Source organism: Artibeus jamaicensis, unplaced genomic scaffold (genome assembly GCF_021234435.1).
Source record: "Artibeus jamaicensis isolate MK-2021 breed Jamaican fruit bat unplaced genomic scaffold, CSHL_Jam_final contig_1127, whole genome shotgun sequence".
Taxonomy (NCBI): domain Eukaryota; kingdom Metazoa; phylum Chordata; class Mammalia; order Chiroptera; family Phyllostomidae; genus Artibeus; species Artibeus jamaicensis.
In genome coordinates this window covers 3,807,635-4,384,350 of record NW_026521219.1, presented here as the reverse complement: position 1 = coordinate 4,384,350, position 576,716 = coordinate 3,807,635, and the positions used below count along the sequence as shown (strand labels likewise).

Genomic DNA, 576,716 nt, shown 5'->3' with positions numbered 1-576,716 from the left:
AAAGACCCCAAATAATAGCAATCTTCATCATCATAATAATAGTGATTTTCTTCCAAAGAGTTTAAAGTACTTGTTAAATATCATTTTACAGTAAGATAAAGCAAATGGACTATTGGACTACTGGCACTACTATCATTATTTGGATAATGTAATAGCATCTGTAGTGAATTTTAAAATGGCTGAGAAAATCAAACACCTAAGAAATATAAAAATGCATAGGCATTTCTCTAATTTTGACATCTGAACTTTATTTTCTCTATAAAAATACCTGGGTAATTGAGTTCTGATAGTTTATAATATAAATTGCACCATCATGAGCCTAAGACAATATAACAATTTAGAAAATGAGTGGTAAAAAAGAAAATGTCTCATTAATCTACCCTTCAAGTTACCCAATGTTCATGACTCGCAAATGGAACAGCTTTTTTAATATTGGCATTTATGACAAGCCTCATATCAGTTCTCCATGCAAATCAGATTATTTGGGAATAAACTCTTAAACTGTAGAGGAATATTTATTAGTTCTTATTAGTCTGTTGATGATCTATCACTATACATGTTGTAGTCATTTTAGCATACATGTAGAAATGATGTCATCTGTCTGAGGCTTCTTTAGCACATTATCACTAATCCTTGTCAGCTAATAAGTATGTGATTCCTCAAGTGTAACACTAGTGGAGCTATTTGAAAGTGAGGCAGATATAATCTCTCTATCAGTATAACTGAGCATGCTAAAAGACTTGACTCCCTTTACCTCTGTAAAGGGAGAATGTAGTTCTCCCAGACAGGGGCTTTGGAATCATATAGAATTACATGCAATTTCTGTGCCCACCACTTACTGAGTGAGTGTGGAAAAGGTCCTATAACTTTTCAAACCCTCAATTTTCTTTTCTTTATTTTTTAAATACTTTATTTATCTTTAGAGGGGAAGGGAAGGAGAGAGGGAGAGAAATATCAATGTATGGTTGCTGCTCGTGTGTCCCCTGCTGGGAACTGGCCTGCAACCCAGGCATGTGCCCTGACTGGGAATCGAGCAGGGGTTGCTTGGTTCCCAGGCCCACGCTCAATCCACTGAGCTATGCCAGCCAGGGCTTCAAACCTTCAATTTTCTTGACCATAAAATTGTCGTTAAAACAGTACCTACTCAGTAGGGCTGTTTCAAGGAGTCAAGGCATAATATATGAAAAGTGCTCAATATACATGAGCTGCCATAACTCTTATTATTTAAACATTAAATGCATTTAATAGTATGTTATAAAGAATATAGTGTCTAATATAACTTGGAATACAAGTAAGTTAAACATAACCTCAAAGACCAATATTATAGGAATTTCCAGTCTCTATGACCAGAGCAGTAGTTTTTTAATTTGTCCAGGAGCTCTGAGGAATTAAGTGGGGCAAGGAAGGAGTGAAATGGTGGGTTGCAGGAAAGGATAATGGAGTAGAGATCAAGAATTGGGAGGACCACAGTAGACTGACTCACCCCTTTTTCAGGTTTACCAGAGTATCTAAACATTATCTGAAGACATCTTTGATTCCTAGCTTTCTTGCTCACTCACATCCTATCTATCACCTAATTGTCAGTGCTACTTTCAAAATATCCCTGACCATGTTAGACCACCTCTAACTCCACCACTCATATCTACATCACCATCACTCATTGTTGTTCTCCCTTCTCCCAGCCCTCCTACAATATCTGTTCCCAACACTCAGCCGTAGAGATTCTGTTGAAACCTAAGCCTGATCTTATTACTCCTGTACTCAAAACATTCCAATGGCTTCCCAAGTAATTTTACTAAGAGTAAAATCCAAAATCTTTTCTATGGCCTACAAGATCACCCACTACCTCTCAGATGTCATCCCCTATGACCCTCCTCCTCATTCTTCTGATGCGGACACATGATTCCTTGCTCCTCCTCCAGCACATCAAGCACACTCCTGTCTCAAGGCGTTTGCACTTCTGTTACGTACTATCTGAACCACTCTTCTGTATGGCACCCACACAGACACTTCCTTCAGATTTCATTTTATTTTTATTTTTTGGGATTTTATTTATTTATCTCTAGAGAGGAAGGGAAAGAGATAGGGAGAGAAATGTCAGTGTATGGTTGCCTCTTGTGGGTCCCCTGCTAGGAACTGGCCTGCAACCCAGGCATGTGCCCTGAAGTGGAAATTGAACCGCGATCCTTTGGTTCACAGGCCCACACTCAACCCACTGAGCTACACCAGCCAGGTCCAGATTTTACTTTAAATGGTACTTTACTAAAGATGCCTTCTGTGACCCTCCTACAGAAACTAGCTTTCCCTGCCCTCCTGCACCACTTTTTATTCCTTTACCCTACACCTATCACCACCACCAGACAAGTCTGTTATTCACTGTGTATTGTCTGGTCCCTCCACTAAAATGTAAATTTCAGGCAAGGAGAACATTTTTTTAAATGTTTTTTGTTGTTGTATTCCAGTAACTAAATTAACCCCCAGTAAAAAGTAGGTGTTTAACAGAACTTTATGACTGATTGGCAGAGTGAGGGAGAAAGCAGTATCCTGGATGACCTTCAGGATATTAGCTTGTGAAGGTGAGCCAATGATGACCTGCAATTTACTGCTACTGGGAATCCAAGCAAAGGGCCTAGTCAGGGGTGTATTTTTCCTCTGCATAGCAAATTACCCCAAAAGGTAGCCACATAAAACAGCAAGCTTGGAGTTTCTGAAATTTGGAACTATGGAAGCAGGTTAGGTGATTCTGACACAGGTTCTCCATGAAGTTGCAAACAAGCTACAAGCCAGGGCTGCAGTCATCTTGAGTCTATTCCGATTGAAGAACCCCCTTCAAATCTTACTCATGTGGTTGTTAGCGGGTCTCAATTCCTCCTTAGTTATTAACCCTTTCCACAGGGTGACTCACAACAATATGGTGGCTCGCTCCCTCATCCCTCCGACCCTTCCCCCAGTGAGATATTGAAAAGGGAGATAGTGGAGATAGTGCCAGCAAGAGAGAGTCTCCAAGATGGAAGCTGCAGGGTTTGTAAAGCTAATATCTGAAGTGACATATCTCACTTCTGCCATATAGCATTGGTCACATGGACCAACCATGGGACAACATGGGAGAGGACTACAAACGTAGGTAAATACCAAGAAGCAGAGATTGTTAGAGGCCAGGTGGGAGGCTGGCCCATGCAGGAGGCAAACTCTGAGCTCAGCAAAGGACAGGATAACTCCGAGGGGCCTTTGAGATATTCAAAGGGAAATGTCAAGGAGACACTGGTGGGAAGAGTTCTAGCAAATGACAACAGGTCAAGGGAACCAAGAAAACATCCAAATCTAATTGTGCTTAAATTATAATCAGAGCTCATGACTCAAATTCATTATCTTGAAATCACAAAACAACTGAGATTAAAGTTGATCTACATTTATTCATTTCATGTTATACCACTGATCATTCCTGATGTATATATTTTAAAGAACATATATACTTGTTGATTTTAGGAATATCTTTCACTCTATAACTAATAACTAAGATTAAACTATGTAATTAAATGAACTATTAATTCATTCTAGTAACAGTACTTTACTTAGTAGATTAAGTAATATTTATAAAGTATAAAATCATAATTCATAAAATCCATTTTCAATTTATCCTACACTTCATTGTGAAATTTGAGATCATTAGGCAAGAACAATCCCACATTTCTCACCTAACTGGTCTTCTCAATTACCTTCAAATGTTCCCTTAATGCAACCAGACCCCACCTACTCTGAGAACTTGTTTGTGAATGGGCTCCCCATTTTTCACTTCTTCTGAAATCATATGCCCTCATAAAACTCTTCCCCTCAGCTTATATTATAAATGTGTACACATGTACACGTACATGTCCTCTTCTTAAATAACAGCTGTTCTTTACCATTACTGCCTTTTCCTCACCAACTACAATATTATCTGCTTCCTTTCTTTCTCTGCCAAACTTTACAAAGAAAACACACCAATGACTTCCTAAGATTTCCCCCCAGTTACTGAAATGCAGTGTACATTCTCATCTGTTCTACTTCATCTGCTTTTCCAAGGTCGTCAAAGACCTCCTAGCCGTCAAATTACTGGCCTTTTCTCACTTTCCTCATTCTCTGCAGCACTCAATTGTGCCAGGAGCCTTTTTGTATAAACAGTCTCAATCCGCCTCACTGTGTACTCTTCTGCTCCAGTACCTCCTCTCTCTCCTCTTTCGGTGGCTTCTCTGTCTCCTGGCATTAACCTAAATATAAATGTCTCCCAAGGATTAATGCATAAATTTATTTTCCTCTTTCAATGTTTTCTCCCTCGTCAGTTTTATCCAGGTACATTATTCATGACTTCAAACACTGCCTGGATGTTGATAATTCATACATATTTATTTATAGCTCTTATTTGTATGTCAAGGTCAGCCCTACATTTTAAACTACAATCCCACATTTTTAACTTAACTTGGTATATTTCCTCCTTCTACTGACACCAGCCCCTTGAGTCTCTAGGCTGAAAACGTTTTCACACCATTAACGCTTCTTTCACACCATTAACATTCACTTTTCTTTGATTGCCAACCTGTAATCAATATTCTTCCCGCCTCCACAACAGCTACAACATCCGTTTCTTCTTTATTCTCACCCTCACTACTGCACTTAAAGTCCTTGTGATTTCTCATGTGGAACATTGATGTAGTCTCCACATTATCTCCTTCCCTCTCTGCTTTCCCCTTCACCTTCTATTTTACACAGAGTGCCCGATCTTTGCAAACATCCTGAGCAAGACTTCAATAACTCCTTATTACAAAATAAAGTCTGTAGGGCTTCAGAACAGCCCTCTCCAATATGTGCCACTTTGGAAAGTGAAATATTTTGAGCTGAAGGTAATCGAGATCATGCGTGCTCACTAGAACTTTTATCTCTCCCTTAAATAATTTAAACTAGGGTCCTTGCCTATAATAAGAGTTATCACTGGAAATAACCTTTTATGACCTATGTATGGGGCAAGCAGCCTTCTTAGCGCAAAATTGATACAGGGTGCAGCCAAGGGGGGAACCCAAAAAAAAAAGATTTGGAATGGTGTCCAGAATTCAAAGTGTATAAGAATATTGGAGAGACATATAAGATGTCCTCACCACCACCCCCCCAGGGGAAGATACAAATAGAACCAGGGTCATTGAAAGCTGTTTTGCATAGCAATAGTTTTGCAGCTAACCTCTGGAATGATTATTTAACATATCTATAACCTTTAACTGGTTTCATAGATATGTTAAATAGTAGTGGCCAAGTTTGGAGCCCAGGGAGAAGGTAGTGGCTGGGACTCAGGATGTAATGTGTCCCTGAGTGAGAAGGCCAGTATGGGAGCTTGGAAAAGATGGGCTCCAGGACATGAGGGGATAACTGCCCAGGCGAAGGAGAGAGCCACGCGGTTTCAGCAGAGTGAGGACCCCCTCTTGGTGAGGTGAAAGAGGGAGCCATGTGGTTTTGGCAGGGTGCGGACCCCCTCTTTCGCAGGTGAAAGGGAAGAACCATGCAGCTTTGCCAGAATGGAGATCCCTGCAGCCAGGTGAAGAAGAAAGCCACACGCTTTTGGTGGAGTGCGAACCCCTGCAGCTGGTAGAAGAGGCCCATGCGGCTTTGGGGTGCCCCCTTTGGCCGTATGGCCTGGAAAACAGGAGAGACTTTGACTGGAACTGGGTACAAAGGACTCTTGCCAGTGAACCATGAGAGGGTACCACAGTACTTTGGATTAACTCGAGATCCTGCACAGTGATACAGCTGACGGTGCCAGTGGCCTGCAACACAGACGTGTGCTCTTTTCCTGATTTACGGTACCTGGAGTTGGGACAGTGGGAGAAGGGAGCGCTGTGTGGGTGTAGGTGTACAACCTAAAGGACTTTGATATTTTAGTGGAGGCGTTAGGCCTGAATAGCATTAAATAAACATTTTGTTTCCTTTTCACAAATCTCTGGCATTGAGAGATGTCTTTCCAATTGGCGGCGGACAGAAGAGCCCAGTAGATATTAGTATTTTGTTTTTCTGGAGGGTCCCCTGTTGTATAGCAGTTTTGGGCATCCCTAGGTGGGCCAAATATTGCATTGCCCCTCCCTCAGACCTCTTGTTCGGTAACAAAATGTCAAAGATTCCTTATTTTGATTTTCTCTCTCTGAGCCTCACGTGCATGTTGGGTGTCTGACACACATACATATGTAATTAAATTTAGTTATTTTTTCTTGTTAATCTGACTCATGTAGATTTAATTATTAGACTAGCCTAAAGAAGCTTAAAGGGTAAAAAGGAGTTTCTTCCTCTCCCACAGTCTAAATCTTTACTCTGACATTTTTTCTCCCCACTAACTGATCCCCCATTCTTCGCCAGCCTCTCAAAAAAGCCCCTGCCTTCCTCATTCAATTTCTCTTTTGACTGAACTTAAGGATTTAAGGTTTGCTACCAATATATTAAATAATTAAAGTAGCTGTTTGTCCTCTGATTAAAGATCAAATATTTTCATTGTTAAAGGAAAAAATATTCATGACACTTGTTAAAGTACTGTAAGGCAGGTGTTACTCGGGGAGACTGTCTGGGTGGGAGTCAGGACCACTGCAGTGGGGTTTTGCAGTAGGGGAGAGAGATGAGGCTAAACTCTGAACACACTAAGAATTGGGAATTCACAGCCAAGAAGCAGAGTGGAAGCCAGTGGATGGAAAATTACTCATAAGAAAAACTAGGAGCACAGGGGTTTCTGGCCGCTCTGGCCGCACTGGCCTGACAGGAATTTTTGATGAAAGGAGGCCAGGGGATCACGCATCACCCAGGGGAAGGTGAAGAACCAAGATGAAGTACCTAGTCATATATTGAGGGGATCACGTGTCAAGGTTGGAGATTCTTGCTAAACTACATTAACAGGATTCTTGCTAAAATTGGACAATGCATAATAAACAGAGAGGCCCAAAATAGTTGAGAAGAGAGTTCAGAGGAGCCTGAGTAAAATTTGGTCAAGGTGAAAATCTCTGTCAATCTCAGATGAGTTCAAATACTGACAACCCCAAACAGTGATCCCCAAGTCTCATTTTTAAAAAACAAGGAATGGCCTTCAATGAAAATTTTTCCATCAGCACATTTAATTATTCTTTATCTAAAAGAGAGCTGGTGTTTCATTATTCAGTCAAGTGCAAAGCTTTGCTCTGTGTCTTTGTCTATTTGGAAGGGTCATAATTCAACCATGTAGCGATTCTGAAATGTGTCCTTTTCTTATTTTTCTAGTGAAAATAAAATCTTAACCAATATTTAGGAATATGCTATATAAGGTATTCTTTTGTGCTCACCAAAAACAGCTTAATCAAAATATTAACGAAATATTGCTTACTTGATTATTAATACTTTATCTCTATGAATTTAGAGATAAAAATCATTGATAATGAAGGTCACCAGTAATTGCCATGAACTAGAGCTCCACCAAAAATATGCAAGTTATAACTCCATAGAGTGTTAGCTAATTCCATGCATGTCAGTATCAGATTGTATTATAAAACTTAAATGTATTTTAAACAGTGTGAAACTCCAGAAAATATGACAAAAAAATAAATTACTCAAGCCAAAATACTCTCCTTTTCTGTCTTGTATTTGACTAACACTGAGAAAGGTGAGTGATCACATTGATCGTCCCCGAAGACTGTTTTCTCTTATTCCACATGCGCATGCATCTGGCTCTCCAGAGCACACTCAGCCCCGTGAGCCATGTCTCGGTCCTCCCATTCCTAGCTCTAGTTATGAGCCTAGCAGTGGTGGATGCAAAGCCAATTTCTAAGAAGAACTGATATGATCCAGTTGGGCATAAAAGAAATACGCTTTGCCTATATAACAAAAATAAGTCTTTCTTTGACCCACATTCTTCATTCTAAATCAATTCCCAAAGAAATTTTTGTTCCTAATATGAGTAAAGCTTATACATCACATGTAGTATGTTGACCTGAAAAGAAATGTCTCTGTCTCTACCTTCTTTGACAAGCATTGTGGAGCATCTTATAAAGGTCTGTAGGGAAAACTCTGGACATGGAACGAGAAGACCCAGTTTGAAGCCCAGTGCCGCTACGTTGCAGCCCAGCATGCCACGTATCCCCTTTGCCCCTCACTTTCCTCAGGTGTAAAACAGAGGTAACACTTCTCTCAATGACACTTTAGATGTGAGTAAAAGAAGTGAGACAATATGATACATGAGACAATTATTTTGTGAAAACTGTAAAGCAATATACAAATATAAAGCATATTTTTATGCGGCCTCAGAAAAATCTCTCCTTATCCAAACCAAACTCATCAGGTCACGTTTGCATCACTGGGGAACTGCAGTTTCTCAGGCTGAAAAACATCTCACTCCCTGTGTTTCTGTATGAAACTGAAAAGCAGGTGCACTTTGATTGACTAATGGCTGTATAACTTTGAAGAAACTGATCTATAATAGGACTAAGGTAACATTAAGGTGAACTGAGCACTATAAGAGGCAAGAAGTTCTGCTAGGTTTCAGCTTAAGAAGCCAAAAAAGCATGAAGTAAAAATATGTATTTCTGTCAAAATCCCTACAGAACTTGCTTTTATTGGTGTTGGCAGACACACTCTAAAACCTATGGATATACTCTATCTATAATCTTCCTGGAAAAGGAGAAAACCTTAATATCTTTCTCTCCAAATCTCTTTTCTCATATGGTAACATACTTCCACAGTTCTTTGGTTATCCAAAAATAGAAAATCAATAATGCATTCCCTCTCTGCCAATAATTATTATATCTTGAGGTTTGTATTATATCAAACTCATCCACTTATAGTAATGATGCTAAGTTCTCATGTTAGATAGGTATTGTTTATATTTACATATCATCACAAATACAAAAGATTTTATATATATATCACGTATATATACATAATTAGTTGAAGTTAACCAGAAATCTAATAATTGTGTACTGGACGATAGCAGAAAGTGCTGATTGTCAATAATGGCCAAAATTTTAACACTGGAAAGAAAGGACTCTCTGTTGAACTCTAATTACAGGAGACATTAGAAGCAGGGAGAAGAAGGTAAAATTTCTCTTTGGTTGTTTCATGCCCCTGTCTTTTTGTCTTACACGGCACTTCCAGGATATTCACTAGCTGCCCATATAATCTCACATACCCACTCATATATACATACACACACCCCCACCATGATCCTCATCAAATGTCTCTGTACTCCTCCTTCAAACATAGCTCTTTTAGCATGACTTAACTGTCTTCTGATTAAAGCAATTTTCATGCAAATATAAAAGAGCTACTTCCATTGATGTTTTGAACATTTATATTCATATATAAATACTTAAATAACTTAAACTTAAAATGCCAACCCATTGGCAGTAGCTTTTAAATTGCAGTGGTTTAAGCCCTGGCTGGTGTAGCACAGTGGATTGAGCACAGGCCTATGAACCAAAAGACCGCGGTTCAATTTCCTGTCAGGGCACATGCCTGGGTTGTAGACCAGTTCCCAGCAGGGGCCAGTTCCCAGCAGGGGATGCACCAGAAGCAACCATACATTGATATTTCTCTCCTTCTCTCCTTCCCTTCCCTTCTAAAGATAAATAAATAAAAATTTTTAAAAATTGCAGTGGTTTATGTGCAAACGAAATATGTGATGATAAAAAGGTTGATGGGTTCATGGATGGATAAATAGATAGATAGATAGTAGATATATCAATCTAGACAGATGATGGTCAGAGAGCCAGAAATTAAGTGCATATATGTCTGTAAATGTTTATATGCTCCTATTTGGGGGAAGATACCCTTTAAATCACATTAGTTTAGAAAAGTTCCTAGTCTGTTATAGGTGAAGTCAGTCATAAGATAAAACAACCATTTTTTCCCTGAGCCAAGTAAAACATCAAACAATGGACAAGACCTTTACAAAATGCTACTTATACTACAACCTCATGTCATTCTTTAATCCTTGGTAAAAATTATTCCTAATATTAGTTTTTGACTCTCAAATTGTTCATGATTGTAGCATTCCTTATTCTGAAGTCTCTTATGTTTTTGTCTCTATGAAAGTTTTCCAGAAAAACCTATTCTTCCCATATTCTGAAAAAAGTTACTTGCTTCAAGAAACTTTCCTTTGGGGGGTCTCTTTCAAAGATTATTCAGTTGGAAAAATAACTACAATATTGGCATCTATCTACAGAGAATTATTACATTTAACTTAGTCATATGATGTTGATGTTTTATGTAATTTTTGAAACAAGGAAATAAGTATAACCTCAGTTTTATGATGAAAGTAAGCATATGTACAACTTATTTGACAGAGGCAAACATAACTAATGGACCGCTTGTAAAAGCACCTAAAAATTAGGAATCACAAGTCCTTGGCCCACTCCTCTCTTCAGTTACTTAATGAAACAGCCACTCTGGCTTCCTGTTTTCTCCTAGCAACAATAACATTTGCCCTGCCTCACTAAGAGGGTCATGCTAAGAATCAAAACAATAATATATTTTAAAACACCATATTGTTTTATTATTACTATTTTGGCAAAGACCATTATAAACTGGTTTTGATTTTTCAGGAAAACAAAAGCTTCTAGCTTTATTATTAACTTCTGGAACTAAATATTTTTGGTAGCTTAATTTCTAATAGAAATGCCAAACTGCAGATATGAGGCACCAAGGCCTTGGTAATGATAGATTTGTTAACTAATTGCTTATGATCCTGTAAGTTTAAAGGCACTGTTTTTAAGAATAGTGGGAGAACTGCTGGGAGTTCAAGACAACTGAATCAAACTTAGCAGTGCATAAGGAGCCCAGGCCGAATTCATAGATCAGCCCTACTGTCTTACCCAGCTGGCTTATGCTCTCTGTAACTGTAATCTTTACTCATATATCTCCAGCCTTGAATTTTCTACATAGCTAACTTCAGATTTCCTTCCTCATCTTCAAAGAATATCTCCTTGAGTAAGGATTAAGTCTCCTTGCAACCCACTCCCTCTCCCCAGCTTTATGTTTTTTATAAGCAACCAACTGGAATGAAAAAGTTAAGACAACTACAAGGTCAAAATTTATATTCCTAAATATTGCTTTCACTTTGTCATTGTGCTGTTCAAACATCCAGTGCCTTATTATTGACCATAAGATGAAGTCTGGTTGGCTTAGGCAGCCTTGCATGTCCTCACCTCTCCATTCCCAGGCCATCTCCTAACACTCTAATGGCGTTCATGCTGATAAATACTCCTGCCCATTCCCCCCTCCCCAACCCCACATGCAATTTTACTGTCTACTTATTTGAAGTCTACCCAGTATTAAAGACTAATATGAATATCTCTGACTTCTTTGAAGACCTCTCTAGCTATAATAAACCAATGTCATTTACCAACCCTTACGGTACTTGTCTGTATCACTCCCTCTTTTTTGCCTTTTGCTACCAAATGATTGTTTTTTAAATATGGTATCTAGTGTCCACCTATGAATTATGATATCATGATAAAGTGATAAAGCTGAAAGTAGAGACAACCTTCAGAACCATTGTAAGAAAAAGCAGTTAATAGCATAACCAGAAAAAGATGGAGATAAACAGAGGAGTTAACAATGCTACCCCCATGGACTCTCAGCTTTTTCATAGTACAGTCAAACCTCAGTTCTCAAACACCTTCCATTTCAAACAATTCAATTCTCAACCAAGTTTTTCATGGGCAAAGTGTCCCGGTGTCAAATAAAACTTCAATTCTCAATTTGACAACCTTTTCGTGAATGACACATGCTGAGTCATGCATCTTTCAGGCAACAAGCAAAGGTGATTCAGTTTCAAACAAATTCATTTTCCAACAGCCTTCTGGAATTAATGAAGTTGGAGAACCGAGGTTCTACTCTGTTGATTTATTAGGATAGATGACAATTTGTTCTATTTACTATGGAGGACACACCTTACAATGAAATTGAGTTTTCACCTTTCAACTATATTTCTGTACAATTTAGCCTATGCTTTCCTGAAAATGCAAAAAAGCACCAGAACTGAAAGACCAGTTGTTCCTATTAAGACTGTTATCAAGGCTTATATACAAGTATCGGTAAAGACCAAAAAAAAATTTTTGAGACTATTATAGTTTAATTTATACCAAGTGTAGGTGTTATAATATTTCTGAACATCTTTAGCTATTTGCCATTTATTTCTTCCACTTGAAATGTCTGTCTTTTTGAAAGTCATGAATACATAAGGCATGTAAGTGGAAAGTTTCACCAAATTCTAATCCTTCCTCCCCACTACGTCACAGTCCTAGTGCTGCTCTGCTTTCAGAGGTTGTAAATACACCACTGCCAAATCCAAACCTTTGACTTATAAGGAAAACAAATATGTGCAGATAGTGATCATGTTTCTCCATTGTACTTAAGTTCTTTTGAAGAAAAGTATTATTAAATAAAATAAAATAAAATAGAATCAAAATTCAAGATATAAATACTCTGTGTCTATGTCTCTCACTTAACTATGGCATTTAATATCTGGATATTTTACATTTTCCCACGATTTATATTTTTTAGTTCCTATCAGTTGGAGGAGGTTAAAGGTAAACTGGAAGAACACTAGTGAGAAGTGACAAGGAGGTTAAACTTTGTAATACTGGGAAATAATAAAAATAATTAATAGAAATAGCTGTGATATAATGTGTTGAGGCCAAGCTGACATATCACAAAAGAACACTCAGATCAGTGCAGAAACTCCAAAGTAAATAAAAATTTTTAAATTAGAGAATTCAACAAAAATATACAGATGGAGTACCAAAGAAATCTGTGGAAAAGCTAGCTTAGGGTGGACTATTTCTAAAAAATGTAACCTATTTGCCATAACTCAAGTTTGTTAGAAATAGTGAGAGAAGGCTTAACTTTATTTAGATTGATAATTACCATTCCTCTGAGAAAGTCCCCTGAGGGCCTTCCCCCGAGATTGCACTGCCCACATACCCCAACTTCATCTGAGATGCATATGAATACATACAGATTTCCTTCACTTGGCTCCCTCCTCCACCTGACCTAAATAGTCTTTTGGCCTCAGATTCTCACCTTCATGCTTATTCAGATTTGGAAATTCAGCTCTTAGCCTTTCTTTCTTGCTGAAAGCAAGCACACTTCTCCAAGTGTGCTTTCATGAAGTGCTTGCCCCCTTTATCTGACATGTGTTCAGTTCCTCTCATTTCAACATGAACATCTCAAAGGAAACATATTCTATTTCTTGTCTCTTGTTATGCCAACAATCCAGACTTACCCCCATGAAAATCAAAATTATAAAAGAACAATGTACTACCATGCCTCGTAAGATGAAGTAACCTTTGCATTATATAATCAGATCATACATTTTAAAGGGTTTTGAATTCTTTCTATTTTCTTTTTCAGGTTTTATTTATTTATTTTTAGACAGAGAGTAAGGAAGGGAGAAAGAGAGGCAGAGAAATATCAGTGTGTAATTGCCTCTTGTGTGCCCCCTACTGGGGACCTGGCAGGCAACCCAGGCATGCGTCCTGACTGGGAATCAAACCAGTGACCCATCAGTTCACAGTCCGGCACTCAGTCCACTAAATCACACCAGCCAGGGCCAGAGTTTTCAATTCTTACCAATGGCAAGATGTCCAAAAAACTTAAGGATACAAGACTGTTTCCTCAATAACAAACATTCTTGATTTTATTCAGTCCTAAGAATTCCCTCCCATTCATGATTTTCTTCCAAGAACTGTCCTTGACCTCTTTAACCTGGTTTTCCTTTAGCAAAACATGTTTTATCTTTTAATATTTTTGTAAATGGCAGTTTTTCTTCTGTTTCCATTTTCTCAGTAGAATCATAGTTACTATGGTACTACCCGAGCTGGGTAAACCTTTTCTCTCCTCCATCACTCAGCTGTTTGCAACATAAAGTTTTAAGAGATACAGAATATGGCATTAGCTGATATTATGTAAAATGTAACCTGAAAATTTTTACTTTTTTGAGTCTTCCAGTTATTATAAATAATTTGGTCTCTATCGATTCAATACTTCAGCTAATATATACAAAAGCAGATTCACAGCTCCTCAGTTTTGTAACTCTCTTCCCTCAGCTAGGAAATTTATCCATCTCATGAACATACCAAATCCTATGTATTCTTCCAACTTCGGCAAAAGAGTTATCTCCCAAACAAAAGACCTCTGAATACCACCAAACTTTCCTGGTCTTCCACCCTCTCTGAAGGTCCCTGTTCCTTCACACTGCCTCCATGCATCATAACAAAGCCCACCCTCTTCTCAGATGTCGCCACCTCAAACACATGACTGTTCTACAGCACACACCCTCAGAACTCTGCCAGGTAGCTACAGTAAATACAATATAATAAAATCAGATGTTTTATCTTGAACAAAGTCAATTCAATCACTGACAGGCATTGTCATTGCAATGTTAGACTGAATGAGTTTGACAGCAGCCTGAATTGCTTTAAACTATAAAATGGTGGGAACTTTAAGGCAAAAGGCATAAACTTCCTAGGTATAATATACACAGGGGGATATTTTGATAACTCCTTAAGTAAGCCATTAGTAGATGGTATCAATGACAACACCATCTTTCCAGCAACTTGTAGTGAATAAAGCTAGACTGTAAAATTCAAATTCAAAAGGAATCAAGATAAACATGGGGTTCAGAAAATCTATCTTAACTCTTGAAGACCCTATGTTGAATCTTCATCTTATTTTTCAACTTACTATGTCTATTTATTAGTCCTTAGAAAGAATATCAGTCTTAATACATCTCACCTTATCAAATCTATCTAAGCTTAATCTTATAAGTAAAGTGCTTTTGAAAATGTTATGTAAGCCCCATAAATATTAAGAGCATTTCATTCATTTCCTTTATACCTGGATATAATTTGGATCTATATCCTTCTTTACAGTGCCTTCTGAAATAAGCATGATCTCTGCCCATTTCAGCTAGCTTCACAAAAATGTGCTGAAAACTGTTAGGTGTTGATGAAGAATTGAAGATGCAAATAAATTTAGAGATAACTTATGTTCATAAATAAAAAATTAAAATTGTGAAAATGTTCAAATTACCTAAAACCATATATGTATATATATGTGTGTGTGTGTGTGTGTGTGTGTGTGTGTGTGTGTGTGTGTATTCAATCCCTATCAAAATTCCAATGGCATTTTTCACAGAAATAGAGAAAACAATCCTAAAATTTGCATAGAACCACAAAAGGCCAAAAATAGCCAAGCAATCTTGAGGGGAAAAAAAAGAACAAAGCTGGAAGTATCATACGTCCTGATCTCTAACTATACTACAAAGCTATAGACATGAAAACAATATGTTACTCCCTACTCTGTGCACCTACTGCTCAAGGTTAAGTGGTAAGGGTGAGTTGATATAAATGTCAAGTACTGAGTTACATTAACTAGTAAAATTTGTGTTATTCAACTATCATGTTTAAAGGTCCACATATAAATTAATTTAAATGATAAGCAATAAAATATTTGTAGGTTTAAAAATAATCTTTAAAAATAGTATGGTAGTGGCAATAAAAGCACATACACAGACCAATAGATCAGAATCTAGAGCCTAAAAGAAATAGACATACATACACATGCACATACACACACATACTTGGTCAATTAATATTTGACAAGGAAGCCAAGTATACTTAATGGGAAAGGACAGTCTCTTCAATAATTTATGTTCAGAAAACTGGATATCCAGACACAAAAGAATTTAACTGAACCCCTATCATTACCACTCACAAAAATTAACTTTCTAGAAATGGGTTTAAGAATTAAAAGCAAAACCTAAAACTATAAAACCCCAAAAGAAAACTTAAGGGAAAATCTTCACATCGGTCTTGCCAATGATTTTTTTGATATGACACCAAAAGCACAGGCAAAATAAAAGTTAAAATAAGCAATTTGAACTACATTAAAACATTTAAAAATATTCACAGCAAATTATACATCTGATGAGAGGTTAATATTCAAGATATATGAAGAATGCACACAACTTAAGGGAAAAACATAAATAATATGATGTAAAAATGGGCAGAGGACCTGAATAAAAATTTTTCCAAAGAAGACATACAAATGGTCAACAGGTACATTGAAAGGTGTTCAACATCACTAATAGTCAGGGAAATGCGAATCAAACTCACAATGACACATCACCTCACAACTGTTAGAATGTTGACAAAGATGTGGAGAAAAGAGAACTCTTGTGCTCTGTTGATGTAAATGTAAATTAATATGGTGAGTATGGAAAACAGTATGGAAGTTCCTCAAACAATTAGAAATAGACCTACCATATGATCCATCTCTGAGAACATATCCAAAGAAAATAAAATCAGTAGCTTCAAGACATATCTGCATTTTATGCTCACTACAGTGTTATCTACTACAGACAAGACATATAAACTATGTAAGTGCCCATAAATAGAAAAAAGATGTGTGTGTGTATAATGGAATATTACTCAACCTTAAAAAGAAGGAATACTGTCATTTGTGACAACATGGATGAACCTTGAAGATATGCTAAGTGAAATAGCCAGAGAAAGACAGATGGTGCATGATCTCACTTATAACTAGAATCTAAAATCTGAAGCCATAGAAAGAAAAGGTAGATTGGAGGTTGCCAGAGTTGGAAGGTGAAAGAAATGAATGAGGTGATCAAACAATATAAACTTCTGGTCATAAGATAATTAAGTTCTGGGATTCAAGTGCATAGCATGGTGAATATAGTTAACAGTACTGTATTCTATTCTCTAAAGTTATTAAAAGAATGAATCTCACTACACACACACAAACATACTTGCACAGACACCCAAAGCTAATGCAAATGATGGGTGTGTTAATGAACTTTAGGGGGGGGTAATCATTTCACATTATAACCATATATTAAATCATTATGTGCATACTTTAAACTTATACAATGTTATATGTGATTCCATCTCAATAAAGCTGGCGTGTGTGTGTGTGTGTGTGTGTGTGTCTGAGTATATGTGTGTGTGTTCCACAGCCATGGTATTCCTCCTGCAAAGAGACATAATTTGAAAAAGGCAAGGCAGATGACAATATAGTACAATAAAAACCAGCAAAAATACCAGGAAATGGTCAACCCAGCCACCTTTGTAGACATACAACAAAATAAATGACAATATTTTACACTATGGTGAAGTAAGCAAGCTACCTCAAATCTTTGTAAGGTTTAAATCCTACTTGTATGATTTAAACTACTTAGACATACTACTTGCGATATGATTTTCAGTACTTAAATAAAAATATTTGTCTTTTTGGTTATGATCCCATTATCAAGGTCTCCTGATCAGAAATTAGACAAGCATGTATAATGGATGTTAGAGTAACATAACCAAACTGGCATAGTCTACAGCAAATGTGAAATTATTAAAACCTTCCTAAAGCTATTTCTAACTAGCAACAGAATTTTACACAAGTGACATCTAGGGACTCAGAAAGATTAACACCCAAGCAGAATCTTCAGCTAAATGCCTTGAATTTTCATCTCATTTGCATCTGAATAATTGATGTATACATAGTTCAACACCTAATACGGAACCTAAACCACTTGCAAATTAATCATCTGTTATCTAAAATGCCATTACCTAAAACTACATTTCTAAAAGCTGTTGAATATTGAATGAGTTCCACTGATTGAAGATTTAAGAACTGGAAAAGGGACACTAAAGATATTTCTATAGTCTTAAAATTAGAAAAGTTTTTAGCCCTGGCTGGTGTAGCTCAGTGGATTGAGCGCAGGCCTGTGAACCAAAAGGTCGCTGGTTCAATTCCCAGTCAGGGCACATGCCTAGGTTGCAGGCCAGGTCCCCAGTAGGGGACACCTAAGAGGCAACCACACACTGATGTTTCTCTCCCACTCTTTCTCCTTCCCTTCCCCTCTCTCTAAAAATGAATAAACAAAATATTTTTTAAAAAAAGAAAAGTTTTTAAGAAAAAAGAAGAAAGAAATATAGGGCTCTTTGTTCTTTAAAGTTAGTCTCCTCTCCTTGTCCTCAATTTCATTCTATTTCATTCTACTAGATTTCATTCTATTATCCCTTTAGAACAATGAGAATCCTCTTTTTACTACTTATTTCTCCCATGAAGGTTTTTTGTGACTCTATCATCTAAGGACAATGCTTAAGATATTAGAGTAAAGAAAGTTTCCACCTCAGGTAATGGCATGGAAAAGGAAGTTAGAGTATATTTTACCTTCCTATACTTACACTGCACTTACATGAAGTATTTATTATACAGGCATACCTTATTTTATTGTGCTTCACTTCACTGTGCTTTACAAATATGGTAGTTTTTAAACATTAAAGATTTGTGGCAACACTAACTTGAGCAAATTGAAAACTGTCTGGAAAGAATTTACCATTCTAGATGCCAGTAAGAACATTCATGATTCATGGGAAGAGGGAGGAGTTTGGAAGAAGTTGATTCTAACCCTCATAGATGATAGATGACTTTGAGGAGTTCAAGACTTCAGTGGAGGAAGTAACTGCAGATCTGGTGGAAATACAAAGAGAAACAGAGTTAGAGGTGGAGCCTAAAGATGTGACTGAATTGCTGCACTCTGATGATAAAAATTGAACAGATGAGGAATTGTTTCTTATGGATGAAAAAAGGAAGTGATTTCTTCAGACGAAATGTACTCCTGGTGAAAATGCTGAAAAGATTGTTGAAATGACAATAAAGGATTTCAAATATTACAAAAACTTACTCGATAAAGCAGCAGCAGAATTTGAGAAGACTGACCCCAATTTTGGAAGAAGTTCTACTGTGAATAAAATGCTATACATCATAAGCTACAGAGAAATCACTCATGAAATGAGACAAACTTAATTATTGTCTTATTTTAAGAAACTGCCAGACTTCAGCACCCACCACCTTGATCATCCAGCAGCCATAAACATAGAGGCAAGAGTTTTCACTAGCAAAGAGTTATGATTCACTAAAGGCTCAGAAGATGATTAGCCTTTTTTAGCAATAAAATATACTTCAAGATTAGGACATTGCTTTGATAGATAACACTGTTGCACACTTGAAGGACTAGAGTATAGTATAGACATAACTGTTACATACATTGGGAAACCAAAACATCCATGTAACTCTCCTTATTTTGGTGGTCTGGAGCAAAAGCCACAATCTCTCTGACAAATCTCTCTGCCTAAAAGTGTATTACTGAGTTACAAACTCAGTAATACAGGGTGGGACAAAAGTAGGTTTATAGTTGTGAGTAAAAAAAAAAACAGTGTATCTTGTATTATTATTTATTAATTATTATGTTATTTTCCATATAAACCATTGTAAACCTACTTTTACCACATCCTATATATTGAATGTGTTTAATTCAATTATGCAATCTTCTCTATTCGAATGTTAAAATCTACTTTTAGAATTTTCATGACAATAAAGAAATTACTTAACCAGAAAAAATTACTTAAGATTTCTTGTTGCTCATATTTTTACATTTGTTATTAACTAATTGGGGAATAGAACTTTTATAATGTTTTAGTAGCTCTGACATTATGCACAATAGAGTCTTTGGCATTCTCCTTTCCTTGCTATGACTTAGATTTTTCATATAGCTCAAAAATAACTCTACCTTTATGTTTGCTAAAACATAAATTTCATAAGATTTTTTAATTCACTACCAAAATCATTGTTATATCACAATAAGAAAAATTTTTAAATAGGTATTTTATTAAAGGGCTTCATCTCCCCACAACTGTATGACCATGTCTTGAGTTTGAAGGCACTTTTACCTAGAAAAGTGTCTTTAAGAGCCATTTTCCCTTAAGAGACTTATTTTATTTGGAAGGAAAATTTCTAGGAGGTGAGAAAGAAAAACAGAGTGAGAGAATGTTCGCTTGAATGTTTGCTCAAAGGAAACTAGCATAATCTGGATAGGACCGAGGAAACCAGAATGATCATGATCTTAAAAGAAGGGGCAGGTTGAGTTCACTTGCAGAGAAATAAGGTTATATATCCAGGTATCTAAGTTGTAATTATGAGTTTTAAGCTTAATACATTTGAAAATGGAGGAATTAGAACCCAGAAAAATTCTATAGTTAGCACCTCCCCCTGCCAGATGGATGTCCACAGAGACTGGGCAGTTAGAGCTCATGTGACCAACAATAGTTTACCATTCACGAGTGACAAAGAATGTGACACAATTCCCTAATTTTAGAGAAAGGAAATCAAGATACAAAAAAATTTAATGGAAAAGAGATTTCCAGCCAAGATAGATGCATAAGTAGACATGCTTTGCCTCCTCGCACAACAAAAAGGACAGCAACAAATATAAAAACAAACCAAACAAACAAAAAAGAACTGCCAGAAAATTGAACCATGTGGAAATCAGACAACCAGAGTTAAAGAAGAAACATTTCATCCAGACTGGTAGGAGGGGCAGAGACAGGCAGCCAGGCAGAAAGCATGCAAGGCAAGGCAGAGGCTAGAGGACCAGGCGGTCCCACATTTGCCTGCAGATAAACCAGAAGGAACAAATGGGGAGTGAAACAGACTGAGCGGCCCATGATTCCAGCACAGGGAAGCAAAGCCTCAAAACCTCTGACTGTAAAAACATGTGGGGGTTGTGGTGGCAGCAAGAGAAACTGCCAGCCTTACAGGAGAGTTCCTTGGAGATGCTCGCAGGGTTTTAGAACATACATAATCCTACCATAAGTGCCCAATTCACTTATGGGTAGCAGGGGAAATGACTGAAAACCGGCCAAGAGTGGAGCAAGTGGTATTGTTCCCTCTTGGGCCCCTCCCCCACATACAGTGCCACGTCGCATGGGTTGCTGTGGTGAATACCTAAAGTTCCGCCCCTTCTAAGGTAAAAAGTGTGCCAAGACAAAGAAATACAGCAGAAATGAAAGAACAGATCAAAACTCCAAAAACAGAGCTAAGTGATAAAGAGATAGTTTAGACAGCTAAACTATCAAATGCAGAGTTCAAAACACTAGTAATCAGGATGCTCACAGAAATGGTTGAGTATGGTCACCAAATAGAGGAAAAGTGAAGGCTATCGTCATCACCAAGTCCTTATTATAGGAAATGTTAAAGAGACTTATCTAAGAGAAAGAACATGATCAAAAATATGAACAATAAAATGATAACAAACTCACAACTATCAACAACTGAACCTAAGGGGAAAAAAAACTAAGCAAACAACTAGAACAGGAACAGAATCACAGAAATGGAGATGACATGGAGAGTTATCAGTAGGGAGGGGGAAGAATGGGGGAAAAGGTACAGGGAATAACAAGCATAAATGGTAGGTACAAAATAGACAGGAGGAGGTTAAGAATAGTATAGGAAATGGAGAAGCCAAAGAACTTGTATGTACGACTCATGGACATGAACAAAGGCTGTGGGGGAATGCTGTTGGGAAAGGCAGTACAGGGCAGAGAGGAATAAAGGGGAGAGAAAAATGGGACAACTGTAATAGCATAATCATTGAAATATACTTTTAAAAAAGAAAGATTTAATAACTAACCGTAATTCTATGATTCTAAATATTCAATTTATTATTCACAGATAAAATCTAGATTCATTTTCCCAGCTTGCACCCATCAATGGGGCATAGGAAAGAGAACATAAGAGCTTAGGCACTTGGTCCATCAAACATAAGGAAAGGAATACAGCTAAACCGTCTATCAGAGCATAACTGAATTTATTGTTTTCAATCTGAGTTTCATGTTGCTTCTATTAAATTATGAGCTCTCCCAGACAACTGAATCTTAATCATTTAAGAGGTACTTACTGAAGAACTAATTCTAAATAATTTGATTTATTCCAATTAAGTATTTACTGGGAATTAGCTCTGTGGCAGCCATTGTGCTAACTGCTAAAAGTAGAGAAATGAGCTAGAGCCACACAGTCACTGCCCCCATGGACATCAGTTGTGTAGGTTGTGATAAGTGCTAGAAAACAGAAAGGATAAGGTGCTATGAGGAGCAATGAATAAGAGAGGCTAATCTGGTCTATCCCCACCATATTTAGTATACTCCATAGGCTTTTATTTATAGAAAGTAGATAAGAATTCCCTTTCATTTGAGGTTAAAAGTATAATGCCATTTTTAAATGAATGACATTTTAAATCAGATAGCAAAGAGAACTGAAGTAATTTATAAAAATTATAGACTATCAGGATTTAGACATTCATTGAACAAAGCCATTGTTCAATATCTCAATTTCCTCCCCAATATTGTTTCCTGAAGCTTCATATTTCATATGTATATCTGAGATATATTGGTAATTCATATTATAAATGTCATCAATCACTGTTTGAAAGTGATTGAAACAAAAGACCATTTATATGTGTAAACAGCATGTTTATTTTGTACAATGTATATTATGAAAGACATTGTATTTTGTTTTCATTGATAATGAGTTTTAAAACCTAAAATCTACAACATTGATTTTGTTAATACTGAGACTGCATTGGGAATTCCTTGATTCCAGGTTTAAAGCTCCAGAATCTACCTAGTCTGGGACTTAGTCACAGAATCTGAAACATGATAGTTATGTCAATCACTGGAAAATAGAAAGATAATTTGAAGCTAATAATAACTAAAAGGATTAAAGTTTAAATATTTTATCTTTGTAATAAAAGAGCACACATGATATTAACCTAATAAGATTATTCTCATTTGCCTTTTGATGTGCTTTCATGAGAAGGACAGAGAGAGATGACGTTATGACTAGCAAGTTGGTTGTGACACTGCTAAGTGAGCCCATGGAGTGTCAGACATGAGAATATCATGCATCTACAGGTTAAAATGTTGAGGACCTCCGTCCTATTACTGATATCTAGGCCTCGTTGTCAAAGACTATTTTCTTGTCCCTGTGTATTTTCAGGAAAAGAAAACTTCTCTACCATGAGTCTGTTTCCTGAAGGTTCTCATTCTGTATGCAAACTGAAGTTCAGCAAGCCAGACTAATCTCAAGAGGAGGGAGCCATTAGCAGAATGAAGACTTAACATCTAGTATGAAAGATGAAAAATTGCAATTCTATCTTTGTATGTGTTGGGGTAAGGAAAGTGTAGGGAAGTTTTGGGAAATTTTTACTCAAGATTTTCTTCCTGGCGAGTTAAAATATACCTATGAAATAGCCACAGAGAAGTAAATTCAATGTAACTGTATTATAATGCACTCAAATGTTGCTAGAACTTGGGCAGTTAAATATCTCTTACTGCACAGCTCTGCAATGGATATGTTTCCAATTATAATACTAATCATTTTATTTATTTTTATCCTGACCCAAAGACATGCTAACCAATTTCAGAGAAAGGGAGAGAGAAAGAAAAGCATTGATATGAGAGAGAAACACCCATAGGTTGTGTCTTGTACATACCCTGACCAGGGACAGAACCCATACACTTTTGGCTTATGGGACAATGCACCAAACAAGTGAGCCACACTGGCCAGGGCACAATTACTAATTCTTTTAATTATTAAACCCAATTGGTAGAAAAAAAGAAAAACAAGTTTAATTATGAGATGAATTGAATCAAATCCATTGATTAGACCTTTTAATATAATTTTAAAAAATATTTTATTGTATGTTTTCTGTTATCATTAACCTTCTAATGCCTCCCTGAACCAGTAATCAGCACACTCTTGTCCATGTATGTGAGTCCTTTTACCTTCTTGCTCAATCCCTCTATCCCCTAACCATACCCCAATAGCTGCCATCCTGCTCTCTATCTATGAGTCTGTTTCTGTTTTGCGTGTTACATTAGTTTGTTCATTAGATTCCACATGAGTGAAATTAGATATATTTGTCTTTCTCTGACTGGTTTATTCCACTCAGCATAATGTCCTTCAGGTCCATCCATGCTGTCTCAAAAGGTAAAATTTTCTCCTTTTTTTATAGCCGTGGAGTATTGCATTGTGTAAATGTTCCCTAGTTGTTTTATCCACTCATCTACTTATGAACACTTGGTCTATTTCCATATCCTGGTGATTATAAATAACATCGCAATGAGCATAAGGGTGCTTATGTTCTTTCAAATGAGTGTTTCAGTTTTCTTCAGATAAATTCCCAGAAATGGGATCAGTGGGTCAAAAGAAAGATCTATTTTCAATTTTTTGAGGTATCTCCATACTGCATCCACAATGGTTGCACCAGTCTGAATTCCCACCAAAATATGGTGCCAAAGGGTTCCCCTTTCTCTACATCCTTGCCAGCACTTGTTTGTTCATTTGTTAATGATGCCCTTCTGACTGGTGTGAGATGATATCTCAGTGTGGTTTTAACTTGCATTTCCCTGGTGATTGTGATGTTTAGCATATTTTCATGTTTATTAACCATCTGTATGTCCTTTTCGGAGAAGTGCCTAGTCAGATGCTGCCTGTGACTAGCCCTGAGCAACTTGTTTGAAGTTAACCAGCAGTCCATAGCTTCTGGCTTCCTCTGTTGTGCCTGGGTATGTGCAGAAAGAACCAGGTTGCACCAAGGCTGGCTTTTAGCAGCATTAGGCATGGGGAAGGCTCAGTAAAAGTCTGAGAGTTCTCAGAGATTCACTTTAGTAGTTAAATTTAATCACTGAGATAACCTCCAGCTAAACTCATCAGCAGCCCAGCTTAAGCTCCACTCTGCAGGCAGGGCTATTGCTTACCCACAGGCTGATGCCATATGGAGTGGAGTGCTCCACCTAAGAAAGATGGCCACTGCAGTATGAGGAATGACTCAACATAGGGATCCTGGAGGCTGTCCCCTCAGCTCTCTGCCATGAGCCACCAGCCCCAGACTTTCTCATGCCTCTCTAGTCCACTCTGCACTCTCTCTGCCAGAGTCCAAGGTAAGTGGCTGCACCAGATTTTGTACATTGGCCCGTTAAGAGCCTCTCTGCATCTCCAGCTGTCTCTCCGTGGAAGACAGAAACCCTGCTGCTTTTCACAGATGGATATTATCTTGGTTTCTCTCTGGGAGCCCAACTTGGGGTTTAGATCCCACGCTTCCCAAGCGGAGCTCCCCAGCTGCTAAAATGCTCCTCTGGAATTTCAGCTGCTATCTGTGGGAGCCCAGCCAGCCCTTGCATACCTCCTCCACACTCCCTACCAGTCACATTGTGGTGAAGTGGTTTCTTCTGTCTGTCTTTGGTTATAGGCTTCTCTCCAGCTAGCGTTCAGTTGGTTATTCAGGATAATTCCTCTACAATTTAGTTGTAATTCCATTTTAGTTGTGGGAGGAGGTTTGTACAGCTTCCACGTATTCCTCTGCTATCTTGGATCCACTTAATATAATTTTAATTGGCTACATTCTTTAGCCTACAGATGTTATGTTGATTTTCTCTAATTTTATTCTGAATTTGCATAAATTTAAGTAAAGTCCAAACTGCTGTAACAAAGGAAAATTATAATGCAATAGTTTAACCAAGATAGAAGTTTATTTCTTCTTTATGTAGTAATTGAAAGATGGGATCTGCTACAAAGTTTCAGGGGCTTGAACCAGTGAAATGGCCTTATGGGAGCCTTACAAATTCTAATATCCTTTGATTCACATTCCACTGGTGATAAATTAGTCACATGAGCATGAGTAACTACAAGGGAGGCTAATATATATTATGTCTTGTTGAGCAAGCATGTGTCCAACCACACAATTGGTAGCCTCTATCAGAATATTATTTGGTTCAATTTTTGTATTATTTAAACCCCTATCTCCACCATCATTATCTGGGTATTCAATGCCATGTGATGTAAAGTTAATGACCTGGCTCTTTAATCCATGCAAATAGTTTAGGGATATTACACATAACCAACAGTGGAGTTTAAAAAGAAAGGATAAAGGATAAAGGACAACTCTAAATTTACCATGAGCATCTGCTTTTTCATGGACAAAATATTCTGGGATTTGGCCAACAATTACTGGACTTACTTGTAATGATATTGGAAAACTGGAATGGCAGCTAATTACATTTTATTCAACAAAAGAAAATACAAATCCAGTAAATTAAAGCTATGCTCATGTAATGAATTTAGATTTTATTTTAACTCATATTTATAATCTAAATTGTAGAGATGTGGGCAATATTATGAAGGTTATGTGGATTTAAAGAAATTGTCCAATTAAACAGTTAAAATGAAGGTCTGACTACTTCCAACAGTAGATTTGATTTTGATTTGATTTGATTAATTGGGGAATTTGAGATTTCTGATATTCTTGTCTGATTAGTTTTATTTTTGAGGATTGGGAGGACTAATAAATGTGATAAAAATTAGACAATGGGCCACCATTGAAATGGAATTGGGCTCAAAATTTTTATTAACCTCCAAAATGTAATAGTCATAGCAAGGCTTATTTTATCTTATCAAGTTTGTATCAAAGTAAGTCTAAAGAAGCAACATTCTACATCAGGGGTTCTTAAGAACCCCTTCTATAAGGGATTCTTAAATATTTGGTCCTTAGGGTCCCTTTGAACTCATAAAACTTGAAAATTCCAAAGAGATTTTGTTTATGTGGATTCATTTAACTATTATATTAACTTATTCAATATGGTTTATTATTTAATATTACATAGAATAAATTGTTATTAAATTTTTACTTATGTGAAATAACAATAAATATAAAAATATAGAAAAACAAAAAATAAAATATAGAAATAAAATTGTGAGGTGATATTGTTGTTTCAAACTCTTTAATGTCTGGCTTAAGAGAAGACAGTGAATCCTCATATTGGCTTATGTATTCAACCTGTGGTGATATCTTATTTTCATTGAAGTATGTAAAAACTGTTCAGCCTTGTGGAGATATGTAGGTAAAAAAAGAACAATCTTGTGGACTTCCTGAGAACATTTTAGGGACTCCCATGTCCTCACCAACTGCTCTTTGAGAATCACTGCTCTGCATGTTCCCTGGCCCTTTGATTAGGTCTTCACACCTGTCTCTTTAAAGTAACCCAAGCTTTCCCTGGCCAGTGAAAAGCAGTCCTGAGTCCTCAGTGAGGGTAGAAGTCAAGCCTCAGTCATACTGGTGCTCTAAGACTAGCCTGAAAAGGAGTTTTTAAATGGTGGCTGTTGGAGGATACTCTGACACTATTCAACCACAAATGAGTATTTATTTCCTTTACCTCCAAGATGCTAACAATAAAAATTCTGTAGAGACACATGAAAAGATGTTCAGTATCACTAGCTATCAGAGAGATGCAAATTAAAACCACAATGAGATACCACTTCACACTAGTCAGAATGGTCATCATAAACAAAGCAACAAACAAGTGTTGGAGAGGTTGTGGACAAAAGGGAACCCTGGTGCATTGTTGGTGAGATTGCAGACTGGTACAACCACTATGGAAAACAGTATGAAATTTTCTCAGAAAATTAAAAATGTATCTGCCTTTTGACCCAGCAATTCCACTGCTAGGATTATATCCTAGGAACCTTGAAACACCAATCCAAAAAAACATATGTGCCCCAATGTTCATAGCAGCACAATTTACAATAGCCAAGAGTTGGGTGCCCATCAGTAAATGAATGAATCAAAAAAACTATAGTACATTTACACAATGGAATTCTATGCAGCAGAAAGAAAGAAGGAGCTCCTACCCTTTTCAACAGCATGGATGGAACTGGAAAGCATTATGCTCAGTGAAATAAGCCAAGTGGTGAAAGACAAATACCATATGATCTCATCTTTAACAGGAATCTAAACAACAAAACAAATGAACAAGCAAAATATAACCAGAGACACTGAAATTGAGAACAAGCTGACAATGACCAGAGGACAGAGGGGAGGGAATCTCAGGAGAAAAAGGGAAGGGTTTACAGGAACAAGTATAAAGGACACACAGACAAAATCTAGGGGGCAGGGAGTGGAAATGGTAGGGAGGTAGGGAGGGTTGGGTGGGTGGGTTGGGGTAAGAATAAAAGACAGAAAACTGTACTTGAACAACAATTAAAATAAAATTAAAAAAAATAAAATGCAACATTAACATGAAAAAAATTCTGTAAAGATTAAAATAGGTTTGAGTGTTTGTTTGGAAACCAAGGCAAAATCAAGAAAACTTGGTTTCACTCCATAGCAGTTCTTGAAATAAATGTATTATAGTGGTGCCTTAAAAGAAAACTAAGTCAGTCAGATCCCTGGAAGCTGTGAGAAGGGAAGGGAAGGGAAGGGAAGGGAAGGGAAGGGAAGGGAAGGGAAGGGAAGGGAAGGGAAGGGAAGGGAAGGGAAGGGAAGGGAAGGGAAGGGAAGGGAAGGGAAGGGAAGGGAAGGGAAGGGAAGGGAAGGGAAGGGAAGGGAAGGGAAGGGAAGGAAAGGAAAGGAAAGGAAAGGAAAGGAAAGGAAAGGAAAGGAAAGGAAAGGAAAGGGAGGTTATACAAAGCCAATTTAGGAAACCAACTGACCCTAAGATTTTGAGGGTCAGGAAACCTTGTAATCTTAGCTTCTGATGTACTATTAGGAAACACCTGTAGATTTCATAAATATGGCAATAGCCAACAATGGATATGAATCTAAATACAATACCTAGTTCTGCCATTTGGAGATTATCATAAATTACATAATCGTACCTAGCTTCAGTTCCCTCACTCCAAAAAAAAACCCTACTTCCCAGAATCCAATAAACTAATGTGTGTAAAAGAGCACTGCCAGCCCCGTTAACTTACACCTGGACACCTGCTGGAAGGGCAGCGTGCTCCAGTGGGCAGCACTGGCATTTGCAGTAAAGCCCATATGGATCTGCCATTATTAGCTGTGCAATCTGTTGTAACTGCTTCACTTCTTCAAACATTCAATTTCTTTTCTCTGTAGCTATGATTTCACAACCTTCTCCATAGAATTGTTGTTCAGAACTCTTAGTAGTTACCACAGTATCTAGCATCTAGTAAGTACTCAGTGAATGTTAGTTCCCTTCCCCAGACTGGATCAATAGCCTAAACAACAAATCACTAAATGGCCTGAGTAAGCCTGCATTGGCTCCTGCCTTGCATATAGGACTGGGCATTGTGATGTTTTTTTCCTTGTGAATTACATGTAAGTTTATATCTGGATGTATTGGTTACAACACCTTATCTTGCTTAAAAATGCATCTACAGTTTGAAGCTGGAAGCAAGGATATGCATTATAATCCACACATGGCTTTGCTTTCTAATTTAATGGCAAAGAGAATGAGAATTTAAATACCAAAAAAAATGATGCTGTAGCAGGAAAAAAACAATACTGAAAAAAGTTTAATAATAGACTTCCAATTTCTGTCTGTTTTACCTTCCTGTTCTTTAACTATAGCCATATATGTAAGAATTACAGATATCCAGACTTCCAAAAATAAAGTTTAAATTAACTTAGAATCTTTGCTTTCTTATTTTTATTCTTAAATTCTTCTCACCTCTCTTTTCTAAGATGCTGCCTTTCTTTCCTGTGTCAGAGACTCTTGCTTCAGAAGAAACTCACTTACCATGGCTATTAAGTTATTAACAGCTTCACAAAAATCACTGATTCTCCTTTTTCTTTTTCAGTGTCTCATTCTTCAGCTCATACTGAGACCTGGACCAAGGTATGGAAAATGCTGTTCTCCAGGGGAGTTTAACCTGAATTCCTCTCGAAGTTTTGACTATATCCTGGCTCTTTGATGCTGTACATTTCTAACTCTCCTCTTCCTTCTTTGTTGCTGAAGATTCTTTGCATTATTACAGAGACAGGGAAGTTGAAACAGGAAGCATAAACACAGGCGAGACACTGAGGTCTCTGGGCATGTGAGCTAAGTTCTGGTTTCATCTGTTTCATATGTGTCCCTGGGACAAATGCCTGGACACAGATTTTTTTTCTTCCTAAAGATTCTACAAAGAGTTCTGCTGTTAATCACCAATCAGTTTCTTAAAATAACTTGGCATAGCTAAAACTAGCAGAGTAAGGAAGTTTTGACATGTGGTGAAATTCTGCAATAGCAATTGTGGAATTACAATAATAACAACCAAGAGTCTGTGTGCTCATCTATTATATGAAGCTCAAGACTCCTCAAGGGGGGTAAAGCCCCAAACACTGCTGCTGACACCCACTCCTGAACTCCCAGTCTTAGAGATCTACATAATGTAGGTGTTTAATACAGGTTTGTGAATGATAATTAAAATAATTTTGCACAAAAAGAGTATAGACTAAGCTTTGTTCTCTCGCAGCAACTCAAATCCAGCCCCTAGCTTTCCCACTAAGCCAACCTAGAAAGAAAACCCTGTAAGAAAGTAAATACCAGGACTTTAAAGAAACTGGATGGTTTGAAAAAATCTCTCTAGAACACTTAAGGGCATTTAATCAAACCACAAAATGTAAAAAAAAAATAATAATTCTGTAATCTATATTTATTGCTTCAGGGAAAGAAGAGACAAGAAGAAAATTCAACTATAAAGAAATGTTCAATTATTTCAATTATATCTCTTCAAAATGAACACTCTTCTACATCAGACATCAGCAATTTAGTGCTAATTATCTCCCCAATATAGCATCAATTATAATACTTTAACCAAAAAAGTGATAAAATATATTCACAAATTATTTAATGGCATTTATAATGTAAGAATTATAAACATATCAGATTAAGTTCTGTCTTTATAGGGAATCCAATTATTATCAAGGACACCAGAAAGTATCCAGCCATGTAATATGAGACATTTTTTAAGATTTTTATTTATTTATCTTTAGAGGGGAAGGGGAGGAGAGAGGGAGAGAAATATCAATCTATGGTTGCCCCTCATGTGTCCCCTGCTGGGGGATTATGCAACCCAGGCATGTGCCCTGACTGGGAATCGAACTGTGATCCTTTGGTTCTCAGGCCTGCGCTCGACCCACTGAGCTACACCAGCCAGAGTGAGACATTTACGGAAGAAGATACAAGATACAAGAAACATTGTACATAAAGCAATGATGCCTTAGTCCCCTTGAAAGTAAGCACCTTGGGACCTCACACAGTTCTCCCAGTCACCATCAGCTGCCCCATCCTATTTCCCTGAATCTCATCAATGGTCTAAAATCTCTTCCCTTTCAAGAGTAACTTTACTTTTGGGAAAGGCCAGAAGTCACCAGATGCCAAATCTGAGCTGTAAAGAGGCTGAATCACCTGGGTGATTTGATGTTTTGCCAAAAAATTTTGCACAAGACATGATGCATGAGCAGGTACATTGCCCTGATGAAGCCACCAATCACCAGTTGCCCATAACTGTGCCTGTTTTTCATTGAATCACATCTCTCAATTGATAAAGAACATTGAAGTAGAACTTCTTATTAATTGTTTGGCCTGAAGGGGCAAACTTGAGATGAACAATACCTTCCCAATCAAAAAACACAGTTAACATGGTCTTGATCTTGCTGTGACTTTGTTGCATATTTTCTCTGGGCGTGGAGAAGAAGCTGGCAACTTCCATTGGGATGACTGGGACTTCATTTCCAGATCAGAGCTATTTGCATAGACTCACTATTCATCTCCTGTTATGACCTTGAGGAAATTTGGTTCATTGGTAGCAATTTGAATCAAGTACAACTTGATGCAACTTCAGCACAATGTTCCTTCTGCTCTGGTAGCAGAAGCTAAGGAACAAATTTTGCCACAACATGTTTCATGCCAAGATCCTGCATCAAAATCTCAGACACAGTAGTTTTTGAAATCCCCAAATCAACGTCTAGTTCTCACACTGTCGGTCACTGATCTTTGTTAATTGCAGCCCATACATGTTCAACATTCTCAGGTGATCTGCTTATTGCAGGCCTTCCAGAATAATGGATCACTTTCAACAGATTCTCAACCACCTTTGAAGTGTTTGTGACACACTCTTATTTGCACTGCACTTGTTGCATTGTCCCTGAAAACCTTCTAAATCACCTGAATAGTTTCTATGCAGGAATGTTCAAGCTTAACACAAAATTTGATGCAGACTTGTTGCTCTACTCACTCAGTCATTTTGAATGCGATGGGCATATAGCACACATTTCACTCAATGGCATCTACCACCCCCACTGATTAGTACAGTGAAGTCATCATTGTTCATACATAAGCATTCCAGTCCACTTTCCTTGGCTGCCAGGTTCACTGATGTTGTGAAAACTGTTCCAATTATATTAACAGTGACTGGACTTTTCCCTGACAGACATATATATTCTATATATAATGTGTGTGTCTAGTATCTATATATGTAGATAAATTACTCCTTTCTAAGAATCATAACTACCTAAGAAAATTCTTTTATATATCATGTCTTTGCCTTTTCAATTTCCATGAATGTCTATGAACACAAAAGGTCAAAAAGTAATTAACTGACTTTTCCTTTTTATGTGGATCCATCTAATTTGTGCCCAAGAATTTTACTCACTTTAACATTCCAATAAGGGAATTTTATTAACTCCTATTAATTTAAAAATTGGAGTTAAGAATCAGATTCAGTTCTTGAATGGAGACACATTATGGCACAGTAAGCCTATCTCATATCCCCAGTCAGGGTAGGAACAAAGAGCTTTCCACGACAGACAAGAATGGGCTAGAAAGAGTTGTCTTCAAGAAGTTTGTAACTGGGGTGGGCAAAATAGAATTTTTGTGCAGTATTGTGAGGAGCTGCTCCACCTGAAGAGTTGATCACTGAATATGTAGGAATTATAGTTGAAATCAGCCATAGTAGAAATATTTACACCATGAAATTGGAAAATGCTGCAAGTCTGGGCTTTTGCTATGACTGTTGTCATTTCTGTTATAGCAGTTTCACGGAGAGAGCCAATTTACCAGCATACCACTGCATGCAGTGTGGCACAGAGTCAGCGGTGTAGGCATGAACATTGCAATCTAGGAGCCAGGATTGCAATTATGTCAAAGAAGTGGTACCATACTGTAATTTGGTCATCTTTAGTGAATGTTCAACTTATGATGAAGTTGGCAACATGTCACTCATATACTTACCTAGCTCTCTAGCAGAGAGTTTTAAACTTTTTATTGTCCATTGTTCTGGTAAGTGTACAACTCACATGTTAGTGTTCGTTATACAGTAAAAAAAATATAATATACATACTTTCTAAGGGTTACAATTAGTCTCTCTAAAGAAATCCAAAAGTCTATTTTTTTAATTGTAGTATCTAAGTTATAGTTCTTCTGCGTTTATTTCATAGAAAAAAGCAATTTTGTTAAAATTAAAATGGGTAATGATCTTTTCCCTGCATCATATAAAGATTCATTAAAACTATATCATTCAAGAACCTATGTACCCCAGTGTTCCTAGCAGGATTATTTACAATAGCCAAATACTGGAAACAGCCTAAGTGTCCATCAGTAAATGAGTGCATCAAAAAACTGTGGTACTCTTACACAATGGAATAAAAAAGAAAGAAGGAAGAACTCCTACCCTTCACAACGGTATGGATGGAACTGGAGAGCATTATGCTAAGTGAAATAACCCAGGTGGCAAAAGCAAATACTATATGATCTCACCTATAAGTGGAACCTAATCAACAAAACAAACAAATGAGCAAAATAGAACCAGAGACATGAAAATAAGGGACAAACTGACAGTGACCACAGGGAAGGTAGTAGGGAGATAATGGGGGAAAGACAGGGAAGGGTCTAGTCGAGGAATATGTATATGGACCCATGGACATGGACAACAGGGTGGGGATTCACTGTGGGAGCAGGGCGTGGAGGGGCAAGGGAGAGCAGTGGGGTAAATACTGGGAGAACAATTGAACAACAATAAAATAAAATAGAATAAAAAATAAGTAAATAAATAAAATATTTTTAAAAACCTGTATCTTTCAAAGTAGCAACCATTATTACTATTTTGTACCTATTGCTTGCAAGGTACTTTTCAAAACACATTGATACTTCACTCTACAAGTTAGGAATTATTATTCCCATTTTATAGCATCAAAACTGAAAGGCACAAAGAGAGTAACTTACTTAAAGTTTCAGAACATATTAAGAGTCCAAGCCTGTGCAAGAACCCTCCCTCTGATTGCAAAGTTCATTCTTTTAACCACTGAATTTTATTGTCTCTTGTGCATACATGATTTTCATGCACTCAGACATACATCATTGTTTCTTTTTACCAGGTTAAAACCTTCAGAAACTGTGTGCTAAGCAAACCATAATAACTATTGACATGCTTGTGGCTGAAGTAAAGCCACAGTTTGTTTCAATCAATGGCCTTTTGAGAGTTTATGCTAAATTGAGTTGTTGGTTTTAATTCATCTATCAACTAAACATCTGGTATCAAATTGCCATAATATTAAATATCTATAAATTCCTTCATTATATAGTTATACCACAGTCCAAAATTGTCCCTACTGCTCACACCTCCTTTAATCTCTGCAATGAAATTTCAGTTAGTGCCAATGGCTCTGCACACTAAATAAATTCCTTTTAAGTGTTACCTTTGATCCAAAACAATATAGCAAGTCTCTAAGTCTATATTTTCCTGTTGCTTTCCATATCTAAAAAATGCATCTTATCATTCAATGTGGAATTATGAATTTGAGCCTACAATTTATAGATCAATTTTGTACCTATATTTACCAGTAAGAGAAAAATCTACACATTCAAAATGAAAAAAGTTCTTAGAAATAATGCCAAGTCATAGCTGACAGAATTCCACAGTAGCAATTGACAAGAAAATATCATTTACTTTCTGAAACTGGCAAAGCTAATAGTGCTGGTATGTTGAAAATGTCTTATAAATGTTAGAGAAGGAAAAACTTAAATCTTGGGGAAGTCATTGAAAGAAAATACAACCTTTAATAGTCACATTGTGAGAAGAGAAATGTCCCAGAATTTCAGGGACATTATTAAAGCTGTTGGCAGACTTATGATTGGTTCACAGCTATTCATTAGCACTTCACTAAATCCCAAGTTCTCTTGAAATCGAAAAGCTCTTACCCTGGCCATTTATTTTTAAGTGATTCCAGAAGGAGAATTTTATTAGATGATTTTTAAGGATGAACACAGGGGTTTGGAAGGCTATTGGCAACTGCTTTTCAACTGCCTTTCTTGAACCTTCAAGAATAATGTAATTTGCCTCAATTTTACTTTTGTTTTTAGTGAGAAATAATTAGTTATCTCATATGTACAAGAAAAAATGTATTAAAAATGCAGTTGCTTTGCTCAGCTGGGATTACCTCACTAGAGGTAATGACTCATTACCATAAAAACATGCACTCCAATCAGAAGCTTCTTAGGTACTATGGGAAAATGCATTTATTTCATTAATAAGGGTGTGCATTTGAAACCTTATCATGTCCATTTATACATTAGCTCTGCATTTCTCCTGATATCAGCATAAATTTCCAGTATTAATTGATTTCCCATAGGAAATTATACATGCATCTTGCTGAAGAGTAGTGCTATATTTTTTTTCATTCAAGCAAGTTAAGAGTTCATACTAGATTATTTCTAAGGCTCCTTCTAGAGCTAATTTTAATAACCCTATGTTTATAAATTTTTATATTTATACTGAATTAGCCCATGCAAGAAATCTCTGTACACCCCAAGTGTCTTTTATATTTATGCTATTTTTATTCTAACACTTTCCTAATATCATGTGATAGAAATAATTTTATTTTGTGCTTTTTCTATCAAGTTTGGCAATGAATCCTCTGTTAATGACACCTGATTTTAGATAATTATTCTCCTAAACAATGGTCTTATCATCCTGCTCAGCAAATGCATTGCTACATCTGTGAAATCTCAATCATTGCCATGACAACGGAGGTGGCCAACAAGGAGAAGAGGCCAGGCTTTTGTATAACATCGGTAGAAACAGCATGTAATTTCTTGAAGTTGTTATTCAAATTAGATTTCATAAGCTGTTTCAAAAAGAGAGAAAGAAATGTGTAACTTTCTGACTTTTTTTCCTCTCTTATAGGTCAACAGCTCTAGGAAAATATCTCTAAACAAGATAAAATAATTCAAGTCAAATTGAGTTTTTGTAAGCTTAATTGGCATAGGCTGCATGGCCTGACAGTTTGTACGTAAGACAGTTGCTGCAACCCCTGATGTTAGTGTTTAGTAAAAACAGGCCACCCTCTGGTAACCAGGGCCTAGTTTCACCATTCTGTTCCAATTTATGGGTGTAAGAAGACAGGATTCGATGTGCTTCTCTGTCAGCACGCATTGCCCGCACAGCTGAAGCACAGCATGGCTGTCAGTGTGTGTAGGTGGAACTGAAAAGGTTGATGCAGAGCACTCTCTGTGCACGTGGACGAGGGCCCTTGCCGTGAGCTGATGGTTTTGCCCACAATTTTTGTTTCTTGTACTCTGCCTTCTAGATCCCCAAGGATTCTGGAGCCTCTGATTGAAACAAGTAAGAGTCAAGGCCAGACTCTATATAAAAAGAACAACAAGTTCTCTGTAGGAATGTAGGCCAACAAAGTGAATAGATATAAAATAAAAATAAAATCCAGGAGCACATCACTAAACGCTGGTGGAAAGGCAGATGGGACAGGCAAGGGGAGAGGAGGCACAGAGATGAAGGGAAGAAGCATTATGAATTGTGAGAAGCAGAATCACTTGACACCCTTGAAGTCAGTTCTGTGAAGAGTAAACACAACAGTGTATTAAACTGAGGAGGGTAATTCAGGAAGATAAAGTGGATAAAAGAAGCTACATAGGTCATACAATTCAGGGCCTTACCAGAATAGGCAATTTGCCCATGCACTGACAATCCCAAAGTCCCAAGGCCAAAATTATGAGTTATTGCAGGCATACATTTGCTTTCCTTGCTTTGAAAATAGTAAGAAAAAGTCATTTTGTGTCTGGGTTGTATTGGTTCTTCTTACAGACCTCTGTGGTTAACTTGGATCATTCTGTGGACATCCTATTGTTGGTTTGGTTTTTTTGTGTTTTTTTTTTAATGCTGAGCTTTTACAAATGAATCACACCGGGGTCCCATTCTGAGCCTGAACAAGCCAGATAGAAACACAGAACCGTGGAGCAGTGAGGAGTCTCCTGGGGGTGTATCCACCCCAGGAGAGACAAGCTTGCCCAGGCAGAAGCTTCTTGGTCATGGGAAAGGAGTTAGATTCTGATGACAGCCCAGAGTCTATCACTCTAATTGGTCTCCAGGCTCCCAGGGACTGCTGTCTGCACTAGGCAGCCCCTACTCTGCACTAGGCTGAGCTCTGAGAATACAGAAAATGAGTAAAAGGAGGCTGGTCAGTCGGCAGCTGAAACTTAAAATCTAGCACAGAAACGAGGCATTACACAACAAACTACTGTGGATGGGGCCAGTGTGGGAGAATCTGCAGGACTCCCTAAGAGCATTTAACAGGGAGATTTAACCTAGGGACGTCAAAAGGAAGCTTCTCTGGGGAGAGACAATTAAATTGAGATTTAACCAGACAGGGGCCAGAAGCAAGGGATTAGAGATTAAATTGTATAAAACCCCTAAGGATTCATTTGATGGACTCAATTCCAATAAAGCCAAAGTGGAAACTTGTGGGCATTGGATTGCATGGTCCTTATGTCTTGTTTTAAGGAATGGGTGGGAGGGTGGGAGGGCAGGAGGAAGCCATTTAAAGGTTTTAAGCAGAGAGAATAAAGAGGCAAAGATGTAAAATAAAATTTAAGCAACTACTTTTGGTAAACCCTGCAAAATACCACTTCATGGACAAGTTGTTTTGGGTAACCCCAACAGATGAGAACACAAAAGGAGGGGACCACCACGCAGCTTTTTCCTGCTTTGTGGGACGCAGGGTCCCTGCAGCCTTGGCTCAGCACCTCCCAACAGACAGCAGGGGAGTGCGAGAAGCAGGGGAGGTTACTGATGCGGGTGAGCACAAGGATTGGGCAGACTTCATGGCAATGTCTGGCTGAGCTGCCAGCTCTGCAGCCTCAATGTCTTTTCCCCGTTTTGTCTCAATGCCAAATAGAACCTTAAATCTCATTCATACGGCATTTGTCAACATTGCACTTTTGCAGGAAATATGGGGATAAAGTGGCAGCAATGCATAAAACAACATTGAACAGACATCCCTTCTCTTGAAAGTCCTCTAGCACCCGACCCCACTAAAAAAAAAACCCTCTCAGACTTCAGTCTCTTGCCCACTAGAATATAAACTCCACTGGGGAAGGGAGTTTCATCTGTTTTGTGTACAATGAATCTCCAGTACCTAGAATAGTGTCTGTCCATATTAAGCACATAAAAATACTTGTCAATTGAAGGAATGAGACTCCAGTTTCCTCACATCTCCCAGCTAGTTTCTGCACTCCCTTCCAGAAAATACACTTTCTCACTTCACTATGCAAGACAATTTACATTCCATCCCCCACTCTTTTCCATAGCTGCCCTCACATACGCAAAGATCATTAATATGCTCTGACAAAGGCCTTCATGCCCCACCCATCACAGCAGAGAGGAGCAGCAGACTGGAATATCAGACTTCCCTTCCCCTCCTGTCTCTGCAGTCAATGTGGGATTAAAATATCCTGATTGTTATCCAATTATTCTTTATCCTATAACACAAGTTATAGAAAACACATTTTCTCTTTAAAGTAACTAGAATAACCTCTGTGGAGTCATATTTTCCTAATTTCAGTTATACAAAACAATGCTAATGAAAATATCCAAGTCCTGCTTTCTTGAAAAGTCATTAAAATATTTCATTTGGCATTAAATTAAGTTTTAAAAAGTATACTGCCTAACTTTTTTATAAAATAGCATGAGTCAGTGATGAGACTTTGTACAAACTTTTTTTCTTAATATGTATATATATGTATATATGTGAATATATACATATATACATATGTGTGTATATATGTATATATATACACATGTATAACAAAAGCATGCACATATATATGAGAAATTTTATCAGTCATAATTCTTTCCTTGATCTGTTTTCAATTGCATTTTCTCCACAGTTAAAATGATACTAAAACACAATTCTGTGTCCTGATGTCTTCAGGTTCTTGCACACTAGGATTTGACTAACTAGAAAAAAAAATTATACTACATTAAATCAAGTGGCAAGATTATGTTACAAATAATGTATGTTATAGTGTGTACAGAACAAAGAAATCGCTGGGATAGCTTTTCCAAATAGATGTGAATTTGACCTAAAGGATAGCACAGGGTATTTGTGGAGACACAAGTTGGGCAACAAAAGTGGTTCTCTGAAGAAGAGGGGTGTAGTCATCTGGGTGAAGCAATAGATTTATATTGCAGAGGCCCTTGGGAAGGAATATTGGATTGTTCCAGAAGGAAGTAAGTCAAGGCATGCTACTGAGAAGCCAGTTAGAGATGTGTCAGCGGTTTCCCTTAAGAAATAGGAAGAGAACTTGGAAAGTTCCTCACATTATACCATCAAATAGTAATTTTAATTACATATCTAATTATATATGTGTATATTCAAGGCCTGTCCTGGAAAAGGCCAGCCATTGTTAACATAACATGAATGGTTTGCACAATATCAATGTTACCTGGCAGGAGAGTAGACTGGAATACACATGTGTGAATGAACAATGATGACTTCACTGTACTAGTCATTGAGGGTGGTAGATGATGCTGTGTGAGCATATGTACTGTGTGGCCAGTGCATTCAAAATGACTGAGTGAATAGAGCAATGAATCTGCATCAAATTTTACATTTATCTTGTACATTCCTCTGTGGAAACTATTTGGATGATTCAGAAGGCCACAGCTATGGGCATCTGGTGATTGGCAGCTTCATCATGTCAATGCGCCCTCTTATGCATCACATCTCATGCAGAGATTTTTGGCAAAACATCAAATCACCCAGGTGACTCAGATCCCTACATCCCAGATTTGGCACCCTGAGACTTCTGGTTTTTCCCAAAAGTAAAGTTATCCTTGAAAGGGAAGAGATTTTAGACCATTGATGAGATTCAAGAAAATGCAATGGGGCAGCTGATGGCAATTGGGAGAACTGTGTGAGGTCTCAAGGTACCTACTTTGAAAGAGACTGAGACATCATTGTCCTACATACAATGTCTCTTATATCTTGTTTCTTCTTCAATAAATGTCTCTATTTTTTATATAACATGCCTGGATATTTTCTGGACAAACTTCACATATACACATAAAATTAAAATATATATAACATATATTATATATAATTATATATAATACATAATATTACATACAATATGATATGTTATATATTGTTTATATATAATTATATACTATATACCACATATAATATATATGTTATTGTATATAACATATTATACATCTCATATGTACCATGTTAATATAATAGATAACATTATATGCATGATGTGATATATTATGTGTGTGATATATAGCATATATAATGCACATTGTATATATTTATTTATATATTTATATATTATAAATACTTATATATTTATATATTATATATTTATATTTAAATATATCTTTAATTTAATATATATTTAATATATAAATATATACTTAAACATATATGTTTAATTATAATATATTGTATATAATATATTTGCATATATTATATATTTATATTTATATATCATATACATATAATATGTATATGTACATGTGTAATTTGTACAATATAAAATAGATATAATATATACAATATTATATATTTATATGATGTATAATATACAATATATGTTTTAATTATATATGTATATATGAGTCTGTCCAGAAAATATTCAGACATGTTATATGAAAAATACAGATGTTTATTGAAGAAGAAACAAGATATGAGACATTCTACATAGGACAATGATGTCTCAGTCCCCTTCAAAGTAGGCACCTTGAGACCACATACAGTTCTCCCAATTGCCATCAGCTGCCCCATTGCATTTTCTTGAATCTCATCAATGGTCTAAAATCTCTTCCCTTTCAAGGATAACTTTACTTTTGGGAAAAACCAGAAGTCTCAGGGTGCCAAATCTGGGATGTAGGGATCTGAGTCACCTGGGTGATTTGATGTTTTGCCAAAAATCTCTGCATGAGATGTGATGCATAAGAGGGCGCATTGACATGATGAAGCTGCCAATCACCAGATGCCCATAGCTGTGGCCTTCTGAATCATCCAAATAGTTTCCACAGAGGAATGTACAAGATAAATGTAAAATTTGATGCAGATTCATTGCTCTATTCACTCAGTCATTTTGAATGCACTGGCCACACAGCACATATGCTCACACAGCGTCATCTACCACCCCCAGTGACTAGTACAGTGAATTCATCATTGTTCACACGTGTGTATTCCAGTCTACTCTCCTGCCAGGTTACATTGATGTTGCGCAAACCATTCATATTATATTATATATTATATGTAATATAATATATAACTATATATAATATGAACCTGATTTTGCCATGTTTCAAGGCATAACTCTCTCTTCCCGTCCAAAGAAACTACATTTTGCAACTTATTTTAGAAAAGATTTAGCATAATGACATAGTATCTTTTAAGGTAATGGCACTAAGTGAGTTAATCTGTATTTGCAAATATAATACTTTTCTGCAAAAAAAAAACACCTTGCAATCCTATTATTAGTAATTAGAAGTAGTAATGCAATGACTTAGATACATTATACAAAAAGGTAAAGGATATATCTAAAGTTTTTGTACTATAATATAGCTTTAGAAAACAGATTTTTAAACAGTAAACATAAAATTTTTCTGTCCCTTTTCTTGAAATTTTACCCAAAAGTTTGTTTTCTGACTGTAATTTAGCAAAAAGCAAGTTTAAATGGTTGCTGAAAAAGATTAAATATATCCTTGTTTTGAATTTACACTACAATCCCTTATAACCATTATATTTTAAAGATTGTTTTACATTTATTTTTTAGAAAAAGGGGAATGGAAGGAGAAGGAGAGAGAGAGAAACATCGATGTGTAAGAGAAACATCATCGATCCACTGCCTCTTGCAGCCCCCCAACCAGGGACCTGTTCCACAAGGCAGGCGTGTGCCCAGGCAGGGCATCAGACCAGAGACCTTTCTGTTCGCAGGCTGTCTGTCACTCACCCCACTGAACCACACCAACCAGGGCTTAATCCCATAATTTAAAAAATGAAACTGAGACCTTATTTCAGCAGTAAAAAGGAAAGGAATAAGAGAAGTGGGAGAAGGTGCTGCATTCTAAAGTTTGTATGTGCGTGTTTTTAAATTTTCAGTATTCATCTGCTATACAAGACTCACTTATCTTCTAGTTGACTTATTTATGCTTCTGTTCAAAGATATAAGGTTTAAAAAAAACCTATGCTTAAATTACTCATATAATGTAATTAGACTCCCTCGAGTATTTTTAAGTGGTCTCAGGAAGAATTTACTATATTGTATTGCACTTAGCATTAACCAAAATCCTTCAGTTTAGACAATATTGTTCTACAAATTACACATATTAGGATAAACTCCAGGGAGGTGGCAGGTAAGCAACACTACATTACAAACTACTATTCATTCTTTTTCCCAAGTCGTAAATGCATTACATATTGTAACCAATACTGTTTCTTTCCACATATGGAAACTGAGTTTTCCAATACTGAAGATTACCTTGTTCAAAGTTACAAACTATGCCAAAACAAACTTTCCCTTGTTCTTTTGAATCTGCCATTCTGAATAGCACAACCCAGTCTGTTTTCATTTGTCTCTCTGATGCTAATGGGTCAGCAAAGATGCACGCTCCACCAGACAGCTGAAAGTACACCACTCCCGCAAAAGGGGGTGTGAGGAAACCCTACTTTTCCTTTTGGTTATCGCACTGACTACTGGCCCCCTTAGTTTCACTGACAATAATGATTCTGCATTATATTTAGTGTCAAGTAAATAGACCAAGATTGTTTATGCGAGGGGCATTTATTTAAAATACTGACCAGATGCTAACTTTCTTCATTCATTGACTTTAACAACAAAATAAACTTAACTATGGTCTAAGAATTCTGACTTTGAGGATCTTCGATAAAGGTTGCCCTTTTACTACTTTTAATAGACAGAGGCCTGCTTTGGAACATAAACCATATCAGTCATATTACTCATCTCGGTTGGGAAAAAAAGTGTCTAAAAATATATGAATTATTTGGAGTGATTTAACAATTATTTTTATGAGCAACCACTGTGTTTCATAAATAGTGTTAAGCCATTGTCTGCAACCAGTTTAATTTTCACAACAACCTGAACTCTCCCAACTGCTTCTAGTGGTTAAGTCTCCAGACTCTCTGGCCAGGGCTGCCATAAATAGGGATGTGCTATGTTTACCAATATATTTAAACTCCCAGAGCAATCTAATCAAATCCTCTACCACTTTTTCATTTCTTATGTGCAACAGTTAGTGTACCATAAGATAATGAATGTCTTATATAACAACATTTAAAGTGTTTAAACACCACTTCTGGATTCTTTTTTACCTTATGCTCTTTTTATCTTGAATACATTTTATTTTAATATTTAAGAGCCCTACTGAGATATAATTGGCATACAATAAACTGAACACATTCGAAGTGTGCAATTTGACAAGCTTTGACGTATGTTGCATATATCCGTGAAACCATCGCCACAATGATAATGAACACATCCTTTATCCCCAAAAGTTTCCTTCCCTCCTTTACAATTCCGCCCTCCTGTCCCTTCTGACCTACACCCAACCCCGTCTCCAGACAACTACTTATCTTCTATCCATCATATGGATTTGTTTGCATTTCCTAGAATTTACTATAAATGGAAACATATTACATGCTCCTTTTTGGCTTCCTTTACTTAGCATAATTATTTTCAGATTCTTTTATTGTGCAGTATGTTTCAAAATCTGTTCCTTTTTATTACTGACTAAGATTACATTGTATATGTACAACAGTTTTTTTTTTATCCATTCACTTCTTGATGAATGTTTGAGTTGTTTACAGTAATTGGCTATTATAAAGTTGCTACAAACATTCATGTACAAGTCTGTGTGTGGACATGTGTTTTCATTTCTCTTGCTTAAATACCTAGGGGTAGAATAGATGAATCATATGGTTTATATATATTATACTAGCCAAAATGTTTGTTTAGCTTTTTATGTGAAATAAAAGACGCATTCTTCATTTTCACTAATAACTTTATTGATTTGGATACTTTGAGTATGTCAGCTATCTCCTGTATTACATAACATTGATTGTTCTCAGTTAATGTTTTGATTTGTTTGCTATCAACTGCAGCTGGTCTGCCCAGCTGTGGAGCATCTTCCAGTGACAAATATCCAGCATAAAACTTCGAAAATCACTTTTAACACATTCTATCAGTCATGGAGCCTTCTCTATACACTGCACAAATCTTTCTGCGTGTGTCTGTGTTTCAGTTGCACTTTTACCTTTCTTAAAATAATAAAGCATAATATGCCAAAATGTTGCATATTTTCTTCCATCTTGGGTATTAAAAGGCTACACAAAAATTCACCAATTTTGATAATTTTTTTAAATGAATGCTGATATGACAGCTGTCATAATACAACCTAACAAAATTGTTTCAAATGAAGCTTAAGGAAACCAACCCAATATTTAACATTTTAAGAAAATGCCAATCTGCTTTCCAGAGCAGTTGTGCCATTTTTATCTTTCTACCAGGAAAGATAATTCTCACCAACACTTGGAATAATTAGTCTTTTTAGTTGTATCTACTTTAATATGTGTAGATGATATTCCATTGTGATTTTAATTTGTATTTTCTTAATAATTAATTAGGTTGAAGATTATTTGTATTAATTGTGTGTATTGTTCAAAATCACTTTTATTTTTTTATGCATCACTGTTCAGTTGCTCCAGCACCACTTTTTGAAAACCCTATTCTTTCTCCACCAAATTGCCTTTGCACTAATTGTCAATATTCTTCTAAGTGTATTTCTGGACTATTCTGTTCCAAGGATCTATTAATGACTTTTTGTTGCTATCAACTCTGTACAGTCTTAATTACCATAGCTTTATAATGTTTGGATTTCAAATAATGTTATTTCTCCAACTATTTTTTTATCACACACATTTTTAATACAAGGTGAGACCCCCCAAAACAGTATTTACAAAAAATTGTGAATTTATTCTTACATTTTTTACACTTCAGTCACCTTCAAAATACTCTCCATTTGATGCAATACACCTATTGAGATGTTTTTCTCCACTGCTCAAAACAACTTTTGAATTGATCAATCTTGACACTTTTTAGTGCTTCTGACATTTTTTTGTTTGACCTGTTCCACATTGGCAAAGCATTCAGAAAACAAACAAAACAAGTCACTCGGGGCAAGATCGAGTGAATAAGGAGGGTAGGACACAGGGGTCATGCTTTGTTTGCTCAAGAACTGCTGAACACCCAGTGCATTGTGGGCAGGCACATCCACAAATCACCCATCATGAAATGGGAAAAACACATGGAAAGAGTCTTCAAAAAAATTTACTGAAGTTGAATGCAGCCTCTCACAACAACACCAGCTGGTACACTGATACAGATGGGTTCCTAGAAGTACCTACCACTGGGAACACTCCTTCTCTATTGAAGATACTGGATAATAATCCCAAAAGAAGAAAATTCAATTCCTTATGGTTACTCTCTTCAAAAAGTAGAAACTACATTTCTCAGAATTGAGTTTTATTTTACTTTATTTTATTTTATTTTATTAAGATTTTATTTATTTATCTTTAGAGAGGAAGGGAAGGAGAGAGGGAGAGAAATATCAATGTATGGTTGCCTCTCAGCCATCCCCTGCTGGGAACTGGCCTGCAACCCAGGCATGTGCCCTGACTGGGAATTGAACCACGATACACTGGTTCACAGGCCTGCGCTCAATCTACTGAGCTACACCAGCCAGGGCCTCTCAGAATTGAGTTTTAAACATCTTGTTGTTCTTCTAAAAAACAGTTATAAAGTCCAAAAAATAAATACAAATATATCTTTAAAATAAAGTGATTTGCTTCAAATAATGAATAACACTCATTCTTGAAAAGCAAAAGTATACAAAAAGATATGTAATTTTGCCTAAAAGGATACCATGAAACTAAAATGGCTCCCAATTGGTAGACTACAGAAAAATATAGCTCTATGCACTCCTCCTATTCCTAAAACAAAACAAAATCTCCACTGTCAAGAAAGCAATCTACAATAATATGGAAAATACTGTTTTGACATTTTTATTGTACTGTTTCTCAATACCATTTATCATCTTACACTCCCTGCCCCCTGCAATCACCACACTGTTGTCCATGTCCATGAGTCCTTTTATCTTTTTGCTCAATCCCTGCAGTCCAAACCCCTACCCTATAACTGTCATCCTGCTCTATCAGTCTGTCTCTATTTTGCTTGTTAGTTCAATTTGTACATTAGATTCCACATATGAGTGAAATCATGGTATTTATCTTTCTCTGACTGGCTTATTTCATGGCTTAGCATACTCTTCTCCAGGTCTATCCATGCTGTCACAATAGGTAGAATTTTCTTCTTTTTTACAGCTAAGTAGTATTCCATTATGTAAGTGTCCCATAGTTGTTTTATTCTCTCATCTAGTGATGGACACTTGGGATGCTTTTATATCTTGGTGAAGGAAAATAACTCTACTGTGAACATAGGGGTGCTTATATTCTTTCAAATTTAGTGTTTTGGTTTCTTTGGATAAGTTTCCAGAAGTGGGATTGCTAGGTCAAAAGGCAGATCCATTTTTAATTTTTTGAGGCAGCTCCATACAGATTTCCATGGTGGCTGCACCAATCTGCAATCCCACCATCAGTACAAAAGGGTCCCCCTTTCTCCACATCCTTGCCAACACTTGTTGATTTATTGATGATGGCCATTCTGACTGGTGTGAGGTGATATCTCACTGTGGTTTTAATTTGAACTTCTCTGATGATTAATGATGTTCAGCATATTTTCATATGTCTATTAGCCATCTGTTTGTCCTTTTTGGAGAAGTGTCTACTAAGGTACTTTGCCCATTTTTAGTTGGATCACTTGATTTCTTGGTGTTGAGTTTTTTAAGTTCTTTATAAATTTTGGACATTACCCATTATCAGATGTATAGGTGAATATGTTCTCCCATTCAGTGGGTTGTCTTCTTATTTTGTTGATGGTCTCCTATGATGTGCAGAAGCTTTTAGTTTGGTATGTCCCATTCTTTATATTTTTTCTTTTGTTTCCTTTGACTAAGGAGATATACCAGATAAAATATTGCTACAAGCAATGTCTGAGATTTTACTGCCTGTGTTTACTTCTATATTTTTTATGGTTTCAGGTCTACATTTAGGTGTTTAACCCATTTCAAATTTAAGTGTGATGTAGGAAGATGGTCTAGGTTCATCTTTCTGCAGGTTATCTGTCCAATTTTCCCAACACTGTTTATTGAATAAACTATCTTCAGTCCATTGTATGTGCTTGATTCCTCTGTCAAATATTAACTGGTAATAAAGATATGGGTTTATTTCTGGACTCTTTATTCTGTTCCATTGATCTATGTGTCTGCTTTTATGTAGGTACTATGCTGTTTTGATTTCTCTGTTCTTATAACATATTTTGATATAATGTAGTGTGATTCCTCCAAATTTATTCTTTCTCAGGATTGCTCTTGCTATGTGTAGCCTTTTGTAATTCCATATAAAATTTTGAAATACTTGGTCTTGTTTATGAAATGCATAATTGGTATCTTGACAGAAATTTCATTGAATCTATACATTGCTTTTGATAGCATGAACATTTAAATATTGTTAATTTTTCCTGTTGATGAACACAGTATGGGCTTGCACTTGTTTGTATCTTATTCAGCTTCTTTTTCAGTATCTTATACTTATCTGTGACAGACCTTTTGTATCCTTGGTTAGATTTATTCCTAGATATTTTATTCTTGTTGAAGCAATTATGAATTGGATTGTGCTCTTAGTTTCCCTTTGAGTTTGTTCATTATTGGCATATAAAATGCAACTGATTTCTGGATCTTACTTTTGTGTTCTATTACTTTGCTGAATTCATTTATAATTTTTAGTAGCTTCTTGGTGGAATCCTTCAGGTTCTCTATGTAGAGTATCATGTCATCTACAAATAAAGACAGTTTTAGTTCTTCCTTTCCAATTTGGATATTATTTATTTGTTCTTCTTGTCTGATTGCTGTGGCTAGTACTATGCTGAATAAAAAAGAGGGGGAAGCAGTCATGCCTTACCTTTCTGATTTTAAGGGGAACACTTGTAGTTTTTGCCTTTTGAGTATGATGCTGGCAGTGGGTTTCTCATATATGGGCTTTATTATGTTTAGGTATGTTCCCTCTATTCCAATTTTGCTGAGAGTTTTTACCATAAATGAGTCCTGGATTTTATCTAAGCTTGTTCTGCATTTATTAATATGATCTTTTGGTTTTTATCCTTCCTATAGTTGATGTGGTATATCACAGTTATTGCTTTATGAATGTTGTACCAACCTTGCATTCCTGGAATAAATCCCACTTGATCATGGAGTATAATCTTTTTGATATATTGCTGTATTCAGCTTACTAGTATTTTGTTAAAGATTTTAGCCCCTATATTTTTCTGGGATATTGTCCTATAATTTTTTTAAATATCTTTATCTGGGTTTGTAATTAGGATAATGCTGGCCTCTAAAATGAGCTTGGGAGTCTTCTCTATGCTTGAAATTTTTTAAATAGTTTGAGAGGGAGAGGTGTTAGTTCTTGGAATGTTTGTCAAAATTCACCTGTGAAGCCATCCAGTCCAAGGCTTTTGTTTGTTGGAAGTTTTTTTTTAGTACTGTTTCAATTTTATTAGGTGTAATCTATCTATTCAGATCTCCCTGATTTATGGTTCTCCATAAATTTATGATTCTCCCTGATTTATTTTTGGAAAATTGTACATTTCTAGAAATTTATCCATTTCATCCAGGTTATCCAATTTGTAGGAATATAGTTGTACATAATATTTTCTTACAATTCTTTGTATTTCTTTGGTGTCAGTTATTTCTGCTCTGTCATTTCTGATTTTATTTATTTGAGTCCTCTCCTTTTCTTGATGAATCTGGTTAAAAGTTTGTCAATCTTGTTTATCTTTTTAAGGAATCATCTCTTGGATTCATTGATCTTTTGTATTATTTTTCAGACTCTGTTTTGTTTATTCCTCCTCTGATATTTCTTATTCCCTTCCTTGTACTCACTTTGGGCTTTGTTTGTTGTTCTTTTTTAAGTTCCTTTAAGTATAGATCATTCATTTGAGCTTTTTTTGTTGTTGTTGTTTTTTGAGATAGGCCTGTAATGCTATGAATTTCCCTTTTAGGATTGCTTTCCCAGTGTCCCACAGATTTTGGATTGTTAAGCCCTCATTTTCATTTGTTTCAAGATATCTTTTAATTTTTTTCTTGATTTAATTGTTGACCCATTTATTTTTTAATAACATGTCACTTAGCTTCCATGTCTTTGTGTATTTTTCAGTATTCTTCTTGTGCTTAATTTCTAGTTTCATAGCATTGTGGTCAGAGAAGATGTTTGATATGATTTCAGTTTTCTTAAATTTATTGAGACTTATCTTGTGTCCTAAAATGTGGTCTATTTTAAGAAACATTCCATGTGCACTTGAAGAATATGTATATTCTGCTGCTTTGGGGTAAATATGTATGTATTTTTTTAAAAGTATGTATATTCTGCTGCTCTGTAGATATCAATTAAATCCATTTGATCTAGTGTGTTGTTTAAGACTGCTGTCTCCTTGGTGATTTTATGTCTGAAGATCTATCCATTGAAGTCAATGGGGTGTTAAAATTCCCTGCTATGACTGTATTTTTATTAATCTCTCCCTTAATGTCCATCAATATTTGCTTTACATATTTAGGTGCTCCCATATTGAGTGTATAAATGTTTACTATAGTTATACTCTCTGTATGGATTTTAGACTTTATCATTATGTAGTGTCCTTCTTTGTCTCTTACTATATTCTTGGCTTTAAAGTTTATTTTTTCAGATATAAGTATTACTAACCCCATTTTGTTCCATTTCCATTTGCATAAAATATCTTTTTCCATCTCTTTACTTTTAATTTGTGTGTATCTTTCAATCTGAGGTGGGTCTTTGGAGACAGAACATATATGGGTCTTGTTTTCTTATTTATTCAGTCACCCTATAGCTTTTGATTGGAACATTAAAATGCTATTTACATTTAAGGTAATTATTGATAGGTATGTGTTTATTGTCAGTTTATTTTTTAACTAATTTCTTTTTTTCCTTTTTCTTCTTTTTCCTCTTCTAAAGCAAGCCCTTTAACATAAGTTGCTGTTAAAGTTATACGTTCTGGTTATGTGTTAACAAGCTCCTTTAGTTGTTTCTTCTCTGGAAAGCTCTTTATTTCTTCTTCAATTTTATATGATAGCCTTGCTGTAAAGTAGCCTTGGTTGTAGGTCCTTCCTTTTCATCACCTGAAATATTTCATGCCACTCCCTTAAGGCCTGAAATGTTTCTGTTGAGAAATCAGATGACAGCCTAATTGGAGCTCCCTTGTAGGCAATAACTGCTTTTCTCTTGAGGCTTTTAATATTCTCTCCTTGTTTTTAAGCTTTCCCATTTTAATTATGATGTGTCCTGTTGTAGACTTCTTTGAATCCATCTTATTGGTGACTCTCTGAAATTCCTGGACTTCTGTGTTTTTTTCCTTCACCAGATTAGGGAAGTTTTCAGTCATTATTTCATCAAAAATGTTCTCAATCCCTTGCTTACTCTCTTCTCATTCTGGTATTTCCACAATGTTGGTGTTGTTATGCTTCATATTGTCTCAGAGGTTTCTTAAGCTCACCTCATTTTTCTTTAATTCTTTTTTTTTTCTTCTCTGCTTTGGTGTTTGTTTCCTATCTTGTCTTCCAAATCACTAATTCCTCTGTTTCATTTAACCTACTGTTTATTCTTCCCAGTGTATTTTTTATTTCCAATATTGTGTTCTTTATTTCTGACTGTTTTTTATGGTTTCTATATATTTTTCATGCTGTTGAGTACCTTTATAATCATTACCCCAAATTCTATATCTGATAAATTGCTTGCCCCCCTTTCATTTATTTCTTCAGAGGATTCTCTTGTTCTTTCGCTTGAAGCCTGTTTCTTGTCTTCCCATTTGGGCTGCCTCTTTGTATTTTTTCTTATGTATTAGGTAGATCTGCAAAAACTCCGGTCAGTCCTTTATCAGACACTGTCTGTAACTAGCCCTGGGCCACTGTTTGGGGCTGTCAGCAATCCATGGCTTCTGGCTCCCTCAGCTTGGACTGGATGTGTGCAAAGAAAATCAGGCTGTGCACGAAGGTAGGTTTTAGCATCACTGGACCTGAGAGAGGGTCAGCAAATTCTCAGAGCTCCCATAGAAACAGTGAAATGGCCTCCAGCTACACTCCTCAGCAGCCAGGCTTAAGCTCCACTGGGTAGTGCTAGAGTAATTTCTGTAGGCGGGGCTGTTGCTTAGTCAGGCTGATGTCCTAGGGAGTGCAGTGCTCTGACTGAGAAAGATGGCTTCTGCAGTATAGAGAATGGCTCAGCACAGGGATCCTGGTGGCTGTTCCTTCAGTTCTCTCCCCAGGGACACCAACCCCAGACTCTGCTCAAGCAGCTATAGTCCATTCTGCCTTCCCTTTGCCAGAGCCCAGGGTAAATGGCTACAAACTTAATTTTTAAGAGGCTCTCTGCATCTTGAGCTATCTTTCCCTGGCAGACAGAAACCCTGCTGCTTTTCACAGCCAGATGTTATTTGAGTTCTTTGTGTGTTCCAGAACTGTAGGATGGAGAGCCTAGCTTAGCATTTTGACCCCACACTTCTCCGGAGGAATCCTGCCCCCTACCCCCTGCCCCGGCCGCAGAAATATCCCTCCAGAACTTCAGCTCTCACCTGTGGGAGCCCAGCCACCCTCTGATGTCACTGCAATCTCTGTGCTATAGTGAAGTGGTTTCTTCCATACGTCCTTTATTATAAGGCTTTTCCCCAGCTAGTGTTCAAGATGCTCATTCAGGATGATTTTTCTTTAATTTAGTTGTAATTCTAATTTGGTCCTAGGAGAAGGTTAATGTTCATTCTACTTACTTCTCTACCATCTTGGGTCTTTTCAAGAGTTTCCCTTTGTATTGAAAGCCAAGATGTTTATTACATTTAGTAAAAAAAGATAGTTAAGCTTTTATTTTCATGTATCCAGTGATCAAAATATTATGTTGACAATTCAACAAATATTTACCAAAAACAAATTATTCACCAAACATTGGTTGAACATACAAACTGTGCTAGACACTATGTCAAAGGCTGAAGATTCAAACAAGAATAAATCAAAAGTCTGTTCTTCACAGGAATTTACTGAGGAGGTTGGGTATAGGGTAAGGAATTGATAGGAGGAGATGAACATAATCAAATAATTATAGTATCATAAATAAAAATTAGTAAAGTTGAATGCAAAGTACATTGAGTCTAGAAAAGGAAGTGACTACTAGCTCTGTTGTGGGGGATGAAGGGAAACCACACAGAGCTCAACACCCTGGATGATTCTAAAAAACATATAACATAGGAGCTTCAACCCTCATGGCAGAAATAAGACCCACCCCTACGAATTACCTAAATACCAATTCAATAAAATAAGTTACAAATTAGCAATTTAGAAGTTTCTGAAAGCAATTTTTTCAATTTGTTGACCTTGTTCTACTCATAAATTATTCATATTATCAGAATGTGCCATATGTCAATCACTGTTATACCATCAAAAACGCAGCAGCAAAAAGGACAGATATGGTCTCTAGAGTTGGACTCCAGAGGTGGTGAATACACAAAGAGCCATTAAACAAATTCATAAACATGACTTCCTCTGAGAGTGGTAAGTGCTATGAAGGAAATAAACAGGGTGACACGATGGCAGAGGGAGGGGGACCTTTAGATAATGTTGCCAGGAAAGGATTCCTTTCTGAGACTGTGATAACTGATTTAAGAACAGATGATTTTTACAATCCTGGTGGAAGTCTTCAAAATACAGAGGCTCTGAGATAAGAATGAGCTTATCTCATTCTCAGAACCCAAAGAAGCCTGAGTGATTGGGAAAGTGTAAGCAAGAGGAAAAGTGGTGTAAGAGGAATTGGAGAGACAGGCAAAGTACAGACCAGGCAGGACCTTGAAGCCCATACATAGTAAGGAGTTTTAATTCCAGGTTTTATTTCTAATGGAAATCACTGGTAAGTGTGGACAGAATAAGGCACTCCACAGAGAATATGTTTGTATTATTTTATGGGGAAAAAGTGGCCTTACTTAGTCGATATTTGTGTATCTGTACTGATTTAAGACACTCTAAATGTCCCTTCTGATCAAGATTCTTTTCCAAGCTTCTCTGAAATAAACAACAAATGTAGTAGCATTGTCTCTAAAATCACTGTTGAAGTACTCAGTGCTAGAGCATGAACATATTACCTCTGAGTTAAGACCTAAGGAAATTAACAGGTGATTTAAAAAGTAGATGTTGGAAACATCAAAAGGAGTAGGAAATAAGGCAAAACTAAAACACATCTATTTCACATTTCTACCTAGAGGCTACATTAGTAGAGACTTTCAAAGACTGTAACTTGAATATAGGAACAAGTCCTTGAAAATTTTTTGTACTGTTCTATTTCATAAAATGATAACCCATATCCAAGCAGTGGTAGTAATTTTATTATTAAAGCTATGCTAGGTTCTTATATTGAGCTACTGTAGAGTCATTAAAGAACAACAATATAATTAAGAGATATTAAGAGAGTGAAACATCTGCCAAAGAGTGATATCACAATAGAGAAAGAACTGCTACAAAGCAATAAGAAAAAGGAAATCCAATTTCAAACTGAGTGAAAGGCCAAATTGGCATTTCCAAAAAGTATATCCAAATGGCCAATAAGCTGATTCTAAATTTTTCATCATCATTATTTATCAATGAAAAGAAAATTGAAACCAAAGCCCTCATCACAATGGTTGAAATGAAAGAAACTGATAATTTCAAGAGTTGAGGAGGATAAGGAAGAACTGAAACTCTCCTAGACTGGTAACAGGAATTTGTACAGCCACTGTGCAAAACTGTTTGGCAATATTTACTAAAGCTAAACACAGACCTACTTTACCACATAACAGTTCTACATCTAAGTGCATGCTCTAGGGTAGTAAATTCCTATATCCACCTAAAGACACGTACAAGAATATTCATAGCTGCTCTGTTCACAATAACCATAAACTATAAACAATCTGAATGTCTATCAACAGTAGTAATAAAAATCAAAATGATTTGGTATGTTCATACTACAATATACAAGGTGGCAGTAAAAAGAACTGCTGACACATTGCTTTGTAAGTGCCTGACATTAATCTTTTCATTGATGAAGCACCCATTTTAAAAGCTCGGATAAACATGTTGCCAGCCTGTGGTTGTTTTCAGCAAGTAGCAAAACATCAAAATAAGAAAGAGGTTGCCCTCACCCATGAAGTTTCCTCTTTCAGAAAGCACTGTGTAAAGTGGATTACAGACCGCTGGGACCTCCTCTCTCTTGCTTCCTGCCTAAGCTTTAAATGAGCCAGTAAAGACACAACCCTAGCCACCTGCACCCAGACCCTACTAAAGGCGAGCCCCAGGGTTGTGCAAGCTCTCTCACTAACTGGGGCTTCTCTGTGTGGCCCTCAGGCATGTCATGCAGCCTCCAGAACCTCTGAGTAATAAATTCTGTTCCTCAAAGTCTCCTGATGGTCCTATGGATTAAAAACTTAAATGTAAGATCTGAAACTAAAATTCCTGGAAAAAAACATAGGGGAAAAGCTCCTTATATTGGTTTTAGCAATATTTTTTTTGGATTTGACACCAAAAACACAGCCAATTAAAGCACAAATAGACAACAGGGACTATATCAAACTAAGAAACTCTTCAGAGCAAGAAAACAATAATAAAGGACAACCTAAGCAATGGGAGAAAATATCTGCAAACCAAATATCCAATATGAAGTTAATTTCCAAAATATATGACACTCATCCAGCTTGATAGCAAAAAAATGATAAAAATAAAAACCTTAAGTAATATAAAATATGACATACAAAGGGCCAATGGGTACATAAAAATGTGTTCAACATCACTAGTCACCAAGAAAATGCAAATGAATACCACGGTTACATATCACCTCACACCTGTTCCAATGGCTAGTATCAAAAACATAAGAAACAAGTGTTGGTCAGGGTGTGCAGAAAACGGAAGCCTTGTACCACACTGGTGGGAATATGAATTAGTACCGTCATGTGGAAAACATGATGGAGGTTTCTCAAAAATTTAAAAATAGATACCATATGATCCAGCAATCCCATTTCTGGTTATATAACTAAAGGAAAGAAAATTAGTATCTCAAAGAGATATATGCAGTCCCATGTTCATTGCAGAATTACTTACAATAGTCCAAATATAGAATCAAAGCATTTATCAAAAGATGAATGAAGAGAATGTGGTATATAGATACAATCTGATATTATTCAGCCAAAAAAAAGTGGAATACTGCCATTTGTAGCACCATAGATGAAACTTTAATGCATAAGATGAATAAGTTCTTGGAATCTAATGTACTATATTATAGGCTTGATATTTGCTAAGGGAGTATATCTTATATTTTCACCACAAAAAAATGGTATCTATGTGAGGTAATAGATGTGTTAATTAACTTGATTGTGATAATCATTTCATTGTGTATACACATACCAAATGATTACATTATATACTTTAAATATACACAGTTTTATTTGTCAACTATACCTCATAAAACTGGAGAAAAATTGAAAATTTTAATTTAAGAATGTAAAATATTATTTTAAAATCACAATAATAACAAAGTTTATTTCTGAGTGGTAGGATTTATTGGTGATTTTAATTTTCATTAAGATTTCTGTGTTTTTTTCAAATTTTCTCTAATGAACATATACCATTTTATAAAATACATTTTACTATCAATGCATGGTATTAAAATGTATACTATTTACATACTATTTCTGTTCTTTGTTTTCTGAATACAAAACTATGAATCTTTTATAAGAATCATATGTGAGACTCTTTTATCCTATGTGGATAGATTATTTCTTAGGCAAATTAATGTTTACATATCAGCAATTTCATCTACATCTTTCCCCAGCACATAATGAGTATCTCATCTGAGACAAGCACTTCTTTACAGCTTAAGTTGTTAACCTTAATTAATTACTAATGACAGTAGATTGTACAACTAATATTCAATACTTTCTTCAAGCAATTCAGTGTCAAGAAGAAATCATTACTGTTTACATTACTGCATGATCATTAATTATCTAGTTCTTTGTAAAATTAGGTGTTATAAATTAGTGAATTCACTGTGAACTCAGTAATTGTCCCAGGTCTACATGGACCAATGAAATCAGCATGCCGTGTTTGTCCACTTTGTGGGCAAACCTTCTAATCAGGAGCATTACAAGAAAAGTATCATAAGAGGCAACAAGACAACACTGCAAGTAAAAGAGCTAATCTTATCAATAAAGCTTAATCTGTATAATTCTCTTCATATGGGTTGATGATAATGTGTCTGTCTCTTCAATCAGTACAATACAAAGAAGACACAGGATATTTGTTTGCTTACTTATTTTCTGCTATTTTGTCTGGTTTCATTGATTTTCACTTTACATCCCATGGAATGAAGTTGAGGCCAGTCTGTGGTCCTACTGCCTTCACCTGAAGACTGGTGCTATGTGGGTTTCATTAAGCAGTGAAATTGATCCAAGGGAAAGGTTTGCCTTTCTCTTAACCATTGCTTTTTAAACTTATGGCCGCTGGTGCCAGGCAAAATAATGTATGCCCAAATAGAGTTTCCCAGCCCCAGGGGGCTGTTTCTCAGGCACCCTAGTGACAGGCTGTTCGTGAGCAACATCGCTGATTAGCACACTGTGCTGACTCAGACCATGTTTCCTCACACTCTGCAGGCAGGACGGGAGCACAAGAAAATCAGCACAAATATGAAAAAAATCTCAAGAAATGTCAAAAAATGAGAGGACTGCATTACATCTTAGAGGAAGTTAAACCACAAATAGAAAAGCTTTGAGAATTATGCACAAAAAATACAGCACATTCTAATCTGTAAATGTCCTCTCCCGTCTGAACTACTGCACAGAAATAGACACAGCACATAGATTATAGGTGGCAAAACCTTCAAAGGGCTTTGTTTGTGTTGAAAAATTACACCACCACTTTTGGATTGAGGACTAGGGCCACAGCCCATAAATGGCCAGAGACTCGCCTTCAGTCAGCTTTAGCAGTCTCTCAAACCTCGTCCCCTCTCTCTGTCCTCTTTTCCCTGGCTGTGGGAGGAGTCTGTTCCACATCCGCAGGAACAGAGAAGAGTCTCTGGAACCCAACTCTCAGCAATCTGAGCTTCATCACTGACTCATCACGGGTGCTCACGCAAATGATTTAGTTTTCCTGAGCTTCGTTTTCTCACGTGTGAAATGAGAATAACGTGTACCTCCTCATAGCGTTCTTGCAAAGATTGAATGTACACACAGGATGGTGTCTGTTGCACAGTGAGTACTCATTCAATACAGTATAAGACATACTGCTCATTCCATCCCTGTCTCTCAGCTTCACACCTGAGAAAGGACCTGGAGATGTTTTCTTGAGCTTCCTTTGTTCTAGTGAGTTTCAAACTGAAAATGGTAGAAATGTCATTTATACATGAATGTGTGCAGAAATATATTGAGTCTATAGAAATATAAAGAATGTAATAAAACAACTCTGGGAAATTTAATTCATGATAGCAGAAATGAAAAAATGTCAATAAAAGATCAAAAGATAAAAAATTACACAAATCTTCCGTGAAGTCAGCAACAATATAAAGAAATAGAAACCAAAATAGAAAGAGGAGAGGATTAATCGATGAAGTATAATTTCTAAATAATATGTGTTCTAAAGAGAAGAGAAAATGGAAGGAAATCATCTTAGAAACATTACAAAGAAACTTAACAGAACAAAAGAACATGAGCTCCAAATTGGGCATTTCAAATGCCCATCTCATGGTTTTAAATATAAGCTCTAGAAGCTAGAAGTCAGTGGAACAATACCTTCAAAGTATGAAAGGATATTAACTTCTATACCCAGCTAATCTATTAACTAATTTTGATGGTATTTTTTAAAAAGGTCTTTCAGACATAAGATGCATTTTAAAGTATATCTCCAAGCAGACAGTCCAATGGAATAGAACTGAGAGACTAGGAATAAAACCTCACATACATGGTCAAATGATTCTGACAAGAGGGCTAGGACCATTCAATAGAGAAAGGACAGGGTTTTTTTCAACAAATGATGCTGGGGAAACTGTATGTCCATATACAAAAAATAATAAAGTTGGACCTTTAGATTACACACTATACAAATATTAACTCAAAATGGATCAAAGACTTAAACCTAAAACTATAAAACCCTTAGAAGAAAACATAAGGGAAAGCTTTATGAAATTATTTGACAATAATTTCTTGGATATGATACCAAAAGTATAGGCAACAAAAGTAAAAATAGATAAAATGTTGGTGTTTCCAATTATAAACTCTATAAAAGTGAAAGGCAACCTAAAAAATAAAATATTCATGAGTCATAGATCTGATAAAGGGTTAACATCCAGAACATATAAAGAATTCCTAAGACTCAACAATAACAAAAGAAACAAGCCTATTAAAATGGGCAAAGAACATGAATAGACAGTTCTCTAAAGAAGATATTGAAACAGCCAACAAGCATATGAAATGATTCTCAAAATTATTAACTGTTATGGAAATCCAAATTAATGAGATGTCATTTCACATCCATTAGAATGGCTATGAAAAAAAGGAAAATAAAATAGCAAGAGGTGGCAAGGATATGGAGAAATTAGAACACTTGTTCACCTTTCGTAGTAATGTAAAATGGTGCACCTGTTATGAAAAACACTACAGAAGTTCTTCAAAAAATTTAATATAGAATTATCATGTGATCCAACAACTCCACTTTGAGGTATATACTGAAAAGTATTAAAAGCAGGATCCTGAAGATATATGTGTACATACATGTTCATAGCAATATCATTCATACTAAAATGTGAATGTGAACAGTCCAACAATAGAAAAAATTGATAAATGAAAGGTGGAATGTTTTCAGCCTTTAAAAAGAAGGAAATCCTGATACATTCTACAACATGAATAAAACTTAGGAACATTATGCTATGTGAAATAAGCCAATAACAAAAAGACAAATATAGTATAATGTCACCTAGGTGAAGTACCTAGAGTAGTCAACCGTAGGACAGAAAGGTGGTTTATGCGGAGGGATTGAGGTGAGGAGAGGCAGGGAGGTGCTATTTAATAGATAGACTTTCAGTTTTGCACAGTAGAAAGAATCCTGGAGATTGATTTTACAATTTGAGTGTACATAAGTTACTGAACTGTACATTTTAAAATGGTTATGATGTTAAATTTCATGTTATGTGTAGTTTACCACAATTAAATTCTTTTAATTTAAAAAATGTATCTCTCATTTAGTATTTCTTAAAAGGCTCTTTTTTAGCTTCTCTTGGGAATCAGCCAAGGGGTCCAGGAGACAGGGATGAAGAAACACCCAATTTGTATCCTGACCAGGAAGGAAAAAGACATTGTTAGAACAATTGCTAAAATTTGAATAAGGTCTGTAGATTGGACCCTGCTCATGTAGCAGTAGTGGTTTCCTGACTTAAATGATCATATTGAAGTTATGTGGGAGAACAGCTTCATTTTTTGAAAAAACTTACCAAGGGTTTGGGGATGATAGGACGTCATACCTGCACTTGCTCTCAAAATCATCCAGAAAAAATATGATTTTGGTTATTTTTACTTTCTTGAATGATGTATGTTTACATTTTGCCTATTTTTATTGGGACGTTTGTTTTCTTATTAGAGACTTAAGAAATTTATAATATATGTCTTTAAAGGAGCAAAAAATCTTAAGTATGATGAAGTACAACTTAGCGGTTTTGACTTGGGGTGTAAAAATATTTTGCCTAACACAAGCAAGGCACAAAGATTTTCTCTTATATTTTCTTCTAGAAGTTTTATAGTTCTAAGTTTTACAGTTGAGCCTTTCATATATTTTTATTTAATTTTTATGTGAGATCAAAATCCTTTTCTTTTCTTTTTAATTTTTTATTATTGTTCAAGTACAATTTTATGTCTTTTCCCCCCACCCTTTCCCACCACCCCAGGTCTCCCCAGCTCCCTCCCCCATTTTCATCCCCCCTTGTTATTGTCCATATGTCCTTTGTAATCATGCCTCTAAACCCTTCAGCCTTTTCCCCCATTATCTCCTCTTCTCTCCCCTCTGATCACTGTCGGCAGTTCTCAATTTCAATGTCTTTGGCTATACTTTGTTTGCTTGTTTGTTTTGTTGATTAGGTTCCTGTTAATGATGAGATCATATGGTATTTGTCTTTTACCACCTGGCCTATTTCACTTGGCGTAATGCTCTCCACTTCCATCTATGCTGTCACAAAGGGTAGGAGCGCCTTCTTTCTCTCTGCTATATAGAATTCCATTGCATAAATGTACTATAGTTTTTTGATCCATTCATTTACTCATGGGCATTTGGGTTGCTTCCAGCACTTGGCTACTGTAAATTGTGCTGCTATGAACATTGGGGTGCATAGGTTCTTTTGGATTGGTGTTTCAGGGTTCTTAGGATATAATCCTAGCAGTGGAATTGCTGGATCAAAAGGCAGATCCATTTTTAGTTTTCTGAGGAAATTCCATACTGTTATCCATAGTGGTTGTACCAGTCTGCAATCCCACCAATGGTGTACTAGGATTCCCTTTTCTCCACAACCTTTCCAACATTTGTTGTTTGTTGCCTTATTTATGATGGCCATTCTGACCAATGGGAAGTGGTATCTCATTGTGGTTTTAATTTGCATCGCTCTGATGGCTAGTGATACTGAGCATCTTTTCATATGTGTCTGGACCCTCTGTATGTCCTCCTTGGAGAAGTGTCTGTTCAAGTCCTTTGCCCATTTTTTAATTGGGTTGCTTGTCTTCTTAGAGTAGAGTCATGTGAGTTCTTTATATAAACGACCCCAAATAGCTGCAGCAATTTTGAGAAAGAGCAAAGTAGGAGGGATCACAATACCTGATATCAAACTGTATTACAAGGCCACTGTAATCAAAACAGCCTGGTACTGGCATAAGAACAGGAACATGGACCAATGGAACAGAATAGAGAGCCCAGATATCAACCCAAGTCTCTATGGTCAATTAATATTTGACAAAGGGAGCAGAAGCATAAAATGGAGTAAAAATATTCTCTTCAACAAATGGTGTTAGGAAAGCTGGACAGCTACTTGCAAAAAAACAAAACTTGAGCACCAACTTACACCATACACAAAAATAAATTCAAAGTGGATAAAAGATTTAAATATAAGTCATGACACCATTAAAGTCCTTGAGGAGCACATAAGCAGGAAAATCTCAAACACTCTACAAGGCAATATTTTCACTGATATGTCCCCTAGAGCAAGGGACATAAAGGAAAGAATATACAAATGGGATCTCATCAAAATAAAAAGCTTCTGCATGGCTAAAGAAAATAGCATTAAAATGTAAAGAGAACCAGCTGTTTGGGAAAACATATTTGCCAATGACACCACAGACAAGGGTTTGATCTTCAAAGTCCTTTTTTAACAAATAGATATACAATAATTCCAATGACATTTGTTTAAAAGTTTATTCTTTCTCCACTAAATTAGCTTTGAACTGTCAAAAATCAATTGTCTATGGACCAAATGATCATGGTTTGATTCCCGATCAGGGCACATGCCTGGGTTGCAGGCCAGTTCCCAGCAAGGGACACACAAGAGGCAACCATACATTGATATTTCTCTCCCTCTCTCCCTTCCTTCACCTCTAAAGATAAATAAATAAAACATTTTTAAAAATCAATTGTCTACTTACATATGGGTCTATTTCTATGCTCTCTATTCTACTTCATTGACCTGTTTATACAAATACCGGTGTCTTGATTGTTCTAACTTTACTGTAGGTCTAGAAATCAGGTAGTATAATCATCCAACTCCATTCTTCCTTTTGAAAGCAGACATGGAAATTCTAGATCCCTTTAATTTCCATATAAGTTTTAGAATCAGCTTCTCAACTTTCCACAAGAAAAACAAACAAACAAATACCTGCCAAGACTTTTACAGGGATTACAGTGAACCCAGAGGGCAATTTAGGGAGGCAGTATCTTCACGATGTTGCATCTTCTTCTCAGTAGTCTCTCTATTTCGTTTAGTCCTTCCGCTTAATACAGCAATTCTGTATTTACTGTCTACAAATATTTTTCAAATTCCTCAGATTTATTCTTAAGTAATATATATTTTATGTTATGGTAGAGGATATTTTGCATTTCAAGTCCAATTCTTCATTGTTAGTATTTATAAATATAATTTATTTTTATATGTTGCTCATCTATTCTATACATATTAGTCCAGGTAGCTTTTGTATTTCTAGCTATCTTAGTATTTTCTACTTGGGTTATCCTGTAGCCTAGGTATGAAACACAAAAACAGTTCTACTTCTTCCTTTGAAATACGTATGCTTTTTGTTTCTTTTACTTTTCTAGTTAAAACTTCCAATACGCTGTTGAGTGGAAGTTGTGAGAGTGGGTGTTTTTGCTTTATTGTTGTTCTTTATGGGGAAAGTATTCAGTCTGTCACCACTTAGTATAATACTAGTTGTATATTTTTCATAAATGCCCTTTATCTGGTTAAGTTCTCTTCAACTTTGAAGAACATTTTTATTAGAAAAGAGAATTAGATGTTATCAAACCATCAAAAAATGTTATATTTTACTAAATGTTAGATGTTATCATTATGTGTTAAGAGGATTTTCTTTTTTACCTATTTATATGGTGAATTATATCTATTAGCTTTTAAACGTTAAAGTAATTTTTGCATTTTCAGTAGCAATTCTGCTTGATCATTATGCATTATCCTTTTTGTATAATGTTGTATTCTATTTACTAAAAAATAAAAATGTTATGTCTATGTTCATGAGATATATTGGTCTACAGTTTTCTTCTCTAGTAATCTTTGTCTGATTTTGGTATTAGGGTAATAATACTGCCTCATAAAATAAGTTAAAATTATTTCCTCCTTTTCAACTTTCCGAAAGAGTTTAATAGAATTGGTATTAACTCTTCATGCAATATTTGGTAAAATTCACCAGTAAAGCCATTTTTGTGACTGTGGTGCATGTGTAAAAGACTTTTTTAAAGATTTTATTATTTACTTATTCTTAGAGAGAGGAGAACTGAGGGAAAAAGAGAGGGAGAGAAACATCAGTGTGAGAGAGAAACATTGGTTGCCTGCGGTGCCTGCTGGACCTGCCCCAACCAGGACTGAACCTACAACCTAGGCATGTGCCCTTACTGAGAATCGAACCAGTAACCGAACCTGTAACTCTTTGCTTTGTAGGACAACACCCAACCAACTGAGCCACACTGGTCAGGGCATGTGTGAAATATCTTAACTACAAATTTAATTTATTTAATACACGTAAGATGTTTTAAGTTCCTCTATGTATTCTGGAATGAAATTTGAAACTCTGCATTTTTCAAGAAATGTGTTCATTTCTTGTGTTGAACCATCCTTGCCTGAAGATAAACCTCATCTAATACTGATACACTGCTTTTTAAAATACACTTCTGGAGTGGGCTAGATAATATTTTATTTAAGATTCTTGCAGCATTTGTGTTGCCCATATCTAGCTTTGCTATCAAGATTATTCTAGCACCATATAATAAGATGGGAAATTTTTGCTTCTTATTATTTATGGAATAACTTCTAAAAAATACAAAAGAAATCAAACGTGCCATAAACACTTGGTGCAAACTTTCTTTTAAAGCCATCTGGGCTAAATTTCAAAAAGGTATTTATACTTGAATTAACATTTAAGTAAATAGGTGGCAGATGTGGAGCCAGGTTTCTCACTATTGAAGTGGGAGGTTACAAAAAATAAGGGAGGAAGGCTAGAACAATCCATGCAGCAAAATAAATATCGATGAATCTACACTGATACAAGTGAATGATTTAACTAATTAGCTAATTAATTAAGAGAAAGAGTACTATCTCTAGTGCAGTAGAATTCCAAACAACTTATGGAAACACTTCACCTTCAATGAGGTAGAGCATAGCTTTCACCTCCTTAAGTGTGCAGAGTGAGTCACTTCCACAGAGCACAGAATGTAATGGAGGAGGCAGAATGGGAACTACAGAGTGCGAAAACCTGACAAAACAACTTTAGCCAGGTGGTCAAAGTCAGTATCAACAGTGAGGTCATACTGATAATGTGCGCCTCCCTATGACGAAATGAGAATGCCACTTTACCTCTGCGGTCTTTCTCCCAGAAACCCATAACCATAATGTAACCACGAGAATAATATCAGGCAAATCCCTCGTGAGGGACTAGAGAACTAAATGATTTAGCCTTGAGGCCAAATAATGTGGGGGTTTTTAAACATTTTCCCTTGTAGTCATATTTTTAAGTGTTTAATCATCTTCTATAAAATATTTGACCAGTACCCTTCAAAACGGTTAAGATCATCATCAAAAACAAGGAAATTCTGACATTGTGACAACCCAGAGGTGTCTAAAGAGATATAGCATCAAAATGTAATGTGGGATTCTGAAATAGCAAAAGAACATTAGGTAAAAAAAAAATAAGGAAATCTGATATAGACTTTAGTCAACAATAATGTATCAATATTGGTTCATTAGTCAGAACAAATGGACCCTAATAATGTTACATAATGTGTATGCATGTTAATATCTTCCCCAATAGAGGAAACTCAGTGGGGTATTAAAAGACTGTCTGTACTTTCTTGGAAGCTTTTCTGTAAATCTAAGATTATTCTAAGATAATCTAAAATATTAATATATAAATAATAAGTTTTTTAATAATAAAACAAAACAAGTAGAAACAAGTAGGGAAAAGTACCCAGAAGCATGCACTGTGAATACTAAAATGACTGTTCAGATTGAAAATGACCAGGTAAATGCTAAGAGTTGTGAAAGTGGATAGAGCTATAAGAAGTCATTCCATTCATTTCTCTTCACTAAGATGGTATCAAATGTGGTATCTCCTATATTTTAAAGCTTCAATAGGAGACCCAAAGCTTTCATTAGTTGATTATGACAATTTTTAAGTTTCTTAATATGCCTTCCAAAATTCTACTTTATGTTCTAAATAAATTATTATATAATACAATTTCGGCTTATCCTCTCTTTGATTTTCCTTTAGTGAAGAGGTCTGTCTAGAAAGAAACCAGCCATGTAATATGAAAAACAGAGACATTTATAGAAGATACAAGATGCAAGAAACATTGTACACAGGACAGTGACGCCCCAGTCCCCTTCAAAGTAAGCACCTTGGGACCTGACACAGTCTCCTAATCACCACCAACTGCTCTGTTGTATTTTCCCAAATCTCCTCAATGGTCTGAAATCTCTTCTGTTTCAAAGGTGGCTTTAGTTTTAGGAAAAGCCAAAAGTCACAGGGTATTAAATCTGGGAGTAGGGGTCTGAGTCACCTGGGTGATTTGATGTTTTGCCAAAAAACTCCACACAAGATGTGATGCATGAGCAGGCACATTGTCATGATGAAGCTGCCAATCACCACTTGCCCATAGCTGTGGCCTTCTGAATCATCTGAATAGTTTCCACAGCGGAATGTTCAAGCTCAACAAAGTTTGGTGCAGATGCATTGCTCTACTCAGTCATTTTAATGCCACAGCCACACAGTACACACACTCAATGGCATCTATCACCCCCACTGACAAGTATAGTAAAGTCATCTTTGTTCACACATGTGCAGTCCAGTCCTCTCTCCTTAGCTGCTGGTTTACATCGATGTTGCATAAACTGTTCTCATTATATTAATAATGGCTACACATTTTCCAGACAGACTATACACATATCTGTGTGTCTGTGTATGGAATATCATATTTTGGGTAAATGCTATACAAGTACTTGAGTACAATGAATAAAAATGGTTTTTAGTCCTGAGGGTAAATAATGTATGTTCTTTACCTTTTCCCTCATGGGTCATATTTTCTAAGTCTGTTATCAACTTTACAATATCCTTTGAACCTCTTATTAGAAAGGCTCAACAGTGAAAAGGAACAAACTATTTAGCAGACTTAAAGCCTTTTAATGGCACTGCTATATTTCATCATGCACATTTGTCCTGCCTTTAAGCCTTACTCAGACTTCCACAGTTGAAAAAATTGCCAAAACTTTGCCCTAATTAGCAGAAATTGTATTCAGTCATTGAAATAGTATCTCTCCCCATAGTGTAATGATTAACACTATGGACTTTGAAATATTATCTCTATCCAAAATAATACTGCTCAAATGGAAACATCTCTGCAGTACATAATTGTAGTACATGATTGTAGTACATGCTGTACATATGAAAGTAACACAGAATACTAGAGTGTAAATTATAACTGAATAAACACTTCTTCAAAGAGGACGTAGAGATGAAAATATTCCTCGTGTCACTAATCATCACAGAAATGCAAATTAAAACCACAAAGAGATATCAGCTCACACCATCAGAATGGCTATCAGTAAATAAACAAACAAGTGCTGGTGAGGATGTAGAAAAGGGGGAACACTTTTGCACTGTTGGTGGGAATGCAACCACTGGTGCAACCACTGTAGAAAGCAGCATGGAGATATGTCAGAAAAATAAAAGTGGAACTGCCTTTTGACCCAGGGACCTCACTTCTGGGAAGTTATCCAAAGAAACCCAAAACACTAATTCAAAAGAATATAAGCACCCCTTCGTTCACTGCAGTGTCATTTATAATCACCAAGATATGGAAGTGGCCTAAGAGTCCATCAGTAGATGAGTGGATAAAACAGCTATGGGACAGTTACACAATGGAATACTACTCAGTCATAACAAAGAAGAAAAATTAACCCTTTGAAATAGCATAGATGGACCTCGAGAACATTGTGCTAAGTGAAATAAGCCAGTCAGAGAAAGATAAATACCATATAATTTCACTTACATGTGGAATCTAATGAACAAACTGAACTAATAAGCAAAATAGACACAGACTCATAGATAGAGAGAAGGATGACAGCTATTGGGGGTGAGGTTAGGAGGTAAAGAGATCAAGCGAAAAGGAAAAGAGACTCATGGACGTGGTCAACAGTCTGGTGATCACAGGAGTGAAGAGGGCAAAGAGGGGTTAAATGGTAATGGAAAGAATACAGTAAAATGTTTTTAAAATTTTTTAAAGAACAAGGAAACACCATGGTAACTTTTCCCAAACCAAGAATATAGCACTCAAAATATATCATTTGGCCTACCCTGATACATGATGAATAATTAGGATATCACAGAAAACCCAGACTTCAATAAATTATAAAGAAATTAACCTTATGAAATAAAGCAATTACTTTTCAAAAACGCTGGTCTGTTTCTTTCTACCAGTAGACTCACTGACCTCTCCTTTTATATCTGCATATGTTGAACAGGTACGTCTGGTGATGAATTATATTATCACTAGTCAATCCAGGTAAACTGATATGAAAAGGAATCTTTTTCTTTCTAAAACTACTTGTTAGTAGTTTCTCTATACCTGATGAAGTTAACTTGGCTTATTTAAGTGCAAAACTACCAAAGCCCTATCAATGCTCAAGAAGAAAATGCTAACAGGTTAATTTCCTGGGTAGCATAATCTATCCCAGTTTCTACATCTTTTACATTTAATTTTCATTACTCTTTTGTAGCAAATGCGCTTCTCTATCATACTCATTCATATACATCACAAACTGAGAATAGAATGAAATTCATAAAAAGTTGGCCTACAAATGAATTCATATACTGTATTATAATTATGCTACAAGGGTTAATCCCAATGTAGAGGCACTGAATCCACAGTATCAAGTGGCTATTCTTTCTCACCAGTTCCTCGCTATCTCAAATATCGATATTCTAAACCCTCACTCATGTGGGACTGTGGGCGCCACTAGCCCACCATGGCAAAGCCAGGGGGTCAGGCCAGCATAGCTACTGCTCGTGGAGACGTGACCGTAAGCCCCCCTTGGCAAAGCCGGGGGGCCGGAGTCAGCTGGCAAGGCTGCTGCCCGTGGCACAGTTTCTCTCCACCTTGCTTGGCTCCCTGCCTGGAACCTGCTGTGGCTAGACAATAGGTCTCCCAAGAAAGCTAGAGAGCCTGTTTCCCTGTAGAAGGGTAGGTCATGCACCGGTGCTTGATAAACAGAGAAGTTTTGATAGCACCCTGTGTTCCCCTGTTGTTCCGTAGAGTAGTTTTGCAGAAAGGACAAAGAAACTGGCTTGGGTGCAGCCCCCTCCTCCTTATTCCCCATAATTGTAATAAAAGCCTTGAATAAACGGAGTTCGGGGCTCAGCGGGATGCTGAGACCTCTCCAACCTGACTCTCTGCGTCCTTGACTCATTTCCGCCCCCTCCCCTCTCCTGACGAGGCTGGTCCGCGGCATGGGACGTATCTAAGTAACATGAAGATGGAAATCTTCAGTCATAGATGATGGAAGTTTCCTTGCTTTTCCCATTTTTATATCTTATTTCTCATTTTTTCTCTATGTCCTGCGAATTCTCTTTCATAAGATTCCCTGTGTAACAGACGTCTTGTGGCCTACCCATATTCCTTGGCTTTTGTCATCCCATTCAGGCCAAGATCTTCTTTTTGGAAGAGACTGGAACTCTGAGGAACACCTGCGACTGAAGAAGCACGCTTTCCACGGGATGGCTGATGCCCTTAGGAGTAGGCCTTAAACAGCAATGCATGGGAGTTAATGGGCGAATACCGTGGCTTGCTTGTCCTCCTTATGACACTCCCCAAGAATGTTCTTCACAGTTTACAAGAGGTCTAAACTGGCTTTAGGCTTTGGTTGCCCACAGTGGCAATCTGCTTATTAATGAACTTATTGGATTTCTTCCCTTATAATAATGTTCCCTGGAATCACCTCCCAAGTGAAACTACCTACACTCAAACTCTTGTCTCAGGGCTGAATTTTGTCAGAATTTCCTTATTTGTTTTCCATTCTTAGGTCAAACACAGAAAAGTTAAATCATCTCATTGATAGTTATGAATAGCTATAGTTACTTATGTGAATAAATCATAAGCTCTATGAATTTACAATTACAATATTAGAAAATTTTGTTATTAGATTCAAGGTAGTTTGAACTAAACATGAGCTTTCTGATTTCTTAAGCATACACAAGGATACTACTTTACCTTTCCTAACATTAAATATTTTTCGAAGTACTTGTTCATCCTTTATCATAATGGACATAATTATCACTAATTTGCATACATTTGGTGAATTCTGAGATTTCTATCTTGGACTCCATAAAACAATATACTATTTTTTCCATTGCCAAGTAAATGGGCATGGACTAAAGTTGACGTAGTCTGATAAAATATTAAATAAATACAATAACATTTAAAAAATAAATGTAAATACCAGCTTTCCTTCCGTGATTTTGAGCAGACACCTGGTGTGTGACCGTCTACCTGTGCTCTTGCTCTGGGCCTCGCGCATGTTAGGAGGGCCCCGAGGAGAAGCAGAGCTTGTCTACACCCTCAGGGCCGGGGGCCTTCCCACCGTCTCAGAACCACACCCCGCAGAGGCGGTCAAAGCTGACACCAGGGCACTGGCCAAATTGGAATTTTATGAGAGAAGTTACATGGAGACTAGAAAAAAATCTATTTTATTTTATTCTAGGCCCTTGATTCTGTTTCCACATAAGTGGTATAGTTTTGAGAAAAAAGAATTAATCCTCATTTCATATCCAAAAGCATCCAGTGAGATGAATTACTGCATCATACCACTTGCACGGAGAGATTATTCTCAGAATAATTTATAGGCCCACTCACGGCACCGACAGGAGCCCCTAGAGAAATACTAATGGAAATCATGCTTGCTCCCCATGAAATTTCTAGAAGAAGGATAGAGGAAAGTGGCATTTGGAGAAAAGCCACACAGCAATGCATTCTTGGCATCAACTTATTTCCCAGGTGAGGTATGCTTAATAAAATAACTTTTAAAAAAATTAGCACTCTTTGGAACAGAAATATAAAAAAATCAGAGGGTTACAATGTTTGTATTATGAGTGCCCCCCAACACAGCACTTCGAAGTGCTCCAAAAGCAGGAGAGACAATGGGTCCTCCTGGACAAACCTCCTCTATGAACTAGCGATCACCTCGGCCTTCCTCCTCTCCCTCTCCCTTAATGGCATCTGTAAGTAGATCTAGGTGTCATTTCAAATCCTAAATTAGTCACCTGTAATGGCAACACCATCATGAAGTGGACTTAGAAGTCAGGCAGCAAGTAGTATTTTGAATGTCAACCTGCGGTTATAAGGAAAACGAATAATAGAACTTTTTAATTCCTTCTAAGACAAGAGCATACACCAAGGCTAGGCTAATTTTAAAATACAATTTGTATTACCATAATTTTAGCAATTAGCAGCCACAAGCATAATTTAACCACGATAGCCCAAATAGTTCAAACTCAACTTTTCAGTTATAATATGAGGGCTAATAATACTGTGTCTGAAGCCAGAGGGAGGCTGGCCATGGACAGGTGGATCTGTATAAACCGTGCCCCTCACTTCATTCCGAAGCTGCTGTGACCATTCTTTTTTCCAGCTCTACTTTTTTTCTTTGTGTGAGTACATCAGGAGAAAAGAATCATTTACTATCAATAGAAAAATATAAAATATATGTTGGTATGGTTTATAGCTGAAACATAACTATAATATTAAAATTAGCACCAATCAATGAGTTCTGTATGTGGAAAAGATAAGAAACTAATAAGAAAAAAATTTTTTTTGAATTTGATCCCGAGTGTTTCACAATGAATTTCTAATTTAAATTTCACATAGTAAATGACCATGACAGTAACTAACCCCCTTCATTTAGGCTATCCTTAATGTCTTCTGACAAGAGAGGGAAAATATCAATTAGCATATTTATCACTCAAATGATGATTTATGATTCATTAAAATGTTCATGAAGGAAAATCATGCTTTAAAAATTGTTTTGAATGAGGTACCCAAAGTATGGATAATACACCACTCTCAGGGCACATATATACTACAAATGGTTTTTACCTAGAGTAAGATACCAAGTACATATTAAACTTTAAAGTGACTTCCACAGAACGCATACCAACTAGAAATTTAAACAAATCTGCATGATGCAGTGTTATGAGAGACAAATGCCCTCCCACCACTTTTCCTGCGCCGCACCTTTAAGTCTTGCCTGACATCATCTGCAGGTTCTCAGTTCCCTCAGGAAAGTCTGCTCTGACCCCCTGTCTACATGAAGCACCCCCACATCACTTCCATCCAGTAAAACCCTGCGGCTCCCATATCACAGCTTCCTTCTCAGCACGTCCTCAGCTCCTGTTTATGTCTGGAACCCCCACAGATATTTGTCAAACAAATCTTTCTCAATGGATCCACAGTCACATTTTAATGGTTAACATTCAATTGTGCACCCATCACTTTTGCTGGATCAAACTGTTAAAGTTTAACAGTCATATATATACCAACCCACATGTGTTTGGGTCATTTCTTTACACCATTATTTAGTGTCATTAGGAAACTTGTGATCATTTTAATTTAAGACAACTCACACATGATGAGGAAGATAAAACTACTTCCAGAAGAAAAGTTGTAATAGCACTCAGTCTTCCAGACCCCAGTTTTGCCACTGCTCAACTCGAGTCCTTTTCACTTCTAGTAGTCCATGATTCTTTGCCATGGATTCAGCCTACTTAGCTCCCATAGAGTCCTATGGGATAGCCCCACCACCACCAGAGGCCAAAGTGATTTCAGCCCTCAGATTTCTCATTTCCTGAAACAGAATACATAAACAGATCTTCAGAATGCAATATGACATTGTAAATTACTTTTAAATGAAAGGAAGAATGCAGAATATTACATAAAAACAAACAGAAGTAGAGTCCCAGGTGTGATTATATCTGTCTGGGGGCAGGATGGGGGAAGTGGTCAGAAAGGCTCCCGAAAAGAAACAACATTTGAACAGTGTTTTTGTTTAAGTAAAAGTTTTATTGAAAAAAATATATATATATATGAAATAAATTCTACAGGAAAATGGAATAGCATCCAGAGAGATTTTAGCACATTACGGACTGCTGCAAATAGCTGAGGACTGTTGGAGCATAAAGTGTGGGAAAGCATAGCAAGTGAGGAGCCCAGGAAGCAGCCAGGCCTTCAGATGCTGTCCTAAAATGCTGCTACCTATGTGTTGTACACAGAAAAAGTGAAAGAAAAAAAATTAAGCAGTATTTATCCCCTTGGAAAGAATACTCTTTAGCTGGCATGCAGAGAATGGATTTGAGTGTTGGGAGAAAAGAGGCAAGGAAACCAATTAAGAAGATGTTGCAAAAGACTAGCAAATGCCGATAGGCCAGGAGCTACTTTGATCTTGTGTCACTGCTCTCCTCTAATCATAACAACAGTTACAAAGTGTTGCTATTCCATGCTGCTCTGGGCCAGACCACAACAGCCAACCCTAGAGGAAGGAAAACCATTGTTTCTCCTGTGAAATTTATTTGCCCCTTAGAGATAGTACTTGACATTCCCTTTAAGGTGTCACTCCATAGTACCGAGTTTCCATGGTTTAGGTTAAGCTTGTGCGCCCTCCATTTGCAACACCTTCTCCAAAGCACCACTCTAGGAATATGTGGAACTGAATGAGATGCTGTTTTAGTTCAATTCTTTCGGTCAAAACCTTGTTCAATCACTGGAAACAATGCAAGAAAAACCAATTTAAAAGGGAAACCCACAAGGATTTCCATAATCTGCCTTGTACTGCATGAAAACAGCAGTACTGTTTCAGAATCCTGTGAAGACAATGTCCAGAGAAATAGAAAACAAGTCACGGACTAGGAGAAAATATTACAAAAGACATAAATAAAGGACTGCTACCCAAAATGTCTTTTAAAAACTTAAAACTCAACAGTGAAAGACAAACAAACAAATTAAAAGGTAGGCCAAAAACCTTAACAGACACCTCCACAGACTAGATACGCAGATGGCAAATAAGCATATGAAAACGGGCTCCACATCATATGTCATAAGGGAAATGCAAATAAAACAACATAAGATACCACTACGCATCCCAGGATGGCCGAAGTCCAGAACACTGACACCACCAAATGCTGGCGAACATGTGGAACAAGGGCCCTTCCTCAGTGCTGATGGGAAGGCAGAGTGTACAACCACTTTGGAAGGCAGATTGCAGTTCCTTACAAAACTAAACATACTCTTACCCCACAACCCAGCAATCTCACTCCTTGGTATTTACCCAAAGAGTTGAAAATTATGTCTGAATAGACCCTAAACGTGGATGTTTACAGCAGCTTTCTTCATAACTGCAAAAACTTCGAAGCAATCAAAATGTCCTTCAGTCGGTAAATGGATAAACTGTAGTGCATCCAGACTATGGAGTGCTATTCAGTGCAAAAAGAAATGAGCCATCAAACCATGAAAAGACATGGGGGAACGGTAAATGCACGTTACTAAGTGAAAGAAGCCCATCTGAAAGGGCTACATAATTCCAGCTATATGATATTCTAGAGAAGACAGCACATGGAGACCGTAAAAACAGCACTGGTGTCCAAGGACTGGAGGAAGGGAGGGTTGAAAGGTGGAGCACAGAGGATGTTGATAATGCATGTTTAAGAACCAGAGATTTAGGGGGAAGTCTATGTTTCTGCACCTCGATTTTGCTGGAAAACTAAAACTGCTCTAAAAAATAAAGGCTATTAGAACAAAAGCAAGAAAAAAAAAAAGAAAAGAAAAACTAAAGCTTTCCGAAATGCCAGATCCCCACATGAGGTACTACAAGCTCTGAGCTGGTTTCTGTTGTATTGTATTATAAACTGTTAATTTAGTGGGATTGCCATTCAGTTAAATGTCATTGTCTATTCAAAAAATGCTTCTGATTATTTATGTGCTATTTTATTGAGTTCTTAATCATTCAGAATTTGACTTCTTTGAAATTTTTTTACTTGTTTCTACTTCAGTGGCAGCTTTAAAGACATTTACCCTAATTTTCAATCAAGCAACAATTATTAAGCACTGTAGGGCACAGTGCTAGGAAATTTGGAGTCTCAAAGAACAGTAAGACCTAGTTCTTATCCTGGAGAGCTTATAATGTATTTGGCAAAACAGATGATATATTATGATGAACATTAATCTAAACTAAAAATGAGTTAAGAAATAGCACATAATGGGCTACAATGCAGTAGATTATTAACTTCCAAATGGTAGAATTAGATAACAATTGTGTCCAGAGAATGAGCACCATAGGGATGGAGCTATTCATCCATAAGAATTTACATGTAATGGAAAACTCTGATTTGTCATTTTGATAACCAAAAATCATATCCAATGCTTTCTTTAAAATCTATAAATACAGTCCTAAGATTCCAGTTTCTACCTAACGGGCTAGCGGTAATGAGTGTCCTTCCCCAGACTGAAAAATTCCCACCCAGAGGCAGTCTGGGTTGACGGCCTTCAATTAAAGCCTATCCTCTTGGACATATTGGGCTTGGGACACAGTCCAAGTCTGTCCATGTGCTGATTCATCTGCCCACTTCCTCTTTCCATCTGGCTTCCTTCAGTTCCTCATAAAGCAATTACAGTGCAGTGCTTGGGGAAAGCATGAATTGATCTAAATATACCAATTCTAATCCCTAGAGCTACAAATACTTTTAGTTAAAACAATATGACCAAATGCCCCTACAAGAAATATCAACCCAAAGGAATTCCATGCCCAGCAAAATGCTTTTCTAGTCCTGGTTGATGGATCTCATCAATTAAGCAATAACCCTTACAATAAAATTAAAGTGCTAAATAAATACAGGAACTGCACATTAAATGCCATAGAATATTAGAGCCACATTCTTGTCTTGAGTTTTTTTCTCCTGGCTTCTACTACCACAGTTAGCCTGTATTTAAGCTCTCGTAACTCGACAGTTTGCTACTCTCTCCCTCTGGGTTCTACCAGTTTTACAATTGTATGACATCCTTTTATTATTTTTGTGTATCACTCTTCAATAGACAACCTCTCCTACGGGATGTTTTCTATGCCACAAAATGATAATTTCTATGCCACAAAATCCTAATCCCCAAGAGCATAACACAATAAAAAAAATCACTCAAGCATCTATGATCTTTGTACCATTAATATAAGATTATGTATGTGTAATTATCACCTTTCTGAGATGTTTCAACACAATTATCAATATACTTGAATAGACTCAAATGTATTGCACCTGTATATTCCCTAAATATATTGGTGACTTTTTCCAAGGTGTCTCATATTTTTGTGGACTAGAGATAATAATAATCTATTCAGGCTAAACTATGGATTTTATATGCATTATTTATTTGAATCCATGTGACAACCCTGAAAGGCAACTATTATTATTGCTATGTTAGCAATTATAAACTGGAAGATCAAAAACCTTATGTTCCTCCCTTCCCCAAAGTCTCATGCAAAAATTTAGTTGGTTCTTGGGTCCACGCCAAGTCTCTCTGCCCCCACCCGTGCATCTGTCTTATGCTTTTACCACGAAGCTTCTCTTCCTCCTGCAAGCTGACAGTGTGTCATCAAATTGACATCCAATTTGACAATAAACTTTGGACTTTCCATGATATTCTGGAGTTATTCTGCCTGCAACTGGCCAGGTCTAACAGAAAATGATGAAAAATAAAACCTCTTAAAATGAGTATGTTTGAGAGCTTAAGAAAATTCATGTATTTTGATCTGTTTAACTTTTGGTTCTTGCAGGATTTATGGAAAGCAGCCTGCATAATGTTTAGGGAGATCAAACTGCAGTCAGCCATATCTGGGTCTACATCCAGGCTTGCACACTTCTAACGCATACACCCCCTGCGAGTAGCTTAACTATTCAGAGCCTATATTCTAGGCGTAAAATAACAAATGTCTCCTTGATGGTTACATAAAACAGTAGAGTTTGGGACAGAGCAAGTGCTCACCACAAAACCACCCCTGCTAGGATGACGATTATCGTGATCCCTACAGTCCAACATTGCACCTTTCTAAGTAGAAATTTAGTCACTTCACTTACCCACCTGAATCTTTCAGGGTGGAGTTTAATTTGTTAGTGTGGCACAGAAACTTGCCATGATCTAGTCAATGCTTCCCCTTCAGTGCCATCTCTCTGTCTTCCACACTCTGCTCTCTGGGCCAACCAGGGGCCACTGCCACAAGTTCTCTGTTACCACCTACGTATTCTGGCTGGACTCCAGGTATCTTCCGACTGTCAGTCAGGCATCAATTCCTCCAAAATGGTTTTCTTAGCCCATGTGCCACCTACACGCCCCTCAACCCAGATTTGCTTTCCCTCCTCCTGTTCCCATCATAACCCAGGCAAAACTACAGCATATCAAGGATCATTTTTCCTCTGTGGTTATAATCACAGTTTAGAAATCACTTGCTTACTTCCCCAATTAAAACTGAGTCTCAGTGTTGAAGATTAAAGTACACTTGATGAAACAGACAATCTCCCCCTGAAATTCAGACTGACATCACCAGTGTTTATTATACTTTGGTTACTAAATAGACATCAGGCCATAAATGCATTTGAAGTCTAGATGTCACATTTATTCTTCAAAAAAGAAAGTAAAGTTCAGACATGAGGTACAAAAAAATCAAGAAAAATAATTTTTGCATTAATATCATCAAAAGGTTTTCACTATTTTGTCTTTAAAATTAAGTGTAGAAAAACTCTATTATGTTTTTGTCAGAATTAAAAGTGAGTATGGAACACCAGAAGTAACTTTAGTTTAAAATTTTTTAAGAATTCTGTTTTATTCTCTATAGCACCGCTTATTCATTTTACTATTAATTAATGTGGATAAGATACATTGTTCTCTCTAAAAATAGTTAAAAACAGTGCTGGCAATTTCCAAAGACACAACAGCTTGTGCAGCAGTGAGCTAAGCATAGAGATGGTATAATGTGGGCCTCTGGAAGTTATTTTTTTATGTCCACTATCAGGGGAAATGAAATTTTTAGAATATTTGATGGAATGGTTTAAATGTCACAGAAAGGTCTATAATGAATAGATACATTGAATCATTTCCATTAATAACATTCTAAAAATTGATCCCTTAAGTTTGGGTGATGAAAGCTACAAAGGTCCATCTTTTAAGTCATTTAAAAAACTTGAATGAGAAGAAAATGATAAATCTGTTAATTTTGGTATTTTCTCAAATTGTCCATGGATCTTTTTCTGAGATATCTTCTTGTGATTTAAAGCCTTTTGAATTTTTCCCCAGAGAGTCTTCCCTTCACTAAGGAAATTAAATCTACACCGTTCTATATTAAAAGTGAGAATAAGTATTAGAGCAAGCAACTCTATCCTGAAAACCATTTAACAGTGAACATTATGGTTAAATATATTGTGTATTATATATTTATTTTATATGATTTTTATTCCATTGATATTACAAACACCAATACCACAGAGCAAAGAAAATATGTGTTTGGATATCTTACCATCACTTAGGGAGAGTCACATGTAACCTAATCCTAATTTTCAAAAAGCTATATATTCTTGGGCTTATCTTTTTATTAGCACAGCACTGTTCCACTCTCTGACTTCACCCTTATTAAAAATAAATGTCTCTTCCTCTGTCTGACTGTAGTCCATTAAGTATAAATATACTGACAAGTTAGTCATTTCTATAGCAAAATGAGGGTCAACTTCTATACTGAAAATGCCAACTTTAGTTGCCTTAGTCACAATTATTGGACTAAACTTAACCATTGCCTTATTTTGGGAGGATTTTCCCACCAAAGGTATTAACAGACCTTTCCAGGAAAAAAAAAAGTTCAAGCAACTCAGGGATATTTGTAATAATGATGATGTTTATTGTTTTAAATCTGTTGGTACATCTGTTTCTCTTCATCTTCACCACCGCCTCCCTAATCCTAAATGTCACGACAGCTCCCCCAAACTACAGAAATCACTTTCTACACGGTTTACTACCGAATACTCTGGGCTCCTCCAATAGTTTGCATGCTGTAAGCCGATTGATCTTTTCAGGTGGGAACCTGGTGATATCCCCCTCCTACTCCAGCTTCATCCTCTAAAAACTCTCATGGTTTCCACTGCTGTGAATAAAGACCAAAATTCTCGATCCTCTGTATGACCTCCAAGGAGGACATACAGAGGGTCCACAGACACATGAAAAGATGCTCAATATCGCTAGCTATCAGAGAGATGCAAATTAAAACCACAGTGAGATACCACTTTACACCAGTCAGGATGGCTATCATAAACAAAGCAACAAACAACAAGTGTTGGAGAGGTTGTGAGGAAAAGGGGTCCTTAGTTCACTGTTGGTGGGATTATAGACTGGTACAGCCATTATGGAAAATAGTATGGAATTTTCTGAGAAAACTAAAAATGGATCTGCCTTTTGACCCAGAAATTCCACTGCTAGAATTATATTCTAAGAACCCTGAAACACAAATCCAAAAGAACCTGTGCACGCCAATGTTCATAGCAACACAATTTACAATAGCCAAGTGCTAGAAGCAACCCAAATGCCCATAAGTAACTGAATGGATCAAAAAACTATGGTACATTTATATGGAATGGAATTCCATATAGCAGAAAGAAAGAAGGAGATTCTACCCTTTGCAACAGCATGGATGGAACTGGAAAGCATTATTCTGAGTGAAATAAGCCAGGCAGTGAAAGACAAATACCATATGATCTCACCTTTAACAGGAACCTAAACAACAAAACAAACAAGCAAGCAAATATAACCAAAGACTCTGAAATAGAGAACAGCCTGACAGTAACCAGAGGAGAGTGGGGGGGAATTTCAGGGGAAAATGGGAAGGGTTTACAGGAACAAGTATAAAGAACATATGGGAGTGGAAAAACTAAAAAAAAAAAAAAAAACTAAAAACTAAGGGGGTGGAAATGGGAGGGAATTGGGGAGCACTGAGGGGTGGGCTGGGATGGGAGTAAAAGACAGAAAACTGTACTTGAACAACAATTAAAATAAATTTTTTTAAAAAAAGAAGACCAAAATTCCCAACATAGTCTGTCACTGAGTTTTTTACCTGTCTCTATGTCCAACGTCATCTGACACTTACTCCCCTCACTTTTCATGCTCCAGTCACACTGGCATTTTTGTGGTCTTTTCAACTTCTATTTGCTATCTCTTAGCACCAATTCCAATTTTTTTAACTTCTTTTATTTTTTATTGTTGTTCAACTACAGTTGTCTTCATTTTTCCCCACCCCTCCCCTCCCACCCACCTCTCCCTGCCTCCCACCCTTAATCCTACCTGCTTTGGCTTTGTCTATGTATCCTTTATATATGTTCCTTGACAAACCTTCCCTTATTCCACCCCCATCTCTCCTCTCCTCCCTCCCCTCTGGTTACTGTCAGTTTGTTCTTCATCTCAATGTCTCTGGTTATATTTTACTTGCTTATTTGTATAAAATATTTCACAGATATAGAATAAACATTTCAAAAATATGTATGGAACCGTAAATAGGCTCAAATAGCCGCAACAATTTTGAAAATGAAGAACAAAGTGGAAGGGACCACAATACCTGATATCAAACTATATTACAAGGCCACAGTAACCAAAACAGCCTGTTACTGGCATAAGAACAGACACATAGATCAAAAGGAACAGAACAGAGAGTCCAGATATCAACCCAAGACTCTATAGTCAATTAATATTTGACAAAGGGGACAGAAGCATAAAATGGAGTAAAAGTAGCCTCTTCAACAAATGGTGTTGGGAGAACTGGACAGCTACATGCAAAAAAAAAAAAAAGGAAACTCAACAACCAGCTTACACTATACACAAAAATAAACTCAAGGTGGATAAAAGACTTAAATATAAGTCATGATACCATAAAAGTCCTAGAGGAGAACATAGGCAGGAAAATCTCAGATATTTCATGCAGCAATATTTTCACCAAATCTTTATAAAGCTCCCATATTGTGTCATGTGCTCCACCGTGTGACTGGTGGAGATGCAAAAAAGAGGAGAGGAGCTAGATCTTAATGTCCAGAGTAGATATGAGGAGCCACCACTATGGATTGGGAGAAATCAGAGCCATTGCAAGCTAAACAGGGGATCCTAGAGATAACTTCTAGTGCAAGTTTTAAAAAATGTATGCCAGTTGGCTTCAGCAGACCCATGTGGCTTCTGCAGCCCCAGGTGGAGTCCTAGGCATCGAGTTCACAGCAGGCTCCTAAGAACCCGGGCCCCTGGCCCATGCATTTCATCAATGGTCAACTCCCATGGCTCTGAGCTATAAGAGGGCTAAAAACGATAAGACATTGATGAAAGACTTTGAAGAAGACACAACTAAATGGAAAGATATCCTATGTTCATGGATCATAAGAATTAATGTATTAAAATGATTGCGCTAATCAAAGAGATCTACAGATTCAAAGTTATTTCTGTCAAGACTCCAAAGGCATTTTTCATAGAAATAGGTAAAAACATTTCTAAAATGTGCATGGAACCACAGAAGACCCCAAATAACTAAAGTAATCTTGAGAAAGAAGAACTACCCTGGATGCATCACACTTTCTAATATCAAATTTTATCACAAAGCTATAGTAATCAAAACAGCGTGGTATTTATATAAAAGCAGACACAGAAACCAATTGAACAGAATCAAGAGCCCAGAAATAAATCTATGTATATACAGTAAACTAATACTTGGCAAGTTAACTAAGAATACTCAATGAAGAAGGAATAGTTTCTTCAAAAAATGCTATTGGGAAAACTGGATATTCACATGCAAAAGAATGAAGCTGGACCACTATACTATCTTACACCATTCATAAAAAGTTAACTAAAAATAGATTAAGGACTTAAATGTTAGACCCAGAACTATAAAGCTACTAGAAGAAAACATATCATAGAAAAAAATCTCCTTGACACTGGTTTTGGCAATGATTTTTTGGATATAACACCAAAAATATAAGCGATAAAACCAAAACTAAACAAGTGGGACTATATCAAATTAAAATTCTTCTGCACAACAAAAGAAACAATCAACAAATTGAAAAGGAAATCTACAGAATGGAAGAAAATATTTGCAAACCATTTATATGATGAGGGCTGTTTTCCAAAATTTATAAGAAACTCATGAAACTCAATAGCAAAAGAAAAAAATCCAATTTATAAATGGACAGAATATTTCAATAGACATTTTTCCAAGTAAGACATACTAATGGCCAACAGGTACATGAAAAGTTATTCAACATCTCTCATTAGGGAAATGCACATCAAAACCACAATAAATATCCCCTCACACCTGTTAGAAGGGCTATTATAAAAAAAAATACAGTAAGTGTTAGTGAGGATGTGGAGAAAAGGAACCCTTGTGCACTGTTGGTAGGAATGTAAATTGGTGTAGCCCTTACAGAAAACAGTATGGATGTTCCTCAAAAAATTAACATAGAATTACCATGTGATACAGCAATCCCACTACTGGGTATGTATGTAAAGAAAATTAAATCATGATCTTGAAGAGACATCTGCATCCCCTTGTTCACTGCAGCATTATTCACAATAGCCAAGACACAATAACAGTCTAAGGGTTCATCAACAGATGAATGAGTAAAGAATATGTGATTATATATATGTATCCTGCTATTTGTGACAATGTGGATACATCTCAAAAGCATTATCCTAAGTGGAATAAATCAGACAGAGAAAGACATACACTTCAGGATCTCACATGCAAAATCTAAAAAATCCAAACTCATAAAAATAGTGGAATGGTGGTTGTCAGTGGCTGAGTGTGCAAAAGATGAGGAAATGCTGGTCAAAAAGCACAGACTTCCAGCTATAAAGTTAATATCCACTGAGGATCTGATGTGCAGCGTAATAACTATAATTAACAATACATTAAAGTTAAGTAAATCTTAAGGGTTATCACCACAATACAAAAATGGTAATTATGTGAAGAGATGAGGTGGTAACTAACCTTATTGTTGCAATAATTTTGAAATATATGTTTATACATGTATCAAATCATCACATTGCTTTATTACTATAACTTATGTACTTATGTCGATAATAATCTCAATAAATCAGGGGGAAAAGGAAGATGTGTTCTCTCTGGCATCATCTATCATGGCGTATAGTTTAAAAGTCAGAATGGAATCTGACTTTTGCTTTACATTTTGGTTTACATTTCCCCATGGACCCCCCTGACTCAACATGAGCAGAGCAGGGCCACTGTCAGAAAATGGGACAATATTTCACAGAGGCCATATAGAGTTCACACCACAGTAGATGGGTGAAAAGTTTCAAAGTGAACTTTGAGCTGCTGAGAATATTATAGAATTTGCAAGGAGGAATATTTGGTAAATTCCACAGCAGATGTCAATAATGTTTATAGTTCTAGCCAAGAGTGAAGAACGTTCAACCAGACCCCACTCTGCAAGTCACCCTTCCTGCCAAAATGAGTGAACTTACGAAACTTCTTTCATCAAGACAGGTGAAAGAACAGAGGACTCAATCTAGTGGTTCCTCAAAACAATATGAATAGAGGTACTATATTACCCAGCAATCCCTTTCCTGGGCATCTACCCAACAAACTCAAAAACATGTATTCACAAAGATATATGCACCCTTTGTTCATTGCAGCATTATTCACGGTGGCCAAGTCATAGAGATAACCAAGGTGTCCTTTGATAGAGGATTGAATGAAGAAGATATGGTGCAATATACACAGTGGAATACTACTCAGCCATGAGAAAAGACAAAATACTGCCACAAAATTTGCCACAGTATGAATGCACATAGAGAATATTATGCTAAATGAAATCAGTCAGTCAGAAAAACCTAAGACCCATATGATTTCACTCACATGTGGTACATAAAACTGAAACTCGTGTTGGGCCCAGACAACAAGGTGGTGGTTGCCAGGGGAAGGGGATGGGGGTCAGGGGTAGAAGGGACCTAATATATGACCATGAAATAGGGTTTGACTGTAGGTGATGGGAACACAGTGCAATGTCCAGGTCTAGTATCATGGAGCAGTACACTGAAAACTTATGTGATCCTATTGGCCAATGCCACCCCAATAAATTTAGTGAAAGTTATTTTCATTAAGAAAGTTATTTTTAATAAGAAGGAAAATGGGGTGGAGAGCAGTATAAAGAAGGCAAAGATGTGTTTCTCAGCATGTGCTTATCACTGAGGTTTCTGAACTATAAGCGGGTCATGAAATCAAACCATGGTTCTTAATGAAATAAACAAGACTGGAACAGAAAAAAAGTGAGTACCTGAGCATCACAATGATGAAAATACTGTCTCATGAACTCACCTTTGTTTCATTAATGTACTTACATACATTTGTGTGATGAATTGCAATGTAAAACGTGTTTCTTGGTGTGAATCACAGTGGAAAATGTTTGAAAAACACTGCTCTAGCAACAAAAGAAAAGACCATTAGTATGTAACAGCAGACATTTTGAAAATGGTCCCTTACAAACACCGCAAATAAAGACAAGGCATTCAAAGTAAACTGTGAGGGATGTGAGCCTTGGTAAAATTTGAATTCATGATGTCAATGGAAAAAGCACCTGCATTTTCTGTGCAGGGCATGACAGTTGGTGCTACTGCTGCCATTGTGGCTGTGGCAATAGCAAGAATCTCTGGAATCATGATGCTGGTTTTTACCTGAGAAGAGGAGAACGGCAAAGGATTGAAAGGTTCAGATAAAGGAGATGGGTGAGATGCATAAGGAACTCAATACATAGCTATTGCCCATTCAAGAGTACTACAAGGAGAAAAATAAGCAAATGAACTCAGATGGCAAATGTGTGAGCGTGAGACAAAGAGAAGATTTTTTGCGGATTGCTATTTTGTTAGTTAACATATTTGTAATGGTGAACAGGTACTCAAAATACAAGCAGCTTCACATTGACTTTACCAACCTTAAAATGACTACAGGTGTCTTATTTAGGCAGATCTAATTTTTTAAAAAACCTAGAATTTGGACTGCATAGTTCAAATTACGTACACATGACATTGAAGTGTGCATGAAATACCCTTCCACACTACAGTTCGAATCACTACTGTCTCATTCATTTGCTATTGAAAGCTGCCTTCTATTTACTTCGTCTTGTACATGTAAACTTTTTTGTGAAATATGAAATATAACATTTTTTAATGTTCAGAGTCATTTATTTTTTATGACAATTTTTTATTTAATTATTTTTCAAGTACAGTTTTCTGTCTTTTACTCCCATCCTAGCCCACCACCCCCTGTGCTCCCCACCTCCCTCCCATTTCCACCCCCCTTAGTTGTTGTCCATGTGTCCTTTATACTAGTTCCTGATTTTAGAAAGAAAGGAAGGAAGGAAACTAAGCCATTACATATGAAGAACCGACCTCTTTTCACAACTTCCACAAAAAATTTCTGAGATAAGGAAGTGGTCATTTGGTTCAGAATGGTGGGTATGGAACAGCCTTGTCTGGGCAGAACCACGCTGTTGGTTACGAGTCATCCTGATAAGCAAGGTTGAGTGTTCTGCTCCTGCTCAGGGCACTTGCAAGAATCCACCAATGAATGTATAAATAAGTGGCACAACAAAATGATGCTTCTCTCTCTCTCTCTACCTTCCTCCCTCTCTGAAATCAATCAATTAAAAATTTTAAAGAAACTGCATAGAACATAGGAAAAATTCAGAACATCCTGGCAGTGCAGGAAGAAAAAAAATCAGAAACAGACTTGAATAAATTGTCTAGAAGCTGGGGGTGGGGGTTGATTGTTAATAGTTCTTTAAGAAAGGGGGTATAGAATCATACAGAAGTTGAAAAGCTGTCTTAAATTCATGAAAAAAATTTGTGCTGTCAAAACCCAGATAAACCATCAGAGGAGACAAACCAGGCACTGAGCCCCAGGTATAGCAACTCTGCCTAACCAGACAAATTGTTGTGCAAGTATGTCATACGAGTTATACACGCACTAAAGCACAAGCAAATTTACTTATCCGCCATCCACAGCTCAGAAAATTCAAGCCATCAACCACAGAAAGTCAGGAAAATGAGTAATATGTTTGTCTGTTTTATCACTATCATTTCAGATGTCACCCTGAATCATCCACACATCCAAAAACAAAGTTTTAAAGTTTTTATAGAACTTTAAGCAGTTCCCAAAACATTTCTTATTATCAGCCAGTCTTTACATTCCTTCTTACCATAATTTAAATGAATGAGTTATCACATTGCCAAAGTGATTTGAATTCTAACAGGCCAATAAAAGACCTTAGATTTTCATGCAAATTAGAAAACTTCTCCTTCTGTCCTATTTCTAGGCAAGAATTATTTAGCAGTGGAAAATACTTTTAGCCTGTCTAAAAATAAAGCTATTTTCTTATCTTCCTATTTTGCAACAGTTTTCGTATGTCTATGTGAAGCCAAAATGACTGTGAAATTCTGAAACCCCAAACTAGATTTTACTGTACAAAGGTTATATCTGTAGCCTTTGAGTTCATACACATACTTTCTAAAAACTAGAATATAAGTTCTGATCTTTTTTTAAAATTTTTAAAAGGTTTTACTTATTTTTACAGACAGAGGGAAAGGGAGAGATAAAGAGAGGAAGAGAAACTTGTATGTGGTTGCCTCTCATGTGACCCCTACTAGGGACCTGGCCCACACACCGCACCCCCCACCCACCCCCAGCCCCCCCTGCATGTGCCCTGACTGGGAATCAAACCAACAACCCTTTTTTTGCAGTCTGGCGCTCAATCCACTGAGCTACACCAGCCAGAGCTACAAGTTCTGATTTTTACTTGATTCACTTTTCTGAATTGCTCCACTTGAACTAATATTAAAATATGCTTGCATTAACTTGAAAAAGAGTATAAAAGTAAGTTTTAGAGAAATGTACTGGATTTTAAGGAAAAGGTTAATCCAGGATGGAACTTTAATATCTACAGTAATCAAAATGAGAGAAAAAATATCCTAACTAAAAAATTAAATATATAAATACCAAGTATTCTTTTGCTTGTTCACCTTCAAAAACTCACCTATTAATAGTCTGCAAGGTTGTATTTTTTGCTGCAAATTAGCTGTCAGTAAAGTGTTGCAACATTGTTGGACACAATTTGCACTGAGGTTGGATGTCATAAACGGATTAGTGGTTCCCATCAGATGGTCTAGACTTCAAAAGACTTTGTTGCTTTTCTTTTTGTTTCCCTGTGGCATTGCTAAGGCATATGGTCTACATGATTATTCATGGTTTAAAGAATACTCTTGTTCAATGAGGTTTGTAGATGAAGCAATGAAGCCTGTCCTTTACTAGACTTTCATGTGCCACCCATTTCTCTTCATCAAAAGTGTATTTTATACTCTTATGTGTAAATTTCTAACCTCCATTAAACAGCTTCTATTTCAAAACCCTGGCTGAGAAATTTCAAAGCTCACATAGTGGATATCTGCTTTTAACTGCAGAAAAGTAACAAAGAAAGTTATTGTTAATTCCATTATCTTCAAATTGTAAAAATTTCAATGGTCATTGGAAAAGAAACATAATCAAAGTTCATTATACTGCTGGAAATGAAAAAGCATGATAGATGTCTGTATTTACAATTAAACAAATAAAGTCTAGACATGAGCAATTTAATACCTACCTAGAAACATAGCAGTGAAATACTGAGTAGACACTCTATTTACTAATGTCCTTATACAGAAAATTGCCACCCATAATAGTTTTTTATTAAAAATGTAATTTTACATCAAAATTCTTATCTAAGACCCACAGTATGCAGGATCTTTTGCACTGCCATTTACTTATGCTAAATGCAACTAAAAATAACTTTGCTTTAAAATCGTTATGTCCTTTTATAGTCAATGGATGTCAATGACCAGCAATTAGCATCATTCAGAATGCAATACAAGTTAATTAACCACAATGTTTTAATTGGATTCAGTTTAAGTAGTATGCGCTTCATTATTTGAGTTCAAGGAGCTCTGGGAAGATTTTCCTATGATAAAAGAAAATTTGGCTTTAACATTCTTTTGCTTTCTTAATTAACACAGGTTCTGAAAGTTCTTTGTGTTATTGTTTTTATTTTATGCTATGGGAGCTGAGATTAAAAGGTCGATTCCCAGGGTGTTAGTAAGTAACACCCTGAATAAGTTTGCATCTGACAAACACACAGTGCCTAAACAAAAGTGGTTACTTGGAAAATGCGTAGTTTGCTTTTGGATTCTAATTTCCTAACATTTTTCTTCTTTTACACAACAAAGAAACTGAACCAATAATGTTTATACTTCTCTGAACTAGTGGAAAAAAATGATAAACTGGTGATAAATAATCAACTACTTCTAATAGATAAATCTTAGGGGAAATGAAACAGTGAGGAGGAGATCTGCTTCTGATAAGCAGGCAGAAAATACTATTACAGGACAGAGCCCAGGAATAAACTTGGCCTTATTTGATTGATACATTCTTCCTGTTCAGACAATAGCCTGACCAACCCTGGAATAAGCAGGAACCCAGGCAGAGAGCGCTCCCCACGGCCCAGTCGTGATGCAGAGGGAGCCACACCCATTCCTAGAAAGCAGTCATAGACTGTGGGAGACTCATCCTGAGGCAGAAGACAAAGATGAGGGGAGATATTGTTTGATACTGCTAACTACTTTGTCCTCTCATCCCAATAATTTGGTTCATAGCCTACTTTAAAATACACATATAATATATAAGTATATATGTCCGATACCTCATTTTGACACTGAATTATAGGTGATTTGGGGGGAGATGTAAAATAAACCATGTTGTTTTTCTTTACTTACCCTGGTTCACTTAGAGGCCTTCTGAAATAATTGTCAAGGGAAATAAACTTTTAAAGTGAAAACAAATCAAGTCAAATCTACCATTGCTATTAGAAAACAATTCAAAGCAAGTGCCTTACTTACAGATTCATGGTTAATTGTATTGTTGTGAGAACTAAATGCTAATCCACACAGAGTACTTACAAATATAAGTCCATAATAAACAGCATGAGTAATACTGGTGAACATTTCTGCCTTATGTCATAGGATGCTCTCATGCTTACCATCCCATCAATCTTCACAGTAACCTTCAGAGATAACTAATGCTTTCTACATTTTACAGATAAAATGTCTTACCAGGTTAAATAACTTACAAATTCTACCGTGTCACATCACACACATTCTAAATGACTTCATCTTTCAGTTTGAGGATAAAATTCAGTCCCTTTACCATGGTCATGATCTGCCCCCTTCATCTCCCCAGGGCAGTGCCTGCAGTGGCCCCATCCACCCTTTACCACATCACACCCCCTTCCTCTGATACAGCCACCCTATTCCCTGGCATAGGGTCGTTCCTAATTCGTTAGTCTTCTTCGTTAGTTCCTTCTTCTCTAGTCTAACTCCTGTCTACCTGGCACAGTCCTACCCATGTATCAAGACTCGGTCCAAACATCACCTCTCCTAAAGGCAACCCTCCTTGACTGTTTCTTACCTTCTCCAGAAACAGGCTGCCTCCTCTGTACTCACTCTTTCACACTTTTTATCACGTGGCATTAAGCTTGCTAGGCCACCTACCCTTCCATTTAGATGTTGAGAGAACACCAATAATTATTTCTCATTTAGCTCTATTTTACCAGCATGTGGCACAATATGTGATACATAATAGGTGCTCTATATATGGTGGTAGAGTAAAAGAGAAAAAAGACAATGAATAAATGAAAAAACACACACAAGTAATAATAGACAGAAACTGAAAGTCAAAATTTCTGAATCCAAGTTCTTTACATAGCAGACATTTGTGAAATGTCCCCACTATTTTTTATGGTTGCTACTAAATATTGTACATAGACAGTTGAAGAAGGCATGATTTATGCCCTGAAAGACAAATATACACGGCTGTCATGCCGCAAGAAAGTCGGTTATTATGAAACTTAGACATGTACTTAAAACACTGTCTCCCTGGCTCTGTGCAATTGGTCAGAGTTCCCTGCACACAGGAGTAAGCCTCTGTCTTTCTGTCTTAGTCACTGAGCTCTGCCCCCGCTGGCAATATCCCAGACTCTTCGCTACTTTAGCAACACCATTACACAGGCAAAGATACTCAAAGGAAAACTGCAGGTTTCACAGAATACATAATTAACAATCATTATTTTCTAGCTCTGATTCTATAGAACTTGATTCAGCAGACAAAAGTTCTGAGATGATCCTGGATCTAGATTTTTTTAAGTGCTGTTTAGATAATTATCATATAATCAAATATTGTATAAAGTCAGAAAAATTGACTGTGATTTTGAGCAATGTTCTTTATGCTGCCGATCCAATCCAGCAACTGTTTATATTTTCACATAATAAAAAATATTTTACCTGTAGTCATTAATGAATTAAATATAAAATATTAGAAATAAAAGCTATTGAAGAAAGCGAAACAGAACACATGATTTTCCCTCTTGCTGAGGGTCAGTTTCAAAATCACAAGTAATTCTGATAGACACTCCACTCAGAGATATGAAGCATGGTTGAGTTAGATGGGATCTTTTATGTCTGGGAGTGAAATATTTGCATATACATAGGAGAGATGCCAGAAGGCCCATCAGCTGAAAAATGCCTCCGCACAGGCCAGGCATGACAGCGCCTTCCCCTTAGGTCTGAAACGTTCACCACTAACCTGTCAAATGCAGAATCAGGCCCTTGGGAAGATGGCTGTCAAATACACTTGGGTTAATTGAAGAGAGTTCCTAATGTTCTCCTCTTTTAAAAGGACATAAAAAGTTTGGAGAAATGCAAAAAAGAAAGGGATCAGTAAGGAAGATGATGAAAAGAGAAGAGAAAGCTTTCTCAATTTTATTTTAAGACCTGTCTCACATACACACACAAACATACACACAAAACACCTTTTTCAATCTTGTATTTTTAACTGCCTCTAGAAATAGAAAATAAACCTTTCATTTGAGCTTATTATTCTATGAATGTTTTTCTAGTTATAATAAAAGTTTTTTTCTACTCTGTCTGTACTACATCATAAGAATACTACATTTTCCCATATGCTGCCTTGAAACTATTTGAAGCCCTTTTTAAGGCTTTATATTAGTCCAGGAACCATGTCTAATTTTAATTAGTAACAATTAGGTGCCTACTATTAGGTGTGCTAGGAGCTGTTCAAAATATAAATCAACAAATACAAAGGAAAAACTGAGGAAAAGGAGAAGGATGAAGAAAGAACATTCAAGTAGGCATGAGATGCATATTAAGATAATGTTAATATCAGCGATTTAATCCAATAGAAATTTATTTCTTATTTTTATCAGTTTAATGCATGTTTTATTGGTTTGCCAAAATCCTTCCTCCATGTGATGGTTCAGGGATCTAGTCACTTTTCATCTATGGCTCCACCACTGCCAAGTGTCCAGACAGAAGAGAAAAAGTTGAAAAAGCAACCAATCTTCTTAATTGCATTAGACTAAAAACAACACACATCTACTATTGGCAAGAACCATTCATACAGTTGATTTCACCTTAGATGGAAGAGGGACTGAGAATGTAGCCCAAGCCTGGACAGCTGCTTCCTGCTGTCATGGGCAGCTGCTTCCTGCTCTTCTGGAAGCAGGGGTCTCTGGAGAGACAGCTAGCTGCCCCTCACCTCAGGAGGGATGCAGCCTCAAGGGTTCACATTTCAACATTGATGTTAACTTGCTTTTAGTTCTATTTGGATAAAGTGGTTAAAAATATGGGTCCTGATTTGAAGGCATGATAGTAGGTTAGACACAGAATATGACTTTAGTGGGCACTTGGGCCATTTTTCTGAAGTTATTTAATTATTTTTAAAGAAACAAATATTTCACACAATACCCAAAACAAGAGTTGCTAATAAATAAACATGTGTCCCAGGTGTGTATCTGTCACTAAATAGGGTCTAGATGAGAAAGACCTATAATAAGATATTAGCATACTCATACCCAGGTACTAGAGCTAGAATATTTTATTCTTTCATTTTTGTGTATTTTTAATTTACCTACAATGAATACTTAATAAATTATTAATGATGAATAAGTTATAATTACTTCTAAAGATTAATACAATCAATGTTTTGGTATTCTCATTTGAAAAAGTGGTTTTAACTTCTTTCTATTCTCAAAACTATACAATTTAGAATATTATTAATCTAACTTCCAGCCAAGATGAAGGCATAGGTAGATACATGTTGCCTCCTCACACAACCAAAAGAACAACAAATTTAAAACCAAAAAAATAACCAGAACTACCAGAAAATCAAATTGTATGGAAGTCTGACAACCAAGGAGTTGAAGAAACATTCATCCAGACCAGCATGCCAAGACAAAAAGTTTGTGGCCCAAATGAAAGAGCAGGTTAAAGCTCCAAAAATAAGCTAGGCGTTGAAGAGATATCCAACCTGTCAGATGCAGAGTTCAAACCACTGGTAATCAGGGTGCTCACAGAAAGGACTGAGTGTGCCCACAAATAGGGGAAATGTGAAGGGTATGCAAAGGGAACTAAAGGAAAATGGACAGGATGCCAGCAAGGAGAAGAAGGAGATTGGGACTCAAATCAACAATTTGGACGAGAAGGAAGAAATGAACATTCAACCAGAACAGAATGAACAAATAAGAATTCAAAAAAGTGAGGAGAGGCTTAGGAACCTCCAGGACAACTTTAAACGTTCCAATACCCAAATCATAGGGGTGCCAGAAGGAAAAGGAGGGCAAGAAATTGAAAACTTATTGGAAAAAATAATGAAGGAGAACTTCACCAATTTGGTAAAGGAAATAGGCTTCCAGGGAGTCCAAGAAGCTCAGAGTCCCCCCAAAATTGGGCCCACCCTGACTGGTATGGCTCAGTGGATTGAGTGCTGGCCTGTGAACCAAGAGGTCACTGGTTCGATTCCCCATTAGGAGACATGCCTGGGTTGCAGCAGGGTGCATGAGAGGCCATCACAAATTGATGCTTCGCTCCATTGTTAACAAAAAAAAGAAAAAGGAAAAAAAAGAAGTTTTACCCAAACAAATACACACCAAGCCACATCAGAATTACACTACCCAAGATTAAAGATAAGGAGAGAATCTTAAAAGCAGCAAGAGAAAAGGAGACAGTTACCTACAAAGGAGCTCCCATAAGACTATCGGCTGATTTCTCAAAAGAAACTTTGCAGGCAAGAAAGGGCCAGAAAGAAATATTCAAAGTCATAAAAGGCAAGAACCTACATCCAAGATTACTCTAACCAGCAAAGCTATCATTTAGAATGGGAGGGCAGTAAAGTACTTCCAAGACAAGGTCAAGTTAAAGGACTTCATCATCACCAAGGCTTTATTATATGAAATGTTAAAGGACATATCTAAGAAAAAGAAGATAAAAATATGAACAGTAAAATGACAACAAACTCACAACTATCAACAACTGAACCTAAAAAAAAGCAAACAACTACAACAGGAACAGAATCACAGAAACAGAGATCTCATGGAGGGTTGTCAACAGGAAGAGGAAGAAAAGAGAATGAGGTAACAGGTACAGGGAATAAGAAGCATAAATAGTAGACACAAAATAGACAGGGGGAGATTAAGAATAGTATGGGAAATAGAGAAGCCAAAGATCTTACATGTATGGCTCATGGACATGAACTAAGGTGGGGGAGTGCTGGTGGGGGGTGGAAAGAGGAGCGGAAAATGGAACAACTGTAATAGCATAATCAAGAAAATATTGAAAAAACACACAAGTTCATACACTTCTGCTTTGTCTATTAGCTCACAGGAGTACATTGCTTTTTGTATTAATCTATTTTTTACCATCTGTTCATATTGATTGTTAATTCTCTCTTAGATCTATCGTATAGCTCTCTCCCATAGAACCCTGCCCCACTAGCATCACCGAATGCACAGAATGACAATAAAAATACTGGGCACTTATAATGTGTCAGACACTGAGCCACTCCCTTTCTTTATGAGGTCTCATTTAAAAACCCCTATCTAATAAGTGCTATTAGTCCCTTTAATCTAAGGAAGCTTGGTTTTGGAGAAGTACACTATTCACTCAACCTCTCATGGCTGATCAATAACTTAAGTGAATATAAACCGAGACAGAGACCATGTATGCAAACACCATAGTACTTCTCCTCCAGAAAAACTATATGTTATCTGACTACCACTTACACATGCAAAGTAGTTATAATATTCAGTGAACATTTACAAACATTACTGCATTAGATCTTTAGAGTGGCATGAGAATTATCAGCATCATTCTTTCACTGAGGTAACTAAGAGTCAATCACTCCAAGTTCCAAAGCAAGCAGAAGGTTGCATCAGCATATATTTCATCCAGAGAAGGAGCAACCACATTCATTACCTCAGCCAAAGGTGATTTAATGCAAAGAATCGGTTACCAAAGTGTTGGAGGAGCTAGAGCAGAAAGAGGGAGAAGATGATCATTAATGGCATGAAACCACTACTGTCACTAGAGCTGGGGGCACAGAACAGAGTATCATTACCCCAAACCAAAGAGCACTGCATAACTGAGCAAAGATATAGGAATCCATGTGCCTCCTGAGAAGAAATCAGAAACCAGCAGTTCTGCTGAAGTTTCTGGACTGGTTGCCGTCAGTACTAATTACGCAGTGTTTGCATCGCTCCCACAACTGATAAAGCCAGACAAAGGAGAAAAAAAAAGAACTTCTCTTTTTCTCCCAACCTAAAACCTTATGCAAGTTATTCCACTGGATAAATCAAGGGGGTCCCTAGGAAATATGACTTTTAGAATTCTGGCCATGTGCAATACAGAGGAGAATATAAAAGGGCAAGTATGAAACTGTGAGTTGAGAGACAGATAACAGACCACCCAGTGGCAAAGATAGAACTGAATTCAGAGCTTCTGACTTCAAATGAGTTATTCATTCAATGCATATTTATGCAACTACTCTGAGCCAGGCAGCAGGACAGCTGCTAAAGATCATTGTTATAAACTAGGTACATTGAACTAGGTATGAACTAGACGTGAATCAGTCACAACTTTACGGGCATTAAAGTGTTGTGGAAATGAATATTGGAACTCTCTCTGTTACATTCCATTCCCTGAAGAGAGCTGAGGCATCTTTTGTGGGTGAGTTTGCTGCATTTTGTTGTGTCAACTTGATTAAGCTGGGAACTATGTTTCACGGTGTTTCAGAATTTGCTTAAAGAGAAGGGTGCACAAAAGTGGAAAATAGAAGCAAAGGAGAGCCATTATCTTCAGAAGTCTTTGTGGTAAGATATTGTTATGAACAGACAAAGAAGGGCCTGATGAGTCTCCACTCTCCTCTACTCTGCATCCAGCTCGTCTTCCCAGTTGTTTGTTCTACTAGCCACCTAGCATTTAGCTGCACCGAGCAGTAATTACACAGAAGCAGCTGCTTCCCGTGAGTCACTGCCTGAGCTGTCCCTTCACTGTCTCACTTCAGCAGCTAGATGTGCTTGCTTTGCTGATATTCCTTCAAGCTATAGTTTGTCCACTTGTACTTATCCATCAGGTAGACTGGTTAGTGACTCCTGTTCTAATCCTCTCTTGCAGAACTTTACTTCCCTGTCTCTCAACAATTGTTCATGGTCTGGTTCCTGTTAAAGAAAACCCATCTCATAAACTCAGAGTGGGCCTGCTACCCTGACTGCAAAGGGTAGCACCGAGTCCTTTTGGCATATCCAAAACTGAGCCGTGCTCAGAATCCTGTAAAGAGCTGTTCCGTGCTATACTGACATGTGGCTCATGATGATTGCTTACACATCTGAGACATGTCTACCTCTAGACCTAGTTCATTGGTACTCTGAACTGGTGAAAAAATTCAGAGCCTAGTTACACCTGTGACATAAATTAATAAATAATTTAGCAAAATGCTTCTGACAAGTCTTCTAGAAGCTCCAAGTAAAGGACCAGAAAGAAAACCAAAAGATCATTTGGAATGCCTTTCCCTCTTGCTATAAAACAAGATTTTTCCCTCACTGCTATGACAGTTGAATATTTGTCCGTTCTCTGCCATGATGCTTAATTTCCTGCACTAAAATGCTAACGTCACGAGCCTTCTCAGCTTCCTTGCATGCAGTACAGTGTTCTGCTGACTGTGTATTGGAAACAGAGTGTATAAACTGCCTTTTGTGGTGGTGTCATAATCAGTGAGAACACAGATTCAGCAAAAACCAACTCATCAATAAAAATCAAAGGTTGCCTTCACAGTCTGCAAAGAAAAATGGAATAAGGGCTTTGGAAAGATGATTATGTATTTTTTTTCTCTGAGTTACTAAATCATTAAGTTCATTGTCCTCTATGGTTTCTTTAACTGTGATAGAAAATGTCATCATCCAAGTTATTAGAAGTGCTGATCAATGGGGATAAACCTAGCTGATTTTTGAGCACAGCAGAGGAAAACTTCTAAATCTCAAATCACCTTATACTCACATACTGCATTTAATTAGTTGTAGTGAATACACCAAGGAAAATACAAACCTAGGGGAGACTAGGTGTTCATGGGACTTGAATAGCCAGGAGCAAAGACTCAATTCAGCATCCCAGAAAGTGAACTGCACAGAAAAATTAAAGATGTGGTTCTCTCATGAATGGCCCTGAACAGCTTTGAATACAAGGCAATGTTTTGGAGTTTATCACAGTGGAATGAAGTGAGGAGGTGGGGAAGAGGGGAAAAAAGATTCCACCCATGTGGACAGACCCCTTTTGTTCAAGGTGGGCATGGCACAAAAGAGTTCGGAGAAGAGGGAAGCCAAGAACAGGAAGCAAGAAGAGCAAAAGCAGGAACAACAGGGGAAGAGAGATGTCTAGGAAGGCTCTGCACAGTGGTATGGAAAAGAGGGCAGAGAAGGAAAAATGACAGAAGACACAGGGACTTCAGAGCACACGCCGAGAAGCCATCACCAGACATGCTCTGCAGACTTTGAGACCTAACCGGAGAGATTTTTGGCAGGACAGGGTGAAAACTGGAGGTGTCACTATAACAGAAAGAGATGGGGTACATATCTGCCCCATCTCTTAATTTCTTCCAAAATACTTTGGGGCAGTTCACAAACTCTGTAAGTGTTAATACACTGACCCCGCAAGGCCCCACAAGCCCCCTACTGTTCCTGGAACACAGTAGGGATTTAAAAAGCATTTGTTGAATTAATGAGTAACAAATAACACGAAAACAAAAATATTGCCAAGTTTAATAGTTGAATTAACAAATAACATAAAAAGCAAAATATAGTAAATTGAAAATGGAGAAAGTCATATCAGACAAAGAAAGGCAAATACTCTATGGTTTCACTTATATGTGGAATCTAAAAAGTATAAAACAACACAAAACAAACACACATTCATACAGAGACCCAAAAAATGGTTACCAGAAGGGAAGAGGTGGAGGATGGGTGAAAAGTTAAAGGGGAATATAGCCAATAATACCGTGGTGAGTTTGTCCAGTGACAAATGGTTGCTAGAATTACTGGGGTGATTACACTGTAAGATATCTAAATGTTATAGCACTATATTGTACCCCTGAAACTAATACGCTCTTGTATGTCAACTATACTCAGATTAAATGAGAGAGGGAAACAATATAACAATGAAGAGCTTGACTAGAGAAAGCTGTAAGAATTGGCTAAAAATGGAACTCCTAGAGCCAAAGTAAATATTTCATAAAAATAAGTTTAATGGAGCTATAGTTTCATAGAATAATGAATATGTCTGTTTGCCAGTTCCTGACAAAGCTTTGTGACAAGATGAGACTGAGACAACATGAGACTGAGCAGTGTAATGGACACATTTTCAAAAGCTATTTAACGAAACCTATTGCAAAGAACTTCTACCTAGGCTTGTTTTTTTAATAACCTTTGACAGAGTGGAGGACGAAAAGTAAAACTTTTGTTTTTTAACAGAAATTCAAATGAAGGGCAGGGTTTCTTGATAAAACCTACATATGTAGCATTTTGGTGTCTTATCTTAATACACAGATAAATTTCAGAGAAACTTGCCATTCGGCTGTTTAACTTATCCCTCACCATTGCTCTCAAAGATCAATTTTCCCCTTCCCCCCAAGCGTTTGAGAAGAGGTGGTATTAGACAATAAGAACTGTAGAGAGGAGTGATCCTGAAGGGTAGCTGCTCTGTGTTGATTCAAAGACTACCCATTGGCTTCAGACAGCTGGCACACCTGTGACAAAGACACTGCTTTACTGGGCCACTGCTGGGTCTGACACACAGTCTTGACCAGCTGTAGATCTAAAAGGCCACAGCAGTGCCCACAGTATGGTGCAAGCTTTTTCGGAGATAAGTTTCACTGCTGGTCAAATGTCCCAATGTACATAACCGAACATCACTGCCTAGAATACGATAAAACAAAAGTGGCCTAGAAGGTTTTAAAAACTGAATACCACCTCCACAATCATGGAACTGTAACCTACCAGACTAAACAATTTTGGACAGTGTGAAATTCCAGTGCATAACAAGATACTGATCAGAAATGGACTCATTGTTAATCAAATTAAATCATTTGTTGCATAATATTATGAAGTATGACCTATTACTATGCCAAAGTATCTGTCTAAAGTGTTGATTTTGGCTTTGAAAGAATATTTCGATGTTTTTCCTGACAAGGTTAAGCTAATTCCTGGGACTGCTTACCATACCGTGAAAGGCAGCCCGGGCCATCAGCACAGGAAAAGCCTGGTTCCTGTGTGCAGGGGGTCACGTGTCCAGTTCACCTAAAATTATTCAGGAATGAATCAAAATATGTGGGGCAAGATACAGCCCTGTTTTGCTACGCTTAAAGTAAGTTTCCTGTAATATATCTGAAACTTACATAATATTGTATGCCAAATGCAATTAAAAATTTTAACTTAAAGAAAGAAAAATAAAATGGCTGAAAATTTTAAATAAAGTAAAAATTTTCCCTAGCAAAAGATTATCCCTGCCTAATTTGACTCTAGAACTATTTTTGTAATCAAGATACTCGGAATGAATCTGATAAATCTTTGATATATATAAGGATCGCATGATTCAATCCATAAACAACTTTTGTCTGTGGAATCAAAGGTCAATAGTACCTCAGTAAGGGTTATAAAAAGTATAATTATTTTATACTTTTAATGTTCAGGCGAAGCAGAACATTAAAACGATGTCCAGTTATAGAGCGGTTAAGCCTAAATCCTGCCTGTTTCTCTGGCAAGGAGAGAACTTATAAAACTGACACCATCCTCAGGAAAATGTTGTGAAGCCCCAAGAAGGTGTTCAGAGTTCTGAGGCACACGTCATGTTGGCGTGGCGACCCGTGTTTTTGAATACAGGAGACACTGTGCTTTGTATTTTCACTGTAGAGACTAAATTGGACAAGTGAAGTAGAATAAGAGTATTGCAACAATTCAAAGTCAGAGTCAAAAACCAGTTACAAGAGCTCTCATATAAAATGCTCTCCCCTGGACACATCTTTGTCCTTTTCCTTAGTCAACTGAGCTTGAAAACCAGAATGACCCATGACACTTTTCAGGCTGTAATGAATTACCTGGGCCCCACCTCTAGAAAGTGCCTGGGTCCTAAGTCATGGCTTAGGAGAGCATAACCCACCAATCAGTGTCAGCCGATTAGGAGCAGACATCAACATCTATCATATCTGAATTTACACATTTGGAAGTTACTTGTTAAGCAGCTACTTTTGCTTACCCACACACAGCTAGAGGAACATATGGTTAGAAGGGAAATCAGAATCCAACTTTAGAAACTCTGACCTGCAGGATTCTCATCCCTCCTCAGGAGTCTGACACCTCAGTTATTTATCCACATCTCTGCACATATATACATTCTTCCTTAGACCACGGAACCATAGAGGCAGCCATCGATGTGGAAAACCCTATACTTCATATTCAGTTCGTTCTATATTTTTACTTTGGCTAATTCTTGACAGAATAATCAGAGAGCAACTCTAGCATTTGGCTCATCCTGACTTCAACACACATCTGATCCAGCTCTAACAATGCGAAACCACCTTCTAGTCACCAGGTGCGCATTGTTCCCCAAACAACGACTTCCTTAGAAACCCCTGTAATTTCTGCTAGTACCCAACTTATAAAATTCCAAGAATACAATTTAATATTTGCATACACACATGCACACACACATTTTCTGATGTGAATCTGTGCTTACTTTGGGGCAGGTGAACAATGAAGTACTGTACAAAAAGCAGCCATAGTAAAGTCTAGTCTGTTCCCTAGACTGTGAGATGACAGCTGGCAGAATGAAAGGCGTTCCCTCTCTCTGAGCTTCCAAAACCTCCCTGCACAGCATTCTAATCCTGCAGATTGCAGATCCAAAGGGGGCATGTTAACAGGGGACTTGTGAAGAAGCAATCACTTCAATCAGTGACCTAGAGCATCAATACGACAAGTAATAGTTAAAAATACTGATCGTCTTCAGTCATTGGCTTCATTGTCTGGTGGAAAAAAATCATGAAGGGGACACACAGGACATTGAAAAGGGCATTTATTCTTTAAAATTTAAGTCACGTGTAGGCAGAGCATGTCAACTCCCCTGAAAACAGGGGAAGGGAATATTTCAGGTGAGAGCCAATGTGTTTACTTTCTTGCCATGCCAAATCTCAAGATAAAATTTTTTTTGTTTGTTTCTAGAACTATTCATAGCTGACAGGATCAGGTAATAGGCAGCTCTTTGCCATTTGAAACTTAAAGTCAAATGTGTCTACAGTTTCTGATTTCCTAACTCTGGCAGGGTTTGACAAGCCTGGTGAACACAGCACACTTGACCAATTTCCTGCAGTGGGAAATTTTATAGGCTTTTTCAGGTAATGTGTCTGAGAAAAAAGGCTGCTGGGAGAAGTCAGCCAGCTTTGCAGGCTGAGAGCGCATTAGAGTTGATGAGAATGAAAGTGGATGTGCGTGGAACTGAACACTGGGCTCTGGGAATACAAAACAAAAGCTTGTAAAGGAATCACATTCGCGTACAAAAAATGGGGAGTGTGGCAGGTGTGATGGGTATCAACTAAACGAGGTCCCAAACTGGGGGGAGCAAGTTCTCTACGTATTAGAAACCAAATGAACAGCACAAATAAACTCAAGTAGAAGAGAAGTTGGGAATTTAAGACTGTGAAAAGGCTGGGGTGGGGGGGGGAGTGGGAAGAAATGGAGACCACTGTACTTGAACAACAATAAAAGAGAAAAGAAAGGAAAAAATATATTACTAAAATATTGGGTTCAAAAAAGAAAAAAAAGGGCTATTAGTAGAAATGATTTCCAGCTAAAATGTGGAGTCCCAACATTATATGCTGTGCGCTAAAATATCTTGAGCCTAGTCCAAAAAGCTGTTCAATTTTTCTCCAAGTAAACAAGGGAGGTTTGCAGAACTTCTTTCACTAGTTATGATAAACTGGGTTGGGGTTTTGGTTTTTTTTTCCATAAAGGCAGTATTTTTCTGGAGTGAGAGTAAATTAGGCTCGCTGATCTAGAAGCACTGCAGATCCTAGAACTGTGGGACAAAGCTCCCTGGGATGAAACTGCAAATGGAGATAACCTCATTCCTCACCAGTTAGTCTCTCGTTATTAATTCATGTTTTCCAGGATGTACCAATACAGAAGAAAGGGGAATAGGGGAAAGCAATAGGTGGAGAGATTAGCAGTTCAAAATCCCAATTTCCCCTGGCCAGAGCTGACCTGCTAGTACTCACTCCCCCTCAAATTCTCCACTAACATTTCTAAGCAAACCTCATGGTATCAAATGGGCATTTCATGGCAGAGGGCGGGGAATCCTCTGTTTCCTAGTCTGTTAAACTGTACTGCCTGCCCCAAGTCGCATTATGAGAAGCACCTTTGCTGCTCTGCTCGTTAAAGGCAGCGCCACCATGGTGGATGCCTTGGACACCCAAGCAGATGCTGCCCACACTGGGTACCCACAGTGTGAGCCGGCCAGCTGACCATGTTGTGTCACAGGATTGCCCTCTGACCCCTCCCAGGGACTCCAAGGCTGCCTGCTGTCACCGGAAAAGCTACTGGCATCAGTGCAGCACGTATTTGACTTTGGTTCCTTTAATTTTTTTTATTTTTATTTTTAAACAACTATTTTTATTATACTTTTTTCCATTACCATTTAGTCTCCTTATACCCCCCTGCCCCCAGCAGTCACCATACTGTTGTCCATGCCCATGAGTTCTTTTTCCTTTTTGCTTGATCCCTCCACCCCCTAAACTCCACCCTTTCCAGCTGTTATCCTGTGCTCTACGTATAAGTCTGTCTCTATTTTGCTTGTTAGTTTAGTTTGTTCATTAAATTTCACGTGAGTGAAATCCTGTGTTATTGGTCTTTCTCTGACTGGCTTATTTCATTTAGCATAATGTTCTCAAGGTCCATCCATGTTATCACAAAGGGTAAGGTTTTTGCTTTTTTATGGCCAAGTAGTATTCCATTGTGTAAATGTCCCATAGTTTTTTTATCCACTAATCTACTGATGGACACTTAGGCTGCTTCCATATCTAGGTGATTATTAATAATGCTGCAATGAACATAAGGGTGCTTATGTTCTTTCAAATTAGTGTTTTGGGTTTCTTCAGATAATTCCCAGAAGTGGGACTGCTTGGTCAAAAGACAGACCCACTTTCAATTTTTTGAGGTAACTCCATACTGTTTTCCACAGTGGCTACACCAGTCTGCATTCCCACCAACAGTGCAAAAAAGTTCCCCTTTTTCCACATCCTCACCAGCACTTGTTGTTTGTTGATTTATTGATAATGGACATTCTGACCCATGTAAGGTGATAACTCATCGTGGTTTTAATTTGCATTTCTCTGATGATTAGTGACATTGAGTGAGCATCTTTTCATACATCTATTGGCCATCTGTATGTCCTCTTTGCAGAAGTGTCTATTGGGGTCTTTAAACAGATACATGCAGAAAAATCAAACTAAACCACCTTCTTACACCATACACAAGAATAAATTCAAAATGAATTAAGTATTATAATTACTAGACCAAAACCATAAAAATCATAGAAGAAAACAGGCAATAAAATCTTGGACATTGCTAGCAAGTATATCTTCTAGGGAAGGGGAAATAAAAAGAAAAATAAACAAATACGACTACCACAAACTAAAAAGTTTTTGCACAGTGAAGAAAACAATCAACAAATGAAAATACAACCCACAAAATGGGAGAACATATTTGCCAATAAATCTGATAAGGGGTTAATACCCAAAAGTTATAAAGAACTTACAAACTTCAACATCAAAACAAACAAACAAACAATCCAGTTCCTTCAGTTTTGCTCAATTTTAATTGAAACTATCTGACTCTGGAGCTCAGCCCAAGGAAACTACATCAGGGTATAAACCTAAATGTAACATTCAACACCATCAAAATCATTCCTCTTTTAAGACAGTTTTAGCAATGCTTTTGTCTCGATGTTCTCTTTCCAAAAATTAAGTTCCCTCCAAAGAGGTTTTTCCTTCCATGGTGTAAAAAAGGTAGACATTTCCCATCATGTCTGAACCCAAGGCTTTGCTTGGTTAGTATAATTCACTTACTTATTCATTCAACGAATATTACTGAACACCTGCTTACCAGAGACTCTTTGAGTACCAGGAATGCAATGGGGAAAAGACCAATATAATCCATGCCTTCAGGAAGTTTCCACTGTACTAAGGAAGATAAAACAAAATAATAAACTAGGATGAGTGTTGTAGAATTGCAAGACCTGACTATATAAAAACATGAAGGAATTTTTGAATTTATGCTTTGAAGAGAGGAAAATCAGTTTGCTCAAGTTTATCCTGTAAGTAGGTCAACATATGAAAGGTCCTAATTATTATGATTTTCTCAAAAAAAAAGTTTTGGAGGAAAGCTCAAAATCACCAGGATGTTCTCCAGCACCTGTTCTAGGAAATTGAATTATAGATCCCTCCCTAGGTAAAGTTCCACAGTTATTTCCTTCTCTGTCTGTGATACAGGGCACTCAGTATAATTGGCTACTGCCAGCAACCACAGATTTCAGAGCACAAATTACCCACAGAGACTCCAAATTGTCTTGGAAATGAGACGACTTGGAAATAAGCATTGTTCAAATTCATTCAGAACTGCCTTTGAGGTTAGTCTCACATCTCCCTGCTCAGTTAATTTGGCCAGTGACTCTCCTCAATTTTCTGTATAGAAAAAGCTCCAAAGTAAGGGTGTCTAAACCCACCCATAAGGCCACTGCAATTTCCACTTTTACTGCCACCACCATGGCCATCTACGTTGTCATTCCCACTTTTGTGTTGGGATTCTAGGCAGATGGACTCTGACAGATTAAAGGCCAAGTGCAGAGCAGAGGCTCAAGAACTTCCCATCACGGGGCCAGTGGATGGAGAGACAGAGGAAGAACATCCTCACTCCCTGGCCAGTGAGGTACCAGGAATTTAAAAAATAATAATATGGATTTTTTTTAAAAAAAGCACACTTGAGCTTCTCAGACTCTGACAATGCCAGCTGCTTGAAGTCTAAAATACAGCAAATAATAGACCCCTGCCAGGTTAGAGGGCAGGTCATCACCTGGGCCACCCTGGCCCAGGTGTGCACAAAACCATTTGCAGCACATCAAGCACAGGTGGCAGTGTACAGGGCCCAGGCTGGTGAAAGATTCAGAAGCCAGGAAAAAGGTAGCAGTGATAACCACACACATGGCAACGGTGGCAGCCACAGAGTGCAAATTGCAGTGGAAGCAGCATTGGTTATATTAAGGACCATGGAGGAAGTATGGGCAGGGGAATAGCACCGCCCAGGCCCAAGCAGCAGAGGAGCAGTGCAGCAAAGAACATGCATCACCTCCGGGCAATGTGTCCTCTCACTATCTCCTTGGGAACAAAAAGTACTGATGGAGAACTGGACTTCCAGTAACTCATGAGGATGGGCAGGTTTTGTGACTCTATTGAAACCTAGTGCTGGAGAAATGCTTGTTATACCTGTATAGATTAAAATGGGGAGATCAGACTCCAATGATAACAAGTTCTGGGATGGGTTAACATGAATCAAAACACCCTCCTCATAAAAGGTATTATTTGAAGCAAGTGAATTCATCCTATCTCTGCTCCTCATATGTACACTTCTCAGTCCTCATCCATGAATAAAACTATGACACATGATTTTGTTGTCACAGGGCCTCCCACCTCGTCCTCTCAAGGTCATTCAACCCCTTAGAATGATAGCTCATCCAAGTCCCTGGCCTCCATTCCCAAATCCCATCTCTCTTCTCAGCAGTCCCCTTGTAATGCCTCCCCAGCTGTGCCTTGGGTGTACCTTCCCGCCCCTCGGCTGTCCCTGACCACCGGGTCCAAATACTGCCACTGCTCTGCCCACAACACACCACTTGGAGAATGCATCTGGGTATCCCTCTAAGTCTCCCCAAAACTTATCCCTCAGTTGGTATAGCTTCTTTCAGTCAAAATATCTTGATATCCACTCAATATCTCAAAGTAATTTCTCCTATCAGCCCCTAGCACACTGGCATGGAGCCTAGAAACACAGCTACTATAGCTCCAAAAATATTTACTTTGTGTGAAATGTTGACCTTGCTATTGGAATTTCAAAAAGTAGTCACCTTAACCTCTGACCTCTAAGATTTTAGGATTTCTCACAATCCACTTATGGCAATTACAATTTTCATATGATAAGGTGGTTCAATAGATGAAACACCTATTTCATCATGGGTTTAGGAACTCGATAAAAAAAATACACTTAATGTGTGCATTGACTTCAGGCCTCCAACCGTTGAGAAACATAAATTCTACTGATCAGGAATGAACTAGTCAAACATATACAGGCCTGGGAGAGGGCCAGCCTCACAGGTGTGCAAACTGTGCAGGTCACAGGACCCTGCTCTTGGTTGATTGCTCTGCTGTTACCGTCTTAAAATTCTTAATTTTTAACAAGGGACCTTGCATTTTCATTTTGTGCTGGGCCCCACAAATTAAGTAGCTGGTCCTGCCTGAGTGGGTCATGATTGTGTGGTCTACATATTCGGTAGAACTGCAACTATGCAGCATTGACAGGGATCTCCCAAACAGAACTCCGAAGTCACAGAGATTATGAAAATCAGTCAACACCAACTATCAGATTATCTTAAAAGATTCAAAATAAGGAGACGCATGAGCCATCCAATCATTGTCAGAAACAGGGCAAAATTCTTGTCTACAACAAATCCTTTACTTTGTACTTACTTTATGCTTTTAATCTCACATATTAAAAAAACTCTCAGTATTTCCACAAGAAAATCTCTAGAGCCCTGACCCTGGTGCGGCTCAGCTGACTGGAGCATCATCCCACAAAGCAGAAGGTCACTGGTTCAATATTCATGAGAGGCGATCGACTGATGTTCTCTCTCACATTTAGGTTCCCCTCCCTCCCTTCTCTTGCCCGCTCCAAAATCAATCACTTTGTCCTCAGGCGAAAATTAAAAAAAGAAAGAAAGAGTTTAGAGTGATCAGGGTAAGGTCAAGGAAGAGTTGAGGCTCAGGATCCTCTTTATTTACATGGGAGAACACGAAGCTTAAGTAGAAAATATACTCATAAGAATAAAATTTTTTCCAAGCCAGAGGCAGAGTTGGCATGGCATGTGCTAAGGACAAGTCTAGTGCAGGGCAAATATGGGACATCAGTGAGAATGTGGTCAGCTAGGGACTGAATGAAAGAGACATATTCAGAGGGTACTTGAAAGCAGTACTTCAATGTGTGGATAATGAAGAACATAGCAAGATTCTTAAGCAAGAGAATAAAGTAACAAGGGTAATTTTCTCAGAAGCCTTGTTTGACAAAATGTTGCCTTTTGGTCTGTGTGGAAAAATATGAAGAAAAACAGCCAGCTGTGAGAATGCTGTAATCTACAATAATGGCAGTAAGCACTGAAATTAAAGGAAGAAAATAAGATGTGTTTTAAGAAATTAGTCTCTAGAATTTTGATGATCAAAGGAGAATCCAGATTAAAATAGAAAGAGAAAAAAGGAAGTAGTACAAAGCCCTGGACAGGATTTCCATTCAGTGCCTGCAAAAATTACTGAAACAAATACAGGAAGAAGGGGGAACAAGACGCAAAAGTCAAAACTTCAAAACACTCCACGCTGGCAGATGTTTCCATGATATGCAATAAGGAGAAAAAATATCTGAGTAAAGGCCACTGGATTTGGCAGCAAGCAATTTAATACTGTCCAAGATTTCAGATATCAACAGTGATTGATACATGAAATCAAAAGGGCAATAGTGATTTGATTTGATTTGATTTGATCATTTTACATCCTATTCCATGGAATTCTCAGCATCACACTCCCAGCACCTAGTACAATGTGATAAGAAATCAGTCCCCCTCCACAATAACAGAATCTCTCATCAAATCTTCTAAAAGTAAAGATCGTAACTAAGTAGATTTCATGTCTTTACTCCTTTTGAAAGATGTTGTAACCTCTTTGAAGATACCATCTCACCAGACAAGTGTTATATAACCTGTTGCCACTGTTGTCATTAAACGCCTTCAAGGAGCCTCTTTGAAGCACACCAGGACTGCACGGCCCACGGTGCCTACCTCTGGTGAGCATCTTAGAACATTGTCTTCCCTCTGCAATGGTCATGAAGACAGCCTCTCCCCTGCTGACCATAAGACACCTGGGAGGTGGCATTGGCTCTCTTCAGGCACCGAAAAACGCCTACTGCTTCATGTTAAGGCACTAGGTATGGTGGTCCCCAGCCACTGACTGGTGAGTCCTCCTCTTCCTACAGTGCAGATATGCGAACAGGGAGGCCTTGTTTACGAATTGTGTGGTGTTTTCCACAGCAAACAGGAGGGATATAAAAGGCACTTTTCAAAAAGTTCTGATGAGTGAATGATTGTGACTGACCCTCTAGATTGAATACCTCTGAATATTTAACACAAATATTAGTGGTACCAATTCTGCTTTGTTTAAAGCATGAAGAGAAACAGATCTGTCTGTAAGTCAGGGGGCTACAAATATTCTGACTCCTAAAATTAGAATAATGAACAGGCAGAGCAAGAAAATAAAACAAAAGTGTTATTATGTGCCTTTTCTCCTTATAAAAAGATACATAAAATCATAACCCTCAAAAAAGCACACTTCATATGTGACTTGAAAATTATGGGAAAGCTAAGAATAGGAGATATAGGAATAACAATCTGCTATAAGAGTAGCAGATTAAAATTATTAGGAAGAAACAAAGTACTTTTTTTAAAGGCAAGGAGGAGTCTTTAATAGTAAATAAGGAAAATCAGAATAAAAGTATACACCCAGAAAACTGCCACATTTTTCTGTGTTTCATTTCCAAGACATCACAATCAAAAACGCTGATAGCTGAAGAGGCAATTACAAATAGTCTGAAGCCATTGAGAGCACTGGCTGGAACAAACACAATGGTACTGAGGTCGCTGGAGGGCATGTAACACATGAATAAAGAAGAATGCTGCCACCAGGAAAACACACAGGTCCCAAATACAAAGGACCCAGGGACATCTCTCTAAGGTACTATAAGGGAAAAAAATCCCTCAGGATTTGTGCTGCAGGTACAAGAGTGAAAGCACATAGATGAGGATGTGATTGAAACTATGCTGGTGCCAGGCTGGATAAACCAATAAAGGAGCCTAATCACTGCAACAAAACCTTAACAGTGACAAACTCCACCAACAGTTGCACAGCAATAATGTGAGAAAAAGTGACTTTGGACAGAAGCTGTACAGCGGCCACGCTCTGTACCTGGAGAAGTTCAATAGATACGAATCTGTCCGAAAAGAAAAAGAACGCTCTTAGACAGATGGTATTTTTTAAATTATAATAAAACCAGCTTCAGAGAAAATATCTGACAGGAAAGTGAAGCAAGAAAAAAAGTATCCATTAGCATAATGGCTCTCAGGATACAGGCACTATGCAGTGAGTGTAGAATGCACAGTGCATTTAAAGGAGTCACTAGCAGCCCCCATCCACTCAAAAGTCTGATCTCTCAGAAGTGTCGAGAAAAATAGGGGCAGTTGTTATTGATTTCCTGCTTCCAAATGACCTCTTCAAGAGTGGAGGTTTCACCGGGAACTCACAACCAATCTCAGTGAGCAAAGAAAACTTGTGCTCTGCCTAGTCCTCAACTTTGGAGAGACACTTGTCCCAGAGGGAACCAGGTTGGAAAAAAAGACAGTAACATGAAATTTGCCATTAACTCTCAAACCAGACTTACTTTAAGAGGAAAATAATGTCTGGTATTAACGTTATAGCTATTATAACTGTCTAGAAGTGCGCAGATATGGCGGAGACTAAGGAATATGTGGTACTTCTGTTTGAGTCTAAGAGAGATTTTTTCATGATGTGTATAAGCTGTTGAACTACAAGGATACATACCCCCACTCCCACCCAGCACATCGCTCTCCTAGAGCACCTCTATCTCTGAGACTCTGTGTGTGTGTGTGTGTGTGTGTGTGTGTGTGTGAGAGAGAGAGAGATCCTAAATGTGCACTTTGTCCCTTGTCCAAAGCCATATTATTTCCTTTACATTCAAAATCAGCTGGTACTGATCAGCTTGCCCACAGGAAGCCTGATAGACAGAGGGCGGTGCTGGAGCCCCAGGTAGCAGTAGAGATAGTTAACCCACACGGCTGCAAAGGACAGAGCCCAGAGTAGCCTTACTCAGAGAGTAGCCTTTGGCAGATACCTGTCTTACAATACCATTCTGATGCTTCCTATAGTAGTAAAGAGAGTCAAGTTTGAAAGATTTTTTTTCCTTCTGAGTTCACCTCTAATTCTATTTCAACTTAACCTCCATATGATTGTCCTGCAGCCTCAAGGCTGGGCAGGTCCACGTGGGATTTGGACAGACAGAAGAAAAATTTTGGAGCCATTGGGATGTCTGACATGCCTCTATTCCGGGGTGGGGCGATTCATGTACACCGAAAGCCATGAGTTGCACTATGGCGGTCCCAACTCCCTTACATACTAAGTGCACACAAAGCCAGCACAGTGTGAATGCTCATGTTCAGTTATACAACAGAGCTCATTCTACGCATGTGGGCCTTTACTCAGGGTTATATGAACACTGCTAAGTTATGTTTGCCCAGACATCTGGGTGAGGGAGCTTGACTGACTCCATTTTCCCTACAATAATTAATAAATATAAACCAATCATTTTCAACAAACCCACCTGCACTGCCTCCGCTCCCTTTCAGCTAAGTTTACCCTGTCTTCCTTGCTTCTCTTTATCCCATTTTCTTTCTGCTCAACATTTTTTCTAGTTTTCCCCCTCCTCTCTCCACTTTCCGTCTTCGCCACTTTGAGCTCCCTTTTGCTGAGTTCCTTCCTTCATCCCCTCCTGCCTTAGCCTCCCTTCTTCCCTCCCTCTCCACCACACTGGTTCTCTGAACCTTGCCGACATTGGGATTTGATGTTTTTTAATATGGTAAAATCTCTGTAACTCATCATAATTGCAGGGGATAAAAGATCATTGAACTTAGTGGAAATTCTAAAAAAAAAATTTCTTAAAGAAACTGGATTTCAAAAAATTCCTGGACAAAGCAATGAAACCACTGTCACAGGAAGGCAAATTGTGAAAGCTCTTTAACTGATAAGGTGTTTATAATTAGTGCTTCCATTGTTTGAATGTAAATATTTTGGCTGAAGGCCTTACTCTCAGTCAGCAGAACACTTCTCTTGCTTACTCTATTAATTTACTCAGCAACCCCTTTTCACAGATGCAGGTTAAACAAAGATCCTGACAGCTGTATTCCCAGCAGGTGGCCATAGAAACAGCTTTGTTGGTCTAGTGAAAACAAACTTTGACAAATATGTTCTCCTCTGTGTTCATAGATGTGCTATATACAATAGTCAAGTGCTAGAAACAGCGTAAGTGCCCATTAGTAAACAAGTAAATCAAAAAACTGTAGTACATTTACGTGATGGAATACCACACAGCACAAAGAACGAAGGAGCTCCTACCCTTTCCGACAGCATGGATGGCACTAGACAGCATCATGCTGAGTGAAATAAGCCCAATGGTAAAAGACTGATATCATATGATCTCACCTATAAAAGGAATCTAACGAATGAAACAATGAACAAAGCAGAACCACAGGCATGGAAACACGGAACAGACTGACAGTGACCAGAGGGGACAGAGAGGAGGATAATGGTGGAGAGAAGGGGAGGGGACTAGACAAAGAACAGGTAAGAATGACCCACGGACACAGACAACAGTGTGGGAATTGACTACGGGAGTGAGGCACGGGATGGGCAGAGGGCAAAGGGGGGAAAAATTGGGACAGTGGTAATAGAATAACAATAAAAAATGATTTAAAGGTTTTTAAACAAAAATATATTTAGCACAACACTTGCTCTGTTTTCTGGACTTCCCACAATCACTCTCCATGGAAGAAATAAATTTAATTGGGTATTGTTTTCTGTTTGCATAGTCAGCAAGCAGAGCTGGCTTTAGACATAAATACAAAAAGAGTCTAAGTTTGTCAGCTCAGTCCTCTCACTCCTTTTCTTACCCTTTCCCTTCTTCTATTCCACTGGTACTCCTAGTCCCACAAACAAGTGATCTGTTTCCCTGCCTTTCATGGACCAGTCCCCACTTTTCTGGATAATTTGCCTCATTAACAAAGGTATTAAAAGAAAAAGTATTGCATGCCAAAACTTCTTTAATTGTTTTACCAATCAACCTTGTTGTCTATAAAAACACAACTTACTTAAAAAATGTGTGCTAAATTTTTAAGAATTTTATATCCTTTTGTGGGTCAAAGAAATATATAGGTTTGAATCTGATTAATCTGAGGTCTCAAAAACTTTATGTTGCTTTCTATAAAATCTACCCTTCGCCCACACCCCAGCCTGGACCCCCTTTTCAGAGAGTGCACACCTACAGCTCCTGGTGCGAGGCTTCCTTCAGCACTGTTGACTACTACCCAACCCACAGACTTCTTTGGCCACCAGTGATTAGACCAGGGTACCTCATCCAAAATGAGCCAATAATTCTCTTTCCGGAGGAAGCTAGAAATAGAACTAAGAGATTCCAGTCACTTATAGAGACCTAAAGGCTGAAATGAGATCAGCGTTGGAGTAATGATAACATGTCCTCATTGCAGGGGACTTCCTGTCAAGACGGCAGTGTAGGCAGACATGGGTCGCCTCTTCACACAATCACAAAATTACAACTAAAATATGGAATGACAGAAATCAAGTTGAATGGAAGTCTGACAACCACAGAATTAAAGAAACCACATCCCTGAGACTGGTAAAAGGAGTGCAGATATGGAATGGACTGGTCCCACCACTTGTGGTGAATAAAAATTTGGGAAGGGTATCTCAGGAGTGAGAAGTCCCAGACCCACATTAGGCCCCACAGCCCAGGGTTCTAGTGCCAGGAAGATGAGTCCCCACAACTTCTGGCTGCAAAAAAACAGTGGGCATTGAGTCAGAGGAAGAAACTTCTGGAGCCCCAAGCAGTTCCTCTTAAAGAACACACACACACTCACCTACTCACACTCACTCCCTTTGGGTTCCCAGCGCTGTGATGGCGGCTTGAGGGGCACCAGTGGCATGCAGGGAGGCACTGAAGTATCTGGCATTAAGGTGAACAGAGGCCATTGTCACTTTTCTAGGCCCTGCTCCCACAGAACCAGCAGACTGGTGCCATATCTAAGATTCCATCAACCAGGCTGACACTGTTTGACCTGCCTTGGAGGATCCCCAGAAACTCTGCCCCACCCAATTAACAGGCCCACCCAAGCTGCTTTCCATATGAATGGTCTTGCCTCCTGCTTCAAGACATCCTAAATCCTCTCAAACACACTGTAGCTGGCGTCCTTGAGCCTCACACCAGGAACTAGCAGCTTATATTGATAGTTTGGCTTCACCTGGGAATCTCCAAGCCCAGCACAAGTAGCAGCCATCTCAGAGTGCATTATAGCTTAGGCAGGGTGGCCCTGGGCAAAACATAGGTGGGGGCTGACCTTGGCCCGCACCACCCAGGAAACTGTAGAGGCTGGCACTCCCAGTGGGCAGCTACAAACCACGTCAGAGCATCACCACCCTGCCCCTGCACAGGTGATCCTCCAGGGAGGGTGGAGACTGGTAGTAAGTAGTCACAGCCAGTCCTTGCAGCTGACTGGCCTGGGTAAATCCCTCCCCTTGATCTGCCAACAGCAACCAAGGCTCAACTACAAGAGGAGATTATACTCAGCCCACACAAAGGGTGCACCTTAAGTACCCAGCTTGGGTGATAGGGAAGGCTGTGCCACTGGACCCTATAGGACACCTACTACATTAGGCCACACTACAAAAACATGGAGTCAAAACAGCTCTGCCTAATACATAGAAACAAACACAGGAAGCCTGCCAAAACAAGAAGACAAAGTAACATCAAAACTCCAGAAAAGAACTAAACAAAATGGAGATAAGCAATCTTGCAGATGCAGAGAGTTCAAAACACTGGCTATAAGGATGCTCAAGAAATCAGTGAGGACCATAACAATATCCAGCATAAAAATATCCAGTCAGAAATGAAGGATACACTAATTGAAATATAGAACAATTTATAGGGGAACAACAATACAGCAGATAAAGCCAAGAATCAAATCAATGATTTGGAACATAAAAAAGCAAAAAACAACCAATCACGACAATAAGAAGAAAAGAGATTCCAAAAAAATTAGAATATTGTAAGCAAGCTGGAGGACAACTTTAAGCAATCCAACATTCAATTCATGAGACTGCCAGAAGAAGAGAAGGAGCAAGAAATTGGAAATCTATCTGAAAAAGTAATGAAAGAAAACTTTCCTAATTTTGATATAAGGCAAGTCCAGGAAGCACAGAGAGTCCCAAACAAGATGTATGCAAAGAGGCCCACTCCAAGGTAGCTCATAATTAAAATGCCAAAGGTTAAAGATAAAGAGATGGGAGGGTGGGTGTGGGAAAATGGGTGAAGAGGTGAGGGGATTAAGAAGTACAAATAGGTAGTTACAGGACAGCCTTAGGAATGTAAAGTACGTATAGGAAAGGGAGTAGCCAATGAACTTACAGGAATGGCACGTGGACATATACAAAGGTGGGGGTACTGCGTGAGGGAGTGAGGGTGCTGGGTGGAGGCAGGCAAAGAGGGAAAATCAGGAAAACTAACAGCCTAATCAATAAAATATAATTTTTAAAAATATATATGTCCTTACTGCAAACTAGCTCAAAAGGTTCTTTCACTAAAGACACAATCTTGGTAGTTTAGTATCAGGATTGGGCCGACCTTCTCACCACAACTGGATGACAGAACACAAACACAGCCAAACTGAGTCCTAAGACAAGAAATGACTCTCCAAAACTGTAATCTTACACCTTCTGATATATAAAAGAGTTGCACATACAGTATTTCTACCCAACCCCCAATCTTGAACATCACACACTTCACTAACCAAAGTCATTTCTGGTTAAGCATGTCTATATAGATGTATGAACACAAATATACACATGCATATGTGCATGTGTGTATGTTCATATTTGAGGCAGAACCCCCCCAAAAAACAGAATTTACTTATAAATAACTGTGTTATCCTTACATGTTTAAACTCCAGTCACCTTCAAAGTACTCTCCATTGATGCAATACACCTCACAAGATGTCTTTTTTTCACTTCTCAAAATAGTTTTTAGACTCATCGATTTTGGTGCCTTTAGTGCTTCTGCTGTTTTTTGTTTCACCTCTTCCACATCAGCAACACATTTTTCTTTGTAGACTTTTTTCTTCTGGGGAAACAAAAAAAAAAAGACACTGGAAGTGAGATTAGGTAAATAGGGAGGGTGGGGCATGAGGTCATGCTGTGTTTGGTCAAAAACACTGAACATTCAGCAAGGTGTGGGCAGGTGTGCTCATAAATCACCCATCATGAAATGTGCAAACCCGTTGAAAGAGTCTTCAATAAAAATTCACCAAAGCCAAACGCAGCCTCTCACAACAATGCTAGCTGACACACTGATACAGATGGGTTCCTAAAACACTCACCTAGTTGGGGATCTCTGGCTTCCCTTGTACTACAGAGGGAAGATAATTCTGGGTTTGGGGTGGTCCCTCCTTTTACATATGTAGATAAATATATGCTATCTTCACTGAAATGTTTTAGAATAAATACAGACATTATAACAGCCATGAGCTAGCAACATCTAAGTACCCAGTCTGCAAAAGGGAGGATGAAACAGATGCCAACAAGGAAATGGAGGCCTCATGTAGGAACTCAGGACAGCTGCCCTCATTTGGAGTAATTTTCCTCTCCCAAGTTTTAATCCCCCATGAGGCCTAGCTGTTACTTCCTACGTTGGGCTTGTACAAGATACACTTTTATCATTATATTAAATTTCTCCTTTTCTTTAAACCAACTTGACTATATTCTGCTACTTGCTACCAAACAATCCTAGACTAAGAGATTAATACTAATTATATAGAGAGAGTTAATATAATTACAAACAAAAGTAAACTTGATATTTTAGTTAGCCTCCTGGTCCCATTACAGTAAAGGTATGATTTCCACTGTGCTTATTAAAGTATTGAAAGTAGCTCAAAAACTATAGTTGCCATCTTTACAGACTCCTAGGAATTCCCAGCTGAGAAACACAAAACAGAGGTATTAATAGTCAAGTGCTTTCCCCTAAAGGCTTCTAAACATCTGTTCATTTTAAGAGGATGCTTTTTAAACTAACCAGCCTTTGCTGAGTAACTGATAGAGTCAAAGTACTGTCTTAAGTGCCACAGTACATGTAAAGGTTGAAGACATCATTCTTACCACGGGGATTAAGATTTTATTGGTATTCTAGCCCTGGCTGGCGTAGCTCAGTGGACTGAGTGCAGGCCTGTGAACCAAAGAATCATGGTTCGATTCCCAGTTGGGACACATACCTGGGTTGCAGGCCAGTTCCCAGCAGGGGACTCATGAAAGGCAACCATATATTGATATTTCTCTCCCTCTCTCCTTCCTTTCCCTTCTAAAGATAAATAAATAAAATCTTTTTTAAAAGTTTTATTGGTATTCTAATGAAAGGATAGGGAATTCCCACACATGAATGATTATAATGAAGGGTCAGTGATGGTGGTATGTGTCATGAAAAGTGTAAACACTGAGTGGGTGTGAAGGCAGCAGATTATTCAGCTCAGTAAGAGCCCACAAGTTCTCAAAGTACTGAGTGGATACCGAGAGACTGGGGGTGTCTGCATAGGCGGAGACATAAGAAAAAGGAGGAAAGATTTACCAGGCAAGAGAAACTACAAGTACAGGGTTTGGAAGTCAGAGGACTTGTTCTAGAAATTGTTAGAATATGGGTCAGCTGTGGCATAAAAATGCCTGAAGATGTGATGTGAAAGACTAGAAAAGAAGGTTTGGAGCTGATTGTTGAAAGCCTTGAATCACACACTGAGGTTTCTGAAACTTCTGTAGTCGGTGTGTGTGTGTGGAGGGAGTGTGGGAAGTGTGAGGCTTTAGAGCAGTAAATGGCCTGATGGGTTTCGTGTTTGAGAAAAATAGCTCTGGCCGTGGGGTGTAGAAAGAATGGAAAACAAAAAGACTAGAGCTGTGAAGCTAGTTAGGGAAGGTGTTAAAATCCTTCAAGTGAGAGTTAATAAGATGCTTTTCTAAAGTAGTTACAGTGAGATCGTAAACAAAGCAATAAAATTAAACTTAGAATTGAGAAGACATGATGACAAATTTTACAAGCATAGGAAAAATGACTTAAACCTTCTTAACCATGGAGAAATTTTTGTCTTCTTTAAGAAGGAATTGCTATTTTCTTCCTCACAATGTGGTGTAAGAATGAAGTGTATGATGCTTGTAAAAGTGGACGCTTATAAAAACTAGAAGGGAAAGCAAGTTTCCTAAAAACAAGCCACAAATTCACATTTTATATGAAGCAACTTAGAGCCATAACCTTTTAACTGCCTTGAAAAGACTTTTCTAGGCAAGACCAGTCCTCAGTCAGAGCCACACACCTCACCTGAGTTAATAAAAGAGCTCTGAGACATGTCAGCGATGAACATCTTTACTCATCATTAACCTCAAATGTCAAAAGGTTTTACTGGTAATAAAAAAAAAATAAGCCAAAGGAGCAGAAAGCTAACAAAAAATGACATCAAAGTAGTTGACTTGGCAAGTCAAGTGCTGGGGAACAAGTAGTCCTTGTCAGCCACAAAAAGACTAAGAGAGAAAGCAACATTCAGAGAGACTCAGTGGTGCAATTCTGAAACTAATTCCATAATAACCATGAAGCAGCATCTAAAACAGCTGTTTAATGAGCAGCTCAGTGAAAGTTGCTGGTAAAGGCCAGGCTTTTAAAGCTTCCCTCAACAACTTGCATGAGATAATTAAACCCTAATAACCCTGCTAAATCATGTATTATATGTAATAAATTACTGCCTCTCTTTTGCATCTAAAATTTTATTGGTTAATATACCATCCTTGGTAGAATTGAAAATAATCACTCACATTATTTTCTTTATTCTGTGGCTTAGAAGTGAATCCCAATGACGTGGCCAAGTGACAAAATCTTCTACTTGTACCATATCAAACTGGAACCAAAGAGGACCAAAGTCTGAAGCAGATTTGCTGACTTGGGAATGGATTGCAGTGAGATTGAAAAGAAAATGAAGGAAGTAAAGCACCTGAAGTTCCTCCTCGGTGCCAATCTATGCAATAGCTACACCTGTAGAAACGCAGTTGCTAAAAATCTGTAACTAGAGTCTGGACTTTGAAACACTGGGCCAGGTGCAAACTGAAGCAGGCAAAGGGAAGCCTTTGTTCCCCGGGAGCACTCGCACGGGGCCCTGGTCCGTGAAGGATACTGCCGAGGATCGAGGGATGAACCAAAGCGCACTCTCAGCAAGAGCAGCGCAAAGATGATTCCGTAAGCTGTTCCTAAGTTACAGGTCTGCTTGTTTCTGTTCAGGAGGAATTGGAGGAAATCTGTTTCCATATTTAAGCTGACTCTTTAGTATGATGTATATGGTTTAATATATCATGAGAAGACACAATTTATGTAAAATTTTCTGTTAAAATAACACTCTCCTTTTGTCCCAGCCAGGTGGCTCAGTGTTAGAGTGTCATCCCATACACCAAAGGGTTGTGAGTTTGATCCCAGTCAGGGCACATTCATGCATCGCAGGTTTGATCTCCAGTTGGGGCACATACTAGAAGCAACCAACTGATGGCTCTCTCTCACATCCATGTTTCTCTCTCTCTCTCTCCAAAATCAGTAAACATATCCTCAGGTGAGAATTTAAAAAAAGAAAAGACATACTCCTTGCTCCTTAGCCAAGTAGTGGCAGGATGTACATCTGAGCCAGGTGTGGCCTAATTAACAACTGTAGTCAAAATTCTGTGGTCCGAAGTGGGTAAATCAAGTAACGCTCTGGCAGTCACCTCACTGGGCCTCCTGTCTAGGTGTGCTACAGTTCAGGAAAGCACCTGGCATAATCTCTTGCATAGTATAGATGTAGATGTCTTGCTTTCTTTGTTAATTTTGAGACTCAATTTTATTCCCCACCACTCTAAGGTGACCACAGCCAATCCTTAGAAAGCCCTTCACTCACTCGACAAATATTTCCTGAGTTCCTCCAGGGAACTAACAGGCACTTTAAATCTTTTTCTTCACCCCAACACCAACTCAGGTTACCTAGTCGCTAAGAAACACAATTTGCATATTCATTTTCTCTTTAAATCTATCATCTATATATTTTCTGCCAATATGTTCAATTTTTCTTCCTTTGTGCTCAGTCCATTATGCTTCATAAGAAAAGTAATTGAATGTAGTAGTTAAGAGAATAGACTTTGTAGCCACACGGCCAGGGCTTGAATTCCAGCTCTGGCTCTTATCAGTTCTGTGGCCTTGGTTTTATTACTGCACCTCTGGGTTCGTTCTCTCATTTCTGATAGCTCAGGAGTGATAGCTCCCACTGACCTGCTGCAGCTGTTGTGAGCATTAAAGAAGATGATTTAGGTGAAGCACTTAGAAGGAAGAGTTCCTGGAATATTAAGCAAGCACTACATAAAATGTCAGCTATTATACAAACTCCACTGTTAAAATGTCCCATGTATTTAATGATAAAGTCAGCTCACCCCTGACTTTCCCCACAGCCAAGTCTGTGAGGCTCAAGCCCATCAGACCTAACCCCCCTTGAATCACGAATATTTTGTGGTCCCACAATTGCCATCTTAAAATAAAATCCACAGATAATATTCCCTACTAATATTATAACCAACAAGTAATTTATATAATGCCTCAACTGTAATAAGTGGAAGGTATTAAAATTATAATAAAATAGCATTATTTCACAACATAAATGCTTGGCCAGACTGCAATGGCATCCTTACCTTATGGTTTGGGAGGCACTGCCCTGGATGAGAAGACAAAACAAAGTGATCACTACGTATAACACGTGAACTCACGGGCAGCTTTGTGAAGGCAACAGCCAGGAAGCACAGTAGTACAGGTGTGTTGTGTTGGCAATTTGAATACCATGTGGGCGGTGCTACTAGTGGTTTTCTAAGCTGGAAAGATCCAAACAATATAGATTTCCATCTCTCTCAAATTGCCCAGTAAATGTATTTGTAGAAAATTCAATGTATAGTAAAAACCATGAAAAAATTATTTTGTAGTTAAAAGTAAAATGGAACTGAGGCCCAGACTCAGATCATTATAAACAGTTTTCACCTCCATGAATTTTAGGGGAACATTCAAAAGCAGGGCAATATGTGTGACAATTCTTCACCATAAAAGACTGTACCATAATTATTGGGGGATATCTGAGCTCCCCAGCCCCAGTCTATTGCCTCTCCCACCCCAGTTTGTTTGACGACTAAGCCAACCCAACAAATGTTCCAGAACCAGGGGTTTAATGAATGATGGGGGAGGAGAAGGAGGGAAGGTATTTGTTGGGACCCAGTTTCATTCCTAAGAGGAGCGAGACGTTGAGAGCATTAACCCAAAAATCGAAAGAGGTCTAGTGGCCTCATTGTTAGGAATATCCTAACAACGGAAGAGGATCTAAAATATTTTTCTACACTTCTCTATATTTAAAAATGACTTCCAACATGAAATACAATAGATATATAATGAAATATTAAGACAAGAAATAAAGGAGAATTCTCAAAATCATATGAATCAGAAAACTCCAAATTATGGAAAAACTCCTAGAAATACAGAACTGTCTTTATTGAGCAGGTTGAGCAAGGAGGAAAAAGAGGAGAGGAGAGACATTATAGATTAAAAGATTTAAATGATGTACCAACCAGCTGCAATTTGTGAACCTTATGACATGATTAGAAATATGAACACTGAATAGATATTTGATGGTATTACAGAACTATTATTAAACTTCTTGGCATTATATTGAAATTGAGGCTATTTTTAAATGAGCCCTTATCTTCTAGAGATATAAACTAAAATATTTATAGATGAAAAAACATGTTTTTTTTTTCAAAATATGGCAGTGAGACAAGAAGGTGGGAATACACCTAAAGCAAGATTAGCTATGAAGTTCATTCTATTTTTGGATATGTTTTACATATTCCACATTTAATAACTAAAATTGTAAAAATGTGGTTATAGAGAAAGAAGGAACTAAGAAGGATCACAGTCTAGTAGCATTCTACTTTATGCCATACTTGGGGGGGGGAGCTTTATAGATACAGAAAAGGAGAATCACCCACAATTCCATCCCAGAGTCCGTTTTATTGTAATTTGCATTGCAGCAACAATATTTCTGTTTGGTATTTTGACCCACTTCCCTTTCCACTTCACAAAGCTTTAATTTTATGTATTTATGTATTTATGTATTTATTTATTTTTACAAACCTCAGTAGCATTTCAGGATCTGTAAAAGGAGAGAAAAGAATGTAGAAGCTCGTTCCCACCCATGGAGAGACCAATGTAAAGCAAAGCCCCTGAAATATGAATGACGTTCTACTTGATGTTTTGTCCCTTGGCTACAGCCCTGGGGCACCCACCACGTGTGCTCCACTGGCCACCAAAGCTAGGCAGTGGGGAAGATGTCCCTTGGAGGCTGCCAATAATAGTAATAATAATAATAATTTTTAAACCCTGAGAACTAGACATAAACTGAGGTGCTAGACAGGGGTGAAAGCTGTCCTCTGGGAGACACTGGCACTCTGGGCGTCGCCGCATGAGTGCGGGAAGATGGCACTCACCAGGGAAGAAAGAAAAAAAGGAAGAGAAGAAAAAAACACGAGGCTTGGGGAGAGCACAAAGATGGTAGTCAAAATGAGTCTCCTCCCTAAGAAGGCCTCCAGATGCGAGTCATTTCAGATGCCTGCCCCTCAGGGGGATGGATGGACGCTCGCACACAAAGTCCAGTGCCCCTCCACTGGCTGCTTCTGTGCTGATCCCTGGGCCAGGTGAGACCCCAGTCAGGCCCTTTAAGAGTCCTTTTTCAATTAGTTATAGCTTGGTGGATCTCTTAGAGTGAAGCCCCGTTGGTTTGCAAAGCTAGATTTTTGGGAGGGGTTGCCTCTCTGGTGCAGGTTTTAAAAGTTGGGGGTGTCCGATCTAGAATTCAGACCGTCTGCTTCTCAGGAAAAAGCTCCGAGTTTGAATTCCCTCCCAACTCATTCGCTGCACCTGGGGAGGGGTCAATGAAGAGATGGTGTCCCGGCATCCCACCTGCTCTAGTTCACCCAATGCCTGGCAGTTGCTCAGCCAGTTTTTAGGTCTTGTTCGGAGAAAGTTGTTCCATAGGTAGCAGAAGATTCATTGTGTTTGTAGGAGGAAGTGTGTCAGAACCCCCTATCCCCATTTTGAACCAATGCACTAACTAAAACTGGAGCACCAGACTGGTAAAAGCCAGCCCCATAGGTTTCTACTTACAAAAGTCCCCTGTCCTCAAAAATTGCACATCTCCAGTTCCTTACAACTACTGTTCTTGCTCCTACCCAATCCTTTCCTTTCTCCTTCCAATGAAAAACTAAACCAACTATATCTTGTAAGAGTTCTGTCCTCAGTTTGTGGTGAATAGACTGGGATGGGGAAAAGCAATCACTGACCTTATGTATATATGTGTGAGTGTGTATATATAAGTTTTAATCAACACCTAAATATTAATTTCTATTTGATGGTCCATAATCAGGCACATTTCATGGGTGGTTGGTTAGTATTTCTGAATGATGCTATTCAGAAGCCCATACTCCAGGGACAGCTACCACAAACATTTTCAGCTACTTTAATCTTCTACAAGCTCTAGAGGAGTTGTTAATTAACATAAGAGATATTAGAAATGCCTTTTCATTGGTTAAACGAGAGATATTCAAGACATAGAGACTCCCTAGAAAATTCCTGAGTACCTCGGCAATTACATATGTATAAATATGTCACCCCATACCTTAAAGCCTTGAAGTGACATTCTCTCTTACGTCCTGGATTTACCATTAATGGAGAATTCTGTCACTTGATTCCTAGGATATATAATCTTGCCTGTGGAATATTGTCTTTCTCCAATGTATGTTTCATGCAAGGTATTAGGTGTCCAAGAATGGGAGTGCCCGAGATGGCAAGAACAGGGCGCATAACTGCATGGGTGCCGCTTGTGAAGAGGTGTTGACGGATGCACAGAATCTGGTGTGCATCCCTGCAACCTGCCTATTGGATGTAGAGGTGGCGTGGGGGGGAGACGTATAGCCCTCCCCTGCATCAAAATCATATTGGTTCTCACATTTGCCAATAAAAACGAAGCATTTGCCAATCCTTCGATTGTGCACAGCCAACTTGGCTCAGATCATTTTGTAACAAATGCGTCTCTGACATTTCCAAGCATTAGACATAAAATGCTTTATCCTTCAGAAACCTCAAGTTTCTCGAGTATTTCAACATGCACACAGGTATGTCCCTCAGTGAGATAAGGACAGCGTGCTTCTGTGCAGACCAGGGTTCTACCAGCCTCTGCCAGGAGTCGGACGCACCTGCTAGTTGGTTTTGTCTGATCCGTGAGTGAAAGATGTTTCTTACGATTTAAAACAGTCAGAAAAACTAGAAGAATATTTTATAGTGTTAAAATTGTATGAAATTTTAGTTACAGTGTCCCTAAATAAAATTTTATTGGAACACAGCCGGGCCCATTCGCTACGTACTGTCTATGGCTGCTTTCACGGAATAGTTGCAACAGAGACAGCATAACACTTGAACCTAAATTTTTTACTACAGGTGATGTTCTTCAACCCCTGGTGTGTATCACAAGTGTTTTCAAAAATCACACAATATTATAAAAGTGCTGATTTTCAAGTTCCAAATAGCTAAGTGAAGAATTATCAAAGGAAATACAAGCCATCTGTAAGTTGGGAGCCGGCTATAAGAGGGTTTTAGGTCTTCCAATTTTAAAATAAGAGAGGTGTTTGGCTATCACTTATGCATAAAAATTAATAATCTTCACCAACCCTGGGACTGATACCTGGGAGCAGCTACTGACCAAACAGATTATAAACAAGTAATCAAAATGCCTTCCTAACATTCTTTATATAGGCAAAAGGCAAAAATGCCTGAATAAACTTGTCACTACCATACTCCCTCAATCTGCAATCCACCCCAATCTATTTCTCACTCCTTTTTAATCCTACATATATACTTATAAATGTTTTCATTTAGCATGTCTATGTATTTTGTGGTTTTTAATATTCCTGAAAGGTCAAATGCATTAAGAGGAGAGTAACAGCCATCTTGGGCTCACAGTAATAAGTCAGTGAAAAGTTTCTGATCAAGTCTTTCAGGCAAGAGTGCTGACTGAAGTGTGCATGCCACAGCCTGCTATCCAAGTCATCTGGAGCGATTTGTCAGCAAATAGGCCAAGAACTGCCATGAGCCGTTATTTTGAAACAGAAGAGGCAGACACATTTTAATACACTAATCAACAGATTTCTCTGAATACTGCATCTCTTCTATTTAACCTCAATAACAGTCTCTTTGAGCTAGACACAAACACCCTGTCAAAACTGTGCCTGAGGAAGAGGATTCCAGCTCACTGGAATTGTGCCCATCACCACCTTAAGGAGTTCATAGAAAAAAGGAAAATTAAGCAGGGAAATTGATGTCCACACAAAATGAATACAAACAGTCGGATTTTTCTAACCTATGGCTCCTAATCTTCACTAGCAAAGGTCACGCTGAGCGTTTTTGACCTACTATATAAAAGAAAGTGTTAAAAGTGTATGTATTCATACATGAAAACATCACTTGAGTCTCAAGGCTCAGTAACCAAACCATTTTAAATCAAAGTAAAATTCAAAACCAGTCACAAATAAATTCAGCACGTTGATATTATCAACTAGGAAAAAATCTATGGCTAAACAGCCAGACAAAAAACAAGGATGCTTGCTGGTCTGACTTTTAAATGCACGTTTCAGGAATGTGATGGAACTTGGTCAAAGTTTTTCTTTAACTTTCCTACCATCTAGCAACAAATTATACTACATACTAAATAAACATTGAATGTTCCCAAGAGCAATATCATAGATTCCACTAGGCACATAAGAGGAACACTGATGTGAGTTGAAAATCCTCTGCGGTTTGTCCATCTATTTTTTTGCTGGGGGAATGGAGAGATCATGGAACCCGTAGGGAGCTGGCCATATTGGTCCACCCAGCTCTCCCTCTGTTTCTTACAATGCATACCTAGAGGCCAGCTTGCCTTTGCCTGAAACCCATGGAGGTAGCCGGCTGGTCTCTCGGCCACCTTTACAAGCTATTCCACATGGAGATTCTGCATTGGTCTGCAGGTTCTTAATCACACATTTTCTACCTCTCAAAGCCTGTTCAGAATTCTGCCTTCATTTTGTCTGATGTTTCTATTGGCTGCCTATGATGGGAAGCAGAAAAATAGTGGTTAAGAGCATAACTCTGAGATACAGAGTATTGGGTCCAAATTCCGGCCCCCTGGCTTACCAGCTATGTGGCCTGGGATAGCTATTTAACCAGCCTGTGCCTGGTTTTTGACCCACAAATAGAGAAAACTATAGTTACCTGCATCATTGGGCTGTCATGAGGTTAAATCAGCAGTTCTCAATCCAATACACTCTTTCTAGAGATATTTAGTAACATCCTTTTAAATACCCTGAAACAAAATTCATGGATAGTGGTATCTACCAGGATATTATTTTTAAAGGATAATGTAATCCCTTAACTTTAATATAAAAAAGAAATAAAAGAAAGGTAATTTATAATAAAACAATATGTTTCAATAAGCCAATGCTCAGACACGGTTATTCTAGAAGGTATAGTAAATGGCCCCAGTGCTGCACATACACTGGGAATCAGCATCAGTGAGGCACCTGCAACCACCACAAACATGTCCTGCAGTCAGGGGCACCTAAAATAGTGAAAAACTCCTGGTAGGTTCCAGGCAAAACAAAGTATGAATTTCTGATATTCTCTCAGTTTAGATGATAGATATACACTCTTGGAAATGTCAAAAATCCAAACTTTACTTTCTATTTATACATAAGAAACAAGTAGGTTCTAGACTTGAAAAATTATAAAAATAGCAGTTCATCCCTAGACATGGTCACCAGAAATAGAGACCCTTGAGTAAGAATTGAATTAAGTGAGGTTTTCCCTAAGTGAGACAGCCCCTCTCATCACACGAAGTCTAGCGTCCCTGGCCCTGTCACAAATCACCGTGACAACAAAAACACCCTTGCAAACTTCCACAGTGCCCTCAGGGAGTGATAACCATCCCATTGTGGATCACTGGGTTAAATGACATGGAAAACACACAGAACTCTGTTTCCCATGGTGTTCATGCTCAAGTTGTAACTGTTTTTGCTCTTTCCATCTTCATGTCCTTAGAGGGTGTCCAAACTTGTAGCGTCTCTGGGCCACACTGGACGAAGAAGAGTTGTCTTGAGCCACACATTAAATGCATTATGACATAATCACAAAAAATCTCACAATGTTTTAAGTAAATGTGTGATTTTGTGTTGAACCACATCCAGAGCCATCCTGGGCTGCATGCAGCCTGCGGGCCGCAGGTTGGACACCCCTGTGAATCCTACCACACTCAAAAACGTGCCTCTATAGCACGTTCTCATACCATCTTTGGTGCCCGCAAAACAGACCCTGTTCTACAATGACCCATTCCCTAGACTGAAGAGAACATGATGGTCAATGTACATGCTTTTAAAAAGCCGGTATATCTGTTACCATGTATAAATAGGAAAGCAATTAGCAATCTCTCTTCCGCCACTCATCAAATGACAGCAAGAGAGGTTAAAAGGGTATACAACTCATTATAACCATAGCTTGCAGGACTTTTGATGAGTCTCACTTCATGCTTTAAAAAGTCCTAATAAGGAACTGGTCATACAAAATTATATTGCAAGAAACTCAAGGACTGAATATGTAACATGACTGATTTGAATCAGAGTTTTAAGAACTTTGGAGTACCAATTTTGTCCTTTGTCATCTCATGTATTCAGTAAGTATTAATTAGAGCAAGTAAATGTGTTAACCTAAAATAGAAGGTTAGTGTGACATATTTTTAGGGACTTCGGAGGCAGGCTTCAGTCAGGGAAATAGCTGCTGAGCAGTCAGGGGCAGAGCAGTACTTGATGGTCTGCAGGGACGGAGAGGCAGAAGCCAGCCAGTGTCCACTGCTGAAGCCAGGCACTCAATGCTGCTCAAAGAAAAATGGGGTTTTGATAATGCCATTCTACCCACCTATCTAGTTTCACTTCCTAAGGAACCTTATGACTTTAAAGATTTATGCCTGAATCTCTGGCCTGAGCTGTCCTGAGAACCTCATACGTGTCCATTCAACCACCTATACAACAGTTCAACTTGGTTGTCTAATGGGAATCTCAAAATTGTGTATCCACCTTGTGCCTCCAGACGTAATACCTGAGAAGTATAATAAATATGTATTTATTGAGTGAATAAAACCGTGTTAGACAGTAATAGCTAGAGAAACCAGTCTGAAGCCTGGCCAAGGAATCTTGGGGTGGGGGGGAGAAAGATTTCTGAGCCTACAGAATCCAGTAGCAGTTGGTATGATTAAAGAGGGCCTATCTCCAGGATGGAACACCTTGGCGAGGGTCCAGGGACTTGTGGTGCTCAGATCTCTGAAACTGGTTAAGTCTGAGTCTGTGAAGGACCATCTAGTCTGTAGTTTAGCTTCAGGCTCTCAGTGAAGAGGGCATCCAGGAAACAGGATTACAAACACATAGGCATGCCCGCTCACATAGAATTCTGGGGCCAGGTTAACCATTCATTCTGTGTCAGAACAGAACAGGCTCCTGTGTAAGAAGAACCTTGACCATTCTATCTCTGGAGTCAGCTTTCTATCGAGGCATGTATCTTCATTAGACTCTTCATAGTTCAGAAAAGGAAGTTAATCTTATTCCCACCTCAGCCAATAGCTATTGCACAGGAATTGCTTTTGTCCAATAACACAAAATACCTGCTCTCCAGGTATTTGTGAAGTAGCATAATTTCATACTTTTCTCTGGCTATTATGTATTATCTGATCTTTTATTAAAGCCACACTTGCAGAGGGTTGTCTGAAGGATTTGCCTTCCATCCTTCTTGTTAGTCCCCACTGGGCTGGATCACTGAAGAACCAGTCCATGTGATCGTTTCATTGGATAGCAGTAATTTACTCAACTGCCCTTGGGTACTATGTCTTAAGCATGTAGTCAAGAATGTTATAAGGAAGGTCTATAGCACACCACATCTCATTAACTGTGCAAATATTACTAATGAAGACTATTTTATGACAACCCATGGGAGAAGTCTCTACAGGGTTAGTTAGCTACAAGACCCTTCAGGCTTCTCTTGATGTACCATCTTGCTTCACCTCATATACAACGTGAATTGTGTAACTGATTAAAGTTTCCTTTTGGAGTGACTTCTGGAATGTTTAGAGATAATTTTTCTTTTTTAATTAACTTATTTTAATTTCTTTTTACATTATTTTTATTGTATTTTTTCCATTGCCATTTATCCCCGTATACTCTCTTTCACCTTCACCCAGCCCCCTCCCCACCACAATCAATACACTATTATCTACATCCATGAGTAAATAAATTTTCCAACCATTTTACACAAAATTTTGGTACTAACTTTATTGCAGGTTAATATTCCCTTACCATAATTTTTATCTCTCTAATCTTTTTGTTTATTTTTATTAATAGTAGATATGACATACTTATGTATGTATTTATATATTTTATTTTTTAATTATTTGGTATCCATATATAATAACTTTAATTCATTCAAGTGATATTTGTAAACAATTATTTGTTAACCTACCAATTTCTTATGTCAGTCCTAATAATTTATTTTATTAGACCTGAGGCCTGTATCCCTTTTTTATGCCAATTCACAAGTAAGGGTATCTTTATGTCATAGACAATTGGGAATTTAGAGTCTTAGGCTACAGAATGGCCTATTTAATTGAGCAAATATTTACTGAACACCAGCTCTGTGTCAGGCGGTGTTCTGGTATTAACATATACAAAATAAACATGGTTACCTCTCTAAAGTAGGATATATGATTGAGGGATGGCTATTGGGGGAAATTAACTATAAACAGGCAGACACATAATCAGCAGAATGAGTTCCAGTCTGAATCCAAATATTTAATACAATACAGTGGGTTGGTGTGATGATCAGGGAGTAACTTCACGTGGGGTCATCAGGGAAGTTTTCTTTAGAGGTGACAGTCAGCTGGAAACTTGTATGAAAAGAGAGTCATAAAAATATTTTTCAGAGAAGAGAGATCCAGATAGAGGAGGAAAGAAGTATCAAGTCCCTGATATGAGAAATAGCTTGGTGCGTTCAAGGAATCATAGAAAGTATAATTAGCAAGGGGGAAAGTGGTAGAAGTCAAGGAAATAGGCAGAGGCCATATTAGAGATAAGGGCTATGTAAATAATGAAAATAATGTGAAAGAAGTTATTGAGTGACTCTTAAAATTGGGTAATGAGGAAAGAACTTCATGAGAAGATGACATTAGGGAGGCTGAGCTGATGCAAAGGCCATCACCGAACGGTTGGAAGTTGTTCACAATCTTGACAACCAAAGCACAGTTAAAGGAGTGGTAGGGAGAGAATCCCTGGTTATAGTACATCAGAGAGAAATGAGAGATGTGCCCTGTTTAGAGATATGAAAACTCAAGATTAAATAAAATTTAGTTTTTCCATAAATTCAAACAAATTAGAGTGAAAATCTCCCCAGGATTTCATGAGCTGGACACGAAGTTCCTAAAATTCATAAGAAAGTACAAGAGGCAAAAATGTTTACAAATAGTTTAAAGAATATATGGGAGGATATGCTCTACCATTTGTTATGAAGCTGCAGTAAGTGAGATCATGTGCTCTTGATTTGGAATTATACAGATAAACCATTGAAACAATAAAATAACATGATATCCAGGAAGAGGTATAAGACAGGTGGCATTACAAAGCAGTGGAGAAATGACAGGCTATTCATTCAGCATGCTAAGATAGAAGTGTAAAAGGTATGAACACACAATTCAACAAGAATAACACAATGGCTGATAAACATATGAAAAGATGCTCTATTTTGCCAGATGTCAGGGAAATACAAATTAAAACCACAGTGATGTACCCTGTCAAATGCACCAGCTTGGCAAAATTTAAAAGTTTGACAATTTCCTGGCTGCTGTGGCTCAGTGGACTGAGTGCCAGCCTGAAAACCAAAGCGCCGATTCCCAGCCAGGGCACCTGTCTGCATTGCAGTCCAGGTCCCCCCACTGTGGACATGCAAGAGGCAACCACACATTGATGTTTCTTTTCCTCTCTTTCTCCCTCCTTCCCCCTCTCTCTAAAAATAAATAAATAAATAAAATATTTTTTTAAATAAAAAGTTTGCCAATTAACATGTTGGCATGAATATGAAGAAATAGTAACTTCTCATTTCATATTAGTAGTGGGGATAGAAACGGTATAACATCTATCAGTACAGGATAAAGTATACAGTAGTTATTCAATGGAATACAATACAGAATTAAAATGAATGAATTAATATATTAATATGAGTAAATAATAATATAATGTTGATCAAAGATGTAAGTTGTATAATGACATATATAATATTTATACAACATTTGAAAACTTGCAAAAATAAATACTATATACCAGTTGTGGATATATACCTGTAGAGTAATATATAAAAACATATAGAGGCATGATGACCACCAAATTCAGAGAATGGTTACCTTTGGGGATGGGAGAAAATGTATTTGAGAAGGGTTTCAGTTATGTCTATAACATTTCTCTTAGAAGAGGTAAATATAAAAAAATCATTAAAACTTTATAAAGCTGGACAGAGCTCTGTGTGTTCATAGAGATATCCTATATTAGCCCCTAACTATTTTCTGGGTTTGAATTATTTCGTAATTCCAAAAGAGAATGAAAATTGAGGAAATAAAAAAATCAATACAGACAACTTGTAGTAGTTTTACTGTGAAGGGACAGAGAATTTGAGAGGTTACTTATAAGGATCAACATAAGTTTCTTTGTTTAAGATAGAAGATGCTCGAATATTATGTACTCTGAAGTGAATAATCTAGCAGAAAGAGAGAAACTGATTAAAAAGAGAGTGAGTAAATCACAGGGGTGAGGTCCTTAGTGGTAAAGCAAGACAGGATACTGAGCTTAAGTAACAAGACTCACTTCACAAGCCAAGACACATCTCTCCTTCACAGTAAGAAGAAAAGCAAAAGGCAAAAGGGCAGGTGCAGCAGGTTGGAGAATTTGATGGTGGAAGACCTGAGGGGAGCCGAAGGACTGCCCACCTGACTATAGCTGTTTTTTTTAATAAAGCTGGAGGGTGAACACGGGGAGGCTAGGGAAGAGGCTATCAGCGTAGAAATATTGAGAAGGTGATGAATAGCTTTTCTAAGAGTGGGAAAGGGAATTTTTACAGAAAACTGGTAGAAATAAATTCTAACTAACTTAGACCAATTTGGTGAAACACAAATAAATTAATCTTAGTAAATAATAGTGTGCACCACTAGTTGAAAGTGAGCGAGAGTTCAGTACTCCCCTACAATCTTGTTACCACATTTTAGTAAAAGAAAAAATCAGACAAAGATCTACCACACATACCGACCATTAAGTTAACATTTATTAGTAAACAGATGCCAAATAGGCCCTATTCTAAAAACCCAGTGAAATCCCTTTTTGGTGCTCCAGTCATGCCTTGCAGGAAAGGGTACTTTGGGATGACGCAACAACATTTCTAGAGGAAAGATTCAGTTAGCCTAACAGTCCAGCAAGCCAACCAGGATCCTACAGAGATGGCTGAGCACAGGACTGTTGGGGGTCAAGCTTCCACCTCTAATCTAACCATGAAAGATAACTTATCAGACCAATGCCAAGGCAAAGAGTTTCTCTAGAATGTTTTAGTTAATTCGAAAATTTTATCTTTCACTAACTCACTAATGAATACCCATTTCCAACATCCATTATCTAATTAACAATCCGTTAATTTTGCCAATGAATACCAATCTCTATCTTTCATTATGCTAATATTTTAAAATCTGGCATTAATTGGAATCAAAGATTATTGAAGGCTGTAGTAGCTGTCTCTGCAGTGCAGGTTTTTCTGTTAAATGGTGACCATCCCCTCTCTCCCCCTAGGGTATGTATTTCAGCCTGGCCATTGGCTATATCTAGAGTGCAGCTCAAACTCATACAGGCAAACACACATACAAACACATGTGCTCACACGTGTGCCTATGCCAAAATATTTTAAAGTAGGATATAGACATTATCTTACATAAAGTGAGATACGACACTGTTGAATTCTCATTTGTGATTTCAGGTCACAAGCTTCACTCAATATTTCTACTGAGAGTTACTTGGTATGGGATGCTAGCTTGTTATCAGAGGCTGGACTTAAATCATGATTAGCTTTGAGAACTTCCTTAGTCTGTAGCTTGCCTAAGCTTCAGTTTCTTCACATGCAAAATGATAATAGTGTCTACCTAATGGCTATGTGAACAAACTGAGCCAAGTCACCCAGTGTTTGTTATTATGGTTAGGATGTTTCGGCTCACATCTTTTGGCTGGTATCATGTGGGAAGGAATTGAACTGGTTGAACTGGTAACTCCATTGCATTATCTCTGTGTGCATAATATCACTTTCAGATTGTAAGCCACTCCAAGGCAAACCTCTGTATGTTTCATGCTCTAAAACTCTTTCACGGGGGGTATAAGGGGACTAAAGGATAATGGGAAAAAATACAATAAGGATTAAATAAAAAATAAATTAATTAATTAATTAATTAAAATATTTTGAGTCCTACAAAATTGAAGCAATTCTGGAAACTTCCTTAGGCTAGGTGCTTATTAGGCAGATAGAGCACCTGCTACTGGGAATCTTATGCTGTGAAGTATCTCTCTCTCTCCTGCTTTTGCCCCCACCTTGAACTCTGCCATAAATGCAACTCTCTCCCATACCTTCTGCTCTGCTTATAAACTATCCCTTTAAAAAAATGTGCTTTGACCCAGCTAGCTTGTCAAACTAATTCTCTCTCATCTTTCACTGCTAGACTATATAAAACAGAAGGCTCACTCCCTGTCTCTTTTCCACTACCCAATTACTCTGTAATGTACTGCGAGCTGACTTCCTTCTCCGTTATGCTACTGACATGCTCTCCCAAAGGTCATACATGGATTTCTTCTCATCACAGAGCCAACAGCATTTCCTCAACGCTCATCTTCTTGATTCTCTTTGCAGCCCTCGACCCTGCTGACCATCCACTCTTCCTTGCTGGCTGGCTAAGTGCTCACACAATGAGCACTGGAAGAATTCAGACCTCTAAAATCTTTCAACAGCATTATTTAAACTCAGTGTAGTGTCTATAAAAGTCAAGTCACGCATGAAAATGCAGAATTTATCATGACTTTATATATAAAGGAACACATGTGACTTACTGACACCAAACATACCTTATTGATTCTCATAGCAGCCTGTCTCCTTGTGCTAGTAATTATTTTGTAAACATTGCTGGCAGCCAATAGCACATAATGAAGTTGCAGGGTGGGGGTAGCACTACTACTCCCAAGTGGCCATGAGCAGGGCAGTCACCTGAGTGTCTCTCTAAAGCCTGAGCTCGGGCCAAAGCACCCACTACAGCAGGTTCTCCAGGAGGGCCCACCAACCTAACCATTCCATCAGTCTCTGTAGGGACCAGATGAAAACAACCTTAGGGCCTGCCTTTTTCAGCAGTCACAAAAGCCCATGGAATCAGCACACACAAACATCACTGCAGGGCACCCTTCTCCTCCAGCACCCTTGCCTACTCCCAATAGGATAAGGAGGATGGCGCACCCCCATCAGCATCCTGCAAGGCTCTGACTCTGCCATCTCCAGCCACCCTGAGTCCAGCCTGTCCCTGTGCTCTACCCCTTATATGTCCAACGATGAAGAGGAGTCAGAACCACTGGATTTTGCTAAGCAGCTGTTGGTGAAGCACTGTTGCAGCTCTGCTGCAAAGTGTTCAAGGACCCTGTGATTACCACATGTGAGTACACATTCTATCCAAGATGCACCATGAAGTCACAAAAGCGTCCCATGGAAACACCAAGATGATGGTCATGGTAAACAACATTTTGGTGGCCGAGCTGATCCGGGAGTCTTCATCCACTACAAGCACAGCTATCCCAATGGTGGGGGCTGGGAAGCCCCCCAGCTTTGGGGTAGACCCTAGAAGCTGCCCTTTCACCATCAATCTCAGCAGCTGGAAGAACCATGATGATAATCGTGACTACAGATGTGTGCAGAAACAGCGACAGCCATCTGCACCTTCTTAAGATGAACCTACAAGCCCACCTTAAGGAGTGCGAGCACATCAAAGTGTCCCATTCCAAGTGTCCCATTCCAAGTGTTCCATTCCTAGTGAATTATTCACTGGGAATCAGTACATATATGAGAGACATGCCACTTGGACAGCCTGAGTTCCTGCAGTAGACAGTTGACAGCTTCCACAAAATGCATGTGGCACTGGCCCAGAAGGACCAGCAGATTGCTGTTCTGTGCTTCATGCTAAGCAAGCTCTCAAGAAGAATGGCCATCTGGAGAAGAGCCCTGAGCTCAAATCTGATGTCCTGGACAAAAACCAGAACAAGCTTAGTGAAGACTTCATGGAGTCCCAGAGTGATGCATCCATGTTGAATGAGGAGGTGTTCCCACACCAATACACATGGGCATCCCAGGATCCTATGACCCTCGGCACATTATCCACAGCAAAGGAAACTTTGTGGGCAACCAGGCCTCTGTCATCTATTCCATGGGTCACCTGCTTTTCCATGGCTCCTCTGACAAGTACATAAATGTGTGTGATGCCTGTTCCACCTACAAATGTCAGAAGACACTGAAGGATCTTAACAGCATTGTGCTGATGTCCTATATCCAGGGGCTAAAGCTCTACTGTAGCTCAGCAGACTACACCATCCTCATGGGAGACATCCAGAATCTGCAGAAGATGAACATGATCTGGGTCCAGACAACTGGAGTGCACACTGGTCTTTTTGCACAGCATACTCCTCAGCAGCTCTCGGAGGGCCATCAAAGTCTGGGACATGGTGGGCACCGAGCTGAAGCTGAAGAAGGAGCTCACTGGCCTCAATGACTGGCTGTAGGTCCTGGTGGCTGCCCAAACAGGTGCCTATTTGGGTGGCTTCTGGTATCTGTATGGTGGCTTCTACCAGACACTCAAGATCTGGGACATTCAGCCCCTCTACTGCATCCATGTCCAGCAGATATCAGTGGTAATGTCTACTCTGTCATCACAAGGAATCACACTGTCTGGGGCACCTAGGGGAAATGTATCTACTTATGGGATATCAAGTCCAAGTAGCAGGTATAGATTGATGGTCTGTGTGGGCACCATGTATATGCCCTGGAAGTCATCTTTTCAGACCAGACCAAAGTCTTCAGCATGTCCTACAGTCCCTCGGGGTGAAGACTATAAACAACATGATTGGTATGCAGCCCCTGCTGCCTTACCAGGGCCATGTGACTGGGCTGGCCATGTCACAGGGGCTGTGGACAGCACTGTGAAAGTTTTGCCTTGTCAACAGAGAATTCAGGCCCGGCCTGCCCTAGAGGGAACAGGCTGGCCATGCGACTGGCCTGGGCCTGCCCTGTGGGTCAGGTGAGCATGTTCACCCAGACCGGAAGTGTCCTCGCTGCCCAAGGCCCAGACAGCCACCTCTGCCTGGCCCCGCCATTGCTGCCACTAATAAATGCTTAGCCCCACTCACTGGGTGCCAGATACAAGTCTGACCTGGCCCACCCTCCTGCCCCACCCCAGGCAGACTGTGGCCTTTTTATTCACCTTTTCTACTATTTTTAGATTGTATATTGATATGATTACTTCCTGATTGAAATAAAAGCTGCACAGACTGTGAAAACAAATTAAATGCATGGAGATGGACACCCTTAAGATTAAAAGAAAAGCTTATCTGCTCTTCTAATGTTCAGCTTATAATAATTTGTTTCGGGGAGGGACTGGTTCAGTCTTTTAGGTGTACTGCATTTATTACCACGGACTTGGAGCAGGGCAAGGAGAGACAGGGAAGAGCACCTTGCTAACAGCCTCTGGAGAAAGGCTGATCTGCTTTGTCTCCACAAAAGGTTTGGGTCATCCAGGTCCTCCCACACTAGGATTCATCGAAAAGATCTCTGAGAACATAATGAAGACAGAGGCGGATACAGAGCCTCCTTCCCCCATTGCTAACATTCATATCCTCAACAACACTGTCATCAATAACACCCTCAATAACACAGGGACCTCCGATTGCCTCCCTCCATTGCCACCCTTAAGCAGTCAGCTTTTGTCATGTTCCGTTAGCTGCCCCAACCCTCAGATTGTCCAGAGGGTAAAAAGTGGGAACCCACATTGGATGGGTATTACCCTTGTGTTTCTTTCTATGTGTTAGATCCTTCTTTCCTAAGATACAGGTAATACTGCAGGGGAAACTCTCTGAACTACATGGGGTGAATTTGTATTAACAAGAAAGAAATGTATTTAAGATACCCAGAAGTACAGAAGACGACACTGGATTTTTATCAGAGGTAATAAAATTTATTATCCCCAGATCAAAAATTTAATATTCATGGCACTGCTTACCTGCTCCTGGTTCCTCCTAAGAGGTGCAGATATTCCCAGTTACTCACTCATTGTGATGGTGATGATGGAGAATCCCCCTTGCCTGCCTGAACTTCAGAGACATATCAACAGTGTGAGCAAAAGAAACCAAGAACACTAAGTGGACAGAAATAAAAACTTTGCTGATTCTTGTGTATCTTCCTAACCCATGATATTTAAATAAGTAGATGCAAGATGGAGGAAAAGACCAATGCAAACTGAAATTTGGATGCAACCCCACATTTTCATTGGCTTCTCTTTTCATTCAATATTGTATCAATATTGTGATTTATAACAAGAAAGATATATTTGGTCCATGCCCTGTTTTAGGACACCAAGCTCCTAAAACCTTTCAAAATTTCCTAAGCAATGAGAGCAGCAAAGGTACCTTTTGTCATGGTAATGAAGTGACTTAGGACCCCGTGCAGACCATGTGTTTAGAGGGTCGGAACTTCCGGTCTCTTCTCCTTTGCCCATGGGGCTGGGACATTGAGTTCAATCACCAGTGGGCAATGATTTAATCAACCATGCACGTGTAATGAAGCCTCTGTTTAGTTGTCCAAACTTAACAGGATGAGGTTAAGAGAGCTTCCAGACTGGTAAACATGTGGAGAGTTGGAGAGAGTGGTGCCCTTAGAGAGGCTGTGGAGGCTCTGAGCCCTTTCCATATGCATTGCCCTATACACCTCATTCATTTGGCTGCCACTCAGTTATATCCTTTTACAATAAACCGGTAATCCAGTAAGCAAAATGTTTCTGTGAGTTCTATGAGCCACTCTAGCAAATTAATCAAACATGAAGAAGGGGTCATTGGAACCTCCAATCTATAGCAAGTGGTCGGATGCCCAAGTGACGATCTTGGTGTCTGAGCTCAGTTGTTAGCAGTGGCCAGCATTTCTGTCCATTGCCCAAAGGTGTTGCTTCTGCAGAATTGTTTCCATAACTTGAAATTGTTGCTTTCTCTCCTAGAGAAGGAGCACTGATATTGCACAACAGGATTAGAAAGTGTAACACAGGGACATACAGCAAACAGAGAGAGAAAAAGTATTTTGTTACCACCTACCAGCTTTCTCGCTCCTATGAATGTATATTAGAAATATTTATTTATGTATTTACAGGGGTGGGAAAATGTAGGTTTACAATTTTTCATATGGGAACTCATACAATAATTAATAAATAATAATATGATTTTTTCACATACTGGTAACTATAAACCTACTTTTGTCAACCCCTGTATGTTTATAGGGTCCAGCAGAAGTAATGCCTGCTTGAGTGTGGTTGGTAGGGTACATGAATGTCTCACACAAGATGGACAGCAGTTTGAACATCTACCTAAAATGTCAAATGGTGCGCTTGAGTGTGATACCGTTATGTCACAGAATTACATGGTTATGATTTTGGAATAAAAGATTTTGTAATAAAAAAGCATCATTTGTGCCAGAACCTGTATGTATGTAAGTACTCTACGTCCTCGTGTCGCTTTTCCTGCGTATGATTATTTAAGGTAGGTTCATCTTTCACCTAGTTTATTTCCCACTCTCAGATATAGTGTTCTAAGTAAGATTCTGCACCAATTTGAGGATTCTAATTTTCTTTACATATCACCAAAATAGGCTGTAGTTAAAGATGAGTGCTGAAAACCCATTACCCAATACTACCTCTGGACCCTCCAAGAAAATATTAAAGAACTTGTTTTAAGATGGGGCCACAACAGTAAATGGAATGAGAAAGGAGGGAGTTAAAAATTTCTGCAGCTCATAAAGCAATTAGGTCATTTGGACCAATCCTCCTGCTGAGGAAATGTAGAAATATTCTGCAGAAAAGCTGGATGAAATATAAATCATCTGACAGAGTGCAATGAAGAGTTTGTAAACAGCGAAGCACCATCAGAATGGAGATTTACAAAAGATGAGAATCAAAACACATGAGTCTAGATTTAATGGCCACATTTGGCCCAGAGCATTTGCTGATCTGCAAGAAAGACAAAGGTTGAAAATTGCTTTTGCAAAGGTCCTGGCAGGAAGGGGACAAAAGTTGGTGTCCAGGCCATGGGAAATGCTCTGGGAAGCTGCAAAGGGCTGCATGTTGGGGACCAAGGTGAACACGAACTGAACCACACCTCCACCAAGTACAGCCCAGCTTTGAATTATTTCTGTTGTTGAATTATTTCAACTCGGAAATTTTGTTTAAGTTGATCTTAGCTTGCTAGTAAGCCCCAGTGCTTGGAAGAAGCAAAGGAAAATTCTCTCTGGAAGGAGACGTCCTAGACTGCAAATTCTTTCTATAAGCATATATTTTGTAATAAACTTTTTATTTAAGAATAGATGTAGATTTACAAAACATAGTAAAGACAGTTGCCATGTGTCCCATACACAGTTTCCCCCATTATCATGGCATATTTGTTACATTTAATGGACCAATACTGATACACTGTCATTAACCGAAGCCCATCCATTCCCTGGTCTGGGACCCATCCAGGACACCACCTTACATTCTGTCTTTGTGTCTCCTCAGGCAAGTCTCGGCTCTGACAATTTCTCAGACGTGCTTTGTTTTTGATGGTCTTGACAGTTTTGAGGGGTGCTGGTCAGCTATTATTGTAGAATGTCCCTCAATTTGGATTTGCCTGATGTCTTTCTCCTGACTGGACTAGGATTATGGTTTTTTTGGAGGAAGACCACAAAGATAAAGTGCCAGTCCCGTCACACTGTACGAAAGGACACACTGACAATATTGCTTCACTGTGGATGCTGACCTTGATCAAGGTTGCATTTGTCAGGATGCTCCACTGTTATGTGACTGTTTTCTTTCCCCTTTCTGTCGGGTACCTTTTGGAAGTCACTATACACAGGTCACACTTACACTTCCCATCCTGGAAAGTGAATTATCTACACAAATTTCTTAGAATTGTTCTAAGCAGGATATTTTTTTATTTTCCTCCATTTGTTTATTCAATAATTTCTTTGTATCAGTGTGGACTTGTGGATACTTATGTTACATTTTGTGTTATAATCCAACACTATTTTATTCCTCAGATGGCTTCAGTTTTGGTCATTTGGAGCCCTTTCAGTTGAATCCTGTGTCCCTCTGACATCCCCCCTTCATTGCGGAGCTTTTCAGTTTTGGTTTTCGTTTTGTTTGTTCTGTATTGTTTGAGTTCTCCCTTACTCACTGGTGCTACAAGACACTGCAGGTTCATTTTGTCCATCACCTGTCCCAGTTTTAGAATCAGCCATTTCTCCAAGGAGTCCTGGTGTAAGTTATTGAAGAATGGTAAGAACCAGGATTGGGGTGCTAAGTGTCAACATAAAAAACATTCAAACCAGTAGAGAGTTTTTGGTGAGTTTATTTGAGCAAAAATGCTGACAATTACAAGGAAACAATATCTCAATCTGTTGAGAAATACTCCAGAGAAAGGGAGTTTAGCACCTTATTTTACATGTTAGAATCAAAGGAGGAGCCGTAAGGGGGTTACATGACGTTCATTGATGATAAATTAGGGGAGGCAGGAGAAAGTAAAGGGGGGAAACTACAGAGTAATAAACAGCATGTCTACATTTGCCAGTCCTCCAGGTGGTTTTATCAGAATATCACGAACACTTAAGCAGCTCCCCGGTTTGGGGCTCTTGTGGAACATATGTTACATATGTATTTATGGATGTGTGTATGTGACTGCTTAATACACACATTTTTCCTTTCTCCGCCAGCTAAGAGAGCCAGAAAGCAAAGATACTCTAGTAGCAAGGAGCACACTCATGTGGAATAAAAGGGGCCACAGATTAAGCTGACAAGCTCAGGGGAGACCAGCAAGGCAGCCTTACAAACTCAGAACCTAAAGAAACCAAAAAGGGTGGTCTCAAATTAAAACTTATAAACTAAAAGCAGCTCATGGCAGGTGGTCCTGTCCTAAACCAGTATATTTCTCTACCAAAGGTCAATCTTTACCTTAACTAAGCCTGTTGTTTTTTTACATTTATGATAACATAGCTTTGGAATGTCAAGTAACTTCCTTTCCCCAAGCCCCTTGGGCACAAGCAGAGACCACAAATCCCCTCATTGTTATTGTTATGTTAATTGTTGATTGTTAAATATCTTTTACCCACCTCCTTAAAAGAAGTATATGTCTATCATTTTACCTTTTATCCAATCCCAGAAGTTTCCCCACTTTACTTTCTCCTGCCTCCCCTAATTTATCATCAGTGGACTTCAAGTAGGTCCCCTTACAGCTCCTTCTTTAATTCTAAGGTTTAAAATGTGGCACTAAAGTGCCATTCTCCAGAGCATTTCTCAGTCCATTGAGGTATTGCTTCCCCACAATTGTCATTTGTCAGTTTGGCTCAAATAAACTCACCAAAAAATCTGCAGGTTTGAATGTTTCTCATGTTAACAGCTCACATTACAGGGGAGTGCAGGTCCATGGGAGAGAGACTGCACCTCCTCCAGAGTGAGGCTCCTAATAAGAGGCCCCAGACAAAGGAGGTGCATGTCCTGTGTGAGACTCGATACTGTATCACCTCAGAGTTTACGTGCAGAAGGAAAAGGTCAAGAAGCAGTCACAAGACAAGAAGCTGCTTCCAAAAGATATAAGAAGGGAGTCACCATCCATTCCCTAAACAATGCACATTCCTTCTGGCCTCGGACCCCCCTGGCCAGCCCTCTCGTGGGTGATGGGAGAACCATGTACTGACCACACAACATACAATTAATATATAAATTAATATAAAACCACATATTATATATTAATATATAGGTATAGATCCATCTCTACGTATATTAAACTAAACGTGAGTTTATAATGATGTCTCTACTCCATTACCATATGAATTACTTTTGCCTCTTTCCCTTGCTCGTCTGCAACTTCCCACTTCGATAGTGAGAAACCTGGCTCCCATTATTATCCCATTTGCTTGTCTGTTCAGTTACAGATGCACGTTATAGTTGTTTCAGAATTGCTAACTCATAGCCCCAAAGCAATTTTTTCAACTAGAGTACACTGCTTATGTACAATTCCATTTGCCTTTAGTCACAGATTTCACTCATTTCCACAGTTATTTAGGTCAGCTTTCCCCTTACTCCCTTCAGGGAGTTTGTTTCATACATTCTTCTGTCACAACCTGCACTGGCACAATCAGCATAGTTATTTGCAACCTAAAGATTTTTTTTAAAGTTTATATGCCTTAAGATTCACTTCTCTGCTATAAAGTTCTATGGGTTTTGAAAAATGTATAATGTCATGTATCACAGTATTATACAAAAGAGTTTCACTGCCCTAATCCCCTATGCTTCATCTATTTAAAGCACACACTCCCCCAAATGCCTGCACCTACTAATTTGTTTTATCTATTTGCCTTTTCCAGGGTATCATATAAATGGAATGATACAGCATACAGCCTTTTCCAACTGGCTTTTTTAGCCTAGCAATGTGTAGTTAAAATTCACCCATGTTTTGAATGGCATACAGCTCATACTTTCTTTTTTTAAAATATATTTTATTGATTATGCTATTACAGTTGTCCCACTTTTCCCCCACACAGTAACCCCAATTCCCTCCAGCAATCCACCCACCTCCATTAGTTCATGTCCATGGGTTGTGCGTGTAAGTTCTATGGCTTCTCCATTTTCTATACTATATTTGACATCCCACTGTTTTTTTGTACCTACCAATTATACTTCTTAATCCCTGAACCTTTTTCTCCATCCTCCCCCTTCCGCCTCCCAGCTGATAACCCTCCAAATGACCTCCTTATAGGCTTCTGTTCCTGTTCCGGTTGTCTGCTTTGTTTGTTTTTTTAGATTCAGTTGTTGACAGTTGTGAATGCGTTGCCATTTTAATGTTCATAGTTTTGATCTTCTTTTTTTTTTTAGATAAGTCCCTTTAACATTTTATGTAATAAGGGCTTGGTAATGATGAACTCCTTTAACTTGACCTTATCCGGGAAGCACATTATCTGCCCTTTCATTCTAAATGATAGCTTCACTGGATAGAGTAATATAGGTTGTAGGTCCTTGCTTTTCATGACTTTGAATACTTCTTGCCAGTTCCTTCTAGCCTGCTGTTTCTTTTGAGAAACCAGCTGACAGTCCTATGGGAACTCCTTCGTATGTAACTACCTCCTTTTCTCTAGCTGCTTTTAAGATTCTCTTTTTTATCTTTTATCTTTAGCATTAATACTTTCTTATTACTGATTTCATCCCATTATATGGATATGTTAGGCAGCAGTTAGAAATGAGGGGCAGGAAGAAGGGGGCCACTGTCCTTGCTGACCCAAGACAAATATTTGCAATAGTTTCAGTTCACCGCCTTTGTTGTGAAATAATTTCAGTTAGGAAAATTTCAATTGCAGTTTTACACACACCCCATCCCTGTGGGTGTGTGCAATCAAGGAGAATTATGGGAAAGGCATGCACAGAAGAGACTAGAAGAAACAAGCTCCAGTAACAGATATATACGGTTTCCTTATTAACTCACCTACTAAAGAACATCTTGCTGGCCTGTGGGTTTCAGCAATGATGAACAAAATTGTTATCAACATTCAAGTGCAGATTTTTGTGTGGACATACATTTTCAATTCAAATGGGTGAATACCTGGAAGTCATTGCTGCATTGTATGATAAGATGATGTTTAGTTTTGTAAAGTACCTGTACCAATTTGCACTCCCACCAAGGGAGTCCACTTATGAACTCTCACATAAATGAGAGTTCCTATTGCTCTGAATCTTTGCCAACGATTGGTAGTGCCATTTGTTTTCTAATTTTAGTCATTCTAATAGGTATGTAGAGGTATGTCATTGATGTTTCTACTTGCATTTCCTAATGATGGTGCTGAGTTGACTGTTTCTTCATATGCTTATTTATCATTCGTGTACCTTCTTGGGAAAGGTGTCTCATTTGGATCTTTGGCTCATTTTTAATTGAGTTGCTAGGTTTTATTATTGTTGAGTTTTAGTTTTCTTTGTATGTTTTAGGTACAATTCCTTTAACAAAAGTACATTTTGCAAATGTTTTCTCCAAGTTTGTGGCTTGCTTTTTAATTTTGTTTATAGTCTCTTGAGAGTTCAGAAAATTTTCATTTTAATACAATCAAACATTATTTTTTTCTTTCATGGATCATGCTTTTATGTTATATCCAAAATCTCATCACCAAGCCTAAGATCTAATGGATGTGCTATTATATCTTCTTCTAGAATGTTTATATGTATTGTATATTTATCTGCGTGATCCATTTTTAATTTATGTATAAAGTGCAATGTCTGTTTTTAGATCTAATTTATGTTTGTTTATTTTGGGGGGCATGGCATATGACCTTATTTTTGCAAAAGACAGTCCTGTCTCCATTAAATTGCTTTTGCAACTTTGTCAAAAGTCATTCAACTATTTGTGTGGCTCTACTTCTGGGCTCTGTATTCTGTCCCATTGATCTTTGTATATATTCTTTTACCAATGCCATATTGTTTTGCTTTTTGTAGTATAACTCTTAAAATATAATGCCTGACATAAAATAAGAAAACACAAGCACTTATACAAGGAGATATGAGAATAACAAATAAAAAACAGAGAAAGCAAGGTAATAGAAACAACCTCCAGAGCTTCACAATTTGAAATTACTAAAATACTCCTACTGTACTAAATGAGATAAAAGACAAGATTTAAAACTTTAGGACAGAGGTATAAACTATTTTTTAAAATGATGAAGCAGACTTATAAAAGAACCAAATTGAAATCCCAAAACTAAATATATATATATATATATATATATATGAAAATTAAAGGCAATACATTATATCCGGATGAAGAGAAAATAGTCAGATAAAAGATGAGTCAATATAATAAAACAGGAGGGAGCAAAGGGTTGGTACACCATGAATTCATGATATACATAGATTTTATGATAAAGATGGAACTTCAGAACAGTAGGAAAAATGATCATCTTTTCAGTAAATAGAGGTAGGATAGGCAAAAGTAAACTACAGTGCTTACAGATGTGTAGTTAAAGTAGTAAAAGAATTAAGGAAAACAAATAAATGATTATCATACACATCAGAATAATAAGTACATTTAATGGAGAAGAAAATTTGTGTTTGTGAGGGGAGATCATGGTGGAGTGCTATTAAGATTCTCTGTTTTTACCTGGATATTACTAGTTTTCACTTCATTATAATTTTATTAAGCTGAACGTGTAGGTTTAAGCAAAGTTTTAAAATACAAACCCAGAGGGGCAAATCTTAAAGTGACAGTAAAGAAAGCTCAGAAACAACTCAATTTATATTTATTTATATATGTTATGCAAATATATTAATATTTATTTTTATATACTTTAAAGACATTCCATATACCTCCGGAAATAGTGATAAATTAATGGAAGGATTGAGTTAAAAATAGAAGAATAAATTGAAACAGCTAATAATTAGAGCCCTAAATCTCCTTTTCCATCCTATTCACTTATATAACTGTCTCTTGGCCACCCAACAAAAGGTTGAAGGTTTATTTTCTGGCAGGGTGAAACATTCTTTGGACTACTAAATATTGGGCAAATGTGAGACTGAAGGTGCTTCTCTAAAAACCAGAAAATTGAATTAAAATATACATAAGAATATTAAGGCCCCAGACATCTTCCTCAGCTTAGGTACTGATACACTGTTAGTCTTTATCCTAAAACCAACAGATTAGTAGTCTTTTCTGGAATATATGACCACCTGAAGATGAAATATTTAAAGATACTGAATTCAGGTACTTTAGAAAGAGTGTAGCCAGATGTAGCAAATAAAAATATAGAACACCCAGTTAAATTTGAATCTTAGATAAACAAATAATATTTAGTGTGTCATATGTAATATTTGTGATATAGTTATACTAAAAATTATTTGTTGTTTATCTTAAGGTTAAATTTAACTGGGCAGTCTGTATTTTTATCTGGAAACCCTAAGAATTAAGTAGCCCAGCCAGATCAGCCCACAAGAGGACCACAGTTGTCAAGTTCCAACCTCATGCATAGAGCTGTCAGGAGTTATTACCAGGCTTAAATGTAAGTGAATGGTCAGCGAAGGATTACCAGATATTTGAGAAAAGCTTCTAACTAAAAAAAAAAAAAAGAAAACGAAAAAGAAATTCAAATATGCAGCTTGGATGAAACAAAAGCTACTTAAGATGAAAATAATTTTTGAAACTGTTAAACATCTTTAAAGAGATAACAGAGGGACTTCCGCCGAGATGGAGGTGTAGGTGAGAATACCTTGCATCCTCGCACAACCAAATCTAAAAACAACAAGGTTTTAACAACAATAAACGCAACCAAACCACACAGAAAATTGACAATATGAAGTCCAAAAACTACAAAATGCTCAGCTAAACCGGTAAGAGGGGCGAAGCCAGCAGTGTAGAGGGTTGGCCAAAAAGATACCCGACCTACCAGAGTGGTGCACAAGCAGCCGAAGGCGCAGATCCCACGTGCAGGCTAGCTACTGGCGGACACAGGAAAGAGGCTCGGCTGGCTGTCTGTGGTTGGTTGAGCATTTGCGTACAGATAAACCAGTGAAGAGGCGAGCATTGAGACCACACGGCACAGAGCACAGGGTGGCGGGCTCCCACATTTCTGCTCAGATAAACAGGCGGGGTAAGTGGTGGGACGGACTGGGTGAGCAGAGAGGATTGCCATTGCTCCCTCTCTGACCCCGCCCCCACATACAGCATAACAAACCTGCGGCCTGGGTGGCCCCACCCTGGTAAACAACTAAGGCTCCGCTCCTCATACGTAACAGGCACAAACAGATAAAAACATGGCTCAAGAACAACTCAGAGCCCCAGAGCCCATAAATCTAAGTGATGAAGAAATAGCCAAATTCAGATGCACAGTTCAAAACACTGGTGATCAGGATGCTCACAGAAATGGTTGATTTTAGTCACAAATTAGAGGAACATATGAAGGCTAAACTAATTGAAATGAATGGAAATGCACAGGAAACCAATAGTAATGGAAAGGAAACTGGGGCTCAAATCAAGGAAGTAGACCAGAAGGAAGGAAAAAATGACCAAACAGAAAAGAATGAAGAAACAAGAATTCAAAAAAATGAGGAGAGGCCTAGGAACCCCCAGGACAACTTTAAACGTTCCAACATTTGAATTATAGGGGTACCAGAAGGGGAAGAGGAACAGTCATGAGTGGAAACCTTATTTGAACAAATAATAAAAGAGAACTTCCCCATTCTGTCAAAGGAAATAGACTTCCAGGAAATCCAGGAAGCTCAGAGAGTCCCAAAGAAGTTGAACCCAAAAAGGAACACACCAAGGCACATCATCATTACATTAGCCAAGATTAAAATGAAGGAGAGAATCCTAGAAGCAGCAAGAGATAAGGGGACTGTCAACTACAAAGGAGTTCCCATCAGACTGTCAGTGAATTTCTCAAAAGAGACCTTACAGGCAAGAAGGGGCTGGAAAGAGGTATTCCAAGTCATGAAATCCAAAGACCTACATATAACCAAGATTGCCCTATCCAGCAAAGCTTTCATTTAGAATGGAAGGACAGATAAAAGTGCTTCTCAGATAAGATCAAATTCAAGGAGTTCATCATCACCAAGCCCTTATTATATGAAATGTTAAAGGGACTTACCTCAGAAAAAGAAGATAAAAAAGACGAACAGTGAAAGGACAGCAAACTCAGAGTTATTAACAACCATACCTAAAACAAAAGCAAACTAAGATCAGGAGTGAACCATAGAAATGAAGATCACATGGAGGGTTAGCAACAGGGGAGTGGGAGAAGAAGGGGGAGAAGGTACAGAAAATAAGTAGCATAGACAGTAGATAGAAAACAGATAGGGGGAAGGGTAAGAATAGTAGGGAAAATACAGAATCTAAAGAACTCGAGACATGTGTTCATGAACTAAAGTGGGGGGAATGGTGGGGGAGGGGTGTGCAGGCTGGAGGGGAACGGGGGAATAGAACAAATGTAATGGCATAATCAATTTAAAAATTGTTTTAAAGATAAAAGAAATTGTATCCTTAAAATTTTAAAATAGCATCTTATTAAAAATAAAAAAGCAAAAAATAAATCCAAGAAAAACCACCAAGAATGATTTCCCAGAAATTGTAAATGACGGTAGATATTTAAAAAGCAAAGAAGAGTTAAAATCTTCAGAAAATTTTCTTGAAATCAGAACATAGAGAATTAGAGGAAAATAGAAGAAAAAAATAGATAGTAAAAGTTAAAGAACTAGTGCAAGAATGCCGCCATCCAAATAATATGGACTCCAGAAAGAGAATATTAAAAAATGAAAGGTGGAAATCAAATACCTAATTTGAGGTTTTCAATAACTGAAGAACATAAATACCCAGATTAAAAGTTCTGTAAATTTTCTATACAGTGGATTAAAATAGACGCACGACCATGCACTATTAGAACATTAGAGACAAAGAAAACTTTCTATGATCTTCCAGAGAAGAAAAGATCCTATGCAAAGAATCAAGAACAATAAGAACTCCAGATTTTAGCAGCACAGAAGCTAGAAGAGAGTGGATTAATGTCTTCAATCTTCTAAGTGAATGTTATTTCCAACCTAGAAGTCTGTACCCAGTTGTCTTAGTTCATTCAGGCTACTATAACAGAATACCACAGACTGAGTGCCTTATAACAACAGAAACTTATTTCTTACAGTTCTACGTGCTGGGAACTCTGAGATCAAACTGCGGGTACATTCAGTATCTGATGATGAACTACTCCCTGGTTCATGGAGATCTGTCTTGTCGCTGTGCCTACATGAAGAAAGAAGCAAAGTTCTTCCCTGGTGCCTCTTTTACAAGGGAATTAGTCCCATTCATCAGCGCTTAACCCTCATGACCCAATCACCTCCCAAGGGCCCCACCTCCAAATACCATCACATTGGGACTTAGTTTTCAACATATGAATTTCTGGAGTACACATACCTTGGGTGTGCAACACTGGCCAAACTATCAGTCAGTGATGAGGATGAATGGTAGCCATTTTCAAACATAAATTCAAGGTGGACAAAAGGCTTAAATATAAGCTGTGACACCATGAAAGTCCTAGAGGAGAACATTGGCAAGAAAATCTCAGATATTTCACGCAGCAACATTTTTACTGATTCCTTGCCCTAGAGCAAGGAATATAAAAGAAAGAATAAACAAATGGGATCTCATCAAAATAAAAAGCTTCTGCGTGGCTAAAGAAAACAGTATTAAATTAAAAAGACAACCAACTGTATGGGAAAACATATTTGCCAATGATACCTCAGACAAAGGTTTAATCTCCAAAATATACAAAGAACTTACATGACTCCACTCTAAGAAGACATCTAACCCAATTTAAAAATGGGAAAAGGACTTGAACAGACATTTCTCCAAGGAGGACATATAGAACATCCAGAGACACATGAAGAGATGCTCAATATCGTTAGCTATCAGAGAGATGCAAATTAAAACCACAGTGAGATACCAGTTTACACCAGTCAGGATGGCTATCATAAAAAAAGCAACAGACGACAAATGTTGGAGAGGTTGTGGGGAAAAGGGGTCCTTAGTTCACTGTTGGTGGGACTGCAGACTGGTACAACCATATGGAATTTTCTCAGAAAAATAAAAATCGACCTGCCTTTTGACCCAGCAATTCCACTGCTAGAATTATATCCTAAGAATCCTAAAACATCAATTTCAAAGAACCTATGCACCACAATGTTCATAGCAGCACAATGTACAATAGCCAAGAGTTGGAAGCAACCTAGTAAGTGAATGGATCAAAAAATTGTGGTACATATACACAATGGAATTCTATGCAGCAGGGAGAAAGAAGGAGCTACTACCCTTTGCAGCAACATGGATGGAACTGGAAAGCATTATGCTGAGTGAAATAGGCCAGGTGTTGAAAGACAAATACCATATGATCTCACCTTTAACAGGAAACTAAACAACAAAGCAAACAAGCAAGCAGAAAAAAAACAAATACAGTGAAATAGAGAACAAGAGGACAGTGACCAGAGGGCAGAGGGAAGGGAATTTAAGGGGGAAAAAGGGGAGGGATTTGGAGGAATGAATAGGAAGGACACAGGGACGAGAACTAAGGGGGGTGGAAATGGGAGGGAGGTGGGGAGCATGGGGCGGGGACGGCTGGGATGGGAGAAATAGACAGAAAACTGTACTTGAAAAATAACTGAAGAAAATTATTTTTAAAAAAGATTTCAAATCTATTTACTGAGAACTTTCAGTAATCCACTGAGGCATGTGCTCTGCTAAAACATGCGGTTGGGTTAAGAAAGGAGGCAACGTGGGGTCTGGAGAGCATGGCGTCCAACACAAGAAAGGTGAAGGGAACCCCCAGGATGGTTGTGAAGGGAGATCTTCAGATGCTGGCCGTGAACTATAACCAGAAATTAAATAAGACAGCCTGCAGCAGGTTAGAAAGTCCTGCAAAGACATTACCTGCAGTGTTTAACCATTTGAAGAGGAAATTTACACATCTGGGGTAACATCTGAAGATAATTTATTGTTTTGCATGTATAAAATGAGGGCGAAACAAATGAGATAACAGCAAATGACATCAGAGGAGATAAAGGTTAATATTAAGTATAGGCTCCTGAGCCAGTTCCTTTGGGTTCAAGTCCTGGCTCTGCCACATATACCTTAGTTTCTTCAAATATAAAACTAAAACAAAGATAGTAATAATAGTGTTTATCTCATAATGTATTAACTAGTATATATCATTTATGAAAATATCTAAGAACAGCATCTATCACAACATAAAAGCTCAATACATGTTAATAATTACAGTATAGTCCATGGCTCAGCTATGTGTAGCATGAATACAGTCACAATAATGTTAAGCTGGACGCACAATAAACTGAAAATACAGAGACACTGAGGCAGATGAAGGGATGGGGCAAGTACCTGTTTATACAGAGTGGGGAGGGTATGTATGGAAGAGAAGATATTCTCAATATTCATTATTTGATAGTTCTAAAAGTGAAAATGAAAAAATAGTAACAGAAGCATACTATTTCCAAGTACATATAAGAATACTTGAAGAATTAAAGAATTAGAAATGATTGCTTTTGAATGGAGGTATGACAGTATCATTTTTCACAAGCTTTGTAGAACTATTGGACTCTACGCTGTGCACAAAGTTAAAAAATTAACACCAGACTTTAAAAAAAAATGAAGAAGCCATCTATATGTGATGGCAGAAAGAAAGCAATTTACAAAGCAGCACATGTCCCTGAGCCTTGCTGTCTCTGGAGACTAACACACACCGAACAGCCACACTTCCAGGGATGGCAGTCAGACTCTCTCAGTGGATGTTCCTTGCAAGTGTCATTTTGGCAAATATTTGACCCCAGCTGTCAGCCCTCTCCTGCCCTTGGCAGCACCTCCCCTGGTTCTCTGTGTCACTGTAACAGGTGAGTAACTAAGAAAAGAAGCATTTCCTTCTGTCCGTGGACACTTGTTTATAATGGAGTCCAGGGTCCTGGAGCTAGGCTGACAGATGCTCCTCCAGAAGGTTAATGAGATAAAGGTCCCTCCAGCTGGCCCTTAAGCAGAGATTACACCTGAGAGGAAGATAAGCAGATTATTCCAGAAACAGACACTGCCTCCTGTTCTTCATAAATTGGCACCCTCCTAAAGTAAATCAAGAAGGTTATCCTCACTCAGCTTGCATCAATATTTAATTATTTTCCATACTTCTGTCTTTTTTTTTTAATGTGATTTGGGGCTGTTCTGTGATTGTTACCAGGTTTACCAATGCACAAAAGTCAGAATGTATTTGGAAAGTAGGAGGGCTGTTTTTGTTTTTTGGATGTTTCTCCAAGTTCAAGGAACCAAAGGTAAGTTGTTTAAGTATTTCTTTTTAAATCGCTTATATGTAAAATTTATTTACAGAAGTAAACATTCAAAATCAACAAAGTTACCACCGTATCTCAGAAGGCTAGTATATGATGGGCCCTAAATAAATATTGATTGAGTGACTGTCAAAAATTGTTTTTACTTTATTAAATATTTACTACATAATCCTGAGTGCAATTTATGCAACAAAATAGGAGAGATGAATGCATCCTATTTACTTGTATTAGACATTGAATAAAAATTTATATCATTAATATCAATAAAATTAGTAGGTCCATGACAGCAATTATATTTATTCCTAAAATTTGACAAATAAAAATCCAAAAATAAAATTAATATTTTTGTCATTTACAATCAGACAAAAATTTATTTCTTACCTTCTCATAGTTAAATCATAAGTTGCTCTTCCTTAGAAAACAGAGAGTATGCTTTATCTTTAGAGTTTATGATTACAATCAATCAGAACTTGGTGGTTTTTGAAGTTTCACTTTTTTTTTTAAGAACCAGCCTGGTTATTAAAACATGATGTTTTTAAGACATTTGAAATCAATCATGTTCAGTTCTTCTTTAAAGATGACATAGCTTTGGACAATTAACATCCTAATTAAAGCACTAGCTTGAAAATGTCCATCGAAAAGTGCAACAAATTGTCGGTTGCATTTAAAAGTCACAAGATAACTGATTCTGTTAGTTACTTTATATGTAATTCTTAGCGATTGCATTTGGAGGAAAAAATTTCTGGAAAATATTATATAGTAATACTTTATACTTTGCTACATAAATGATAGTGGAGGAAACAAAAGTTTAGTCATCTTCCATTTTAATTGTCAATTACACATAAATGTTTAATTTATAAAAAAAATTAATTACAAATAGTGGTATTTCATTGTATTCTGAACTTAATATGCTATGCAAATCAATTCATGTGTTTCACAAACTTTACCAGGCAAATAAGCCTTGTTTTTTGTTTATTTAATTATTTTTTAATTTTTACATAGTATACCTTCATATATTATAAATTAGCATTTACAATTTCAAATTGCATAATCATATATAGAAAGTTAATTAAAATAATCTCACCAAAAAACTACCATTTGTTATGTACCTATTTCTATGAAATAAATTATTAATATCACAAAATTTAAAATTCTAACATATTATTTGTTTGGGGATTTTCATGCTGTAAGAATCTCAAATCTGTGAATTTCTGTTAATCTTTAATTAGTGAGGTCTACAGTAATTAGAGTGTATTTACTTCAGCCAGACTGGTTTTCCATTTGTAACTAATTAACCATCATGAGTGTATTTACATAGGAAGTGGTTTTAGGAAAGAGAAGAGTTCAGTTTAATACAACTAGCTGTTAAGCACAACAATTGGATATTTAAATTGAAGAATTTAGGGGGTTTTTTTAAAGATTTTATATATTTATTTTTAGAGAGACAGTAAGGGAGGGAGAAAGAGAGGGAGAGAAATGTCACTGTGTGGTTGCCTCTCCAGTGCCCCCCCACTGGGGACCTGACCCACAACCCAGGCATGTGCCCTGACTTGGAATTGAACCAGTGACCCTTTGGTTCACAGGCCCTTTAATCCACTGAGCCACACCAACCAGGGCAAGTTGTTTTTTAAAATTATACATTATTTGAAAAATCAAAGAGATCTGAAAATTACCCACATTCGAACACAGCATATGCTAACTAGCACCTTCCATCCAAACTTCTATCCAAATACTTTATATGCTACCTAGCACCATCATATGTATCCTCAGTCTTTTTAGTGTATGCTTACTAACTGTTGCACGATTGCAATTCTATTGCACACATACTTTTATATTAGGCTTTTTGTACTTCTAGTACATCAGAAGAATGTTCTACATTGCTGTCTAACTTTGGCATGCATTATTTTTTAAGTAGTATAATTTTCCTTTCAGTTAATACTCAACAAAAGAGAAATGTTTCTAATTAATTTGTTATTATGAATAATATTGTAATAAACATCTTGGTGCATAAGCCTCTCTCAGTATTAAAGATTCTTAGCCTAAATTCACTAAGGTAAAATTACTGGGTCTAAGCAATATAAAGTTTTATGGTATTTGATTCATATTCCCAAATTACTTCTCAAAAGGTTTCCTGTGCCCTGAGGTGATATTTTCCCCCATTTGCTTTCCAGAGGGCTTACCAAGTACCCAATGCAGAATACTAAGAGATTCAAAGACCATCATTTCAAAAGGTTTCCTTTAAGCTTTCTACTCAATGTAGTTTTCCCATTGATACATAAAAGTGAAATGGTTTTGATTTTTAAATGTTCATTAAATAAACTTGTGTAGTGCAACAAAATGTACTTCAGTAGTCTAAAAGAACAATTACTTTGTGGAGACACCCAAGCTCCTCTCTTCGGTGCTCAGCATGGGGACACCGCTTGCACCAGAGCTGCACAGCACTGCTGGGTCCTCTGACCTGTCCGTTTCCCGTAAAGAATCACATCTGCTGGCTTGTGACATTCTGGTTTGTGGGGTAAAGAAAAGAGAGAAAACCCACCCTCAGCAAGCCCGAAAGTGGAAATGGTGTTTATTATAGTATGTGCCTTTTGCATTACATTTGGTTATACTAAATGAAACCTTTAACTAAGTTATTATTAGTTCACCAAGATAGGGTAATTATTTTAGTAGCCGTGAAATGTCAAGAAATTTGCATTTGAAGACACTCCATTTCTTCTAACCCTTTACTACTGCAGTACGCTCTCCTTTCATAAAATTACCCAGGAAGTTATTTTCCCTCATTGTGGCTCCTACGCAGAGTGCGGGCCTTCATTTGTGTACCTGAGACAGCTGCCCAGTGACAGTCATGTGAACTTTGCAGCTCCTTTTATTTATCTCCTACAGTTTCTGGACAGTATAATTCAAAAGGTTTAAGGTAGGTTATTTTTGTTCAATTATATCTGAGAGGGTGTCCTTAAAATCAATGCTGTGTAAATTAAAAACACCTTGCATCCAATTGAATCAACCATGGTAGCTTTTATTAGATTATATACTTAAATACTTTGAAAACAAAAAGCGAATGCTGCCTTATGGCCCCTCTGTGCTTGTTTCACTGATCACACCAAAGGACTGTTATATGTGTGAGTTAATTAGGAAGCCATGACATGACCTACTGCCTTCTTGGCCATTTCTGTCAATCATGTGTATGTAGCCGCTTTAAATATCACCTATATTTGCATGCTAATTCTCTCTGGAAATTCAGATCCTCAACCATGTTTGTAGATTTCACGTTGCTTTATAATAGTCCATCTGAGGCCACAGAGTTTGTTTTCTACAATAGTCTCTAGGTTTATATTATTGGAATACAATTCAGTATGGGTCATGACCATAATAAAAGTCCTGACCTTATCACTATGTTGTGGAGTAGCAAACTCTAGGGTGTCTGAGGTCTCAGTTCACACCATCTCTTCTCGCTACGGCATAGGAAAGACACTTCTGCAGTTGTGGGGAGGGAACGGGTTATACCAACCCTTGGAATACCTTAAGGCAGCTTGTTGAAAGGAGAAAGCTTCTGACTACAGCATGAGTTTTAACTTTCCAAAGCAACCACTCTTCAGCAACCACTGGGTATGAGCCCACTAAGAGTAAGAGATGGTGCCCCTGGGATTTCAGTCTCGCAGTGTCAGATGGAACCACTTTAATAACATGGATAGTGTTGCATTTTTTGTTGTGGGTCCAAGGCAACCCACTTGCCAAAGTTTATCCTACTATAAGTCGATAGGTTGACTTGTATAGCCGTGGAAATGAGAATCTATATAAGGAAATGACACTGTCAAGTGTGACGTGCACATGCATTGCTCTAATTATTTATTGAACATGTACTTCCACTGAAGAACCTCTCTTCTGGCCACAGTAAATGTAGAAAAGAATATGAAAGAATGATAGAATAGTGATAAATGCTTCTAAGCATATGGTTATATTCAGTAGATAACTATTATCCCATTTACAGTCAGTTATTCTTGAGGAACCATTGTCTTTCTGTGTACCTTTGTGAAGTCATCTTAATTTCTTCCAACTTGATTCTACATTCAGCCAGCTTTAGTCCCCTCACCCACCTTAGCCAACAGCTATTTTCATAACTGCTTCCCCAGGAGAAGGGATAAAGGAAACTAGACCAAAAGGAATTTTGTGGAGAAAACTCGAGACCCCAAAATTAGTAAAAATGTCAACTTCAGAAATACTTTAACTTCACACAGAAAATAACACATGTAGGGCTAATTTGTCTTTTTTAAGGTTCCCACTTCATTTGTGAATAAATGAGTTACACTTAATTAAGGCCAGCAATGGAATCAAAGGGCACTATTCCTAAGCCACTGTAATTAATTCACACCTGATCAAAATACTTTGCAGAGAGCAGTCATATTGATACCTTTCTTATAAATGTTCAAACAAGTTTTAATTCATCTTTCCTCCTCAGATTTTACTGGTTGGTAGAAAATGTACTCATTGTTGGTCAGGAAACTAAGGCAGAGAATGCTAAGTAATGTTCCTAAAGTCATGTGAGGTGAAAGCTTAGAACAAAAACTAGGACTTAAGCTGGATCTAGTCCTATATTTGAAGTCTATTAATAAGTTCAATATCATATCATGACTGTAGTTAATATGGTTTTTACTAATTCAAGGTCAGCTTTCCCCTGCCAACATCATCAGAGAATTGCTGATTCTGGGCCATGTCTAACATGTATATGCATGACTAATCTTGGAATATCAGGCCATATTTTGCAGCTCCACCCTAAAAATGGAAGTACCGATTCTGTTACTCATTAAGAAAATAGTGTGGCATTTGAACTCCTCAAAGAAGTGGAGTCGTTTATGCATGGTGTCCTTTTGAACACCCACCATTAAAGTCTAAGTTCAGTGGCAAGTGGCTTTTTTAAGATTGTGTTATGCAACTAAAGGCAGAACCTGGCATAATGGATATAATTGGACACAGTGGGAAAGCATCTTCTGAACCAAAACACTGATAACACACTGGAATTGTATCTTCAAGTTAGCAATACATTCAGACTTGAAATAAACAACTCTGAAACACCCCTTTTTAATAATTTCTCTTCCTTCCTTCCATGGAATGTGATTTTTACTCTCATCAAACCAACCCAGCCCCTCAGCCCCTCTTACTTTCTCCATTTCTTCAGTCCATCCAAATCTCAGTGTCCTACACACTAATCATGGGTCCTGGGGTCCTTTCCTGAACCTCCCTCAACATTCTTCTTGTTCGTGAAATGAAAACTTACTCCTTGAAATTCTGCCCCATTTGCTTGGTTATTCTATTCTGGGTATACTTAGCCTTCACTGTTTTCACTTTCATTCCCGAGCTTCCACGTGTTATTGGAGAATCCCAAATAAACAGAGTGCTTCCATGAAGCAAATTCATGTGCTGTAAACTTAATTGGACCCTCCAAGCTATTCCACAGTGATTCCCATCTCTGATTCCCTAATAGTCTCCCAGTCTCATAGTCTTCCAAACTTTCCCTCTCTCCTCAAGTCTGCAGTCTAATTCTCCCTCAGTCACGTAATAGCACAGCCAAGAGCCAAGACTTCAAGGTTATTGTAGGACTGCATTCGACACAGAACAGTTCTGTCACTTGCTAGTTATGCAACCTTGGCAAATTGTTCAGTCCCATATGTATATCCATCTTACAATTTTTTGTCTATAAAATGAGAATAGCAGCAGTGTCTGTCTCATAGGGCAGTAATGAAGATAAGTGAAATAATGCTTATGAAGCCCTTCGTGAGGAATCCTCTACAAAATTGCTCAATAAATGTTAGCTCCTAAGATTACTATGATGACTACCACCATTACCATTACCACCACCTCCTACATACTGAAAAGACTGAAGTCATCTGATTTAATTTGACATCTCTTCTTTCTACTTCAAAGTTTCTCTGAATCTTTAACCAAACTCTTCACATTCTCTCTTGTTTCAGGGAGAATAAGATTTCATATTTTTGCTAATGTTGTTGCTATCTGCCTATGACTTTAGCTCCATTTACAACCAGTTTCACAACACAGTCTTCTGCCAGTTTCCTTTTTCATTGACTTGATTTTTCTAACCTAAAGATTTCAATGAAACTTTCCTCAACATTGGTAAAAACACCAGTGCTGGGGCTCCTGCATTAAAGATTCTGATTTAATTTATCTGGTATGGGATAATGGTTAAAGTCGTGCAGGTGATTCTTCTCTGCTGCTAGGCTTGAGAAGCATGATCTATGCCATAAATTCTATGGTATTATTCTTCTGTAGAGATATGATATATGGGTCAACAGGGGATTTTTTAGTCTCCATTTTTTAGGAAATTATATCATAAATATATTTCCAGTCTGAAATATTATTTAGGAATCTCATTCTTTAGTAGGGCTTCTAGAATGATTTGTATAATCATTCTACTCATTGTATTGTTTCATTTTTTAACCACTTTACATAAAACAGCACTGATTATATTAGGGCATAGGTAGGTTATGGGAATATGTATTTTGAAAAAACCTATGCAGAATGCACTACTGTACACCAGTAAAAGACAAGTGCCTCCTGCAGACAGGGACCGTGTCTATTTGTTCTCCTGGGTACCATCAACACCCCTTCTCCGGCAAACACCACTCTGCTTCCCACATTCTGTCTCACTTCATGCTGTCATCTTTCATTCCCAAAGTCAGGAATTTTGGTATCATTGAAGACATCTTCCTCTCCTTTGTATCTAATTTGTTACCAAATCTTATCAAATGGTGTGCTAATATTTAGCAACTATCTCTCTCCAAGGGGTAAAAATTCTTAACCATAGCATTTGCCAATAGGCATATGCAAATGAATGGTCCTTCCATGGCCACTTTCAAACTACCAGCATGACATCATCTATTGTGGATGTGCACAGTCAGTCCTCAGGAGCCAATGTAAAACTGTTTAAGCACACAACTGCATTATCAATTTTAGTATACAGAGGCTTCTTTAACCTAGCTTCACCTCCTTACCCTCACTCCCTGGGACCACAGATGACAATCTTCCCTCAGGTTCTGACCTCTGACTTCTCCATTTCCTAAACCTATGAGAACTAGTCAGTCCATGGCAAATTCTGTCAATATTATGTCAGGAGTATCCTTGTATTTCTCCAGCTTTAACTAGCTTTGTACATCATATTCCCCTGCTTAAAAAAGAGAAAAGGAAAGAAAAGAACTTCCACAGGCTCCTTATGTCTTTAGAATAAAGTCCAACAATTTCATTTGAGGGTTCTTACGATCTGGCTGCTACCATCCTCTCCAGCCTTACTGCTTGAATCCCTGCCATAGGCTACACTCATTGTTTTCTGTAAATCACCTTACTTGGGGAATACACATTGAGTGTACAAAACAGTTCAGTGGCATTTAGAGAAGAATAATAGCTTGTTTACTTCCCAGATTAAGTAATAAGACATCAGTGGTATCTTAGAAGACCCGGTCTGCTCTGCCAGGATCTCTTTCCCTTTGTTCCTTGTCAAAGGTAGCTACCATCATAAATTTTGTGTTAATTATGTCATTGCTTGCCTTTACTGTCTCCACCTAGAGATGTATTCTCTAAATAATGCATTTCTTTGTTTTCCTTGTGGTTTTCATTTAAATAATGCCATGCTGTATGGGTTCTCTTATGACTTAGTTCTTTGGCTCAACATTATGTATTTAAGATTTATGCACACTGTTGCATATTAGCAGATCCCGAGGCACAAGTTTACCTGTTACTCTTCATTAAGGAGTGCAGTTTCAGGGAATGAAGAGGACAAGAAAATGAGGAGTGAGGCAGTGAACAGGAGAGAACCAACAGAATGATGCTTTACCAAACTGGTCACCACTTTGTATCAAGTGCAACCACTTGTTGGTCTCAAGACCAACCATCTTCAAAGATCACAGGACCTCCAAGTAGTCTACATGGTGAGAGCCTGGAGGTACATGGAGAAGAATTCATAAGAGATCTCTTCAAAGGCTTGCCTCGCAGGACAGTAACTCTCCTGCACTTTTAGTGTGCTCGTCTATTGACAGTGGATGTGTCCTGATGCTTCTCATGTCTCTGCCGTGATGGAAAATCCTGGGGCAAGAGAAAAGAAACACCATGACAGGCCGTGAGGCAAGGAGCCGTGGGCTTACGTCTCCTGTAGTGGTCAGAACTTATGAAGAGCTACTTGGAGAGAGGTGAGGGCCTAACATGGTTCATGAGAGGCATCTGAGACATACAACAGCCTAGTACAGATACACCACAACATATTCATTCTTCTTGTGATGGACTTTGCCTTGACAGACAACAGTGGTACAAACACCCTCACGTGTGTCCCCTGGTGCTCACCACACCACGTAGGAGTTTCTCCAAAGTCTAGGTTGGCGCCTCTCTCTCCCCTGTGTAGGAGAGAAACTGGATGCCATGAGGTACAGATATTTTCAATTTCACCAGATGACATCAAGCTGTTTTCCTAAGTGTATTTGCCACTTTGAGTGAGAGTTCCTTTTGCTCCAAATCCTCATCCACATTTAATAGTGCCTGACTTTTTCTTTTTCTTTTTTTTTGCCAGTGTTCAGGGAGGTGAAATTGTATCCTAGTGTGATTTTAATTTGTATTTCTCTGATCACTGATGAGGTTGAATATCTTTTCATATATTTTGGGTCTTCTTTGTTTCCTCTTCCAGAAAATGCTTAAACAAGTGTCTTGTCCCCTTTCTATTGTGGTGCATGTCTTTCTTACTGCTTTAGAAGATCTTTAAAAGCTGTGGATGTCTATTCTTTTGCAGTTTTTGCAAACCTTGCAAATGTCTTCTCCAACTTTGTAGCTTATTATTTTCTCTCTTAATGATAACCTCTGAAGAATATTCTTAATTTTAATATACAATAGTTGAATTTTCAGTCTCTAATTTCATGTTTGTAGGGGTTTTTGCCTTACTTTAAAAATCCTTTTCTGTCTCAAAGTCATGAAAATACTCTATATTGTCTTGTAAAAGTTGTATAGTTTTACCTTTTATATTTAAGCCGCTGGTATTTATCGTATGTGTACATACATGTGTGTAAAGCAAAAAAACAAATTTTTTTATTTTTTAAAGATTTTTTAAAATTTTCTTAAGATTTTATTTATTTATCTTTAGAGGGGAAGGGAAGGAGAGAAATATCAATGTATGGTTGCCTCTCATGAGTCCCCAGCTGGGAACTGGCCTGCAACCCAGGCATGTGCCCTGACTGGGAATGGAACCCCGATCGTGTGGTTCTCAGGCCCATGCTCAATCCACTGAGCTACACCAGCCGGGGCAGAAAAACAATTTTTGATATGGATAATCAATTGTTTCGGCACCATCCACTGGGTAGTTTATCCTTTTCTCTGTGCTCTGCTTCATGATACTCCTTCTGTCATGAACATGGAATTGTCCATTTTGCTGTCCATGGGCCAATGCCATTGCTTTAATTATTACAAATTTATAATAATCTTGATACCTTGCAACCATGTTTCCATCGCTCTGTTCTCTTTGTACAGCAGTGTCTAAGCTATTCTTGACCCTCAACTCTTCCATAATACATTCTAATATTAACTCAACAAGTTACACAAAATACCTTATTGAAGTTGGCTTAGAACTGTATTGAATCTATAGATCAATTTGGGGAGAAATGATACCTTTATAATGTTAAGTCTTTCTAAGAGCATGAAATATCTTTCTTTTTATTGGTACCTTACAATAAAGTTGCATAATTAATTTAATAAAGGGCTTTCACATGTTGGAGTTGTCTCTACCTCCTTTACATTAACTGTGATCATGTACATGGCATTCTTATTACATTTTCTATGTAGAAAAGTAACTGGATTTATATCCCATGCTTTGCTGAACTATCTTAATTCTGACAACTTACCAGCAATTCTATGAGATTTTCTACTTAAAAATTATATCAATTGTGAATAAAGAAAATTTGAGTTCTTTCTCTTCTGTGTTTAGATCTTTTATTTCTTTATATTTTCTTACTGCCCTTCATGGGCCATCCAAGGATAATGTTAAAGAGAAATGGTAGTTTCATGCACCCTTAACTTGATACTGACCTTGAAGGTGATACTTACATAATTCACCATTAAGTATGATGCTTGTTTTAGATTGGGGGTTTATTTTGTTTTTGTAAGTGCCCTCTATCGGGTTTTTTTTTTTGAAGTTACTCTCTATTTCTAAGAGTTCTAATCATGAATAAATATAAAATTTATTGGATACTTCTATATCTACTGAGATTACCAAATGGCTCTTCCATTTTAACTCACTAATGTGAATAAATTAATCAATTTTCAAATATTAAACCAACTCTACATTCCTGACATAAATCCAATTTGGTCATCCTTTTTTACATACTACTAAATTCTACTTGCTAACATTTTATTTCAAATTATTACATCCATATTCATAAGTGATATTGAAGCCTGATTTTTTTTCATACTTTCCTTGTCAGGTTTTATAAGAGTTTGTATAAAAATAGAATTTGTTTTCTTTGAATATGTGATAGAACTCTCAGGTGAAGCTAGAGAATTATATTTAGGAAAAAATATTTGACACTAACTCATATTTTTAAGTATGTAATAATAATTAGACTTTCCAGCTTTTATATTGTTTGGATAAAAATTTTTTCTATAATTTATTCATATGTGTTTTATTAAAATTTTCAAATTAATTATAAAAATATTATTTATAATGTCCCCTTATGATGTTTTGCATGTCTGTAGAAAGTATAATGATGTCCTCCTTTTTTTTTATGTCTTCCTGTTTCAATCTTGACAGTGGTTAATTGTGTCTTCTCTTTCTTACTTATTCTTGTTGTATTCTTGTTGTTTGTCTTTGTTATTAGTATTTTCAAAAGAAAGATTGTTGGCCTTTATCCTACCTTTTCTTCTCTTTAGTGCTATCTTCTCTTTCATATTGTATTAATCTCTAGTCTTATCTCTATTTTTCTTGTATTCTTTAAATTTATTTTTTACTTTTGCTAATGTCTTGAGATAGACGCTTAGCTTATTAATATTTAGCTTTCTTTCTTAAAATAGGCTTTTTAATGGGATAAATTTACATTGTAAGTCCAGATTTAGCTGTATCCCACAAGTTTTATTATGCATTATTTTTATTATTTGATAAAGTAATTTCTGATATCCAGCATGTTTTCTTCATTGATTTATGGGTTAATTTAAGGTGTTTTTCAAAAATTCCAAACATATGGTGTTTTCCAGGTTTTTAATTTATGTTTTTTTTTCTTTTTATTGAATTTATTGGTGTGACACTGGTTAACAAAATTTTACAAGTTTCAGGGACACAATTCTACAACACTTTATCTGTATACTGTATTGTGTGTTCACTGCCCTGAGTCAAGCATTTGTATACATCACTGTGTGTTTGGGGCTTCTTTGGATAAATTCCCAGAAGTGGAATAGTGGAATCATAAAGCAACTCCATTTTTAATCCATTTTTCTAAGGTAACTCCATACCGTTTTCCACAGTGGCTGCCCCAGTCTACACTCCTACCAACAGAGCACTACAAGTTCCTTTTTTTCCTCATTTTCACCAACACTTATTGTTTGTTAATGTACTAATGATACCCACTCTGATAGGCATGAGGTGATATCTCACTGTGGTCTTAATTTGCATTTCTCTGATGATTAGTGACAATTAGCATCTTTCCATGTGTCTATTGGCCATCTGCATGTCCTCTTTGGAGAAGCATCTGTTCAGGTTCTTTTTTCCATTGTTTAATTAGATTGCTTGTCTTTTTGGTGTTAAGTTTTATATGTTCTTTATAAATTTGGGGTATTAACCCCTTATCATATGTATCATTGGTGAATATGTTCTCCCATTCTGTGAGTTGTCTTATATCGTTGATGGTTTCTTTCACTGTGCAAAAACTTTTCAGTGTAATGTAGTCCCATTTGGTAATTTTTTTTGTTTTGTTTTCCTTGCCTGAAGAGATATGGCAGGAAAAAAATATTACTATGAGAAATGTCCAAGATTTTACTGCCTATGTTTTCTTCTAGAATTTTTATGGTTCCAAGTTCAACATTTAAGTCTTTTATTAATTTAACCTTAATTTTATTTTTTCCATTACCCTTTAGTCCCTATATACACCCCTTCCCAAGCAAGCACCACACTATAAGTCTTTAATCCATTTTGAGTTTATTTTTGCATGTGATATAAGATGGTCAGTCTAGTTTCATGTTTTTGCACACATCTGTTCAATATTCCCAACACCATTTATCAAATGGGCTATCTTTATCCCATTCTATGTTTTTGCCTCCTTTTTCAAATATGAATTGACTAAAAGGCATGGGTTTATTTCTGGGCTTCCAGTTGTTTTTTAAAATTGCTTTTTAGCTTATTTCCCTGTTACTGTGAGAATATAATGTACAGGCATTTTAGTCCAGTAGATATAGGTCTGTCCAGAAGATATCCATCCAGTCATGTAATATGAAAAATAGAGACATTATGGAGGAGATACAGGAAACATTGTACAAAGGACAGTAACACCTTAGTCCCCTTCAAAGTAGAAACCTTGAAACCTCACACAGTTCTCCCAATTGCCATCAGCTGCCCCATCGTATTTTCCTGAATCTCAGTGACTGTCTGAAATCTCTTCCCTTTCAAAAGTGGTTTTAGTTTTGGAAAAAGCCAGAAGTCTTAGGGTGCTAAGTCTGGGCTGTAGGGGGGCTGAGTCACCTGGGTGATTTGATGTTTCACCAAAAAACTCTATGTTAGACATGGTACATGAGCAGGCGTGTTGTTCTAATGAAGCTGCCAATCACCAGTTGCACATAGCTGTGGCCTTCTGAATCATCTCAATAGTTTCTGCAGAGGAATGTTCAAGCTTAATGCAAAATTGGATGCAGAATCATTGCTTAGCTCACTCAGTCATTTTGAATGTGATGTCCACACAGTCCACATGCTCACTCAATGGCATCTACTGCCCCCACTGATTGCTATATTGAAGTTGTCATTGTTCATACACGTGCATTCCAGTCCACTCTTCTTGGCTGCCCGGTTATATCTGTGTCATGCAAACCATTCTTGTTATACTAATGATGGTTGGACTTTTTCCATACAGACCTCACATAGTCATTCTTTTTCCCCATGCTTAAAAGTAAGTATATATTTCATATTTAATATAAACATATCTTTTCATTTTATAATATTCCATATATTCATTAGCATGAGTTCAATTATGTTTCAATAGTCTTCACTGATTTTTATCTGCTTGTTCTATTAATTACAAAGAAAGATTTCTTAAAATCTACCTGCTATAATTGTTGACTTTATTGTTCTGTCAACATTTCTTTTATTTTATATATTTTGAGGTTTATTTTTAAGTACATGAAATTATAACTTGTCACATCTTTCTGGTAACTTTTATTTTTATCATTATGATATTACTGTCTTCTTTGTAATGTGTTCTGAGAAATAAGGAATTTATCTACTTGGGTGCTGGAATTGGCCCATATTAACTTTCAGGGCTCCCTTACACAATTTCTTCTCAACTCAGTGTTCAATAATATCACATTAGTGGCTCAAAATCAGCCAGGGAGGAATATTAACACATGGAAATTGCAAATGCTACAAAATAAGCCTTCTCATCCATTCCCAAGAGTTGGTTATTAAACATTTACCAGCAGACTTCTGACTTTATTTTATAGTAAGATACTATATTAATTTTCCTTTGATTAGTATTTGCATATTATAACTTTTTCCATCTTTTTCTTTAAAGATTTTATTTATTTATCTTTAGAGGGGAAGGGAAGGAGAGAGGGAGAGAAACATCAATGTGTGGTTGCCTCTCGTGTATCCGTTGCTGGAAACTGGCCTGCAACCCAGACATGTGCCCTGACTTGGAATCAAACTGTGGTTGTTTGGTTTGCAGGCCTGTGCTCAATCCACTGAGCCACACCAGCCAGGGCTTTCTCCATCTTTTTAATTCACCTCTATATCTTTCTATTTAGATGTATTTATTAAAACAACATGTAGTGGGATCTTTTTTCAGTGCAGTCTGACAATCTTTGTCTTTTAATAACGGTATTTTGTTTGTTTTTAATATGCCCCAATTATTGCACAGGACATGCCTATACTATTAAATTATTCATTGTTTACCAGATATTTACATTTAACTGAAGGTTCTATAGTTTATTTGCTATATCAGGCAATCCTATCTCCTTCTCATCCCTAGCCCTAAACCTCAGAGTAAATACAAAGGTACCAAATCGTAATAACAGCTACCAATGTGCCAGGTCTTCCACGAAATTCATGACATCTACTTTTCTCATTTAGTCTTTAAAACAAAACAAAATGAAACTATATCACATGTAAACTTTAATGTATAATTATGGTGTCAGAATTATTGTTATGCCCTTTTTTTAGGTTAGAAATCTGAGGCATATAGAAATTACTTGCCAAGTTCAGGAAGTGGCTTTAGAAGGCAGAGCTGTCTTAGTGTAACTTCAGACCCACAGGTCCTCAAAGTGAAGTTTAACTTTCTTCTCTGCATGAACTGAGATAGGTCCTTAAGCATCAGAAAGTTTAACAGGCAGAGATTTACAGGAGTTTCTGTGTAAACTGCCCCACTTCTGCTGTAGTTAAAATGCCATTAAGTAGTCCTTAAGTAGTTAAAATGCCATTCATTGTGGCAATTTTGCACCAATGCTATACATGTCTTTCTCTTTACTCAGAAATCTCAGCACATTCCAAGATCAGGTTCACATGAGAGCACTAAAACTACAGAGTAGTGTATTTCATGGTTTATAATATTAGAATCACAGGCAGCCAAAAGATTCAAAAAGTAAAGATGCTGGGCTAAATTAGAGCTGATTCTGATATGAGTACTTAAGACTCTAATAAGATAAATGTGCCCCAAATATACAGCACCTCTGGGAATTATAGGGGTGTTATAGGAATTATAGCCCATGTTTCCTCCTGTAACCCAGCACAGCTGGAACCAGGAGGAACAGGGCACATATCATTAATGTGTGCCATAAGCAAATCCACACTCCTGTCCCCTGGTATTTCCTTAGTGTACCCCCAGCTTCTGAAGTTAGCTTCCTCCTAAGTTGGGGGGAAAATGATAGGCTCTTGGTAGGTCTCTGAATTCCTGCTACTTGTCCCTGCACCCACATCCAAATGGATCACGAACTGAATCTGCCTCTGGCTTGTGCATGACCTGGTACTGTTCCAGCACAACCCTCTGGTGTCTACACCATTCCACCTTTATGTCAAGCCAGGCTATAAAAATGCCCTGCCAATTATAACACCCATACATTTGTGAGGTTCAACTACAACCCATCATCCACCTATTTCAGAGTTACTTGTAAAATTCCATTCTGAATCTCTTATCTATAACCTGAATATTCATATAAACTCACATTCTGAAATATACAGAGATGGTGCAAAAAAACATACGACATGGGTAAAAATTAAGAAGCAGAAGCAATGAAAAAAATTTGTAGAATTTAAGTTAATGTAAGGATGAGATGATTAAAAGATTTTTGCTGGGGTACTGGGTTGAAGAAATGATCTTAACTATTGATGGTAGAATTTCTATTAAAGGGGAAAGTGTCCTTATTTTGGAAAATCATTTGTGTAATACACTGGGGTGAAATATGAGAACTTGGAGGCAGCAAAGGGATGTTGGGGTGGTGGAACATTAGGAATAAACAGGGATTTGGGGGAAAGAGAGCCACAAGTAGAGGAGAACAGAGGTGTGGTTGAGCAACATAGAGGCCAAAAGACATTTAAGAATAGGCTTTCTTAATGCTCACTTTTTAAGTTTCATGTTGCACATTATACATCTCCTTTGTGCTCACAAAGACAGTTAATAGTCTGCTGGATACCTCAAGGCTTCATTTAATTGACAAAACCATCCTTTCTTCACACACCTGAGCCATACGAATGTATAAGAATAAAAATGTGTGTGTCTGACATCTGTTCTTAACCCATACAAATATACTTCTAAGATATTAAAAAGTTAATCAAAACATCAGTATAAACATCATGTCTGGGGCCTTTATAGAATTAAAGAATATTTACCAAAAAAAGTGGCTTGATGGGGTTGGTCCTACATGTAAGCAGAGAAGGTAGCTGCCCAGCCAGGACACTGTGAGGTGGCTGAACAGTCTGGCTGCTGGAGAAAGCACTGGTGTCTCTTCGTCAACTCCTGAAAGCAAAGTTCAGCGAAGCAGGCTGGCAACTTGAACGTAATTGTTCTCATTCTGTTTCACATCCTGTTTTCTTCAAACTGACCTCAGCACTAAGCCAACCCGACTCACCATTTTTTTCCTAAGTAATATACTTTACAGTTAATCACAGCTTATAGAAATATCCTACTCTTCTAACTTTCAAGACTGGCTTATTTATGGAAGAAAGGATTTTGCTGATTTTGCTTATGTATTCATGTGAAAAGCATTTACAATCCTTAACGTTTTAAACTTTTCTGCTAAAATTCTCAAGTAAATTTAGTATTCCGTGAAGAAGCAATGGTTTTGCTCCTGTGGTTTCTCACAGCCCCTGACCCAGCACTGCAGACCTCAAGGGCATGTGAGTCCAGGGCGTTCCCGTGGCCCTGGAATTGCCGAAGGGGCAGCACCTCTGGAACTGATGGTTGGCAGTGAGTGGACTTCAGCCACTAGGCTGCACTATGACCGTGTATGAGACCTTCGAGACACCCCACGGCAAGCGCTTCACTCTTGCTTCTCTTATTTCTCAAGACAGAGACCACTTACCTTTGAGAACAATCCTCCCCTTCACAATATACCCTCCCCTGTCTCCCCACCAAGAGGATGGAAGTTAGCGTGCACTTCTGTTCTGGGTACAGGGAAAGACGAGGCCCTGCTCATGTCCTATGTCTCCACTCCCTGACACTTACCAGTCCCGGAGAGCTCCCCACTGCACTCTCTCAGAGGGCCACTGGCTGTCGTCACAAGAGAGACAAGACCCTTCCTGTTTTCTACATCACTCTTCAACTCAGTATTGTTTCTACCCACTCAGCAACCTGCATATGCCATCGGCAAAATTTCTTAGCATCTTACCTATTAATTTGGTTCTTCCTCTTTTTTTTAATGGTGCAGAGAGGTTGAAGCAGGACTTAATACATATGTAGAGAGCAAGAATAGAAAATAAGAGTTAGCACTTCTATTTCTTGTAACGGTTTTCCAAGGTTTCAGCCCTCTCCTTTCTGATATATCAAGTTACTAATGGCTAAATTTTTGTAATGAGAAGAAAGATAATGCAACTGCTCTAATTATTTGAGAAAAGGGAACCCGGATTTTCACCCTCAGGACAGAGTGGTGGTGCTGAGGAAATGCCATTGGGCATGTAAGGAAAGCTGCAAATGCATCCACATTTCAACAGCTTCCGAGAGGGCAATGGTACAGCAGCCCCCCCAGGCATCATGGGTCACCCAGCAGTCTGCATGCTAACCATTGGGAGAGATTATTCTCTTCATATTCTATGAAAGAAAATCACTGGGAGTTTCCTTCATTTCTGTGACCCTCTTGTCTATCATTTATTCCAACATACTTTCACTGGAGTGGGCATCGTGTGAGGTTATTGGGAACTGCACGTAGGAAGCTCTTATGTTCATATAGAAAACAGTGAGCTTAAAACTCTGTGCAGTTTTCTGGGACAGCATTAAATACAGTACTCAGATTATCTCCAAAATTTTTGAGGCTATATTCAGATATGCTAAGCATGATATGCTAAGCATGATGTACATTTAGTCACCCTTGCTCTGGGAAGAAAAATTTTCAGGTGTGTAATTGAGCATTTCTACCAATGTGGGGGTGGAACAGATATAAAAAAAAATCACAAATAGGCTGAGCATTTGCATAAAGTCACAACCACTCACTCTTTTGGGGGTAAGGTTGGGAAGTTTAAAGGTTAAATTATTATTTTTTAAAACTTTCATTTATTGATTTGGCCCTGAAATGTTATCCACTTTCTCTCTACAGAGGTCTGTTTTTCAAAGAGATTTTTTGTTCTATAGGAATTCCAGTAACTTTTCTCTCTACTGTTAATTTGCTCATTAAGACCTTACAGCCTTCTCCCTTGGGGAAAAATAATGGGTTCGCTAAGTGCTTATATACCAGTGGCTGTTGCTTTCATAACAGTGCTTCCGTGAATGCCCCGTGCTCCTTTTCCTGTTGTCTGTTACTGTTGCTCTGTGCGTGCAGTAATCCTATATTGTAAGCCTGCAGAGATGGATGGCTGGAAAATATTACTCTAGAAGAAAGAGCTAGTGAGGAATGGTCCAAACTGGTGAGCAAGGATCCGCTTTAATATGTAAGCAGCCCAGAAACTCATTCTTGGGCACAGCTGAGACCTGAAACTTTGTAAGAAACCTATGACTGGAGGCTAACTTTGATGCAGAAACAATGAAAATATACTCTTTAGTGACAGGACAGGGAGATGGTGTGGCCTGTAATGGCTTCCAGGATATCAGTCAACATCAAGGCCACACAGCTAACAGCCTAGAACCTAAAGTGGAAAAGATGCTTTTGATCACAGGATTATCCTTCATATTAGCTAGTGGACATGCTTAAGCAATGCTTAGGCAGCCTGACTTTAAAACAATAAATGAAGGGTCAAAGGCCCTACTGGGGGCCTTTCAGAGCTGCCATTCCACCCTTGGCCAGATTTAACTTTTTCTTATGATAAAGTAACGTTTGAATTCACTAGTTGAATCCAGTCATTTCATTAATTTCCCTTTCTCTATAGCTGGGAAGTTCTAAACTTATTATAGCTGTACCGGGTTGCAGGATCTGGGTCAGCCCCAGGATACAGTGGCTAAAGAACTTTAATTTAAACCCCAAATTCAAACCTTTAGGGTTGACCACTTTCCTCTGCCTGATGCAAGCTGCCCTGCCCATGGGTACGCAATCCTTCTTCCTGCCCACCTAAATATTTTCCATCTGTCCAGCCTTTCATGACAACCTCCCAGACCAATGGGAGTCCATCCCACTGTCTCAGCCCTACCTCAAAAGGTCTGTTTAGCTGCAGAGTCACCACCCTCACTACCACACCCATCAACAAATGTCAGTACTCAACATGTACGATTCCAAACCCCAAAAAGGGATTATTGGAGATGTTTTGTCCAACATTAAGTTTTCAGTGTATTATGTGTTAGATAGCGACACCTTCTGGTGAAGCTTCACATTATCATGTTGACTACGGGCTCCGTGAGCACATTGCAATCAAAATAAAAAAGAATGAAGCAAAAAAGAGGGGAGGATAAAGAGAAGAAAATGTTGGTAGCTTTTCCTCTGCTAGCAGAAGAATCCTCACACATATAGGAGCTTTGCTTTAGGAAAGGATAAAAAGACAGATCTTTCAAAGAGTTTTTGCTGGATAGATAGAAAAATGGGCCAGTAGCTGGAAGGGAAGTGGTATCAAGAGAGAATCTCTTAAACAGAAGAGGAAAATAGCAGCACTTTGGTAGGCTGATAGGAATAACCCCGTAGAGAGAGGAAGGATAATGGTGCAGGTGACTGAAAGGGGAGTTTCAGGAAGAACGTCCTCGAAAGGTGAGAAGGCCAGGATCCAGTGCAGGAGGAAAAGAATTGGCCTCACGTGGGAGCACAGACTGCCTGTCACATAGTAGGAGGAGGGAAAGCAGAGCATCTGAGCATGGATGCAGCCAGCGAGCAGATGCAATACTGGAAACTGGTAAAGTTCTCTTCTGGCTCCTCTTGTCCTTAATAAAATTTGAGGCAAGGTCATTGGCTGAAAGTAAGAATTGGCAAGAAATGCAGAAAATCTGAGAAAAGTTGTGTGCAGTTCTACAAGACAGTGTGAAACTCAATGGACCAGGGAAGTGTAGTGTAATATTATTCAAGGATCATAAATTTAAACAGAGTCCTCTTGGTGGGAATTTTTCTCCAGCTATGTTCAACTACAATGGTGCAGGTATGGAGTAGGCAAAGGGTTGGGTTTAACCATGGCTGTGGTTTTGCCTGTCAAGGACAATAATTGAAGGGCCAGGGAGTCGAGGGCTTATCATCCTAAAAAGCTGGGCAGTATTAATATTCTCGCCCATGTTTTTAATTGGTTTCATTTATATTTATTTACTTGTGGACAAATTAAAAGGTTCTGGGGATGCTGACTAACTGAAATACATGTTATGCCTAAATCATTTTCTTACTGTTCTTTTGACTTTCATTCAGAAAAGAATTTTTGTCTTTTCACTTAAGTATTATCTTTAATAAGATGGCTATGTCCAAAGCCTCTGATACTAGATACTACAGAAGGGAGTAGAAATTTAAAAGAGAGTTTGCAATAATGTAGGTGCACAGAAAATATGAAGCTATTTTTCATGGTCTAGTGGTTTTTTAAATGAATCTCACTTATATATTGTAAAAAAAATTATTTCCATAGGCTCTTTTCATTAATTCACTTAATGAATATGTATTACATATTTGTCATGTACAAAACGTTGTGCTAGCCAAGCACCAAGAAAATGTGGGAGAGGGCAGGATTACCATAATGAGGTATTTGTGGTTTAAAAGTGGTGTTTGCAAATACAAAGATACTTACAGCCCAAAGGGATAAACTCCTGTGCAAGTGCTACAACACAAGTTCCATGACATTTGTTCATCTAATTTGCCGTGATATGACTACTGTACTGGGCCTGAAACACAGCAGGCACATAATGAACGTGGTGAATCAGTAAAAAGAGATAGGAGCCACACTAGAGAAGCAGGATGGAGCAATGAATGAATTTTGAACTGTAAAAGCTTAGAAGAGAAGAGAAGGCTTAGCAGCTGGCCTTTGAAGGAAAAGTGGGGCCCCACAAATGAGGAAGGGCGAGTAGAGCCTTCAAGCATGAAATAACAAGCAAGCACCAGACGAGAGGAGCCCTGCAGCAAAGCACAGGACAACTTAGGGCATGCGCAGTCTAGTCTGTGGGCAGAGAAGTATCAGGAAACGGCGTATCAGAAAGAGAGAGAGATGCCAGGAAGTGAACGCATGGATTATCAGATAAAGGAGTTCTTATTGAGCACTTACACTGTGTCTAACACAGTTTTAGGTGTTGCACATGCACTAACTCATTTAATATCACAGGAACCTGTTAGAGAGGCATCTTTATCCTCCATTACACAGGTGAGGAAACTGGGTGCAGAGAGATGGAGTACCTCCAAGTTTCACAGCTAGCAAGTCCCAAGGCCAGGGCCCCAGGTAACACCGGCACTACTAAAACATTTTCCATATCTGCACGACCTGTGATTTGTGTTGCTACTACTTTCTTCACAACTAATGAACAAATTAAAGTTAGAAAGTAATCACCATGAGTATTAGCTGTTTATTTATATTTAGAAATTCTGACTAGTCAAATGCATTAATTTCCATTTTTGTCTTTTCCTCATTCAATGCTATTACTATTTCCTAAAGCTATTGGCTTAAGGATTGTTTTCCTGATGATTAATCTACAATATAATAGAATACAATTGCATTTATTTGTGTTCAAATTTATAATCTATTTAACTAAAATTATCTAATATGCTTGACCTCTGAAAAAGGTAGGGTTTTGTTTTATTTTGGGGTTTTTTTTCTGAAATCATTTTGCCCTTCTCTTCCCTTTCTAAGTTGAACTTCACCCAGAGACAATTGTTGATGGCAGCCAACTCACCACCATACAGGTTGTGCTCAAGTTTTGTCATCATCTTAGAGAAATATTGCTACCTCAAAATTTTTCCCAATCTTCTATTAAATATGCTCCCTTTTGCCCTGGCTGGTATAGCTCAGTGGGTTGAGCACGGGCCTATGAATGAAGGGGTCGCTGGTTCAATTCCCAGTCAGGGCACATGCCTGGGTTGTGGACCAGGTCCCCAGTAGGGGAGTGTGAGAGGCAACCACACATGGGTGTTTCTCTTCCTCTCTGTCTATCTCCTTTCTACTCTGTCTAAAAATAAACCAATAAAATCTTTAAAAATATATATGCTGCCTTATAATGGCAGGTCTTTCAACTACCAATCCATTCCCTTTAAACTTTTAGCTCTGTAAACCAATGCTTATGGTCCCAAGGAGCCATAGTGAGTGGTCCCAACTGTTCATTGAGAATTCCTTTCTGAAACAGTGTAATGGATAAAAGGACAGGGATCCAGTGGGAGAGGAGGACCCGAGGTCTGACCACACCTTTAACATGCCCTAATACCTCTAACCCTCAGGCCTCCACTGTGTGTTAAACTGGGAAAATAGCCCCTATTTTACAATATAGCAGAGGTTCTGTGAGAACAATATGAGATAATACACACAGAATAATTCAAAACAAGAAAGTTTTCACTAAATGTAAGTTATAAGTCTAGTGACTTAAAAATGAAGTCTAGACCTAACCCTAACGGACACAGCAAAGCCAGCAGGAAGAAATGGCTTGGGGGGTTAAATTCTCCTCCAGCCTCCTCTCTTTGCCTTCCCCTTAATCTTTCCTCTCACCACCCTGCTTAAAATAAGAAGCTTGCTTTGTAAATGCAACTCTAAGATGTTAAGGCCCTAACTCACTTTCAACCCAATTGACACCCTCTGAGCTCCACCCATATGGAAATCTTAGGACTGCCACTAATAGGCAAGAAGGTTGTTTTGCTGCATTCCCCCGCCCCCCAGGTTTTCAGAAGCACTCCGCTTCATCATCAAGAGTATACCTCTGGGTACCACAATGCTATATCATTCCCCACTTGAATTATAATGTTCATCAAAAGATTTATCTCTGGGGAGGCTTGAGTGCTAAGTGGGGAGTGATTTTTAGAGAGATGTGTGGGAAATGGTTTCAATATTTGGCAGTTCCTAAAGGTAGGATGATTTGAGATGTTGGGGTTTGTTTTTTTAATACTTGATCAGCTCATAATATTCACTTATTTCTGAAAGCGCCTTGTCATTGGAATATTACATTTGGCAGTTGTACTAAAAGTAGAACTTTTATAAACCAGAGGATTATAATGTTTAGTTTATTCCACTCATTTGTTTTATATATGTATATATATATATATATATATATCACATAAATGTACATATTCACTAGGAAATCAATCCTTCTTTTATAGATCTCTCCATTAAAATGGACCGTTCTGAAACTAAGGACATAAGCTATGCCCCAAGAATTGAAACAACTGAAAATACTGCAAAAGTGTACAAAGTGTCAACCATGAGACAAATATTTGATTTGACAAAGCATCGAACAAAAAGATCATCATTTTTCCCAGCTGGGGTTAAAGTCTGTCCCCAGGAATCCATGAAACAGATTTTAGCCAGCCTTCAAGCATATTACAGATTGAGAGGTAAGAAAAGAGATGAAGCCTGTTTAACCTTTCGTTCTTTTCATCCCTGCCTTTTTATTCATCTGTAGGTCACATTCGACCCCAAACTCCCAGCCCCTCATTCAGTCACAAGAGTTATAAAAATCAGCCAACTAATCTGAGGTTAATGAAAAATAAACATTCAAAACAATGACAGGTATTTGCTCTTATGCTTTATAATACTGTCGTGTGTAATACAGAACCATTAGAGCATCTGTCAAGTCATTAGGGAAATCTTGGCATCTGAGTTTTCTCTCTTTTATTTTTACCAAAGTCCAATATTGATTTTAATGTTGTTATTATGAAGCATAGAATGACTGCAACATCAGGAATCTAAACAAGTTGATTTATGACTTAAGATTTTATTTTTCAAAAGCAACATTACAATCTGGATACGCTCTCCCTCCTTGATAAGCTGAAGTTGTTTATTGCTGACTTGGCAAAAACTTCTGAAGCTTGGAGACACATCCAAGTACAGAGGAATCACAAATTAACAGGGTTACCAAGATACAGTGCAGGGTGTTAATGGGATTTATAGCACAATTACTGTGATTTCCAGGGGTGTTAGAGTGCAGTTTTACCCCAGAACAGCATCCCGGAATTCTTACAACATTCCTGGGAGTAATTACAGAGTTCAACTGTACCACAGCCATCAGTGGCTGTGCTTGTCACTCACTTACAATAGACAAAAGAATTTTTGTGGATTATTCTTTAAAGGAAAAAAAAGAATCTTTAGTAGCTGCTATTTAATTCCCCAGATAGCTCCAAATAATGCAAACCGTATTTTCTAGCTGAAGCCCAACCTCAATCCATCTTACATGTGAAAGTTGAGGAGATTTAGTGATTTCTACCTTGATTGTAGTAGATGTTTGCTTTCATTCCAAATGTCAAAGTTAAACTGATCTATTTCAAGCTCATTGTCTAGAGCAAACTGGTTCAATTCTAGCCTGCAATGTGTTTGTTGCACATTACGACAACTGAAAAGCATGTCACGATATATCCCCCCAAACTCCTGAGTGTTTATATCTGGAAAATGTGCAAGGGCTGAACTAATCTGAGGAGTTCTGACTGGGTTTAGAGATATAATAACTAACAGTATCAAAGATATCAAGCCTTATATCCCTTGTATGTCTCATTGTATGCAGATTTTATGTAGAAGTAAAGAGATACTGGCTTTTCGATGGAAGGCACACTGACAGAGAAGTGACAAGAACTGGAGGGATCCTAGTGCAAAGAAAGACTCTAATAGTAGAAAATCAAGTGCTATATATCAATATTCTGAGATCCTAGTACAGCACCTGTGCATAACTGGTTCTCCTAAATGCTTTTTGACGAACACAAAAAGCAAACAGGCCACTGGGAATGCAAAGAAAATAGTGACATGTGTAAATTATTTATTTTTAAATGTGCCTACATGTTGATCTGGCAATGGCAGGAGTAAGTTCCCTTTCATTTGTTCATGGAGGGAAGTATGAACATTTGGTATATGAATCAAATGTGAACACAACTATTGCCAGTCCTTCTCATGTAACTTCTAATCCTTTATGGCATTCACAAATAGGATTCATCGAAAGTATTTAGAGAAAAGACAATTTATTGCTGCCACCAAATTTTTAGCCCTGAATTTTATTATTAGCTCTTTATTTTTTATTAGCTTTGCCTCTTTCATTCTTGCTTCCCTGGATGAATCAAACAACCATTTTCTCCCCACAGCAATGACAGTCCATTATCTTTATGGCTGCCCCTGGGTGATATGAAATTTTACTATTCATCAACATGGGTTTCTCAAGTCTAACAAATTCAGTTCATAAAGAAACTAGAAATAAGATCCGCTATAAAGCAATGTTTCTTTGACAGAGTAATCGTAGCTTATTTTACAAAATTATCCATTGACATCCTTCAAACCTAGGGGAGAAAGCTCCTACATTCCTCAAATCAAATTGAGCTATTTCTTTTCCCAATGCTTAAAGCACCAGAAGTGAAAATGTTCTGAGCTTCGTGGTTGGATCATAAACATGCTCATCACACAGCACAGACACAGAACAGGCAAGTTTGTTTCTGCTAGTGTCCCAGGGGTTGGGGGGGGCACTGTTCCTACCCAGGGAAACATCCACTTTCATGACTGCCTCCCTTCAAACCTTTGGCCCCCGTGTCTCTGCCTCTGTCTCCCTCCCTCCCTTCCTCTACATCCTTCCTTCTCTCTCTTTCTCCTTTTCCCAATCCCTATAACAAAAACTAGATCTTTTTTTCACATTAATGCATGGCTTAGAAAAAGTTAAAGATGGAGGGAGTCCTAATTCTTGCTGCTCCAAACATCCACAGACCAGCAGCATCGCCATCACCAACCAGGTGACTTGTTAGAAGTGCAGATTCTCAGATCCTATGCCAGACCTACTTTCAGAATCTGCATTTTAATAACACCCCCAGGTAATCCACATGCACTTTCACATTCTAGAAACATTGGTCTGAACAACATCTATCTAACACTCCCATTGCACAGATAAGAAGTAAGGTGACATATTCGGTCAAGGCCACTGCTGATGACAGAGCAGTTAGAAGCCAGCATCCTGACTCCCACATCAGTGTGTTATTGCTCCATCTAATGCGTGTCCAACCCTGCGGTGGACATTTCACATACCATCAGTCTGCCTTAATCCTTCCAAATACTCGGTTGACCAAAAAGTTCATTTTTTTTGTAAGGTGGTTCTAGTAGCACTTAGTTGTCTTAAATTCCATTCAAAACAATTTTGTTAGATTGTATTGTGACAGCTAACATTTCAGTGTGCATTCTTTAAAAACTTATTCAAATTGGTGAATTTTTGTGTAGCCATTTTAATATTGAAGATGGAAGAAAATGCAAACCATTTTTGGTGCATTATGCTTTACTATTTCGAGAAAGGTAAAAACACAACTGAAATGCAAAAAAAGATTGGTGCAGTGTGTGAAGAAAGTGCTGTGACCGACTGAACATGTCAAAAGTGGTTTGCAAAGTTTCATGCTGGAGATTTCTCACTGGTCGAGTAGACCAGTTGAGTTGATAGCAATCAAATTGAGACATTAATTGAGAACAATCAATGTTATACCATGCAGCAGGTAGCTGACATGCTCAAAATATCCAAATTAATAAAGTTATTGGTGAAAATGAAAATGTGTCTATTATTTTACAGAAAAAACTAAATGAACTTTTTGGCCAACACCATGTGAAGCACTGTCCAGAGTGTACCTGGCCCCCAGTGTGTGTGTTCCCTGGGGCTCTTTCTACATCTTCAAACAGCAGAGGGTATGACGTTCAGCCAACAAGCTGAGGCTCTGTGGTCAGATTTCAGACAGGGGTTAGCAGCTGTGGGAAGACTGGTAGGCAAGGCTCTGGATTTCTCCAAAATCCTTCTTGCAACCCTTCCCAGTAGATTAAGAGAAGGATGGAGCAGAACACGTAAGTCAAGGGAGTAGAAAATTCCAACTTTCAGAAGTTTTTAGACTCCTCCCAGTCCAAAAAGCCTTTGAGGCCACAAGTTTCAAGGGTCCTTTGGATGCTCTCCTGGTACGGGGCTTTCCTCATGGGTCATGGGCTGGTGCTCTTGTTCTCTGATCACAGAAGGACTCCGTGCCTCCAGGAGGCTGAGAAAATGACATCACCCAAAAAATAGCCCCTCAAAAAGAGTCTAAACAAAAGCTACTAATGCCTGTTTCATCCTAACATTTTGATCCCTACAAACAATCCTCCAGGGAAATAATTCTTCATGCAGCTTCAGGCTTTTGTGCCTTGGGGAGAAGGTTCTCTGAGCCTTTGTGAAAAGTAGGTGTTAATGGTGATGGGGCCATTCTGTGTCCCTGAGTAGAAAAAGGGCAGAAGGCCAAGGAGCAGAGCTAGGAAGGTTCAGGCACCGAAACAAGCCTTAAATTGAACTGAAGCAAAAGGAAGTCCATCTGAAACCAAAAGCAATGCAGGCGAGAGTGCGTTTAACTGTTAAACAAGAATTATCAAGTTTATATCTTCCCAGATGTTTCGCTCATGGATATTGTTAGTGAAAGTCACCAACACTAAGCCCTCAAAGGCAAGGCTCACTTACTTTATATATTGCTGTGTATCTGTCACTTAAATAGGTTTTTAAACTAAACTAGAAGGTTCATTAAGGAAAGATAGAAAGGCAAAATAGCATCCCCCAGGCGAGTGTAGAGTATGTAGGCAAGAAGGATAGCAAGGGCAGTTGGTTTGCTTGGACTGAACCCACAACTCATCAGAGTTTGAACAAATGTAACTTCCTTCTTGCGTGGTATGTAGACTTTTGACTGGAGATGAAGACCAAAAGCCTTCATGATGCCTGGTATCAGGAAAGGCATTAAAACTCCCTGATCCTTGCCTGGCAGGAAAGAGAGCATGCTCACAAACACGGGCTCTCTGGTGAGAGGTTATTATGCTGGTCTCCAGGTGTGCTGACCTCTGCTACTTCCCCAGGTGTGGAACACGAACCGCCCATCTGAAGTGGTGGGGACTGCACCCTCTGCCGGCTCTGGCATTCTGCTCAGGTTGCTGCTGATAAATGACCTGAGCTTCTCTTGGTCTGGAATTCTCTCTGCCTCTTACAACAGAAAGATAAAAGAAATCCAGACATAAAGTAACCGGGAAACAAGGGAGAACAAAGCACAGGAGTAAGGGTCTTTAAACCAGTCTTCTCTCACTTTGGTCTTCCCCACAACCCCTTTTTTAGCACAGTGATCAAACAGTTTCTTTAGAAAATCGAGTGATGTCAGCTTCTGCTTGTACAAAGCCTCCAATTCTTCCCCATTCCTCAAGAGTTTTAAAAAATCAACATAATTGCTTACAATAGAAGTCATCTAATTTTTTTTTCATTTAGCCCCCCCAAATCATTTTTAAACTATGCATGCTTTTGCATACTTTTCAGTTGACATCTAAAGTTTTATCTTAAGTTTAAATACTTGGATATTAACTTTTGGTGAGTTGTAAACATTAATATTGAAAACAAAACAAGAATTAGAGAAGTCATATGGATCTGGTGGAATCTACCACAGCTGCTCAATACTTTCCATCCAATAAGCTAAACAAATAATGAAGGGACTCTTCACAGTAGGAAATGTCACATGGTTCATTTCTCTTCATACATCCACATTTCCATTCTGCTTCCCACTTCAGAGTCTTATCTTAATGGAATTTATTTGAAGCTTCAAAGTCTGTTATTGGTTGCTCTAAAATATATCTCAGTAACAAAAATATGTACATAAATTGAAATCATATTTTTTATTTCTTTTCTGTTACCTATGTGTTCAAAGAAATTTCTTCCAGATTCAGTTGAACTTATAATTACTTTTAATATATAATTGATTAAAACAAGTATATATAAATTTGACAAATAATTTAAGTAAGTCATTGTCAACAGATAGATATAAGACCAGATACAGGTTTCATGGGTACTAATGTTTATAAACAAAAATCAGGAACAATGCTTTGGAAGAGGCCACTTTAAATGAAGTTCTCAAGCTTAAGCTTTATTAGCTTCTGCCTCTGGATAGACAGGGTTGCTTTGTCATGTACCATTGCTTACTATTCATGTTATCTATTGCTGTAATAAGACAGGATTTAGCATCAATTTTATACTTATTCTTTCACCTAGCTTCACTTACATGCTGAGCAAACTTGTTACACAAATAAGTAGATGGGAACAGAGGGAGATGTGTTATAGTATCATCCTTATTCTTTAAGTTTCCTTTGCATTATATGCTATCAAGCACATTATAAGCTGTCATCATTATTTTTAATGATCTATCAGCTGTCTACTCCATTAGGACTCCTAATGTTTTAAAAGCAAAGAAGCAGAAGGCACCCTAATTACAAAAATCCACCCTAAATTCACTTGCTTTCTTAACCTCAAGTCTATTGTTTCAAATCATCCCTTTGTATGGCAGCCTAGGGGAACTGTGCCACTGCAGGATTAGGGATAAATGGACAGGGGAAGAGTGATGATCAAAGGGAGGGTGAAGAAGGAAAGGTGCTCCCTTAGGCAGACCATTGTTAGAAAAGCATGATAGCAAACCTGGGGTCTAGCAATCGATTCTGTTTAAACTGTGCATGTGAATGTCTGTGCCTTGGAGAGTGTTTAGATACAGCCAATACCTCTGCCCAGTTTGAAGACTACTGGTCAGTGAGGCCCTATGTTCTCTGTGCTCCTGTCTCCACAGCTTCATCCTCTGTTACTCTCACCTTTGCTCTGACCACACTGACCTCCTTGCTCCTCCTTCAATGCTTGTAGCATTCTCTAACTTTGGGGTCTTTTCTCAGACTGCTCAAAAGTCAACTTGATAATGAAGCTTTCTTCAACCACTCTATTTTAAATTTCATTCTTACATACACACACACACATGCTTTCTCTCCCATATTCCCTATCTTCCTTCTTTTCTCTTTTGCCATAGCACATACAGGTGCCCAGTAAATAGTTGCTAAGTGAGTTAATTTCTTTGGGCCATAAGTGAATGTGTTAGCAGCATGAGCCATGAAAGAGCCGTCCATGTTATGAGTTGTGCTTGTATTGGGGGAAGGGGATCTTCCATTCTAATGGTGCTGCATTGCAGTGTGTCAGGAAGCAGTGTGGGAAGCATATCGGATCTTCCTGGACCGCATCCCTGACACAGGGGAATACCAGGACTGGGTCAGCCTCTGCCAGCAGGAGACTTTCTGCCTCTTTGACATTGGGAAAAATTTCAGTACCTCCCAGGAACACCTGGATCTTCTTCAACAGGTGAGCCTAAACATTGTATGTTTGGCACACCGCCCGAATAGCTCCCAGACCTCCTGCCCCCACCCCTTTTGGACTTCCAAAGTATAAGAGTTGGTTGAAGAAATGCTTGAAAATATCTGATGACAACAGGGATTTTATTCTTGCAAGCTAACATTGTACATGAGGGTTGAGGTGAAGTTAAAGGGGAAGGGGAATGAAAATAGATTTTAGTTCTTCAATTGACATTATCTCTTGGTAAAATTACTTTTCTATTTCTGCAGAGAATAAAACAGAGTAACTTCCCTGAGAGGTAAGTACCCAAAATAGAGTGATGCGTGCTCTGGATTTTTGAAAGATAACATAATGGAGTGAGACTCAGCTATTATACCTTTATGATAGTGTGCCAGCCACTGAGATCTGTGTAGGTTATTCTGATGGAAAATTTATACTTATATTGTGCTAAACATAAATGAATATATAAAAGGGAAATGGTTAGACCTTATAGATTCAGATATATATTTTACTGTGTTATCAGATAAAAGTATATGATAAGTATCTAATGTGTATTTTCACTTGCAAGGTAAAGAGTTATTAAAATAGTATCATTTCTAGAATTTATGATAAATTATTAGTTACATCAGGAAAATATTTAACACAACAAATGAGCAAGCTGAATTCTTGTTTAGTATTTCATAAAAATGTTAGTATTTCTCATACTAAGTTACTGAAGCACTCAGCTATACACTCAACAAGAACTGAATATCAAACAAGAAAGTCAAAATGTTTTAAAAAAGGAAAAGGAGAAGTACATTAGATAAAATTATTAAAGAAAAGAGATGTCATTGTCAAATTCTAACCTCACAAATTGCATACATCTTATAACATTCAGAAGTCAAAATCTGAAGATAATAATAGCACAAGGAGAGACACAAATTTGGCCATATGAATTACTTGCAATTCTTTTTAATGCTTTTCATATTTACTCCTTTATTTCTACTCCCTTTGCCAACAATTTGGTTCAGAACCTTATTAATTTACACTGTGAAAAAAATGTCAAATCTGATCCCCCTAATAGATAGCACTGGCTCTAACCTCTTTCCCATCTTAACTTTTATAATTGCTGCAGGATTAATATGTCTGACATATTCCTTTTTTTACACTGAACCTTGTTCAATACCTCTCAAAAGATACTGCCCCTTCCTCTTGCCCTTCTGAATCTCCCCTCCCTGTACTTCCTCATGCACTCTGTATAGAAGCCTGGGTGAGACGGAAGCCCTGGCCCGCCATGTCCTCTGACTTCCAGGTAGGGGCAGCCAGTGGGGAGCAGAATATCAGAAGGAGGGGAGAGATTGGAATGAGGTACACAAATCCTCAACTTCCAAGTCTTCGAGGGCTGCTGGTGTCCTTCAACTCCAGCTCAGTTCCTATCAGGCAGCCCTCTCCACAGGGCCTTCTCTGCGTCCAGGTTTTGGTAACGGCTCCATTCTCTTACCCTCCCTGGCCAAAGGGTGCTCTGTTAACAGCCATGGAGTTCTACACACTCACTTGTTGTTGTTCTTAGGCTCTTCCCATAACCTAGTAAATAATCCCTCTAGTGAATTGTATTCAAAGTTTGAGTGAGCCATCAGTGTTCTGCCAGGACCTTCACCGAGGCAGAGCCTAAACTAATTAGTCAAGGCCCTCAGCCCCAGAACTGCCCTGATCTTTGCCATTCATTACCCTGATCTTCCTGCTGCCACATGCCACTTCTTCAGGGCACAGACCACACCCTACTCATCCCGGACTCAACCCCAAGCCTTTTCATCTTGTCTGCAAGAACCTGCTTTCTCTACTCCGTCTCCAAATCCCACTCTCCTTTCAAGCTCCAAAAGGAGTCCTGCCTCCCCAATATGTCTTAACCACCTATCTGAATCTGCAGTATCTGTCCCTGCTTTGGATTTTGTGTTCTGTTTGTCACTTACATTTTTAACATCTCTCTTTACCCTGTTTCCCTGTGGGAGTAAACACCCCCCAGGGCAGGAACTGTTTTGTATTTCTCTACAAACTGCTGAAGAGCTAAGCAAAGTCCTCATTTACTTATAATATATAATAGTCCTCAATATGTCTATCTAGCTATACTTTTATGAATTTTTTAAGTTATTGCCAGAAGAAATTAGGTGACTTAGCAAAATATTAGTACTAGATAGAATATGAACGTTGCTCACAAGACAGTTACTGAGTCCTGTGATTTAAGTACAGGATAATGCTTACTGACTCCTACATTTTCCAAAAAGAAAATGAAAAATAAAGCAGAGGCCATTCATAAGAAAAAATTCAACAGAATGTACCAAGTCTTGATAGAACAATATTAAAAATTACAGGAAACAATTATTCAAGCCAGAAAAAGAAAGAAATAGAATCATTCCATCTTCTGTGCCTGCCAGCATTGCTAGGGAGACAGAAGGAACAAGAGACGAACATTTTACATTATCTGTGGTTACCAGGTTGTTCTTTTTGTAAAGAAAGAAACAGGAAAGGAAGAAACCCTTTTATTTCCAACCTCTCCAAGAAGACAAAACAGAAAATTTTCTCACCTAAGGAGTTTACCAATCTGCCCGTTTCAAATGACTTTAAAATAAAGCCCAGCTTCCCAGAGTGCAGCCCCTCAGCGATGGTCTGTGAGTGCAGTGGCAGAATCACACCTGCACAGAGTGGGCTGTTGACTTGCCGCTAATGCAGTAGGCAGCATTTTAGTGACTATTCTTCTTGGTAGCTTATTTTTATAACAAGGTAAAACAAGGATATCAAAGTTACAATAGGAAAAAGGAGACCTACTGTAAACAAAAATCTATAAGAGAAAAAAAGTCTAAATGACAAATGCTATAATGTTAATATAACGAGAGGTTTACCAAATATTACTTCCACAAAAATTACTAAACACATAGCACAACGCCAGCAAAACAAATAAGAACAGCAAATTTCAAATTCCACCATAAAGTCTGAGTTTATGTTAGTCTGTGTGCACTAATGTAGTCATTTATGTTTACAACTAACATCCATTCTGATTGGTTAGAACCCATGCCAGCCTGACTTGATATATTTTGTGCATCGCCCCTATTAGCACTTTGGCAGAACTGAATGTGGTAAAAACATTCAGGTCTGGCTCTGGCCATTCTGTAGGAATCTACCACAACAGAGCACCTAGCAATTCCTTTGGTCTTCCATCATCAAGAGCCACAGAAAACTGCGTAAAATATATTGGTCAACCATGACTATTTTATACAAACACAGATACAATCTTTTGAGCCCTAATAGCTTATGGTAACAAATCTTATAGAGTTTCAAAAAATATCACTACTACCATTCCTTTCTAAATAAAGCTTGCTAGAATGGGCCAACATTATAGGCAGACAACTCTATAACCATGACCTTGGATCTGCCCTTAGAATATATTCCAGATTGTCACTCCTTGGCACTGCGAACGTATCCACAACTTCCTGGCTAGTTACCATTGCAGGCAATGGTTACTTCTAAAATAGAGATTTCACACAGCTGTATTATCCAGAAATCTCTCTCTCTCTCTCTCTCCCCCATTACCATAAGAGTTACTTTATTGGATATACTTAATGGCTCTCTGGATTTGCAAGTTTGAGACTCTGAGATTTTAGCAAGAATATTCCATCATAGATCCTCAGGTCATCAATTATCTTTGATGTCAAAAGCACAGTTTAAGCACAAGGGATTATAAAACATCAGTCCCCAAAATCACCTTTGCTACTAGGGAAATGTTCCCCAGGACCACACAAGCAGCCAAGATGCTTATGAAAAGCCCTGGAGTCAAACAACTGTCTCGAGGAGAGGGATGAATATTTCTTCAATGAAAATCTACTAGAAAATTGCTTCAATAAAGGAAAAATAGGTGAACCAGTGTTAAAGTGTACGTTCTCTCTAAGTTTTAGGTCTATTTAATATGGGAAAATTGAAATGCATTTCCCCTATTGTCTTCAAGTTCCTTTGTACCACTTTTTTCTTTTCTATTTTGCTAATAGGAAAGATGAGATATCCACAGAGGATATGTTAGGACAGCCTGTTGAGACCCTGGTGTTTTCAACAGGTAAGCTTAGATTTCATTCCAACTGCTCCCAAACCTTAATTCAAATCACTAGAAAAGCATGTTATTTAAAAAGCAATTCTTAATTAAAGTTGAAAAATTTATAATGTACTTTCTCAAAACTAACTCATATGTATAACATTATAAAATAAATGTGTTGTATAAAACTGAGAAAATCTACAAAAGCATAAAAGTAAAACCAAATTGCCCATTATCCTACAACTGGGAGGCAATCATTACCAATATTTTCAAGCAAACAAATTCAAGATAAACACCTGTCTCTGCATCCTTTATATAGTCACCAAGAAAGAAATTGACCAGATCTCATTATGCAAAAACCATTTAATTGCAATATTACTGAGAGAGCACCAAACTTGGCTCTAGAAAGGAAGAATGAAGAATTGAGTTGGGAACAGTGGTATTAGTTATATTTTGCTCAAGAACATATTTATGTGATCTTAAAATAAAAATGGATTCCGGAATGACAGAAAAAGCACGCAAAATTTTTAACTTTTTCTAATATAAACTTCTCTAGTCTCATTTTTATGCTTTTTCAAATTTCCACAGGTGTTGCCAATGTCTCACTTGGGCCCTTCCCTTTTACTCCTGACGACACACTCCTCAAGGACACCAAGAGGCCTACCATCGTAAGAAGTTCTAAGAGTCACTCCAGCTCCTCACATGTTTTTTTTTTAATTCGTAAAATAGAATAAGAGAATAGATGGCTATTCAGTATTATCAGTGCTGCATTTTTATCCCTTCCATGAAGAGTCAGTGACTTCATTTTATTTAGTATTCTCACTTCGTCCCAGGAACTGAGGAGTAAAAATAGATTGAAAACTAGGGATAAGATGAGAGGAAGCAACTAAATTATAAACTCTAAGAAGGCAGGGGCTCTTCTTCCCTGGTGCACAACAGAGCATTATATACAGCAGGTGCTCACCAAGCTTTAGAATTAATTAATTAATTAATCTATCAATCATTCAGGTTCTTTCTCCACCAAAGTGTAATCTCATACTGACAAGCAGAGTAGAATTTGTGTTCTCAGTCATGTTCAGCATGAATAGGTGAGATAAATATCAAAATGATTTCAATCCTGCATGTCAAGTGAGGAAAAATAAAAACAGTATTCACAGGTACAGAGGAGCACTGGCAACCACTCTGAGTGAAAAGGCACGCAGGATGACAGAATTGCTACAGAATTTAATGTTGGTTATCAAAAACCAACAGGGGATATTTTCAACCCCTCCAAAAAGCTTGGAGCCACACTCTCAGGGCCGAAGCAGGAAATAGTCTCCTTACCCGCGAGCATTGGAGTTGCGGCCACACAAGGTAGGCAGCAGACTCAAAGGAGCAGTAGGAGACAAGTGATAGACAAACAAGACAGGACCTGGGCTCTCTCATTACTACACTGCCCCTGCAGCCAGATCTACCATCCCCTGTGGTCTGTGAGACTTCTCTAGCCCTTTCCTCTCCCTGCAAACCTCCCTCTAAGGCACAGGTCAAAGCCCAGATGGCGAGGACAGGAAGTTCGGTCTCACTAGCTCTGCATGAACATTCAGGGATGAGAACCCGGCTGGTCACTCTTTCCCTGGCCTTTAGGCCAGATGGCCACAGACTTGGTGGGACTATGCTCAGGAACAAAGAATAAAAAGGTTTTGTTTTTCTCAAAATCAATATTCTAACAACAGTGAAAAGTGCTGTTGAAAAAAAATTATTGAAATTAAACATACTCACTATAAAATTTCTAAGTCAGCTATGGTTTGCCTTCACTTTTCTCACATTACCTGTGTCCCATCTTCTTCAATATTTAATTTAAGTCCTTCACTCTGCAATAAATATCTCCTGAATGTTTTATTTCACACTCATGGCATCTGCCTCTTAAGATCCTTTTTACCAACTGAATCTATTATTTATTCTTTCATTCAGCAAACATTTAACTAAAATTCACTAGAAGATCCTGGATGAACAAGACACAGTTCCTACCCTTAACAAATTTATAATGCAGATAAGTACAACAATATAGTTTAAGTGCCGTGATTCAAGATGGCAGATGCGTGGACTGGGACAAATGACAGGCCCGGATAGGGGGCAAAGGATATGACCCCAAGTCATGTATATTCATTGAGAGTCTTATACATAAATTGACTCTTTTTTTAATTTGGGAGAGTTTGTGAAGTAGGAGAATCATGCTGAATTCAAGGAGATTATATATGGTGTGACAAGATTAGCATATTTTAAAAAAGACTCTAAGGGAATCTATCAGAGGTACCAAAGAAGCAATTCAGATGTTATTTACTGCTACAGGAGGTCAGAGGAAAGGAAACGACTTTTACCCTACACGGTCAGAGGAGTTATTACTTCTAATGAACCATGAGATAGCAGAAAGAAGTAAAAAAGGGTGTGTGTGTGCAATGGCTGGAGTTGGGCATGGGGGGCAGTGAGGAGAGTCTTTCTTAGTCAGGAGCCCGGCACAAGCAACGTGATGCCTCGGAATAGTACTCGAGCTTTCTGCTGGCCAGAGCGGGAAGAAGGGAGACAGACTAAAGCAGTTCAAGCAGGTGGACATGAGATGATGGGGAGTCTTGAATGTCAGGAAAAAGAGTCTGGGTTTTATCCCACAGGTAGTTAGGGAGTCACTGAGGGTGCTGGGGGCGAGGCATGAAAAATTAATCCAGTGGTTAAGGGTAAGCTGTGAAATTTCTCTGTAATGTAGCTAAAGGATTTATTTAAATGTCCCTTGGGAACTTCAGGTCTGCCTAATGAAGTGGTAAACTCCTAGAGGATAATAGCACATGCCGTACCTTCAACGTCCCATAGGTCTTAGCACTGTGCTATACCCATACAGATGCTCATGTGTATTATTTGAGTGAAAAAAATGAGCAAATGAATACAAACCTTTCCGTTAATCAAATTTTAGTAGCCCCGTAAGTGTGAATCCGCATCTTCCATGTGTCCTGTTAAAGTTACGGGCTGTTCTGCTGTTCACTGCCCATGGGAGAGAGGAGTTTGTGTTAAGAAATGAGGAGAAACTACATCAGCTACCACCCAGATGAGTGTTGCCTCTCATGGCATTTTCCATTGGTTATGCTTGTCTCTTGGCTTTCATAACTCTAATATCACTGTAAGACACTGTGTTCATTACCAGAGAAAGTTGATTTTCCATAGAAATGTTTTTTACTCTTTTGAGAAAGCTATGCAGATCTCAGGATCATCTGGGTACCCAATGCTAAAAATTTGTCAAACCCAGGTCTAAAACACAGCTCCAGGTTTGCTCTGAGCCCTTGGAGCCCACAGGAATTGAGAACAATGCAAGGTTCCTGCTTAACCTCAAAACAAAGGACAAAAGGGATGACCACTCCCACATTGCATCAAAGGCTGAATCCTGGTCCTCAGAACAGTACTGCTATTTTTAGCCATGTTCTTCCAAAGGCAGCCCAAATATGCCATTCCTTCGGAGAGAAATTTCAAACCCTTTCTTGATCTGACAGTGCCTTCTAACAAGTTTCATTGTAAAATTAAGAACAAATGGTTTTATTAAACCAGTCTAGACTCTTCTCTAAAAAAGGAATATATCAAGTAAAATCTCAGCATCCATAGGTTATTTTGTCTGATCTAATCCTCATCAAAGAGTATTTATAAAGTTGCACATATACATGGCACAATCCTAGTAAAGTTCCAGTAATATATATAAATTATGTGTGTGAGTATGTTTGTGTAAATGCCTTCATGAAGAGCACGCACTTGTAAAATGACAGTGTATCAAAGATTCTAAATAGTTAATTCACTGGAGTTTTGATATTTTGTCACTCCATTAAATCCATAGGTTACCTCTAGTTAATAGGACTTTTATTCTAAGAACACTAGAACCTTCATAATTCACTTCTTGAGACAAAAAAAAATCTATTTATGTTATAAAATAAAACCATTTGCATGTGGTTTATATTAATAGAAGACCTTTTTAACTTAGGAAAGAGAGAGAGAATTCTCCGTGGAAGCCGAGGGTCCCCTGGAGCAGAAGGTGGAACTGAGCATCTCCCTGGCAGACCAGAAGTTTGAGGCAGAGCTCGCTGACTCCCAGTCCCCCCACTACCAAGAGCTAGTGTCAAAGTCTCGACTTCAGGTGAGTGAACAAGACCCCCACAACCACAGCCCACATCTAGACTCTCAGTCTGAGAAATAAGAAATAAACCCTGCTGGCTAATAGTTCCAACCTCTTGTGACCAGGCATTCAGTTTTAACCATTAAAAAAAAATTAAAAACTGCAATGGGTCCCAAAATTCTAGAAAAAGTAGATCTCTAGGAAAGTTTTCCATTCCAGCTTTTTCATCTTCAAAGTCATTTACAGTTAGATTTTCTTAGAGTCACTAAGTAGATATTCTATATGTCTAAAATGTCCATGTAGACACCAGCTAGGGTACAGGCTAGAGTGAAATATGAATTTTCAATCTATAATACTTCATCTTACATAATATTTCCGTTTGTGCACTCTGATGCAATTTAAAGCCATGACATTTTTAAGGCAGTTATGCTGTCCATGCCATCCATCACTAAACTGCAGAGCTGTCCCAAGATGTGTCTTTCATCCCTGACTGTCCCCCTATCTGCCTCTCCCTGACTGAGTTAAAAGGCTCATCACTCCCTGCACAATAAACCCAAACTGCCACGCTGAACGCAGCACCTCTATGCCACGAGAAGACCCCTGCCTTTCTCTCCAGCCTCATCTTAACACCAGTTCCTTACCATCCCCTTCTTTCCACTCTACTGTCCAACGGTAAACACTGCTTGCACATCTTTCCTCACCACGATTTACCTGTGATGCCTCCTCCATCTGGAACACTTTTCCTTAATTTCACTTAACAAATGTCCTGAAAAATTAATCCTCCTTACCCACTCTGGGTTCAGTGCCTCTCCTCTGGGCTAACACCTGGTGCCCACTGTTGTCACAACACTGTTACTCTGTCTTAAATTATTTGTTTACAGGTCTATGGCCTTTGTTGGCTCCATTCCTTCCTCTGTGCACACCCATCACCCTTACAATGGAGAGGCTATGAGCTTCCCCTTGAGGGCAGGGACTGCTTCTTTCATCTCTGTAGCCTCACTGCCTAATACAGAGCTTTGGATGCAGTCACTGCTCAGCCCCTGACTGTAGAAATGGAATGTAAAATAGAACCCCCATGAGATGACATAACTATAAACCACATTTACAGACAGCCCAAGCAACTTATCCAGCAAGGTCAGGAAACAAACAGGCCCCTACTTCTCCCACTTGGAGAAATCAGTGCTTACCTCCTCTCAACTGGAGAAAAGGTGAGAGAAAAACACCTTTAACCTCCATCCTCTTCCTGCATCAACATTCTGTCAGTAAAATGTAGAAAATCATTTCTAACAAACTTCAAAGAGAAAGCATCAGTATGGGGTATTTATGAACCAGAAAATACTTAGATATGGATTATTAGATAGAACGAATTTTTTAAATGACCTGTTATCTTTTCTATTTGTTTTCTGAAATATTCTCTTGAGCAAATCCTTACAGAACGTGTTGGCCATAGACTGCCTCCACTCACCTGCTGTTAATTTTCTAAGCACCTAAAACAACCTGATGTAGAATAATGCAATTAAGCTATAATTTTTTAAAAATCATACTTGTAGTCTTGTTTCTGCCAAGAAAAAGCCATTAGAGTTTGCAGATTACTTCCCTGACCTTACATTTCTCATTTAGAAATTAAAAATGACCTCAAAGTCCCTTTCCAAGTCTAAAGCACTATGTATAGAAATAATATCACTGTACTGTCCTTAATGTTTTTTATATATTAACTCATTTCATTTTCACACAATCTTATAAGAAATATCATCCCTATTTTTTACAAGTGAGGACACCGAGGCGCAAGGAGGTGAATTCATATTCCCGACAATGTCACCCCTACTAACAGGCAGAACCAAGAATCCAACCTGGCCAGCCTGGTGCCAGAACCCCTGCTCTTAGCCGCTATGCTATAATTCCTGTTTTTCCCCAATATTTATCCTTATCAAATAAACATGCCCCCTCCAGCCTCTGAGATATTTATTAGCCAAAGAAGAGTATGTTTTTCTTGGTCTTGTTCCAGAGACCGATCACCCCAGTCCGGCTGGTTATCCCTTGGCACAGTCGCTGGCTTCTCAAAGGTGAAGCTCCTCTGCATGGAGCACCTGTCCTCCTCCCCCCCGGCTCTCGTGTAGTCCTGCCGCCTCAAAGCCTGCCATCAAATAACCAACCAGCCCCGCCACCGCCCGACACTTGCATTAGCGCAGTCATTTGGACCTAATCGGGAATTAATGGACGGTGCTTTGCAGTAATTTAATTCCCACAATAAACTTAATGAGCAATTTAATACAGATGTCAAAAGGAATGCTTAGTTGTTGTCTGAATGCTTTCTCCTTTGCAAACATTCATGAGAACTCAACACAGCTGCCTTTTATAGCCCCGTTAGCCTACACTTCAGCAGAATCAGGGAGGCTCCTGTGCATTTAGTGTTATTAATAAGGTTAACTGGACACTTAATTAGCAATTTAGTGGTTAGAGCTGCATGATTGGAAGGTTCCCAGAAGATTATTTAGCAGAGTTAACTGAAGGCCTTTGTCATCTCTTCCCTAGATACCTTCTGCATCCTTCTAAGCAAAGCTGATTCTTAAATCCATCACAGACAGGTTCACAAAGAGGGCACAGAACACAGCAGTAAATCCCGTCCGTCTGCTGGAGCCGCTGCCACAAGCATTCCGGGAGGACAGCACCCCCCACCCCCGGGGATGCATCCCACAGCCTATGCTAGTAGCTATGGTTTCTGCGGTAGCAGCTCTGCACTTGATTGATTGTTACCACATGTATAACAGGATCTATGGTATCCTGGACAAGAATGAGAAACCAGTAAGGATCCGAATCTTCTGCTCATTCTCAAACATTAAGTCCTAGGTGCTGTAACCGGAATGGCATGACAAATGCTTTGTGACCCCAACACCATTAGTCACAAGAGGCCAGAGCAGACCTGAAGCACAGACACAGCTCTCTCCCACCTGCCCCCAGAATAAAGACCAGCTCTGCAGAACCTAATCTCTTAGTAGCTCATGGAGGGGTGGGTAGGAGCAGAGGCACAGAAACTCACTCCCAGGCCCCCTGCTGCTGACCCTATGGGGACCCTCATCTAGTCCTTCCCCACACCTAATCTTTCAAAACAACTGGCTGAAAGCTTGCTCTGCCCCTGCTGGGCTCTGTGCAGTGTGGCCACTGGGGAAGTAAAAGAAAATGGGACTATCAAGGAGCTAGTGATCCAGTCGGAGAGATAGAGAATAGTAAATAAATAAATCAATCAATATCGCTGACTCTCTGCCTACTGTGTGTTAGGTACTTACTCATTATTCCTTATAGCAACCTTATGAGATAGGTGTTATTACCTCATTTTGGTTAAGGAGGCCAAGATTATTCAGAGAAATTAAGTAATAAACTCAAGGTCATGCAACTAGAAAGTAGCAGAAGCAATATTTAAACTCAGGTTTATACATCTATCCCGTTATCACCCAAAAGCTGAGTTATCTTCATCGCTGCAGTTACCATACACTCAGGGAAAAAGACCTATACTAAAATGGATGCAAGAAAATATAATTTAGAAAGTAAATCAGTCTGCTGAGAGAAGAAATCCATGATACACTCCGAGCCCCAATATGAGCGATTTGGGGATTATCTGTGCCTCGCCACTCTAGCCCTCGGCATAGATAATGTAGGTTTGCAGTAATGTCAGGTGCACTGCCAATGCAGCGGCATGTTGATGAGCTCAGAGAACAAGACATGCACCCAACTTGATTAAACAAAACGCACTGAGTCCCTATGTTGCAAATGGCAGTTTGCTAGGTACTGGGAGGTAAGGTGAATAAGACATAATCCCTGAGCCCAAGTGGCATAATCTCTGTGAGGGAAACATGCACCTCACAGACTGTTTTATGGAACCTACAGCAATAAGTTCTAGACCAGTAGGGGGAAGAGAAAACTGAACCTGACTTTAGGGCCCTACAAATGCTTTTCGGCAGAGAAGATATTTGAGCTGACTTTGAAAGATGGGCAGGAGACGTGAGGGGTAGCCAATGAGCAGAAAGTAGAAGTTGCATCTTGGACAAACAAGAAAAAAATGTATAGACGTCTGAAAGAAGTACGTGTTGTATTTGGGGAGAGAGGTGGTTAGTTTAATACGACTTGAAGATACAGTATTTTGGCCAAGGGAGTAAATGGCAGGAAGTGCAAATGGTAAGATACTTGGGGAGTGGAGAGTAGATTGCCAAGGGTCTTAAGTGCCATTCTACAATATTGGATTTCATTCAACAGGCAGTGCAACCCATCAAAGGATTTTTAGGGAAGAGCAGCAGATATGGAATGATTAACTTGGAAAAAATAGTAGTCAAGGAAACAGCTCCCCAATTCTCCCCACCCCAACTCATCCAAAAAACATTTCTCTTCCATTCCCCCCACATACCCAGAAAACAGTTTCAGTAATATCAGAAGGGAGAGAGGGAGGGTATGCTGGCCATGTGAATAAGAAGAATATGATGGGAACAGAAGGCATGTAGGATTCAAATGAACAGGATGTGGTGACTGGATTGAGGAGCACGAGGGAAGGTGTCTTGGGAGCCTGGGCTCCCTGGCTTGGCAGGTGATGGGGGTCATGACCCTTACTGAGAGGGAGAGCCCAGGAGGGAAGGCGGACTTGGGAGGAAAAGAGTGACTTGGCTTTGGCATATTTAATTAGTGGCAAAATTGGGATATTCATGTGGAGAACTCAAAACTGTGTCTCAAGTGATCACTGAAGCCATGGGAGAAATGAGATTCCCAACGAGAGGCAGAGGGAAGTGGGCACAAGGAAGGCAGGACAAGGCCAGGGTGGAGTCTTTGTTCACGTCTTCAGCCTCCCTCCCTTTCACCCTGCTCTCCCTCCCACGCCTCCTCACTGCTGAACTACCACCTTTTCCTCTTGGATTTGTTTGCCTCCCACACTTCATACAAGTAAGTTGGGTGGGCAGTGCCTGTCCATCTATACAGCAGTGTGTCCCTAGAGCCCAGCACAGAGCCCACGGTCAGACTTACCAAATAAAGAGGAAAGTGGGTGGGATGAAGGGGCTGAGGACCCAAACTTGCAGAATCCTTACAGTGAAGACAGGAATAGGATAAAGACTGAGAGAGCGGTCAGAGAAATGGAGAAAGGACCAGAAAAAAGGCAGGGAAAGCATGGAGAAAGAAATAAAAATGCCCTTGGATTTGAAGAGAGCTGAGAGACAATGGCCTGGAGGGAACCCTCCCCCCTTGGGGAACCCAGGAGCAGAATCCAGACGGGAGTAGGTGGGAAGTAATTGAGGATAACAGTTGTGAAATATTCTGATAAAATGCCTCATTAGCAAGGTAAACTTAAGGAACTTTATTGTAAAGTTTACATAAATCTAAGAGCCACTGTAATGTAATATATTGGATTAGAATCTGCTTTAAACATTTTATTTAGGCACAGCAGCCATTTTGACTTTAATAATTTTTTTAACACCGTAGATATTTCCAAATTGTGCAATTCAGTTCAGAAAATATTATAACTATTCCGTGTGTATAAATAAAGAACCCATAACCAAAAAAACTTGTTCCAAGTACCATCTTAAAGTTATTTCATACTTTATGAAATAACCTTTAAAACAAATCAGAACTACCCTATTACAGGTTTACAACTTTTAAATAAATAGCAAAACACTCTCCTTTAGGTCTCAGAAATGACTAAGAATAAACCTGGCCTCAATCACTGTATCTATTCTCCACTTTTCCCCTAAATCATCAAAAGTCTTTAGGCTCTTACAGTTAGATAAGACCTTACCCAGTAGAATCAAGAGTATTTCATAAATTTTTTTCTCTCTACAGATGCAAAAGGTATTTAAGAAACTTCCAGGATTCAAAGAAATTCATGTGCTAGGATTTGGGTAAGTAAGAGAATTGGACTCTTCTCAATTTTTACATTACTTGCTTTCCATTCTCTTTTAAAAATGATGTCATGCAGATTATAACACCCCCATTCCCCCAATTATTTAGCTCTGCCAAATCCCCAAAGCTGACTACATCTCAGATAAGGGAATTGTTTCCTTAGAACCCAACTGTGGGTGGCTTTGGAAGGGCACCGCTGGGGCTGCGCGCCTTCCTCCCTCCGGGGGCAGGAGCACAGCACTCTCAGGGAGCTCATTGCCGTCCTTGGCAATGTTCTTGGCAAACCTCTTAGACAAATACCTCAGTATAGACAAATCAAAAAACCTATCAATTAGTTAGTTACCTTGGTGTCTGATTGCTTAGTTTCCTATCAATGCTAAATATCTTCTTGTTTAAATAAGTCAAGTTGACCCTAAAGAGCCAGGTGAAACTGTGAGGCTGAGGGGCTGGAGGAGTGGGGTGGACAGAGACAATGATATCCAAACCACAGTAATATGTTACCACAGAAAAGCTAGTGGATGAAACTTTTAAGAAAAGAAAGGAAACTATCAAACAGTGCCACACTACAGCAGGGTTTGATGGTGTTTTCTTAGCAGGCCTATATCCTCCAGCATCTCGACATTCTAATAGACGTTCATTAAGTTTTGGCAAAATTTTTTGCATCTTTAAGTTCTCATTATTCAAAACATCTACAAGTAGGATCATAATATATTTTTTCAATGCTCCGTGGGGTAAACGTCAGCCCTGGTGTGACAGACTGTGATTCTGTGCCCCAAGGGGGGTTTGTCAAGTGGGTGAAGCAGGAGCCCTTCCTGGCCTTTGCTGTCTGGTGTCTGATGGCAGAAAGGCGGGCAGAGCCAGGCCTCCGCCCTCACAAAGGGCGCTTCCCGGGGGTCCCCCAGGTTACTTCTCTTGAAGCTGCCCAGCCTCTTTAATTTGTATAATTCTGGAGGAAGGAAACATTGGGAAGTGAAAGTTATAGAAGATGAAACCCTTAATATTTACCAAAACAGACTCATTTTTCTTTGTTTCGAGATGCTGCTCCACAGTATTTCATATGAAATCAGATGGATTAGAGAGAAATAAAAGATGATAGGAGAATATTCTGCATAGATGGCAAGGTCTTCTGGATAAATCACTGCAGCTGAAGAACAAATTGTTAATTTAAAGCTGAAGGAAATGATAGGAACAGGGTTTTTTTGGTGAATGCTCAATTGCTCGTTATTCCCTCCTTTCAAACAAATGGAAAACTAAAAGTGAAAAATGTAAATTACAGAAGAAAATTAAAACGTTAGCTTGATTAAATCTCGTAAGGTAAAAATTTCAAAGATATATCTCTTGAAGCTGTAATTTTTTTCATGTGTTTATCTCTGCAAGAATTTGTTCTTATTTCTGCCACTATGCTTTAAAGTAAATTTGATCGCATTTTCCCAATGATTTCTATTATGCAATAAACAATTTAGTCTCTCCCCAAAATGTGACCCAAATACAATAAATGATATGCTGTATCACAAACTTTTAATCGTTAAGAACAATGCTCAGAATATTGTAAAGCAAGCTCACTATAAAGAAAATTGCTTTCTCATGAGCCAGACTCCACAAAAGACCTAAAATCTTATATGTCTCCTGGTATGGCCTTTTTTTCAGCTCATTTGTATAAAACCTGACCTATAATTAAATAAGTACTTTTATATCAGTGACCTCATTTGACTCTCTCAATACAACTGGAAAGCATTATTAATACAGTTATAAGGATGATCAGTAAAAGATTCAATTTAAATATTACATTATCTCTTAAAATACATACGGGAAACTATTAACAATCATTCAGGCTAGGTGGAGGGTATACTCCCCCAAAGACTTGTACACAAATGTCCACAGCAGCTTTATTTTTAATAGCCAAGAACTGGAAACAACCCAAATGTCCATCAACAGAGCAATAAATAAGCAAATTGTGGCATATTCTTACCATAAACTATGACTCAGCAAAGGAACTACTGGAATACACAACATGAATTGGCCTCAAAATACTTAAGTTGAAAGATATCAGGCAAAAGGAAGTACATTACAGTTTCACTTACATTTAACGCTAAAAAATGGAAACTTATCTATAGTGACAGAAACCAGATCAGTAGTTGCTTGGGGAGGATGAGGCAGAGAAGGATGGGAGGGCAAGAGTACACAGGGGTATAAGTGAGTCTCTGGGTGATAAAATGTGCTATCTTGATTGCCACAATTATCACACTGGCATGTAGTAGTGTCAACCTTAAAATTGTATGTCTTCAACATGTGAGGTCTGTTTCATTATAATTATACTTCAATAAAGCAATTTTAACTTTAACTTACTGATTTTAGAGCTAGAAAGATAGAGAGAAACATCGATTTGTTGTTCTACTTATGTATGTATTTACTGGTTGATTCTTGCATATGCCCTGACTGAAGATCAAACCCACAACCTTGGCACATGGGAGGACATTCCAACCAACCAAGCTATCCAGCCAAGGTCTCAATAAAGCAATTTAAAAAAATGAGCGGGACAAGGGTCTTGGCAGAGGAAGCTTGGCCTCTCTCAGGAGCGTCATGGATTACAAACTATAACCAAAAGCAAACAAGAGGCCAGTCCTGGGTCAACATCTGGTTGATGCAGAAGAAAGTCCCTCCCCTCAGGGCATCCCAGTGAGATAGTCATAAATTCTCTCTTGTGTCCACATAAGGAAAGTAGTAGCAGAGTCCATTCAGTCATGTTCCATCAAGAGGGGAAAGCGAGATGAAAGCAACATGAACCCCCATCACATGTAGGGTGTCTTTGTTGGCAACTCTCATCTGCAATGAAAACACTGAATATAGCTTCTAAATTAAATTCGCATATATCCAGAAAATTCCAAAATGTATTTGTCAGTTTGAAGACTAAATGGTCTATTTTCCAGGCATGAGCTGGTAGTGGTGTTGGCAACTGAGTGCAGGCCAAAGTCAGGAGGGCCAAGGTCAGGAGGGCCAGGGTCTGAATCCTGGCTCTGCAACTTGCCAACTGACAGCACTCCCTCTCTCTGCCTGTTCTCTCCTCTGTGAAATGGGGGCTGATGGTACTGTTGAAGAGGTTAAATGAGGATGCCTGCGAACTCCCTGGTGCAGACCACCCACCCTGTTTACAGGTGTTTATTTTTCTTGCAACCAGTTCCTGGTGAATTGTACCATTCTCTCAAGGCTTACTGATTACAGCAATTAAAAAAACAACCAGTCAACAAAACAACAGCCCCAGCGTCCAGCCTCAGATACATTATCTTTAGAATTTAATCATTTAATGCTATTAACAGGCAAGAAATTCATTTATAAAATATGTTTTAAAAACTTCCTGGCACTAGCACAATTTAAAATGTTAGATGTATAGGCTGTATTTGCTGTCTCTTTAGGAAAAATATGAGGAACTCAAAAAGTTTAGAACCAAAAGTACAAATAATTTTTGAACTGAAGTTAATATTTTAATGAGAAACATCATATAATTGTGTTTACTTTCTGAGATTTATACAGTGCTTAAATTTTTCATTCAAATTCTGATGATAGTTTGTATGTTTCCATCAAAGTTCTGGGCAAATATGAAAAATAAAAGAAAGAATTTTTGGGGTATATGAAGTGATACATTGAATGTCTCAATAAATTTCATAAAAATTCTTTCTTCTTTGCATGTTACCATTGTGCATGATGAAACCAAGACCCAAGAAAGAAAGAGATGGGTAATTTATTTAGATTTTTATTTTAATGTTTTAAAATATAGTACATTTTCCCCCATAACTTTATATGGTGAACTTTTACAAATAATTTTACATATAAAGTCTGGGATAACTCATTGACCTTTTAATGATTTCCTATGTAAGTGGATGTAACTAACCCATTATTTAGTAGTAGGGGGAAAACTCTGGAATCAAAATCACTGCCTGAGATAAACAGATAAACAATGACTGGATCTGCAAACGAGTAACTATAAAACTCAAAATCCCATTAGAAAAACATAAAGGCACAAACCTGTGATGCAAGAATGCTTTCACAAAAATGTCATTTATGATGGGAAGTTGTCTGCCTGAATGTATACTCATATATGCAGCCAACCTGTCTGGGTTAAAGCAGAGAAACTAATTTGCTCCTTGGTTTCAAGGTTAGTTTGACTTGGGAAATGGCCCACTGTACCCTAGAAAACTCAGTAATAAGGATCCAGCTTTGGATCCTATAACTGACTAGAGAAACAATGAACTATAGACTTTGATTGTACAGCCCGAAGAACTGCCAAGGACACACGTCATCAGTTCCTGTGGACTTTAAGGCACTTTGCATCCCTCTGTGTGGATTTAACGGCATACACAAGAAAGTAAAACCTGATCCTACAGGACATAGCTGCAGAGAATTCTATTGTGTTTTATCATGCAAAAAGTCACTGAGTCATTAAATATGATAATGAATATTGTTAATCACATGTTCTTTCCCTTTCTCCTTTCTCACACCTTCCAAGATGTTATTTTTAAAGCAGCTTGGTAAAAAGATTGTTATGTTTAATTTAGACATTTTTTTTTTTTATTTAAAAATACTCCTTGAAAAAGTGGAAGAGAAATAGCCCTAAGAACTGAAGCTTTGAACCAGTAACAACACGGACACACTACTGTGGCCCCACCGCTATGTCCTACATTGCTACTTCACATTTTAAAGGAAGCTAATTGTAGAAAAAAGGGCAGTTCATCCTTCTTGCTGACTGGCACTGCATGACTTTACTTATAAGACCATCAAAAACACTGGTCAATAACAGCAACTCTTGACAATTAACACTTTTTCACAAAGACCTAAAGTAAAAATCTATAGTCACTTGATTCAGTTAGTAGTGCCTCTTCAAGGCAGACTTAACTCCCCTCCTGACATTCTGATTCAGAACTAAAATATATGTCAATTCTTAGTCACACTTCAAATTTTTGATGAACATTGAGACTTTGAAATGGGACATTCTTTGCCCATCAGGAAAGAGGGTGAAGCTGTCCTGCAGCTTCGTAACAACATAGTAACTCTCTTTCCAAGGCACATTAACAATGGCTCTGAGTGTGATGTGTCCTCTGCTTCTACAGTTCCAGCTCCACAGAGGTGCGACTTATGGCCATCTTTACAAGAGACATTGCAGAAGCAAAAGGTCCTGCAAGTGATCTGCTGTTCTCTGATTCAAACAAAATTGAAAGTGAAAGAGTCCTTCATGGAATGATGGAGGAGGACAAGCAACCAGAAACCTATCTCACAACTTTAGACCTCAAAAAGCTGATCAGCAGAGCCCTACAGGAAGACAAATCTTTGCATCTGGGGACAATTCAGTTCACTGATGGTCAGTTGGTAATTTCATAGTTCCAGGTTTGTCCTCATTCTGAAAGACAGACTACAAGTTGTGAATGTATCATGGTCATTGTCATTTTAATTGAGCCTTGTAGAGGCAATCATTTCTGTGACAGGCACACCATGGATAGTACCGTTTCTGTCAGTTTCCTCAATCCAACCTGTATGTCATTTGATGAACCTTTGTAACCACTTTGCACCAAGAATAGCTCTAGGAGAAGCCAAGAATTTCAGTTACGTCCAGCTCAACCACATCATGAAGTAGAACCCAGGGAAAGAGAAGAACCCCTGGACGATTTTCTTCCCCTGGAAAAACCCAGATTCCCTGGTCTGGTAAATTGGTCAGGTCTCAGAAGGATAGAGATGGCACATTCAAATTACAATAATTTAAGATGAGTTTGATAAAGAGACTATTTATAAAGTTTTCCATAATGCCCAAAGAAAGAGGACAGTTCCCTGGGGCTAGAAGCAGTAAGATTCTATTCCTCCTCTAGGCCTGAAGGGTTGCCTAAAACCCCAAGCCATCCCAAGACAGAGGGCAAGCAATCACTGACATAGTCCATATAAGTCAACTTCCTGGGGCAGAAAGTAGTGAGGAGAGAAGAGGAGAGAGGATCTAAAGAAGTCAATGAGATAATCAGGCACACAAAGTCTTCAGTGGCTGTCTGGAATGGAACTCCTTCTGGAGTTCCTACTGGAACTAGTAGGCCCAGTATCCCTGGCCAAATAGATAGACAACAGAAATGACACTTCAGTATGACATGGCACAAAACTGACATTCTCTGCCAGTTCTGTCTCTCTGGTTTAGACAGTCAAACTGGACACTGAGAAACTCTACAAAGATCTCTTGGTACTGTATAAGCAGGGCAATAGAATCTACTGGGCAAGAAAAGGTGAACTTCAGACTCATCTCAGAGATCCTCTGGTACTATGGGTTTGTCTTTTTGTTGAACTGTCTGAGGTGTTCTGAGTATCAGGCTTTGGGTTGAAAGGAGGACTCTGCGAATGATTCTTAGTTCCAGTGTTTATCCCAGCCATTTATTTCTTTGTCAGTTCAGTTGTTTTCGTCCTTACTGGCCTTGCCAATCAGCCTGTCTACTTAGTCCAAATCTGTACAATAAAACTAAACACCTTAAAAACCCACCTTAATTACTCTTCTCATCACATAAACATACAAGATACATGCCTCGCATCTGTCAATTTACCACTCAGATCAATGACCATTAGCTTATGTGATGCTGACTTCTTAATGTCTATTATACCACTCCTTAAGAACTTCTTATTGCTACATTTCCAGCCCTAACCGCTTTCCTGCCCCAAGCACAAAAGGAAAAGGGAAAATAAAGAAACACTCAAACCTTGTGATTTTTCATCCACAGAAATTGTTGGTTCATCGCCTGGCTCTGCTCCCAGCACCCAGTCAGTGATGCCTGCTCTCTTTGCTGATATCACAACGGTGAGCTTGTTGTCCTTTTGTTCTTCAAATAAAAACAAAACCTCAAAAAATTCCACCAAAAATCAACTTAAAGACTGAACAGGGCAAACTCTCCTCTGCAGTACCAGTTACTGCTTTTTACAAGCAGTCCTTGGTTTCCCACTTTCAGTATCATTACTCATAAAATATAAAATACCTTGCATTTTAAATATCCTAAAATTCAAAGTTTCCTTACATGTAGTAAGATCTTTGTTTCAACTAAAAAATTGTATCTGTTTTTGATAAAATAAACACATGTTCATGTACTGAAAAGAAACTTAATGCAGAATATATTATTTAAATTTGACTTCCGGAAGTAAATATAAACATCAACATAATTTGTAAGTTAGTTCTTAAGTATTAAGGTCTTATGTATATATTTATTTATAGGGATCTCATAAGTATAATATCTTATGAAGTAAAAATAATAAATTTAGTGATAGTTTTTATATTTCATTTAAAGCTATGTTCATTTAATTTATGCCAAAAGTTGTTACTGCAGCACGTAAGTGGAAGCACCAACTAAGCTCTATTCCCTCTGTAAACAAACAATTCATAAATTCAAACATGACTGACATAATTCAAAGTATTTCCATTGAGTTAACCCTGCACAGAGAGACAATTAGCCAAGGAGCCATTAGCTGGTATTTTACTACTGTATCAATGCATGCATTCTGTTCAGGACACATTTCTGTACCAGAACCTATATCAAAATCCATAGTAGATTCAAATCAACTAAAAAAATGTTTAAATTTAAATGAAAAGGAAGGTATAGATTGCAGCCCTTCTCATACACAGAAAAATGACACTTCTCAACATCTGTCTTTCTGTGTTCACTTTTCAGGATGCTACTTTGAGTCCAGAACTTGCTCTTGGTCAACCCGGGCTTGGTACACTGGGCAGAGAAGGACACAGTCTACCTGGTGAGTTTTTTCTTCCCTCAAAGTCTATGCTAGATAACAACATCCTCTCAGGAAACAACTTATGACACTCCTCAAAGACCAGTGATGAAGTCCTCCTTGACCCAGGAGAAGGTTTTCGCACACCAGCGTTGCCAACAGAAAGCAGTCCACTGAAACACTCTCTTCTGAAGAGGAGGACACCCTCGGTGTCCGTCCCTCAGCTCTGGTCCCCAGGATCACAGAGAGCACTCACAGCCCCTCCTGGTTGACCTGAGAAAGAAGCTCCAGCCAAAGGAGCTCCAACTGCTGCCCACACAGAACATCCATCTCTCCTGGGCTTCCAAGCTGAGAGCCCACCAGGACAAGGGAGGTCATAAGGCCCAAGTTCACAACAGGGGACTATGGCAGCAGAGGATTAGGCCTTTACAGTCAGTTGATGTGTTCCCATTTGCCACCTACAGGCTGACCACTCATTGATACTGTCTGTGCTGCCACGTGTGTCTCGTTAGTATTAATTAGGTCATGTATAATTGATCGATAAGGGTGTCAGTGAACATCGAAGTCCTCCTGGTTTACTTCTGAATTCATGAAAATGTTTATTTTTGAGGCAATGGGGCCAAACGGTCTCTCAATTAAAGAGAAATCTTTAGTAATATATGAAGACCTTACCAAAAAATACTGAAAATTCTGAAAAAAAGTCTATTTGGTGCAAGAAGTAGCTGATTTAGTGGCTTTAAGAACTCCTTTGCTTTCCACCCACGATGGTTGTCTGGTGAAACCATTAGTAAAAACGTCTTTAAGGAAACACGAACCCCAGGATACAAGGTGGATGAGGATACATTGTGATTCTAAGTGCAAATGCTACTGGAGACTTTTTATGGCTGATGTTTTTATAGAATTGTTACTGTTTTACTTAGGGTTCTTCCTTTGAAATACTACAGGTTTTGAATGGTCCATCTCAATCCTATTTTCCTCATAAACCCTGTACACAATTAGTATTCAATTTTATGGAATACTAGGTTTTTCACAAATACATTTAAGGTATGTTAGCAGAGCCACTTATAGCAATTATATTTGGCTTACATGATTACCAGTGAATAAATGTTAACCAACATTTATTACAAACCAACCCTGAAGTTAGTGGCTTAAAACAACAATAATTTATTTTTTCCGTAAATCAGAAAATTGGGCAAGGACCAATGGGGACAGCTCTTCTTTGCCCCATGTAACGGAAGCCAGAGTATCTCAACTGGTGTTAAAGATCTTTTTCCGAGACAGTCCACTTATGTAGTGGACAAATCAGGGCTCAACCAGAGCTGTTAGCTGGGGTGTCATTTCTGCGCTAGGTAGGCCTCTCCAACAGCTTCCTCGGGGCACAATGCTGGATGCAGAGAGTCAGGACTGCCAGAGACAGGCGGAGGAAGGGCCGAGAAACAGGGTCACTTCCTCACTTTCTAGTGGCAAGGCAGCCATGAAGCCCACATTGGGTTCAAGAGGAGGGAGGAGAGAATTTGCCTCTTGCTGGAAGAGGTGTCAAAGAAATTATGGTCACTTATAATCAATCACAGTCTACAACAACCACTATTTTGACTTTTAAATCATGAAAGTTAGTTGGCCAAAACAAAACTAATCTTTTGGTGAAATGATTGATATTAAATACTCACTGGATATCATAATGATTTATCATAAAACATTATAAGATCAGCGTTTCAGGCAGATTAGTAAAAATAATAGCATAACTATGATGAAAGTATTACTGTATTTTCAAAATTGCTATACTGTTCTAATTTTGTTTGTACATCCCTTCCCTTCATGAATATACCATAGAGATAATCCAGTCAAGTGTGTTTCACAGATAAGAAAGCCAGGCCTAGACGTGAAATGCCTTATCGAGGCCGCACTATAGTGGTTTGCAAACCAGGACCACCGTTCACGTTTCCTCCACCTGTTACACTGTGCTTCACTTAAGTAGCTGCATCGTTAAAAAGTACATATTCCCTCAAACGTGCTCTGCCCTCAGACCCAGCCTCTTCTTTCTCTATTTCATTATGCTGTCTTTTTTTTTTAATAGCCTAGCCTTGTGGGTCTTTACCATCTTACCTCCTAATCACCACAAGGTTTCACTTCTAATCACAGATTACAGGAACCCAATTTTCACAAATGGCTTCCTAATTAATCAATCTAACAACCTCATTTCCAACTGTATTTTACTTGACCTTTCTGGTGTGTAGCTCTTGTTAACCACCCCCTTCTTGAAACTCTTCAATCTGGTTCTCACAAAATGACTTCTTGGTTCTCCCATTCCCTGATTGCTCCTCCTCAATCTCCTGCCCTGGGGCTTGTCACTAGTTTTTTTTTTCCAATAATTTGTTAATTAAAATCCTACCTAATTTCAAAGTAAAAATTGTGATGATTTATACACATGCATAAAATACAATAAGATCTTTTAATTTTAAGAATTCAAAGAAAATAGCCCTGGCTGGTGTGGCTCAGTTGATTGGGCATCATTCTGCAAACTAAAAGCTCTCAGGTTTGATTCCTGGTCAGGACATGTGCCTGGGTTGAAGGTTTGATTCCTGGTCAGGGTGCATGCAGGAGGCAGACCGATTGATGTTCCTCTCTCACACTGATGTTTCTCTCTCTCTCTTTGCCCCACCTTACCCACTTTCTAGAATCAATAAAATTTAAAAAATTACTTTTATAATTTTATTTATTTATTTTTAGAGAGATGAGAAGGGAAAGAAAAAGAGAGGGAGAAAAACACTGATGTGTGAGATACATTGACTGGTTTCCTCTCACACACGCCCCTAACTGGGGACCTGGCCCACAACCCAGGCATGTGCCCTGACCAGGAATGGAACCAGCAACCCTTTGGTTCATAGGCTAGTGCTCAATCCACTGAGCCACACCAGCCAGGGAAGAAAAGAAAAATTATTTTAAAGACTTGAAAGAAAATGGAAGAAAAAAAAAACAAAAATAAGTTAGGTGACTTAGGGTAATGAAAAAGTTTTAGAGCTACCTATAGATAGATGGTAACTGTACAACATTATGAATTTAACTAATTTATAATTACTGAATAGGTGACTTTAAAATGGCTAATTTTATGTTACATTTCATCTTGATATGTCCTTTTTAAAAATCAAATAGCTCTGTGGGGAAACTTGTGTACAAAATAATCATAAAGCTATTTAAATTTGCTTTAGGTGGTTCATGAATCTGGCTTTGAGCTTCTTAGCAGACTATGCAGTGAGGAAAATAGGAGTCACGTAATTTAGAATCTGCATGCTTTCAACAGGGTAATTGCTTAAGAGAAAGAATTTCTCCTATGAGTCCTCATATGGAGGAGAGTCTGGGTTATAGTGAGCCGTGCCCTGCCTGCATCAACCTCCCTAGTGTATAAAATCAGTGCCAGGTGTTTTCTTTAAGGCACTCATGAGAAATGAATGCATAATGAATGCCAGAGCCCAGTTTAGAGCAGTTCTCCGAGGGGCTGCATTTTGGCAGTCCACCTTAATTCAAGGATCGATTTTAGAGTATCTAAAGGAATGAATGTGCTGCATAACCTCCAGTCAATGCTCTATAAATATTGTATCTTATAACTGAGTTTTTGATTAGTATTGACCAAGAAGCACTATATTTGCTGACATGAGCCTGGTGTGCAAATATTCTGTTGCCAATTAAAGGCAGATTCATATGCTTTCATGATCAGCCCAGTTGGGGATAGAAATGAGATATTTTAGTGAAAAATGAAGACCCTAACTAGGAAAAATTTTTCAATAAAAAGGCCTTCCATTTATATACATGGAAATGGGAGAAGGGAGAGTACTGTAGACAAGATTGAGCTTCACTCCCATATAAACACAGTCTGGGTCTCCCCAATGCACAGGGAGAGGACAGATAGAACTCCAATGTTCTGCACCATGGAATCGCTGAGATAATTTTAGCCTGAAAAATTTTTAAGGTTTCTGTCACCAAACACCCACCAAGCCATTAAGATCTCAGTAAAGTACTCACAGAAATCTCTGAGCTTAAGCAGTTTAATGTAGTAGTTAATCCCCTGAGAAAAAGTACTTGTAAAATATGCCTCTAGAACACTAAATGAATTGGTACATTGTACAGAATTCTGAGGTCTTCTATTATTAATATTTCAGGGCAGTTTGACCCAAGCCATTCTTTCTCAAAGAGCCAGTTCTCTATTAAAATTACTTGTATTTCATATAAATGAGAGTCATAAACATATAGGAGAAACTCAACAATCCGTCCTCCATGTAGCATGCATCCAATTTGTTCAAAAATAGTATGAAATCATTAGAATAGAAAATTTTGTTTTGTTTTAGTTCAGTTAGGTTTGGTTTAGGTGTGTGTAGACAGCAGTACATTTTTCTTTTTGTTCATTAGATGATCATCTGATCTATCAAAAGAGAAGCTCTTTAGTGTTCTTTCTCCCAAATTACAGACTTTTTCACTTGCTAGACATCCCATTTAAGATGTCAGCCTTAATGAATTGTAATATTTTAAATGGAAAAGCAAATCTTGGCAGAACTATTCTGTTGTCCAACATTGTTTTGTCTTTTATTCCCCTATGTTAGTCTGGGTTCCCCAGAGAAACAGGACCCACAGATTTTCTACATATATAAAGAGATTTAAGATAGGGAATTGGCTCTCATGGTTAGGGAGGCTGAGGCCTCCCAAGATCTTTAGTCAGCAAGCGGGAGACTCAGGAGAGCCAATTTCGTCCTTCCAAATTCAGTCCAAGTTCTGGTCCAAAGGCAGGAAAAGATCAAGTCCCAGATCAAAGACAAAGTCAGACAAAGATTCCCAGTAAGACAAAGAGATTGAATTCTCCATTACTCAGCCTTTTTTGTCCTATTCAGGCCTCCAACAGACTAGATGAGGGCCATCCACACAGAAGAGGGAAACCTACTTTACTCAGTCTCCACATTCAAACGTTAATCTCATCCAGAAACACCCCAACAGACATGCAAAGAATATTTAAGCAAATATCTGGGCACTCCATGACCCAGTCAAGTTAACACATAAAATTAGCCATCACGTCGCTCATCTAAGGTGCTATGTTAAATCATCACATGTTGCTGGCTTTTCTTACCCTCACCTAAGCCTTTGATTCCACCGAAAGGAATCAGTAAGATGAGCTAAATTGAATGAACTTGGTAGAAAGCCCAGCTGCTAATGCTGCCTGAGATGAAGGACTTCGTCTCTATTCACTGCCACATCGTTGGTGTCCAGGCAGATGCTTGGCACATACTAGATAGGCAGTTAATATATGTTGAATGAATCGAAGGAGTAAATGAATGAATTTGTAATGATAACAACTCCGTGAAAGTCAGAGTTGATGGGAATAATTTGATTATTTCCCTTTTTGCTCTACCTACCAAAAAGCTCAGACAGAGCCAATTAAATGGTCCAGAAACAGCAGTCAGCTGTCTATTCTGGCCATACCACACACCAAAATGTGTCGTCCATATATTCACCCTTTTGTGCCTTTGCTCCAATTATTTTTCTCATGCCTATAATACTCTTCCATTCTTCTAGTCTAATGCCCTCCTACTCATACCTTAAGTTCCTGCTCCCGGGCCACCTTCTTTCTGAAGCTTTCCCCATCAGCTCCCCAAAAAGACATAATCACACCTCTTCCCGGACTATAACAAAAAGGCATACCAATCTCCACCCAACATTTACCACTCAACATTGAAATTATTAGTATGTGTGTCTGAGATCCATTCAAGACTGAATTCCTGAGGTAAAAGAACATTTATTCCTCAGGGCACTGGGCACAATGTCTGGCATGTGCTTGGGGTTTTCTAACTACTCCCTAGTGTTGTCAACTCTACGGGGCCCATCGCTGTTTTCAGTTTTGGACTGTGAACTCCTGGAGGAAATGCTGCTCCCTACGTCACTCCTGAGGAGGTTACAGAGATAGCTTCACGTGTAAGGTGACATTTCTCACTGGTAAATACTTTTGTCAACATGAACTGTAGCCAGCTCTACTGCATGTGATATATTAACTACCACACTGATTACTACGTAGGCATGAAGTGAAAGAAATATGCAATAAGTCACTCTCCTAGCCAAAAAACAAAGTCCTGACAAAGTTATTATTTAAACCGCTCCATTTCAGGAAGAAAGGATAATATTAAGACTTGTAGAAAGTTATGAGAAAAATTCAGCTGAATTTTAAGCTACTATTGTCAATATTTTTGCCTTTTTCCACCTGTACTTCAAAATCGAGGACTAAACAATAAGTTTTCTAACAAGCGTATGATGTTCATAAAAATCATTCAGAGAGGTTCATGAGGAAAATGTCATCTAAAGGCAGAAGGGATGGCCATTCAGCAAAGACTCACAATTCCACTCCACCCCTAGACACAATCCTTACATTGCTCAGAAAAAGATGAATTGAAGTCCCTGTAGCTCTCAAATTTAGAAATTTTAGGTTTAACAGATGTCAGATGAGATAGTAATGTCCTTCAAACTTTAAGTTTGGGAAATTCCCCATGTTTTGGCAATTCCCAAGACAATTTGTGTTCTAACTTTCTGCTCCCTATTGAACTGATATTCCTTCCTCTCTCTGCTGCATCTGCTATTAAACCCTCAGTCTCTCCAAACTCCTCAAAGAGCCCCCTTTTCCAGGCTCTTCCCCATTTCCTCTTTAAGGTATGATCCAACTTTGTATGGAGGGTAATGGTCTGTTTTAATCTCCTCCCAATATTTTTCTGAACAGTGATCATGTGTTTCTAAGATCAATTCTGCCACTTCTGCAAAAGCAAAAGCAGATAGAAGCAGTTGTCATTAGAAATGCTACCTTTCCCTTTCTCCCACATTCACATCTTTACATGAACATACTCACACATATTTAGATGACACTATGTACCAAGCAGTTTTCAGTAACCATTGGCAACAGCATCTCACCTTAATGTCACTAGTTCTCCTTTTTCCCTCCTTTCTCAAGGGAGCTCTCCTTTTCTGCTTTTACCTCCTATGGTAGTAGTGCACATTGATTTCCCCAAGGGCTCCACGTCATTCTCTGAACATCTTTAGGGGAGATTGGCCTGTCATAGGTGAATTCCAGGGGCACAGAAGAGCACAGATCCAAGCAAACTGTTAATGTACCCATAAACCAGAGTAAAAGAGATTTCAACAGGTTCACTTATTTAGTAGTGGATCTCTGGGATGCTGTGCGCATTCATTTGTTCAGTCAACAATTGTTTATGTTGCGCTTATTAGGTACAGGGGATGAAATAGTGCACAAAGCAGATGCACTTTATGACCGTCATGGTTTGAGTCTTCTCCCAAACAGCCCCTGAGACCAGGACTTGCTTACAAGGAGTTTGATACAGAGGTGATCCCAGGGAACTCAGTAAAGCTATGGGGAACTGAAACAGACAGAGGAAGAAAACCAGGACAGACAATTAGCCCTGTGACAGCTGGAGCTTATCAGTGGGTCAATGTTTAACAACCAGTCTCAAAAAATAGTGGAATATATATGCACACAGAAGTTTATTATAAAATTTTGCTGATACAGAGGATATACAGTATACAAGTTACAAATAAGAAATACACATATTATTTGTTATCAGTCCTATAAGGAAAGCAAAACTTAAAACCAGGGGAGGATGGTAAGGAATGTTTGGGGCAGAGGGGAGTGGCTGAAGTTGTCATAGTGAAGAAAAGTGAAGAAAGCCAGCGTAGCTAGAGCAAGTAGAGAGTAGAGAGAATTGGAAAACAATGAAGGACTAGAAACACAGAGCTATATGAGCCCTGTTAAAAATCATTAAAGTTTTAAGCAAAGGAATGACACATCAAATTTGAGTTGAAAGAGATCTTCTGACTGCATTGTGGAGAATTAGCTAGAGGTAGGCAAATATAGGTAATCAATCAGTCAGAGGAGTCTTAACAGCAATCCTAGGCTAGAAATGGTGACAGCTTGTACTTGGGTAATAGAGAGTTTGACAGAGGTGAATTTATTTGAGTAGTATGTAAGAGGTAAAACCATTACACTATGAAGAATCCTGGGGCTGTGAATGGGTTCATCAAGACATCCTGGCCTGATTAACGAGCAGCATCTGTTACAGGATCATTAGTGGGAAGTGGTAATATCTGCGTCTGCAGTGCCAGCACTCAGCTAGTGAACTGGTTCTGGCCTTGCCTCTCAGGTGTCCAAACGTTGCTTTCCTGTTACCACTTTATGACCACAAGACTACTAAGCACTTCTGAGGAAATGTCAGCCTTCGCTGGTTCTCGGTGCTTGACATGATCACTTTTAATAGTTCCATCCATTTTTGTTGGCTTACATTTCTATAACTAGGAAGATTAGGTGTCCGTTATTAGGAATGCTTTTTATTGATCTGTTCAGTATTTTACAGAGAAGAGGACAGGTCGATAAATACAGGAAACTATGCCACATAAATAGGAAAATATAATGATTCATAAGGACTCAATATTTCTCTTTATGACCTGCTTTATTTCCAAGATTACTTTAAATCTATAATGCTAGTAGCACTTATGAGCACTTGGTTCTCCTATACATTCCAATTTAGAGGTTCCATTCCAACAACCAGTAGTTTTTGTTTGGCTTGGGTTTTTAATTTCAGATTTTTGGCATCTAGCTTATTTTTTATTTCTGGTTTAGCTTCTACATTCTGTCCCTTCTCATTTCTTGGGTAGCCGCTAACAGACTGCAAGAGTTGTATTTGTACCTTACTCCCTGTACCTGAAATGCCAGTGCCTCAGCAGCACCAGAAAACCAGCACATGGAAGCCCTTGGCTCATGAGAAGTGCGCTCCACGTGGAGCGCTGTGGTCCCCAGCCGTGGTCTGGATGCCACCGTCTCAGTTCTGCTTCCTTTCGTACTTGGAGGAACTGAAGCAATTAGCATTAACCTGCTGAGCTCTAGTCCCTGGATCACACTTTGTGGAAAACGGCTCTATTGATAAGAAGGTCTCTGCATGAAAAAATCCATAAATGCACCTTGAAATCAAGCCATTATGACAATTTTAATAGAAATCTTAACTTAAAAACATATCACTCAATAATTACATGTGAAAAATTGAGAAAGTGTTTGGGGAAAAAAACATAATCCAAAGGGAAGAAAGCTTAAGGCAACAGTACATGGGGAAAATATGGGAGGAAATATATTGCCACTAAAAATGCAATCCCATCTCGAGGGTACAAGTGCACCATCACATATGTCTGGAATGATTCCAACACCTAGAATTAGGGATGAACTAAAATTCCATGTTGGAGAACTCTTAATTATGATAAATGCCACAACCTTAGCGTTGTTCAACAAGCAGAGAGGATGGTTCTGAGAAAAGGAAACGAAGTTCACACTTGACCACAGTGCACTTTCCATGTATTTTCATTATTCGAGAGCTACACAAGTGAAATAGGAACAATGTAGATTTATGTATAAAATATAAAGACTACCTTGAATTCTTTATGTAGACTAAACTCATGTATCTAACTGTTTGGGTCAGAGGAGAGGAAAATCAGTGAGAAGCAGAGGCAACAAAGAAGGAATTCATGGAGAGTCAAGTGGGCCCCATGGGTGCCCGAGACTTGGCTGAAGAGAAGGGAAGTGACCATCCTTGTAGAACAAGTTTCTTGAGCAAAGAGGCAGAGAGGGAGTGAGATTCAGAACCCTGCCTCTTCCCTCCCTCCCTCCTTTTCTCCTCTCTCTTCCTTTGAAAAGTCAGTACGAGTCAGAGAATAGGGACTTTTAAGTATACACTTGGTAAGGCCCCACTCAAGTGGTTGGAACTTTACATAGAGGTGAGTTGAATTTTATATAAGGTAAGTTAAATGTTCAGTATATGTAATAGGACTCTCTAGGAAACAGAACCAATACAGGTGTGTGTGTATTCATGTGAGTGTGTGTATATAGAGGGTGGGGGCTGTTCTTTCACGAACTGACTCATGCAGTTGTGGAATCTGGAAAGTCCCAAATCTGCAGGGTGGGACAGCAAGCTAGAGACTCAGGGAGAAGTTTGCTGCCAGAATTTTCATGTCCTCTGGGGAAGCCATTTTTTTATTGTTGCTTTTTTTTTTAATTTAGAACTTCAGTTGATTGGATGGATCGTATCCACATTATACAGGGTAATCTGCTTTACACAAAGTCTACTGATTTAAATGTTAATCTCATCTTTAAAATACCTTCACAGAAACATCTAGAATAATGTTTAACCAAGTACCTGGGTACTGTGGCCCAGCCAACTTTGACACATAAACTGAACCATCATAGTATGTCTTGAATGAGCTCAGCATAGTAGGTAAAAACACAGAGGGTGCTTTATACATTGAGTCAGCAGAATGAATGCAAGGCCAGGACAAGAACAGGCAGAATCATGTCATAATACAACAATTTCTGTGGTGCAAAGAGAAGCAGGGTTGCCTAATGGAATGCCTTAATCACAGTATAACAGGTGTGTCTGTCATTAGTAATATAGGTAGGCAGTGTTTGTGGAATTGGAAGGAGCCCATGGTAGAAGAAGGCACAGGAAATGAAATGAAACTAGAGACAAAATAACCCAGAAGACAGCCATGAGGAGAGAAGCACAAGAATAACATAAGCTAAATGATCAAAGTGACATCTGACCCATTCTAGTCACTCATGCCCACTGTTTGTCACTTATCAAGTGACTGGGACAGGATATATTCATAGCTATAAGGATTTCTGCCTCATACATATACTCTTGTCTTGACCCACAGAATCTGGGTGGGAAGGTGATGCAGACCCCAGCTCATGGGGTCCACCACATTGTGGATGAGCCATGAGAAATTCACATGACAACCAAGTCCTGTGGAGGAAGAGCAACAGCATGGCTTTTCTCTCAAGGGGAGAAGAAGCCACGGCCCTTACCTTGACAAGCCTTTATTTCTTTTCTGGGCACATTGCATAATTGCATGATTGCCCTCATTTACTATGCACAGTTCACTTTAGGTAGTTACCTTTTACAGAAAACAAAGGAGACATGCTGCTAATCACATCACAGAAGAAGGATATTTGCAAATGCAAAAGGAAAAGTGCTTGAACTGGTTACACTCATTCTTGAAAGGTTTAGCATGGATTTTAGGAAGTTACAGTAGGCACTTGTGCCTCAATTCAGGGTGAGGGAGTTTTAGCAAAAGCTAGTCTCAAAGTGGCCTAGGTACATTGCATGCCTGATTCCCCATGGGATAACCTATCCATGAGCATGGGTCCTGTCTGGGCCCACGCCATGCAGAACGGTCTCCTATAGGAAGGTAAATATTTCTGCCTTGCTTTTGCCCATTTTTACCAGTGTGAGACAATGAGTGTGCAAATGGTGTGGGGCCAGAGAGTAACCAGGACAGACAAAGCCACCTCTGAGACTAAGGGGAAGGAATGTCACCTTGTGTCTTGTGGAGAAGCACAGTTTTGCAATGTGATCAGTATCTTAATCAAAGAAAGTGACATCTTAGCAATCCTAAGGTAGAAATAGCAAAAGTACATATAAAAGAATTGGGAGACATGAATAGAAACTCTTATGAATGATTTCCTTCAGTTTTTAAGTTTTGAGAAGGTGAAACTACATTTACAGAGGCATCAGTAGATTGTAAATTGTGCACAATGGCCAGTTTATAGAAGGGGAGTCTACACAGGCAATAGGACAAACTTCTGTAACTGTCATACACTTCTGCTCAAAGTGACCAGTCACATCATTCATCTGACCTTTGAAAAGGTAAATTCACAAAAATGGGATCTTCATCCTTAAATAGATCCTATTAATCTCAGAGAGAATCTAACATCTTTTTACCATTGAGTAAACTAAGTGATAAAGAGAATTTCCAGTTTCTTTTACTTCTATTTTTCTTGCTTGGCAATGAATGAGATAGAAAAATAACTCTCCATTGCTAGTTGGCAAGCATTCTGTATTGTCAGGTTAAACAAAATCCTTGCCAGAACCTGTGTATTAGCTTCATGCTATTTGGAATGGTAAAACAACTGCTAATCCGCAGGATTTAATAAAATGCTCACTAAATATCATCCAAAGTCATCTACAAAACTTACCAAACTTCATTTACAGAGATGGAACAAGTTAAAGTATTTGTGGAAAGGTAAATGAATATTCCTATTTGTATTCATGTATTTGTTTTTTGGTTTGTGTTGAATGAGCATATATTTAGACTCTTTTAAAAATTACCTCTTTACATTCTCCTTCCAGATTTTCATTCTGTAGGATAACAAATTACCATTGATTTGGGTCTTATTGTGAGTATTCACAATAATTTGGGTCATGTTTTTCAGTTGTATATATATGTGACATTCCTGAATGATCTTTCAATGAATTTCTTCAGTTTTGAAAGCCAGAGTGACTCAAGCAAATTTTGTGCACCACTTTCTTTAAAGCATCTTTTTGTATATATAATTTAAGTAGAGGTAGTTAGACAGGATGCTCCACAGTATTCAAGAAACAGAGCAAGAAACGCAACAGCTGGAAGAAGTTGGCAGTGGAGAGGAGGGGGGGAGGACAGGAGAAGGGAAGTGAGATAGAAAGAATGCAACTGAAATAGCTAAAAGGACCTTTTCATTGTGGTTTGTTTTGATCAAGGGATATGGAGAACAACAAAAGAGAAGCTGAATGAGGATAGAAACCTTGGAGATAAGACAGCACTGGAAAGTCCTTGGCAAAAAAAGATGAACTGTCAATGCCAGAAATGTAGGGGCTTCCTAAAAAGGATGTTGGGGGCTGCAACTTAAGCCTTTCCTCCTTAAAGAGATTAACATTTGATCAAGAACCAGGGGTAGGAAAGAGCACGTACTAGCTCAGGGAAAGGAAAAAGGCCTATTTATCATTTAAGTTGGACAAAGCCTCACTACTCCTGTGCTGTGTACCTGTAATTTGGTAACTTTCTTGAAAACCTTACTCAGGATTCCTGCATTGCTCTAAGGCACAGAGTATTTTTAATTACTGCCTGTGGAAATGAGAGTGAGAATATCTATGCAAGACTCTAAGTCAGACTGACATTCAGAAAGAAGACCCTCCCATCTTCCTGGAGGAAGACAGGAAGGGAAGAGCCTGCAGGAGGCCCTGCTAAGAGCCTGTAATTCGTCCCAGTTGAGCCTTTTCACTCAACGCCTCTCTCAAATGGGGTTTTTCTTCTTAGGCAAAGAGGAAGTCAGGCATAACCAAAATAGAAAAAAAAAGGCCCAGGAAATTAGTACTGCAATACCTAGGCCCTAACTGCCTTAATATTCATCGTGGCATGACATGAGTCAGCTATGAGTGCCAGCATTCCTGGATAAGAAAGAAAAGAGAAGAAAAGAGAAAGAGAGAGAAAGAAAGAAAATGACTTTGAGAAAATATTTCTGGCATTTAATTCTTCATTAAAAGTCTCATTTCCAGAGCAGTTTAATTCATGCTTCATCATATACAAAAGATATAAAACTCCATTTTCATGAGAGCCAGCTGAAGTCTTGTTAGCTTGCAGGCTTGTTTTGTTGGTTTTCTTTTTAAGTTCGCAGACTTCACACACAAACTAATGAATTTCTCAATTCATTCCTCCCCAGGGAAGTCTCATTTTCTCTCCTCATTGCTAACATTTTTCTGCTTCCTCTTATAAAACCCAGGCTGGTAAAGAGATCCAATTTGACATGTCACGCAGGTTGTAGCAATATTCTTATAATGGTAACTTTTAGCTCTCACTATTGACATCTACTTTGCTTGAAAAGAACAAGCTGCATTACAAGTGTCATTCTCCTCTACTCCAAAACCCTTTTCCTGATTCCAAATGTTTTGGCAACCCCATAGTTTCAATAAATCATCTTTATGCGCAATCCTATCTAGACCTCTGTTTGCAGTGACCTCGCCACCAGTTCAAAGTCAACTTGTCCAGGATTTGATGGGCCTGGTGTTTTTCCTCAGACTTCATTATAATAATTGTTAAGATCTCTCGTCTACACTGGGATATTTTTTCTCAACTCCTTAAAATCCTCATTCCATGAATTTCCGCACGGGCTTGCCTGTTCTCTTCCTTTGTCCACCTAATCTTGACACGCCCTCTGTGCACTTGGAACGTGTGGCACCGAGCAGGGCCAGCTTTCACGCACAGTGAGTGAGGCCCTAGCCATAGGCACAAAATTTGAGGGGAGCCATAAAGCTTAGTAATCAAGATCCCAATTACATGCAAGATTTCAAAAAAAATTAATGCAAAATAAATTCATGATGAACAAAATATCAAAACTTTTGGGGTCAAACACAAGGTGATGGAAAGATACCAGACTCTGGGTGGCAAGTACACAGTACCAGTACACAGATGACATATAAAGTTGTACACCTGAAACGTATATGTTATTAACTAATGTTATCCCAGTAAGTTTAATTTTTAAACACCATCAATCGCATGAAAACACATCGTCAACTGTTTAAAAATGTAAATAAAGAGAAGCTGTCTGTTTCACAACCAACCCGGTACTATTGTATGACAGGAACCACTGTGTCTAGTCTGCCCACAGCCCCCGGTCTGCATGCCCCAGTGTTCTGCTCCACGCAGGCTTCTAAGTGTTGACATGGTGCCAACAGACTGAACATGGGGCTTACTTAGTCATGCTTTTTTACCATAATGCATGTATTAACTTTTGTTCTTTGGTTCACAGTACAAGAGGATTTTTTTTAAGTGTATATACATGGGCACATATTTTTCCTTTTGCCTCAGGGTCTAATTGATGCAGCACAAACAGAACTAAGTCTTGCTGAAACCATGGTGTATAAGCAGAACTGCCCTAGATGCTTTGTCCAGCAGCCTGGTGCCAGATAATGGGGTAGAGTTGAAACAGTCCCAATAACGACATAAATGATACAGACAGAATATTTATAAATATGACAAAAGAATTTGTTGTAAATCACTCAAGCATTATTTCAGATGAGAAATGCATTAATTTTTTCATGCCTTTATCAAAATGTAAACCCTCTTCAGTAGGGTTCTGGAGTCAGCTTCCTATTTTCTCTTCCCTAATGACTCAGCCAGTCTATTTAAGACTAGAGCCTCTGATCTAGTCTGACCCAGAAAATGCAGGCTGCCTGTGCACATCGCCTGGATTGGCCTGGAGATGCTGCTGCTCCCTGCCTCCTCGCTCACCCCAGCACTGCATCCTGGGATGCTGGGTTCTCTGCCCACTGCATCTCCCCAATCTGGGCCAGCATTTTAATATCCCTTTTTTGGGAGGAAGTTTCCTTTCCTTAGGCAACCCATAGCAGTCAGAATCTAACCAGAAAAAAATAAACTACTTCAGGTATTAGGTTGCCATTTTTATAGGTCAAAACAGTTGAACATGGGGTGTTTCTAATGGTTCAAACTACTATTTACAAGAAAGAGGATTTAATGCAGGGAATGTGTTTACTCAGGTGGAGGAGGAGCTTACAAACCAAACAGGAAAGAGAGCTCCTGGAGATTAGGAAGAGCAGGCGCTGCTGCTACCAGCACTAGCCTAGGGAGACAAAAAAAAAGAAGGTGTTACCAGAATCTGGGGGTCAGCTCACTTGAAGAAAGCTGACAGAACTGGAGACACAGAGGAGAGAAAACTGTTGCTTGAAGAGAGAATTGAGTCACACAGGGAGATAAAGAAATAGCCCCCATTTTTTCTACCCCTGTCCACCAGTGCTCGCATTGGCCAAACCTAGCCAGAAACCAGGTGGTACATAGGCTTTTGAAATGCAACCTCTAGGAGTCAGCATGAGCCCCCCTTCCCTAAAACAGAGCAGAAGGAAAGGCAAGGACTGCACCCAGCCCAGGCTCAGCTCAGAGCCCATTTCATGAAGGGTCCCATCGGCAAGTAGCAATATAGCATTTGTAATAACATGATGAAACATTGCTCAGCCAGTATCAACCAAGAGCTCCTGCTATCCAGCCACTTCATTTTCAATATTGTGAGAGTCACAACACACATTTCAAAACTATCCCCTTATTGTTTGCACTTAATTAAAAACAAGAGGTCCTCTCCTTCTATCTTCAGTCATTTTAAAGTTGCTACAGGACTGCTTATTTTCCCAGGAAACTATCTCCTTGTGTACCCAAATCTATCAGTCTCAATAAAGTAATAAACAGCATAATCACCTGGGAGAGTTCCCATTTAGTGCTGACATCTTCTGGATACAGTTATCCATTTTAGTTGCCCTTGAATTGAAGCAATCTCACTCTCTATTTTTTTATATTAACTCCTACCATAATCTTGTTTTCCTCTGTCCCAGAGACACTCTTTAGATGACAGACAGATAAACGGATGGAGGGATGAGTGATTGAGTGACGGAAGGTGGATGGATGTTAAAGATAATGATGATATCCTGGATTTTAAATATGGGGACATTCTCAGCCTTTCTTTTGGTGGTTGATGTGGGGTCATAGACGCAAAATGGGAGCCTCATATGTGTGACACTTTATCTTCTCACCATGGTTAAAATGTTAAATTAAAAGTGAAAAGGGTGATTTGTTAAAAAAGATATCAATCATTCAGACATTCTTCATGGAAGGTAAGGAGAGTTTGAATACATTTTCTTTATTCAGGTAGTAAACAATAAACTCTTGCCTAAAGTATTCAGATTTTCTTCTTAATGTGAACATTCCCTATGCATTCAGCCTTTGCAAGATGCTTTAAATCTTCCCTCCCCCCACCTACAATGTCCTATGGAGTTGAATTTTAATGACTTAATGTTAACATATAATTATGCACAATTTATTCAGATATAGTACATTAGTCTTAATAAGTCTTGCAAACTCTTTAGAATGTTATGTAAAATTAAAGCAAATGAAATATCATATTTTAGGTAAAATTGTCAACACCAGGAGCTTGAAATTAACCATGTGTCTAAGGCACTAAAGGCAGTTCAGGTGCTTTTTGCAGATCTCTTGGGAATGAGTACTGCTTAGAAATTTGAATTTGAAATATTTTTAACTGGAACTATGAAAGTATCCTCAAAAGAGTTCATGCTTCCAAACTATCTTTTAAAAACAGAAATTTAGAGCCAGTCTCTTGCATTCTTCCCTTCTGTGCACATTCCCTCTGATAGTGATAGAATATGATGTACTCAGGAAATATCCTCAAATTATGTATTTTCAGAACCAACTCTTAGCATGCTTTGAGGCGGGGAGTGGTTGTTTTTAAGTGGCTGAAGTACAAATATCTCTTGCAACTATAACTGTACAAAAACTACTAAAAGCTATTACACTGGTTCTCTTCCTATGTGGGATTTATATTCCATTAAAAAGTAAGCAAAGCAAGATGTTAACCAGCTTGAAGTGACAACATCCTGGAAAATTCAAATATTCATTTTAACATGTATTTGCTTTTTTAACAAGTTCTTTAGATACACAGCAGAAAATGTCATTTTTCCCAAAATGACATTCATTGATATAAAAGGCATTTTAAATGTCAAATGGAGGAACATTTCAAAAGCAATTTCAATGTGCCCACATTACAGATTTCTTACTCTTCAGAGTCCAAAGCTACTTCCTGAAGTTGAGTTTCTTTGGCTTTCATTAACTCATTTTTTTTGGATTAATTTTAAAGAACAGTTCCTGGAATTCTGGTCTAGAGGGAGTTGTAGGTAGACATGCTTTACCTCCTTGTGCAACCACAGAGAATTACAGCTATTTCTCAAAACAAGTAACAACCAGAATCATCTAAAAATTGAGTTGTACAGAAGTCCAACAACCAAGGATTTAAAGAAGCCACATTAATCCAGATGGGTAGGAGGGGCAGAGTCATGGAGACAGGTGGAGAAGCATGGAGATGAGGTGTGGCACAGAGAGACAGCAGCGGCAGAAAGGGCAGTCCCACATCCATGTGGGGTGGATAAAAATCAGGAGGGACACCTTGGGAGGGAGCCATCCTAGTCCCAGGGTGGACCACACAGCCCAGGGTTCCAGCTCCAGGAAGATAAATCTCCATAACTTCTGGCTGTAAAAACCAGTGGGGGGTTGGGATGACAGAAGAAACTGCCAGACTTTCAGGAGATTTCATTTAAAGGTCCTGCATGGTCTTGGAATGAATGCAAACCTACCCCCTCTGGGATTCACCACCAGGGCACAGAGCTGGAAGGGCACCAGTTGCATGAGAGAAGTGGGTGAGGTGGCCAGAAACAGGGCAAGTGCTGGGCAAACCTCTAAAAGCCAGACAGCGGCATTGTCCCTCCCTCCACACAGAGCCACAATCCAGTGAAGCAGGTTTCCCGACCCTGGCAGTTCCCAAGGCTCCACCCCACACAACTTACAAGTGCCTTTTACAGGGAGTCAGGGCAGCTCTACCTAAAACACAGAAATAAACACAGGGAGGCTGCCAAATGGAAGAGACAAAGAAATATGGCCCAAATGAAAGAACAGAACAAAACCCCAGAAAAGAACTAAACGAAATGGAAAGATAACCAACCTATAAGACGCAGGGATCAAAACTTTGATCAGAATGCTCAAAGAACTCATTGAGTACAGCAGAAACGTAAGGGAAGAAAAGAAGGTTACATTAAGTAGAATAAAGAAAAATCTACCGGGAACCAACAGTGGAGAGGAAGAAACCAAGAATCAGATCAATGATCTGGAACACAAGGAAGTAAAAAGCATTCGATCAGAACAGCTGGAAGAAAAAGAATTAAACACACACACACACACACACACACAAGTATAGGCTTAGGAACATTTAGGACAACTTTAAAAATACCGACATCCAAATCATAGAGGTGCCAGAAGAAGAAGAGAAAGAGCAAAAACTGAAAACTTATTTGAAAAAATAATGAAAGAAAATGTATCTAATTTGGTGAAGGAAATAGACAAACAGTTCTAGGAACCACAGAGAGCCCCAAACAAGTTGGACCCGATGAGGGCAACACCAAGACACATCGTAATTAAAATGCCAAAGGTTAAAGATAAAGAGAGATTCTTAAAAGCAACAAAAGAAAAGGAGAGAGTTACCTACAAAGGGGTTCTCACAATACTCTCAGCTGATTTCTCAAAGGAAACTTTGCAGACAAAAAGGGACTGGCAAGAAGAATTCAAAGTGATAAAAAGCATGGACCTAAAACCTAGATGACTCTATCCATCAAAGCTATCATTTAGATTGGAAAGACAGATAAAGTGCTTCCCAGATAAGGTCAAACTAAAGGAGTTCATCACCAAGCCATTATTACATGAAATGTGCAAGGGACTTAACTTTAAAAAGAAAAAAAGGAGATCAAAACTATGAATGTTAAAATGACAACAAACTCACAACTATCAACAACTGAATCTAAAAAATAAAAACAAACTAAGCAAACAACCAGAACAGGAACAGAATCATAGATATGGAGATCATTTGGAGGGTTATCAGCTGGGAGAGAGGAGGGGGAGAATGGGGGGAACGGAAGCATAGTTGGTAGGTAAAGAATAGACAGGGGGATGTCAAGAATAGTATAGGAAATAGAGAAGCCATAGAACTTATATACATGAACCATGGACATGAACTGGGTGGCAGGGGGCATTGCTGGAGAGAAGGCAAGGACTAAGTGGAAGAAGGAAAAGGGGGGAAAATTGGGACAACTGTAACTGCATAATCAATAAAATATTTTTTAAAAAAATAGGAGTTCCTTTTTCAACAAATTTTGGTATTAAACATAAATGTTCACATAGCTCTTCTTCACCTAAGTCTTTGCAAGCACACTATAAGAAAGTGGCACCAATGGGTAAAGTAGGAACTAGGAGGATGGAGGGCAGAAGAACATGTTGTTTTACATCCTCTTCGGAGGCAGATTTAGGCTCGGCCACATCAATGTGCTTCAGTCACTGTATGTTTTCCCATACAAATTGTAGAACCTATCTTCTACCAGTGTTCTTAGACTTTCCCGTGAACCAGAACCCCTGGAGGGCTTGTTAAAGCACAGATGGCTGGGCCCTTGCTCCTGGGGTGGGACAAATTTTCGTTTCTAACCAACCCCAGGGGGTTCTAATGCTGCTGGGGGGGTGCCTCTGAACACTTAGAAAACCACTGCTCCACAGTAGCAAGATGCAGCTATAACTTCCACTTGGGCTTTAACATTTTCACAGTTCTTTCATGCCTTTTTATTTAATTAACTTATTTCCACACCATGTCAAAGATGCTCTCCCTTTTCCAAATTATAAATGAGAAACAGTGAGGCTTCTCCCCCTGTATTCCCTGTCACAAACGAAGACAACCACCATCAATGAAAGTGTCCCCAAGCTGAAAAAAAACCTACATCACCCAAGACCCTTTCCACTCATGCCTCTCACATCCAGCCATTGTCCAGGTCATGTTGATTTTACTCTTTATTTTATGGTGTCTTGCTCTCTTCCACTTTTGTGCCTTTGCATACAGGGTGGGGCAAAACTAGGTTTACAGTTGTTCATCCAGAAAATAGTGCAACTACTAATAAATAATAATACAAGAATAAACTCTGTGTTTCACATGCTCACAACTCAAAACCTACTGTTTCCCCACCCTGTATATTTCTTTTCCTGGTAACCTTGCTACTAATGTTTAAAATTCTCTGGGAAAATGTTTCACAAGGTTTGATGTATAATGTAAAATCAGGATGAGTTAAGCTTTTCAACATATCTAACATATTTTGATCTCCTTTTAGTATTCATGAGCCCGATTTCTCCTGCAAATTTGAACTTTTTGTGGTACATTTTTTTTAAAGTTTACCATTCCAGAAATGTGTGATTGTCTGAAACTCTCTTTCTTGAAGCACATGAGGCATAGTTTGCAAGACCTTCTCTTCCCGTTGGAACCTGTGTAGCTAAGCTGGCAACACAGTGTGGAATCAGATTTCCATTTCCGATCCCGCACAAGTACCTCGACTCGTCAGTCTTTCAACTTACACTTGGTTCATTCATTTCAGCACTAGCCTCCTTGAGACCCGTGGTTTAAACAGGGTGAACTAACTGCTCTTCGGAGAAAAAGTATCGCTAATAAATGCAACTGCTCTGTCATTGTGAGGTTTTATGAAGAACACAAACAGACTCACAACTGTTAAAATGTACTTGAGGTAATTTTCTTTTACTCAAAATTTCTACAGTCTGTTTTCATCATGAAAAGGTTTCTCTGGACTCCTTGCTTAGAGATTGCTCCCATCTCAGCTCCTGGATTCTCCCTAAGTGAAATGGAGGGGCGTGTCCTTCTCAGCAGGCCTCCCAGTCCCAGCACTTGAAGACAGTTAGATCACCTGGAAATTAGGATTTAAGTGTCTAGAGATTCATTCCTGAAAAGTACAAAGCTGACCTTTTCGTTTTATATCACGTTAGTAAACCAGTGCACCCCCCGATTGACTGGGTCATGGTTCTGCGCTCCAAGCAGCATGTGGCTCAGAAAGGCTCCCCGGCGCCCCTTCCCAGGGTGTGTCCACCCCTCACCTCTCTGCCTTCCAACTCCTGACAACGTAGGTTAGATGCAGCCCCTTGTTCTTTAAGCTTGTCCCTCTAAGCCACCTGTTGTTCTTTGAGACCATGGGTATATTGCCGCACTAAGTATACAGCCTTATTAAGTACTTAATCATTGACACTATGTTAAGCGTTTGTTAATCTTGCTATGGCTCAGTTTCTTTGTCTGCATAGTGGAGATGCCCAGTAATTAGGAGGTGACCTCATAACTTGGATATGACCGTTAGGTGTGGTAACATACGTGTAAGGTACTCAATAAATTGGAGCCATTGCCGTATTTTCAGCTACTTACTAACAACAGGAAATGTGTTTATCTTGTTCATCACTTTTGCCCCAGTGTCTTACAAGTGGCTGGAAGATGGTAGATATTTGATAATTTTGTTGAATGAATGTGAACACGCATACATGAATGAATGCATGAAGCCCTAGAAAAGAGGAAAACATTAACAACCTTTGCAAGGGGTTTTTTCATGTGGAAATACAGTGGATATGCATAGAAAATTGAGTTTTGGTGCTGAGCCTGTCCTAAGTTAGTTCTGGGAAGGACTATTAACTTTTCTCAGCCTCAGATTCCATCTGTAGATGGACTACAGTGCCTACCCTGCTTTTCTCAAAGGGCTGTTAATAGACATATGTATATAAAATTTTTAAAAGAGCATAGGGGAAAGAAAGCAATAACAAAATGGGCCGGCCATGCAAGTGTGCACTGGGACTCGTTAAAAGGAAGGTTGGAGAAAGCAAATAATAAATAAATAAACGCATAATCTCAAAGGCCCAGACTCCCTGGTGCCGCGGGTGAGCAGCAGCCGGTGTGAGCGCCGCAGGGTCAGGAGAGGCGGGGCACACCCTGCAGCACTGAGGCTGAGGGGAGAGAACAGGCCGAGAGGGGCTTGCGTTGCTGGGCACTGAAGTGACTAATGTTGAATGCTTAGTGGGAAAAGTTTTGGTTTGGTGTGGGGAATAAATTACAGATTTGTGTGAACTGTAATTACCTTTTATAATACTTGTGAAAACCTTTGCGATTCATTTTAGATAAAACATACGGAAATACTTTGCAAGGTATAAAATGTCAGTTAGGAGTAAAAGTAGTTGGTATTTTTTAGCTAAGTCATCACAATTCGTGAGTGTACCATAAAGTCACTCAAAACTTTGAGATTTGGAGGAGTAAGAGTCCCTTCTTTGAGAAGACTCTCTAAGTCTTCCCACCACAAACAACTGAGAACACCATTAGCTAGAGCAGAATTCGTAACACTCCAGCTAAGGTTGTTATTAGCTTCATTAGGTCTTTAGTCCACCAGAAATTTCTTATAGACCAAAGTAAGGTTTCAATAAATAAAATTTAGGCTTGTGTCTTTGGTAATAATCTTCATTAGCCAATTTCCAATTATAAAAACTTTAAAAAGAGATTGATTCAGTCTACTTATAATCTTCTCTTTCAGATAGTTGGCTCTAGCTATTATTTTTTTTTAACATTATTTATTTATTTATTTATTTTTAGAGAGAGGGGAAGGGAAGGAGAAAGAGTGGGAAAGAAACATCAATGTGCGGTTGCCTCTTATGTGTCCCCTACTGGGGACCTGGCCTGCAACCCAGGCATGTGCCCTGACTGGGAATTGAACCAGCAACCCTTTGCTTCACAGGCCCATGCTCAATCCACTGAGCTATACCAGCCAGGGCTGGCTATTATATTTTAAACTAAAGGAATATTATACAAAATTATTAACATATTGGCATCCTATCCATAACTTACTGTGTGTTGTATATCTTAAAATAGCTTGCCTTTGGTGTGCCAAGACATTTTTCTATGGAACGCATCTTCAAATGTACTGGTTCTCAGTTCTGACTGCACATTAGAAGCCCCTGAGAAGCGTTTCGAACTTACAAATGCAGGGCCCAGTCCTGACGGTCCAATTGTCTAATTCAATGTCTTTACAGAGGAGCCCAGGTATTGATAGAGCCCTGTCAGCTTCCCAGGATTCTCATACTCCCTCGGGGCAGAGAATCTCTCAGTCTTTGATTCATGTTCTCCAAATATCTAAGTTGAATTTCATTAACTGTACTTGGTAAATGTTGAGTACTTTTTTTAAAAGGCTAAAATCTTGGTTCTCATTCAAATATAAAATGAACACATGTGAAGATTTTATTTAGCTCATTAGTTAATGAGGGATTTAGTAGGATGGTACAACTGGTAAAAGAAGAATCCCAAGACAAACCAAATACAAGCCAGCAATCAGCAAACCACAGCCTGTGGGCCAACTCCAGCCACTGCTTGTTTCTCTACAGCCCACAAGTGACGTATGGTTTCCATACCTCTAAGTGGTTGAAAAAATAGAAAATATATAATACTTTGTGAATTGTGAAGACTGTATAAAATTCAATTTCATCACCCATTAATAAAGTTTTGGTGGAACTTAGCCCTGCCTATGGCCACTTTAGAGCTACAACAGCACAGCTAAGTAGTTGCAGTGGAGACCCTATGACCTATACAGCCGAAAATATTTACTATTTGGCCCTTTCAGGAAAAAGTTGTTGCCATCCCCTTACATAGGCAGTCAGGAATGCTGACACACGTTTGCAAATTAAATTTAAAAATTGGTCAAAACCACCCAGTAGTAAGATATGTTTGGAATTATGTCTTTCACAGGAGGAAAATCAGACATCTTCATCAGACAAAATTGCTTCCATCTCAGTGGACTAGTATTATTTGCATTATCATTCATTTTCTAGTTTATGGGGTTATAAAATAGCCCAAAGACAACCAAAAACACAGGACTTTCTAAAATTAAATAATCCCCGAAGTTCTGCTAGCTGATGCTCAGTATATCCTAGAAAAGATACCCAGTTATCTTTTAAACCTATTTCACATTCTTTCACAATTTTTCCCTACACAAACTATACCACACTAACTTTTGTGAGATGTCAAAGATACGTTGAAAACTCTGAACAGAACTTATTTTATTTCAGATATGGGTAGGACATCGCCAGAGCCCCTTTTTAAAACACATCTTCTCCCTGGCTGGTATGGCTCAGTGGATTAAGTGCTGGCCTGCAAACCGTAGGGTCACTGGTTTGATTCCCAGTCAGGGCACATGCCTGGGTTGCAGGCCAGGTCCCCATTGTGGGGTGCGCAAGAGACAACCGCACACTGATGTTTCTCTTTCTCTCTTTCACTATCCCTTCCACTCTCTCTAAAAATAAGTAAATAAAATCTCTTTAAAAATAAAAATAAAGCATATCTTCTCTCTCCACTCCCAGAGCTTGACACACACCACTGACTGTCCACCTTTAACCAACCCAGTTGTCAGCTTCTCATTCACAACCAGACATGAGTCCTTGTTTGGCAGGTGCGGAGTATTCTCTGCAAAGTGTTTCAGCATCCCTTTATAATTCTTATCCATGAAGCCTTTCTTTAATTTACTAGCAGATAAACAACCTTGCACACAAACCTAGTCTCTCATCATACTTTTGTTACTTGTTTGATTTTTAAATCAATTTTATTTTCATTTAAACTGCTGACTATTTATTATAATTGATAAAATCCTTCAGTGTTTTCATGATATTCTTAAGAAAACTTCTTGTGCAGTAAACAATTTTCCAAATTTACATGGAAATATCTGCATTATTTTAAAAATTAATATTTGTTTTGATCTTAGCAGTTCATAATCAAAACTGCTTAAGGCTGTTCTCTGAAGAGACTCTGTCCTGCAACTAGACTGGCAACTCCAATGCACACCAGTTTGGTTTCTACAAATGACCACAGCTTGCGATTCAAAGAATTGCACTTGCTAAATTTTGCCTTCTTATATCATGTTTGGCTTTGCTCCTCAATACATCCTTAAAGCCAGAAGGTCAGGTGTTACCAGCCTCATTTCACAAACAGATCCATCAGCTAATGTGGATTGGGTCTCACTTTTATGCTTCCCAAAGCACCCTGGGTCTCTCTTTAATAGCACTTGGCTTAGAATTTATGGTTATATAGTTAATGCCTGAAAAGTGAAAGTTCCCTGAAAACAAGGGCTAGATTCTTTGTAGTATTCTGATAAAAGCCCAAATCAGATACTGGCAGACCTAAAAAATACTGCCATGCCAGGTTTTTAAGGGTTTTTATACGTATTGGTTATCTACTGCAGCATATAAAATGACTCTATGACTTGGTGGCTGGAAGCGAAGATAAGCATTCGTTATCTCTCCCATTTTCTGTAGGTTAGAAACCTAGGAATGACTTAGCTGGGTGGTTCGGGCTGAGAGTCTCTCACAAGTTTGCGGTCAAGATGTCAGGCGAAACTACAGTCCTTGGCGGTGGCCAGCCTACTCACTTATCTGGCAAATTGGCCACAAGAAGGCCCCAGTGCTTCCTCATACGAGCCTCTCAACACGGCTTTGTGAATGTCCTCACGGGATGGCTGCTGATTCCCTTCAGAATAAATGATTTAAGAGAGAGAGGTGAAAGAAGTAATATCTTTATGACCTAGTCCCAAATCATAAATCATCATCCATCATCCATCATCCATTCCATAGCTTTCTATGGAAAACAGCCCAATGCAGTGTGGGAGGGGGCTATACAGGGATATGAATGACAGGAAGTAAGGAGTATTGATGACCATGCTAGAACGTTCTGTGTGCCTTCCACAACCCCAAATTCATATTTTATGTCATCTTAATCTTCATTATTTCCATAGATACATACAAATCATTAATAAAGAGAAATATATATATTTATTATTTCACTTTGCAAGTCAAAGCTAGAAAAACACAACCTTTTCAATAATCTTGGAATAAATAATTCAGAAGCCGTTCAGAATTGAAGTATGGCCATGATGTTAAAAGGTACATCACTGCATGTCAAATTCATGTAACAATTACTTCACCTGTCCCAAACTGTTTATTTCTTCAGAGAAGGCAATAATAAATTTTATTACAGACACCCACAAACCAGGGAAAAGAGCCAGTAGATGGGCCCTTTTTCCAAATGCATACTCACAATTTCCATATATAGGGCTGATTTTAAATTGAAAGCTCTTAGAGATGATGTTACTCACAATGAAGAGGAAGTAATCAGGGAGACACAGCTCTGAGCTCTGTATGTTTTATGTTATATGAGGCAGCATTTAAGTCTAATAAGATTTCTCACATTCAACATTTTTGTTTAGTGAAGGAAGTGTGTGATATACCAGACTAGAAGAAAAAATGTGTCTTTGATGATTTGAGGAGATGAATGCCTTGTGGTAGAATGCACAGACATGCATTTTTCATTCCACAGATGACCACTACTCGAGAGGGCACTCCTCTTTGTAGCCTTCGGCGGCCTCTCTGGGGTCCCCCCTTTATTCACTTATGGAGATCTAATCAGATATATTTTAAAGACTCTAATGATTTATATCAAGTAGCAAATGCAGAAACTATAATCAGTTGGATGCTTATAAAAATGTCTTCAAGTAAAGGAAAAATTTTAAATATCCCTTGTACAGTACCCAGAACATAACAGGTACAATCTCATCCTCCCATCTCCTCCTCCAACCAGCCTCCCAAAATTCTAAGACTAGGTTTGGAGGCTATAACCTCACTGAAACATCTAATTAAAATAGTGACAAAGTACAACAAAGTCCTTGAGGGTTTAGGAATTAAATTTCTTACCAGTTTTAGTTTTAATCCAGATGCTATTTTAATGTTATTATTAATAATACAGATTTAGTGGTAAAATATTTTTGCTTCTGTGATCACTCTGCTTAACACTCTGACTTAATATGTAGATACATTTGAAATGTTCCATTTATTCCAGATTACCAAGGAGCTATTTTTACCTGATTTACAAAAATCTAAAAATAACATCTTTGAAGAAAACTTTTTAAATGTATATTTATGTAAGTGTGAATTTATATAATTTGCATTTATGTATTTTATGGAGCAGAAGATATAACATTGGAGATTTCAACAACCTCAAACTTAACCCCCCCAAATATGTATATTTATGTTGAGTAACTAAACAATAGCCTTTTTATAATAGCAATTGCCATTATTTTTTAAATGATATATGCTCAATATTTAAAGTGGTAAAGGATGGAGAAAATTACAAAAAAGAAAAATAAAATAATGTTGCTAAAATTTTGCTATTTAGAAATAACTAAATGATGGCCGTCATTCTAGTATCTCTCTCATATTAAAAGGTTAGATAAAAGTAATTTTATAAGCAAAGAATTTTTCTGTAATGCTATTCTAATAAAATGGATTATATTTGATTTTCTTAAAGATTTTATTTATTTATTTTTAGAGAGACAGGAAGGGAGGGAGAAAGAGAGGGAGAGAAATCAATCTGTTGTCTCTCACAGGCCCCCCATCTGGGACCCAGCCAGCAAACCAGTCACGTGTCCTGACCAGAAATTGAACTAGTGACCTTTTGGTTTGCAGGCTGGCACTCAATCCACTGAGCTCCACTGAGCCAGGACTAGATTTACTTATTTTATTTTATTTTATTTTATTTATTTATCTTTAGAGGGGAAGGGAATGAGAAAGGGAGAGAAATATCGTATGGTTGCCTCTGGTGCATCCCCTGCTGGGAACTGGCCTGCAAAGGAGGCATGTGCCCTGACCAGGAATCGAACCATGATCCTTTGGTTTGCAGGCTCATGCTCAATCCACTGAGCTACACCAGCCAGGGCTAGATTTACTTGATTTTTAATGGAAGAAAAAAAAAATGAAATGGCACTCAAGAAATTGTTGGTTTGCCGATAAATATTTCCTTACTTCAGGAGACATTCATTCTTAAAAGATCCCTAAATGCTAACAAAAAAGATTTCCTGAAATTTTAATGTGGAGTCATCATCATTTACTGTATATGTATCAACATTAGGTGGCATTTTGGATGTGCTGATATGACAGATAAAATTATCAGAACACTTATAATCCAACTATGTTCACTGTCCCATACCACAAATTTTGTCAATTAGGTGAGTATTTTTCCATTGTCAAGGTTTATAGATTAAAATTGGTTCTGCAACCACAACCTCTTCAGTTCCTTGGACAGATTTTCACATTTAAATGGATTTAGGTCTTCTTCTACCACAGCTTGCACATTCTGGAGCCCTCTGTTTAGATTTATCTTTTAGCTGGAATCTGTCATCAGATAATTGTTTCAACAATGGCTCCTGGGTACCAAAGCTCCCGAGGGCTTGGCTAATAAAAGAAAAACTATTTCTCTGTTTACAACATTTCTGATGTCAGATGTGTAGGGTTTTTTCACATCAAGCAATTTCCAATTCTCTAGACACCAAGTGTGTGTCCAAAATAGGCTATGACACTAACTACTTGGAGGCAGTACAGACCTCACAGGTAAAGAGCTCAGTTGTACATGACCATCCCCTTTAGCAGATGCCTGTCATTGAGTCCCACTTGTACTTCTGATCAATCAGCTATAAATTGAGGTTCCCAACTTCCATGGCTGCCAGTTGCAGTCCTGGATCCAAATCACCCAGCTGTGAGAGCCAAGGAGGGTCAGCATTCACAAGTGCCCTGGAAGCACCACAGACAAAGAGGCAGTTTTAATGAACATGCAAGCACTTTCATGGCTACTATTTCCCTGAGCCTAGCACACAGAGAGCAGGCAAAAACTGCCAGTTTCTCCCTGGGACGGCTTTGATGGCATGCTTTCCCAGTTACTGCCCAAGGGTCAGAAACTGAGGAGCTCTGGGTCAGGAACTAGAGCCAAAGACCAAACACAGGGTGAGCAAAAGCAGGTTTACAGTTGTGAGTATGTGAAACACAGAGTTTATTCTTGGATCATTCTTTATTAACTGTTGTATTATTTTCCATATGAAAAACCATAAACCTATTTTGCCCCACCAACTATATATTTCTTTTTTTAAAGGTGTATGCATTAATCTTTACTAATTTTCTACCTTTTACTTTCTTTTTTTAAGATTGTATTTATTTGTTTTTTAGAGAGAGGGTAGGGAGGCAGAAAGAGAGGGAGAGGAATATCAATGTGTGGTTGCCTCTCACACGCCCCTCCTGGGGACCCGGCCTACAACCCAGGCATGTGCCCTGACTAGGAATCAAACCAGCAACCCTTGGGTTTGCAGCCACACTCCATTCACTGAGCTACACCAGCCAGGGCCCTGTACATATTTCTGACCACTTCAGAGCTACTTACTGCCTGTAACTCTCAACTATGAGAAAGACAACATGACTTTTGGAGTTGCTTACTCTGCCATTTTCATTGTGCCCCTCTCTGTTATTTCTTAGAACTTCATTTGAATATAAAATTGTCCCAAAATAAAAAGTTCAATTTTTTTGAAAGTCAAATCATATCAAAATGGTCTGACAAAGACAGCATTGTGCGATCTCACACCTCCCCACTTACTAAAAGTAGTCCTTTTTAACCCTGTTTGCCATTTCTTTTGGCATTTGCTCTTCCCATATTTTTAAATAATATATACCTCGCTTTAAACCCTTACCAGCGAGTATGCGTATTGATTTTAGAGAGAGAGGAAGGGCAGAGGGGTAGCCATCAATCTGTTTCCCCCCCTACAAATTCCCACCAGGGGTTAAACCCACAATTCAGATATGTACCCTGACTGGGGATCAAACCTGCAAGCCACACCAGCCAGCTCCATAATATATGTCTTTTGAGTCACCTATCTTCTATATTACTCACTGACTTTTTATTATTTTAAATAAGGATTTAAGTTTCTTGTGATACTATCCCCTCTCAATATGGTGATGACTATTATTAAATCAATATTCAGTGTTTACATTACATATCACCGTTGACCTATTTGCTCTAATTATGTTTCCTTTCTGTTTTCCTGGCATTAATGCTTTCTTGGTTTTTCTTCATTTGCTCAGTTTTTTTCGTGCTTATTGCCAACTCTCCCCAAATTTTCCATTAAAATTTCCAGTATAATTTTTCACGTCAGGTAACGTATCACTTCCCACTTTGGGACCCTCCTGTCCTTTCTGTCTGGACTACTGATCGTTAGGGGGGGTTGCACAGCTGTCACCTGAGACTTCCCTTTTCTATCACCCCTAGAATTTTCTTTCTTGTCCATTCTCCTGAGTTGAAGTCCCTGATCCCTAGATCTCAGGCCTTCTCTCTCTGAGTTCACTCTCTTGTTCTGTGCGGCACACCCATCAGCAGTTTTGTCCAGTTAAAAATTTGGTACAACGGCCAAGGGCTTGTTTCTTGAGACTTATCTAATTTTAACTCATTGCATTTTATCCCTGGGTTACCTATCTCCCTGAGTTAGCCCTGCACCATCTTTCTGAATGTTACCCTAACTTATTATCAGCATCCCATTTCTCCCTATTTCCTGGTTTTCCCCAGTATTTTAGGTAAACAAACTCTAAGAAAGGGAGCCTGGGAGGAATTCTTTGAGACTTGGTGTGTTTGAACATATCTTCAGCCACCCTCACACTTGACTGATAGTATAGAGCTCCCTTATAGCCATACTGCTCTCTCAGCTAGCTGTTCCTGGAACATGAACAATGCCCTTCTTAAGCTTTCTCATTTGCATTTGCTGCATGGCTAAACTCTGTCACCTCCTTCTGGTCTTGCTGAAATAGTATATTCTCAGGGACTACTCTATGTAAAATTATAACCCCAGCAGTCCCAGCCACTTTCCTGCTTCATATTACTTCTGTAGCACTTACCAGCATTCCTTATATGTTTTCCTTTATTTTTTTAATTAAAGATTTTATTTATTTATTTTTAGAGAAGGGAAGGTAGGGAGAGAAACAATGTGTGACTCCTCTCATGCACCCCCTACTGGGGACCTGGCCTGCAACCCAGGCATGTGCCCTGACTGGGAAACAAAACGGTGACCCTTTGGTTCGCAGGCCAGCACTCAGTCCACTGAGCCACACCAGCCAGGGCCCTTTGTTTATTTTGTTTATTTTCTATTGTCCTGTATGAGACAGTAAGCTCCTTGGAACCAAAATCTTCAGTTTTGTTCAATGATATATCCCAATACCTCAAATAGTGCCCAGCACATAGTAGGCTATCAATACCTATTTGTTGAATGAATGAATAACAAACACTTATGTTCTATCTCCATAATATGCCAAAAAGGAAGATAGTAACTTTCTTGTTATGATAAATAAGAACAGACTTGTTCAATATGGAATTAAAAACTTGTTGATTATACCGCTTGAAAATCAAAAGGAGATCATGGAATCTTTCTGTTTGGATTTTTAAACATAAAATAGGTAACCCCTTGATGGTTATGATTAGTGTATATGTACACTATATATTTGCGGCAAGATTTAAAATAGCCTTTCAGCTGCACTTGTCCTTCACACCTTTCTCATCTTCTGCTGGGCCTTCCTCTGTCTTCTGGTGGGACTCCTGGCTGCCCACATTGAGCCCATCTTCACCATTACTAGCTTGTCTCACTTTGGGCTTCAGCTAGAACCCAGTTCATCTACTTTGGTCTGAGCTATTTAACTGGGGCCTTTGCTTTTTGACAGGTCTCCTACCCAGAGAGTGACCAAAATAGCCTTTTACTCTGCATTCAAAAGCTGGGCTCCTAACCATTACCCCCATCTTTCTCACACATAAACATACCTCGCACCCTCACAGGAACCCACTCATACACACACCCAAACACAATGGCTAAAGAGCCAAGTTATTTTTAATCTGTTTATTTTGCAAACCTCATGCTGAAATGCATGGCCTTGGCTTTCAGGGCTTGGCTTCTCCATTGCAGCATAAAAGCGTCATGTTCAAATGACCTGTGTCACTGCCATCTCTAATTTCTACATATGAATCTGATAAAAACTTAATTATGTAACATACATTCAAGTGGTAAGGTTTAGATGATATTTTTACTTCCAAAGAATTGATTATGGCCTTTGTAGTTTCAATATCAAGCCAAGAAAGTGTGGGAGTCTTCTAAAATCATATTTAAATAGGGATTCTAGACTCAGCAAAGAAAAATATAAGATACCCAGTTAAATTTGAATTTCAGATAAACAACAATTAATGTTTCTAGTCTAAGTACATTCCAATGGGAATCCTGTATTTTATCTAGCAACCCAACATTTAAATAGCCAACTGTTCTTATCAGTAAAATAAATTGGACAGGTTTATTGTTAATGTAAATGATTAATGTTAAAATGCTACAAAGAGAATTAGAAATTCATTTTTATTTGTGTATGGCATGAGACAGCAAGTATTTTAATCTGGCTAAAGTCTATTTAGGGATAAAGGTGTGAGCCAGGAGCTGCTGGCCCAGGGCCAGAACAAAGGTGTCTGTCGGTAAGCTTCTTCCCTGATCCCTATCATCTGGAGCAGCAGAGAGCACAGCACAGGAACACAATTCACATGCATTTCCCCAAGGCATGAAGAACTCAAATCGCATCATGGCTTACACCTGAAGCCTTTAAATTTACTCATCCCAGATCCTTCCATGGATGTCTTAGTCTGCTCAAGCTGCTACAACAAAATATGTTAGACTGGGCAGCTTCAACAACAGAAATTTACTTCTCCCAATTCTGGAGGCTGGGAAGTCCAAGGTCAAGTTGCCAGCTGATTTGGTTCCTGGTGAGGGCCCTCTTTCTGATTTGCAGACCAATGCCTTGTTGCTGTATCCTCACGTGGCACAGAGAGAGATTATAAATGCACTAATCCCATTAATGATTCCAATTACCTCACCTCCAGATACTTTCACAGTGGAGATTAGGAGATTCAATGTATGAGTTTGGGGAGGATACAAACAGTCCATAGCAATGGAGATTTGAATAAAACTACAAGCATATCCAGAGAGGTCTTGGATGTTGGGAAACATCATCGCTGACAGCTGAGTGAATATAAGGGTAGGCACACCCAGGCACCCTCCCAAGGCGAGAGAAAAGAGGGTGCTTCTCTGAAATCTGGGTATAGTTCACCAACAGGCAGGTTTTATTTTAAGAAACTAATAAAACTAATATGATTCCACCTCTCCGAGCTGTTTATCACTTGAAATTTCAGTTTGGGTGACTGTACTCAGTAAATTAGCTGACTGAGAGTTCAAAGATTGTATCTGCATCCAGACAGTTTATTCATCATGCTTAGCATTTAGATTTCAGTACAGCTTTCCCACATATTTGCCAAAATATCACCGAAGTAATCAGAAAAAGCTCCCTGTTTTGATTTACTTAATGTTTTAAATATTGCCAGTGGCTGTGGATTTAAGTTTATTGGAATATTTTAATAACTCACCAATCTTTCTATCTGATAGTTTCATTTAACCACTTTTTAAGTTCATAAACACTTTTTATGATTTTAATTTTGGACAAAATGTGAGTGGACTTGAGTAGTTCAATATGTACTTACCAAGAAAACAGTGCAAAATGGTGGTAGAAATTATCAAGATATAATCCTGTAAATATGACAAAACCTTTAAATATTATCAAATATGTAGCAAGTTGTATGGTCAATATAAAGTTCAAATTATGTGTGTAGATAACATGTTCACTCTTTCATTTTGCAAATTGGCAAGATGTTCAGTCAGATTGTACCATTTTGGAAAAGCATAATTTAAATTTTAATTTTTAAAACTATGAAAATATAACTGGGATCGATGATGACTCCCTCAAATGCATTAAAAACATATATATAACTGGGATCCTCCAAAAATCCAACTGAAGGCAATACAAGCCTGCATGATTGGAAAGTAAATAAAATTTCTGGACCAAAATCGCCCGGCTGGTTGTCTGGAAGTTCCAGGTGGGGATGTGAGATCCAAATTTAGTCAGTGCCACCCACGGTTTGGCATCACCTGGTGACTTAGTCAGTTTTTACCACCTGGTTCCTAGATGCCCTGTCTGGCTGAGTGTAATTCCAGAAATTGCAGGTAATTGGTAATTTTTCAGTCTCATGCATCTAGAAGTTTCAAGCCAGAATAAAGCGAACTCAGGAGCCACCTGCTGTCTCCCTGGGTTTAGACACGGGGCTGCCTGCCCTTTCGGTATCAATTTCTTATTTTTCAAAATATGACATTAACATAATCAATGTACCTAAATGCTATTTTTTTAAGTTAAGTTTAACTTCGGATATTTTTTTCCTATTGTTTGGGGGACTGCTTAGACATAATGAATGGTCTCAGGATCTTTCTCTGCAGGCAGTTCTTTGTCTCCTCCTTCTGTGGCCTCTGCCTCCCTGTCAGACACTCTACCTTTCTTTACTGCATCAAGCAATTTCCCCAGTGACTGATCAAAGTGCCACAGACATAATGTCCATCGACCAGACAGTACTGGTCCCAGGGCTAACCATCCCCACTGATGATTATTTGGCCATCAGCCAATCGGCTCTGGCAATTTCACATTTGCCTGCATCTTCAGAAGACATCAGGTTGAGCACAGGCAGCCAAGATCTAGTCCAAGACTTAGATGAAATGGATCTATCTAACACTCCCGCCTCCTCTGAGGTACCAGGATTTAGTGGCTATGTTTCCATCCCAGAACATTTGTTGGAGAAGACCACGCCTGTCCCAGCTTTGCAGTATATCACCACCAGCTCTGTGACCATCGCTGCCAGGGACCGAGAGTTGGTGGTGTTCTTCAGCCTGCGGGTGGCTAACATGCCCTTCTCCGATGACCTGTTCAACAAGAGCTCTTCGGAGTACCAAGCTCTGGAGCAACAATTCACACAGCTGGTGAGTGGGCACGAATAATTCTCTGCATGTCTCTTCTTTCTCTTCCTGTTGTATAATATATAATACAATATAATCATGTATAATGCAATCATTGGTTGTCTTGAGCAATGCAGGTTGAAAGAGGCAAGCGTCTGACATACTGGCCGCTGGCGGCATTCCGCTAGAGCGTTGAGATGGATTTAGATCTGAGAAAAAAGCGGGTTTTCTGGTGGACACATGAGCAGACACTGCCGCCAGCCTCCTGGGAACAAACTTATCCTGTAGATCTTTTCATTATAGTTCTTCCTAATTTATTTTCCCAGGAATAACACATAGCCATTCAAATTTTGAACTTGAGGTTTAGAAACAATATCCTATGATATCATGTCACAAGCTGTTTCCCAGCCATCTGACCAAAAAGTGCTCAAAGCTAGAAAGGCCCAGCACAGAAGCCAAGAGCTCAAGTGTAAAGACTCTTTTCTCAGTTCCTGGCAAGGTTGTTTAAAACAAAGAAACAAACAAAAAAAATTGTTAAATGGCTTCATTCCTAACCCCTAACAAAGAAAATGCGATTATCATGACTGCATATATCTTTGATTATAAAACAGCCCCCCAAACTCACAGAGCTGTTTTGTTTCTACGTGTGCAATAACAAATGAATGTGCAATGAGAAATACTGAAACACATGATAACTCTATACAGTCAATGTCAATTGAAGTCAAGTTCACAACACATATAAACAGTGGAGAATTTCTGAAAATAACAGAAAAATGTTTGTAAGCATCACATAAGTTAAATCATTATATAAATTAAAGCCACTAGGACTATTCTTCCAGTGAATGTTAAAAGAAGATTTTGTACCATCTGACCTCCACCAGCACCCACGATGAGATGAGTAGGTAAGCGGGACAATCTCAGGGAATGGAGTGCCAGTGGACCCAGCCCAGGGGTATTCATTAGGGTGCGTGCTAAGCTGACATAATGGAGAGATCTAGAATACAGTAACTTCAATAAGATACAAGTTGAATTTTCTTTCAATTAGTGGGTGGGACAGCTCTGTCATCCAGTGTCACCCAAGGACCCATATTCCTTCCATCTGGTAACTCTGCCAACCCCTAGGGTGTTTCCTCATCCACACAGTCAAAGCTGGATCACTGGTACAAGCCTGCTGCCACCTGTGAGAAGGGGAAAGAAAGAAAGCCCAGGGCAAGCAATTTCCTAAGTAAGTGATACCGAACTTACTCACATCTTTCCATTCATGTTCCATTGGTGGGAACCAGTCACATGGCCACACCTTGCAGCAAAGGTGGCTGGGAAATGTGGTCTCTGACTTGGCAGCCTCTTTTTTATGAAAAAGAGGAGATGGATTTTGGAAAAAGGAGCAGCTAGTCATTTGCACAGTAAGTGAAGGCAGGGAATTCCCACCAGAGTTCCAAGTGATGCTAACACACCAAGAGTGAGTAGGCAAAATCACAAGAAAGTAGATTGAAAAAAGATGTTCCAAGCTCTTTGTAACATTTCATTTTATTTATTTATTTGCATTTTTACAGTAACCTTGAGGGTTAGGGCAATATACAGAAATGTAGGTCAGGACCAGAGTCAAAATTCCGGTAGGGCAGGGACAGGGACAAACTCAAATGGGTCTGGGCTAAGCCCGGGAGGTGGCAGCTTGCATCTGCGTGCTCCCTGGGCTCACAGGTGCAGTGCGTGAGTGACTGGCTCACTTTCAGGGCCAGGAACAAGGTGGACATTGCCAAGTTTCACACTTTTCCGGAAAGAGGTCTCAAGGACGGCTCTGGCTCACAGAGGCAGGTCGGTGTGAGAGCCTGAAGCACAGTGCCTGGAGCACACTTTTGATATTACTAAGTTTTAGTCTGGAAAAGGTCCTTAGGAAACCACTTTTTCTTCTCCCTCAGTTCAGGTAAGGGCAGCAAGTTACAACACAGTGGCTAAGTGTCCTGAGGGAGCCCCGCACAGCCAGTTAGGCTGCCTGCTCTTTCCACTGCACCCCATCGGTGTCGGCTGGGAAAGGAGTCCTGCCTAAACAGACAAGCTGATGTTTAAGCTATTGTGTATTTCAACAGCTCGTTTCAAATTGGTTGCTTCCAAATAGACATCCATTTACACAGGCATAAGGCAGTCTGCTCCTGGGCTCAGTTTGGAACATGTTTTTATTTATGTGGATTTTAAAAGAACACAAAAACCTGAATCTGGCATTCCTACTTTGCTGATAGCATTGGCCTGAATTTTTTAGATTCTCATTCTCACAATTCATTATGAAGAAAACCATTGACCATCCATCTCAATACACAGATAGAAATGTGGAAATATAGGACATAATCATGGCAAATAGATCATTAGACAGTGGTGTCCTGGTCTCACCTGAAACCGAATCACACAAAAATAAACAACTAAATAATAAGGCATGGAAATTCATGCCTCAGAAAGTGAAAAATGAGTATAAATGGAATTAGCAGCAGCTGAGCTCTTAGAACACCCTAAAGAGTAAACTGTCTTCTATTTTGCAGCTGGTTCCATATCTACGATCCAATCTCACAGGATTTAAGCAACTTGAAATACTTAGCTTCAGAAATGGGAGTGTGATTGTGAATAGCAAAGTGAGGTTTGCTGAGTCGGTGCCGTACAACCTCACCAAGGCTGTGCACAGGGTCTTGGAGGATGTTCGTTCGGCTGCAGCCCATCTACTTGGTCTGGAAATAGACAGCTACTCCCTCAACCCAGGTAAAAGACTTCAATTCAGAAACATGGGGGGCGGGGGTTGGGGATTTTGTTTGTTTGTTTAAGCTTACAGTTCACCTTTGAGTCACAAAAGTCAAATTAAAATTATACTTGATGAGATAACCTTTTATAACGCATGGATCGCCTTATCAAAAAGGTAGGGTTGTAAAGACAAGCAGGTTAAAGTTTTCCCACCTCAGAAAAAAGCAAAGAACGAGTACACCTCTTGCTTCACAAACTGAGAGCTTTAATTTCCCCTCAGAGCAAATTTTTGCAGTGCTTAAGAGATTTTTCTTTTTAATAAAGCCACAGCCACACTAATTTACATTCTGCTAAAAGTCAAAAGCACCTTCTCAGTGAACCACAGCACCTGGGGTGTTCCTGCTTAAGAACCCTGCCTCTCACAGTTACCCAGGAATCGTCTCTTCACAACTCAGGATGACACTGAGACAGCATCTTGAGGGGAAAGGTAATCACAGGACCAAAATTCGAACTTGGATGAAAGGCTCTTCACCCATGGTGAAGGAAAGAAGAAAATAACGTCCCTCCGGTTTGTGTCCCCTAGACCAGCTCCCTTTGCAGTTTAAAACAAAGAGCGGTTGAACATGAAGAAAACTCTTTACCAAGATGGAGGCTCACCCCAAAGCTGTACAACAGAAAGCAAACACTTATTCTGATAATAAAGCAGAGTGTAAGTACCACTGTAACCAGAGGGCCGTAATTGGGAACTATTTCCACCATTCTATTTTCTAAACAGTTGAACAATTTCTGTTTTTTCCTCCCTGAAGGGCAAGGGACCCCGGCCCCAATCTGGTACAGTGCACCCCTCCCATCAGGTCAAAACAAAGCTTCCTAGCAGCCTACGCAGTAGTGAAGTGAATCTTGAACATTCTCCTAGGCTTTCTATAGACCAGCAATGAAGGCAGAGCCAAAGGCCTTGGGCAAAATCCAAACAAAAGGCCTCAGCTGGGAGACACTTATCTTTGACCAAGCAGGACAGAGGGAGAAGGGGGTGGGGGGTTTGGGGTTGGGGGGGGGGGTGGGGCCAGGGGGGTGGGATGGGAAAAATAGACAAAAAACTTATCTTTTTTAAGAAAATTGCTTCCTACCTTATAAATAGGTTCATTAAAATGACAGACTGCCCTGAGGCACTGAGCCTGGGAGTGTTTACCTCTGAACTGGTGGCTGAGGAGGCCCTCTGGCTCCCTTAAGAAATCAAAAACCTACTAAAACAGGAGTAAAATACTGCCTGCCCCCCTGAAAACTTCCTCAGAGCTAAAAAAGAAACCAGGGGTCCTTGCCAGTGAAGATCAGGAGACCAGTTTCTCCAGTCATTCGAACAGGATAACAGTGGCGTGTACAGGGAGGACTGGGAAAGGATAGGGGAGGGGAGAGCCCAATCCCCTCCCTTGCTGACTTCCGTGGGGAGCTCAGTTTACTTAGAGACCCATCCGACAACATGAGAGAGTAAACGCAAGGGGCTAAGTTGAGTCAGGGGAGAACTCAGGGTGCTGCCCTGGGGACAGGATTCTCAGTGTAGGTGCCACTTAAGTACACCTTAGAAAGAGGCCAGGAAGCTGGTACTGTATTGCTGGGGATATATAAGTGACCCTGGTGATGTGAGAAAAAAATCACAGAATAGCATTGCCCTTGGAAGGCCATAGACCCTAATGTGAATCCCAGGTGCTAACAGCAGCACTCAATTCCCATGGCTGAACAATGGAAATAGTAACAGGAGTAAGAATTAACTAAAATAATAGAGCTGTTGTCCCTCACTATCCGTGGGGGATTGATTGCAGAAACCCCAACCGCCACCCCTGCCCCACTGAGTGTTAGCACATGACCTTGCACATCCTCGTGCATGCTTTAAATCACCTCTGGGTTACTTACAATACCCAATCCAAGGTAATGTTATGTAAGTAGTTGTTATACTATATTATATAGGGAATAATGACAAGCAGAAAAGTCCATATATGTTCAATACAGACACAACCATTGCAGGCCTAACCATGTAGACAGAGTATTATGTCAGCAACAACATAACTTTTTAAAGAATATTTTCTATTCAGGGTTGGTTGAATTCATGGGTGCAAAACCTGTGGAAACATAGGAGATTGTATTTACAACACTTAACACTCAACGACTGCAGTTGACTAATAAATATTTAGTTACTATTACAACATTGTCATTATTAACTAACAATCTGTGACCTGTGTGGGTATCAATGAGAACAATAAAAAATACCATGACAAGACATTTGGGTGGAGGTTGGAACTGAAATTATTTTCACTGATTTCTTGCATGAGTTCAGCTATGTAGCTTTCCTCTAAGGAGCCAATAGCAGCAGAAATGAGTTGGTGCTAACCTCAGCTCCAGTCCCTGCTGGAGCCAAATTTATGCTGAGCTACCCAAAAAATGCCCCCAGGGTGCCTAGCACGCCCCATCTATCTTTCATGGTGGAGCAATAGGGGTGCCAGAGTGTGCTGGACACCCTGAAAAATTACCTTACTCTATTTCCTACCAGATACTTGGAGAGTGAGAAAAATCTGAATTCTTTTTGTTTTTAATTAATTTATTTATTTATCTTTAGAGGGGAAGGGATGCAGAGAGGGAGAGAAACATCAATGTATGGTTGCCTTTCGCGCATCCCCTGCTGGGAACTGGCCTGCAGGGAACTGGTCTGCAACCCAGGCGTGTGCCTGAATTCTTAATACCTAGAAAATTCATGGAATGAATGAATGAATGAATGAGAGGGGCCTGCCAAGAAATGACCACAGCGGGCCAGCTACAACATGAGTAATGCCTGAATCACGAGGCTTGATTGAGCACAGCAGAGTTAGAAAGCCAAACGTGGATTTTCTAAAAGTTAAAAATATACAACAATGAACTTTATTCATTTCTCTATATAAATCAGAATAGATAAATCCAATATCCAAAAGAGTTTCTATTTAGAGCCAACCTGCCTCCAAAAGTGTTTCATCCAGTCAACAAGGGGATGGGGGTGTGGGGCGTAATGAGCAAGCAGGGAGGGACAGGTAAGGTTTAAGGGGGCTTCCCAACTCACAGCTAGGGCTCCTGGTTTAGTTACTTCTCCCAAGGCAAAGGGTAGATTCACCCACTTATTACCAGCAAGTGTTTGATGGTTCAGCCTTGACCATCGTCTACATGCTTAACACAATGCACTAGACACTCCTCGACAACCATGTAAAGCGTTAATGTACAAAAGTTAGTTACTGCCCAAACGATCTTCCAATGTGGCCCAAGAGGGGCACCTTAGAAGGATGCTGGGATAAAGCTATGCCATGTTCATGCAAAAAAAAACCTCTAACGAGAGCTTTCTCCTATCCCACACTTAGTTGCAAATTCCAGTGAGTCTGGGAGTCACTGAGAGGTCCCATACTGAAGAAAGCTCTGAGCTTTCCTAAAATTCCACTTTATTGAGTCCTGGTGCCTGGTCAGAAGAGAGAATGTAATGGCAGAGATGAATACACAGAAAACTCCAGTCCGTCTGCGTGCGACAGCCAGGAAGACAGCCGGCACTGTTAAGGAAACAGTGATTCAGCACCTGTTAAGGACAATCTTGATGGGTGTAGGGACCACTGCAATGGGTGGGGGAGAGGGAGTCGACTGAAGTTGGTATACAGCAATTTATAGGGACCTTATAGCCAAGTTGCAGGGAAAGGGTCAGTGGATAGAAAACTACTGAAAAAAACATCAGGTGTATTGGGGGCATCTGTATAAACTGACCCAAACAAATTTTTGAGGAAGGCGGGCTATGGTGAGCAGACATCACCAGGGAGATGGTGGAGGATAAAGGAACCCAATTAGGTATCTAGGGTGATCAGACATGGAGGATGGAGGATGAAGGATGGGGGGGGGGGTGGGGGGGTGTAGCTAAACAGCCTTAGCAGGACTCTTGCTAAACCTGAGCAATGAAGGGACCAGCCCTGAAGTCCAAAAGTGGAGGCTGAGCAGAAAATGTCAGGGGCACCCGAGGAGACCTTGATCAAGCAGACAGTCTCTGGCAACACTGAGCTGCAGAGGCAGGACACCAGCCATGCAGGTGTCGGCGGCAGCAGCTTGAGCTACTATTGAAGGGTGGTGGCTGCTAAGAGGAAGGTGGCCCCCCAAGAGTGAGCCAAGATCAGGGGCCCACCTGGACCCAGATTCACAAGCACCCTCGGCCACCCCTACCACAGCACGCATGGCCTCTCCCTCCTGTTTGCGGCCTGTTCCGACCCAGGCAGAGACAGAGCCAGACCGAAAACCCAGGGCCCTCACCCCCACTGCTTCTGAGCACGGCTGATTAATTTCTTACTTTTGTGAATCTGCATATTTTCTACAACTTCTTGAACCTGAAATTTAAAATGTCACTCTAAAAAAAAAAACCCATAGAGTTGCAGTCAAGTGTTTTCTAGCATTAGTTCTCTATTACAATTTTAGTTACAGGAAATATGTACAAAATTAGTATTTTGATTATGTAAGAAATGGGTGCCTAGATTTTAAAATGAATTAAGGAAAATATGCAGATAATTTTTAGTAGGCTTTTTTCCTAAAAAAAAAAAAAAAAAAAACCTAGAACATGACAGCTGTTTTGCTCCCCATTTTGCAGTGTGACTGAATGACGCAGGTGTTCTCCTTTTGGTGGGGTGTTTGAGTGTAAGCTGTCAGAGTGATTGGCAGTCAAGCTGATTCAAATATCCTCCTAGTATAGCCAACCAGTGCAACCAACTTATCACGCTGCCTCTCAGGTCCCTGAACCCCAAATGAAGATAATTACTCCAGTTTCCCAGAGAACAAGGACTCAAACTCCAGCATATACAGCCCCTGACTCTACCACTGGAGTGGTCTTGCCCAGAGTCTCAGACTTGGGCAGTGCCATCCCCCAGCATGCAGGGAAGGAACTAAGGGGTCCTCATACCCAAAACCCTAGATCATACCAGGTCACTTCAGCAAATGCAAGAGACCTCCCTGCTTCACATTTGATCTTGCCAGCCTTTGCTTGAACTCATTGGCAATAGTCTAATGTGTCGAGAAAACTCTCCATGAAAGAGAATTAAGAGGGGAAACCTTTAGAGAGAAAAGTGGGAGCTGCTGGAAATACCATGTGCCGGGAGTGAATACTCCACCTTGTCCATGGGAGCAAATCCTAAGAATCAATCCTTGGGAAAAGGAGACAGCGTCCTATAGTTTTAACCTTTTCCTACCTGGTACGGCCAATACAGCAAAACCAAACTCTGGGGCTCACACCCCTTGGCCCTTTTTTCATCACCTTCTTGGGGGAAAAGGGAGGTTAGAACGAGGGCTGCATAGCACTAGAGGGACCCCCACTGACATCCATGTCCCCCCAGCCGCTGTCCCTGACCACCCTTGCCTCCCCAGTCCTTTTCAAAGAATAAGCCTCAAAATATAGAAAGCATGATTGCCATACAAATAGATGGCGAGCATACGCTAACTGATGTAACTCATTGATAAGGGAATTGTCAGGCTGACCAATTTCACTGAAAGGGGGTATGGAAGCAGGAATTTTATTTAGCCAGAGAACAAAGGAGGAATCTGAAATAAGATGGTTAAGCTAAATAGTCTACAAAACTGAAAACACAATCATTGTACATTATCTATTTTCTAACTATAACTTCTAATTTTATAGACTTGTAAAATGCCATAATCAATAGCAAATAAGTCAAACAAAGTTATTGCCTCCTAGGGCAGGGCTTGCCAAAATATTTCTTAAAGAGCTACATAGTAAATATTTTAAGGTTTTATGAGCTGAAAGGTAAAATTGAGGCTATTATGAAGGTGCTTATATCAGTATAAACACTTAAACACCACACTCCTCTCACTGGCTGTGAAAGTGCAGATGGCTGGCTGGTTGGGCCCACAGCTGATTCCTGTGTTACTGATCCCTGGTTCCTGGCCGGGTGGGACTGTGTATTGCTCTAGCGTGACAGTGAAGGTCATGCGGTCAGCTTTTCTCCTCATTTCAAATGTTGGATGGTTTTCCTTAACCAACAAAGATTTCTCAGCCTCTTAGTCCCACTGGCCCTTGTCTTTGCTGTTACAGAAAAGTTAGACAAGTAATAATAATGCAATCATAGTCTGGGTCAAGTTCATTCATACATTCAGTATAGGTGCCAGTATAGCACCAGGAGCCTGGCTCTGCCCTCAAGGAGCTAGATGTCTACCAAGAGAAAAAGGCACATATACAAAAAGCTATCATAGAGTCTGCTGGAGACACTATAATTGGGATATGAACAGAAATGTCACAAAGCACAGAAGAGAGAGCAATTAATTTTACAGAGGCAAGGGGATGTCACGTCAGGCTTCCTAGACAGAGGACAATATTGAGTGCATGATACTTTGGTATATGATGACGGTGGGCCCAGGCAGAGAAGGGTGGGGAGGGGCTATTCCAGAAAGGGTGGAAGGAACACGCAGACATTTTGCTCCGGGAGCAAAAGGGTACTTCCGTCATTCACTGCGGTAGCAGCTGTGGAACGAAATAGGGCACTATGGGGGCTCAGCCTGGAAGGAAGGGGTAGCCATGCTGAGCCAGCTCAGCTAAAGCCAGACTGTCTATGAGCCCCTCTTCAATCTACTTGCCTCCACTTAGATGTCTTATTTTTTCCTTTATTTTCTTCTTTTTGTGACTATGGCCTTTTAAACTTCATCTTTAATAAAATATTGTAAAATTCAAAAAGTCTTCAAGTTTAATACTAAATAATTATTAAAGTATTCTCAAGATTATAAAATAAAAACATAATTTATCATTCATAAAATATTGCAAATTTGAAAAATACTTAGAAAAATGTGGGAGAAACTTTGCCCGCAAGTCCCCCCATCTTCCATGAATGAAAATAAAACTACCAAGACATGACCTGCTTGGGGAGGAGAGGTGGTCAATCTCTCAAAGAAGAACCAAGAGCCCCTTCCTCAATGGCTTTTATTAGGTTCGTATCACACAGGAATATAGGTAAAGCTCATCAATCAATGTCGGGTGGCAAGGATCAAACAATAGATAACATTTCAAAGAAATCTGAGGGCTTAATCTGAGTTAGTGTCTGTCAGGTAAGGGGGTTGCAAACTCATTGGGAGACATACTCATTTCCTGCTTGGACCCTTATCATATGAATGAAAACACTCTTAGCAAAGCAGACTTCACGGGACTTTAGGAATTCTTTTTATGCCCGATCACCCCAGAACCTACTCTAGCTGGCAGAGGGCTGCACTGCCCTCCCCATCATATGTTTTTAGGCTTAAGTGCGTTAGAGCCAGAAAGCACTTCTCCCAGACAGAAATGGGGACTCAGGCTATGTCAGAATAGCTGGGGAGTGAGGATCCATCACCCCCTCTTTGCTGCAGCCCCCCAAGTCCTTCCTTGAGGGCCTCCCAAGTGATCCTGTCTGGGTTAGGTTGCCCCCCCCCGGCAGGTCTTACCCGTCACTGACTAACTGACCAGGCATTGGGATCCAGAGATGGATGAAGCAGAAGCAGCGCTCCTGCCAGGGAGATAAGCTTTATCTCCTTAGAGGCTCACAGTCTGAAGGTCACTCACTTATGCAAGAAATAAAGCAAAAATTAATAAGCTATCTTAAGGATATTAAAATACTTCAAAATGTTTTAGGGGAAAACCAGAGTTAAGAAAATGAACATTAGGTCAGTTGACCTCTGGTCCATCGAGTAGGTTGCTAGAGCCCAGGGAGGAGGCCAGGGCTGGAAGTACCCATTGTGAAAGTGGGCGTTTGGACTGGGCAGGCTGGAACTAGAGAACAGGTGAAAACGGCCGAGCGTGTGGTGCAGGGCTGGAGAAACGAGAAGTGGGACCGGAACTCTGAGACTGTCCAGCACTTAGTGGGGAAATAGAAGGACTGTCAGTGAAGAGGGCCAGGAGAAGATGATGCTGCAGAAGCCAGGAAAAGAAAAAGAAGCACAGAAGAGAAAGGTCAGCAGTTTCTGCAGCTATGAGTGAACAGTGCACCGAGGTCATCAGAACCCTTTGCAAAAGCCACCTAGTGCAGTGGCAAGAGCACAGGCCGGACTGCAGTGAGGCTGCGCCGACATGGAAAAGGAGAGTCCACATGCCCTGCCCACCTCCTGTCTTACAGCTCAGAGCAAGGCTTCTACCCTCCCACAGAGACTGGGAGATGGGGGGCACTATTCTCTTCAGTGGTTGCGTTTCAAAGGAATGGCTCCCAGGTCCTGAGGAGAAACGGTCCTAAGTAATGCCATCAAGAAGCTTAAGAGTGATTTACACCTCAAAGAGAATGAATTCACGGTTACAGGGTTTCTAAACTAACAGCTGTGAGAAAAGGGAAGCCGGGGACCTGGTGTTGGGAAGAAGCCGGTACAGCTTGGTCAGGCTGAGGGGATGTTATGGCAGACTGGGTCAGAGGACTTTGCATCTCTTTTCTATGCCCCAATTTCATCGCAGTTACAGGCAATGCCAAGACAGACCAATTACTTAGTTCCACTTGCGAAATTTGAGATCCAATCAAGTGTTTTTTATTTCTTTTCTTTCGGCCTAATGTCAGGGGGAAAGTAGTTGTGGTAGTAATATCGGGAGGGGGAAATAGCCTTGAGTTCTGCCCTAAAGAGAAGGAGAGAGATTCTGAAAATTCTCATGAGGTTTCTAGGTGAGCATCATTCCACATTCAGATCAGCATCTAAATTCCTGGCTGTGTCTTCTCAATGAGAGCAGACAATCGGGCTGAGGAACATCTGCAGCGGCACAGACATGTAGGAGAAGGGACACGCTGTTATTGCTGCATGTGGTTTGCTCTCCACCTTTTAAGAACTCCCTGAATAAATACATCTGTGATATAAAAAGTATAAACCAATGTTAGAACTATCTGTGATTTATCAAGTGAAAAACTGAATAAATCACGGCCTGCTCAGTATTCTGCCAGCATCCCTGGCAACAAGGGCCGTCTTTCCTTTAGGCTGTTATGAAAATTCTTCAGAAGCATGTAGGGCTTTTATTCTGGTTAGCTGTGCAGGTTGAAATTTTCAAATATGCAAAACTACTTATTCTAACTTATTCTCTCCTTGAATTCCTAAGAAGCCTCCTCAAAAATGGGCAGACTTCAAGGCTGGTGAACGAAAAACACTGAAATGAATTCCAGTCTGGCATGCAGAATGTGGATAAACAATCATTTTCTCTGGAAAGTTGCATAATTTAGATGTCACTCATCACAGTAATGGCAATAAAACAGTAATAGCTACTGCCTACACTATTTTAGTCTTTCCGATGCTAACCATGTAAAGAAGGTATTGTTAGTCTTGCCCGTTACATATTTGGAGAAACCGTGTTTCAGAGAAATGTGACCTTTTACTGGGCACAAACCACCAAGTGCAGTGGCTGGAATTCAGCAGCAACTCCGTGTGCTTCCTTCAACTCTACACTCTTACAGGGTGTAGAGAGGCTGTTTAATCTATTTAGTAAAAAATGACAACACACTTCAGTTTAATTAATCCTAAATGATCAGGTTCTACATTTCACCAAGGACAATTTCCTATAATAGTTCATCATATTGTAAGAATGACCCCCTCAAAAAAACCCAACTTCACTCGCAGAAATAGAAGTCCCGAACTTCCCAATATCCCGTTGATAACCACGGCTGGCTCTGCTGGGAGTGCCCCTGCCCAGCTGGGGCAGCCACAGGGACTTCTCCTGGAGACTCTCCCCAACCTCTGCCCTCTCCTTCCTCCCACCCCATCTCCTCTGTCTCTGGCCCTGGCGCCTGGGTTACACCACTGCTGCCCTGCACCTCCTTGGCCATCACTGAGCATCTTCTGATAATAGCTGTTTACTTATGGATACCAGTTGTGCTTATGGATTACCCTTCTCCGCTCTCCCAAGTTTCAACCTGCGACCTCATCCCACACCCAAAACACCCTCTGGTGCTTCCATTAGACGCTGCTGGAGCCCTTCACACAGCCCCTTAACACACACCCTCGCACAAACTGGGCCTCAGCCCAGGTGCAGGGCCACCTCCCACAGCCTCTTCTGTCAAAGTGCTCTGTCCTTTGCACGGCTGACCCTGAGAGAAATGAGCCCTAAAGCTAGTGCACCCCAAATACCTGTTTGACAGATACAATCCAATGACTGAGAGTGGAGATAATTCTTTAGAGTCCCGTCCAGGGCTTTATGAGCATTCACACACCCACTTACGTAAGAAAGCGTGACTGAGAGCCCACTGAACAGTTTCTGGCGGTGGTTCTCGAGAATGGTGGAGGATTGAAATGGAACCCCAAGTTGCAGACATCACATGCCCTTTTAAACTAGAAAGAATTTCCATTAATAAGTTTTTCAATTCCACAAATGTGTATTAATCTCTAATCATGGTGCCATGCTGTGTGCTATTTATCACCAAATAATTATTCTCCCTCTAATCCTACCCTCCAGCAATAAGCCACATACAAACATTTGGCTCATGAGAAAACTGCATAAAACGATGAAACTAACTTAAATGTAGATCTTTTAAAAAGTTGTTTTAATCACTGCATTGCCTCAGCAGTTTGGAGGTGCGCGCCAGCCAGCCTGTCCAGCTAACACCCTTGCACTCCTTGTTCTGGTGCAAGGCCTGGAATGGGGGATTTACTCTTGAACAGGCAGGATATCAGCGAATCCCTCCAGTGGTTGAATCCCTATCAGTGGTTGAAATGCCCCATGTTATAAGGGAAAATGAGACCTAAAGATGCTCACCTACATTCCCAAGTCCACCACCAATTGCTGGAAAGCGGCCCTCCAGCCCAGGGCACTGTCCTGGAGGCCTCAGTGTTAACAGCAGGGATGAGTGGTTGACTCCCCTTGTGGCTGCAGCCAAATCCCAGAATTTTCTCAGGGTTTGGGAAAATGAGGCCATCGGGCCTCTGGGAAATGTGAGGTCCCTGCTTTACATCTCACATGATATCCAGGAGAGGACAATATTTATTCAAACTGCTAAGCTAAACACCAGGCAGTGTATTGAAGTGATATTGATATTGATGGAGGAGGGAGCTGACCAAGGCTGCCTTAGGATTTCCAGGGCTCTGGGACCATTTGCCTTCATTAATACGTTAATAAAAATATTTAAATTTTTATTTTATGACCGTGTCGGTATAGAGACAAATATAATCTAGTTTGTCTAGATTATAACATTTTTTCTTCTGATTTTAAAGAATTTAAAACTTGCTGGTGAGCACCTAAAAGTATGGTGGGCTAAGGCTGGGAGTCCCGCGCCCTGATTCCCCCGGGCGAAGGAATGACTCTGCCCCTACTCTCCACGGGCAGAACTGCATCCGAGGAGCCTGATTTAAGAAGTGCGGGAGGGGACGGCGAGGCCACATCCCCAAAAGTGGGCAGAAGGGAGCACGCGACAGGCTTTGTCCTGGAGCTGACTCGCAGGAAACCTGTTCACTCAATCCCGGCACCGTGGGACAGCGGGTCAGCCTGCCCGGGAACCCCAGAGCCTTAGCTCTGCCTTTTTGAAATGGAAATAAAATATGATCCAGGAATTTCCAACACTCCCCAATCAACCAGCCCTCATCTCCCCCGTAGACACGCAAGATGTAATGCTTCTGACAGCTGTCCCCTGGAGCTGCTCCTGCCACCGAGAGAGTTCTTTCCAGAACTCGCTTCCCCTCGCCAAAGCACACCTTACAGTGGTTTTTAAGCAGACGGAAACAATTCAGACTCTTAAAATTTTATCCCCTGAATCTCTCTATTCCGACTTTTTTTTGCTATTGAGCGCCATCTAGTGCACACTAGGTTTTATTACCTTGAAATGAAATAAATCATTCCACAAAGACCCAGTGGGTCCACAGCCCAGGTCAGTGCAAGGGAGGCCTGGTTGGCAGGAAAGTGGGCTGACGCCTGCTCTAGATCATGACTAGTCAAGGGAGATGCTTCACTCCCTGGCCAACATAAAAGTGTTGCGTAGGAGATGATGAAAGGATAAAGAATGATGAAGAAATGAGAAAGAATGATAAAAGGGCAGAAAAGCAATCAATACACAGCCTCGAGGATGGGCAAGAGAGCAGGGCAGGTCTAGAGAAGCAGAGTTGGTAAGCGCAGGCTTCGGAGCCCCAGAAGCCTTATTTGCAGGCCTGACAGCTTGAGTGCACTTGGGACCAGAAACAGGAGACTGGAAAAAGATAGTCCTACACCATCAGGGACCCATGACCTCCCTGAGTTCATGAACTACTTGATGAGCAGTACCACACCTTCAAACTTTAACTGTAAATTGCAGGTAGGAAACATCATTTGAATTTTTTTGATTATCTGATAGACAGCTAAGAGACATACATACATCTTTCCTCGGTCAGCCAATTGGGAATACTTTTAAGGACCTGTGAAATGCTTACAGAAGACACTATATAAGCAAATCCCAGGGAGAAACTGATACAGAAAATGTGCTTACATTGGAAATCTCAGAAGGATATAAATACTTCCAACCCCCAAGCTCTCTAACTTCAGGCCATGTTTATCGATGTCACAGTTGAACAACAGAAACAAATGTGGAGCCACTTTCTACAAGGAAACACTCTGCCTCATGACGGAGTGGTGGCAGACAACAGTTCTGAGCTTTTGTTTAGTTGGGAGAGTGATGCAGACCCTGGCTTGTGGGGTCCACCACATTGTGGATGGGTCACCAGACATTCACGCAGACAACTGAGGAGGAAAAGGAACGGCACGGCTTCTCTCTCAAGAGCAGAAAAAGCCTTGGCCCTTGCTTTGACAAGCCTTTATTGCTTTTCTGGGCACATTACATGATGGTCCTCATTTACTATGTGCAGGTTTGCTTTAGGTGGTTACCTTTTACAGTAAACAAAGGAGCCAATGCTGCACATCACATCACAGAAGAAGGATATTTGCAAATGCAAAGGGAAAAGTGGTTGAACCGGTTACATTCCATAATGGGGAGGTTTAGCCCAGACTTTAGGAAGTTGCAGTTGCAGTAAGCACTGCTGCCTCAATTCAGGCTGAGGGAGTTTTGGCAAAAGCAAGTCTCAAAGCAGCCTAGGTACATTGCAGGCCTCACTGCCCACCTAAAAAACTCACCATGGGTGTGGGTCCTGTGCATCTGAATGGGAGCTGGGCCCACATCATGCAGAACGGTCTCCTATAGGAGAGTCTTTGTTTCAAAGGCAAGTGTGGAAATCTGGTGCATAACTGATGAGAGGGGAGATGCCGGCAGTGGCTGGGCCTCGTTGTCCCTTACCTGCTGTTAGCCCCTTAGAACCCTAAATTGTCTCCTGGAAACCTATTTGAAGCTACAAGAATGATGTCAAAAGCCAAACATTGTAAACAGTTACCCTTACTAGCTACCATGGGCTTTAATTTTCTCACCTATGAAAACGAGGTTAGCAATATCTACTTGGTGAATATTAGCAAAGACTTGTTTAAAGTGTCAAGCGCAGTACCCAACCTAAAATGACCTTCAATAAATGTGAACTCCCTGTTCACACAGTAGCCCCCTTACTCACAGTTTCCCTTCCTGTGGTTTCAGTTACCCATAGTCAACTGTGGTTCAGAAATAAACAATTCCTGTTTTAAATCTGCACCTTCCTGAGTAGTGTGATGACATCTCACGCCGTCCCAGGACGAGAGTCATCCTTTCGTCCAGTGTCCATGCCACACACGCCCCCGCCCTTCAGCCTCTTCATCACTGTCTTCATTACCACATTGGTGATTAGAGGCCACATTCACAAACTCGTATTAAAATATATTGTTGTAACTATTCCATTTTGTTATTAGTTACTATTGTTAATTTCTTCCTGTGACTAATTTATAAATTATACTTTATCATAGGTATGTATAGGAAAAAACGTAGTACATGTAAAGTTCAGTACTATCCGAGGTTTCAGGCATCCACTGCGGGTCTTGGAACATATTCCCCTCAGAAAAGGGGGGACTAATGTATAAATAGTTGTCATTGTGCTCCTGGTGAAGGTTCAGGATGATGACCCCTGACACCAGGATGACCCCAGGATGATGACACCAGGGACAAGGCCTGAAAAGGAATGACACTGATGCTGTGACTACGACCAGAATTCCAAGAGAAGCTGAAGACTGAGCCAGGGCCTCTGGCTGCAGGATGGACCCAGAGTTTTCCCACCACTTGCAAACGAACAGCTACTGACACCACTGGACTCTCCCAGGCCAAATGCCCTGGGATGTTGCTCCGGAGAGATTGTCAAATTGATCCATAGAAGATGGGTTAAGGGGGGAAAGTTATGTGATTTTGTCAGTAAGCAATTACAGTAAGCCCAGAGCATGCCTGCCCCTAACCATATGAGGTGTTTGGTGGGTGTGGTACAGGCCCACAGAGAAACCTTTTTATAGTGCCCACAGAGAAAAATCTACTGAAAGAGGATTTAAGCAAATCCAGAAGGCTAGGGAAATTATAGACTAGTCTATACACCAGTCATGAGGACTGCACCTCCTCAAATCCACATACAACTTGACTATAACTTGAAAATATGTTCCTAGAAAATGGCATCCAATTGTTCTCTAACAGACTGTTGCTCTCACATCTCCTCATCTTTCCACTTTCCAAGATACAGACCATGTTCAGAACAGCGCGTTTTAGGTTGTTGCTACATAATGTTTACATTAGTAATATTGATCAAATCAAGAGCAGAGAGCGGGAAGTTCAGCCCAATGTGTTTTGTGTGAATTCCTGGGGATGTGTTCAGGCAGAGGCAAGTGGTCGTGTGGCCTACACACGAAGGTGTCCATCATTCCAAGGGGAGGTGTCTTTGGGGATGACAAAGAAAGGAAATGAAAACTTCGGGAAAGCTTCCTTAGGGAATTTCCACTGGTTAAACGTTGGCGGGCTGCAAAGCCACTCTCTGCTCTGACACAGCGCTTCCTCCCGGGCTCAGCGCACATCCTGCCTCAGCCTTTGCCTGAAGCCCACAGTTACAGGTATTATTCAGAGTAAGCTAAGAGAGCACAAAGGTCATCAACATGCCTAAGAGAAATATCTTTTAAGGTGTGAAAGTGTAAGTAGTACAATTTGCGTCACAAATTGCTGTAAATAGGGTCTCTTCTGTTACGATTCTAATGAACTGCAATTACCTTTACAGGCTCTGGTCCAAGAGCTTCCCCTGGGGGTTCTTTGCTGCCCTGTGACTCCTCACACCGTCAGCAGGGGGCGGGGTGGCAGGGGGAGCTGAGCAGCCTGATCTTGGCTGCGCTCCACTGAGTTTCAGCTTCCTTCTCTGTGAAGCGAGCAAATTATTCAAGAAGGTCTCTGAAACACCTTCTAGCTCTAAAATTTTACCTAAAATTTAAAATCTTATATATGGATAAAAAAATCGAAAGCAACTAGTTTGTTGAAGATTTTGAAAGGCCAAATTGATATTCATTGAATAAATGAATCTGAGTTCCTAGAAGGATACCCAGCAAAAGAAAACTAAGCCCAGTGGCCTTAAGTCTCCTACTTCTTGTCTGTAGATGAGTCTTTAGTAAATAACATGGGAAAAGCAAATAATCAATAAACTCTACCTGACTCAGGGTCCTCAGATTTGGGTAAAGTCATTTCTCCAAACTTTACTGTGTTTTGTTCAGCTTTGCTGGTGCGTAGACCACGCCTAGATGGGCTGAAAGAAATTATGGTGAAACAGCAACCTTTTTAAAGGGGAAACTCACTTGATTATCGCACATCTCCGATTGGTCGTCAGTACGGCAGGACCCGCGCATCCCGGTGGCTCTACCTGTCAATGCGGGCTCCAGCAGAAGCAACGCCTGCTTGAGTGTGATTGACAGGGTAATGATACGGGTGTAATCATTTAGAGTTTTGATTTGAACGTTTCACCTAAAATGTTACATGGTGTGCTTGAGTGTGATATGTGATATTATTGTTATGTTACAAAATCACATGTTTACAATTTTGTAACAGGAGGTTTTGTAATAAAAAAGGGGGCGTCATTTGTGCTGGACCCTGTACCTGTCTGCACTGCAGAGGGAACTGGAGCCTGAATCACCTGGGTTATCCGGGTCCCAGACAGTGACAGGGATGCCGTAACACGGCTGGCTTTAGGAACTGTGAGGCACGGAAAACCAGTTCATGTTAGCCAGGCCTGGTTGTCCTTCAAGTACCCTTGACCTGCAGAGAAATACAACTTCCCATCGACTTCTAACAGGTCTACCCTGCTGAGAAATCCAATATATGTCTTCCAGCACCAGCTCCTGCCTTCAGCTTGGGCTGATCTCTCACATCTCTTGCTCCTGCTTCTTCCACCACAAGGAGCTGTTGGGCTGGGGCAGTGAATTTGAAGGTTCCTTGAAATTCTCCCCCTATTAGATGTTCCCCCAAGACCTATTTACAGAGCTTCTGTGGTCAGTAAATTTGGCAAAGCAGCTACATTCTTTGATTGAAGATTCACAATAGATATTAGTGTCTTAAATGACCCTAAGAAGTTTAAAAGCAGGACTTCCGCCAAGATGGAGGTATAGGTGGATGTGCCGTGCCTTCTCACACATCCAAGTTTAGGGACAACTAAATATTAGCATCAGAAAACACAACCAGAACACGGAAAATTGAACTTTTTGGAAGTCTGTTAACAACAAATTCTACAGCCCGACCAGTAAGGGGCGAAACCGGCGTCTCGTGAGGGGTTGCACAGGAGGACTCCGGTCGGATGGACCCAGGCGCGGAATCCAGACACGCGAATCCAGACGCACGGGTTCCAAATGCAGGATTGGACCTAGCGAGCAACCGAGCAACCCACCGGGTGAGCGACTGCTGAGGAGACAGTGGGGAGGTGGTGCTGCGTGTTGACTGCGGTTGCCTGTCTGCGGGCGAGCGGACAGGCGAGGGAGTGGGCGCTTGGACCGGGCCCGGTGGTCCCCATGGCGTGCGGCAGTAGAGGGGGCCGCCATTTCCCCGCTCTGACCACGCCCCCACATACAGCGTCACAACCCAGCGACCTGGGAGTCCAAGGCGCCGCTTCTCACATTTAAAGGGCCAGAACAGACCAAAAATGTCGCAGGAAGACCTCAAAGCCCCAGAGATAAATCTAAGCGACGAAGAAATAGCAAAACTCTCAGACGCACAGTTTAAAACACTGGTCATCAGGATCCTCACAGATCTGGTTGATTATAGCCACAAATTAGAGAAACATATGAAGGCTAAACTAAGGGAAATGAATGGAATTCCACAGGAAACCCATAGAAATGAAAAGGAAACTGGGACTCAAATCAGTGGAGTGGACCAGAAGAAAGCAAATAATGGCCAAACAGAAAAGAGTCAAGGAGCAAGAATTCAAAAAAATGAGGAGAGTCTTAGGAACCTCCAGGACATCTTTAAACGCTCCAATATCCGAATTATAGGGGTACCAGAAGGGGGAAAGACACAACCACCAGTGGAAAAATTATTTGAACAAATAATAAAAGAAAATTTCCCCAATCTGGCAAAGGAAATAGACTTCCAAGAAATCCAAGAAGCTCAGAGAGTACCAAAAAAGTTGGACTCAAGAAGAAACACACCAAGGCATATCATAATTACATTAGCCAAGATTAAAATGAAGGAGAGAATCCTAGAAGCAGCAAGAGCTAAGGGGACAGTCACATACAAAGGAGTCCCCATCAGACTGTCAGCTGATTTCTCAAAAGAGACCTTACAGGCAAGAAGGGGCTGGAAAGAGATATTCCAAGTCATGAAATCTAAAGACCTACAACCAAGATTGCTCTATCCAGCAAAACTTTCATTTAGAATGGAAGGACAGATAAGGTGCTTCTCAGATAAGATCAAATTCAAGGAGTTCATCATCACCAAGCCCTTATTATATGAAATGTTAAAGGGACTTATCTAAGAAAAAGAAGTTAAAGAAACATGAACAGTGAAAGAACAACAAGCTCACAGTTATTAACAACCACAGCTAAAATGAAAGCAAACTAAAAGAACAGCTAGATCAGGAGTGGAAACATAGAAATGAAGATCTCAAGAAGGGTTAGCAACAGGGGAGTGGGAGAAGGAGATGGGGGGAGAAGGTACAGAAAATAAGTAGCATAGACAGTAGATAGAAAATAGATGGGGGGGGCAAGAATTGCATGGGAAATATAGAACCTAAAGGACTTGAGACACATGGACATAAACTAAAGGGGGGTAATGGTGGGGATGGGGGGGCAGGGTGGAGGGGAATGAAGGGGGGAATAGAACAACTGTAACAGCATAATCAATTTAAAAAAAATTAATTAAAAAAAAAGAAGTTTAAAAGCAAAAAGAGAAAGGGGCAAGGTCGGAGGCTGGCAGTGGGAGAGGGAGAAAAAAATCCTCATTCAGCTACGAAACATCTTTGTAGTATAAAAAAACTTACTGATTCCTGCTGAACTGTAGTTCTGCAAATGTTCCCCCTTGGGAAATACTGGACCAGATGATCACTGAAATTATCCCAACTTTGACAATTCTAAGTTCTATTTATATATTTTCTAAAGCACAGTACTGATCGTACCCCTCCCTTGCCCGGAAATCCACTGCGGCACCCTCCTGCTTGTAAGTCCAAGTTTCTTAGCCCAGCGATCAAGACCTGAGTCTGGCTCTGACTTCTTCTCCAGTCTCAGTTCCCTTCCTTTCACCCAGAGTCTCTGCTCCTTCCAAACCAGGCTTCTCGGGCTCCACCAGCTCCTGACTGTTGCTTTCTCACCTCTGGGTCCAGTTTAAACACTTTCTGTAGTCTTTGCGTACACAAATGCAACCCACTTGACTCAGTTCCAACATTCTCCCCCATGGTGGTCTCTTCTCTAACCTATATTTAGAGCTCTTATTGAGGGCTCTTATGCTAGACAAGGTACTGGGCTTCTTGTATTGCAGTATTCCGTACCTTTCCACAGGCTTCTTGGAAGAACAGCTGTATACATGGTTGCCTTGCTTGCACATAATGTGCAAGGCCATTTATGACAAACGGCCCATGTGGTCCAACAGGAAACCCACCCAGAACAGAGAACAATCGTCTCAGGGCCCCACCCGACTCCGGCTCTGCCATCAGCAGGGGACGCTTGGGCCCTTTGCCTGAGGCTCAGTGTGCTCAGCTTCAGAAAGACGGAGAAAGGCCGGCGGAGGCCACAAGCATCCCCGCACTAAATCATCTGAGATGCTCTCGAGTTGTAATCCACTTTACAAAGAATTGGAGACAATTGTACAGAATTAGGAATAGAGTGAAAGAGAAAAATTAGTGACAAAAACAAACAAACAAACACCCCAGACTAGAGGTCTAGTTGAATTTGCATTGAGGAAAAACAATTATTCCCCCCAAAAAGAATGTCTAACATCAGGGCCTTAGGGATTATCATAAGAGACTAAGAGAAAGATACTTTTTTTCATTTGACAATTATCCCCGAGTTCAAAAAATTGTCCACATAAATGACTACTATCTTATAAGGTATAGCTGATCTTAAGTATATACATTTACAGCTGATCTCTGCATAAAATACTTACCTTAAAGATTATAACCAACGAAACACCAGTTCTCTCGCGCAGTGGTTGTCAAGATGTGCTGTCCAGAGCAGAGGCATTAGCACCACTTGGGGCCTCCTCAGAAACCTGCATTCTCAGTCCCCATCCCAAACCTCTTGCATCAGAAACGCTGGGGATGGGGCCAGGAATCTGCGCCTTAACAAGGCCTCTAGGCGATGCTGATACACCACAAAGTTCATGTGTGATTATATTTGAAGCTAAATATGTTATTGCCTGTGCCTATAAACTTATTTGTCAAAGACAGAGACATGTGGTTCTCTTTTCACTCGTCTGTTGCCACTGCTGCACAGCCTACTTCAAAATGGGGAGACAGCAAATAGAGATGGTCTCTTGCCTTTGACATCTACCAGTTCCACTGCTTGGGCCTCCGTGCATTTATTAGCATCTGCCCCATCTCTTACAGCTGATCAAGCAGATGCCTGCAAATTCCTGGCCTGTGGCAAGTTTGCCCAGTGTGTAAAGAATGAGAGGACTGAGGAAGCAGAGTGTCGCTGCAGACCAGGGCACCCGGACCACCAGGAGGAACTGGGCCTCTGTACCCCCGGAGAAGAATGTGAGGCCATCCAGGGAGAGGGAGCTCCGTGCAGGTAGGTCAAGCACACTCGCTTTAGAGACCCGAGTATGTGTCATTCATAATTCTGAGAAACCTATCCCATTCATATGGTCCCGTAAAGCCGTGGTTCTCAAACCGCAGTGGTGCCAGCATCTCCTGGAGGAGGACTCGCTAAGCCACACACGCCAGGCTCTGCTAGACCCTGTTCCTGACTCAGAGGGCTGAGTAGGCACTGGGAAGGCTGATACCGCTGGTGCAAAAGCCACCCTTGGAGGCCACTGCTTTAAGCCTTTCTACATTTCATGAAGACTAACAAGGAAAGAAAAAAAGAAGCTGCATCAGGTTTAAGGGAGAATACCACCTGCTCTGCTACCTCTATCAGTTCATGTGTGTGAGACACTGGGCTTTCCCCTACTTGCAGACACAATAGCTTTCACCATAAGAAAATTGGAAAAATATAGAAAATCATGAGAAAAAAGATAACAGTCACCTACCTTATCTGCTATTATCTTTTGGTGGGCATGTTTATGTAAAATGTTTATATAGAATTTTCTAAAGCAAAATGGAATCAGCCTGGCTTTTTGTTTTGTGGTCAGTCTTTTTACACATATCACGAAATATTTTCTGTAGCATCATTTATGATGATTACATGGTAGTCCATTCTATAGATGCGCTACCATATGTTTAATCAATGTTCCCTTCTGACAGAAAGGTTAACAGAAACTCTTTCTTTGCAAGAAGGAAAAGTTGGGATATAATTGGTCTTCTAGTCATGAGTCATACTTCAGGAAGTAGGTTGCCTTCTGAACACACAGAGAACACGAGTGTTTCTAATCCTTCCCCACGTCCTGCGACACCCAGAGAAGATCCACACCAGGACTCTGCCCTCACAAGACTTCTGAGTGAGCCCGTCCTGCCCTTCCCATTCTGAGCTTCCAATCACACCGACACTGCCTCAGTGCCAGTCACCTCAGACCTATGTCTTTATCAGACCATCCTGGTTTTTTGCTGTTCTCTTACTCATTCCAGTGACCACGGTCCCTAATGTCCCACCCAGGGACTCGTGGCAATCTTCTTCCACACTCAGTCAATGAAAAACAAGAAATTCAGCCTTTTTCTTCATGAAACATACCCAGCTCACTTAAAGTATTGACGGTTTAAAAGACAAATATGAATAGCTGTTAAAAAGCAATATGGTAGAGTCAAATTGCAATTGAAAGTTTGGCTTAGCCCTGGCTGGTGTGTCTCGGTTGGTTGGAGTGTCGTGCAGTAAACTGAAAGGTCATGGGTTCAATTCCCAGTTGGGACACGTGCCTGGGTTGTGGGTTTGGTCCCCAAGTTGGGGTGTATATAAGGCAACTGATCAATGTTTCTCTCCCTCCCTCTATTCCTCTCTCTCCCTAAAATCAGTAAGTATGTGCTCGGGTGAGGATAAAAAAAATTGACTTAGCAATTCACTAATCCAGTGACTTTGGGTAAATTACTTCTCTAAACCTCAATTCCCTCACTGGATAATGAGAGTAATAAACCCACCTGCTGTGTCACCCCAAGGAGTATATGAAATTATGTTTATAAAGCATCTGTACAAAGCACACAGAGCACGGAGCATCCCTTCAGGCAAGTGCGGGTTATGATGATGCTGTCAATATTCTGCAAGTTAATCCCAATTAAAATCTCAACAGGATTCTTGATGGAATTTGACATTCTGGTTCTAAAGCTCCTCTAGAAATCAAAATGTACAGGAGAAAATCCGAAAGTACAATAACGAAGAGGTTGCTCCGTCAGATACAGTACATAAAATAATATTTAGGATATTAAGGTAGGCACAGAGATGGACAGCAGACTAACAGAACAAATACAAGCCCTAAACAGATCCTTATATATTAGGGAATTAATTTTAACAAGCATTTCAAATCCATAAGGAAAGTATGGCCTGGTCAATAATGGTTCAAGTAAAATTGGCCTTCCATATAGAAAAAATCAAAATCAGTTTCTTACTACATCTAAATCAATTCTATATCAAAGATTCTATATCAAACTTCAAAGCAAAACAATCAAAGTATAAAAAAAAATTTTAAAGAATATTTCTGTAGTGCTGGAAAAGCCTTCCCTAATGAAGACACCAATCCCAGAAAACATTAAAAAGAATTCTCATAGGGAACAAAACACCCTAAAATAATTAATGTATAAACAACAAGGTGAGAGAAAAATATTTACTACCTATCTTGTATTTTAAAGGATGAACAGGGAGCCCCGGCCGGGCGGCTCCGTTGGCTGGAGCACTGTCCTGCCCACCGGGAGGTCGCAGGTGTGGCTCCCACTCAGAGCAGGTGCCTGGGTTGCAGCTTCGATCCCCGGTCGGGGCAGGTACGGGAGGCAGCAAATCAGTGTTTCTCTCTCACGTTGATGTTTCTTTCTCTTTCTTCTGCTCTCCCTAAAATTAATAAACATATCTTTGGGTGAGGAATAAACAAATAATAACGCTTAAAGGATGAACATCCATAACAATGCGTTTCTACACATCAGTAAGACAAATATCTTAGTACTATGAGCGAAGAAATACAGAGGTGCAATTCAAACGAGAAATCCAAATGGCCAATGGGACAGGAAAGATGCTCCATCTCACTAAGATATAGCAACATAGTTTATTACTCACGAGTTTGGCAAAAGAAGGTCAATAACACCCAGTGTGGTAACATCAGGGAGAACTAGTTCTGTCAAGCATTGCTGATGGTGTATAAACTGGAAAAACTTTCTTTGAAGAAATATTTGTTACTATCTATAAAAATGTTAATTTAACTCTCATAATCTACTAGGCAATTATTCCTACAAAAATAGTTGCATCTCTAGACCAAGATATGTATACAGAAGTGTTCGCATCATCATTGCTTTGAAAGGTGAGACAACTGTGCAGCCCATCTACCGGGGGCAGCTCAGCTGTCCATCCTGCAGTACGCTGGTCGTTATGGAACACGGCGGTTAAAAGCAGTGACCCAGCTCTCCTGGGGCTGTCCCAGGGAAAAACAAGACATTAAATGAGAAAAGTGAATTGCAGGATAACAGATCCTGTTTATGTAATAAACTAATAACAAAGCTCTGTATTTGTAAGTATATCAAGTTCAACCACATGGTATTGCTATTTTCTTGATAACAAATCATCAAACATCGTATGGTTCAAGAAAATATATAACTAAAAGCACAGTGAATACATGGAATGAAAGAATCACTCAGCTGTGATTCCAGTGAACAGTGGAAGAGTGGAAATGGGGTCCAAATTTTTAAATTATGAGAACATGTTTATGTCTCACCTGTGTAATTTAAAAGCAAAGGTGGGTTGGTGGAGCTGGAAGTCGGGTGGGTGAGCAAGGCCCTGGTAAGACGAGTAAGGAGAACGGGGTTGCATGTGGCTTTCATGAGGTCATATATTCTTTTTTTCTTTTAATCAACCCTATTTGCTCTTTCAGATGGCTGTACAATTTGTAATTTTAAATATCCCTCTTCCTGAAGAAATACCACTGTAATACTAGGTTGTCCTAAGCGAGATCAGTAGAGCAGGGCGCGGCCAATCTGGAAGTGGACGGCTCTCATGGAGGTTGCAGGGCTCTGCTCCCAGACCGTGCCTGCCCCTGGGGACAGTCACTATGAACCTCCGGTATTCACACAAGAATAAGACGCTCCTTACACCAACACAATTTGACAAACATGTCTGAGCATCCACATGCTAGTCACTATGTCAGATGCTGGGTAGTGGATAAGAAGAGAGAAAGGAAGCGAGGGAGACAGGAGGGAAGAAGAGAAAGATACTCAATTTCCTTTGGCGGGGGAAGAAAATCCTTACCACGAGGACAGGCCCCATCACACCGTGAGTGGCTTCAGAAGGACTGTCAGTACGGAAGGTACCTGAGCACAGAGGTCCCGAGTGGCCCTGCTGGATCCCCGCCACCTGCTCATCTCCCATCAGCTATTCCTGTTCTTCACAGATGCCCATCGTTTCTGTGACCCTGTTGACTTACCTACATGAGGGTCAGGTGACAAATTAAGAGCTAATCAACCAGTGATTAAGATGGGATGTTTTAAAGTTACTCCCAAGTTCAAATTTGAGTGCTACCCCTAACTAGTGAACTTGAGCAACATTTTCTCTCCTTTGAGCCTCAAATTTCTCATCTACATAATGGGGATAATAGGAATAAATTCATGAGTTTAGGTGAGGAATAAATGAGATGCTCGTCAGTGTAAACTCTCAGCTGCTGGCATTGCTGGAGCTGTTTGATAATTATCAACAAAAGGGGAGCCCTGTGAGAGAAACTGAGATTCCCTATTTGGTAATGAAACCTCAACTCAGAGCAAACTGGGTAAGAACACTAACACTTGAACTCTGGAAGCAGTATTCTCAAAGAATTGTGGATTGGCTGCATTTCTGTTATTCTGCCCGACAGTGAAGAAATAGGGAAATTGTATTGAGGGCAAGAGCTTCATGGAGATGAGCCCATTGATGCCCAAGGAGCATTTTCAATTGGCTCCATTCTTTGTCAACCTACCACCCAGTCACTGGTGTTCGCTATACTTTCACCTCTACATTTCCTCCCATTCTTTTTCTCCATTCAATATTCATGAATGTATCCCATACATTTTTCATTTCCTTCAATTTTAGTGTTCTATACACAGATCCAGTTGCACTAGGAACTTACTTGGCAAAATACCCCTAATAATAAACAAAATTTTTCTATTCAAAGGTCCCATTTTGGGCTTAATGACTTTTACTATTACCGCCACACTGTCATCATACATATACAGAAAATGCAAATCTAGATCAAAGAAATTACTTATGACTTTCTCTCTTCAGATCTAAACATTTTCACTTTGTTCTTTAACAGGCCTAATGTGTTCTTCATGGCATTATTTGTAATGATGGTACACAGTGACACACAGGAAGTTTTTGATGACATGAACGTCCTTGTTCTTTTTACTACAGTGCAATCACAGACTTCATCCCATGCTGCCCCTCAGATACAACGGGGTGGGGGCGCTCGTTTTTTCGTCTCGCAGCTGTTCCTCACTCTGTGTGGAGTGCTTCTGCACGGGATTACAGGAGCGGAGCCCGGGTGGGGGTGGGGCGAGTTTGGTATCATCTAACCCAGTTTTTCAAACTTCATCTGATGGACAGTTTAAGCAATCTCTTTGGACAACCCAGTTTTCTTGAAATATATGTATGGTCAGGCTCAAAGTTCCTCTCCCCTTCCCATCATCTATGCACTGGGGGCGGAGGGTGCTGTCTCACCAGGTCCTTTGGAAAGTTTCTCTCCCATATTCTCTTCACCTGTGATCTCTTAGTTCTGACCCCGGCACCTGCCTGTCCCCTGGTAGTCTAGAAGCCTCCAATTCACTCAACCAGGACAAGCTGGGCAAAAAATGCTTCCTTAACTGGTGGTAGGAGAAACAAGGAACTTGTTACTCAACCTCCTAAAACTTTACCTCTCCTCTGCCTTCTTCCCATCAAGCCCTGGGGCCAAGATACGATTTTCCCTCCTTCCTATAGTGAGGGAAAGCCCAACTCCCTGCTTTCCCTGATGTTACGGTCATCGGTAATTATGTAACATGTATATAGAAAAGTTTGGAATGATATACATCAAACTTTAGGATAATTTTATTTTGAAATTAGATGAATAAAATGTTATTAGTTTTTCATAACCACAACTCAGAACTTGACTTAAAAAATAATTCCCCTTTTTGCAAGCTGACTTTATCATTCATCTTTTGCATATGCTTTGTCCAATCCTTCTGAGACTATTGCCTACGAAACAGGAAGCTGACTGGCAGGCGAACCCCCAGGGGACACAGGAAGCACACTTACTCCAACTCTAACGAAGGCACGGGAAAAATATGCTACCCGTCCTTTTATCACAATAATTTTAAAGCTAAAAGAGTAGGGAGCTGTAGTTGCTGTTCATGCCCGGAAGCCCGGAAAAGAGAACATCACGTTTCTGCTTTGCAAGGTTATCAGATCACTCCCCAAATCAAGCGCACAGAACTAGTGTCGGAAGGTTTAAACATCAGCACAATAACAGGGTAAACTCATAGTTTTAAATATTGATTTTAATTTCTGAATCTTCAAGGCCATTTGAAACATTTCTGGGCCTGTCTCTTGTTTTAAGTAGAGGTAAGTAAAAACACTTTTCCTTTATTTACCAGGATTTGAATTTAGTGTGTTAAGTGGAGGGAAAGGCACTTTCTGGTGCAGGAAGAGCAGAGAAGGCTGGCATTAGGTGAAATGTGTAGACAAAACAAAAAATAGTAGAAGCAAGCCACACGTTTTATAATCTTCTTAACCATTTCTGATGAAAATATCAATGCACTTCAACATGGTTGAAATTTTCATAATTTATTTCCTGGAACTGAACCATTTTATGCTCATTCTTGTAAAATATCTTCTTTTGATGTCAAATAATCAGTTAAAGCAAACATATGTAGAAAATATGCAGAAATAACTTGTGAACAATGAGTAACTTCAAAAATTCCTGAAAGTTCATCTTCAGGTAAGTGTTCCTTCCAGTGTTCTACATACCATTTTTACATTACTCATCCACTCATCAACTTTTTTGCTAAAAAATTATCAGTTTACAAAAGGGAAATAACTTACCTATAAGCAGATAAAATATAACCTACACTGAGCTTTTTCAAAATGATTTTTGGAAAAAGATCTTAAGTAATTTTGGCCTGAAATTACCTAGTTTCAAAACTTACACCTAGTCTTTGATGGTAAAACTGAGTAAACATCAGCCAGTGTCCCCACTACCAGAAATCTATTGTGTCGGACGGAAACAGGTCAATGCTTGCACTTGAAACAAGTTATTACAGGCAGTGTACAGCCAGGAAGATATGAGGCAGTCGCACCAAATGCTCATGCTAATGCCACCTGTCCCAGTGCACCCTGGGAACAGTGGGAGCCACTCAGACTTCCTGGGATGAAGAGTCAGAAAGCCAGAGAAAGTTCAGACTCAAGCTATAACATGACAGCGGGACACAGGATCTGACATTAACAAAGTGGCCAGGATGAAGCAAACATTGACGAAGTCCTGAGGTGCCAGGCAGAATTAAGAACCACAATTCAATAAAGAAGCAACATGCGATAATAATGTCTGCTGCGGCTGCCAGGGGACATGATGACTTGCATCCACCAACTATGTGCCACCCTTGCTTCAAGAGATGGATGGTTCAGCCTGAGAATCTCAACAGATTTAAGAAGAGATGGAATATACTTCTAGGAGGTTAAAAAGTTAGGAATATGTGGGGGTGGGGTGCATGTTCAATCTTTCAAAAAAGTATCCTGAATGGCAAGCATATTCTCTCATCCATGGCATTTCTTAAGCTCTTAAAATTATCTTCTCTTACAGGTAACCAGAAAAAGAAATTCTGAATTACTGACCATAGGGTATGAAGAATTGAACCATCAAGACTGGGGAAGGAAGTTAAAAACTGAAAATGTACATATTATCATTTAATCTATCTTAAGAGAGATGGATTGCTTTCTCAAGGAAAACTGTATCCACTCTGTCAAAATCCTGCAAACTTAGGCGGGCATCTTCATGGGTGTTCGGCAGCCAGGCACGTAGTCAACACTGAGAACCAGCACACAACCGTGTTTCGAACAGAGAGTTCTGCACGATGACAGATACATTCTGAAGAAAAAGATGCTTATTTATCAAAACCTAAAACACAATCAGTGAAACCTTTCAGCTACTCCTGGCTCACAGTGAAGGTAATAATAAACCAGGTTTGCTTCCAGGTGCCCTTAAAATAATAATCATAAATAATCATAGATCACTTACAAGTACAAATTGGGGTTTTGGGGTGGGGTGAGCAATATATCAGGAAGCAAAGTTCTTCATATATTAGAATGTCCATAAAAGTTGACCACTTGTGCAAGAACACGCAGGTTTCTAAATGAATGGATGCACAGGGCATGTAAACACTGGTGAGGGTGTATATGCACCACACTTCCATCTGTGTAACTCACACACACGCACACACAATTTCAGTTCTTAGGCACATCAGTTGAAAAAGAAATTACTGCTTATATGGTATATTGTTTTGATGCCAATTATTTTTGATGTTTTAAAGAAAAAGTTACTGGGCTTCAGATATACACACCATAGAAAATCTTTTCTCCTTACTGCACAAAGCTACTTGAAGGAACACACGGCACCGAGGGCTGGGGGACGAGGCTGTTCTTTGTGACACAGGCGATCCCTGTTCCCCCCACAGATGACTATGCCTTCCTATAACCCATTCACGCCACCACACTGACCCCAGTGAGTGTTCAGGGGGGTTGGCATCGAGATAACCGGGTTCAGCCCGTTTTTAACATGCTACTTAGTGAAAAATGAACTCCTCTGTATCTTTTTCAAATATTCCATTATCAAACATACTTGTTGTAAAATCTTAATTTCAATAAAATGTGAGCACCATATATTCATTGATTTATAATAAAGTGGGTCTGTGTTTTAGTACATATTCTCTGGATTTGTTTTATGGATTATGATGATTTTAAGCCTGATTTTAATGCTGCTGAAAGATAACAAAATATTACATGTTGACAGCAACATTTTAGCTGTAAACTTTAAAAATAAAAACAAAACAGAATGTTTCCCAATAATAGGGACAATCTTTAGGGACATGGTATTTGCCCCTGGTTACAAATTCCTGGAAACTCACGTTGGTCTCACAAATGCCTAAATTTCATCCGTATTCCCACTCCAATCCTCCCCAAAAGTGAGGAGCTATGATATTTGACAAGGACTTCAGATCATGATGACAATCAAGTACCTCAAAGCAAAAAATGACAGCAAGAGATGTACCTACTTCCACATCCCTGGAACTTCCAGAGGAAAACGTGCTTGTTAGAACAATGCATGGTAAGTTGACCCAAAGCTCATGAAAAAAATTGCATCAAAAGGGAAAATGAAAATCTAATACTCTTACCTCCCATAATGTGCCCTCCCACTCTCTACAATTCAGCTGTGTTCTAGCTACTGCAGAGAAGGTAGTTTCTGATTGGGAAAGAGAAACAGATAAACCCTTCATTTCCTGTGGAGGAGTAACTGCCTCTCACCCTTTGCATCACCCACTTTTTAGACTGGCCTTTTCAAACCAGCCAGAGAAGAGCTGCCAAGGTTAGACGGCCCGGTCTCTCCACACTCTCAGAACTGGATCATGGTCGGCTCCAGACAAGAGGTATAAAGTAGCCTCAGCTGTACTGGAAAGTCTGTTCTTTGGGTCCCCAGTTTTTACATCCTGTGTCACCTCGCAGGCAGAGGCGTGGGGAAAGGGAGCCAAGATTTCATTTTCCTCTAATCTAGGCAAATGAGTAGTTGAGACTCACAGACCTGTTTGTTTTGTGGATGAAAAACCCAGAGGAGTTTGGGATAAGTTATCCGAGTCCCTTGCCCCTTCCTATAGCTGCCGAGCACAGGGTTTCCGGCTCCAGTGTGAAGCTTCAGAAGCCCAGACGGACCTCTCGAACTTACACCATCTGAGACATGGGCGACACGTGTAGCACTCACGACTTTTTGCAGTGTGTAACTCCCTGGAACTGTATTAAAAGCCCAAGAGACAAAAGGAAGTTCCACAGAGAAGACATTTATTATTATTTCCAGTACATCAGTATTGTAGGAAAGCGTCAGATATACATTTTTAAGAAAATGAGGAAAAAAGAGGTAACAGTTGCAATTAAATGAATTTTCAAAAGTGAAAAGAAAATTGCCAATTAATAAATCTATTTGAGGTCTGAAGGTGAGATTCTGCACAGGTAAAAATCAGGATTAAAGATTCTTTTATTGATGTGTATTTTTCTTATCTCTTGAAAAGCTTATCAAAAAGGATGACAACCAAAAGTATGATAACTTCCTTCACGTATTAGGTCAGTGATGGGAAAGAAAGCACACACTGATTTGACTGAACTTAATTATATTCCAAGATCTGGTCCCACACAGGTGGGCTCTACCTGAGAGCATCTCCACTCAATCTCTCCACGAGGCTTACACGCAGAATGTCATTTCTATGTGCTAAGAATGTATATACTAGGTCTATCTCAATCCAAGATTTAATAACCGTAGCTTCTGTTCTTACATACAATTCATTCTAAAATTTAGCAAAGCTCTAGGAGTGCTTTGTCACTGAAAATGTTGTGTTTTCCAGCCTGGGGGTGTGGTCTTCAGAGGCACACCCTTCTTCTTGCTCCTCCACCATTGCTCTTCTCTTTCCTTTTTCTTACAACCGTTCCCTCAACTTGTCCTTCTTCTCATTTTTGGACATGCGCTGTCCTCTTCTCCCTTCTTAGTTTATCTTCCGTGACAAACAAAAACTCCACTACTTATTGCTGGTAAAGACAGAGAAAGCCTACCACCCCCTGCAGATGTGGAACAACCAAGGAGCAACCCTTTGTAAAACCTCAGGGGGCTGCTCAGAAAGTCTCCTCATTTTGATTCTCTCCTTCTCTACATGACTGAAGCAATGGCACTCAGATCTCTTTTATGGTCTAGAACTAAATCACTTGACCTCCCTGGATCTGTTACCTCTTAGGTAAAAAGACATAAGTTTACTACTGACTTTATATTAACTGACTGACTGATTCATTCAATAAATATTTATTCTATTGATCCAAGTACTCTTACGTTACTTCAAGTAACAAAACCAAAGTTCTACCCATCTGGATCCCCTGAGAACCATAGTTAATGACCTGTGAATGAAATATCATTTAAAAATCCAGTTAATAGAGCTCTATAAACAATAAATCGTCATCACTGTTTTTGCCCATGAGTTCCCATTCTCTATATAAGATTCTGCAAATACCATCTATTTTCCACTTGAGACAACCCGTTCTTGGTTGCTTGCTAAATAAAAGGGTTCCCTGTGTTACTGGGAAGAATGACCTATCAGAAGTCATTACCAAAAGCAGAATTCAAGTCACAACTTAACGTCACCTGTGTGGGCCTGTGCTCCTATATGCATTACTTCTTCCTCACGTAATTCTGGGTGCCACCTACTCAACTTTACACCTAAAACTCACCGTTCCTCGACATGTGTGCATTTCAGTGTACACCTATCTCAGAAACGTTAGTGGAATTAGGAATTGCATTATAATTGAGTCAAATGTGAAAATATTTTGTTCTCATTTTTAATATTTTATGTATGTCTACCTTTGCAAAGTATCCACCAAGGAAGGAGCTGGAATTGAGTAAGAGTAGTATTAAAAGAAGATTATTTCTTAATATATAGTATGCTGGCTTAAACTTCTAATTTTAAATAATTAAAATGACTCATTAAAATGTAAATTGACTTTTGATTTCTACAGTTCTCATCTGGCACCTGTGACTTTCGATGTGAACACTGGAAAGCAGGGGCATGAGCGCCTTTTAGAACACGGTTTCTGCTCTTTCCCTTAAAGACTAAGGCCCTCAATTTCTCCAGCAAAGTGGCTTCTGTGTGTATGTGCCTCTACTGTATGTAGGTTATTGTAAGTGCACCTGAAGTAGGGCAATTCTCCTGGTAGCCAAGGTTAACTCAGGAGACTACTTTAAATAGATAAGTTCTAGGACAGCTGTGTGACATAATTAGCAACAAAATGGCTTAAGACTAACTGTAACTGTACTAAGTATTAAAGACTTGGAGGAGTGCTTTGCTGTGATACATTTCTTACAAACTCTTCAAAATGTGAAGTCCTGTCATTATAATAATTTTATGGCTGGTTAGTTGTCCATGCAGTGCCTAGATGTATCTGTTATACACACACTGTTTGTGAAGATAGTACTAAAGGGACAAGTCATTAAAAATATACCTGGTTATTAAGGTTTCTTCAGGGACCTTGTTACTAGTTAAGAAACGAAGTTCATCATTCACCATGCTATACAAAGAAGAACACCGATTAAAGGCGAATGATGAGGAGAGGAAAGAGGGCACTCATTTCAGTAGCCAGACCTTCCGGCACCAACCTCAGGGACCCAGAGTGGGTGGGTCTATGGAGGGACACAGCCTTGGAAAGGGACTCATTCTCGCAGTCTCAGCAGCAGAGACAGGACCATTTAATGTCTTTAATGGAAAACGATCATTTGCACCGTATCATAGTGACATTTCTGTACAATGACACATTATGAGAGAATCAATTTTTAAAAGTGTCTGTGGCGCACAAACATTAATCTAATCATCTGGGAATTATTTCTGAGGTACTCTTTGCAGGAAAAAAAATCACTGAACATTCAGTTCAAAAGTTAGTGTCTTTTAAAATCAGGAGAAAAAAAAAGCACAGAGAATACTTTTATTTTCTAATTTTATTTTAAATACAAACAAGACTCTGTAGGATTATGACAGCCTAACTCCTTGATGTAGTTTTGTCTCCGAATTCCTAACTGAGAGTCATAAATATTGGACTACAAACTGCTGACATTTGATCAAAACTAACTCCACACAAGGAAAACTTTTTTTTTAAATTATCAGTTACACAAAAGAAGCAATTACTAAGTACAAAGCCTTTTGAATTACAAAGCTTATAAAACAGCTCTACAATTACCAAAATCACAAAGACCAAAGACGATGCTAGGAATTTTTTAAAAACAAGGATGTTTTAAAACAGAACACTAGCTTAAATCATATGAAACACCTGGACAAGATTTTGATGTAAAAATTGCAATTGAGGTGAAGTTAAAGGAATATTTGGATTCAGTTTAGCTAAGTCACAGTGCCACCTAAAACCCATTTCCTTTTCTAAATGAAACAAAAGTTATCTCAAAACTTTTAAGCATTACATGATCTGAATTTCCTTTATTTGTGCATGGAATATAAGAAAAATGTTCTCAAAACAATACAATGTAATGGGAAAGAAAAACAAATCTGTGCAGAATACTATGAGTGCCTTCTTGATCACAAAGTACACCAGTTACATTAAGACTCTTTCTATAATGCCAGAGCTTCAGGCTAATGGCTCTATCCGAACTAAGATACACTGCAAAGGAGGGAGGAAAATAAAGATGCCCACCTCCGATGGAAATTTCCATGAACTTCTGTCAAAAGTGAGTAAAGAAAGTTGAGAGCTTTTCCGATCAAAACATTAGTGCCTTGATCATTTGAAGGATCTTAATTTTTCTAAGAAAATTTAATCTGTTTCATTATTCCAGTTATATTGTACTGTGCCATTCTTAAAGTTCAAGTATTTTGGATTTTGTTTTCAAATTTCTTTTCCTAGGGAACAATTACAACAGACTTAACGTAGTCTGCAAAAAACAAGGCACATCAGAATCTGTCCAAGTGTAACAAGTGTGAGAATAACAAGAGGGTTAACAGTTAGAGCTGGATACAGGAAATCATTTTTAGGTCCCCAAATCACTACCCTAGTTAATCTTAAGTCAACAAAAAGCCATGATTAATAAATCTGTTCACTTTGTGTAAGTAATTCTAACATGATCGTGGAATGGTTAAATCTCTGGGGCACACACCCTGCCTAGTACCAGAGCAAGGGCTGCCGGCTGCAGCAGTGTGTGACGTCTACTTCAGCAGGTTCTGCAGCATGGCCGTTGCATACGTGGGCCTAGCCTGTCTGCTCTCGATTGCGCTCTGAAGGTACTGGATGCCTCCACAGCGCTCCCAAACCTCTTCAAACTGCCTTGGCAAAATCTCAGCACCACGCTTTCGGGTCAGGCCTGTCTCTTCCAGGTTCAGCTCACACATCTCCATATCATCCTTACCTGCATAAAGAGAATTACCATATCTTTTTCAGAACCATTTAGTATAAACTGTATTCCTGAAATACCTATCAATTTTCATAGGTTTTGAGAACTTCTGAAAGTTTACTTTCTTCCTCTAAGACTGAAATCTGCTTAATAAACTCACCAGAAACAAAGCTGTCCTCTACCAAGGGCCCTTCCAAAACGTATAAACACTACAGATGATCAGAGTATTAGGGCCAACGAAAATGCTGCCTTTCTTTAATCCATCACGAATCAACCAGTGTAATTAAATACCAAATGAAAAGTCCTTAGGACACAGACAAGTTTCTATGTGCTCTACAAGGATATAACCCAAGCAAGTTCACATTATAAATAAATTCATTCTCAATTAACTGACAATGTTCTTTAACTGCAAAACTCCACCCATCAATCCTGAAATTTAATGAATTATTACATTATATATTAGGCTGTTCCACTGAGAGTTCATAATCCTTTCTTGCTTTACATATTTTTTTCATGTGAGTCATACACACCAGCCACAAGAAGGATGGGTGGCTTGTCAGGATGGAGTTCCATTTGCCGGGCAATCCAGGGACCATCAAAGTGGGCATACCACCAGCCTTTTTTCTTATTCTGCGGGTCTTTATACTGGTCAGCAGGGCGGATGAACGGAATGCGGAAGAAGCGCTGCTGGCGGTTCATTTCAATCTGCTGCTGCCTGGCAGGAAGCTGAGCCGCCGGGTTCTGCTGAGCTATTTATTACACAGAACAAGGAGAGTTTTACACCAGCGGCCCAAGGGATAACGAAACAGCCTGTAATCCTAAAAGGTACCACAAAATTTTTTTTAAAAGGAAGAAGAGGGTTTCCTACTGGTAAGTTTGAAACAAAATGTAGATAATAACTGCCTGTAAACAAATACAATTCACAGTGTAATTTCTTAGAATTGTCTCTCCCTGAGAAGTCCCTGGGCCCTGCGCACACACAGGTGCTCACCTGAGCACGCCCCAACAGGAGCCACACTGGCAGGAAGGCAAACTAGTATTATTAACTAGATTTGTACTTTTCTTCTAAAGAGTTCAAACAAAGGCTGAAGGATAACTTCTACAGGACTATTTGTGATCAAACAAATAGTAATTTCCCAAATCTGAAGGATTACAGTTACGTTAATTTAATCGCAAGTTTCTCAATAAAGTGGAAGACCAATGTTTTCTCTTTTGCCAATCTTGGGGTTTAAAATGGCTAAGATAATAGATATTTTACTAACACCATTTAAACAACTTAAAGACAACAACAAAGACAAAAAACTCTAATAGTAAGCATGAACTTTCCCTCAGATATTTTCCTATTCTGAAAATATATTCCTCTTGGAATAAAATCCACTGAAATAGTGAAGAGTATATAACAGGGGGTTATCTTTTTGATATTAAACTGTTTTCCTTTGCTCAATTAGGTTTTCATTTTATCTTCAAATATAAACACTTCTCTGGAGCAATGACGTTACATTTTCAGCAACATATTTCGGGTAAGTCTGTTTAACATGCTTTATACTCACAACTTTTAAAGTGGACCAGCCGTTTACTGCAGCTCAATTAAGAATCTCACTGAAAAGCTAAGTATGTCAGTAAAAAATGATATACTATGTATAGGCCAAGAACAGCCATATGGCTTTTGTAAGAATTTCCAAATACCGAAAGGATGAAAATAGTCTTATTCTATTTTTAACACCAATAGCCAAAGCTTTACAGCGGCTGACATTATTTCTGTGCAAACCGGAGAAAGCAAAAAGCAGTGAGCAAAGCATGTGTACGCCTAGGAAAGAACGGACAGAGACCCAGTTTTGTTAGTGCAAAGGCCACGTCCCCTTCAGCGGTTAACAGACAGAGCTTACTTGTTCTTTTGATCCTGTACCCCACAAACTACTTACAGGTCAGTGTTTCCATGTAAAATGACCCACTTTGTAGAAAATACATTAACTTAAAACTCAGACACTTTAAAAGGGCAAAAATAAAATCCTTCCCTCCATCTTAAACTGTGAAGTATAATTCAATGTCCAGCTGATAGTAATCTTACTACAATATCGATCACCACCCATTATGTTAACTTATTTTTTCATAAAAATAACAGTCTCTTGTAACTTAATATATTCATAAAATTAAGGAACACAATGTAAATTTTTGATAGCTTTTTCTACTAATGAAATTGTATTAGTTGTAGAAGTTTTCTACAACTGAAATTGTATTAGGGAAACATGGAATCAAATATCCATCTGGAAAAGTACAAAGGTACAGACATGAAAAACTTGAAACTAATCTTATGAACTGTTTTTTCACATCCAATGATGTTATCTTCAAAGTGTAAAATAAGTTTCAAATATAGCCCTATAAATTACTGAAAGCACTTAAAAAATCAGATCCAACCAGCTGGGAAATAAACATGGCATTACAGTAAGTCCTTACTCAATGCCATTAATAGGTTCAGCGACACAAGTGAAGGAACACATCATGTAACCAACCAACTTCGCTGCTGGCTAACTGATACCAACAAGAGTTAAGTTCCTATGGCGTTTCTTCAATGTTACAGCTAAACAGCACTGAATAAAATGAAGTTATTCGAGGACTTGCTGTATGTCTAAATCACTATTGAAACTGATTCTAGAAATTTTAGAAGAAATTTACTGTTTTAAGATGACTTAAATATTCTAAATTAACAAAAAAGGTGTATCATGGGAAACTAGAAAAGTAACAGAATAATCTCCTCTTCCTATTCAGTGGTGTCCTATGAAACCTGTATTTGTATTATCATACAAAACTCAAATCTCCTTGGACAGAAATGCTTATGCCACCACAGTGTTTGAAACCAGCACCTGAAGTTAGTTTTTATTCTAAAAGATCAGCTGCTTATCAAGAAAGAGTTTTGCTACAATAAGAATTATGTATATTCATGGTTGAGAATGCTAGTCACTTTTGAAAAGGAAGTGATCTGATAAAACAGATTAATTCAATTTTGTTATTAATTATATTTTGAAGTGATCCAAATGGAAGCATCATCTCAAATTAAATATCTAGCACAGATAAACCAACATTAATGTGCTATAATTCCACTTAAAGATTGTAGCAAAACAGCATTTAACAGAAGTTAGTACTTAATTAAGTATTTTAACCCATTGTCCAGTTAGCTCATAAGTTACCACCCAATGACTTACGTGAATTGTTCAAAAATGGTGCAAAATCTGTGAACAAATATTTTATGTTGAAGAGAAGATAAAATCGCCAAAACTGTTAAGTGAGTATTCTTCAAATTTATAAAAACCTTTCCATCAACCAAGGTGGTGACTAACGAGTAAATATCCACAGGCAAATACTCTCAGAATTACCTACAAGTATATGATACTTTCTTATTTAAAAAAAAAAAACTACTTTGATTATGTTTTAGGAAATTCTGCTTGATGGACTTAAAAGGATGATCAAAATTTAAAAATTGTATTTCATTTGTGACTTTGTGACACAATAATGTCCAAACAAAAGTCCAATACAATGAATTAATAATGGACATTATTGTAACTTCAAGGCATCAGTAGAATTTCTGTCGGAAAAAAAGATAAATTTAAATTCATGAAAAAGTTACATGCATGAGAGAAAAAGCACTGTCATGTTCAGATAAACCTAGTATGTTTTAATTTTTTCAAATTGTCTAAATCTTAAGCACATGCCATTTTTATTTAATAACAATGAAGTAAAATTACTCTCCAAAGTCACTGTTTTAAGCAACCAAATATTATAAATTTTTACTGGGAAATTTTCCACTGCACCAAAAATTATTTCTGACAACTAGTAAATTAAAGGAAGGAGTTTTAGGTCATGAAGCTAATAACAGAGATTTCAAAGGGCGTAAGTGCTATATCTTGCCCTGTGTAACAGGAATATCTGAGTGGACAGGAAGGAGGCAAATCTGTGAATGGGTGAACACGGTGGGGGTCAGGAGATCAACAATGAGAGCGTGTTCCACTTGCCACTTCTTAGTTCTGGCTGTATGTTGTAACTGATGACACGCCTTCCGCAATCACTATCACTAAGATCTGTCCTATTAATAACGTATTCCCCTCACTCAATCTATTTTTGCAACAACTTAGAAACATTAAAATTCTACCATTTAAATGACCTTAATCAAGCACTGCTACTATTTGCCAGGAAGGTAAAGGAGGCAAAATATAACAGAACTCCCTTTCTAAGTCAACTGGGGACATGCATTGACAAACTATACTATCAAGTGCTAGTATAAAAAGTGCTAGTATCAAGTGCCTTTAAAATATAAAAAAAGCCCTGGCTGGTGTAGCTCAGTGGATTGAGCATGGGCCTGTGAACCAAACAACAGCGGTTCAATTCCCAGTCAGGGCACATGCCTGCGCTGCAGGCCAGATGCACGAGAGGCAACCATATATTGATATTTCTCTCCCTCTCTCCTTCCCCTCTAAAGATAAATAAAATCTTAAAAAATATATATATATATATATACACATAAAGACACTAAAAATGCTGTCACCTTGATGTTAACCAGAATTAAGATAATAAATTGTGCCAGTTGAAAAGTAGCAAGTTGAACAAATGAAATTCCAATTATTGCATTTAAGACTGAAATCACAACTCATATTACAGCTATTCCCAATTGATGTTAAAGCTACTGTATACTTTCACCAGGTTATGTCTATCCTGCTCTATTTTCTGAGTCAACAACAGAACTTTCCATTTGCATAAAAAGTGAACAGGATTCATTTTTTGGATCTCAGTCAAAAACTCAAGTCCTAGTCTTGGCAAAACTCTGGAACAAACCACGGTACCATTTCTCACTCATGTTTTCACAGTATTGTAAAATAATGGTTGCAGGAAACATTCTTTTTTTCACACTAAGCTTTACGTTTTCACACATCATCTTTATGTATATGTATTTGTGTATACATGTGTATGCAGAAAAATACATATTAATAACATTATACAACCTCTTCAGTATAGACAAGATTATTCTTACCTCTAGAATGTATCTTAAGAAGTAAATTCAATCCTTTCTAACAAATAAGACTTTAGACATGTATTTAATAGAATTAATGCTATAAAAGATGAGCCGTCATGGTTGCATTAGATTCAGCAGACCACAGTTCTACAGTAAGGAAAAATATGTGTTGGACATTTTACCCAAATGTCTTTTGTACAGTTACATGTATTTTCATATACATAAACATAAAATATACACACACATATAAAATACATGCAATCATATAATACATGTAACTGTATATAACACATATGTGTACATGTGTGTTACATATATACACACTTTGGAACATTCAAAAGTACAGATTTGTTTTTACCATAATCAGTAACAGACTTTGGAGCACGTTGCTCTGTTTCAGTATTTCTCTTCTTGTTCTTCGATTTCCAAGCATGATACACTTTTAGTCTCCTATGAAATTCTTCTCTGCAAGCAGCCAGAAGCTCAATATCTATCAATTACATAAACAGAGCAAAAAAAAATTCTGATTTAATTGTCTAGCATAATTATTCTGTGGCATATAAACATATATACACATTTACAGTATAAAGTTTTCATTTTGAATAGTACAAAATAAAAATAAACTAATTATTGATAAAAATGAGCATTTTGTGGTAATATTACCTTTTACATTTACAGAATATTGTATTATGCATTATTACTATTTATATAATTTGTTCCATATTAATAACTTTGGACTAAATAGGTCTTTTATAGGCGAAGAACTTAAATCACAGAGGCTAAGTCACCTGTCCAAGGTTATAGAGCAGAACAGAATAAAAAGTCACTGTGTTGAAATGCAAGCCAGATTTACATGCAACCCATGTTCATGTCTGTGACTGTGCAGATAAACTCAGTGAGGTGGACAGGAACTAGGTGAGAAGTCCTGTACAATTATGACACTTCAGTTCCTCATTCATCGTAGTGTCATCAGTTCAAACACTATGATTTCACCAAGAAAACACCTGCGTGGGGTCTGCTGGATACAGTATTCACTCTGTTCTGTTAGAAGAAAAGTAGTATTGAAAAAAAAGGACTGCACTGCCATCTTTTACTTTGCATTCATGAACCCAAAGATTCTTATAAGTACTTAACTACTATAAATAACATCAGAAGCATCAGTTATTCACCCCAAACCACCATTTCTCCATGCTTTTCTTCTCTGACCTAAGCAAGAGAAAGGCAAAATGAATTTAATTTATTATGCCTTTCTTTTAGCTGAGTAAATTAGATTTTCACTTCAAGGTAACAGTAACAAAGGGCATGAATTCTACTAATTCTATGCAAATTACCTGTTGGTACAGAGCCTTCTCATGTTTCACCCTCGCCATTCACTTACCACAAGAGGTATTGATGGTATCACGCAGTTCTGCATATTTCCATTTACTAAGATCATATTTCTTGGTGCCAGCAGCTGCCTTGGTGGCTTGTACAGCAGGACCTCTGTAATTATTACATATTTTTGTATATTTAAACTAGAAACATGAATGAATGGTGACTAAAGAAGTAAGTATAACTTTAACAACTGGAAGTAACCATTAGAAAGACATAATAATTTTTCTATTTTTGATGGAGATAACTAATAATGTTGTACTACAGAATGCTCAGGGAAATTAAAATTTTATAGCCATGTTAGGATTTTAATCAGAACTTTTCATTCCAAAATTCTAGTACCATGGATTTCCCCCAGGCTGCAGTTTAAATGTTCTAACTGATGGATACACTAACATCTAAAGTTAAAATATACATTTATATGTATTCCTCAAAAATCAGAAAAAAAAGTCCTCAACATACTTGCACAGCATCATGAACAGCACACTGAGGGTGTGTTTATGAGCCACAGGGTCACCCAGTGCAATCCCTTGCAGACTCTGCTGGAAGCTACAGACGGCCAAGCCCCAGCCAACCTACTGACTCAGCGCCTCCCTGCACATCTGAGTTTCACAGGGTCCACAGGTAAATGGATAAACTGCAACCCACCGCCTTAGTCAAAAAGCTGCTGGATTCTGGAAACTCCTGTGACTTTTTAGCTCCACTATTAAAGAACACTTAGCAAATTCTATAAGCAAAGAAAACCATACCCTCCTATTTAGTGAGTCATATATGACAACTAGTAAATTAAAGGAAGGGGTTCTCAGTCATGAAGCTGATAACAGAGATTTCAAAGGGCACAAATGTTATATTTTGTCCTGTGTAACAGCAATATTTGAGTGGACAGAAAGATGCATTGTAAAAATTTAAAATATGTATAACAGATAAAATAATATATTTTAAAATAAAAAGGGATAAATTCAACTTTTTTATAGCAGTACCACTCAGCGTTTAAGACTTGTTTCTGTATATAATTTAAAATAATTATTCAGAATATATGGAAACAGTTTCTGTTCTGTAACAATGAGCATTATTTTTTCAGATTACACTAGCCACAGAGGAGACACTCATAATTATCTGCAAGTGGACACTTTTTAAGCACAATGTAATGAAGGAAGAGTTTAAACACACCCTATTTCAAGACATGAAAAGAAGATGAGACAACTATTAAAAGAACTAAAATAATGTTGCTCAGGTATCACACAGGAACTTCTGCTTTATCATCCACTAGTCAAAAAATTTCCTCTTAGAGAAAAACAATCAAGGTACAATACAAAAATGAGCTCTTTTCTCATCATTTTACATTCTGAAAGACAACAGCAATCTTGACAGTTAAGACATGGATACTTAAATAAAACTGATAATGAAAAATGATGTTTGAAAATATGTATCCTTCTTCCTGAAATAAAGAAAATTATTTCTTCAATACTAAGCTTAACAATGAAATAAGTACTTTTGTTTCCTTAAAAGGCCTATTTATGCTTTTTTTCAAAGACTATAAAACAGCATAATCCAGTCTACATACTTAAAAAGTGTTGGTCACATATAAGCTTGTCTAAATAATGTGTGGCCTCTTAGTCCTTCCTGCATTTTTCTGGTTCGAATCTGTTTTAGGTTTATTGCAGAATCCATACTTTTAGAAGCTGTGTGACAGACAATTCTCCACGTAGCCTTTTCTTCTTAGTTGCTTTGCCCAAGAAGAGCCAGCTGTGTGTCAGCAAGGTCTCTCTATTACCCTTAACAATCAATTAGGCTTTAACATTTATTCAAATATGTATTTTTTATATCCCTGAACTGCCATTCAATAAACTAATAAAAAGATTCTCTGTTCTCCTTAGCTCTTCTAAGAATCTTTTCTGATTATGGGCTTTTCATCATCACTTTATTTTCTTTTGAAAGAAAAAGTGAACTTACGTAATGTAAGTTTTACAGATGTCAGAAAATACATGAGTTAGTACACATAAGATGTGTTTTGGTACTTTTAAAAATAATAATGCTACAACAATAAAATAATTAAAAGTAAATAAAATATAATCTTGTGCTCATGAGATCTTAAAAAATAATAATAATGTTGAATTCAGATTACTGCTTGGAATACGGCGCTAGTACTATTACTAACTTCCCATTTATATTACCTCAAACAAAAATACACCTGCTTAAAAACATATTCAAGCATCCTAAGAAGTATGCAAGTAAAATGCATTTAAATGCCCCCTCATCTCTGGAAGTTAGTAAAATAAAGCTGTAATTTATTGATTATTTAGCCTGTTATAGAAACAATCATGTGAACAATATAGTGAGGTAACAGCAAAGTTGACTTTAGATTAAAAAAACATATTTTACATTTTCAATTCATTCAGTAAGTTCAAAATTAACACGTAAAATGTTATTGATTCGTATCCAATTATAAAGGCAATGGACCAGATCCCGCTTGGAAGCTCTATCCTTTGGTGGCTCACTCTTTACAGCAGTGGTTTTCCAACCATGCAAGATACACAGTGGAGACGCCCTCAGGAGCCACGTGCGTCCTTTACTTCCCCCCATTCCAACGAGGCACAGTGGTTCCCAGACAGGGGGCAGCGCTGCCCCAGGGGGAGTTTCAAAATACTTAATTTGTCGCATGAAAAGGGAGTGTTTCCTAAGTGACTGAGTTGGTGGGGGCCAGTGATAAGCACAGAAGAACTGAGAACAAAGAAGTGTCCCATCCAAAATGCCAATAGTATCATCGGTGAAAAATACCGATTTAGAAGAACACTAGTTTTTATTTTTTTCTGAGTGAGAGTAAAGTGACATTTCTGGTACAGAAAATTTACGTGGAAAGAGTAGGTTATTCATATAACAGGTTCTGGTCCAAATATTAAAGAGTAATTAAAAAATATGATTTTGAAGTGACACTTATTCCCGCAAATTGCACTGCACTAACCTACTCAAGAATTCTGACATTTCTTTCACCATTTGTTCCCTATAAGAAAAATGATAATACAACATAGTTATATAAAGGACAATTATATATAAATTACTTAAAATACCTAAAAGTGTAATTTAAAATTGTTTTTTTTAATGTACAGAATAAAATCTGCATGTTCTAAATGCATACAAGAAACTTGGCAGTATACAGATTCTACACAAAGATTTTTGCACTGAGTTCTTAGAAAACAGTAATTAGACAAGGCATATTAAGTAATCAAGATGATCTACTTTCCACTGCCAAAATTTAAGTAAGTGTGATGTATTCAAAGTTCTAAAATCCTAAATCAGAGCATATTCCTTTTTAAAAAGTTCAAATGCATCAAGTACTTAAATATAATGGTCAGAAGTGTTCTGACCTTTCAAGGACAAACATTTTCCAAAGGCAAAAACCTTATCTTTTATTACCCCTAAGAATGGAACTTTCTTGATATTTGTTAAAGTCTGTGAAATGGAATTAATGTTTCATCATATTCCTCAACACTTTAACTTCATTATTTTATTTTCCTGTCCTTTGCTGTCTTCCTTTATAATCAATCATTTTTTTTTACTCATTCTATTCATCACACTCTGGTAGACCTCAAAATCTAACAAACCGGTAAAAACCAAAAGCAAACAAGACAGGTGTGTTTGCTTCAGGGCACAGATTCCTGGAGGCCGGCCCTGGGCCCGGATGCACTGATAAAGCAGACTCCTGCAGCCTCCCTCCCTGAGAGGAGCCCTGGCTGAGGTCAGGTACTGACAGATCCAGCCAAGCAAGCAGTCAGAGAAGAGGCAACCTCTCACACTGATGATCAAGGATAAAACCCACAAATATCACCTACAGAAAATTACTTATTGAACAATTTATTGATCTCTCTTTAGGCTAGTCAGAATTTCTAACTTTCAAACTCAGAACAACTTGGATGGATGACTATTTCTAATTCTCTTATGACCCTACCTCAAGGCTTCTTAGGAGCAAAGAACACCTCTGTTTTTACCACCTTTCTCTTAAAGCTCCCTCCATTTCTTTTTCCCACATCAGGTTTCAAGGGAATCAGAGCTCTTTTTACCACTGGGTCTGTTGACCACAGAAATTTCTTTGTATGATCCAACACATCACTGGATGTCAATCTCCACTGATTTAATATCTCACCTGACCCTATGTTACTGCTCTTGGTGCTATTCCAAATAAACTGATTAGAAATGGTTCCTGTATCCAGGTGCTTTTTTTCCCTTTTGATTTTCCCAAACTATAGGCAAATACTCACAATCTCACCTTAAACACCAGTTGCAGGGCTTAATTCATGCTCAAATGGTAACTATAAAGAAATTCTAACAGAGAGCCTATAGCATCTAGTCAGCAACATTTTCAAAATTCTGGGAGGTTAACGATGATGTTCTCTGCATGGCTGGCATTTGATGAAGTGAAGGGTCAGTCAGTGATGCCAAGTGTCCTGCACAAGGAAGAGCTGCCCTATGCCCCTTGTGACTTTAACATGTCACTACACAGCCCTGGCCAGGTGGCTCAGCTGGTTGGACTATTGTCCCATACACAAAAAGGTTGTGGGGTTGATCCCTGGTCAGGACACATACTCAGGCTGCAGGTTCAATCCCCACTTGGGGTGCACATGGGAAGCAGCAGATTGATGTTTCTCACATCTCTCCCCCTCTGTCAAAAATCAATAAATATATCCTCAGGCAAGAATATTTTTAAAATATGTCCACCAGACATATTAAGATGAAATGCACATATACGTAAATAATTTTACATGTAAAAGAACCTTTTCTTTGCCTGGTTTTAATATTCACGATAATTTGTGTAAGAATTTGCCTACTGCATATTGTAGAGGAGATGGTACTTAATCTTCACAAAAGATTGTTCACACTCTCATGGCATTTACTTGACTGATGAAACACATAAATTTGCATCTGGGGCTGTTGCATTCATGGTGATTCTCTGTATAGACACAAACACTGGAGTCCCTGATTATGCTTTCTATAATTGTGACCAAGTACTTTCCTATTAAAATAAACATTGTCTTATTATAAATCACCGTGTGTTTACTTCTCTTTTACATGAGCTCTTTGGAGAGAATTATTTATACAAGTTGCACTATCTATAAAACATCTGTTATTGGTACTGGTGTTTGAGAAAGTTGAGAACCATCGCTATAAACATCACAGTTGGGGTCTAAAAACTATTAAATTTAGACTTTACATATATTCCAAAATTTTATATCTATTATATAAAAATAATATATAAAAATAAAGCAAAGATGTATTCTATGTGTACATCCCAAATGTTACTTAGATTCTCCCTCTGTGGAGAAATTTTCATAACAAAAAGATACACTGGAACCAAATTAGCATTATATATGTAAGTTCTAATAAGGAGCTATTTTAGATATTTGTAGAATAAACTATTATATACACTGAAAACTAAACTATCTGCTATGACTCAAATACTTTATTTATTCTTACTTATACCCCCACATCTGCTTCTATGAAGACATTAAGTAATGAAGCTAAAAACACATAAAACAAAATGGGTGTTTAAACAAGGTTAGAAAACACAATGAAGGAAACCAAATCACAAACTACTGTGACTGAGCACCAAACAAGAGCACTAGACATTTTTCCCACGCAAAAAAAAAAGTTATCTTATTTTTTTTAATAAAAGGAAATAATGTAAAATTCACTTCAATGAGGAAACTATTTCTCCTAAAAAGTATCCATGACCTATTAAAAAGAAGGTTATATGACTAAGTCAAGTTTTAAAAAGGAAAATGACATACGGTGTCATTTTGGGTCTTGCTCCATCAATTCTGTGAAAAGAATACATTGTAGTTAATATCATAACCAATTCTGAATTATGAAATTATGAAAATCTGAATTGTGCCAAATTTGTTTCAGTGACTTTACTGATTTAAAAAACTATGTAATCTTTAGTTAATCTATGTGTGAGATGACTACAAATTTTAATGTTTTAAAATCTTCATTAGAAATGACTAAGAGAATTAAAGGCATTCATTGAAAATTAGTATGCAAATATTAGTATACATCTAGATTACAAAAGTCCTACATGGTGAGGTTTGCTTGTATGTTTTTAACAGGATCTGGACACTAATTTATAATTTTAGGTACAGGCATACCTTGTTTTATTGTGCTTTACTTTATTATGCTTTACAAATTCTGTGCTTTTCACAAATTGAAGGCAACCCTCCACTAGCAAAAAGATTACGATTGGCGTTATTGCCATGATTTGGAAACAAACACGCAATATCTTCAAGGTATGCCTGCTATGTGAAATCAACTTTGCACCAAGGATCATACGTGTAATTGATTTAGATCATATTTTCAAGTGTATTACACATGTGAAAAACAGTTCTTACTTAGATGTTACTGGATGGGAACCCGAGCTGGGAAAGTAACGTGACATCGTTTACTGCAGCAGAATCTGTCTACGTGTATTTTTTTATACATCACAGAACCAAAGAAAAACATTTTCATGCTATATATTAAGGTCAGGGTTAGAAAGTTCTTACTCATAAATTGCTAGAATTCAGTACTAGCAAAGGTAAAGTAAATATTCAAAAACATTTAGCTTAGCCCACAGAGTGAGATAAAATTATCAAATGTGGAAATCTGTACAGAACACCACCCATAACAAATTGCTAATGCTTCTAGGACAAGTATAAAATAACCAGGAGGCTCAGCAGAGAAGGAGCTCATAGTTCCTGGGGGTCAATGAGAGCTTCCTGGAAGAGGGTTCACAGAAAAGGCTTCGGTGGGGATTCCAGAGGCGGGCAGCCTCTCTAGGCCTGTGCCACAGCAGAACTGAAATGAACTCTTCCTCCTTTCAAGTTATAACTGCTTGAATACCTCCTAAGTACTTAGCAGTGGTCCCATTACCTAATTAATTCTGCTTAACTTAAATCACAGGTAAGTTGTCATTTACGTTTAAGGTCCTAAATGGTCCACCCTTTCTCTGAGACCAATCACTTTGGAAGAAGTGCACCTCTCTGAAGATGGGAAGCACCCACTATTTCATACATATTATATGGAATGGCACTGGATATAGCTTAATATTTCAAATGCTCACACATAAAGCTTGGCCATGAATACCAATAATGACTACATTAATGCGTCCTTAAGAAATGATTCTCGGCCATACTAAAGGCAGCTCTGTCCAGTGTAGGACATCCGCAAACATCAGGGGTGGCAGCTGTAAGAGCCTGGTTTGTTTAGGAGCCTGGCCAACCCACGAGTCAGCTACACAGACTCCCCGCCGTTCCAGTGCAGCACAGGTGGGAGGCACAGAACAGCAGCTCAGCTAAGGCAGAGCTACAAAAGCCAGAGATGGGAGGAAATATTTTAATTATGGTAAATGTTAGTAAATAGCCCAAATATTGAATTCAAATGCAAGAGCCATAAATTATTATCATACCTGGGCCTGCTAAGCCATTTCAGTTTATTTCAATATACATTCGTACACAATTCAGGCCCCAGGGTTGGCCTGAACTCCCCAATATAATCGCTTACTAGAAAAGGCATGAAGGCAACTTAACATACCATTTTCCTTCCCTACCATGTTTTCAGCTAAATAAAATCTAAGCACCACCTTGTAAAACGAACCAAAATTTTCCTTTTACAAGGAAATAGCAACATCTACTGGTTGTTGCTACTTTAACTTTATTTTGTTGTAAACAGTGCTCTAACATTCTGAAAAGCATGGTCAGACACATCTATGTGCCTCACAATATATATAGAATGTACATATCTACATACATGGGAACTCACAAACTAGTTTTGCTCTGTTTTTACAAATAATTGAAGTATCTAAAGTTTCTACATTCTAAATGTAAAATGAATCTGTATATTGATGCTTCCTGATACTTTTAATAAGAACTTCCATACTCTAAAAACTATGGTATTTAGAGATAATTCAGAAACCATAGGAACCAAAATATTTCAATGTGATTAACCTCCTTTCTTGGAAAAGGAAATCTATTCATTCTGAAACACAGGGTATGTGTGTAAAACTTCTCATCTCAGATGTTAGGATACAAATAGTTTTTAATTTTCATTAGGAAAAATAAATTCCTACCTCAAATATATTAAATTGGATTATACTATATTGAATGATTTCCATTACAGTATTTTATGGCAGGTATTTAGAAATTAGCTATCTACCCTTTATGCAATGCTCATTGACTATTCCAGACTAAAAGTTGAGGTGTTCTGTTTTCTTAAAGTACTCATGAGCTGAAATACCAATTTTGTTTTCTAACAGTTTAAGAATTTGATAAAATAAACTGTTTCATTCACTTGGGTATAAAAATGAATTCAAATAAGTTTTAAATTATTTAGTTTACTTAAAATACATCAGGACTAAGGAATAGAATTGTCTCCTATACCTTTCGGGCTGACATAAAAGGCACACAGGTAAAGTAAGAAGAGAGAACGCTGCACCCCACCCAGCAGCCGGCCCAGTACCTCCGGAGCGCCAGGTCAGCCTGGGCCTCGTCACTGATGAGCTCTGCTTCACTCTGCGCGATCCTCAGGGCCAGCTCCCGGTCCCGGCGCTCCTGCTCCAGAACGGCTTGCTGCTGGGACTCCTCTTCCCGCTGTCGGGCCAGCTGCTCCTCGACTTCAGCCTACCAAGGACAGAAAGCATTTCACCAAGGTGTCTCCATATGTTCACTTGATCACACCCATTACTACTTAAAATTGTTCTAGACAAGTTCCTCACTAAGGAATATACCTTGTTTAACCAGAAATTTCATCAGTCTCTAGTCTCTTCTATGTTATGATTTATACTTGCTCTTTCCAAACCCAAGAGAAACCACAGTTCCACCTTCTGTAACTATCAATGTCCCAGATATCACATGAGTATCCCAGGGATCACATTAACACCAACACAAGACAAGCAGATGTCAGGAATTTAAAGTGTTCATTGTGCTCAGGATAAATGAATAAAGCCAAGAAACTCAAATACATGATCAATTAATTATTCTCAGACATAGATTTTTTAAAAATGAGGACCAGGAGAGAATCTTATTATAACCCATTACTACTAGTATCTACAAAGCTATAAAATAATGTTTTATAGCCCTGGCTGGTGTAGCTCAGTGGATTGAGTGTGGGCCTGTGAACCAAACAACCGCAGTTCGATTTCCAGTCAGGGCACATGCCTAGGTTGTAGGCCAGTTTCCAGCAGGGAATGCATGAGAGGCAACCATTCATTGATATTTCTCTCCCTCTCTCCTTCCCTTCCCCTCTAAAGAAAAATAAATAAAAACTGTTTAAAAGTAATGTTTTATAATTTATTTAATTGAAGTATATTCTAAAATGATGTTTTAAGTAAATGTTCATCTGACTTTACCCTAGGTATAATAATTGCACCAAACTACTATTTATTGAACTGAGCACTGTTCGAAATGCTTTAACATGTGTTAACTTGTGTGATGCTCACAACCATTATTTACCCCCAGTCCACAGAGAGAAAACTGTGGCCCACAGTCACTCACTGCTGCTTGTGCAATGTCATAATTTCTGTCAGTGACACAGTGCTGTCACTTCCCTAACTCCAAAGTCCCTTCCCATAACAATTTCAGAAACTACTTTTTCATCTCTGGAATAAAACAATGGCAGCTTACCTAGCAAATCAAGATATTACGTTCAATTCTTTTGTTTTATAATTTTGTAGATTCTGTTTTGATAGAAATTCGGTTCACCTATCTCATCAGTACATACCTGAATACGTTTTTCCTCATCTTCCCTTTTCTTTCTCTCTTCTTCTTCTTGTTTTCTCTTTGCTTCCATCTCAAGTTTCCTAACAAAAAATAGAAAACTCTTCAAAAATTTAATATAAAATAAGGAATCTTTCAGAAGGCAATTTAACTATTCATAAACAAAGGATACAGGATGGGACTTACATTAACCTCCTGGCCACATACATATCAACTCATTTTTTTAAAAAATAAAATCTAACTCTATTGACAATAATCTTTGAAACAAAACAAATACAATTGTATTGCATAACCTTTAATATCTTTAGATTAACTTGGTTATAAAGCTAGTTGTGAAGTACTGATGACATGTGCTTTCCTGTACTCTTTTTCTCCAATTAAGCAACTTTATGTTTCTTGTGTCTATCAGATTATGCCAACCTTTCAAAATGTTACCAGTTTTAAAACCACAGGAAAGTTGAAGTGCCCTTTTACTACTTATTAAATAACACACAAGTCACTGCTTTTTAAAAAATGTTGATTAAAATGCCAAAGCTTAAAGACAAAGAAAGGATCTTAAAAACAGTAAGAGAGAAGCAGTTAGTGACCAGAAAGGGAGCTTACTACTTCCTTTCAAGGGAGCTCCCATAAGACTGCCAGCCAATTTCTCAACAGAAACTTTGCAGGCAAGAAGGGATTAGAAAGAAATATTAAAACTGATGATAAGCAAAGACCTATAATCAAGATTACCAAGCAAAGCTATCATTTAGAATGGAAGGATAAAGTGCTTCCCAGACAAGGAAAAGCTAAAGGAGTGCATCACCACCAAACCAGCATTATGTGAAATGTTAAAGGATCTTCTTTCAGAAGACAAAAAAAGATCAAAAAATGATAATAATGCATGTCAACAAGTGAATCTAAAAAACAATAAATGAACAAGTGGAACAAAAAAAGACTCATAGGTAACAGAGAAAGTTTTGATGGTTGCCAGATGGGAGGGGGTTGGAGGGATGAGTAAAAATGGTGAAGGGACTAAGAAGTACAACCACTTAGTAATTTATATAATGTACAATCACTGGGGTGTACACCTGAAACTAATATAATAATTTATATAAACTGTAATTAAAAATAAAAAATGATTGGAAGAAATATAATAAAGATTAAATCAGCCCTAGCTGGTGTGGCTCAGTGCATTGAGTGCCAGCCTGCGAATCAAAGGGTCGCTGATTTGATACCCAGTCAGGACATATGCCTGGGATGTGGGCCAGGACCCCAGCTAGGGGACATGTGAGAGGCAACCACACATTGATGTTTCTCTTCCTCTCCTTCTCCCTCCCTTCCCTTCCCTAAAATAAATAAATAAAATCTTAAAAAACAAAGATTAAATCAAAGAATAAAAATGATTAAAAAAAGAAGAAATCCTCAGGTGTAAGAATCTAACCAAAATTCAGATTATAGTTAAAACCATTTCATTTTTATAAAATAAGCTTTTCTCCAGTTTCAAACTTATTCTAAAATTAGTCATAAGCTAATTTTGGTCAAGAACGAACCATATCTACAATGATGTTGTACCATATAGCCCTGGTGTGTAATAAGCTATACCATCTAGGTATAGATGTAAATTCACTCTATGATGTTCTCACAGTGATGAAACCAGCTAATGACAAATTTCTCAGAACATATCTCCCTCATTACGCAGCACGTGACTGTGGTATTTTCAAATAGTAATAACTATTTAGGGAGTTCTGGCCAAGATGGAGGCATAGGAAGAAACCCTTCACTTCCTCACACAACCAAAAGGAGTATAACAACCAATCTAAAATCAATAAACAACCAGAAGTGCCAGAAAATCAAACTGAATGAAACTCTAAAAACCATGAAATTAAACAGTCGAACAGACCAACCAGACCAGTGAGGCCACCCATGGAGAGAAACCACGGGGAGGCTGTGGGGCAGGACAGGCTGTGTGGGAGGGACTGACTTAAGGGAAAACTGAGACTCAGAGCTGGCTGTGGACCATGGTAGTGGTTGCCAAGGTGGGAGAAACTCCTAGACTCAAAGGAGAGTTCATTGAAAAGTGGGTTAGAGAAAGCAGGGGAGGTACACTGTCCCTCTCTGACCCCTCCCCCACAGGCAGCCCTGCAGCAGCAAGGAGGGTTGCCCTGCCTGGGTGACTACTTAAGGCCCCGCCCCCTTACAACTTAAGAGGGGCCCCAAACAAAGAAATGTGGCCCAAGTGAAAGAACAGAGCAAAGCCTCAGAAAGAGCGCTAAGTGATGAGGAGATAGCCAACCTATCTGATGGAGAATTTGAAGCCCTGGTAATCAAAATGCTCACAGAACTGACTGAACTTGGTCAAAAAATGAAGGAACAAATGAAAGATACCCAAAATGAAATAAAGCAAGATATCCAAGGAACCAAGAGTAACAGGAAGAAAACCAGGACTCAAAACAACAATTTGGAACAAATGGAAGAAACAAACATTCAATCAGAACAGAATGAAGAAAGAATTCAAAAAAATGAGGATAAACTTTTGAACCTCTGGGACAACTTTAAGCATTCCAATATCCAAATTATAGGGGTGCCAGAAGGAGAACGACAACAGCAAGAAACTGAAAACTTATTTGAACAAATAGTGAAGAAAAACTTCCCCAATCTGATGAAGGAAATAACTTTCAGGAAGTCCAAGAAGCCCAGAGAGTCCCAAGGAAGTTGCATCTAAAGAGGAAAACACCAAGGCACATCATCATCACTAAGTTACCCACGATTAAAGACAAAGAGACAATCGTAAAAGCAGCAAGAGGGAAGGAAAGTTACCTACAAAGAAGTGCCCAGAAGGCTATCAGCTGATTTCTCAAAAGAAACCTTACAAGCAAGAAGGGGCTGGAAAGAAGTATTTGAAGTCATGAAAGGCAAGGACCTACATCCAAGATTGCTCTATCCAGCAAAGCTTTCATTTAGAATGGAAGGGCAGATAAAGTGATTCCCAGATAAGGTCAAGTTAAAAGAGTTTATCATCACCAAGCCCTTATTATAAGAAATATTAAAGGATCTTATATAAGATAAAAAATATGAATGGTAAAATGACAACAAACTCACAACTATCAACAAATGAACCTATAAAAATAAAAGAAAGAACAACAACAAAAACAAAAACTAAGCAAACAACTAGAACAGGAATAGTATAAGAGAAATGGACATGACATGGAGGATTTTCAGTGGGGAAGGGGAAGAGAGGAATAGGAGGGAAAAGTACAGGGAAGAAGAAGCATAATTGGTAGGCATTAAATAGACGGGGAGAGGTAAAAAATGGTATAGGAAACAGAGAACTCAAAGAATTTATATGTACAACCCATGGACATGAACTAAGGGGGCACAGAGTGAAGGGGGTAAAGGGGGGAAATTGTAATAGCATAATCAATAAAATATACTTAAAATAAAATAAAATGACTATTTAAAATAAGAATATTTATCAACAAGAATGCACTGTCCTGTTTCCTTCTAATTCGAAACAACAATATAAATGACTTACATCCGTCTTTCCTCCTCTTCCTTTCTTCGACGCTGTTCATCTTCTTCACGTCTTTTTCTTTCTTTTTCCATTTCTTCTTGAATACGCCTCAGCCTTTCGGCTTCCTCTTCTTGCTGTTTCTTTTTCTGTAAAGCACTGAGGAGTGCCTCTGAGCTTTTAACTAGTGCATCATATTCTTTCTGTATCTGTTCCCTTGTCATCATAGTGGACTTTAAAAAATAATAAACAGGGACTTAAAAAGTTATCTCTTCTTTTGAACAACAATGTGAACACTTGAACACTATGAATCACACATTTCAAAATGATTAAGATAGTAAATTTAATGTTATCTCCCTTTATCACCATAAAAAAACCCAATATGTACATATATAGCAAAAACTAGAAAAGTTGGTAAGCAATAAGCCCATTATCTTTATTAAACTATTTGTACACTTAAAAGTTATCTTTGCATACAAATATCTACATCTATTTTCCATTAATCAAGTAATCAAATACCTAAGGAGGTTCTGTAGACAAAGTAAAATACTGTAGTTAAAAAAATAGTTTCAAAGAAATAATTAGTTCATTTTGCTAGTGTGTACTACTTTTTATAATAATGTTCAGACTATTATTTAAGAAATATTTAAGAAATTATTAAATACATCCAACATTGTTGGATGATTTTCCCAAGTGAGTATTCAAAAACTGTGGCTTGGTTGGTTTTAATTAACACCACATAAACAGGGATGGATCTTAACAGACTTGCAAAATCAACTAAACTTATCCAAAGCATTTTCATTCTCTAATCTTTCTCCATTCTATCTGAAACTGAACACTATCTATGTAAAATATCTGCAGGAACTATGACAAAAGGCTCATTTGAAGTTATTATATACCATATAATTGCACTGACTTGTTAAAGTTGATGAGAAAAACATTAAGACCATATAATAAAACAGAAAAAAATAGAAGAAACAGACAAAATGTAATTACAAGCATATAAAAAAATTATCAATCCCACTGGTAAATAAATAAAAATTAATAGAAAAAAGAGGCCCCTTTTTTCTACAAAATTTGGGAGAGGATTAATGCTATTTTCATAACAGTTAACTAACTTATGATAGAGCTTATATGGAGATAATTATAGAAACAAAGCATATGGCATAATAATAGGGACAAAATTAAATGAACATTAGGATAAGAACTATGCAACAACATGTGCACGTAAAGTAAGACAGGAAAAGGAACATACAACAGTAAAACAGTTACATGTGTTAGTCTTGAGAGTTTTTTGGTAATTTTCTCTAAATGTTCAATATTACATTTATCATTTAAAAATTAGTTTCTAAAAGTAGAAAAACATGAAATAAAATAATTTGCATTAATCCTTTTTCAGTAATGATTATGCAAAAGCATACAAAATGAGTATTCAGATACTATTTAAAATAGTAAATAGTAAACTAAATACAGTAATATTTCAGTAACAATAAACAATAAATAGTATTTTAGTTACTATTTTTGGAGGAAAAAAATCTTTCCTAGTAACCAATGGAAGTATGATAACTTTTCAAATCTTTTTTGCTATAAAAATTTTTAAACCTAGAGTAGAGAGTATATTATAATGAACATCACTGGTCATCACTGGGACTCAACATTGTAACACTCTGTATCCTTAAAAAATAAGAACATTTTCCTATACAATTTCAACACCAATAATAAATGATAATAAATTACTTTAAAAAGTGATAGTCATTCGGGTTAAAATTACATACCTTAATTTTGGCCATTAAAGCATCAATGGAAATTTCAAGATCCTTGACCTGTTTACTCATCTCTGGTTTTCCTTCTTTCAGGGCACTCACTACTTCATTAAACTTATCCAGTCGTTTTTTCAGGGTGCCCACCTTAACTAGGCCATCAATGCTGTAAAGACAACACTGCATCAGTTTACTTTCACCACTTACAGCTATGGAGGTTCACTTTCCATTTGAATAAAATGCTGAACATATTGTTTAAAAAGATATTTTACTTCTGTTTTCATATTGTTCATCATTCTCTTTTTTAGATAATTTGTTGAGGGTAAAAAAAATAATCAAATATGGGTGTGAAGGACACAGCTGTCTGTCAAGAAGATTTAAGCCTTCTATCTTTACACTGAAAAACTGGAGAATTCAAATTAAAGAAAAACCTAAGAGTTATCTAGTCTCTTTTAAAGGTGTTAAAGATTAACAGTTATTCAGACTAAGTTTAAAGAGTATCAATTAATAATAAAAGCACATGAGAATTTAATACTAAATTTACAGTGAGACAATTCCTACACATAATTCAAAAATTATGGTCAAAACATTAATGAGATGTTTTTAAAAACAGTATCAATATATAGGAATTCAGTAGATTTTTGTACATTGATTTTGTATCCTGCAATTTTACTGTTCCTTGCTTATTGTTAGTTTTCTGGCAGGGTCTTTAGGGTTCTCTATATACAGAATCATGCCATCTGCTATGGCACTTTCACTTCATTCTCAATTTGGATACTTTTTATTTCTTTCTCTTGCCTGGCTGCTCTGGCTAGGACTTCCAGAACTATTCTGAATTAGAGTGGTGAAAGTGAATATCCTTATCTTCCTGATTTTAGAGGAAAAGCTTTCAGTTTTCACTGAGTATGAGTATGGTATAAGCTGAGGATCTGTCATACACGTCTTTTATTATGATAAGGTACTTTCCTTCTCTACCCACTTTATTGAGTGATTTAATCATAAATAGATGTAGCAGCTTATCAAATGCTTTTTCTGAAGCTATTGATAAGATCGTATGATTTTATCCTTTGTTTTGTTAATGTGTTGTATTATACAGATTGATGGGCATATGTTGAACCAACCCTGTGCCCCTAAAATGAACCCCACTTGATCAGGATGTGTTATTTTTTATGTACTGTTGTGAAGAGACCAGAAATAAAACCACATTATTATATATGGGCAAATAATTTTTGACAAAGGAGCCAAAAGCAATGGAGAAAAGAAAGCCTCTTCAATAAATGGTGCCAGAAAAACTAGAAAACCACAAGCAAAACAACTAAACTAGACTAGTTTGTTCCCATGTACAAACAGATTAATTCAAAATGGATCAGAGACCTAAGTATAACATCAGAAACAAATTATATAGAAGGAAACACAGGCACTAAACTAATTGACTTTGGTATGAGAAAAAATTTTATCAATTTGATCTCAAAGGCAAGGGAAGTAGAGGCAAAAATAAATGAATGGGACTATATCAAAACAAAAAGGCAACCAACCAAATGGGAGATATTTGCAAATAACAGCTTCAACAAGGGGATAATATCCAATATATATAAAGAACTCATACAACTCAATACTAAACAAACAATCCAATTAAAAAATGGGCAGAAGACCTGAACAGAAACTTCTCCGAAGAAGACATACAAGTGGCTAACAGATACATAAAAATATGCTCACCTTCACTAGCCATTAGGGAAATACAAATCAAAACTAAGATTCCAACTCACACCTGTTAGAATGGGTATTATCAACAAGACAAGTAGTAACAAGTGTTGGTGAAAAAAGAACTCGCATTCACTGCTGATGGAAATGTAAACTGGTACGGCACTACAAAAGTCAGTAGGGGGGTTCCTCAAAAAAATTAAAAATAGAGGTACCATATGAATCAGCAATCCCTGTTTTGGGTATCTACTCGAAAAACTTGAAAACATTTATTCACAGAGATATATGCACCCCTATGTTCAACACAGCACTATTCACGGTGGCCAAGACCTGGAAACAAACACAGTGCCCTTCAATAGGTGACCGGATAAAGATGTGGTGCACATACACTACAGAACGCTAGTCAGCAAAAAGAAAAGAGGAAACACTGCCATCTGCAGCAACTTGGATGGACCTCGGCAATATCATCCTAAGCAAGATAAATCAGGCGGGAAAAGCTAAGAATCATGTATTTCACTCATATGTGGGATATAAAACTGAAACTCACAGACAACGGCATGGTGGTTACCAGAGGGAAGGGAGGTGGAGGAGTAATAAAGGGTAAAGGGGGCCAAACATACGGTGACAGAAGATGATCTGACTTTGGGTGGTGGGCACACAATGCACAGGTCATGTATCACAGAAATCTACACTTGAAACCTTCATAATCTTATTAACCAGTGACACCCCAATAAATTTAACAAATAAACAATGTCATTGTGACATTTATCAAGAAACTCAAGTCACTAAAATAGTCAGAATAAAAGAACTTCTTACAACAATTTATTTCGAACTTTCATGGGGTCTACATTTTTGTAAGCGCCTTCAAATTCTTTTGTAGAATGAGGCTAGTAATGAAGTAATCAAATAATTTCAAATAAATAGTGGAAATAACAGATTAATGTATCGTTTTATAAGAACATGAGAAAGAAAACTCTAGTATCCAAACTGCCCTTCATTATGACTTTATAGTCATTTCATATTTGGGAAATTAGGTTTTGTAGTATTCTTCAGTCACTATCCATCTTACCGAGGTTTGTGTCTCCTTTTGCAAAGCCACATTCGAATAGTTTTTTGCATTTTAATGCAGGCTTCAGCTCGATATTTTATTTTGTTTTTCACTATGTGTAAGAGAAAAATATAATGATAGAAAATCATTCAGTTTAAATCAGACATACAATAGTTTTAAAATTTACTCACTTTGACAAAACAATTCTCGAGAAACATGAGATCTTACTGAACATATAACACCAGACATCAAAATCAAGAAGTTGAACATTTCTTTAATTCCTTATAATTCTTATAATGAAAAGTATACCACATCTATGACTAGATTTACATTTTAAATGTATTATTTCCCTACTATGCTACACTACTGCTCCCCAAACTGTTTTAGGCAATATTGGTCCATGAAATGCTAACAGGTGTGTCTTAAAGGAAGGATTCACCTGCCAAATGAATTTAGAAAAAGCTAAGCGCTACTTTTGGAGATTCACAATAAAAACAGTGAGTATTGGGAGGGAGGTGGGGAGACGGGGCGGAGGGGGGGTTGGGATGGGAGAAATTGACAAAAGAAAACTGTACTTGAAAAATAACTCAATAAATTAAAAAAATAAATTAAAAAAAAACAGTGAGTAAAGCCTCTGAGAATCCTACAGTAAAGGAATGTATTAATGTTTAACTTCAGATACCCAGAAAGTGCTACGCTGATTCGATCCTGAAACATTTTCTTAGAGCTGCTCTCGGCATCCTGCAAAAATCCTGACTGGTTACTGACTTCACCACTGTGCAACACGGTCCATGAACAAATGAATAGTATAGGTAATTTTAATGTGATACGTTGTCCATCATAACTCAATGGATAAAGCTGAAAGTACTGAGCTATATTGATAAGTGTTTAACACTGTACTTGGGAAATTGTAAGAAAAAGAGCTTCTGTTATCTTTTTTATTATAGCTTTCTTTTTATCTATATTCATATCTCTCTAACAAAATATCTCAATAATAACCTTTATTTGCATGGCTCCTTTTCATTAGGTAAAAAAAATTATTTTTCTATTAATAAGGAACAATTTACTGAATTTTTTTTCAGGTTTCTAGCACTGTTTCAGGTACTCTGGTGAGTATGGAGAGAAGGGCAAATACAAGTTTAGTCAAGTTACTGGCAACAGCTCCTTACACTGAAAGGTTTTCCACAGACACTCAAGTAACCCTAAAATATCATGCCCCTCACCCTTGTTTGGGGTCGGAGATAAGTAGTCTGTACGATCTGGCCAGGAACACAAGAAAAGCAGCTCAGTACAGTATGTCAGAGAACAGGGTCTAAAAAAGCAGAGGCAGGAGAAGAGGCTGGAAACACACGTTGAAGCCCCATTTTATGTGATCTTGAAAGATTCTAAGACATAGACTTTTTAGACTTGACTTGACATAAAAAGAGCTGTAATAAAAAGCTTTTGGTTTCCAGAGAGAACTCTGGGGACCCAGGAAAACCACTCTGAGAGCTAGTGAAGCTGCTACGCACGTGGAGGACAGGCTCCACTAAGGTGCTGGCAACCAAGTGAGAAGGATGTGCACCATTTAGAAGAATCAACAGGGTTTACCGATGGACACGATTTCAGGGACAGGAAAGGACAAATCATTACAACCTGAAATTTTGGGCACATTGTGCTGATGGTGCCATGCAGATAGAAAGAGCTCTGGCTTAAGTCTGAGAGACTGGGGGAGGGTGTGGGAAAGGTGAGGAGGGGGCAGGGAGAGAAAACCATCAAGACAGTAAACTCTGTTGTGTTTAGGACACAATGAAATTAATTCTCACATAAAAAAGTATCATATACACTCAAAAGAGAAAGTCCACAAATACTAATTTATCACATACTATACATGAGGTACTACTTGAGGAACCAGAGAATCAACATGAATAAGCAGTGAGATCCCTGTTGCCCAGCACTCACCACCGAGACAACTTTATACCATTCTACTTGCAAAATAATTACAGAGCCTGGTGTGAAAGAGAACACCTACATTTGATGACTGAGAGTGAGCACCACTGAATTTTCTTCCAGCGACTGCAGATAAGCCAGTGGTTGACTCTTTTAACCAGCTCTGCTAAATGGTCAGGGTCAGACTTCATAATCTGATCAAATTCTGCAAACTGGAAAATAAAGTAACTTAATATCAGTATCAAAACACACAGAGATACAAAATAACTCAAGTCCCAAATCTAACTTTTTGGAACTAGCCACAAGCCCTAAGGCATGTCTCGGTGGGTTACACAGCAAACCCAAGGACACTTCACTATCTCTTGCTGCCTTTCTCTTCCTCCTTCCTTTGTTCCTTCAGGATTTTGGAGAATAAGGCAGGTTACTCATTGCCAGTTAGCAGGTTCAGCCATAAAAATAGAAAAAAGTCTTACATGACAATTAAAGATGATCGGCAAAAAGGTCTTACTGAAAAAAGAATGAAGAAAGAAGGGCTAATATATCTTTAATTGCCTTATCCTCTTTCTCAGATATCTGTATATAGTTCCTGATTAATGAAGGTCAGCCATATAATGTTATGTACCACCAAAACTATTTCGTCTTCCCCAAACCCCATCCTCATTTTGGTCAGAGATAAGAAATTGTTGCTAAGAGACATAACACAAACAAAACTATTAAGTTAAGAAAATGTATCGTTTCCACAGTTTATCACCAAATTACATGATAATTTCCACCCCATACCAAATAATCCACCAGCGATCTTCTGCCTTTTTCATCTGATGGCACACATAAAGTAATTACTAAATTTCCGTGGCACACCAAAAAATATATTTTGGCCAATCTGACAAAAAATAGGTAAAATTTTGATTCATTCACACCAGCTGGCTATTGTGGTGTTGGCTGTTGTCATTTTCTTATCAGACAACCTCAGGGAAAAGAGGTCCGTGCCCCTGAGTAGTCCAGGTACTGCGTGTTTTAAACATTCTGTGGTCCACCCATGGAGAATCACTGTACCCCACTACAATGAACTGAGGATGTCATGCCTATCAATATCATGGCTTCTCATATCAAAATTAAAGGTAACATAATGAGACTAAAGATCTGTGAAAATATGTCATGTGCTTTTAACGTTTTCTTCTGACTGATCAATTTTTCTGGAAGCACATGAGACCAAGTACTTTCTCTATCAGGCTATCAATTCTAAAATATTAGTATAGCCCTGAAATATGATAAATGTTCAGTTTATGAGAAATATATATGATTACAGCTAAGCCAAATATGAATAATTATGTTTTCTCTTAATTTTTTTCTCTTTTATAGGAAATGGTATGGGTTCATTGCAATAAAAATATTCACAGGAAAGTACATACACTGTTAATGCATTATGCAGATTTTATCTCATGCCCAAAAATGTCAAATCAGATTTATTATGATTAATTTAGCCTTCAAGGAACTAGAGATACTTATTAATGATTTTGCTAAGTCAAATAAATATGGTTGACTATTATACAAGAGCAAGTATGCTTAAAATGATTAAGACATAATTCGATCATTTTAAAGAAGTTAGCAATGGTGAAATTATAAATAGATTGTGAAGAGCATTTAGGTATTTCTGTATTATTTAGTTATAAAATATTCTTAACTTGGTCTTACAACCTACTACGAAACCCGTAAATACTAAAACTATGAGTTAGCCTAAGAAAATTATGTTAACATGCAAAAGCATATACACACTCACTCATTCTAGGGTTTGAAGGAAGTCAGCAGAAACCCCAGTCCAATTTCCTATACCTTGTACACCTATCATACTTTAATGGAACTTGTTCTCCACACAACAGAGACTTCAGAGTACTGTGAAATTTTTAATTATTAAGACCGAGTTAATATGGTTTAGAAGAGCTTTCAACTTGTGTTTACAACACAAGTATTTTCTGGCTAACCCTTACTTACACAAAAAAAATCCAATCAAACAACACTCTGATTCCAATTATTTCCAAAGCTGAAAAAAACCGTAAAATTTATAGAGTATTACACATTGTAAACTTCTCACATATTCATATATGCATGCTGTTAGTGATCATGTAAGTCAAGAATAATTCAAATCACTAAACACTTAAAATTATTCACTAACACCAACTATTCATATTTATCATGTTCAAGTTTAAAATAAAAATATATTTACCTTGCCAGGTCTAAAAAATACTTTTGTTAACCCAAACTTGTAGTCAATTTCATTTAAGCCCAAAGCTTTAAAAAGAGCCTGAAAAATAAAAGTTAAAAAGTTAAAGGACAGCTAGTAATTAGTAAGAAAGATGCCTATAGTTAAGAAATTTCAATTCAGTTGGTATTTGTACCTTACAAAATAGTCTTGGATCTAATCTTGCAAGTTTATCCGGCATGTACTTCTTATACATGTTGTAGAGTTCATGAAATGAAGCTCGTGATGGGAAACCACCCTGCATCAAGTCCAAAACAGACACCATACCTAGATTCATAAACAAACACATATCATTGCCAATCACCATATAGAAATACAAAAACAACTTGCAAATAATCAACTTTACAAATTGTTTTCAAAGGTGCAATCTATAGTAATTACCAACAAGTAAATATTACCTAAGAAATATCATATTTATACTTATTGTATCCCAACTTACCCACCACCTAAAACTATTGTAGCATATTTCATCTAAAGCCATCTTGAGTAAACCTTTTTTGAGACAAACTACTGATCTCTAGGAAGCTCAAGTCTAGTTTATATATTTTTTTCTGCTATAAACCTGTGTCATAATCACAGTATATAAGGCCTACATTAGTCCATTTCCTAAGTCCTGAGGTTAATTTTAAAATAAGACTCCTGATAGAGTCTCCAAGAAGCTGTCAAACACAGCCCCGAGTCCTTGCCAGTGCTTAAACAAAAATGCACAAGAAAGGAGAGCTGGAGGTTTCACTGGAAAGATTCTCTTCTGCTCCCCTCTCCAGGAAGCAAGTCTATAGGAGTAAAGAGGCTACAGGATGCATATCTATTATCAGTGAAATTCTAGTAGGTGGTTAATTTGAGCCTTGAGTCAACAACGTCAACTTTTCATGTCATGGAAAGCATTAAAATAGTAAAAGCTCAATAACTATAGATAATGCCAAGAACCTTTGTTCACCAAAAAACCCTGGATTTTAGACTCCGGACTATTCAATTCAATGGAGAAAATAGCATTATTCAACAAGAAGTGTTAGGAAAAATGGTTAGGCATTTAGAAAAAAAAAACAAACATTTGACCCTCACCTCTCTTATACCAAAATAAATACCTGCTAGCCAATGATCTAAATTAGCAAAATGAAACTATAAAATATTTTAAAAGTTGATTTTTCTTTTAAAATCATCGCATGGGAAAGGCAGCCTTTCCTGGTAGTCAGATCACATGTAAACTTTTCAATGGGCGAAGTGTAAAACACTGCTGCACTCAGGGTCAACGACAGTGCGGGCAAACACACACACCCGTTCTTCCCGGGAAAGTAAAACCAGTGCAAAAATTTGGGATGGCAATTTGGAAATATTTACCCCTTTGACCCAGAGCTTTTCTACTTCTATGAATCTGTCCTACAACTGGTCACACATGTGGGCAAATATACCCAGAGAGAATTTCTATATATCCACGGGGTCATTGTTTATAATAGAAAACAAATATCAATTATGTTATAACCATATATGATGTACTAATTAAAAAGAACCAAGCTTTATCTAACCAGTATAAAAAATGTATCCAAGATATAAAGCGGTTACCAGAAGTGAGTTTTTACTTATATTTTTGTATTATTTCATGTGTTACAGTGAACATATATTACTATTATAATTTTTTTAATAATTAATTTTATTTAGTTATTTTTCAAGTACAGTTTTTTGTCTATTTCTCCCCATCCCAGCCTCCCCCGCCCCTTGCTCCCCACCTCCCTCCCATTTCCACCCCCCTTAGTTCTCGTCCCTGTGTCCTTCCTATTTGTTCCTCCAAATCCCTCCCCCTTTTTCCCCTTAACTTCCCTTCTTCTCCCCTCTGGTCACTGTCCCCTTGTTTACTATTTCAGTGTCTTTGTTTTTTTTTCCTGCTTGCTTGTTTGTTTTGTTGTTTAGCTTCCTGTTAAAGATGAGATCATATGGTATTTGTCTTTCAGCACCTGGCCTATTTCACTCAGCATAATGCTTTCCAGTTCATTTTTAATACTAATCAATGAAAACATAAAAGCAAAAGTTCCTATGGAAAAAATCTCCAGGACTAAATTTGATTCTAGGCTCTGCTTGAAGAGATAAAACGTCTGGTTGACACTGTCACAATTTCTGCCCACTGTGCCCAGTACATGAGTACCCTTGGAAATGTGCGCGCCCGCCACCTCTGAGCCCCCCAGGGCTTCTTGCCCTGTAACCATGGACAACACATGCACTGGCTCCAAGAAGTTCACTAACAATTTCAATGGAGCTTAACAAATCACCAAGCCTATGGCTGCTTTCTCAACACACCAAGTACTTTTCCTTCTGGAAATTCCCATGACCAGGATCTTTCACTGGGAGTTTCATGACGAGTTGGTTGGTACAGTTCTGGCTGGTTATACTCAGGACGCCACCATGTGACGACAGACATGTGGAACAGCCCCAAGGACACAGAGGAAGATCTACTGTCTTCTCACACCTTCCCCTACTTCACCTTCATCTTGGCTGATCAAAAAGACAGTGATTTTAGCCATGGCCAAGTGGCACAGTTGGCTGGATTATCCTGTTTTCCAAAAGGTTGCGGGTTCGATTCCCACTCAGCACACATACCTAGGCTGTAGGTTCAGTTCCCAGCAGGGAATGTACAAGAGGCAACCAATTGATGTTCCTCTCTCACACTGATGTTTCTATCAATGCCTGTCCCAAACCCTTCTTCTCACTCTAAAATTAGTAAAACATATCCTTGGATAAGGATGAAAAAATGTATAGTAATTTTGGTAAAAAATATCCCAAATTAATTATTTTAGTAGGTGGTTAATTTGAGCCTTGAGTCAATGTCAACTTTTCATGTCATGAAAAATATAACGGAAAAAGGAAAGTCAAAATAGAATTCAAATTTTTAATTGTTTATTTTAGAAGATTTCATAAATATTTTCACTTCTACCAGTTATTGGTACTTTTGGCTTTTTCTCATTACTAGCCACATGACTAGAACCAACTCTATACCATTTTAGTAGTAGTAGTACTTTTAAAAAATCTATTATGAATTGAGAGTCATCTATTAAACTGCTAAAATATCTCAATATATTGAAATACACTGCTTACTAGCCTAATAGCATATATGACAAGAACACAACAAGGTCTGTCTGGAAAAAGAGCAGCCATCGTTAATATAATGAAAATGGTTTGCGCAACCTGGATGTAACCTGGCAGCCAAGAAGAGTGGACTGGAATGTGCATGTGTGAACAATGATGATTCCAATGCCCTAGTCAGTGGGGGCGGTAGAAACCATTGAGTGAGCATGTGTACTGTGTGGCCATCACATTAAAAATAACTGAGAGCAATGAATCTGCATCCAGTTTTGCATTAAGCTTGAACATTCCTCTGCAGAAACTATTCAGATGATTCAGAAGGCCACAGCTATGGGCAGCTGGTGATTGGCAGCTTCATCACAACAATCTGCCTACTCATGCATCACATTTCATGCAGAGTTTTTTGGCAAAACATCAAATCACTCAGATGACTCAGGCCCCCTACAGCCCAGGTTTGGTACCCGGTGACTTCTGGCTTTTCCCAAAACTAAAAACCACCTTTGAAAGGGAAGAGATTTCAGACTGTGGATGAGATTCAGGAAAATGTGATGGGGCAGCTGATGGTGACTGAGACAACTGTGAGAGGGCCCAAGGTGCCTACTTTGAAGGGGACTGAGGTGTCACTGTCCTATGTACAATGTTTCTTGGATCTTGTATTTTCTTCAATAAATATCTCTATTTTTCATATAACATGTCTGGATACCTTCTAGACAGACTGCATAGAACTAAATCTACAGATGTGCCTTACCAGGAGATTAGATGCTCACTAAGAAAATAAGTGATTTATTATATTGGGCTAAACAAATCCTAAAGAAAAAAATGTAAATGACATAAAAGTCAAATTCAATGTAAAACAACTTAAAGAAAATATTAAAAAATACATCTATACTTTATGTAGGAACAGACCAGGTATAAATTATTTAACTTTCCAGTATTCATTAAATTAGTCACAAATTACTCTCATATTTGCTAGACTATGCATTTCATTCAACAAATATTTACTGAGTCTACTACATGCCTTGCACTCCCAGGAGGCAGGGACACCTGTGCCAGCCAAAACAGATAACAGTGTCTGCTCTCATAAGGTTTACAGGTTAGAACAGAGGAAAATTAAATATTCAAACATACATAAATTAATAACTGTGAAATAAAGGCACTCAACACCTTTACTCGGGCGCCTTTCCTGGTTGCAGATATTGAGAAAGGTTTCCACAAGGAAACGACAATCAAGCTGAGATGTGAAAGATGAAGGAAAAGGAAGCACAGGCAACAGCATGTGCACAGGCCCTGTAACAGGACAGACTATGGAGCATTTAAGGAACTAAAACAAGGGCCTCTGAGGCTGTAGTACATAGGAAAAAAAGTGCAGAGATAAAGCTAGGGGCACACGGGCCAGACCAGATGGGGCCTCATAAGCTGCTAGGATTTTTGTCTTTACCCTAAGAATAAACAGACCATTACAGCCTTTTAAGCAGTAAAAAGACATAATCAGACTTCAGCTGTAAAGCAATAATGCCAGCAGTATGATAAGAGACCGAGCAGATGTAAGGAGAATACTCAAGAAGCTGCAGATGAAAGATGGTGACAGCTTCAGTCAGGATGTACTAAGACTCACCAAGGCAGATAGAGACAAGTGAGTAAACTTAAATATTCTCACCACAAAAAACAAATGGTAATTACATGACCTGATGGGAGCATTAGCTAATGCTACAGTAGCAATCATTTTGCAATATATAAGTACATCAACTCAGCACAGCGTACACCTTGAACTTATACAATGTCATGTGGTCAATTATATTCAAATAAATTTGGGGGGAGGAGACACACTGCTCAGAAGGTCACATCAAAGGGATTTGGGCAGACAGAAAATACACAGCTATGCTGTCCAATGCGGCAGAAACTAGCCACACGCTGTGTTGCTGCACTAGCCACAAGTGATTATTTAAATTTAAATTAAAAAAAATAAAATTTAAATTTATAATTCATACTAGTCACATTTCAATTGTTCAATAGCTACAAGTATCCAGTAGCTGCCATACTGGACAACAAAGATACAGAGTATGTCCGTCACCAAGGAAAGTGATATGGGGTACCGACAGTGAGTGAGAATGGAAAACATGCCTGATCCACAGCCTGAGAACTCTCGTAAATGGTACCTAGGTAGAAAAGGATAACCCAGCAGAGAAGTCAGGAAAGGCCAGAGAATTTAACACAAAAGTAAGGACACAGGCTTCTTCAGGAGCCAAGAAAGGATTTGCAAAAGGTATTGGTCAGAGTCAAATGCTGTTGTGAAGTTCCCTACAATAAGGACTACAAAAGAACATCTGATTTAGGATCGAGGAAATCACTGGTGACCTCACTGAGAATTAGTCTGTTGGACTGGTCACGGTAGAAGCTGAATTCCGTGGGGGAAAAGAGCAAGTGGAAGGCAGGAAACTGAGAAAACAAGAACAGACCACTTTTGGACAGAAAAGAAAAAACTGAAAAACAAAAAGTAAAGCAAGAAATGGAGAGGAAGCTGAAAAGGAATGTGGGTCAGAGGGAATAAAAACAAGGTTTCACATGTTTAAATAGTAACTGAGAAATCCAGCTCAAAGGAAATGGCTCACTACATACGAGGCCTGTCCAGAAAGTATCCTGCCATCTACTGTGAAAAATAGACACAATTATTGAAGAAAATACAAGATACAAGAAACACTGTACACAGGACAATGACACAGGGGACCTCAAAGTAGGCACCTTGGGACCTCACAGAGTTCTTCCAGTGTCTCTTCCACTGTTCAAAACACTCTGCAGAAACCTTTGCTGGGATCTCCATCAGCTGTCCTATTGTATTTTCCTGAACGTTATCCATGGTCTGAAATCTCTTCCCTTTCAAAGATGATTTTTTGGGGGGAAATCTTGTTCCCAAAATCTTATCCATTGGTAGTGGTTTGAATCAAGTCATTAGCAATTGCAGCACGATAGTCCTTCAGCTCTGTTAGCAGAAGCCTCAGAATGAATTTTGCAACTACATGTTTCATGCCAAGATCCTGTGTCAAAAACTCAAACACAGCAGTGTTTTTTAGAACGCCCAGATCAGCTTCTAGTTTTTGCACTGTCAGTCACCAATCTTTGTTGGCTGCAGCCTGTACACGTTCAACATGATCAGGTGTTCTGCTTCTTGCATGCCTTCTGATCACTTTCAACAGATTCTTGACCATGTTTGAAGCATTTGTGTCACACTTTTATTTGTGTTGCACTCATTGCTTTGCCCTCAAAAGCCTTCTGAATCATACCGACAGTTTCAGTGGAGGAATGTTCAGATTAACACAAAATTTGATTCATATTCATTGTTCTACTCATTCAGTAATTTTGAATGCGACAAACACACAGTACACATGCTCACTCAACAGCATCTACTACCCTCACTGACTAGTACGGTGAAGCCCTCACGGTTCACACATGTGCTAGTTCTAGTCCACTGTTCTCGGCTGCCAAGTTAGACTGATATTACACAGACCATTCTCATTATATTAACAATGGCTGGACTTTTTCTGGACAGACCTCATATAATCAATATTGAAGAATCAGGAAAAGATGGGAAGAGATGGATTCCAAAGAACTATGGCCCAATTAGGAAGAGAGGCACTTCCTACCTTCTTAGTGGAAGGAAAGGTAATGCAGGTAGATAGAAGTGTTTGGTAGCAGACAGGTGAAGCTTTGAGGTGTTTGTTTGTGAAGAGGTGAGGCTGTCTACTGGCAGATGCTCAGAGATTTGAGGAAAGCAGGGTGGGTCTGACTAGTTTCTGTGGAGAAACAGAATATGCTGACCAGGGAAACTTGGCAGAGTAAGTTTGAGAGCCCTTAAAGGTTGGTAATTATGAATTTATAAAAATGCCAATCTGTCTCGCTTACCTTATCTATGCAGATAAGGAAAAAGGACAGGATTAGATTCATTAATAGCTAAAGTTATGTGAGAGGGGTCAAGGGTAGATCCAGACTGGGGAGCCTTAAGTTTTTACACTTTAGGGGAGGGTTGTTTAAGAAAAAAGTACATACATAATTACAAATTATAAAAGTATACAAAATCAGGTGCAGGCCTGTAGAAGGAGCCCATTTAAATGAGGGAACCCAAACCATAAGTGACCTTAGCTTTCTAATAATTGCATCTCTAAGAGGAACCTAATGAGTCAGAGAGACGAAGGAGTTTAAAGAAGTGTCACAAGCCTGAGATAGATTTTTAACAAAAGAGAGGACAGATGCCTTAGGAATAATTAGTTCAAGTAGGAATGGAGGATGGGCATGGAGTGAAAGGAAAAACAGTGCGCCTGGTGCCTAAGACCTCTGACATCCAGCAAGGTTAGAATGTGGCAAGTGAGAGAGAGAGTGACAGTTTTACCAAATGCACACAAGTTCCACAGAAGCTGAAGGCATCCTGTCGTTTACATTTTTTCACAAGTGGTGGATGGGAAGCAAGGACACCAAAACCTCCTGACCCAGTTACGTGGGGAATGAGAAATGAACCACTGGACTGAAGAGGCCATGGGAAAGCAACCTGCTTAAGGGAGATCTATGTGTTTGTTGAGTTTTTATAAATTTCACTTTAATTATGTCAAATAGTTTTATTTCACAATAAACTATACCCCAATATTGCTCAAGTAATTTGCCACCTGTGCTTTTCTTATAGTTAAAAGAATAAAATAAAAATCTTACTATATGTAAAAATCAAGGTAATTTATGAAATATCTGAGAACACTGGACATACCAAATTGTATTTGAGCTTAGACTCCTGACCCACACTAATACAGATTATAAAAATATGGAAATACCTGAACACTGAAGTTGAGACAAAATTTGAGCACCTTCAAAGTGGTGGCTTGTCATCTTTAAATTAGGTTTTATACAACGAATAAAGCTTGCTCCCTAGGAGAATAAATGTACATTTTAAGACAATACATACAGCATTCTTATTTTTCTATTTCTATGAATACCAGCAACTTTTAGTGCATTTTATCATTAATATATTAAGCTCTTTCAAAATAATTGCTAAGATCTGTACATATGTCGAGTCACTAGGTTTTACTCCTAAAACTAATATAATACTGCATTTCAATGATACTTTAATATAAAAATAAATATTTGGAAAAAGACGTGGTACAAATATACCAAGGAATACTACTCAGCCATAAGAAAAGATGAAATTCGCAACAACATAAAATGGACCTTGAGAATACTATGCTAAGTGAAACAAGTCCATCATAAAAAGCTAATAAGAATTGTATGATTTCACTCCTATTTGGGATATACAAATGAAACTCACAGACGCAGGCAACAGTATGTGGATACCAGAGGGGAGAAGGGAAAGGAGGGTAGTAAAGGATACAGGGAACCAAATACATAATGACAGAAGATGATCTGGCTTTGCATGGTGGGCACATAATGCAATATACAGACCATGTATCACAGAAATGTACACCTGAAACCTATAAATCTTATTAACTAATGTTATCCCAATAAATTTACCTTTAATACTAAAAAATGTATTTTCCTTCTCCATAATAACTAATTATTTTCACTTTCTCAAATTACAGGATAATCTTAATAACATTCAGAGAATTCTATATATTTACAAAATAATGTGACTTCACATATATATTTGATGTTTTTGGGAACAAACTTAACCAAATAACAAGCACTTTAAAAACCTTTTTATTAATGAGGGAATTTGGTTGAAAATAAATTTCTAATTATACCAGATTTACCGTGCCTATTTGAGTAAATATTAATAATAGTTTAAGAGGACCATTTTAAAACCCTAGTTTTTTAAGTATACTCACAGTACTTCGAAGTTTATCCAGAAGCAAATTTAACTGTGTCTGTAAAAGAAAGAAAATCACTTTTCAAAGAGCAAAAACACACAATGTCGAAAGTTATTATTGGCCCTTCAACACTCAACATCATTAAACAGATTAAATTTACTCAACAAGATTAGACTAAAACAATGTGCGATACCATGGATATACAACATAATGTAATTTAACAACTTCTGGTACACAGACTCTGACAGTAACATGCAAAATGTATGGCTAATGTAAGGACAATAACTTACTTTACTTATGCAGAACTTGTATAATTAGAAGACTAAAAATTAGCAGTAATAAAACACATACACACACACATGCAGGTGGGATGAATGAGGACAGTGGGCCAGCAACGGAGGAAGTGAACGAAAATGCGGGGGGTGCATTCAGTAAGAGATCAGCAGAGCAGTATCTGAGTATGCGGCAAGCTGGTGTAGCTGGTGTCACACTCCATTAAAACTGAAGACACGTTTAAAATACACGCTAGTGGTATATATTTGGATTGTTTTATGTAACACCATAAATAAAATTATCCTGTCTAGCTGAAGAAACCCTCCTTACTATTTTAAAACACTTCATATCTCAATTCATTTTAAAAGCTTGGACAGTTTTCTCCAAAATAAACTGACAATGAACACTACAAGTTACTATCCTTTCCTGTTTTTAATAATATTGAGTGTTGTAACTGAACCTCATTCAGTACTAATTTAATTCATATATTTGCTTTACTTCTCTGAAAAGTAAATGAATTATATAAAATTCTTATATTGATTTTATGCTAAGGTGTTTATTATATTGCTTACAAAAGATAAATTAAGATGATATTTCTTAACATATCAGGCACAGCTATATTTAATAATAATTTAATAGGTATACTTTATTGAATGCTTTCTATGAGTCAACCACTGCTCAAAACTTTTCATGGGCATTAATCATGTTTAATCCACACAAAAATTCTAATTAAGAATATAGCATTAGCTCCACTTTACAGGTGAAAACACTGAGGCCCAGAGGGATAAATAACTTGCCTAAGATCATGAAGTTAGTCATGGCAAAGCCAAGATTTCAACATAGGGCCTAACACCAAAGTTCATTCTCTTGCCAGTAATGCTACTAGTATATTTCAGATACCAAACACTAATGATATAATCAATCTGGACCACAATACAACTGAAAAGCAAGTGTAGGGGCCACTAATTTGGGAAGAAAATGGCCACCACAAAGTCCATGCTTCTTAATCCACAGACTAATAAGCACAGTATTCTCCAAAACAAAATGGAGATAGAGTAAATCAGAAGAGTAGAACCAGCAAAAATAAACTAACAGAATCTGGGAAAAAACGGGAAAATGTCAAAAATCAAAGAACAGTAGCCAAGCATTAGGCATAAGGGAAAAAAGCCTTATACAACTCATGCTTTACTTGTATTTTATTTTTATTTTAAAGCATAAAAATATTCATGTTTATAATGACAATAAGAGTTCCATCAAAAAGGGTTACTTTTACTATATCACTAACAGTAAAATGGTTATGTTCCAATAGCCTGAAAATGTCATTTTTCAGTGGAAAACTTCTGGTTGTCAGCAATGCTAGACCACTGAAATATTATTGTAAATGCTAGCCTGTTTTGTCTTTTGTTGCCTCACATAACTTAAATTTAATTTAATGAGCTATTCTATTTTAAATTAAGAATTACTATTAATATTTCATTTCAAAGTATCTTATAAAAACATAGTTATTAATGATGTCACTCATTTATAGCTTTCAGTTTAATGTGTAAAATCTATCTTACTGCATATAAGTAATTTTAAGGCATTTCAAGTCTCAACATAAAAGAATACTTTAATCTATAGAATGCTTGTTTTTATTTACACTGTGTAAAATTCCAAGTATGTTCTTACCAGCAATACTACTATATTCCTACTATCACGGCAGGAAAATACTTAATGAATGATATCCATTTCATTAAATGAATGTTGTTATATATCTATTCAGAAATTTAATAATGTCTAAGTAAGAGAAAAATATTCCTCAAGAGAATTAGAAACTCATAATTAATTAATATAACATAAATTTAAAAACTTTTTACTCAGTTACTTGAAAATGTATTATAAGCTTCCTCCTACATTTATTATTTCAGCTTTAAAAAATCTAGCTTTATAAACATGACTTTAACCAATTAGTTATTTAGAGGCCATTTCAATCCAAAGAGATTTTAGAGGCTTACACTGTTAGTAACACAGTAATTCTAACACTTAAATATTACTTCGAACTGCATCATTTTTAATATTTAAAATAAACATAATGAAAAGCATATGTAGTTTTCTTGTAAATATAAATATTTTATGGAAATTTGTAAGAGAGATTAATTCTATTTCTTTCTTCCTTGTGATATATTATTTTAGTCTTTAAGCTTTTAAATTATTTTTATGCTAAATATTCAACAATTAGAACCCATTAGGACAGTAGTGTTCCATTTCTAAGACACATCATGTGATAATTCCTTGTCGGACCACAAAGAATAAATTCCTGATCCAAAATAAATAAAACAAAGGAAATGTTCTTTAATGTTAAGCAACTTGAAGGGTTTGCCACACAGAGCACTTATATTTTACAGTTTTTAAAAGCTGCAGTCAAATTCTAGCGTAATATGCACACCCATAACGCACTGTGAGAGAAAACACACTGAAAATGAATTGCAAACAAAATCATTAACTTGAGACAGCCTCTTTTTAACATGGCAGCCACTCCATAAATAAGCGTCTATGAAGGTGATCATTTACCTGAAGCCCCTGGCTGTGCCTGCTTTTCCTCTCTCAACTCAACTAGTCCTCTCTAGCCATCCCGAGCTGGACTACTCCAGCCAAAACAACACTGCTGAATGAGGAAGGAAACAGAAAACAAATGGGAAACAGAAGGTTTGAAGGTCAACCAGACAGTAAGCAGAAGCAAGAGCATTAGGAGAAGCAATCCGATATGTTAAGCACCAAGAAATAAGACATTCATAAAAATTACAAGAATTTCTGTTTGTTCAATTACTATACGTATTTAATGGGGGTTTTTTTTGCAAATTTTCAATAATGCAGAGTTTACTCTTGAACTTCGTGAGATTTCTTATAGTGCCTACATTATTCACTGTAGAGTATATTAAACAATATATTTTATTTTAAATGCAATAAAAGAATTTCAAGTAGTATATTTAACACAAATACCTTAAACTTGTTTCCCACGCTGATGAAGCTAAGTTTTCCTGCTTTCTGTTTAGTGTCTTTGTTGTTATTTGTGGATGATTCAAATAATTCCCGTATAAACCTATCTCTGGATTCACATATTAAGGACTCAAGAGACATATGTAAAGCATCATTATTTTTTTCCACAAACTGGGTCTGAAAAATGAAGTAGACAGGAATAATTCGATCCAACTTGTGATAACACCCCTTAACAAAGCACTGCCCAACAGAACTTCTGGAATGACAGAAATGGTCTATGACTGTGCTGTGTGTAATACAGTCGCCACCGGCTGATGAGCACACTGAGCACACGAAGTGAGAAATCAATTTTAAATTTTTTTAATTTAATTTAAATCCAAATAGCCAGGTGTGGCTACAGGTTTCCACACCGTGCGGGACAGCTTCAACATGGAAGAGTGCTCTCCTCGTGCAGGTTGTACTCACTGTCTCATAGCACACTGCTCCTGCGAAGTGCCTGACGATGAAGCCTTCGTCGTCTCTGATGTTCCTGTGAACTGCCAGCTTAGATTTTCTGGGAATCTAAAAACGACACACACGTCCGTTTTAAATCATCAAAAATATATTACATAATTCTCCTTAGAAAACCTCTGGGATATGTTCACACTTTACACAATTATACTGCTTTTTAAATACCTAGTAAACCTTAAGGTACCAGTAAACTCTCACAATGTTTGTTTATAAACTCTAAGGAAGGGGAAAAGGAGTGTGACCAAAAAAAGAGAAAGCAATCACATTATTTAGAAGCACATGCAAAACAAAGTGGACATTTTTATAAAGTTGCCTGCCTGTGTCGAACACAGTGACTTTGGCTGCTGACTTAGAACCTGGAGAACTTCACCCTCCCAAAGCTCATACCATTCACATCAGTGATTCCCAGGTGCGGCCAAGGTTGAGAAGCACTGCTCTAAAGAAATACCTGACATTAGCACAGGAACTCTCCCGTTGTTTTAAAATGAAACATCCTACATGTTTACACAATTGCCTGAACCTATCTGAAGAAAACTAAGTCATTTTAGCATGGTACTATCTAATTATAATATCTCGTATTTGTATCATTTTTAAAAGTTCCCCAAATGCTGCACATAAAAGATCACATCTGACCCTCAAAGTAACCTAAGATTAAGAAAGACAAAAATAAATAAGTAAATAAAACAAGTGTGCAGAATTTACAAAAAAAGACAATTTCATTTAAAGATGAAAAAGCTAAGGCTTTGGAATCTTACCAGGCTTTCTCAGGGTGGGGGAGCTAGCAGACCACAAAGCCTCTCTGTGCAGACCACAAACCCTCTCCAGCACGAGTGAGGGTGAGGGCCCTGGAGTCAAAACGCCTGGCCCGCCCCTCAGATCCACCACTGCCTCCCTGTGCCAAATATGGCGGGTCAGTTAACCTCTCTGTGCACATCTCATCTCTAGCATGGCGATAAAAACAGCATTTGTCCTCAGAAAATTATGAGGAGAATTAACTAAAATAGTTCAAGTAAAACCCTTAGAAGAGTGCCTGATACCTGTGTTTAATAAATGGTTATTATGACTTTTATTTCCAAAGAAATACAACAAAGGTAATACAAATTATAATTGTATTACTTTTTCCCAAGCTAGTGTTACTTTTTCCCAATTGTATAATTGGCCTATACAAATTATAATTTACTGTCTGTTCTTGTTCTCTTTTGAGCAATGTGGCCAAAGCCCACCCTTGAAGCTTTAATTTGCTGTCCTTGGAGTTCTATCTCTGAATCCCTCGTCACACTTTCGCTGACTAGCAATCAGTACTTTCGGTAAAAGCACTCATAGACCCACAGACTGATCATAACAAAAGCCAGTGAGCAGTGGACAACAGGAATAATACACACCTCCAATCTGAGCAAAGGTTTTGTTGAGGACACATGTTGTTTTATTTTTATCTTCACTAAAGCAAGAGAAACTGGCTGCACATTACAAGAAATATATAAGGATACAGAAGTTGTCCAGGTCAATGGAAGAGGTGGTTGTGGAATCCAATCTCTAGATAAGGTTATCACAATTACATCAGCTTCTCAAGTAAACGTATTCAATCTACTTATCTAATGCATTCTTAATTTTAATTAATGATGTAAGAATACTTATAATTGTTCACTTATGCAATGACTGTTATATACTTTTAAAACAATAAACAATGTAAGAAGCACATGCAACTGTAACCAACGTTTTTTTCTCCTCCCTCCCTCGTTCTCTGTAAGATGAAGGAGCACCTAGCTTCATGGATGAAGTTACAGCAGTCCCCCCTTTACCAGCAGGGCATATATTCCAAACCCCCCAATGGATACCTGAAACCATGGACAGTACCGAACCTTACACATACAGTGTTTTGCTATACACACATACCTACGATAAAGTTTCAATTTATAAACTAGCTACAGTAAGAGATGAACAACTATAACTGATAATAAAATAGAACAATTATAACAATACACTGTAATAAAACTGACGTGAATATGGTCACTTGTCCCAGGGGATCCCTTCCCGACATCTTCCTATAGGCTCGGTGCTTCACGGCACAACACGCTGCCATCGAATCAAAACACATTTCCTGTCATGTCCTCCACCCACACATTTAATGCCTTTTCTACCTTAACTAAGCACTTATAACACAATGTGGCTGTAACTTTTGCAGTTTGACATGCAACAGCAAAATTAACATGAATTTTTTTCCTTCTTCACAATTTCAGGAATAGACTATCTGTTCTCAATGAAGATCTTAGCAACCTTACCATATAATTTTTTTTCTTTCCTTATTCAGCACTTTCACCTGAAAAGGAAGCACTTTATGGCTTCTCTTTGGCATATCTGAATTACCAGCATTACTACTCTCGTACTTTGGGGCCATCAGTAACTAAAAAAGTAGGGTTTACTCAAATGCAAGCGCTGTGATACCACAACAGTTGATCTGATAATGAGGACAGCTATGCAGTAGATGCAGGGACAAAGGGAAGATGTTCCAGGCAGGACGGAGCAGGATGGCACCAGATTTTGTCGTGCTACTCAGAACAGCACTCAATTTAAAACTTGTACATCCTCTATTTCTGGTATTTTCCCCTTAATATTTTCAGACTGAGGTTGACCATGAATAACTGAAACTGTGGATAAGGGGAGACAACTATAGTTCATTGTGCTAGCCAGCCAGTCTTTCTGCATAAAGGAGTGGTGCTTGCGTTATCGCAGGTGATGGTAAGTTGAGTGTAGAGATGAACACGGATCAGGTGAACACAGAAAACACCCACAGCCACACAGCCCGTCCTCATGGAGAATGGCCCTACTGTTCTTCATCTCAAAGATTCATACACAGTTCTATGCCTCAAGAGCAGTTCAGGAAATCAGGTCTTCTGGCCCTAATGGAAATGTTCTTCTTATTTCTATCTACTGCTCTGTGTGTCTGTTTTTCCCTTTAGCTAATACTATTGCTTCGGCTTTTATGACCCTCTCTGGAGTATATTTTTCCATTCAAAACTCCCTAGGAAAAGCATCAGAACAAACTGGTTCATCACTAACATGTATTGCTTCCACCAGTCAGACCTAAGCCACACACTTCATTTCTAGTCTTACAAATGTGCAGACAAGTGGTTGCCTGTACTTCTGGGTGCTAACCCATGGGACATGAACAAGTCACATGACACAAAACAAAGCAACTGATGACCAAGTAGCTCAAAAGGGAGAACATGAAAACAGCAGGTAATTCTTTCTGCACATTTTAGATAGGTGAAATACATTTTTCATCCAGCTAAAAGGGCCTTGGTTAGATAGATATAAATTAAATGTCCACATCTAGAAGATGCTGCATAAATTATAGCTGCTTTAAATTCTACATAACCCATGATTCCAATGGTCTAACATCTAGTCCCTCTTTCTAAAGGCTTCTCTCCCCCATGAGAGTCTGAATTCTGGAAGGCAAACTCACAGTGAGTCGGAAATGATCCTTGTGTTTCTGGTGAACTGCGGATGTAAAGTGTTGATCACTTGGCTGGGGAAGGCGATTTTCTTCATCCAAAATATCCAGTATTCCCACCAGTTTTGCTTCAATTAAATCTATTTCAGAAATATTAAAATGTGGTCAGATTAAAACATTTTAAAGATATGTAAACAATTTACTAATCACTAATGGTGTTGTTTGAATTCCCTGCTTGTCCAAAATAACTATAAAGTATAAACTGCTTAAAGAACTCTTGTTAAACAAGATGGACTGTATAAAAATTATAGAAAATATAAAAAGACCTGGCTGGTGTAGCTCAGTGGATTGAGCACAGGCCTGCGAACCAGACAATCGCAGTTCGATTCCCAGTCAGGGCACATGCCTGGGTTGCAGACCAGTTCCCTGCAGGCCAGTTCCCAGCAGGGGACAAATGAAAGGCAACCATACATTGATGTTTCTCTCCCTCTCTCCTTCCAAAGATAAATAAATATTTTTTAAAAAAAAGAAAGAAAATATAAAAAGAAATCAAGATTCTAACTGCCTTGGTCAGAAAATTATGCTTTTTGGGCAACCAGTGGTGGTGAAGGGAGTGGGGGGCATGCTGGACTAAGCTATGAATGTGGGTATTTCAATAGAGGTAGAGAATGCGGAAGTGGGAGGAGGCCCCGCCAGGACCGCAAGCCGCACAATCTAGGGCGTGGGGATCTGAGAAAGGGTATGTTCCACAAAGGGACTGTGGGGTGGACCAAGTGAGATATGAAAGTGCTTTGAAAGTTATACTACTTTACATAAAGAATTATAATACTATCTGATCCAAATCTAGCACATGAGTTAATGACTCGATTGTCGAAATGGGTTTTTTAAACTGTCACGGGAATGAACCAGGTCCAATTACACAGTAGTTGTCAGCCAAAAGATAACTCCAACTAGATTTTATGAGAAGGAATGTATTTTATTGCAAGGTATCAGGCAAGAACATGGGACGCAGTAGTGAAAGTCACTTCCCAAAGGGGCACATGCTGAACAAAGGATTGGATTTGGCTTCACTCAAGAAAACCATACATGAACACCAAGGTGAGCTTCATCATCTTATGTATAGGGTAGGGATTCCTGTGTATGCCCAGTCATGCCTATACATATACTTGATGTTCAAAGACTGCAAAATATCTGCTAGGAGGAGATTTTAGTATTATAATGAGAGTATAATGAGCACATTTCGTGAAAAGGTCAGTGTACAGTTCTCCAGGCTGCTTCCACCAGTCTCAGGCAGTCTGAGCCAGGTCGGCACCTGGGCTTATCCCTGAAGAAGCAGTTCTGGCAATCACCAGTGTCAGACGTGGCATAAGTATGGAAGAAAGTTAAACTAGTAAGTCTCAGCACTTCTGTTACACTTAGCAAATTAAAGGATATGGTTAAACAAGCCTTACAGCACACAGGGCGATCTAAGGGTGTTTACAGGTTAATCTAAACAGTTATAAACTCTGAATAAGAGTCAGTCTAAGCTAGGCTACCCGCAAGGCTGCCATATACACATCAGGTGACCAACAAGGCTTACCCAGCAATTCATTTCAGAGATGGGGGAGAGAGAAAGGAAGGCTGAGCACTAGCTGGGCAGTGACAAAGGTTTCTTTACTGATAAACACAGACAAGAAAACGGAGATCCTGTTCTCATGCTCCGTGTCGTCAGGATTTAACACATGGAACTTGTGAAGCCCATGTGCAACCAGCCAGAGGATGCTGCCAACACGCAGAAAACAGAAACGAAATCTGCAGAACAGCAGAGCCTGAGCCAGTCAAACCTCACCTGGGTCCTGGCTAAACCATGAACTTCCTTGTGAGATAATAAATCCCTTCAGTGCTTAAGCAATTATTTACATGTTAGCCATCAGAGAAAGGAAATATCCTACTTGAAACTAATATAGTAATGAATATCAAGTGTAACAGAAGAAAAATTAATATATAAAATATTCATCACAGTAAACAAAAGGAATTTTAGAAAAACTTTCCAACGTATCTGAATTTGATGCCTTGGCAGGAAAAATAACTTCCTAGCAACAGTAGAGCAGTAAAACCTCCATCAAATATCACAGCTACAAGCTTTTTTTAACCAGTAATATCAGTTACATAGCACAGAAAAGTTACTAGTATAAACTTTCACTGTATCTTCCCAATTTCCCAAAGTGGAGTGAAAAAAAAATACATACCTATACAGTCCTGATTATCCACATAATGTACTTCATTAACACCTAACCCTTCTTTTTGATAGAGTTCTTGTTCCTAAAAATGAAACAATCATAATCATGGATATGGAAATACCATGCAATATAAAACAGATTCTTTGTTTTGTACCATTTCTGATCATAACGTTTATTTGATTAGTCAGAGTACAAAGGTTCATACACACTAGTTTTGGGGCTGGGGAGTTCTACAAAACATCAGGGAAGCAAAATCCTTGCCCCAAAAGCAATGTGAAATCAAAAGTTAAACAGCTAACACAACATGTGACTTACATGTGTGCACATGTTCCCCCTTACAGATTAAGAGAACAACTATGCACAAATACAGATATCTGTGTATAAGCATTTCAAAGCCCAGGAAAGACGAGGGCTTTGAAATATTTTGAGTGATTTTAAACTCAAATCTATCAGCAGAATAAACCAGGGGTCAGCACATTTTTTCTGAAAAGGGCCAGACAGTAACCATAGTCAGCTGTGCGCCACCTTATCTCAGTCATGCCACTGCAGCACAACGCAGCCACACACCACAGTAAACGAGGAAGCATGCAAAGGAAGGTTAGGATATGTTAAGTGAAAAGCAGACTGGTAAGGCTTCCCACAAGTAATGGAAGAACGTAAAACCTTTCAGAGAAACTATCTTAACTGTTTTACCTGTTTACTTATGCTAGAATTGGTTTAACCATAGTGTATATAAAAGGTAGCAAGTGCTGGGAAATCCATAAGGACAAAACATAATAAAAATGTAGGAAAAGGTGAGTGGAATGGAAATAGAAAAGGGAATATTTCACATTTCAAGTCCAGAGAGAGTGGAGAGTAGAACTTAGAAAACAGCAGTGCTAACGTGGTGAGAATACAGTGTTGCAGGCCAGCAGCCAGGAAGGGGGGTCGAATCTGCAGAAGGCACTGGACTGCTCTGGGAATTAATTTCTCCACCTGTAAAATAAGTGGCTGAACTAGATTACCTCTGAGTTGTCTAACTTTATTACCTCTTTGGTAAAACTTATCACAAAAGCTCAGGGAAGGAAAGTCGAGGGTATTGGTAGAAAAACAATGGAGAATTCAAATACAAGGGGAAAATGGTGAGCCTTATCACAAATCAACTGATCAAAGCTACCTTTACCCACACTGTACTCTAGACGATTACAAAGTAACTTTCCTAGACTTGAGATTGTGAGTGTCAGCCATGACCACAGTTACTGATCACAAGGAAAGTCCTTACAGGGCCAGGGGCGTTGGTGCACAGGTAGCACTGCACGAAAGCACTGCCCAGAGGCACTCCAGGCCAATGGCCTCACTGAGACTCCTGAGTGGGAGGCTTCCCCCCACACACAAAGGCAGGGCAAGCATGTTGGGTGGGCGGAAGCAGGTGACGAAGAGGAAGGGTGGGAGATGCAGCAGTCAGGGACAAGAGTAGAAAGCTGATCGGCAGTGGCAGGAGTAAAAACAACAAACACAGGAAAGAAAACAAAATATCAAGTCTAGTGTCACCAATAAGAAGCAGATTTCACCTACATATATTGTACTTGAACAACAATTAAGTTTTTAACAAAAGACGTGCCTATTAGAGTTTTTATTGGGTCCCTAAGCTTCAACTGTACCCTTCTGAGGGTACAGTAACGCTTCTGAGGTACCTGACCAATGGCTAAGCCACTGGGACCGATGCTGGGCACCTCTGGTTCCCCGGGCCCCCTTACACTGCACCCCACCCAACAGGGTAACTTCAGCATGTCTCTGCTTCCTAAAATTTAACACAGATTAATGCAGTTCTTAAATTTTAATTGTAATGGTAAGTACCTCCTTCAGAATCCTTTCGTTGAAAAATTGTTGAAGTTTTTCATTGCAATAGTTGATGCAAAATTGTTCAAAACTGTTATGTTCAAAGTACTCTGAAAACATAAAACCAGGACCAAGAGTTGTCATCAGATTATTCATATTAATAAATTTATCTTAGGCTAAAATTTTATTGTATCAATGCTTAAGATTAGGTAAAAGAAATAAATATAACTGTTCTATACTCTCCAAATGTTCTTGTCTCAAGACTTAAATTTTGTTAGGCATTAAAATTAAGTATTAAAAATACCTTGCTTGACAAAAAGGTGTTTGTCAAGATGAGATAAATGTCGTAACGTAAAAGATGTAAAAATGTAACACAACTTTTAACATAATTTAAGAACAGGTGTTAATCTAAATTAATTAAAGAAAATAACTTAAAATAGCAAGTGTTTTTACACTTTTTACCTATATAATCTGTAAAATTACAGTTGTAAAAATGTTATGGATACAAACTCATTTCTAAAATTAAGGAACTGTATTGCAACATCCTAAGATCCTTGCAACTATAAAATGTGATGATTCTATGTATTGTGTGTATTATAGTAAAACTGGTAACAGACCAGGAAAGAAACGCCTGAAGGTCCTGAAATCTTAAGTCAGTGATAAGTGTTTCTCTATCTTTGAACGAAAGGCAATGATTTATTACATTTTAAAATAAATATCACATTAAAGCAAAACTCTGAATGGAAACATTCAGGCCTTCATTTGGCAAAGGTAAACATACTACAAAGGAGAGAAAGAGCACTCATACACAGCCAGAAGGAATGTCCACAATGATGAAGCCCAATTTAAAAAGTCAGATTTACTTTGACATTTTTACCACACTTTCATTCAGGATAAAGTAGCACTCAGATGGCAGTGACTCATTCCATTTCTGGTTGCACAGCCCTGCAGCTGATCTCAAATATTTATCCTGATATCTTAATCATTCAGTGGACACTAACTGGAAGTATATGTCTGTTAATAATGAACACTAATGATGAATTTTTGCACATAGTAATGAGTTTGGCCTATAAGCAAGGTCAAGTTGCACCTCTAAACTGTATTCAATGGTTTTAATGACTTAATTCTCTTTATTAGTAGCACTCAAAATTTCACCTTTACTCACCTGCATTCATGTAAGAGTATAAAAATGTCTCCTAACTACAGTAGATTCTTAAATAACATTATTTTTTTAATCCTCACCTGAGAATATGTTTATTGATTTTTAAAAGAGGAAGAAGGGGGGAGAGAGAAAGAGAAACATCAATATGAAAAACACTGATCAGCTGCCTCTCATGTGCACCCCAACTGGGGATCGAACCCCACAACCTACACATGTGCCCTGAATGGGGACTGAACCCACACCTTTTGGGGCACGGGCTGACACTCCGACAGTAAAAGATATAAAAATGTAACATAACTCTTAGCATAAGAACTGAGCCACTCAACTGGGGTGCATAACATTATTTTGTTATAACTGATGAGAAAAAAAATGAATTCCCAGTCAGGGCTAACGTCTGTGTGGAGTCTGCGCATTTAACCACTGCCTATGTGGGGTTCTGTGAATACTCTGGTTTCCCCCCACATCCCACGGCTGTGTGCATTAGGTTGGCTGGCCTGTCTACACTGAGGGCATGTGGGTGGGGGCCAGGTGCCCAGTGACGGAGGGACGTCCTCTCCCGGGCGGGTTCCCGCCTCCCATCCTGAGCACCAGGACAGGCTCTGGCCACTCGCACCCCTCAAGCAGAGTGAGTGGTTTAGAAAATTATTCTTACTTATTTTTATTCATCTTTCTTATATGTGTGTATCGTTCACATTTATTTCAATGTTTAATAATAGAAGCGTTTGGGATCTTCACTTAAGAGTTTGGTGGGGTTCTTGTGACCAGAAATACCCCTAGAAACTTAACTCTTATTAATATCAATTAGCCTAAGGTAAAACTGGTTTCATTATACATCTTTTCACTTAAAATCACAGTCTCCAAAAACCTATTGATGACTCACTGTATAGTGGTTTCTAGCACCATGTTTTAATTTTAGTAACAGAGTGACCAAAATCCATGAGTCTTTCCTTTTTTTAAAAAAAATCAACTTCCTATTTAAATCATGAAATTTAGGTAAGGACATATAACTGAAAATACATCAAGTAAAAGGTATTACAAAAGGAGAAGTTGTTTTTTAATTATAAATGTGTGATAAAACTGAATGAAAAATATCTAACAGCTACAAACTCACAAACAAAAACATACTTACCAAAACCAGCAATATCCAGGACTCCAATAAAATAGGATGATGTTTCAAAAGGAAAACACTGATTTACTCTATTCACCACATGATCAAATAGGTGGCTGTAGACTGTCTTGGCCAAGGCATCACGAGCGTTGTTTGCCTGCTCCACTTTCAGGGGTACCCTGTAAAAGACAACCATCTCCGTGAACACTCTTCATAGCAGAATACTGTGAAAGTAACGCCGCACATCCGAAATCTAAGTACATCTAAATATATTCATTGTGAAGAACAAAATAGTTACAAAAGGTCATTTGTGGATATGTACAGACCAATGGGGCTAAGTAGAGTAGTACAAGATAAGAACTAAAGAAAGTATCTATAACTATATAAAAAATCTATTATTGAGAAAAAGACCTTCGGGCTCAAAATTATTTTAACCTTAATCTATACTTCAGTGTACATGCTGAATATATAAGAAATTATTGAGAGGAATAATTTTTGTTTTGACTTTCCTTACATACAAAAGAAATTGTGTTTAATTCAGAACAACTTTAAAAGTTTGGTAATTTGTTTAACATTGTCTAGGAAAAATGTCTACATTTTAAAATCTGAACTGTCCAACTCTATGATTTAATATAAGTAACTATATGGTGTAACAGTATGAGATTCTGCAGATAAAGACACACAACCCTTATCCTCAAGAAGATGATAGTCTGATGAAGCTAGACTGCCACAGAAGAGAATTTATAAACACCATGCTAAATGCTATCATAAAAATAAGTACGGGAACCATGGGAGCACCAGCAAAAAAAAAAAAAAAACACTGTCAAATTTGGACATTACCTTAAGAGTCATTCAGACACTAGTGACACTTGAATCCCTTCTGAACAGAGGTTTTCCAACTTGTGTTTCCTACAATGGCAACCTTTCCTGAAGTGAATGTTACGTGAACACTCCACATAAAAACACGTAAAAGAACTGCCCCTGAACAACAGGAATGGAGGAAATGGCGCCCGAGCACCACTTACTTCTTTTACCAGCCTTCCCCTGGGCCTCAGAAATATCTCTAGGGAGCAAAGCCACTCTAACGCATGACTATAAATCCTGCTTGCTGAGGTTCTCTTTAGAGTAGCATAATCTGGAATTCACTTCGCAATGAAACTGACTAAGCACACCTTGGTAATATTTCAGAAAGTGCAATTTTCTGAATGGCTAAAGTTTTTTTTAATCCTTATTTTAATTCGTTGAAAATTTTACTGAACTATGTTGCTAGACCCATTGCCTGCCTTGGGTAGGAAGGGATAAAGGGTCTGACTATTCCCCTACAAATGAAGGTGTTACAGTACTTCAGAACAATTACTGAACATCAATTTTATTTTGCAGTACTGGAAACAAAAATACCTAAAACATAGGATACGGAGTCAAAAGTGTACATTGGCCCAGATACAATCTAGATGTTCTTGGTTATGGGTTTTAAAAATCCTGGCTAGCTTCTTATTTTCCTGTCATTTGTAATTTTCTGTAAATGAAAAATCCTAAGATAAGGGGAAATTCCATCTGCTGAGTGTTTTACTAACGCAAGTTCTACTTAATAGAAATTTTAGTAAACACCATTTGAAAGGAAAGTCACTTTTAAAGTAAAATGATCACTTATTTTCTGAAACTAAATTAAGTAATGGTGATGATGGCAAAACCTTGTAAATATACTAAAAATTGCTAAATTGCACACTTCAGAGTACATTATATCTCAAAATATATAGTTCTAAAATTTTTTTAAAAAGAGCTGTCATCTAAAACAAATATTGATATATAATCAACTCATACAGGGTGGGGCCAAAGTAGGTTTGCAGTTGTTCATATGGAAAATAGTATAATAATTAATTACTAATAACACAAGAATAAAGTGTGCTTCACATACAACTTTAAACCTACTTTTGCCCCATTGTGTATTTTCATAGCTGTACAAAAGTAAACTTCTCTTTTACCTTATAAATTCCAAATCTGTGTCATGCATTGTATCTGTAAGAAATAACTTAAAGAGTCCGGCCAAGATGGATGCCTAAGTAGAAATACTTCACTTCCTCACACAAGCAAAAGAAGAATAACAACCAATTTAAAAACAATAAATAACCAGAACTGCCAGAATAACAGTCTGTATGGAACTCCAACAATCACGGACTTAAAGAAACATTCGTCCACATTGGTAGGAGGGGGAGAGACAGGGTGATGGGCAGAGAGGGAATGAGCAGAAAGGCAGAGGACCACTCGGGCAAGACGGGCTGGCTCCCTGGGACTCTAAAGACTCCAAACCTTTGGCTGTAAATCTGTGGGAGTTGCAAAGGTGGGAGAAACCCCCAGCCTTACAGGAGTTTGTTGGAAAGTGGGGCTAGAACTGAGCAATCAAGCTGCATTGTTCCCTCTCTGGCCCCTCCCCCACAGACAGCACCACAGTGCAGCAAAGAGGGTTGCTCTGCCCTGTGGAATACCTAAGGCCCCACCCACTAACAACTCAACAGGTGTGGCATGACAAAGAAGTATGTCCCAAATGAAATAACAGATCAAAACTTCAGAAAAAGAGCTAAGAGAAAAGGAGGCAGACAACTTATCTGATGTAGAGTTCAAAACACTGGTACACAGGATGCTCACAGAAATGATTGAGCTCAGTCACAAAATGAAGGAACAAATGAAGGCTACCCAAAGTGAAATAAAGCAAAATATTCAGGGAACCAAGAGTGAAAGGAAGGAAATGGGGCTCAAATCAATTATTTGGAACAAAAGAAAGAAATAAACATCCAAATTGAACTGAATGAAAAAACAAGAACTCAAAAAAATGAGGAGAGGCTTAAGAATCTCTGGGACAGCTTTAAGCATTCCAATATCCGAATCACAGGGGTGCCAGAAGGGGAAGAGGAAGAGCGATGAGTGGAAAACTTATCTGAAAACATAATGAAGGAAAACTTCCCCAATGTGACAAAGAAAATAGACTTCCAGGAAGCCCAGGAATCCCAGAGAGTCCCAAAGAAGTTGGACCCAAGGAGGAACACACCAAGGCACATCATGGTTAAGTTACCCAAGATTAAAGAGAGAATCTAAAAGCAGCAAGAGAAAAGCAGAGAGTTACCTACAAAGGAGTTCCCATAAGGCTATCAGCTGATTTCTCAAAAGAAACCTTACAGGCAAGAAGGGGCTAGAAAGTAGTATCTGAAGTCATGAAAAGCAAGGACCTACATCCAAGATTACTGTGCCCAGCAAAGCTATCATTTAGAATGGAAGGGCAGATCAAGTGCTTCTCAGATAAGATCAAATTCAAGGAGTTCATCATCACCAAGCCCTTATTATATGAAATGTTAAAGGGACTTATCTAAGAATAGGAGATGAAAACCTATGAACAGTAAAATGACAACAAACTCAGAACTATCAACAACTGAACCTAAAATACAAAAATTAAAAACTAAGCAAATAACTAGAACATGAACAGAATCATGGAAATGGAGATTACATGAATGGCTATCAGTGAGGAGGAGGAGGGGGAGAATGGGAGAGAAGGTATAGGGAATAAGGAGCATAATTCATAGGCATAAAATAGACAAGGTAGTTTAAGAAGAGTATAGGAAATAGAGAAGCCAAAGAACTTATACGTACAACCCACCGATATGAACTAAGGCGGGGGAATGCTGGAGGGTGAGGGGCTGTAGGGCGGAGGAGGATAAAGGGGAGAAAAAACTGAGACAACTATAATAGCAAAATCAATAAAATACACTTTTTAAAAAACTTTATTTTCAAGCAGACCAAACAAAACAGATATTGAGCTAATAGAAGTTGAGGGGAAAAAAATGAAATGGTCTTAAAATGTGGAGAAAAAAAAGGAAGAAAAGAAATAAAGAGACATGGAAGTCAGTATTAATCTTTATGATGGGTTATTGTGGTGAGATACACAGAATTTTGATCTATCAAGCACATGTTTTAGAACATTATAATGAAAAGAATGAGTCATACATAGAGATTAACTTAAAATCTCAGTGTTCTCAAAAAGAAAGATTTTTCCTTGACAAACCCCAAGGCAGCATTTTCACAGAGCAGCGAGATAAGGAACTTACTTTATAACTGTTCCTTTGGTGCCCCCTGCTGTTGTTAGCATGACTCTTGTGGTTAAACTTACACGGAGATCATCTTGATCTAAACCCAGTAATTCAGCACAATATTCCAATGACGGAGTAGACTTATTCTTCAGATTACAGCCACCTAATGAAAATATATTTTAACTTGAAATTAATAAACATTAGCCAGATTTTTAAGATCCATTTCTTAGAAGTATACTTCCCTTGCATAATACTATGGAATAAACAAAGCTCTTTGTTAATATATTAAATCTCTGGAAAAATATAATGCCTTATTATTAAAATTCATGAGAGTCCAGAAAACTTCAAGTTTCTACAGACATATGCAGTACCTAAAATGATATAACTCTGAAAAAAATGACCACCAGTTTTCACTAATTTTACTTAAATACTTTTTTTACTACTTTGGAAAGTTTCTGATACACTTTACAGGAATTATATGAAGGTAACATAAGAAAAGAGTGATTTGTTTTAAAAGTTTTAAAAAGGCAAAATACTATGAGATTTTCATGTTATTAGACCCACTTCCAAAGAAGAATGTTTTTGAGCATTTAAAAACTATTTTGTTATAATAAAATGTTTGTTAATGTGGAACTTAAAAAGCATAAGAAGTCCCAAAAGGTATTTTTTGCATTTCCATCATACAAAAATATTCTCAGTAACAGTGTCTTCTAAAAATCTATTAGAGAAAAATTTTCTAATAAAATAATTATTAAAATATTCAGAATGTTTTCAGATTGTGAGGAAATGCGAAAATTGAGCTCTCTAGTGAGAAAAAAAATCAACTCTAATTAGAAAGAAACCATTTGGATCTACAGGAAGGGCCACAGAAGGATGAAGAATAATAAAATCTTAGCTATTAAGAGAAAAGCAACCTTTTAATTCTTTTGATTTATTGCCTCATTCTAACCCTCTCTGCTTGCTGCTCACTTTCTCTTTAACAGAAAAACATTTAAGAAGAAAAATAAAAGATAATGTAAATATGTGCTATGTGCCTTTTGACCATGTAAGTGCTTTTCACACCAGCTAGATCGCGCCACCTTATGATCCTCTACATGTACCTGCATGTTCTAGCTCAGGAAAATAACACGAGGTGAAACACTTCTAGCAACACTTCCAAAGCGTTCATTACATATTCTAAACTTTTTCGGTGTTACTTAGAACTCTCATATGTTCTCATGGTGTAACAATGACATAGAGGAAATGAAATGTGTTTTAACACTAATTATATTTTCAAAATACATTTTAAAATCCCTCAAAAACTAATAAATAATTTAACGCACACTAAGAACATACCTGGTTTTGCTTTTTTTCTTCTTTTAAACTGGGAGCAATCTGAATCTTTATTTTACTTATTCAAAAAAATACAGTGCAATTACTATGTGCCAGACATAAGTATTTACATCATTTTACAAATATATAACTCATTTATTCCTCTTTATAACATAAGATAGGGACTGTTGTCCCAGCACACAACTGGCCAGAGTCACAAGGGCAGTCACTACTGGTGAACAGTCTGGTTCAAGACCATGTGCTACTAAACACTATACTGTGTTACATCTGATGTTACTGACTTCACAGCAACACAGGACATTAAGTCTAAAAGTCATCAAGACGGTCTATTTAAATCTGCTCATTCATGGATCATGACACTTGGGAAGGTCAGTAACTAGGGGCTTTGAGGGACAATTACCTGAGTTATTAACACATGAGTAGAACCCAGCTCTCACATCTACAATTTCATTAATAACCATTTTACTTAACTTGTGCACAGGTTGCACTTGTGTGTAAAATGAAGGTAATATCCCCTCCTCTACCTCATTATCTTTATCAAGTTTAGACTATAGTTATGAAGAAATGCAGTACAGAAAATGTTCTTTTTCCTTACTCTTATGCCCCTTCCCTACATGCACACTACTGCTAGGTACTACACTTTAAAAGCACTTCTCATGGATTACTTCTTCACTATTTTACAAATGAAAAACCAAGGCTCAGAGAGCTTCTGGGATCTGATACCAATGCCCATGTTATTGACTATAATATCAAATGATGCTTAAAATTTTCTTAACCCGGTGTAAGATTTTTTTAATGATTGATTTTAGAGAAAGGGGGAGAGAGAGACAGACAGACATCGACTTGCTGCCCCACCCATTTACACATTCACTGGTTAATTCTTGTATGCACCCGGTCAGGGATCGAACTCACAACAACCCTGGAGCATCAGGACAACATTCTGACCAAAACAACTACTCAGCCAGGGCCAGTGTAATATTTTTAAATAGTGTATTTATGTAGGAGTCGACATTCTTTTTCTCTAAAGTGTCCGATTTCAGGCTTTGCTGGCCATACAGTCTCTCTGGCATGACTACTCAACTCTGCCACTGCAGCACAAAAGCTGGAACAGACAAGACGTAAGCTGGGTGTGGCCACGTTCAACCACACTGTATTTACAATAACAGGCAGCTGGTCAGATTGAGTCATGGGCCGTATTTGCCAATCCCTGTATTCAGAGAACAAACTTAAAAGTATATAAAAATTCTTATTCTTTATGTAAGACTAAACCACTACAGTTGAAAAGTTATTATCATGTATGCATTTAAATGCTCTTTTCAATCTGCATAAAGCTCAACCTGTTTTTATTTTCTAGTAATAAAATATATGGGCTTCTTTTATGTATTCAATTGCCCTAATTAACTGACCCAAATTTAAATTAATAAACCCCCAAAATGTCAGAATACCTTAACAGATGGTGCAGAATTATCCTGTTCACTTATTAGGCGAGTATAATATCAGTTGAAAAATTAACTGAATATGACCCTTGCAGTCAGTTACTTGTCCTTCATAAAGTGAGTTCATTCCTCATCAGTATCACTAACCTCTTCAAAACAGAACTTATAATGACTAATGTGTAGCCTCCATTTTCATAATTCATCATGTAATACATATTCTAGAAATTCCAGGGTATTAACAAACTTGTGCACAGATTTAATTTACATATGACAAAGAAATGATAGAACTACTTTTTACTCCTCCTTAAAACAAACAAAGCAAACAAAAACCACAAGAACACCTGAAGTGCTTCCGGCTTCCTCAAAATCAATATTTCCAAGGTGCAGGACACCAGCGACTACCCGGAACAGATCAAGCTTCTCTTCATCATCCAAACCAATCTTTTTCATGGCTGTGCACATTCTAATAAAATCTCCATGGTCATCTAACAGAGGATCTTTCAAGGAACCTGCCTTAAGGTACTATAAAATAAGAAGACATTAATTAACTGCACTTTACATTATTTAAGTATACTAAAAAAAATACAGGAGGTCTACTGATGTACTGTATAACATGCAAAAATAAACTGTGTCAATGGAAAAACTTTAGTATTATAGCAATCAAAAACTAAATAGCTAGGCAAAGTGTACACACGATCTCTGCATAATTTCTTTTAACTGCATATGAATCTATAATTATCTCAATAAAAATTTCTGTCAAAGAATGAAATGGGATGTTTTTCAATTAAATTACATTAATTAAGCAGTATAATGCTAAGGTATTAGATAAAACAAAAACTGAGTAAAAAGAATGGAATACTAGTGGTTGAACGGAATTGACATATACCACAGGTCAAAACAAAAATGAGCAAAAAAATTGTAAAAAATTTTTTAAATCTGACACGGCATTATACTCTTTTAAATTAACTGTCATCAACTGTATTAATATTCAAACTAGGAAATGGTGAACAAGCTAATAATTTTCATGGCCTGAGAATTATTTTTTAAACCTTTCTGCATAAGTATACATGAGGTAGAATGTATTAGTAAGCATTATGCTCACCTTAAGAATTTATGCAATGACTGAAAACATTCCAGAAAAGAGAGAGAATTCTCTTTCTCTCCTAACAGAACATGCAATCTAAGTATTCATTTTTTAGAACCTATAATACAAACTCAGGAAAGGAAAAAAAAAAGACCTGTAAAACTAAAGGGAGAAAAATAAAAGTTACTGGACACTGAAAGGTTGGACTAGGAATTTTCCAGAACCTTAGAATGAAGAAACAAAAGTAAATGTTAGGTAATAAAGCGTGAAAAGTAATTGGCCATTAAAGATGCCTCTAGGAGATGTTTCTTTTCTTCCCAGTTTCCAGCAAGGCCTTCCCAGTGGAAGTTGTGACTGTCTTTCCACAGAATTCTTTAAAATGTTTAATGTTTGTGTGAAGGTTCTGGAAAATGTCTAGATAAAGAAATTTAATTTTAGTCTTAAAAGAAGCAAAGGAAACATTCAGATGCAGCCAAAGTTAATAGAAAACACACAGCATGCAGAATTTTTAGTCTTGTAATTGAATGGTTACTTCATTTAAAAACTGTTTCTAATCAAATATTAATGAATATATTGCCTTTATGGAAGACTAAAAATGCTGCATTCTCCTAAAAGTTATACACAGCTTACAGACACTCAAATGGAACAAGACAAAGGATTCTAATTAGTCAAAATGATCACCTCATCCTCCTGATAAAGACGACATAGAAAGTAATTTAGACATATTAATCCATTGTTCACTTATATATTTTATACATGAACTCAATAACATGAACACATTCTTAACAAAGTATGCTGACACTAGGGTCAGAAAGAGGCCATTCTCATCACAGGAGAGCACCAAGAGTACATGCTACTCTTTAAAGAGTAAAATCCAGTTTTTCTTTCCTCTTTACTCAGGTTAATCCATGCCAAAGGAAATGTCTCCATTATCTTGGTGGAAAGAATATAATTTCTGTATTTTGATGATGCCTTATGAAAACACAGGTTACCATGACAAAGAAAGATACCATAATAAATATTAATGTTACTTCTTAAAAGCTGCAACCATGGACATAACAAACTAAAGTTCACAATTTATTATTCAGACATCTGTGTTTAAAATGATAAAATGTTAACTTAAAAATTAACTGTTTAGAATTCAAAATAAATGAGAGTTTTCATATGCTTTGTTTCTGTGAATATAATGAAGACATAATTCGTCTCACTCATTTTGAAAGGAGTCAAAAGCATCTGACACTCAAATACAGGAGCATTGAAAACTGAGTACAATAAAAACATGTTCAATTAAGAAGGGGATAGGGTGGGTAAAGGGCAGAAAACTGTACTTGAACAACAATTACAATTTTTAAAAAGGGAGGGAAGGTCAAGTCAAGGAACATGTATAAAGGCCCCATGGACAAAGACAATGGGGGTGAGGAGGACTGAATGTGGGAGGTGGGGGATGGGTAGGGGGGGGATGGGGACAACTGTCATTGAACAACAATAAAAAAAAGTGAAAAAAAGTACTCAATGTCAATCTTTTAATGAAATTAATAAAGACAGTATGACTAGTTACTATAATTAATCCTGGTTTGTATTTTATAATTTAAGCTCCTTCAGTAGATATAGTATCACATATTACTTAAACATTATATATTAAATTTATAAAGGTTATAGATTTTTAGGTTAAGGATTTAATGTTTTTTAATAATATTTAATGATATAATTATAAATAATTATGCTTACAAATGTAATAATTTAGTAAGACCTATATATAAAACTTTTTATGATATATTATAGAAATATGTTTTGAAAAGAAATACAACAATATGTAAGCATCCATTCACACACAATAATGCTTACTCCACTTAGTATCTACAGTATCTACACAAAGCTCATTTCTGCCTTGGAGTAAGCAATGATAAAGGACATACTTTATACTTAATCCCAAGTGGGTAATATGAGAGTAAGTTTCAAAAATATTAGCAAACAATAATTCTTAGGCAATTCACCACCCTCATGCTGGGGAAAAAACAAGAGGGGGCAGTGTACTGAGGCCTAACCAAGAAGAGCCGGAACCTACAGCTTCTGCAGATGCCAACACAGGTGTAAAGTATTATATACACTCAAAGAGACTTGGATGAATTTTTAGTTATTATAAGTACAAGCCTAAAAGTAAGAAATATTATTTGGGCTCCAAAATAAAAACTGTATCTTTAGGCAAAAAAATTTTTGTATTAAAGATTTTAATTTTAAAAAATAGTCTACTATACCTCAGGACTTCTTCGGTTTTGTAAAATCTGTTTGTCAGTTTCTTTGTTAGCAAAGTATCTAGTGCAGCCTCTGTTTAAATACTATGACAAAGAAATGTAAAATGTAATTAACAAATATCCTCCGGAAAGTAATACAGAAGACAACACAACTTACCAAATAGTGTTGATCATAAAGAATTTCTAAACATAACCTAAGCATCACTCAATTTTTCAATTAAAATAGGTATTTCTATATAAGTATTTCACTCCTACTAATCACACCAGGGATGTGAAAAATCCCAATTCATCGAGGTAGACTGAATTAAATGATTAACATAAAAATCAATACTATAAAGCTTTTCTATATTTAAAGGACAGTAATTTTAAATATTCCCATTGTCAAATATCTTGATACATAGTACAGATAATAATGAAAATCATCTTCTTACTAAATATGTAAAGAGTCTCAAATAAAGAACAACAGAGTGTGGTTTAACTTTTCCAGTAATATTTTAAATTCCAACTAATTAACAAATACCCTTGAATTTTTTTAATTTTTGATTTTTAGAATCAGTTCTCTAAAATATGCCTTTCATATTTATTGACAGTTAACAATGATGATACATAAATTACAGTACTTGCTATACAAACCTTCATAGTTATTCAAATAACAATTACAGCTTTTATCTCAAGCATTTACTTTGTTGCCCAGAAGCCTTTTAAAGGCCATGAGCTTTCAACTATCAAATCGTAGCAGAGAAGAAAAGAACACTGCACGGGTTTCAAAGGGAATCTGTTACCCACCTTTTGGGGAGGAAGGGGAGGGGGCAGGAAGAAAGTACACCAGGAACAAAAAGGAAAATCTTAAAACTCATCCCTCCCTCTCTTAAATCAGGTCACTAGGTATCCACACATCATGGCAAGAATTCCAAGATTAAATATATGACATCATATAGATACCAAGAAAAATTATAGTAAATTTTGAATTTTGGAGTAAATGAATACTTTAGATGAGCAAACCATCTATCTTTCCCCCTCCATTATAATGAAGTATTAAAACTGGTTAGAACCAGAAAATAATATTAATGAGTTTTTTTCCTATCCCAGAATCTTTGGGAAGAGAGAAGGAATAATACTGGTTAACATTTTCAATTAACTATTTCAAAAATGATCTCTAGTATTTAGTAAGATAAATGTAGCTTAAATACAGAGCCCAAGCATATGTTTTCTTTGCTAGCAAGAGGTTTATCCACCCATCCCAACTGTTTTATTATTTGGCTTTTGGCTTAGTATTAAAATCTATAAAAAATACTTGTTTATTCCTACCTTTCTATAAATAAAAAGCTGTAACTCTTCTTGCCATCCATTCTCATTCTATCCAAGCTTTATTTATGTTCAAGGATCTTTGCATGATTGTAAGAAATGTTTCATTAAATGTGCGAAAATATTTGAAATTTTTGAAAAATCTAAGAATTTTAAACCTTTTATTTTACAAAATACATGGGTAGTTAATACAATTTTTCTTAAACACATGTATCTCTAGAATTCTTTACATACTGATTTGGATAGAGCAATGACAAAAAAAAGTACTTTGAAAGTGTTCACCATGCAGCAGGGGTCCTCTCTGTCTTCACAACTTCACCTAAAGTTTCTGTAAACTTCAGAAAAGCCTGATGACATTACCAATAGACTTTCAAATCACTGTGAGGTATACTCATTTGGGGAAGGAATACAGAGATGCATGTACACATGCCTGGGAGGAACGTCCGAGACAGCAGTTGTGTCTGGATGAAAAGTAATGCTAATGCTATTCCTCTCGTCTCCCTAACACACATTCTTTATGAGAGAGGAAATCACGCCTCCCAGCTCACACTACAGAGGCAGGACACTCTCTGGCCTGATAAAGAATTTCAGTAGCTGCACTCTTAGGACGCCCACCTCTGTGTCAAGAAATACAGCATATTCTGAGACATGCACAAACTATGCTCTGAAGACTCCTCATTTCATCACTTTACCATTAACTCACTGAGGAAAAAGCCACATCATCATTATTACATTTCATATTATTCACAGTAATTTATGTTCCTTTTCTAAAAATCATTGTAGAGATATGTCTCTTCTACCTTCATGAAGATAATGTGGGTAACTAACTGCAAGTCCCTATTAATTTGGGGAGTTCTAGAGAAGGTTGGACATTTTAGAAATACATAAATAGATGCAGTTATACAGCATTTTAAAACAATAAAATTTAAAAATTTTCCATGTACACATTGAAAGAAACTAATAGAAAAAATAAAGAGAAGCTGAGCTGCAAACACAAATATGCACACACTGAACAATAATTTATATATATATAATAGTGTGTCATGTTTCTCAAATGGAAGATTCCTGTCCAAAGAGGGCCATTAAAGTTACCTGGAAAAGTTTATACAAACTACATTCCCAACCCTCCTAACCCCCACCCCATAACTCCCCTATATCCCTCATAGGGACACTATTGGATAGCTGACAATTTGTAAATTATGTTGACCATCCCCTGTTTATACTTCTTGAAACTCAACTGGCTTGTGATTCTTGGCACTCATGATTTTCCCTGTACTTCCCTTACAACTACACTGGAGCTATCTTTCTTGGGCAACTTGTATCTGATCATCCTTTGCTTTTCTATATCATGCAATCTCTCTGAACAATCTCATCTACTCACTGTCATAGTTTTATCTACCACCAGAACACCGGCACCTCCCAAGCCTGACATTCTAGTACTGACACTTCAGATTAGTATACATACTGGTCTTCTAAACATGTCTGCTCAGGTGAGCCATAGGTTCCAAAACTGAACTCATCCTATATGCTAAATCTTCTACCTGGTCCCAGTATGGCATTTCCATCTATCTAGTTTCCCTAGTCAAACTTTGGATAATTATTCCAGACTCTCCCTTCTCTCTATAGGAGTCCCTTCTCCCATAGTCAGTCTCCATGTCCAATCAATATTATCTCCTAATATTCTGCACATTCTTCCAATCAATAAACCAAATTCAGGCACTAAGCAATTGTTACTTGAACCTACGGCCATAGGTTCCCAAGCAATTTACCCATGGTTGCCATTTCGATCCATCCCATTCTGTACCCCTTAAAGCCAATTCAATTTTAAAGCCAGAAGTAAGTATAGACCTGATATCCAGCTGTCTACATAAAGCCCTTCAATAGCTCCTTGTTAACTACAGAAGTCAGTCCAACCTCTCAAGCCTCACCTCCTACCATTTCCTGCCCCACTGTTTCTGCCTTTCTTTGCTCATCTTTTTGCATCTACCAGAAATACCCTTTGCACCTTTCCTTCTCTAGTTAACACTTGAAAGTACTGCAGGATTCTGATCAAGCATCAGTGGTTCCAGTAAGCTTTTCCAAAACCCACAGCATCCTATGCTCACCTCTTTTTATTATTCCAACACGTCAGTTAGACTCTGTGTGTGGGGGGATGTCTCATTTATCTTTTTAACCTTGGCACAATATCTGACACTCACTGAGCAAGCAATAAATATTTGTTTTTGAACTGAATTAAGGAAGAGAATCATGGGTACTTTATTGATATTAACTCAGTGGTCAAACTTTTTTTTTTACAAAAGTAAAAAGGTAACTTTAAAGTCAGCATTACAAAACTATTATAAATTTCTTATTGAGCTTAAATTGATAATGGGTTTAACATCGACCCTTTTTTCAGTTCCCTTACATAATTCCCATATAGTATCATAAAGTCAGCAGTGAATCCCAGATCTACTTAGTACAAAAGACATTTCATCACATTACACTAAATTTAATGTAAGTTACATAAAACTATCAAAATCCACTAAAATTAGTTTTATAATTGAAGGCAATTCAATTTGCAAATCTTGTATGAAATGTTTTTATTCAACCTACCCGAAAATTATCTGGGGAGCTCAAATGAAGTTTTTCCCTAATATCCTCAGAAGCACCAGCACACAACCTATAAAAGATATGATAATTTCTTTCCTCTTTTCCTTGAACACAGATCCTAGATTTCTCTAGAAGATAATGTGAAACAAATCCTCCAACAACTGAATTCTAAAAAACAAAAGAGAGAAAACACATTTTTGCATTTCAGCTTTAAAGTATAACCTACAAATGTTAAAGTATTTATCTCATCTAATAAATACCTGTCAAAAAGGTTGTAATTATACATCAAATAAAGGGGAAAAACAGATCATTAAATGTAAGTTTAAAGTGTCTACAGAGGTCATAGCGAACATATATATTCTGCCAGCTACCTAAAGTAACAGAGAGAAACTTAAAGAAATTTACCATGAGGTCAAGAACAGCACCAATTCTATCAAGACCCTTGTATTTTTCAAAAACCCTCCCAACCATATCATTCCCAAACTCATTCTCACCTTTTCATTGAAGTGTATTTCTACAAATTTTCCAAATCGACTGCTATTATTGTTGCGAACAGTCTTTGCATTTCCAAAGGCTTCTAAGAGTGGGTTAGCTATTGAAAAAGAAATGAAAATATTCCATGAAAAAATTATCATATAAAGAAAATTTACAAAACAATATAACTTTAAAAAGTTCTTTAAAATATCAACAATAAAAATTCAGATGTAATGTCAAATCCCACAAATATTTATTGACTACCATTATACTCATGCCTTATTAACATACAAGATGGGAAAATGACTTAAAATATATTAAAAATGTAAATTTCATAGAAAGATTAAATTTTAGGTAACTAGGTTACAAAATTTGTAACTCAACTTTTAAAATTTCTCCCTAAAAATGTTAAGATTTTCACAAGTATATCAGCCCTACTAGAGTAGTAATTATAATACAAAAATCAGCAAACCTCGTGACAAATTACAAGCAACAGATTACTAGTTGACTTGTCTAAAATATTTTATACATGAATTAAAACCTCCAGGTTTACCATTTTTACAAGCACATCCAACAAAACAAACTAGTCTACAGAATTACCTACCAAAGGTTCTAAGAACAATAGTTTTCAAATCCCAATGAACAAATGTAAATTTTAATTGTTTTTATTTTATAATCAGACACATCCACACGACTGTAAAAAGATTACTAGCATCCACTCTTGCATTCACGAGTCTCAGCTATAAACATACCAGTGTCAATGTTATTCTCATGTCCTCTATCAACCTCACAAACTGCTTCACAACGTCTACTGCTAGAATATTTTTTATGAAACCTTTTAAAGTCCATTTCTCTTGTTTGATCCACAGCAGAAAGCTTACTTAGTCTCTGTACCCTTTTAAAGATCACTCCTCAGTTTTTTCTTATTTTTCTCAAGATAAGTGAGAAAATATGTAAAGCCAAAAGAAGTGTCAGCACATGTACCCCATCTTTCAGATGGGCAAGAAAACTGATGTCCAGCAAGGTCAACTGACTCGTGGAAGGCCACATAACTGGCTACTGACAAAAAAGGGACTTACTTACAGGTTTCCCTGACTCCATTACCAGTTTTTACTGAAAGATTTAATATATAAATAAAGTATCCAAAAATAGCATTAGGTCCTCTCCATCAGAAAATTATATTAATGCTATTAATGATACAGTCACTCCCATCAAAAGATTTCTATGTCCTTCCAGTTAATATCTACTATCCTGTAGTAAAGGGCATTAGAAACATTTGAAATAATACCTTCTAACTTTTCTCAACAATACACCATGGAAGAAACCAGACTTATATTCATTTCTCAAGCAAGTTTGCACCTCAAGTAAACAAATCAGAATACTAGTCAGTATTTTATTGAGTTAACCCATAATTTGTTTTTTATTATTTATTCAACTTTAAAGGGTGATTTCCTCACTAAAGTAGGTACTTTAAAATGAATATAGAACTACTTATGAAATCTTCATACCTGGGTGTGTCATAATATCACCATGAGAATTGTAAGTAAAACTAACAAGTTGTTTATATCAAAAATATATAAAACCTTATTGATGCACACTTTAAAAATATTTATTAGCAAAATGCATGAATGCAGAAGGCCCTTAATTCACTGCTGTTCAACTGAAATTCTTCACTAAATTGTCAAGAATGTTAAAAGATGCACTTATAGTGCATCTATATAGTACATATATAGTGTTACATAGTATATATAGCAGATAGTTAAGATGACTGGGTTTATATCTCACTTCCAGAACTTACATGCCATATGGCTTCAGCAAATTATTTAAATTCTTTCTACCTCAGTTTCTTATCTGTAAAGTAGGGATAAAATAGTACCTACCTCATTCTGTTAAGATTTAAGTTACACACAGATATTAAGCAAACCAGATAATGCCCAATACATCCCACATTATGTTAATATCATCAATATTATTAAAACACTTACTGAGTGCCTAGTAGGGGACAATGAGGAAAGCGGAAGGAGGAAGAGTGTCCAGAACGGCCTAATAAACTACAAGGAAACCACGATTTTATTTGGCGATGTATAACACACTCCCATGTATAATGTGCCACCATGTTTTTGCCCCACACTTTCAGGAAAATAACCTTTTGTTTTAATTTTTTAATTCAACTTTTTAATATTTAAAAACAAAATCTATGATCACATTCCAGGTTATCATTTTGCACACAGATATCACTATTGTTTTCCCGAGTCACATTTTTAACACATAAGCATAAATTACAGAATCAGTAACATTTATATAGATACAAAATTAGAACTACCCATGTATGATATGATGCACATCTTATTTTTCCCTCAAAAATGTGGGCAAAAACGTGCACATTATACACAGCAAAGTACAGTTAAGTGGTGAGACCAGAAAGGAATGTATGATGGAGAAGGGTGGTACAGATTCAATGTGATGGTGAGCCTAGACCAGAAGTCTCCAAACTGGGGTACAAAGAGGGTTTCTAAGGATATTCAAGCATAGAGCTTCGGGAAATCAATTTATAGATTCTCATCTTCCAATTGTACTCTTCTGTTAAAATGATTTTGCAAAAAAAAGTATCTCAATTCCGAATAACTCTCTTGCTCTCTCTTTTTTAAAAAACCAGCAAGGTAAAAACAGAAGGCCAAAGAGTTTCCTGGATTTCTTTCATTCATCCAACAGATATTTATGGAGCATACACTATGTATCAGGGACTATTCCAGGGGTCTGGAGTATGTAAAAATTCCTGTCCTCTTAGCACTTACATTGGTGGAGGGGAGGGGTAACAACAGACATTAAGTGAAAGAGAACATGACAACTGAGCAAAGATTAGTAGAAGACAGAGTCTTCTAGATCTCTAGGAGAACATTCCAGACCACTTAAGAGGATTCTCGTATATACCTAATATAAAATAAGAATTTTTAAAATTAACGATACCTTCCACAATTCTGTCATCAATGTCTTGACCTGTTCCATAGGATTCAGTCAGATATCTGTTTAAAATATAGGATATAAAAATTTAGATGACAATAATAATGTACACATTATAATTTTAATATTGTTTAACACGTCAAATTTGAATCTGGATCAATGTAGTAACTGGTTATTTAAAAATTACAGATTTATATTTAAATATAATTATTCTGTTATAACTCTTTAAACATTTAAAATTCTATTTGGATTGACCTGAACATCTAAATCAGCATTTTTTTAAACTGTTTTGAGAAATAATCTCACTGTACCCAACTACTGAGTTTCAAATACACCACACACTTCACACAGGAGTATCCATTTCTGCACGAGATTCCAAAGCCTTTTGTAACAGCCTAGTAATTCAATCTTTATGGAGGCAAAGACACACTGATCCGCCACTGAACAACTAGGAAGTTACCGCTCTTCGTGCTGCTGCAGTGCAGGATAAAACATGATAGAACAACTACTTGCCTGGCACATTTCAAAACAGAGTAACCTCGGATTTACAATATAAGTTTACACTATACATTTATAGTTTCTTAATTATGTGTTCATTTTCAAAGATGTATATTAACCAGAGATTCATTATGACTATTACATACAGGAGAAAAAGAAATTGAACAACTTAGAATTCCAAGAGTATTAGGAAACATTCATTTAAGCAGAAATGCATATGCATAACAGGCAAAAACAAACTCAAATTGGTAACACATAAATAACTCTAAATAGCATATATATATTTGCACAAAAAAGAAAAACTGAATTAAGAGACTGACCGTGCAGCAATCAACTAAGAAGTGTAACAACACAGTGAGAACAACACTGGTGAGAATTCAGAATGCACTCCCTGGTCCCAGTAGTAGCTTCAACACTAGACTTTACATCCCCATTTATAAGGATGTAAATTGAAAGTTTTAAACTCTAAGAAGTATTTAAAATGCTATGATGTTAAACAAAGTAAAGAGTTTAATTTGATAGCTGCAAAAAGAATTTCCTGGAAGGAGGGTTGTGAGGAGGTAGAAATAAGGCCAATCGTCATAAGCTTTATGTAGAAAAGGGTTTCAACCATGCCAACAGCAGGGGAATATCGGGGACAACCCGTAAAGGTTGGATTTTGAAGGACCAACCAGCACTGATCTCCTCCAGTATCCTCAAGAAAATAAGGTCGGAAATCGTTTTCAATCTATGGCTTAGCTTCCACATAAGATGTCTGTTTTTTCTTTTCTTTTTTTTTAAAATTTTTATTGATTATGCCATTACAGTTGTTCTATTTCCCCCCTTCATTCCCCTCCACCCTGCACACCCCTCCCCCACCATTCCTCCCCTTTAGTTTATGACCATGTGTCTCAAGTTCTTTAGATTCTATATTTCCCTTACTATTCTTGGCCTCCCCCCTATCTATTTTCTATTTACTGTCTATGCTACTTATTTTCTGTACCTTCTCCCCCCTTCTCCTCTTCCCACTCCTGTTGCTAACCCTTCATGTAATCTTTATTTCTATGTTTCCGCTCCTGATCTAGCTGTCCTTTTAGTTTGCTTTTGTTTTAGATGTGGTTGTTAATAACTGTGAGTTTGCTGTCCTTTCACTGTTCTTATTTTTTATCTTCTTTTTCTTAGATAAGTCCCTTTAACATTTCATATAATAAGGGCTTGGTGATGATGAACTCCTTGAATTTGATCTTATCTGAGAAGCACTTTATCTGTCCTTCCATTCTAAATGAAAGTTTTGCTGGATAGAGTAATCTTGGTTGTAGGTCTTTGGATTTCATGACTTGGAATACCTCTTTCCAGCCCCTTCTTGCCTGTAAGGTCTCTTCAGAAATCAGCTGACACTCTGATGGGAACTCCTTTGTAGGTGACTGTCCCCTTATCTCTCTCTTGCTGCTTCTAGGATTCTCTCCTTCATTTTAATCTTGGCTAATGTAATGATGATGTGCCTTGGTGTGTTCCTTCTTGGGTCCAACTTCTTTGGGACTCTCTGAACTTCCTGGCTTTCCTGGAAGTCTATTTCCTTTGCCAGATTGGGGAAATTCTCCTTAATTATTTGTTCAAATAAGTTTTCCACTGGTGGCTTTTCCTTTCCCCCTTCTGGTACCCCTATAATTCGGATGTTGGAGCGTTTAAAGATGTCCTGGAGGATCCTAAGACTCTCCTCACTTTTTTGAATTTTTGTTTCTTCATATTTTCCTGTTTGGTCATTTTTTCCTTCCTTCTAGTTCACTCCCTTGATTTGAGTCCCAGTTTCCTTTTCATTACTATTGGTTTCCTGTGCAATTCCTTTCATTTCAATTAGTTTAACCTTCGTATGTTCCTCTAATTTGTAACTAAAGTCAACCAGTTCTGTGAGCATACTGATCACCAGTGTTTTGAACTGTGCATCTGAAAGTTTTGCTATTTCTTCATCTTTTAGAGTTATGGGCTCTAGGGCTTTGAGATCTTCTTGAGCCATTTTTGGTCTGTTTGCGCCGGTCCGGCTGAAGCATTCGTTGTTGCCAGACTTCCAAAAAGTTCGATTTTCTGTGTTCTGGCTATTTTTTCTGTTGCTAATATTTTATTGTCTCTAAACTTGGTTGTATGAGAAAGCACGGTGTCTCCACCTATGCCTCCATCTTGGCAGAAGTCCAAGATGTCTGTTTTTTCAAAGGGATAAAGCCCCTTATTTTAAACTGTGTCATAAAACACGCAAAAGAATTCAAAGTCAGCCTGTTAAAATCAATATCAAAGAGATATCTGTATCTTAGTTCATAACACATTCATAGGAGCACTATTCACAAGAGTTAAGAGGTCACAAGAAGCAATCCAAGTGCCCATGGACAAAATTTGATAAATACATACTATGGAATATTATCTGGCCTTACTAAGGAAGGAAATTCTGATTCATGCTACAACATACGTGACCCTTGAAGACATTATGCTAAGTGGAATAAGCCAGTCACAGAAAGACAAACACTGTATGATTCACTTATATGAGAGGATCTAGAACAATCAAAATCATAGAAGCAGAAAACAGAAGGGTGGTCGTCAAGGGCTGAGGGAGATGGAAGTGAGAAACCATTTAACAGGAATCTCGTTTCAGTGTTGCAACATGAAGCTCTGGAGATTGGCTGAAAAACAATGTGAACCGAACACTACTGAACTGTACACTTAAAAATGGTTAATATATAAATTCCATTACACATTTTTACCTCAATAAAAATACATAAACCTGTTTAAATTATTCTGGCTGACCTAAGTATTTCTCACCTTAGAACAAATTTTGTATTTTCTGTTTTGCCAGCTCCTGATTCTCCAGATACAATGATGGACTGACTCATCTTGAGCACCTTCATGTCTCGAAAAGCCTTATCAGCTGGGGTCAAAATAACACATTAATGATGGAGAATGCATTAAATAAAGATTTAGTAAGTGACAGATAACTCATTTATTATGAAGGAGAACTTGCTACTAAATAAATTATAAATGTGTGATAACAGTTAGTAGAATTTTTAAATAAAATCATTCAGAAGTATCAAAACATTCCTAAAGTATTTACTTTAAATGGCTAGTTTATTATCCTGACAGCTAAATAATATGAAAGCCAAACAACTTTTATGTTTGTTTTAAAATGTCTCCATACTATGAGCTGTGGCTCAGTTTCTCCCAGTACCAGAGAAGATCTGCAGAGATAAAATATGCTTACTATGAATAACTAATGAAGTCCTCAGAGAAAAATTAACACAGTATCAATTAAGAAACCAAAAAAAAATCTGGTAACCAAAAATTCTTCTGGAAGAAAAAAATACATAATTGCAAAAAAGAACTGTGTTTTTTTAATACTATTAATTTTAAATACCTTACAATATTTATCAGCATTTCAAGAATAAGCAAAATTAACTGCTTTAATTTATTCAGATTCACAATTATGTATACATATAATTTTTAATTATCTTCATTATACTCCAACAACTTATGCTACAAACTGTCTTAAATTTTGAAACTACACTAATAAGTTGAGTATGATTTAATTCTGTTAAAGTGGTCTCAAATTAAAACAATTTTAGCCCTGGCTGGTGTAGCTCAGTGGAGTAAGCATGGGCCTGCAAACCAGAGGATTGCAGTTCAATTCCCAGTCAGGGCACATGCCTGGGTTGCAGGCCAGTTCCCAGCGGGGGACCCATGAGAGGCAACCATACATTAATGTACTCTCCCACACTTCTTCCCTTCCCCTCTAAAGATAAATAAATAAAATCTAAAAATAAAAAAATTAAAAAAAAACAATTTTAATTAAAAATTGAACCCCAGCCAATTTAGTCCTATGAAGACAACTATTTCTCACCTCAGACACACGACACCCCCACCAATGAAGAAGGCTTTACAAATGGCTTTTATCTAAGGACCAAAGGCAAACTACTTGCAAGTGAATACCCATCCTCATGACCAATTTTTCAGCCATCTTTCCACCGACTTTTGTGGAATCACTATAAATATCTTCTTAGCAGTAAACAACTAAAAATAAAAGCCAGTTTATTTACTTTAAACATGTTAACTTCTCTCCAGTGAAATGCTTGCTCACTTTTATGTTCTAAGGATTATGTACCATTTTGGTAGCTGATAGAAAACACACCAATGCCTGTCACAGCATCTTGGAATCAAAGGTCAACCTGCTGTTGCACTGGCCTTGGCTAACATACTCAGTCTGCACAACAGTACCCAGTACACACAAGTCAGCTAAATCTGGAAGTGCATGAAGCCTGATTAGGCCAAAACACAGGCATGGAGTGAAAGCCCAAAGAGACACAGCTGCACTAAGAATCAGGACCAAAACATGTCATCACTTAACTCCTGGTTATGTCTGGATTGAAAGAGTTAGCTAACATCTCTATATCTGCAGTTATCAGCCTGGGAGTTGGGGGCAGTAACTCCATCTCTCTGTTCCTCAGAGCTACAAGTTCATAAAGATGAGATAGAGCCTGAGAAAGGCAAAGACAGACACTGCTGACCTCCCACACAGATTCCCCAGGGATATGAAGCACACACCGTTTTCAGCCCTTTAAATTTTATAAAGTCCTGATGCACATAAGGCCTGGAAGACATGTGCTCTTACAGCTTATGTCTGGCCCAAGGGACATACTCACAAGTGATGACCTGGGGGACAGCAGAAGGCCTGGCTGGGCCTCAAAGCTATAAAGGAGGACACTTTTAGGCTGGAGCTGATTGTGCTGAGTCAAAAAGAACCATGAGGTCAGCTTTTATTATGTCCTACTTTCAACTGAGTGGACACAGGCACTTAATAAAGATAATGACATACTGCCCCATGATTTGGCTGTAAAGGTATTTTTCCTAAAAGGAAGACTATTTTTACAGTATTCTTCCTAAAATCTGTAAAATACAGGCTCCTAATAATGGCGACAACTTCAAAATGCATACAGGCTCTCCAAAATACATATTCACTTCATGGTATCTTCTATTTACCCACAAAAAACTGAGTAAATTTGTATAATGTAAGGGAAAAAAACTATGATGCAATGAAATCACTCACCAATTGCAAAGACATGAGGTGGCATTGTCCCAAGAGATTTTCCTTGGTACGACTTGATTGTTTCTGAGGAGTATATTTTAGGAATGTCAAAGTATGGATTCACCGCAATCAGAATGTTGGCGACATATGTCTGAACAGAAGTATAAAAATTTCTAATTATACTTTCATTTAAAACCAAGCAAGGTTCACAGGAGAAACAAAACAGCAATCAATACTTCCCATTCTCTATATAACCAGGACTCCCAAATCTGCATTTCTACCCCAAAATATACCTTGATCTCTACAGGACCCATATTTCTCTAATACATCTTAATAAATACATCTTCTCATCCCACAGTCATCTCAAACTCAACACATCCAAAATCAAGACTGTTTTTCCTGACTTCTCTTTGCCTAGAAGAAAACTTTCCCCTCTCACATGCTCTGCAGGCTCATGATATCGCCACCAAGTCATCACAGACAGAGAGCTGAGTCCCAAAGCCTCTAGCTCAATGGCCTTCTTCTGTTGATGCTTATTATGAAACCTACTCTCCCAGGTCTATTCCTACAGCCCAAGGTTTGGTCATTTATATTACTCATCTAGACTATTTTACTCACCCCATTACTAAAGAGTTTGATTTAGTTCATAGGATGCTCTAGGCCTAGTCCAATCACTGAATGACAGGAACTAATTTAGTTCTGTGGTGACCACTTCGTCCCAGATTTTACAAAACAACATATGCTAACTATTACCTAGAATATTAATGTGCTAAATGTTTAATGAACAACTGAAGTTTGCCTTTAAATTTGGAATTTAACTGTGGCTTTAAGAGGATTTTAAAAAATTCACCCATAAGGTTTATAAGATTCCTTGTGGGTAGAAAGGGAGTTAGCAATTAGTTGTGGTTTACTGGTCAAGCTAGGACACAAAGGACCACATTTTTCTCTTTTCTACACCTAACTATGGAAGGGAAATGATGGGGAAACCCTAAACTCTCAGACTACTAATCTAAAATTCAGTGAAGGCTCCCAAAAATGTTTCCTGGAGTCGGGTAAAAAGTAAGAAATTCTAGAAAATAACCTTTTTACAGGAGACAAAGGAAAGTAATAGAGATTTTAATAACTAATGAAAATGTCAAGGTAAGTTAGCTATTAGTTATACTCAAGTCTAAGGGAAAATAGTGATAATTCTGGTTGATGAGAAATATAAAAATATCAAATTTAAACTCTTATTCCAAATTGTTTCCTTCTTTCACATATATTATACTAATAATAACGATATTTATATATGGTTAATTTTAATGGCTTTGTAACTAAAAGGCATAATTGGTTAGGAAAAAACACATCAATCTTGGCTTCAGTTAACTTTCAAAATACTGGTTCTGCAAACAGGAGCTGATGATGCCAGATACTATCTAACAGAGGTCATATGCCCAACTGCATACATGCCTTAGGAACAGATGGTCAAGAAAGTTGGGAATAACCTGAAAAATCTCTGGAGTGATATAGACATTATATATGAGAAACAAAAACTTAAATTTCACAAGCAGATAATTATTTTTAGCAACCATTCAATTTAGTCAACTGGTCTCAATGTGAAAAAGACAACTGCCCCAGCTGGAATGGCTCAGCTGGTTGTAAGTCATCCTGTAAACCAAAAGGTCGCTGGTTTGATTCCCAGTCAGGGCATATGCCTGGGTTGCAGGTTTGGTCCCCAGTCAGGGCAGGTACAGAAAGCAGCCAATCAATGTTTCTCTCTCACATTGATGTTTCTCTCCCTCCCTTTCCCTCTTTCTAAAATCAAAAATAAAATTTATAAAAACCAAAGACAACTAATTTTTAAAATGCAATTAATACTACATGCAAACGCTTCACTACTAATGGTCAGAGTCAGACGTATAGTACCACTGTTAACATGGGAAGCATTAAAATACCAATTAGAATCCTGAGGGTATTAAGCTTTTGTAGGGATATCCCAAATAAAAACAAAGTATCTCATTTTTTAAAAAGCATGATTCTGTAAAGTTAGTAAGAAATATTCTGACTTCAAAAATAAAGATTTCAATAAAAATTTGGTGAAATAAGATTGCTCCACCACCACCAAGTAATACAAGACAAGTAAAGAAAAAAAACATAGCCAATTCTACTTCATAGATGATATTTTCTGGTTATATCCAGTCAACTTTATTGACTTATTACAAGTTAAACTACTTCAACAAATTTTAAAAGCTTGTATTATTTTGGTACCTAAAACAGGATTTAGCACACATCAGATGCTAAACAGCAGTCTGCTGACGGAGTGAATTTGCTTCTAAATATATTTCTAATCAAGAATAACCATATATCAATCTAAGTATACACTTTATTCAGCTGATTTTGAAAGCAATAAAGAAGGAAAGTAAAGACTTAAAACTATGCTGTGTATATAAAGATAGCAAGTGAACTCTTTTGGAAAAGACTAGATTATTCCTATTTCCCAGCTGTCACTACTTGGACAGATGGCAAAGACTAAAGGTAATTTAGTCAGAATTAAGTAAGTACAATTAGGCAAATTGATAGTGTTATAAAATATTAAGGCTGTCACTTGATCTAGGTGGTATCAAAGAAGCCATGTGTTTTCTTCGTTTAAAAATAATGAAGAGCCCTATCCTTAATACCGAACTACAGTGGGTAATTCACCTCCAGCTAATAAAAGAACCTACAGCTAGGTCATATTAGAATAAAATCTCTAATGTGCCCAATGAATAATCAGAGTTAAAAAGCAAACTAGTTAATTGTCTATTTGAATGACTTAGTGCAAATCTAGTTACATTAAAAGCATACTCTGTCATTTTTTTAATATTCTGGATTCTAAGGTAAGTTATATGTTTAGAATTTAATGACATATTGCAACTACTTAGGCTATAGAGTCAGCATTTCTGTGTTCTTGATTATTTCCTTAGGTACTGCTTGTATTATCATTGATATTTTTTAGTCGTCCTAGATTTTAGCTTTACTATATATTTCTTTTAGAATACCTTAAATTCTTTGCAGAACTATGTGAAAAGTCAGTTAATTAAACAGATCTACAGACATATATCAAAAATAAAAATCCAAAATGTTTTTTAAAATAAAAACTGAAATGTTTTTAAGTCTGAAAGATACCAGATGATGTTCTGAACTCACTATTTTATTCCACAAATATCTGCCATATGCCTACTACATACCGTGCATGTTTTAAGCCCTGGAGTTACAGCAGTAAATTAGAAAAAAAAATCTTATCCCCAAGGAGATCACACTCAGATCAAATATGATTTCCTATTAGAAAATGTCAAGCTTGACAAAATCAAACAGTAGCATGTAAAACAATTATACCAACAAAAACTTAAATCATAGGTAAAATACTTACATAAATTCTGTCTTTACTGTATCGAACTTTGATATTATGAAGAAGTGTGGCTTCATTTAAATACATTAGTGAACCTGAGACACAAAATGTACAAAGTATCAGATATTTGAAGAAAAAAAAAGTAAAGTAATACAATCTTAATCTGAATCACTTTGATCAGAGCTAAAATTCACCTATTAGACTTAATTCCATTTTTTTTCAAGCCCTGGCACATGCAAACTCAAGAGGCCAATTTAAAATATATCAAGTTTACATATATGTTACAGTGATGTTTGTAAACAATGAATTTCCAACCAGGCAAGTACATCTAGTGAGTACCAGGTAAGTACACATCAGTGAAGGATGGTTGAAAAGTTGAGTACAATTCAAGTGGAAAGAAAGTATGACTTTAGCTAGTGCTGATTTTAACATACTTTTGACACAAGTGATGATGCTAACTTAATCTGAGAATCTGAATGTTACAGAAACAACACAAAAGATGAAATTTTAGAATGGGAGAAGACCCATTAGAAGATCATTCAGCCAGTGTCTCACAATGGATACGATGAAGTAAGAGTCCTGGGAAAAGTATACACTTGACCCTTGAACAGCTTAGGGTTAGCGCTGCCGACTGCTCCTGCTGCTATTGACTGCTGCTCCGACTGCTATTGAAAATCCAAATACGACTTACGTCAGCCCTCTGCCTACTTGAATGCCCAACCACACATCAAAAATCTGTGTATGTCTTAACCCAGGATCTGCAGCTAGTTAACAGCAGAATCAGGGTAGAAATCTCGTCTTTCTGATGTCTGTTCCACTAATATGTCAGAATATACAAACATATGTGATCTTCCTCTCGCGCTCTCTCCAACATACTCTACTTGCCCAGCCCTCTGAGCCCATCTCCACATTTCTAATACATGCAAGACAAAACCACTCTTCTTCCCAACCACTTTGTTTCTATCATTAGCACTGCCAGACTACAAACCTTTAGTTAACACTTAGGATCATCTTTTCTCCCCACCTGGCTCGAAACCAGTTTCCGACTCTTTATACCATATAACAAAGTGTGTAGGCAGCACAGCTGCAGACTCCTGGCAGAGAGTCTCTGAAATGTCTTCGCTTTCTTTCCATTTCCACCATCTCAATCCCTGTTCAGGTCACATTACCTCTGGTAATCACAGACCCCTCTCAACTGCCTACTGCCTCAGTCTCTCTACTCCCTAATCTGGACTGCTCAGCACATTAATACAACTAAACTAGAGCCCTAGTTAAACCTTTCTCCTCAAGAAATATCAGTGGGTCTTCATCAACACTCAAAGTCTATATCCAAGTCTAATATTCACAGCCTATATTAAACTTGCATTCAGTTGACCTTTTCATATAATTTCCACAACTTGCTTTAATATTGTCTAGCTTACATTCTGAACTACTCAATCCAAATATCACTCATGCATTGCACTTCACCTCTGTATCTCTAGTTGTCAAAAATCTACTTATCCTTTAAGGTCAGTTGAGAGATTATCTCACAAACTGTATTTCCCCATTCTCATCACTACCACCACCTACTAGAATTACTTTCTTTTTTGTACTTTTTTTTTTAGTCTTTAGAGGGGAAGGGAAGGAGAGAGGGAGAGAAACATCAATATATGGATGCCTCTCATGCGTCTCCTGCCAGGAACTGACCTGCAACCCAGGCATGTGCCCTGACTGGGAATCGAACCGCGATCCTTTAGGCCTGTGCTCAATCCACTGAGCTACACCAGCCAGGGCTTTTTTGTACTTTTTATATGGTGTTTATCACAGCCTGTTAGTATTGCAATTATAATTTTGTATATCCGGTTTTGGCTACTAAACCAGATCTTTTGAGAGCAGGACACTGTAATTCATTTGCTCGTCTGCTTGATGCCTCACTGATGTTGTATACAAGAAGGGACTCCTCAAAAACCACAATTTATTTATTTAGAAAATCATCTACTTGTCTTATGTTTAAACTTCAGTGACCTTCAAAGTATTCTGTATTTGATGCAATATACCTACTGAGATGTTTTTCCCACTGCTCTAAACAGTTTTTGAACTCACTGATTTTATGTCTTTTAGAGGTTCTGCCAGGGTTTTTTTTGGGGGGGGTTGTTTTGTTTCACCTCTTCCACATTGGCAAAAAGTTTCCCCTTGAGGATTTTTTCACTCAGGGAAATAAAAAAAAAAGTAACTCGGGGTGAGATCAGATGAATAGAGAAGATGGGGCACAGGTGTCATACAGTTTTTGGTAAAAAACTGCCAAACTCAGCACCAGGTGTGCTTATAAATCACCCATCGTGACAAGGGCAAATGCATTGAAAGGATCTTCAAAAATTTTCTCTAAAGCTGAATGCAGCCTCTCACAACGCCACCAAATGGTAGAACACTCATCTAGCGGGGAAAGCCTGTACTACGAGGCGCCTGCCCTCTGGAAGTTAATTCCTGTTTTATGGGGGGAGTCCCCCCTCATATATGCCTACACTATATTATGCCTAACATACAATTCAGCACCTAACCAATTCGGTCAAGAGTCTCTTGTTATCCCTATCTCAAAGACTGTCCAATTTATTACAGTCAATTCGCTTGCCAAAGACACATGACTGTATTCTAATGTCACTTATGGCAGAATAAAACAGAGTACGAAGTGGGTGGAGCTTCCTAAGACCTTTAATGGCAGCTTTCCTTTGAACTGAGAAAAGATTTAGAGAAGGGAGGCAGCAGAGTTGTACGTAGTTTGAGTTTTTGGTCACCTCCCTTTCTATATCCCTGCTCTTTTTCCACCCTTGTCCCTCGGAAGCCTGGTCTACATGTTATCTTTTCTTCTTCAAAGCGCGATGTTGAACCACTCCCAGATCTCTCACCTTCCTCTGAATTACCTGTTGCAGAGCATGCTCTCTTCTTCCTATAAATAAGAATTGCCAATCCCACAACACAGCTCCCCTGGAAAAGCTACCCATATCACCTATACTGACATGGGACTGCTCGCCCTCACTTCTTTACCCCTCCTTCACTCACCACCAATCTTCTCAGGTTATCTGTTAATTAAACCTCTAACCTGCCACTGAAATACCTGCCAGTGATAGTAAGAACATGCACAGGAGGGTCTTCTTCTTAAATCCTACTACTCAGTCTGTTCCGTGTTCATGAAAACAAGGAAAGGAAAAGGCAGAGAGGAAGAGATCTATGACCCTCCTTTTGCCAGAAAGGGAAACGGTAAGTCCCATTGCCCATGCATCCCTAAAGGTATGACCTAGGGACGTTCGCAAAGGTCTCATAAATAACTCCTGCTTCACCAGATTCCCTTCTACTTTCCTCTGCTAGGAGCCAGCCTTAGGACTCCTTGGTTGGCTACTTACATGCAATCCTTTAAGTAATCCATGTGTCTTATATGCCTCTTTATTCAGAGATTTAATTATTCTCAATAGCAAAAGTTTAAAAATAAGACATATAATAAAAGAACAAGCCCATTTTTTCTTTATAAACTCCCTAAGAAGAATTTTGGTATAATAAATGTGTATCAAGCATACCAAGCATTTCTACTGAAGAGTGGGTGTGAATTACTACATTTAGGAATGTGACGAGGGAGTTACCTGAACATTTAAGACCCTGCTTATTCAGCACAGTTCTAACTCACTGAAAGAAAAAAGGAACCCGCAAACAACTTCAACACAGCACAAGTAAATCAATTCTATAGTTATCTTGTTGTAAAAGTCATTCCATTACTGAAAAAGGCAACTCTTGAGATTTTCCCCAATATTATAGTTTATATTTTATTACTCTCAAATTCTAATGGTAATAATTCATAAAGAGTATCATATGCCATGTAACAGTAAGTTAAATGAGTATAAAATGCTATTATTACTGACTTTACATTCCTAAATTATTTTCCTATTTTATCAATACCTAAGAGTCAAGTAAAAAGGCATAGCATACTAACCTCCCTATTTAAAACCCATCACATAGGAAACCTGGAGGTAAAACTAGGTAATAAATTTTGCTATGTTATTAGGGCACTATCAAAGACAACCCCTGTCTCTCTTTCAATAGAACCTTTATCACACACTTTAGAATCTCTATAGACATCAAGCTTTTGGTCATCACATTATCACCATGGTACAGAGAAGAGGAAAGAATTTTAGAAATATGCACATGAAACCCTATGAAACAATGCCATGTGTCACTTGGCAGAGGACAGTGCTGTAGGGGCAAGCCTCAGACAGAAGAACTAGTAAGTGATGAAACCATTTTAGCCAGAAAATGTGTATTCTAAACTCAACCACCAAAGCTGCATTAATGATGTGGTTTCAGAAAAGAGATTTCAATTAAAACCTGTGGTACATTTACACAATGGAATACTACAAAGCAGAAAGAAAGAAGGAGCTCCTACCCTTCACGATAGCATGGATGGAATGGAGAGCATTATGCTAAATGGAATAAGCCAGGCAAGGAAAGATAAATACCATTCAGTCTTACCTATAAGTGGAACCTAATCAACAAAACAAGCAGGTGAGCAAAATATAACCAGAGACATGGAGATAAAGAACAAACTCACCAGTAACCAGACGGGGGGCAGGGGTGGGGGTGCAGCAGGGCAATAGGGGAAAGTCAAGGATCAAATATAAAGGACCCACAGACAAAGACCATGTGGTGGGGGAGGACTGAATGTGGGAGGTGGGGGTGGGTAAGGCAGGGGAGAGTAATGGGGGAAAATGGGGACAACGGTAATTGGACAACAATAAAAAAAGAAAAAATGTGGTATACATATGAAAATAGTTAACATCCGCACATTAAAATTCTGCCATCCTGGCATTATCCAAGAAAACACCTGCAAGATGCAGCAAATCTACACTAAGACTAGGAAAAGCAAAAGGCTGGACCAGTATATCAAGATAAATAACCACAAGAAGAATGTTTTAAAATATTAAGAAATGAATTAAAGTAATTCAAAACCATTTGTTATGCTTAGCTACACGTGGCTATATAAACCAAAAAACATTTATTTTAATATGTGAAAAGAATTTTTAGTTCTGAATACTCTATCAAGAATTAACAGAAAATAATACTCTCTCTTACTTTGGATATGGTAGACTCTCATTCCTTTTTTAATTTTAATTATTGCTATTCAGAAAAGAAACATTACCCCATCAGAGAAATTCTCCAACCAATTTTGGAATGGAAGGGACCTTCACAATTTTCCCCAATCTCTCATACCTAATAGTGATAGCTACCATTTATTGAGAGATTATCAGAGGTTATGAACTGTGCCTAGAATTTTAAATGTACCACCCTGGCTGGTGTGGCTCAGGGGATTGGGCACTGGCCTGCGAACCAAAAGGTTGCCAGTTCGATTCCCAATCAGGGCACATGCCTCAGCTTTAGGCCAGGTCCCTGGTTGGGAGCGTGCAATAGGCAACTGAATGATGTTTCTCTCCCTCTTTTTCCCTTTCCCTTCCCCTCTCTCTAAAAATAAATACAGTATCTCCAGGCATGCAATATACACATTATTACTCCCATTTTACAGATGAGAAGCTGAATGAGGAGAGAGAAATTGCCCACAGGCAGAAAGCTCCCTACTAGCACCGTCAGAAGCCAAACTCAGGCTCTCCCGGAGTCCACAGCTCTCCCAGTCACTCTGCCCCACGTTGCCCATTCACACACAGGGGGCCTCGCAGGCTCACTCAAATGCCAACTCAAAGGGAAATCAACAGGGACAAAACACAGCCCTTTCTCTACTCCTTATTCTTTAAGTAAAGAGTTTTTCATGTCAGATATGTTTAATGAAATTGAAAACAACTGGACATAATTCTTATATACTGCCAAATAAAAAATGAAATATGATTACTTTGTACTTGTGAAAATGCAAGAATTAACATGGCTTGTTCACTGAATTAAGTCTTTCCACCAAACATACTAAGATAGTTATAAATCAAAATAATGTTTCATTTTAATATAATGTTCTGGAATCAATTTTTCAATTCGTATTTATTACACAGTATTTTTTTAATGTTTGATTCCTTCAAACAGTGACATTAAATGGGTCCTCTCTTGAGTCAACCTCCAAATTACCAAACCACATGCACTATTATAAATATCGTCTGATTCTAGATGGGGTTCAAAATAACTTTCAAAACCATTAACAAGAGGCCTTTAGTTCAGGCATCACAGTAAGTTATTACCATTTCCACAACTGAAATAACACTAGCAAGACATTCAAGAGACTCTTTCATCAAAGTGCGAATGTGAGACAGTAACGACCTTAGGGCTCTTGAGCTCCTCCACTCACATGAACTCTCTTGTCAAAAGGTTACATTCCTTCTGAACCAGTACTGTGCACCTAATAATATAACCACTAATTTATTTTTCTGGAGCAACAGTTTCCTTTTCTATGCTGAGAACTATTTTTAACTTGATACTTACAGTTATCTTCTACATCTTTTTTACTGTCCTCTTCTGCAGGGAACACTTGGTTTATGAGAGCCAAAAATGTCTAACAAACAAAACAGAAGTTCATTAACCTAGAGGTTTATAAATAGCAAGAAAAATAAAGAAGCTTAATTGGTTGCATACATTGTAATAATGCCAATGATATGCTCTTCATTAAAATATAAGATCCTACTATTTAACAAGTCACTAACCCCAAAACAGAATAAGAACCACTCAGAAACCTTATCCACTTATTACCATGACCATAAAATCAATAATGGAAATCAACTTAAAAATCTTGTGCTCTAATATCTAGAGTAGGACAAAACCTGAAGTACATTAATATTAAATGCATATGGGTATGCTATCAACAACTTCTAAAAAATAAAAATGTTAGCATTTGTATATATAGCGCTATTGTTTTTAAAACAAAAAATTAACATCCAATCAATCAGATAGAACAGAACAGACTATTTAATTTGTGTTACAGTTCAAGTAAAACATGTAAGACATAAATTCCTGTATAGATATGTGATACAAATATAAATAGTATCCAGAACTATTTGGTCCATAAAATTATAGGTATGCATGAACAGTTTGTATTTATTATATCACTTAAATGTATGGCAGAAATTCTAGAATTAAGTTGGTATCTTATAAGAGAAATAATCTCAAACTTCATCTAAAGAAAATTACATGTTTTATCCATGCCATTCTAACAGTAACATAAATTTATACCTCTCAAGCAATTACAATTACTCCTTGTGGCTGAAGTTTCCACCAATATTGAATAAAACTATGAGGAAAAACTGTTCAATTATTTTAAAATTATATATTTTACATACATGTATACACACACGAGTACAAGATAAAGCTACTTCTATAGTTTATGGAGCAAATGCAAGCTGCTGGCACTAACTCAATTCAGTCATACCCACATTTGAGAACTGTTATGCTCTAAATACTCTGGAAGTTAATAATTTGGAACCAGTACACATGTTCTTAATGTTCTAAATGTGGAAAGGTTTAGAGGATAGATTGTTAATACTGAAATTAATCCATAACATATGCTTATTAATGATAATATAAAACAATCCATAAATTATCATGATTCTGCAGGAAAATGCATTGGGAAATAAACTGCTGATGCCCCAGTCTCCTGTGCCCACTTTCACAGCTGTGGCAGTGGGGCTAAGGCGCCCGCAGACTGCAGGCGTCAGTTCTGTCCTGTTAGGGGCCACGTGAAATGAAAAGAGCTCCAGTAGTTCAGAAAACGGGGGAGAGCTGGAGGATAAAATGCTCCTAGAAAGGGAAGGTTAAGAGAAGGGCTGAGAGGCCAGTAATGAATCCTAACAGACAGTTTCTCCACCTCCTTCTTCATCCTCCAAATTATCACCAGCCCCCATCTTCTTCTCCCCTTTACCATCTACACAAAGAGAAAGAGAAATTCTGCATAAGGCAATTGTTTTCTCATAGAGGGAGAAGGCTTTTTCTCCTATCAAGAGAAGATCATGTAACGAGCACACAATGATCAGCAGCAATAAACATCTACCACACATCAAGCTCCAATGACAAAAAGAGCAAATAAACCAGTCCCTGCACTTGAGATTACAGTCTAGCAGGGAGGGAGGGATAAATGTAAACAAATATCTCCAGTGAAGTATTACAGGAGGCTAAGAATTTATACCACTTCTCCAAGGAAGGAGCAATCAACAATAAATTTTACTACACAGAGAAGACTACAGGGACTTGGTAACTGTGGGAAACTTTCATAAAGCAGGTAACCTCACCACAGTCTTGAGATCTATTTATTATGCACAGCGTCATGGAGAGTGGCATTCCAGGCTAAAAGAGTACTGTGGGCAACAACGAAAAGCACCCAACATCACCTGGTTCAGGGTGGGGACTTGATAAACACTGTGGAGGGGAGGACGAAGGAGAAACAGAAAATAATACACAAGAATAAGTATGTGGTCGGAGATGAAGGGGGCGCTGATGGTTGACAAAAGATAAGACTAGCAAAGTAAACAGGGAAAATATCAAACCTTAAATGCCACACATTCAGGGCTTCAGCCTGAAGGCCAGTCTGCTGCAAATATGGAATGTAAAATCAATTTCAAGGTTCACGACAGCATTTCTAATGAAATAAAGACACTAGGAAATATCAGAATGCATCACATGGAGTAAGGATGTTTCATTTATGAATACACAGACATGCACACAATATACATACTGACATGTAAAATCTGTTTTTTATAAAGACACACACTACACACATCTAATCCAACGTAAAACGTATGTCTTCCTATGGCTCACAATCGAAAACCTTTAAAAGCCATTGCTATTGTGAAGACATGTTCCCAGAGTTCAGTCAGTCCCTATTCTATGCTTGCTTTGTATCAACAAACAGGTCTACCTCATTTGTCCATCACTTTATGCACTTAATTCCTTAATATTTAAAAGTTGATGATCTCCAGACCATGAATTATCTAGACAAAGGACTGCTTCTCTTGTTATCTTTTTAACCATGTGGTAAAATTTATACTTTACAATGTATTAAGCCTTTGAGCAGAAAGTAGGGAGAAAATTAAGATGGAAAACAATTACTGAGAATGTTAACCCTCAAAAAATGCTTGTGAAAAGAAGCTTTGACTTTAGTTTATAAAATTAACTACAGATCCACAGCTTTCATGGATTCGCAATTTACATTTTAAGTTGCTTTTATTGGTTCTATGTGCATACCTGATTCATACTTATAAGACACAGTTACCAGCACATAAATGATTTAAAATGTGAAAAAGCATATATGTTAAATCAAACTCCTTCTATGCTTGAACTGAAGTATTGTCACCCATGGACATAACAGAATATACCTACGTAACAGATTATACCTAGCATATAATACTCCTCATTTCGTTTTGGCTTTCTGATTTACTGTCCTTGTAAAATATGTCAAAGAAAAATAGAAAAACAAACCATTCTGAAGCATAATGAAAAGCTCAGTAAATTTCTGTCATCCCACAATATGCTACTTTGGCATACTGTGAAATAGCTGGTGCATAAAAGGCACTCTGGCCTTCTGTTTTATTCCTGAAAGGAGGACATAAAACTGCCATGTGAAAGGTGTCCTCCCCACACCAGAAGGGAGGCAGACGTTCTTACTGCCAGCGAAGGGGAATCGAGGCTGAGAGAGAAATCTGTACAGACAAACCTTTTCATACCAACCCTTATCCTTCCCCAACTGTCTCTCCACAATTTACTGCCCCTAACCCGAACTCCCATTTCATCGATTCTTCACAAATTCTTCCTTCGCCTAAAAGGAGTAGGAGTTTTCTGTTCTGCACACCTCCGTAGTTCTTCACTCTCTTGTGAAGGCTCCCATGTACATGTGAAAATTTAATAAAACTTATATGTATTCTACTGTAAATCTGTCACATCGGTTTAATCGGTTTTTTGGGTCCCAGCCAGAGACCCAAATTAATAGAGGAAAATTTTTCCTCCCCTACAAGTTCAAATAAATTAAAACAAATGAGCTTTAAAAAAATTTTTTTTAGTTTTTTAAAAAAAATATCACTGCATTGTAAGTACAAATAAGTACGTGTTAATAGGAGGAAAAAACTTTAGAAACACTTGTTTTTTCTTTCCTGAGGATATCTTTAACTGGATTCCTCTAACACGCCACATTATCTATTATGCATTTAGGTTCCTGGGTTGTTAACAGTAACAAAATAGTTTTCTCTGTGAAAAGACTCATGAGAGATCCACCTTGTTTTTTCTAAGGTTCCCAGAGGGATGGCAGTCACATGGCATTAGTTAACCATGTATCCGCAGAATATACATTACTCAGGAACACTCAGAGGGCAAAGTCAACAGAAATGACATCCACAAATTTAATTTAGTCAGAAGACCTATATAACAGGAATATTAATTAAACTGAAAATTGTGAAGATCTCCCACAAAAAGAGCCCTTACAGTTCCCCCAAAGACTGAAGAGACACCAGGTCATGCGTTCCCCAAACCCTCATTTTGTAATACAACCATGAAAGGAAATAGATACTATGTACACAAAATTGAAGTATGCTTTCATGTTTTAAAAACCATCATTATAGTAAAAATAGCAATGAATTGGTATGTTTAAAACTTAAATATCTTTACTTATTAGAAATAAATTTAGTCCAATCCCATGTTAATACATTTAATAAAAAGTTTAAAAGAATTATCTGGGAGCTAAAGTGAAAAGCAAAATTTGATAACATAATTCCATCGCTTTTCATATTTTTGCTTTGTAACATGTTGCATACAACATGTATGTATTAATAACTCTGGTAATATGTATAAAGAATAACATTACATTTTATCACTTCTCAGCCTTTTGGGTAAGACGAAGTGAAAAATAATGTTGTATTTTATCATGCTATATTTTTTCTTTAAATTGTGAAAATGAAAGGCTCACTCAATTTCTATCTGATTTTATCATAGGGCACCATTTTCCCCCTAGAATATGTACTTCTGATTCAATCAAATAACTCAGTAGAAAATTAAGATTCACTTACCAGAATGCTTTTCCCTATTATACTGTGAGAGGAGAGGAATATCTACAATACTTAACTGATAAGGGAGACGCCTATATAAAGAGAAATAAAATTTTGAAATTTCTCTGAGAAACTCACCTTGCCTTTCTGGTCCAAGGGTTCGATTGTTAAGCTGTCAGGGCCAATATCCACGATGTTGCCCATCTGAAACCCATTTGTAGGGTGTGGCGCCCACACGGGCTTTCCATCTTCCATTTTTGAAGGGAGCTATCCACTGTATTCTGTTTCAAAGGAACAAATAAAGTAACATAAATAACTTTGGAAACAGGTAACAAATACCGTATTTTTTTTTTTAATTAACATTTGCCCTGGCTGGCATAGGTCAGTGGATTGAGCGAGGGCTGTGAACCAAAGGGTCACAGGTGTGATTCCCAGTCAGGGCACATGCCTGGGTTGCAGGCCAGTTCCAAGTAGGGGACACACGAGAGGCAACCACACATTGATGTTTCTCTCTCTCTCTCTTTCTCCCTCCCTTCCCCTCTCTAAAAATAAATAAATAAAAATCTTTAAAAAATTAACATGTAAACTGCAACTCACAGACACACACACCCTGTTCCACAGGTAATCCCCAGCCCCTCCCATCTTACTGCCCTCCCTTTCTGCACTCCTTTTAGAGAGGACCAAGGGGGGGCTGCTCTACCCTCAGATAACTCGTGCTTTGCTATATCGCCGTCCTTCAGTTGTGACTGCAGAAGAGTACTACACGTGAAGCAATAGAGAAATAGAGATCAATGGTTTCAAGTTTTCCATATTGCCCCAGTATGATTTATAACAGCACCTCCTTTTACTACCTAAAGTATTCTGGGTTGCACAAAAGATTAAAGTCATCCTAGGACTAAATGTTATTCTGTGGAGTTAAGCTAGTAGTTGAACGCAAGGTCACTTTAGACCTGAAGGCATAAATCTGAGAGATGTGAGAGATCACCTCCTCTGGAAACTCTCCCTGAGCACCTGAGACCACAGCTAGGCCTCACCCAAGTGTCCTCTATTCGCTCCCTCACAGGTCCACTCGGCACACTGCTTTCGTTGTTTGTTTATTTTTTTACTGAGGTAGAACTTAGATACAATAAAATGTACAAATCCTAAGTACACAGAAATTGATGAGTCTCACAAAGGGACATCCCCATTTAACAAACACCCGATCAACGGGCGGACAGTCTCGTCACCCCGGAACGCTCCCTCATGCTTCCTTCTGGTCAATCCCTGTTCCCCACAGACATCGACTGGTTTGGTTTCTATCATCATAGATCAGTTTCTGCATTTCCTCGAACTTTATATAAGTAAAATCATACAGAATTATGCTCGTGTGTTTTCTTCCATCCAAAAGAATGTTTCTGACATTCAACTGTGTTGCGTACACTAGTCCACTGAATGACTTTACCACAATTGTTTACCTGTTGTCCTACTGATGGACATGTGGACTGTTTCCAGTTTTTGCCTATTTTGAATTCGGATCTAATTTTTCAAGTGTTCTTGTAAAGTTCCTTTCATGCTTGGCATTCTCAGATCTAACATTTACAATTCTGCCTTTTAAGACTATCTGCAAGGTCCATGACATGTAAAATATTTACTTTTAATGAGCTTGGATTCTATGCAACTGATGTACAGTGAATCAGCTACTGAGTTATCCCAGATGTTCTAGTTTTAGCATCTCAATGGGAATTTATTTTTCATTACCTATCTACACTTAAACACAAGTTCATGCATGTGCCATAACTCTCCTCTTATGCAGCATTTCCAAATATGGAATTTCCCATGTTCATGCTCTCAATTCTAGTCTCCCATTAAAGTCAAAGGTGTGTGGTATATAATTCAATCAAATAGCTGAGAACTACTGGCATGTTGACAGTGTGCTTGCTGGTTAGCATCGTACATGACATGGTTACATGCTGAAATTTGCTTTCCCCATGCAGCAAATGCTATTAGGTTTAAGTGTAATCCCAAATTAAAAAATTAAATGAGTACTCTCTTATAGAAGTGAATCAGTAACTGTGCCTCAGGTTTATACCTACACGCTTTCCTTGGATAACCATATCTAGTCCTGTGGCTTTAAATATCATGTATATGTGAGTGATACCAAATTTTTTTCTCCAACACGGGACACCACTGAGTTCCCAGATGTTTACTGCCTACTGGAGGCCTCCTCTTGGATATAACTAACAGATGTGATGCTGTTATTATTGTATTATTACTCTGTTCACCCCACCCCCACAGCCTTTTCTTTCTTATATTAGTAAAGGCACCATCAACAACACTCAGTTCAAATCAAACCTGGAGTCATCCTCAATTCTTCCAGCTCCTTTCCAATCATATCACTACCACCATTCACCCCAGTGCTGTCTGCTTTATCTGCAATAGGCATGTTAAATCCACCCACTTCTCTGTTTCTCCTCTGCCAGCCTAATCAAAACCAAGATGACACTTAACTAGGACTTCTGTAATTAACTTAGCTGCATACTCCTACTCTTGCAAATTTATGTGCATATCGCCAAAAATCCTATTGAAAGATGAATCTGATCATGTCAGTCCTGTTCCATCAGAGCAGTCCTCCCACTGTCTCTAAGGCCCAGCACAGCGCAGGCAATTTAACATTCACTGAGTGCATAAATAAACTGTTCACAGTTTGGAGGGAGTAAAAGGAGATGGCGGACGACAAAGAGCTGGAAGGGTTCAGAACCTAACCTCCACCACTGTTGGAGTAGCTCTTAAGCAAGTTACTTTATCTCTGATCGTTATCTTTATCCTTACCCATATGTGATAATATCACTTACCTTACAGAATTGCTATGAGGATTAAGTGACATAAAACTGAGATCACCATGTTAATGACACCCAGTGCATGCTAGTCACTTCTTTCCCTTTATAGTGCCCATATCCCTTGTATGAAGCCACCAGTAAAGTTCAACAAAAAAGATTTTGCGATAGTTTTAAATACAAGGGAAAATTACAGAATAGCCACAAGGGGTCATTTAGGAATAAATAAGTATCTGGAGGAAAAATGTCACAGCAAGCAAAGTGCCAAAGCCCCAAAACCCAAAAAAGAATGGCAAATTCCCTTGAACTATTCAAATTTTTTTCCCATTTGGAACCATTTGCTACAGCTTCCCAGTTAAAATAACAGATTTAAAGGCACACATCTAATGTTCTTCTTCAAACCCTATATCCACAGTAAAAGAATTCCTTATAAGGACACCAGTCCACAAGGATGGGAAGAACAAAGAGGAGATAACTACACGTAAAAGTTGGAAAGCAGACTGTCGGGGAGCGATTAACAGCAAAACCAAGAAAGCTGAATCCCCAGGAATGGGGAAAGACAAGAAACAACCCAAATTATACCACTCAATCTCAAAAGGAAATAAGAACTATAGTATAAAGTTAATTCTAGAACCAAGGGTGAAGAGGGAATTTAACACAAGGAAGACTAGGTGAAAGTTGTTTGAAAAAGACATTTCCTAGCACCAATCACATACACGCTCCATATTGCTGGGCAAACGACTCTCCACTCACACACCACCCCAAGAGAAGCCTGGAGAAAACAGGGTTTCTCAAAACACCAATAACAACTAAGAGCATGCAAGCAAAAACTGCCACGTGCTGACAAGAACTCTTCCTGACCAACTGTTGTTGGGCTCTTCTGAGCCGCCCTTCCTGACTAGGTCTCACCCAGGCCTTCCAAGTCTGCTCTGTACTTGCTGGGCTGGGAAAAGCCTGTTTAGAGAAACCCCCGAACCCTGCTATCTCATCGAGTTCTTCACCCCCTGCCCTTGCTGTTTCCTCTTAATTATTTTGTATCCACTGGCTCACCTAACTCTGCTCACTGGCTATAAATCCCCCACCTATCTTTGCTATATTTGAATTTGAGCATGACTTATCTCCCCTATTCTAATAACCCTGTTACAGATTGACATATATGTTTGCTACAGACTGAATTGTAACTGCTCCCTGGCCCCCAAATTCAAGTGTTGAAGCCCTACCCACTAATGTGACTATATTTGGAGAAAGGGCATTTAGGGCGTAATTATGGTTAAATGATGTCATAAAGGTGAGATCCTAATCCAACAGGATCTGCAGCCCTATGAAAAGAGGAAGATCTCTCTCTCCTCCCACCCCCTTACCTCTTCCTCCACCCACCCTGCCCTCTCCACACACTGAGGAAAAGCCATGTGAGCTTTCAGCAAGGTGGTGGCCATCTGAAAGTCACAGAGTCCTCAACAGAACCCAGCCATGCTGGCAACCTGGTCTCAAACTCCCAGCCCCCAAGCAGATTAATATACCCCTAATGCAAGAGTCCTGAACAAAGTCTTCCTTGTCACCTTAACAAGTTTCAGAATAATTTCCTTTAATGACATAATAGCAGGAATGAAATACTCATCAGAAGATACAGAAAATAAAGTTGAGGCAATTTTTTGGAAAGCCAAGAAAAAGAGATAGAAAATAGGGGAAAAAACAAAACAGTAGAAAAAAAGATATGAAAATGAGACAAGTAAAAAGATTCAGCACCAAAATATCAGAAAGAGCAGACATCCTCCCCCAACCCCTGCTTTAAAAAGGCAAAAAAAAAAAAAGGAGAGAAAGCTTTTAAATAGCCAAAGAAAATTCACCCATTAAGTCCTCAACACAATAACGGGGGGGAAGACACAGAAAAAAAGACACCATGTCAAATTTCAGAATGCCAAAAAGAAAAAGACGTTACACATTTCCTTAGAAATGAAAGGAAGGTAAAAAAAAGGAGGGGAAAAATACTGGTCATACCCAAAGGATCATAAATCAAAATGGCTTCAGAAACACTGAAAGCAGGAAGTCAACACAAGGCCTTATAAATTCTGAAGGAAAACTATTTCCAACTCAGAACACTGTACTTAGGCAAATGACCAGTCCAAACTGGAGCAGTGTGACCCAGAGACAGCAACAATGAATGCTGTCATCAAAGACACCTGCTGCCCCGGGGCCGGCTGAATCTGACCTGGACTCTCACCTGAACTTACCCTATCCTCATGGTCACACTTACTGCAGCAGGTGTGCACAGGGTGGATGCCTAAAGAGATACCATAACTTGAATTTCTAAAAGACAGTCTCAATTTCCAGTGCTACTGTACTTAAAACACATGAAGGGCTGACTACATATGCATGGAAGAAATACAAAGTAAAAAATAAAAGAACTGTTAGAATTGCTGGAACCAGTTAAGCAAATTTAAAATTCTTGAAATTCCTTAAGTTATTCGGGAAAAGAGAGGGAACACTCTACAGTACCCTATGACCAAGTGAAAATTATCATTTTTAGTACTTACTTGACAACTGACATTTTTACAGTAGGCCCTATAGTAATCTATAGAAGTAATCTATATAAGCATTAAGTATTCTATATAAGGCAATCTGTAGCCTTTCAGAGGTACTTTGTTAACCTTTCATTTATCCTTACTGAAAGGTAAGAAGCATATCACCAAGAGTCTCTGGAGAGCAAACATACTGGAGGCAAATACAGACACATCCGCATTCTTGTTTCTCCGCAACTCCCACGCTGATCCTAATAATGACCATGCGCCATGAGTAGGACAAGAAGATCCACACCACAAAACATGAGCCATCGCCTGTCACACTATTTCCTTCAACAATTACCCTTTAAAATTGTAACTAGGAAAATAATAATGCCTTATATTTTATTAGCTAAGGTATTAGAAATTGAGCATTGGTTAAAGGTAATTAATAGTTTGTCTGAAAAAGCTGGAATGAAATACCAAAAAGGATAGAAAAAAGCATAAAACAGGTAAAAAGACACCTGAAGACTGTCTTCCACAGTCACTCATGCTATTAGCTTATTTATTTAGCCACCTACTACATACCATGTGCTGCTAAGTGCTGGGGACATAATCACGAGCAAAAAGAGACACAGCCTGGCCTCGTGAATCTTTATTATAGGAAAACACTTGGAATAGAGCAGTAAACAAAATTGGCAAAAATCCCTGCCCTCCAGGATCTTAAATTCTAGCTGGGGGTAAGGGAGTGGGGACAGACGTATCAAATTTGCCTTCTAAAAAGACTACTCTTTCATCCGGCCAGGCCCTCGCCTTCCTGATCAAAAGAATGTTATGTGTACCCTTGGCACACAAGCTTTAAACTGGCAACTTCTCTCATCTGTATCAGTGTGTCCTGGAGGCTATTAGCTTCCCTAGTGTCCAGACACTGTGAGAAAACTGGGCACCAGGTAACAGTTGGCCACTGATGGTGTATTTTGTTGAGTACCTAGTACAATCTTTCACTGAGCATTTGTTCCATAAGAACTTATTTTTGCACCAGAGTTCTCGAAAACACTTCAGCAGAATTCCCTTAAGTCACTACGTTACCTTTCAAAATGCCTTCCTAGAAAATATTTTCAAATATGGGAATTATTGAGTTGCTGTAATACTGTATGATGCATTCATTAAATACTAGTATTAAACTTTACTGTGAATATCTTGGTTATAACAGCAATGAACATTCACTAACAATGGGGAGAAAATACCTGTCCCTAAGTCCAAACTGAAGACAAAGAAACATTAGAAAACATCTTAAGGTAACAGATCTAAAACTGACTACTGCAACTTAATTGAAAAATAATTTTCGCATTTACCCATTTATTTTTAAGTGAGTATTTACTAAGCACCTACTATGTGTTGACCACCGGTTTTAGTTTCAATATTGATAAGAAAATATAGAACTCTAATGTTTTTCAATCTAAAGACTTCGGAAAAGGGAAATGTCTAGGCGAGCTACGACACTCTTCCAATTTTAACAGTTATAGGTCCAGTTGATCACAGTCATGGTCCTAATGACTGATAATTTTTTATAAAAGTTATGGTATTATAGTTTCAAATATAACCTTAGACAGTCCAATGCATAGGTTGACGTTTAAAGCTAGGTCCGTTATGGCTTAATTCTTAGAAACAGGCACAGAACACCTAAGGTAACTTCAATTTAACTGATACAATTAAGATTAACTTACTAACAAAAAGAAGAGTGAAAATAAAGCAATTGTTTTACTAACAAGTTTATTATTATATAGGTATTAAATATTTAAAATATTTTATAACACGACTTGAAAAGTGATACTATCAGGAAATTACTCCAAAAACACAGAATCTGAATTGTGAGATTCAGTTATATGACTTTATTCAATTTTCAGAGAAGAAATCATATACTCTATTTCACATATAAACTCTTCCAGACACTATTACCTCAAAACAGATATGAATTTACACATAAATCAAATAATATATGTAGACATCTATAATAAGATAGATAACCTGGCCAAAATGCAGACCATGTTAGAGAAAGCCCTCTATTCTTGAGAGTCCAAACATACCAGTTTACTTCAGAAGCTCCAAATTTCCTTTACAGATATTAAAACACCAGAATATAATTACAAGATATTATCCCAGGTGATTTAAATTTTCCATACACTGTGACTAATTTTACTTATTGTCCAATTAATTTCTTCAGAACTTGCCTACATCTGTAATTAGTGCTAGATATAAAAGTTACTTCTTAAGCTTGTTGATCTTTCAAAAAAGGAGTTTATAAAAGACTGTAGACTTTAATTAATTTTCTTCCCCAACAATGCTGGTCTCCCAATGAGTAGTTAATATAAGCAAAATCAAATTTGCAGAAACAAAGTTAGTCTTTGACCCAACAGGCATTTTCCCCAGAAGGACCACTGCCTTTGTAAAATGGCCCCACTCTGCTCCAGCTGAAACACTGCAGCAGATACTGAGGCCGCAGGCCAATGTTATTCAGATTTTTCAGATATTAAAAGATGTACAAGTGAGCAAAACCACAATCTAGATGGTTCACTATACTTAAGGTGATAAGAAGTCTGAACAATCCTTAATCTCTTAAACACATCTGTGACATCTCTGGCATTTTAAATCTCCTAAAAATGTCCCAAAATAGAAATAGAAGGTTTTCAGCTAAAATAAGAAGGATCATTTTAAAGAGATGACCTCAATGTCCAATCCAGTTCAAGCCACATAGTTCTCCTAAGATAAGAAACTGTTAAACAGGGTGGAAAATCTCAAATACTATGATCAGGAGTAATAAACTCTGAGAGACAATTTTTTTTAATTTAAATTTTTATTTTATTGATTATGCCATTACAGTTTTTCTATTCCCCCCTTCATTCCCCTCCACCCTGTACACCCCCTCCCACACCACTGCCCCCCTTTAGTTTATGACCACGTGTCTCAAGTTCTTTAGATTCTATATTTCCCATACTATTCTTGCCCTCCCCCCTATCTATTTTCTACCTACTGTCTATTCTCTGTACCTTCTTATTCTTATTCTCTGTACCTTCTCCCCCCTTCTCCTCCTCCCACTGCCCTGTTGCTAACCCTCCATGGGATCTTCATTTCTATGGTTCACTCCTGATCTAGCTGTCCTTTTAGTTTGCTTTTGTTTTAGGTGTGGTTGTTAATAACTGTGAGTTTGCTGTCCTTTCACTGTTCTTATTTTTTTATCTTCTTTTTCTTAGATAAGTCCCTTTAACATTTCATATAATAAGGGCTTGGTGATGATGAACTCCTTGAATTTGATCTTATCTGAGAAGCACTTTATCTGTCCTTCCATTCTAAATGAAAGCTTTGCTGGATAGAGCAATCTTGGTTGTAGGTCTTTGGATTTCATGACTTGGAATACCTCTTTCCAGCCCCTTCTTGCCTGTAAGGTCTCTTCAGAAATCAGCTGACAGTCTGATGGGAACTCCTTTGTAGGTGACTGTCCCCTAATCTCTCTCTTGCTGCTTCTAGGATTCTCTCCTTCATTTTAATCTTGGCTAATGTAATGATGATGTCCCTTGGTGTGTTTCTTCTTGGATCCAACTTCTTTGGGATTCTCTGAGCTTCTTGAATTTCCTGGAAGTCTGTTGCCTTTGCCAGATTGGGGAAATTCTCCTTAATTATTTGTTCAAATAAGTTTTCCACTGGTGGCTGTTCCTTTCCCCCTTCTGGTGCCCCTATAATTCGGATGTTGGAGCGTTTAAAGATGTCCTGGAGGTTCCTAAGCCTCTCCTCATTTTTTTGAATTCTTGTTTCTAAGGCTCCGCTCCTCATACTTAATGGGCACGAACAGACCAAAAATGGCTCAGGAAGATCTCAAAGCCCCAGAGCCCATAACTCTAAACGATGAAGAAATAGCAAAACTTTCAGATGCACAGTTCAAAACCCTGGTGATCAGGATGCTCACAGAACTGGTTGACTTTAGTCACAAAGTAGAGGAACATATGAAGGCTAAACTAATTGAAATGAAGGGAATTGCACAGGAAACCAATAGTGATGAAAAGGAAACTGGGACTCAAATCAAGGGAGTGAACCAGAAGGAAGGAAAAAATGAGAGACAATTTTTAAAGGGTAGAAGGTATTGTTGCATTATAATCTCTACCATTCTCTCATTAATGAGCCAGTAAAATTTAAAATATTCAATAAGGCTTTTATGTAGTTCATAACACTAATAATTTTTAACTCTATAACTTCAGTTGTGTGAATATATATGCACACATATATCACACAAAAACAGAAACTGAAGATGAACTGAATTTTCTTCTCACAGTTGATATAGTTCAATTTGGCTTATCAGACATACCCCAAGGGCAAAGTCAGCAGGCACCAGGGCCCTGTTAAAGCAAATCTTACTATGGAGGCTGCACTTTTATAAATATTTGTCCACTGTAATCACAGCCACTCCTCAAAACCAGTCAGCCTAAGTAAGGGTCAATCCCTCCCCCACTGATGTGCCAACAGCAATCAAGGATCAACTACATAAAAATGGTAGCATAGGTGAACACGACTTGCCTCCTCACAAAACCACATCAAAATTACAACTAAAATACAGAACAACCATCACTCAGAACCATATAAGTCAAGTTGAATAAAAGTGCAACAACCACAGAATTAAAGAAACCACATCTTTCCAGACCTGTACGAGGCCCAGAGATTCAGAACAAGCTGGTCACACATCCATGTGTGGTGGATAAAAATTTGAGAGGGATGTCTTGGGAGCAAGAAGTCCCAGCTCTACAAAGGCCCCCAAGCACAGGGTTCCAGTGCCAGAAAGAAAAGTCCCCACAACTTCTGGCTGCAAAAACCAGTGGAGATTGAGTCAGTGGAAAAAACTTCTGAAGTCCCAAGCAGTTCCTCTTAAAGAACCCCCCCCCCACAGACTTACTCAGGCTCATTCCCTCTGAGCTCCAACACTGGGGTAGCAGCTTGAAAGGCACCAGTGGCACATAGGTCGAAAATTAAGTGTGTGGCATCAAGATGAGAGCAAGGGGACAGTTTTTTCCCAGACAGAAATTTGAGCACAAGCCATTGTCCCTTTTCTGAACCCTCTCCCCACAGAATCACAAAGCCACAGAGCCAGCAGGCTGATGCCACATCTGAGACTCCATCAACCTGGCTAACACTGTTCTCCCCACCCCGGAGATCCCCAGAGACTCCATCCCACCCAATTTACAGGTACATCCAAGCTGCTTTTCCATATGAATGGTTGGTCTTGGCTCTTGCTTCACAACTTCCTAAATCCTCTCAAACAAGCAACAACTGGCCTCAGTGAGCCTCCAGCTCCTGTACCTCTGGGTAACTGTCCCCAGGCTCAGCACCAGTAGCAGCCAGCCTAGATTCACAGCCTGGCTTCGCCTGGGAATCTCCAAGTCCAGCACAAGTAGCAGCGATCTCAGAGTGCTTTATAGCTCAGACAGGGTGGCCCTGGGCAAAATACAGGTGGGGGCTGACCTTGGCCTGCCCTACCAAGGAAACCCCAGAGCCTGCGCACCCCGTGAGCAGCTACAGACCACGTCGGAGCACCTTTACTCTGCCCCCGCACAGCTGATCCTCCACGGAGGATGGAGGTTAGTGGTCAGTGGTCACAGCCAGTCCTTGCAGCTTACTGGCCTAAGTAAATCCCTCTCATTGACCTGCCAACCGCAATCAAGACTGAAATACAAAAGAGTGTACTCAGCCCTCATGGAGGGTGTACCTTGAGTACCCACCCAGCTTGGGTGATAGGGGAGACCATGCCACCAGACTGTACAGGACACCTACTATATTACACCACACTACCAAGACAGGGAGTCATAGCAGTTCTACCTAATATATAAAAACAAAGGTAGGGAGGCTGCCAAAATGAGGAGACAAAGAAACATGGCCCAAATGAAAGAACAGATCAAAACTTCAGAAAAAGAACTAAGCAAAAGGGAGATAAGCGATCTATCAGATACATAGTTCAAAATACTGGTTATAAGGATGCTCAAACTTAGTGAGGACCTCACACCATAAAAAAGATCCAGTCAGAAATGAAGAATTCTTTAATTGAAATAAAGAACAAATTTACAGGGAGACAACAGTAAAGTATATGAAGCCAAGAATTGAATCAATGACTAGGAATATAGGGATGCAAAAAATAAGCAATCAGAACAAGAAGAAAAAAGAATCCAAAAATAACAAGGACACAGGAAAAGCAGCCTCTGAAAAAACTTTAAGCATTCCAACATTCATATCATAGGGGTTCCGGAAGGAGAAAAGAAAGAGGAAAGCATTGGAAATTGACTTGAAGAAATAATGAAAGAAAAATTCCTTAATTTGGTAAAGGAAAAATACATGCAAGTCCAGGAAGCACTAGTCCCAAACAAAATGGATGCAAAGAGGCCCACTCTAAGCCACATCAATTAAAATGCAAGATTAAAGATAGAGAGATAATCTTAAAAGCAGCAAGAGAAAAGCATTAGTTACTTACAGGGGCTCCCATAAGACTGTTAGCTGATTTCTCTAAAGAAACTTTGCAGGCTAGAAGGGACTGGCAAGACATATTCAAAATCATGAAAAACCAGGACCTCCAGACAAGATTGCTCTACTCAGGAAAGCTATCATTTAGAATTGAAGGGCAGATATAGAGCTTCACAAAGAAATACTAAAGGAGTTCATCACCACCAAAGAATTTTTATATGAAACGTTAAAGGGGCTTAAGAAAAAGAAGATCTAAACTATGAACAATAAAATGCCAATAAATACATATTTCTCAAGAATGAATCTAACAAATGAAATAAGCAAACAAAAAGAAAAAAGACAGAATCATGGATACGTTGATTGTTGCCAGGTTGGAGAGGATGTGGGGGAATGGGTGAAGAGGTGAAGGGATTAAGAAGTACCAATAGGTAGAACACCCACGGGATGTAAAGTACAGAATAGGAAGTAGCGCAGCCAAAGAAGTTACACAGATGACCCACATACAGAGACAATGGTGGGGGGAATTGCCTGAGGGAGAGTGGGGTGCTAGGTAGAGGGGGACAAAGGGGGAAAATTGGGACAATTGTAACAGCATAATCAATAAAATATAATTTTTAAAAAATGATGAACTATAACAGGAGGGCACACACAACACACACAAGGGACCTGCCCTGGAGCACTGACACAAGTGACCAGGGAGACTGTGAGACTGTGCCACTGAGTCCCAAGGCCACCCTGCCAAAACCAGACACAGCAGATCCACCTCATACACAGGAAAGAACACAGCAAGTCAAACAAAATGAGGAGACAAATAAACATGACCAACTGAAATGACAGGACCACTGAAACTCCAGAAAAAGAACTAAATAATAGAGACAAGTAATCTACCACATGCAGAGTTCAGAACACTGATTATAAGGATGCTCAGTGAAACTCAGTGAACTAAGGACAAGAGTAGATGATCTCACTAAGAATTTTAATGAAGAAATAGGAAACATAAAAATGGAGATGGAAAACATAAAAAAGACAGTCAGAAATGAAGAATACCTGAAATGAAAAATATACATTAAAGGGACTCAACAGCAGAGCAGATGAAACAGATCGAATCAGTAATATGAAAGACAAGATGGCAGAAAACACCCAATCAGAATAGCAAAAAGAAAAAAAAAAAAGAGGAAAACTAGGATAGTTTAAGAAACTTCTGGGACAACATCAATTCACATTATGAAGGTGGCAGAAAAAAAAAAGAGCAATGAAGAAATTGAAAATCTATTTGAAAAAAATGACTGAAAATTTCCTTAACCTGGTGAAGGAAATAGACGTACAAGTCCAGGAATGCAAAGTCCCAAACAAAATAAGCACAAAGAGGCCCACATCAAGACACATCATAATTAAAATGGCAATGGTTAAAGACAAAGAATCTTAAAATCATCAAGAGAAAAGCAGTTAGTTAAATACAGGGGAATTCTCATAAGCCTGTCAGTTGATTTCTCAACAGAAACTCTGCAGGCCAGAAAAGACTGGCATGAAATATTCAAAGTGATGAAAAGCAAGAACCTACAACCAAAAATTACTCTACCCATCAAAGCTATCATTCAAGACAGATAAGGAGGTTCCCAGAGAAGAAAAAGCCAAAGGAGTTCATCACTACCAAACCGGTACTGCAAGAAGTTTTAAAGAGACGTCTTTTAGAAGAAAAATAAATAATATGAATAATCAAATGGTCATAACTACACATCTATCAATAATTGCTTTAAATGTAAATGGATTAAGTGCTCCAAACAAATGATATAGGGTGGCTGAATGGAGAAGAAAGCGCGATCCCACCATATGCTGCCTATAAGAGACTGACTTCAGATTGAAAGACACACAGAAACCAAAAGGGATGAATAAAGATATTTCATGAAAATGGAAACAAACATCAACAACAAAAAACACCGGGGGTAGCAATACTTATGTAAGACAAAATAGATTTTAAAACACAGGCTATAACAAGAGACAAAGAAGGTCATTTCAAAATGATAAAGGGATCAATCCAATAAGAAGATATAACTTTTGTAAACATTAGCACCTAATGTAGAACCACCTAAATATATAAAGCAAATCTTGACAAACATGAAGGGAGAGATGGACAGTAACACAATACTATGGGACTTTAACCCTCCACTGACATCAGTAAATAGATCGTGCAAGCAGAAAATCAACAAGGAAACAGGGGCCTTAAATGACACAATGGACCACATGAATGTGATTGATATTTGAACATTTCACACCAAAGTAGCAGAATATGCAAGGGGAGACCTCCTCAAACAAACTCATCATCTAAGGGCAGGTCCCTTGTAGTACAGGCTTCCTGTGCTAAGTAAGTTTTCTAGGAATTCATCTGTATCAGTATACCATCTGGTGTCGTTGTGAAAGGCTGCACTCTGCTTCAGTGAAATTGTTCTTAAAATTCTTTCAACACATTTGCCTATTTCATGATGGGTGATTTACAAGTACGTCTGCCCGCATGTGCTGAGTGTTCAGCAGTTTTAGATCAAAAACATCATGACCCCCCCCCATGACCCATGCTCCCTATTCAACCAATCTCACTCCAAAAGACTTGAGTTGTTTCCCTGGATAAAAAAAGTCCTCAAAGGGAAATGTTTTGGCCATGTGGAGGTGGTGAAACAAAAAGCGGCAGAAGCACTAAAAAAAATTGACGAGTTCAAAAACTGTTTTTTGAGCAGTGTAAAAAGACATCTTCATAGGTATACTACATCAAATGGAAAGTACTTGAAGGTGACTAAAGTTTAAGCATGTAAAATAAATATGTGATTTTTTAAATAAATAAATTCTGGTTTTGGGGGGTCCCCCCTTGTACATTCTTTTCAAGAGCATATGGAACATTTTCCAGAATAGACCACATGTTAGGCCACAAAAAAATCTCAATAAATGTAAAAAGTCATATAAAGCATGTTCTTCAATCTCAAGAGTATGAAACTAGAAATCAATTACAATAAGATAACTGAAAAATATACAAATACATGGAGGCTAAATAATATGCTACTAAACAATAAATGGGTTAACAATGAGATCAAGAAAGAAATCAAAAGATACCTTGAGACATATGAAAATTAAAATACAGCAACGAAAAATAATAGTAATAATCTATGGAACATAGCCAAAGCAGTTCTAACAAGGAAATTCATAGCAATGCAGGCCTACTTGAAGAAACAAGAAAAACCTCAATCTATCCTTACACCTAAATGAACCACAAAGAGAAGAACAATTCAGCTGGTCAAATAAGCAACAAAACCACATTCACAGACTATTCATTGTGTACCAGACATTGCACTAAAGTACTCTTACATGTTATATCATTTAATTTTTATAACTCTAAGAGATAGCCCCATTTTGACATTGAGGTTCAGTAGTTTAAGCAAGTTGCCCAAACAGAGACAACTGAGAAATGAATGTAGAGGCGAGATTAGAATCCTGTGTGACCCAAAGTCCAAACCTCTACTCACTGCACTACACAAGTACCCAATAAAGCTTCTTGTCTGCACCAGTGGCTTATACAATATGTATCACTAAATCTGGAAAAAGACTTGGTTGTATAAAACTATTTTGTCCTAATCTATTTTTAATAGCACAAGAAATAGACCTACTGTATTTTTCAGACTATAAGACACACCTAGGTTTTAGAGGACAGAGGAATATAGGAAAAAAATTTGAAGCAAAAAATGTGGCAAAATGTTTAATAACATAAATAACATATTTCACCAATATGTGAAATATATGTATACCATAAATGTTTACATTTGGTGTAAATGTTTACAATGTGGCATAAATGTGTATTTACACCATAAACGTAAACAGAACTCAACAGCAGCATTAACCACCATTACTCCTCCCAAAGTGGGGGGGTGGGGGGAGTGCATCTTATAGTCTGAAAAATACAGTAGTTCTTCGGGTAGTTTAAAAGTAAAGGCTTTCTGAAAACTTTCTCACTACTTCTTTCATAAACGTTAAAATGTTTATTTCTTGCTTCTAAAGTCTTAATTTGGACCTAAAGTCTTTAATGGCTCAATTTAAGTAAGTACAAAATAAAACTTCTTAGCTTAAGTGATCTCTATTCAAGGCAAACATGATAAGTGGAGTTAATTTTGCCTTCCAGTTAATACTACATTTAAATGACTTGGCTGAGAATCAGGGACAATCAAAAGGATTAAAGCTTTTCATTGAAATTTACTTTATTATTTTATAATAAAATATTATGTTGCTGTTTCTTAATTGACATATCAGTAAAAATATGTAATGATAATATTCAGATATTTTGCAAAATGAGAAACCTGAACTATCTTTCAAAATTCTTTTCCAATTTAATTTACTTTAATAACTTCCAACCCAACTCCACAACACACTTACAGATCATATCCACCAAACTATATGTAAAAATTCAGAATTTTCTCACTTTTTAAAAAATAAATATTCCTCAAGCTTTCACTACCACCACATCCACTTTCCAACCTGTATCTGTGCCCATATATTCTGCCTTCCCTTCTGTTACTAAGGCCAAATGAGTCTTACTCATATCTTAGACCAATCCCTTTGCTCACTCACCATATCCTATCCCCTCCACGCCATAAAAAGACAAGCTGCAGCAATATCTATCTCTTTCTCTCTCCCTCTTCCTCTCATCACCAAATGTTTCTATTCACTGTCTCTATTTCCTCTCTTCTCATCCTCTCTTGAACCCATTTCAATGAGACTTCTATCACCAGCCCTCAAGATCACCAATGACATCCCTCCACACTGCTAAATCACACAATCAATTCTCAATCCTCACCTTACTCAAATATGAAGCATCATTTGGCACAGTTGAGTACTCTCTCCTTGAAGCACTTACTTCAAGATGTCTCATTCTTCTGGTTTTCTTCCTATATTGCCCCAACGCCTTTATGGTTGCCTTGGGCTGGATCCTCATCTTTTCAACATTAGAAACTCTTGGGGATCAGTCTTTGGGCTTCTTCTCTATTTATTCTCATCTCATTCCCACGTCATCTAATCCTAAACTTTAAACATTACCCATATGCTAATAATGCCCAATTTTGTATCTCCAGCTTACAACTCTCCCCTGAGCTCCAGATATCTAGAGACTCACAGCCTACTCAACATCTCTTAGGAGACCAACAGCCATCTCACACTTACCATATCCTAACATGACCTCCTACTTCTTTCTCAAATCTATTCTCAAATCTATTCTCATGACAACTACCTCCTTACTCTTGCTCATACCAATAACTGTGGAGTTATCCTCAACTTTCCTTGTTTCTCTTACATTCTGTATCAAATCCTCCAGTAAATCCTGTTCATTCTGTCTTCATTTACATTCAGGATCTTCATGGATCTCACCAGTGCAACCAATTCCACACTCCCTCACAAAGGTCACTACAGCAGTTTCTGACCGGTGCCCTGCTTCCTACCTTGCCTACACAGTCAGTTCTCAGTAGAGAAGTCAATTTGACTCCTTTATAACTTATGTCATATCATGTTGCATTTCAACATTCTCCAAATGCTTAACATGTCATTCACATAAAAGCCCAACTCTTAAAGTGGCCCACCAGATCCTTCACAACTTATCCCCCACCCATCTACCCAAAACCAGCACACCCACACACCCTCCCCACTTGGTTTTTCTACAGCACTTAACATCTAACATACTTATATATTTTACTTATTTAGAATATGTGTCTTCAAGTCAGGGACTTTGTTTTATTTACTGCTATGAATCCAGAAGCCTAGAACAGAGGTTGGTACAAATAGATATTTATTGAATTGACCAAGTAATTTTATAGTCCTCCAACTATAAAATAGCTAGTGTTATTGTGATGAGATAAAAAAAACAAAAAGCTGAGAAACCTTAGTTAGCCCAGTCCAGCTTCATCACAGCAAATATCATCTTTCCTTGCCATGGCTGGTGGCTCAGTTGGTTGGAGCATCATACCGTACACTGTAAAGTTGTGAAATCAGTCTCCAGTCAGGGCACACACCTAGGCTGTGGGTTTGATTCCTGGTCAGGACACGTATGGGAGGCAGTCAACAGATATCTCTCTCTCACATGAATTATTTCTCTCTTTCAAATCAATAAAAATATCCTCTTTGAGGACTAAAAATAATAAAATTTAAAAAAACAAAGATAAACTTTCCATCAGACTTTGTTGTTGAAGATTGAGACCCACTTTTACCTGAAGGCCCTTGAGACGAGAACCTTAGTACTTAGCAGCACCCGGGCTCTGGTTCCTCTTCTTTTTGTTGGGCAACGTAACTCATGATACGTGTTTCTGAAAGGTATTGCTGACTCATTCACATTTATTCAGCCTCATACCAATTCTGAATTTTCTTCTGTTAAAGTAAGGGCTGATGTCAGATGTCTCATGTGACTCAACATAAAGCAAACAAGAATCCAAGAAAAAGAAGGCAAATGTTCAGTATTAGCTGGCATGCCCACTTCATGGGAAGTGGGAATATGAAGCATCACTTGACACAGATGAGCTCATTATTTACTGAGATGGGTCTCTAAGAGAACATTTTAATAACTAGAAAGGCTTTCAGGAAGCAAATTTTCAACAGGGCATAAATTTTGTTTTCAACTTTTAATTAAAGTCATAGAGTAAATATTATACTTCACTCCTCCAGACACCTGGAGTTTAAAAAAAGCAAGCAAATGTAATAGAGTCAACAAATATTTTTCACAAGATTAATCCTCAACTGAATATCCTAAGATTGATGGGTAGAACCATTAGAGTAAACTACATATTGTGTAATAACATTTCCAACTGCTGTGGGTAACAGTAATTTTACAAGCTTTAGAAGAACAAACTAAAAAATATTTATGGACTTCAGGAACAATTTTTCTTTCTCAATTACCAATCACCAATAGAACAAGCAAACGTCAGAACACTAACATGTTAGGGTCTCTGACAAATCCATTCTGAAATAGCTCTTCCAGAAAATACTGAATGATTCACTTAAATTCACCACTTCTCACTTTTATAACTGGAAAAACTACACTTACCTTGTGATTGTAAAGCATAAGAACTACTTGAAGTAGCAAGAGGATGATGAAACTCTTTTAAGTACTTTAAAAATATGTCTTTCAAACAACCAATGAAATGAAAAGACAAAAGCCACTGAACCGAAGAACACATTTACAAATCATCTAATAAAAGGTTAATGTCCAAAATTTATAGAGAACTTATAAAACTCAACACCAAAGGAAACAAACAATTCAATTTAAAAACAGGCAAAGGACCTGAATAGACACTTCTCCAAAGAGGACATACAGATGGCCATGAGGCATATGAAAAGATGCTCAACATCACTAATCATCAGAGAAATGCAAATAAAAAACACAATGACATATCACCTCACACCTGTCAGAATGTCTATCATCAAATAAATCAACAAACAAGTGCTGGTTAAGATGAGGAGAAAAGGGAACCCTCATGCACTGGTGGTGGGAATGTAGACTGGTGCACCACTATAAAGCAGTATGGAGTTACCTAAAAAAATTTAAAATGGAACTACTTTATGACCAGCAATTCCACTTTGGGAATATATCTAAAGAAGCCCAAAATGTTATTTCAAAAGAATATATGCACCCCTATGTTCATTACAGCACTATTTACAATAGCCAAGACCTGGAAGCAGCCCAAGTGCCCATTAGTAGATGAGTGGATAGAAAACCTGTGGTACATTTATAAAATGGAATGTTACTAGGCCACAAAAAAGGAAATCTTAACTTTTGAGACAGCATAGGTGGACCTGAAGAGTATTATGCTAAGTGAAATAAGCCAGAAAGAGAATGCCAAATGCTTTATGATTTCACTTATATGTGGAATCTAATGAACAAAATAGAAACAGACTCACAGATACAAACAAAAGATTGACAGACGACAGAAGGCAGAGAATGGGGGGGGTGAAATATGTGAAGGGATTAAGAAAAACAAAAAACGCACCTCACAGACAAAGACAACAGCATGACAATCACCAGAGAGAAAGGGGACTGGGAAAGGTAGGAGAGAGTAAAGGGGTGAGGGGTGGTAAATGGTGACAGAAGAAGATTTGACTCTGGGTGATGAACGTTCAATACAATATACAAATGATGTATTATAGAATTGTACACTTGAAACCTGTGTCATCCTATTAACCAATGTCACCCCAATAAATTCAGTGAAAATTAAAAACATACACGTTTTCCTACAAAATGTAATCTCTTCTGTATACAATGTCATACACCTATGGGAGCAATGTTTGGGAAGCGTGGAGTCTCAAGGGAACTGTGAGTCATGAAGTATTACAAACGTATTCTACAAATGTTTACTGAATTCCTATTATGTGTCAGGCAAAGCACCAAAAAGAAAAATAAGTATTTCTCATCTTAAACAAAAAACAAAAGCCCATTTTTTCTTACAAAATCACATATAGAAATAAGATCCTAAAAATTCCCCAAATTACAGTTATCTCCCACTGCCATTAAAGGAATTCAAACTAATTAGAGGTTGCTAAGATTTTGATACTTTAAACTGTACCATCATTAAACAAGGTGGGACACGATATGAATTTGGCTGCACTGAAAAATGCAAAGCATTTTTAATATAAAGTACAGAGAGCATTCCAGTCAACTACAGCTGTGTTAGAGCTATGTGTACTTCTGGATTTGTTCCAAAGAAACCTGAGTCTGTTTCCGCAGAGAATGAAAAATGTGAAAGACATCAGATAAGTTACTCCTGACTAAAAGTTTTCTGAGAGTAAAACTGTTTAAAATATTTTACAGATGTTTATAAAAAATAAACATCTTTTGATTGCTTGAATTTATGAATTCAATTTTTGTTTAGTAACCAATGTCAAGTTCCAGGTTTTCTTTGTTGTGTATTTAAACTTTCTCCACCACTCTATGTCAACTAGGTAAGCCTTCCAGAATAGTCTAAATACTTGAAAGGATTATCACAAGTATCCAAGAATAACATATTGGCATTTATTATGCATCTAATTTAAATACTTTGCAGAAGTTGTATATGAAAGCTTGCCATTTTAATAGCTGTATTTTTATGGAAATACCGATGAAGGATTTTTTTTTGCCTTTTTATTTCTGGCAGAGGTTAACAATACATTTTTATATATTCTGCTTATGTAGACTTTCCATTTGAACACTTAGATAACATATGGAGTATGGCTTCCTGGGGTTCTTGTTTTTAAGTTACTTTCAATGTGTAAATAAATGAAGGCCAGGGAGAAAAAGAAAATTTAGGCTGCTGTGTTGGGGCAAGAGAGATAAGCTGATGAGTGAGCTATAAAACTATAAGCTATAGTTGAGCGCAGGCCTGCAAAACAGAGTATCGCGGTTCGATTCCCAGTCAGGGCACATGCCTGGGTTGCAGGCCAGTTCCCAGCAGGAGACACATGAGCAGCAACCATACATTGATGTTTCTCTCCCTCTCTCCTTCCCCTCTAAAGATAAATAAATAAATATTAAAAATAATTCAAACTAATTATTTCAGGGGGGCGGGAAGAATAACTAAAGTGATAATATCCCAGGTACCCTAATGCCTGGGGGTGGAGGGCACTGGTCAGAAAACCAGTGCTGTGCAGTTCCTAAGCACTGTAAAGTGGGAAAGTTAGTCTACACCACCTTCTCTTTCTTCATCTTTTCCCCATCTGAAAACACTAACACAGGCCCCCCCAAAATCAGGCAAAAATCAAGACATGAGGGCTATCTTAATTACTTGAGATGAAGACTCAAACCCCAAGCTACACAAACTTCTTAGTAAGTAAACTGAGGGAGGGGCAAATCAAAGCAAATATATTCATGCTTTATAAATAAGTCTACAATTGCTTGCCTTATTAACTCCCTAGGGCTAATAATTTCTTTAAATATTAATCAGAAAATTTCAAACATTGATTATATTCACTGTGTTCACATTGTTTTTCCCAGGAGTAATCATCCTGGTCCTTCTCTCACCTACAAATATCTCTGTTCTCACCTTGCTGTGGTGTTCCTTCCACATTAAATAATAGACCAAAAGTGAGTAAGATACTCCTGTATGGGCACATCAAGACAGGATTACTCAGACTTCTGGTCAAAATGGCAACCTAGGTAAATGCAGTACTTGTACCCTCCCACAACTACATCAAAAGTACAACTAGCCTACAGAACAACCACCATTAAGAACTGTCTGAAAACCACCTGAGTAGGTGTCCTACGACTAGAGATTTAAAGAATCCACATCAAGACTGGTAGGAGGGTCAGAGATGCAGAATGGACCCACATCCCTGTATGATGGATAAAAATCAGTAGTGCTGCCTTGGCTGTTAGGGCTGCAAAGGCCACCACTGAGGAGCAAAGGTCCCAGCCCCACACCAGGCCCCTAAGCCCAGGGTTCCAGTGCCAGGGAGAGAAATCCTCATAACTTGTAGCTGTAAAAAAAACAGCAATAATTGAGGCTGAGTGAGAGGGAGGGCTTCTGTGACAGTTCCTCTTAGAGGGGCCAGCATACAGACATTCTGACTAACTCTTTCTGAGATCTGGCACTGGGACAGCAGCTTGAAAGGCACCAGGAACATGTGGGGAGGAACTGAAGTGTCTAGTATTGGGGTAAGGGCTCAGGGGAGCAGCTTTCTTCAAGAGAAGTGCAGGCAGAGGCTGTTGTTCCTTTTCTGAGCCCTCGCCCCACAGAGCTGGCAGGCAGCAACCATATCTGAGACTCCATTAGTCTTGACTCACACTGTTCACCCTGCCCTGGTGATTCTCTGATGCTCCACCCCACCCAACTTTCAGGCCCATCCAAGCTGTTTCCAGTGGCTTTTCCATATGAGTGATCTGTGTGGCTCCTGCATCACACTGTCCTAAAATCTCTAAAACAAGGAGCATCTTGCCTCAGTGTGCCCCATACCATTAAGTAACCCCAAGCCCAACACTAGCAGCAGCAGGCCTTGGTTCACACCTTGGGCCTCTCCTGGGCGCCTCCAAGCCCATCACAAGTAACAGGAAGCTGAAAATCTCTTTGCAGCTCAAGCCAGGTGGCCCTGGGTAGAACACGGGTGGTAGATGACCTTGGCTGCACCTCCTGGGAAGCCACAGAGCCAGCATACCATGTGGAAAGAATCAGACCATGTCGAAACACCACCTAACCACAGCAACACAAACATGGAATGGACTCAGTGAGCCCCATTAAAGTAAGCCCTGATCCATGGAGTTGATCCCTACACAGCTGATCCTCCAAGGTGGTCGCAGACAGTCCTTGCAGGGGATCAGCCTGTGGATAAATTCCTCTCACTAATGTGTCAATAGCAATCAACTACAACAGAAGGGTATACACAGCCCACATGAGGGAAGAGGGCAAGTGCACCTGGAGTGCCCAGCTCGGTGAACAGCCTTTAGCCTTACAGGATACCTGCTATCATTAGGTCACTCTACCAAGCCCGGAAGATGTAGGAGCTCTACCTAATAAATAGAAACAAACGCAGGGTAGTTGCCAAAATGAGGAGACAAAGAAATACATTCCAAATGAAAGAAGAGAATAAAACTACACAAAAATAACTAAACAAAACAGAGACAAGCAATCTACTAGATACAGAATTCAAAACACTGGTTATAAGTATGCTCAATGAACTTAGGGAAGAGTAGACAAACCGAGAACTTTAACAGCATAATAAAGGACATGGAAACCATAAAAAAGAACCATTCAGAATTGAAGGATACACTAACTAAAATGAAGAATAATTCAGAGGGAATCAACAGTACAGTGGGTGAAGTCAAGAATCAAATCAATGATTTGGAACATAAGGAAACAAAAAACAACATAACAAGAAAAAAAGAATCTAAAAAAAATGAGGATAGTATAAACAGCATCTGGGACAACTTCAAGCATTCCAACATTCACATCATAGGGGTGCCAGAAGGAAAAGAAAAAGAGCAAGAAATTGGAAATCTATTTTAAAAATAATGAAAGAAAACGTCTCTAATTTGGTGAAGGAAATAAACATGCGAGTCCAGGAAGCACAGAGAGGCCCAAACTAGACAGAGAGGCCCACTCCAAGGCACATCACAATTAGAATGCCAAAGGTTAAAGATAAAGAGAGACTCTTACAAGCAGCAAGAAAAAAGCATTAGTTACCTGCAGGGGAGCTCCCATAAGACTGCCAGCTGCTTTCTCAACAGAAACTTTGCAGGCAAGAAGGGATTGGCAAGAAATATTCAAAGTGAAGAAAAGCAAGAATCTACAACAAAGATTACCCAGCAAACCTATTATTCAGAATCAAAGGACATATAAAGTGTTTCCCTACAAGGAAAAGCTAAAGGTGATCATCACCACCAAAACAGTATTGCAGGGAATTTTTAAAGTTTTCTTTAGAAAGGAAAACATTATTAAAAATATGAACAATACAATGGCAGCAAATACATAACTATTAACAATTGAATCTAGAAAAACGAATTAACCCAAGCAGAACAAAAACAGACTCACAGATACAGAAGAAATTTTGATGGTTGCCAGATGAAAGGAGGGTTGGAGAGATGGGTAACAAAGGTGAAGGGACTAAGAAGTACAAATTGGTTGCTACAGAACAGTCATGTGGATATCAAGTACAGCATAGGGAATATGGTAAATAATAGTCTAACCACTATGTATGGTGTCAGATGGATACTAGATTTATCAGGATGATCACTTAGTAAATTATATAATGTCTAATCACTTGGGTGTACACCTGAAACTAATATGGTAGGTCAACCAAACTGAAAAATACAAAATGATTTAAATTTTTTTTAAAAGACAAGATTTCTCTATCTGCCTAAGAGAAGTCAACTGAGGGAGACTGACCACTTTAGAGACAGCAATTTAAGCTGGAATCCGAAGTTCCAATGATTTCAACAAACAGAGAATTAGGGAGGTTTATTCTAGACAAATGAAATAGTAAAAGCAGAAATTCATAAATGTGAAGCTGAAACTGAAGAGTACATTGAGGAGGAGAAGAAAAAAGAAGTTCCATGTAAGATGAAGCTGGAAAGGCAGATCATACCAAAGTACAAAGGGCCTTAACAGTAATTTTTTATTCTACCGGCAATGGAGAGCCCCCTGATTAGATATGCATATTACAAAAATCACTGCATTCTGACAGAAGAGACTCCAAGTAAGGATCCAAATGATGAGGGAAAAAGAGCCCCATAATAATTAGGGCAGTATCAGATAGAATGACAGAATAGGACAGATAGCAGCAAATAATTAGTGAATGTTATGAGCCAAGTTTAACAACTGTTTGTTTCAAACATAATTAAAAGAATAATTAACAGTATATGAAAATGAAATCTTTTATGTATAAATATTGTTATTTGGTCATTAGTTTCATGCTACTTTGTCCCACAAGTCCACTAACTAGTTAATTCAGTATGGCACTCATATTTTAAGGTTACTATTCAGCAACTGAATTTTTCTGACTGTTACAATCCGTTGTCTGGATCAAATCAAGTAAAGGATATTCATTGCTTGCCATCCAACTTAATATTTCACACATACATGTTGAATAAAGAAAATAAAGAAAATAGAGTAACATAAATTCTCAAAACATGGTTGAAAACACAGTTTCATCAGTGGGCAAAATTTAGGTAAGTTTTTTTTAGTAGATTTCAGTAAAAAGTAGATTTATAAGTAACTGAAACACTCAAACACTATATGGTGAGTTCTCTGAGTTGAAAACTCTGCCTGGACTTTTGATTTTCCACAGAAAGACTTGAAACAAACACAATTTGTGTTACTCTGATCTCTCATGAGAAGTGTCTTATGACCACAATCGTTTTGTCAAGGCACTTAGGAAATTAATGAAACAATGAACTTCCCACAAACAAAAATAACCACTCTAAAATGTAAAATTAGTGATTATATGATCCAAAGCTTCATACATCTTCCCACCTCATAAAGCAGTACATTGTGAAGGAATGCTATTTATATTTCTAAAAAGTGTCAGTTTTCCTAAACAGAGTTAAATAAAGTAACACACTTTTGTTTTTTAAGTAGATCTTACAATGAAAACCCTCTCCTCTACTGCACTTTGGGCATTTTGCCTTTATTCCCAACCACCAACAGAGCTATGAATGATTTCCTTTAAAGCTGCTGCTTTCATCCTACACCAAAATCTAATCTTGAGTTTTTACAGTATCAACTTTATTTATAATAAAAAGACTCTAGTTATTAAGGTCAACTGAATCCAAAAACTTTGTCAGAGCTGTTCCAGTACTCAGTTACTATTTTATAATCTCATACATATTTTGGACTTAATTACACTGTGATTATTCAACAATTAAAATTCAACTCAGCTACAATTTAGTCTCAATTCACATGAACTACCAACCGGAATAGAATCTGTTAGAACTACTGAGTAGTCTTCATGAAGGAAGAATTTCTTCAGACTCACAGTTTGAAACTGCTTTTTCCCTTGTTTAGTTTTTAATGTTAAGGTAATATTAAGTACATATAATCTCACAATTTCCATTCAATGCTGATAGTGTTTCATAAATATACACTCAAATTTTTAACTAAAGTAATAAAACAGAGGTTTTAAAGCCAAACACACCATTAAAAAAGGCTTAAATAACCAACAACAGGGTCCCCTTCCCTCCTCCCCCTTCTCCCCGCCCCTCCCCTCTCCTGGCCATGGTGGCTCTCGAGGCTTGCTGCCCAGCTGTGGCTCTGGGACTTCCCTCCATGCTCTGAGTATATACTGGAGTCCTTCATGCCCCCAAAATGTCTTCTACCTTCACACTTGAATGATTTATTGATTAAACATACACACATACAAAAGTGAATTCTAGGTTTAAAGTCATTTTTCTTCAGGATATTAAAGGCATAACAAATATGTTTACATCCAGAACAGCTCTGCCTTTCAGATTCCAATCATTTTATATTCTCTTTATCTCACACCTCTAAGATGAAAGCTTAAAGGACCCTGCCTCGTGGGTGCTCTCGACTTCCATGACGACATGGCTAAGTGTGCAGTGCTTGAAGTCAGTGTGCAACACACTCTGAGAGCTCATTCAGTCTACAGGCACAAGTTACATACCTAGCTGAGAAATGTTCCCATGTTATTTCTATATTTCTTTTTTAGATATTGTTTTTATTTATTTTTAGGGAGAGGGGGAGGAGGGAAAAGGAGAGGAAGAGAAACACCACTGTGTAAGAGATATAGCGATCAGCTGCCTCTCGCATACCCCCACCTTGGAACCTGGCCTGCAACCCAGGCATGTGCCCTGACTGGGAATCAAACCAGCGATCTTTCAGTTCACAGGTGGGCACTCAATACACTGAGTCACACCAACCAGGGCTATTTTATTATTTCTTTAAAAATGTCTTCCCCTGTTTTTGTTCTCTCTTTCTAAAAGTTCCATAATTTGATGTTGTACCTCTATGAGACTGCTACTTTTGTTTTCTCTTTTCTATTAACTATTTCTTCACCTCTTTATTCTGCCTTCTTGGAAATGTCCCCACCTGACTTTCAAATCCTTCTATTGATATTTTTTATTCCTATCATTGCATTTTTTAATCTCCCTTTATTGTCTTTGCTCCTTTCTTGTTGCTTTTTTTCTACTTTATTTCTTATATTTTGTGGAAAGGCTCTCCTCAACACATCTCGTTTGCTATCTTCATTTAGAAGGCACTAAAATGCTGACTAGATGCTCTGTTTAAGTAAATCAAGACTATCACCTGGTAAACTTCATCCAGAAGTAGTTGGCGTATAGTAAACTCTTTGGTGGGGATGTTCCCACCGTTAGCCTCAGTTCATCTTCCTCTAGTCTTCCAGCGACCAAGGCTTCTAAGTCTCTGGCAAGACAGTTAAGGAATGGGAGGCCTAACCTTTTCACACATGGCCTTCAACCAACCCCACTATCTTGCCCTGAGTCCTACCCTTACCTTCTGCAGTAACTGAAACTTCCAAACTGTTAGCCTCTTATCTCCTCTTATTGGTTTTCCGTTTGCAAAAACTTAGAATACAGAGTCCTCCACTTAATCAAGTCAGGTAATAACCCTCTGTACAAATTTGCTAAAATTTCTCATTTATTATGGCCTTCTTTTTCTAATCTCTTTGCCCTTGTAGATTTATGCCTTTCTGTTATTCCAGTGCTACCATTTTAATGAAGTATTATGAGAAATAGAACAGATAAATGTATGCAAAAAAAATTCATATTTAACATGAAAAAACATTTTTATAGAATAATTGACTGTTCATTATTTTCATCATTGCCCTGGGAATGTTTAATAAAGTTTATTAATCTGACAACTTCATACCATTTTAAATTTTAGTATTTGCTTTTTTAAAAGCCCCAACACTTTATTAATAGTTATTACTTTAGAGTTTTTAAACTTACTATTTAAGTTTTCCATAAAATACATTTCAGGTAAATGAATTATGTTCTTAGTGATTTGTATTCTAACTTTCCAATAAAATTGGAAATGTTTCCCTAAGGGGAAAAGGGTTTAACCACAGAGGATAATAAAATCATTTCAAAATCGTTTCAATTTTAAAATCATCATGAAAGATGTGTCATGTAAATGTTAACAAAAATATGCAAATTATATACACACAGTAAATAAGATGGCACAATAAGGAAAAATATAAGTACCCAAAGCTAGCAAAACCATTACTACTGTTCATCATTCTTCATTTACTGTATCCAATACATGATGACAATCCCACAAGAGACCTAAAACAATAGTATTTTTACTTCATTATTCTCAAACACATTCTAAATGCAGAGTCTGCAGCTGGATTAAAACACATGTAGAAAGAGCCAGGAAACTTCACAGAAGCGCTACCACTCCAAATAAGCTTGACAAAAAATGTTGTTGTTATTTTTTTTTGAATAATGACAAAAATGCATGTTGGGGATCTTAATCACTGTGACACAAATTCTCCTACTTTAACTTTGTAGGTAATACACAGTCCAACCTACCTTCTAGAAAAAAACCTTGTATCTTATTTTGTTAACAATATATTGATAATCCATTTATCATCCAGGACACCTCATTATATCAAAAGAGCAAAATCATTTAAAACGTGCTGAATCAGGTCAAGCCATGAAATAAATCCAGGTTAAGTTAAAACATAGAACCAAATAACAGGGGTACCAACTCTTCAAAACAGTATCAGAATTTGCCTGTTTTTACAAGATGAACAATCAGTGACCCATGTTGTTGTGTTCACTTCCAAATACAAAAACAAAGGCTGGGAAAAGTTAAGTGATTCATCCATAGCCACATAACACAGAGCACGAGGACAAGGCTCTCCTTTGTCCATCCATTTGCTTTCATTTAAACTGTGCCAACTCTTCTACTTTCTTTTAAAAATCTGTTTCTATCAGAGCCTGCTGTTAGAGATATCATGCCACAGGAAAACTCTGCATTTTAGCAAATATTACATAACATCCAATTTTTGTTCCCCCCCAAAAGATTCACGTATGCGCTGCAATATGTATTGCTCAAAGCCATTTGGTAATAGTGGTTAATGTTGCTCAAAAGAAATCTTTTAAAATACTCAACCCATATGCTTCTGCTTTACCAGTATTCAAACAGATCTTCATAAAAGATCAGAGAGGAATTAATTTTTTCATTCTTAAATCAGCTGAAAAAAATCACTCTCCTTGATGAAGTATTCTTTATTAATGGAACAAACTCAATGGAAATGGATTTTAGCAGAATCTTTGTTTTGTCAATAAATCCCACATTTTTTTAACCATTTACTATAAAGCACATCTTATCACATTTAAAGCATATGCTATTATAATTTTTTAACCCTGGCTGGTGTAAGCTCAGTGGATTGAGTACAAGCCTGCGAACCAAAACATCACGGTTAGATTCCCAGTCAGGGCACATGCCTGGGTTGCAGGCCAATTCCCAGCAGGGGCCAGTTTCCACCAGGGGATGCACCAGAAGCAACCATACATTGATATTTCTCTCCTTCCCTTCCCTTCTAAAGACAAATAAATAAAATTAAAAAAAATAAAGATTAAAAAAAAGCATATGCTATTACAATTTAAAATTTTTTCACATACTTAATCGAACTTCACAGCAATTACAACTGTATCCCAGCTGTATTAATTGGATCATTAACATTATACAAAGTTCATTAATTCTCTAAAACATGAAATCTCACCTAGAAAAAACCCACAACTGAGCCATACATCAAAATAAGAAATTTAACACTCCAAAATTTTTTAATTGCATCAATTCTTTTTTACAATTAAAAACACAGCTATTATGCTACTGCAGGGAAAAAATAAATCTAGTAATTAAAAATGTCCTATTAGGTTAAGAGGGGATTCATGGTGATAGAAAGAGACTTGCCTAAGAGTGGTAAACACACAATATAATATATAGATGTAGAATTGTATACCTGAAACTTACATAATTTTATCAGCTGACGTCACCCCAATAAATCCAATTGTAAAATGTTTTTTAAAATGCCCTGACAACTGCATAATTATACCTGTATTTAATTTATATTTACTATAACCACAAAAAATTGCTGAAACTTATACACCAATGATAAGCTCCTATACAATTAATGTGATCAAGTCTTCAATCTTGTAATCCAAAAACAAATACAAATTAAAATGAGATACCATTTTTACAGAAGAATTAGAAAAAATTATTATAATAACCAACACTAAAGAAGTACAGTGGAACTTATATCTCTAAGCATTGTTATGAAAAATGTAAACTGGTAACTACAGTTTTGAAAAGCAACATGGCTATATGTATATAACAAGAATCTTAAGAATGTTTAGAATTTTTGAGCTAGCATTCCTATTTCTAGGCATCTGTACTTAAGAAAATAGAGACTTCCAGCCAAGATGGAGGCGTAGGTATAAACACTGTGCCTCCTCCCACAACCAAGTTTAAAGACAACAAAGTTTTAATAACAAAAATGCAATTCAAGCCCTGGCTGGTGTATCTCAGTGGATTGAGCTCGGGCCTGCAAACCAAACAATTGCAGTTTGATTCCCAATCAGGGCACATGCCTGGGTTGCAGGCTAGTTCCCAGCAGGAGACACACGAGAGGCAACCACATATATATTTCTCTCTCTCTCTCCTTCCCTTCCCCTCTACATTTAAATAAATAAATATTTACTGAAAAAAAAAAAAGGCAACCAAAACACAGAAAATTGAACTGTACGGAAGTCCAACAACAATGAACCATTTGGCCAGACCAAATGGTAAAAGGCACGGAGTCAGCAGCTGATGGAGAGGGGTAGCGCAGGAAAAAGAGGCTGGACGGACCCAGGCATGCAGACAGTGGTTGGCAGATCCCAGGTGTGGGGTGGCAATGGGCGGACCCAGTGAGGGCACAAGGCAGCAGCTGGCTAACCGCGGTCACACATTCACACTCAGATAAACCAGATGAAGGAGTGAGTAGGGAGACAGACCACGCAGGCTAGGGCCCCAGTGATGGGAATTAAAGCCTAAAGCACCAATTGGAAAATCTTTCGGGCTTGAGGTGCTGGGAGAAGCTCCCAGGCTCACAGAGAGGACACCACAGGGTCCTGGAGGGTGGACAGGCCCACACACCCAGGAGCCAGCACCAGGGAGGCCAGGTTTGCTTGCTGGAAGCAGCAGAGGGGACCGAGAGCAGAACAAATGCCACTGCCCCTCTCTGACCCTGCCCCCACATACATCTTCACAACCCAGCAACTTGGGTTGCTCCGCCCTGGTGAACACCTAAGGCTCCACCACTCATGCATAGCAGGCACGAATAGACCAAAACATTATGGCTGAAACAGAACAGCTCAAAGCCCCAGAGCCAATACTTCCAAGCGACCAAGAGACAGCCAACCTATCAGATGCACAATTCAAAACACTGGTGATCAGGATGCTCAAAGAACTAGTTGATTTTAGTCACAAATTGGAGGAACAAATGAAGGCTAAACTAATTGAAATGAAGGGAAATGCAAAGGAAACCAATAGTGATGGAAGGGAAACTGGGACTCAAATCAAAGGAGTGGACCAGAAGGAAGAAACATTCAACCATAACAGAATGAAGAAACAAGAATTCAAAAAAAATGAAAAGAGGCTTAAGAACCTCCAGGACATCTTTAAAAGTTCCAACATTCGAATTATAGGGGTACCAGAAGGGGAAGAGGAAGAGCAACAAGTGGAAAACTTATTCGAACAAATAATAAAAGAGAACTTCCCCAATCTGGCAAAGGAAATAGACTTCCAAGAAGTCCAGGAAGCTCAGAGTCCCAAAGAAGTTGGACCCAAGCAGGAACACACCAAGGCACATCGCAATGACATTAGCCAAGATTAAAATGAAGGAGAGAATTCTAGAAGCAGCAAGAGATAAAGGGACAGTCATCTACAAAGGAGTTCCCATCAGACTGTCAGTGGATTTCTCAAAAGAGACCTTACAGGCAAGAAGGGGCTGGAAAGAAGTATTCCAAGTCATGAAATCCAAAGACCTACATCCAAGATTGATCTATCCAGCAAAGCTTTCATTTAGAGTGGAAGGACAGATAAAGTGCTTCTCAAATAAAATCAAATTCAAGGAGTTCATCATCACCAAGCCCTTATTATATGAAATGTAAAGGGACTTACCTAAGAAAAAGATAAAAAATATGAGCAGTGAAAGGACAGCAAACTCACAGTTATTAACAACCACATATAAAACAAAAGCAAACTGAAAGGACAGCTAGATCAGGAGCGGAAACATAGAAATGAAGATCACATGCAGGGTTAGCAACAGGGGAGTGGGAGGAGGAGAAGGTACAGAAAATAAGTAGCACAGACAGTAGGTAGAAAATAGACAGGGGGAGGGCAAGAATAGTGTGGGGAATGTAAAAGCTAAAGAACTTAAGACACATGGACATGAACTAAAGCGGGGGGGAATGTGGGAGGGATGTGCAGGGTAGAGGAGAATGAAGTGGAGAAATGGGACAACTGTAATAACATAATTAATAAAAGATATCTTTAAAAAAGACTGAGATAAAATAATTGTGTACCTTAGAATTGATGGTTATCCGAGTGTAATTTAGAGCCAATGGAACCTAGTAATGGATTGAAGAGCCTGGCAAAAATTTTAAAAGCATAAACATACTTTGAGACTTGTGACCTAAAACTAACCATCTACATAGCAAGTGAGTCTACATATCTCTCAGCACCTTCCCCCAGTTCATCAGTCATACGGACTTTTAGCATACAGAGTAACTCTATCATTGTTTTTAGTTAAAGTATAAACTGCATATGAAGGAATATCATATCAACATTAATTTTTTCATTTAACAACATGGCAAAAGCTTACTTCTTTATGTTACTACTTTCTTTAAGTTCCTTTCTCAGATCCAAACTCTCCATCCATTCTCAACTACTTCAAGTTCCCCCAAGTACTCCAAGCTGACCCGACCTCCACATCTTTGCTCAAATCGCTTCCTTTGCCAAAACCATTCCAGAACAAAGTTCTAGCATCGCCTTTTTTCTGAAGTCTCTCTTGCCTCAGCCCAATCTCTTCCCACACTCCTTCCAATCTTTGTTCCCACTTTGTGTCACATATGCTTTTCCAGCAAGAGCCTGAGAAAATTACTAATACTATTACTAATAATTATTAGTAATTATATAATTAGTAATTATAAACTGAGAATATTACTAAATATTACTAATATTCACGTATGCTCTTCTCACTAAACTGAAGAACCCCAATGGTGGGTATCACTGTGATTCACACATGCATTCTCCGTCCGAGGATATAACAAAACTCCCATAAATGTTGCATACACAGTAAAGTTTAGTGCGCACCACAAACTGCAGAACTAACTGTATCCTGGATACTCTGAAATATTCAAATAGGCACTGCAAACAAATTTTTAGCCTTACATGTTTATGCCACAAAATGAAAACATAGTTCAACTTTTCTTATATATTTAACTTATCCATTACTTTCTCAAAAGAAAATGATTGAGGAATTAACATGACACATCTTATACTGTCCTTGTGCAAAGAATTCGACAACTCATCTTAAAGGCAGGGTAACCAACCCTGGCTGGTGTAGCTCAGTGGATTGAGCACGAGCCTGCGAACCACACGATCACAGTTCGATTCCCAGTCAGGGCACATGCCTGGGTTGCAGGTCAATTCCCAGCAGGGGATGCAGGAGAAGCAACCATACATTGGTATTTCTCTCCTTTCCTTCTCTTCTAAAGACAAATAAATAAAATTTTTAAAAAATACAGATTAAAGGTAGGGTAACCTTAATAATAAAAATTAGTGAATATAGATACCAAAATCCTAAACAGAATATTAGCAAATCAAATCCAGTAATAAATGTAAAGCCTAATACACCACAACTATCTGCTTTATTCCAGGAAGGCAACTTTAATATTCAAAAAAGTCAATCAATAAAAAGATACTCAAATTATTACAAATAGCAAAAAAGCACAGAAAAAGATGTTCGATATTATAATCATTAGAGAAATACTCATGATAAAGCACGATGGCCCTTTTTAAGTTGATGTGTAATGGGGGGGTGTGCATGTGAGGTCATGGCATGGGCAGGTGGGGTCAGACGATTTGAACAAGATGAAGACGGAACCCGAGCTGGCAGGGAACGTGTGGGTAAGTGGAGTCAGTCTGGCTTCCTCGCCCAGGTGTCTGGGTAATGAAGGGAAGCAGTGTTCCCACAGCCTTGCATGAACCTGATAAGTAGTGTTCTCAAAGCCTTGAGGCTGGGTCTGATAACCTGTTCCCATAACATGAAGTGGGCTCGCATGCACAGAACTATGCCATGTTATATAATTTTCTGGCATTTTTCTGGCTTTGTTCACCTCTCGTATTTAAACAAGTAGGGCCTCCCTGCTGGGTGCCACGACGGAGACATGCTGGGGAGCAAGGGCCATGACGTGTGACGTGCAGGGAGACACGCAGCTTGCAGCATGCGCGGCTTGCCCACCCATGAATAAAGGCATGCCAGACATCCCAACGGCTCTCTGAATATTTTCCTGTCTGCACGAATACCATGGACCTGCCTGGCCTTGAACGGTTACAACACAGAATATATCTTCAATGTCAGTCATCAGTGACAGCCTAAGTTAACATGACATGCTGGCCTGGATCAATGAGTCACTGCGGTTGAATCTGACAAAGATCCAATGGTTGTGCTCAGGGACTGCCTATTGTCAGTTTGTGGACATGCTGTTCCCTGGCTCTACTGCCTTGAAGTAAAATTCCAAGCTAAACTGGAACATGAATACAACCATAACTTCAAAATACTACAAACAGGATTAAAGAGGATACATGTTAACAAAATAATTCCTGTGGACAAATTAGTAAAAGGAATGTTTCAAGACAATTTTGAATTTGTTCAGTGGTTCAAGAAGTTTTCTGATGCCAACTATGATGGAAAAGACTATGACCCTGTAGCTGTCAGACAAGGTCAAGAAACTGCAGTTGCTCCCTCCCTTATGGCTCCAGCTCTGAACAAACCCAAGAAACCTCTCAGCTCTAGCAATGCAGATCCACAGAGGCCACTACGACACACACACAATCACTGGCCTGAGTGTGGTGCAAAAGAATCCTGGTGTGGGCATGGAGGATGATGAAGCAGCCGGACTGACATACCAGGTCAATGTATTAAAACATACCGTTGAACTTGGAGAAAGAGATTTCTACTTTGGAAAGCTAAGGAACACCAGACTTATTTGCCAAGAGAACGAGGTGGGAAACAACCTTGTACTTGCAGAGGATTGTGGACATTCTCTGTCATAGATGAAGGCTTTGGGATACCTGATGACGGAGCCCACAGGAGGAACAAGAAGAATATTAGCAGCCTGGACCAGCAAAACAACATCTGAATTCTTCACTACAAATCATGTGCCTAACTGTAAAATACTCCCTTTTATTATTCTTAGAGGACTCACTGGTTTCTTTTCATAAGCAAAAAGTACCCCTTCTTAAAGTGCACTTCCGCAAAGTTTCCCTCCTTCCCCAGTAAGTTGGGGAAGCCTTTACCTTGTAGCAGAGCAGTATTAACTTCTAGTTGGTTCACCTAGGGAACAAAAAGGCTGAGACCATGGGCTCACCATAGGGATGCTGGTAACACTGATTGCTGGGGAGGTGTTTTTATGTGATACACTGAGGTGGAGAACTCAGTACAGAAATGTAAAGGCTCATTTGAATTTCAAGCTACTGTGTAATTTTTGCAATGAATGTTTTAATAAATAAATGCCTTAAGAGTATTTAAAAGATGGTTCCATATTTCAAAACATAAAATGTAACCTGAGAGGAGAGTCTCTGTGTTGCCCTGGCATCTGGGAAGGAAGGGCCAGGCCTTGGAACTTTGAATCCTGTTGTTCACAGGCCTTGCAGGGCTACGTGAATCTTCACAGGCCTAGCTTTGGCCCAGAAGGAAAGTTTAAAAAGTTGCTCTGTAAAGCCATTTGATGACCTTCACCAACTGCATCTCTGCTAAGAGGCACTGTTGCCTGAATGAACAGAGGGCGTGCTGAAGCCCTAAGTTGAGTGGCTTATTTTCACTGAGCAGGTCTCTGACAATTTTTCCAATTACCCGTGAATTTTCTACGCAGTGTTGTGTTTTTTTTTTGGGGGGGGGGGGGGGTTGAGATGTGTTGAGTTTTTAAATCTAACAACTAGTTTGGGGATCTTGTCTACAATCCTGGGATTTGAATGGGGGTTGTGTCCCATTTTACTGTCTTTTAAGTTTACATTTAATGTGTTTTATCTGCTTCCCTTGCCACTGGGGACTCCTCTTTGACTCATTAAAGTCTGCTGCTTAGAGTGGAAGTTCAACAAGCAGGTAGGTGTTCATGCTGCAAGTTTTTTTTGGACCCCTGACAAAGGGAGTGATCAGGGAAGGCCGTCACTACCTTGGGATCTGCAAGGCTGGGTGTTCAGGGCGCCTCCCGTCCACAGCCCTCCACTGTTCTCACGACACTTTGCCAGTGCACTAATCTCTTTGGAGATGAAATTTGTTAGCATGTTACTAAATGTTAATTTTTTTTTGCAGAGAAGAAGAATACAGTACTGTGCCTCAGTTAATTATTAATATTTAAAATGTTTCATTCCTTAACACTCCTCGCTTGCCTTGCCCACAGCCCATTTAGTGCCTGTTTGGCAGAACCCTGCACACGTGCGTCACCCATTTTGCTGAGACTGCTCAGCCCCTGATGTGCTTGTACTGATCTGTTTCTGGTGGTAGTTTGTTCTGAAATGTGTGTAGGAAGCAGGGATTTTATGATAAATTGTAGTATACTGAATGCTCTCTGAAAGTCAAAGGAAAACACAGATTCAGAGATTAACAATGCCCAAAATGCAAGTAACTAGCCACTGTTCAAAAAATAGCAGTGTTATTTTACTTTTGCGGCCTTTTAGACTTTTGTTGCCCTAAAATTCAGCAACAAATTAAAAAAAATTACCATTTACAATAGCATCAGACTATATCAAATGTCCACAAATAAATCTAATTAAAAATATGTGCATCTACCCAAAGATACTCAAGCAGAAAACAGGAGCCTTATACATAAGGAGGCAGATACTCCCTCAATCAAATAAAACTCTTGGAGCCCTGGCTTCTGTAGCTCAATGGATTGAGCGAAGGCCTGCCAACCCAAGCATTTCCAGTTCAATTCCCAGTCAGGGCACATGCCTGGGTTACAGGCCAGGTCCCCAGAACGAAGTGCAACCACTCATTGATGTTTCTCTCCCTTTCTTTCTCCTTCCCTTCTCCTCTCTCTAAAAATAAATAAATAGAATCTCTAAAAATTAAGTATATAAATAAAGACAAACAATAGATCTACATTTAAAAAAATAAAAAAATTATAAAACTCCTGGTACATCATACCACTTCTGTGGTGCTCCTGCCAAAATGTATAATCTGAATTTATCATGAGGAAATATTAAACAAACCCAATTAGAGCCCTCGTACAACATAACTAGCTGAAATTATTCAAAAGTCTCAAGGTCATGAGACACAAAGGAAGATGAAGAGCGGTCCCAAGTGATAGGGGACGAAAGCAGCGTAACAACCGAGTGCAGCACAGGAGGTGGGATTCGCTCTCACTGTGAATGACATATTGAAGACAACTCGTGATTCACAGACAAGGTCTACAGAATTTAAATATTACTGGCAAGTGTTATCTGTGGACATATGGGGTAATGATTTTTTATTAGGAAATACAGACTGAAAGAGATTAGGAGTGAAGGAGCAAGTGTAAGTACACAACTTACAGTCAAAAAACTCTAAGTGTCAGGTGTGCTTATATATAGAAAGAGAAGAAGGGTAAAGAGAATGTGGAAAGATGTTCATTTAAGGAATCTGGGTGAAGAGTACATGGGGATTTTGGTAGAGTATTCTTGTAATTACGATAATCTGAAATTATAACAAAGTAAAAGTTAAAAAGAAAAAAATGTAATGTAAGACAACCACAGAGAAAACTATGAAATTATAAAACCTCATTCACAGAAATTAACAAAGACTGAAGAAGATTAAACAATAGACTAAGATGAGAAGTTAATTCTCTCCAAAGCAATCTCTAGATTCAATACAACTGCAATTAAAATTCCATCAGATTTGTTTTTTGGAATTTGGCAAGCTGATTCTAAAGTTTACAGAGAAATGTGCCCTGGCTGGTGTAGCTCAGTGGATTGAGCATGGGCTGTGAACCAAAGGGTAACCAGTTTGATTCCCAGTCAGGGCACATGCCTGGGTTGCAGGCCAGGTCTCCAGTGGGGGCCACATAAGAGGCAACCACACACTGATGTTTCTCTCCCTCTCTTTCTCTCTCCCTTCCCCTGTCTCTAAAAATAAATAAATAAATAATTTTTTAAAATAAAATAAAATAAAGTTCATAGAGAAATGTAAGGGTCAAGAACAGCCAAGACAATCTCAAAGAACTAGATGGGAAAATAAGATTTACTATAAATCTATAATAATTAGTAAGGAAATGGCACTTGAATAGACAAATAGACCAATGAAATAGAACAATGATTCATACATATAATAATACATGACTCACAACAAAAGTAGCAATGCAGAATAAAAGTGATAAAAAGGAAAAGGCTAATTTTTCAATAAAGGATAGGAAAACTAGATATACATTTGGAAAAAAATAAGTATGAGTTCTACTGAAACAGTGTACAACCAAGAGGGGGGCCCCAAATAGGGATTTGGAATGGGGTCCAGAACTCAAAGTGTCCAGGAAATATTAGACAGATATATAGGATGTCCTCACCTCTAACTGCCACAGGTGCAAGTTGGGGGAAGGGGACACATGGAGCAGGAACACACAGAGCTGTTTTGCACAGCGACAGCTTTGCAGCTAACCTCTGGCATGGTCATTAACATATCTATAACCTTTAACTCACTGCATAAATGTGTTAAATAGCTGTGGCCATCTTCTGAGACAGGGGGACAGAAGGGACTTCGACCCAAGATGTAACTGGGGGCAGGTCCCCCTGGTTACAGCACCTGAGTGAAAGCTTGGACAAGACTGGCTCCATGACATGGGGCCACACCTGCCCAGACTCACTATGGCAACCCAGTAAACTTAGAATAATACAGGAATGCTGGCATGTGTAACTGATTATAGGAGTCATTGGTAATAGGGGTATAGAGGAAAATTGATGTGGGGATTTAAACCCAGACACAGCAGCCACTGAGGGGAGAACCCTGTGGTTTTGGCAGAGTAGAGACCTCCTCACCCCCTGCAGCTTTGCCAGGGGAGAACCACACAATTTTGACCAGAGTGGGAACCCCCACAGCTTTGGTACAAGAGGACCATGTGGCTTTGGGTGCTCCCTTTGGCCACATGGCCTAGGAAGCAGGAGAGACTTTGCCTGGAAGAAGGGTGCAACAACTTTTGTTGGTAGGCCATGAGAAGGTACCACATGATTTTGGATTAATTGGAGATCCTGCCTGGACGGCAACACAGCTGAGGGTGCGGAAGCCTGAATCACAGACGTCTACTACTTTTCCTGAGATGGGTACCCCAGTTTAGGGCAGAGGGAGAAGGAAGTACTGTGTGCATCTGTGGGTATCCTAAAGGACTTTGATATTTTAATGAAGACGTTAGGTCACTGCTTTAAGTCTGTATAGCTTTAAATAAACATTTCCTTTCCTTTTCACAAGTCTCTATCATTGAGAGATGTCTTTCCTATAGGGCCTTGGACAAGCGAACCTAGTGGGGGTGGGGGGTTCTTTCAGTAATAGTATATCATACCCCCCTTGACCGTGTGCTGTAACATTATCTCATATCATGACCAGTGGGTGGGAAGGTAAGGGAGTTTATAAAACTACATGTGAAAGGCAAACAATATAGCTTCACGAAGTTTATCCAGTAGATTATCTTCATAACCTCGGAATAAGGAAAAATTTTAAATGGGAAAAAATTAACCAAAAACTGACTCTACATCACTTCACTATTGTCTCCTTTGCCGGTTCCAAGAATTAACAAACTACAGAATAACTTTCAGTCTGTCTATAATGGGTTCAAACTACAGCAAGAGTTTTCCATCTCAAGCAGGCTGGTACTTTATTCCCCTGCTCCACCCGCTCCTTTTCCTTTGCCTCCTTGAAGGACACACCCCCCTTTCACTCTGTTCTGTTCCTCACTGCCCCCCATCCTATGGTCAGATGGTTTTCCCCAGCCTCATTCTACTACTAGGCTCCTAATTCTGGCTTTCTTTTTTTTCTTTCTAATTCTGGCTTTTAACTTCACCTCCATTCTCTATGCCCAACCCTAATTATTTCCAACTTCTCTCTTAACCACCAGCCCCTTAAATAAACTTACCAACATTCAGAATCTCTCAGTCCATTCACACAAAAGGTCCTTCCCACCATTATCCTGTTGAAGGCAAACTCTGATGAATAAGAACTAAATTCAAACTCCTTCCCTCTATTCCTTTTTGCCTTTAGGCAGAAATCTGACTTCTCCCTAAAACAAATCTTGTCTTTTTGCTCTCCCCCACTTTGAAGATTCACAGATAAATGTAAAATTCAAGTGACTGTGTTTAAATCTAAAAGGTAATTCCCAACTCTTTCAAAGATGATGGCAAATACTGACAATAAAAATGGCCATAACAATGCCTTTATTGTCAAAATAATCAGTTTTATCGACCATTAGACACAGCCCAAGGCCTTGTCTAATTACGGTTTGTTTCAGTATTACTGAGGCAATAGGATGTTTAAAACAACAAATGAGAGATCAAATGCCATCTCAGAGGTATAAACTTCCCCTTCTGTAAAATATTTCATTATTAAAATGAAGAGCTCCACCCTGTGAGCTGTCAGCAAAATACAGGAACAGACAAAGTGAGGAATGCTGAAAACCTCACTCAACAAGGCTGCTTCAATGTCCTAATTTCACAAGTGGGTTTACCAGTTCAGTGAACCCAATCATGTCATCCATACAATAATTCTCATTTCAAATCAAAACGAGACCTTATACCAGTAAACTTCCCAAAGGGCACAGAAAAATAAAACTTTGGGAGAAAACTAGAGGTATTTTGTGGAAAGAGAGTCTAAAAACTATCTGGGGATATCAAAGACTATCATTTGTTCTTTTGTCAAAAGCTAAATTTGCAGCAAGTAAATTTCACAGAAATTCACAAAGACAGCCGGAATCCTTGTCAGACAAACAGAATCTTTTTTCAGCATAAGAGAGAGTAAGCACAAAAATAATAGATACGGGGCAAAGAAATAAGAACAGGTGGAAAAAAAGCCTTAAAAGGGAAAAGGGAAAGAAAAGAAAGGAAACATGAATCGAGGGATGAGATGTCAGTGGGAGGATGAAAAGCGTAACAACCAGAAGCACAACTGGCTAAGGAAGCAGTAATTCACTTAGCAGGATAAACTAAATAAAGGCAGGCAAAGAGAAAATTAGAAATTTGTAAACATCACTACACTAAATGACTCATCACAAGTCTTTTTCTTTCCATTTTTCTTTTTAACCAGCTATAAAGAAAAGTTTAAACAAAAGATTTTGTGGAAGAAGCAGCAATAAGATACCATCACCTTGAATATACGAGTAAAAGGGACAGAAACCAACATAAATCCACAGCAACATAAAGCTATTGGACTGATATGAATTAAGATAATTAATGAATAGTAACTCCATTTCAACCTATCATTAACTTAAACAAAATACGTAGTGAAAATTCAGATTCAAAATGCACAGGAAATGCATTTATAAAAATTCTGCTAAGTCAAAAAACTGAAACCCATTCCCAAGTTATCTCTAAATTTACAAGACTCACCTCACTTGAATATTCAGAGTAAGGTTACTGAGAATAATTAGTTTCACTCTGAACTCCAGCACAGCTCCTCATCTGTCCTTGTGCGGTTTAGGTGACACCCCACTCCCCCCATCCCTTTGTCTTATCTTATCTTGAATAGAAACAGTTTCTGCAAGTGACACTAGAGGAAACACATGCAATCTTGAAAACCAGGAAAGCTGAGTTATCACCCAGCAGAGATCAACACCTCAAACCCAATTTTGGAGATGAAGGTACTCAGACTGTATACCCCACACTACACTGAAAGGGCCTGTTTCTCTAAAGGTACCTTCTGCACCCAGCATGTGCTCTGTGCACCAAGCACACTGAAAAGTCACCATTTCACACACACGATTTGCACTCCTCCCACCAGAAACACCTCCCCCTATTCTTCATATATTGCATTTCTACTCAGTACAAAAATTAAGCAGGTATCACCTCCCTGAAGTCTTACATAATAACCCTTTTCAGAATTGGGTGCTCTTTCCTCTGTATCTGCTTTTCACTCTATATGGCATTAATTTCTCTCTGCTTTGTTCTATACTTCCCTGTTAAATTTTAATCTTTCCTTAGCTTAAAGACAGGAATCATATCCTGTTATCCATATACTGCCATCATTTAATGCAGTGATAGGAATTATTTAAATCTTTGTTGACTGAACAGATGCAGAGGAAATGCCCTCTTCAACCTAAATGGCCAAACAAGGTATATTATTAGGTCAGAACCTGTACAAACAACATGGTGTCGGGTGCTAAGAATAAAGTTTCTAAGGAAGCAGATGTGCACCATTATTAGCTCATCTCTACAGACTTTCAAATCTAGCACGTACCTTAACTTGTCTCTGCAAAGGACCAAAAAATTCATAATATGCATAAGTACAATTTTAATCTACATAATTAAAGTGTCCTATTTTAACAATGGTTTCTGCCATTACCCCAAAATGTTAAGAATACAACACAGAGTTCCTAAAGTAAAACTGACACGTGATAACAAGCAGTGCTAATGAAAGGCAACTTTGTGAGGAACTTTAGCTGGGTATTCTATGATTATTTCTCTCTCTCTCTTTTTTTTTTTTTTGGCATTATTCAAAACCACAGATTTATATATACAAACCACAAGCTCAGTTACAAACTGCAGGAGGAAGGCTGCTGCTCCGTAAAGAGAATAAGGAGCAAAGCCATAGAGCCAGTAAGAAAAGTACATAAAATGACGAGGCTCCTCCCAAGAGATGGGAAAGTAATTCCCTCTTCTTCCTCTCGCTTGCGTGTGGACTGTGCCAGTCTTAATGTGGTTTCTCCTCTTAGCCTTAGTTGGAAGAGTTCTGTTCAGCTAGTCTTCAGATGGCGGCTATGCCAGAATTCAGCTATAATTGTGATGTAGTTGTGGGAGAAGGGCACAGTGTCTAACCTACTTCTCCATCTTGACCAGAGTCTCAAATGATCGTTTCCTTTTAACACTACTCCTATCTGTTTCAGTTGATCATATGGATCATGCCACTACTAACCAAAATCCATCTTGAATATATATTTAAGTTTAACACTGTAAAAGCTACACTCTTAATTATAGATTTAAATTCTAATTAATCCAGTACTTGCCTATTTTCCAAACCATTTTAAAATTTATTCTTATTTCTCTCTCTAAATCAAAATATAACATGGTGCCTTAGTTCCATATTTTATTAAACAAACTGAGTTTTGTCAAGTTTGGGAATGTTCCCCAAGGCCTAAGACTTTAAAACAACTGATTCTGGAAACTTTACAGTAAATAATACTTTTTCCCTGTGTTACAGCTCTACCCAAAAGAAGATTAAATTAAATGGAGGAAAAAATTAAGTGCTTCCTTATGTTAAATCAACACTTTACCTCTTAAACACAAAGTCTATGCTTCAAGCAGCCCTATTTTATCCATTTAGTCATTAAATTTCATTATTTCCCCTTAGAGAAGATACTATATAATTACACAATAATGAGATACTTTTCTCACCCATCACAGTGATATTAAAACAGCGGTAACATCAAGCTGCTCTGTCCGACTATAAACTAGCAAACTCTCTGAACTTCCTTAGTACACAACAAGGACATTTATTACAGCACTGTGAGAAAAACTGCAAACAGTCTAAATGCCTATCAATAAAGGAAATAGTTTAATAAATTATGCAGTATCTGGACTACAGACAGTCTGGCAGCAATTAAAAACAGTAAGGTGGAACTTTTACTTTCAACACAGATATGTAAGGCCCGTTGTTACATGAAAAATGAAACTGCAAAACATTTTGTAAAGTATTCTTTTATATGAAAAAGCACATACAAAACTACATATTTCTACAAGCCTATAACTCTAAACAATGGTAAAAGATACAGAAGTATACGTGCCAAAATGAAAACAGTGATTAGTTTCTAGACAATGAGAACCAGGTGGTGGCCTATGGGAATATGAACTATAACTGTATTGTTTTGATTTGCTGTTGGTAAATGAATGCATTCACTGATTAGTTGATTATTTAAATGAACACAAATTCCAGATAATTACAGTTAATTAGGAAAATAAAAGAAAAAACTGTGAACAAAGTACAGTACAGTATTTACCCGATCTGGCAAGAAGAATTAACTAATAAATCAAGTTTTTTAATTTTATATAAACATTTTAATAAAAAATGTATATATAACTAATAAATTAAGTTTTACATTTTATATAAATGGTATATAAAATATTAATACTTATTATTTTTAAGTGCTGGCATTATCATTTCTCCTTTACATATTTCATATTTTTCAAGCTTTCCAAAGAATAGCTATTGCTTTTATAATTTAAAAACACTGTTACCTTTAAAATAACTTTCATCCAAAAATGAAATAAATTCTATGAAGACTTAAATTGGTCCTACAAGTATGTATGTGTTTACAAGTATAACAGTCTTTTTTACTCTGTCGGACTTGTTCAACCCTGAGGCCAGAAAAAAAGTAGTACACAAAACCTCAGGATGGAAGTTTAAAACTGGGAATGTGCCCAAATTACTAAATTTAGCTTTGTGATTTTTCAAAATGATGCTTTAGCTCAAACAGTTATAAAAAGCTGAGGTTAAATTGTTTTTACATATGAAAATGACCCTGTCCCAGTCAATATCCTGTACAATGCCCTCCCAAATTATTAAAGAAAGGGTTCTTAAATATTCTTTCTTTCCATCACCACTAGTTTGGGAGTATTTTTTAAAGCAATATTCTTGGTGTTTGGACTCATTAAGCCCTTAACAATCCCAATTTCATCACCTCTAAGAGATTTTATGTAGACGACATGACCTAGAACTTATAATTCAAGAAAATTTTTACAAGTAGACCATATACCAGTATTCACATTTGCTATGTGAACTGCAATGAAATTATTCACTGAAGAGACATTTATTGAGCATTTATTGTAACAGGGCAAAGTACAAGGCCATGAACACACAAGAATATTTATAACCTACTAAAAGAGAAAGACAAGTAAATTGTTGCACAACACAAAGTGCTAACACAATGTATTCACAGGCAGGGGGACTGACGGGGGAGGTGGAGGCTGGTGAAGGACAAGGAGCAGGATGACGGAGACTGCAGAGACATTGTGAACAAGGTATGAAGAGATGAACAGTATGAAATCTTAAAGCCATGATATGCTACACATTCCAGGAACACAAAACACCAATGTGTTCTACCTGTGTAACTACCTTGTATTCAATCTACCTTTTAAATGTTACACTAATTACAGTTACCATGAATGCATCAGTCAACTCCATTAGAAAGCCATTTTACACTCCTTTTTAAGTGTAGCAGTATGAATTTCTGACAAGGCCATATTCCCTCAAACAAACATATCACTAAACTTTGACTAGACACAAAAATTGTGAGCCAATAACAAAATAACATTAAACAACAGCCAAACAAAGCTCAAGCCCTGAATAGCCTAACTGGAAAACGAGAGGATCCTTTTACAGCTCATATACACCTCCTGACCTGTATTTTGCAATCTGCTCCCAGACTGTCAACAGATAAGCAGCACAGCTCTCAAGACAGGAGACTGATCTTTGGCAAAGCCAGGCATCCACCCCAGACGCCTGCTATCCCCATACACTGCCCTCAGACAAGCCATGGTAGGCCTGGAACTTGAGACGGTTTATTTCCAATCTGGAAAGTTGCCAACATGTCTCATTCAAAGTCGAAGGACAAGGGCCAGCCCAGCCCCCATGACCAGATCCAAGGCAACAGGACCTTCTGTACGTATTCCTGACCCAGAGGTGACCTGCACACATTCTTCTGTGCCTGCTAATAGCTGCACAAGAACTTGTGTCACTGTCTAGACTCTGACCTTACCCTGGCAACCCAGCAACAGCATATTCCGAGTTGGAGGAAGATCATATGCATTGGAGAGAGCACGCCAGTCCTACTGGGACATAACTAAGTACTACAAAAACAGCACCCTATTTACGATGTGCAAATGGTAATATCAAAGTACAATCTTGTATACATTACTATAAAATATTACCCGATCTAAACTACCCAAAGTTTTAAGAATCACCTCACAAGTTGGGGAAGTGAGGGGATTAACACTATGGGGAAACTCAGTTTCCTGAATTTTGCTCACTAAAGAAAACGTCTAAGAAATACACCATGAAATTCTAATGATCACACAAGCCATTTTTTAAAAAGCAGAGGACAGCTGATACATTAAAAGTAAAAACACCTAAATTGCTTCAGTATATCTCAATACTCATGAAAGAATCAATACTCACTAAACAGTAAATTATATTCATTCTCTAGAAGTGACAAAAAAAGACCCAGCGGAACACAGGAGGACATCAGCAATACAGTAGTAGAAAGACACATGAGTAGATAAAAATAACACGTCAAAAGTAAAGGTAAGTTTATTCAAACTATTAAGATTATAGAGGGAAGTCTATTAAAACTTTTTAAATTTATATAGAGGCTATAATTAATGTGAATTTATTAATACTACTGGGTGCAAAAATATACCATGTGTTTAAATAATAGCCTTGGAAAAGCAAATACGTAATTCATAACTACTTAGTTATATAAAAATTAAAAAACAGTTATATTACCATTTATATATTGTACAATACTTCAAAACACCCGTTATTTGCTCTGGATTATAAATGGACATTTCTTCACATAAGTCATTAAGCACTTAGTAAGTTGGGGCCACAGCGAAGTGTGATGGCAGCTATCTAAGGGAATGGCAGTCTTTACCCGGCGGCAACAGAGAGCCCAAGAATCACACATTCCAACTGTAGAAATGAAATTTCCCAAACACTTTATAGAAATAAAGAGGCATTTAGTTTTTAAGGCCTTCCAAAAATGGGGAAGGAATTATTTTACTTTCATTTCATTTTTGTAAAGAATATACAGGCAAAAAAATAATAATAATACATAGGCACACATATACATACACAAAAAGATACTAAAATATTACTCACCAAAATACCAGTAATAGTGACAGAAATAGCAAATATTCTTATTCACTCCATTTGGTTATGTGGAATTTCCACACAGAATAAATGAGCTAATTTTGGCAGTGAGGGGATCTTCAAAGAACACTGATCAGTCACAAGGTATTCTATAATCATTCTAATGTTTCACCACCACCTTACACTGTTCCTTCTCACTTCTTTCCCCTATAAAACCCTCTCACAGCACCCACAGAACATCTTTGAAGTATAGCCAGATGATAAACAGTTGTTTGGCGTTCAGCTTCCCTACTAGAACATAAGCTTAATGACGGCGAGGTCATGTCTGCACTGATCACAGATGTGCCTTAGAACTTGGCACAGGGCTTCCACATTGTAGGCAGGCAAATGATTTTAAATGAATGAATGAACAACCTGGTCTAAGTCCCTCAGAGTATAGCTGAAGAGCCAGCTTTCCTCTGTTTTCACTAAAAAATATGCTGGTTGATATATTATCATTACCTTCTGTATTTGAAAACATGTGTGAATCACCTCATTACGTTTTTTTTTCCAATTTAATCACTTCCAGTTCCCTAAAATTTTCTCCAACAATACAACTTATTCTGAATCCTAGCTTCTTCACAGTGGTTTGATTATAAAATTTTGTATCAAGCCAAACATTCCAATTCCTACTTACTACTTATTATAATTGAAGGAATATTCATAATTTTATATAAAATTGGGCAAATTCAATATCTTTAATACAGAAACATTCTTCCCTCCTAGAATATGAATCTCAACTTGCCAAAGACTGTTTCATTCTCACTATTCACCACTATCACTAGCATAGTATTTGCACCAATTGCCTTAACTCACATCTTACAAACTCTATATCATAATTATAAGAATTAGCCTGTTAAGTGTTTTTAATGTTACTAGTCAATGTCACCCATAAAAATCTAACCAAAAAAGCACACAGATAAACTCACCTTCCTACCTCACAGAATCAACTGAATGTTTCCTGAAAAGTCAGGTAAATATATTTAAAATGTAAATCTTTGAACAGGGTAGTTGAAGAATTCACTTTAAAATCAGTATATTTACTAAAATAACAGGCTAACTAACGCCATTCATAACACTGTCTCCCAATATTAGCACCCCAATAAAGGCCCCAATGTCACCTCCATCCTATAAAAATTTGTGGTGGCCTAATAATGTCTATCTGATGGGGAAAAATGCAATAAGGTATAAAATCCCTCAATACTCTGTTTCTTCCACTGTAAACACTTCTGTAATTTCGTCCATACCTGAACTTGCCCTAACTCTTTTCAGAGCTGATTCTCCACCTATGCTCTTGATCCCATCTGTTCCCAGCTCTTCCAGAATCAGGTTCTCCATACTGTGTCTGAACTGTTTTTTTTTGAATCGTGTGTACTTTATTATGCATCTCAGTAAAGGAAAAAATATACCTAAAACCCAACCCCTTTTTATCATCTCACTGTTTCCATCCTGATGTCTCTGAACTGGTTTTAGTCTTTCCCTCACCACCACCTCCTCTTTACCAGAAAGACTAGTAAAACAAGGGTTCCTGATGTCAACTGTTTTCTTTACACTAAGACGTAAAATAGCAGTCAAGAAGGAGAATTTTCTGATTGGATAATGAAGAAAGTTTATCTAACTTGGGCTATTTAGCGTAAAAGAAATAATTTCGGTCTTCACTTACATGAATGATAAGGATTAAAAATGTGTTTCTGGCCCTGCCTGCGTGTGGCTCAGTGGCCGGGCACGGTACTGCAAAGCTGAGGGTCACCAGCTTGACTCCCCTAAGAGTCAGGACACACACGCCTGGGCTGTAGGTTCAGTCCCAGCTGAGGAAGGTGCAAGAGACAACTTTTCCATTTCCCACTGATGTTTCTCTCCCTCATGTTCTCTCTCCCTTCCCATGTCCCTAAAAAATAAATAAACCATCTGTAAAAACTGTGTTTTTGTAAAAGTGCATGTGTATTCATATACACTAATGATCAAATGTCCTACAGCTCCAGAAAGTAAAATATAAAGACAGAGCATTTTAGGTTAGACAGAAGAATCTTCATGAAGCACAAAAGACAAAAAGAGGTTATAGAAACTTCATCTCAGAAGCACGTTAAAATAAAGATAAAATGGTGAATGACTATTTTGAGTGGTTTAAATATGGTCTGCCTGGAAACAAATAACTAGATTCAACAGAATTAACTTCTGCTTTAAAACTTTGTAATGAGTAATGAGTATACTATTTTAATAATTTCCAGTAATTCTTAAATCTCCACCATAGATTATGCTCTATTTAACAACTTCATGAGACACTGGCAGTTTTAACAATCAGTGTATAAAAACTAAACTTTTAAGGCCCTGGCTGGTGTAGCTCAGTGGATTGAGCACAGGCCTGTGAACCAGAGGATCTTGGTTCAATTCCCAGTCAGGGCACATACCTGGGTTGCAGGCCAGTTCCCAGCAGCGAGCAAACGAAAGGCAACCATACATTGATGTTTCTCTCCCTCTCTCCTAACCCTCTAAAGATAAATAAATAAAATCTAAAAAAAAAACCACAAAAACTAAATTTTAAAAATATTTTGGTGTTCATTTCTTCAGTACTTGAAAGTTTTATTTACACATATTTAATATAAAAAAGGGAAAACAATCAAACTGTATGTTGAAATCACCTAGGGACCTTTGAAAATTACTGATACCTATGTCTCACCCTACAAGATCTGAGGTTTAATTGGTCTAGGCTGTGTGGGCCAGGAATCAGGATTTTGAGAACCCTAGAACTTACTCTTTCACTTCTAACAGTAACAAATGGAAGTTCAATCACTTTCACATTGATGCAATAATTATTTGGAAAGTCTCATTTTTATTGCAAGGAGACTATTTCCTTATTAAAGGAAAGATTTCATATGGCCTTATACAATTTGGAGGAGTTTTTAATGTTCAAGTTGTAACTTTGATTAACTGATTTTTTTCCCTTTAATTTACAGAGAAATACACTTAGCATCTGGTGTACAATATAAATACTATGCTTTGATAAGGAAATAAGTACAGATAACTTTATCTTCAGTTACAACATACATTCACTCATTTTTTTCTTGAAGATACACACGCACTTTAGAAAAGGCCAATAACAGAAACCTTTGCAGAATCCTTTTATGAAGAAAACTTCTGTAAGGAAAAGCATTGCTTTTGGTTTGCAGGCCCGTGCTCAATCCACTGAGCTACACCAGCCAGGGCTAGGAAAAGCATTGCTAACTTACATTATGTGTCTTATACATTTACAATTCATGTCTGTATATTTCTTGGGCAAGGCCATCTACAATACCCTTGTTAAGAACACTAAGATTCTTTAATTAATTCTATTTTTATCCATTAAGGGTCAGCTAAATTGTCAATTTGACATTTAAAAAATCAGTAAAGATGAATCAATTAAAAGACATTTAACTTTCAAATACATAAATAATAGCCCTTGAAAAAAACATAAGGTATAAAGAGGGGTAGTTCAGAAGTTTAAATACTAAATAGAGAACAAATACTTAACTGTATAGTAATAAACTATATGATAAAATTATTTCTCAGCATGTTTTCCAATAGGTATTGATAGGGGAACTTAAGAGTTTAAGATTTTAGTTGTAGTTATAGTTGATAGGCTTAAGTGATTAATGCACGTGGAAAGCTGTAATTCTAGAACTGGAATGATGACCTACATGCCTCCTGTAGGATGACAAGCAATTCAACCTTTACACCCCAGGAGTCTACAGGAAATGGAGATGGTATCTGAGCCACTGGGTTCTAGCCAGGCATAAGCCCAAGGAGGGAACATCCTGATGCAGATAAAGAATTGCTGATCAACAGATGTAAATCGCCCCTAGACTGTGACTTCTGATTAACGTTTTTTTCCAAACTCCTTAACTATCTTTTTCTTCTCCTTATGAAAAGGTCAGCTTGAGATGAGACATTAAGATCATTTTTAAAGTACATAAACCACCATCTTCTCAGATTGCCGGCATCTGAATAAAGCTCCCCATAAAGACTCAATCCTTGTCTGTACTCACTGGTTCTGGTAATGGTGGGAAACACAAATGCCAACTTTCCTGGCTTCACTATCTTGTTATGACATCTCTTTACATATCTGTACAGCAATCTCCCTATTGTATCTCCCTATGCAAAATAATTAATACATTTACAGCAAAAATTTCCTTCTAACCTTTGTTCATCCTCAAATTCACAAGCACCTTGAAGGTAAAAAAGTAGATTGCTACATCTGAGGCACAACTTTCTCGCAAAATTCTTATACTTAAATTCAGATCCAAAATAGACCAGATTATTGGCACCTCAATAACCTAAAACTGTAAGTGAAAAAGTTACTTATGAACTTTGCAACAGGTATGACCTTTAAAATGCTGATAGTAAAATGGAGAGGCAAAATATTATTTCTCTAGTGAGAAATTTAATATGAGAAATTTCTCATATTAAAAATGCAACAAATTGCTATTGAGCAGAATCTGTGAATTGTGTTTTTACAAATTACTATTTATAATAGTTTTAGTATATCAATAAAAATGTTTTTAATTTTTTTGTGTGTGTATTCTACTCAGAATTTAAAAGCTACACAGAATTTAAAAGCTTCTCACTTAAAGACAGTCATACAACATTCAAGAATAAGTTGAAGACAACTCAATAAGGCTACGGCAGCCACCTCAAATGTCCATCAAGAACGACAGTCCAAACTGATACGGCTCCCATGTGAAAGGGTTTAAGAACTTTTTACTTTTTATTTCAAATTATTCTGATGTCATTAATGACATATAGAAAGCAATATAAACAGCAAATTTAGAGAAGACAGATAAGCCCAAAATCTAATTCAAGGTGTGTGTGTGTGTATATATATATATATTTTTTTGCACTGTTTTAATATACATTAAATTTTCCAGAAATACAATACCAAGTAAACAGAAAAAGACTGCCCTTTATTCAGAACCTTATGAAAAGGTGTTCGTCATTTTGGAGAAAGCCATGTTAGCAACACTGACCATGATACTGGAGTCATCAGTATAACATACCTATTTGTTAGTTTAATCTGCAGCAGCTGCAGTCACAACTGTGCTACATATGGCTATTAGTATCCATTATTTTATTCTGCCTTATAGTATTGAAGTAGGTAAACTTCCACACACTGAAATACATATGTTAACATTTAATTAATAAATAAATGGATACTTAAATTCAAATTCATATCATTTATAATATAAATATTAATATTATTAATGTAAGCATTAATATATTTAATCACTATGATACACACAATTTTTAATGACTCGCTTTTATGTTACTATATTTTTAATTTTATGCATACAAATATGTATGTATATAGATATGTACATGTAAGTTTTTTGTCTACTAATTTCCTATCAGTATAGTAGATGGGGTATTGCAAAATAATTGTTTTGGAAAGGGAGCACCAGTCTGACAGAATAGAGAATTATTAATATAACAGTAAAAGAGAATGAGGCCAACACCAGCAACCTGATGCATTAAAGGAAGAATGCGAGACAATGGGGATGAGGTATACTGACAGTACTTTCGGAGAGATCACTGTGCCAAAGGAGAAGGAAGTCTCAACAGGAAGGAGTTGTCAACATCATCAAATGATTTAGAAGAGCTTCTGAAAACTGAAAATAGACCAATGGATTTGAACATGGGAAGGTCACTGCTAATCTTTGAACAGTTTCAGAATAGCTGAGGCAGAAATGATACTGTAGTGAAAAGAATGAACAGAAAAAAAGTAGAATCAGCTAACAGAGCCTTTTCTTTCAAGAAGTTTAGAGTAAAGGAAAAAGAAATAAGGCAAAAGAATGAGGATGGCAAGATACAAAGGATGTTCCACTGGGTTCAATTTTTTGTTGGTTAGGCTAGAAAGTCTCCTAAGAGGTAAATCAAGTTTATTTTAGATAACAAGTCCGGACATCATTATATACTCCTAATTATAAGTTTTAAGAAAACTTAAAACACGTCCTGAGATGTTTACAGATGATAAAATTATCTCTGGAATCTGATTCAGAATAATCCAGAGCAAGGGAGATTAATTACTGATAAAGAAAAAGATAAGGTGAGATGAGCCAGGAGTTGCTAACTGTTGAATCTGGGTGATGGGTACACAGTGATTCATATCCTCTTCTTCTTTTCTGAATGTGCTTAAAACTTTCCATAATAAAATTATTTTTAAAAGAAATATTCTCTAAAAATATGCTCGATTATTTTTCACTTTTATACATAATATGTTGTCCTTTTCATTTTTTACTGTCTATGCCATTTCGGCTGTCCTGATCTTTTCCCCTTTGTCCTCCTCTGCCCAGTCCGCCTGCCCCGCCCCACCCCCCGCCACAGTCAATCCCCACATCGCTGTCCATGGCCCATTCATATAATATGTCATTCTCTTAAATGTCACACTGATGACACTGATTTTTATCAAGGTGTATTTTAAGGGCTTTTAAAAGCAATGTTTATACATGAATTGCTGACTTATCCCAATTTCTCACATAACCTGCCAACTGATCACAGCAAGCAATTTCATATTCTGTGAGATGAAAAAAGGAGGTGAGAAAAACAGATGAAAGCTGGCAGTTGCCTCCACGTCACCATTCCTTCTCACTAAACTTTCAGGACTGAGAGCTCCTGGCCAACAAACAAAAGCAGAACCAGCCCATTTCATGATGGACTCAGATGAAAACTGGTAATAAACACAGGCACAACTCCAAGAGGAGACAATGGAGGAGAACCCAGCTAAGCCTGCAAGGAACTGCACATGAGATGGCTCAAGTACGTATGCTTTGTCTGGGTTGCTTACAACTCACCATGCCACTGGAAAGATCACTACTGTCTGGAGAGCTGGGCGTATTTTACTGGGAAGTTACTGGGACAAGGAATTTTCTCTTTGTTAACATTTTCCCGCACTACTAGGTTCATTCAGTAATAAATATGTGACCTTCAAAAATAAAACAGGTGAAAGCTGGTCGTAGAGTTCAAAATCTATCCCCTAAGGAATTCTACTTGACAGTATTCGTATTATTACATAGAAAATGTTTATTTCCTAATCACAGATGTATATAAAATACACCTGAAATAACCTCTAACTTTTTCAACTGCCCAACATTGACAGAAAAAGTGAACTCTGAACTAATCAAGCCATATGAATTATCTTTTCCGTTCTGCCACTAATTTAGCTGAATGATCTTTATTTACCAAGTCTCTCAATCTGTCTAAACCTGTTTCTTCAACTTCTTAATAGAGAACTGGAATTTAAGTAGCTCTGTGGCAATGTCTAACTCAACCTTTCTAGGCTTTCCACACGTCTGGTCTACAAGAAACCTGAACACATTCACCACTCTAGTCAACAATTATCTAGACTGGCACTTCAAGTGTGGTCAACGGACCCCTGGAGATTCCTACGAGCTTTTCGGAGAGTCAACAAGGTCAAACTATTTTCATAATAACACAGTTGCCCTAATAATGCAGAACCAATAATGGGTAAAACTTCTACCAATTTATCTAAAATCAAGGTAGTGGCACCAACCCATACTAGAGGTCACCTGCACCAACAGTAAAGAGAATGATGCTTCACTTAAGAATACCTCTGAACCCTGGCTGGTACGACTCAGCGGACTGAGCACTGACCAGCAAACCAAAGGGTCACCAGCTCCATTCCCAGTCAGGGCACATGCCTGGGTTGCAGGCCAGGTCCTCAGGTAGGGGGTGTGTAAGAGGCAACCACACACTGATGTTTCTCTGCCTCTTTTTCTCCCTCCCTTCCCCTGTTCAAAGAATAAAATAAAATCTTTTTTTTTTTAAGGAATACCTTCGATTAAGCAGTAAAATGTACTGATTTCACTAGATCTTGATCCTCAAATATACAATTTTTACTATTCTATATAACAAAACAGAAATTGTGCATAAAATACAAAGTATGATGGCTGACTCAAGGAAAATATTTGTGTGAATGTTTTGAGGTCTAATCTTCAGGTACTGGTTGACCTTTTTTTTTTTTTTTTTTTTTCATGAAACACCATTTTTATTGGAGAGAATGATTAACAAACCTTAGTTATTCAAACTCTGGTTTCTGGCAAATGAGTTTTATGTGTTCATTTGTTTGTTTTCCAAGTGAAGCCTGTCACTTCGAGGAAAGCAAGTGACAAGTATTTGTTGACAATGGCAAAATTCAAGTGAAAAGTAGAATCTGGGAAAACCTGTATCTGCCAACTGAGCATAATAGCTTGTTCTGTTTAAATTTAAATACTTAAAAAAAAGACTTTTCTGATAAGATCAAAATATGATTTTAATATTACATAAATTTAGGAAATCTGCATAAGTCAGTGAAACAGTATATTCCAAATCATGAGTATATCATGTTATAAAATCATGCATTGGTAAAAGATCCAAAGTCTGAAACAGACCGACTAATTGTAATATAATAATAGTGTACAAAACGGAATTCCCTGATAGGTTAAAGATTCTACCTTGGAACTTTCAGAAATTACCACTTGCTGAGTTTTAGTGAAGTATTAAAAAGTATCTGAAAAAGTTAAATCAGTACTTCCTTTCCCAATGATGTATTTGTGTGAGACTACATTTTCTTCATATACGGTTCAACCAAAACAGCATAATGCAACAAACTGAATGCATAAGCAGATGACAATCAAACTATCTTCTATTAAGTTAGACAATAAAAAGATTTACAAAAATGTAAAATAATGTCACTCTTTTCACTAATTTTTTCCTTTAGAAAATCGTTTTCATAAAATACGTCCTTTGTTAATGCATTCATTAATCAGTGCTGTTTTTAAATGAATTAAATACTTTTTAAATTTAATTTTAACATAGTAAATATTGATAAATAAAACCAAAAAGATAAACAAAATTTTTACAGAGCCCTCAATAATTAAGAGTGCAATGGAGTCCTAAGACCTAAGATCCACTAATCTACATAAAATTTTATCAAACCTTTTCCTAGGCAGGTCATACTCTCTAGTCATTCACAATTTAGTGAGAGTTAGGGAAAAACTAAAGAAGGGAGACATCACATAACCTATTATAAATATTATAACATAGGTGTAATCAAACAGTAAATTTGGGAAAGCTACTTTCCATGATTTATTCAAGCAGACCCTGAAAAATGAGTAAAACTGACTAAAGAAAGTGCATTCCAGACAAAGGTCCGTTTGAGTATGACTATGGATGCCCTGGCGAGTGTGAGTCAGTGGACTGAGTGCTGGCCTGCGAACTAAAGGGGTTGCTGGTTCCATTCCCAGTTTTAGAGCACATGCCTTGGTTGTAGTTGCCAGCCAGGTCCCCAGTAGGGGGCCTGCAAGAGGCAACCACATGTTGATGTTTCTCTCTCTTTCTCCCTCCCTTCCCCCTCTCTCTAAAAATAAATAAATAAAATCTTCTTTAAAAAAAGATGACAGAATAAGGACATGTTTTGGGAGTAGATCAATAGGGCTACAGCAATGGCAGAAGACTGACAAGTGCTGAGGTGGAAAAGTAGGCCAAGGGATTAGGCCACATGAGAGTTTCAAATCCCACAATAAAAGTCTGGATCTAAAATGTATTAATGAAGGGCTAATATGGATTCTTACTGAACTAGAGAACATTACCATCAGATACCTACTTTGAAATGTAACCCTAATGGCAATGCACAGGAGAGACTGACTGTACATTGAGGAACAGAGCCAAATATGGGGAGATGTGTATGGAAGGAAAAGTAATAAGGCCTGCTTTGGTCAGAGGGTATAGAAAGTGAAGGGCAACCTTCCAGAAGCAAAAGAGGGTTTAGCAAATGACAAACAGGGCAAGTGAAAAGGGAAAAGTTCTCAGCATAAACAACTAGGGTATGAGAGTATCATAAGAGAAATGGAAGAAAAGTTTCTAAAAGGAGATAGACATAAGGGGAATATGTGAAATTTTAAGATGTGTGTACAGCAGCAATTTTCAACCTTTTTCATCTCATGGCACACATAAACTAATTACTAAAATTCTGCGACACACCAAAAATGTATTTTTGGCCAATCTGACAAAAAAATAGATATAATTCTAATTCATTCAAACCAGACAACTATTGTTGTGTTGGCTATTGTCATTTTTTTTTATTTGACAGGGAAAAAAGGGGCCAGTGTCTCTGCCTAAATAGTCAGATATTGCATGTTTTAAAAATTCTTGTGGCACACTGGTTGAAAATTACTGCTGCAGAGTCTCAGTTTAGAAATGCTGGTCAAGATGATATAAAAAGAAATCTTGGGGGAAATCTGCGTATGAACAAGAGCTGGAACCACAGGACTGATAAAATTATCAAAAATTAGAACAGAGTAAAGTGCAAAGTACAGGATTTTATGAGACATGAACACTAAAGGCACAGGCAGAGAAAATTAGGCAGTAAAAATAGAGAAGGAAAAAGTAGAAGAACTGAGAGAGTGCATGAGCACAAAAGCAAAGAGGGAGAGTTCAAGGAGAATTAGTTGGTCAAGAGCTGACGAGGTTAGAAAACAGTAATGATCAAATGAGGCCGCTGAACCTATTAATCAGAAGGTTACAGAGTAGTCTCTATTGAGTGTTTATGGACAGAAGGCAGATTACAACGAATCTGGGTTCATGGCCTAACGTTAGCTTGGTATTAGGTACAAGAAACAACTATTTTACCCAAGGCTACATGAAAGTATTTTTTTCAAACAGAGGTTTGTTTGATTTCAACTACAATAATTTTTAATAAAACTACCTCTCTTAAATTTGTTATTTTCAGAATAGTATAAAACACTGATTTAAGCATTTAAACTGAACACTAGCATTTACCTAATAAAATATATGACAAAAACAATTTACTATTGTGCTACATATCAGACCTCAATCTATCACTTAAGAGTATTCTTAGTGAAGCCTACTAAAGTATATTTTAGTGAAAATCCAACAAATAGCATTTATTTAAGAAAAATATACCCTATTATCTAATCCCTTCATATTAGTAGTATCAAGCAAAATACGAGCTCAAACTTAACTTAGACATATTTACATGAAGTGTGTATACAGCCAGACCTATTGTTTATGTAAAGGAAACATGTGAAAGACACATCTTTATTAGTGTAAATGATTTTTAGAAAATCATTTTTAAAAAACAATAATTTGTTTTACAAAAAGGTTCTTCCCTTTGCAAAAGAAATCACTACTGGGATCCTTGAAATAAATATGAAGTTTTCCCAGGGTAATACAAAATTACAATTTAATTCTTTACTTATTTAATTTACACAAACTTTACCAGAATACATTTGTCTAAAGCAAATTTATAAAGCACGTGTTAAAATAGGTAGTTGCTATGGTGTTTAAAAACAGTAAGTAATGGTTTTAGACTTTACGTGCCAGAAGGTCTCCCTTCGGTCACCAACGGCAGGGGAGGCTGAAGCACTGTGAGGTGCGGGAGTCAGAGGGTGAGGACCAAGGAGGGTCTACCGCAGAGGAGGTACCACCCACCTTAGGCTTGAAAGCAGACAACAGCTGCGTGAGTGTCATAATGTCATCGTCCTTGATTAGACATAGAAAGACAGAACAAATTAATCCTGAAGGAGTTTTTTCAAAGCTTTGAGTCTTTAAAAGAACACACAAAGCAGAGCTCTGGATCCAGATCACCTGAAGATCGTGACCCTCACTGCTATACCACCTTAGCAAGCTAGTCCAGACCTCAGTTCTCAGCTGTGAGATGAGATAATAAGAACTACCTCGCAGGGTCAACATTAGGATTAAGTGAGAAAATGACTCTAAAATACTCAAGCAGTCGCACATTATTGGCTCTCAAGAATTATTACAATTGTACTGTTCTGGGGTCATTTTGGATCCCCCATTTAATGCATCATTGTAACACACTGCCCCTCCCAAATGGAGACATAAACCTTTGACTGTTAAATCTTGGTGACCAACTCAACTGTCTGCACGTGATGAGAACAGTAGTCTTTGTCAATGTTTTATGGCAAACAGGAGGATCCCAGAGAACATGAGCAAAGTCCATGAGGTTCTGGATGAGTTCCAGAGGCATACCTTTAATAAATAATAGCCCGTTTCCTGACATATTAACATTCTGTATGTAGCCATCAGGCTATCTCCATTTTTGCTAGTAATTCATTAAAGTCACCAAAGTAAAGGAGGGATTGACAAAAAGGAAAAAGGACTCACAGACATGGACAACAGTGTGGTGACTGCTGGGGCAAGGAGGGTATAAGGGCACTAAATGGTCATGGGGAAAATACAATAAAGATTACATTTTTTAAGTGGGAGATGAATTATAAAAAAAATAAGTGGTTTAAACGTTCCTAATTTATGTGGCACTCCCCTCAAAAAAGCAAATTTATTAGTAAAAATATATCTCTATGACATACAAAATTCTAACTGAGTTTTGTTTCTGATTTGTAAAAAACATCTGTGGTAAAAACTGGTCATATAGTCAAACTCATTCAGTTCCCTTTTTCTTCTCCCCTCGCCATCACACCTGACAGAAAATCCCTCTAAAACTAATATAAACTTCCTCAATTAGCCATTGTGCACACGATGACTACTTTTACACTTTGCACTCATACGATGTCTCCATTATCTCAATGGTCAGCACAAGCCATAGTTCTGTTTGAAACCTCAAGCACAAGCATCAGTCATCTTGCTCTTGTTATGTTCAAGTCAACAATGACAGACAGGAAAAGCACAGAAACTAATACATTCCTCTTCAAAACACATACATAAACATACACTTTGTTCTTCCCCCAAATACCAAAAGGATAACAGACAGCAAATCATGCCCACAAACCAAAGCACAGCTATTTCATCTAATTTTAGAAAAAAAATCACAAGGAACCGGAGAAAAGCTCTCTCTGGAATAACTCAATCCTCAAATCAGGGAAATTCAAAGAGCACAACATGGAAAAACCAACAGCCTCAATTCTCTCTTGCGGGATACTAATTCTATCAGTGTCAAATGAAAATGAACAATATGTTTTTAGAAGACACCACAAAAGTTTGAAATCTCTCCTTTAAAAAAAAGGCCCACTTACACAGCAAATATCTAAATGTATGATTTTCAAGCACAGACAATATTTGGTTGCTGTATGTTTGATATGATTTCAAATTCATTGCTTATGACTTAAATAGAACTGTTTTGAAGCACTTGTTTATGACGAGACAAAGAAAAGCTGTTTTTAGAAGTTGTTTTGATAGAAGAATGAAGTAAGCTGTGTCAGGATGTCATCATCTCATCTGTTATTGCTGATTATCATTCAAGAGCTTGGCTGCTGAGGGGTACCACTCGGGGATTATGGCTAAGAACATACAGGGAAACAACTACGGCCAAGGGGACACTTAGATAATCGTGAGAACTTGTGATGGCTACTGGAGAGTTTGGATCTGGGCAAAGCGACACTTTGCTGAAGTGCAAAATAGCTCTCTGAAGACCACTAGGGTAATTAGCTCCTGTCTGTGTCAGGCGATTCCTCCTAGACAGTGGTGAAAATGGAGAAGCAGTCCCAGGAAAGATCATTCTGCTCATCGACAGGGAGCATGGTTCCCTAGCAACACACTCCAGCAACAAGAGCAGCTAGGTGTCAGCTCTCCCCTGGCCAGGTACTCTCTCCTGAGTGCCCACTCAAGTAAAAAGGTACACCTAATCTAAATTAGGACTTTATTCCTTTCACCTCGCCTTGCCCAGAACCACAGTGTACTCCAGATCTACCACTGCTCTGGAGTACATTATTTCTTTACTGGCTTACTAAGAGACATTATCCTACTAAGTCATAGAGATTTAATATACAGTATAGGGAATACAATTGATATATCATTATACCTGTATGGTGAGACAGATGGTTTCTAGACTTGTAGTGATCAATTTGTAAGGTACATAAATGTTGACTCCTTGTGCTGTACACCTGAAACTATTATATTATTGTACATCAACAACTGTTTTTTTAAGCAACATTATCTTGTATGCTATTGGCTTATGAAATTCGCATTGAACCTGAGTTAAACTGCTGACAAAGACAAAAATCAGTCTCTAAGCATAACTCTGCTGCCCAAAAGAAAAATATTGGTGTACTCCAAACCTGTTTTTCCCCATCATACTCTTTTAAAGATGAAAAACGTATTTGTTCAAAAAATGACCCAATTATAACGTTTCCGTCTAGAAGTACCCTTTATTTTTATGTTAAAATGTCATAGCCAGGGGGTTGTTATTTAATTCGCTCAGCCCCAGACAACACAGCTCCTTTTCTGGAAACTGTGACCGAGACCCAGTCTAGCTGCTGATCAACCTGCGTAAAACCTTGCGTTTCTTTTTTCCTGGAACCCTCAAAAGAAGAAAAAACAAACCATAATCTAATTATTTTGGGGGGAGTAGTGATCATATACTACAGAACTTCGCACCATATCTTTAAGGAGAGAAACCCTTTTTTAGGGTAATCCTCGGGAATCTGTCCAAAATAAAGAGCTTGGATTTAGACTTTTAACCAAAATTAAGAATAACTAGATAAAAGTAGCAAGACAGGTGAATAATAGCAAGTTGCAACAGATTTATATAGAAATTTATAGACTTTATAATAACTTAGGGAGGAAGAACAATTATTTCGTAACAGTATAATTTACTACATCAAGCCTGTGTTTTGTTTTTGTTTTTTGCTATCACGAGTCCAAATGAATAGAAGTATACGCTCCAGAAAGCAAAGGATTATTCTAGCCAGAATTTTTGAAACACAGCCATTACAATATTTTTTAATGAAACAGTGATTCTATCAAACCAAGACTATCCAATAAAGAAAATTTCAGACAACCTCATTAAGGCCTAACAATATATTAAGAAAAAGTGCACTATGCTAACAAACCTAAATTATATTTCTCATTGGATCATCAAAAGATCAAAAAAATAGTATTTGGAGTAAATGAGGAAGTGAATAAACTGTTTTCTAAAAGCATATATAAGGGCCTGGCTGAGTTGCTCAGTTGGTTAGAGCATGAACTCCATAAGCCAAGATTGCTGGTTTGATCCCGGTCAGGGCACATACAAGAATCAAACAATGAACTTATAAATAAGAGGAACAAATCTCTTCTATCTCTTCTTGCTCTCTCAAAATCTATTTTTAAGCATATAAAAGAAAAATGCTCTTAAGAATTTTGCAGATGCATCACAATGCTAAAAGCTGTTTTAAATGCACCAAGGAAATGCTACAAATTCCCAAAGGTACTAATCAATGCCCCAGTAATTTTCCACTTGCTCCACAACACCCCCAAATCCCTTCTCTGCTCTGCTATGCCCCAGGAGGATGAGCCTGCATAGATCATGCCCTAGGCTTCCCAACTGGGTTCTAGTAATGGAAGTCAGCCCCAGGCAGCGTGGCTCAGTTGGTTAGAGCCTCGTCCAGTAAACTGAGGGGTCTAGGGTTGATTCCCAGCCAGGCAGGGCACATGCCTAGGCTGCAGGTTTGGTCCCCAGCTGGTGTACATGAAAGAGGCAACAGACTGATGTTTCTCTCTCCCTCTCTCTTCCCCCTTCCCCTCTAATCTCTCTCCCTTACCCTCTAAAATCAATAAGCATGTTTTCAGTAAGGATAGTAAGTAAATAAATAAATAAGTTTATTTATTTAAATAAAATTAAATTAAAAAAAAAGAAAAGGAAGTCTCTGGCAGAGACCTAAAGAGAGAGGAAAGAGATAGGGAACTTCCCCTCCCACCCTGCCTGCCTGCCTGCTGCCTCAAAGCCACAGCTCCCCAGGGCCCTCCTCCACAGTGCCAGTTCTCTGCTTTGGTAACCTCTGAGAATTAAGGGTGTCTTGCTGCTGCTATTCCCTGGGTACTTCAGCATCCCTTGTTTGTCCCTCACTTCTATAATCTCTTCATTTGCACCATCAAGGATGAAATTTCTTTTCCTGCTGGGACCTCACCTGATGCAGCTAGCAATGCCAAATCTGGTTATTCAAACACAGTCCATTATCTAAAGAAATCCAATTAAAAGTTTCAAAAGATCTTAAGATCTATATGAGCATTATTTATATATTAATGCTATCTGTATAATTGTTTAAAAATTAAATATAACTAGCTTACTTCTACGTGAAGCTGGTTAATAAACTGAAATATTCATTACAATTAAATTCGGGTGTGTAATTTAACACTGCATTATTCTCTCAAAATGAATGCTATAAGCCTCAAATATGCTTAAAAAAAACAATGAAGAGATTCTGGTAACTGATATTTCACTTCCATCTACTACAACCCTGGTTAATCCAAGCAATATTTTTTGTTGTTATTGTTGAAACCCCTCCCTAAGCACAGGATGAAAAAAAGGTTTAAACCAGTAGTTCTCAAATTTTGGTGTTCAGGTCGATCAACAGAGAAGCTTGTTAAAATGCTAATGCCCAAACCCTACCCACACCTTTCTGACCTGTTTTTCAGTCCCCTAGGTAATTCTGATGCACATCTAAACTTCAGAGCTCTTTAAAACTTTCCAAGATTCCACCCAAATCTCCAATATGTTGCTTTTGTCCTTTTGAATTAACATTCCACATTAAACACGGCAAAAAAAAATCCCACAGTAGCAATAATAATGCACACTTACTGAAAACCAGTGTGAAATGTCCTTTACATGTAGTATTATCTTATTCAGTCCTCACAAGAACCATACCAGGTAGGTAATATTGTTGCCTCCATTTTACAAATAAGAAAACTAAGGCCCAGAGACACTAAGCAATCTGACCAAAGGTAATGAATGTCAAAACCAGGATCACCTCAAGTCTGCCTGTCTGTCCTCTTACTCAGGAGCTGGACAAACAAGCATGTGTGCATTTAGGGAGGATTAAGCCTGCGGGCCAAGCAGCTAGGCAAACAATAACCCTCCCTGCGCCCTCCCACCCCCAAACTCCAACCACTCACCCAACAAGCTCTCCTGACTCTCCCCACCCATCACTCACTCACCAAGGCCTTCCACCTACATGGGGTGCCACCACATAGTGGCAGAATGGCCAAGCCTGTATATATACCAGTACTTTTTCTACTTGAGTAACTACTACATGCTAAGTACTATAAGGGTCCAAATTCCAGCTCCAGGCACTGGTTGTGAGCTTGAGCAAATTCGACACCACTGTGCTTCAGGGTCATAATGCTAAGTACACTGAAACGACAGGGTGATTAACTGAGCTAATGAGTTAGAGTACTTGTCTGACACAGTACCTGTCACATAGCAAGAGCTCAATAATCAACAGCTGCTATTAAAATTATACTTTGCCACTACCTCTCTCACAAAATTCAACATATCAGTATGCGGTCTCATTTATTTTCTCTCAGCTCGTTTCCTGCAACTGTGATAGAAGATGGAACATACTCCTATTTTCAGGAGTAGACTGGTAACAGTGCTATAAACTCAGTGGACTGAAGGCCAGGAAAAGGATACTGTAGAACAAATGTGTCTTTTAGTAGCCCTGAAATTATACTACTTGGACAACAGTCTATTTCCCAACTTTAGGGTCAGCCCTGTTGACTACACACCAGTATAGAGTCTATAATTAACTTAATTCAAAACAACAGTAAAATGTCACCTACCAGGACTTGGTCTTAATTTATCATTGTATCATCAGCACTTTGAACAATGCCTGGCCCATGGTAGACACTCAAATATTTGTTAAATAGACAAATGGCATAAAGGTACAGCATAGGCACACCACAACTCGTTAGTGACTCTTTACAATAAACAGGCATAATCATCAGTTTAATATCAATGTGCTGATAAGTTGTATGTTACCTTCAAAAGTCCCCCAGAATATTTTTCTTCTTTCTTTTTAACTAATTGCTGACTTTCCTTAAAACCTCTTCAACTAAAAAAGTTAATTAGCCACCTTGGCTCCATTCATTTATTAAAAATGTAGTGGTTCCATAATAATACATCATGTTGATTTTCTTCTACCTTACATTTTAATTTTTCTATGAACTTTTTTTTCAAGGTTTTATTTACTTATTTTTAGACAGAGGGAAAGGGTGGGAGAGAGGGAGAGAAACATTAATGTGTGGTGGGCTCTCGTGCGCCCCCTACTAGGGACCTGGCCCGAAACCCAGGCACGTGGCCTAAGAATTGAACCAGCAACACTTTGGTTCACAGGCTAGCGCTCAATCCACTGAGCCACACCAGCCAGAACCTAACTCACATTTTTTAAAAAACTATTTAACAATTATCATTTTAGTGACCCTAACTTTTCAGAATTTCCTGAACCATCTGAATTAAAGGTATAGAATGAAATAAGCACTGCCAAGAGATTAACTCTAACATATAAGAGATGTAAACTGGGAGGAGGAGGTCTACTATCAGAATATGCATATATGAGTTCCATCGTCAGCTATGCTTCCAAGCAGCCATACATGTGACCTTGAACAGGTACTAATTTTTGTCTCCATTTACTCATCTGCAGTTTAAAAATAAGTTTGCCAAATCTACTTCAGAAGGACCAAATATACATAAAATAATTTCCAAACCAATAAAGCACCACACAAAGGTATTTTAAACTTTGACATGAACATCTTCAGATCTTAAATGGATGTTTGATTTATCCTTCTTTTTACATCTCTGCCACTCTGTTTCCTAGATCAAAGATCTTCTAGTACAGGGAAGATACAATTTCAACCTATACTTATATTGCAAATATAGTAGGTCCTTAAGTAAATAATTATTGAAAAAGATGCTCATCCACATATAATAAAAATTTTATCTTCTGCTACTTGTAATACCTTACCCTTACCTTGTGAAGTTTAAGCAGCAGGTTATTTCAAATAAAATAACAAGTGACTAACACACCTAAGAGATGCTTGTGGTTTTGCCAGGAACATTGCCTTCCTTTGTGTACATCATTCAGTGTAAATGTGACTATTAACCTATGTGAATATCACCCAAGGAATGTGCTTTGGTATTTTGGTTTCACTGGAGACATACTTTCTGCATAGAAAAGCCTGTCCTCTCTCTAACAGGAGAGTAAGATTTCTAAAGACGCCAGATTTGTTCTTCCAGTTTTACTTCCTATGCTTCCGTACTCAGAACTTTTGGTGGACTTGTAATTTCTCAAACCACTGTCATTCTTACAATACTTATTAAGAAAAGTTTATTTTGGAAAACCATAAATAAAAAGATAGTCTAAAACTTATATGTTAAGATTATCTAAACATACAATAATGCCTCAAAAATAAAATTTTAAGATTATTTAACTTTAGTTAGTTCTTGATTATCTATATATACACACACAGGTGCCTTACAGATCATCCATTAATAATTTATATTAAACCTCTGGATGATGGTTTTGTATTTACAGTTGAATTTCTTGTGATACCGAGATACAGCTGAGTATCCTTAACATGCAAAATTCTTGATAGTTCAAGCCAAATAATGACACCTCTAAAAGCAGTCACCCAACTCAGCCTTCCTATCACTTTTCTTCCTATCATTTACCCAACTACATTCTGAAAAGACTCCTACTTTGTTACAAAAGATGGACTTTCTGTGCTCATTTCTGGTCCTTATATCTATTATAGCTCAAGGGACATTCCTAAAATAAACATGGGCCATAAAAAAATTTTCCAAGTATAAAGGACACATGGACAACAAATAAGGGGGGGTGGAAATGGGAGGGAGGTGGGGAGCACGGGGGGGGGCTGGGATGGGAGCAAAAGACAGAAAACTGTACTTGAACAATAATTAAATAATTTTTTAAAAATTTTCCAAATAGTACAGGTGACAATTTAATCATAACCTGAAAACAAGTCTTTCCCCCGCTAGGATCACAGAGATATTTAACATTTAAAAGATATCTACTGTATTTATAGGCAACAATCTATCTCATATGAAGAAATATTTTAAAGTTCTTTCCTAAACAGTAGCACTATACTATTCCTTTTAACTATAATGAAAGCCAGTGTTACATTACAGCCTAATTTTAGTTCCTATAAACCCATCAAAATAAAAAGTATACAATATGTATTATATTCTGGAATTTACACCAGAAATGATAAAGCGACACCACATCATCATTCAAGGCTGTCGTCCTAAGAATGAAAAAGCAAATCCATAATTCAAAATTAGTTCCAGAACCACATTCATGGCCTATATCATCCACACTCCTGTGTGCTTTCTTCAAACCTCAAGCTACACACATTCTTTTTTTTTTTTTAGATGATGGTTAATTTCTTTCACTTTTTTAAAAAAGATTTTATGTATTTGTTTTTAGAGAGAGGGAAAGGGAGGGGAGTAAGAGAGGGCCAGAAATCAATGTGTGGTTGCCTTTCATATGCCCCCTACTGGGGACCTGACCTGCAACCCAGGCATGTACTCTGACTGTGGATCAAACCAGCGACCCTTTGGTTTGCAGTCTGGTGCTCAATCCACTGAGCCTCACCAGCCAGGGATCAAGCTATATTCCTGAACACAGTACCAGTTTTGCAGGCTTATTTTAACATTCTACCAAATGAACTGAGATCAAAGCAACTTGGTCTTCTGGAAAGGACAGTGGTCTCAAGGTCAGAAAACCTGAGTGTGAATCCAAGCTTTGTCCTGGAGTTAATATCCTTGAGCAAATATTTAACTCTCTAAGCCTAAATTTCCTCCAGTGTAAAAGGACAAGACCACCCACCTTGAATTATTTTGGAGATCAAGTTCTCTAGGCAGCATTCTAATTAGGGCCAATGCCTAATAAATGGACGACAGTCTTACACTACTGAAGAGCCAGTTCACAAATTATGAAGTATCTCATTGAGAGAATCAAAATCAAAATGTATGAAATTTATAAAGTTGTAGTACTTTTTTCAATCTTTTACTTAAAATGTTTTAATATACAGAAATGAGAAATTCACAAAGGTTGGAAACCTTTTTAAAATAGGCATTTTACATAACAAAAATGGAGCTTCAATTATCAACAGTGAAAACTAGTTAATTGAAAAAAACGTTTCTGGTGCTTCCATGGTCAGTTTAAAACTTTCAAAAGAAAGTTGTATTTTACAACCCAGAGACAGCCCAGTTATCTAAACAATGGGCTACATGATACACCACAGTCTCCAAGCAAAGTCACAACAGGATGAGAAAGGAGCCTTCAGCCTCTCTCAGATTTCCTGGCCACTGTTATTTTAAAACTTGATCACATAAACATAAACAGAGGAAAAAAATCCATTTCATTTAAGCCTCCTGAGTTATAATTTATGATCTGTTTTTAATCATTTGTATTAATTTACATTAAATACTGCACTAGCTTATTATATCTCCCTTACTCATATTTGTACACACAAGTGAAAAATATATTTGTTATATATAGTTGGAAATACTAATACTTATAGTTTTTAATCATGATAATCTTTTCTTGAAGTCATTCATCACTTTTGTCACTCCCTATTTAGTTTTGCAAACAACAATGTAACAAAAAGCTAAGAGAATAAATAGCATGTCACATAGAACATAAAAATGCAACAAGCAAATCTGAGTACGATGAAAATGACTTCTGTTTACTGATGTGCATGTAATTCCTGCACAACTGAAAACTCTTAAAATGGGCTGTATATTTAAAAGTCAATGAGTTATTTTGAACACTTGCATTGTTTTAAGCTCTGGCTACAGCTCAATTTGTGGTGTGTGTAAAGTGAATGATAAAGGACACCAAAGTAATTTTTTCACTAAACGGTTTCCAATTTGAAAACCACAATTCAAGACATCTATGAAGTTTAGTTAATTTGTACAGACATGCTGTTTTGCTGCCAACCTTTGTACCATGACCATTACCAGCCTAAGTTCAAGATTCACATTTTATGGTGTGACTAGTGTTGGCTGAATCTTAATTTTTAAAACTCTCTAACCCTAACTATATACTGCATCTACCCCACTGGAGCATAAAAGCAAATGAAACTTTAATTTAGTATGTGCAGCAGCAGTCTGTTAAAATGGGGCCGTATTCCTAATTATTCACTAATACCTACAGATCCTGAAGCACTCCTCCACCACAAACTTTAACTCAAGTAAAATGTAATGTGTTTCTGAAACTACATGGAAGTATTTTTGACACGGATGTTCGAGATACAACCCTATCAAATGATTTCCTATTTAAAAACCTGGAATAGAGTATTCTCATTGTTTTAAGGAGTTTTGAAAATTAACGTATACAAAAAATATTGTTAAGTAACATACGCAAATTAACTTACTCAAAGTACAGGACCACCTAAAGACTAACAATACAAATTCAGACAGTCCCAGCCTGGTCTCCTACACGATTAAACTATTAATGGCAGCAGCTGATCTTCACATCCCAGAACAAATGATACTATTTCTGCACTGAATTTTAAGCTTGTTTACGAAAGAGAAAACTAACACGGAGGGACCACGGCAGAGTCGGACACCTGAGTGCTCCGCTTCTACCCGGGAGCCAGTGAAGATACACAAAGGTATCTTGGCGATGATAAACCCATGAAAGGAGCCTCTCACTGTCCGGTGGAAATGAGAGCCAGCCCTGTGCTACCCTGGGCAGCCGCCGCCGCCACCAAAACCGCCCGGGCCCACCTATCACCTGCTTCACCCACCCGCGTCCACGGGAGGTGAAACCGTCCGAGTACCTGATCCGCCCGCGGGAGTCCTCAAAGCGGGGAGACCAGGGGGAGCGAGGCCCCGGCGCTGACGCCCCGCAGGAGGGGCTCCGGGACACTCACCGGTGCGGACAGGAAGGCAGGTGCGCGGTGGCGGGGCTACCTGTCGCCGGTGAGGTTGGCGGGCGGGGTGAGAATGAGACTGAGGTGAAGGGAAAGGGCGAGGACGCGGACGAGCACAGGTACCGGGCGGCGGAGGCTTCTACTTGCTTCCTGCTCGGACCGATGCCGGGTCCGTCTCCGCCCGCGACCGGCGCCCCACCGAGTCCCCGGCCTCTCCGCGCGCACGTCACGGCTACGGAGCGCCCGAGGGGGCGGGGGCGCCGCGGGCCGGGGCGGGACGGCCGGGAGCGCGGGGGTGCGGGGCAGCGCTCCGGGAGGGGGCGCTCGGAGCCGGGCCCGCCCCGCCCCTCCCCTCCGCTTGCCCGGCCTTGCGAAGCGGAGCTTCGGGGCTTGGGGCGGGGGCTGTGGCTCGGAGCGGGCGGCCGCTGGCCTGCCCGGGAGTTCCAGTGTTTCCCCCTGCGCAGAGGCCGTAGCCGCTGTTACTGTAAAGCAAGTCCTCTCCGGACGGGATGCGGTGACTTTCCAGACCGGTAACAAGCAGAATCATTTCAGGGAGGGAGAACGTTGTTCAACGAGGGGGCAAGGACCCCGAGTTGTTCAAGGGCTGGCGGAAGCGACACAGTATCGTAGCAGAGAGAAAAACCGAGGCAACGTCGGCCGCAGTCCAAGTTCGCTTGGGCCGGGCTGCCTGTGAAGGAAGTAACCTTCCTGGACCACCAGTTTGGGTTTCTGCTTTGGGGGGAAGGGACTCTGAGATGAAAATTTTGTATTTTTTTACACTCTGCCCCCCCCCATTTACTTAGGGGGGCATTGTCGTTTAAGTTTTACTGTTTCCGTCAATTCTACACCTGTGAGTCATATTTGAAAATTAAATATGAAGTAGCTGTGCAAAATTGAATGACATAGTGAAAACGTACATTGCCTTTACGATGAAAAGAACCTTCTTTTAAGAAAATGGGAAATGGGAATTTACTGTAATGATAAATGATTCCACTGAAAAAAAAAAGCTAGAGTTACCTACACATGAGAACTACATGTTATTTCTGCAACGTTTTCGAGTAGCAACTAGAAAACTTCAGGAGATCTAGAAGACAAGATCCTGATAGGAGACAAGTTTCAGATACTCAGATGTTCCATAGTTCTTATGGTTGAAAAGTTATGAGGAGATACTTTTGCATACAACTGAAGCAATAAAACATTAACCAAATAGGGAAGTAAGAAATAAGAGAAACCAAGAAAGGAAATAATTTACAGCAATCTCAGAAATTTAATTCTACATTGCCAAGAGGTAAATCTTAAGCATATAAAACTAGGTTTTAAAACGAATAGGGAAAAAAAGAGAAAAGAATGAGGACAGGTTTCATTCAGTTCACTGCTTTGACTTCATTTTGGATGTAAGATTAAAAGGCTTCAACAGAGCAATAGAAGCTTATACAGTTTATTGTAATGACATGGGATTTTTTTTCTTTTCTTTGTCCCCCACTTCCAATCCATTACTGAGTCCCTTTGCCTCTAGTTACATATATCTTCAGTGTAGCCATTTCCTCTTTATAGCTACTACCAATGTCTCATTTCAGGCCATCATCATATTAGGTCTTGCATACTATTTTAGCTACCTAACCAAATCTTTTTCCAAGCTGCAATCTCCTCCACTTCTAACTTTTCTCCAGTCTCTACAATGCCACCAAGTTTATGTTTTATAAAATATAAGTCTGATTATTTACTCCTCTTTTTAAACTCCTGTAGTGGCACTCCACTACCCTTAGTATAAAGTCCTTAAGATTCCTTTCCTGATCCTTGGACTATTTTTGTGTGACTAGCAAAGTAGAGATCTTTTGTTAAAATGCGATTAAATTGAATGCCCCTTTATTGTTTCCCCCCACTGTCCCTGTCCTAAACCCTATAAAGCTGTCCTAACCAAGCTTCTTCACACAATGTTACCTGCCTGTCTTGGAAATTACTTGCATTTTTGAACCACTGTCTTTGACTTGCTTACTCCTCTCTCATTTCTACCCACTACCCTTCTCCATTTCTTGTACTTTACATTCAAGCCATTGTGTAGTGCTTGCGTGTCCAGAACAAGCAGCATTACCACTATTACATTAGAGTTTTGCCACATTAACTCCAATTAATCCTTCAGAACAAAGCCTATTGACTCCTCCAGGAAGTTTTCCCTAACTCCCTTATTCCAAAACTTAGGTGCAATTTGGTGCTCTCTCCCATCTCTCTTAGCACCCACTGCACATATCTCTTCCAACACTTATTACTGCTACTTTAGTTTACTTCTAAGTATCCTCCAACTGAGCTGTAAACTCCTTGAGGGCAGAATACGGGACTTGTGTGTCCCTGTGTCCCAAGAGCCAAGCATGATGACGTTCACATGGTAGGCACTCATTAAACAGTGCCTATTATTATTATTACTGAATAAAATTAGACAAGTGAACAAATAGCAAGAGTATTGACAATACTGGGAAATTGCATATACTGTCATTAAGCATGATAGACATCACTGTGTCACATTTACTGCCAAATCTTAACAGTTTATTTCATATGTAGGTTTTATGTAGGTTTTTCAACTTTGTTCTAACCCATTAAATATTTGGAAGATTCTTTTTTCAGAGTCTCCTTGTGCTATCCCCCCCGAAACCATATGCACAATTTTTTCTCATGTTTGTAGAAATGTATAGTGTAGGCATGTAAAGAGTCTCTAAACTTTCCCTGGCTGATACCCACTTTAACAGCTTTAACTTCATCTGTTACCAACTCTTAAAGTAAGGCAAGCTGAACACCCCAAAGAAATTCATTTTCTTTTCCCTCTTAACTGCCTCAAATGATTTCCTTGTCAAAAGACCCTATTATAATTATGGTATTACCAACCACTAGTCTTAACAAGTTGTGGCTTTTAAGTCACCAGAGACTCCTTCCCTTCCTCACTCCTAATTTTGGATTCACCATCTTCCTTTAGAGCAGGCCATCATCTTTTATCTGAACTTATGATGTTCCCTCTGCTCATTCTAGTCCATTCTTTCACCACTCGTAGAGTGGTACTCCTCCCTCCAAATCTAATTATGTATACCAAATACACTGTATACCAAATCCTGGTGACTTTCAGATCAGTTAAAACTCACTTATATAGAATCCTTCACAATCCTGAACCTGTCCACATCTTAGGAATTCAAATATACCAACCCCTTCATGATGCTCCTCTCAATCTTCAAAACAGTCTAATTTCTCTGTCCCGACTCTGGCAGAATTGTTTTTTCTTTTCCCCACTTTCTAGAGCATCCACTTTCTACCTATGTTAGAACACTTATTAAGTGGTTTTAAAATTGTTTTTATATTTGTTTGCTCCATAAAAGCTCTCTAAAATACTTATCTTTTAAAGAAATTCTGTCCAGCCCTGGCTGGTGTGACTCAATGGATTGTGTGCCAGCCTGCAAATCTAAAGGTTGCCTGTTTGATTCCCAGTCAGGGCACATGCCTGGGTTGCAGGCCAGTTCCCAGCAGAGGACGCATGAGAGGCAACCATACATTGATATTTCTCTCCCACTCTTTCTCCTTCCCTTCCCCTCTAAAGATAAATAAATAAAATATTTTTTAAAAATTCTGTCCTATTATTGTTATCCATACAGATTAGCACATTACTTTGTCTCAATGAATTAATGATAACAATGCTGAAATTTATTGAATGCTATGTGCCAGCACTGTGCTAAGCACTTTACATATATCATCCCATTAAATTTTCACCACCCTTTGAGGTGATGTGAGCGTTTGCTTTTTGCCTCTCTAGCTTCTGTACTCCCATCCTATTTGTGGAGAATTCCTAATTTTGAGTCTTGGTGGGAGTAAGGTCTACCGCATACTTTAGCAAGTGAATTTGGCCAAAGTCCTTCTCCCCACTATCTAGCAACCAGGGTTAGGTCAATCAGATGCCCTCACCTGAAACTTGAATTCTGGATAAATTGATACAAAGATGCAGAGACAGATAATTCACAGTGGTGTGGATAATTGTAGCAAACAGGGTCTGCTTGTGACAGTGCCAACAGCGACATTCTAAATGATGAGCTGGCACATTTTACACACCTCAGTGATTCTGGGAGCTACATGATATTCTACCAATACACTGTTTTTCTGGATAATTTAGCCAGAGTTTGTTTCTGTTATCTTCAACCAAAAACACCAATTAATACAGAAAAGTTCTATCATTATCCCAATCTTATAAAAGAGGAATGAGTGGGCACTCAAGTGTTTATTTAATGAATAAATGAATGAATGTTTACATTGTAACTTCTAAAAGAAGTTTTGATCATTGGCTCGGTTATTACCAAGTTTGCATTAATGGTAATCATTTGGAATTTATAGGGAAATAAGCAGATCCCTAAAGAGATAGACATGATTTTTCCCTTAGACCATTATTATCTTAGCTCAGCCTCATATAGCACCAACATCTGCATCTCCCATATTTGAAAAAAGAAAAAAATAACTAATGATTGATTTAATCACTGTTAATTCATTAATATTTTCTGTAAAAAATCAACATCATCCTTGAATTTACTCTAGAAAATAGGCTAATCTACTTTTAAAATATTTTCCGTATAAAGAACAAAATTAAAGCTAAATGTCATTTATCAATAGATACTTTTTAAAAACAATTCCTTAACCAGATCACTAAATATTCCTTATTATTCTAGCCCCTAGAAATTTCTGTAACTATAGTTTCTCTTATTTAAACTTCTAATTTTTCCTGTTCTTAGTGTCATTATAATTAAAACTGAAACAACAGCACAAGTATAACCAAAGATCACTTCAAACTCTTTAATTGAACTGTCAAATGACTTTAAAGTAATCTTTCATCTTATTTGTTATTATCTTGATCTTCAGCTCAAGCACAGTAATTTAAAGAAAGGCGGAGAAGGATCGATTTTTTCTTCTTCACACTTAAATGGGTCAAATGTAACCTAACCAAATTGTAGATATTAAAAACACAAAGGAGTGAAGGCCATTCTGAAGGTGCAGAATTATATTAAAATTTATTTAACATGAAATGAATGTGTGAGGAAAAACCAGGTTCCAGGCCTGACTGTCCAGGTCCATGATCTGTATAAATAAATCACTTAAGTCTCACTGATACTCACTTTTATTCGTGGATAAAATAGCAATAATAATAATACCTCCTCCTCAGAGAAAGGACTCAGTAAGATAATGCAAAAATGGAAGCATTTTGCAAACTAAAACAAGGCTTATAAACAGCATATTATCCAATCCCATGTACAAATAATGTAAACAAATACTTTAAAAAGAAAACATTCATCCCTGGCTGGTGTGGCTCAGTGGATTGAGTGCCAGCCTTTGAAATAAAAGGTCGCCTGTTTGACTCCCAGTCAGGGCACATGCCTGAGTTGAGGCCCAGGCACCACCCCCAGTTGGGATCATGTGAAAGGCAACCAATCGATGTTTCTCTTGCACATTAATGTTTCTCTCCCTTTCTCCCTCCCTGTCCCTCTTTCTAAAAATAAGTAAATAGCCCCGGCTGGTGTAGCTCAGTGGATTAAGCGCAGGCCTGCGAATCAAAGGATCGAGGTTTAATTCCCAGTCAGAGCACATGCCTGGGTTGCAGGCCAGTTCCCAGCAGGGGACACACGAGAGGCAACCCATACATTGATATTTCTCTTCCTCTCTCCTTCCCTTCCCCTCTAAGAATAAATAAATAAAATCTCTAAAAAATAATAATAAAAAAATAAGCATTTGAAAAAAAGAAAAAGAACACATTCACATATAATCTTGAACTTGTTATGTGCTAGAAAAGTTTGTAAATATTAAAAGTAAATCTTTAAAACTAAAACTGATAACTGTTTGAAATTAGCTTTGTTTTAAATATAGAGATTAATACAAGAAGCCAATTAGGATTTCTATGTACAGTATTGGTAAAATCTGAATATTAAAAATCCATAGTAACTTATATAAAACATATACCAACTTCTAAAATTTTTTCCTAGTATAGAAGCCTTGCTGCTCTGGCTATACTTCCAGAAATATAATAAGAAATGTAGTTGTATATCTTTTTTTGTTACATATTATGTGTAAGTCATTACAGTGAGTTTATAGATGTTATTTAATTAAAACATGAAATATAAAATTTAAGGAAGCTTTGAAAAAGTAGAAAAACAAAGTAATTAATTTCAAGAAAGGAAACCATAAGCACCTATATTATAAATAATTTGAATTAAAAAATTCAGTAACAATTCAGAGAGGTCAGTTCTCTATGGCCTACATAAATACTCCAGAAAATACAACAAAAATTAATAAAATTTGAAAACTGCAAAATTGTATTTTTATACATTAATCCAAAATTGATAACAAAGCAATCATTTTCAGTGACTAATCTATATTTAGATGTTAATATCATAAATATAGTTCAGCCTTCAGATTGGATTTAATGTCAACTGAAAGTCCCCGTGCAGAACGTTAACACGCTTCCTATTTTGTTCAATGTTTTATCTACATGTCTGTGAGATTGCTGAGCTCTAAACTGTCTTTGGACATCCAGAGTCAGCTGGGACATAAAAGACATGCACTCAGTAAACATTTGTGGGATGGAACTGAGCTAAAGGAACTTGAACTTCCCCAGGTCCACACTCTTGACAGCAGAGATCCTTCAGAATGGAATATTCTTGAACATTTTAGAACTCTGTTATAGGAGAAAAGGGGATTTGCCCAATTCTCCATGGGAACACAAATTTAAATGTAAATCACCATTCCACAGGTGATTCAACATTTACAAAGAACATTATACAATATATATTTTATCTCATTTTTCTAAAATATGAATTCACAATATTTACTTTTATCTTTACCAGTTATCCTCAGTTTCATGCGTTAAACATTCTGTGATGTTGCTCTTACAAAAATATAAGCAAAAATCAATTGTATCTTCTCTTAAGACTACGAGTAAAATATTTAAAGTTGATATATATATAATACAAAAAAATTCAAAGTATATAATATTTAAAAACAGGAAAAGGCCCTTGCTAGTGTAGCTCAGTGGACTGAGCTACAGAGGGCCAGGACTGAGGCCTGCGAACCAGAGGATCATGGATCGATTCCCAGTCAGGGCACATGCCTGGGTTACAGGTCAGTTCCCTGCAGGCTATTTCCCAACAGGGGAAGCACTAGAGGCAACCATACATTGATGTTTCTCTCCCTCTCTCCTTCCCCTCTAAAGATAAATAAATAAAATCTTTTTAAAAAATGAATAAAGAAAAATAAAAACAGGAAAAGAATGGATATAGGGAGAACCATTTAAACATATTAGTGGTACACAATATTCTCCAGAAAGATATTCGTTAAATAAATGAAAATATTAGTAGTGACTTGTTTCCCTACCCTAAAAATAGTGGTATCTGGAATAGAAACAAAGAACTATCAGGTTATCAGGAAGTGTCTAAATATGTGACAGAGTTAAATATTATCCTATAGTTAATAATAAGTTTCCACAAAGCATTAAATGGATTCACAAAGTAATAACCTGAGTTCTTCTCTTAGGCTTTATTGAGATTTACCAAATAATTATTATATCAGCCTTTGCTGTGTAGCCAATAAAATCTCAATGGTATATAACAAAAAGCATTTATTTTTCTCATTGGCAAGTATATGTCTCCGGGGGTAACTCTAATTCAGGCTAGCATTATATTCAGGTCTTTTCTATATGTCTCATCCTTGAAAGGTCCAATTACTACCTGCGGTATGTTCTTGTTGTGTCAGAGGTCAGAAACTTGCTATATTTCTCAAAGCCTAGGCTAAGAATTGATGCATTGCTAGTTCTTCCTACATTCCGTCAGTCAAAGAAAGTCAGATGACCAAGCCTATCATCAAGGAGGCAGAATAGTCTTATTTCGGATGAGTAGGTAGTGAATGTTCACTGAATAATAATAGAAATAATCTACTGTTCTACTTTATTTATGCATTTATTGGTTGCTTCTTTTACGTGCCCTAACCAGGGATGGATCGAACCCACAACTTTGGCATATCTGTACAATGCTCAAATCAACTGAGGTACCTGGCCAGGGCTTACTAAGCTATACTATTGTACTTATTAGTGACTCAAATGATATATATTAAAAGGGGTTGGTAGGTTAAGAATAGGAATATGAAAGGCTTCTGAGACACTGATGATGTTTTGTTTTTTTTAACCTGAGCAGTGGTTACACAGTTGGGTTCACTTGGCAATAATTCATTGAGCTATATATGGTTATTCATGTTCTGTGTACTTTTTCTCTAAGTAAATTATACTTTAAATAGAAGTTTATATTTTAAAATACTTTATTTAAAAATATAAAAATAAAACTAATACTCTAGTTGAGCTTTGACCAGGGTGGCTCAGTTGGTTGTAGCATCATTCCCTAATCTAAAGGTTGAGCAGTTCAATTCCAGGTCTTGGCACATACCTAGGTTACAGGTTTGATCCCTGGCCCAGGCATTAAGATCCCCAGTCCCACCACACATATTGGAGGCAGCCATTCAATGTTTCTCTCATTTATGTTTCTCTCCCTCCCTCTCTGTCTAAAAGCAATGAAAAAAAAAATGTCCTTGGGTGAGGATAAAAAAAAATAATACTCTACTTGATACTTTCAGTAATTTTTAAGTTTTCTGAATTTTTAATTACTTTATCTTAGAGGAGTCATATTAAAATGAATGTCATAACTGTTGAATAAGAAGTCCTTTTTAGGCCCTGGCTGGTGTGGCTCAGTGAATTGAGCATGGGCCTGTGAACCAGGGGATCATGGTTCGATTCCCAGTCAGAGCTCATGCCTGGGTTGCAGGCCAGTTCCTAGTGGGGGACACATGAGAGGCAACCATACATTGATATTTCTCTCCCTCTCTCTTTCCCTTCCTTTCTAAAGATAAATAAAATATTGTCAAAATATAAAATAAAAAACATCTTCAAAAAAAAGGAGTCCTTTTTAAAAAATTGCTACGAGCAGAAATAAAAGAGGAGAGGTAACAACGGACACCAAAGAAATATTGTACGAAGGACTGTAAGAAAATATCATGAACTACATGCCAACAAATTGGACAATCTAAACAAAATGAATAAATTCCTAGAAATATACAGTCTTCCAAAACTGAATCAGAGAATCTGAATAGGCAGATTACAACTAGTGAAATTGAAGTAGTGATCAAAAAATTCCCCACAAACAACAGTCCTGCATCCAAAGGGTTCACAGGTGAATTTTACCACCATTCAAAGAACTAAAACCTATCTTTCTCAAACTATTACAAAAACTTCAAAAGGAGGGAAGATTCCCAAGGTCATTTGACAAGGCCAGTGTTATCCTACTTCCAAAACCAGATAAAAACATTACAAAGAAAACTATAAGCCACTATCCCTGATAAACATAGATGCTAAAATCCTAAACAAAATATTAGCAAACATTATCCAGCAATGCATTGAAAAGATCATACATCATGATCAAGTGGGATTTATTCTAGGGATGCAAAGTTGGTACAATATCCACAAATCAATAAACATGATACACCATATAAACGAAATAAAGGGCACAAACCACATGCTCATATCTATAGATACCAAAAAAATATTAAATAAAATCCAGCACTCATTTATGATAAAAACTCTCAGCAAAGTGAGAACAGAGGGAACATATCTCAATGTAATAAAGGCCATATATGACAAACCTACAGCCAATATCATACTCAATGGGCAAAAACTACAAGTGTCTCCCTTAAAATAAGAACAAGACAGAGGCATCCACTTTCACTACTCTCATTCAACATAGTACTGGAAGTCCTAGCCATAGCAATCAGACCTGAAGAAATATAAGGCATTCAAATTGGAAAGGAAGAAGTAAAACTATCAAAACAAGAAAAAAACCTATCATTATTTGCAGATGACATGATATTGTATACAGAGAATCCTAATAATGCCACCAAAAAACTATTAGAACTGATAACTGAATTCAGTACAATAGTAGGACACAAAATAAACATCCAGAAATCAGTTGCATTTTTATACACCAATGATGAACTATCAGAAATGGAAACTAAGAAAACAATCCCACTCACAGTTGCTTCAAAAAAAAATACCTAGCAATAAACCTAACCAAGGATGTAAAGACCTGTACTTGGAAAATTATAAGACACTAAAGAAAGAAACTAAGATATAAGTAAGTGGAAGCACATAATGTGATCATAGATAGGAAGAATTAACACCATTAAAATATCCAAAAGCAATCTATAGATTCAACACAATTCCTACCAAGACACCAATGATATATCTCACAGAACAAGAATAAATATGCCAAAATTTATATGGAACCATAAAAAGACTCCTACTATCAACAGCAATCTTGAGAAAGAAAAACAAAGTTGGAGGACTTCATGCTACCTGGTATCAAACTATTCTTACAAGGCCACAGTAATCAAAACAGCATGCTGTTGGCATAAAAACAGACAAAGATCAATAGAACAGAATAAAGAACTCAGAGGTCCAGGCTGGGTAGCTCAATTGGTTACAGAATCATCTCAATATGCCAAGGTTGCAGGTTCAATCTCTGGTCAGGGCACATACATATAAGAATAAACTAGTGAATGCATAAATAAGTCGAATAACAAATCCATGTGTTTTCCTCTCTCTCTCTCTCTCATCAATAAATAAAAATTTAAGAAAAAAGAATAGAGAGCCTATAAACAAACCCACACCTTTATAGGCAATTAATATTTCACAAAGGAGGCAAAAACACAATAGGGTAAAGACCGTATATTCAATAAATGGTGCTGGACAGATACATGCAAAAACAAATGAAACTAGACCACTTCCTTAAACCATACACAGAAGTAAATTCACAATGGATTACAGATTTAAATATTAAACTCGAAAACATAAAAATCCTACAACAAAACACGGGCAGTGAAGTCTTGGACATTTCTCATAGCAACATTTTTTCTGATCTATCTTCTCAGGCAAGGGAAACAAAAATAAACAAATGAGACTATATCAAACTAAAATGTTTTTGCACAGCACAGGAAACCATCAACAAAATGAAAAGACAGCTTACTCACTGAATGGAAGAACATATTCGCCAAGACATTTGATAACAGATTATATCTAAAATTTATCACGAACTTTTAAAACTCAACAACAAAAGACGTCCAATTTAAAAATGGGCAAAGGATCTGCATAGACACTTCTCCAAAGAGAACTTATAGATGGCCAATAGACATAAAAAGATGCTCAACATCACACATCATCAGAAAAATGCAAATTAAAACCACAATGAGATATCACCGCATATCTATCAGAATGGCCATCATCAATAAATCGACAAACAAGTGTTGAATGCGGATGTGGAGAAAAGGGTACCTTCATATACTTGGTGGGAATGCAGACTGATACAGCCACTGTGGAAAGCAGTATGGAGTTAACCTTTAAAAAATTACAAATGCAACTGCCTTATAGCCCAGAATTCTGCTTCTGGGAATTTACCAAAGAAACTAATTTGAAGGAACATATGCATCCCTATGTTAATTGTAGCATTATTTATAATTGCCAAGATATAGAAGCAGCCCAAGTGTCAATAAGATGACTGAATGAAAAAAGCTGTGGTTTACCCAATGGAATACTACTCAGCCATCAAAAAAGGGAAATCTTACCCATTGCAACAGCATGGATGGACCTGGAGAACATTATGTTAAGCAAAATAAGCCAGTCAGAGAAAGACAAGTACCATATGATTTCACTCATATGTGAAACCTGATGAATAAAATGAATAAGCAAAACAGAAACAAACTCACTAAGAGAGCAGGCTGACAGCTATGTGGGTGGGGGATGGGTAGTTGGGGTGGAAAAATTGAACAAAAATGGAAAAAAAGAGAAAACTCACAGAAAACAGTTTGGTGATTGCCAGGGGAGGGTACTGGGGGAGGTGCAGGAGGGTATGGAAGGATAAATAGTGATGGAAGGAGTCTTGGGGTGGTGAACACACAATACTGGACAAATGATTTATGTGGAATTGTGCACCTGAAACCTGTATAATTTTGTCATCCACTGTCACCCCACTAAATTGAATAAAAAGGGGAAAAAATAAAAACTAAAAAATAAAAATAAATTAAAAATCACTGTTAGGAAATCTGTCTTGCCAAAGAAACAATATGTATTGCAAATGAAATATATTTGTGTATTTATTAATAATGTAAAGATAACCAATCTAAGTTGCCAAATAAATTCATAAAAATGTCTTCAGTTATTTTGGGTACAATCAAAAATTTTAATTTTGCTTTTGGATATTCTAGAATATTTTTAGGGAAATATGTTGATCATGCCAAAACAATGAAAATAAACAGAATTAGAAAATAATCTGCCTCCATATACCTCAAAATTTTTAAAACTCAACATTATCTTCAAATAAGTGAAACATATATTCCTGAAACTTTCAGATTTTTGTGTGTGTATGAGAAATGTGGGGAAGGGAGATGCAGGGAGGGAAAGATAATGATGGAGAGGGCTGTACAAACAACTGAGTTTTTATGTGGGGACAAAACCTAAAATAGATTTTTTAGTGATGTCATTGTCAAAAAGCCTAACAAAGACAGGAAAAGTAGGAAAACCATTCCCTATCCCAGAATGGATGGGTTCTCCAATCCATGAACCTTGACTTGCCCAGGGCTTTTAGGTTACTTGGCAACTTGAGGAAAGCATATCCAGTGCTGTCAAGAGAATAATTCTCCCCAGGAGTTCTGTGGTTATAGCTAAGTTTAACAATTTAAGAATTAAAAATAAATGAAGGACTTATTAAAACATGCTAATCAGCACTTCAAATATTGCTGAAATGACAAGCAGCAATTTATCTAAACCTCACAACCCAATGAACAGCAGATAAAGGGGTGGCAACAATGAACAATTGGATCACTGGCTTCAGTATTTGCTGTTCTTCTCACCCTGTGTTGTTGATGTCTCTTGCCTGTGGTCTTACCTCTCTTCCTATATCATAGCCTGTTGTGTCTTTTTAATCATACCTCATTTTACTGTCTTCCTCCCCAGATTCTTTATTGATTTGTTTACAGTGGTTTTGTCAGACATTCTGATTATCTCTTATCCTGGCTCCTCTCAGGCATTTTTTTCTTTTATATAACCTTTGAAATTTTAAAATCTTAAAACAGTAACACTACTGGCATCACGTAAAATTAAATTACAGTTATATATTAGGAGGGAACTGAATTTTTATAGCATTCTGCCTTCCCATCAAGAATATGATTATCTGTATCTTTCCATTCCTGTAGGTCTTATCAATGAAATAGTTTAGGTTTTCTCAGTCAGGTAATGTGCTTTTCTTATTAAACTTATTTCTAAGTATTTTATAGTTCCTGGTCATTATTGTGAATGATTTTTCCAATTTCTTATCTAGAGTCTCACTGTGTATTTATCCAGGCAATGTACCAAATTTTCTGCTTTCTTTAAAACAGGTTTCCTAACTTCCCTAGTTACATAATTACCTACTCAACAAAAAACTTATTTTTATCTCTAATTTCCAAATTTTACCCGTTATTTTCCTGTTATTATATCTACTTATAAGTACAAACAAAGTTGAATAGTATGAAAGTTTAGTGCTTCATATTCACTTAATTGGTTTTAAGTGTTTCATCATTTAATGTGTTACTAGAAAGCTCCTGTCAACATTATGAGATTCCTCTGTTCTCATTTAAAGATTGTTATAAATTTTTGTCATATAAATTGCCTTTAATCCTTGACATGACACTGTATTGTTTTTAAGATTTTATTTTTTCTGAGAGAGGAAGGGAAGAAGAAAGAAAAACATCAATGTGTGGTTGCCTACCATGTGCCCCCTACTAGGAACCTGGCCTGCAACCCAGGCATGTGCCCCGACTGGGAATCGAACTGGCGACCCTTTGGTTTACAGGCCAGTGCTCAGTCCACTGAGCCACACCAGCCAGGGCTGACACTGTATTTTGGATACTGAACATCCTTGAACTTGGTCATAGGATATTTTTTAATTGTTCAATTACAATTGATCCCATTTCCTCCCCATTACTCTCCCCTGCCCTACCCATCCTCCACCTTCCATGTCATAGGTTATTATTTACTTGCTATTACTGGATTGTACTGACAATATTTAGATTTTGTCAGTCTCAAAGCATGTATTACATAATCTCTTGATTTTCTTTTTAGACACCATCTTTACTAGATTTTTTTGTTAATTGTATGCTGGCCTCAAAGTACCATTAATTGGGAGATTTTCACCTATTTTCATGGCATGAAATAGTTGAATGTTAAAGACAATTTTTAAAGCCTTCCTGTATCTGTGATATGCCTCCTTTCACCTTTTTATTTTCCTTCTCTCATTTTATTGTATCCTTGATCAGGTTCAAGTGTTTATCTAATTTATCTTAAAAAAATTTTTGTGGGGTTTTCTCGGGACAGAGTATGGTAATATGTTGGAGTAAGTTCTAGTTCACTGATTTTAATCTCCCTTTATTTCTTACTAGTTTTTTTAAAGTGAATTTTAAGCTCTGGCTGGTATAGCTCAGTGGATTGAGCCCAGGCTCTGAACCAGTGTCATCAGTTCAATTCCCAGTCACGGCACATGCCTGGGTTGCAGACCAGGTCCCTAAGTAGGGGACGCATGAGAGGCAACCACACATTGATATTTCTCTCCCTCTCTTTCTCCCTCCCTTCCCCTCTCTCTCTCTATAAGTAAATAAATAAAACCTTTTTAAAAAGTGAATTTTATTGTTCTGCTTCTAATTTTTTAACATTAGACTTTAGTTCCTTTATTTTTGTATTTAATAATAAAGGTGTTTAAGTCTATAAACTTCCTTTGGTTACAGCTTCACTGCATATTGCAATTATGAGGCATAATGAAGTAATGTGTAGACCAATTAAAAAACCAAACTGAAATTTCAGAAATAACATAATAATTTAATATGTGACAAAGATGGAAAATCATCTTAATGCTAAAAAGTATTTTTAATAAATGATGCCTATACAAGTGACTATCTTAAAATTAAGAACATAACACCCATATCTTTTGCCTTACACAGAAATAAATTCATTTGAATTCTTAAAAAAATTACACTTTGTAAAGTATATGATTGTCTAACCACTATGCGGTACATGTAAAGCTAATACGAAATAATATTGAATGCAAACCTATAACTGAGCCCTTGTGTGTGGGTCAGTTGGTTGGAGCATCGTCCTGTATACCACAAGGCTGCAGGTTTGAGCCCTGGTTGGGGATCATACATGAGGCAACTGATCGATGTTTCTCTCTCACATTGATGCTTCTCTCTCTTCCTTCCTATCTCCCTTAAGTCAATATATCCTTGGGTGAGGATTTAATTTTTTTTTTAATCTTGCAAGTAAGTAACTGCATGTACTATCACAACTCACGAAGAAGCCTTTTAACTGAGATTGAAAACTAAGAAAATGCATACAAATAAAAATTTTGGTATAGAAAATATAAACAAAATCTACAAATAGATTACTAAGATATTTATAACACAGATGATAATATAACATGCAGAAGGCTTAAATATTAATAGAAGAAAAAAGACAACTATCAATTCAATGGAAAAATAGAAGATAGTAGGTACATCTGTCATGAAATTTAAACCAGAGATAAATTGAAACCAGACATAAGGGAAATGCAAATCAAAGTAATGATGAAAAAGAGCTTTACATGCACAAGACTACCAAATTAAAAAGTTATACCTACTGCTGATGAGGATGTAGGAAGATTTGTTTTAATAAAATGGTGGACAAAATGTAAATTCCTATATCCTTTTGGAAAACAAGGTGATAATATCTGTAATAATTAAAAATAGATATATCTTTGATCCAGAAACAGCTAGGAATCTTCTCCCAAGAATAAAACTACCAGAGTATAAGGAAATAAAAACAGAGAGACATATTACATGCTCATAATTGCAAAAAAAGCTGGAAATAAAAGTGAATGCTCATTAGTAATAGTCATTCAAGCTGCTGAAAAACATTCCTCTTCTGGAAATATATTCCATCTTTTTTTATTCTTCTTAACATTAGGAGTGTCGCTTAACTAGCTGAGGCCAGTGCAGTGTGATTAGAAGTGATATGCCACTCCTGGGTCGAAGCTTTGAGTCAATGTGCTGCTCACAGGTCCCTTCCTATTTTGTAATGGCCGCAGAATCTTGTATCAACCTAGAGCTTCATCAGTCTGGACAGCTGAGTAACATGAGCAGGGCTCCCCTGCTTTTTTTCTTTTGGACATGGACCATGACCAAAGAAAACTTTGAGGGAAGGATAAACCACTGAGATTTTGAAACTGATACTATAGCATATAACCAAGCAAATCAAAAGTGACAGAGTTAAGGGAATGGCTAAATTGTGGTCCATCATATAATCAATTTTGACTTTGATTATACCTAATGGCTTGAAATTTTTTTCACAAGATACTGCTGAGAAACAAAAGGAAGATTCTGAAAAATGTTTATATTATTATTCCCATTTTTATAAGAAAAACAATACATCTTTAAACATGTATTACTATAGATAATCATATGAATATGGGGTGGGGGAGGAATGAAAGAATATGTACAAAATTGTTAAAATAGTTTATAGGCCCTGGCTGGTATAGCTCAGTGGATTGAGCGCAGGCCTGTGAACCAGAGTATCACGGTTCGATTCCCAGTCAGGGCACATGCCTGGGTTGCAGGCCAGTTCCTAGCAGAAGACACATGAAAGGCAACCATACATTGATATTTCTCTCCCTCTCTCCTTCCCTTCCCCTCTAAAGATAAATAAAATATTTTTTAAAAAGTTTATAAAAGAAAGATAAATCCAGAAGAAAACAATTTAAAAAAATAGCAAAGCTATGTGGTGTGTTCCCATGCCTGAGTTATTTACATGTTTAATTATGATTACAAATACTGTAAGTAAATATGCTACAATAATTTCATACGGTACTTCTTCGAATCCAAGATGCTTTGATGCTTGCTTTCTTTGTCTAATCTGCAGGAAAAGGTTTTCACACACCTGGCTGAAAATGCTACTAAGAAACACACCAGCGGTTCTCAAAAAGTGATCTTGCCTGAGAACTTGTTTAGAAACACAGATTTGAAGGGCCCTCTGAAGAAAACCTTGGATCAGAAATTGAGGATGGGGCCCAGTAGTATATTTTATCAAGACTTTCAAGTGATTCTGATGAAAATTTGTTCCTTACTTGATAAGATGTAGCCATAATTCAGATGTTAAAATATAAATATATACAGTATCTAGGATGCACATATATACAGTTTACCTTAGAAATAAGGTAACTTAGTAGACTCATTTTAATAGTCCTCCCCTCTCTGCTATACTCAATTTGCAAATATTTCTTACTTAAATTTGCAATGATCAGATCCAACTGGTTTTTTCTTTATTTTCTGTTTTTTAAAATCTTCTAGGTCATATAACTACAAACTAACTTTCCTTGAGATCAGGTGACAATCCTAAGGCCAATTAGGTGTGACAGAGTAAGACTAGGATGGGAGGGGACCAGCTATGCCAGAGGTACTTTGGGCAGTTTCCCTAAGAAGTGTGTTTGGAAATGGCAGCCAACAAATGGCCTGGCATAATTGTATTATGTATTTTATACTTTTATACTTTCTTTGTATTATTATGTTTATGTCTTAAAAATATTATACTTTGGTATTTTTTTAAAACTGTGATGCTTTTCCTTTGGTACTTTCACATGCTTTATAATTTTGTTTTTAAAGTCAGTTATATGTCAGTACCTTCAGTTAATCATTCTATGTCCAATTTTCAGCTTTATGTTCACGTATATATAAGTATGTTTGAAAATAATTTGTTCATAAAATAAAAAAAGTTAGTTCTGACTGGAGCAAAGGAACATTCTTCCCTGTTGTTGCTGTTGTATTTTTTAAAAAGAATCTCTCAAATGCAACCTCCAAATTATGTCTTATTTTTTTAGCATCTTATGGCATAATTGTACCTTTTACCCTACAGTAATTCATAATTAATTATTAGGTTTGCACTCATTCTCACCTTCTCTAATGCTTTCATTACTGCCACTGAGATTCCTATAGCCTTTACAGTTTATCATGTTATTCCTCTGCTTGAAATACTTCAGTGATGTTTTAGGATAATGACCAAAATCTTTTTTTAAATTTTTAAATTTTATTATGCCATTACAGTTTTTCTATTCCCCCCTTCATTCCCCTCCACCCTGCACACCCCTGCCCCTACCATTCCCCCACCTTTAGTTTATGACCATGTGTCTCAAGTACTTTAGATTCTGTATTTCCCATACTATTCTTGCCCTCCCCTCTATTTTCTACCTACCGTCTATGCTACTTATTTTCTGTATCTTCTCCCCCCTTCTCCTCCTCCCACTCCCCTGTTGCTAACCCTCCATGAGATTTTAATTTCTATGGTTCTGCTCCTGATCTAGCTGTCCTTTTAGTTTGCTTTTGTTTTAGGTGTGGTTCTTAATAACTGTCAGTTTGCTGTCCTTACACTGTTCATCTTTTTTATCTTCTTTTTCTTAGATAAGTCCCTTTAACATTTCATATAATAAGGGCTTGGTGATGATGAACTCCTTGAATTTGATCTTATCTGAGAAGCACTTTATCTGTCCCATTCTAAATGAAAGCTTTGCTGATAGAGCAATCTTGGTTGTAGGTCTTTGGATTTCATGACTTGGAATACTTCTTTCCAGCCCCTTCTTGCCTGTAGGGTCTCTTTTGAGAAATCCACTGACAGTCTGATGGGAACTCCTTTGTAGATGACTGTCTCCTTAGCTTTTGCTACTTCTAGGATTCTCTCCATTTTAATCTTGGCTAATGTAATGATGATGTGCCTTGGTGTGTTTCTTCTTGGGTCCAACTTCTTTGGGACTCTCTGAGCTTCCTGGATTTCCTGGAAATCTATTGCCTTTGCCAGATTGGGGAAATTCTCCTTTATTATTTGTTCAAATAAGTTTTCCATTCGTGGCTGTTGCTTTCCCCCTTCTGGTACCCCTATAATTCGGATGTTGGAGCATTTAAAGATGTCCTGGAGGTTCCAAAGTCTCTTCTCATTTTTTTGAACTCGTTTCCTCATATTTTCCTGTTTGGCCACTATTTTCTTCCTTCTGGTTCACTCCCTTGATTTGAGTCCTAGTTTCCTCTTCATCACTATTGGTTTCTTATGCAATTCCCTTCATTTCAATTAGTTTAGCCTTCATATGTTCCTCTAATTTGTGACTATAATCAACCAGTTCTGTGAGCATCCTGATCACCAGTGTTTTGAACTGTGCATCTGAAAGTTTTGCTATTTCTTTGTCACTTAGATTTATGGTCTCTGGGGCTTTGAGATCTTCTTGAGCCATTTTTGGTCTGTTCGTGCCCATTAATTATGAGGAGCAGAGCCTTAGGTGTTTACCAGGGCGGGGCCGCCCAGGTAGCTGGGTTGTGACGCTGTATGTGGGGGCGGGGCAGGGTCAGAGCAGGGAGATAGCAGCCCCCTCTGCTGCCTCTCGCCCCTGGGGCCTGCTTGGTCATCTCACTGCCCACTCCCTTGCTGGTCTATCTGTGCACGAATGCGGGACCACAGTCAACCTGCAGCCCTGCATCCTCGCTGGGTACGCCGGTCCCTCACTGGGTCCACGCCTGGGATCTGCGTGCCTGAGTCCATCTGACCAAGTTTTCCTGTGCAACCATGCTCTGCCAGCTGCTGGCTTTGCCTCTCTTACCGATCAGGCTGAAGAATTTGTTATCAGACTTCCGAAAAGTTCAATTTTCTGTGTTCTGGCTGTGTTTTCTGTTGCTAATATTTTGTTGTCTCTAAACTTGGTTGTGGGAGAAAGCACGGCGTCTCCACCTATGCCTCCATCTTGGCGGAAGTCCAAGAAGGTATAGGGTAATGACCAAAATCTTGAATATGGTTCAAAGCCCTGCATGATCAGGTCCCAGCTTACCTTTCCACCTTACTCTCAGCTCCAGTTACACAAGCTTTCTTTGATTTTATTTTAAAAATCATGAAAGTGTTTAAACATTCTAAAAGATAACAGATTAATGAACCCATACAACCAATTTCCATAGTAATCAAGATTCAGCTATATGCATCTCTAAAATATATGTACATCTTATTTTTTTCAATTTCTTTTATGTAGCCAGGTTAACCGAGCTTCTAGGGTAAGATGGTATGTTATGAATCCAGTCTTGCTGAAGAAACAATTTCTTTGGGCCTCATCCTGTCCTTTTGTAAATTGGGAGTAATAACAATATATATCTCACATTGTCATTGTGAAGAATAAATTAATGCATACACTGAAAAAGCTTAGAACACTGTCTGACATCTAGTACATAGTGAAGCCATGATCATTTAGGAAAAGTCATACATCTTCCTACCTCAGGGCCCTTGTACAAGCTACACACACAATTTTTCTCTTGTCCTCTCACACTTTGTTCAGTTTATGTCTACCAATAGTTTAAATATCACATTTTCCAGGAAGATTTCCCCAGCCTTCCCCGATTAGGCTCTATTTTCTGAACATATATTATGCTTTTCCTGCATGGCAGTTATTTGATATTATTAATTTGTGAGGCTGATTAACAGATGTCTTTCCCATTATACCATAAGGAAGCTCCATGAGGGGAAAACATGGTATCTGTTTAGCTGTTTCATATATTTTATTAAGTTTATTGAGGTGACATTGGTTAATAAGATTATATGTTTGGTTGTTTCAAATATCTAATACTTAATGCAAAATGGATACTCAAAACATTTATTCAATATTTAAGGATCAATTTCCTTTCATCTAATTTGTTTTGGATTAAATCCCCTCCTGTCAATATGTATATAGCTAATTACGATAAATGTAACAGTAAGTAAATGTTTAACAGGCTTAAACAACTTGTTTTCAGTGATTTAAGGGACTAAAAATATTGGAAGTATACTTAGGGTAACAGTGATTTTTGTGCAGCTTTATTCAGAAGAAAAATAAACACTTCTAGGTATAAAGTTTGTCTATTGCAGTTTAATTCTAAAATAGAAGATGATGATGTGGAAGTTGCGAGAGGTGTAAGCTAACAGTTAAGCCTCCCAATAAGTCTTCAATTCACACTCATATTTTTGCACAATTTCTACTTGTGATGAGTTTAGGGGATTTGATGACAAAAACTTTAGTGTCACCCTGGCTGGCGTGGCTCAGTGGATTGAGCGCTGGCTTGTGAACCAAAGGGTTGCAGGCTCAATTCCCAGTCAGCGCACATGCCTGGGTTGCAGGCCAGGTCCCAGGTAGGGGGTGTGTGAGAAGCAACCACACATTGATGCTTCTCTCCCTCCCTTGCCCACTCTCCAAAAATAAAATAAATAAAATCTTCAAAAAAAGTTTTGTGACATTAAATCTGTCTTTTTTCTAGAAGAACCCACATATATATATGAATTAGATTTGTAATTTGTTTATTACAATGGTGATAGAAAAATGTTTTACATAAAAATTTATTTTCCCAACATACTAGTCACTTATTTTCAAGTTTCCAAATCATATACCCAACTATTAGTGAAATAAAATGTAAATAACCAACCTCAGATAAGTTTCAAAAGCATCTTTTCTTAAAGTTCCGTTCACAAACACACCCCAAGTAGTTTACTCTTACTTCTAATCCAGAGCATTTATAAGGCAGTTTACAGAACCAGTGCAGAAGAGAAAGAAGATATGTCCAAATTCTCTATCTTGCATGCTGTTCTATACTTTCCTCTTGTTAAATCATTCTGCACATTAGCATATTCAATATTAAAAACTCCAAGAAACCTGCTTAACTTGGTTTAAAATTTTTAGAAACTTATTTGACCACAGAACCTATAAATGTCCCTCAAGACTAGGGTTATCAAACACACTTTGAGAATTGCTAATTTGGCTGCATTCAAGATTGACTAGTCCAGAATGCTATTTAAATTTTTTTTAAAAACCTTGATTATAGTGGTTCCATAACTCCTTAGTGACCTTTAAGAGTTTACAAATCATTCATTTATATAATTCACTTTAGAATTTATCTACTTGATATGTTTTATAATTTGCACAATCTTTTTCCTTTTTTTTAAATTATATATTAATTTACAGAGATAATATACTTTTTTTAAAGATTTTATTTATTTATCTTTAGAGGGGAAGGAGAGAGGGAGAGAAACATCAATGTATGATTGCCTCTAGTGCGTCCCCTGCTGGGAACTGGCCTGCAGGGAACCGGCCTGCAACCCAGGTATGTGCCCTGACTGGGAATCAAACCACGATTGTCTGGTTCGCAGGCCCGAGCTCAATCCACTGAGCTCTTTTTTCCTTTAGAAAAGCAAGATTGATTTGCCCATCTTAACCTTTGAGTACCTTAACGATTTTCTTTAAAACTTTTCAAGGCTCAGTAACAGCAACTTAATAACCTCTTCTTTTATGTTTTTTTTTTTTAACTGAGCATGAGTTTTAAATCATCCTCTCCTTCAGGACAATATGAGTTCTCATCATTGACCTTCTATCATGTTCTTAATGAGAACCTGGGGGAATGGGAGTAAAGTGGTACCTAAAGCATTTGAAAGAAAATGCAAACAAGCTTTATTACCTTTGGAAGGTGAAATTTTAAAGCTGTCAGCAAAGTACACTGATCCTTTCAAATCAGTAGCCTGACACAAAAGATGCATGCCAGAATGTTGTGAGGAATTATTTGAAAATACATGGCACCACTGGAGTTAAGACCTGAGTTATGTGTATTGCAAAAAGTTCACAAGGTGATTTTGATATATATTTCTAGATAAAAATTCTTGCTTTGGATAAGATATTCTTCACTGTAATAATTTAACAATAAGGATAATTTAGCTACTATTTGCAATAAAGATGATAAAGAACTGTGAGCTTTTCATTTTTCTTGTTTCAGGCCATGGGTCTATGGTATTTTCCTGAGTACACTGCATTGTGATTTCTTTAATAGTAGTTTAGGGTGCCCTACCATTATTCCTTGATGTGGCTTGTCAGAATTAAGATAGTAGGACTACTTTTCCTCAAGGTATACATTTCTTCAACTTGATCAACCAATTCTTCCTCTGTAGTTAAATTTAAGCTTCGAAGAGTTTTCATAACCCTTTTTCTTCTTCCTAAGAGCAGAAAAACAACAAAGGTACCAAAAGTCCTGCTGGAGTATTTCAGCACATTCTTTAGTAGATTACATTTCTCAGTACAGTCCAGTGTTGCCTGTGTGTTACATTGTCTTACTGGTAAACTATACATTTACATTCATGTGGCTAGACAGTCTGTAGTATGCCCCCACAATAATCTCCTCTCTCTATTTTGTCCTCAAAGTGATCTCTAGAGCAACCTTGTTACTGTATCTCTTCTAAATATACAGCACTACACCACTTCATCTCTTAAAGGTTCTGTTTCTTCTAAGTTATTTTTTCTATCACATTCCAATAGCTTTACTCCACCAACTCTTAATCATATATATTTATATATTAAAATATATTCATTATTATTCTGTTCAGTGAATTGTGTGTGACTTAAGTACAATCTGTGATGTCTGGGAAATTAAAGCATTTTTATTTTAGTATCTTAAAATCTTCAAATATCATAGTTTTTTAAAGAAACAAATACTGAATTTATTTTGGTGACTTAAAACAAGATATAATCTAAATAATTATTTTATCCTTGCAAATAGAACCTCCTACCTATAGCTAATAATTTAAGCACAGGTTACTATGCTTAAATGATTGAGATTTATGTGTACTTGGAATAATAACATTAAGTTTCAGCTGTCTTAGCAATACCAAAGGGAAAGAACTAGTTAAATGTCTACTTTGCTCCTAAACTACCAAGAGGTAAGACACATACAAATTTTATGGCAAGTAATCTAAAACTCTTCTAAAAATGATTAACTGTTATTCTATCCAACAAGAAAACAAATACAACAGATCTATCTAATGAGGTAAGACACCAGATACTCATCATGCAGTTTCAGTGTCTAGCAACAAACCACTAAACTTTAAAATTGTTTCACAACTTCTAATAACATATTCTAAGGGGTTGATAGCCACTATAAAGTATATATAAAAGTACTACAGCACACAATCCTCATGTAAATGTGCATATATATCAAAGATTCTCAAATGTAGCTTTGGAGTTCAACCTGGCAATCTCCAAAGTTTTCAGTACGTGTGTCAATGTGTGTGTGTGTGTGTGTATACATATATCTATATATGTGTGTGTGTAAACAAAGTCATTAGTATAACTTTTCATAACAGAATTTTACATGGAGTGGGAGAAATATCAAATGTATGAATACTGTACCTCTTAGAAAGCTGATGGCATCAATCTGTATTTTTCATGTCAAAATGTGACTGACTTGAGATGGCCCAAAGAACAAGTTATATTTTTCTCTTACCAAGAATTAAGAATGCAAAATATAACCATTAGAAATTAAAACAAAAACAAATAAGCATTTTAGAATAGTTTTTTCAGTACCTTCAAATTCTGACAAAATACAATACATTAAAAACTTAAATATATCAATTTTGTTTACTGCTACCAGACATTTTTAAAAACAATTTCCATTTTTTGTCCATATTCAGTAAATAACAAAATTGAACTCTTTGTTTTTTCATATCTGAGCTAACAGCTCTAGGACATTCCTAAAAAAAGAAATAATGTAACCAGAAATTTTAAAATGTTAAGATAGCTCAAAATAACAAAATATAATTGATAGTGCTAATGATGACCCTCTTTAAGCTTACACTTTAAAGGTTTCTCTTCATGAATGTGTCTTAATGGATTTTTTTGTTGTTAACAACGCCCCATTTACTCCAAACACACATGGCCTTTATTAAAAATAGCCTAAAATGTTGGTCACAATGCCAGAGATGGTCAGATTAAAAATAAAGTTAATGATAATAAAAATGGCCTTCCTTTTGTTAACTATTTTTTGTTATATGTGCATTTTAAAAATCATTATTTGACAAAAAAGTTGTAAAATATATATATTTCAAGTCTCAAAGTTAATTAAAAAAAATGAATAACATTTCATTTGAAAATAATAACTTCAGCTGGTAATGCAAGATTCCTCTGAGTTGTGAATCTATCGTCAGAACTATCACATTTTTAAGAATTTAAAAGGGGAATTCAAGGTAGGAGATTTTTTTTTCCTGCATTAAGAAGCAACTGATTAAAGATAGTACTTTTTTACATGTAAAAATAATTTACACTAAAAATCTCATGCACAAAGTCTGATACTTTATCAAAATAACAAGAATAAAATGAGCAATGAAAAAATAGCAAAAGCCATTATAAAAAATAGTAAATTCCTATTTAAATTACTGTGTTCACAGATTAAAAATGTTTATCGATTAACTGTATCACAGATTGTAGACTATTTTAAGCTATAGTATAGAAAGGTAACATGGAATATTTAAAATTGGAGCTGCACTTACCAAAATAGTTTTAACCTGAGTCTTAGATGTCTTCAGAAATGTAGCTGACAATAATATATGATATAGTTACTCTTTAGTAGTATAATTCAAGGTTATTGTTCTTTGAGTTACTGATTCTTCTTAAATATTTATGTAAAATTATAAATATTTATTCCATTTTGGAGCTTCTGGACACAAGGGAACATATGAATTTAAAAAGCTGTTATTTTTTCCTGCTATACAAGCACATAAAGCTGTCTTTCTTGTTCAAAATGCCTTAGAGTTCATCTTATTTTTGTATTTCAAGTTATTTAGGACAAATGCAAAAGATCAAAACAATTATCAGAGATACTTGAATATTCCCATGAAACATATCACACCCACTGAGGACTTTAATACAAATTCACTAAAGAATATCAAATTAATCATTTCTTCCTATAAATATTTTTTATTTTCTGTTTAGAAGTTGCAGTTTTAATTACTATTAACAGAAAATACATAACAAAAGCTTCCTAACAAGTGAAAAAAATAATTATAAATGCTGGAAAAATTGGCCTCATTAACATATTTACAGACTTAATACATATTCCATTGGAAATTAATTACATGACATTTATACAAGCATTAACATTTCCAAATCACTCTGAGTAGTGAGCACTTCAGTTTTTTACTGTCTATTCCCAAAGGTGACAGTCACTGAGTTTCAAGACAACACTGACAAGCATCAAAAATGGTCAATCTGAGATACTGCTGACACATTGTTCTGTTCCTTCACCTAAAGATATCTCTGTTGAGTAAGTGTCCTTATGCTTCTTCTTCTCTTTGCTCTGATCTTCCTGCAGCTTTAGAATTATGTTTCGAATTTCCTCTCTTTTTGTTCTCATTCTTGGGGGAGGAAACCAGTTGGCCAAATTCACAGGTAGTTCAAAATTAAGAATTGGATTCTGAAAATATAAATGTTAAATGCACATTAGAAAACTATAAGAAATAATAGTTTAGATTTTTAAAAAAAGCATTCCAGAGTTAAATGAAAAATCAATAATTTGTTTAGTACATGTTTACTTATTATCTATCATATGCCAGGCATTTTGGTAGCCACTGGACATATAAAATAGTTTCTGCCTACAGATCTTAAATTCTAGATCAGGGGTTAGCCATCCATGGCTAGTGGGCCAAATTCTGCCTACTGCCTGTTTTTATAAATGAAGCCTTGCTGGAACATAGCCATGTTAACTGATTTACATGTTGTCTGTAGAAGCTTTCTTGCCACAACATGAGAACTGAGAAGGAACAGAGACGGTATAGCTGCAAAGCTTAAAATACTACTTAGTATCTGGCCCTTTATAAAAAAGCTTGCTGACCCCAGTATAGACAGACAGATAACAGTTAAAAACAATGACTATGAGAAGTATTATGAAAGGAAAAGCAGTGAATCCTACAAAAATAAGTATCTGGGGGTTTAACACAATTCCAGAAAGTGATGTTTAAGCTAAGACCTAAAGTTAAGTACGAATTAGCCAAGTAAGGAATGACAGAAGCAGCCCTGGCTGGAGTAACTCAGTAGATTGAGCACAGGTTTTCAAACCAAAGGATCGTGGTTTAATTCCCAGTCAGGGCACATGCCTGAGTTGCAGGCCAGTTCCCAGCAGAGGACCCAAGAGAGGCAACCATACATTGATATTTCTCTCCCTCTCTCCTTCCCTTCCCCTCTAAAGATAAATAAATAAAAATCTAAAAAAAAAAAAAAAGAAATGACAGAAGCAACAGGAAAGTATTCAGGGTACAGAAGGTATGTACCAAGGTCTAGAGACAAGAAAGAACACAATACAATATTAAAAAAATGACATTCTGGTGGCTGGTTTATATAGACTGCTAGAGTGAGAACAGTAGAAAGTAAAGGCTAAGAGCTCGGACAGAAGTTCGATCATTCAGGCCACATGAATTTTTCTTTAACCCATGAGCAACAGGAAGACACTATAAGATTTAAAGAAACATGATTAGATGTGGGTTTTTGGAAAACAGCTGTGAAAAACAAGGTAGGAGGCAGTAGTTTATAATAGTGATGCTAGTATACTGAACTTCAAAAGCGGCATCAGGAACAAATAATTGAACATATCTGATATGAAGTCGTAAAATTCACAGGACTTAGTGGTAAACTAGATGGTGAATAAAGAAAGGAGTTGAGATAATTGTAAAGAATATCCAAGAGAAGTATGTGTGGTATTACACCTCTAAAGTCAAAGGAAGAGAGTGTTATAACAAAGAAATGGTCAGTGTTAAATGGTGCTGTGAGGTCAGGAACAATTTGAATATAAGAATGAGAATAAAGTCATATTACAGATTTGAGAAGTAGAATTTGTGGAACTAAAGACAGTGAATATGAACACATTTCCAGAAATGTATCTGAAAGAGGACAAAAGAGAGTGGAAAGACCTAATGGAGGGAGGAGTTGATCAGTGATGTGAAATGAGGTCACAAGTGCTGGATTTTATGAAATATGCAACCTTTCTATGCCTCAGAACTTCTCCAGTTTGGAAGTTTTTTGCTCTCTGGAATAGCTTTTGAAATGATAGTTTTTCAAACTTTTCAAAATATTTACTTATTGTTTTTTATACTAACATAAGATCTAATACAGTATTTTTAAATTTATTATATCATATCCAATAAATTGAAACCTACCTCAAAAAAGCTCTCAACATACTGCAATACATATACACCACAATCACTAAAGTTGTTTTGCTGGGGTACTTTTGGATTAGAGCCTTTCATAACATCTTTGGAAAAACTTCTTTTGCTTCCTTTTTTAACTTCCCATTCCACTTCTAAATACCTGTAATAATGAATATATCATAAGAATATACATACACACATAAATATATACAATCCTTTAGTTCCACCAGAATACAAAGTACAAGGTACAGATTTGAACTTACTCTCTTAGAATCTTTACAACATTTGATCGAGAAGGGCCTCTGAGTGAGTCCATCAGTAGGATACAAGGTCTGCAGGGTAGAAATGACCAAATTTTAACACTTTATAACGTTAAAAGTGCATAAAGTGCAAAAGTACATTAACAATAAAATATTCCTTTTGCATGCCTCAGTAAAACTTGGCGGGGGGAGGGAGGGCAACACAAAATAAAACTACAGATATACATGACCTAATAACAAAGATCCACAGTTATGTTAAATACCAAATAACAGAATATTAATCTAATTATATCTTAGTTATAAATATATTTCACAGAAGTTCCATAGCTGGTTTCTAAAAATACCTCAAAATTTAGCAGGATGGAGTTCCAGCCAAGATGGAGGGGTAGATAGAAACCCTTCGCTTCCTTGAACTAAAAGGAGGATAACAACCAATCTAAAAATAATAAACAAGCAAAAGTGCCAGAAAAATCAAACTGCGTGGAACTCCAACAACCAAGGAATTAAAGACACAATCAACCAGACCAACCAGATCAACCAGATCAGTAAGATAAGCAGACAGAGAACCTGTAAAGAAGTGGTGGACCATGGCTGCCTGAACAGAAAACTGAGACTCAGAGCTGACTATGGACTAAGGCAGGGGTTGCCACAGTGGGAGAAACTCCCAGTGTTACATGAGAGTTTGTTGGAAAGTTTGCTAGAAATGAGCAGATGATCTTCACTGTTCCCTCTCTGACCCCTCCCCCACAGATAGCACCACAGTGCAGCAAGGAGGGTTGCCCTACCCTGGTGAATACCTAAGGCCCTGACCCCTTACAACTTAATGTGAGCCAAGACTAAGAAATATGGCTGAAACAAAGCACAAAATTCCAGTAAAAGGCCTAAGTGACAAGGAGCTAGCCAATTTATCTGATGGGGGAGTTCAAAACCCTGGTAAACAAGATGCTCATAGAACTGATTGAGCTTGGTCGAAAAATGAAAGAATAAGAGCCACTCAAAGTGAAATAAAGCAAAATAGGGAACCAACAATGACAGGAAGAACACTAGGACTCAAATCAATGATTTGGAACAAAAGGAAGAAATAAACATCTAACTGGAACAGAATGAAGAAACAAGAATTCAAAAAAATGAGGAGAAACATTTGAACCTCTGGGACAATCTGAAACATTCCAATATCTGAATTATACAGGTGCCAGAAGGAGAACAACAACAGCAAGAAACTAAAAACTTATTTGAACAAATAGTGAATGAAAGCTTCCTCAATCTGGCAAAGGAAACAGACTTCCAGGAAGCCCAGAGAGTTCCAAAGAAGTTGGACCCAAAGAGAAAAACACCAAGGCACATTATCATTAAGTTACCCAAGATTAAAGATTAAGAGACTCTTAAAAACAGCAAGAGGAAAGAAGAGAGTTACCTACAAAGGAGTGCACATAAGACTATCAGCTGATTTCTCAAAAGAAACCTTACAGGCAAGAAGGGGCTGGAAAGAAGTATTTGAAGTCATGAAAGGCCAGGACCTACATCCAAGATTACTCTATTCAGCAAAGCTATCATTTACAATAGAAGGGCAGATAAAGTGCTTCCCAGATAAGGTCAAGTTAAAGGAATTCATCATCACTAAGCCATCATTATATGTTAAAAGGACTTATCTAAGAAATTGAAGATCAAAAATATGAACAGTAAAATGATAACAAACTCACAATTATCAACAACTGAATGTCTAAAAGAAAAAAAATGAAAACAAATACTAAGCAAACAACTAGAATAGGAATAGAATCAGAGAAATGGACATCACCCATGGAGGGTTTTCAGCAGGGAAGGGGAGGGGAAGCACAAGGGAGGAAAGGTACAGGGAAGAAGAAGCATAATTGGTAGGCATAAAACAGACAGGGAGTGATAAAAAAATGGTATAGGAAACAGAGAAGTCAAAGAACTTATATGTATAACCCATGGACATAAACTAAGGGGGATAAGCTGGAGGGTTGGGAGGTGCAGGATGGAGGGGGATAAAGGAGGAAAAATTGGGAAAACTGTAATAGCATAATCAATAAAATTTACTTAAAGAAATTTAGCAGATGTCAAAACAATTTTGAAAATGTGAATATATTATATTCCAAATTTCCAAAAGTAAGGTCATGCAAAAGTAGATGAAAATAATCCCATTTTGATGAAAACCTATTACAGATAACAAAACAGGTAATCATCCCATACATGAATTCACTTAGAATCCAATGATTTCTGCAAGATTCCACTTTAAACACTCAATACAAATCAGACTCAACCTTCAAAATTTTGTTACAAACCCAAGCAAGAAAGTCTAATATAATGCAAAATGACCTGGAATGTTTAAAGGTCTAGGGTTCTTCTGGCTAAAATTTTATGGGATTTGGAGCAGATCTCTTAACTGTTCTAGGTCTCTGTATTTTTCTTTATAAATGTTTTCTTTTCAAAAGCTGTTAGTGGAGTTTCAGCCAATATTTTCTACAAAAAGAAAAAAATCGAAAGAGATGAAGTCTACAGATAGGCAGAAAATTCATTACCTAAGAAGTCTCTAGAGACAGATTATATTACTTATGAAAACCAATACAGGTGCACTCTCATTTGGGACAGAAATCTCTGTGTGTGCACACATAGAAAAGGAGCAAGAGGAGGATTCAAATGATTACTCTCTCCCCAGTTTGATCCTCAGACATTGGGCATGACCCAGTTTTCCTCTCTGAACTTGACAGCCATTATAACTTTTACTTAAATACTTGTTTAGATAAAAACTATGCAGTCATGTTTTATTCTATGAAGGTACATAAATAAAAATTATCATGTAGTTTATAAGATATACATAGTTAATTCTTACTGTTTACAGATAGTAGGCTTTAAATGCCACTGTCCTACTTCTGAATTGCAAGTGTCATCAGCAAGGAATCCATCATCACTGCTATCATCCTATAAAAGAGAGCTTATATTAGTACTGAAAATATACAACTGAATAACTAATGACCTAACAAAACTGTACTATTGAGGATAAAAATCTTTGTAACAAATATGTAAAAAAAGTTTCTAGCCAGGCAATCAAACACTAGAAAATTTGTTATGTCACTCACTTCCAATTACCTAATGCCACCACAGTGACATTTTAATGAAAAGAAACTACAAATTAGAGGTCTCTGAAAAACTGTTACATCATTTACTCAATCTAGAATAAATTTCTAAACTCTAAATATATTATGACTGATTTTTCTCCATTCAAATACTACTGTTCTGATTTTAGTTATTTCTACAAAAACTTAGTTGGCTAAGACAATTGTTTTGCAATAGGATATGAATGACTTTTATTTATTATTCTTTTATATAATTTTTTAATCATAAATATTTCAAGGGTATTTGGAAATAGTTTTCTTTTTTTTTCTTTTTATTTTTAAAAGATTTTATTTATTTATCTTAAGAGGGGAAGGGAAGGAGAGAGGGAGAGAAATATCAATGTGTGGTTGCCTCTCATGCATCCACCATTGGGAACTGGCCTGCAACCCAGGCATGTGCCCTGACTGGGAATCAAACCGTGATCTTCTGGTTCACAGGCCTGTGCTCAATCCACTGAGCTACACCAACCAGGCTGGAAATAGTTTTCTTTAAAAAAAAACCACTTCACTTGAGAGGAGACAGCTTAATGATATGGTGTCTTATTCTATAAATTATCTTGAATATAAAATAAACAAGGCTTCTTTTGTTCTATGAAAAAGCTTCTGGCAACCTTATTAAAGAAATAACTGCTATGACTGAAGAAGCATAAGTGCCCACTACACACCTTAAATGCAATCTGAATGTGCCTGTGTTGGAGAGAAAAACTGTATTTCACAGCCATACATTGTTCATCTTTTAAATATGATAAAACATGGCTTTTGTTCATAAGAGGATTAAACAGGAAGAAGAAAGTGTAGTACAAAGTTATTTTCACTACCAGACAGATAAATTCATTTTGTCCTAACAACTAAAGAAATAGAGAATTAAAGAAACTGTATGCTGTAGGACTCTTAGAAACTTTTCTCTCAATAGAAAGTCCTCTTTAATTGAAGTTATGTATTTTCAATAATATACTTTATTCTGGGTGTTGTAAAGTTCATTAGAGCAAGTGAGACATTAAGTAAATATTAGAGTTGACCTATGTTAGTCTTAACTGAATATTATCTGCTCCTGCCAAAGATGTTAAATTAGACAAAAGAAAAAGAATCACTGGGAAAGTAGAAAAAGTAATATAATTCTGCTGTGCTCATGTACCAGCTAATTAAAATTTTAAACATCGTCCTTTTGAATTTCGAGTCAGACTAAAGGTTAGGTATGGCCCATAAATGATTTAAAAGAGGAAGAGAAAGGGGCAACTATTGGGTTGGCCAAAAAGTTTGTTTAGTTTTTTCTGTGCGGTGGTTCTAGTAATGCTTGGTTGTATTTTACTTCATTTGAAACCATGTTTTGTTAGATTGTATTGTGACTGCTGTCATATCAGTGTGCATTTTTTAAAAATATCAAAATTGGTAAATTTTTGTGCAGCCATTTTCATATTAAAGATGGAAGAAAGTATGCAACATTTTTGGCATATTATACTTTATTATTTCAAATGCAACCGACGCAAAAGATTTGTGTAGTGAATGGAGAAGGTGCTGACTAATGCAACGTGTCAAAAGTGGTTTGCAAAGTTTCTTGGTACTACTGACATTCTGACCAAGTAATTCTTTGCTGTCCGGCTGTCCTATGCACTGGGAGATGTTTAGCAGCACCCCTGGCATCTAGCCACTAGAAGCCAATAGCAGGAGGCAGCTGACATACTCAAAATATCCAAATCAAAAAAGTTATTCATGAAAATGAAAAACGTGTCTTTTATTTTATGGAAAAAACTAAACAGACTTTTTGGCCAACCCAACAGAACAAAACAGCCCTAATACATTTATCCTAGTAACTTTTTAACTGAATACTTAATTTTTGTTTTAAGATGAAATCCAAATCCCAATACAGGAGTTAGTGGCTGAAGAAAGAAAAACATTTAATTAGATAAAAAATGAGAACTGTTTGCCAAAAGCAGGTTTCACCTGGTTATCCTGATCTTCTGAGAAGTCGATGAGTTCATCTTCAAGCATTTTACTAGTAGCTTCAGCTGATTCATCACTATATTTTAGTCTGATTTTGTTCACATCATCTGTATTAATAAGAAACATTAGGTAATGAAAAAGGACATGCATATAACTTATAGTACACAGGCTGTAAGACTATAGGCTACTAATCAATAAAGGATATAGTAATTAAGGATACAAAATCTCAGCATGTAATATCCAAATATAAAATAAATTACTTTTTAAAAACTCTGGGTTGACATGTCAATTACAGAGTTGCTTCTACTATTCACACACTATAATTCATTAAAACTTAAAAACTAGGTAACAATTATGATTAAATATATATGTACATTTAAATACATATATCTATGTACATATGTATATATAAATAAATGTTTTTGTGCTAGGTATGCCAAATCTTTAATAACGAGAGCTACAATGGTCAGAAAATAACCTAAATGTCTAGTAATAAGACAGCTAGCATACTGTAGAACATAAAATGAAATACTGTACATTTTAAAAATAAAATCTCAAAATATAAAAATTGTACAATACAGGGTAAAAATAAATGATTAAAATTAAGTAAAATAGGCTTGCTTTGGACAAATAATTTAAAAAATACAAAAATGAAAATAACCTTCATGTTACAATAGCAGTTATGAACAAGTTCCTCAACTCCATATTTTTCCTTCACACATGGTTATATTTACAGACTATTCAATAAAATAAAACCACACAAGTCTAATGTAGGTGCTGGTACACCTTAATAACTCATTAAGAAAAATTTGAAATAAATATTTTTAAAGGTCCATTTCAAGAATCTAAATTCTTAAAAATCAATTATTTTGCTGAAATAAATTAATGACACAAAATGTTTCCAAGGAACATAAATTTACATGAAAACTGAGTCAGGCACTTTAATACCAAATACACCAATATCATTTATTATAGAGCATACCACTTCTAAGTTTTAAAAACCGTAATTTTAAGATAGGATAAAATGTATTTTAGCATACGTTTTTAAAAGGGAATTAAAAATACTACTATAAGTAATATGGAATGAGAAAACAGAAATAAAATGTGTTCCTAAAAAGATATATATAATAATTTAAATGTCATGAATGAAAACATACTATTTAAAATAATAAAGTGCTATGGTAAATATTTTAGTTATGCAAAGAACAACTTTTTCAATTTATAATTCTTAAAAAGTCTGTATGTTTGAAGCTAAAACAACTATATTTGAATAAAATTTCTTCAAATCCTCAAAAAATTCAGAATTAATCAATTATATCAACTTATTTTAGCAGCAAATTATTTCTATCTACAAAGCTATCATATAAACATGAAGCTTACATGAAATTAAACTATATGCATATTTTAAAAAATGGATAAAGTAATTCAAGTAGTGTTCTTAATTCCTTCGATTATTTCATTCAGTAAACAAGTGCCCTGATATAAATTTTGAGGTGCTAATTCCATTAGCTATTCTCTTAGATTGATCTCTGTTCCTAAGAGCTTCTAATAGTGAGATCACCTGAAGATGCTAAGTGTGTCTAGAGTTCAAACATACACATTTTTCATGTTCCATACAAAACAACTATTTCATGTACAGCCCAAGTGAAAAAACAAGAAATGCAAGTTAGTGATACAGTGATCCTATACATTATTATTTTCCTACATTTGACCTTAAAAAACAAAACCACAACCCTAATTCCTGTGCTAAGATACAATTCCACTCATTTACTATGGCATGTTATCTGACATCAGTAGACAATACATTAATAACTGTATGTATTTGATGGTTAAAATTTTATTAAAACTCTAAAATGCTTCAATAAGTTCTGTCAACTATAGTCCTAGCCCAAACAGAAATCAATTACTGAGATACTAATCAAATCACAAAAATTTTTGCAAGCTTTTCATATCCTGATTTTTAGTAAAGTCATCATTTTACATAATAGACTGCTTAACCATCCTCTCTGAGGTAGTAAAGTCACGTCTAGAGAATAGTCTTATTTAATGTACTTGGTGTATGATACCTTGGAAACATGATAAAAGCTATGGGACCTCATTCCTGAAAAATGAACAGACCCACTGTAGAGCACTATGTTTCAAACTGTGGGACACTATCATTAATTCATACATTAAAGAGAATAAAAAACATCAGTGTATCACACACATTAGAGGTAAATTAATTTCCTTTAAGGAAGACATAGTTGATAGCATTACACATATACTAAAAACAAAACAAAAAACCAAATGCACACACTATAATAAAAATAGAATACCTAGAATAAACAAACATTAAAAAACAAACTACATAAAACAGATTATTCCTGACTGGTCTCCACTAGCATTTGTGAGATTTTTTTTTTTTTTTTTTACTGAACTTTAACTGGCTATTACAACTTTAAAGACTAGAACATTAATTTGTAGTAGAAGACTAGGAGTTTCTGGGGTTTGTGTATATGAAACTCTAGATTTTGTCCCATTACTTTGTTTTAACTCATGTACTTTAATTCAGTTTTAATTTGAATTCACATTAGATGAGATTACTGATCAAAGGGGAACTTAAAAAATAGTTCAATTGAGATATAATTCATATAACATTCCCTTTCTACCTTTATCTCCCAAAGGGCACAAAGACCATCACTCTAGTGCTATTATTAGCTTTATTATTATAAAGCTAGCTTTATTATTATTATAGCTCATTAAAAAGCTAAGTATGTCAACTTAGTATGTCAAACTGCAGCTTAGTGTGTCAAAGTATATAAAAAATAAAAATATTTTTAAGAGCTCAGCAACAGCTTTCTGACTTACCAAAATAAGCTGGCAGAAATACCAAAAGTATGTTCAGCATTCACATCTTTCTGAATTCACATATTTTCTTCTATGCCTTATTGATCTTTTTTGTCCAAAGAAAATATATTAGGATCTATTCATAGTTTAGTAAGTTTGCAAGGTACATACTATAGCATGTCATGGGTTTTATGGAGCAGACTATATCCATGCTTATGGAGCAGACTTTGGGGTTGGAAAGAAAATAATACAATTGATTTCATACGAAGTATGAAAGTATTTAAGTATTGGAACAGAAACCTCAGATTTCCATAAGAAGTTCTAGAAATATGGAAGTAATTCAAGAAAAAAAATTATTAAAACTGAAGAAAAATAGAGAGAGGCTGGACCAGTGCCATCTTTCCCACTGAAAACAATGAAGGAGAATGAAGAATAAGAAAGTAACCTTTAATTTCAATGTCAACAACTATTTTGGAGGAGAAAACTTTAATTTCTGCTTCTGGCCACTTGATCTCCATTTGCCCATCTGTAAATGGAGAAGACTGAACTAATTCACCTTACAGATCTACGACTGCATAACTACTGGTAATCCTGAATACAGTAAATTTCCTATGAAATTAAAATAAATCCAAGATTCTATCAGTAAAAAATATTTTAAAAGTTCACTCTCTGTAGAGGTGAAGGGAGGAGACTGCACAAGGAAATGTTTCTTTGGAGCGACAGAAATGTTCTAAATCTCGACTGTTGTGTTGATTACATGATTATATACATTTATCAAAGCTCACTAAACTATACTTATAATAAAATGACTAAATGTTACTGTAAGTAAATTATATTTCAGTAAATCTGACTTTTTTTAAAAAGTGTGCCCTAAAATCTTAATCCTGTTTATTAAAAAATCCAATTTACTTTGAATTCCTTGATTCTTTCAAAACATTTAGAAACATACCTGTATGGTGCATAGAACTTAAATATTCATTCTGTAGGCCATTCTCACTTTTAGTCCTATCAACAACTTTCTGGCATGCAGATTCTCCTTTATTTGATTCTTCATTTTCACTTGCAGTATGATCTATTTTTTTCAGATTACATTTCACACTGCATATGTTTCTCCGATAACGAGGGTCACTTTCTTCCTGTTCAGCACTTGAATCAATTACAGCTACGCAATGCTTTTTGTTTAGCATCTTCTTAATTACAGGCTTGGCAGAAGAGTTTTGTGAACAACTGTCCATTTCACTGGCTGAAGGAGAAGAAATACAACTGTCCTCTACAGTTGAACATTTTTGCATGGCTGTATTTTCATGGTAATGAGGATTAGGTTCATACTTTGGTTTTTCCAAACCAGGGAAACAAACAACAGCCAAAAACCAGTGTGCACTGTAAAAAACAAATGAAACTACTGAATATATTATTAGAAAAAATTTATTATATTTGGCAATAAATATCAATTGAAATGTTTTTTCTAAAGCTTTTGTGAAGAAATTTATTAAGGATGCCCAATTTCTTCAATTCTCAAATTAATCCACTGTTGGTATGATCATTGATTCATTAACAGAATACAATGTCCAGTCAAAAAAATAAAACCTAAGTTTTGTTAGAATTTTGTAGCCTGTATTCATTTTTTCAAACAATACTTTAAACGTTTTCTTATTTGTGGAATGAAAAAATTTTTTTCAGGTAATTTAACAAAAGGTAAATTAATATCACTGAAATTCAAAATCCCCATTGACCTTCCCTTTGCCTTATTTACCATATTTTTGGGACTATAAGAAGCACTCCCCAAATTTGGGGGGGAATGGGGTGCATCTTCTAGTCCGAATGTAGCTTTATAATGTTATTTATGTTATTAAATATTTTACCACATTTTTTGCTTCAAAATTTTTTTTTCCTATTTTCTTCCTCTAAAACCTGGATGCATCTTATGGTCTGAAAATACAGTATGTCAAAAGATAGAAACTATCTAGTTTTAAGATTAAAATGTCTTCAGAAATATAATTAGACTATTACTTTTGAACATTTTCTTAATATTGTATACATATAACTTTTTAAAAGCTTTAATCATGTCTGTTTTTATCTAACTAATAAGGTAGGAATGGCTTAATGTTAAGAGTATCAAATAATCCTGTCTCATGCTATACTGAAATGTAAGTATACAATAATGATATACTATATCTAATCTAATCATTGTAACAGAACTTAAAGTATTAGTAGAGTTCCAGCTATCAAGTGAATGCTAATGATATAGCTGAATTCAGGTATCATAGCTCCCACCAGTAGGATATAAGCAATGAGTAAGAAGCTATGCAGCTAATAATGTGTAGCAGTCATTAATCTAAAGAAGAATTTTATTACTAACTGCTAGGCAGTGTTATGTGCTGTGATAAAATGAACAGGCTATAGATGTCAGAGACCTTATTAGATGAGCACATCTAACTAGATGACATCTTATTAGATGACAATATTTGTTATCTAGTAAGATGTTTGGTAGCTATTTTCTGAATGCAAAAAATTAATATATTGACATGGATAAAAGTTATGCTACATTCTGATTTCTGCAAAATGTTAAATTATCCCAACGTAATCTTGAGAAACAACACTGTCTCTTCATTGGACAGCATAAGCAGAAAGATCAGAGAGGCTGGCTTCATCCTCAGTATTTAAAGGACAGATGGAGGAATGTTTCAAATTATTAACCCTCTGTATCCTATGGACACAGGTCAGGCTAGGGTAGTACAAATAAGCAGCACACCAACTTCCTCACTTCCACTCTTAAGACACAGCTGATTCTAGGTCACATCTCAATTTCAGAAGTGTATGTGTTTTAAATTTGATTAGAATATAATACGTTGATTCTCAACCTACAGTTGTAACCAAAGGCTATCACAGTGTGTAACATTTCTTAGTTATGACAATATGGATATAAACCATAAATTTTCTAACGTCTCACTTAAAAACCAGGTGAAAGGAGAAAGCTCAATGAGATACACTGAGATCACTTTCAACCTCTAAGAGCCAGGGTTTTTTGCTTTTACGATCCTTTTAATAGCAACTACACTGAGCTTAAATCACCAGTGGGAGATAAGGCCAAAGAGGTAATTTTCACTTAATCTGGAGATGGATTAGGTCCCAGTATCAAATTTCTGCCCCTTGTCAGTTACTGTGACAATTTTTAACAAGTAGCCTTTAACTTAAAAACAATTACCACTAAGAAGTTGAAAATAACACAGATGATAAATATATGGTAGTCTATGTAATATAATCAGTATAATACAAATACTTGTGGCTTTACCTCTTCAAAAAAACAAAAACAAAATGAACTCTTATGATTTGGAGGCTATTCTTCCATCCACAAATAGCATAGTACTATTTCAGAATGCTTTTGACTCCACATCTTTATTCCTTCTCTACTTTTCACCAAGATTACTAAAAGTATGATCATAGTTTCCATCCATATCAGATGAATTGACTAAGAGGGATATACCTCTGCTGTTAAACTGTGTCTCTCTCAAATTATATTTCTATTTAAATTTTTAATATTCACTTCCAAAAAACAGCTTCCCATGTGTATTTGCCATTTCACATAGTAGGCAAACCTTATTTTGAGAAGAATGAAGAAACTAAAGATTAGTTTTAATATAGCTTTGAAAAAGTTGGGCTTTCTCTCCATAACCAATGTTTTAACCTAGCCTACTTATCTTGGGCTGAGCTAATTAAAGAGCATAGATCTTATAATTAAAGTAGAATTTTAAATAAATACAGCTCAATTATACTATACAGTGAATTTGTTTTTCATAGTGAGAAAAAAATATTCAGAAGCTAGCAGCTAGTCTGGCACAGCTGGGCTTATTAGACATAAACAATCTCACTGAATGCCAACTTCAGACAACATTACTCTGCAACCATAATAAAATAAGACAAAGCAAGGCCATTTCAAAATTTGTCTAAGCAGAGACAGACAAAGTCACAACACAACTTAAAAAATATCAAAATACCCTTTTCTGATAAATGAGTGGTTGCTACTTCTTTATCCAAGCAAACTACTACTTCCTTAAATCTTCCCCCATATCACCAAACCAAAGCCAAAATTCTGTTACAGGCTCTTTCAAACACACTCGCACTGAGCAGCATCATGGATGCCCACAGTATGTGTTTTCCTTTGATATCAGTAATGAGCGCAAAGTTATCCAACTACAGGTATATTTCTGGGGGTCTCTGGCTGAAGGGCATAGAAAAACAACAACAACAAAAAATATGAACACACTCAAGTCTAAACTGTATAATAATACTATGTTACACATCAACACCTTTCTCTCTAGCCATTGGGGTGAAAAATAACACAATTTTTTAAACCACCCCCTTTTAGTTAGAAAATAGTTTTTTGAGTAGTCAGCAAGATTTTCAACTTGAGACAATAACATCAATCTAGCCATCTTTTCTTTTTCTTGGTTAATAACTTAAGCGTCTTAAGCTAAAAATTCAGATTCTTCTATGGGACCTAATTATCTTTCTGTACAAAGCAGCTTTTTCTATAGAACGTTTGCTAGACCACAAGCACCACTTTGTAAAAATTACATTATTCCACACAGACCAAGAAAACAAAATTAGAAAGACCTCCTGTCTATTGTTTGTAAAATTTAATACCTTACATGATTTACTGGAAAACTGCATGCATTTTCATAAAATAAGCAGTATAAGTATAGATGTAATAGCAAGTTTCAAGAAGTTTAAAAATGAATGGATTCTTCACATCCTAAAAACATTTTCTAAAAATTGCCACCACATTTACAGAAAGGGAATTTTTACTCACGCTTCATTAAGTGGTACAAAAATAAAATCCTTCTCAAAGATATCTACGTGCCGGGTCCATGTTTTTACTCTCCCATGCCGCTTTTGCTGTATTCTGTAAGACAAGAGATACACTTCTGAAATGTTCCTAGTGCTTCAGCATATATGCAACAATTTAAAAATTATGAATATTAAGATATTTACAAACCAAACAGTTGTACAACATGATTTAACAAGTTAAGGAAAGAAAACAGACATCTGAGATAGAGCTAGCAAGGCATGAAACTGCCCACCACTGAATATGGAAAAATAACACTTAATTCCTGTTACTGCATACCAGGATAAACCAGGCTAGTATTGTTCATTACTGCAAAACTGGCATGAGCAACCATATTGAGAAGCAAATCAGACTACGACCTATGGTGAGAAGAAGAGAACAGAAAACTATTGTCTTATAGTAGATGAAGAAGGACAGCTCTGACCATTGGTCAAAACCAATCAATGTCACAGAGGCTGGTGTGGTTCAGCTGGTTGAAGCATCATGCCCTGAAACAAAAGGTGGTGGGTTTAACTCCCAGTCAGGGCACATGCCTAGGTTGTGGGTTTGGTCCCTGGCTGAGTCACGTATGAGAGGCAACAAATCGATATTTCTATTTCTCTCCCTCTCTCCCTCTCAAATCAATAGCCATGTCAATGTCATCAACTCTAAGATGCAAAATTAGGAATCATTGAACTAGTGGATAATACTATTTATATTATGCACAGCAGCCATCAATTCAAGATACTTAACAGCACTCATGATAAAAACGTACCACCCCTGTGTGTATCTTCTGACCAATTACCAGCAAGTATTAGAACTGGGTGTGATGAGTATATGGAGAGGAATTATAAACAAAAGTACTCATGTCTAATATGTAGAATAGTATTTCCTTAACTTATCTGAGAAGAATCATCCAAGGAACTATTAACAGTATAGATTCACAGGTTCCTCTCTTAGATAGTATGGGTGGAATGTCTAGATAAAACAGAGCAATCTATATTTAATAAGTAACCAAGTTATTATTTTTAAACTACCAGGCTTATTGGGGAAATACTGAGCTAAACATTATACCTAAAACTTCTATTAATTCCAGGTATTCTTAAGGCTTTAGAATATTATGGATATTGAAAATTTTTTAAAAGATTATGGATATTGATCCACATTTATATTGGATTCAACCCAATGTTATGATTTTCCTAACAGATAACAAATTGTGTTGCCTCAATACATATGTTTTTGTAATACATTAAATTTGAGTGATTTATTATACACATCTGTTAAATATTTTCCAAGAGCGTGACTTACGATAAATTAGTTGTTTCATGAAGATTTCTCCTCTCTCTCTGATTAAGGCGTTTATAGAAAAAAGAACTGAATATATGAATTCGGTCAGCATCTTCTTTCTTCAGTTTTTCAAGCACCAAATATCTATTTTATTAAAAAAATAATTCCAATATAATGAATTTAGCAGTTTACGTCACACTAAGAATAGTCAGGCAGTGATTAAATTATTTAGTCACTATCAATCACTATTCCTCACAACTGAAAGAAGCAAAGTTTACTTCATATTCTAGACAATAACTTCAGAATAATTCTCAAGTAATGAAAAGTGTATTTGTGAATAAAACTGTGATTTGAAAGATCTAATATTTTAAAACAAGGGCATTTTCACAAACATTCATACCAACATTATTTATAAGAGCCACGAAGTGGAAATGCCAGGAATGTTCATCAATTAATGAATGGAAAAATAAAATGTGATATACTGACACATTTTATACTGAATAAAATATATTCATCAACAAAAAGAAGTACTGATACATGCTATAATAGAAGAACCTTGAAAACATTTTGCTAAGTGAAAAGCTAGTCACAAGGAGCACAAATTATATAATTCCAAGTATATGAAATATTCAAAATATGCAAATCCACAGAGACAGAAAAAAAGACTGGTGATTGCCTACAGCTTGTACTGAGGTTAGAGGAAAATGAAGGGTCACTTCTAAATGGGTACTAGGGTTCTTTGAGGGGATTAAATATTGTAATATTGACTATGGTGATGACTGCACAACCATCTGGATATACTAAAACCACAGACTGGATATACTGAAACCACAGAACTGTACAATTAAAATGAGTGAATTGTATGGCATGTGAATTGTATCCCAATAGAGCTATTGTTTTTATATGCTATTTACTTTATATTTCATTTATTTTTCAATTACAGTTGACATACAATATTATATTAGTTTCAGGTGCACAACATACTGTGTTCTGCTTATCTTAAAAAGTTCAGTTAATAAACCATGAAGACCCAGCCACTTTTTAGAAAAAAACAGAAAAGAATAGAAAGAACCTATACAGTAGGGAGGTTGTAACAATGGTCTCATTAAAGTGATCTTATATTTGTTCTAACTTTTGCTTGCCTTAGATACTTTTTCTTTAACTTGACATCAAAACCAATATCAATAGTTCTTTTATATCATAAAGGAAAATTATGATATATTAAATCTGTTTATGCTTCAAACTCCCTTAAAGGAGCTATGCAAATTAAAGCTCATGACTATATTTATTTTATTAAAATGAGAATAATCTGAAAACCTTATGAAATCTTACACAAAACCAGCCAATATCACAGAGGGAAAACTTTGACACATATCATTTTTAACACAGTATTTGATAATTCCAAAGCTCAAGTTCTGATAAAAAAGACCAAACTACAGAATTTCTTGCTTTAGGGCAACTCAGTGTGCCCCCACAAATGAAATTATGAGACAGTGAATCAGCTCATGGCATAGTTTAAAATCAATCACCTCTGCAATAATATTTTCAAAACCAGAGTATGCAGTATACGACATTTGAGTCCAGGGGCTATAACATAATTGGTGAACCATGAAGCTTTCACCAGCCCAAACTACAATGGATACTTTGTACAAGTGAATCAAATACACAAAGGAATAATTCAACTTCAAAAAGGAAAGTTATTTGTGATTTAAGAAAACTGACTCTCAACTTCATACATAAACAAAACCATGCCTTCTAAAGTAACTAGTTTGTCTTTCTGATCTGATATACATCCACAAGTATTTCTGTGACTATATAGTTGTCATTTCAATGTACTTATGTTAGAACTATTAATTTCAATTAGAAAGGCCACACCTCTTATTTTAGAGATAAAGTGAAAATTCAAGTTTCTTACAAAAATCTTGTGGAAAATTCTTCCATTTGGGTGCATTTTTTGTATAAATCATTTATATTGAATGTCATGGTGAAGCTGTTCACTTCGTATTTCATAAAGTGGACAATCTAACAGTCAAATCATGACTTCTTTAATTATAGGATGAAGTTTAATGGTGTTAAGGTTACTCTGAAACTCTAGTGACCTTGAATGTCATTTTTATTAAAGTAATTCTTTTCTTCTTTGCATTTTATTAACATTCTCTAGGTGCCCTTCTACTTCTTATAATATTGCTAAATTTTGTTTAAAAGTTTGTTTCTAACTTGTTGAGTGAGAAATAGAAAAGAATGAGTAGCTTTGGTAGCAGCCAAATAACTGATTTTTAAAAAGATTTTATTGTATTTATTTTTAGAGAGGGAGAAAAAGAGAGATAGATCAATGGTGGTTGCGTTTCACATGCCCCCCAGTGGGGCCCTGCCTACAACCCAGGCATGTGCCCTGAGTGGGAATTGAACCAGCAGCCCTTTATTTCACAGGCTGGTGCTCAACCTACTGAGCCACACTGGCTAGGGCCAAATAACTGATTTTAGTAGTGAAGTTTAAAAGATTTTTCTTTTAAAATTCACTTCTAAGAATATCACAAGACAAATATAAACACAGATTTTTTTTTAAATCATAGATTTTGTTAGGTTTTTCTTTTTTATTTGGGATACTGACTTGCATCAGAAAAAATAGAACTTGCAGTTAATTAAGTTTATTGTATAAAATTTGTTTTAAAGTGTAACCATAAAATGTTAAGGGATCTCCCTTATGAAAATATAAAGAATTTCAAAAGTATAAACAAATAACTATAAAATGCCTACTGTGATGTAAAAATTATATACTATTTCAGTGTGCAATGGAATATAAACTAAAATATAAACAAAGTATGAGTTCAACTTAATTTCTAGATCTACCTATATAATTTCAAAAGACAAAGAATTTTATTTTTTTAAATGTTTTATTGATTATGCCATTAGTTGTCCCATTTCCCCCTTCATTCCCCTCCACCCAGCACACCCTCTCCCCGCCATTCCCCCGTTTTATTTCATGTCCATGTGTCACAAGTTCTTTAAATTCTATATTTCCCACACTATTCTTGTCCTCCCCCTATCTATTTTCTACCTACCGTCTATGCTACTTAGTCTGTGTACCGTCTCCCCCCTTCTCCTCCTCCCACTACCCTGTTGCTAACCCTCCATGGGATCTTCATTTCTATGGTTCTGCTCCTGATCAAGCTGTCCTCTTAGTTTGCTTGTTTTAGGTGTGGTTGTTAATAACTGTGAGTTTACTGTCCTTTCACTGTTCATATTTTTATCTTCTTTTTCTTAGATAAGTCCCTTTAACATTTCATATAATAAGGGCTTAGTGATGATGAACTCCTTGAACTTGATCTTATCTGAGAAGCACTTTATCTGCCCCTCCATTCTAAATGAAAGCTTTTCTGGATAGAGCAATCTTGGATGTAGGTCTTTGGATTTCATGACTTGGAATACTTCTTTCCAGCCCCTTCTTGCCTGTAAGGTCTCTTTTGAGAAATCCACTGACAGTTTGATGGGAACTCCTTTGTAGGTAACTATCCCCTTATCTCTTGCTGCTTCTAGGATTCTCTCCTTCATTTTAATCTTGGCTAATATAATGATGATGTGCCTTGGTGTGTTCCTCCTTGGGTCCAACTTCTTTGGGACTCTGAGCTTCTTGGACTTCCTGGAAGTCTACTGCCTTTGCCAAATTGGGGAAGTTCTCCTTTACTATTTGTTCAAGTAAGTTTTCTACTTGTCGCTCTTCCTCTTCCCCCTCTGGCACCCCTATAATTCGGATGTTGGAACTTGTACAGATGTCCTGGAGGTTCCTAAGCCTGTCCTCATTTTTTTGAATTCTTGTTTCTTCATTCTTTTCTGTTTGGTCATTTTTTTCTTCCTTCTGGTCCACTCCATTGATTTGAGTCCCAGTTTCCTTCCAATCACTACTGGTTGCCTGTGCATTTTGCTTCATTTCACTTAGTGAAGCCTTCATTTTTTCATCTAATTTGTGACTAAAATCAACCAGTTCTGTGAGCATCCTGATCATCCTGCACAGTGTTTTGAACTGTGCATCCGATAGGTTAGCTATCTCTTGATCACTCAGAAGTATTGGCTCTGGGGCTTTGAGCTGTTCTTGAGCCATAATGTTTTGATCTGTTCCCACCTGTTATGTATGAGGGGCGGAGCCTTAGGTGTTCAGCAGGGCAGGACAACCCAGGTTGCTGGGTTGTGACACTGCATGTGGGGGCAGGATCAGAGAGGGGCAATGGCATTTTTTTCTGCTCTCTCTCGGATTTTGGTCCCCTCTGCTGCTTCCCACAAGCAAATTGGGCCTTTCTGGTGCTAGCTCCCAGATGTGTGGGCTTGTGCACCCTCCAGAACCCTGTGGGTCTCTCTAACAAACTCTCTGTGAGCCTGGCAGCCTCTCCTGGCACCTCGACCCCCAAAAGTTTTTCCAATTGGTGCTTTTAGGCTTTATTTCCCATCACTGCAGCCCTGGGTTGCACGGTCTATCTCACTGCTCACTCCTTTGCCTGGTTTATCTGCACATGGATGTGTGACCACAGTCAGCCAGCTGCCTTGCACCCTCACTGGGTCTGCCCATTGCCACCCCATGCCTGGGATCTGCCAACTGCCGCCTGCACACCTGGGTCGCTCCAGTCGCTTTTTCCTGTTGAGAACCCTCTCTGCCAGTTGCTGACTCCGCCCCTCTTACCGGTCTGGATGAATGGTTCATTATTGTCTGACTTCGGTATAGTTCAATTTTCTCTCTGTTTTGGTTGCGTTCTGGTTTTTAAGTATCTGTTGTTCATAAACTTGGTTGTGCAAGGATGTACAGTGTTTCCACCTACACCTCCATCTTGGCCAGGAGTCAAGACAAAGTATTTTAAATAAAAAGACTTAAATAGGTTAAAAGCAAAGAGGTAAAGAAATACATACCATACAAACAGAAACCGAAGGAAAGTGAGAATAGCTATATTCATTTGGAACAAAATGGGCTTAAGAGCAAGGAAGATTTTCAAGAATAAAGAGGGACATTACATTAATAAAGGGGTCATTTCTCTAAGAATGCGTAAAAGTGTATGTGCCTAATGACAGTCTCAAAATACATAGGGTAAAAACTCACAGACCTAAAATGAGAAATAGACAAATTCATACTTAGAGTTGGAGATCATCAACCTTCTCAATAATTGATAGAATAAGTATGTAGAAATCAGTTAAAGACAAAGATGAGTTGAATACACTGTCTAACAACTTGACCTAATTAACATTCACAGAATACTTCATCCAACAACAGCAGTGTTCTTCTATGTATTCACTTGAAACTTTTCAATAACTTGGTTCATTAAGTATATAGTAGGATTAAGAGATAACATTTTTAATTATGAAAAAAATACATAAAATTTGCAAACTTAACCATTTTTAATTGTACAGTTCAGTAGTTTCTTAAGTATATTCCCAATCTCCAGACCTTTTTTAACTTGCAAACCTGAAACCCTACATCCATTAAATAATAATTCCCTGACTCTGGTAACCACTATTTACTTGCATTTTCTATGAATTTGACTCCTTCAGTTACCTAAGTATAAGTATACAGTATTATACATTACTTGTATTTTTGTACTGGTTTACTTCATTTTACACAATATTTTCCAGATTCAGTCATGTTGTGGCATGTGATAGGTTTCCTTCTTTTTAAAGGAAGAATAATATTGCACTGTATATTATATGACACATTTTATTTACCTACCCACCTATCAATGGACAGTTTGGGTTGCTTCTATATTGACTATTATGAATAAGTGCTATTATGAACATGGGTGTGCAAATATCTCTTTGAAACCCTACTTTCAATTCTTTTAGACATATACCCAGACATGGGGTTGTTACATGATATGGTGCTAGTTTATTTCTAATTTTTGAGAAACCACCATACCGTTTTCAGTATTGGCTGTACCATTTTATACTCCTACCAGCAGTACAAAGGGTGACATTTGTCCACATTCATTTGGTTTTGATTTCTATTTCTCTGATGATTAATAACATTGAGGATCTTTTCATATCCTTGTTGGTGGTTTGTATGAAATAACATCTTTTGATTTAGTTATTAAGAACGTTGAATTTGTCACTAAATGTCAGGTCTCAAAGAGATCTACATCTGCAAAATTAGGCATTTAAAATCTAAAGCACTTTCTCTTGCCCAGCAATTCTATGACACATTTGCAATATACTGAAACATAATCCATTACCATCAACTCTTCAAAATGAAAAATAGTGTCTTTGAAAGGGGGTATAGTTAACATAAAGAGGAATACAGTATCACCCCTTGATGTTAGGTAAATCCTGTTGGTTGATGGTGTTCACATTCTTTTACGCATCACTGTTGATTTTTTTTTAGTTGTTCTATCAATTGTTGAGAGAGAGGAATTAAAGTCTCCTGCTATATTTGTGAATTTTTGTTTCTTATTTTCCTACCTTTTAGATCTATCCGTTTTTGCTTCACATATTTTGTAGCTCTGTTGTACGCCACATACCCAATAAGAGCTTCTAAGTCTTCTGGGTGGATTCACTCATATATTACTATATAATGTCCCTCTTTATCCCTGGTAATTAATTGTCTTTGCTCTGAAGTTTATTTTATCTGATATTAATACAGTAACTCCTGCTTTCTTTTAATACTTGCATGCTGTATCTTTTTCCATCCTTTCAACTTAGTTGTATCATTATCTACTAAGTGTGGTTTTTGGTAGATAGGACAAAGTTGGGCTGTGTTGCTTAATCCACTCTGCCAACAAGTTTCATGAGTTCATAATTGTTTGTTAAATAATTTTTATGATGGATGGTTTCTAATCATTGTCAGGTAATTCTAATACCTATGCTATCTCAGTGTGGACTATCTATTAGTTGTCTTTTCTCATTCAGTTTGAAATCTCTGTGGTTCTTGGTAAGAAAAATAATTTTAAATTAAAATCTGAACATTTTGAGTATTATAAGACGCTGAATCTCATTTAATTTTTGTGTTTAACCAGGCTTTCCCTGGCACACACTCCATTATTTGAAGTGGGCACCACTTCATTACTGCCAGGTTGGGGGTGGAGGTTCAGGTTCTGTACTAGGCTACCATTAACCTGGAAGGGCTCCATGTTAATGATAGATAGGTGTGGAAGACTTCCCACTAGGCCTATACTAGTACCCTCCACCAGGTATAGATGGGGAAGAATATCTCATTACCCCCATGGACCAGGGTGAAGTCTGGCTCTACACTGGATTCCATTTAAGCTTAGGGTCACTGTAACCACAGTTACTTAGCATTTATTGCCTTGACCTCTGCTGTACTGATACCACTAAATGTATTCTCCTTTAAAGCTTTTACCTCCCTTCAATTTTATCATCAGTCTCTCTGGATTTTTTCTTCTTACTTCTCAAATACCTTCAGAATTTATTCATGGGAGCCGCTTTCCTCCCTGTTTATCTAAATCTACTCTCCAGGCTCTGTCTTTATAGCTCTTTCTCTCATTTTATATCTCTACCTAGACAATTTAATTGATTCTCAAAATTAAACTACTACTTGCAAAGTAAAGCTTCCTAACTATATGTCTCCAAGCCAGAACTAAACTGCCATCCAGAACCACATAGTCAACTGTTTATTGACACTGTCCCTGTTATTGGTATCAGACACCTAGAAAGAGTATCTCCCTCTCCCCTACAAAAACCTACTCCACTTCTGCATTCATTGCTTCAGTTTGTGGCAAAATCATTTAGCAGGTCTCCTTAGTTAGAAAACTAGAGTTATTTGGCACCCATTTCTATCCTTCTTAACATTCATTCATTCAGGCCTGGAGTCCTGCTAAACAGCTCTACCTCTTAAAATACTTCATTATTTCCTTTTCATTCAAACTAAAATGATTAATTAGGCTTATATCACTTTAATTAAATTCTTTAAATCATTTCCCATCTAGATGTCCACAATAAAAATGCTTGTCAAAATGATCTTAAGGAAACCCAATTATGATATCACTTCTTTGATCAAAACTATCACTCTTTATAACAAATGTTTTCTTTCCTAGAATAGACTGCAACCCCTAATATGCTGTAAAATAATTCAGCAGCTTTCAACAATCAAAAAATTTTTTTTAATTATTTTGTTCTATGAAATAAATTTGAATAAACAAAGCATTGGAAAGCACCAGGCATGTTTTGTTATATATGTACATCATTTTATATCACAAACCAGTAAACACATACAAATTTATACATGTATAAACACACTGCACATACATGTATATGCATGTGTATACAGGGTCATGATGTAAGCTCTTCCAGGAAAGCTTCTTGGTCTCTTATATTTCCCAACCTCAAAAAAAAAAATGAAGAATTCTTTTTCTACTGTGTCTTCTATCAATGCTTTAATCCCATATTTGTGTTCCCTACAATACTATAAACTTCTAACACAGTACTTGGTACACAGCTCGTACTTGGTGAATGTTTATTGAAGTAAGTAAAATCATAATTTTGTGCTTGCTCAAGAAACGTCTGCCTAACCTAGGGTGGTAATAATTATCAACGGCTTAAAATACTGCAAAAATAACAATAAAATAAGCTATCATTTAAGAACACTTCGTATGTGCCAGAGATTTCTCCTAATGCTTAACATGTATTATCTTATTTAAGCCTTATAAACCCTTTCAGATATCATTAGTCTCCTCATTTTTTAAATGAAGAAGCACAGGTAGAGACATTAAATAACTTTCCACACTAAGTGGCAGTGATGAAATTCAAATCCCAAACTGTTTTGACTCTAGAAAACAAAGATATATATTATAGGATGTTAAAGATTCGCTAAAAGGTTAGTAGAAAATTAACTTACTTCAAATAAAAGTCTATAATAACATCATTTAAAAATTCTCCTTCACTTAGACAGTGCAGGTCCTCATTAGTAACGGAGATACCTCCCTTAGCTGGAGGTGGCGGATATACTATCAATCTGTAACAAAAATGTTTTTAAAAAGCATATTATCAAATATATATGTATATATAATTACAATGTAATAAAGCAGAAAAATTTAACGGTGTTGCAAATGTAAAGGAATTCTCTCACTTTTCTACTGGGCCCATGAAGATGGTGTGACTTTCTCCAGTTTCTTCTTCATCGTCAAAAAACTGGAATTCTTGTTTGCTTTTAAGTTGTGTTTTAGATTCCATGGGCACCTGGAAAAGAAAATTAAATAACTAATTCACAAAGTCAGTTGGAAAGGTTTTCTACAAAAATAGCAAGCACGAAGCAAGAATGCTTTTTTTAAACAATTATTTTTTTCTTGTCATTCAAGTACAGTTATCCGTATTTTCCCCCCACTATTGCCTGTGCCCTGTCCACCCCCCACATCCCATATTCAATCCTTTCCCCACTCCGTGGTCTTTGTCCATGTTCCTTGACTTGACTCTTCCCTTTCTTTCCTTCATTATCTCCCTCCCCAATCCTCTCTGATCACTGTCAGTTTGTTCTTTATTTCCATGTCTCAAGTATATTTTCCTCACTTGTTTTGTTTTGTTGATTAGGTTCCACTTATAGGTGAGATCAAATGTATTTGTCTTTTATCACCTAGCTTATTTCAATTACAATATGATGGAAAAAGTATACTTTATTTTTTAAGTTAAAATAATAAACAGGAAAAATTATGGTCTACTTTTTTTTTAATCTATAACTTCTGGTTCAATAATATTCTTCCAATTTTTGTAACAATTATTTTTGGTACCATCTCTCTCTAAAATCTCTACCAGCCATAATAAACTAGACTACATTAAAAAATCCAAAGAACAGAAACAGTTTTTTTTTCTTCTAGCAGTGGAGGCCAACTTAAGTTCAGTGGCTAGGCAATCCATACTGTATGAGCGCAGAGGCTGAGGGAACCAACCTAAGTTCAATGAGCTTCAGTCCCAAGTGAAGGAAGAGCTCTTTTTCCCTCTGAAAATTATCTCCTACAGAGAATTCTGCAGAAGCAGGAGAATGACTCCCCTTCCTTCTTCTAATCATTTTCTCAACCTACTAACTATATGAATAGCTCTTCTCTGATGAGGCAAGGTTGAAAGACTTTAAGTGTTCCTAATAACTTAAGTCACCAAAATTTAGCTGCTGTGGTAGAGGACAAATTCATAGAGTATTTAAATTATATTTGTATTATTTAACATTATACTACACATTACAATAGTACTGTACCGTTTGGTTCAGGTGGCTTCAGAGTTACCTACTATATTACTTATTCTAAAATTAGCTATGAGTGCTGAGAGTCAGTATGGGAGTATTCTTCACATCCCAAGTTTTCAAACATGTATGCATATGTTACATATAAATACATCAGGGACCAAAAGTCCTTTGTTTGTACTGAAGCCAATGGCATCACTGGGAACTACCAGCAAATTTAAGAGAGAGGGTAATAAAAGACTGGAATGTAGTAGTGAATGTAAATGTAAGCTGAAAGTGAGAGAAAGAGAGATGAAAAGTAAAGACAAAATAGAGTGTGGAAGAAAATAAAAATGTTTCTGAGACCTGTGTCAAGTACTATTTGTGTCTTAAGTCACCTGTTCACTGTTATATTTTGACACAAGACTATTTATAAATTGTATATAAAAGCAAATAATTCTGAAATGGGACTAAAGAGGATCTAACTCTGAAATGAGTAGTATTACAATAAAACATATTTCCCTTTAAAGCTACATGTTATTTAAGACTGCATTTAAAAAAATTAAAAAACATAATTACATTTTTAATTTTGTTTTCTTTTTGCACACAACTTCCTTTGATGCTTTCTTCATAGGTTCTTGTACAGGCAACAAGCCTGCTATTGGCTTCTTCAAAGGGAATTTTTGCAAAAAAATTGGACACATTATTCTTTTTACCAATTGCTGCAATGATACTTTCAAATGCTGAATTTGTTTGATGATCAAGGCCATTTTGAAAAATTAAAATTATATATTGTCCTTCCAAATCTGAAAAGAAATTAATATAAATTTAGAGGAAAAAAATAAGTAAACAGGACACTATTAGAAAAGTAGTCACAACTAGTTATTCCAATAACATCACCAGAAATCCTGGTATCAATGTTCAAAACAATGTTTGGCATACAGTGGATTTACAATAAATATGAAATAAAGACCAGTGGCAGTGTTACCTATCACCTACATTATGAAGAGAAAGGAATCAGAACATATTACTCTAGCAGGAGCTGAAGAGCAAATCCATTCATGGGTATAACTAATTTACTTCATCTAATAGTATCCTAAATATAGTTCTAGTTTTAAACATGTATCAATTAACATTTTTGTCAAACACAAATAAGAAATTTCCAAGTGAACTGATAGTATCTCTAGAGAATTTGACTGTAAACACTGCTATTAAGTAATGTGACAACTCTAGCAGCTTTACTAGGAGCTATCATTTATTCATCATTAAGCTGAAGCAGCAATTATGACTGAAAAGTTATTTATTTTATAACTGGTCATGCTATGCCATAAATAATAGAGGTGAATAGAAACAAACTAGAGAATCATATAATGTATTCTAACAATTGAAGAAAATTCTACAAAGTTGTAAACCTCCTATTCAGGCTAATTTTCAGGGATTCCCAATTTATATGACTGATTTATACTTAGCACCTATCAGTGCATTAAAAATAATCACTTTATCTAACCCCTATGCTGTACACCTGAACCCAATACAAAATAGTACTGAAAGTAAACTTATAAAAAAAATTTAAATCATTTTACTTAGATAATACAAGTGTTAAAAAGTGCAGACTTTTTGAGTTCTAACCATTCTGAAAACTTGCTGAATGGGTAAACCTGTGTTTTATCATCAGACCTTCCACTGGGCTTTCCTCAGCTGTAAAATGGGAAAAGTAATATCTATCTTAGAAAGTCCCCATAAGGATTATAACATAATATAATATACATCTAAGGTATGTAGCAAAGTATACTCACATTTCCCTATTCAATGAATTATATGTATTACAATCCATTCTATATAACTTACTTGTAAACTTATTTATTCCTTTACGATCATTCCAAACTTTATCCTCCATATTCATTTGTAGTTGCATGCTCAGTTTTTGGTAAACTGCTGGTACTGTCTGAAGAAACACTACTGGTAATTTTCGGACATTACAGCATTCACATTTAGTTAGATCAGAGGTATTTAAAGTAAACCCTACAGGATCATTGTCTGGTTCTAGAGGAAAACAAACAGAATTGGAAAACAAATCCATTCTTAAAATTGGAAAATCATAAATAAAGTATAATAAAATACAAGTTCAAATTTAAACACATTTATTATGCTCTGTAAATAGTAACTTATAATGGGAAATGAAGAAAAATCTTTATAACTATCTTAAAGAAGCTTCTACATTTTTCTCAAATGAAAAGAAGTTTCCAATGAAGTATACTTGGAAAATTGAAGATAGGTTTTATGATGTTACAGAATGAAATTACACTATGGAGACATGCCTTTTGCTAAGAAAATATATGTGATAACTAATCATCTTCATGCATTATATGAATGTAATTATCTTTTATTCCTATAAAGTACTTTAGTATAAACAAAGCTTAAGTAAAAAGACATATAATAGCTTACCTTCTAGCTGTATCTTGATAAAATCTAAACACAACTAAAAAAAAATAAGACAAATTAGTGCCAATCTAGATTTATGAAGACTTGTCTACAAACACCCCTAAATGACATACTATTTTGTACTCAGACTACAGAGGGCAGAACTGAATTATCTACCATGCACTTAAATATAAAATATCTTCCTCACTCCTAAATTATCTCAGAAAGGTACAGAATTGGTAGGATTCATCTTTCTTTTTTTAAATCCTCACCTGAAGACATGTGTATTGATTTTAGCAGGGAAGAGAGGGAGTAAAAGAGGGAAAGAAACATCGATAGGTTGACTCTCACATATGCCCTGAAAGGGGACCAAACCTGCAACACAGGCACATGACCTGACCAGAAATCAAACCTGCAACCTTTATGGGACAAGGACCCTCCAACCAACTGAACCATACTGGCCAGAGATAGGCTTCATCTTTTTTATTTAAGTACTGAGAACATTCTCATACTATTGGTTTATTTCTCTTAACTTCAAAAAAAAAGTTGACAGAATATTAAATACCTGAATGCCATTACCTAGATTCACTGTTAATATCTGGCAACACATACTCATTTTATCTATATATATAGTCATTTCCTTTTTGCTGAACCAGCATAAAGGCAGAGGTTCATTACAACATCTAAGAAAATCAAAATTAACTTCATTCAACATACAGTTCAGATTATACTTAAACTGAGTTTATACTCAAATTTCCCCAACTGCTCAAAATTGTCCTTTAACAGCTACCTCAGCTTTTCTCCAGTTGATGATTCTTTCAAGGTAACATTACATCAGCCTCTTTGTCTACTCTTGTCTGGACCAGAAAGAAATCTCCCCTGTTCTTCATGACACAGCCTTCGAAAAATCTAGGCTTGGTTCTGCAAACTGTACAACATCCTGGACAGCATCATACTGGACAGGATATCAGGCAGCCCCACTACTGGTACAAGCTTAATCACTTGAAAACAGTGTGCCAAGTCTTTCCACTGTAAAGATATATTTTTCCCTTTATAACTAAATGATAATCAGTGGAGAGACACTTAAATGCTTGTGAATATCCTGTTTCTTAATAACCTGTCACCCAATGATTTTAACATGTAAGAAACATCTTGCCTCAATCAGTTATTATTGGTTATTTCATAAAAAAGATAATCTGTTGTAATGTGAAGACATATTAAGTCTGATACACCCTGAATGAATAATCATTTTGCATGTTTACATAAGTTAAAAGAATCAAAGAAGGCAAGAAATTCAAAATGCATTAAAAAATAAGCTAAACCAATACACAGAGGGATGAATAGATACATGAAAAATAAAACTGGGGCTTCTGGTCAAGATGGAGGCATAGGTGGACATGCTTCACCTCATCACACAACCGTAAGACAGAACACAACTAACTTAAAAATGAAAACACCCAGAAGTGCCAGAAAAATACCCAGAACTGTATGGAACTCTGACAACCAAGGATTTAAAGAAGCTATATCCAACCAGACAGGTTGGAGGGGTAGAGATGTGGAATTAGGGAAGAGAAGAAGTGGCGTGGTGGCTGCAAGAGCAGAGGCAGCGAAGCAAGGTGGTGGCCGGCTGAACAGATGGGCCCACATTCACATGAGGTGGATAAAAGTCATGGAGACACCTTGTGAGCCACCTCAGGCCAGACCATGCAGCCCAGCATTTCAGCATCAGGAAAAAATAAGGCCTTATAACTTCTGGCTATAAACCCAGTGGAGGTTGGGGCAGCAGATAAAACTGACAGTTTCTTAAGAGAGCCAGAACGTATGCAAACCCACAGACACTGAGAATCACAACCAGGATAACAGCTGGAGGGGTGCCAGTCTCATACAGGAAGTGAGTGAAGTAACTGGAAATGCCAGGCAAGTAACTTGCAAATGCCAGGCAAGCACCCAGAACTCAGTCAACAGCAGCACTGGCTCCTTTCGATTCCCCTCCCCCACCCCCCCCACACACAGAGACATAAAGAAGTCTGCCCCACCCCAGCCAACAGCTAAGGCTCTGCCCCATACAACTTAACAGGTGCTCTAAGACAGGAAATGAGGCTCTACCTAGTACACAGACACAGGGAGGCTACCAAAATCAGCAAAGATATATGGGCCCGAATGAAGGAATAGAACAGAACCCCAGAAAAAGAACTAAACAGTTCAGAGAATGCTAACCTACCAGACAGAGTTCAAAATACAGGTGATCAGAATGCTCAAAGATCTCACTGAATACAGCAAATGCATAAGAGAAGAAATGAAAGCTAAGAGAAATAAAGAAAAGTCCACAGGAAACCAATAGAGAAGGGAAGGAAGCTGGAATTCAAATCAACAATTTAGAACCAAAGAAAGAAATAAACATTCAACCACAACAAAATGAAGCAACAAGAATTTAAAAAAACAAAGAGAGTTTAAGAAAACTGGGACATCTCCAAAAGTGCCATCACAGGGGTAGCAGAAGGAGAAGAAGAAGAGCAAGAAATTGAAAACTTATTTGAAAAAATAATCAAAGAAAACTTTCCTAATTTGGTGAAGGAAACAGACATACAAGTCCAGGAAGCACAGACAGTCCCAAACAAGTAGGATCCAAAAGGCCCACACCAAGACACATCATAATTAAAATGTCAGAGGTTAGGAATAAGAATAGAATCTTAAAAGCAGCAAGAAAAGGGCAAAGAGTTACCTGCAAAGGAGCTCCCCATGAGACTATCAACTGATTTCTCAAAAAAAAAAAAAACTTTGCAGGAAAGAAGGGACTGGCAAGAAGTATACAAAATTATGAAAAGCGAGGACCTACAACCAAGATTACTCTAACCAGCAAAGCTATCATGTAGAATGGAAGGGCAGATAAAGTGCTTCCCAAGCAGGGTAAAGCTAAAGGAGTTCATCATCATGAAGCCCTTATTATACAAAATGTTTAAGAGTCTTATTTAAGAAATAGAAGAAAATCAAAACTATGGACATTAAAATGACAACAAACTCACAACTATCAACAACCAAGTCTTATAAAACAAAAAATAAACTAAGAAAACAACTAGAAGAGGAACAGAATCATAGATCTGGAGATCATCTAGAGGGTTGTCTATCATCTGGGAGGGGGATGGGGTAGAATGGGGGAAAAGGTATAATTATTTAGAAGCATAATTGGGGAGGTACAAAATAGACAAAGGGATTGTAAGAACAGTACAAGCAATGGGGAAGACACAGAACTTACATGCACAATTCATGGACCTGAACTAAGGAGGTGGGGGGGGGGTCACTGGAGGCAAGGGGAATACCAAGCAGAGGGGCAGCAAAGGAGCAAAAATTGGGACAACTGTAACAGCATAATCAATAAATATACTTTAAAAATAGCAAATTTAGTAAAATGCCAATGACAGAATCTAGTTGGGAGTTTTATGAATGTTTACTGTAAAATTCTTCCAACTCTTCTGTTTGAAAATGTTCACAATACAAAAAAGGAAGGAAGAAAACACAAAATAAATTTTTAATTACAACAACTGCAAATTCTAGAATTTCACCAAATACATATTCTACATATCATGTTTAAAAGTAATACATTAATTGGTTTCACTGGAAAGCAACATGTTAATTGGAGATACAGAAACTAAAGTTGTAGATGACTCAAAAGTATGTTAGATGACTCAAAAAATAGAAATGAAATATAAACACTAAAGTGGGAGAATGTGAATACAATTGTTGCATGAGACATTTTCCATTTAAAAGTATATGTAACTAAATTATATAAGTATTAATTATCACATGTAACTCAAATTTCTGGTTAAATAAAAATATTTACTTTTAAATAAAACGGGTACTTCTAGTTGGTGCCAACTGTAACACTGAGTGAATTTAAAATAATTTACCTAATAATAAATGGCTATAAAATCTGATAAAACATTTAAAACAAAAAAATATTTAAAATCTGTTTCTCACATTAATAATGATATGGCAGATAAATTGTTTCACTGAAAAACAAAGCAAATTATGTTCAAAAAAATGTCAAATCACCTTTAATATACACTATCTGAAGAAATTACAGATCCACTATAGCTCATCAAAAATGTTCTCTGGGGACTTCCGCCAAGATGGAGGTATAGGTGGATGTGCCGTGCCTTCTCACACAACCAAGTTTAGGGACAACTAAATATTAGCATCAGAAAACACAAACAGAACACGGAAAATTGAACTTTTCGGAAGTCCATTAACAACAAATTCTTCAGCCCGACCGGTAAGGGGCGAAACTGGCGTCTCGTGAGGGGTTGCACAGGAGGACTGAGTCGACCCGGGCGCGGAATTCAGATGCGCGAATCCAGACACACGGGTTCCAAACACAGGATTGGACCTAGTGAGCGACCGAGCAACCCACCGGGTGAGCGACTGCAGAGGAGACAGTGGGAAGGCGGTGCTGCGTGTTGACTGGGGTCGCCTATTTGCGGGCGAGCAGACAGGCGAGGGAGTGGGCAGTTGGACCGGGGCCCAGCTTCCCCACGGCAAGCGGCGGTAGAGGGCGCCGCCATTTCCCCGCTCTGACCACGCCCCCACATACAGCGTCACAACCCAGCGACCTGGGAGTCCAGGGCGCCACTTCTCACATTTAAAGGGCCAGAACAGACCAAAAATGTCGCAGGAAGACCTCAAAGCCCCACAGATAAATCTAAGCGACGAAGAAATAGCAAAACTCTCAGACGCACAGTTTACAACACTGGTCATCAGGATCCTCACAGATCTGGTTGATTATAGTCACAAATTAGAGAAACAAATGAAGGCTAAACTAATGGAAATGAATGGAATTCCACAGGAAACCCATAGCGTTGAAAAGGAAACTGGGACTCAAATCAATGGAGTGGACCAGAAGAAAGCAAATAATGGCCAAACAGAAAAGAGTCAAGGAGCAAGAATTCAAAGAAATGAGGAGAGACTTAGGAACCTCCAGGACATCTTTAAACGCTCCAATATCCGAATTATAGGGGTACCAAGAAGGGGGAAAGACACAACCACCAGTGGAAAACTTATTTGAACAAATAATAAAAGAAAATTTCCCCAATCTGGCAAAGGAAATAGACTTCCAGGAAATCCAGGAAGCTCAGAGAGTCCCAAAGAAGTTGGGCCCAAGAAGAAACACACCAAGGCACATCATCATTATATTAGCCAAGATTAAAATGAAGGAGAGAATCCTAGAAGCAGCAAGAGCTAAGGGGACAATCACCTACAAAGGCGTCCCCATCAGACTGTCAGCAGATTTCTCAAAAGAAACCTTACAGGCAAGAAGGGGCTGGAAAGAAATATTCCAAGTCATGAAATCTAAAGACCTACAACCAAGATTGCTCTATCCAGGAAAACTTTCATTTAGAATGGAAGGACAGATAAGGTGCTTCTCAGATAAGATCAAATTCAAGGAGTTCATCATCACCAAGCCCTTATTATATGAAATGTTAAAGGGACTTATCTAAGAAAAAGAAGTTAAAGAAACATGAACAGTGAAAGAACAACAAGCTCACAGTTATTAACAACCACACCCAAAACGAAAGCAAACTAAAAGAACAGCTAGATCAGGAGTGGAAACATAGAAATGAAGATCTCAAGGAGGGTTAGCAACAGGGGAGTGGGAGGAGGAGATGGGGGGAGAAGGTACAGAAAATAAGTAGCATAGACAGTAGATAGAAAATAGATGGGGGGGCAAGAATAGCATGGGAAATATAGAACCTAAAGGACTTGAGACACATGGACATAAACTAAAGGGGGGTAATGGTGGGGATGGGGGGGGCAGGGTGGAGGGGAATGAAGGGGGGAATAGAACAACTGTTAACAGCATAATCAATTTAAAAAAATAAATTAAAAAAAATGTACTTGAGACTTCCGCCAAGATGGAGGTTTAAGGTGGATGTGCCTGCCTCCTCACACAACCAAGTTTAGGGACAACTAAATATTAGCATCAGAAAACACAACCAGAACACGGAAAACTGAACTTTTCGGAAGTCCGCTAACAACAAATTCTTCGGCCCGACCGGTAAGGGGCGAAACCGGCGTCGGGTGAGGAGTTACAAAGGAGTCGACCCGGCGCGGAATCCAGATGCGCGAATCCAGTCGCACGGGTTCCAAACCCAGGATTGGACCTAGTGAGCAACCGAGCGGCCCACCGGGTGAGCGACTACGGAGGAGTCAGTGGGGAGGCAGTGGCAGCCAGTTGACTGAGGCTGCATGGTTGCACGCGGGTGAGGGAGTGAGCGCTTGGACCGGCGGCGGCGCCATTGCCAGTTCCCCGCTCTGACCACGCCCCCACATACAGCGTCACAACCCAGCGACCTGGGAGTCCAAGGCGCCACTTCTCACATTTAAAGGGCCAGAACAGACCAAAAATGTCGCAGGAAGACCTCAAAGCCCCACAGATAAATCTAAGTGACGAAGAAATAGCAAATCTCTCAGACGCACAGTTTAAAACACTGGTCATCAGCTTCCTCACAGATCTGGTGGACTATAGCCACAAATTAGAGAAACATATGAAGGCTAAATTAAGGGAAATGAATGGAATTCCACAGGAAAACCATAGAGATGAAAAAAAAACTGGGACTCAAATCAATGGAGTGGACCAGAAGGAAGAAGAAAAAAATCATCAAACAGAAAGGAATGAAGAAATAAGAATTCAGAAAAATGAGAAGCTTAGGAACCTCCAGGACATCTATAAATGCTCCAATATCCGAATTATAGGGGTACCAGAAGGGGGAAAGACACAACCACCAGTGGAAAAACTATTTGAACAAATAATAAAAGAAAATTTCCCCAATCTGGCAAAGGAAATAGACTTCCAAGAAATCCAAGAAGCTCAGAGAGTACCAAAAAAGTTGGACTCAAGAAGAAACACACCAAGGCATATCATAATTACATTAGCCAAAATTAAAATGAAGGAAAGAATCCTGGAAGCAGCAAGAGGTAAGGGGACAATCACCTACAAAGGAGTCCCCATCAGGCTGTCAGCAGATTTCTCAAAAGAGACCTTACAGGCAAGAAGGGGCTGGAAAGAAATATTCCAAGTCATGAAATCTAAAGACCTACAACCAAGATTGCTCTACCCAGCAAAACTTTCATTTAGAATGGAAGGACAGATAAGGTGCTTCTCAGATAAGACCAAATTCAAGGAGTTCATCATCACCAAGCCCTTATTATATGAAATGTTAAAGGGACTTATCTAAGAAAAAGAAGTTAAAGAAACATGAACAGTGAAAGGACAACAAACTCACAGTTATTAACAACCACACCTAAAACGAAAGCAAACTAAAAGGACAGCTAGATCAGGAGTGGAAACATAGAAATGAAGATCTCAAGGAGGGTTAGCAACAGGGGAGTGGGAGGAGGAGATGGGGGGAGAAGGTACAGAAAATAAGTAGCATAGACAGTAGATAGAAAATAGATGGGGGGGGCAAGAATAGTATGGGAAATATAGAACCTAAAGGACTTGAGACACATGGACATAAACTAAAGGGGGGTAATGGTGGGGTTGGGGGGGCAGGGTGGAGGGGAATGAAGGGGGGAATAGAACAACTGTAACAGCATAATTAATTCAAAAAAATGTACTTGAAAAGTAACTAAATAAAATTTAATATTAAAAAATAAAAAATAAAAATAAAAAAAATAATAATAAAAAAAAATGTTCTCTGGGAAAATGCCACGGTACAAGGAAGGTTAATAACAGATGGCAAACTTCCACATATATACACAACTATTGTTTTGCTAAAACAGTTCATTTAGTATTTCAATTTAAAAAAGAAACCTGCATTAACACATTTTATATTACACACACTCCCTTTGATTTCTTTTGTTTTGTTAAACTTTATTTATTTATTGAAAAGGGGGGAAGAAGGGAGAGAGGGAAAGAAACATGGACAAGGGAGAGAAACATGGACGTGAGAAATATCAATCCTTGTTCTGTTGCCTCTTGTAGCCCCAACCAGGACCAAACCCACAAACCCACGAACCCACAGTCAACCTTCGATTTGTGGGATGATGCCCAACCAACTGTGCCACACTAGTCAAGGCCTGCCTTTTATTTCTTATAGTAAATTCACAGTTAGTTTTTCTTCACCAGATCATTTATGTACTAATCTGTAACTTTCATGTAAAAAAATTCATTCAAATTTTCATGTAGATCTTCCTAAATAGACTTGAGACTATGCAACTTTCAACTAAATGTCTAAATTATCACAGTTAATTATCATACCAAGGAGTTCTGAATAATGATGGTCTAAATAATATGGGGAAAGAACCATAAAACTTACATGGTTTCCCTGGAAATTTCAGAAGTATAGAGACACAGAAAAATAATTCATTACCTGACAGTACCTGTAAAGATAATCTGTAGCATGGAAGCTTAAAACAAAACACAGCTTCATAAATCCCTGAAAACCTTGATATGTAACAATGTTATTGAGCAATAATGAATAATCTACATATAGTTTGCTTTAACTCACTGGAGTACTTAACATTCTTCTTTTGAAATTGTGAGAAACTATAGTTTTTTGATGAAAAAGAAAAAAATGCTTGTTTCCCATATAGTGTTTCTCTCATAAGAAATCAGGTCCACATTTCATTTTACACTATAAACTAACCTACAAAGTTTTTGGCCCTTTTTGATTGTATTTATCCTAGAATCATGAATCCTAGAAACTAAACAGCTGTTATTTACCATAATTTAAATAACACAGCTACCATTTAACTTCCCTGATATAATACAAACTTTTCTTATTGATACTGCTTTATGTATGAAGAAAAATACAAGAAGACAGAATTTGAAAGGTTAGAAAAGGATAGTCAGGCACACCAAATTAAGGAATTACAAGTTTTACAAAATAAGTGTAGCCCTAACCAAAGATTAATTTCCCAACAATGCATAGAACACATTAGAAAGAAGACAGATGATGACTAGAAGGCTAATTAAGAAGATTACATTAAATTTCAAAGAGTAAATTCACATTTGAATTGGACTGCTAGCAGTAAAATGATTAAGAAAACAAGTATGACAGATAGTGGTCAGAGAACTATACAGTCATTTGGGTTTTTTGGACAGTGAACTAATCTAGTGCCTCTCTGGGTGGCCACTGTAGTCCAGTAATCTATTTCTAGGAGTCTCAACGCTGCTATAAGACATTTTCTGTGGACTCTAAACTTTTGGATTCTTTTTTCTGTCCTTATGTTCTTTAAAATACCCTTTTCATGCATTGAGCAGGCATAAGAACAAAAGATTAACATATCTTTTAATAAAAGATTACATTTTGGAGTTTTCTGACTCAATGAAAATACTAAGTATCTTCCTACAATTAATATGTCACTACGGTGAACACTGAATTATGATAATTCTTTTTACTCGTTGATTTTTAAGGTGAGGAGCTATTTATAATTGGTTATATATACAAATAAATATAAAATCTTTAAAAATTTTTAATATTCTATTAAATTTAATACTTAACTTACAGATTTTAAAGTACTACATATCAGCCTTAGTCAGAGAATTTTTAATCTTATACTTAGTAAAATGAGTACTTAAGTATATACTTACAATTACAGGCTCTACTAATAGCCGAAAGAGTGTTCCTACTCGTATACTTCGACAGCTTAAAATGACACTGTCAAAGGAACTTTGGCAGCCTAAAGATACAGGATCAACTAAAGTTTCTTGAGAAATCACTCTGCGACGCTTTAGAGGTGTGCTGACAATAGAATTACCATACTGAAAAAGAAAAAATAATTTTCACTTAATAAGTTACTAAAACGAGGCTACAAACTAAGTACTATACATATGCAAAGAATACCCAATATGAGAAATGTAATGATCAAAATATAAGATTTACATTACCCCAGCAGTGTGAGATGAAGTAGAAACATGTTGATTTTATATATTAAACACGTCTATTTTATATAGTTATATTTTAGCTCGTTATTACTTAAAATTCAGAATACAGAACAGCAGTGAGAAATGGTACTCTGGGAATCAGACTGGTTGGCTTTGAATCACAGCTATACTGTCTTTTAATCATCTGATTTTGTAAACTTAATAGTAATTCCATAAGTTTTGGTTTTGTAAACTAAAATATGAAGAGTAAGAGTATCTACTCAAATGAGCTAATGCCTATAAGCATCTTAGCACAGTGCTTCATGCACAGTAAAATACTGGATAAAAGTTAGCTAGTAATAGGTTAGCTTGTTATAATATTTGGATTAAATGAACAACTCTTTAGAGAAAATGGGTAATTTAGAGAAGTGGTTATTTACATTACAAAAGGATTCCTCTTTAAATATTAAAGCTTTTAAACTCCTTGATTTAATATTTCAGTCAAATCCAAATGTAAATGAATCATAATACAAAATATTTTATATAAGTATAGTTTAAATTAAAAGTAATTAAAGTTATATTAAAACTCCATTATTATCATCATCAAGAGAATAAAATATCACCTTGATAAAAAAAAAAGAAAGAAAGATATGCAGTGCACAGAGACAGGACTATTCTCGTTACACCTACAGAGACATTTCTATGATCTGTTTCACAGGAAAAAAATACTAAAACAAAAACACATTTATACCTGGTAAAGTGCTCTTTCAGGCTTATTAATAGGCTGATCATAAATTATTTTCTTAGATATTAACAGAAACCTATCAGAGAGGTTAAGAACATTTTTTAGCTTTAGAATTCTTTCTTCAAATGAGATGTTATTTAGCTCAATAATAAAATAGATCATTTAAGAGCTTCTCCAGCTGAATCCACAGTAGAGACAGACTAGAGATGGGGTCATCCATAACCTCCCAAGGAGCATCTGAAAAACCTCTCAGGAACCCTAACTGTTTAGGTTGAAAATTGTTCACCCACAATAACTACCATATAGGAAATCCATCATTTATTAACTGAACTCTCCTATGCTGACATCTGAGTTCTTTCTGACCTTTTCCCCTAACATTATTCACCAAGAAGCATTTTTGCTGATAAATCCTGGTATGTATAATTACTGCCAAATTGCCCTCCAGCATAGTTATTTTACCAATTTACACACCCAACATTCCATTTCTCCAAACCCTAACCAAGATTTACACACCTAACCATTCCATTTCTCCAAACCCAAACCCCCTTGAAGTACTACTGTACTTCGAAAGTTTCCATCATTTCATTTTCAATACTACCTTTTTTCTTATTACTTATTTTTCTAAAGCTGGCTTCTATTTCTTGATTTTTAACAAATTAAAAATATATAAAGGACCAACTCACATTCTGTCACATATTTCATTCTTTTATTTGCATTCACCTATCAAATTATGTTTATGATGTTTGATATACTGTTCTGTACTTTTCTTTTGATCTAATATATTCATCTCTTCATTTTACTACTGCTTGTGCTGAGATGTTTGGAAAGACATCCTTCAAGATTACATTAAAAATATTAATCCATTTTCTTTTATCCTTCTTATTGCTTTCATTTTAATTTTTTATGGTCCCCTTCTTAACAACTAAGTATGTAAATTTCCTATTTTTATCTATATTCCTGTAATCCCAGACATGTATATATAAACCATATATAATTATTACAGGTTTCTTACTTTTAAAAAACATTTTACAAAAATAAGAAAATATACACATATTTCTGCATCTTGGTATTCACACTCAATAGTACCATGTAGAAATCCCAAGTCACTGCTATAGCTCTAATTTTTATTGTCAGTGGCTGCATAACAGGCCAGGACAGTCCTTGGCTATATCATAATTTCTTTATTGATTTCCATATTAATGGACATTGATTTAATATGCAGTTGTATGCCAACAACCATGTTTATACATAGTCTTATGTACTATGGAGGGAGGATTCCTTTGAAATTGACTCCAGGGAATTAATTAGCTGGTCATTCAGTATACATTAAAAATTTTTCAATAGGTGTGTTTACACTGCTTTCCCCAAAGATCATGACAGCTTTCTTTTCCATCAGCAAATTACAAAAGTGCTCTTTTCCTCAGATTCTTGCCAGCAATATATATTAATTGGTTTTGTATTAATTTTGAAAGTCTGTTTAAAATATGCTTATATTTCATTGTCCTTAATTTGTACTGCCTTACTAATTTGCACTTTTCATGTGGTAGTTTATTATCCGTCTTTGACTATTTTTTTTCATTTTCTTTTTTCCTTCAACTTTGAAGAGTTCTTAATCCATTACATATGTTAACACAGTGTATGTCATCTGCATTACAAATGTTCCTTTCTAGCACTATAGTTTGTCTATTGACATAATTTTTATCTTTTCTACCTGAACATTTTGAAAATTTGATGTAGTAAAATATAATACAGTAGAATACATTTAAACACACCCAAGTTAAAAGGACTTCTCCCTGTCCCCAAATTATACAAGTATACTTGTTTACACCTGCATTTTGATATAAGGTTCATGCTGACTCTTCCTGCTGAACATTTTACACTTTAAACTTCAATTTAATTGAATGTTCTTCCAAATAATCTTCCAAGTGGTATTTTAAGCCTTACTTAATGAATAATTTATCTTTTTCTATTAACATTGTCAAATTACCCTCTAAACTAATAGTTGCATCCCAAAGGGGAGACATTATCTGAATAAATGCCAATGAATATAAAAGTACCTGATCTTTCATTCTTGCTTTTCTTGGCAACGGAACTGTATTTAACTCTGAATTTGCTGGACTGCTTCTTAGTTCATGCTCTACTCTACAGGTATTTTCATTTAGTGCTGCTTCCACTTTTCCAGTGGATGGTGCTGGGGAAGAACATGCTGAATCGGCAGGTTGAGGAGACACACTCTCTCTTCTGTTAGTCCTGTCATCATCATCATCATCATCATCACTGGACAAGATGACTATAAAAAATAATACTTCATGTAGTTCATTTCTGGCATTATATATATTTATATTAAAAATGCAAACATATTATCAAAGTAGAGAATATAACAAATTTGGTATGGATCTCTTTCAGATCTGAGATTAATAAAAACAAATGAAGATACAAACCACTCTATCTGATGAAAAGTTAAATTCTGAAAACAATTGGAAATAAAACATATAATCTGGCATCTATTTTTTATAACATACAGATACAAAATTGACTCTACAGTCCATCATTACCACACACAAAGAAGCATACACAAGTTAAATGTTTAATCAGAAGGTCTATCTCAAAGTTTCAAACAAGCAAAAGTATGACCATAATCTGCATACAAATTGTTCAAAAAATAGCATGCATTTTAAGTGTATGTAAAACTTCACATGACCACGTAGTTTTAGTGATATAAAATTATGTGGTCATGTGACCACACTAGGAAACATTCCACATTTTTAGGAATCACTAAAATCATAACTGGTCCTTAGGAGAACTTGGACTAGCATCTAATGCTCAATCTTACTGAAAAATTAGCATGGACAAGAAAAGGCATTGTGAAGGTAACTTACAATTATCCTTTGTACTTACTAAATCTTATCAAAACCATCTGTATATCATGATTCCCCAAAGCAACCCACACTGCACTTAAGTCAAATCCTAACTCTTTACTCCTCATTTAGTTTATAAATGTACATAATCTGGCCCTTGCCTACTTCTCCAACTTTCTTCTACTACTACATTTTTCCTCCTTTATACTCCAAACAAACTAGTCATTTATTCTGTTACTCAAATACCGCAAGCGTGTTCCTGTCTGGATTGCAATTTCTGTAACTCCTTCTACCTTTGTCATCAAGTATTAGCTCAAATATCCCTTTTTGATTGACTACCTAATTTAAAGTAAGAACATGGGCACTTGATTATTCACATCAAGTGATTCAAAACTTGTTTTTACTGTGCATGTTAACTTGCTCGTTTCTCTCTCCCTACTACACATTAACTAGGCCTTGTCCACTGCTATACAAGTCTAAACCAGTACCTGCCTGGCACAAGAAAAAAAAAAACACAAAAATGATCTGTTGAAAAATGCATAAATTTCTAGGAGCAATTTTCTTTTTTAGTAATCTACACATAAATGCTTAGTTAATATTTTTGGAGTAGTATATGTGTCCCTAATTGGTATCATCCCCAGCATCTTTTTCACTGTCTTTTTTATTTTGCTGTACAGTCTCAGAAGCAAAGCTTAAGGACTTAAAATGGATCTTTTTCAGAACTGGTATTATATTGACAGAATACATTAACAGGCCAGATTAGATGGTCTAACCAGATTTACAAACATTTGTTAAATTAGGGTTTTGTTTGCCACATTCTCACTATTTGCCTCATCTGTTCCTCTCTGTAAAACTGAGGAGAATGACGGTACCTACTTCAAAGGACTGTCGCAAGAACATAAGAGTATGTAAAAGGCTTAATTAGCACAGTGCCTAGTGTTCTGTCTACAATTATTTTTATGATGCTTCAGGGACACTGAAACTTCTGTGTCTACTACACTGAAAACTTATTTTAAAGCCCCAATGCTGCAACAGGTAGACCTGTACTACCAATTCTTGTTAACTTATTAATTTTAAATGATTGAGAGTTGTGCTCAATGTCACTGTATTTGCAAAGCAAAGAGAGAGTGTACAAACGTGGTGGTATAAAGTTAAAAAGTTGTTCATAGCTGCTTTAATTCTAGATAAAATATAAAATATACTCTAATATATATTTAAAATTCTTCATCAGAGTCTGTTACAAACTGAACTGTGTCCCCTCAAAATTCTATGTTGAAGCCCTAAATCCCCAATGTGACTATATTTGGGAATGGAGCCTATCAGGAGGTAATAAAAAAGTTAAATGAAATCAAAAGGTGAAGCCTGAATCTGATAGGACTGGTGACCTTATAAAAAGAGGAGATACCAGAGGTCTCTCTCCACACATGCGCAGAAGAAAAGAAGAAAGGCCATGTGAGGACAAAGAAGAAAGGCAGCCCTCTTACAAGCCAGGAAGAGAGGTCTCAACAGACACATCAACCCGGGACACCCTGATCTTTCACTTCCAGTCTCCAGAACTGTGAGAAAATAAACTTAGGTTGTTTGAGCCACTCAGTCTGTGGTACTGTTATGGCAACCCAAGTACACTAATACAGGGTCTTTGTACTTATTATGCCAAGCTTGTTCCATAAATATCAGCATATCACCCTCTTTCCTTTTTGGACTCTGTTCCAAAGTTGCTTTATCAAAGGTGCCTATTCTACCACCTATCTAAAATAGCACCCTTTCTGACACCTTATAATTATCAATCTCTATTTCCTGGACCTGCTTCATTTTTCTACACAGACTTTATGATTACCTGAGACACTGCATATTTTATTATTTGACCACCCACAACACAAGCTTCATAATCAACTATTAGAAATACAAATTTAAGAATGATTAAGAATATAAAGAAAACAGACTCTGGAACCAGAAAAAAATGTTTAAGTAAGCTTTTATTTCTTTTCTTATTTATTGATTTTAGAGAAAGAGAGAGAGAAGGGGGTTAGAGAGAGACAGGCAGATATCCAAAAAGACATTAATTTGTTGTCCCACTTATTTACGCATTCACTGGATTACTCTAGTATGTGCCCTAAACAGGGATCGAACCCACAACCTTGGCATATCAGGATGATGCTCTGCCCAACTAAACTACCCAGCCAGTGCTGAAACAATGCTTTTAAAATCTACACTCCAGTAGTCCACATGTGTGTATTATTTATTCAATCTCCTTAAGCCAAGACTGCCTTAGTTATAAAATGGAATATATTAGTACGTACCTCGCATGATTCTAAAATTTAAATGGATTAGTGTGCAAAACTTTATCAGAAAGCAGGGAATATAAGCACACAATAAACCATAGCTTTTATTTTTTTTAAGATTTTATATATTTATTTGTGGAGAGAGGAGAAGGGAGGGAGAAGAGAAACACTGACGTGTGAGAGAAACACCAACTGACTGCCTCTCACCCCCCAACCACAGGCCCGGCCTGCAGCTCAGGCGTGTGCCCTAAGTGGGGGGTCGAAGCAGCCTCGGTTCGGGTTTTAGGATGACAGCCATCTACTGAGTCACATCAGTCAGGGCTGATAACTTTTATTATTAATATGATATATCCTTAAAATAGAACGTATTTTTCTTATACTTACATGGGAAGTATTTAAGGTTTTAATTTTTTTGAGTACAAGGGAATAAATTTATGTTCTATGGTTTTAATTCATGGTTGATATAGTTAAGCTATGAAAAGTAAACTGCTTAATACACCTAAGGACCACATGAAGTTATTGCCTTGTATGATCAGCACACATGGTTGATGTGGACATGGTATTTACTTGATTTGTTACTTATCAACTTAGCCTTACTAACTTCCAGTTCCTAGCATATTGGTAACTTCCTCAGAATGTTACATTTCCTATATGAAGAGTGGCTCTGAAATAGTAACTGCCTAGTAAGTGAGGGTTTTTTCCCCTACCTTACCATTAATAAAAAGCTCACACTTAGAAAAGATCCAAATGATATTAATATTTAATATTGCAGTGGTATAAAATATATCATAAAATACTCATCAAATAGCAACATTATTATATTATAATAGAGGTATAAGCTGCACAGCCATTACAAAACATCTCTTTTAAACTGTGTTTTAAGAACTAGCTAATGTACTAGTATGGGCTCAGTTTTTTATATGAAACTGAATTAAAATAGAACTCGACAGTTCTGAGGTTTTAAAAAAAAAGCTTAATTTTATCCCCTTTATTTACCAGTTTTCAGAGTAACGACTAGGTACCTTAAGCAATGTCCAAAAGTAACCAATGGACTTTTTCTTTTGGGCAAAATTAGGGGATATCATTATAAACTGATTGATTATACCATGTTTGACATATTTCAAAAAATAGTAGTTATGACTCGGTTTGTGACCCAAGTATTCCCATCATTGGTCAATGGGTGCTCTCTCATTTTAACTCCTATGTCTTTCTGGCAGCTTCCATGCTTCCTAATATGACTAGATGGTCTAGGTTTATTCATACCAGACCTTGAGTTAGCAACTTCCTTGAAGAGCTCTGGTATTTTTAGTGGAACATGATATTCAAAAATATGAAGAGGGGAACGAGGGTTGTTTCTATATAAGTAAGGGCTGCTTACTCTTTCTAGGCATTTTCTGTGGGAAGAGCTAAGAAATATATTTTCCATCTAAGAGAAAATATACAATAAGTTCATATTAGCTCTGATTTAAATGTAAAGTTACAAGATATTGATCTCTTTCATTTTACTTTTGTATCCTCTTTTTATAACACTGAAAATCTTGGTTTCTGGAGACAATAATGTAATCATTTATTTATTTTATCAATGTATTTAAAAATCCCAAAACCAATAATGTTAGTAACCATATCACTGAATATACTTAGGATTCCTTTGCAGTTCCATTTGACCTTAAAATATCTCACATGAGGATGCACAGCCACAATCTCATTTTAATTTACATCCATTTGAAATAATTCTTCTGTGTGTTCAAGACACCAACTAGATATATAATGATGTTCACTTATTTCATTTCAATTTTGATTTTGTTTTTAAAAAGTTGCAATTTAGCTCTGGCCAGGTAATTCAGTTGGTTAGAGCAGCATCATGATATGCCAAGGTTGCAGGTTAAATCTCTGGTCAGGGCATATACAATGAATGCTTAAATAAGTAGAACAAACTGATGTTTCCCTTTTTAAAGTAAATCAGTAATTTTTTAAAAAAACTAAAAATAGCCCTGGCTGGTGTAGCTCAGTGGATTGAGCGCGGGCCTGCGAACCACACGATCGCGGTTCGATTCCCAGTCAGGGCACATGCCTGGGTTGCAGGCTGGTTCCCTGCAGGCCAGTTCCCAGCAGGGGACGCACGAAAGGCAACCATACATTGATGTTTCTCTCCCTCTCTCCTTCCCCCCTTCCCCTCTAAAGATAAATAAATAATAAAATATTAAAAAAAAAAAAAACTAAAAATAAATCAAAGCAAAAACTTGTCATTTAATCTTCTTTTATAAATCATATGAAACATTTGTATGGTTCTAAAGTCTGATCTATAAAACAAGTGTATTTGGAGACATCTAGCCTCTCTAATCCCCATACTGTTTCCCTTCGTTCCAACCATTTTTAAAATCAGTTTCTGATATATCTTTCCATTTAAAAAAAACCTAGATTCTTCTCTCACCCTTCATAAAGGGTAGCATAATATACACTCTAATATTCATTTGGTTAACAGATCTTGGAAATCACTTAAACAACACTAAATCATAACTTTCTCTTCTTTTACAACTACATGTACTATAGTTTTTTCAACCAGTCCCTGTTTCCAATCTTTGGCTACTTGTTATAATAGGACTGTGTTCCATATACACACACACACTTGTGTCTAAAGACACAAAAAAAGATTTAAGGGAGAAACAACATGGTAAGTAAACTAATTTTTAGAGTCCTTTCTACCTGTAAAATATTTTATTGGGTAAGGCTAGGCACTTTATATGTTATTTTATTTACTGCTTCAAAAATACTGTCAATGAGGAAATGAATCCTTATTTATAGATCAGAGAAATTAAATTAACCAGACCAAAGTTAGGAAGCTGGGCATAACTGGACCTGACCTAGGACTGAGGCCAAGTTCTGTGCTTTTGTTGTTTATGAAGTAAAGGATGAGAATACGGACAGTTTTAATGATCTATCCAAAAAATGTTGCAGAACTAACACAAGTAGATACAAATCAAAATCGCACTTCTCAAACACATTCATGCTCACTTCAAAATATATGTGAAAAATACTGGACTCACATAAGTAACACCAAAAGGAGTAAATCACTTACTTGGATCATTTAGTCCCGATAGGCTTTTCTTTTCTTTCAGATTTGTGATTTTGGCTCCTTTTGCCTTAGGTAAAGCAACTTTCCCATTAGTCTGTAAATAATTCTGTCTACTATCATCACAGTTCACAATAATATCAATTGGGACCTTTCCCACACTGTTTCCATAAAACTTCTTGACCGTTATGTTTTGTGACTTCTGTCCTCCAGAATTTTGATGATTTGACATTTTTAATAATGGTCCGGTTGATTCATTCAAAGTTACAGCTTGTCTGCAATTTCTTTGCAAATCCTTAAGAAAAAGAATACCACAACTTTGGCATTTGGTCTGAATTTCTTTTACTTTTCTACATTTTGGACAACATTTACACTGTTCAGAAAGCTTAAGTTCCAAAAAAATAAGACTTTGGCATTTTATTTCAACATCAAATAACAAATACAAAAATCTCAAAATTAACTCTTTCCCTCCCCTTCATCATCGCTGTGGCTACCCACAAAAAAATCCAGAATATGTCCTATCAGTTAGGATTTAGTGTCAGAATTATGAAGAAATTTTGAGACCTTCTAGTGCAGCAGTCTCCAAAATAAACCACATATGACTCAAGGGCTACCTAAAGATTTTCAAAAGCATACAGTGAATAAATGATCTTAAAGGAATCAGTATCTACATTCTCAGTTTCTACATATAACCTTCCCCAAAGCTGATATGATTATGCTTCTGATGTCAAGGCATCTCCTGCCACAACTGCTCTTCACCTGAAAGAAAGCAAGAAAGCAAGCAAGAAAGAAAAGAACTCTGCCCTTCCAGCATGAATCAGTTGGTTGGAGCATTGTCCTACACACCAAAAGGTTGTGGGTTTGATACCTGGTCAAGATACACACAGGAAGCAACCACTGTTTTTCCTTCATATTAATATCTGTATCTGTCTCTCTCTCTCTCACATCCATCAACATCCTTGGGTGAGGATTAAAAACAAAGAAGCAGCCCTGCCCAGTATGACTCAGTTGGTTGGGCACCATATCACAAAGTGAAAGGTCACTGGTTCAATTCCAATGACCTTTCAGGGCACATGCTTGGGTCGCAGGTTCTGTCCCCAGTCAAGGCACGTGCGAGTATTTGATGTTTCTCTCTCACATGGATGTTTCTCTCCCTCTCTTTCTCCCTCCCTTCCCCTCTCTCTAAAAAATAAAAAAGTAAAATCTTTATTTTTTTCAATTTTTTAAAATATTTTATTTATTTTTAGAGAGAGCAGAAGGGAGAGAGAAAGAAAGGAAGAGAAACATCCATGTGTGAGAGATACACAGATCAGTTGCCTCTCACATGCCCCCAACCAGGGACCCAGCCCACATCACAGGCATGTGCCCTGACTGGGAATGAACAGGAATCAACAGGGATCCCACTTTTGCAGGCTGGCACTCAATTCACTGAGCCACACCAGCCAGAGCAGTAAGTAAAATCTTTTTTTTAAAAACCCACTATGGGATAATTTTAAATGTTGAAAATTTTTTTTAAATGTTGAAAAAAAAGTCAGTTTTGGTTAACAAAAACTTTGCAAGACAACTGATGGAATTCTAAGACAGTGCTTCCAAAATATTTTAATATAGGCCTAATCTAGGTTACCATTTTCAGATTAAAAAATGGTTTTTTGACAGTAGAGTATCATACAATTTGAAGCATATAGTTTAGAAGAAGTTCAAAGAATTAAGTGACAACTACTATAATATAATTCTTTCCATGGTCATGTATTTATTTATGTGAACAAGATTCCTCAGCATTTATTTCTAGAAGAATAAATGTAGGAATAGATGTTGAGTCTCAGTATATAACATATATTTATCCATAGACACATGAAGTAATTAAGAACAAGTCAATATCTCTAATTTAAAGATGCATTTCAAATAACTTTATGCCAAATAATTACTTATCAAACTTTGCAACAATATATAATTTTAACCTATTAATAATTATTTTAAATATTATTATGCATTATACATTGTATTCTTTTTTAACTCAAGTATAACTGATATACAATATTATATTAGTTTTGGGTGTACAATATAGTGATTCAACATTTAGATACCTTACAATGCAATCACCACACTAAGTCTAGTAATCATCTGTCACTGTGCAATCACAGTATTATTGATTATATTCCCCTTCACCTTTTCCACCCATCCCTCATCCCCCCTTCCACTCTGGCAACTATCCATTTAATCTGTTTCTATGAATCTGCTTTTCTTTTTAATAAATAAAATAATCTAAAATAAAAAAATTTTAATACTTCAAGCTTCATACCACAGGAAATTAAGTGAATAAATATTTGTTGTGACAATGCAAATGACAAAATGACATGGTAATTATTAAGATTTACTATATTTGGATTTTACCAGATCCACACATGAGAAGGGAGATCTAACCATTTTATTTTAAAAAGTTACTCCTTTCACTATGTCAGCTATTACTTTCTGTGAGACCATTTAAGCTTTACATGAAAAATGTTCAAAGTCAACTTAAAAATTCATAAGAATACATAGCTGTTTAAAATTATTTTAAATCTGTTAAGTGACAGGAGTTTTCAAGTATTTGCAAGAGTACTAAATGGCAGGGGATAGCTATAAAATATTACATCTCTCTATATAAATATCAAAATTCTTTTAAATGAATGCTTAAGTTCTATACATTTTTTCTATGTGAATTTATAATTCAAAAGTATATGCAAAGTACACAAACAAAAAAGTCTAAGGACCACGGTTACTAGTCTGGCCCCCTTTTTTAAGTGTGAAAAAATGACAAAAAAATGTTTACCTTGCCTAACATGACCAATACAAAGTTCTTCTCTTATAGCAGTTACCTATTCCAGGATCTACCCTAGATAACAAAACGATAAAAACCTAGTTGCAACCAGGCCAAAAAAGAACTTAGTCAAACACCAACCAACTCATTGTCACAGGATATGTAGGTTATTTTAAAAAAAAAAAAAAAAAAAAAGGATGTGTTTCTCTGACAGTACACGGGAGAACTCTTCTTATCCTATTTGTGAAATATAGGTATAAGGAAATTAATCTCATAGCACATTCAATAGCATCCTATGTATTATGAATGCATAGATAACAGCTAAACTATGCAAACAACTGGTTGGACACAAATAGGGTACATATGGTCTCACTCTCATATTTAGCCTTTTGCCAAAAGAAAAAGAGAGAACATTATATTTAAATGAAATACAGCAATGCAAATTCATAACCATTTTACATTAAGCATAATTTCTTCTGGAAAACAAAGATCCATGAAAGACTTATAAAATACATGCAAATTACATATCACATACTATTTACCAGTCTCTAAACATAAATACGAGGTCTGTTCAGAAAAAGTCCAGCCACATTAATGCCAGAATGGTTTGTACCACTTCACTGTACCAGTCAGTGGGGGTGACAGACACTGTTGAGTAAGCATGTGTATTGTGTGGCCATCACATTCAAAATGATTGAATGAGCAGAGCCAACGTCTCTATCCAATTTTGCATTAAGCTTGAACATTCTTCTGTGAGAACTATTCAGATGATTCAGAAGGCCACAGCTATGGGCAACTAACTGGTGTTTGGCAGCTTCATCACAACATGCCTGCTCATGCATCACATCTCATGTGGAGGTTTTGAGGAAACACAAATCACCCAGGTGACTCAGTTCCCCTACAGCCCAGATTTGGCACCCTGTGACTTCTGCCTTTTCCCAAAACTAAAATCACCTTTGAAAGAGAAGAGATTTCAGACTGCTGATGAGATTCAAGAAAATGTGATGGAGCAGCTGATGGTGACTGGGAGACCTGTGTGAGGTCCCAAGGTGTCTACTTTGAAATGGACTGAAGCATCATTGTCCTATGTACAATGTTTCTTTTATCTTGTAGCTTCTTCAATAAATATCTCTATTTTTCCTATTACATGGCTGGATATCTTTTGGATAGACCTTGTATTAACCAAGGTAAAAGTGTCAGTCATGTGAAAAATCAACACTGTATGCCTCTTGATATAATAGTAAGATTATAGCAACACCACCTGAGGATTCTTGAAAAATGTATAAATCATTAATAAACATCAGACAAACCCAACTCGAGGTTCAAAGTAAGTGATCTATACTCACAAATATCTAATATTCTCACAGATACTTCTCACAAATATCAAGGTTATGAAAGACAAGAAAAGACTAACAAAGATTAATGATCATGGCAATTAAATGTAACATCTAATCCTAAACAGGATCCTGTATTAATAAAGAACATCAGGTAATACCTGAATGGACTGCATGAATTATATGGTAATTTTGAATTACTGTTAATTTTAAAATTTTGACAGTTGTAATCTGGTTACATAAAAGAATGTCCTTTTACAGTTTTCACTTTTTTAAGAAAAAACACACTAAAATATTAGCTATAAATAAGCTAATACTTATTACCTTCATGCTAAGAAACATCATGCCTGTTTCTTATACTCAAATGGTGCAGAAAAATACACAGACAGTATGTAGCAAGGGAGAAGGAAAGATGGCAGAGGGAGGGAGAACAATAAAGCAAATGTGGAAAACTAAGGAATCAAATAAAAAGATGTGCAAATACTCTTTCTGTTTTGTTTTGTTGGTTTGTTTTTTAGTATACTATAAATTGAAAATTATTTCAAGAAAATTCTGGTTGACAGTAGTTATTTGCAACATGTTGCAAGGGAGGCACTGATACATTCCTTTCAGAAAAAGACATATTCTAGATCTTGGATAGTTAAAAGTAACCTAGCGAAGGCAGAAAATCTTGCCTAAATAAATTTTTAGGTTCTCTTCGAGTCCTATGAGAAAAGGTCACTTAAAATTCAGTAAATACTAAAAATACCATCTGACTGACAACAAAAAATAATTTCTCTACCCACCTCTAAATTGGTTAAACATTTTTTTGAGGCAGGAGACAGAGGAGACGTAGACTGGTATGTACTGTGACGTTTCTGTGATACTTTCCTCTTAATTTCAGACTCTGAGTGTGATTGAGACGCTTCTGTTTTCTTCATTATACGATCTAAAGGAAGAAGACAAAAACAAAAGTACTAAAATTAAATTTGATAAATTCCTCATGATCCTTGTTATGAAAAAATACTAATTTATATTATCAAAAATTTTTAGTTACATTAATGTTTCAACACATACAATAAAGAATAACCAGAACTTTAAGTCAAGACAATTACATGACACAATATTATAATATAGTTTAAGAAAACATAATTATGAAGCTATAACACCAGTTAATATTTGAATCTTGAATTTAACAAAAATGGTAATATAGTAATTTCAAATTGTAATCAACTGAATGTGTAACCATTTCAGGGTGATTTTATTCACAATAAATTCTAAATATTTCTATTCTGCCTGGGAATATTCTAAAGCCAGTGTCATACCTTTATTTCTACCTGTCATGCAACTACTCAAAATCCTTTACAAATGTAACAGAGAAAACTACACACTTACCAACACCATGGGGCCGACCTAACCTTACAGGATTACTTTCAAATTTTTGGACGTGAGGTGGGTATTCTTTCCTATAAAAGGAAATTTATATAGTTTTATTCTAACAGAAAAAATATTGTTCAAAATGAAAAAATTAGAAGCAGAGCATAACTTCTTTGCTATATAAAAATGACACTATAAAAATAATAAAACTATATTGCACAAATATACTAAAACTTACTAATACATTATAAGAATCCTAAAGTCAGTGACTATTTTTTTACCTAGACTGTCAATCTATCAAAGCCCATAGCAAGCATCCAAATAACTCTCTTTTCAAAGTAGTCACTTTAGAAAGTTACACATTTATTCCCCAAATACACAAAACATAAAAATTTTTCTTTTGGAATTTCCTTCATAATCAGTTTATAAAAGCCATATTACAAAATAACTTGTAATACTTAACTGATACACATTTGTTGGGTAAAAATATCTCTGAACTTAATAATACTCAATTTGTCTAATTTTGTTGTACATGCTTCTAATTGTTTAAAAGCAAATGAATAAATAAAAGAATATATAGTGAATAAAATATTGACCTTGAGAAGAATTCCAGAGTCATTACAAAAAGTGTTATGTATAAAACTGGCAATCACAGAACAAGTATTTTTGTCTTGTAATATTACTATATTGGGAATACACTGTCTTTAATATAGTAATTACGTTATCAGACTTCACATATAATTAATTTTCAGAATTTTGAACACAATCTTTAGTAAATATGGGTCCTAAAATTAACCATTTAAATCCAAATATACACTAATTTGGGGGGAAAGCAAAAAACCTATAGCTAATTGTGATATATAAACATTAAAGGAGATTTGCAAAATGCAACAGACTAGAGAGCTACAGTAGCTAGATACTATCCATCCTACAGAAAAGCTTCTAAAAACATTCCAATTTTATTTAACCGGGGAATTAAAAATATGAAGTTATTCTATTATTTGTAAATCCATTTACACTAGTGATTGACACCAAATTAATTAAACAAAAACTCCAAAGGAAGTTTTCTGTAAAGATTTAACACTGAATTTTAAAGGTCAAACCACCTAAATTGAGAACCAAATATGAAAATGGCACAAGAAAGAAAATAGTAAGAGTAGTGATAGTGAATTTGTAATAGCGGTTAGCAATTAGTGAGCGTCATGTGCCAGGTACTGTTCTAAGTGCTTCCCTTCCATTAACTGTCTTAATTCTCACAATAATCTTACCAAGCATACACTATTATTAGCACTTTATAAATGAGGCAACTGAGGCACAATAAGGTTAATTAACTTGCCCAAGATCACGCAACTATTAAATAACAATGCCAGAATTTGAATCCTGCTACACTGTATTAATATTGATAAGTATTGGTGTTTTCATCATTATAGAACATCATTTAATACAACCTGGCTATTTCCACCCTACCAAAATTTTAATATTAGTGAGGATATGAGTTGTGAAGATGAGAAAATGCATTAGAGATAGTACTACTAGTGCTATGATAAAGGTAGGTTTTTCAGCTCCTAACTACAATAATTTAGCTAAAAATAAAATGTATTATTTTTAAATTCTATACACTTTCACACTAAAGAGAAGATAATATTCTCTAAATCACATAACTAATTTTTTATCTATAATTTTCATAACTGTACACCTTGGAAAAGTAAACATGCCAAATTTAAAATGCAACAGAAGCAATAATTCTGAAGTAAAGTATGATGATACTACTACAGTTAACTCCCAAATCTCTGTGCATTGTATATTTTTTTAAATAATGGACAATGTAAACATATTCTTAAATCCCAAGGATTATCAGCAATGTAAGTTAGAGTGGCCAAAGGAAAAAAAATCTGAAAATACAGATATGCTGCAGAATGCTGTAAGCACAGCTTTTTTAATAGCAACTGACATAAATGATCTGAGACAATAAATCATAAATGTGCATGGACTGATGAAAATGCTGCATTAATATAGTGTTCTTTACAATTTGCTCAAGTGTACTGACTCTTGCATAGGAAACGAACAATACACTAAATACATCATGTAATATCCATGACCTTATCATGTATTATAATTTAATGTTAATAAACTATTATGTATATTTGCTAACATACCAGACATTATGGCCACTCTATATCCAATATTTGCTTCATGTTACCCTATACAAAGAGGACAAATTAAGTTTTGTTTTAAAAAAATGTATTATAATAAATAAATTACAGAAATAAAAGCATGCCTTAGGTTTAATATAAAAATATAAGAATTTCAGGATAAAACCATTAGCTTTAAAAAAGAATTTTAAAATCTTTCTAGTATTAGTAACTTGTATTCTTTAAATTTTAGTTTAGTTTTAAAAAGACTTTTGCTAGGTGAAAAAAATCAAATTTTATGTTAATTTCTTCGTTTAAAGGTTTCACTACTCTACAGATAACTAAAATTTCAAACTCCAAACTGAAATGAAGCTCAAGCCTAGAGTTTAAATTCCCAGTGGATAGCTCTTTCCCACCTCAAACCAAGCGGAAGTAAAGAAGCTTCCCTGCCATGCAATTTCCGTGGCAGGAGGTTTTTAGGGCTTCTGAGGGTTTATGTTTTACAAAGAAGTTAGAGAAAAACCTCACCTTATGGGCCCAACATTTTATAAGCTACAGAAAAATGAACTGGCACAACTATTCTTTCCTTCTTTGCAGAATTGTTTAAATTAACATTAGAATGTTCTGTTCATTAAAGGTTAGGCCTCAGCCCTAAAAGTTTTTTTAATAAACTTAATTTTAGCCCTGGCTGGTGTAGCTCAGTGGATTAAGCATGGGCCTGCGGGACTGAGGGCTACCAGTTTGGTTCCCGGTCAAGGAGCATGCCTGGGTTGCGGGCCAGGTCCCCAGTGTGGGGTGCACGAGAGGAAACCACACATTCATGTTCCTCTCCCTCTCTTTAAAAACAAAAAATAATAAACTTAATTTTAGAATAATTTTAGATTTGCAGAAAAGCTTGAAAGACCATTCACAATTCCCTTACATCCCACAGTTTTTCCTAATGTTAACACCTTCATTACCATCATACATGTAAAAAAAAAAAATCAACATTGATACACTACTGTTAACTAAACCCCAGACTTTATTCAGATTTCACCAGAATCTGAATTCTATTAGATATTCCACTAATATCTTTTTCATTCCAGAATCTAATCCAGAATCCAATGCATTGAGTTTCCCATCACTCTGACACTAGAAAAGAACTAATCGGCTGTTGTGTAGAATGTACCTCATAGAATGTGTGCTTTATAAAACGTGCTCCTTTGTCCTATTTAGTGCTTCTAGTTCTTAATACATCTCATTGTTATTAAAATTCAACTCACAGCTTTCCTTTTGTTTGTATCTTTTGTAACTTTAAACACCCTTTCACTTACTGATTGTTATTTTATGACTCATTCTTCTACACAACATGATATAGTTGGATTTAACCCAATCAGCTTGTCTTTTATTAAATTTATTCAACCTGATCACAATTATTATAACAGTTAATAGGCTTCAAGTTCTTCTTTCTTGTTACTTTATTAGTTGTTAATTTTTATATTTGTATTTGTTTCCTCTTTTCCACTATTTATACCGGTTTAGACAATTGCTATCCATTGCACATTCCAACTATTAATTAACAAATGAATAGTTTGGAATAATTCCAAACTATTTGGACCATTACTCCAATGGCATACTTCTATTCATGAATGTTATCAAGATTTAAATTTTCACGCACGATGTTCTACTGCCTCCCTAATAGGATGAGATCTTTAAAATTATTTTACTTGCACCCTACCCCTCACAATCCATTTGCCAAGAAAAGGCCTTTAAGAATCCTTTTACTTCTGCCTTTCCACCTCCCCAACACCTAGATTTTGCTGGAATAGTGTAATTGTGTCAAATTATAAATATAGATAAAATGTTTTAATCTAAAAACTTAATCTAACTTTTAATCTAATTTTTTTTAATCAGGCAATAATACTTCCCTGCCTAAAATACCTCAAAGGCTCACACTCTTCAGATTATCTTAATATAGCTTTGTAAAATGTGCATCCTAGCTGACCCCACTAAGACTCACCTCACAACATTTACCACTTTGCTAATAAAATTCCAGACACATTGGCTCTTCTTTCTGTTCTCTGGACATAACATACTCATTCCTGCATTCATATATTATTAGTACCACCTCTTTTCTCTCTGGAAAAGCCATCTCTATGATCATGGCTTAACAGACTCCTCATTTAGTCCTTGGAAGTAAGTTTCATCGTAAATAGTTAATAAAAAATTCAGTCCATACTATCATTATCTATCATATCATCCAATTATACTTCTCTGCAGAGAACTTACTATTTCATGTTTTCCTTATTCATTATTAGTCTGTGCCCATCAAAATTAAACTGTAGGTGAGCAAGGATTTTTTCTGTTTTTTCCATCTGTATTCTTTGCCTAGAATATAGCCTGCTTTTATTGATAAATAGTAAGAATTAAAAAATGTGTATATCTGCCCTGGCTGGTGTGGTTCAGTGGCCTGAGTGCCGGCCTGAGAATCCAAAGGTTGCTGGTTTGATTCCCAGTCTGGCACATGCCTGGGTTGTGGGCCAGGTCACCAGTTGGGGCATGTGAGAGGCAACTGATCTATCAATGTCTCTCAAACATCACTGTTTCTCTCCTCTTTCTCCCTCCCTTCCCTTCTCTAAAATAAATAAAATCATTTAAAAGAATTTTAAATATGTATATCTAAAAGGCAGAATGTATTTAGAAATGTATTTGAGGTCAAATATTGGATAAACATTGCTACACAAGGATCATGTTTTTAAAATTGAACCACTGCCCACCATGCTGAGCCATCACATACTAATTCAAAATATTAATCTGCCAGTTAATGTACAAATACCATAATTCAGACACTGAAAGGCACTCTAAACATCCTTATATTTATTGATTGTAAAGGCTATTTAGAAATTAAATATGCCTAGACTCTCTAGTCTGTTTACTGTCTTACTTCCTAGTTTATTTCTACTATTTTCACATTCAATTACTATTTTCTTCACAATATCTTTCATTATGTGGCAAGACAAGTCATTCTTCTCTCCCTCCACTTATTGTTCTTTTAAAAAATAAGTCTGTTGCTCTTCTCAAATATTTGTTCTTCTAATAAACCTAAGAATTGGTCAAATTTCTTAGTAAAGTCACTGAAATTTGGACTAAAACTTCATTAAATGTACTTGAAGAATTTTATGGTATATAAATTAGTAATATATATCATTATTTATGTTATTAAAGTAAACAATATAAACTTACTTTATATTTATTTACAATACTTAAGGTCAATATCAAATAACCATCCAAGAATATATGCCTCAGATTATGTTCTTTACATACATTTACAAAGAAGTTACATATTATTAATTTTCTTACTGGATATTTAATTTTAGTTGCTACTGTGAATGAAATTTTAATCTTTTCAATATATACTCTAATTGATCAGAAGTGAATAAAATACTTATTAATAACTATTAGTCTTGTGGCCTATCATAATGGTTAATTAACACTTATTGAAGTTTCAGATGACTCATAATTACAAGAAAGACAGTATCATCTGAATATAATTTTATTCTCAAATACCTTGAGACAACAATTTAAAATGCTATTACATACTGGTATTACCTCCCTGCAAAACAATTTAGCAGTACTTACCAAGAGCATTAAAAATGTATGTGATGTAGCCAAAAAAATCCTTGCCCAGAGCCATATATTATACAATGCACTAAGCTGTTAATCACTGTGTCATGTATGTAACAGTAAGAAACAACTAGAAATGCCCTAATGGGTAAATAAATTATGTATCTTTAGGACAAGCTATTATGAAGTCATTAAAAATAATATTTAGAAGCCAACTTAATGACAAGGAAAAATGCTAGAGCATACTGTTAGGTGAAAATTCAGAATACACATTTTTATTATGACTCTACATGTGTAAGGTATATTAAAAAGTTATTAAGGAAAAATGACTAGAAAGAAATGCATCAACATCCTAATAACGTTTTGGATGGCAGAGCTCAGAGGGTTGGGCCTCTTCCTGCAAACGGAAAGGCCCCCGATTTGATTCCCAGTCCGGGCACATGCCTGGGTTGCAGGACAGATCCCCAGTTGGGGCGTGTGAGAGGCACAACTATGATCCCCTTTCTTTCTCTCTCCATTTCCCTCTTGCTAAAAATATATAAAATCTTTTTTTAAAAAGATTCTAACAATGTGAGTTTTAAAAAATTTATAAAATCTCTAATTATAACACTTATCTTTTCAAACACACCCTTTAAGTAAACATTTCTATATTCAATAGAAATGGAATATAGAATTCCATTTCTATAGAATTCCAATTCTATAGAATTCCTAGTATTCCATATTTATTCTTTCATTGTATTTTTTTCATTTTTGTACCTTTCTGTTGTTTCAAATTTCTCTAAAATAGGCACATATTCTTTACAATACGTAGAGATATATATTGTAAAGATACACATTGTATAGATACATATTGTATTTAAACTAATACAATATTAGTTTAAAAATAGTATTTTTTTAAACTTTGAGAATCACTATGTGCTTCAATTTCATAAGGGTCAACAGGTTTCTTTATGTAGGGACAAGAAAAAATAAACAGTTCAAACACCAGATTAAATATTCTAAATTCCTGGCACTGTCACATACACTGTGTTCACAACCCATCTGTCTATGAGACAGAAATTTGAGTCATTCAAGTTGTCAAAGTCACCCACTAGCAATAATTTTTTTGTTTGTAAGCTCTGGATCTTAACATTGTTATTTATTTATTATTTATTTCAGTTTAGTTTTACACATATTACATACCTCATTGTGCCCAAAATATAGTACGAATGGAAAAACCATGGAAAAGATTACCTCCCACAAGTACCTAACTTTTGCTTATTAGATAAATCATTCTCTTACATTAAAAAAATCACTTAGTTCCAAGATTTATTGTCTCTCATGTGTTAAGGGACTTTATTACTCTAAAAAACATCATAAAAAAAGATGTGGCATAGTGTTCACAGAGGGAAAAAGCTTATGTGAAAAAATTTAAAAAGTAATCTACTGACACAAAAATTGTTCTCAGATTATCTCTGACAAAGCTAAACACAAAATAATTTTAGGTAAGGATGCAAAGGATTAAATGGGCTAAACTCAACCTAATGACTAAGCCACCAAATAAATCACTCAGGTATATTTATTACAAAGTACTTAGAAAAAGCTGCTGCTGCACATCTAGCCCCTAGCATTAATTAGTCTTAGTACAAAACACAGAAAGAATTTCAGTACCTATTAGTATTATGGAAATTTCAAATTTTACATTGTATAAGTCAGTTTTAAATAATTATTTCATCTGCCTCTCACAAACCTTTAAAGTTCAGCAAATATTACCACATCCATTTTAGAGTAAGTCATGTACCTACTGATAATGCTGGTTACTTATTTCTACATCTCTGACTCTTATCCAGTATTATCCCAACAAGAATGTAAGCAAGTTTCAAGAGTATAGGAATTTCTGTCTGCTCCCAGAAGAGCACCTGGCACAGAGTCTTTGAAGTATGTGCTAAATGTATGAATGAATAAATTTCTCTATAGAAATATGCATAAGAAGCCAAAACAGCCAGAGAAAAATTAGTATAAATCTTCCAAGCTACATTTTTTATTGTAAATTAAAAAATAACGTAAAACCTCTATATTATTCTGATAATATAGCAGTAAGTACATTTTATCTATCTATAGTATAGTATACAGAAAAAAATTTATTTGTATAAAATAAAAGTCAGTTTAAACATGATCACATCAAGAGTGATTTTATATATATTCTTTGGCAAGTTTATTAAAAACATCTAATTAATAGCCTTCCAAAACATATATAGTCACCTATGAGTTAAAAACTTAACAGATATAAAATGAGTCATCTTTACCTGACAATAATAATGATTTACTCAAGAACAAAAATAGGTACCATGGGAATATAATTTTTCTTTCCCAGAAGACAGGTAGCAAAATATTTACATAACCCATTCATTTAAAGCAACAGATATTCATGATGTATTTCAGATTAAAAAATATGCCTAAATCTTCTGCTGACAGGATCATCTTTAAAATTGTATATTAGAAACTTGGTGCTCATACGTTTTATAAAACTTTGCAAGTTATATTCTTTGCCTTCTCCATACATTTAAACAAAATTAGAGAGTTAAAATTATGTCAATAAAATCACAGAATGTCCCTTCTTTTGACCTCCACCAATTACATGAAAGTATTTGTTTAATACAAGGGATATTAACCCGTTTTGGGGGGAATGACTCATAAAATGCTTTTGAAACTCACAGGACAGCAAAAAAAGATATGCGCATACACAAAATATTTTACATACATACGTTGAGTAGAGAAGCTATTCATGTGGACATTTGCTTTAGAAGAATCACAACCATTTCACTATTCAAGAAATGTATATTCTTATGAATTTATTTCCATGTTATTTACATTAAGCAACATTTCTGCTAAAGAATGTGTTTGCCATTACTGTCACAAAAGAACAAACAGTAATCATAAAGTTCTGTTACAAATTTTTGGATCAGAATAGGAATACATTTATTGTTACGAATTTTACCTCCAAGCTTCAGGTATTCTAATTCCATATCCCCCCTTTACTGAAGTGTAACATATAACAAGAAAGATTTTAATAATGGAACTGAAATCAACTTAATACTAAGGCATTTAAACATTCTACCTTTAAAAGGAAAGTAGTCACACATCAGTATAAATACATAATAACCACTCATGGAAAAATGTATATTAAGAATTATGATGAAATGCTACCCACATAAATCAGGTATCATGTTGTGATATTAATATGTCTCCTTTAATTAAAATAATTACTAAGTTTTAATGATGACTCTAATCTATGGATATTTTTCAAAGCATATAAATCATCTGATATTTACTATTATACCCATGCTCTAATTTCATCAATATTAAGCTTACCTTTCCTTTTGGTCCAGACTGCTTAAAACATGAAAAAGAAAAAAAATGTAAGAGGCAAGACCTCATTTGTGATATATTATTGTAGGCTTAGTAACTGTAGTCAATAAGGCAAAAAGTTAATGTGAATAATCAGTTTTAAACATACTATATATGTTACATACTATATTCTGAATCTTGTCAGATAATTTTTTAAATTTTTTATCAACACGAATAGTTCATATCTAAACATTTAAGGCAGAAAAAAGAATGCACAAAAATATTAAAATTATTAAAAGTTTTATTTAACCATCTGACATTTGAGGATATGTTAGAGTAGTTATATAAATAGTCTTCAAGGAACAATATAATTTCCTAAAAGTTATAGGATTTTTAATGGTTCCAATATGAGATGTGATTATTGGTTCTGGGTAAGAAAAAAATTTTTTAAGGTTGAAACTTTTGCACCAAAGCCTTAGTATATGGTTTGGGACGTAAGGAAAGACCTACTATTTACAATCATAGCCTCTAATCATATGCCCAATGTATAAAAGGTGCACCTTCTCCACAGTCATAGATTATCTAAAAAGCTATCAACATCAATTATTTGAGAGTAAATTATAAAAAATACTCAATTACAGTAAGATTTACATCCTAGAACTATTCTTTATTATAAATGTAACAAAATATTTGGAACTGACTCAAAGCAAAACAGTTTATGAAATCCTCAAGTGCCCGTTATTAACCCTTGTATTCTTACGTGGAACATGTAAGTATCAATTTAATCCTGACAAAAATAAAGAAATACAGTAACTTACAAAAACAACACTGAAAATAAACACTTATTTTTTTAATATTTAAGAAAAAGAATTATTATAATTTACACAATGCTGTGTTTCAGATTTTACCTTTGCTATCTAAAAAAATGGAATAACTTGGAGCTCTGGCCAAGATGGAGGTATAGGTAGATATGCTTTGCTTCCTCACACAACCAAATGAAAGATAACAACCAATTTAAAAACAAAAACAACCAGAACTGCCAGAAAATCAAACTGTATGGAAGTCTAATAACCAAGGAGTTAAAGAAGAAACATCATCCAGGCTGATAAGAGGGGCTGAGACAGGAAGCCTGGGCAGGGAAGGCACACAACAAGGTGGCAAACGGCAGTCCAGGGCAGGGGAGGCAGTGGCCGGCAGACCAAAATATCCTACATTCCAGTGCAGATAAGCCCGGAAGAACAACTGGGGAGTAAGACCATGCAACCCAGAGTACCAGCATGAGAAACTAAAGCCTCAAAACCTCTAATTTTAAAAACCTGTTAAGGGTTGCAGTGGCAGGAGGAATTCCCAGTTTCATAGGAGAGTCCATTAAACAGGTCCCCAGGATCCTAGAGCACACACAAGCCCACCCTTCCAGGGAAACAGCACCTGAAAGGACACAATCTGTGGAAAGTGAGGGAAGTGATGGAAAGTGGGATGAGAGGTGAGTAAGCTACCAAGCGGTATTATTCCCTCTCTGACCCCTCCCTCACATACGGTGCTACAACCTCTCCCTAGCAAATGCCTTAGGTTCTGCCCTTTACAATGTAATAGGTACACCAGTAAAAATAAATATGAACCAAATGAAAGAACAGATCAAAACTCTAGAAAAAAGTACTATACTACAAGTACATACACAATCTATCAGATGCAGAGTTTAAAACACTGGTAATGACGATACACTCACAGAAATGGTTAAGTATACTCACAAAACAGAGGAAGAAGTGAAGGCTATGCCAAGTGAGATAAAGAAAAATAGACACGAAGACAACAGTGAAAGAAAGGAAACTGGGACTCACATCAAAGATTTGGAACAGAAGGAAGACATAAACATCCATTCAGAACAGAGTGAAAAAACAAGAATTCAAAAAAAAATGAGGAGAGACTTATGAAACTCTGGGACAACTTCAAACATTCCAACATCTGAATCATAGGGATGCCAGGAAGAGAAGGGGGAGAGCAAAAAATTGAAAACTTATTTGAAAAAATAATAAAGGAGAACTTCCCCAGCCTGACGAAGAAACTAGACATTCAAGTCCAAGATATTCAAACTGTCCCAAAGAAGCTGGATCCAAGAAGAAACACAGCAAAGCACGTCATAATTACATTACCCAAGATTAAAAATAAGGAGAGAATCTTAAAAACAGCAAGAGAAAACAGCAAGACAGTTACCTACAAAGGAATTCCCATAAAACTATCAACTGATTTCTCCAAAGAAACCTTATAGGCAAGAAGGGGCTGGAAAGAAGTATTCCAAGGCATGAAAGGTAAGGACTTACATCCAAGATTACTCTATACTGCAAAGTTTTCATTTAGAATGGAAGGGCAGATAAAGTGCTTCCCAGAAAAGATCAAGTTAAAGGAGTTCATCACCACCAAGCCTTTATCATATGAATTGTTAAAGGGACTTATCTAAGAAAAAGAAGAAGATCAAAACTATTAACAGTAAAATGAGAACACACAACTATCAACAACTGAACTTAAAAAAAATTAAGCAAACAACTAGAACGGGAACAGAATCACAGAAACAGAGATTACGTGGAGGGTTATCAGTGGGGAGGGGAAGAATGAAGGAAAAACATACAGGTAATAAGAAACATAATTGCTAGGCACAAAACAGACAGGAGAAATTAAGACTAGTATAGGAAACTGCCCTGGCTGGTGTAGCTCAGTGGATTGAGCACTGGCCTGGGAACCAAAGGATTGCTGGTTCAACTCCCAGTCAGGGCACATGCCTGCAGGCCAGTCCCCTGGTGGGGGGCATGTGAGAACATCATCTTGATGTTTCTCTCTCTCTCCCCCCCTTCCCCTCTGTCTAAAAATAAATAAATAAAATCTTTAAAGGAATAAAATCATGAAATGTGTACACACACATATGTATGTATGTGTATATATATACATAGATATTAACAGTATAGGAAATGAGGCCAAAGAACTTATATGTACAACCCATGGACATGAACTAAGGTGGGGGGGAATGTGGATGGGAGGGGGTGTACAGGGTGGAAAAGGGATAGAGGGGAGAAAAAAAACTGGACAAGTGTAATGGCATAAACAAAATATACTTAAAAAAAGAAATCTGTAAAAATAGAAATAAAAGTGGCAGTATTTGTCACAATAAAAATATGGGATAATATGTATAAGTTTATGTTGCATAAATGACAGAAAAATGAGGAAGTATTATCTTTACACCCCTATTAAAATGAAACAAAATATAAATATAAAAGTTTAAATATTTACTTATGTATTTGTATTTTTTCTTATGGAATTATATTTACAGGAACAGAAAAATGAAAACCAAAAGTTACATATTAATACCTAATCTAGCCATTTCCAACTCTACACTTATGCCCAAGAAGTGGGAAGAGTTTATTGCACTCTTGTTTTTTCGTTTTTTTTTTTTTTTTTTTAAACTCACCTGTATGGAGTAAAAGAAAGAGGTACAGAGGTAGTAGCAGTAAAAGAAAAAGATTTGATTCTTTCAATAAACCAAGGGAATTAGAAAGGAAACAAAAACAACATATGTATACTCATGCTAATTTATTATGGTATACCTACTTTATAAGTCATGGTACTTCTATGGGATTCCTTAATGCGTATTTATTATCCAGCCCTGCCCTCAAGGAGCTTATATATTTAAAAATAAAAAGTACTTTAAAAAATAGAGAGTGAAGCCTGATTAGTAATGTAGGACTTTGTAAATATGTCAATATACATTCTTCCTCCATTATTTCATTCTTGAACTAGTGGTATACTAGTGCTCTTAAAGTTAAGGAAGAAAGAAATGGAGGGAGGGAGGGAGAGATGGAGGGAGGGAGAGAGAGAGAGAGGGAGCAAGCAAGGAAGGGCTGATTGAGTCTATTATCCATGACTTGATTTAGACTTCAAAAAGTTATTTCAAAGTACTGTTTTTATTAATAATTAAATCTTGCTAATTCCAGGAGCCCATTTTCCCATTTGTGTACATGCTTTTGTAAACATTCCTTTCCCCTATGGGCTTACGAGGGTTTTTTTACCTATACTTAATAAAAAGTGAAAATGAAAAAAAGTGAAATGTAAACAAAACATAAATAAGTAAATGTACTCTTGTAGCAAGAGCTTTTGATTAAAGTTAGGGGTGAAAATGGTATACAGTTACATACAGTTTTTAATTTTTGCATTGCTTTTTTCTATGGCAAATACTATCATCTTCCTCCATCCCTATTAGTGTATAAACAACAATTCTTTTAATATAAATTAACATTTTAAATAGCAGTAAGAAAACAGGCTAGAATTGTAATGTTATCTGATACATTAATAATCTCCATCCATCGCTTTTAGATTAAAAGGTGTGACATACTTATTTCCATTTCTTACTAAGATCTGTAAATTATTCAAAATGCAGGTCTGATTTACTTAAGAGACAAGTTACTCCACTCACCCCAAGAAGAATAGACTGCATGTATGAATTACCAACTGGTGGAATTTTCTTTCATTTTGAATCAAGTATTGAGAAAATAATAAAAATTAGAAGCTGTAAAAGCCAATGTGCTCACCGTCATCTGAGACCTGCACTAATTAAAACCAATGTAGCAACCATCCTTTCTTTGACTTTGAAGATGTGGTTCCTACTGCATACAATGTTCTTGTTTAACTAGTACACTCAAAAGCTACTTTAATACTTTGTACATCTCTACTATTGCATTTACTATGTAATTATCTGTTCACTTGTCTTTCTGACCTCTACTTTAATCAAACTTGAGCTTTAAGGCATGGACTTTGTCATATTCATCTTTGACTACACTGTGCCTCTCTATGCCTGCTATGTAGCATGAAATGAATGTTTTTGATAGAAGAAAATTGGAAAATTTTTCAATGGCTTGTCTGAATTTCAAAATCTTTTTACTGACAGTCACACTGCAACAGGAAGAGTAAGAAATGCTTATTCTGTAAGAAAAGTAGAATCTACCCTGCTGACATAACTCCTCAGGTTTTCCTTATTGTCCCTAGTTGTTCTTGTCAAGTATTTTCACTGAGGACTGTTTCTTTAAATACAAATTAACCCAGTTTTGTTTTGTTTTTAAAGAAATAGTACTTTACAAGCTAATACCATTTCCTATTAAGAGAATCTAATCTTTCGTGCAGATGAGGAGTGGTATACATGCAAGGTAGACCATGTGCAGAGACTTAGAATAAAACAAAACAAACTAATTTCCAGACTAAAGTCAGTTTTTTAACACTGCCAATGAGGAAAGAAGGGATAGAGAGAACAGGTCACAGTGCAGATAAATCCAAATAACAGGTAACTTCAAAAGCATTATTTTTGGTTGCAGAATATATCACTTGATTACAAATTAGTATTTCAACTTTGAGCACATTTTCATAATATCAAGTACACAGCCATTTATCAGTGATGGATTCCATTAATGAGATCAGTGTGTGAGAAACAATACCCCTCTCCTTTAATTATTTATTTTCTTGTTTCTGCCACATACAGGCCAGAGAGCTTGATTTGTTTGTGTACTTTATAGTAAACCAAGCTTATTTATGTTATTATGTGCAGTAATTTCATTTTTACTTGAATTTCTCAAATATTTTATTTTGTACTGTGAAAACAATGATAAAAATAACATATTTAAGTAAAAAAAGGTTTTCTCACTATCCTAATATATGAGAAAGATTTAAGGTTTTTAAGTAAAAAATATATGTTATTGCAAATCTATGTAAATGGTAAACATAGCAAGGATTTCTAAAAGTCAAGACACTTTCTGAATGAGTAGCAGTTTCACTTGGTATTTTTAAATAATGAAGAATGGCATCTAGCATGCATACCAAATCTTTAAATCTTACTACTTACAAAAATTTTTATGCAACAATTCAATGCAAGAAATAAACACATTATTTGTTAGAGCCTAAGAATTTCTTAGTCAACTGATATTGAATGAGAACTAAAATTTCATAACCATTTTTTGATGGTTATGAAAAATCTCAAAAGCATTTAAAAAACTTTCCCCACTGTTATTCTCATTATTTCAAGGTTCAAAGTAGTACTCTCAAAACCAGTGAGAAAATCCAAATCTACTAAAACACAAAATTTTCTTAAATATTTAAAAACAATAATGTGACTTATTTTTGATACCATAAAATCCTATAAACCTTATAAGAAAACTGTACTATAGTAGTTTTAACTAGTTTTATTCATCAGAGGTAAACTTCCAGCTGAAGATTTCTGTCAAATGCTTTAAGTTCAATGTTGTAAAGAAACTAGGGTAATTTTAACTAGAATATAATGCAATTGAATGGCTTTCATTTAAAAAGTCTCTATTTACAAAATGTAACTTATTCAAAAGTTGCTATAAAATAATAAAATTCTAGGACATGCATTATTTCAAAAACATGAATATATCTTTATAGACAAGAGAAACAGTAAAATTTTACAAGTAAAAAATGGTTTTAAAAAAGTAGTGAAATAACTCTTATTAAAGGGGATGGTATGGATATACTAAACAAAGGCAACAGAATCCTTACCTTTGAGCTGCTGTTTTTACTGTTGGTATCTGTGCATTAGCATGATGAAAACGTCTACCATCAATGACAGTTCCAGAACATAATGATGCATTTAATGTATTTTCACTGCAAATTCAAGAAACAAAGTAAGAAAAAATTGCATACACATGTGCAAAATAAATCCTTTAAAATCTGAGCACACAAACAAAAACACTTAAAAAATTTATAGGTAAACCCAATTGGCCATGTTAAATTGTCCATTAGGAGTTCTCCACTTTCTGAATTTGTCTCTGAATGTTTCCAATACAGTTCATGAAAGAAGATAAAGAGTAAAATACTAAAACAGAAATCAGGAATCCTAAAAGAATGCTTTGTACTGTAAGACTTCTGATAAATTAATTCAAATATGTTTTCACTTTTTCTATTTAGAGGCTATTTATAACAAGTTTTTAAGCCCTGGCTGGCATAGCTCAGTGGATTGAGCGCTGACCTGCAAACCAAAGGACTGTGGTTCGATTCCCAGTCAGGGCACATGCCTGGGATGCAGGCCAGTTCCCAGCAGGGGATGCACGAGAGGCAACCATATACTGATGTTTCTCTCCCTCTCTCCTTCCCTTCCCCTCTAAAGATAAATAAATAAAATATTTTTCTTTAAGTTTTTAAACTATAAATACTAGTTTTCTTACATGCCAAAATTAAAATGTTAATTATAAAAAAATAATAATGAGTCCTAAATTCTACTTCTGACTCTCCCACTGACTCAAAAGTTACTTAGACTTTATAAAGCTCAATTGTCTGTCTGTAAATTGACACAGCAGAAATGAAATAGTGATTTTCAGCGGTATTTCTGGGAGGTGCCCAATCATGTCAGTAACAGTGGTTCACTATGACAACCACTAAGAAAGACTGAGTTGTATCTAAAAGAGAAATAAAAAAATTTTTTAAGTAAAAAAAACAAAACTTATTGAGATAATACAGACAAGACTCCCCTAAATAAAACACGACTATCTACCCAACAATGACTCCTACTTCTAATATCATGACTGAGATTTTACAAACTACATGAAAGCAAGTTCATCTTATAAATCTTAGTCTACTGAAAATTTTCTTGCAATATTTTTATTTATAACCAAGAAATCACTGTAAATAACTCCATTCCTAAGAATCAAAATTCACATACTGGGACTACTCTACTTGGCCCTACTGACAAGACGTGAAAATAAAGGTATAGGTTGGGCCAACTGGCCACAAAGATAGTTTTAGTGTCAAAGCCTTTACATTTTCTGTAGGAATGTGTGGTGAAGTGTCTATACCTCAGTTTTTTTTTGTTGCTCAACATGTTAAGTCCAATTGGGTTGCCTTTTAAAGGTTTTAGATTTTCAGTCTTGTTTCGTCTTGCATATGTCTTCCAGGAATCACCAGAACCAGTAGCAGCAATTTCAGACTGACGATTTAACTGGAAAAAAAATCCACAAATGTTACAGAAACAACAAATACTATAATATGATCATTTATCAACAACTACTTGAAAATCCATTTATGAAGAGGGTAGTAAAAATTAAGGAGGAATGGAAAGGATGGCAGTGGCATAAATCCAAGAGTAACTAAACTGTAATACTTTTTCCCTATGTACAACACAAATACATAGGAGGATGGGTACTTATGATATTATTTTCTTTTCATTTAAATATCTCTAAAGATATTTGAGAAAATGAAGAGACAAAAACACAAGGGATGCCCTGGCTGGTATGGCTCAGTGGATTGAGTGCCAGCCTGTGAACCAAAGGGTCACTGGTTTGATTCCCAATCTAGGGCATATGCCTGGGTTGCAGGCCAGGTCCTGGGGGGGGGGGGGCGGCATGCGAGAGGCAACCACATATTGATGTTTCTCTCCCTTTCTTTCTCCCTCCCTTCCTCTCTCTAAAAATAAATAAAAGATCTTAAAAGAAAAGCATAAGGGATGAAGGTACATGATCTTAGGATAGCTCTTCATCAAGAGTAAAAAACAAACATCTCCCCTGCTTAACAGGCCTTGCTGCTATCTCTAGGGCAGTACAGCCAAATATAGAGTAAGTTATCATTTCAACTACAATGACTTTGGTCTTAGCATGGAAGTTTCTATATGAACACAGAAACCATGATGTCTTCTTCATACTTTCATCGTTGTATATGATAATATAAATGTATCAATAACAAGCACTTTAGGTAGGTCACAGTATGACTACAGAATGGCCCATTACTTGGAAAGCTCTTCTAAAAGAAACCTACTTTTATTACATTCATTGCACAAAAAAGTTAAAAGCTGCTTTCAGACTCAGGACAAAGGACCTCAGTTCTTAGTGATAATTTACCCAAAACAAGATTTTAAAAATCATTCTTATATCCTTTAATTATATTTTTGAAACAACAGTGTATTATTTTATTTTCTTTTTTATTCTTTTGTAAGAAAATATAGTCATAAGACAGCAACTTGTCTCTCTTCCCCCTCCCACTTATCTTATCTCTATAGAAACCTAACACTTGCCACAAAAAAAGTCCGAAAAAGAAAGCTCGCTGTGCCAGCACCATCCTTGTTTTTAGGTATATCTACATTACAAAATTCCAAAAACACCAATTTTTGACATGCTGCTTATCATGTTCTGCTTCTTGAGACATGTCTTTACCTCCTAATCTTTTAGAGCCATGTACTTCAGACTCCTTCACTTCTGGTAATTACTGGCGTATTAGGTAATGCAGATCAATCTTCCCTCTAGTCTCTGAAAACAACTAGAAAAGCTGGACAAACTACAAATTTAAAAAGAAAAATGGGTGTTCAGGCATCTGAGGGCTACCAAGGGAGTGAAGTATTAAGAAAACTCAGAAATCTGAGCCCAGAGTCATACTTTTCCAAAGGCACCTTTTGATCCCAAAGATGCAGCTGAAAGGCTGAGAAACTATACTGAACTTCCAACAGATTCAGAGCTAAGGAGGCAAAAAGTGGAGTTCAAGACCTACCAAATATGAAGGACCGTGTAACCAGATCAAAATCTGGATTAGGACTACAGTCCATGAATAAGGGTGAATTAGAACTGTCCTCTCACAGAGTGAAATCCAGCTTACAATTATCTCAACCTCCAATTCAATTAAGAGTAAATCAGAATAAGCTGGTTCAAATTTTGAGTACATCAGAGTAACCCGGATGGTTTGTTAAAACAAACTGCAGTGTCTGACCCTTACAGTATATTCTGAATGAGCAGGTCTGGGATGGCCCTGAGAACTTGCATTTCAAACAAGAGCACAAGTGATACTGATGCTGCTGACAAGAGGACATTTGAGAATGCTACTAGTCCTAGTTATTAGCCAGAAGTAAACATATATCCCCCCTAGACAAAGATAATGCTGTTCTAGGCCTCAAATTATCTCTGATTTTTCATATGCAATAGCTACCGTGCATAAACAGGCCCATCAATCTAAGGGAAAAAACTAAAAATAGGAACACGACAATGGGGGATAAAAATAATGGGATTATCATACTCTTTCATTTCCACTAGTAAAAAATACAACCACTTCTGCATTTTTTAGAGGAAATATAGTGTTATTGTGGAGAGATAATGATTTAGAAATCAAATAGGCTTGTTGTCTCTTTCCAGCCACTCAACTTTCCTTGTAATCATGGGGTTATCTCATGTTTACCAAAACATATAACACATATACAAATGGCCTATTTTTGGAATGCACAAATAGGATTTCAGTAACAGTCTTATTCAATTAAAAACACATATACCTTCAATTAGAAAGACCATAAATTATTTTATCATAAACAGTTGGTCATTAAGCTGCATTCAGCCACAAAAAATTAAGCCTATCCAGTCATTTTTATGTATGCCTCTTCCCTCATTATTTTTTTTAATGACTTAAGTAAATGTTTCTTAAAATGTGGTTGCTAGATAAGCAACATCTACATCACCTGGGAACACTTTAAAATACAAATGATCTGGACCCACTCCAGACTTCCAAAATCAGAAACTAAGGGTACAGTGAAGCATTTGTTGCTAGAACCTTCCAGGTGATTCTGATATACACTAATGTTGAAGAGCCATGGCTCTAAGTGATTTTGATATACAAGGCCTGTCTGGGAAAAGTCCAGCCATTGTTAATATGGCAAGAATGATTTGCGTGATATCAATGTAATCTGGCAGCCAAGGAGAGTGGACTGGAATGAGCACGTATGAATGACAACTTCAATGTACTAGTCAGGGGGGACAGTAGATGCCATTGAGTGGGCATGGGTACTATGTGGCCATCACATTCAAAATGACAGTGAGTACAGCAACAAATCTGCATCAAATTTGAATTAAACTTGAACATTCCTCTGCAGAAACTACTCAGATGATTCAGAAGGCCGCAGCTATGGACAACTGGGTGATTGGCAGCTTCATCAAAACAATGCACCTACATATTCATCATGTCTAATGCAATTTTTTGGTGAAACATTGTATCAACCAGGTGACAGCCCTGCCACATCCCAGATTTAGTGACCTGCAATTCTGGCTTTTCCCAAAATTAAAATCACCAAAAGGGTAGAGATTTCAGAGCCTCGATGAGATTCAGGAAAATATGACAAGGCAGCTTATAGTGACTGGGAGAACTGCGTGAGGTCCCAAGGTACCTACTCTGAAGGGGACTAAGGCATCATTGTCCTATGTACAATGTTCCTTGTATCTTTTTCAATGTCTCTATTTTTCTAATTACATGGCTGGATACTTTCTGGACAGACCTCATATATCATGATATCATATATATCATGTTAAACACCTTACAAGCAAAAAGTTTCCATTACAAACTGACCATATTTTGCCATGTATAATGCTCTCCCATATATAATGTGCACCCACATGTTTATGCACATTATAAACAGGATTATTATGCCCATTTTTATACCCATGGCATATAGTCATTATACCCATTAGATGTCTGGTACATCCTTACATTACCCTAAAAAATTCAAGCAAAAAGTGCCCATTTATACATGGCAAAATATGGTAATTTCATTCCTGTACATAGTTGATCACAACTACTATTTATTGAATGCTTGCTATGAATAGGCATTATGCTAAGTACTTTATAATTAATATCATTTAATCTCCATATTTTATACATTTCAGTAGTTCTTTAGAATGGGATTCAACAATTATACGTGAAACATCAGATCCATTGCTTGATGCTACTGAATGACATGATTAATACACCCAAATTTCACACTTCAGTTTCTGTTTTTTTCTCAACAAAATCTACCACATGTCATTTAAACTTTACTGAAGCCCTATCCCTATGTTATGAAGAGTGAACTTAAAAATCAAGGAAACTTCTCCAAACTAGTTAAATGGATTTGAACTAAGACTGATTTGGCTCCTATAAAATACACATAGGGTACATAGTCAATAATATTTCAATAACTATCTATGAAGTCAAATGGGTACTGGAAATATCAGGGGGAACACTCTGTGAGGTACATGATTGTCTAACTACTGTGCTGTACACCTGAAACTAATACAAATACTGAATGTAAACTGTAATTGAAAAATAAAATTTAAATTAAAAAATGACTGATATGATTCCAAACTCTATGATTTCTCATATAACACTGTATGAGTTTTTATAGTGTTGTTTGTAGAAATATAAATATTGATCGTTAAGGAGAGGTAAAAACAAGCAATGTTATTTTAAAAAATAACTCAAGATCATTAGGATACAGAACATCTCAAAAATCAAAAGAACTATACTAAAAATTCCTTAATAAAAATGTAGAAAGGTAATCCTCTTAAGAATTGTTTAAACTAAAATTATCTCACCCAATATACAAGTATAAGCATATAACTCAGCTAATTCAACCATCTTACTGATTAAGTGCTTATACATTTTCAATTTTTCTTTTGAGAAAGCATTTTGGTATAGCAACAGACAATCTAAAGCCCATCATTAAAGCAATTAGATCTATATAAGTTGAATTCTTAAATTTCTCAATTCTGTGCCTAGAAGTTGGTTACTATCAAAAGCTATATCCATTTCAATCAGCAACAACCAGTACTTCTAGCTTTGTCAGATAGCTGTATCTCATGAAAAACATTTATTATATTGTCAAATTTCCTTAGAAAACATTCCCTACCGCCTGTTATACTTAGACGGTGGCTCCAAGGAAAAAAAACAACCACTCCATAGGAGAATCACAAGATGTAAATTTGTAAAAGATTCTCTTTTCACACAAATAGAGCTAACTGTTGAATTAAATTACAACAAAAATTACATTAGATGCCTGGCACATCTACTTCTCTCTGCCTAATTAATAATTTTTATTTTTCTCATTTTATTTGTGATCTTAGTTATCCATATCAAATTCTGGGGAAAATAAGGTATAAAATGATAAAATTGAGCCATTTATGGTTGACTATGTCACAAATTAGAGCACTATAACTACAAAAGTCAAGATACTATTTTCTCTGGAGGTTTCCCTATTCTTTGTCCCCTCATTAGTGGCCTAAGACAATTTTCTAGCTAATGCAAACGAGAACTACTATGGACAGATGGATTAGCACAAAATCATCACATGGTTACAAAACTAACTATATCATGGGTCTTACTGACATGAGGTAAGCAACTATAAACACATCATAATTTACACAGGAATACAGTTATACAGGTTCATTAACACTGCATTTGATAATGATTATGTAGTTATTCATGGAGGACTTCCTGGTGCCATGTGCTATGTGTATTATATAGTCTCATAACTCTTTTAAGGTGGTTGAAACCACCTTAAAAAGTGAACAGTTTTAGCTGGCAAAGAGTCTGATATTCTGTTTACTCTATATGCCCCCATCCAAAAAAGCTATGTTTCTCTAATATCACTCTATACATGACACATTTGCACAGTATAAACAACAGTACAGGGAACTGGAAAACTGTTCTTCTAGGGTCAGATAACAAATATGTTAGGCTTTAGGGACATACAGGTTCTGTCAAAACTACTCAAACTCCAGGGGATATAAGGGGGATAAACGGTAATGGAGCCCAGGATACAGTGGCTCGGTGGATTAAGTTTTGGCCTGCAAACCAAAATATTGACAATTTGGTTCCCCATCAAGGCACATGTCTGGGTTATATAGGCCAGGTCCCCAACTGGAGGCATGTGAGAGGCAACTAGTCAAGGTTTTTCTCGCACATCGATGTTTCTCTCTGTCTTATTCTCCTTCCCTTCCCCTCTCTCCAAAAATAAATAAATAAAATCTTTTTTAAAAAGGTAATGGAAAAAAAAACATTTAAAAAAACTATTTGACTCTTATCTTGTGACACAAAAGCAGTCAAAGACAATACATAAACAAATGAGCATAGCTGTTTTCCAATAAAAGTTTATTTAAGAACACAACTCTGAATTTCATATAATTTTCATGTCGTGAAATAGTGAAATAATGTCATGAAATAGTATTCTTTTGATTTAGCCATTTAAAAATGTGAAAACTATTCTAGTTCATAGACTATAGACAATAGGCTGGATTTGGTCTGTGAGGCTTTGTTTTGCCAACCCCTGTATTATAACATTAATTATTAAGCAACTAAAGATCATAGCCAGTTACTAGAATTTAAGCTCCACGGGAACAAGAAACTTGTCTGTTTTCCTCCCTAGTATTTAAAACACTTCGCTCAATATATATTTGCTTAATGAATAAATAGTCATCAGGACAGCTAAATGTGCAAAAATTACTGGGTTGGCCAAAAAGTCTGTTCAGTTTTTTTATACAAAATAAAAGATACATATTTCATTTTCAATAACTACTTTATTGATTTGTATATTCTGAGTATGTTGGCTATCTCTCACTATTGGATTTTAGTGGGTAGAGAGGCCAGGGGTGCTGCTAAACATCTTCCAATGCACAAAATAGCCCCAGAGAAAAAACTATTTGGCGAAAATGTCAATAATATCAAGAAACTTCGCAAACCACTTTTGACATGTTCCTGGCAAACTGTACCTCTAGGGTCATGTTCCATTAGTCATAGCACTTTCTCCATGTACTGCACAAATCTTTTTTTGCTTTTAAGCTTCATTTTCACCTTTCTTGAAATAATAAAGCATAATACACTGAAAATACTGTGTATGTTCTTCCATTCAGTATTAAAATGGCTACACAAAAATTCACTAATTTTGATGTTTTTTAAAATGCACAGTGATATGACAGCTGTCAATACACTCTTAACAAAATTGTTTCAAACAAAGTTCAAGACAATTAAGCACCACTAAAGCCATTGTACAGGAAAAACTAAATGAATTTTTTTGCCAACCCAGTATCAGTATGTGGTATCTTCCAACACCAAATATCATGTAGTCAATTTAACTAAAAACCAAGTACTCAGCAAATTAACTAAGAACTTCAAATAAGATAACCTAAAATAATAAACTAAATCATTAGAGACATTAAAATGCATATTAAAAACATTTATATTCTTAAAACAAAAAGGGAAACAGTAAAGAAAGAACTGTTTTTGGAAAATACAGAAATTTTTGAAAGAATCAATAGAAGTTCTACAAAAATATCATTGAAATGTTTTTAAATATATAAATGGACAGATTAAACTGTAGGTTAGATAAAGCTGAAGATAAAAGTGAGTTAGAAGATACATCTGAAGAAATTACTTAAGAATGTTGTATAGGGATCTCCTGTTATCCTTTCTTTTTACTTTTATATATAAAATACAGATTTTGGAAAGAAAAACGATGGCCTTAATATGGTGGATAAAAGTTCTGGGAAGAATAATGTGGAAAGGAAACATCCACAAAGATAATGGCTGATGACTGAGATAGATTCTAAAGAGGCACAATGAGAGTTCTGGTCAAGATGAAGGCATAGGTAGAAACCCCTCACTTACTTGCACAACCAAAAGGAGGATAACAACCGATCTAAAATCAATAAACAATCAGAAGTGCCAAAAAATCAAACTGCACGGAACAACGACAACCAAGGAATTAAAGAAAAAATCAATCAGAACAACCAGACCAGTAAGGCAAGGCAGCAGATGGCCAAGGAACCTACAGGCGGAGATGCCTGAGAACCTGCAGGTGGAGCTGCCTTGCCACTTAGAACAGTAGCTGACCCCATGGGCTGGGCTGGTTGCCCCCAGGCAGTTGGTGCTGACTGAACAGGAAACTTACACTCAGCTGACTGTGGACTACGGTGGCCTTGGTGGAAGAAACTCCCAGTCTCATACTAGACAGTTTGTAGGAAAGTGCGTTAGAGCCCAGCAGGTGAGCTGCATTGTTCCCTCTCTGACCCCACCCCCACAGGCAGCAAAGCAGCACAGCCAGGAAGGTTGCCCCACCCTGGTGAATACCTAAGGCCCTGACCCCTTACAACTTAACAGGTGCCCCAAGACAAAGAAATGGGGCCCAAATGAAAGAAAAGATCAAAACTTCAGAAAGAGAGCTAAGCAATGAGAAGATAACCAAGCTATCTGATGGAGAATTTAAAGCCCTGGTAATCAAAATGCTCACAGAACTGATTAAGCTTGGTGGTACAATGAAAGAACAAATGAAAGATACCCAAAATGAAATAAAGCAAAACATTCAAGGAAACAAGTGATAGGAAGGAAACCAGGACTCAAAGCAACAATTTGGAACAAAAGAAAAAAATAAATATCCAATTAGAACAGAATGAAGAAACAAGAATTCAAAAAAATGAGGAGAAATGTTTGAACCTCTGGGACAACTTGAAACATTCCAGTATCTGAATTATAGGGGTGCCAGAAGGAGAACAACAGCAAGAAACTGAAAACTTATTTGAACGAATAATGAAGGAAAACTTCCCCAAACTGGCAAAGAAAATCGACTTTCAAGAAGCCCAGGGAGTCCCAAAGAAGTTGGACCCAAAGAGGAACACACCAAGGCACATTATCATTAAGTTACCCAAGATTAAAGACAAAGAGACAATTGTAAAAGCTGCAAGAGGAAAAGAGACAGTTACCTACAAAGGAGTGCTCATAAGGCTATCAGACAATTTCTCGAAAGAAACCTTACAGACAAGAAGGGGCTGGAAAGAAGTATTTGAAGTCATGAAAGGCAAGGACCTACATCCAAGATTACTCTATCCAGCAAAGCTTTCATTTAGAATGGAAGGGCAAATAAAGTACTTCCCAGATAAGTTCAAGTTAAAGGAGTTCATCATCACCAAGCCATCATTCATTATATGTTAAAAAGACTTATCTAAGAAATTGAAGATAAAAAAATATGAACAGTAAAATGACAAAACTCACAACTATCAACAAATAAACTAAATAAACTAAAAAAATAAAAGAAAAACAACAAAAACAAAAACTACGCAAACAACTAGAACAGGAACAGAATCAGAGAGATGGCTATCATATGAAGGTTTTTCAGTGGGGAGATGGAAGGGAGGAATGGGGGGTTACAGGAAAGAAGAAGCATAATTTGTAGGCATTAATAGATGGGGAGAGGTCAGAAATTATATAGGAAACAGAGAACTCAAAGAACTTATATGTATGACCCATGGACATGAACTAAGGCGGGGGGAATGCTGGAGGGTTGGGGAGTGCAGGGTAGAGAAAGGATAAAGGGGCAAAAATTGGGAAAACTGTAATAACCTAATCAATAAAATATACTTAAAAAAATATTAGCAACTAGCATCAAAGCAACAAGCCAATGTCTCCCAAAAAAAACAGTATTTCATCAAATCTAATAAATTGTTATAAATGAATTCATCATTATTGTAGTGCAAAGTATTTGCAAAATATTTTTGCAAACTAAACCTTGTCATGAAATTATAATATGCATCTAGAGTTCAAAGATTTCAAATGTGAAAAAAATGTGTATCTCAGACTCAGTATGAACAGAATTCCTATGAATTAATAATATTTTAAAGACCAAATAGAAAAATCAGCAAAAGATATTAACTGAGTTATCAAAAAGAAATGAATTATACACATAGGAAATGTGTTCAACCTCACTCAAAATAAAAGAAATGCACAGTAAGACTACATTGAGATACTATTTTTCACTGTAATCAAAGCTTAAGGAAATGGGAACTCTGACATTGATGATAAAACTGTCCATCAAGTGTAACAAAATGAGAAATGGATCTGTACTGATACAGCAGCTTTACGTCTATATTCCTACACATATACTTGTATGTGTGCAAAATAACCCACAGAGAGGGCTAATTTACTTAACATTATTTTAGGGAGAAATAATTGATAACATCATAAATTAGGGGGTATTGGATAATAATTATGCATCATAAAATAAAATATCCTTTGAAAAAAATGAAAGTACTCTTAATAAACTCTCATAGATGATTTCCAGATATATTAATTTTTAGAAAATTAGAAAAAGTGGGTAGGATACTACCAAATGTTTAAGTATAAGGGGTTAAGATAAGAATATATATTTTTGTTTTAAATATACAATATCTGATGGGATAAATAAGAAACTGGGAACACCGTTTGCCTCTGGGATAGGAAAGAGAGTGGCTGGGACTTACCATTTAAAAACGTTAACATTTTCTTTTGATATATTCATTTTTAAGTATTTAACCTCAAAACATTTTTAAAATTAAAAAAAGCAACACTTGCCTTTTTTCCTTTTGAGGTTGCAGAATCCCCATCTTCATCTACACTGAGTAGATTTGCCTCACTACATAAAAAATAAGGGGGGAAAAATAACCGTAAGTGGCAATTATAACCCATACATTACATTCAGAGGTTTTATCCTCTTTGCTCACCTAATACAATAATTCAAGGACCAGCAAACTTTTTTGTAAAGGGTCATAAAGAAAATATTTTAGCCTTTGCAGGCCATACAGTCTCTATAACAACTACTCATCTTTGCCATTGTAGTATAATATCTGCCATAGATTATATGTATGGCCATAGTCTATTAAAACGATGAACAAAAATCTAGTAGTGGGCCAGATGAGGCTCACAAGTCATCATTTGTTGATTCCTGCCATAAATGAAGACAATATTGATTTTCTTATACATGCATTTCATATGGTCACTCATTTTTACTTTCTGTCTTATATTTATAATTAGTGGGGAAGGACAGAGAAACAAGTAGAGAAGAAACAAACTGGTAAGAAAATTTTAGCCAATGAAAAGAAGTTATTTCAATAGTACTACCACAGTAAAACAGTTATACATCTACTACTTTGAAGGAATTACCGATCCTTTACTGAGAATCACTGGCCTGAGATTCTAAAAGACTAGACTGACACATCTATTAATAAAAAGTTCATTTTAACCTCAACATGTTCAAAAGCTAAAGCCCCTAAGTATTCAATTATAAATAATGAACCAAAGTATGATTCATAAAGCATACAAGGCAGGTAGCCCCTTAAAACACAATTTTTTTACATACCCATAACAAATCTTCTAACAAAGCAACTTAAAAAATACACCTTCTGAAAACAACTCTAAGCTATTTTTAGTAAAATCCTATTTATGATAAAAATGTAAAATGTCTGTTTCATTACTGTTTATATATGTCAGCTTTTTTAATGCTAAAAATTCCAAATATTTTACAAAAATGTTTAAAAGGGGGTATACTTTCTATTCATCTTAATTTCAGATTTAATTCAAATTTTTCTAAACTTCATAGGTACTAAATGTAACAAATTATTTTAAATTTAAAAAAAGGAAATAAAGGACCATATTATACCAATTTTAAGTGAGAAACTTCCCAGTTATAATCTCTCCTTGATATAGAACCTTTCTCCAGTTCAGTATCTCATAGGTGAAGGCACATAAAGCAGTAATGACAAATGGAGCTGTTGCCCAGATAGAAGTGAAGCACCTACAATATTTAGCAGGTATACACTGGATGACTTCTTGTGTAAAATTTCTAAAACATATTTACAGTTTTGGAAGAACTGAGTGTATATATTTGTGTTTCTCTAAATTTGCTAATTGTTCTGGTTAGGGGGAAAACCATATCAATAAGCCAAGAAACTAATAGCAATGCTGAATTTCTAATACAAACCCTGCGCAATGTAAAAGGTTCTATTGAATCCATTATTTAAGATTTTTCACAAAAGTAATTCCTAGTACACTAACAACTGTAATGAACACTTTAACTTCTGTCTGGGTCAACACCTGTGTTTATCATTTATAGTGTTTCTGCCTCCCCTGGTGGTAATCTGATCTTAAGATCGGTGTGGTGGTAGGGGCAGTGCATAATTGGAAAGAAAGTTACTCCAGGACTTGAACTTTGTATGAAATTCTGAGGTCTTAATATGGGTTTACTTACTGATAAATGGTGGCCTTGCAAATCACCGTGTTTATTTTTTTAATAAAGAACAATTTGTTTAGTTGGAAATCTGCAGTGTGGTTGATATTCAATCATACGGTTACTTGTATTACATGCATATAGCTATACATTTCAAAAGATGGAGAAATAAAACAGCAAAATTATTTACCAATAGATAATTGCTTTTTCTTTCCTTAATGCTACTGTAAAACAGCTCAGTATTTTCTTAAGAATACCATACTCTTAAAAATACTGATATGGAATATAAATTGATTTTCTAACAAGAAGTTTCATTCTTATAAAATATCTGAGGGGCAAAAAATCTTACTCTTTTTCTGTATCTCCTTCACTTTCTTCTCCATGGTCAAAGCTCCAATTATTTTTAAAACCTCCATGTCTCTTAGATTCTGATCTACTCAAAGCTGAAATAAAAAGAGGTAAGTATTCATTAAAAGAGTTATTAAATATAAAATAAAATTGAGCATTCCCCACCCTCTTTGCTTAGTCTAGATTTTGCTTGCCTTTATTTCTTATAAACACCTCATTTCCTCTAAAGACAAAAAGAACACATTAAAATATGTTTCTGCTAATTTACAGTCATGCATATGTATGAATTTGCTAGAGAAAGAAGTTCAAATTAGTACAATATAATAAAAATGGGGGACATATGGATATGTATAAAATATCTTTAAAAATCAACCCTGTATCTCCATGACTCATTCCTGATTCTAGAAATTAGTGCCTGTAAGTTTGCTGACCTTATTTATGAGAACCATATCCATATCACTAACCTTTTCTTTACCTCCATCACCTCTGCCTTTTAATAGAAGAGAAAGAAATCAAAGATTTCTGTGTTGGCATTATAATGAACTTGATTTGTTAACAACAAAACCAAAACTCTATTACAGAACACCAAACATCTACATTATAAGTTTTAAAAATTTTACGAGTACATGGCTGAAATTCCATGAAACTGTTCATTGGAAAGTGGATATCAGAAGAGTTATGAAGTTGTCATTTGAAGCCATGTGACAAATGACATAAAATTCTAAAGCTGTCATTTGAAGCTATGCAACAAACACCTGATGGCCTAGAGCCTAGTCTTGTTTTATATTATTTTTTCATGGCTGTTCGATTACAGTTAGAGCCTCTTTTTTAAGATCAAGTCTGGGGTCACAGCAAGATGAGAGGTCAGACTGAAGACCAGAACGCCTGAAGGGCAACACTTCACTTGAGTGAACTAGGGGGGAAAAAAAGAAACTCACTTAAGAAATCAATCATGGGAATAATAATGATGTCTTGCTGTTGGCTACGGATGTTTGGATTCAAACAAAGACAAAGTATACCCACATCATGGTTAGGGAATTCTCAACTATTAAGCTCACAATTACTCAGTTTGGGGACCAGAAGTTTCATAACTTACATGGCCCAGAAAAGCCCATATTTAAGTCTCACAAGAAAAGGTGCTCAATATCACTAGAAATAAAGGAAATGCAAATCAAAACTATAATGAGACTAGTTCACACCCATCAGAATAGCCATTTTAAAAAAACAGAAAATAACTATTGACAAGGATGTGGAGAAATTGAAACTCTCATGCACTGCTGGTGGAAATGTAAAATGCTGGAGCTACTGTGGAAAAAGTTTGTTAGTTCTTCAAAAAGCTAAATATCAAATTACCCTATGACCCATCAAATCCAACTTCGAGGTATATACCCAAAGTAACTAAGGGCATGAACTCTGATACTTACTTGTACACCAATGCTACAGAAGCATTATTCACAAAGCCAGGTGGAAACAACCCAAACATCCATCAACAAATGAATGGATCAACAAAACGTGCTCTGTACACACACACACACACACACACACACACTATTCAGCCATAAAGGAGTAAAATTCTGATACATACTACAACATGGATAAACCTTGAAAACATTATGCTAACTAAAATAATCCAGCACAGAAAGTCAAATGTTGTATGATTCCACTCTATATATAAGATACTGATAATAGGCAAAGTAGAACAGCAGCAGCTAGAGGGAGAATAAAATGGAGAGTTATGTTTTAATGGGTTCAGTTTTTGTTTGGAATGATGAAAAAGTTCTGGAAACGGACAGTGAAGATGACTGCACAACATTATAAACACAATGGCAATCCACAACTGTACACCTAAATATGGTTAATATGGTAAATTCAATGTTATGCATATTTTACCAAAATAAGAAAATGTTTGTAAAGGCAAAAAAAAGACTAATGCAATCAGATATAAATCTTTTCTTATTAAATGGGAGCAAGGTTTCTCCCCGTGAGAGAAAGAAGTTACAAATAAGCAAGAGAGAATATCTAGAAAAAATAGAGTTCATCAGAGTAAGAGATATCACTAGGAGCTCATATTCACTAATTATATGCAAATAAAGACACAAATATAGATATGTATTATATCATAGTAGTATACAGAGCTAAGACTCTGTCCTCTGAGGTCTAGCAGCAGTGATAAACAAGTAGCAACAAGTATACCTATAACCAAATCTTGCTTTCTATAGCATTCTCCAATGTAAGGAATCAGGGCTCCCAAAAGAAATAACTGACTCTAAGGAGGAAGAAGGAAAAATACAAGACAAGCCCAGAGTATTTTATAGTACCAGAAAGCAAGGAGGTGCTTTTTTTTTTAATTGAGAGAGAGAAACATCATTTAGTTGTTCCACTTATTTATGCATTCAATGGCTGATTCTTGTATGTGCCTCACAGAATACTGAATCCACATCCCTGGTTTATCAGGGATGATGCTCCAACCAACTGAGCTATCTGACCAGGGCCAAAATGAGGTATTTGCATAATACCTACACATAATCCTCCCATATACTTTAAATGGTCTTTAGGTCATATAATAATACCTAATATAATATAAATACTACCTTTGTAAGTAGTTGTTATACTGTGTTGCTTAGGAAATAATGACAAGAAAAGTTTGTGCATGTTCAGACACAACCATGGTAGGTCTAACCACATAGTACATATCAACAACAAGGCAACTTTTTTCCCCCGAATATTTTCAATCCATGGTGGTTGAAATTGTGGATGCAAAACCTGCAGATATGGAGGGCTAATCGTATATACATTCTGAAAAAGGAAAAACTATGGAGACAGAAAAAACATCAGCAGTTTACATGGGTGAGATGGAGGTAGGGAGGAGCTGCAGGATGAATAGGTAGAGCACAGATGTTTATGGCAGTGAAAATACTCTGATACCAGAATGATACATGTTAGCATTCATTTGTCCAAATGCATAGACTCTAGAACACTAAGCATGAACCATAATGGAAACTAAGGACTTTGGGTGATTATGATGTACCAATGTAGGTTTATCACTTACAACAAATGTACCACTGTGGCAGGGATTGTGACACTGGTGGAGGTTATGCACATGTAAAGATAGGGGGTATGTGGGAACTCTCTATACTAAGGGTGTCCAACCTGCAGCCTACAGGCCACATGTGGCCCAGGATGGCTACAAATGCGGCCCAACACAAAATTGTAAATTTACTTAAAACAATGAGATTTTTTTGTGATTACATGTCACAATGTCACGTAAAATAAATGTGCATTTGCTCTCACTATCTGTGTGCATGCATGGCTTCAGTTTTACAGAAGTATGTAGCTTCCAATGTGTTATCTTCCAAGCACAGACAGTACATTCACACCATCAAAACATTACATGTACTTGTGATAACTTAGTAAGGCAGCAATTATCAATAATATTTCAACCTACCATCACAACATTAAGCCTTTAATGTTATTTAGAAATCAGATAAGCATGATTATTTGATTATTAAAGGTTGATTATTTGATTATCACACCTCAGCAACTCCTCACATATCTCCCACCATGCTTTACAATCTGCCTTCTGCTTCACCCAGCATTGGTGGCCAGGAAGCCTACGTTCTATTTCCTGTTAATTAATTTTAATAATAAAATAAATAAAATCCTTTACTTATTATTTTTTAAATCCCAGCATGGCTTCTACATTTCAAATAAAAAAGAAAAATCATGGATGAGAGATTGTTCAATAAAAAGCAGACTACTACTTTTTTGTCAAGTAAATACTAAGGCACTATGCTTAATTTGTAGGAAATTTGTGCGTTTTCAAAGACTATAATTTAAAAGGTAAAACATGCAAAAAACATGCTGCCAAATTCAATGCACATGAAGGATTGTGTGATGAGGACAAAACAGTGGGACTCATAAAAGTCTCTCTTCTCAACAAAAATTTTTTCAAAAAGTTACAATTCTGGCAGAGTCCACTGTAAAAGCTAATTATGTGGTAGCTTATTTAATAACAAAAAATGAAAACCATTTACTAATAGTGAATTTATTAAGCCATGTATAGAAAGCATGATAGGTATAATTTGCCCTGAAAAAGAAAGGATATTTCTAAAATCAGTTTGCTCACCAGCTAGGCAGACTAAAGAAATTGGTAAATCTATCAAAAGAAGTTTGGAGAATAAAGCTGTTAATTTTAAATTTTATGCTTTGGCAATGGATGATAGATAGCACTGATGCTACAGATACGGCTCAATTTGCCACTTTTATTAGAGGTATTGATGACGAATATAATATCACTGAAGAAATGGTTTCTTTAGTGCCATTAAAAGATAACTAAACCAAGAGATTTATATGAAGCAGGGAAAAATATGTTAAAGCGATTTTCTTTGTCCATTGTCAACGCATCTGGTATAGTTACTGATAGTGCCCTGGTGATGGTAGGTAAAAGACATGGACTTGTAAAATTAATAGAAGACAATACAATTGTGGCCCAAAATTCATGTTTGATAAAGTATCACTGCATAGTATATCAAGAAAATTTATGCACAAAAGCTTCAAAAATGGATAACGTCATGTAAATCATCATCAAGACTGTAATTTTCATAAGAGCCAAGGGATTGAATCATCATCAGTTCCAGAAATTCCTTAAAAATACTAATGTTGACTATGGTGACATCATTTACTTTTCAGAAATAACATGGCTAAGTCAAGGCCAAATGTTGAAAAGGTTTTATGATTTGCAACATGTTATCAAGTCATTTATGGTATCAAAAAACCAATTGTTGCAGAACTTGACGATGAAAACTGGCTTACAGATTTAGCATTCTTAGTGGATTTAACCGCTTCAAGGTGAAAACCAACTTATTAATACCACGTTTCAAACTGTAACACTATTCCAAATGAAACTGAAATTATGACAAGCTCAAATTAAAGCAAACAATTTTATGCATTTTGACATGTTGCCAAAACAGAGTCCTGTGAACAGTGAAAAACATGAAGCCCTGCTTTCATTTTGATATAATAATTTGAAAAGATTTAAAGATTTCCGGAAAATAATCAATATTTTGCTATATTTGTGACTCCATTTTCAGTCTACATAAATGTGATACCTGCCAATTTTCAAATGGAATGCATTAGAGCTGCAATCTGACATTCAATTTAAAAGAAAATTTTGATCATGTCTCTTTACTGGACTTTTATAGGTCTTATCTTCCCAGAAATAAATATCCTTTGCTTTACAATCATGCCTTATTCATGTTATCGCTTACTCCTACATTTGTGAGCAACTATTTTCAAGAATGAAACACATTTAGAGTAAAATCAGAACCAAAATATCTGATGAACACCTTGAAAACACTAAGAATTACAACTACTTCTATCAAACCTGATATTGATGGACTAGTTTCTCAAATACGATGTCGAACATTTCACTAATTTTATGTTGCCTTATTTTCTTTCACTTTTACAATTAAAAAAACTCATAATAAAAAGTTTTAATGACATTTTATTACTTAGATATGTACATTTTCTGTATTAGTGATATTGACTTGGGCCCTGCTCAACAATTTTAAAAGATTATCAAAATGGCAGATACATAGTCAGGGTTATTATGTGAGGACTTTTTTGTTTAACTGTGTTGGTGGATATCATGAAAATTATGCACAGACCTTTTTTTTACTCATAAGTTTTCATTACTGTTTGTGTATTTAATGTGTGGCTCAGACACCAAAAGGCTGGACACTCCTGCTCTAGCTTCCTCTTTACTTTGCTGTAAACCTAAAACTGCTCTTTAAAACAAAGTCTTTAAAGAAATAAGGAGCAAGAAGGGACTCCAAAGAAGTATTCCAAGTCATGAAAGGCAAGGACTTACATCCAAGATTACTCTATCCAGCAAAGCTATCATTTAGCATGGAAGGGCAGATAAAGTACTTCTCAGATAAGATCAAGTTCAAGGAGTTCATCATCACCAAACCCTTATTATATAAAATGTTAAAGAGATTTATCTAAGAAAAAGAAGATAAAAAATATGAACAGTAAAATGACAACAAACTCGCAATTATTAACAACCACACCTGAAATAAAAACAAAAACAAATTAAGCAAACAACTAGAACAGGAACAGAATCACAGGAATGGAGATCACATGGAGGGTTATCAGAAGGGGAGTGGGAAGGGGAAAGAGGGGGAAAAGGAACTAAAAATAAATAGCATAAATGGTAGGCAGAAAATAGGGGGAGGTTAAGAATAGTATAGGAAATGTAGAAGCCGAAGAACTTACATGTATGACCCATGGACATGAACTAAAGGGGGGGGTGTGGAAAGGAGTGGGTATGCAGGGCCGAGGGAAAGAAAGGGAGAAAAAATGGGACAACTGTAATAGCATAATCAATTATATATATATATATATATATATATATATATATATATATATATAAAGAAGTAAAGCTTTTGCATGGTTAGATCAAAAATAGTAATGTTTTTTACAGTCTTATTGACATGTAATTGCCATTCAGCACTGTTTAAATTCGAAATGTTCAGCACAGTAACTTGAGCTACATATACAGAAGGGGCAAAAGTACACTTACAGTTGTGACTACACAAAACAGTTCATTCTTGTATTATTATTGATTATTGTATTATTTTCCATACAAACTGCCTACCTACTTTTGCCCACCCTGTACTGAAAAATGATTACCACAAGTCCAATTGACATCCATTGTTTGATAGATACAAAAAAAGAAAGAAAAAAATGTGGTTTTTCCTTTGTGATGAAAACTCTTAGGATACTATCTTAACACCTTTCAAATATACTAAATAGGAGAGTTAACCACAGTGAACATTTTGTACATTATATCCCCAGTACTTATTTGTAACAGAAAGTTTCTATCCTTTGACCACCTTCATTCAAATCCACCTCCCTCTACCCTCTACCCACTGTCTCTGGTAACCACAAATCCAATCTTTTTCTATGAATTTTTTTTTTTTAAGATTCTACATGTAAGTTAAACCATACGATACTTATTTTTCTCTCACTTACTTCATCTAACGTAATGCCCTCAAGGTCCACTGATGATGGAGCAAACCAACATTTCCTTTCCTTTTATGGCTGAAAAATATTCCATTGTGTGTATGCATGTACGTATGTATATATGCTACATTTTTATACATTCACTAGTTGATGGACTCAGGTTGTTTCCATGTCCTGGTTATTTTAAATAATGCTGCTATAAACATGGGGGTGCAGATACATCTTTGACATAGTGTTTTTATTTCTTCTAGATATATTTCCAGAAATGGAATTGCTGGATCACCTGATAGGTCTATTTTAAATTTTAAAGATTTTATTTATTTACTTTTAGAGAGAGGGGACAAGAAGGAGAATGGAACATAAATGCAAGAAAAATCAATCAGCTGCCTCTTGCACATGCCCCCATGGGGACCAACCCACAACCTGGACCAGAAATCAAACTAATGACCTTCTTCTTTGCATGCCAATATCCAACCAACAGAGCCAAAAGGTAGATCCATTTTTAATTTCCTGAGGAATCTCTATACTGTCTTCCACAGTAGCTGTACCAGTCTGCAATCCCACCAACAGTACACAGCATTCCCTTTCTCCACAAATTCTCCAGTATTTGTTATCTCTTGTCTTTTTTATGATAGCCATCTAACAGGCCTGAGGTGATATCTCACTGTGGTTTTGATTTGTATTTTCCTAACAATCAGTGATACTGAGACCTTTGTAGTGTATCTGTTGACCATCTGTATGTCTTCTTCGGAAAAATGTGTGTTTAGGTCATTTGTCCATTTTTTAGTTGGATTATTTGATTTTTGTGTTTAGTTATAAGAGTTCTTTATATATATTCTGGATATTAGCTGCATATTAGATATTTGGTTTGCAAATATTTAATAAGTCTTTAAAATATTTTTTAAGGTAAAGAATACATAAAGTATACACTACAAAAAGATGTTCAAATTCTGTTACCACAGACTACAGCTGTGGTAACAGCTGGCTGGCACTTGCCTGCTGTCATAAAAATTAAAGAAATGCTGAGCCCATAGAAGCAGTGGCCCTACACCTAAAAGCCAGGCCTTAAAAGGCCCAGAGCCAAGTCCTGCAACAACCAGGAACCCCTCAGTGTCAGGGCCCAACAGGAAACATTATCATAAAGAGGTAATGTTTGAGCTAAGGTACAATGAAAAAACTATGAGGTGAAAATCAAAGGTATAAACATTAAAATAATAACAAACTCACAACTATCAACAACTGAATCTAAACAAAAACAGAAAATACACAAACAACCAGAACAGGAACATAATCATAGGTATGGGGATCATTTGGAGGGTTATCAGCTGGGAGTGGGTGGGAGAAATGGTGCAGGGATTAAGAAGCATCATTGGCAAGCACAAAATAGACAGGGGGATGTTCAGAACAGTATAGGAAAGGGAGAAGCCAAAGAACTTACATGCATGACCCATGGACCTGAAGTAAGGCTCAGCATTGCTGGAGGGAAAGAGGATACTGGGGTGGGGGGATAAAGGGAAAAAAGCAATATTTTATTATGCTGATACAGTTAGGAGAATTTTAACAGCATAATCAATTAGATGTACTTAAGAAACATAAAAAAATAAATGGTAATAAAACAAAAAATGAAGTTACAATACGAAAGACCAATAACAGCAAAGCATTTCTTATCTCACAAAAAGAAGACATTAAGAAAACAAATGACTACATTAAATAATAATGCTCAGCCCCGGCTGGTGTAGCTCAGTGGATTGAGTGTGGGCCAGTGAACCAAAAGGATAGTGGTTCAATTACCAGTCAGGGCACATGCCTGGGTTGCAGGCCAGGTCCCTAGTAGAGGACACATAAGAGGCAACCACACATTGATATTTCTCTTCCATTCTTTCTCCTTCCCTTCTCCTCTCTCTAAAAATAAATAAATTTTTTTAAAAAAGAATACTATATCTGAACTGAAGAACACAGTAGAAGGCATCAAAACCAGGATCAATGAAGCAGAAGACTGGATCAGTGAGCTGGGGGACAAAGTAGAAAAAAACACCCAAAAAGAGCAAGAAAAGGAAAAGAGACTCAGAAAGAATGAAGAGGGATTAAGAGAAATGCAAGACAGTATGAAACAGAATAATATCCATATAGTAGGGATGCCAGAAGGAGAAGAGCAAGGGATAAAAAAACTGTTTGAAGAAATAATGATGGAAAACTTCCCTAATATGATGAGAGAAAAAGTCACACAAATCCAGGATACACAGAGTCCCAATCAACAGGAACCCAAACAGGCCCACTTCAAGACAAATCATCATTAAAATGGTAAAATTCTAAGACAAAGAGAGAATCTTAAAGGCAGCAAGGGAGAAAAAATAAGTAACATACAAGGGAGCCCTGATAAGGTTAGCAGCTGACTTCTCAATGGAAACGCTCCAAGCCAGAAGAAATATTCCAGGTAATGAGAACCAGAGGCCTTCAACCAAGGCTACTTTACCCATCAAGGCTCTCAATCAAGATAGGAGGCCAAATAAGGACCTTCCCAGACATAAGAAGTCTAAAAGAATACACCTCCACCAAACCAGCTCTGCAAGAGATGCTAAGAGAGGGGAACACAGGTATGAAAATGGCAATGAATAAATACGTATCAATAATAACCTTAAACGTAAATGGATTAAATGCTCCAATCAAAAGACATAGAATAGCTGAAGGGATAAAAAAGCATGAAAAACACATATGCTGCCTACAAGAGACCCACTTTAGGACAAAAACCTACACCGACTGAAAGTGAAGGGCTGGAAACAAATTGTCTAAGCAAACGGCCAGGAAAAAAAAAAGCCAAGGTAGCAATACTCATATCACACAAAACAGACTTAAAAAAAAGGGCCATAAAGACAGACCCAAAAGGTCACTTCATAATACTCAAGGGAAGAATACACCAAGAAGACATAAACATTGTAAATATATATGCACCCAACATAGGAGCACCCAAGTATATAAAGAAAATCTTAGAGGACTTCAAGAAAGATATTGACAGCAACACAATTATAGTTGGGGATTTTAACACCCCACTGTCAAAAATGGACAGATCTTCCAAACAAATATCAACAAAGATATTGTGGCACTGGACAATGCCCTAGATGAAATGGACTTAACTGATATATAGAGAGAGCCCTTCATCCCAAAGAAGCTAAATACACATTCTTTTAAAATGCGCATGGAACATTTCCAAAGATAGACCACATGATTGGACACAAAACAAGCCTCAACAAATTCAAGAAAATTGAAATTATACCAAGCATTTTCTCCGACCACAAGTGACTGAAACTAAAAACCAACCCCAAGGGAAAAAACACAAAACACTCAAAATCATGAAGATTGAACAGCATGCTATTAAACAATGAATGGGTCAAGAATAAAATTAGGGAAGAAATCAAAAAGTTTCTGGAAACAAATGAAAATGAACTCACAACAACCCAAAACTTATGGAACACAGCAAAGGCAGTTGTGAGAGGGAAGTTCATAGCAATACAGGCCTACCTAAAAAAGATAGAAACATTTCAAACAACCTAACCCTATGTCTACAAGAACTCAAGGAACAACAATAAACACAGCCCAGAGCAAGTAGAAGGAAGGAAATAACCAAGATCAGAGCAGAATTAAATGACAGAGAGGCTAAAAGCACCATTCTAAGGATCAATGAATCCAGAAGCTGGTTCTCTGAAAAGATTAAAAAAAAAAAATCGAAAAGCCTTTAAGCAAGCACATCAAGAAAAAAATAGAGAGTACCCAAATAAACACAATCAGAAATGAAAGAGGAGAGATTACAACTGATACCACAGAAATACAAAAGACTGTAAGAAATTACCACGAAGAACTGTATGTGAAGATTTCTGAAAACGTAGGTGAAATGCACAACTTTCTAGAAAAATATAATATTCCAAAACTCAGTGAAGAAGCAGAAAGCCTAAACAGACCAGTAACAGCAGATGAAATTGAAGCAGTAATCAAAAAACTCCCATCACACAAAAGCCCTGGACCAGATAGTTTCACAGGGAATTCTACAAAGCATTTAAGGAAGAGCTAACCCCTATTCTTCACAGACTATTCCAAAGAATCCAAAATGATGGAAGACTCCCAAATTCTTTTTATGAAGCCAGCATCATCCTAATCTCAAAACCAGGTAAAGACACAACAAAGAAAGAAAACTTCAGGCCAATATCACTGATGAATACAAATGCACAAATCCTCAACAAAATATTGGCAAACAGCATCCAACAATACATTAAAATGATCATACACCATGACCAAGTGAGATTCATTCCAGGGATGCAAGGATGGTACAATATTCACAAATCAGTAAATGTAATATATCGCATAAACAAAAGCAAGGACAAAAATCACATGATCATATCAATAGATGCAGAAAAAGCATTTGATAAGGTACAACACCCATTTATGATAAAAACACTCAGCAAAGTGGGAATAGAGGGAGCATTCCTCAATATAATAAAGGCCATATATGAGAGACCTACAGCCAATATCATACTCAATGGGCGAAAACTAAAATCTTTTCCACTAAGATCAGGAACAAGACAAGGTTGTCCACTTTCACCACTTCTATTCAATTAATATTGGAAGTTTTAGTCACAGCGATCAGACAAGAATAGGAAATAAAAGGCATCCAAATCAGAAAGGAGGAAACAAAACTGTCATTGTTTGCAGATGACAAGATAGTGTACATGGAAAATCCTATAGACTGCACCCAAAAACTGCTTGACCTAATAAATGAATTCGGCACAACAGGGGATACAAAGTCAATATCCAGAAATCAAAGGCAGTTTTGCATACCAACAATGAAACAACAGAAGCAGAAATCAAGAAAAAAAATCCCACTTGATATAGCAAAAAGAAAAATAAAATACCTAGGAATAAACCTAACCAAAGAGGTAAAAGACCTATATTCAGAAAACTACACAATACTGAAGAAAGAAATTATGGAAGACACAAATAAATGGAAACATATACCATGTTCATGGACTGGAAGAATTGACATCATCAAAATGTCCATATTACACAAAGCAATTTACAGATTCAATGCAATACCTATTAAAGTACCAATGGCATATTTCACAGAAATGGAACTAACACTTCAATAATTTATATGGAACCATAAATGACCCCAAATAGCTGCTGCAATTTTGAGAAAGAAGAGCAAAGTAGGAGGGATCACAATACCTGATACCAAACTGTATTACAAGGCCACTTTAATCAAAACAGCCTAGTACTGCCATAAACACAGGCACATGGACCAATGGAACAGAACAGAGAGCACAGAAATAAATTCAAGTGTCTACGGGCAATCAATATTTGACAAAGGGGACAGCAACATAAAATGGAGTAAAGATAGCCTCTTCAACAAATGGTGTTGGGAGTACTGGACAGCTACATGCAAAAAAATGCAACTCAAGCACCAACTTATACCATACACCAAAGTAAATTCAAGGTGTATAAGAGATTTTAATATAAACCATGACACCATTAAAGTCCTAAAGGAGAACATAGGCAGGAAAATCTCAGATATTTCATGCAGCAACATTTTTACTGATATGTCCCCTAGAGCAAGAGACAGAAAGAATAAATAAATGGGATTTCATCAAAATAAAAGGCTAAAGAATAAAAGGCTAAAAGGCACGGCTAAAAATAAAAGGCTAAAAGGCACGGCTAAAGAAAAACAGTATTAAAATAAAAAGAGAACCAACTGTATGGAAAAACATAGTTGCCAATGATACCTCAGACAAGGGTTTAATCTCCAAAATATATAAAGAACTTACACAACTCCACTCTGAGAAGACAAGCAACCCAATTAAAAAATGGGTAAAGGACTTGAACAGACACTTCTCCAAGATGGACATACAGAGAATCCAGAGACATAAGAAAAGATACTCAGTATCGCTACCTATCAGAGAGATGCAAATTAAAACCACAGTGAGATACCACTTCACACCAGTCAGAATGACCATCATAAACAAGGCAACAAACAACAAGTGTTGGAGAGACTGTGGAGAAAAGGGGTCCTTAGTTCACTGTTGGTGGGATTGCAGACTGGTTCAACCACTATGGAAAACAGTATGAAACTTTCTCAGGAAACTAAAAATGGATCTGCCTTTAGACCCGGCAATTCCACTGTTAGGATTATATCCTAAGAACCCTGAAACACCAATCCAAAAGAACCTATGAACCCCAATGTTCATAGCAGCACAATTTACAATAGCCAAGTACTGGAAGCAAACTAAGTGCGCATAAGTAAATGAATGGATAAAAAAAACTCTGGTACATTTACACAATGGAATTCTATGCAGCAGAAAAAAGAAGGAGCTCCTACTCTTTGCAACAGCATGGATGGAACTGGAAAGCATAATACTAAGTGAAATAAACCAGGTGGTGAAAGACAAATACCATATGATCTCACCTTTAACAGGAACCTAAACAAAACAAATGAACAAGCAAAATATAACCAAATACAATGAAACACAGAACAGGCTGACAGGGACCAAAGGGGAGAGGGGAGAGAATTCCAGGAAAAAGGGGGAAGGATTCACAGGAACAAGTATAAAGAACACATGTACAAAAACTAACAGGGGTAGAAATGGGAGGGAGGTGAAGAGGGCGGGGTAGGTGGGCTGGGATGGGAGTAAAAAAAAGAAAACTGTACTTGAACAACGATTAAATGAAATTAATAGAATACAATAAAATAAAATAAATTACCTGATAACTCATCAGACTGGCGAAAACTAAAACACCAACTGTTATCAAATGGGTAATGATGTGTTTAAACGGGAAAGCTTAAAAAGTTCTAGTCAAAGACTTTGGAGATCGATTTGGCAATACCTAGGTGAAGTTGGAATTGCACATGACCCAATAATTCCATTGTCAGAGAGATACTAGGTAAATTATTAGCAAAGTTTGGCCTGCCAATCTGGCATGCTGCCTTATTTTCATAAGACCCATGAGCTAAGAATGGCTTTTAAATTTTTTATGATTCAGGAAAAAAAATGTAAGAATGTTTCATGACAGGTCTTGGCCAGTTGCTTAGCTGGTTAGAACACTGTCCTGATACACAAGGTTGCAGGTTCAATGCCTGGTTGGGGCACATACAAGAGGCAATCAATGGATGTATAAATGGGTGCAACAACCGGTTGGTATTTCTTTCTCCCTCCCTCTCTCAAAGGAAAGGAAAGGAAAGGACAGCGGAGGGGAGGGGGAAAGAAAGAAAGAAATTCATGTATGATATTTATAAGAAAATTAAAACTTCAGAGTCTAAAAAATTTTACTGGCACACAACCACTCATTTGTTTATATATTACCTATGACTGCTTTCTTGCTAAAATGGCACCACTGAGATGAGATATTGTGACAGAGGCCGTGTGAACTGCAAAATATAAGGTATTTACTATCTGACCTTTTAAGAAAAAGCTTGCTGAATTCTGCCCTAGAGAAACACAAACATGTACCGGAAATGCACTTTTTCAAAAAAGTTAATAGGCTCTCTTTTCCAGCCAGCGCCAAACCATGGGCCTCTCTCGGGACAAGTGGCACAAGCGCCGCAAGACCAGGGGCAAGAGGAAGCCCTACCACAAGAAGCGAAAACATGAGCGGAGGTGCTTTGCTACCAATTGCCCCCAATGCACCACACAGTTTGTGTGCAAGGAGGCAACAAGAAGCACTGAGCCTTGAGGCTGGACATGGGCAACTTCTCCTGGGGTTCAGAGTGACGTATGCACAAAACAAGGATTATTGACGTTGTGTACAATGCATCCAACAATGAACTGTTCTGAACCAAGACCCTAGTAAAGAACTGCATCGTGCTCACTGATAGCACACTGCAGCAACAGTGGTGATACGAATCCCATTATGCACTGCACCTGGGCTGCAAGACGGGGACCAAGCTAACTTCTGAAGAGGAAGAGATTTTAAACAAAAAATGATCAAAGAAAATTCAGAAGAAATACAATGAAAGGCAAAAGAATGCCAAAATCAGCAATCTTCTGGAGGAGCAGTTCTAGCAGGGCAGGCTTCCTGCATGCATTGCTTCAAGACTGGACCAGTGTGGCCGAGCAGATGGCTATGTGCTTAGAAGGCAAGGAGCTGGAGTTCTATCTGAGGAAAATTAAGGCCCATAAAAGCAAATAAATCCTCTTCAGTCTTTCTTTCATGCAAAAAAAAAACCCCTCCATTCCTGTAATAAAGATATTCATTGGGGGGGGGAGGGAGTTAATAGTAGCAATATGAGATATACAAAGATATTTATAGTAACAATGTACATAATAGTAAAAAGTTGAATACAACCTAAATTTCCACGAACTAAACAAAATGTAGTATATTCATACTATAAAACAGTAAAGGATAATGAAAATGAAAGCACTAGAATGATTCTTATCAACATTATTTAAACTCTCAAACCATGCTGTAAGAATGAAAAGCAAGTATAACATTATAAAATATACTAAAATATGCAAAATAATTTATACACACAGCTCAGAGATACGTGCATAATAAGTTAAGTACAAAGAAATGAATAGGAATGAAAACTACCAAAGCAAGGATGGTATTTATCCCTGGAGAGGAGGTAGGAGGATGCCAAAAGAAAAGGGTTTACCCCAGCTTCAACTGTATTGGTGATGTTTTCTTTAGTCTAGGAAATAGAACATAAATTATCACTGTATTATTCTATTTTGCATAAATGTGAAATAATTTTTAATAATTTTTCTAATAATTTGTAAGCTGTCATTGATAAGACTTTATAATAATGAAAAAAAGGACAACTTTTTTAAAAGGATCACTGAGACAGAAGTTAACTTCTGCAATGTAGAAATAGAAAAGCAGTGCAAGAAAACATGCCAAATTAAATGCAAATGTCAGGAAATTTCAGTAAAGCAATTTTAGATGGCTCTGTAGTGCTATAGACCCACTCTTTCTGTCAAGAACCTGTCAAGATTCTCCACAGGTAGTCTATTAGAGCCCTGAGCCACAATGTTACAGGTTTGAGCACCCTGATTTAGACCTTACTTACAGGTTTAGCAGGAAGCAGTACAGAACCACATAAAGAGGCCTTTAGGCTGTAATTTCCCAAACCTTCCAGAGGCCAGATATTTGAATAAAGCCATCTAAGAACCTTGAGACCAGCCAAGCTACCACCAAATAACTCCCACAAATTCTATACAAAACGGGGAAAAATCACCTAGTTGAGCTGATTTTTCTCAAATTACTAATTTACAAAACCTTCCTCCTTTGGTACAGAGGACAGATTGTCCAATACTATCCCATGATGAAGTCTGAATATACTATATTCTTGGGAGGAATAAATTAGACTCCTCTGTGAGTCACCAAAACCACACTATTCTTTGCCTAAGGATCCAGCAATTTAAACCTTCTGGCAGGATGTCAACATGCAGTTAGTTCTATCCAAGGCCATCATTAGGCAGCAGTTTGTTGCTTTTGGTGTTGCTGTATCTTCAATGGAACATAAATATCAAGTGGTGTTACCCCAAAGTAATGTAGTCGGCTCTATCTCTACACAGAACACTCAGTTTCTTAAAACACAGTTATCTCATGCTGATGCACACAAAGTTCCAGTGCTAGGAGTTGACATTCAACCTTGTTAAGAAAATGCTGATGAAAATTCTAAGACTTAATTGCTACTGTGACAAAATTAAATCATTCTTTGATATTTTCTGATACTAGAGCATGGAGACCAAAGTAGACTGAAGAAAAAAGATTACATGTCAAACATTTGAAACCCATTCCATCCAAAATGTGGCCATTGGAGTTACAGAGGCAGAGAAGATATTGATTTCCATGGAGGCAGAGTTGACTAACCAAGGTCATGATGGTAAAGTGGCAGTATCTTCAGCATGTCTCCAAGATTTAGGGTCATATTTATACATTTAAGATTGAGGGGGCAGAAAGTTTACAGATTCTTGAAAAGAGGAAAGACAAGGTTATTCTATAGTCTTCAACCAAATCTCAGGGAATTTCTAGATCTTCATGTCCTAAAAAATGGCCTCAATCTTTGCAAAAAATGAAAAAACTGAAATTGTATTAAACATTGAACATCAGCACTGTTTTTCCACCTGCTGTTTCAAATATTGTAGTGCAATTAATATGGCAAGAAAAATGATATTCAAAACCAAGCATGAAATGTTATTTGAAATAGTGCACACACACACACACACACACAGACAAACCCAACTCCAAAGACAAGATGAGAATATGGTTTGCTTTTTCACTACTGGTGTATAGTTTCAGATGGCCTCAAGGTAGTTGTTACCTTGGGATAAAGCAGAATAATTAAATGTTTCAGTTCGCCTAAGACTGTCCCAAATTTTAGCACTGAAAGTCTATACTCTCAGGAGACAAGGTGTCCTAATTTTTGGTGACAGATGCAAAAGATTCTGGAGTACAAAACCCTAAGGCATCCCCCAAAATAGGGGTTGAAAGCAACACCATTTTTAGTCTCAAGTTAATATTGCACAGATTATCTCTACATCCTTACTCAGTTCTTATTTGGCAACTTGCAACTGACAATGGATCATCCATTGTTGCATGACTCCAAATAATGTGACTTAAGTACACAAATTTAAGTGGGTGGTAACTGTTACCATTAACAGTCTGACTTTGACTTTGTGGATTTGACTTTAACTTTGTGTTTTAACTGACTTTACACTGATAGTGTAGGAGTTTTTTAACTTTTAAATTTTTTAACTTTTAAAATTTGTCCATTCTTCTATACTGTACAATCTGCTACAGTGCCTGCAGCCTACAGGCACAGGTCTCTTTTCTTTTTTTTTTAATGACAATGGTATCTTGGCACTTGCCGGGCTCAGAACTCATCAAACACTGTACTCATCTCATTTTGACAAGAAAAAAAGGACTTCATTATTTGGCACTTGCTCGCCATTTGTCACACTTGCTAAAACTTGATGAGTCATGACACCACCCCACAAGAAAAAATGCTTCATCAATCATTACTTGCTCACCACTCATCAGAACTAATGAACAACGGGTACCAAGGTACAACTGTACTTTTTTCTTTCAATTACAGTTGACATTCAATATATTCATTTCAGCTGTACAGCACAATGGTTAGACATTTATATGACTTACAAAGTGATCCCCCAATAAGTTAGTACTCCCCAGCACCACACATAGTTATTACAATATTATTGACTATATTCCCTACACCGTATTTCACATCCCCATGACTATTCTGTAACTGCCAATTTGTACTTCTTAAGCCAAGCCCTCAACCTGTTTCACCCCTAACCCCTTCCCATCTGGCAACCATCAAAATGTTTTCTGGCCCAAACCAGTGTGGCTCAGTTGCTTGGGCATGGTCCTGCAAAGCAAAGGGTCACTGGTTCAGTCAGGGAACATGCCAGGGTTGTGGGTTTGGTCCCTTGTCAGGGAGCATATGAGAGGCAACCACTCAATGTTTCTCACATCAATGTTCCTCTCCCTCTTTCTCCCTCCCTTTCCCTCTCTAAAAATAAATAAATAAAATATTTTTAAAAATGTTCTGTCTGTACGAGTTTATTTGTTCATTTAGCTCACTGTTCATATTTCCTGTAAGTGAAATCATATGGTATTTGTCTTTCTCTGACTTATTTCACTTAGCATAATACCCTCTAGAAGCTAGAGTCTAGCTCCATCCATGTTGTTGCAAGTGGTATGATTTCATTCTTTTATGACCAAGTAGTATTCCCTTGTATAAATGTACAGTTTTTGTATCTATTCATACAATGATGGACACTTGGCCTGCTTCCAAATCTTGGCTATTGAAAATAATGCTGCAATCAACATAGGGATGCAATCAACATATATTCTTTTGAATTTGTGTTTTGAATTTCATTGGATATATTTTCAGAAGTAGAATTTGCTGAGTCATAAGGCAGTTCCATTTTCAATTTTTTGAATGAACTCCATACTCCTTTCCACAGTGTCTGCATCTCTACCAACAGTGACACAAGTTCCCTTTTCTCCATATCCTCACCAACACTTATTTATTGATTTACTAATGATAGCCATTCTGACAAATGTGAGATAATAACTGTGGTTTTTATTTGCATCTCTCTGATGATCAGTGATGTTGAGAATCTTTTCATGTATCTATTGGCCATCAGTATGCCTTCGAGAGAAATGTCTGACACAGTGCTAGTGTTATTTTTAATGTTTAAATGGTAACCATGTTTTCTAAGACTTAACATTACAAAAATGAAAAAGATTACAGTAACAACTCCACCATGATCCAGACATCATTAAATGAAAGAGAAAAAAGAAAAAGTTTCTAACTTCCTTCATCTTTTCTTCTCATAATACTTCCCTGGTTTCAGAAATTCTTGCATCAGTCCCTGACCAAAGATAAGTCAAAACTAATGACTGTTTATGTTGTTATTTAAACCTTTGAAACAAGTTATAAATTGTTCTTACTTTCCTAAACTGTCCAGATATTAGAAACTTTTGCATCTCATAACAATTGTTATTTTCAAGTTTAAGACATACTATGACTTTGTTGAATTAAAAAAAAAAATACCAAATAGGTATCAGAGAGGAAAGATGACTACACAGATTAAAGATAGCAACAATTTCTTTGCCACTCTTCCCCTTCAGTGGTGGGATCTAATTCCCCTCCTATAGGGAACTGGTCACATGGCAATGGCAAATGTAACTCAGCCCTGGTTGGGGAAACCTACAGGCGCAAGGCTACACACAGGAACCAGGCCTACAGATCCGCTTTCCCATAGGGAACCAGGTCTGCTTTATAGCTAGGCTGTTCTGAGGCTTGCTTTTGCTAAAAACCCTCACCCTGAGTTAAGACAGAAAATGTTTAATGCATATCTTTGAAGTAACTTCCTAAAGTCTGTGCTAAACCTCCCAAGGACAGAGTATAACCAGTTCAACCACTTTTTCCCTTGCCATGTGCAACATCCTTTCCTTTGTCATCTGTAAAAGGTAATCACCTAAAGCAAACCTGTGCATAATGAATGAGGACCTTCCTTGATGTAATGCTCCCAGAAAAGCAGTAAAAGCTTGTCCAGGAAAGGGTTCGGGTGCTCTCTCACTCAGAGCGGCCATACTGTCCTTTTTTCCACAGAACTTCTGCAGTCTGTGTGAATTTGTTTGTCGCATCCACAACACCACAGACACCACTGGTCGGAGTCTGCATCATCTGGCACCTGGAACAGGGACCCAGGGTTTGAGTCATAGTTGTGGGCAACACTCTAACTTGGTTGGAGTGAGCACGTCAGCTCAGGTAAGGGCAGATGACACTGAGTGTTTTTCGGTAAGATCATACCGTGTGTTGGATTTCAGAGAAAAAGGGATTTCTTAAAAAGTCACCCTCTCTTGCAGCTGTTTTGCATCTGCATTCTCTTTAGTAAGCAGGAGGCTTGCTCTCTCCCAAGCATTTGCCATACTTCATAGGCACAGGTTGAGCACTTAAAAGTCACTAAGGCGCTCACCACTAAAAGACACCGGTAAAAGGATAAGTTGGAACACACACTGGGACAGAACACTAGGTTTCCCACCAGCTGCAAGCAAAAGTCTACTCAACAAGAGGCACACTGTAAAAACACTCACAAACCCATCCCTGAGGCACACTCCCCAACTAGGTGTAGGCTTGGAAAAAAGAGCAAAGACTTTCCCTTTGATCAGTTTTAAAAACAGCTACTAGTTACAGGGTTATTTACAAGTATCTCAGCAGATTCTTTCCTTTAGGCTGCCTCTTGCAGTCCTTTCAATTTGGCCTTTTCCCTCCATCCCCATATGGAAAAGTGGATAGTGAATGAGTGCTTTGGTCTCTACCAGACTCCGAAAGATCACTTTCCAGAAGAAATTAGTGTTAGTACAGGTTTTATATGACAGCATTTGGCATCTGCCAAGCTCTGAAGACAAAAAGCACTTCCTCCCCTCAACTCAAGAAATCGGGTGTTCCCATGTGAGTCGGAACCTTGTTATGGTGTCTAGGATCAACTCCTGAGATGTACAGGGGCCTTATAGGGACCTCCAACACTGCTTAATCTAACTTCTGGTTCATCTGGGAATGCCCAATATAACGATTGGTCCCCTAGCGCTTTGAGTCCCCCCCTCACAGTCTCAGACGCTTAGCGGAGGACCAGAGACCCATTAAGTGGGGTTAGGGTACCCAGAATATACAGTACCCCTCCCTGTCTTCCACCAACAGCACATTTTGACCCACTACTATCTTTTCACTAGCAAGAAGTAGGATTTAAAGGTGCAGAGTGAAAGTGAAACTGAAACTAGTTTCATAATTGCGGCACTTGCAGCAGAAGGAATTTCAGAAAAGGTTCTTTTATTTGTTAAGAAATTTCTTTAAAGGTTTCTATGAATCCTCAACCATGGGGAACAGGCTCTCTAAGAAACAGGAACAGCGTTTTAGCCTAATTCAGCAGCTTTTTAAGGCTGCTAGATATCTCCCAGATAAGGAAGCTTTAGATTTAGAAATATGGAAAAAAGTAGGACAGAGAAGCCCTCATAATCAGGAAAGCTTAGACAAACAGAGAAGGGACCTATGCGGACCAGCCAGGCGCTGCCCATAGGTTGCCCAAGCTGCGGTGAGTGTCAAGGCCACTCCTGGTGAGCAAGGCTGGGGTGCCAGCACATGAACACTCGCAGTGTGGCAGGCCAGGTCTCTCTGCCAAGGCTGGTCAGTGGCAGAGGGGGGTGTTAATCTCCCTCACCTCCCCTCCTCCTCATGCACATGGGAGCAACCATTCTCCACACCCAGTATGGGGCACAGACCCGACCCACCAGGTCCACCCCTGGGGCCACTGTTCCACGAAGCACCTAGCAGCAGATTTAGAACTGAGGCAGACAGCACGTCACAAGAGACAATCCAGCCAGGTCATCCCTGAGGTAAGGGACAGCAGCGCCCATGCTAAACATCCCAAGGACAGTGTAACCAGTTCAACCACTTTTCCCCTTGCATTTGCAACACCCTTTTGTCATCTGTAAAAGGTAATCACCTAAAGCAAACCTATGCATAATGAAAGAGGACCTTCCTTGATGTAATGCTCCCAGAAAAGCAATAAAAGCCTGTCCAGGCAGGGGTCAGCGCACTCTACTCAGAGAGTGGCCATGCCATCCCTTTTCTCCATAGAACTTCTACAGTCTGTGTGAATTTGTTTGTCACGTCCACAACCCCTCAGACACCATGCCCACAGTACACATCATCCTCCCTTGAACTTGGGCTGGCTCTGTCACCTTCTAGCCAAGAGAATATGGCAGAGGTAATATTGTGTAATTTCTTAGGGCCTTAGATCTGTGGCTTCTGCTTTCACCTTCTTAGAGTTCTGTTTCATCAATAAATGATAACCTCCCTAATTCTCTGTTATTTTTTCTTCTCTTGTCCAACCCACCTCCAAAAGATAAAGTAGATAAGAGGAAGAATGCAGAAGCAAAGGGATAAAGGCAGCAGGGAGGAAGAAAATACTGAAGGACATTAAGGCTGTAATTTAGGTCAGCTCCAGTTCTGATTTCCCCAGTTATTTGCTATGGGTCACATAATTGAACAATCAGCTAACACCTAGAAAAAGTAAATAAGTGAAAGAAGAACAATAAAAACTAGAATTCAAATAAAATAGAAGGCAAGACAGAACAGAAGGAGAGCAAAATAAGGAAGTTTTTTTTCTCTACCCAGGAATATAAACATAGTAATACCAACTAACACATAGTTCTTGGAATTATATGCCCAGTATTGTTCTAAGAATTTAATATTATATACAGTAACACATCTAATCTTTATAGCAACCTTATGAGGTAACTACAATTAGTATCTTTGTTTTACACATATGAAAACAGAGATTAAATAATCTATCATACAACTAGTAAATAGTAGAGCTACATGTTGGATTCCAGCATTCTGGCTTCTGAGTTCATTTTCTCAATGAATTTCTAATCAAAATCACTTCCATTCCAAGTGAGTTTCTACTCTACTATTGCATGTGAGTACATGAAATCAAGTGATAAATAGAATTTATTAATCCAGTTCTGGGATGAAACCAGGAAATACATACAGTTTCATAAGGAATAAACAAGGAACCCATGCTGTAGTTTCTAAAAGTAGCGCAATCAAAAGAAAGAGAATTCCCCTGCTCGGGCAAAATGGAGAACTTTGTGGTATGTTTCCCTGACCAGGTTGCACATATTCATGGAATGCTGGTCATTTAGAAGAAAGTGTGCTTCAGTTAAGAGGTTATTGTGAAGTATTTACTGTCCCCAGTAAAAGTGACAAACTAACTGGGTTAAACTACATTTATGTGCATTTATAACAAGTATGGCTAAGTATGGCTTAGGGGAAATGAGAGACACTTTTCATTTACAGATACAAGAAATTTTGTTGATATAGAAGAAACACTGCTGTCTTTTTAGCCTACAGGGCAAAGTCCAAAGGGAGAAGGACTCAGAATAAAAAGGAAAACAAAGGGGTGTGTATGGGTGTGTGTACATGTGTGGGTGGGTATGTATAAAAGGGAAGGCAGGAAAAAATAAAAGAAAACTTTGGTGTGGCAATTATTTTGTAAAAGAAAAAAAGGCAAAAGGGAAGAAAACTAGATATGAACAATTTCAGCATAAAAAAAAAAGAAGAAGAAACAATGTGCAAGGAAGTAAATTTGTTAGAGTTTCCACAGAGGAAAGAAGGGGAAAAATATCAAAAGAAAGGTTACAAAGACAAGCTAGCTAACATCACTTCTACCCTATACTGCAACAGTTTCCTAACTGGTCTCACGGATAATCTTTTGTTCCTCTCTAAAGCTTTGTCTATGTGGTAGCCAGTGATCTTTTTTGAAACAAATCTGATAATGCTACTTGCAATCTTATCTTTTACAACTCTCCTTGCTAGCACCACACTGTCCTCCTTTTAGTTCCCTAAACATGCCATGCTCACTTTATTTTATTCCCGCTCCCTGGAAAGCACCATCTCCCTACTTTTTCTTCTTTTACTCACCCTTCAAACTCTTTGGATTAGATCGAATTCTCATTATTGTGAATAATCCCATTTGGCTCCATCTGACAGTTATAATTTTACATTTACAAGTGTGATTATTTGATCACTGACTTTTCCCATTGGACTAAAACTCCATGAAGAAACCATTTACCCCTGGTCATCATTATGCCTTTCAGCACTGTAACTACAACATTACAGCTGCTCCATAAGTATCTGTTCAATGGGTGAACAAAATGAAACCCGCCAAACTATCACAAGTGAAAGGGGGGTATAAAAATGTTAAATGAATAGAAGAGAAAGAAACAAGTCAAAGAAAATGTAATACAAGCTGTGGCCTAATTAAATTCACACAATTTTAGTGTGACACTATACTAAAATAAAGTGACACTATACTAAAATAAAGTTTAGTGTGACACTAGACAAAATAAAGTACGAAGGTAGCCTGTAGCCTCCTTTTCCCTCACAAAACCAGAAAACGAACTGGTTAGTAACAGCATATACTTAGTGGTTATAAGAATGTAAAACAGCCCTGGCTGGTGTGGCTCAGTGGATTGAATGCCGGCCTGCAAACCAAAGAGTCACCAGTTTGATTCCCAGTCAGGACACATGCCTCGGTTGCAGGCCAGGTCTCAATTGGGGGTGTGCAACAGGCAACCACACAATGATGTTTCTTTCCCCTTCTCCCTCCTTTCACCTCTCTCTAAAAATAATTAAAATCTTAAAAAAAAAAAATCATGTACTTCTGGCCAAGATGGAGGTGTACGTAGACATACTGTGCCTCCCCGCATAACCAAAATAAGGACAAAAACAACTTAGAAACAAAAAACAACCAGTACTGACAGAAAATTGAACTGTATGGAAGTCTGACAACCAATGAGTTAAAGTAGACACATTCACTTAGACCAGTAGGAGGAGCGAGTCATGCAGCCTGGCAGAGACGGGTCACAGCCAAGGACCAAGCGAAGCAACAGATTGTGGAGGGGCATGGCAGACTAGGCAGACTAGGCATCCCACATTCACGTACAGATAAACCAGAAGGAACAACTGGAGAGCCAAACAAACGGAGCAACCAGGGTCCTAGCACAGGGAAATAAAGCCTCAAAACACCAACTGAAAATACATGTGGGGGTTGAGGTGCCGGGAGAAACTCCCAGTCTCACATGAGAGTTCACTAGAGAGACCCACAGGGTCCTAGAACATTCAAAAGCCAGCCCACATGGGAATCAGCACCAGAAGGGCCCAATTTGCTTGGGGGAAGTGATGAAATTCAGCAGAGAGCAGAACCAGCGCCATTGTTCCCCCCCAGACACCTCCCCAAAAGCAGCATCACAACCCGGCAACTGGGTTTAGGCCACTGGGCAAACACCTATGTCTCCGCCCCTCACTATGTAACAGGCACATCAAGACAAAAAAATGGCCCAAAGGAAAGAACAGATCAAAGCTCCAGAAAAAATACAACTAAGCAACAAAGAGATATCCAACCTATCAAATGCACAGTTCAAAACACTGGTAATCAGGATGTTCACAGAATTGGTTGAATTTGGTTGCAAATTAGATGAAAAAATGAAGGCTACACTAAGTGAAATGAAGGAAAAGAATGAAGAAACAAGAATTCAAAAAAATATCGAGAGACTTAGGAACCTCCAGGACATCTTTAAACGTTCCAACATGCTAATCATAGGTGTACCAGAACAGGAAGAGCAAGAAATGGAAAACTTATTTGAACAAATAATGGAGAAGAACTTCCCCAATTTGGCAAAGGAAATAGACTTCAGGGAAGTCCAGGAAGCTCAGAGAATCCCAAAGAAGGCAGACCCAGAGAGGACCACACCAAGGCACATCATAATGACATTAGCCAAGATTAAAATGAAGGAGAAAATCCGAGAAGCAGCAAGAGATAAGGAGGCAGTTATCTACAAAAGAGTTCCCATCAGACTGTCAGCTGATTTCTCAAAAGAGACCTTAAAGGCAAGAAGGAACTGGAAAGAAGTATTCAAAGTCATGAAAGGCAAGGACCTACAACCAAGGTTGCTCTATCCAGCAAAGCTTTCATTTAGAATGGAAGGGTAGATAAAGTGCTTCTCAGATAAAGTCAAGTTAAAGGAGTTCATCGTCACCAATACCTTATATTACATGAAATGATAAAGGGACTTACCTAAGAAAAAGGAGATCAAAAACATGTACAGTAAAATGACAGCAAACTCACAATTATTAACAACCACACCTAAAACAAAAACAAAAACAAACTAAGCAAACAACTAGAACAGGAACAGAACCACAGAAATGGAGATCATATGAAGGGTTAGCAACGGGGAAGTGGGAGAAAGAAAGAGGGGAAAAGGTACAGAATATAAGTAGCATAGATGGTAGGTAGAAAATAGGGGAAGGGTAAGAATACTATGGGAAATGTAAGCTAAAGAACTTAAAAGTACGACACATGGACATGAACTAAGGGGGGAGAATGTGGGTGGGAGCAGGTATGCAGGGTGGAGGGGAGTGAAGGGGGAGAAATGGGACCACTGTAATACCATAATCAATATATATTTTTTAAAAGCATAAAAAAATTTAAAACAAAGGTACTTCAAACTCAATTTGACCAAAGCAGAATTATTTAACTTACTTCTTGTCGCTCTACAGCCTACTCCATCTCAGAAAATGAAATTGCCCTCCAACATCTCAAATAAAGACCCTGGGAGTCATCTTTGATTTCTCCTTTACTCTGATCCTCAATTTTACAATTCATTACAATTCTATTAGCTCTACATCCAAATATATCTTGAATCTATACACTCTTCTTCCCTAATTTCCAATGCTACTCCTATCCTAACACTGTATTTTTAACCCCTATAATATTCTAACTCATGTTCCCACTTTTACTCTTGCTCTTCTCTAGTTCATTCCACTCTGAGTAGTGATTTTTTAAAAAGATAAATTAAAGAGATTAAAGATACCCCTTTGCCCCAAACTCAATGACTTCCCACTTCTCGAAATAAAAATTCATGACCTTGTATGATAAATCTGCTGCTTCTCTGTCATATCACCCTCTCCTTCACTTGCTATATTTCACCCACAATGACCTTTTTAACAAATGGAATCATGTATTATCATCTTAGAACTTTACATGCATCCTCCTCTCTGAAGTGCCCCATAGTTAAGGTGTTACCTTAACTCAGGTGTCACCTCTTCAGAAGGCCTTTCCTGACTTTAAACCCATGTAAAATCGCTTTTTCATTCTTTCACTGTTCTATATGAATATTTCTTCCACAGCTTTAATCATATGACTGCCATCTTTTTTAATTAACAAATATGTTCTAGATACAAGAAATACGATGGTGAAAAAACAAAGTTCATTGCCTTCATGCAGCTTATTTTTTGTAGGACTGAAAACATTAAAATATAAATTCGTGTGATAAATGCTATATGAAAAATAACACAGTAAAAGGGAATACCATGTGTTTGTATGTGTATGTGGCAGTGTGACACTTTAAGCAGGTTGTCAGGTCTGAGCAGACCTGAAAAAAGAAGGAAACTATGTGAAAACTTTGGGTCAGATTATTCTAAATGGACTGATTTTTAGCTATTAAGAGTCCTTCCCACTAAAATAAATATAACTTCTATGAAGGCAAGGGCCTTAACTATCTTATGCACTGCTAGAGTCACCTTGGTACAGGGTCAAAGTAGGCTGCTATAAATATTTCATGAGTGAACGAAAACATGTACCAGTTTTTCAAATAGTCTACTGGAGCTTAAAGAAAGTATACTATGAAGATATTTGGCCTATGAAGAAATATTTTGAACATGTTTAAACATGGTAATACAAAATGTATGGCAAGTAACAATGGAGCATTTTCTCATTACATGTAAAGAACCAAAAATTAAACAAAAAAATATAAAATTAGTAATTATTGAATTTACTTTTAAAAATTCAGTAAAATATGTGAAAATCATTTTCTCATAAATGAAATCCTTGTATTCCCTTATGCTCATATTCTAAACTGTTGGGAACCACCCTGTCTGGTTTCAGTAGCTGTAACCCTACCATGGAAGAAATATTTTGAACATGTTTAAACATGGTAATACAAAATGTATGGCAAGTAACAATGGAGCATTTTCTCATTACATGTAAAGAACCAAAAATTAAACAAAAAAATATAAAATTAGTAATTATTGAATTTACTTTTAAAAATTCAGTAAAATATGTGAAAATCATTTTCTCATAAATGAAATCCTTGTATTCCCTTATGCTCATATTCTAAACTGTTGGGAACCACCCTGTCTGGTTTCAGTAGCTGTAACCCTACCATGGCTAAGGCTGAGTAAAAAGATCTTGGGACCATAAGCCATTAAGGAGACAAAGCTTATCTCACTGGCAGGGGCACAGCCTCTACCCCCTTTACTTCACCCTGCTTGGCCCTGGGTGGATGACTGGTTAGCCAATGACAGCTAAGATTCCTCAAGGGAGAGATGACCTAAGACAGGCATGGTCACAAAGGGGCCCTCAGGGAAGGACTTGGGGGGGGGGGCTATAGCAAAAGGGAGTGATGGACCTTCACCCATCAGCTTTGGCATAGCCTGAGTCCTCATTCTGCCTGTAAGAAGTCTCCTAATCTTCTGGTTGCCAGCATCCCCCACCTCACTTAAGCCTGAAACAATGTGGGAGGGTGATGTAGTCTTGGGCAGGAACAGGCAGTTCCCTGGGGCTTTCATGCCTAAGCAAGAAGACATAAAATTCTGTGAAATCTGTGGTGCTAAGAATGCTATCGATTAAATGATAAGGGTCTGAACAGGAAATGAGTTTGTTGGCCAAAGTTTTGTAGCCCTTTAGCTAACTGACCCTGATTCAGAATAAGCCCTCATAGTTCTCTGCACATTGTCTATTGTTTGATCCTTGCTGCCTGACAATGATTGATGAGCTTTACCTGTATTCCCATGCAAATTGAACCCAATAAAAGCCTATGGAAGAAAAGGCTTCTGGCCCTTCTATGAGAAATGGGCTACCTTTCCTCCCCAAGCAGATCATGTCTTGATAGACTTATTCTAATCTGTGGCAGACAGAGGGGCTCTGCAGACAAAGCTCCCCCACACTAAACAACTTACCATTTGCTTTTTTTATGAGAATGATGGAGACATAAAAAACTCAAATTCATCACACCTGGACATTCACAGATGCTTAAGTTAGAATAAAATAAAGTAACAGCTTGAAATTCACATCAGTCCTGTGTCTTTTGGCTTTATTTGTGCTCTTTCTATCCTATGTTCATCTAGTCAAAACTTAAACTGAATCAGAAGGATTCAAAGAAGACCTAGCCTGGTAGTTCAGTTGGTTAGAGCATTGCCCGGATACACACCAAGGTTGCGGGGTTCAAGTCCAGGTCAAGGCACATACAAGAATCAATCAATGAATGCGTAAGTGGAACAACAAATTGCTCTCTTTCTCTGTTAATTTTTTTTTAAAGCATATGGAAGCCTGAAACTTACCACAGTACAAAAGCACAATCATCTGCTTACGGAATATAATAAGTATCAGTAAGCCATCTTTTTTGAGGTTTCAAAACCTAAACAAAAAATGATGCACATAGCACCACCTGTAACACAAGCTGTACAATATTGTTACCGATTACCGCCATTCCCAACAATAATCAAGGCAGAACTTTTCTTAAGACTAGTTATGTTTAACTTGCCCTCACAGGTGAACAAAAATGCAACCATCCAAACTTGTCTATTAGCTTTGGTGACTGTCCCAAAATTGAGTTTCTTAATCACTTTCTTTTTTCTGATAAATTATTTTGTAAAATATGCTTAGCAAAACACATTTTATTGAATATCAGACAAGGCCAGGCCTAATGTGAACCATGACTGTAAAAGGAAGCCCGCAGCTCTGCGAAAGAAAAGGACTGGGAGGTATAAACCTGACCCAGTAGAAGTACCTCTCCCATCCTGCTTAGACTGGCCCCCAATTTCACCCAACTGCAGCCACGTGAAACTTCCCATGAACACCCAACAAGACCTGAAGGCAAATGCTCTCCTCCTTAGGCCACCACCAAAAATATTAATTAAATAAAATAAATCCCAAAATGTTGGATTTACGCATGCACTCCCACAGGATGCCCCCCTAACCCGGTTCGCAGCCCAGTCTAGGGAACCTCCCGCCGGCCCCGGGCCAGACCAAGACCCTCGCACCCACGGACTCGAACCCAGCGCTCGCACGGCGCGTTCCCTCCCCGCCACAGCGCGGGCAGCCCCCGCCCCCCGCACCTCCACCGCCCCCGAACCTACTCAGTGCTAATAACCGAATATCCGGGTATCGGGAGGGGGGGGGCATTTTCCTGTTTTCCCCTGCGCACCCAGGCAGGGGAAGATATAGAAGTACCTTCCAGAAAAGTAATTTCCCCTTTGCTGCCGCCGCTCTTGCCAGCCGCCATCTTCCTCCTCCCACGCCGCCTCCTCCTTAATCCATGGCCTACGCAGCCACCGCGCTCGCCGGGAAGAGGGGCCGGGCCGCAGAAGTCTAACCGCCTCAGGGTTGCGGGCCTAGGACTCAGCCGACAGGCGGGCGGCGCTCCCAGGTCCAGACGGGCAGACACAAAGAAGGCCAGACGCCCCAGTCCTATCGGGATTCTCCTCAAGCCCCTCCGGGGCAATGAGGGCGGCGGCGCTTTCCAGGCCTAGTTCCCCTCGGCCCACGACTCCCCATCCACCGCCCACCCAGGCCGCCTGAGAAACTTCCCCAGCCACAGGGCCCCAGGAAGAGAGGTTAAAGGCCGGCGCGCAAACACGCCTCCCTTCCTCCGGGCCGTAAAAATGGCCGCACCCGCCAAGCTGGGGCTTCTACTGTCAGGATTCCAAGGCCCCTCACTCCTTCTGCAGCCCCCGCCGCCGCTCCCGGCTGTCTGCCCACCCCGCCCAGGGGCGAATGCATCAGCGGAGGCCTTTGCGACTGTCCGTGTGGACAGGGGTGGGTCTCTGCCGGCGCCTCGCGTCCTCTCCGCAGCAGCTCCAGCCGCGCCGCTCCTCCCCCACGGTGCTGCCGGCTCCCGCCCCCGCCCTGACGCCGCAGCCCCCGGCCCGCTTTCCCCCAGGAACCCGGCTCGGCTCCCGCGCACGGAGCTGGCTCGGCACCTGGGCCACCAACTCGGGGAGCCCGGGGCCCGGGCTCTCCGCAGGGCTGGCCCTCCGCGGCACCGGCTCGGCCTGGACAAGTTTCGCCCCAATGGCCACCACCCGGCCGGGGGCTGACCCGGGGCGGGAGCGCTTCCTTCCCGTCCAGGCCAGTAATGAAAAGGAGAGTCTGTGGCACCACAATTACCTTCAGTAAAATGTTAAAAGTTCACTTGTCTGAGCAGGCCCCAGGATTTTAAACCATAACCAACTAAAGAGGGAAAGTAGAGTGAGGCAGTGCAGTCAGCAATTTCGAAATGATTTGTGGTCTTCGTTCATGTTTAAAGAAGTTTTCAAAAAATGTATCAGAGAAGATTCTATGTATGCTTCACGTGACAGTGTAAAAAAATGCCCTGTAATTTATGTCCTTAGAGACTCAAAAAGTCTCTAGGCCGACTTCACAAGTCAGGCCTATGATTAATTGCAAGTGACTATATCATGTTCATTTTTCTTTTCCTTTGTTCTTTCATTTTTATCATAAAAATAAGATAATGAAAATTTTAAGAAAACAGGAAAGTTAAAAGTAGTCATTCATAGTCCCACCCCTGAAACTGAACTCCTTTAGTGTGTAGTCTTCTAATTGAATATTTTTCTTAAATCTCTCACTATTCATCTTTTTTTAAAAAAATATGCTATATATCAGTGAGAATTATAATGATGCAGAAAAATGTAATTAAGTGCTGTCTTTGGGGGAATGAACTGTTCTAACTAGTTGAATTGTCCTGTTAACAAAGGTATAAGCAGAAAATCTTTTTATTTAAAACTTTTTTTAAATCTTGACCTAAAATGAAATAATAATCTTTCCTGATTTAGTCAAATGATATAAGTATAACTTATTGTAATTTGTTATTTTGTTGCTTGATATTGGACAATCCGTTTGTATGACTGGCATTGGCTCTATGACATAGTCTGCACTGGTGACAGTGTAATACTGAAGTGTGTAGGTAATAACCAGAGGTGGTGATTGGACTCATTTGTAAAGACTTCAAAATTTAGTTTCAAAAACTAATCACTAATTTTAAAATACGTACATGCTGGCTTTGAAAATGGGAGAAGATGCCAGGAGTCAAGGAATGTGGAAGAGGCAAGGAAACTGCTTCTTTCCTAGAGCTTTCAAAAAGCAAAGATGACACCTTGAATTAGCCCAGGAGACAGATGTTGGACTTCTGACCTTTCAGAACTGTAACATAGTAAGTTTTTGTTAAGTTGCTAAGTTAGTAATTTGTTACAGGAACCACAGAAAATTTAAACACATGGACTGGGAAACAAGGTGAAATTATATAAAAGATGTCTTTTAAGCAGGTAAATCAGTGTCTTTCAGAAAAAGTCATTGTTTTATTTTTGTGTTGCTAGTTTCACCTAATCTCTGTGGATCTCCATACTTTCAATTGTTAAAGAGAAGTATGGATTAAATCACCTGTAATGGCTTGTTAAAACTTTTTAAATTGCAATCCTGGGCCAGTCTGAAACTGAAATCAGTTTAGGTATTAAGTTTTGGTGGAGCTTACCACAAGTGACTCCATTTTGGGGTCACTCATTGTTCATTTCATCTGACACAAATGCACATAGCCCTTGAAAAAGTATCAGCCAGACATAACTTAGAGAATCCGCTATTGTCTTCTGAAATTTGCATTTAGTCAAGGTCTACCTAAAGGGTGCTTCTAAGTGTAGTGTTTAAAAGAACATTGTTAATAATTATGTTTTCCCAAAAAGTATGTTAAAAAGTATATTAAAAAGTATATTAACAGAAATGGAAATCACATGGAGGGTTATCAGTGAGGGAGCAGGAGGGAGAAGGGGGGGAAGGTACAGAGAATAAATAGCATAAATGGTAGGTAAAAAATAGGGGGAGGTTAAGAATAGTATAGGAAATGTAGAAGCCAAAGAACTTATATGTATGACCCACAGACATGAACTAAAGGGGGGGAATACAAGTGGGAGGGAATGTGCAGGGCCGAGGGGAATAAAAGGGGGGAAATAGGACAACTGTAATAGCACAATCAATAAATAATACTAAAAAAAAAAGTATATTAAAACTAAAAGTATATTAATAACTCCTAAACTCAACCAGAATAAAAGGAATATGTTTACTGGAGCAATTTTATATATATATATATATATATATATATATATATATATATATATATAATTTTTATTTATTGATTTTACAGAGAGAGAGGAAAGGAGAGAGAAATATCAATTTGTTGTTCCACTTATTTATTCATTCAGTGATTGCTTCTTGAAATGCCCTCGACAGGGATCAAACCTTCAACCCTAATGCATCAGGATGATGTTCTAATCAACTGAGTCATGGGACAGGGCCTATACAGTATTTTAAATCTGGCTAAAATAAAGGAAACCACTGTGATAAAAAGGAAAAACTTGTAGCCATATGCGAGAGAAAGTTTGTTATTATGTATCTGTTACCATTTCAAGTCTTCCTTCTGATCTGAAAATAGGTCAAATTGTTTCACTATTGTAGTCTTCAAAGCCAAGCCTTATATTCACTCCTGGATTGCTGATCCTTTTCAGGCTATCTTTCCTAGGTTTCTACCACAAAGTTACTTAAGGCAAAGACCTTCTCTGGACCCCTCAGAAGATTATATTAGACAGTTTCTAAGGAGTGTGGGATCTAGAATTCTGCGATTTTGAATTTTCCTTGGGAAAGGTTATTTTAAATATGTTGTATTCATTTGTTTATTCATTCAGCAAATAAGTAACCTACTGGGGCAAGACTCTAGACAAAAAGTGCATTGCTGATGGAGGGTAAAACGTGTTCAAAGGCTCTAAAGTAGAAAACAGATGAAGCATTTGGGGAACTGAAAGAAATACAAAGTGGTTGGAGCTTAATTAAGGTGAAAATGCTGCAAGACGAGGCTAGCGAAGTAAGTAGGGAGGGCCCTGATACAAGTTTGCGGTTTTGATTCCTGTCAGGGCACATACAAGACACAACCAAGGAATGTGTAAATAAGTAGAACAAACCTAACTTTCTCAAAATATCTATTCTTCTCTCTCTCTCTCTCTCCCTCTCCCTCTCCCTCTCTCCCTCCTTCCCCATCCCTTCCTCTCTCTAGAGAAAATCCATAAATAGAAAAAAAAATCAAATAAATATATAGTTGTATTACTGAGAAGTGACAGTGGCTAAGGCTAGGTTGGGGTCATTGGAATTGAAAAAAATGAATACATTCAAGATGTATTCAGAAAGTTTTAATTTAAAAAGAGAACCAAGAGCAATTCCTAGTTTTCTGGTTAGTGAAATAGTGTTGAAACTATTCATTGAGCAGAGTCCCAGGAGAGAAGTAGTTTTGGGAAGGATCTCATGCTCATCCTATTCATTGTTTCAGTCCTGTTTTCCTTTGAATTCTGCTTGCATGGGATGATTGTGTAGTCTTAATATTGTTAGTTCTTTGGTCATCATCACCAGTGATCATCCTTTCTTATAGGACCCAGACTGCACAGAAAACTGAGGGTTCTTAATATGGGGCCTTCTGAACACATGTTTCTGGTACAATTTAAATAGGCTACAGCTATGCTGGTGTGTTGCCTACTCTCAAATGTTTGGTATGGTCAAAACATCCTAAAAAGTATAAAAAGTAGAATTACCACTTTATTTTGCAAAAAAAAAAAAAAAGACTAATTCTAGTGGACCGAGGACAGTGGGGGGTCATTGAAGGTACTGGGGTATAGAACTCAGAATATGTGAGGAGACTGAGTTAAAGAAGGATGGACTCTTTCCCATTTTAACAGTAGGAAATAACAAATAGAATGGGTGGGAACAGACGCAGGTAATTTTGGTAAACAAAGGGAATACTTTTCTTGTGTGCTGTATTTCTCTTTGAAATAGGAAATAAGGAATTCTACTGAAAGTGATAGTAAAAGGGTTGGAGAAGTTTGAAATAGTCGTGGTAGACAGCTGGAGAGCATGTTGATTTGATACCCTGGTAGAAAGGCTGGTAATACAAAAGTTCCCTGAGAGGAGGCAGTCATGAAGTTATAATGGAACCAAACTTCTCTCTTGGGTGACTTTCATCAGGGATGTTCACCCTCCTATGATCCAACAAGGAAGGTGGGTAACAGGGTTTACTCAGGATGAAGGTTTTAGGGGAGGGTAGCAGGAACAGGGCAGAAAAGCAAATAAGTAGAACAAACCTAACTTTCTCAAAATATCTATTCTTCTCTCTCTCCCTCTCCCTCTCCCTCTCCCCCTCTCCCTCCTTCCCCCATCCCTTCCTCTCTCTAGAGAAAATCCATAAATAGAAAGATTTAAATAAATACATAGTTGTATTGCTGAGAAGTGACCGTGTCTCAGTGGCTAAGGCTAGGTTGGGGTCATTGGAATTGAAAAAAAAAAATGAATAGATTCAAGATGTATTCAGAAAGTTTTATTTTAAAAAGAGAACCAAGAGCAATTCCTAGTTATGCTCCAAGGTAGTGGAGCATATAATTAAGAAAGAATAAATGAGATAATGTAGCATGGAATCTAAACTAGGTGGGGAGAGAACTAGAGATAGAAAATAAAGGAGTCACATTTTAGGGATTACAATGAGACTGAAAATAGTCATAGTGGGTATGGTTGGAGATGGGATGTTTGAATTACTGAGCCTGCAAGAGAAGTAAGTCTAGAGTTCAACCTAGAACTCTAGGTTGAATTCTAGAGTGGGAACAAAGTGAGGAAAAAGACAGAAGAATTTGGGTTGTTAGTCCCCTGCTTTGTTTGTTTTTTTCCAAATTTTCTTTAATAAGGTAACTAGAAAAATAAAGTAGCTTATTGTATCTATTGTAATTACTCATTCATTTGAATTTCAATAGTTAACTTTTCTCTATTATATTTACTTTTTTATCCGAGAATTGTCTAATACAACAACTAAAAGATATCTGATATCTGAGTGCAATTTGCTAAATTTAAACAATAAAGACATGCTAGACTTTTAATAAAATTAAACATGTATCTCAGAGAACTGATTTTGTAATTAGTCGTATTTCTAAAACTCAAGGACATTTTCAGTAACATCCCTGAGCTTCAAAATGTATGTATAAAGGAGGGCTACTGAATATTTGCAAATATACTAAATATATATTTGATATACAAGGTTTTTCTGGCAAAAGTCATCCAGCCATTGATAATATAACAAGAATGGTTTGTGCAACATTGATATGATTTGGCAACCAAGGGGAGTGGACTGGAATGTGCATGTGTGAACAATGATGACTTCACTGTACTAGTCAGTGAGGGTAGTAGCCACTGTTGAGTGAACATGTGTACTATGTGGCCATTGCATTCAAAATGACTAAATCAGTAGAGCAATGAAGCTGCACCAAATTTTTGCATTAAGCTTGAACATTCCTCTGCAGATGATTCAGAAGGCTGCTGCTACAGACAAC

At 37.4% G+C, this 576,716-nt stretch overlaps 3 protein-coding genes and 3 pseudogenes across 20 annotated transcripts; 4 read left to right on the top strand and 2 right to left on the bottom strand.

Annotated features, from left to right (window-relative positions):
• The first annotated feature begins 100,843 nt into the window (after nucleotides 1–100,843).
• Nucleotides 100,844–134,099, top strand: LOC119040145 (E3 ubiquitin-protein ligase TRAF7-like; annotated as a pseudogene).
• Nucleotides 134,100–149,780: 15,681 nt separating this feature from the next.
• On the top strand, nucleotides 149,781–268,115 carry IMPG1 (interphotoreceptor matrix proteoglycan 1). 2 transcript variants are annotated; one of them, XM_037132991.2, is made up of 17 exons: nucleotides 149,781–150,018; nucleotides 173,092–173,325; nucleotides 179,929–180,095; nucleotides 180,356–180,384; nucleotides 184,103–184,167; nucleotides 184,732–184,811; nucleotides 188,135–188,287; nucleotides 194,081–194,139; nucleotides 197,851–197,871; nucleotides 199,243–199,490; nucleotides 200,878–200,954; nucleotides 201,817–201,895; nucleotides 236,705–236,898; nucleotides 239,406–239,619; nucleotides 259,483–259,666; nucleotides 265,626–265,698; nucleotides 267,024–268,115. In XM_037132991.2, exons 1-17 carry the CDS (start codon nucleotides 149,952–149,954, stop codon nucleotides 267,129–267,131), a joined length of 2,052 nt encoding a protein of 683 aa, XP_036988886.2. In that variant the 5' UTR covers nucleotides 149,781–149,951; the 3' UTR covers nucleotides 267,132–268,115. The 2 variants fall into 2 exon arrangements, with proteins under 2 accessions (XP_036988886.2, XP_053519893.1); XM_053663918.1 differs by lacking the exons at nucleotides 259,483–259,666; nucleotides 265,626–265,698; nucleotides 267,024–268,115 and adding an exon at nucleotides 248,675–248,719.
• A 3,300-nt stretch (nucleotides 268,116–271,415) lies between these two features.
• On the bottom strand, nucleotides 271,416–431,949 carry MYO6 (myosin VI). Of its 8 annotated transcripts, none has more exons than XM_037132998.2 (36): nucleotides 431,712–431,949; nucleotides 361,565–361,707; nucleotides 356,889–356,958; nucleotides 350,472–350,545; nucleotides 347,105–347,234; nucleotides 344,830–344,935; nucleotides 341,551–341,606; nucleotides 338,604–338,701; nucleotides 338,113–338,277; nucleotides 334,219–334,299; nucleotides 331,221–331,401; nucleotides 328,130–328,274; nucleotides 324,057–324,214; nucleotides 321,784–321,875; nucleotides 319,957–320,029; nucleotides 317,741–317,868; nucleotides 314,233–314,328; nucleotides 313,771–313,944; nucleotides 310,537–310,575; nucleotides 309,529–309,622; nucleotides 301,782–301,912; nucleotides 301,610–301,687; nucleotides 299,471–299,600; nucleotides 297,481–297,571; nucleotides 294,726–294,876; nucleotides 292,975–293,183; nucleotides 289,468–289,546; nucleotides 288,208–288,368; nucleotides 286,104–286,130; nucleotides 285,507–285,536; nucleotides 282,686–282,724; nucleotides 279,731–279,834; nucleotides 278,711–278,842; nucleotides 276,551–276,577; nucleotides 273,881–274,099; nucleotides 271,416–273,365 (listed from the first exon to the last, which is right to left on the bottom strand). In XM_037132998.2, the coding sequence occupies exons 2-36, from the start codon at nucleotides 361,679–361,681 to the stop codon at nucleotides 273,166–273,168; spliced, it is 3,885 nt and encodes a 1,294-aa protein (XP_036988893.2). In that variant the 5' UTR covers nucleotides 361,682–361,707; nucleotides 431,712–431,949; the 3' UTR covers nucleotides 271,416–273,165. The 8 variants fall into 8 exon arrangements, with proteins under 8 accessions (XP_036988893.2, XP_036988894.2, XP_036988896.2 ...); XM_037132999.2 differs by lacking the exon at nucleotides 431,712–431,949 and adding an exon at nucleotides 431,619–431,705; XM_037133001.2 differs by lacking the exon at nucleotides 282,686–282,724.
• Nucleotides 395,831–397,073, top strand: LOC119040144 (microtubule-associated protein RP/EB family member 1-like; annotated as a pseudogene).
• A 22,163-nt stretch (nucleotides 431,950–454,112) lies between the features above and the next one.
• On the bottom strand, nucleotides 454,113–571,022 carry SENP6 (SUMO specific peptidase 6). 10 transcript variants are annotated; one of them, XR_008391371.1, is made up of 26 exons: nucleotides 570,547–571,022; nucleotides 540,150–540,243; nucleotides 538,150–538,210; nucleotides 527,850–527,992; nucleotides 526,558–526,662; nucleotides 520,036–520,056; nucleotides 510,968–511,038; nucleotides 510,379–510,521; nucleotides 505,469–505,757; nucleotides 499,310–499,542; nucleotides 496,235–496,405; nucleotides 486,670–486,703; nucleotides 486,073–486,267; nucleotides 484,804–485,030; nucleotides 483,145–483,254; nucleotides 482,914–483,030; nucleotides 474,111–474,233; nucleotides 472,788–472,880; nucleotides 468,927–469,357; nucleotides 465,152–465,258; nucleotides 462,928–463,016; nucleotides 460,080–460,148; nucleotides 459,826–459,976; nucleotides 457,168–458,090; nucleotides 456,032–456,120; nucleotides 454,113–454,842 (listed from the first exon to the last, which is right to left on the bottom strand). XR_008391371.1 is itself a non-coding variant. In XM_053664122.1 (26 exons), the coding sequence occupies exons 3-26, from the start codon at nucleotides 548,623–548,625 to the stop codon at nucleotides 457,881–457,883; spliced, it is 3,300 nt and encodes a 1,099-aa protein (XP_053520097.1). In that variant the 5' UTR covers nucleotides 548,626–548,668; nucleotides 555,810–555,845; nucleotides 570,547–570,701; the 3' UTR covers nucleotides 456,188–457,880. The 10 variants fall into 10 exon arrangements, 8 of the variants coding, with proteins under 8 accessions (XP_053520097.1, XP_053520090.1, XP_036988887.2 ...); XM_053664122.1 differs by lacking the exons at nucleotides 454,113–454,842; nucleotides 456,032–456,120 and adding exons at nucleotides 548,613–548,668; nucleotides 555,810–555,845 and having other exon boundaries at nucleotides 456,188–458,090; nucleotides 570,547–570,701; XM_053664115.1 differs by lacking the exons at nucleotides 454,113–454,842; nucleotides 456,032–456,120 and adding exons at nucleotides 548,613–548,668; nucleotides 555,746–555,845 and having other exon boundaries at nucleotides 456,189–458,090.
• LOC119040141 (40S ribosomal protein S8-like) lies at nucleotides 554,723–555,343 on the top strand (annotated as a pseudogene).
• Nucleotides 571,023–576,716: the final 5,694 nt, after the last annotated feature.

Coding starts and splice junctions, on each gene's coding strand:
- IMPG1 (XM_037132991.2), top strand. CDS start 149,952: ATGTATTTGGAAAGTAGGAGGGCTGTTTTTGTTTTTTGGATGTTTCTC. Junction 200,955..201,816: donor TCTTTGCTGATATCACAACG/GTGAGCTTGTTG, acceptor TTCACTTTTCAG/GATGCTACTTTGAGTCCAGA. Junction 265,699..267,023: donor AACATCAGCACAATAACAGG/GTAAACTCATAG, acceptor CTTCTCTTACAG/GTAACCAGAAAAAGAAATTC.
- MYO6 (XM_037132998.2), bottom strand. CDS start 361,681: ATGGAAGATGGAAAGCCCGTGTGGGCGCCACACCCTACAAATGGGTTT. Junction 294,877..297,480: donor AAAAGGAGACACAAACCTCG/GTAAGATGGATA, acceptor TTGTCTTTACAG/CATTGATGGCCTAGTTAAGG. Junction 276,578..278,710: donor AAAGTCTGTTACTGATTATG/GTAAAAACAAAT, acceptor ATTTGTTCACAG/ATTTTGCACCATTTTTGAAC.
- SENP6 (XM_037132992.2), bottom strand. CDS start 570,598: ATGGCGGCTGGCAAGAGCGGCGGCAGCAAAGGGGAAATTACTTTTCTG. Junction 527,993..538,149: donor CAACCTCAAAAGGAAAAAAG/GCAAGTGTTGCT, acceptor TTTTTTTTCCAG/TTAAATCGTCAGTCTGAAAT. Junction 474,234..482,913: donor ATTATAGACTTTTATTTGAA/GTAAGTTAATTT, acceptor TTAATAAAATAG/ATATTTGGTGCTTGAAAAAC.